The following is a 576716-nucleotide window of genomic DNA, read 5'->3' as shown; positions in this document are numbered from 1 at the left end:
CATTGCAGCTAGGAATCTATAAATGGGTAGGCTGAGGTCCATGCTTTGCCAGTTTTCTCCCCAGAAGCATAGGGCTGATTTTCCCTTTGGATGTACTCTGGGTGATTTTCCAGCCTTTCTGCAGTGTGGTGGCTCAGCTGGCAGAGCAAGATGCTGTCACAGGGCAGCAGGCCAGGCCTGAGAGTATCCATGTGCACCATCCTTCCCTGCCTGTGCATTCATTTATGCAGGCAGACAAACTGTGTCCAAACTGCTGCACTGTGGGTGGACATGGGGGCTCTCTGGAGGCCATGGAGGAAAGTGGGCATGGATAAAAAGTTGAACTTCTCAGAGCATCATGATTTACACCTGAGGCTAATAAATGGATGAGATCTGGGGAGCAGCTCTGTGGAAGGGGACCTGGGAGTCCTGGTGGACAAAGAGCTCAGTCTGAGTGAGCAGTGTGCTGCTGCTGCTGCAGCAAGGAAAGCCAGCAGGATGCTGTGCTGCATCAACAAGGGCATCACCAGCAGAGATGGAGAAGTCATTGCCCCTCTCTAATTGGCACCTCTGAGGCTGCACCTGGAACACTGTGTTCAGTTTTGGTCCCCACCATGCAAAAAGGTGTGGACAGGCTGGGGAGGGTCCAGAGAAGGGCAGCAAAGATGATCAAAGGCCTGGGCAGGCTGACATGTGAGGGAAGGCTAACAGAGAAATGGATTTGTTCAGCCTTGAGAAATGAAGGCTTAGGGAGACCTCATCACCATGTTCTAATATTTCAAGTGTGGCTACAAAGAAGATGGAAATTCCCATTTGCAAGAAGTCACATAGAAGACACAAGAGGTACAAATTATTCTCAGGAAGATTCCAATTGGACAAAAAAGGGAAATTTTTCACAATGAGCACAAACAGACCTTGGAATTATCTTTCGTGGGAAAGTGGTGCACTCCCCAGTATTGGCCACTTTTAAGATTCAGATGGAAAGGATGTTGGGCTGTCTTGTCTAGACCATGCTTTTGCCAAAATAGGTTAATATTCTATATAATAAGTTACTTTCAGCACTGTTGCTCCAGCTACCCTGTGTCTGGTGTCCTGCATTACTTTTTTTTCCAACTTGTAGTCTCCTTGCTGTCCTGCCTTCTACTAATATCAAGAACAATGGGCAGAGCAGAGGTCAGTCTCTCAGCTAGTTGTGTTTTAATGCAGCATGCAGAGAGGATTTTATCTGTTGGAATACCTTAAATGCATCTTAGGCAGGCTCCCTGAAATCCAGAAATTCATCTTGCTTAACACATGTGGAATGTAGCACCTAGCTTAAATGGGGACTCCTCTTTTTCCTCGACTGGGAACCTCTTTAGAATCTCAGCACACCCACACACTGAAGGTCGGGCTCATTTGATGTGTACCCAAGCTCTCCCTGGGTGGTACAACACATTGCTGCCTCTGCACAGCTTTCCTTTTAATCTGCTGTGCTGGGGTTTTCAGCAGTGAGACTATTGCAGTCTCTCTGTAAAGAAACAATTTACACTATTTTTGGGAGTAAAAGGGTGAATTAAAAAAAAAAAAAAAAAAAAGACATACTGCCTGTCTTTCTAAACAAATATGTGGTTTGGGTTTTGATGTGAATCTGTAGTTTTGCTGAGTTTTTTTTTAAGCTAGATGTATGAAGGGAGGTATTTTCTTTTATGGAACATATACTGTCTTCTAATTTCTCTCTATTTTGGTAAACCTCAAATCAAGCCCTGTTCAAATTCCCATCTTGGTTGCCCAGCCTTCTTTCCCAAAATGGTACAATGCTGAGTGGAGGCAAATTATTTTATAGCTGTCGTAATGGAGGACACTATTAGTTCTGTAAAAATGTGAGGATTCCTAGTTAGTGGAGTCAATACTTTCAGGGCTCAATTTCAGCCTCGTTCATGGGTTAGACTGAAGTTCAGCCAACAACTTAAAGGCTTAAGAAGAGCCTATTAAAATGAAGCCTAATTGACAGAGGTCATAAAAAGAGGGATATCAGTCCTTCATTGCATCAGACTCTCCTTCTTTTGTTTCTGGGTCTCCTTTGGTTCACACCAGTCACAGACCCAGGTTTCATTCAAGGTGTAAAATTACTAGGAGTCGGATATAAATTTCCTCAGTCTGAAACTTTCTTGAAACCTGAGGTGTGTGTTAGGTATTCCAAGGTCTTTGCTGTAACCTTACACAAGAAACTGACTGTATTTGAGGCATATCTATAATTAAACTGATTGACTATTTAAATATGTTATGGCTGGATGAAAATAATGTTTTTCATTCCAGTGATACTTTTCAGCTCATTTGCAATGGTGATACTTGTCATGCTGGCAAAGGAGAAACCAACATTCCTTATGCTCCCCAGGTAAAGAATGGCTTGTTGGACTAAAATACTCATGAGAGAGACACATGATGAAGTTCCTATTCTGCTGTTCTCTTGTGTCCTGGATGAGATCTTGGAAAATCATCAAATAACAGTTGCTGTAGTAGTCAAGAAGTCTTATGTGAGAAACTAGGGTGATGATTTTTTTTTTTAGAATTGGCATTTTTCTCTGAAATAGTTTTTGTTTACCAATTTGGCCAACAGAATTTGTGATGAAAAACTTCTTGGTAATCTCTAAGGTGTAAAGAGTCCTGTCCATTACTGGAATGCAAGGTACAATTCCAGGGGATGAAAGATGCAAAGATGGATTACCATGCTTTTGGAAGGAGGTAGACTCAATGAGCCTTTACTCATTTCAAAGCATACCTTCACAATCCTAGCATTTTCTCACTGCTGAAGCAAAAAAATTACTGTGCTTCTCAAACTCTTGTTCCACCATGCCAGTGTATCTCCAAGTAATGCAAACCCTGGAGGTCTGGGTGCATCTTCAAGCAGTACCATGCTGCAGCACCCTATGGAATAGCCATAATTCACCAAGTTTCAAATCTTTTAAAGATCTTTGTATCACTGAAGATGAAGGTTATAAATCATTTTGAGAGCAGCCAATTTAAAGCAGAGATGTTTTCTCTGAGGAGACAAATTAAAAAACACATTTATTTCCATTTTTCAATTTTACATCAGAATTGTCTGAGCATATCCCATTCAATTTCCACTTCTTGTATCAAGTATTTATTATTTTTCCAGAAAGTTGTAACTAGGTTAGAAAGCATCACTAGGTCAGTTCTTAGTTTTATAATAACAGCCTGAAATCCCAATGCTGACCACGGAAGTGCTTCTTCAAACATCTCTTTTGAACAGTGCCTGTTGTAATGGCAATAACAATCCTGCTTGGAGATCCACATGAGGAAAATATGTTTATGTAATAAGTCAAATTGGAGTTCTCTTTCATATATCTCTAGTAAATACATCTTAGAGCAATAGTCACTGGGTAAATTTATTGTTGTGATCTGTAAGTAAGAGACTACAGATTATTCATTAAAAAGGCAATTATTAAAGCTAGCTTTTCAGGGCTAGATCTCTGGCTGACCAAGTGATGCTGTATTAATGGAAATAATTGTCTTTAAAGAAATTGCATCTCTTGGACTGTTACTGAAGAAAATAACAGGCTTCAAAGACAAGGCAAAAAATTAAACCATCAAATTGTGTGAGAATGCATTGTGGTGTGCCCCCCCAGAACAAAGGCACCTTTGCACTCTTCAAATCCCTTTTGAGTGGTGACTGTGCAGCACTAACCACAGCTGCAGCCAAGACACAACAGGCTTCATACCTTAATACCACACGATTCAAAAGGTGGATTTGTGCTTTTTCAGAAGCCACTCTACTTCCAAGAGCAGATGCAAACTTTATCTTAAATGTTGAGCTCAGCCAGGTCATGTGTGAGAGCTTCTGGATCTAGTACATCTCACATCCCTCCCCTTAACCTCTCACACTACCTGGCTTCTGATCATCTAGCTCTCCTAGTAGCTCTGTTTTATTAAATTATACTCTTCCAGTTTTGGCACATTCCAGGCATTATCCTAAAATGCTCTTCTTAATATAGTATGTCACTCTTTTCCCTCATGTCAATCCATGCTCTCAGCTTTAAAGTGCCACAGTCAGAGCCCTCTTAACCTCTCTGCTGCTGCTGCAGCTGAGCAGTGTGTGAGCCATAGCCTTTATACTCTTGCTTATACAGGGTAGAACTTTTGCTTGGCATAGCCCACCTTATATTAAAGAGCCATTTTCAGTAATGGCCTACACTGGGAATCTTACAAAGACTTTTAAAAAGCATTTGACAAGGTGAAGTGAAAATATTTCATACTCTTTCACACAAAATTGTGGACTATAGGTTTTGTCCTTTCTATATCTTCCAGTATTTGTATGCAGAATCAGCTACAAAATTGCCTCTCTTAAAAAAATAATAATAAAAATTGAAAAACTACTTTAAATCCCATTTTCCCTTGCTCTTTTTTGCCCTTACTCACTCCTCTTTATACATATATATATGTTTGAAAATGAGAAATAGAAAAATAACCTTTTTTTCAATTTGAAGGAATGATATCCATTGAAAGGATCTTAATTAAAATAGGAACTGTTAAAAAAGACTTTCACTTTATTAATTCAAATTCTGCTTGTGAGAATGTGAAAGGATTTTTTTTTTTAATTGTGATTTTTGTAAAAGCTTGGTTTTACTAGTTCTAAAGAACTGGGTAGCACTGATTTGGAAATATTTCTGTGAAATTAAACACATGAAAGAATAAAAATGATTTTATGTTATCTTTGGGTTTTTACTGTTACTTTGCTTACAGATTAACATACAAAATTCAGTTGCCTTCAGAGGGCTTCACAATCATTATAAATTGCTCAAATATTGTTGTATTAACTATTTATTTTGGAAAAAATTACTTATTCCCCCAAACATATCCATATAGTACCTGATCTTATTAGAAAACAAAGCAAAACAGAGATCCAAACCCCATGTTTCTTAGGAAGTGAAGCATCAGTTCCATGGGGGATTCCATTATTTCTAATACATTTGTCTGAATTTCAAAACACAAGCCAAATATTGTTTATTTATTGGAAAAACAAAAATTGCTTTTCAAGTAAAGGGAATAGAAATTCTTAGGTATGATAGTGTCAAATGCCCTTTTTTTTTTAATGCTTTTATTCATTCTGTATGCATTTACTTGAAAATTAGAGCAAGATATCAATAACACTAGATGTATGGTAATGGAATGTCCTGAATTAGGCTCTTTAAAATTAAAGCTGTGTGCCCACTTCCCCAGTGCACTTCTCTTCAGGATGAGGTCTATCGAAGCAGCCTAGTTTGGGACTTGGTCTCACAGGCATCAGGGACGGAAAAAGGATCTTCCACAGACTGATGACATCCAGGAAAAATCTGTGGCTTGTAGCAGAATGGCCATCAGACAGCCACAGCCCTGGAGGTCATGGAATTCATGGCATACACATGGACTCACAGCATGGTATTTAAAATGACACGTTCATCCTGAAGTGAAAGAGAGAGTTTCCAGTAGTGTGATTAAGAAATACTCCCACTATTTGTGCCATAGAGTACCTGTGAATCAGCACTTTCTTATTTCTATGTGTCTTTTGAAATTTCTCCGTACAGAACATCCTGCGGTTGGAAAATCACAGGCGTGTCTGCAACCCTCCGGAGCAGAGAGAGTGATTCAAAGGCTGTGATGGAAAACAGAGAACCAGGCTTCAGGTGTAAACTGGAGAGAGCTTTGCTGCCAGCAAGGCATCCTTTGAGGTGGCTGCAGCTCAAAAGGGATGAAATGAGAAGAGCCAGAGTTTGACTAGAAGTCGGGAAAAAGACCAGCTCAGGTCAGTTAACCTACCACGTTGCGTGTGGGGGATCTGTGATCAGGCACTGTCTCTGCCTGCCCTGAAATAGTGTAATTTAAAAAAAACAAACTGAAGGGATACAGTCTTCAAAGGTATCCTTGCCTGAATGGCAGCTGCTAGGGCTTGCTGCCCTAGGCACATCTGATGGAGGACTCAGGAAACTACCCCGGCAAAATGCTGCGACTGGTGAGAGAAACACTCATGTACAAAATTGTAGCATTCAGGGAATGAGTCTTGTGGATGGATAGAAAAAGTATGGAGAGGGAGACCAAGCTGTTCAAAGGTACAAAAGTAAAAGCTGAATAGAGTTGGACTCTCATCCTGTCAGTGATGGAGTGCCATGACAGAGACATAAAATCATGGGTCTAAGCTGCTTGGTGACTTGAAGGTGACTTCGAGTTTTGTTACTATTCTTAGCTGAGACTTAGTTACCCAAAAACCTGAGGAAACCTCCTGTACTTTACACATCTCTTTCTTAACTGTCTAAGACACAGCTGAGAGTACTTATTTTGCAGACTTTAATAAAATCATGTAAGAAGGAGATGCAGGAAGCAGACATATTCAAAACTAAATGGATCTGGGATCTTCAAAACAAATGGAGCTTGGAATAACAACCGTTTGAAAGGGTGAACTGAAATCATGGCCAATACATTCATCATCACTTCTTCATTCTGAAGAGAATGTCAGTTCCAATGTGGAGATATCCCAGTACTCTGCTGATGATAAAAATAAGCAGAGAGAACTGTTGGAAGAGAAATAAATATGAGTAAAAAGAACCCATTTTCTTTCACTTTCTTGGAAATAATCTCTTCTGTCTTCTCCTTACTTTCATCAGAAATACGCACTCACACCTACCCACAATTTCCTTCCCCCAAATCCTAAATGAGAAAGCCCTCAATAGGTGATGAAGACATTGCAAAGTTTTAGCCTGGCTGTACAAGATATTAGCTGTTGTAAAAATTCTTCTTTGGCATCCCAGCAAGAGCACAGGGTTGATAAATGTCTGGGTTTTTTTTTTAGCCTCCCCTGACTTGTTAGAACTCTTGCATAATTGCTCATTTCACAAATCTGTAACTGTACCAGGAAAGATTTGGTGCCCTGAGGTCAAGACTCAGTTGAGTTCTGTCATCATTGAAGCCTGCTCTCAATTCTGGCTTTGGCAGGCTGGCTAGCTGGCTTTAATGAAGGTGATCTGTGAGAATTCCAGATCTGAAGACATAAGCAGAAAATTCACAAAGTTGAAGCTAGATCATTTGAAGGCAAATCTGAGCATTGTAAATATGTGCCAGTAGCTTCCTCCACAGGTTTTGGAAATTAGATAGAAATTTCCACTGAGAATTTCAGCTGCTTTGTAATGGTTACTGCTGTGGCTAACCAGGTTTGGAGTGGGTCTGCTGACTGGATTTGTTGTTCCCTTGAGCAATAAATTTTGCAGTAGAAAGAAGCAGAAAGCAGAAGGTTTCTAATGGAATTTCCACCTAGAAAATTTTGTTTGAGGCTCATCTATGGAGAATGTGATCTTTTGAACAGCCTACTCCCTTATTCCTTCCATCATATTTGATGACACCAAGCTCTTTATGGAATCAGGGAGACAGAGATTTCTTCACATCAGAAGGAGAGACCACCAGGCAAAATTTTCCTCCAGAAGCAGTCATGCAACTTAGAGGCAAAATTCAGCCCTTAAAAACTGATGATCCAAATGAAGTTATTATTTCAATACTATTGTTACTGGTCTGATGTTAGCAAAGCAGTGTAATTTCTCTGGACAAAATGACTCAGCTCCTTCCAGAAGAAAGAACTGAGCTCTGGTGCTGGCCTTTGCCTGTTCCTGACACAGCAACAACTAGGGTTGGTGTGGTGTCTCAAAGGACCTAGGGAGAAGCAGCAAGAGCTCCTAAATAATTTGGCAGTAAGAAAAATGCCCTCTTGTCATAAATTTTCCCTTGGCCCTATGTAGAACAAGATCTATCTGTCTAACAAATAGCTAACTTCTAGTTTAAGAGTTAAAGGCAGTCTCATATTTATAAAACTTCTTTTAAAAATAAAGCCATTTATGTTTCCAGTGCAGAGATAGTCAGAGAAGGTGTGTTGCTTATGAGACACATTTGGCCCAACTTCCACCCTTGGAGTATCATAATCAGATCTGGATAAATACACACTGACTTTTCTGGGAGTACTGGACCACATCATGCTGAAATGGCAGCAGCTGGAAATATATTTGATTTTCATCAAGTACAATTGAATGATCTTTCTTACCTTGGCAACAGTATAGATGATCCTTGTTGATCCTTCCAAATGCAGTTTCTCCTTCTGTGGTTTCATGGTTCCTTTATTGCAAATTCACCTGGGCCAAGTTCTTACTCATCTTTTTTTTTGGGAAAAAAAAAAGTCACAGAATGCCTCTGAGGACTTGTATAAGTGAATGCTCAGGAAAAATATAAGCCAAAATATTTGGTCTACCTTAAGAGCTATAGAAAACTGCATCTCTCAGTTGTCCCATGCCTACCACTGTGCTACCACTGGTTTATCCAAACTGCAAGTGCTGAGGTGGTTTTTTTTTTGTTTTAACTATTTAAACTCTGCCATCTTTCCCTGAATTCCTTCATGAGCTGAGTAGCAAGGTGAAAGTTCTCCCATTCAACACCCTTTTTACTTCAAAACTACTGACATTAATGGCCTCGTGTCTCACTAAATATTCTGCAACATTTCCATCCTCTTTTGGATTCTGTATTTATAGGTCTCTCCTAGGCATTGCAGCCCTATTGAAGGGCCAGCTGTGTGAGAAGCCACTGAAGAGTGTCTCTCCATGACCTCATAACTCTTGAGTCCTCCATCTTTTCCTCCGTGGCTCCAATTAAGTTATGTGACAGCTGGGGTTTTTTCACATGTGCAGAATGGACTTGTGAAATAAGTGGTATCCATAAGGTTAAGAAAGTGTCTGTCTGTCTTTGGGTGCTCTTCTCAGAGTTGCCTGAGCTCTTAAGGCACCCTGAGCACCACCACATGGGTATTTCTTGGGAGAGTTCTTGAAAGAGAAACCAGCACAAGGCTGCTGGGTGTTAGTGACCAGCCTTGCATTTTTATGTAGTCCTTATGGGAAGAGTGTTGATGCTGGAGAACTTTTGTCCTGTGGCTGTGTGTGCTTGCAAACAGGCTCAGTCACTCAGGGAGTGCATGAGCTGTGCTTGGGGTAGGATCATACACATTACTTGGGCTGTGCCACTTGTGCTGCTTATAAGCTGTGTGGATTTTGCTGGAGCAGAACTCAGTAGAGGTCATTGAGAGCTATTTTAGACAGATTGGGACGACTGTTTTCATTTGCTCATGAAGACAAATGCTTTAGTTAGAAGTTCTTAGAATTAGAAGACATAGAATTATAAAGCAGCCCCAAAACCCCAGAGAAATTTAAATAACCTCATAATAAATGGCACTAAATGGAAGACTCAGGACTCTATGGTCTTTCTTCTTCCTAGAAAAGCTAAATATTCCCCATATCCTTTGTCTGAGAGCTCTTACTTCAATGTTTGGCAAGTTGGGAGATGAAGAAACTATGAAAAAGCCATGACTCCTGGGTTATAGGATAGGCAACTCACTCAGAGCAACAAGAAGAGTTTGATTTATGGCCTGCTGCTAATTGGAGTTACCCATAGAATTGGGATGTGTTATCCTGTAAATTGCAGAGAGACAGATGACTAGCCAGAGCACAGGGGAAGATGAGGGAGAGATTCATTTGGTAAAATTTTGTATGATTTATTGTGTGGTGATCCCAGCCATCCCAATGGACATCACTTTCACAAGTAGCAAAGAGAAAGTTCCTGCAAATCTGCAAGAGACTGTTACTGGCCATTTTTCTCTCTGATTTACAAACATTTGCTCATGAAAAGGAAGCAAAACTTTAGTAAGTTAAAAAAAAAAAAAAAAAGGCTTTTATTGATGGCAAAATATTTTAAGAAAACATGTTTGGTACAAATGGTGTTCCATATCTCCCTAGGTTATTTTCTTTCTTCTTTTGTGAGATGACTTTATTATCTTCCTGTGTTTTTTGTCATTATAATGGTTGTGGTTGGTGTAAGGGAAGGGTCTTATGATTAATATTTTATTCTGGCAAAGATCAGATCAATACTTTGTGTAGTCTATTTTAAATTTAATTTAATTTAGGCTGCTTCTTTTCCAGGGTTTTTAACTTCCTCCACAACTTTTCTGTCTACAGGTTTTATACACTAGTGTAAATTTTTCTCTCACTTTTGATTTAGTATTGATGTCGTGACTTGGAAGGAGAGCTCAGTCCGAGAGGAGAGGGCAAGAAGAGCTGTCCAGACTTTGTTCAATCTGTAGCTTTTTTTTGGACTGTATCAGCTCTTGTGAATTATGTGGACTCAGGCTTGAGTCTAGCTTGTCAGGAAAGCTGTAACCTTCCTGCACCTCATCATCATGTCCAAGAATACTCAGGAGGAGACACAAACAGGGAAACAGAGTAAGAAATTTTTGAGCTCTGCTTCTCTTCCTGATTTTTATCTCTTTTTCCTGGCTTTGTCATATGAGGATCTTACACACAGGTTGTGTGCTTTGCTGCACCTCGGTGTAGCAGGAAGATGAGGACAGCTCTCAGATGTAGGCTGCTGCTCATGTGCCTTGCTCTCCTTGAAGCTCTGAAGAGCAGCCCAAATATGCCTGGGGAATGTCTGCAGCTTCAGCCATATGAGAACCCTTGTGTAGACAAGATGATGAGATTTTAAATTAATTAATAAAGTGTGAGCAAAAATTGTTGTATCAGAGCTTCTGAGAACTGTAAAGGTAAGAGCAAGATGCAGGAGTCAACAGTTCCAAAATATTTATATTGTAAAAGAGAACATGAGTTTATGTGCTGAAAGGAACTGAAAACCTAAACATTGCTGATATTTCAAATATCCATTAAAAGATATAAACTGTAATAGACCCTGATCCTGGATTGTCACTGACCTCCCTTGAAACTAGTTTGAGATTATGATGGAGGGATAAATTGCAAAGGTATCAATTTCTTAGGTTTGTTTTTTGTTTGTTTGTTTGTTGTTGTTTTGTTTTGTTTTTTTCTCCCTCCGTCGATTGACTCTCCCACTTATGGGAACATTAGGACCTCTAGGACCTCACTAATAAGAGCTGTTCCTCTTTTGAGTCTTCTAGTAAACACAGGGGTTGCTGACTGGAAATCCCCTTCTCTGTCTGTCGCCCCCACTGGATCACAAACAGCACTCCAATAGGGAACACCTCAGACTCCTAGGTCAAGTAGGATCCCGTCATTCCCCTGCATGTGGCTCTGCCTGCACAGGCTGTGCAATTTCCTTTGCTGTTGCCTTCCACAGCACATCAGTGAGGTGCACAAGGTGCCTTTCTGTTGTTCACCCTGAGATTTTGGTCACAAACATGTGTACTAACTCAGCCTGGTGTTGGTTCATTACTTCAGTACTTTCCCTGCCAGCATGGATGGTTTGACCACACATTTCAGTGATCTGTCATACAGACTATTTTCCATGTTTGCCCAGTGGGATGGCACTTGTTCACTCATTTGGGGGTTGTTCATGTTATTTTAAAAAGTATTTTGGACAATGTTTGCCTGTGCAAATTGGCAAGGGGAATTAAAAGACCTGAAATAATTTTTAACTCTATATATCCTGGAATGAACTAACATCCATTCTAATAGACTTGTGAAACTAGAGAAGAGATTGAATTTTTTGTGTCTAAGTAGAACTCACCGTCAGCAGCGATACACAGCCTCTGACTTGACTGTGTGTTGTTTGTGTTGGATTCAGAAGGAGGAAAAATGAGACCAGAGATGTGGCCAGTAAAGTCTTCAAGCTTCATGTTTCATGCCTGGTAAGAATAGGACTCCTAATGATAGTAAGTAGAGAGAGAAGAATCAAGGCAAGGAAGAAAGTATGTGTGAGACTTGAGAAAAAGTGAATTTGTTGATTTACAAAGGAGACAATCTTTTCACTGCATATAATTTTCTTTAGTCATTTTGAAGACTCGGATACTGAAATTGAGTATCAGTCTAGAGTTATCTCTTTTTATCAATGTTATGTTTTTGTAAGAATATGCAGAGATTTCTTTCTTATAGTATTACTTGGAAAATTATCAAGGAAGGGTTCTCTGCACACAGAAAACACTTAGTTTCCATACTCAAGGCTCACTTGACAAGGAGAGAGAATGAACTAGTGCTGTAATGAGTTTCCTATTCTGAAAAAAAGTAGGAAGGGCATGGTGAAAAAAAAATAAATGTTCATAAATCTGATGTGTCCTTGAGGAGAACAAGGTTTCTAAGGCTTAGAAGATAAAGCAGCAAGCTCTGAGACTCATGGGGGCAGAAATTAATGGCAAACAGGAAAAGAATTAAAAGGCTTCAATCATTAGTAGTTTCAAAGGAACAGTTTCCTTTGTTTTCCTTGCCTTAAATGGAGGTTGATGTGGATCCTGGAGAACTAGACTTAACCTTGATGCAGGGTCTGAAAAGAAGTTTGAAGGAAACATTTGTGGCTGTTGACCCAAAGGATAACCTAAATAACTTAACACTGAGCATGGTGTTGTGCAGAACTGATGTCACCCCACAGAACAGTGTTGATTGTGCCTTAAAATCTTCACAACCTCCTGGGAATACCAGAAAACACCATCCCCACCCCTCAACTTGGAAGTGATAATAGGACAGAGAGGACATCTGGGCTTCCATGGGAGTAAAGCTCTCAATCAGTCAGTCAGTCTCTGGTTTCCAGATCTCTATTGTTCATGCTCTAAGGTTTGCAGTGCTGAACTGTAGCCATGTGAATGTTGAGCTTGCTTGCAATTTTCTGATCTACTCAGTGTAAGGTGATGCATTCCCCCCTCTCTGGTGTACCTGAATACAGTGGGATGAACAGCCCTCTGCAGCTGTCTCTCCATTTACTGCAGAGAAAGCATAAACAACTGAGCTGATTTAGGCTATGCCAAAACTCCTAACTATCTCTGGTGAGAGGAGAAGAATCTAACCTGATCCCACTGTAGACAGGTCTGAGTATGTCAAAGAAAGCAAAACCAGAGTGAGGGCTACATTAAAGGTGGGTGAGAAGAAGCCAAGTGGAAATTAAGATGATACGGCAGGGTTTGGAATGTAAAATGTGATCTGTGGATGTGATTGAATTAGTGGCATTTGCTGTGATACCATTGACTGTGAAGCCTGGCTGTCCTGTAGGATACAGACATCCAACCGATGCAAGGGGATAGCAGGGGATTATGTGAAAGGCCACCACTGTGATATGGTTGGATGTAGTGAACTCCAGGATGGATTTCTGAGAGAAAGGGGGGATGTGGGCAAAGAGGAGACAGAGGCCTGTGCTGGCCAAGAGGGTGAACAGATGACAGAGTGAGGAAGTCATGGAACAAAAAGGGTCCAGCCTTCCTGAAGAAGACTTTTTCCAGTAGAGAAATATAAGCATGTCCAGCTGAGGGGAGCAAAGTTTATGTTATGTAAGGTCCCAAGAGTGACTTCGTGAATGAGAGAGACAAGATATCAAAGCTAATTTTAGAACAATTTTGGTGTTCAGATCTGGGTCATTAGGCTGAGAACCAAAGAGATGAGCAGTCTTAGTAGAGAGCAGGAGTTTTCTGGGCTGTGAGCTTCTGCTTTCTTCACAAAGGTTGCAATATGAAAGGAGGACAGGACTTCTCCCTGGGAGAAGCAAAATTTGACTAAGCAAGTACCTTGTTGCCCTATTAATTACTGTCTTTTTTAATTTTTTTTTTCTGTGATCTCTTCAGATACCACCTAAAACATATTGTGCTGCCATTTCATTCATTTTTTCCTGTGGAGGTGGAAGATGTGCCCAACCTGTTGAAAAATTCATGCACTCAAGAGGTTTATGTAACACCTGCGAGGTTTTTTTTATCAATCAAATGTCTGAATATATCTACTTTTGCAACCATCCTACAAACTGAGACAAGTGTCTGTATTTCTCAAGCAGGGAGGACTTTGAACCAGGTGACCCACTGTGGTATCTTCTAACATTGCCTGCTCTGTGAGGTGAGGTAGCCACAAGATTTTCAGAGTTCACACCATATTGAAACAGGCCAGTGTGAGGCTATGCTGGGAATGCCTAGCAGTCTCTAGTCTAATTTGGAAACAGCCTCTCAGTATATCTGATTACTCTGCTCCTAAGCTATTACCTTGGACCACATCTGAGATGGCTGGAGATCCAACATGAGTTGCATTGATGTGAGGGGGAAAAGTAGATGAGGTTGATTTGGGCATATTCAGTGTTCCCTGAATGCTAATGAAAAGAGAAACATGTTTGGCACCATTACAAGTCAAGCACCCTGAGGATTTCAAAATGGTGTCCTTTTTTATAACAGTAATAAATTTGTCAGTTATGTGGGGAAACATTGTGAAAAATGAATGTCTTTTACTGCATTCAGAACTGCTGTTCCAAATCCAGTGAGATAATGGCCAATAAAACTTTGAGCTGGGAGGTTGAGTTCTGCATTACTAAAGCTTCATTATGTGTGGTTTTAGAAAATGTACACATGTGCCAGAGTGTCTCATTGTTCTTTTGCTGTTTTATTATTTTGTCACTATGAAGTGGCTCTGATTTCAGCTGTGAAATGCAAGTTTAGCTTATATTGATCCTGTTGTCTGTGTATAGGTCCTTAGCAACTTTGCAGGATGTTGTTAAGAGCAGTTAGGTTTTATTTGTAGCTGAACCATACTATACTCTGTTCCCTATCAAAACAAATTTCATCCCAGTCCAAATGTACTTGATGTATCTTGTCTTTGCGTTGTAGAGGACTGTAATTGACATCTCCAAGGTTTTCTGAATACTTAGATGGAGTCAAGAGCCAAACTTTTTGGGCATTCCAAGGCAGACAATGTGACTGCAGTTCACAGAACTGCTTTATTAAATGGCAGGCTCTGTGGTGAGGCCATAGCATTCTCTTGTCTTTCTAGTATACAGACTTTCCATTAGGGGTTAGGGTGACACTCTTCAATAGATTCCCTATTGCAGGTTCTAGGATAATGCAGGCTTTCTTTATATCTTTGACAAATCCAGTAACCCCTTCTTCGAAAAACATTTATGCTTGGTCAGACTGGAATACAGTTAGGAGCTCTTCTGTAACCAGGTTCAGTTTTCAGCACTCAATGAAGGTACCTCATCTCATGAGAAGTTAGTGTCTGAATCCGAGTACATCACATTGCCAGGCCACTTGTGGTTCTTTAGGTATTATAAATCCTATTCACAACAATGACACTTCATGTGTAGTGTCTGGAGTTTTTTCCCTGTGGTGTACAGTTTAGAAAATTATGCATAAACCAGTCCCCAACAGCAGATCCTTGGAGGGATGGCATTACAGACACAATGACTTCAAAAAGCATGAAAATACTGTAGCCTTTAGGAGAGGATATGTGAGTTTATTTTGTGGTGTGACCAATGCTGTGCTAGGAAAAACTAACACCTTGTGGTGGAACAAAACCAATAGACAAGGGCAGTGCTTACATTAAAAAACCTACTAAGACAAATTGCACAGTATTTTCAGACAGAGGAATGATGTGGTACCTGAGAACTGGCTTAGTGTAAACCAGGCAATGGTGATGGCAACATCTGGGTTCTTATGAAAGACTATGAGGACTGTGTGTTAGTACAGCATCATCAGTATCTCTCATCTGATCAAACCTTAACTCCTTGAGGAACTCTGGCAATTGTTTTCTCAGCCTAGATGGACAAATCCTTGATCAAATGATTCTTTTCAGCAGCATTAAGCCTTTGCAAGGGAGACTGGGCATAAAGCACAGTAAGACCATACCAATTTTAAAAATTATGCTGGACAGAGAAGGGCAGGAAAGTTCATCATGGGCTGCCTCCCACCATGCTCTGCTCCAAAGGACAAGCGTGTGGGAGAGCAGCAGAGTATTTTGCCGACCCCCTTTTGCAAAGGAAAGCTCAGTGTTGATAGTATATCTGGTAGAGTATCAGAAAATGGAAAGCGTTGCCCTCCATTAGCTCTCTTCTGTCTCTGACACCATGTCTGTTATTCATGGTTTTGACACAGTGCTGTCACAAGTATCTGTCTGGGGCTGTGTAATGGAAGAGCTGTACCAAAAGAGTGCAGAGAAATTTGCTGTATCCCCTAGCAGGTTACAGCACACATATACCACTAGGAAAACTTTCTGAGGTCACTTGATCAGATTTGGATTTTTGTTGGTCATATGCATTTGCAGAAATGTCTTCTGTACTTTCCCTTGGATTATGTACAAGCAATGAGCAGGATAAGATCCTTCATTTTTTCTAAGGAGTCAAAGGCAATTAAAGTCAGAGAATTTTAAAGGAGGGAATTTAAATATGATGACTACTTTTGTTTTGGTTTATTTTAGAGGCAAACATTTAGGTTTTGAATCTGTTTTATCTTGCCATCAGAAGCAGTCGGGTTTAGCAGAGTTAATTTTAGAGAACTGAAATATAAACCAAAAGCACTAAAAACCAGCTTTCATCCTTTTCAGGTGAGTGTGTTTGTAAATAGCACAGTATTATGAAACAGACTTTTAATTGTGCTTTACTGTTTCCCTTGTAAGGATGCTGCATGGGGAGCAGCATTCTGCTGTATAGTTGGAGATCAGCTGCAAAACACAGAGCGAGGTCCAGGTGGCTCTCTGACGTCCACATGGTTTTGATACCCTGATGATCTTCTTCCTCTATAACTGAGGAACTCCTTTACTCTTTTGCTCCTTCTCCCACTATTGGCCAAGAGGCTACAAACCAAGGGTCCCCTTCCAGTGCAGTCTGTGTTTGCTGAAACTCTGGTAGCTCCATGCAGGCCAGGTGCTCTCCTCCTGCTCTCCTCCCTGTACACTTTTCTGGGGACAAGCACTGGCACTTGAAGGGCTTCACTTGCCTGCAACCATGGCTTGCCACAATGCACAGCCCTGCTTAGGAAACAGGATCTGTGAAACAGTGCCACTGAATTCCTCTCAGATGTTTTTTTGGCAAAGAAGCAAAGAGGAACGCTTGGTTTGAGCATGGGAGGTTTAAAGCTTCTGTGCTGGTCTCCAAAGTCTCCCCAGGGGCAGTTGAACGGGAGCCTTACGTGGGGTGGATGGGTTTGGATCTGCATCAAATCACAAGACTGAGTGGTGGGGACCTTCCATATGTCACTTTGGATATATTATTTTCTGATGGAAGGTGAAATGATGGAAGGTGAAAATCCCCTCTCCTTTCCTCTTTATGGAATTGTTTTGCCCACTTCTAATTTAAATCTCAGGCATAAAAGAAATCTTTGTGATCAAATAAAAAGCAAAAAGCTTCACTCTAGAGGCAATTAAAATGAACAGACAAAATACTATAATATACTGAACAATATTCAAATGCTTTTTAACTTTTTCCACAAGAATACATCTGCAGATCTGTATGTCATTGCAGAGATTAGTCTAGAGGGATTTGATCCATAAAACAGAACAATATACTGACTTTTGATCTTTACTGAAGTGGTGAGTGAAAAAAAAAAAAATAAAAGAGGAGGAAAACAGCACAGAAGGTAGAAATTGTGGAGAATACACCAGGAATTTCTGGAACACTTTACGCTTCAAAAATATGCACATGCGGGTTGTCAACTGCTCCATAATTTTTATGGGATCTGCCTCAAAAAGTCTGTCAGAAATGTTAGGGAGCCAAAGCTCTCATTTTTTTAGACCAGACTCTGACAGTGGAGCAAATCCAACAGGAAGGTCCTGAGGAGCCTTTTGTAGATGAAGTGGGCACACCATTCGGAGCACTGATATCACTCACATGTCTCCAGGAATGGTTCAAGTGTCCAAAGACCCTCCGAGGTTGGAAATAGAAATGACAAATTTTGTGCTGGAGCAAATGTTGCCTTTACCTTAGCTTCTGCAACTATCTTGATAGAAATGTAGTCTTCTGCCCAGATCAAATTTGTCCTGCCGAGCAGTCTGCTGGTGGAGAAACCTGGAGTCTGTGACAGTGAAACCCTGGTGAGAGTCTCTCTACCTCTCTCCTCACAGGAGAGGAATTTCCTAGTTTTATGTCACATACAGCTGATGGTACAGTAGAAAGACAAAGCTGATGGTTCTCTATCTGTCATCAGAAAGTTGTCTGTCTGGCTTAGGAGTAGTTTCTCAAAGATATACTTCCTACTTTTCTTATAGCCTAACTACACTACAGAGAAAGGATTAATTAAAATAGAAACAAGTGAAGCTGGAAGGAGGGCCATTGTGATGGGGTAACTTTCTCTTGAATTAGTGCAATTAGGTTGTGTTATGACCAGACTCTGTCAAGGAAATTTAGTCCCAAAGATGACCTTAAGACATCATTAAACCCTATTTCCTTCTGAAAACAAGTGCAAATTTATCAGCATTGTCCCTGACAGATCTGTGTCTAACTCCTCCTTAAAGACACCCAGAGATGGAAGCTTGAAGTTGGGCCCTCAAAATGTAAATAAGCTTTAGCAAGCTATAGCAATGAGCAGCTGTGATCACTAGAATTAAGCTTATATTCTAAGGAGCTGGAAAAATCAACCATAATTTAAATATTTGAATGTGTACGCTAAGTAGCCAAGCCACAAAGATAATTAAAAATTAAGCTTTGTAAACAGATGAGACAGTAAATATCCTGGTCTTGCTGCCTTTTTCAGTCTGTATGGGTTTTTTCCCTTAATTTAAAAATTGAATGCTTTCTCTGTCTTTTGTAATACAGCTTTGACTAAAGATATGTTAATATCTTAATATCTTTTGGTAGGAAGTAGAGAGGAACACGTTGTTGGGTTTTAACTGAGAATTATTTCCTACCTTGATTTCATGTGGGGTGAGCAGGTGATGGGTGGCAAGGCAGTAACCAGTTAAGACTCTTCAACTTCTTACCTGCCTTGACATGGGTTTGCAAAAACTGCTGCTGAGAATCCATATTAAGTTTACTTGGGTTTATCTGGTTTAAATGTCTGGATAACTGCTTTTGTCTCTTTTGTGCTTACTGTGGCCTTCTTTTAGAATCCTTTCTCTCCAAAATTGCTGAGGGATGTAAGGGGAAAATTGTCTCTGAACTGAAGTCTTGACTTCAGAATTAGGTCATGAGTTATTGTCTGAGAGTTTGGTCCTTAGAACTAAACTGTCAGCAAGAATCATTGAAATTGCTAGGAAATACACTGTTAAAAAATCAGCTTGGTTTTAGCTGCATAGCAAAGGAGGCTGCTGATTGTACTTCAGCAAGGCTGGAATTTAGACATTAGTTAGGCTTGTTTCTTTGCACAGACTTAATTCTGGCACATATCTTCATCTCTCTTTGGTATTTTGTTTCAGAGCCAATGTAGTTAAGGCTACAGTGTTTTGAACTGAGTGCATCCTTTACAGATATGAATCCCTTTTGCTAAAATGGGGAAAAAGTGAAGTATATTGTGACTGACAGCTGAATCTCATCTTTGCATCTAAGCAAAACCCTGGTCCACGTGCAAGGCAGGAAGTGAATTGCAGAGCTTCAGAAATAGCACAGAAACCTACATTCTGTAAATGCACCATCAGTGCTTTCACTGGGGCTGTAGCTCAGTCCTCTGCAGAGAAGACAGCAACCTTGGTGTGGAATAACATGTAAAAAGCTATGCTGTGGTACACATTCACAATAGGACTGCCTTACAGCAGGTAGGAAATCTAATTGCTTGGAGGATGTGGTAGAAGGTTACCTTAATGCAAAGCCTTTGTGAGAACACAAAGCTGAGTGTGACAGAGCAGGACTTTGGAGGTTTAGTCTGGTCCCATGAAACTGCAGTTAGGTCAGGTGTAAGCCATGCTAAGGGAAAGTGAGACAGGATCCAACACATTTGGGTCAATAAGGAAAGCAAGACCTGGCGTTTATAGCTAATGAAAAGTGTCAAAGTAGCTCTAAGCAGGCTGAGCTCCATCCAACAATCTGCTTTATATTGATTCCTTTTCTCTTACAGTGGGACTGAGTTTAAATAAGAGTGAGTCTGTGTAGTGAAATCTCTTAAAATGACCTAGAAAAGAGATTTAGCTGACCCTGTGTGCTTATTCCCAGTTCCCAGAGCTGTCCCTTCCTTTATTTGCAGAATTCTTTCATTCCTAGGGCACAGTGTGGGCAAGAGTACACACATACACAATATATATGCCTGCAGATTACTCAGGTGCTGGTGGTATCACAGTGGGAAATGGGCATTAAATGGGCCAAGGTGAAAGCAAATCAGCTCTCACCTCCTGCCCTTCCCATGCCAGCACATGATTAATATCCCAAGGTGTAGCATGTCCTGTGTAGTCTGGTGAGGGAATTGTTGAGGAGCAGTGTCATGCTGGCTGCAGCTCTGGGAGGTCTCTTGGCATCACCTGGATGAGGACAAGCACAGTGTCACTGTTCAGCCACTGCAGAGGATCCAGGGTGTCCCCAAAATGTTGTGTGAGCACAGTCTGGTCACAGGTGTGTTATCTGTGTCCAATGCATTGCCTCAGGATGATCAGTGGGAAGGCAGAATCCGGGTGCTCAGGGTGGTGATGGTGGTGGGGAAATACTGAAGCAGTGGTTGAAAGCCATGTCCTAATTCCACCAGTATGGCACTGGTTGGTTTTGTTGGTTTTTTTTTGCACTTCTGACATAATTTGCTGCATCAACAGGCTGCTGAATCCACCAGAGTCTATGCAAGGACTGTTAAGATCACAGGGGATTGAGCTGCTTTTGGAAGGCACGATTGTCTAGCACTCACTGAAAACTTACAGATGAAATCCTAAAAGTCTTGAATTTCTGGAGGAGCAGTGAGAAACAAAAGACATGGGCATGATCATGCTGTGGTATTCTGTCATATTTAATGCAGTTCATAGTAAATGTGTGTGTGTAAATAGGTATGTATTCATCTCTTTGTTAAATAGTTATCTCTACTTATGATTCCAGGAGTTCTTCATATTAAAATTAAGAGAATATATGGTTTCACATCACCTATATTTGCAATCCCATTGTAGAAGAAAAGTATTGTGGTAGTTTCTGTTTGGTGCATTTCAGGAACAAATATCCGAATCTGGTTTATTCAGATACACTAAGCATATTTAGTTGCAATGATGGAAGTTATATAATCTTTTGGAATGTCACTTTTTGTTTGCCTGAATGGAAAATAAACCGCCCCTTCTTTTTCCCATCTCAAAAAAATAATAATCTGGAAATTGCTTTAAATGGTGGAAAACATCCACCTGAAGTACAAAATGTAGAAACAGAATTGTCAGCCTTCCCAAATGATTAATCCTGGATTTTACATGACAAACAAAAATTCATCCCAAATGATAATTTTCAGGAAACCACAATTAAATGGGGGCACAGCTCTCCATTGGCCCAGTTGAGCTTATTTTCATCTATACTTCATGGCATCCTTTTCCATGGTTAGTCCCATGGGATAATTCAATGCTAAGCATTTCACTCACTGTGAAACAGGTTATGGAAAAGCAGTGTAATGAAAGTTTTGTGATTTTCAGAACATATCCATTCCCAGGCTTCTCAGGTTTCCTATTTGGAATGAAGGGAACGACAGAAGCATAGGACATTTGAGGGCTGAACCTCCACCTCAGTTCCTTGTGTGCTCTGCACCTCTGCCATGCAGCAGCAGAGCTCCAGGTTTGGTGGGGTGCTGCTACCACCCTCGTTTTGGTAGAGCCCTGCAGGGATATGCCTCCAGTCTGTGCTACAAATGGGAATAACATCACGTTTCCATCAGGTTTGTGCTCCTTTCCTCACTGTGTGTCATGGTTTTCTCTGCCAACAGCTGCATTGATCAAGGCACAAATGAAGGAAGGGAGCTGACATTTGCTGTCCTCTCAGCACAGAGAGGAATGCTGGCTCTGCAACCTCTCAAATGAAGGAAAAACCTGAAATCTCTTTGCTCCCCATCTGCAGAGAAGTCACTGACCTCAGTAACAGGGAACGGGGTTTTTAAACCCCATGCCTGGGGGATTAGAGAAGCAGCTGCTCTTAATGTCAGCATTGATATGTGAGTAACTTATTACCTTTCTGAAAACCTGACCTAGGTAAGCAGAGGTTCTGACTGTGCAGCTTTAGCCCAAGTGGATGGAGGAGAACAGGCTTACAAAAGAAAGGCCAAACTCAGGCCTGTTTATGATAAAGGAACATCTATATGTTGACATTTATCAATGTGAATTTCAGGGAATATATATATATATGTGTGTATATATATATATATATATATATGTATGTGTATATATATATATACACATATATATATATGTATGTAATATTCAGTGTGAAAAATAAAAGGCTCTTCACAAATGTTTTGGTATTGTGCCTTAAAAAAATGACACTTTCCACTGCCAGTCATGACTTTAAGTCAGATTATGGCTAAAAATATTAAGGGAAGGATCACCACAGCAACAATCACATTGCTCCCCTTCTGTAGAGGAAATGGAAAAACACTCAAACTTTGCCAACCTGAATAAATTACCCAAATTATCAGAACTGTAAGGAAAGCCATATGTAATCAACTCTGTGTGTTTGTGTGTCTGGGAGTGTGTGCAAATGTGTTAACTGGGTTGCAACCCATTCAATACTTAAGTCAAAGGGGGCAACTCTGAAAATATGCTCAAGACAAAAAATTGCTGTGGCTGTACCTGAATTGGCCAGCAGATACCATGTGAAGGGTAGTGCTCTCTGCAATAATGGGGGATTCTGGTCCAGCTGCTGGGCTGGGCTCTCCTGCCCGTGGTGGCCTGGAGATAGGATGGAGCACATTGATGCTCATTGGTCTTGAGCCAATGTGAAGCTGAGAAAGGGCTGCTTTGCTCACACAGATGCACTCTTACTCCAGTCTCATAGCTGTTTGTTCTTATTTGGCATCGTTTGCTCTGCCAAAGTAAAACATCTCGTTAGCCAAGGGGGGAAGAACAGGGGTGGAAGGGTGAGGGGGCAGGAGCAATATTGTCACTGCTTGACTTGAAGTACATTATGCAGGAGTCTGCACTGGAAACCTCCTCTTACCAGGCTGCCCACACTCTCAGTGAAGATAGGATGGCATTTTTAAAGTCCAAGGATGTTGAAATAGTTGATAGTTGAAATGATGTCAAGCTCTTTGGTGAATTCACATTGCATTAAAGACTCCAAAATCACCTCATGGAAGCCCAAAGCACATGGCTTTTGAGCACTGGAAGAAAAGGTGTAGATAGAGTGCAAAGGCTGTGTCTTCCCATTCTCTTGCCATTAATATGAACACTTGTTCAGCTGTTTGTAGGTCCAGTTAAACCCTGGTTTGTTGTCTGTCCAGGGGGCTGCTATTGCTTCCTGGCTTGAATTTCTAGCTAGAAAGGATCCTCAGTTATTTTTGGGATTTTAAACTTCATGCTTGATTGATCTGTGTCTTTAGCCTTTTCTACTTTCCAGATTCACAGATGTTTTGCAAAGGTGGTGTGCGCTCCTGCTTTAAACATATTGATAACAACTTTAAACATACTGATAACAGACTTGCTTTTATTTACTCTTTTTTTAATGTAGGCCAGCACAGCTTGGGCTTGGCCTGATGATCTAAGTGGTGCCAGTGATCTCCTGGCCCTGTTTGAAGAACCTACTGAATGATGGGTCCAGTATATATTGTATCTATAGTCTGTTGATGCAGACTGAATTCAGGTGATGACCCATGCCTGATGGTAACATGGCTGGACAATGGTTACAATGGCTGCTGTCAGAATCATATGGGGCTGCCTCCTGACTTGCTGACATGCTGTTCAGGGCCCTCGTGTGCCCGTTCCAGAGAGGCACATGAGCAAGCAGGAGGTTTCAGTTCAATCAGGGTGGCTGATAACTCCTGCTGTTACCTCCAGCTTGTAAAGACCAGTTTATGGTGGTTTTGGTTGTTCTGCAGTATTCTTATTGTTTTGTTTGTTTTTAAAGTGCAAATTTTGAAGATTTCTTGCCAACTCTACTGAAGAGCCCTATGGACCCTTGCTCTCTTTTCTGCCTTTTGATGGCTGCCACGTTGCTGTCCCCACCGTGGCTCCAAGGCTGGCAGCCTGCTTAGCCACAGGGCCTTGCCACATGGCATGGGTTTTGTGCTGGTTAGTGGTGACACCGAGCTATTGCAGTGGGGAAATCTAACAGTGGCAGCTGGTGTTAATGAATCCTACATCACCCAGCATCAAGGACAGAATCCCAGCGCTCAGAGGGTTTTTATAGAGGCCTGCTGCAATCTTGATATGTGAGTGAGTGGAGGAGATGAAAGCACATCTGGATGGGCTAAGGAATGCATAAGCACTGGAATTCTAATACTTAATTCAGTGCTTGTGTATTAGGTGGTTTGTTTTGGTTTGTTGGTGTCGTTTTCTGTCCCCACATCTTTTTAAGATTTGCATATTTTCCTGGGTAAGGAAACATGAGTGATACATATGGCTAGATGTATGTCTGGTATGATTCTGTTATTGTGTGTGGATCCTTTAAAAATAAAGTGTTCTCTAGGTTGTAGTCTAGAAGTGAATGCTATACATCAATGCAAGATAGCCCTTACAGCAAGTTTCACTATTGTTTATTTTCCCTGTAGTTGTTATTACTCTCCTTGCTTGTTTGATTTAATTTGAAACAAAAACTATTCTGGTTGTAGGCAATTTTGATCTAGGCATTCAGGAAAGGGAACAGGATTAGATCTACAGAAAATACAACTGCAAAATTCCTACCAGAGCAACATGTTGCTTCCCCCACCATCCTGTCAAAGTCAGGTCTAATCAGGATGTCTCCTCTGTACCACCCTGACCTACCTGTTAGGAGGACAGATTCTGAACTGGATGATAATGGACATTGATTTTCTTTCCCCTTCAAAATCACTGTCTCCAAACTAAGGTCTGTATGTTATAACCAATATTCCAGCCTAGAAAGCTGAAGTGATTCCTAGCTGCAAAACTCATATCTGAGTTCCTGATAATGAGATAATATGTGAGAAGCCACCAATTTCTTTCATCCAGATTTACAGGATGAAAGCCTCAAATATGAGGGATATGTCTAAAGCAGCTGTGGGTCTTCCCTGCATTATGGTTTGGGAATAACAGACTTGGTACCTCTGAGCTGAACTCGGCCTCACAGAGTGCCTTTCTGGGGACTAGTTTATTCTGTTTGTTGTATCTTCCTGTCAGATGTGATGGGAAATCAGTGATGAACAGGAGGTCCCTCATCTCCATGGATACTTGTTTCTGCATGGTGTCAAAATCTGAGTTGGCTGTTAATTTTCTCATATTTTTGCATATGACTAATTTACTTAGGAAGGGAGGGAAAGGAAGGAGGTTATTTGAGATTGAAGTAAAAAATGAGAGAAAGAAAATTTGGCAGTGGTTCTCAACTGTAGCTGCTGGGAGGCCTCCAGAAGCTTGTCCCATACCTGCATCCCCCAAGCTTGTTGTCAATTCTCATGCTTTGTTCCTGCTCAGAGCAGGGTCTCGAAGGAGCACAGCTGCTGCAGCTGCTTGTAGACCAAAAGGTGACCTTTTGAGTAGCTGAGGCATGATGCATTATTTAGTGCATTCCTGGCTAAAAGGGAAATGAAATATTTTCCTTAGCAGAAAGATTTGTTTGTCCTTTCACTTGGATGCATCCTTTTAGCATCACACAATAGTGTGGCGTGCACACCACTCCTTGGGGCTTCTTCTGGGTAAAGTTTTTGGTAAGACTTTGAAAGACCACTGATGATTTATTAGAAGGATCCCACTTGCCAAATGTAATAGATCTCAGTTTAGAGGTACCAAATTTGCAAGAAAGCAACTTCTATTTAAATAATGTGCAGAAGTGAAAGCTTCCTGGTGAAGTATATGTCTTTAGACTATCAGCTGATACTGGTAAGTACCATAGCCAGCTGTTACTTCAACATGAAGTGTTTTGCTTCTTTCAATTAATCAAGAGTCTCTTGGAAGTTGCCATAGCAGGGCATTCATTACAGGGATGTTTAATGAGTAGAATATTTGTCATTTGCATAGAGAGAGGCTTCAGCAGTGATCCCAGTGATCTGTGATAGCCAGGTACTTAGGCACCCTGTATATCTATTGGGTGAAGGAGGGGAGGCAGATGGGACTAATTTTTCACAATGTCTGACATTAAATTTCCGACGTGGTCTTCCAGACAGAGATTCAAAGAGGCTGGAATCTACCTCTCCTGCTGTCTGTGAATGAGACTGCAGTATACTCAGCTACAAGTCCATCTGCTCTTTAACTTTTTTTTTTTTTTTTTTTTTTAAATCTATCTAAGACTGTTTTTCCTTTGAAGTTTCCAGCACCATTTATGAAGGCTCAAAAGGGATATTATTCATATGTTTCAGATGAAGAAAGCTGAACTGTCAAAGTAACAACTGGCTTGAGAATAACCAGTATTCTCCAAGGCATTTAGAAGGACCTGGGAAAAGATCCTGTGCTTACCAGGAAATTTCACTGATCTTATTAAGCCCCAAAACACATGAAGGAGAAAAAATCTGCACAAATGAAAAACCATTACTATCTTGTTGAAAACCCCAGTGGTAAACATTTTTCATAAAATGAGAGGTATCTGCTTCTGTGGGATTTTTTTTTTAGCAGTAAAAGAATAGATGGTGTGAAACAAGTGAAGAGGGATTCCATACATAATTGCATTTCAGTTACCTGTTTGGCATCATCTTAATTGTTACAACAAATAGCTCAAGACGACAAACAAATGAACAGCTTTCTATTCAGAAGATAAACTGCTTTTAAAAAAGAAAGGAATGAAACCCAGCTCTATAATTTTTAGAATCCCAATTAATTAAAATGGGCATGACTGGAGAAGCATAGACACCTGAGCAGTTTTCAAGATATTTTTCTGGTGTTTTCCCACAGACTCTGAGACCTTATTTCCGACCACAGTATCTGCTTACCCTAGTGCAGCACCCTTCAAACCAACCTTCCCCAAAGGATCCAGCAGACATGGTCTGAGAATAGAGCTAAGCACAAGCTGGTAAGCAGTCACTGCAGCGAGTTCTAAGTGCTGTGGGATTTAGTCAAACAGCAAAGTACAAGCTTCTACTATGACTCATCTAGTGAAAAACTAGTGCTAAGTATTGTACATAATTAAGACAGCATTATTACAGTGAGATGGCACTTCTTTTTTTGGTATGGTTAAAGTCTTGAAAAGGTGTAATGTTTTCAGCCTTCAGAGGAGGCTGTGAAGATGAGGAGTTCTGATAGGAGTTCATTCTAAAAGATATCATGGCTACAGTGAGTTTAGATCATAATTTGCGTTGTTGCTGAAGCTTTGCATGCATATTTCTGTTGCCTTTGTGAAAAGCTCTGGTATTTGTGAGAATAAGCACTGCCTTAGAGTCGTGTTCATTAGATAACACTTGCAACACTGGCCGATCTACACATTCCAAAGCTTTTCATAATTTTTAAACCCACAAATCAAGTATTTTATTTTGAGCCACATTTCTTAAAGAGGTCCTAATGGTTTTCAACAGGCACAAAAAATTATGTTTGCCATTGAATTCAGCAGAAAATGTAGCGTCAGTGAGCTAGAGATTCAACACTGGAACACTGACTGTCAGCAGATACAGAAGTATTAGCATGACATTGTCCCTACCAATGGGAAAAGTTGAACAACTAGGACATTCCAATTTGCTTACTTGTCCCAAATTTTTCCTTTAGAGATCCACAGATCAACTTTGCTTTTAGTGAATGCATGATTGTGCATTATTGTGGCATAATGCAAAGAAATTCAGCTTATTGGTCATTCTAAAACCATTTGTTCAAGTTACTTGATTCTCATTATCCTGGACTAGAAACTCCTACGGTGTTATGATATTCTTTCTGTTCATTGATTATCTGTCTGACTTGCAAGGGAGAGGTGGGAAAGGAGACTGCAAGATGGTGACATGGAGCATTTTAAGGGACAGGACTTTAAAAGAGCATCTTTCCACCTGTGTATTCCAATGGACACCTTTTAGTATGTTTATGCTCTTACTGGAAAATTTATTGGCCACTTCTTCAAACTAACTTTTCTACCACTTTTTTTATAGTTTCCTAACATGCTTTTTATACCGTTTAATGTACATCTCTAAGGAATTAATTGTACAAATTACAACAGTCTCAGGAGGAATCCCAGACAAAAAATGCACTTGGGTGAAGACATCTCAACTACAGCCAGAGAGTTCTTTCTTTTTGTATGAGTTGAACAACCTATAATACTTTACAAGTCTGAAGATTAAGAATTCCAAGGGTCTTTCTGAAAAAAATGATCCTTTAATATAAAAGATAGATCAATTCCTGTTTTGTTTGCACGGCTGCTTTCTGGATGAGTTTCCAATCTATTCATGAGGCTGTAAATGCTCCCCCAGCAACAAACCTTTGATGTTTTGAAAGCAAATCAAAAGCACTATAAGGCTGTTGAAGAAAAGGGCTTGAAAGGAAAAGAGTGAAAGATCATACCATTCCTATGGTAGCTGCAAAAGTTTATGAGGATTACAGCTGAGAGAGGGATGGGCCAGAGACCAGAGAGAGACCGCGGGATCAAGGACAAGATATCTGCCTGCAGAGTTTTGTCCTAACATGCCTTCTTGCAGGCTCATAGCCTAAACAGCACAACTAAAACTCTGTTGAGTTTTTGGTTGATCTGTTAAGGGCACACCAACAGAGGTAGAATTGTATGAGGATGGATAAGCCTCAAATGGAGAGAGCATCTGTTGACTGTGGCTTTTGCCTTGGACTTTGTTTAACCCTGATGGGATTTATAGAGAGTCATGTAAGAGAAATACTGTGCATTCTTGTTCTTTGTAACGTAGGGTTTTCACTTCAGCTGAGAGTCCAGGGACTTTGCTGGGAGTGCATGTTGGAGTTGCACTCCTGATGCACTCTCAGCTGCTCTGACTTTTATCTTTATTCCAGCCATGAGCTCACTACAAGCCCAAAGGGATAAGTATTTGTATTCCACTGTGCACATTGACAGTAATTTTGTGGATGCAGCACAACACCGTAGAAAGAGACAGGTATATGGAGCATTTAGAAGGCAATCATTTATTCTAACTTTTTTATTTATTTATAATTTTTAGCTACACTCCAAAGGTTATAGTGGGAATAGCAGAGGAAAGAACTTGCAGACTTGACAAAAATCAAAGCTTGGAACCTTTGCTGGATGGGTGTATTTGGCTCACATCTGTGATTATGAAATGAATTTTGAATTGCTTTTGAACTTCATCTGGATAGTGATTCATACTTTTGATTTCCCTTTTCCATCCAGAACATCCACCATTAACAAACCAACCAGTTGCAATGTTTTACAATCCACATTTGAACCCATTTCTCAAAAGATTGCACATTTCCTTGAATAAACAATTAGTCATTTACAGAGATAAGGTCAGCCTTGGGACAAAAATTGAATCAACAACTGTCTCCGGCAACCATCTTTGAAATGGTCAAGAAGCAATTGCAATAGGAACATGTTAAACTGCAACTTCTTGTTGCAGAAACACAACATCAACAGGCAGCTTAAGTGTTTCTGTACAAACAGATAATGTACAGCCTTGGTTTGGTTGAGTTGAGCTCATTACAGGGTTTAGGCACATGCCTGAAGATGGAATTACACGACTGAAGTTAAGATGTGCTTAAGTGTTTTGTGTATGGGCCTACACACTACATCTGTGTTTGTATTAAGAAGAAAAGCTGTTCTACAAGACATTCAGGCATTTTAAAATGTGTTCTTGTTCTGAACTGGAACAGGAAGTTTTATCTTTTAATGAAATTTAGGAGATCTTTAATTCCAGAAATCTTATAATTGAGCATACTTGAAATATTGTGTGTCAGTAATGTTGAAACGATTTGAGACATTAAGACTGAAATATTGCATGTCCACATATGTTACTAAATTAATTAGAAGCAACTGTTAACTAAGCATGCTGGGACTGCCTGGGTTGTGTATTACCACCCTTACCCTGGGTACAGAAAAGAGCTGTGGTCTGCTCTACCTTCTTGGCTGAGATGCAGTGTTCCATGAGCATGCTTCTCAGCTGAGCAGTAAAACAAGGATATTCATCAGTGCACGAAGTAGACCTGGATCTACTAAACCCTGCTCAGTCCAGCTGGGTTTAGGTAGGGACTTCTCAAGTGTCTTGTACCAGGTCTTTGCTGCAAGTGCTTCAGAAATGCAGGGCACAAACCCTTTACTTTTGCTTGTAGGCATTGGTTCTGCCTTTGATGTATCCAAGATGATTCCATACTGTCCAGGAATCATGGTAGTTTGGGCACAGCACCATCATTTTCATCTGATGCTGTACATGATATCTGAGCCCCTCTGGAGCTGAGGGCTGCAGCTCTGCAGCAGCCATCCAGGATGCAGAACTAAGCTGCAGCTACTTAAAGTCAAGCTGGGTCTTTGCAGGAACTTTAATGTCACCTTCAAGCCTGTTCTTCTATGGACATCTCACTACCTGAGGATTACAGCCTGGTTTTAAACTTAAAAGCTAAAATTTGCAAATCAAAGCTAAGCATGTTTTGGTGACTTCTTACTAGCTATATTACCATAATCAATTGTCATTTTCTTGAAAGAATTTCAGTATTGTGGAATCAGCCTTCACTACATGAAGATTGATGCACTGGGAAAAATTCAAACAGCTCTGTGAGTATATAGCAAGAATGATAGGCAAATCTTACCAGACTGAATATATTGCCTGTTCTGCCTGTCTCTAGATATAGTGGTTGTTCAAAAGAAAGTAGATATATGGAAATAGTCTATGAATAGGAATATACCCTGTTCCCTTGCTCTTCAAGTTACAATCTCTTTTCTCAGTCTCATTGTCTGACAGATCAAGTGGGGTTGATCCCCAAGCCAAGGGCTTACTTGGTTAGGTGGTTTTAAGAAGACTGAAACAATTGCTTTAGAGAGGAAACTTTCTGTGGTCCAGGCACATGGCTCCTGTGGTAAAATTTATTCAGACAAATGTTGTATCTAAAATGGCCTTTCCTGCTTAAGTCTCTAGGTAGTTATGGCTTTACTTGAATGTCCTGCCCTTTTCTTTTGGGGTTGAAATAAATATCTGAGGTTCACAGTCTTTGTATCCCTATAAGCTTTTGCGTCAGCTGACCAGCAGAGATGTTCTTTCATCTTTTAAGGCTCAACTGCAGCAAAACATAAACCAGTAAATGTAGCTGGAGACTGTGAATATTATCCCTTATGACAGACCCCTTTGCCCTTGCTTGGCTCCTCTCTTACTCTTCCTGTAAATGGAACTAGGGTAGTTCCTAGCATCCAACCAACAGAATTTTTTGGACTCAGATGTGAGTAGGAATAGGAGTGGGGGCCTGGATACTATGTTCATATTATTATTATTATTATTATTATTATTATTATTATTATTATTATATTTTGCTGCCGTTACTACATTGTATGGTTATATTTCTGTTTGAAGAAGCAGAACAGCTTCACAAATGAGTATAAAAAGATGCATGTGTTTTCCCAAGCTTGTGTGTACTTTGCTGTAATCTGACACTTACTGTAAGAAATGCATTTTATATAATTGGCAGTGGCAGACACATATTCTGATAGAAAAAAAATGTATTGAATGATACACTGTGTATCACTGATAGTGAGTTGCAGCAGTATTTATATAAAAGTAAAGGATAATTTAGCACTTGAAAGTCAGGCTTCCAAACCAAAATAAAATGTTTTTCTGTTTCTGTACCTAGGCTAGGATATATCTCCCCTCACTGCAGACATCAGCAGTGTAGACACATATGGCAAAACCCATCACCCCAAGCTCCCTTTGCAGTCAGTACAGGGAGCAGGCACTTTTAGGCCATGATTCATCTGACCTATTTACATGTCTGCTGTAGGAGGAGATGAATCACTGCCTAGGCTAGATCTGTGCGGAGGATAAAGGGAGCCTAAGATGGCCAGCACAGATGTAGATGCTTGTAAAGATCTACAGCTTGAATTTAGGCTTTTAGTTTGGAACAACAGTTTTCCAGAGGAGAGTAAAATTTCCTAAGCCATGTTTTCCTAGCAGAGTATGTGTATGAATATATACATCTATGGTATTTTTCTTCCTGCAACAGAAACATTTGCAACAATATCTTTTGAACACTGGTCTTATATCCCCTTCCAAATGTTTTACCATCTGAAGAGCTGCCATTTTATCTCTCTCTGCCTCTGCCCCTCTTTCACACATACAGACATGTGTACACATACCATATTTCAGAGCTGGGCCTTCCGAGTTTTCAGCATTAACTTCAAATATATTCCTCTGTGTCTGGTAACCAGAGCTGTTGTTACACACAGGTAGCTATATTAACTGGGTTTGTTTTTTTTTTTTTTTTAATCCAAAGCAAAATATGCAAACAAAAACACCAAACCAAGATTTCTGAAAATTCCATATAAAAACAACATTTTTATTAGTTTGGGTTTTTTCTTCTAGGATCTACTCTACTCTGCCTTGGTGAATAGAGGCAGAGCATCACAGGAAAAGGAGCAAGAATTCATGGGAGACAAGTACTGATGCAGACAAAGGAGGAAGACAAGACTTGATCATCTAAGAAAGAGTGCAGGTTCCTAAGTACAGCTGTGAGACAACAAGAAGCAAGCACAGTTGTGTTGTTATGTATAGAAGGCTAGAGTTCAGAGAGTCTGGTTTCTTGAGGATGATGTACTGGCAGGTACCTTTGTGCACATGCTGTAGTATAATGTTCCAGTGGATCCGTACATCCATCTATGCTGCAAATTTAAAAAAAAAAGAAGAAGAAATGAAACCACCCTGTTGGAGAGCTTTACAGTGCTCAGCTGCTCCCGAGGAGTGCTGGTGTAGCTACAGCAGGCAAAACATCCCTCCCATCTAGCCACTGGCACACAGCATAGCAACCCATTTATGTGAGCACCTGGCTGATCAGTTTGCCTGTGACAGATCTTGGCACACCCTCTCCTCTGGCTGTAAAGCTTTACTGACTCGTGTGTTTTTTCTCCCACAAACTCTTGTCTGGCATGGGAGGACTTGGAACAGAACAGCCCTGGCTCTGGCAACAACAGGAAAGTATATTTTAGATAACCCTTTAGGGTGCAAGCTTTGCAGCCATTTAAGGGCTTTTCTGTGGGGTTAGGGAGGAAGGGCTGTCCATCATCCACAGTCTATTGCTGTGGGAATGGTGCCTGTGGCTGCAAAGGTCTTTGGCAAAGGCCATGAACATCTGAAGGCTGCTCTGAGAAATGAATATGGGCTCACAGCTCCCCACAGGGTGCTGTGCAGAAGAGAGCACTTCCACCGGTCATCCCAGTGCATCATTCATTAAACATAACGCCCTACAGGGAAACCAGGGGTTTGTGTTTTCCATACCCCCTCCTGCATCAGCCCTGACGTCAGTAGTTTGGAACCACTGAAGTTAAATTAAGGCCAGTGCAGTCTAATAGGCAAGGGATAGCAAGAGCTAAGAAGTCAAGGTAATGAGAAAATACCTGCCATCTGGAGCTGTCATAAGCACGAATTTACATCTCTCCCCACGAAATAAATAAATCACAGCCTACAAAACATTACTCTCCCTGGATGTGAAGTCCCACTCCTGCCACTGCCACCAAAAATGTTGGCCTCCCCACTTTCTGCACGGTAGGTGGCTTCTGCAAAAAGCCCCAGGGTGCCGTGCCTGGGCGTGGGGGCACATCTGGAACCGCTGTCTGCTCAGGCGGGATCTGTTCCGCTGCATCCGCTCGCTCCAGTCCCCGCTCTGACGGAAAGATTTCCTCCTGGCTCTGACAGCGCCGCAGCCGCTTGGGGAAGCACATGACTTCCTTGGGAGACGGTGTTTCTCATTTGTGTTGCAGGCCTCCAGCAGGCATGGCACCGAGGCAATATTTATATCAGTTTTTGTAACATCGTCGCAGCAGCTGCAATTTTGGGAACTGAAGTGCTGGCTGGAAGTGGGAGAGACAGGCACAAAGCACAGCACACCACATAGAAATGTGGATGCAAGCGGGGAAAAAAAAAAGAAAAAAAAAAAAAGAAAAGAAAATTGGCAACCAGCCTCCTCCCCCAGAAAGCTCATTGTGTTCCTGGGTGCCAGGGGTGCTGCTTGCCCTCCAGATGGTTACCACAGGGCCCATCTGTGTGAAAGTGAGTCAATGGCTATTGCAGCTCAGGATGCATGGGGGAGCAGGACAAGGGAAGGGGAGTTTCTGTGCTGCAGGCCAAACAGTGCTCAGCAGTTTTCTCATACCCTTCAGCTGTGAGGAAGCACAGTGCTACACTTGTGTGCAGGTAACCAGGCTGCCCCCATAGCTGCTGCAGCCCCATGCTGTGCCTTGGCAATCAGCCCTAGCAAGCTCCTTATCCCACCTACAGTGCCATGCTGGTGCAGCCAAGCTGACTCAGGTGTCCAGCTCAGATCTCTGACCCACACTCTGCACGTGTCCTGACCTCTTGCTAATCTTGCTGTGGATGGGAAATCCCCAGGGATGTAGGATAGGGGTCCTGTCTTTCAGATGATCTACTTTCTGCTTCCCATTACAGGTATGTGACCCAATTCTCTCCTTTTCTGCCCTCTGGCTTGATTTCAGTGGTGTTTAGCCAGTGGAGGTTTGAGGCTTCTCTGTGCTATGGGGGCTGGAATTACAGCTGCCTGAAAGGCAGTAGAGTTGTCTCTCCTTGTTCCTTCATCTGCCCTGCAGCAGAGGCAAGTGCCAGCCCTTGGTGGGTGCCACATGTGTAAGAGAGGCTCTCCACTGCCCATGCATGCTCTCAGGAGGTGGTTTCTATCTCTGCTGACAAACAGCAGCAGCTGGCAGAACACAGGCCTGAATTCTTCCCTGTCCATTACCTTTTCTCCATGTAGCCCCACTGTCCTGTGGAGTTATGTCTGACAGAGGAGGTGTCACACATCTCCAGTTACCTTACTGCTTGATGAAACTGAAGAAAGTTGACATGAAGCAAAAAAAAGCTCCCATAAGGTGTAGCCCCAGACCTATCAGGTGATGCACATTTTATCATGGGCAAGTGCTGGAGGTCATTTGACCCAAATATAGCTGTGTGGTACAAAACACCTTCATTGTCCTGGACAGCACAAGGTCTCTAGAAAAAGCTGGCCTGCCAATGAGCTGTCCATGCTCATGTGTCCTGCAGCCCTCTGAAAGGACTGCTGTGAGGACCAAGCAGGGAAGCCATCACTGTGTCTGCCTGGAGGACTCTTGGGAACTGGCACCTGAAGCAGCATCACAGTCTCCCTGAGGCAGAGACACCATCAAAGGCTGGTAAGCATGGCTGCTTGGACTATGTGCCTCAGAAAATCCCCTCCAGTCTGCCATTTGTGCCATAGGCACTCCTACTCTGTCTCAAAAAGAATTGAAACTTCAATGCCCAAGTTGTTTCCTTAGCACAAACACCCTGAAATGTTCCTGGTGAGCAGAGCTGGGGTAACAAAGGCAGCGAGGGGAAGGAGGAAGAAAAGACATCCCAGCTGTGGTGACAGATCCTCTGAGGTGATGTGGGGAGGGTTTGGCAACCCTTTTAGAATTGTCCTATTGCAACAGGAAGGAGGAGGATACAAAGAGGTTATTAAAAGCCCCCAACTTTTTCCCTGCTTCTATTGCAGAAATTCTGCAAGGGAGAAGAAAAAAAAAAGACTATCTGAAAAGAAGGTACTCTTGATAACTAAAAAACTTCCTTTTAGAGCTTAGTTCTATTAAATAATTGCTACATTTTAAATTGCTGTTTTCAGGGGCCTTGGGAAGAAGTTTTCTTCTCAGTCATTAATATTTTCTTAGAAGGCTTGCATGGCTTTTTCACTGCTACATGCTTACATTGAAATAGATGTGAAAGCAGTTTTGAGTAGCTCAAAAAGAAGTCTCTGATCAGCCTACATCTAAGGTTTCCCTTAAGGACATTAGTGGGAGAGAAATAAGTGGATAAGTGCTTTTTTCTTTTCCTTTTTTCCCCTTTACCCCCCTCTCCTTTCCCCCTCCCCCTCTTTTTCAAAAGTGGATTGTCTGGGTGCAGGAGTTAGCCCTGTAGATATTGGGTGTTTGTGTGCAGAGGGACAAAAATACAATTCTCCACTTATCATCCACAGACTGTTGTAGGCTGTAATATTTGGCTTGATTGCAGTATGACTTATAATGTCATTTTTATTAGGGAGAGGTAGTATGTGATGCACTTTCTGAAAATATAATTTGCTGTTTTGGATTCAATAATGCTTTTATGGAGGATGAGAGAATGAAAGATTTTCCAGTTCTTTTACCTGAAACTTCCTAATGTTTTTAGTGCCCTGCTTCTCCTAGGCAAATTCTTCTATGTTAGACTTCCCTCTCCTTCTCCCGCCCCCTCCTTCTTCTCTTATTCATGTGTTTTGATGAACACAAAATGCCTTCCAATCCTTAGAGAGCTGTACTTATCATTAGACTGATGTTTTCTGCCTCTCAGGTTTTATTTATGTAAGTCTAAAAATGTGTAACTCAGTGGCACCCCACACTGCTTTTGGCTTCTCCCATCTAGCACGTGCCATGCTAGCTCATGTTTGCTTTTTTCTTTGCACTCTTTCTTTCATGCTATTACAAATTTTTAGTACAGGATGTCTGAAACAACGAGCACCAATGAGGAGAATAAACTTCCTTTGAATGGGAGAAGAGCCATCCCACCAAACTACTCAAATGATGAAGAAAATGAAGTTCCTGAGATGGAAGCTTTTGGATTGATACCTAGAGGATTTAATCCTAGAGGTACAGTGTACAGTTAAGCCATAAATATATTTTTATATTTTCCATAATCTTAACACAGGTCTGTGAACTAAATCCAAACCACTTTTTCCTTACATCTTTCCAGTTCTGAGTTTTTCTTGCTGCTCATGGGAAAACTTACTGAAACCACCTGTGTATATGGAAGTGTTAGCATGGGTTATGGGTAGGGAAAGTGAGGAGTAAAGAAGCTGAGTGACCAGTTATCAGCTTAAACAGTGGGACTGATTAAAAAAAGGCAAGAATGGCTTTTTCCAGTTTGATCACAATCAGAGTCACTTTAAGAACCTACTGGCTTCAGGCATGACTGGGGCAGCATTGGACTGAAGAGCCAGGAGTCTGTTCTCTTAATGGCCTGTGTCATTTATATGGCCTTAAACTGCCTGTGAAACTGCTGCAAAATGTTGTCTGGCAGGGAAAACTTTTGCTATATATGTACAGCTCACTCACAAAAAAATAATATGAGACTAAAAGGAATACCCATATGATTTTTTATTCTCCTGTGAAAAATGTTTCCATCATTTGACCAGGGAAACAAAACAATATCATGGTAGAGAACAGACAAATCAAAGTATATTCCCAGTGTCAGCTCTTTGGAGACAACCAGAAATAAAAAATATGTGAGATCTGGTTTGAAAGAAAACAGGATGAACTTCTGAATGACTCATTAATGAAATGATGTTAATTTTTTTTTGCCTATTTGAATTGAAAAGCAGAATTTGTTGAACATGGCTACTCAGGGTAGTTGGATGTAATGCTACTTAATGCTCATAGGAGACTTTTCATCCAGAGTTGAAGGAGTGCTTAATAAATGTGGACAAGAATTAATTACTGAATTTCACACATTGGGAAACAGGCAAAGAGATTTTTAAGTGACAAGTTGCAAAGCATTATTTCTGTAATCCTAATCATGTGCCTTAACCACACTCGCCTCCCCACACACCCCTCCCCACCCCCATCTTAATACACACACATTTCTTTTAGAAGCATTTATTTTTTTTTTTTTAAATGCCTGAGCCAACCAACTGGCATGCTAAGACTGCAGGAATTTTGCTTGAACCCATTCTGACAACCCTGTAGCTCTGGGGCAAGTGTGTTGTTTAAATTGTTAAATGCAATGCAGTGCAGGTCGTGGCTAGACACCCAACATGCTCACAGAAACTGGAGATGTATAACTGTGGGATAGCTTAGAAGGTATGCAGCCTGTAGCTAAAGCCCACCAGTACCAAGAGAAAGATTCCTGTTGCTTTTTGATGTGCTTCACATCAGGCTCTGAATGAAGCGTGGTGCTTGTGGGCGGCAGCCTCCTGCTTTTCAGAAATGCAGTGGCAACTTAGGAATGTAGGGTCAAGTGAGTTGAGGGAGGAGCCCAACGTGTCCTTAAGGTGATGCTGTTGTTGAGAGAACATCTCTTGTCCAAAGCAAGAGTTTCTGTGGCCATTGGTTAAACCCAGTATGGGACTGGTGTGCCTGAAAAATAAATTTGTTCATAACAGCAAAACTGCTTTTGCACAGCTGGATCAGCTCTGCTGTGCAATTCTCTCCAATGCTTGTAGCAAAAATATACAAGGGGTGACCTGAAGGGACTGCAGCAGTGTTCCTCTTTTGGTGCACATCATCTGTGATCTAAGCCTGTGGTACCAGCTGATACAAGTGTGGTCCCTGGACATACTGTTTGGGGTGGGATGCTTAAGTCACCTGTCAGACCACATTAAAGGTTTATTGCCCCATGGAGCTCAACCTGACACTCAGGAGTTGAGCTTGCCCCAGGGCACTCTCAGTGTTGTGCTTGGGGAATAAAGTGATTGTCCATGGGCAGAGCAGGAGCAGCACAGTGTGATGAGGCTCTAGGGCTGTGAGCACATCCTGGCAGAGAGCTGCTTGTGACACCTTCCCCTTCTCCACACCCCTACACTTCTGGGCTGTCCAGATTTTTCTGTAGTGGTTCCTGGATTTCGTTGCCATAACACACTGAAAAAAAACATGCAAATGCTTTTATCTCTGCTGTTACAACAGAGGTGTTTTCTAGCCTTTGGACACCTGATATAAACATCTAAGCACCTGTGTCTTCACCTGTATCAGATTATACTCAACACAGAGCCCTCCAGTGAGTGGAGGTGAGGGCACAGGTGTCTGGAGAATCACTGGATGTCAATGCCGTGGTGATCTGTACCCTTCTCTCAGTTCCACCGACTGCAGCAACCAGCCATCAACTGGCCATAATAAGAAGTTACATACCAGGCTCACATCATTTAGATGCCTAAATTTAACTGAATTCTGCCCTTGATCTGTGCAGTGTAGGAGTCTACAGCTGAGCTAGTCACCCTCGTTTCCCTTGACAGCCAACAGGGAGAAACAGGCATTTTTAGGGTGTGATTCATTTGACCTATTTTAGCTACTACTCTCGGATGAGGTAAGACCCTGTGCTTGCCTGGCTCTCTGCTGACACCCACTTCCACCGGGCTGAATCACAGCCGGGCGGCTGCCAGGGCCGGCCCTGTCCCCAGCCCGGGCAGTGGGCTGCCTGCTGCTGCTGCTGGAGCCGCCTTGCCTGCGGGAGGAGACGCTCCGCAGCCTCTCCAGCAGGAAGCCTGTGTTCCCGGGAACATCCCTGTGCCGTGGCCTCCCCCCGGCTCGTCCTGGCCGGCTCATCTCGCCACAGCGTGGGGTCGGGGGCAGGACACAGCATCCCACCCTCCTTGACAGAGTCCGGTGACTCGCCAGGCATTTGTGCTTCCCCTGCTAGCGGAGAGACGGGCACTTCTTTTGGAAATTCACGCTATTTTCTGTAATAATTCAAAGCCCTTCCTCTCTGGTTCTCTGAGGAAGCCTGGTGTTTGAAGGCTATTCTTTTTTATTTGAAAAACTGCTCAAACTTGTTCTCATTTATTTCCCTGCAAGCTTACACAAGCTTTAAGAAGGCATCACACTGTTGCCTCTCGTGCAGCAAATCTGCTTGTGCTGGACAAAAGACCAGGCTATAGGCAAACCCTCGAGTGGACCTGACTTCAAAGGAGGTCTCTGTCACAGATGAGCATCGCCTGGAGCTTTCCTTTGGATCACACCCTGCTGCTGGTCTTAGCACATCCCATTACCCTGCTCATGTTTTGCTCTTCGTAATTACCATTACTGTGATTAGCACAGGCTCAGCCATGGGTTATCTTCATCTGGCAAGCTCAGCGTACATTTTAAAGCTGAGACCAAAAATGAAATGTGTTTCTTTACAGATGTGTATGGCTGTGTTCTGACAATAGCTGTGTAAAGTCCTGTGATAAAATGAAGCAAATGCTGAACTGAAAGCCCAGGGTGGCTTAGTTTTGCAGTTCCTTGAATGGGCTAACATGCAGAGGAAGGGTGAGGTCACTATTGCCTTTTATTGCAAAACAGGAGATGAAAATAAAACAAACCCTCAGCTCTGTTTTTATAGCTCCTTGGATTGAAGGAGAAGCTGAGCCAGTTTGTTATTGATAGCTTCAGTCCTCACAGAACCCCAGAATACACAGCTTTTACATGTAGTGCTATTGGCCCAAATGGGTTTGAAAGACATAAGAGGAGAGATGCTCCCCTGTCCCTACTTTATCCCTGTACAGAAAATTCCTGCCTCATGTAATTCAATTGTGAGTTTTGTCAGCAATTTTGAGAGAGCATTGATAAATTGTGCAAAGAGGGAGGTGAAGACATGCCCTGCTTCACAGAGGGGCAATGAGAATGATTTCTAAGCAAAATGTTTCATACAGACATCTCTGTAACTTCAGCCAGTGCTAAAGTTGGTGGGTTTTTTACAGAAGTTACTCCAGAAGTCTGGTGAATTGAGCAGAGAGTAACAATAATGTTGTCATGGGACTTTAAACCTCAGCATTAAACAGAGTATTCTAGCCCTTTTGCAGATTAGGGTTAGCAGGAGGCAGATGGTTTTGGGTTCAGTTATACAGGGCTTTTCCATGAAAGATTCCTTATTATGCTGTGTCCACAGGCATATTCCTTTCCTTCTGCTTCTTAATGGACACAGGGATCTGAGGGATGATGCAAGCAGGAGTGGGACCTACTCACATTGCCATTACTCCCCTCTCTCCCATTAGCTGTTGCCCAGAGCCCAGGCTGGAGCAGGAGAAGGACCATGCTGACCATGCTTCCCATCCAGGGAAGGTGCTGCCTGCAGGGCTCTGCTGCCCATCCAGAGCTGACAAATTAAACAATTGTGCTGAGCTTTTGTGAAAGGGGCCACATTCAGCCCTCAGTGACTTGAATGTCCTACTCATTTACTGAGCACATCATTCTTGCCCACAGTGTGCTTAGTAGAAGGCCAAATTAGCCACCATCACAAGTACACACAGCTCCACCAGCTGCTGTAAATGTGCAGCTCTTTTTGCCAGGCATGAGTTTGGCTCTGTCACTCTAAGTATAAAATTCAGGAATTAGCTTGTTTCTAACTGTCAGCACCTGGAAAACAAGCTGAGAGCTGCAAATCTAGCTTTACTCTGCTGTCTCTTTCATGATTATGTGGTTAAGCATGTAGGTGAAAGAACAATGTCCAGTTCATTTTCATGTGGTTTCTCATAGTGTGAGAGAGCTCCCACAGTGCAGATTCATGGTGTGGTACAGTCATGTAGCTTATGGTGGCTACAAGTGCTTGTGGCTATCCCAGTGCCACCCCACACTGGTCATTTGCTGAACAAACTACTGTAGTTTGTTATAACCTTTTAGAATTTGAAGGGAGAAAGCTTTGCCTGTGCATATTATAGATGCCTACTGCTGCTTGCCTGTAACTCTATGCTGTACTTATATGCTGTAATGTTATATTTAGTTTTCATAAGAAGACACTAATAGCAGTGGAGGTGTACTGAGAAACTGAGACAAGACACATACAGTACACCCAAACCTTATCTAATGCAGGCAATCCAAGCTCTCAGCTGAATGCAAGATTATTAACTGCCTGTCAAGCTCTTCAGCTCTCAGTACTGGCAGCATTTTACAATCAACATTAAGCTTGACAAAGCACCTGTGAATTTGCATTTTACAAATGGGGGGCTGCAAGAAGGGAATCACAAAGCCCCAGCCATCAAAGTTCCCCTGATTGCTCTGGTAAACTTGTGACAGCAAGGCCCAGACTTGTGAAAAGCTGATCCAAATGGAAAGGTGGGTCCAGACTCTGCTGGAGTAATTCAGCTCCCAACACATAGCTGTGGTTGCTCTCACCATGCACTAGAAGCCTTTTAGCCTCTGTGAAAATGGCAGGTGGACAGAGAAGTGTCTGTCCATAAGTCTCTTCTCAGGCAGGAGCATGTAAGCCCCAGACAGATCCAGCATGTTCCTGTTGCATGGTGTTCCTTCCCTGGAGAAGGGCAGGACAGGGCCTCTAATGATGTTGATACCAATACTGACATCTCAGCACACTGACTCCTTCCCCCTCTGCTCGTTTACATGTCTCTGCAGACTACCTGCGTGTTGTGGATATTTATATGTTCAAGGAGCCTCAAGAGATCAACAAGCAGGAGCACCACACTGACAAGTATTACAACCCCAAGCTGATAGTACGTCGGGGACAGGCTTTCCAAATCCAGATTGACTTCAACCGACCCTACAAGCCAGAAGCAGACCAGTTCTGGCTGGAGTTTTTGATGGGTAAGTGCCTGGCAAAGGCTGTGTCTTATCAGCAAAACAATGGTCTCTCATAAACAGGAAAACAGCAGAACTTGATAGCTGGGTTTTTTCCTGTTATGATTGATAAACCACAAGAACAGGCTTAGCCATAGGCAAGGAAGTGTTTTTCTAAATAGGGTTTGAATCCTTTCTTGAGAAAATCATTAGAATTTTATGTGAGAGAAGAAGGAGCAAATCTGGGGGTTTCTGTTTCGTAAGAAGCTGTACTTTTTTGAGCTTTCAGAGTTATATCTGGTTAATGCTGTATGGCAAAGCTGAAAGGTAGGTGGAACAGGAAACCTCTTTTGTTAGTGTTTAGGAGATGTAGGGAGGAGGAGTCTGTTGTTTGAGGTAGGAGAGGTGACTGTATGAACTGAGATAGCAAAATATTGATTGCATAAAGAGGGGAAGTTACACCAGACGGAGGAATCTTGCAACCTTTCAGCCTGCATTTACAAACAACTTGGTAGCAAGAAATAAAGTTCAGCAACTGTAATTTTGGACCAGAAACAGAATCATAGAATCATAGAATCACTAAGGTTGTAAAAGACCTCTAAGATCATTGAGTCTATATATTAGCCTAGCACTGCCATGCTTACTACCAAACCATGTACCCAAGTAGGGGTGATGATTCCACCATTTCCCTGGCAACCTGTTCCAATGCATGGCTACCCTTTCAGTTAAGAGATTTTTCCCAATATCCAATCTAAACGTCCTGTGGCACAACTTGAGACTATTTCCTCCTGATCTATTGCTTGTCACCTGGGAGGAGAGACCAACCCTCTCCTTGCTACACCCTCCTTTCAGGCAGTTGTAGAGGGTGATAAGGTCTCCCCTGAACCTCCTTTTCTCCAGACTAAACATCCCCAGCTCCCTCAGCCACTCCTCGAAGAACTTGTGCTGCACACACTTCCCCAGCTCTGTTGCTCTTGTCTGGACACACTCCAGCACCTCAATGTCTTTGTTGTGGTCCAGAACCAGACACGGGATTTGAGGTATGGCTTCACCACTGCTGAGAGACTCAGCACAATGTCAGAGACTTTCCTGATTTATTGCCAAAAGAGAAGGAGAGATTTTTTCCTCTCACTGAGCACTCTTCATCAGAGACCTAGGTGCTAAGGTACCTGTTGACTCACTGAAGGCAGGGGATTACAGAAGAGCATAACCTCTCTAGCAAAGGAGAAAATCAAAATGATTTCCTGCTATGCTCCAAAGATGGTCCCACCAAATTCTGGTCCCTACAACTCTGGGAAACACCCAGCTACAGCTAGATTGATCTGGGAGTTTCTGTGTTAAGATATCGATGTTCCCCTTATAAAGTCACTAAAGTAGGTTGTAATTGATGTTTTAATTTACTTTCCTGTGAGATGCAGATCTGAAATTTGTAACACTGAGCCTTTCTCATTGTTGAATTATGATGATGTGGCCATTTATTAGATTTGTTGCCTTCTAAAGCTAGATGCGCGTTTATCTCCTAAACATATGTGCAGTGAAAATGTTACTGTCTGCACATTTTTTTTCATGGGTCTCTTCTTTCTAATTTAAATTAGGGTTGGAAGGCATGTTATGACAGTCCAGTGAATGATTGGCTGAACAGCCACAAGTGCCTTTAAAAATTTAATATGCATAAATATCATTAGTTCTTTTGGGATTTAATTAAATTCAAGATTGTTCCCTTAATCTTTATATGTTTAAAACAAACAGCTGTATCAAGAAGATGTGGAAAATGGAACATTTGTTTTTTATTGCACTCCATGCAGTTTGCATTTGTTTTAATCAGATATTCTATATTGGAAGAAGAAAATTAACACTTCTTTTGACATTGCACAATCCACTTAAGAGAACATATTCACTTGTTTTTCTGTTGCTCTTTCCTAACACATCCATCCATGTTTTGTACCTTGAATCTCTAAGTATGGAAAAAAAATACACTCATCTTCAGCCACGGTAGGAATGGGGTTAATACAGCTGGAGCCAGGAGAGTCTCTACAATAAACACAGCTCTGAATGATTCCTTTGGAGCTAGCCCTGGGTGTGAGGTGGAATTCCCCTCCCTCTTCTTCAGTGTTGCTGTCCTTCCAGTGAAATGGGATGGGTGTCCATGCATGGTGGCTGACAATTGGCTGCAGATACAGGATAGTGTTCAATGCTATTGCCCTCTCCTGTTTTTTCTTTGCTTCTGGGAGCACCACTGCCCTCTTGTTGCGAGGACTTTAGCTCACAGAGATTCAGCTGGGAGGTGTTCAAGCTCCTCTTCTAGGAACTGGTCAACACTCAGCACTCAGCAAATGTTTCTCTTTGTGAACATGTAGTGAAAAAGCAGTATATTTGTTCTCAGAGGCTATCAATGGGAAACAAAACAAAAACAGTCCACAGGAGAGAAGGAAAATTCAGAAATTATGCTCTTGACTCTTGCTACTTCTCCTTTTAGTATCAAGTCCAATGTTTAATGCTGAGAAGAAAAAGGAAATTTCTCTTACTTAGGAAAAACTGCTGAATATCTCAGTGCTGTACTCTCAAACCTTTTGTCACAGGGAGATGTGGCCATTTTCATCCAGTTTTTTCCAGTTTGTCTTCCTGAAGAGCTGGCTCTCACCTCTCATTCTGCCTGAACTGCAGAACCCAGTCCAAAAGTCTTGCCCAGGCTGCCTATGAGCAAGGGAGAGAGGCAGGCACCTCCAAGAAGAGTTTAACTCTGCTGTATTAAAGCAGAATGAACTCTCCTCTGGATCTTTTTTTTTCTTCCTCTACTGACTGTCTCTCATAGACCAGACTCTGACTTTAAGAACACTGAAGGCAGGCAAGGTGAATCCTGCCCTTTGGTACTGTCAGGCAGAAGCTATCCCTAGGGAGTGGCTCAGACAACAGCCCTGCAGCAGAGGCAGCTTGAGCTCAGAGAAACTTTTTGTGCTGAAAGGAGTATACCTCCCAGGAATGTGCTGAGTTTGGGAGATTAAAGTGATGGACACACAGAAATATTGGCAGGCTGTTGTCAGATGACCTTTCCAAGGAGCACTCTGTGTGCCTGAGCAGTGGATTTCAAATGGTGCAGCAGAACTGTTGAATAGAATATCCTAGGTTGGAGGGGCCTCTGGAGGTCTCATCTCTAGCCCTTAGGTAGAAAAAACTAAAGCAGGTCCAGCTTCTCCAGCATCTCTTGGTCTTTCCCTACAAGCAGGTTTTGAGTATCTCTGAGAGTGTGGATATTTCCCCAAACAATGTGGACCAGGCTGTCCTGAACTGCAGAATATTTTGAGTGGTTCAAGATTCCATTCTCATAAGGTACAAAGTCACTCTATAGGGATGGCTGATCTTGTCTCACAGGGAATTCAGCTGGAGCTGGGAAAACTTGAAGTCTCCTTTTGCAGGTCTGTGCCTGCAGTGGGGGCTGTTTATACAACAGTGCCTATGAAGCTATTCAGAAGTTATTAGTTCCCAGCTCTGAGAAAGTTCCCAAAGTTGACATTAATCCATCACGGAATTTTTTATCCATTAAAGACTAATTTTGATCCTGAAAAATGTGACAATTGTAATGGATTGATCATGCAGTGTGCACAGAACTTTCTATTTCCGTTATTCCCTAAAATTTACTTTCCTTTCTCTTTTCTTTTTCACTCCTATTTTTTCTTCTTTTGCATCATTAAAAAGATGATTAATGAAGCAAGTAAAGCAAGTAGAGACTGCTTAATCCTTCTAATTGATAATGAATCAAGGGTACCTGGGACAAATACTTCTTCTCTCATGTGAAACCAGATCTGAAACACTTAGAAAACAACCTTTAATTACAATCCTTTTAAATCCACAGTCCATTTAAATACCATTTTCAGAGAATTCATGGGTCAAACTGTATAAAAAATGTATATATGCATGTAAATGTATATAATTTTTGTGTATATGTATATATATATATGTGTATATATAAATAATTCACCCCAATATCTTGAAAGTTACTTTTACAGACATTCTTCTGTGATAGTTCCTTATAACTGAAGTCGTTCTTGCTTTAACAGACTGTTTTCTGTAGAGTCATCCCTGATGGAATTGACTGAAATGCTAACATGTGAATTAGTATAATTTAGTTTTGCACATAATCCTTCATTAAATTAGGACCATAGTTGCCTGCCAAAGTATGGAACACAATGAATATGCCAAAAAAGCCACATGGAAAAATATCCACTTATAAAGAGTAATTAGATGTAATTCCAGTTCTTGTGCTGGACCTCAGCCCTGGCGCAGTACCTATAGTTTAAGAGCTGCTCTGTCACCACATATTTCCTTCATTTCTGCCTCCTTCCTGGCTTTTACAAGAGGAAAGGTGAGCATCACTACTTGGGTGATACTTGTTTCATTGGTCTGGGGCTGTGATGAAAAAGCCACAAGAAAAGTGCAGATGCTGTGCTTACATCTAGTTCCTTACTGTGGGATTAATTAATTAATTAATTAATTAGCATCTAGTTCCCCACAGTGGGATTAATTACAGTTTGTTTGGAGCCTCAGTGAACCCAGGGGACTCCTTCACCCATCTTAATCTGTCCTGACTCCTGCCTTCGTGGTGATGGGTATATTTTGTGCTTCTCTTCATTTTCCACAATTCAAGGCTTAGCCTGGCCAAGCATAGTTCCCACATGTGGGACAGTCAGTTTGCTGTGAGTGCTGCAAAGTTTCCACTGGCACTGCTGCACTGGCAGGGATTTCTCTGAAAAGCAGATGTATGATGAGATGGGCTTATACAGCCTTCAGTCTTGCTTTTAGTAGTAGTTTCCAGTACGTGGCTGTAAATCCTTGAGGGGTTGATGAGTTTATATAGTGCATCCTGACTCTAATGATGTATTTCCCCACATCCTCATAAATTGCTGTCTATTTGTGTTTTCCTTAAATGGCTTCATAAATCCATTTCTATTGGTCTAGCCCTAAATGTTATTATGAACGTTTTATTCATTGACGCATTTCTGGAACGACCATAAATTCCAGCCCCCCAGGCTACTGTCACCTTTCCATATGTGTGCATGTGTGGACACCCACACACCTGTCCATATGCTCCCCTCAGGCTTCTATAAATCATTGGCTTCTGGCCTGAAATCAGAGGAGAGACTTACTGCTCCTTTTTCCACAATCTTCCCAAGCCAGTTCCGGAGGGGTAGTTAGAAACACATCAAAGAAGCTAAGAACATAAAGATGGTAGAGCTGATCCTGTATGGCTGATTTAGGGGACACCAAATTCCCACTTAGAGGGATATCTGAGTTCAATTAAGTAACCAGAGGTCCAGCTCAGAATGCACACACCAGAATCAGTGGAGCTCTTCATACTGTCCTTCAGGAATGATCCCAGGATTATGGAGATTTTGATTATTTTTGTCTGGCAGTAATTCTGCCTTAGTGGGAAGTATTGCTACCTCTGCTGTCACCTGTCCTCCTCAGCAGCTGTGGGGCTGGGCAGGCTGTAGCCAACAGAGGTGCTGGAATATGAGATGTCCCCCAGCACTAGGGATGGGATGTCGAGCTGAGTTCTTACTCTGGGTACAAGTTGCTCTTTGGAAAACTTTGGATCTTCATATTTTAGGAGGTTTCTTGGCACTATCAAGAGAACTGACTGGTCTAGAGGACATACAGTGTTGGTAGGTAACTTGGCACTGTGAGTTTTTAGATCTTTGTTTCACAAAGAAGTACAAAAAATTGAGCAGATATACAGAAACTCCTGATGGTCTAAACTTGGAGTCTCATTTTGTGACAGAAAAAATAATTTATTAGCAGAGGAACATATTTCCTGGAGATTGACTCCCAGCAGACAAGAGACCTATTTGCCAGCTCTTAGCTAAAAACAAACCTCTCCACTTTCTGAACAAAGGCATTGGGGTATTTTTTTCCCCTTTGGAATTCCCAGCTGGGCCCCAGAGGAGCAGATAGGAGGGAGTCCCTGGAGGTAGTCTATGAATGCAGTATTTCATTCAAAGCAATCTTTTTTAGGCTGACTTTTGCACTGCTGCAGCAGCATCAAGTGGCACATAAAATCTGACTGTATTTTTTAGTTGTTTTACTAGCTAAGGTGTGTGGCTCTGATGTGTTTTACAATTGTAAAGTACTAGAAACATTCACTTCTGGAACAGAAGTGGCCAGATGTTAAGGATTCATAACTGGAGCCATGAGCAAAACTTCTTTCAAGATATTTACATTTACTTCTTTTCCAGTTTTATATGTAGCAATTCTGAGTTTGAGGGTGGGAGGAACCCATATGAGATGTTAGAGATTTAGGTATTGCTGCTTTTAACAAAAATTTTCTTCTTCTTCTCGCTTCTTTTGGTTGTTTGGAATTTTATTGGAGCACCTCTCCTGTTTATTTTTAATTTGTTTTATCCTGTATTTCATGTCATAGATCCCATATGCTAACACCCATCTCCAAGGCTGCTTGCTATCAAAAGGCTTACCTCTGCTACACTCTGTACTGGTGATTTCCAGCTTCAACTTATTTATCAACATATCACAATTAATATACTTCCATGGATGGTGTTGAAATAGATTTTTTAACCCTTTATATGAAAGAGTGTATCTAGATAAAACAAATGAACTTTTAGGAAAATTGTTAATTACTGTGTGTAATATATATTCCAAAGGGAGACAGATCACTTGACTCCTTGAAAAGCCAATCTTCCAAGGAAGGTTCCTAAAAAGACAAAGATACAGCTGAGATACAGCTTTGTTCACCTCCTTCTCTTCTGAGGGATCCCACTTCCATCAGGAAGGAAATGTTCTGTGAAGCTCACTAGATCTCTAATCTCTGTGCTACCAAACCTTCCCTCCTTGCTGCTGGAAGTAAAGCTTAGTTGTGTAGGACCTATCCAAGAGCACCTGCTGGTCCCTCCAGTGTCTGTGCCAACAGCACAGCACTAATTCAGCCATGGCATTTATGAGCTGTTTAATGCACACACACACACAGAGCAGTGGCATGTCCACTGGGGATCAAGGGGAAAACTGAAAACAGAGAGAAATAGGAGAAAACAGGAGCTTGCAGGGCCAGGATGGAGAAGGAGAAAGAGGAGAATAGTCCAAGCAAACCCTGGTTCTTGTTAGTCATCTGTAAAAAGCAGCAGCAGAATTGGAGAACTGGAGGAGGACCACTCATGTTTTGGCAGCTGAACTCACTGTACCTATCTGTCAACCTCTCTCTGTTGCTGTAAATCTCTCTCTGCTGTGGCAGTTTTACCCAGAATTTAACACAGCTTGCCTCTGTGTCTGATGGGCCCAGAGTTGACATGCTAGGGAGGAAAGGCATTTGTTGAAAATAACTCACTTTGAATGCATGTGTGTGGCCACAGTTCTGTGGTTTAGGTGGCTCATTATTTGGTGCTACATAAATAGATTTTGGCAAGCTTGAACCAATGCTGCAGTTTGCTCTTTGCCCCTGCAAAGTGTCTATATGTGACAGGGGACATCCCTTGCATGGCCACATCCACACACGCTGCAGTCATGGAGCCTTTTGCCATGCAAACATTTACTCATGTTTTTTAAACTTATTTTATTAATTCCTTTAATAACTACAGCAGATACTTTGCTCCTCTTTTCCTGGTGCCTGGAAACCCCAAGAAGTGTAGAGTTGAGCTGAGCTGCAACTGAAGAGGTTTAGGATATTAGTTTGGTTATCTGCAGAAACCAGGGTGGAATAAGAAAGGATAAGAAAGAAGTATCAAAGGACTGCAGACCTGTGCACTGTGCGTCAGGGGAAATAGATTTGTTTGTGCCATTCAACATTCTGTACAAGGGAGGTTTCTGTAAAATGTAATGTCTTCTGGCAGTGTTGTGGCTCAGGACCTAGCACTGAAATGCAGGGGTTGGAGGCCTGGGAAAGGAGAACTGTGAGTTCTCTCCTGTCCTCTCCTGCTTCAAAGGCAGGACAGTCAGCAGCTTCTATTCAGTACATGATATCTTTGAAGGAGTCTATAAAAAAATTCACCCAGTGCAGGAATCTCCAGACTTTCTGAGTTCACAGGCTGGATTTTCTCATTACCATGAGTGAGTTAGAGTGAGCAGACAGGGACATCCCAACAGCCTGATGTCACTCAACGATTTTGTCTGCCACAGAGCAATTGGCTGTGAAATGTCCTCATGTGAGGGCCAGGGCCTCCTACACCCAAAGCAAACGTGAGCACTGGGGAGTGAGGCAACCACAAAGAACTGGCTGTGGAGCATGGTTTAGGCTGCCAAATCCTGGAGCAAATCAGAGCTGGAGAGATCCTGAGCCAGCGAATGCTACTGGCATAATGTCAGCACCCTCCTGTCAGCATAAAGAGGGTTTATCTTGTCTACATGTCCCAGTCCTGATATGTACTCAAACTGCCTCCTGCCTCTCTGTGGGTTGGGTTAGCAGCAGAGACCCTTCAGAGAGTGCTCTGCCAGGCACTCGCAGGCTTTTGGTAATGAGTCTTTGGACTGTATTGAGTATTCTTCCTTAGAGACTCAGCCAGAGAATGAAATCACCACTGCATGTTACCCCTTCTGAGAAGCAGCCAGCATTGCAGATATCCCAGCTAGGAGGCAAAGCTGGCTCTACTTTTACACTGCAGCCAGAAATGTGTGCTCAAGATGTAGATAAAGGTCAAAAGGCCAAGCCATCCTGATAGGACTTCCCTACAGATTTGATAAACATAGTACTGAGCCCATGCAAGAATTATTTGGCCAGCAACCTTAGTGTGCAATGCCAAAGTTACTCAGCTTTATAGCACTCTAGTATCAAGACAACAGATGTGTGTATATGAGACTAGTGTGGCTGATGCTGTCAGATGTCTAGATGTGCATTTACAATTCAGCTCCACAAGCTCCTGACAGAAGTAACAATTCCCTTACTCTTTCATTTACACCCCATATTCTTCCATTTGCATTTGGTTTGGTTTGGTTTGGTTTTTGGTTTGGTTTGGATTCGTACTATTTCAGAAGATTAGGGAACCTGTCCTCTCTTTAAAGAAAATATTGGAAATTGCTCACTGTGCTCTTGAAGGCTCTGCCCATCTTCCCAAACTTCCTTGTGGTTTCAGAATTTATATAACCATTAGCAAGCACCAAATCATGATTGTCTGTCAGGACAAAAAATATTCTCTTGTATTTACTATTTATAACACCTGCAAAGTATCCTGACTTCTAGGATTTCCATCCCTGACAAATCTGCTATGTCTGTAAGGATGTAGAACATCCCTGATGCCCCAGAGCACCTTCTCCTCATGGGTTAGCAACCTAATGCAGTTATCTCTTACTCTGTGGGACCAGCTGTATGGGGCTCTGGGCTGAAAGAACCTTGCCTACTCCTCAACAGCAACTACAGCTGCTCCCCTGTAGAGCAAAGGGTATATTATGGTGTCTTGTGGCTTTACTTGTTTGGAAGGGAAAATGGGGGTTTGAGTTTTAAGAAAAAGTGAGAATACCAGAGGCTTGGTACTTTGCCAAACCTGCTTATGTCCTCTTTGGTACCAGATCCTATCTGGTTTCTGTAGGTAGATTTTCTGGGAAGTGGTTCTGCAGTCTCCCCATGTACACGTGGCATACACAGACATGGTGGTGCAAAGTCACTGCCAGAGCGCAGCTTCTGTCCCCAGCAGGCTCCTACACTGACATGCAGCTTCCAGCAGAGACAAGGATGTCAGTTCCTAACCATGTTAAAATAGTAATCTCTTCCCCCTCCCACCTTTCTGAAGGAGGTATGGGAGGTATTTTTAAAAGTAGAACTTGTTAACGGTTTTCAAGGATATCAGTTCAACTACTTGGTTTGCCTTGCTGCTTTGTTTGCGTGGACTGCTTTTTTTAGAAAAAGATTATGTCAAAACTAGAAGCAAAATATCAACTGTAGAGGCAAGCTGGGTCATACACAGTTGCACTACAAAGAACGTGTTCAGCTCCCAGATCTGTTACTTCTATAGGCTCTCCTCTCTACACTGGCTTTCTTTTGATGGTTTATATTTGAAGTGTCCAGTGCTCTATCTTCTAGTGTTTCCTATTGATTTTGCTCTCTTATTCTAGTCCTTTATTCTTCTTAGGTATTTTCCTTCCATTGTGTTCCTCACTGGTCTGAATGAGTTTCATGGGTTACAGCATCCCTGGCCTGCAGGGCAAAGTGGGCTATTTATGTGCACTGAATATCTGCAAAATGGAAATTCATGTGCTCAGAATAATCTCTTGGATGAAGCACAGTAGCCCCAGATTTCTCAGAAACACAAATGTCATGGCAGCTTGCAAGTTTCAGATTTAAAGCTGGAGTTGTCCTTTCCCAAAATGTAGCAATGTTCAGATCTGTGATTATCTCTCCATCGGTAGTATAAAAATAAGCAAGCAAGAAAATGAGGTTAATTTTGAAGTTCTTAAATAGTAGGAATGAAAAATATAGAAGTCTGTCCCTCCGTCTGCCATCATTGCTTTTCATTACCCTATTTTTGAATGAGAAAGTCTGACTTTCAGCCTAAAATATGAAATGAAGAGTAGATTTGAGAATGAGATAAGGAACTCATCCTTCTCACAAGTGTTTCTTCTGTCTATGCTTCTGGTTGGCTTCCAGATTTATTTTGGCTCTACCTCAGTCTCAAGGGGTGGAGCCTCACACAACTCTGAATCCTGGCACTGTACATGTTTACATGTAGCCTATCTAGTCTAGCTGTTTTTAGAGCTGGCAGAGTAAAATAAGCTCCTCTGGGGTGTGATTTGTCTTGCTGTGAGGCAGACTCTCACGTGCGGTGCTTTGGAGGCGTGTCATACTTCGGGACCCATTTCTGGCAGAAGAAGTTTGGCCATTCAGCCCCAGTGTGGTGGGTTATATTCTGGGCATCCAGAATTGGTTAATCCCTGAGGAGTGGATGCTCAGTGGGAACCAAGCACTGGGTATCTACAGGTGGACTCGTTTGAGTTTCTTTTATCTGTGTGGAATTCATGAAAGAGCGCTTGGTCTCTGCTTGGCAGTGCAGTAGTGCAGAGAAGAACAGAGTTCTGCTGTCCTAAAGGGCTCCAAAGCTGATGCCTGTGCCCCAGAGGGCACTCTTGTGCTAGTGACAATGGTGGTGGCTACATCTGAACTGGAAAGGGGCTCTTACCTAAACTCCTAAACTTACCAACAGTCTAGCTGGTGCTGTTGACACCAAGGCAAGGAGCAAGCTGGAGTGCAGCAGTGAACGAGAAAAGCCTGGACAGCCCTTTCTCATGCTGGCAGGGCTATCTGTGCTCCTGACAGTGTGGCAGTGCTCAAGCCAGTGAGTCTGGAGCTTGTTGGAGTGAGGTGAGTGAGGATGTGGGCACAGGCTTCCTGTAGGGGGCTGTTGAAGGTACTTGTGTGGCTGTGCTGTCGTTACTAAGCCCTGTGAGGGGCAATGAGAGAGTAGGTTATTTTTGCCCACTAAAGCCTGCCACTTCCATTGAAAATAAGACAAAAGGACTGCTAGAAAATTTAAAAACTGTCAAAGCGAGTGAACCTCTTCACTTCTCTTTCCAGGTCGCTACCCACAGCAAAATAAAGGCACCTACATCCCAGTCGTAGTAGGCAACGTGCTAAAACCTGGTCAGTGGGGAGCAAAGATTATCCACAGGGAAAACAACTCCATTCGAGTGTCCATCATGTCCTCTGCCACCTGCATCATCGGGAAGTTTCGCCTGTACGTTGCAGTCTTGACTCCCTACGGCATCCTTCGGACACGTAGGAATTCAGCCACCGACACTTACATCTTGTTCAATCCCTGGTGCCAGTGTAAGTAGCTGGTCAAAGGCTCACACTTTCTGCTGCTGGCCTCTTCAGGTTTTGGGTGGGCTGGTCCTGGAATGGGAGCATGGTACCAAGGAGGTTGGAGACATGTCAGTTTGGTCTGGAAAATTTACAGTAACTCTGCCAAAAGTCAAGACTTTCAGGGTGGGGAATAGCCCTGTGTGAGCAGGGCTCCATGCTGGAAACCAATGCCTTTGTTTCATCCAAATCTGCAGTTTCATGAGGCCAATTCTGTGTTTGCCAATTCAGGCTCCATTTCCCATAGTAAGCATACCCCAAGGCTTTACTCTGACTTCAGTGGGCAATGAGTCTCCAGTGCCTGTGTGTGCCTTAAACAAGTCAGTATGGGCACATTTTTTCCAGGATTTGGTGTGGAGCAGGATGTGTCAGCCTCACATACTCTGTTGACTTACATTGCTAATTGCCACATTTGGGACTGAACATCTGCAGTTAAAATGTTGCAGGAATTCAATGGGAGCTGCTGTTCCTGCACAGGTTGAGTGGAGTCAGCTTGCTGTGGCATCACTAGTGGTGCCTTCCTGCTGCTACATGACATTTGCCCTTATAACTTCCCCTTTAGTGGTGACTAATTAGCAATGGTGCCCTCTCTGAGGAACAAAACATTTTGCAAATGAGCCTTTTTTTATAATACAGTAGATTGAAGAAAAATTTTTTTTTTTTAGATCTCCCAGGATTCTTGGAAGAAATCAGGCTTTACACTGTCAGGGTTGTATTTTACCTAATGAACTCTGTGTCTGGCTTTCAGGAGAAGGCAAGGAGGACCAGAGAGGTTTGACTCAGCCTGCTGACAGGCTGTAGCACTGTAGCACAGATTGCAAGGCTCCAAGTCACATGTATTGCATTATATTTAGGTCACCAGCTAACTTCAATTTTCTCCTGCTACTCTTCCTTCATCTTTCCATTTTTTTACCACAGTATTTTCATCAAATAATCCTCTACCAAACAAGGGCCCTCCTACCAAGTGACAAGTAAGTTTAGCATTATTAGCAGAGCCCATTATTCAGCTGCACCACTGTCAGTACATAGAATGATTTGTGCTGGATTCATTACTTGCCCCTAGTCCGAGGGAATATAAGCAATGATTAGCTTATGCATAATTTAAGAAGATATAGATTAATGCTGAATAAAGAGGAGTTAGTTAAGTGGGAATAGGAGGGAAGGGCAGAGCCTTTGGCCCTGGCACACCATGAGATACTTCTGAAAGCAATGTAAGGTACCTCAGAGCAGTGAGCTAACAGTTTATACTGGGGTGTGCAGCAGAAGGAAAGGAAACATTGCCAAAACTATGGCCCACTGTGAGCAGACAAAACTTCTTTTGTTTTGGCATCATCAGACTCATAACTTCAGCCAGGGAAGTGCAATTCTCCACCTAAAGGTGTTTTTAGTCCTGGGTGTTGTAACAGCCAGCACAGTGATGCTGCAGTGCTCAGCACATCTTTGGAAAGATATAAACCCCAAAGAAAAATTTCTTAAATTGCCTCAGTTTGCCTCACAATTTGCAGACAGCAGCTGCAGCCAGGGCTGCATGCAGTCCTAATGCAGAGACAAGATATGATGTGGGGGGGTTGCCTACCCCACTGTGGTGTGACTGGGACCACACAAGCTGATGTGAGGTGTGAGACAGAGGGAAAATCGATCCCTACTTCACAACTCCTTGCCCAGCAACTCTGCATGCAGACTGATGCACCATTATTCATGGTATGTGGACACTTTTCTCTCCTGTATTCTCCCTCCCTCACACCTGAGCTGAATGAGTCCAAAAGCCAGCAAGATTAAAACCACAACATGGGAGTAAACCCACAGGGAGTAAGATGTGCAGGAGTTGCCTCCAATGGCAGGCATCAGCAAGGCTGATGAGAAAAGTCTCCCTTAGGAAAGCAAAAAAAGAGTCTCTGGGCAGCAAGGACATGCTGTGTGACCCCAGATCCAGGGCAGGCAACTTGGGGGCACATTTTCCTCTGCAGCTTATGTTTTCAGGTGTGTCTCAATGGCTTCAGGTCCTGGCTCTTGCTGACTACTGTGGTTTTCATTTACTGCTTGTTTCATTTGGATTTGGATATATCCTCATTTCTTGTTCCTCTTTTACTCCAAGGTACTTTGGGCTAATTGGTTCCTATATCTGTCTTTCCCTCCTTTCCTTGTGTTAGAAAATCAAGGACTGTTTCTTCATGCTTTATCCCCTGGCTGGAAAAGATTTTTCAGTGGAATGACAAAAGGGTAGAAAAACTGAGGCAGTTAAACTGAGTGCAGAGAAAACAATAGTTTGAAAATCTTCTAGACTTGTTTGCTGGGTTAATAACTAAGCAGAAAAGTCTGAGTGAAAAGCCTCATTAAAAAGAGAGAAGACTGGTGCCAGGAATGAATGGGGATTGTTATAGCAGGGAGCAGAATATGGGCTCCAGTGCCTGGTGCAGCTTTCCAACTCATCATTTTGGAGGAACATCAATATGTCAGTATGAGCTTTTCTTTCAGACAGAGGAATTTGTGCCCTTTCTTATTATTCCTTTTCTCACTGTAGTTCAGTTTTGACATATTTTCCCAGGCAGGGCTGTTTTTTTTCCCTGCTGCTTCAGAAGAAGTTTGAATGCTTTACCAGTCACGCTGCAGAGTACTTTGCTTCAAACATCATCATATGCTTTTATATATTTTAATCCCTTTAGCTACATTGAGGACTGATAACCAAGAATACTTTAAAGACACTGGACTCGATCCTCCAAAATTATATACACCAGCCCCAAACATCTGTGAATTCACCTAGCTAGTGGATTGAGATTTCAGTTACTCAGGGAAATTTTCATTGCTTAATAAGCAAGGTAAAGTCTGTGAGGAGAGGCAGCATCTTTTCTACAGTCAGATGACATGGTTGGATAAAACAGATGTGCTTTTGGGCATGCAGAGCTCTCTTCAGCTCTGGAACAGAAGATACAAATGGCAAGTAGTTAAGGATAACTTCTTGGAATTTAACTAAACTCTTGGCAATATCAAACTACATGAAAGCAGAGTAGAGCTCCTTTGATCTGGATACTGTGAGCTCTTTCCAAGAAGCTGTGAGCTCTTTCCAAGCAGGTGCAACTTTCTGCTAGGGAACATTAAGTGCTTATCAGGAAAAGACTTTGTGCTGACTTCTGTGACTCTCTCACAGGTGTAGGTGCATAGTGTAGCTGAGTAAGTTGCAGACCCTGTGGGCTGAGGTGTGCACCCAAGCCTCATGCAAAGTGGATTACATTTAAGAAATTAAGTATATTGCAACTTTATTGAGTCAGCTGCATATTTCTTCTGCTTAAATGTTCTAATATAGTGGCTGATTCTGTACTTGTCTCACATGTTATCCGTCATCCAAATTTGGCCCAATAACATTTTATTATTTTTAGAGGTAAATCTTAAATTCAATTGCTTGTGTCATAGATTCCACATGGACAAAATTCACACAGAGCTTCATCCTTCTGCTACATTAATATAGGCAAGTAGTGGCACTATTCAGGGCAGCATACTGATCTAGATCCTGAGTAGAGTGTTTTTTGTAGATAACTGCATTTAGCTTTTGCAGCTTGGGTTTGTCACAGCACTGTTCTCTTCCCAACGTGAGTCCTGGGGGTTTTGTGGTTCCAGTGGGATCAGCCTTACATTCCTGGATTCCTGCAGGAGCACACTGAAGGGAGGCTGGGAGCTCAGGACAAGCCTGCTGCTTCCCCTTCCATCTGTCTGCAGGTGCTGCTGTGCTCAGCTGTCACTCCCTGCATGAAGAAATGGCTTTTCCAGCCCCACAGGGTTACTGTGCTGGGGTTGGGGTCCCTCCATTCTGGGTAGAGTTCTCTTATGTTCATTCACTTTCCCAAATAGAAAGGGTTACTCTGCACTCCTCATGTCTTTAGCAAGGGATTCCTTACCCGCAGTGCTGTCTTCACGTGAAGTGTATTTTCACCTTACCCAGCTTCAAACAGAGTAGCACAGAAGCTAATTTGCTTCTTTGTAGCATTCCTGGTGTCTTTGTAAATTCCCAGGATAAAAGAAGTGAGTAAAAAACCCTCTGAACTGCTAGAAAAGAAGAGCAAACAAACCCAGCACACTTCTGTGGAATTCTTCTGTTTGTCAGATGTGAGCCTCCACTTGCACAAAATAATTAGGAGTTGCATTATGTAGAGCATGCTTAGCATCAAAGTAGTCACAAATGCCTCATATTTTCTTCCAAACAGTCTCAAGGGCAATGAAAGCTGTCAAAAATCAAAGCAGCTGGTTTCCCTGTAAAACACAGAAGACCTTTTTACCTTATCAAAAATACAAATATTTAAAACAATCGACAGAGAAGTTAATCAATTTTCATCTGATTTAGCAAAGTTCATGCAGTCTCAAAATAACATAAGCATCTCAATTGATATCAGCAAGATCAATGTTGATATTTTTAATCCCTAAAAGCAAACAACAGCTGTCAAGAAGGCATATGCACACACTTCACTGAAAGTGTAACTGCACAGAAAAAGGTGTGAATTCTCCTTCTTTAAATGAACTCTCTGTACTATTTGTACGGACAGACTTTAATAAAATCCAAAGCTCAGTGAGAGAATGCAGATAATCGTTCAGTCTGCAAATCAGGCAAATCCAGCCTAATGAAACATGATCCGTAATGTGTGAAATACTTTTAGTGGGATGCAATACAGAACTTGTTGGGCAACAAAAAAGTCACAGTTTCATAAGTATGAGAGTCCCTGCTTGCATAAATGGCTGCAGCCTTTTCATTCACTGTCAAGTTCTAACACTCTCTTTCACCTCATAGCCTCTGAATATAGTAAACCCATGATCTTCCAGTTTGTACCTGGGTGCAGGTTGAGGCTGACTAGGTCATGGGTAATGAAAGGCTTATAAAGCTCTTAATAGTTCAGCCTTTAGAAGCCAGGGGAATACAACCCTGCCAAGAACAAGAGTGGTCTCAGACCTGTCTACTTTAGGTAAAACTCCATGAAACCTGCTGTTCCTCTGCCTGCTCTGAGTCATATGTAGTTATCAGAGCCTGTGCAGCAGCTGCCATAAAGCATAAGTAACTTTATGACCAAGCACTGATCTCCTCAGTGCAATTCAGGCTTCCTGTATTCCTCTGCTTCTCCATCACTCTTTGCACACCAGTGTGGAGATTATTATGTTACATATCTAGGCATAATCCCTTATGTACATATATAGACACAGAAATATAAAAATATCTTAAGGGAAAACAAAATTTCCAGAAGGGTTGGGTGTATATTGGCAAAGCCCTTCACCTAACTGAGGCCAATGTGAGTGTCATCACTAATTTTCTTTTTCTTTGGCTCAGATTTTAGCTTTTTTTTGGCCAAATTGCAGTTTCATGGAGAAATTAAGAAGCTTCTGAGGATGAGGTTTACAAGAAAGTGCAAATCTGATTTGCATTTCAACAAAACACAACAAATCAATAGGCTTTTAAAAGTTAAATGATCTTCTGGTAATTTGTAGCGAGGTGCTGAAGAAATCTACTATAGCAGTAGTGAGAGTAGTTTTGTATTTGCTCATATCAAACTGTTGGAAGTTCCCTTTAATTTGCTGTCTGGGACCACAGTACTGATTTCCTCAAATTAATTAATTCCCAGCTATTAATTGTTAATGTGTATCTTTTAGTCTCAAAATGCAGGCATTGGCATGGGAAAGAAACCTATTCTAGCATCACAGCATCATGGACTTCTTCATACTTACCTGTGAATGTCTGAATGGTTTCATGTCATTCAGGGTTCCTTTTGAATGTTGATAATTATATTTAATTATAGTAATGTTATTTACATATGTAAATCATGTTTGAATTCCTCCTCATATTTCCTGATTAGTCAAGCTATGTGGGGAAGGGATACTGCAGTCAATAACTTATGTACAAAAAAGGCAATCAAACATTTATCTTAATATGTTATAGAAAATGTATTCCATTTTTTAATGTACTACAGATTTTTCTTTAGATCTCCTGACCTGAGCTGTTTTCCATTAGCATTAATAGGTTTGAAATTGTTCTTTGATCTGTTTGTACAGATACAAAATTGCATCACGGTGCTCCAACTTTTAAATTAGTTGTACACAGTAATCATAAAATTCTTGATGTGACATTTTAATCATACTCTACAGATCCTGAGAAAACTGGCAGGAGTTGCCAGCACTTTTCCATCTTGCATGTTTTCAAGTTGTGTATCATATTCCTAGCTAGAATACCTACCTTTTTATCCCTGTACTCTGTTGAAGCAAGTAATGCTTTGTTTGATGGAAGAAGGGTACTTTTTGTACTCTATGGGTACTTTTTGTATTGTATGCTAAGATGTTTTATCTGAAAATGAAGCACTTGTACTAATATTTATTTTTGGTAAACTAATGCAGTGGATGCTGTGTACATGGATGATGAGAAAGAAAGGCAAGAATATGTCCTGAATGATGTTGGTATTGTATTCCATGGAAACGTCGAGGATGTGAAATCAAGAAGCTGGAGTTACGGGCAGGTGAGCTGGTTAGATCTTCTCTGGCTGCTCCCAGTAGGACAGCAAATGAGTTTAATTGACACCAGACTGTGGTTGAGACTGTGGGCTCTGGAATGCATTATTGGTTTCTCCTTCAGAAAGATAAGGGGTATCATTTTAAAATTGTATGAAGTGGATATATGCCTAATCCAGAAAAGCAATGCTATAATAGCTGATATTTAAAGACCTTGTTTCAGGGGTATATTTCAGATACTAAAAGGCTGCTTGTTGGAAGTTATAATCATTAGCTGAGGTTTCCACAGGGCAGAGGTATTTCTGCTCCTGCATTATTGCTGTTTCAGGATCAAATCAATTTATGAAAAATAGAGTTGTTTGTTTGGGTTTTTTTCATTTTTTGATGAGCTGTATTGCTTTTTTACTTTTATTTTTAGCTTTAGCAACTTGATGGAAATAATTCTGTTCTTCTTGGGAGTCAGAAAGTCACAAGTTTCCTATGACAAACTAGTATTTAATCCCAAAATTTTAAATTTTGGGGGAATCTCTCCCTTTTCTGCCTGAGCTTGATAACATCAGTCTCCAGTGGTCTCTTGCACTTGTCTCTTGGGGGAGACACCCTCCACTAGGCTGGAGTGAGGTATTGGTGTGTCTTCAGTAACATGAAATCATAGAATAACTGGGGTTGGAAGGAATTTTTAAAGATTATCTGGTTCCACCACCCCACCATGGACATGGACACTTTCCACTAGATCAGGCGCTCAGATTCCTGTCCAGCCTTCCTGGGATGGACTATCTGCACCTTCTCTGGGCAACCTGTTCCAGCAATTTTCCACCATCATTGTAAAAAACTCCTTTATATGTAATCTAAACCTCTTTTAGATCTAAAGCCTTTTAGTTTAAAAGCACTACCCCTTGTCTCAGACTTTTTACTTGCCTATTTTACCTCAACTTTCTTGTAAGAACTAACCAGCCAAAAAATCCTTATGGGATGGAAGAGTTAATTTTTTGTGTTAGAATGGGAAAAAAACATTGCCAAGCAGAATCAAAATGATAGCAAAGCTATAACCCTAGCTGTCACTCAGAGGGGCTCCAGTGGAGAGATACTGGATGTGGTGAACTCCTCTCACTACCTGGATATTCAGAACAGCACAATTAGGAAGGTATTTCCTTACTACTCTGGTGATGGATCCATTCAGTTTTTGTGGCACCTCCCTAGCTCAGCCTTGCAGAAGGGTCTTCACATCTTGCTTTCTCTCCCTCAGTTAAATGCCACCTCAAAGCCTGAGCTGGATGGATTGCCAGTGTGCTTGCCCTGGAGAGCTCTTTGAGCTCACATCTCTCTTTCTTCCTTATTTAAGGGTACAATTTCATCTTTTTTTTCCTGTGGCAGCTCTGCCTTAGGGAGTTCCTGCCTCTGCACCATTCCTTTGGTTGTGCCAGTGCTCTTGTTTGCAGGGTCTGACTGGTTTCCTGACTGAGACAAAAACAACCTGTAAATAAGGAGTGGGGAAGAAATTCCATAAGCTGATGGTGCCTCTGATATAAGAGTTGTGGAACCAGATCCTGAGGCCAAAGCTGGGCTTGCATGTAAGCTGACCAAAAATGCCCCCTCCTGGCCCTTCTTTCCCCCTGCAAGCAATTGTGCAGCCATGCACTGACTCAGACTGGAGAGCTGATCTAGCTGAATAAGCATCTCCTTGATTTCTTTTTCCCCCCTGGGTAATTTCTTGGGCTTGCTTTATTCCTAGATTTGGGATTCACTCCATGACAGATGTAAGGGGGAGGGAGAGAGGGGAATAAGCAGCTGGAGGTGGAAGATGATGCTTAAACCAGATGCTGGATTTATGTCCTAAGATGCTAAATTTATGGTCTAGGGTGGCTTGGCCTGAGGTGTTTATATTCTGGGAATCTGGCATCTTCCTGACACAAATACCAGCCTCCCTTGAGAAACTGCATTATTTATTTGGTTTTGCTAGGAGGTAGTTCTGTCCGGGGGGTTAGGACCATTCCATTGTTCCTTTTTCACGTACTTTGGAAATGGAAATTCCTTCATAGGCTGAAATCAGAGGACCTGATTCTCACCCCATGCTGTGGTGCATCTTTTGCTGTTGGTTGCCCATGTGAAAGCTGGGTGTGGCAGATGCATCTCAGCAAGACCAAGCCAAGAGCTTTAATGGAATTGATCATTTTGTAGGGGTTTAACAGACATGTCAATCTGCAAAGGAACAGATAAATGTTCTTCTGATTCCCTTACTTTCAGTGAAATGAAGGACAGAATGTTCCCTGATCTTACCCTGTCCATCTCCAACCATTAAAGACACATTTTTGGCAATCCTAGATTGCCTAGATTAAGAACAAGAGCATTGCTGCAAGTGAGTAAAAGTACTAGCAGAAAGTTCTATATTATTAATATATCATACAATTATGTTTTTTATATTTATGATATATACAAAATGTAAGTACAACAGGTAAGTAAAAAGCACAAGGCCACACAGAGTCATAGATGTAAAAGGTCATATACAAAAATGCAGATAGACTCATGCATGGTAATGTTCTTAGAATAAAAAAATGCTTAGGACAATGACAGCTGGAAACTATCTCAGGCTGTAAATTGAAAAGGAGCATAGAGTTCAAAACTGGGTTACTAGTTGGGGATGGCTCTCAAAGCTGCTGTCTGTAATGAAAAGCACCAACACAAAAGGAAGGAACACTGACAGAGAAGAGAAAACAACAGTTGAAACATGGCTGAATGAATGAGGATGGAGGTGTTCCTTCTAACATGACTGTGATTGCTCCTAAGAAACTGTAAAAGGCAGTCACCCAGAAAATTCCATGGAGGATTCAGGGGAAATTTGTCTTTGGAAGAAATCTAGGCACATAGTAATTCTCTAGCAGAAAAATGTCAGATGTTGGATGTTAAATTGATCATTTAATGTTGATTTTTTGTTTTGTAAGAAAAATAAAATAAAACAGGTGGGAATAGAGTTCTGTTGGCATTGTGACTTCTCTCATGTCCACACATTGATCTGCTTTAGTTTGGAAACCCACTGTGCCCATGTAATTCTGCAGCACATGCATTTGGTCAGCTCAGACCACAGGCAACATGAGATCACATCTGCCTGCAATTGACTGTGAGAAACATAGCCTTTAGTCAACCAGTACAAAAAGTAATATAACCTCTCTTACTTTGGTTTAAATGAAAAGTGATCTATTAGAAACAGTCTAGCATGCAGGAGGATGCCCAGGACAGCTATGTGTGCTGTTCTGTAACACAAGGCATATCTGTGTGTTTTCTTGTGCCTTATTTTCCACCTGCACTTTTCTGCCATGTGGTTTTACCAAAGTTCCTTGCTCCTGAAATAGGTTTATTTTAATTTCAGTTTCAATGGAACAGACAGGAACTGTGCCTGGATCAGGTTCATTCACCTGTCCTAACTGCAGTGCCTACTATTTCTCTGGTTCCTCTGATATTCAGAGATGTTCAGCCTTATGACTGCAATTTTTCTATTCTACTTCCCTCTAGATAGGATTTTCTTGCCAAAAGTGAGGGCAGAAAACTGATTTAGTTTGATTTAATATTTTTTAAATCCATGAATAGTCAAGAAAGGCAAACTGGCCTTTGTGTTAAGGCTACTCTGCTGCAACAGTGTAAGCCAGCTAGCCCTTGCAGCTTGTCCTCTCTTCCCTGTTAATCCCGTTATTTCATGAACATTCATGTCACTTTGTAAATGCTAGGGTGGAAGGCAACATCCCTGATAGCCTTTTACTTCCTCTTTTCTGTATATACTGGCAAGATTGGCAGTGTCTCATAAACTGTAGGTGAGAAAACTTTAATTTGCAAGGTATACCTCTAACCCAGGTCTGATTAATTGAAGTGCAGATAGCAGACTTTGATCCTGGTGAAAGATTGTTGGGCCAGACCAGAAGAAAAGTGAATTTGAACAGGAAGGACAGGTGTGAAGGCCCAGAGTTTACATTTTTTGTTGTGAGGATTCCCCTTGGGAATGAGGTTCTCCACAGCACAGTCATTCACCCAACATTATTTGCATCACATCCCAGTGGAGTGGACTGGGATGTGCAATTTTTCAGCTTCCCAGTAATGACAAAGTACTAGTAGTAGGTCTCTGAGAAGCACTGATCCCTGTGTCCCTGTTCCCAAACACCATGAATTCAGTTTTGCTCAGACTATAAAGTGATCATTAGCAAGTACCTGCTCCAGAGAAAGTAATTCAGCTCTAGTGTGGGTGATAATGAGAGGGGTGTGCTGCCTTGGAGACACTTGCTGAAAAGGATCCCTATGGCAGGGGTACCTCAAGGCAGAAACAAAGGACTTCCATTGGCCAGGAAATAGCTGAAGATGGTGAAACATGGTTGTGCTTCCTCTTTCTTGGCTTATGCCAGAGCTCAGCTGCTCTCTAGGATGTCACTTCTATCCCTCCCATCTTCCCTGCTGTATCAGCAGCAGTCTTTACTCTTTAGGGCTTCCTTTTCATCTCTCTGACCTCACTCTTCATTCTCCTCTCCCCAGACTGCCAAAGCAGCAGTTTGATCTGGGGTCTTGCTCACTTTCTTCAGGAGGCAAAATTTGGGATGGCCTTATCTGCCAAGGAGCCCTAAGCCAGCTGTAGAGAGTTAGGAAATCGATCCAGCTCTAGCAGCAGCATGAAAGCAAAAATCCTATTAGCATAAATCATATATTTCAGGATGCAAGCATAGAACATAAAGCCTAACACCACAGAGTTTCTTTCATAGCCTTGGATGTTAATATAAGTTTGTGTATCTGGAAGGTATTTGTGTCATTATTGTGCATTTCCCCGTCTCCTACTGTTTTCTAGGGGACAGAGGTATTTTCCTTTGCTATGCAGTTTCTTCAAAGGAAAATGAAATACATAGCAGGGCAAGTTCTGTGACAAATGGTTTCTGGTCTATTTAGACACCTCTGCCCTCAATTCATTCTTTTGCTTGTTCGTGCTAGATTGAAAAAAATGTACCTTTTCACTCTATTTTTGAAGAAGACTGCTTTAGGTCACTGGATATTTTTGATGTCTAAGTTTTGTAGACCAGGATTAATCTATATAATAAGCTTTTGGCTTGTCAATGTTAAACAGATTTTAAAAATAACTTTGAAATACAAGTGTCTTCAAATTACCACTGGCAAACCACTTATTGTTCAAGTTCCCAGCAATGTTATGGCTGTGTCAGAGAAGTCCTGAAATTAGCAGGTCTGGAATCTGTGAAGGACATAAAGTCCTTTGCAAGTAGACAAGCTTCTTGTAGTTATTATTATAATACCCTCCTATTATATACTTGTTAGCACTTAAAATTTCATGTCCTGTCAGAAAGTCTGTGTTGTCATTTCAACCTTCTGGAAACTGGACTGAGATTGAATTGAAAATTACACTCTCTTCCCTCACAGCCTCTCACATTTTTGTTTTTTCCCCCACACATGGGTGATTATTCCAGAAGAAAATTTCTATTGTTAAACACAGAGCTTTGATGTGACCAACTAATTTTGAAACTGATCAGCAATTACAACAAGATGGAAAAATAGCTTTGCATGTTCTTTCCAGAATAAAAAGTGAGTCAATTTTTCCCCTGTGTCCCTTTCTTATTTTCTTTTATCTAGTTTGAAGAAAACATTCTGGATGCTTGTCTGTTTCTGATGGACAAGGCAGAACTGGAGCTCTCTGGTCGTGGGAACCCAATCAAAATCTGCCGTGTTGCCTCAGCAGTGGTATGTAAGGGATGCCTAATGTGTGTCAGAAGGGACTCATAAATCAAAGCTGGGCTCATTTCACTGGCCCTCTTGCCCTTATGTGCTCTCTACAACACAACAGATCAGTTGTCCACTCTGACAATTGTCCACTCTGACAATTGTCCATTCTGGGGTCTGACATTGTAATTCTCTCCACTAAAGTTCAAGCAACTTCTATTGGCTCATTGCCTGTTCCTGAGAATGGTGCCTCACTGGTGGGAAAGCCACTTTTAGACATTGCACTCAGGGCATAATAGTATCTTATGTGACAATGTGCTCATTTTCCAGTAGCTAATATACTGAAAATATGAAATATACAGAAAGCTGTTTCTGCTATGGATAATACAGTGGCATGGTGGATGGAATTTTGGATGGGGACCTGAGGGTCTTTATGTGGATTCCACATAACCCTGCTAACCTCAGTGGGGTCTTAGAGCACTGTAATGGTCATGTTGTGTCTGATCCAAGCCCCAAATGACCTAATCAGGCTGAGAGCAGTTACATAAGTGGCCTGCTTTGTCCCCAGAAGAAAACACTCTCCTCTTTCACATGAGATCCACAAAACATACCCCGCTCAGAATGAAAGTACCTAAAATAACCAAGAAGACTATCCAGACCTCTGTTTCCAGTTGCCAGGCACCATGGGTGCCAGAGCAGTCCCATCCCTAATATTCAGGATGCTAGACTCATCCAGGTTGTGGAAGAGAGAGGCTGAGTCCTCTCTTTTGCCTTATTAGAGGTCTGAACTGATGCTTTCTGCTTCCCAGAATAATACTTTAGTCATTGAGCTAGAGTAATTAGATGTTCTCCTGAGCCAGCTACTAAAATAGACTGTCCACAAAACATGGCTGCTGGAGATAGATGATTCTTTAACCCACTTATTATAGCATTTGCCCAGCTTTAAGAAAATGAGTTTTCAGTCTTAGAAGACATTGGAGTGGGATCTCTAGCCTCTAAATCTTGCATATTAAATAAAATAGCTTCAGCAAGAAGTATTGAGAACACCTCTACTTCTCTTTGTCTTTTAATATTTTAGTTAGATCTTTCACACCAAACATTAGAAATACAGCTTTGGACCTTTAGACAGAAGAAAGAATCAGATGTGGTTTCCTCAGCCCTGAACTGGTAGACATAAAAATCCCTCATGTAAGGACTGTTGAAGTCCTCAGGACAGAATTGCAAAGCATTTATCAATTCAGATAGTGCTTGGATATTAGATAGGTTTTGAGCCACTCAACATTTTTGAGAAATGGAGGAGTTCACCATTGGAAATCCAGGACTTAATAGACCTTAGGGCTAATCTGCAGAATTAGGCCAAAACTGGGTAAGGGGTTTGGTCATTGAAATCTGGACCTGAGTGAGAAGTGAGAAAAGGTCCTGAAATCCCACCTGTATTACTTAACCTCATTCCTGCTCAAGTTGAAATGTGGTAGGGTTGAGCTAGTTTGAGGACATGCCCCCCGTGCTGGGATCCTTCTGAGGCTTTCTGGCATGGCAGAGCAGATGGAGTCCCTCTCTTCCACTCATTACAGTCAGAGCAGAGCCTGAAGATCAACATGCTGTCCTGTCCTTGAAATGATTCTTTTTTTGGCATGTTTCCTACACCGGTGAGATGGGCACAACCTCTTAACCCATTGGTTATGACTCTGAATACTTATCTCTGTTCAGTCCTAGAGTTCACAGAAAGTCGATTTTCTAATTATAAAAGAGTAGTTAATGCAGCCAAAAGCTTTTAAATGAGAATTGTGATTTATTTGGCTGGCGTGTAGCTGTTCCACATTAGCATAATTAAAAGGTACAGAGTGAATGAGCTTTTTGCACAGCCTCCACTGGTTTGGTTCAAATTGCAGCTAGGAGACGTATTGCTCGTTAATGCCTATCAGTATAGCCATTAGTCAGCAAAACTCTCTGCTTTGTATAATCTTACCAGAGGAAAACTTACACAGCAAATTCCTTCTTGTTTTCATGTGTGCCAGACCAAAGAAATTAGTTTCTACTCTAAAAATAACAGTAGACTGGTTCTCCTCTCAAGCTGTTGTAAATCAGGAGCCCATATCTCTGGGCTGATATGGACAGAAAAACAGATGATGGAAAGAATACAGCTCAATATTTCTAAGGCTTGCTTACCAGTGTATAACTGATTGCATTTATTAAAAATTTGTAACCATAAGCATGTTTAATGTCAATAAAACTTATTAACTGGCAACATGGATACTCAGTGTGGTGATATAATTTTAGATTTATTTTCAAGTGTGTGACCTTGGTGGAGTGATGGAGAATCCATGGCCCTTAACAAGATTGTCCTATTTATCCCCTACCTTCGTAATGAACCACTTCCATCTTACTTTCCAGCCTAAACTTGGCTATATTCACTCTCTCTCATCCTATCGGTCTACTGAGTTAGAGAGCTTTTTATTACTCAGTCTCTGACATCTCTAATGCTCATTTCCTTTGCCTTTAGATTAACTCCAGGGATGAGAATGGTGTGATTGCTGGATCCTGGAACAATTCCTACGATTATGGTGTTGCACCTTCAGCCTGGACAGGCAGTGTGGACATTCTCTTGGAGTATTACAGTTCCAAGCAACCTGTCCGATATGGCCAGTGCTGGGTCTTCGCTGGTGTCTTCAACACCTGTAGGTATCAGTGAGAAAAGCTCCAAGCTGCTATGTGGTTCCTGCTTTATAGAGTTTTTAGGTAAAGCTAACTAAAATATTTCCTAGCTCTGTGCTGTTCAGGAGTAAATAGTAGAGATACTTTAAAATTCATAGGTAAAAGACATGGTCTTTAGATAAACCTCTAGTGTGTCCTTCAGGTCAGCTGCTCTTCCACACAAATCTGTTAACTATTTATTGGTTCAGTGAAATGCACTCAGTGACTCATGAAGGTAAGTTTGTGTGAAAGAAAGTTCAGTCCTTCAGCACAGTCGACATTTCTTTCAAGAATTCTTAGAATGCTTGTCATCTAGACCTAAAAGATTAAATTACTACCCATTATGGGATATGTGGTAGTGTTTCTTCTCCAGAATCTCACCTACTGAGGATTGCTCCTAGGAAAATTGAGATGTTGGAAAATTCACCTGTTAACCAAGCACTGTTTACATTTTATATGGAGTTTATGAGGTGGAAGAATGGAGAAAATAAATTATGGCCTAGTTTATTAATTGTCTAGCACTACAAGGTTAGTCTAAATAAATTTGGTCAAACTAGAGTGCTAGTGTTGCAGGTCATAAAAAAAAAAAAAAAACAAAAAAACAAAACAGTGGGGAAAGCAGCATTGGATTGGTCCCATATTTTGACTGTCTAGCACTTTCTAGAAGCATCATCTGCTAATGTACAGGAATACACTTTGTGGCCTCCTATGGAGTTTTTCCAACAGGTCCGTGTCCTTCCTATGCTGGGGACCCCAGAGCTGGAGGCAGCTCTCCAGGAGGGGTGTCAGCAGAGCAGAGCAGAGCAGAGGGGCAGAATCCCCTCCCTTGGCCTACTGGCCACGCTGCTTTGGATGCAGCCCAGGACACAATTGGCTTTCTGGGCTGTGAGTACACATTGCCTGGTTATTTTGAACCTCACACAATGGGTTTGAAAAAGTTCATGCAAATGTTTCTTGTGGATGCAATCCCTTACAGTGGATTCCATGGGCTGCTTTGTCTTCTTTGCCCATTGCCTTATCTGAATTTCTCCTGATCACAGACAGACAGACACACACACCAGTTGTCCCACCTTCCTCCCACATGCCCTGAATCACCACGATGCAGTAATTTGCCTGCAGGCCACTGTGAAACTGGGGAAATGCAGCAGAGGCTGTGTTAAAGGAGAGGCGTATTTATCTGGGGCAAAACTAGACTTGGTTTGCTGACTAAGTTAGTCAAGTCAGACACCTGGCACTTTGCACTGCAAGTATAAAGTTTCTTGAGTGCTATTAAATGCAAATATTGTCCTGATGGTAGGCACTGACACATCCAGCTGCTGACCACTGCTCAAGGAACAGTGAAGATCCATACAATCATGTGCAGCTATCAGGGTTGTTCTGAGGTGTTTCTGAGTCCCTCTCATCTGTCAATGTTTTATCACTGTGATCAGTCCAGCTTTCCAAGGTCACTATATTGTACACTCCAGATACTCATCTGTTAAAAATGCTAAAACATTCCAAAAAAATGGTCATTAATCTTGAAATTGTCAGACAAATTATTTCCAATGAGCTCTGATGGCTCATGTGCTGGAAGCCTGGGAGGGCACTTGAATTAAGTTTAATCAATAGGTACATATGGTATTGGATGCATCCAGGTAATTTTTCATCCAGGAACTTGAAATGAATGTGCAGTGTTACACTTTATTGGGAATCACAGTAGTGACAGTAATGAATATACAAAACCCAGCAGTAGCAGCAGGGCTGTTCAACTCTGCAGCACCAGAACAACTTTTAAATAGGATTTTCAATAAAAATCTCTTCCCTTAAAAAAGAACACCAAAAACCCCCACAAAAATCCATCCCAAACCAAAAGCCACCACCACTATGACTACCAAAAAACAAACAAACAAAAAACTAACAAAAATTTTTAAATACAAAAACAAACAAACAAAACCCCAAAACCAAACAAAGAAACCCCCCCCCAAAAACCCCAAAATAAACCCCATCAACTACCAGAAACCCCTCACCCTCTGTTTTCTGCAGAATGATGTTGGCTCCTAAATTGAAAGCCAAGAATTTTTTCTGGCTGAGACAAAGTATGTCATCTGGAGCAGCTGAGATGTTGTGTCACCCCACAGACCCATTCCTCTAGCCTGGAATGTGCTCCATGCCTGTTTATCTGCCAGGGTGCACAACAAACACAGAAGCCTATTGATGCACTGATGCAGACAACAGACATAGCTGTAGCATTTCCACAGTTTTTCCACATTTCTTAAATTTAATGTCAAGTGGTAAGAAAGGTCATCAGTGCTTTATTGCCATGATGTGACAGTTAGGGCTAGGTTTTTTTTTTTTTTTTATGCTTCTTTTAAGGTCTTTTATTGGAAGGGACTATTGACTGGCAATATGAATTACGTAATGCATTTTATTCAGATTCTCAACGCTTGTCATTTCAGTTTTTCTCCATTGTTAGCAATCATTTTCTACTTAATTCTTTGTGTTCTCCAGATCTCTTCTGATAGCAGACATCAAACATCAAACAGGAAAACTCCAAATCAATCCAGAGGAGATACTTTCTCTTAATTTTCTTTTTAGCAGAGTCTCATAATTCTCCTGATTTACTGATACTGAGAGACCTAATATATTGTGTATCTCTTGCAAACTTAAACTTCTTTTTCTTTGCATCACATTTAGTCATGCAGCTGACCCGTTGCACCCAGATTTGACCTGAAATTCTGTGATGTGTTCACTCTGCAAAACTGCTTTAAAACTATTGGTAATCAGCTGCTTCAGTTATAACCCTTGTACCAATACTTGTCTTTAATGCCCATAATTTTGGGGACCAAATAAAATATTCAGCATTTGCAATATAAAAACAGATAGCAGGAGTTATTTGGGTTGATTTGAGTGAGTTTTCCCATTTTATTCTTATTTATATATATTTATATATATATTTATATATATATATATTATTTATATAACTTACTTATAGAATTTTCATTTCTGTCCTCTAATCCTGTCATCCATGAATGCAGTCTCCATGTTTGTTCTTCTCATCACACTTCTGTCTTTACCACAGTTCTGAGATGCTTGGGGATACCTGCAAGACTCATTACCAACTATTCCTCTGCCCATGATAACAATGCCAATTTACGGTTGGACTTCTTTCTGGATGACGAAGGAAAAGTGGACACCAGACTTACAAAAGACTCTGTCTGGTGAGTCCTCCTGGAAAATGCCTTTAATCTGTCAGTGATAAAAGTAGCAAAAATCATGATGGCAATGCCTGTATTATGTTTATTTCTCTGTGCCTGGAAGAACACTGCTGGTTTATGTGAAACAGAATGAATGAATTGTTGGTAGGTTGACTAATATTAAGCCTTGTTGTGTAAACAGGCAACCCCTGGGGGATCCTGCTATTAATGTTACCATACAGTGCTCATTTAAGCACACTGGGATGCTGGAATGGGCTTGTGCTCCTTAGGGATCAGCTTTTCTAAAAATGGAAGGAGGTAGGATGATCACTTCTATCCTTCTGGACCAGGCTCCAAGGGGTACCTCAACATCTATAGAAAAACACCCTTTTTGATCTGCTTGTGCCCAATTTCCATATTTGTAGACTGGTTTTACATTGTGTGAACACAGTCATTGTTGCAAAGAGTTGCTTTCCAAAATAAACCCTATACAGCTGGAAAAGAAACAAGGTATCATAAAAGATACTGAAATACTATAATCAGATTTATAAAAAGAAAACTCCCTAGGGCCAAGAGAAAGGGGTTACACATTCTTTATGAGAAGGCAGTCCTCTAACTGGCTCTTCAAACTCTTACTGTCTTCTGTCTGACAGGAGAAGTGTAGCATATATTGATTATATGCTCTGTGTGTGATATTGGCCCTCAAGTCTCTCCTCCTCAGAATGAAGAAATGAATGTGACCTCTACATTCCTACATTCAGGAAATACTTGTCCTATTCATTGTTAATACACCTGACTTTTGTCAATGATATCTTCAACTCATTAGCATAGCAGCTCATCAGCATGTTTCATTAATAACTTAATCTCTGGAAGTCTTTGTATTAAAACTGTAATAAACCCACTATGTGGTGGATGAAATGACTGAACCTGTTGCTGTGACATCTTTTATGTGACTTCCATAACCAAGAGGAAACCTAGGGAAAGCAGGTTCATTTACATGTGATGCTTGTGTCACAGCAAGACAGAGCAGATGAGACTAGAAGGGACCCTTGGAAGTCACTCAACCCTCTTGCTTAAAGCACTGTCACCTGGAGCACATTGCTCAGGTCTTTGTCCAGTTGGGCTTGGAGCATCTCCAAAGATAGGCATCCCACAACTTCTCTGGGAAATTCGTGCCAGTGCTCAACCATTTTCACAGTTAGAAAAGTGTTTCTTGATCTTCAGACAGATTTTTCTGTGTTTCAGTATGTGCCCATTGTCCTGTCCTTGGGCTACTGAGAAGAGTCTGTCTTCTTTCCCTGAGGGTACAGTGAGTCTGTAATCCTGGTCATTAATGAAGCTGTTAAAGTGCCTGACCCAGTATCAACCCCTGGGGTACACAACTAATGACTGAGCTCCAGCTGGGGTGATCACTACTGATCACAACCCTCTGATCCTAGCAATTCAGCCAGTTTTCAAGATATCTTGCAGTCCATTTGTCTAGTCTACACTTCAAAGGTTTGTCTGTGAGGATGTTCTGGGAGATGGCACTAAAGTCAGAAGGACCAACCTCCATGCAGTGGTCTCCCCTTTGTCCTTTTAGCCACTCATTTCATCAGAAAAGGCTCTCAGGTTTGTCAGGCACAGCTGGCTGCTTGTAAATCCATGCTGACTACTGCCAATCACCTAGTCCTTAAAATGTTTTCCAGAAGAACTTGCTCTATAACCTTCCTAGAGATCAAAGGGAAGCTGACAAGTCTTTCTGTCCCTGGATACTCCTCTCTCTTGAAGAATAGAGCAATATTTAATTTCCTCCAGTCCACAGGAACTTCCTCCAATTACCATGATCTTTTGAAGATAGATATGAGTGGTCTTACAGTGACATTGGCAAGCTCCCTCAGCATTTTTTATGAGATTACCTCATATTTTCCATCAGATCTATTGTAGTTTTGTGTGCTCAGTTTATTTAACTGTTCTCTATCTTGTTACTTGTCTTGTTTCCATTATTCCAAACCTACACACTGGTCTCAAGGGCTGTGATTCCTGAGAGCAGATCTTAGCAGTAAAAACCAAGGTAAAGAAGACACTGAATGCCTTCTCCTAATCACCAGGTTGCCTTTTGTGTTCAAGAGCAGAGCCACTTTCTGTAGACTTCCTTTTGACACTGATTTGCTTGTGTTCCTTGCTGCTCTTCATGTCCCTTGACATACTGGGCTTGCTCTGTTCTGGTTTTCCTATACCTGAGCCTGCATGCTCAGACAGTGACACTGTATTCCTCCTGGCCACCTGTCCCCACTCCCCTCTCTTTCCTAAGCACCTTTTTTTTAATGGTTGAGTTTAATTGAGACTACCCTGGGGACTTGTGCCACTTGATTTCCTGCACACAAGGATGGACCATTCCTAAGTCTAGAGGAGGTGACTCTTGAGAAACAACCATCTCTTCATGCATCAGAGCTGCCTCCCATGGGATTATTCCAAACAGGACATTAAACATGTTAAAATCTACTCTCTTGAGATCCAGAGCTGTGGTCCTGCTATGTGCCTTGTTGCCTGCTGTTAGTATCCTTGGGCAGTTTTGCATGTTATCTGTGAGACAGAAGGACCTCAGCATGTCTCATGGGGCTGGTCCTTTTATGGCTCAGAGAGCTTCTGAAACCTCCTCTGGCTATAAAAGATGTGAAACAAGAGCCAGTGACTGGGCACCTCAGTGCTCCATCCATACACACCCAGTAATGGATCATTGCTATGCTTTACAATTTTCACTGTCTCATCGCTTGTCTCCTTCCCCTAACCTGATCCATGAAATACATCCCACCAATTTTTGACATTTCTTTTTACTTCCCTATCTCTATTTTTCCCAGCTATTTCCCAAGACTTCTTAATTTAATCTCTTTTCCCCTGCATTCTTTTGGGACAGGGTCAGATCATCCAAAATCATCCTAGTCCCAATGAAATCCATATGCAATTTGACTCTAGCATTTCACCCTTCCATCCTACATTGGTTTTCCTTGGCTTGATAACTTTTTAAACTGCTTTGTTTATCCTTCTATCCTCTCAGCACATTTATTAGTACATGGTGCACATAACCCTTTGGGCATGACTTAATATATACACCTCTTTTCATTTCTCCTCTGTGTCCTTTATTTTCATTATTCTGTAACACTCCTTGGTAGCCCACATGCTGACTTGTAATGACTTGTGTCTTAACCCTGATTTTATTTTTAATGTCTCTTTTATTTTTTTTTTTTTTAAGAGGACAAGCTCAAGGTATTTATAATGATTTTTTAAAATGCATTTCTCACTTTTATTTATAATCTCTTGCAAACTGGAAGCAAAGCTCTTTTTTTTATTAATATATCATTTCTATTGTACTCTAGTCTTGTACTGCTGGAGCTGATCTATCTTCAGGTCTTAAATATTCTCAGACTTCAGAGATACTTGGAGCCAGGATTTTTAGTCCAATCAATCTCTGAGTGTGGGGCTCCCTCTGAATGTTATCTGACATTTATTTACTTTTATTAAAGATTGTCTTCTCCCTCAGGATAGGAAACACCACCACCACCAACAAAACACATATACAAAATTACACAGACTTTGCAAAAAGTTATTTTTATCAATCTGGCCGGATTTGGGCCATCAGTACTGTCTGTTCTCCTTGTCTTTCTTAATGATGATATAAGGATACTTAAAAAATATTTATTTTGGATAGAAATCAAAACTCACTCCTACTGTGAGGTCCAAGCAGATCAATATCAGAATCTCACCGGGAATTTTTTCATGTCACCCAACCTCACGGGATTTCATCCATGTCCAGGCATGTGGAGAAAGCCCTTCTGAGATCTCTGCTCTCCCATTTACTTCCAGATCACTTTGCTCTAATTTCTCAACAATATCATCAGTGTTTGACCCTAGCAGTCTCTCTTGACCTCAATGCCTGAACCTGTTAGCTCATAAAAGGGCAGCAGCTGCTTCCAGCATGTGCCTGTCCCATAAGCAATACAAACTACAGTTCTTGAATTGTCTTCCAGGCATAAAACCCACCTGGTCATCTTTTATTAATTTCCCAATTTCTTTGTTTAGTCTATCCGTAATTATCTCTGTAAATATTTAATGGTCACTACATTGATCTCTGTTGCCACTCTTGCTTTCTTTAATGTCTCAGGCTTGCTGTAGAATACAAGAATTATAGAATCAGTTCAACAATTTATGGGCACAGAATCAGCTCCTCAGCTATGCTCACCTCTATAGGGAAGTTTCTGCTGCCTTTGGAAAGGCAAATGTTTCCCTCATCCTCCTTTCCTTAATGCTCACTGCTCTACAGTGTCTTTCTGTCCATTCACATTCAATATCCTTATGTGTATTTGTTATTTGCATGGCAACAGGCCTAAAGAGATTGCCATCCTGCTGTGTCCCTCACTACGCCAATGGGAACCAGAAAGGTCCTGTCCCTAAGCAGAGTACAGGAAAAAATATAGAAAAACTGTGTTACCTAATTAATGAACTGAAGTAGATGTGCCATTTTCCACAGTTACCCCCCTCCCAGCCTTGTTTTTATCCTTTCCTTTTCCTGCTCTTCAGGTTCTTCTTTCTCAGAATGCAAAGCGAGTGACACATCTGACTTTGATTCAAAGTGAACCAGTGAAGGCTTCAGGGCAGGGATTGTCTTTCTCATATGTTAGAATAGCAGTTTGCAAATACCCACCTTCCATGAAGTGTGTTCCCATTCTCAGGTAGCCCTCAGCAAAGTTCTGTGAGCATGATTCAGCACTGACTACTCTCAGCAGCATCAAAAATTCTCTGAGTGTGCGTCATTTTCCTTGAATAATTCCTTTTTCTGAAGTGCTGCTTCATTAACTCTCCTAACTGACAAGTTTTACCCTGATCCAAGCTTTCATTTCCACTTTGAAATGTCTTGTTAGACAAGCTTCAGATCCTTCTGACTCTGCTCCATAGCTGGTTTTCACCTATTATTAATGAAATGGTCAGATTTTAACACTCCCCATTTTGGTTGCTAATATCATTGCATGTACTAGAGGCTATATCAGCAACTACACAGATGTAATTTTATTCAGATCTGCTGTAGGATATGTATAATTTGCAAGCAAAATTGCCCCTTTCTCTACTCTTTCCTTTTATTTTTTGCAGTAATGAAATTTAAACACTTTGCAGGATTTACTGCGAGGCCCTCTTTCCAGATTACCTTTTTTTTCTTGCTTGTGCACTCCCTTGAGCATCAATAGCACTGCAGGAAGTTACATCAGTCCATCTTTTCTGCTCATCTTTGAAATACCCAGGGCAGACTGTGATGGTGCTGTTCTCCTAAGCATCTAGCCAAGTGACAGTGTTTTAACCCTGGCACCTAGATGAGCTGCTCTCAGAATTTTATCTTTCAGGTCACTGTCCTGGGCCCTAAAGATGCAAGTTGGTCCACAGTGGGTTTTATGAAAAGATGTTTGTTTTAGGAGCTCTGAAATCATGTATTGGCATGACACACAGGGAAAAAACTTATAAGGAATCCACAGTGAAGATAGCTTTAGAAAGGCTATGCAGGGTCTTTTTCTCAAGCAACATGGAAGCCAGCAAAGCATGCTTGTTTTGTAAACAAAACTGCACACTGCACATTGCAGAGTTGATCCCAAATCTCTTCATAAGAGATGCCAAAGCATCAATCTGAATAATTATAAAGCAGACCATGTTTCATTGGCTTGAAGATTCAAAGTTTGCTTTAGCAGGCAGATTGAAGTGGAGGTGTCTGGCTCGAAAGGGATTCTAGTTTGTGTAGCTTTTCATATGCCCCAACAATCTCCAAATACTGGCATATTTTCTGAGACATTTACACTCAGAACACATTAGAAGAAACAAAAAAGCTTCTTCAACTTGCAGTCAGGAAACTGCAATGAAGGATTGTGGCTTCTGGGTTTTAACAGATAGGTACCAAACTTATGGACCCAAAAATCTGTTCTCTTAAAAGAGTCAACTTTTTTATCCCTGAATTGGCAAATAGTGTTATTGAAGCAATGCCAGGACATAAATACACAGGATTTGTTTTGGTCGTGTGTGCTTCTTTCCAAGAATTTGATATACTGGTCCCATCTCTTGTCTAAGGAATTATCATTGCTGGAACGAAGCTTGGATGACCAGACCTGACCTTCCTGTTGGTTTTGGAGGATGGCAGGTTGTTGATGGGACACCTCAAGAAACCAGTGATGGTAATACTGCTTGCAGTCCTTCTTAACTCCCTTTCCAATGTTTGAGATCTCTGTTTCAAGCAATGAGCTGACGACAGCTGAGCCAGTGGCACCTGGCACCATATGGCCAATGACAACTTCTTTAGCCAAATAATCACACTCGCCTCAGGGCCTTCTCCTGATTTGTTTTGAGTTCTAAAATAAATCTGTCCTTATTATAACACTGTTCATGAAGCCCTGGAATACAAAGTCCTGCAGGAGAAAGGCCCTGCTTGGTACAGAAGATATGTAACCCTGTTGCCAGAGATGGTTTCTCACATTTTAGAGTGTCTTTACAGGAGCCTGATCAAATTAATTCTCCTTTACTTTACACAGCCCTAACTAAACTACATGAGCAGGCAGTAGTCAGAAGAGAACAAAGTGAAAAGCCACTGCTCTTTCTTTCCAGTCCTTAATTTCCTAGCCCTTAAAATACAATCTTCTCAAATTTGTAGTGAGATCTTTCTCAGTCTGTGGTGTACCTGAGTCCTCCCAAAATTATCTGTTTTAACCAAAACCAGCTGTAACTGTATTTCAAGCACTTGAGACTTACAGTGGATGTTATAGTGCCATTAAAGGTACTGAGCCACCAGGCTGTTCCAGACTCAAGTCTGTATTATCTACAGGGCTGGTAACATAATTAAGCTTTTTTGCTTCTTGGTCAGGAGTTCCAGTAAACTATGAGAAGATTTCCTCAAACCCCAAGAAATCTTTTTCTTTGAGAAAATATAATATTTTTTCATGTTTTTAATTTATTTAGTCTCTCACTTTGTCTCTCTTCTCCCCATAGGTATGTACAGGTGTGGTCCAGCCTCAGTTCAAGCCATTAAACATGGTCATGTTTGCTTCCAATTTGATGCTCCTTTTGTCTATGCTGAGGTACATATATGAAAATTTTTACTGCAATGAGTGATACCAGCAAAATCATAGTGAAACAGAAGATAGAGCTCCACCTCAATTTATGAATTGACAAGTTACTTTATGTATACATCATATCACAGAGCAATCTCATTATATTTTGACATGCCAGCAGGTGTGATATGGCTCTAATGAATGACAGAGGTTTCTCTAATCTGTGCTCCCCAATGGAATAATAAAGAAAAGCTGCTCTAACTTAATCAAAACTTCAGGCTGTGGTCATTTTCCCTTCTAAGGTTCAGCTATTCTGAATGGGCCACTAGCTCTAGCTAGTGGTAAGTGGGCCACTAGCTCCAACTGTTCATTCTCTTTGCCCACCACATTCCTTTTGGCTGCTGTGGGTCATGGAGATGTCACATGGGTGATTTGACTGACAGATCTGAGAGGGAAATATCTCAATAAGGAGGTAGAGGGCCTAGTCTGGAGTTTTAACCTCTTGCATCTCCAGAGGAGGATTGCCCAGAATTGCAACACTGCAGGAAAAGTTCCTCTCTAATTGAATTATAAATGGCTTAGGACAGAAAAGAATGAAGGTGTTTTAACTATTAAGCATTCTGCTCTCTATTTCTAAAGCTTTTGGTACAAGAAATATGTAGTAGTGATCCCCAAATGTCAAAACTCTCTGCAGTTTTGTAAAGTTTACACTCTGTCATTCTGGAGCTGTGACTAGTAAAATACATCTCAGCATGCAACTAATTTTAAACATGAAATGGCAGTGTTGGTAATTAGTGGGACTTCAAGTCAATGTGTCATTATTTTGGGAGAGATAGGCTGACTTTTTTCCTCTCTCTACTTCCATATATCTCAATCTTCTTTCATTCAATGTCATAGGTGAATAGTGACATTTTTTACACGAGAGTGGAGAAAAATGGAACCCAAGTGGTAGAAAAGATTGACACAAGCCGTATTGGGCAGCTGATTGTGACCAAGGAAGTTGGAGGTGATGGAATGGTGGACATTACTGAGGAGTACAAGTTCAGAGAAGGTAATCTGAAGTGAGCTGGGACCATGTGGATGTAGACTTGTCTCAGTCAGACCCTGGATGATGACTTGGAAACTTCTGTCACTGAGGGAGCTTCATGAAAAGCTGCCAAAGTGCCTTCAGGAATTCTATTTGTAACTCCATCCCAGAAACACTGTAGATGGCTTGATCAAAAGGCACAAACAGAACACAAATTTTCCTACTCTAAAATGCTTTAGACTAAGTAGGTTGTAGTGAAAATAAAGGCTAGTCGTGGAGCAACTCAAAGCATTCAAAACAATTCAAGGCTTTCTGTAAAGATGTTTAGACTTTTCTAATTCAGGCCAGATGTTCACACAGAGTAAACAGTGTAGCTGTATTGATGGGAATTCAGCTACACCAGTTTGTCTGATATGGCTTTAACAACAACTCCCTTGGCAGATGTGAAGTTCTTCCACTGCTAGTGTTACCCCAGGAGGGTTCACTGTCCTCATCCACTCATTTCAGCTACTACAAACTGTGGAAGACACACCCTTGTGATCAGTAAGTGGGCTAACTCTGCACTTCTGTTTCTCTTCATTCATTCCTAGGCTCAGACGAGGAGAGACTGGCTCTTGAGACTGCTGTGATGTATGGTGTTAAAAAGCAAAGTGTCCAAGACACCACATACCAGCCACAGACAGATGTTGATATGGACTTCCAAGCACAAAAGGCAGTCCTTGGCAATGACTTTAAAGTCACTATAACTTTCAGGAACAAGAGTCGCAACTCCTACACTGCAACTACCTACCTTTCAGGCAACATAGTGTTTTACACAGGAGTCACAAAAAGTGAATTCAAGAAACACTCTTTCAGTGCAAAACTGGAACCCTCTTCATGTAAGAATTGCATAGTTGTTTTCTGTGTTATTAACTGCTAGTTTTTTTCTGTTTTATTAGTTGTCACCAGTGTTTCCACCCATGGGTAGAGCCAATTCTAGTAGCTAGGAGTAGGATATTCTATTTGGCATCAGAAGGATCCACTCCCTTCCCTGGGCTGGATACCAGGGTCATTTAAAGCTGAGGCTGTTTACTTCAGGCTGTTCCTCCCTGCATAATGCTCTTTTACACCAAGCTGCATGTCTGGAAATTGTTAATTTTTCTTCTTTAGTACAAAAGAAATCAAAAGACCACAGGTATTAAGCAGCAAGTTACTGTTTTTCCTTTGAATTCCTTTATTTTTCTGGCAGTATCTCAGCAAGTGAAGGGGAAGTTCTGGTTCCACAGGGTGTCATGTACAGAGACTAAAAGGTGTATTTCTTGTCTTACCTGGTAGAAGCTGACAAGTTCTGAGCAGATTCAAGTGAATATCTGGCTTTGGAGGACTGTGCAGTTCATATTTACGGTGATCTAAAATGTTTAGATGTAATGAGAATGTGCTACAATAGAGCAGGGACGTTTGTCAGCTGGGCAGGGACACCAAAGGTGAGTTATCTCATAAGAGAAGGAGGTCCTGGCAAAGTAGCTCAGGAGGCTGTGGGCAGGTTTTGGTACTGCTTGAAGTAGGGAAGAGGAATGTTCTTCTTTTTAAATTTGGACACAATCCATTTCCTGTCAGCCACTGCAGCAGGTGTTTAGGACCTGCTGTACTTCCAACCTGCCTAGCAGGCTCTAGCAACAAGTGGCTGCCAATCACTTGTTCTCCTGACAGTCCTGTGTCCTTGGTCAGTGCTTCCAGCTCAGCAAAAGCGATGACAACTTTGGACACGAGGCCGAGGATCAATTGAATTCCCTACTGAGAGAGTCAGCAGCCATGACTTTGCCTTCTAGACACTGCTACTGGGCAAATCAATCCTTCTGAGTGCAGCAGGAGTTTGGGAGCCCAAAGGCTGGGCCTCCTGAACTGGGTCTGCTGCTGGATCACAGCAATCCTGGCTGACCTCTGAGCTTCCTGTCTTGTCTATCTCATCCCAGCTCAAGACACACTGTGAGCTCTCTTTCCTCAAAGAGGATGAGTTTTGTCTCAGTGAGAAGCCTCCATAGAACCACAGCTCCTATCAGGCCACACACAAAAAAAAAAAAAAAAATTCTCTCCTTTATTCCTCACTTTGTGCATCTGAGACTGCACATTTTACTTGGAGCTGATTATTCTGCAGAAGTCCACTAATAAGGATCTACTGGTGAAGGTTAATAAAACTTCTATCTCCATCCTGTAACAAAGCCCTGAGAGCTGCTTGCTGATTCTTTTTAACTCTGTGGATCATTTGCAGGGGGCCTGGAAATGGGCATTAGGTTGTTCTAATACATGCTATCAAAACACAGGGTGAGGGTTTATAGTGACTTACATCAGTTTCTAAATATCTGATCTGAAATACTGCAAAACTTTTGGAGGCTTGAATAGGTACAGTAAAAAAAATAGTTTCAATAGTGTTGGTCTAAATTCTATGTCATGTCTTTGATGGGGGAATATTCAGTCATCTTTCAGGATAAGTACCTGCTACATTTTCTGGCTGTGATTTGTGCATGTTTCCAGTACTTATTTATGTCTGCTCTTGTATCAGAGGTCTGTGTAAGGTATTAATACCTAAAAAACAGCTTCTGCAGTGCTTTGAGGATCACCTGGCTCCTCTCTGCAAGAAATGAAATTAATAGATGTTTAAACATCAGTGAGCATCATAATTCATTTTTTCTAAGTTAAGTAAATGGTAAGAAAAAGCTTCTTGAAATAGTGCTGGAAACTCTGAATTGAGTGGTGGTGAGTGAGCACAGACTGGGGACAGGGACCTGAAAGAACAGAATATGGATTTTTATGTATGTGTACCAAGATTATGTCCCCATCACTGCTTCTGACCAATAAGACATTTTTAAAGTTATTCCCATTTTTCATGGTGGGAATTTGCTCATATCTGAGCTACAGTCATCAACTTGTGGGGCACTCTGTTCTGCAACAGGACAAAAACTCCTCACAAACTACACCATTTCTGAAGGTGTGAAGGTGGGACATGAAATTTAAGCATGAATTCTTTCACCTTTTCCTTGGAAAGAAGTACATGTGGAATCAGGAATAGTGTCTGAGCAGGTGGGCAGTGTGAAGGAAGGTAGTGTGATTATCTGAAAGTGCATGAAAACAATCTGTCAGGGATGTAATGGGAGGGTACCTTACCTGGCACTCAAGCAGGATTTGTAGGCTTTGTTCAGGGCAAGAAGTGAGAGTGTGTATACATATATATATATATATATATATATGTATATATGACAAAAAATTACAATGCTAAACAGATGTATTAAAGGCATTCTTCCAGCCCAAAATACTGAGGCAAGCTAAGTTTTCAAACAGGAAATGAATGAATGAATGATTTTCAGAATAATGATTAAAGGAATTGTGTGGGTTGAGAACATCTTTGAGGATTTGAATAGCTTAAACCTTACAGTGCCTTCAAAGGTGCTCTCACATGTACTGAGTTATATTTAGTTTTCTCTATTTTTTTAAAAAAACTGTAAGGCAACTCAGTGTTGTGTCTCCCTTGGCTTTCCCAGATGCAGTAAGTGGTACTGACAACTTATCACCACAACCAGTGCTGAGGCAATGGAAGTCTATTGTTCTTTTTTTTCCTGCAGTGATTAAATTTAAACAGAAAAGTTTGTCTTTTCTTCCACTGCAAAGTGAATGTCTTCTGGTTTGTAACTAATTTATTTACTTATTTATTTCTCAGATGAGAAATACCTTGCCTGATTTATAATTTACAGTTAAGGGTATTATGGGGAATTCTTTTACACAAGATAAAGAGTGAGAGAGAGGGAGCAGGAGCACATCAAGTAAATTTAAGGCTGGCCTAGTAAATCCAGGTCAGGTGGCCACCAAGGGAATAGCTTTGAAACCAAATCAAGGAACAAGTTTTGATGTGAGAGGATCAAAAGAGCAAAAAGGGGTGAATGTCATTTACCCAACTGAGTTCAATTATCTCAGTGTTTACAGTGTATGTCACAAATACAATACAAATAATGGATAACAGTAATCATCATAGGTAACAGATGGGAGATCTTGATGTGTTTACTAGGGTTATAATGAATGTTTATAGAGGGAAGAGCTCCAGGTCTATATATTTTGCCTGGTCAGTTAGTTAGCAGGTCTGATTCTCTGCATCACATTCTCACACCATTGTTGGCCTGGGAATTGCAGTTCAATATAGTTAAAATTAATGATTCCCTGCTTCTCAACTGTCTAGCCTACAGGGACTTGTTCCTTCCAATAATTATTGTCAGGGAGCACATGAAAGCTCTCTGGAGGGCCTACTGATGACAGGAAGACCTTCTTGCTAAATTTTGCAGGCAAGTCCAGTGTAGAACAAAGGCAGATATCCAGCCTTGTCCTGGAGAGCAGTTGATCTCCCAGGTAGCTGCATGGGCCCACACTCCCAGTTTCTATTCTGGTGGCATCCCTGTGCCAAGAAGAGAGGCAAAGAGAGAATAGGAGTAAATTGAAAGAGCAAACATTTACAGGAATGACACTCAAATGCTGTTTTGAACATTTGTGCCCAGTAGATATGTATTTCCAGCCTTCCTTCTCATTTATTTTGTGATAGCACCTAGAAACCTTCAACAGTGACCTGGCCCATACTGAAGGTACTGGGCAGGGGCTGTGCACAAACCCAGCCCTTGCCCCTGGAAGCTCACAGCCTAAACAGAAAGAGGGAAAAATTAGAGGAGAAATGGTGTAGTAAAGAAATAAGGTTCATTTGGGGAAAAAAGAAATCATTCTTTGGCTTTTAAGCCACTTTTTTTCCAAGGCACTCATGTAATGGGCACTGCTCCAAGGGAGGAGCAGTTAGTGCTTAGACTGCTTCAGATGCCTTTTTTGTTTCCTGTCTCCCCTCAGCCAGCTCTTTCGACATGGTGATCAAATCGAGCGAGTACATGAGCGAGCTGCTGGAGCAAGCCTCCTTCCACTTCTTTGTGACTGCGAGGATCAACGAAACGGGGAAGATCCTGGCCGTGCAGAAGGCAGTCATGCTGGAGATTCCCGCCCTGCGCATCAAGGTGGCTCAAGGCTGTGGGGGAGGGATGTCTTCTCTACAAGGGTGTTGCATGGATATGTGGGGCAGAGGAGTGTGTGTGTTTATGAGCATTAGAGCATCTGACATGGACCTTACAGAGCAGGGCTGGCTGGAGTGTGTGAGGTGTACAGGTACATCATATACTGTATTGAGTATCCCTATCCTGAAGAGAGAGGCTGGCAGCAGCACTGGTAGCAAAGAGCCAAAATTATCTCAGTGGAGGAAAGAGGGGGAAACATCTGAGAAAGCTGAAAAAACTCAAAGGCTAAGAGAGATTACTCACTCAAGTCACTCAAGTTCTTTAACTACTTCAGAAGTCCATTATATTTAAAGCAAGACAGCACAGGGGCCTCTTGCTGAAGAATGAAGAACATGCTAATGAAGTGATTTTGCTAGGAGAGCTTCTGCTAAGTTTCTCCAAACTTTAATGGTCAGCACTGATTTGGGACAATATCTTGGGATTTCAGAGCTTTGATGCCACTCTGAATGTACTGTCACTGGTGTTCCCAGAAAGTTGAAGCATTTCTGCAGACAGTGGTGTGGTACCTATGAAAATGGAAAAGAGGAATGCTTGTGATACTACAAGGAGCCTATATTACATTGACAAGCCATTTTAACTCAACTGGGATTAACTTAACAAGCCACTTTAACTGGGATTTAAACTTCTCAATTCATAACTGAGCATCCAAATAAATTGCTTCGTTTTCAAAAGCACCAATCCTTCATCTGCTTTGAATGATGGAATTTGGATCTGCTGTTTTCCTAATACTAGAAAAAAAAATCAGAACACATGATCAGGAAGCTTTATGTAAGAATGAATACAGCTCTGTAAAATTCAGAACCTTGAAAGAAATCTAAGTTTATACAACTTTTCCCTTCTATCTATTTATTTGAACAAGTGCTCAGGTTTCCATATAATAATCTATGTAGCAACTGCAGCCTTATGGAAAAAAAAGAAACAAACAACTTTTTTAGAAATGTGGATCAAGACTACAGCAAAGTTTGCCACAAAATCTACTCTGTTTCATAGTCTTTAGAAATATCATGGTATTCTGATCAGATAATTGTGTTTTCAAACAAAATGTTTTTGGTTTACTGAGCATTCCAGAGAGGAGGTAAACAAGACAAGTAAATTCTACTTCAAATATCTGCTTTCAATAACCAAATTTTAAAGGCAAAGAATTCTTTCAGTTCAATACTTAAACAGTACAACTTCTACATCATCTCAGATTTTCAATGTCAACATAGTTTATTCTCCCTGCTGCTCTGAAGAAAGGATTTTTAGCATATAAACAAGGCTGTTGTCCAAAACCCAAGTTTTTGAGTAAAACTGAGTTTCTCTCTTTTCTGTTTCTTTGTGATGTATGAAAATATACCGAAATTTTAAAAGCTGAATTTTAAAGGGGGGACGTGTGTGTGTGCATGTGTGTGAGCATGTATGGATAGAGGAAATTTTGATTTATTGCTTTTTAAAGAAATTCAAGATAGTTTATCTGTTTAGTTTTCTTGACAAGTTTTTTCAGTGAGTGTGACTAGCAGACCAAATTTCTTAATGCAAGAGTGAGAGAGAAGAATGAAAAAATGTATCTCCCATGATGTCTTCAGATGCACCTTTGATCTTTCTCTGTTGGTCTAAGGAGATTGTCAGACCCAACAGTTGAGGAAATTACACCATATTGAGACCATAACTTTGAGACCAGGTTGCAAAAATAAAACCAGCAAATACTTACCATGGTCTCACCTGCAAGTGTGCGACTTCAGGATGATTTTGAATCTCATCCAGTGATCTTAAATGGCCAACTGAAATAAAGAGGTTATAGGATCTCTAACTGAGCCAAGACTTCTGAAAATGCCACTGATGTCCTTTTGCACATTCAGGTGGCCAAATGCTGTTGAGGCATGGTTGTATCTCCTCCTTTAGTCCAGTCATTTTATTGTTTTTGGCACAGAGTAATCCCTTAGACCAGAGTCTATGCAGCTTTTTGCAAATGCTATACTTCCTTAAAACACTGCTTTAAATTTATTGACAAGGTACCTGTTTTTCTTAGTTACCTTTCTCAAGACCCTTTAAATCAGTTGATGGACCATGAAGTGGGCTGGAAGGTTCTGCCAGCCATAAGTTGAAAACCCTTGCCCAAGCAAGTACAAACAAAAACAAGTACATATATTCTGTGAAAAATGCTGAATTTCCAGGGGGGCTAAAGAACCCCAAACCCCCATATATGTAGCCATTGTTCAAAACCACATTTGTTTGGAGGTATACTATTTTCCAGTGCAAAATGTACTGCTCTTTTGCTTACATAGGGTTTGGAGGAAAACTGGCCTTCCATAGAGCACATGTGCAGGTGTAGAAACCCTTCAGAGCACGAGAAGAGAATGCAAAAGCAAGAGGAAGATAGGCATGACAGTTTTGAGAGTGCAACCACTTCAGCCTGGTGTTTCTAATTGAGGGTAGTCAGACCTGCCCTTCTCTTCTGGAGCTAATGTCCTGAGCAGATCACTTCAGTGCTGGTGGGGAGCCTGAGAAGTGGGGCAGAGTCTGGGAGAGAGGTCCCATCAGCTGGACTCACCCTCAGTTGGGCCCTCAGCTCCACAACTGTACATGCACATTTCTGGTTTTCTGTGGAAATGAGGGCCTGCCTCTTGATCTGCCATGTGGTTTGAGGGAAAATTGCAATGGGTGGAAAAATGTACCATCCAACAACTTTCTTCTCACTAGGCTTCCTTGGCCTCGTGCTGTGTTGCTCTGTGCTTTGCTCTTCTGCCTTGCCAGTACCGTGTATCTGTCACTATCAGTTTCTGGTGCATTGTCCTTTCCTTGTCTTGCAGACCAAAGGTGAACTGGTAGCTGGTAAAGAAGGGTCTGTGATTGTGGAATTCACCAATCCTCTGAAACAAACCCTGGAGAACGTCACGCTCCGCCTCGAGGGACCTCGCGTGCTGAGAACAATAAAGAAGCAGTTCGGGTAGGGAAGAAAGCACAACCAGCTGGGAGCTTGTCCCCTGCTTGCTCACAGCAGGAAGCTCACAAGAGACACTTAACTAATGCTGTGCTGAGTAATTTAATTCAAACACTCTCTCTGTACTTTAAAATCCAATACACAGGGGAGCTATAGGTCTCAATAGTCAGTAGAAGTCAGGCTATCCAGAGAGCATTTCATCTGTTCAGTGCCAGGGTTGGAGAAATTGGTAGTGTTTGTGGGTAGTTGCTAGAGCAGCCCAAGTTTACTTTTTCACTGTATTACATTGTTTTTAGCACTTGACAATAGCACCTACAAGCCGCTTTCACAGAGAGGAAGATTTATCCTGTGCTTGAAGTGTTTACTGCCGCTCACTCAGCATGTGCAAATTGAGTCCTGTGCTGTTTTTCAGAAAGGGCTTTTCTCTGCTCATGTTAATCATGATTATACAAGACGTTCAGGTACCTCAGATGATCTTTTCAAGCTCGTGTCAAGACACAAAATGTGTGTTGTTTGCAGAGCCTGCTGGCATAGCGTGCTGCAGTGTGTGTGAGCACACAGCTCCCCCAGTAGCTCCACTGCACTGGGCTGCCCTGGCACACAGGCATGTGCCCAGCACAGGGCTCCCAGACCTGAAAGGAAAGCCACTCTCATTATTCTCAGAGTCACACCTTACACTGACACCATAATACCCCTACACTAAGCAAGTTGTAAATCCTCTTTCCATTTGAGTTCAGTGTAATGAGCTTAGCATTAGCCAAGGGTATATAATGGAGAAACTTGGAAAATTTTTAGGCTATTGCTTAGTCCTGGGCATCTATCTATCTGGGCTTAGTATCTATCATTACCTGAGCTGATGGTCCCCAGGTGTGTGTAAAAGGAGTTTGAAAAATTGCCTGTGCCTCAGCAGCTGCATAAATTGTCAGCATCCTCTGCAGCCAGCAGGGGAGGTCTGAGCCTGACTGCACCTGGGACAGGGATAAAAAGATCAAAACCAATCTCCAGAGTGGAGCTGATAGAAAAATAACCGTGAAAGGGCAGCATACTGTGTTTGCTTTGTGCACATGGTATGTCAGAGGTGCTGCTGAGCATGACTCAGCATGGTCTGCAAGAGTTACACGAGTTGTGGCAATAGCCCTCATTGCTGCCCAGCTGTGCCAGCCTCTCCTGTTGTTCTGCATCCTTTTCTATCCAAAAGCTGCCCTCACCTTCAAGGATGCAGAAAGTATCAGGTGCATCAAAGGTACAAGGGTTAGGGGCGAAAAATGACTCATGGAACACACGTCATTTTCCTTAGAGTCACCATGTTTTCCCCTTTTCAGTAATGCCCTTGGCAGCACTGAAAATGGAAATGGATCAGCTTAGTCATTTTAAGATTTAGCTTCTCTGAGGTGAATGTAGGATGCAGGTGATACACACAGAGGAGAGAGCAAGGGGCAGTTGTAGTTTATTTAAATAATAGTCACATTTGTCTCCATGCATTCAAAGTGATAAATGGCTCCAGTGTGGTGATGGCTCAGCATATTATGCAGAATCATTCATCACTGAGCTCTTTCCCAGGAAAATCAGATCAGGGTGGCTTTCTCCATTTGCAGAGAGAATTAAACACATTCTAGGCTTTCCCCACCCTCCCAGCACTTCCCAATTTACTAGGGACTGTTACATATGGGATGGAGCTTTCACAGTCTGTGTGGGGATCAGGTCTTTGACCTCTGTGTACTTTTCAGGTAGCTTTTCTGCATCACTTGAATGGCTCCATAAAATTGGTCATGTGTGACACAGCTGATACAACATTATTCTGGCAATGTAGTGGCCTGGGGGCTTCAGTCTTGACCATTCATAAAGTCTATATATAGATAAAGATATTGATATTTAGCTATTAGCCTCAGACAGATGAGGAGCATGAGTTATGGAAAAGCCTTTGGCAGCAGCAATTCTGACACATGGCATAGTCTTTGCATGACAAATGAGAATTAACCAGGCAGTGATGGATAGTGCTAAAAGGATTATAGCCAAGCATACTTTCACACCAGCAGGTAAGTAATTTTGGGTGTTTCTATATGTCAAAGCTAAGCTAGTATTAGCATTTGTAGTGAGAAGCAACTTGTTTTATAAACAGGACAGTAGAGGGACAGGAAAAGGCAGGTTTGGTTTCCCAGCACAGTGGTTGTCTTCCTGCACATGCACACACACACAAACACAAACACACATGTGTGAGAGATATGTACTGAGATGACAGCACTATAAAACAAAGATGGTAGTGCTACCCTCTCTCACTGGAGTACTGGGAAGTTGTGGCCCAAAAACCTTCATCCTTAGAGAATCTGGCCCCCCAACTGCTCGAGAAGTATACTCTGCACAGCAGACTTGTAAAATAACTTCTTCACTATCCATTCAGATAATCCCTTGCAGATAATTCCCATAACTCTAAAAGGTATTTTACTTTCTTCAGCAATTGAAGTCATTGGTTTATCATAATTCCATTTTAGTGGGCATCTGGTGGATGCAAGCCAACCAGCTATGGGGAATAGATTCTCTCTCATTAATAACAAAGATAAAAAGAGGGAAAACACTTGCTGGAAGCCGTCTGTACATGCTCACATTAAAAATATGATCTTTCTCTCCATTTTTTTCTAAAAGTGGGTACATGCCCCGAGGTACCTCTATCTGTATATGCAAAATGCAATGCAGTGCCATGTAGAGATACCTAAGCTAATGTCTAAGGAGCTGGACTACCTCATTTAACAGGGACAGACTTGCACTGAAAGAAATATTCAGGTGGGAGGATTCCAGGCTAGCTTATTTAAATCTAATTAAGGTTTCTTGTCTCGTGCCAACTTGTGCTAAGCCCAGAGAGATATTTCTGTCCTGACCCTGGCATAGGACATGGCACCTGAGAACCAAATCCTACCAGATGAGAATTTGAAACAGTGACTGAAGTATAGACTTGCTTTGTTCTCACTTGTTTTCAGGAGACTGTAGCCATATGAGATAAGAACAGCGAACTTAGAACCCTCTTATTTAATGCTGAGGAAAATAAAATTAATTTTCATAAACAGCTCCCCACTACACTACTTTGTCCATTGCTTCCTTTGTAGCAGTTGCATCCCAGCATCAACCAAACACAATCAATCAATCAATCAATCAATCAATATCAGCCTTCAAAATCTACACACAGAACCTTGTGAAAGCACTGAGAAAACACAGAAACCCAATACCTGAGACTCTCCATGCATCTTAATTATAGCAAAAAAAATTTGAAAATCAAGAACATTGCAGAATACTGTTGTTTTGTATATAAGTTATCAAGGGTCATACATAATGTAAAAGAGCAGGACCAACAACAGCAGGACTCCTAAGAATACTTTGACTTGTTTGTATGGACATGAAGAAGTCATCTGAAGGGGCCACTGAGATCTGCTGATGTGACAGGGAGGTTCAGGGCAGGAGTTACAGGGGATTTAACATCTCATAGGGTTTGCAGAGGAATGGACACTTGGACTTTTTTAACCATGTAAGGAATCACCACCAGGCTATAGGCTATAATACCAGGAAAAATGGAATTGTAAATTAGAAAAAATATATGTTAGATATAAAGAACGTCATTCTGAAAGTGATCGTGAGAGGAAGTGACAGGAGGCAGAAGAAAATGGATTCATTTTGGAAATTTAAAATTAGCCTGGAGGAAAGGCTTTAAAAGGGTCAGTTCTGAGAGGAATAGAAGGTGGAGAGAGTAATTTATATGACGTTTATGAGAATGAGTAAAACATAAAAAATTTGAGACATGTTATACTATCCACCTTCAGTTTCTCCAGTTGTGTGTCAGGTTGAGAGCACTGGCTGACTGACTACAATATTGAAACTTTTCTTTTTTTTTTTTTATTCAGGAGAATCCCGATGAACTCTACATTGACCTGGGAAGTAAAATTTTTCCCAATGAGACCAGGTTTACAGAAGCTGATTGCAAGCCTGAATTCTGATGCTCTGAGACATGTGTATGGTGAGCTGAATGTCCAGATTCAGAAACCATGAACCAAGGTGCTGCCTTCTTCTCTCATTTAGCTATATTTAAAAATATCATAGTAGGGAGTAGCTGAAGGAGAGGTATAAATCTGCTTATTTTTATTTTGGTCATCCTTGTGCTGAAAAAATTTTATAAAGCAAATTAATTGGTATGTCTGGGGAGAGAATAAAAAAGCACCTAGATGCTGAATGATTTAAAATTAGCTATATGTAATTAAAGGCAATTCTAGGTCATATTATTCCTTTAGTTCACTTGTATTTATGGTCTTTTGCATTAGTGCTGCAAGGGAATTTGAAAAGCTCCATTCTCTAGAGTAATCTGAACTTTAGTTTTAATTAAGGCCTGGTATTTCACTGAAAAGGGAAGGAAAAAATAAAGAACCCAGTGTTATAAATTTTTATACTGAATTACACAATGTTATGGTAGATCATTCAGGGTGCAATAGAAACAGGTATTTCTAGCTAAAGGGTCTGCTTTATTTTACAAATTAATAATGTTCTGGTTTGTGGAGAGCTCACTTTGCTGGAAGCATCTCTCAGGATGTTTTATCTCCAGAATATTCTCAGAATATTCCCTTGTTCCATCTTACAGTTTTCCTATGCTTTTTCTCCTACTCTCTCGTGTGCAGGCACTCACACATACTCACTTCATACCCTCATCAGACCCCATATGCAGTTGGTATGCTCTTCCTTTACTTTGCTAGGTGAAAATCCAGAGATTTCCTGCCCTCTGCTCAGAGTTTATCACACAAAACCTGAATTTTGTGGTCATATTTCTTGTGTAAGATGTGTTCTCTCTTCACCCTTCTCTGCCTTTTTTTCTCTCCTGAGCCCACCCTGTAGACCCATCTCCCACATGAGTGTGTCAGGAGTGTTTGCTGTCCCAGAGCAGTCCAGGCAGGCAAATGGGGTGAAGGAAAGAGGAGAGGAGCAGGGAGCCTGAGGGTCTTCTGCCAGTGCCACAAGCCTAGCCAATATCCTGCACTGGAGCTGGGGGTGACTTTAGACTAAAAATATGGGTATGTGTTTAAATTAAATCATGCCTGAACATTCCCAAGATCATGGCTAAAGCAGAATGAAGACCTGTTACATGAGTAACTCTGGGAATACTGGGGGACAGAAACTCATCTGGGAAAGGAATAAAGATGTATCCTGGGAGTCAGAAACTTGCACATCCACAGCAACTCTTCCCCTCTGGCCACAGTGTGTGTGTAAGAGCAGATCAGATATTGACAGCACAGGGGAGCCAGTTGAGCTTCTAAAGCTAAAAAGAGCATCTTGCTCTTTAAACCCTGGGGCTTTACTGGATTGCCATGTTTGGTGGTCTCAGTGAAAAGCAAGGGATATGCCCTCCCTTCTGCTCCTCTTGTTGTCACACACTGCCCATGGTACCTCCTGCAAGACCTGTAACCAGCTATTAAAGTCTTGGGAGAGGAAAAATGCAGCTGCGCTTTTTACCAAAGTGTGGGAACAAAGCAACAATTCATACCACCTCATATACTCTGGGAGTACCCCAGGATCCAGGAAAACCAGACTGTTGGGGGCTTTCACTTCAGGCATGGACAGAGCTTCATTTCATACTGCTTATGTGACCACAGTAGAAACCTTGCAATGTCCAAGTCTCCCATGTAAGTCCTGTGGGGTAGAAGAACCTGAGCAATGTGTTGTCAGTGCAAGGTGAGAATCTCTGTTAGTTAATTAAGCAGTGTTGCCAAGGTCTACATCTTCTAACAAAATTATCCATTTTGTGCTCTTGCATATAAACCTGCTTTTTATTCCAGACATTTTATAAATACAGTGTAATAAGAATTCAAAATAAAGCGTGTCTGATTGCACTTGTGTGTTGTGTTCTGTATCTGGATCAATTACATCTACATAGCAGCACTGTAGACACCAGTTGCTGCATCTTCATTGTAAAAATTTAAAAAATGCACTTCTGAGCCATGCTAATAACAATGTCTTTTTTGGTGCAAAGGAGAAAAGCATATATTTAATTAAAGAGAAAAAAATTTACAGGCTAATTTTAACTGCTTTCCTTTGGTTTTCCTACTGTTTCAACAACTGGCTATCTGATGAATTGGAGAAGGTGAAGATTTCCAGACAACATCACTACTGCCAGGAAAAAGAATCCCTGGAATTTGCTTTACCTTGTCAGAGGCACCAGTTTGCCCCTAAAGAAACCTTCCCTATGTCCCATTTTTAAGGACTGCTTCTCTCAGCTACATATTTCAAGTCATTTTACTAACACACATTAAGCTGAATGACCTTTGCCAAGAAAACAGGAAGTATTTTTATTTATAGTTTATGGAGTGTTATATTGAAGGGAAGTGATGACCAGGAACAGAGACCAGGGATGTCAGCATCCCTTGGCACCACCAGGCTAGTCACTGTGCACCAGGATGCTCACAAAAACCCAAGGAGAAAATGAGGATAGCCTCTAGGATTTCAGCCACTCTCCAGCCCGTGCATGGGCTGCCACATGAAGCATGGGTGAAGCAGGGAGTGCTGTGATTGCACTTTGTGTACACATAGGGTGTGATCAGTAAATAGTGAGGGCAGATTGGCAACCTCAGATCGGGAGGAGCTCTGAATCTGAAAAGAGTTATAGAGTTCAAATTCTTCAGCTGAGGATCTTTATTGAGTGGGCTGAACTTGGGTCCTCAAACACAAGCATCACAGCTCAGAGGTGCACTGGGGAGGAAACATTCCAAAACCAAACCTCTGTTTCCCCAAGTCTCACAGTCCAGCAGCTCAGAGATGCTAAAAACGAATAAAAGTCACTCTAGAAAAAAAGTCCTGAGAAGTCACACCTGATTTGTTACCAACTTGTTACACCCAAGCTGTGGGACAGGTTGCTCTAATAGCCATCAACTTGTCATGTTCCGAATCTTGCTATGATCACATCTTATACCTGGGAAGAATACATTGTTTGTCTTGTTAATGATAATCTAATCAGAGAATTATTAGTAACTAACTAGGATGGAATTATATTCTTGTATCTTTACTACAATGATACTAACATTTATAGTCCAAATTATATTAGGTAAAACTGGTACACATAAACTTTATAGCACACTCCACTTTCTCTGCTTTTTTATGCACCTCTACACTGCCCCTGTGATGTCTTCAGTCTGGGTGAGGGTATGTGTGACATCAAGTCACCAGTGTCCCAGGCCCTCCACCAAGCAGAGTCTGATATTAGTGGGGAGAATCTTCCTCTTCACTGGGGTAAGCACAACAGAAAATCTCTTCCTTATCACCCTATGAATACATCAGAGGTCATTTTAAAGATTTCTTGTACACTCCACATCTTGTTCTTTTTTTACTGATTCAGCTCCATGGTAGATCCTAATTTGCTACTTGATGCATTTAAATGTGTTGGGTACTCATTGTTTGTTCCAACTAGAATTTTGCTTACCTGCCTCTTAATGTTGCACCCTCTGACAACCACTTATTAACTACTGGTGAGCTATTTGTAGCCTGAGGCCTCCCATATCATCCTACACCTGCACTGTCACAGCCCCTGTTACCATCCTATCCTAGTGAATCTTTATGCTGCATTTTATTTTGAGGTCATATATAGTTCATTTTACAAGGAATAACTACCTGCTCTTACTGTCTATTAGTTACAAAAAGGACATATAACAGCAAGCATTTCCCCATGCAGTTGGATAAAGCACAGGAAAAACTAAAAGAAAGCCACTAGTAGATACCAGGGCATTAGATAATTGCTCTTACAGGTAAAAAGCTTGACAAGCCTCGGTGCCTGTGCTGCTAGGTTATCACCAAGCTGTGACCTTTCCTAAGCAATGGCAGCATCTGATTTGTGTACCAAAATGAGGGAATGTAATTGAGCATTGACTCTTCTAGTGACTGGTACTACCAGTGATAATTGGTTTGAACTGAAACTAATCAATAAACACTGCCAAAACAGGGACACACCTGGCCCTCTGCCCCTTTCTGCTGCTGGGCATTTTTTTTCCTGCTTTGCCATTTTTTCAGCATATTGCTTTCATATTTGTCCTTGTTTTTCCCAAGGAGAAGGCTGTGGCTGCTGGTGCTAACTTCTGAATTTGAGTGATGGCACAACAGAGGAATACAATGGAAGACAACCAGACCAGAGGAGGTGGGAAAACCAGAATTAATATCCCTGTTATGAAAGAGGAAAGTCTAAAGTATACTGTAAGTGTTGATGGAGGGAGAGGAATTGTCTTGTGTATTGGATCTGGCATGATGGCTGGATGAGTAAGGGAGAGATGAGTGTAGCCTGTGGGGAGATCAGAGCTGGGCTCAGCCTTTTCCATAAGTCACCTGCATTCCAACTCAAACAGGGTTGTGCTTGTCTGGTCTCCACAGGATCAGGCTGGGAATAAAAGGGACACCTTGCAAACACCCATGCAGCTCCTGCTCGGGTTTTGGCTACCACAGAATGGACACAAGGCCCTGATGTGCTGGAAGCACCACTCAAAGCCACAACAACACATAGGCACGATGTGATTGATAGGGAGGAGAGGAGGTCATTATGCAGCTGCCATCTCCTGCAGCCATAATCCTGGAATATTGATTGTGTGACTGTTTCCTCAGCATCCTCTAACTTATGGAAATAGTGTAGATCAAACTTCCAAGCTGGAAGTTATAAATACAGTGGCTTACCCAAAAATCTTTTGAAGTGGATCCAACAGCAGGCAGACTATTGAGATGTTTTTGCCTCCAGGTGTGAAACAGGGGACACCCACAAAGTGATGGGGGAGAAAGAATGAGCACTCTCACTGTCTATTAGGTAACTATTTTGTTCATTGCTGTATGAGTTGTGAGTTATGAATAAGAGAACTGTGAGTTGGAAGCATCATGAATTAAGTGATGAATCACTGTATTGGCATATTAGACTAGTCTGTGCAAAGTTTGAAGTGTCTGTTTTCTTTCCTAGCATATAATAGAGTTTAATTTACGTATTATTTTAATACATTGTCCTGTAATTTCAAGCAATATAAATGCATCATGACAATCCTAATGGAAGGAGTGGGAAATGTGGTCTAGTGAAAACTGTAGTAGAAATGGGTGGTGTTACAGATGCAAGTATTTTGCTTATGCAACAGGAGTATCCTGGTAGTCACAAACACAGCATAGAATCTCTGTTTAGTAGCTTTGGTGGCTCTTTCTTTCATGATCTTTGAGAAATTCATTAGATTTTGGCAACTACTGAGGCAATTCCTAGGTGTGCTATCAGCAGATACAATCAAACATCTTGTATTTATTTTGAACCACATTCTCCCACTGACCTCCTTTGACATCCTGTATCTCTGGTACTGGGAGAATCAGAGACACCTTCCCTCTCCAATATGTGACCTATAGATTCATGGACTTCTGAACTGCATTTCACCCACATCACATCTTCTTCAGATTTAGGAGTCCTACCTCAGTCATTTTGTGCATGGAAACTCTTCCATGCTTGTGCTCAGTCTTGTTTCTCTCCTCTGAACCTCTCCTGTTGGGGAGGGAATAGAGAAATTTTATAAGTGCTTAGCAAGTAGTTCTGAAACAATAGATGAAATTGAGATGTTAACATATTTTGATATAGATGCTGAAAACAGTCATGTTGAGGTTTGAGGCCTCTTCCTTTGTTTAGATGATACCAAATGCCATAAATACCAAAGAACCAACAGACATCCTGTCCCAAGCCCGGCAGGAAAGGTCTGAAGATAAGGGTTACAGATAAGAAAGCCATAAAACATGGTAATTTAGTAGTTTCTATAAGTTGCATGCAAATATTAGGAAATTAGTATATTGTATTAGATTGGTTATTAGAAATTAGAATATTCATTATAGAAAAATACTTATTGTATTGTGAACGGGAAATCGCTCTCTTACCTCTTACCTCTGATCTCTAATCCTCCTCTTGCTCTCTCACCCCCTTGCTCTTATCTCTTACTCTCCATGCTCTACACTCTTTCTTACACCCACACCCTCATAATAAACTGCAAACCTGAAGAACAGAAAATAGTAAGCACCTGAGTCTGTCCAGCGACCGTCCAACAACCCGACTCCCACACTCTCCCAACATAATGTCACTTTAAATACCATTTAAACAAAGCAGTTTTAAGCATCTGCATTTCGAAAGTGTGACTGACCTACCTGTGCAGGGAGAATGTGGTTCTCTTGGGACCCAGATTCATTAGGTTAAACCCAGACTCTGAAATAGATTCAAAACCTGCAAGATCCGTGCCATAAAGGTTGAGCACATTTTGTGCTTTTGCATGCACTATTTCATGAAGTACCTCTAGTCTGGCATAGAAAAACTCTACTCTGCCCTTGAAAAGACCACAGATCATCTTTCTACAGCAGTGTATGAACAATAAGTAGATCATTAACATTTGAAGTCCAACTGATTTTTTCATCACCATGTAAATTCATAGGACTCTGAGATGTGCTTAAATGTTATCTGCATGCTGCTCTTCTTCAAAGTAAATGTGTCTCAGAATCTCTGTGGTTGTATGGTGCTCTTCAGGTTGTTTTATCTGATTACAAAATTCCTCCAAATGGAAATAATCTGCAGAATAATAGTGAAATGCTGCTGTGAACTTCAGACAGCTGCACAGAAAAAAACTCAGAGTCAGGGGTAAATCTAGTAAGCTCTAACTCAGTTTTAAAGTTCTTCAGCTGTATTTGCACTAGTAAGTTTTACAGGAGCAGATCTTTAGAGTGAAGCTGCTGGCACTGAGTTCCCAATAGCTATACTGTATTTTGGAGGACTTATATTAGACTTGTCATCTCTGGTCTGAATGGCTGTGAGCCCTTAGAGAGCTTTTGATGCACTCTTCAATTCAATCACTCTTCACTCTTCAATCAACTCAGACAAAACTGAGCTGATCCAATGTGTGCTCTTAGATCACTGTGATGTGACCTACAACACTGTAAGCCATTGTTTCAAAAACATGTTACTGGTCAGAAGATGTGAGGGATGGCCAAGAGCTCAGCATCTGTGACAGCTGCAAGGCAGAGATCTGCCTGGGCAATGTTACCTGAGAGCATTGAAGCATTCAGTATTTCTCTGTGTAGGTGTACTGGTAGAAAAGTTCTCACATCACCACTGCTCACCCCAACAGGAGATACAGAAAGTGCACCTTCAGAAATAATTGGTAGTCCATCTTTAAGGGAAAAATTCTCTAGTCTCCCACAGGTCTGGTTTTGTATCAGCAGGGATTGGTGGTGCTCTCTCCAGAGTGGCACACTAGTGCTGTGTGATCCCTAGAAGCATCTTTATGCTGACCTAGCTGTATCTGTGCTTGTACCAAGATGCCTACTTTGGGAACTGCTCTCCTTTTAACCAAATGCTGTGTACTCCACTAGTGATGCACACTGCCTCCAAATCCCCTTTGCAGCTGGAAAAGTTTGTCCTGCTGTTTGCTTAAAAGTTTCTTGGGTTTGTTGTCCTTTATAGAACAAACAACTTGAGCTAATTTAGGGACTATTATAAAGATGATGTTCCAAAGCCTCTGCTGCCTAAACAGTTTAGTTTGTAGGAAGACATTTTCCTTTACTAAGATAAGCTTTGCACAGGGCCATTATAAACCCCACTGCAACATGCTGATGACTTATTTTCTGCCTTTCAACTGGTTTAAGTTAGGTAGGCACAGTTTTTGCAATATAAAACAATACTTTGAGCTCCAATCAGCTAGTTCTGGAAGAGCTTTTAAGTAATAAAACCTATTCCCAAAGCTCTGTTGACCTCATCAGCATTACTGGTGCCCAAGAAAAAAAATACCTTTGCGTTCAGAGACTCAGCAATGGGGAAGTGTCATCATCAAACTGCAAATTAACTTGCATCCAACTGTGGTTACAATTGAAAGTATGAGGTTAAGCAAATCGGAAAAGGAAAAAAAAAAGCAGACTTTAGACAGGAATTGAGGAAAGTAAAAGAACCTCTCAATGTGATTTTTACATATTTAGAAATTGAGTAGCAGGAAACAAATACAACTAGGGACAATGTTGAGGGAGAGCGGCAGAAGAGAATCTGTATCTAGAATAACACAGACATGCCAGCAGGCAAACTGATTATGCCACTCTCATTCTGAATCTGTAATTCCTGTCACCAAGTGGCTCTTGGTTCCTTTATGTAACTGCTCAAACAAACAGTAGACAAATATCTCTTCCTGAAGCAGGACAGCAACTTTATGGCTCACACCCCTTCTTGGATGCTTTTAATCCACAACAATTTATTCAGCCTATAGGTCTCTGTTGCACAAAACCTGTGCCTAGAAAACAGGTGCTTAGAAACAAACCATGGACTAAACTGATAATGGTGGTGGGCCACAGCTTCAGGCTAAAGGTTTCCAAGATTTTAGCATCATATTACCCCCAATTCTGTCTGCTTAGTCAGTACCTGGTAGCTTTGGTGGGACAGGCCTGAGCATGTAAAGACACTCTGAGAATTTTTCCTTTCTAGGCATGTGCCTTACCCTACTAGTGCTTGGTCTATGTAGAAGACATTAGCAGGTGACAAAGCCAAGTTGTCAGGAAGAGGAATACAGGACTGATACTAAGTCAGCCCCTTTGCAGGGTGGTCATCATCACTCCATAGAACAATTACACTCTTTTTTCCACAGGAATAATCACTCCCTTGGCCAGGATGGATGGTGAGGTTGGGCAGGAAGGACTGTGATCTGAGAGCAGCCTCTCCCTCTTGGATCCTGCAGGAGTGGGGGGAAATGTAGTGGATAATGGAAGGGATCAACAGGAGAACAAGATGAAGGCCACTATTTAGGCTGTGTGTACCCTCACTGGCAATGCACTGTTCTGGTGGTGGGCTGGTGGGTCTCTTTGGGATGAGCAATCAGCTGTTTGTGGCTCTGGAAGATGGATTGCTGGCACAGGGCTCATTGCTGTGGGAGAGGCTAATGAGGGTCACACTCTGAGTCCATTAAATGTGGCAGGCAGTGTAACTCTCAAAACTTAGCTGTTATTTGAGCATCTCAGTTTACCAGGCAGCTTTGGTTTTCCCACCAGCCTGTATGTTACAGAAAGATGCAATCATGGTATTCAACAGAATGCCCGTGAAGGAGTAAATCTGCTTTCTGAGTAGGGCTTGAAGAGCCAATGAGTGGGAACAGCAGGACAAGCCCGAGTCAAGGTGCTCCTTGACCCCTTACTCCAGCTGTTTCTCTGCCTCCTTGGCCTTGCTGAATTTAGGACAGAAACTTGAGACACATTGCAGAGCCCACAAAAGAACAAAAGCAGAGGATGTCATAGAGTGAAGGGGAGAAGGCAAAACTCCTGGCCAAGATTCAGGGTAGCTGTGGTCATTGTACTGGTGGTGGGATCCCCCCTTTTGAAACATCAGTGGCAGCTGGTGCAGGCTGTCTGTGCTAGCAGCTTGAGAGTGGGAGTATCCCATGCTTCTTTCAGTGGGACTAGAGTGGCTGAAGTGATGGGCCACTGCAGTAACCTAATTTACAATGACTTAATTGGCCAGTTCTTATAATATTTTATTTTAATGATTTGTTATATTGATTGATGTAGTGTATCTGGGCAGTTGAACACTTTTATCTTCCAGCAGGATCAAGGCTTTCAGGAAAATCCTGGTGAGCCTCTGTAGGGAAAGTCACCAATGCCAAAGTTGATGGACTTAGAGTCTGAGAGAGTTTTGACTTTGTTCTTCACCTCTCCATCCATTGAAAATAAAACAATATGCATGAGGAAACACCAAATAATAAAATATAATGGTATTTTTCCTCTTCTTCTTTTATTTTTCGTGCTTCATTAATTTGAGCTGTATTGTTGACGTCTGGCTGGGTTACAGTAGATCCATTTACTGTTGCAATCCACCCTAAGAGGTTCCTGGTAAAGGACATGGGCAATGAAGTCAGCTCCAAGAGCTCTCCTAGAGTACACCAGGAAAGACTAAAAATAACACAAAGAAGTGCAGGTAAATTTTCTTCAGAAAATGCTTCTATTGTTGGCACGTATATTGACTTTAGTAGGTATCCAAAAATTAACTGGAGAATCAAGGGGAATAATGGGAATAATATCAGAGAATCTGAACAAGAACCATAGCTTTATACTACAGGAATTAAATAAACCCATTTCTGAAGCCAGAGAAAGGGGGGAACATTTCTGACCATCAGTCATTTGCCAAGGGAGGCAATGATATCAACAAGATAGAGCTGGAAGGTTGATTTTTGGGCATCCTTATGCAAGTCTGTTCTCTGTTTTCTGTCCTGTTTTACAGCTGGGATGGGTTCATACTGCTTACAAGCACTGCCTGAAGCCACAGACCAATGGTGAGCCACAGACTCCAGAAAGGGATCCTCAGAGCAACCACTGCAATCTTTTTTTTAAAAAATTGCACTTGCAGGGAAACAAAAAATGGGGAGAAATCATAAGAATAAAAAAAACTTTCAAAGCATGAGCTAAGTCTTACTTGGCTTCAATTTAAAAATTGTATGATGAACAAAAGGTCTTGTTATTTTTTGTTCCCAAAGGCTTGACACGGGCTATAGATTTAAAAAAGTATGAATCAGAAACATGGTATTATTACTCCAGGTTATTATAAATCCTGTATGTAATGTAGAAATAGAGGAATTTGAGTTATTCCATATGTAACATCTCCAGAAACAATCACCCTGGTTGGTGTTTTTGGTGAGAATTGATTTGCAGTGAGATACAGGGCTGTTTTTCAGAGGTACAGAGTAAAAAGTGTTTGGCTCCTGCTGACTTCAGGGAAAGCACATGGTCCCTCCCAGGAAGAGGCATGTCTTACCAGAACACATACACACTGCCAATGTGCCAGCTTTCAAAAGAATCAATATTAACTATGTTTTGTTGAGTTGTAAAGGCAGGGTAAAGTAGTATCTAAAGCAGCTGCTGTGTCAGGGTTGGACTGGCTTACATCAGGTCATGGCTTGTCTTTGTGCTCTTTATTGACTAAAACATTGTATATTTGATTGCAACAGTGAGGTCTACTTTTAATTAACCCAAGTTGGATGCTTGTATCCTGGGTCTTTGATAAATTTACTTTGCTACAAGTGCAAACACTGAATACACCATTGCTGTGTCATCTTTGACTCAGAAATTTCTCTTGAGAAGAACATCAATTGAGCATTTCTATGTGACAAGCATAGTAAATCAACATCTCCATACTCCAGCCAGGTTTTCTCATTTCATCAGAGACCAACATTTTTACTACTGCATCAGCCTTGAAAACACTTTTCACCTGTTTCCTCTCTCAATGCTTTTGTAAGTCATCTTAAGCATCTCACTGCTCTGGAGGCTGATCCAGAATGGCTGAGTGATGTGCAACAACACAGTAATACAATTTTTGGCACCCTAGAAGTATGTACAGTGATGTTTTGATGCCTCTCACTCAAAATTAGCTACAGATCTACCTCCTTATAAGATTGTTTCATTCTACTGCCACAGTCTTGATGGTTTCCTACTGCCTCTGAGTCAGTCACTTCAGTTGATAATGATTCTAAAGTATTGCCTACAGTTTTGCCTTTAAACTGATCCACTGATTTTTGAAATATTAGCACATATACAGGTTGTTGATGTAAAAATGAATCAACTTTGTGGTGAAGTGCATTACATAGCCTGTAGCCTGAAAGTTAAACTGGTCCCCTGGAGGTTTGATGGAAAGATCTGTAACAGTTTTGAGGTCTGAGCCTAGCTCTGTTTGACTCAGTAGCCTTGAGTACATTATTGAGATCCAAAACAACTAAAAAAACAGGCACTGAGGTGTAAAGGCAAGAGCACCAGAAACCCGAGGGCCAGTGCTTCTCTCCTGCCACCTCTTCATTGCAAAACCTCTTTCCCTGCATTTGTTTTATCTTAGAAGGTCTTCCAAGTCATTCCATTTAAATGCTTGGGCACCATCAACCAGAATGGTCTCCACACATGCATTACACACATACACATGGCCACCTTCAGGCACCTTCAAAGCACTCACTTATCCAAGGATGTTGAGCCCTGGCCCTTTGGAATGTACCAAGTCAGTTAGAAAATGGCTTACTTTTTTTTTTTTCCTAATGTCTATTCATGAATGTATAAAGGGTTTTCCAAGAGCTATTGTGAAGAAATAATCAAAGGTACCACATGGCAATAATCAGGCTAAGGGTTCATAGAAGCAATAGCAGGATCTGACCACCTTCTACAGGGTTAATATTTTTCTGATAACTCCAGTATATACCACAGCCTTTGCTGATCATTCTTTCTCTTTCTCTGCAGTGCACTTGTCACAGAAATCCCTGCCCAATCTCTCCATGTGGGCCCAGGGGTACACTTAAATACCCCTTGCATGAGAATTATCATCTGGGATGGAGCCCTTTGGGTTTGGTGCTCATTTGCTGAATTCCCTGTGCTAGCAAACACAATATGCAGAATTCTTGCCTGTGCTTTAAAGACCTGCTTACATCTTAAAAATAACTTTTTAGAAAACAATTCTCCTTTACCTTTTCCCCTAAGCCAGACAACTCACTCACATCCTGAGTTATATATATCTTTTTTCCTTTTGCATTCCTAATAATGGCAGTGGTATTTTTCTGGGAAAAGCTTCTTTCTTGTCAACAATTCCTCCTCTCCTGCAGCTAATTTCCTCATTGGGATCACAATATCTCTGCAATATCTTCATTGATTTCTTCTGCAACTGTTAATAAAACTTAGTTCTTTATCCATAATGATTTGTAAATGTAAACTGGCAGGACTTTAGAAAGTGACTAGCAATTTCTGCAAGTTCATGCTGCAAGAAATCTTATTTGCCTAGAGAATGTTCCTCTGCCTTCTGAAAATAAGTTTTGCCCTCTAAAGTGGTTCAGGCTGCATGCCCAGAATGAAGCTACCAAGTACCAGCCACTCACTGGCCTGGAGCCTGAGTGTGGAGCTGCATGTCCAGCTCAGCACGCTGGGAACACCGGCAGCATCTCAACCAAGGCTGCTGCCCCCGGACCCCTCTGCTGCTTTCACGACTGCTGCACGAACCTGTGCAAGGCTAGCACCCCAACCTGCCCCCCAGGCACACGTACACCTTCTCATCCTCCCATACAAAGCCTTCAGCACTTCACTTTCAGCTGGTGAACCTGCTAGCAAGGTTCCCAAACAGATGGCAAGTCTCGCGCATGAGACAAATTTCTATTTCTAGCCCCATTTTGCAGAACACAAGAGCTCTGGGAGAGGCTTGCTCACAGCCTCGCAGCGAAACCACGGAGCTGCGAGGAGCACAGGGATGCTCGGACCTCCCCAGGCTCCGCACTCCAGCCCTGAGGCCAGGGTGGGGTCTGCCCTCTTGACGAGAGCTCTGCTGCTCTTTCAGCCACTGCTGCCAGGAGCTCAGCCCATCTAGCAAGCCAGCAGTTATGCCTTTAAAAAATGCCTTTAACAACTGAGTGGCCACAGCCCATGAGAGATTAATTTTCAGGCTGTGTCTGACCTTCAGCCTTGGGTTTCAAATTCCTGTATTAGACTGCAAACGTGCAGCACAAAAGGAGGAAAAGGTGACCAGAGAGTACAAATGCTCCTTGTCCAAAGTGGAGAGCTGGTCTCTCCTCCAATTTTTGGGTTGTTCTTTTGTTTTAATCTGGCTATCTGATATATTGAGAGGGTCTTACATGAGAGAAATGTTCTTCTTCCCTCTCAGAAAGGGAAAGTTTGTGGACACTGCATACAGTGGTAGGTTTATGCTATCTCCAGTGCCTGGAGAGTTGTTTTGCTTGTGAAGGGCAGCCAGGCTGGAAAAGAGTGAGATAGATCCTTGATCCAAGGTGTCACTGAGACCCTCAAAGGAAAGGTGGATGTCCTTACCCTCTCTGTACAGCATAAGGGGAGTGATAAAAAGGGAATTGCCACACCAGGTCAGGGAGAGACCATCTGAGACAACTTCCAATTCTTCAGGCAGAGAGAACAGCAACGAAGATCTGGAAAGGAGGGTGTTTTTAAAGTTGCAGGTGCAAGCAGCTGTTGAGAGAGCTTAGAACTGAATGGTTAACAATCTCTGTCCTGGTTTGAAGGACGAGTGTCTGCCAATAAAGGCAGAAGTTTCCCTTTGAAATGGAGAATGTAAACCCCCTCCCTCAAAATTATTATTATAATTTTGAAATTAAGGGGCTCTCAGGCAAAGATATGGGAATTAGGAATAACAGTTCTTTACTAGGAAAATTAAAATAGAAATACAGTATTACAAAGAACAACCCCAACTCTGACAGAGTCAGAATACAACCTGACACCCAGTCAGTCAGGGTGTTGGTAGCAGTCCCATTAAATGGTGGCTGCATCCTCCTGCAGTGGCAAATGTGGTTCAGCTGGAGCAGTGCTCCTGTAGAAGGTGCAGTTTTCCTCTGAAGGTCCAGAGATGATGTGGAAAGGTCCAGTTTTCCTCTAGAATCCCGTGGAAAGAAGGTACCTTGCTGTCCAAAATCTCAGTTTTTATCTAGGTAGGAAAGGCTTGGCTCCTCCCCTGGCTGGAGCATCTCCCAGTGGGATGATTAATTCTATCAGTCATACAGTGGGACTGAGTGGGCCAGCAGCAGATGATATCTTCCTGGAGGGAGGATGGGTTGTGGAAAAGATAAAGATGGTTGCCCCAGCTGGTTTTAAAGATGGCCCATTAGCAGATGGTATGTGCCATGGAGATAAGGGTCACTGCCCACCCAGCTTCAACAGATGGTGATATACACATTTCTGGCCACATTCTGTATTGCAACCCAAGACAATCTCCTAGGCAGGCAAGAAACACGGGCTGTTGATGACTTTGGCCACCACAGGTGAATGGATCCACCGGTTGGACACTCTGGGTGTGATGACTCTGTGTGCAAAGCAAAACACCTGTATTATAGTGGCTTTGAAGCAGGTGTCTCGTGGGAGTGGATCCTTCACAAACGAGTTTTTGTGTGCTGTTTTAATAAATCAAGAAAGAAAGCATATTCTGACCAGCAATTCCTTGTTATTATTTCTGCTAACTGCGAACTCTGCTACTATTTTGGCTCAGCCACCTGCTCACAAAGCTTAGTTTGTTGCTAAGTGTCAAAATACCCTAAATCAGAACTGGTGTCTCAGCTAGCAAGCAAGCAGCAGTAACACTAATGAGTCTGCAACATGATTTACATACACGATCTCAGAGCCTGCTACTATAAGAAGAACAATGATAGAGACTAGGAGGTCCACATGGGCTTAAACAGAAAAATCTATCACAATTATGATCAGTTTTGGGAAAAAACCCACATATTCAGGGTGTTTAGAACTTTTTAGTATCCTATAGCCTCCTCCTGAATTACTGAAACTTTATGTTCATGCTGACTTAAAAAGTCTTAAGTTAGTACTTTTCAGACATGTCCCAGAAATAACTTTTGGACATTGTAGGGCTTTGTTTTTTTTCTGTTATTGACTAGGAATAAGTACTTTTATGCAGAACAAAGCAAAGGTACATGTAATTTTGAAGTATTTGACTCTACAAGCATTATGGCCAGCAGGTCAGAATCTGGCTGCCAGGATGTTTGGATTATGGAAGGACGCCAGTTTGTTCCTTCTTTATTTGCTCTCCTTGGCTCTGACTATGGTCTAGTCAACAAGGATTGGTTGCAAATCTCATTAACATTGCTGGAAAATGTTCATATGTGCAAGGGATGAGGCTCCAAACACCCGAGAATTCATCAGCAATGACTCAGAGACCAGAAGACATTAACTCATAACAACACAAATGTGAGGCTGATGCTCCCAGACACAATCTGAAGTCTGGGATGGCTGGGGGAATTCATTGCACAAATAGCTATGGTGAGCCAGCAGCATTGAGAGCTGAGCAGGGGGACCAGCAGGGAACATGGAACATCCAGACTCACATGGGGTTCCTTTCCCTGATGACACTTCATAAATGCACAGGAAATGCTGGCATTCAATTTTGACCTTCACTCCTTGAAAGCATAGAGGGAAAACTGTGGGGGAAAAAAAATAATAAAAAGGTGGATAATAATCTCTTTCCCTTTCTTTTCCTTGTTAAACCAGCAGGCTTTACCCAGCAGGCTGCCAAACAGTACAGTCCTGCTTTTCCTCCTCTCTCTCCACCCCAGCAGGAATCACAAATACCTCCAACTGTGCTGTGGTGGGAGATCTGCCTGGCAAATCTGCTGCTCAGCAGCAGCAGGGAGGTTGCAGGCATTTGCAAGCAAAGGGCCCAATTCAGAGAGGTCATCAGAGCTGCTGGAAACCAGCAGGATGGGGGCAGAAGGGTCAGAGGGTCTCAGCTTGGGAAGGAGGAATAACGGATCAGGTAAGACCTGATCTGGTGATTTGCAGCATCCGGAGTCAGCTTACTGGTACCCTGGCAGAGGTAAAACAAAATCTTGTAGGGACACTGATGCTCCAGTTGTAAAAGTGCACCTGGCTCAGCAAAGCACGAGAGCACTGATGATGTAAACATATAAAATAATCACATGCATAGCACCATGATGGGGCACATCCCTCCTGACAGGGGCATGTTGGAAAAAACAAGGTCTGCTAGGAGGCAAACTGGTCATCTCCAGGGAGAGGAGAGGAGAGGAGAGGAGAGGAGAGGAGAGGAGAGGAGAGGAGAGGAGAGGAGAGGAGAGGAGAGGAGAGGAGAGGAGAGGAGAGGAGAGGAGAGGAGAGGAGAGGAGAGGAGAGGAGAGGAGAGGAGAGGAGAGGAGAGGAGAGGAGAGGAGAGGAGAGGAGAGGAGAGGAGAGGAGAGGAGAGGAGAGGAGAGGAGAGGAGAGGAGAGGAGAGGAGAGGAGAGGAGAGGAGAGGAGAGGAGAGGAGAGGAGAGGAGAGGAGAGGAGAGGAGAGGAGAGGAGAGGAGAGGAGAGGAGAGGAGAGGAGAGGAGAGGAGAGGAGAGGAGGAGTGTTCTGTGGGGAAAAGCAGTTTAAAGTACTGGAAAGTGTGACTTTCGTCTGTAAATGGCTTTTGTGAAGTTTTCCCAGTCTAAGGTTATTTTTCATGAAGGAATAAAAAGAAAGCCATTGTTTAAATCCATTAAAGGTAGTGGAAATAGACTACACATCAGTATTGTTCTCTGCACAGAGGGAAGGAGGATCCATTTTTGGGCAAATTAAAGCCTTGGTGCTGAAGGTTTGTCTTCAAGTTTAGGCAAATAAAAACCCAAACCAAACAAACAAAAAAAACCCAACCAATCAACCAAATAAACAAACAAAAAACCAAACAAAAAAATCAAACCCAAGTCATAAAGGAGGAAGGAAAAGAAGGGAGGAGGAGATAAATCTAGAAGAGTCACTCCCCTGCATAAGAAGCCCAGGAGACTTAGCTCCTCTAAACACTATTGATCAACAGATGTAGATGTTCAAGGAGACATTCTTTTCCCACTGTTGCTGTGGACTTCAATGATGCCACAATTTCATGTGTTCTGTTGCAAATGAAATGTATGAAAATTCAATGTATAAAACCCATCACAAAAGAATGGGCCAAGAGCAAGGAGGGCCCACTCTCCATCTGTATGTAAAACTGGACACTCTGCTCTGCAGAAACACATTTATAAGAATATTTTTGGCATGGTGAACAGGAAGATAGTTTCATATACAGCCATCAGTGAAATAAAGAATATGAATAATGCCAACTCTTTTGCCATAAAAAGCCTTACTGTTAGAATAAGAAGCTAAATAAAATACATGCACTACCTCCTTTCTCCAGCACCACATTATGTACAGTACAAAGGTATTTAAAACAGCTTTAATTGGATAGAGTATAACTTGAAACTGTCCTGAAAGGACATAATTACCATAATCAATGAAATAATGTGGGATAAGACCTTGCATTATGCCCAGACCTGCACCTTGACTCAAAGGGTTTTCTCCCTGAAGCACAGCCCTGAAATCCAGGTTGTTTTGCATTCTGAGGCTGACTGACAAGCATATGAAGCAGCAGCTGCTCCATCATTGCTCCATTTCAGATGTCAAAGTGTGACCCTGTCAAACCCACTCACAGGCTCACATGTTCTGGTGAGGAGCTGGAGAAGTGCATGGACTTATTCACCAGAGCACTGTTCATTCATAACAAAGTCATCTATGCTACCCACATCCATTAGCCAGAATCTGAAATACCACACAGAAAAGCAACTGCCTAAAATTTTCATGAACTGAGGTATTGGTCCTTGAGACATGAATGGAGAGAGAATTGAAAGTGTGCTTGTGATGATGAGTCATGGGTTTAAAGGGATATTGCCAGGTAAATATTTTTTGAGCCTTCCTCCTTCTATTACCAGCATTTATCTCACTGCAGCTGTGAGAATCTGCAGGGCAGCATCCTTGCCTGGCAAATTCCAGCTGAGCACCCCCAGCCACCATTCCATGCCCAAAGCATAAATGTCACACCAGGACTGAGGCCACAGAGTGGCCTTTAATGTGAGGACATTGAAGCACCAATGAACACCAGGAGGTGTTCAGCTTTTCTGGACATGCCATGAACCAGCTGGTGGAAGGAGGACACCATTCACCACAAGTTTCTCCAAAAGCTGCAGAACATTCTGGCCCATGAGGGGTCCATTTTCAGGAGGAGCCTCTACACTGAAGCATGGGGTAGCCCTCCAAACATTCCACTCATGACATGAGCTTGTAGCAGAGCAAGGAATGTTTCAACAAAGGCCTGAAAGAGACAATTTCATGTAAAACCACCTAGGTTTCCAGAAGATTCTGTATTAAGACATACAGAGGAATTCATGCATCTGATGGGCTACCCAGCAGTGATGGAGGCTGCACAAAGTAGCCAAATTGCCCTGTTTCCTGCTCACCCTTGTACTCAGGTACCTACATGAAGAGGGCAAATCCTACATTTGGGAGTGTTAGCTGGGAGGGAGAGATCTTTGGATGTCCCAGTCAGTCAGCTGGTCATCACAGCTTGGAGCTACACCTCTTGCTTCAGATAATGAGGAGTTCAAAAGAGAACTAACATTTTTTTCTCACAGAGGGAAGATTTCAGCGAGAGGGGCTGGCAAATCCAGCCAGGTGGAGAAGGGAAAGAAGAGTCTGCCATGAGAAAAGAGAGGGCACAGAGAAGGGAAAACTATTAGAAGTTGTGAAATTGGAAGTTATGGAAAGAGAAAAAGGAATATTAAGGACAGGCAGTAGTATAGATGCTGCTAGTCCTGGTGCAGAGTAATATGGAAGGTTAGAGACAGGGGACTTTGCTGATGCATACACATAGAGCATGTGCTTCTTGTCCCTTGTGAGGATCACAGTGAGTTGTCAGGGTCCCTACTGCCTTGGCACAGTTTGGGTGGAGGATCTGGATGGCCTCAGGTGGACTACTGGCTTCCTCCTGCCTCCTGCCAAGCTCATCATCCAGGTAGGCAGTGCTGATACACCAAGAGTACCTTGTGGGTGACCAGTGCAGCCAAGGGGTGAGAATAAATTTCCTGCACACATCAGTGGTGTCCCACTGGGCAATGGAGTGGTCAGGATACCACGGAGAGGATAGTGTGTCCCAGTGGTGGCCCCAGCACAACTGGGGTACATCATACCCCCTGCATGCACTTGAGATACTTAACCAGCCTCAGTCTGTGGCTTGGGCAGCAGTGCATGGCTTTGCAGCTCTCTGCAAAGTTCACCTGCCCTCAGACCTGGAAGTGACATAAATACACAGAATTATCTCCCAAAGTGACAGTCACAAGTAGCTCTGAAGGCAACCTTTCACATCCAGCCATCAGTGGGCCACTGACAGGACAGCTGCCTGTACAGATGCAAGGTGCTTTGGGCACTAGAGGGATGTCTTGTCTTTATTATTGCCATTTGGCCAAGGAGGGGATTGTCCCATTTTACTCTGTGCTAGTGCAGCCTCACCTCAAGTCCTGTGAGCAATTTTGGGCAGCACAATATCAAAAAGACACAGAGCTATTTGAGAGCATCCAGAGGAGAGCTACAAAGATGGTGAAGGGCCTCGAGGGGAAGCCATAGGAGAAGGGGCTGAGGTCACTTGGTTTGTTCAGCCTGGTGAAGAGGAGACTGAGGGGAGACCTGAAGGGCAGGCACTGGTCTCTTCTCTGTGGTGGCCAGTGACAGGACCTGAGGGGATGGTTTAAGTTCTGTCAGGGGAGGTCTGGGTTGGATTTCAGAAAAAGATTCTTCACCCAGAGAGTGGCTGGGCACTGTAACAGGCTCCCCAGGGAAGTGGTCACAGCACCAGCCTGACAGAGCTCAAGGAACACTTGGGCAATGCTCTCAAGCACAGGGTGTGACCCTTGAGACTGTCCTGAGCAGGGACAGGAGCTGGACTTTGTGATCTCTGTGGTCCCTGCCTGCTTAGGGTATTCCATAATTCTGATTCTCTGATCTTCCCAGAGGTGGTGCAGCACAGGGCAGGTGCCTCCTCAGCAGGTGTGATGTGCAGTGTGGATGCCCCTGGACACACAGCTCATGAGGGGTGAGGGCTCAGCAGGGCAGTGTCCATGGGCAGCCCTGTGTAGAGCAGGGCCAAGATGTGACATTGAGCCTAAAGTCAGTTAGTTCATCATTCCCTGCTGCCAACAGCCATGCATTACCTTCCATCCTCTATTGAAACAGCTGGGGCTGGGGCCACCTTCCAGGAAGCATGTTTTGTTCAATATCCAGCACTGCCACACTATGGTCCATGACTTCTTGCTTGGAGATTGCAAGGCTCCATCACTGAATGGTAATTCAGCATAGATTAAGAGCAGGGGCAACGAGGAAGCATTTGAAAATATTTTTGTCACAGCTCTCCCCTCTTCCTCATGTTCTCTTTTCACTCTAGCTCTCTAATAAAATCTTAATCTAAAAATAATATCATCGAGAAGCATTTTGCATTGGCATGTGAAACAATCTTTGCCTAAGAGCTGCAAGATACCATCAGCTCGTGGAGCCTGTCAGGTCAGCTCTGTGACTGAAGTTTATTAGCAGGGCTGATGAGGTGGTGCCTGTCTGTCTGTGCCAGCAGCAAATCACAGGGTTTCTAATTCAGAGCCTCTAACAGCAGTCCCTGTTCCTGGCTTTTATTTGTAGGACTGGTTGAGGGCACTGTAAACCTGTAAGTGAGCAGTCCAAGGACCTGAGTCAGAGTCTGGGGGTTAGTCTCAGTGGGGAACAGCATTGTAAGTGTGTGCACTGCCCTTGATTCCCCTGGTTTGCTGAGATAGGAGCTCCAAAAAAAGGGAGCATGTGGGGTAATACACAAGAGAAGTAGGTTACCCATGACTTACTGGTATTCTCTAGCTCTCTTGCCTCTAGAGAATGGCACTCTTGGAAATACACAGCTGTCATGCAGACCTTATCAGATAAAAGGCACTTTGCCTGGAAAAAAACTTGCTTTATTTACTGAATTCTGATGCTTTGTACAAGATGACTCATTGTCACACTTCTTTTCCCTCTTCTCACTGAACTAGAATCGTGTAGCAAGTTACTTTCATCCATTATGTCTTGTTGATAAGATGAAAGGATAAATTTTAAACTTTAAGATTTTTCTTATCCTATAAGAGATGAGCATCACTAAATTTTTCTCTCTGGTCAGCTGGTTGGCATTTGGAGCTGAGGAGTGCCATTTAGTACTAGTGACCTCAGACCTCAAATTCAAATATTTTATAAAGTTCTTTGCACTGGGACCCTCAAATTGTGGGGATGAAGGTTGTTTGAAGTCCCCAGCTCTGCTTGCTGGATTTTAGCCAAGGACATTTGCATAAATGTAATTATTTGGGTATGATATTAAAAAGTCACACAAATTACAGTTTCCCCATTGTTTCCCAGAGTCTGCTCTAGCTCTCTAGAAAGCTGGCAAGATAATTATTCAGTTTTAATTAGAATTGGTTAAAGACTTGGAATACAATGGACCAACAATTTATTTTGCACGGAGTCGACAGAGTACAACTGGCTCCAACAAAGATGTGCCAATTTACAGCATGTGACAAACTGACAACATACAGTTCCTTAACAGCTGAAAAATGCACTAACTTTACAGTCACTGGTTGATGTCAGGATTTGTGTGTCAAAACATTTGGATTTGAGCCATTTGAGGAAACAGGTGGGGTGAATAGTGAAAACCAAGTGAATATTTTTTCTTAATAGTAGTTCCACCTCTGTTATTCTTTTATGTTAAGTGTCAAAATCCCAAATTTTTGCAGATGAGACATTTTGATGTGTGCTAGGCTGAAAGAAACCCAATATAGTACAGATTCTAGTAGAGCATATCCTCCAGCTTTTAGACCAGAAGCAGTAATATTTGGTAGATTATGAAAGCTAGGCAGACAAATAGAGCAAACCCTTAATTACACGTCCTGGAGAATTTCTAGATCCTGTTAAATTGATTTATTCTATTTTTATGAAAAGAGAAAAAGGTCCACATGTGGGAGGCTCAATTTGTACAGAAATAAGATGGAAGATTAAGACAAGAACACTACTTTATTACATATATCTGTTTTCCTTACAAAAATATAAAAGGTAATTAGTTAAATTAATTACTTTAATTATACAAACCCATTATAATAGCTTTTGATCATGTTAAATAATGACACAACACTTATGAGGTAAAGTTCACCTAAGAAAAGTCATCACAGTAGGCATTTGGGCTCAAAGGGGTAGCTGCAGTTAGCACACAGCAGGATTTTATGTAGATAGAATTAGGATAAAGAAAATTGATTTTTAACCAACCATGAGGACCACAAAAAGAAAAATTATCATGCTCCTTAAGGGAACAGAAGTGCAGCCACCCCCATGGGAAGAGAATTAGACTCCACTTCTCAATGAAGCTGAGTTTCAGCAAGATTCAGTAATTAAACTGCTTGCTTTGGCAGCCAGGATATTTGCAGTCAAATGACTGTTTCTTCCTGCTTAATTGATGGGGAGGCACATTTGCATTCCGTGCTTGTCTGAGGCACAGCCACAGAACGGCGTTCTCTGCTCAGAGGCCAAGGGCTGGGCAGGAATCTGAGAGCTTGGCAGGAGCTGCAGGTCAAACCCAGCACCTCCACTTGTGCTGGGCTGCAGAGCCTGCTCTCCAGGAACCACAGCCAGCCCTGCTTGTCACTAGCCATTCCCATCAAATCAAGGGAAGGTTTGAGATAGAATGGAAACCCCTGTGAGGTTTTGTGCTTCACAGGCAGCTTATCTGTATTAAGTTGTGCTGGTATATGTTGAAGCAAACATTTGCCTTGGGCTCTGAGGCAGTTTGATCTCTTTTATTGGTGTGTGGAAAAGCTTTCACAGGGAGTGGACCACTGCCACATGGCAGCTGTCAGTCACCAGGGTGTTTTGTAAGGAATGAGGTGTTGGAGGCATGTGAGATTGCTTGAGATTCACTCTGAAATTACAGCTTTTTCCTAGTGGTTCAAAGGCAATTTCTGTGATGCTCCATTCCTCCAGGCCTTAGGAATTAAAAATAGAGCAGGTCATTTGCACCACCACCAGCATCAACCTGTGAGCTGTCACCAGTTGATTCCTTCAGGAATACAAAGTTGATCCCAAATGGGACGCTGGGTGTGATGCCCTGACAGGCTCCCCAGGCTCCTGGTGCCAAGCAGAGCTGCTGCTCCAAACCTTCCCTGCACCACTCAACAGAGCTGATCATCTCACTGCTGACCACAGAGCAGGAGCAACAAGTCTGTGGGAGAAGAGGGAGGAGAGGTGAAAGGCTGGGGAAAGAAGTGAATCTGAGCAGACAGAAGGAGAAGAGGAAGGGAAGGAATAAGGAAGGATGGCATTTCAGTGGACTGGTGAGGAGGAGAATAAATGTATCTGGAAAGAATTACATTTGCTCGCTCCTTTCTAAATTAAGACTTGTAAACTAAAGTAAAGAAAATAATTGGGGAAAACAAGAAGCAGGTGCAAAGCAGGATGCAGTGTGTGGCTGGTAATGAGGAAGAGGATTCTTCTTCATCACGCAGAGGAAGTGCCAGGATAGCAAGGGAAGCAGATGCTGGTTCCTGCAGCTTGGGTGAGAGGTAATGTCAGAAAAGTCAAGAGGGGACAAGGCTTGTCACTTTTCATGATTTTTCAATCCCCAAAATGGCCTTTTTTATCAGGTTACAAGATTATTTGAACTGGAGAAAAGAGTGAAAATGGATGTCTTGCTGTGTATGCGTGAAGGACAGAAGTGCAGCAGCCAAGTGGAGGGACTCAGACGGGTCCCAAATGGAGACAGAAACACACCACTGTGAAGAGAAATGCCAAAAGTTCTCCCACAGCTTGTGTACAAGGAAAATTCCTCCTCACCTTATCAAAATCCCTGGAAAATTTGAAGCACTGGAAAACTATTTCCGGTAAGATAAACAAGAAATCTGGTCCCCAAGTGGAAGTCTATAGAGAAACAGAATATAGAGAGCTTTTTAAGGGATTATTTCCTTTAGAAATTCAAACCTGTTGTAAGATTATATGAAGAAATTTTTAGTTTTGTCATTCCCTCAGAAATTCCCTGAGCTGTGTGACTGGACTTGAGCTCCCCTAGGTCTTCCTGCCCCATGTTCACTCCTAACAAAGCAGTGACTGATGGATGTTACCATAAGAAGGGTGCTCTTTGGGGAACAGAGGATTAGGTATTAACCAAGCTGCTATTGCAAAACAGCACCATGATACTTACTGGACCCATGGCTGGGATAGCCACCAGCTGGTCTTGTCAGTGAGGGCTTTTGTAGCTGCAAATTCAGACTGTGAGACGTCCTGTTGGGCCAGCTGCACAAGCTTCCACACAGGCTCAAGCCAGCTGCACGTACAGATGTGGCAATTACTTTAGCATGCAAGTTGTCCAAACCTTTTTATTTTTTGTGGCAAAATTTACACTGAAAGGCTTGCCATGGATGTGCCTCTGTGCTCTCTCTCTCTCTGAGTTATTTTGTGATATTGCTGATCACAGATCAGACAATACACTCCTGGGCTTGCCAACATCAGGGCTTGACATGAGTCAGACACTTTGAATGTATGGATTGACTCTATTAACAAGAAGAAGCCACAAGACCTCTTGGATGGGCATAATTTATTTCCAGGTCACTGCAGTGGCCTTCTGCAAGATGCAAACAACACCACCCTGGCTGCATCTTCCAGCACTCATTAAGCCATTGCTACTTCAGCTTGGATACACCCCCTGCACCACTGGCTAGAGTATGACTTGATGATTCCTGAAGTCACTCTCTCCCTCCTACATAATTTTCATTCACTGCCTGATTTCTCTTCTTTTTGTGCTTGTTAGCTAATAACTAGCTAAGTCAGAGTCACCTTTTATCATGTGTTATCCAAAAAAATATCCTGGAAGTGATACTCGGAACAGTGAAACGTAATTAGAAGCTTGCCAGTTCCTGAAGCAGCTGTGATGAATCCGTGTTTCTCCAGACAGTTTGCTGAAATAAATCAGTGTGGAAGACAGTAACCTTTGTGATGGGTTTTGCTGTGGGTTCTTTTCTCACTTTGTATGTGGTTTGCATGTTGTCTCTCTAAAAGAGTAACCAGAACAAATAGCCATGGCCATAGGTCAGGGAGGATTCCCAACTCTTCCTCTCCCACAATGCAGAACACTGCAAGAAAAATCCTCCATTCACCAACAATACCAGAAAATGTAAAAATTTCCCTCTAATTGGTAAGGGAGCAAAAAAAAGGTATTAATTCAATAAAATGTACTGCATCGTATTTCAAGTACTTTAACCACTCGCCCCTCCCCTTTTCTGTCTTTAATAAGAAACCAAAAAAATTCTTTAATGCTGATTGCTACTGCAAAAACAAGCCAGCAATCACTTGCTATAAACCCCTGATTTAAAGTTGATTGTTTAATCTTGCAGCAGTAAATCCAAAACTTTACATGAGATGTAAACCTGATTCCTTCTTTAGCCCAAGACACTCCTTTATCATCAACTCATATGCATCAAAAGGCAAAATTCAGCCTGGCATAGCTCTTCTTCTATGATCTTACATATAAATATTATTTTTCTATCTCCTGAGGCCATCTAGATATTCTGAAGAAATTAGAGACAAAGATATAACAATTCTCAGCTCGAGTGATTAAATCAGCTTAATAGAAACCCAGGATCAAGGAAGAGCATTTCCTTCCTAACTCTCTGGGCTCCTGGTGGGCTCAGCTCTGGGGCAGGAATGAGCCACTATCCCCATCCTTAATCACAGTTCCTGAGAGATGGCTTGTATGTTGTCTGCTGTATTGTACAGGGTACAGCTCCCAGTTACCAAAGTCCAGACTAGTTTTACCCTAAGTTTATCGGACTAATTCAGATCACACTAATTTAGAGCTCACTTAAAAAAAAAAAAAAAACCAAAAAAAAAATGCACCCCATGTGTGCCATGACTTCTCATGATTTTCTTCCCTTTAAGAAAAAAAAGCATGCTAACAATTCAGCTGGTACAAATTTCACTTAGTGTCTGAAATAACCAGAATGTATTTCAAAATAAATTCTTTACTTCCTCTGTAATTTTCCCCAGACCTGAAGAATAATGAAGGGTTTTATGTCCCCCACCAGCTTTGCAGTACCTCAGTGGAATTCTTCTCTCCAGCTTTCCAAGTTCAGTCACTTTCTCAAGGTGTAATTTCAAGCTAATAATACTAATAGTTCTGTGCCTAGCATTCCTCTACAGTCAAGGGCCTGGAACAGGATTCACAGGGGAGATGTTTGTTTTGGGTTTATTGAGGGGTTTTTTTGCCTCTTGTGACAAGTGCCATCACAGACTCAGAATTTTCTTAAGTTAGTGAAACTGCTTCTGGAGTTTGCTACAGTGCTGTCTTTTAAGTCTGTGCACTGCTGATCTGCACTCTTACACACTTTGTGGAGCTCATTACATTAATTGTTTGACCTTTCCTATAATGAAGTGAACATTCTGCTGCTCTCTCTGCTGTCCTTCCTGGGCAAAAAACTAACTCAGGTTCATAGAATCACTTCATAGAATGGACTGGGCAGGAAGGGACCTCGAAGATCACCTCCTTACAACCCCCCTGCCGTGGGCAGGGACACCTCCCACTCTGCAGCTGAGGAAGGCTGATCAAAGCCCCATCCAGCCTGGGCTCGACACTCCCAGGGTTATGGGGCAGCCACAACTTCTCTGGCCAAGCCTCACCACCATCACAGTAAAGAATATCTTCCTAATATCTCATGTAAACCTACCCTCTTCCACTTTGAAGTCTTTCTCTCTTGTCCTATGACTACCTGACCTTGTAAAAGTCCCTCTCCAGCTCTCTTGCAGACCCACTTGAGGTAGTGAAAGGTGCTGTAAGGTCTTTGCTGGGACTTTTCCAGGATGAGCAACCCCATCTCTCTCAGCCTGTCTTCCCAGGAGGGATGCTGCAGCCCTCTGAGCACCTTGCCAGCCTCCCCTGGCCTCACTCCAGCAGGTCCATCCATGTCCTTGTAACGAGGAGCTGGATGCAGCACTGCAGGTGGGGTCTCACCAGAGCAGAGCAGAGGTGCAGAATCCCCACCCAGGATGTGATTGGCTTTCTGCATTCCAAGTGTGCACTGCCAGGTTGTGTCAAGTTTCTTATTCACCCACAAGTCCAGGCCCTTCTCTTATCAAGAGCTGCTCTGAATACATTCTGTGAGTGCTTGGAATTGCCCCAAGCCCAGTGCAGGACCTTGCACCAGGGACATTCTTCGAATAAATAATTCTATGAGCTATCAGGGGAGCTTTTCATCAAATGTAGTCCAAGATGGAGAGAGGTACAACATGGATCCCTGGTAATGGCAGCAGATGCCCTGTTCTGCCCTATTCACATGTCAAAGCATGTGAGGGACCTCTGAGAGGCAGCAGCTGCTGCCATAAAGAAACATAATACAGTGAGTAGAGCTGAAAATGGCTCCTGAAAAACCTGTAAATGTTAAAAAACAATTGATAAATCATAAATAGAATCACAGTTTTCGACCATACAAATTTAAATAACATTGCTATGATTGATGTGAGATTCGAATCTCTTGGCCTGAAAGTCACACTGGGCTTAGCAGAGCAGAGTTTAAGCTCTGTCTTGGAGAGAAAGAGCTGAAACAACCTGGACCAACACCCAAAATACAGACAGGACACTCTGGCCAGGTAAGAGTCACATGGTGTGACTGGCAATGCTTTACAAAGTGAGTTTGGATGAAGTACATGTATGTGAACAGAAGCAGTAAGAGCACAGGAAAAGGAAGAGAACATAAATGTTGGAAGCAAAGCACAGGAAACAAAGTAAGAAAAAACTTTATTTTAAAGAAAATTTCTGAGTGGAAACAAACAAACAAACAAACAACATAAAGCAGTAAAACAGAAGCATTATTTCTTGTTGGTGGATTCTTACCATGGAAAAACAAGACACACAATGGGTGGACCTGTTGGATCACTCATATGAAACAAACAACCAGCTCCATCAACCATTCCTCTAACAGTCAGGAATCAGGGATGAAGAAAGTACCAGAAAGAACCAGGCTTATATCCAGGGAGATCTGTTTTTCAAAGCCCAGGAACTGCAAGGACAAGGAATACAAGGTTAAATGTAGGTCATCTGCAGAGCTAGGGAAGTCCCCAGTGAGCAGATCATGGGCTAGGATTTGAGAAATCTGATAGCACTTCAGATTTATCTTCCACTTCACTGTGCTGCATTTTAGTCCCACTGAGGTGAAAGAGAAATATTTCCTACCTACCAAAATAAGCAGTGAGGAATAAAGTCATTTAGCACTCTGGAGATCCTGGTGTGATTTGCTGCCAGCTAGACAACAACTGAACTCCAAGAAAGGCCAGCTAGATTTTCATGTTACCTGGGACTCCTTTGCTTGGATAGAGCCTGAAAACCTCCTACAATTTACAGCTCTTGAGCCTGAATGTATTTACAGTGCCAGACCTGAGTCTCACCAGAGTTGTGGTCACCTGGGCAGACACTGAGGTGGAAGAAGCCATAAGGTGATACTGGTGCTAATAATGCCCAGACTGTGCCCATCAAAGGCTTCTATTGCTGATCAATAGAATTTACAACTAAATTACTTGGATAAGTAATAGATAAAATACATAACTTTTCACATAAAATAAGCAATGAAATATTATTTGTGAATTAAGAAGTCCATCATGAAGATCAAGCTGACTGTCCAAAGCAGCAGGAAGGTCAGCTCACCCTCTCAGCCACATCCCAGAAGCACCAAGGCACACCTCATGTTCCTCACAGGATTGGTGGGACCAAGAGTTTCCTTAGTCATCCTCAGAGAGCAGACAATGACATTTCCTCTGTTGTCTCTCCCCAGGGTGGGAGGGAGGAGGCTGGCTGCATCTGCCACAGGACCTCTCAGCAAGCTGCTGATGATAAGAGCCCCAGCAGCCCTTGCTGGCTGTCACCATCCCATCATCAGCAGCCCTGGAACCTCCCCTGTGCCTCTCATCTGGCACAGTCCCCACTGGACACACAGCAGCCATCAGACCCTGCCTGCACCACCACATTTAGCAGCAGCAGCCACATGAGCTCATCTCACAACCTGCTTAAACAGCAGCAAACTGCAGAAATTAGTGAGAGAAAGGTACAAATACGGATCTTCTAGGAGGTTTTAAGCTGCTTACCCAGTTTTCTCTAGTTTTTCTAAGGTTGTCTTCTCATTCATAAAATCCTGGTATAGACAGAAGAAGGTTTTCCAGTCTGCTTTGTTTGTAAAATCATAGCACCTTAGGCAGGTTGGAGGACTTTTTCTTTAAATAAGTGCATAGGTTGTTGCTGGCATGAAGCAGAATAAAATCAGAGGCATGTGTTAAAACAATTGCTCTGCAGAATTCTTCAAATTAAATGGTGTCCTTATTAAAATATATATAGGAGAATAATTTTTCAGATAAGAAAGCTAAATAGTCACATTAAATGCTTCCATACCTAGAGTTTAGCGATAGGGTGTTTAAAAATAAAATTTAAAAATCCCCCAAACTGAAAATGCTGTACCAACAAGAAAACTCAGCCTCAACATAGAGGCTCATGTCTCTACGAATCCTTGTCAGATTAACCTTTGACTCACACACACAAAATCCTTCTCTGGCTAGAGAAAATAATTGAAAAATTGTGTGTAGAAAGCAGCTTTTTTTCAAAAAGTTAGAAAAGGGAGGCTTAGCTAGGTATAAAGCTAGGTGTAATCCTCCCTGTGGAATCACTGGAATATTCTTAATATATTAAATATTTCAGGTTTTAAACTCTGTACCTCATAGTGTCTCTGTATTGCATCTATAGACTATTAGACCACTAGGCTTAATATCATTTTTCCTGATCCTTTTTTTCTGTTTCAAGACTGTCTGTTGGAAAATTTTAGAATCCAAGCCCATTACAGCAGCAGTAGCTGAAGAGCTGCCTCACTTTTGAGATGAATGGTGCAGCTTTATCCTCAAGTGCACTCAGTGCTGACTGATGTGAGACACTTCCCAGGTGATCACATCCAACCTCGGAACTCTCAGCAACTTTATCACTGGGGGAGAGGGCATTAGCTGTGGGAATGGGCTGGAGAGCCTGCAATAGCCTTTACCTGATGGCCTGAAGAGATTCCCTTTTCCATTTCTTGCTGAAAAAAGGTATGCCCAGCCACAACCACTGCTATGAGCTGTGGCTAATGGCTTTTTTCATTTTTTTTTTTTTTTTTTTCGCTTTCACAGAGAGAAGCCCACGCAGCTCTTCCCAATACTTTGTATTGCCTTGGTGCTTCTGGTCTAGGCTGGCTTCCTCAGCCTATGCAGCTGGTTAGAGACTTCACCAGGAGAGCAGAAATAACACCTGTTCCCTTACAATGGCAAAACCAGCCTCCTGTGACTGGTGCAAGCTTGGAGGAGGTGAAATCCATGGCTCCTCTGCCGAGCTTGGAGGTGAGTTTGCAGTGTGAATGCCTAGCAGGAGCAGGCAAGGTGTGTTGAAGGCTTGCCTAAGAAGTTCACAGGCATGCAAACACAAAATATTGGCATTCCCTTCAGTTTCATCTCTTAGGCTACTCAGTGTAGTCCCTGGTTTTGGTAACAGCAATTCTTGGTGGTGTTTTCCCCATTAGAGCTCTTGGATGCCAGTAACTTCATTGTATGTATCTTATTGCAATACAGCACGCTGCTTCAGTTCCTGTACAATGTTCAGCACTTTCAGGAATTGCATCAACCCTAGAAGAGTCTGATCCTACTCTTATTACAGATAATGACAGAACTTTCCCATGAAACCCATAAATGTTAACTATCCATTTCATCTCACTGCTCAGAAGGCAATGAAAATAGCAAGTGGCAGGAGGCAGGAGGGAAATGGGTGTTGCACTGACTCTGCAGTAGCTGTTCTAGAGAGCAGCCCCAGCATTTAGGCTGCTCACAGCCCCACAACACTGTGCAGGCAGCCAGGATTGACAGCATGGTGGGGTTTGTCCTTCCCTCCCATTTCCAGCATCAGATCCAATTGATCTGCTGCCCAGTACCTGCTGCTGGGGATATGTGTTTATTAAGGGTAGAAACTGATCTCACTGTGGTACATGGCATCCACTGCTCTACCTAGCACCCTGACTCTAAATTTCCTTCAGCCATTCTTCCCTCCCCTGCTCAGCCTGGCAGTCTCAATTGGAGATTTCCCCTCAAGAAAAAAATAAACAAGCTGTGCATTGCAGGGAGCCCAGCAAGATACCAGAGCTGAGATCTGGGCACTAAGGCTGCTAGAGTGAGTTTGCTAGTGAATTTCCCAATTTTTTATTTTTTTTTTTTTACGTTTTGGGAAATTTAGCTGGAGAGACACTGAAAAATTTACAAGCACCTCATACACTTCTAAGAAAGTGTAAACACCTGGGGATGTTCACTGATGAGTTTAACAGCTTCTGTAGAAAGTCACTAGCTGTTCAAACAGGTAATTATGTGGTAACAAGCTTAACAAGGCAAAAAATAACAATGATTCAATAATTGGAGTATGGGACACTTTTCTTCCTTGTTTCCCTGCAGATTGTAGGCAGCTTATATACCTTATGTACTTGTCCAACTTAAAAAAATAATATAAATTGACCTTTTAGGAGCCCTTCAGCAGCTTGTGTGATTCTACAATCAGATGGACTCAAGAGCAACATTATTTCATGGCCAGGGAAGTGTGGAGCCAGCCATGGCTTCTCACATAACCTGCTTCCTTGGACTGCTGGAATTCATACTGCACCAGCAGTGCTTTTCCCCGATGACAATTCAAAGCCTAGAGAGCTTTGGGTTTTACCCTTTTTAAAAATAAATACATGCTAATTATAGGACAAAAAATCTCCATTCCACTGTGCTGTGCAATTCTGCTGCTTGGCATGGGCAGAGGGCTCAATGCACCTTTGCTGTGAGCAGTGGGGAGGGCTGAAAAGGAAAAATCAATGCCATTTCTTGTTCAATTAAGTTCATTGTGATTCAGAACCACCTCCTCACACTGCAGAGCCTGCAAGAGATCAGTGCTGCAATCACTACCTTTTAACAGCTTGCTTTCTCCATCTGGACTGCACAAGTCGCTCACTGGCAGGGCATCACACTCTGGGAAAAAGAAAAAAACAGGGGAAAGAAAAAAAAAACATCCTTACTGGCCACTCTGAAATATATTGTTGTGAATCACGGGTCTTCAGGTGGGCATTTCACAGATGGGGAGAGGGCAGTTCCCTCAATGAGTCATTTTATTTAGATGTCAGAACTACTGTTGTCTTTTTACCCTTCAGTAAAAAGTTTACTCTCCTTGCTGCCTGGATGAAAAATATCTGCAATGCCTGTCCTGCTGCTTGGTCTTGCTCAGGCTAAGCAGTTTGATGGTCTGGCTCAAAGACTTTTGGATGTCAATAGAAAAATTCTTGGGACTCTGCTGGACTACAGCTCAGATCAGTCCAGGAATGTCAAGAGGTCATGACAAAGGATTTTTGGGAGCCCTCCCACCCTCTCCTCCACTTTTCACTACTCTGAGGCAACTGTAAAAAAAAAGTGTGTGCAGTAGGATGGGTAACCTGGAGAGTTTCAATCCCAAGCCCCAGCCTGCCAAGGAGTGCCATGGTGCAGGGTGCCCCCTCAGTGCCAGCAGCAGCACCAGCACCCCACAGCCCTGCTCAGCACCTCCCGAAAGAGGAGACCAGGATGCTTGTGAGCATGTCTCACTCTAGTGACAGGACAGACAAACTGCAGCAGCCTGCCTCTTCCCAGCCTGCCTTTAGTGGCTGCTGCCTGCTCCCCAGCTGGAGGGGCTTGTCCAAGGCTCTTGAGGTTCAGTCCCCAAATTACTGGGGTCTAGCAGAGCAAATAGTTCATTACAAAACCCAAAATGAGTATGGCAGGGATGGCACTGGCAAAGAAAAACATGAGAAAGAGAAGTAATCCTTAATGTAACCAGGCAAAGGTCTTTGGTGCTCACAAAAATTGTTTTAGGGCCTGGATGCATTTAAGCTAATGGCAATGAATAAGTGATGCATGAAACACCTCAGTTCACAGCCATCCACATCCCTTTCCAGCTTCTTTATTGCACTGCTAGATGATGCTCAGGAGCAAGACAAGTCCTCAAGGAGGCTGCTGGCTGGCTGGGCTCTTATGCACTCACAAACAGCAGCCGTGGAACTGCTCCTGACTCTTCCATCTGCAATCACCTGCATGGCAGCTGACACATGGCAGTGATATTTGAGCTAATTGTGCCAACTGGGGCATGCACAAAACAAATGTGGCCCAAATGCAGGTTCTGAAGAAGGATGTTTTAATGAATGTATACTTCTCTGCTCAAATCATGCCTTTGTGAAATCAGTTCGCAGTTCACATCAGGAAGAAGCTTTCCACTCAGATTCACAGGACTTATCTCTGGCCTTTCCCAGTTTCCAGTGTCATAAATAGGTTGCTGAAGCTAATAGTAGAGAAGGGGGTTTAAGAAGTTGCCTGTTCCCAGCATCTTTGTAAATCAGGCTGCTGATGCATGTACAGGCCCATAATGTGTTTCCTTGTCATACAGCCCTTCTCAACTCTGTATACATTCTTCCTCCATGATTTCATCCTTCCTAGGAAAGTGAGATCTTGCTTGAAGTTCTTGCAATGCCCGTGTGAGTGGCTGAACATCTGTCCTCACAATGTTCTCATCAGCCCACAATTAATTAACACATTGGTTTCCTGTTCCCTAAAGCCCCAAGTTCCCCTGAAATTTTGTTTTTTCTGACTAAGGGCTGATAAAGAAAATTGTTGAAACAGTATCTTCCTATGATAGCTGGAAATCTGATAATGTTGGTTCTTTAAATATATATTTATGGGTTTTTTCTAGAACAAATCATATTGACTGTTACAAAGAAAACTCAGAGTGGTATTTCAGTTATTGAAGTCCTACTGTAACTGAAGGTTAATAGCTGCTGTGGCAGTAGATACTCTATAAATCAATGGCAGAAACACATGAATCAGAATATCAGCCCACTGAGGCACATCCCGTCTCACTGTGGTCAATAGAAGTTGTGCTGCCAACGTCCATGGAAGCAGGAAATGTTCACATGTCAGCAAATTTTAATACTAGTTATTGATACATATTGAGGATATGGGCTTTATGCACCCAGTTTTTGTTCTGACAATGGCACTGTTTACTCTGGAACTGAAGTTTGCACCAAGATCCAGAATTTGGTTACTGGTATTTGCAGCCAGAGAAGCTGAAATTATCTTAATGCCATGGGACTACATTCAAGGTTATTACTAGGCACTCAGGATGACAAGTGTCTGGGCCAAGGTGTCTGTTAAGGATGTCAGAGAATGAACAACAGCTCTGGCATGTTATCTACAGTTCCAAGACAAACCTTCCAATTCCTTACGTGGTGTGGATTTCACTGTAAGGAAACAGTCACTGGAACAGCCTCCAAAAGGAAGGGGTGGACTCCCCAGCACCAGAGGTTTCCAAGATATGACTGATAGATAATCTCATCTAGATTCCCTTTTCCATCTAAGGTTGGATCAGATGATCTCTGGAGGTCTCTTTCACCTGAGCTGTCCTATGGTTCTGTATTCTATGACAAGAATAATTCTGGATGGTGGGAGATCCACCCATACAGGCCTCTACACAGCCATTTTCCAAGCCTATATACTTCCCTCTAGCCAATAATCAAAAGTTCATTACACTTGCCACAAAAGTGAAAAAAAACCCCAAAGATTGGCTTTAGGCTTCTGCTTCCTGAAGGAAAATCTCAGTGGTAAAGATGCCAAGAGCCAATACTGCTTTTCTTCTGAGATTGCTTTACTGAAACCACCCCACTCTTTCGAAACATCCACAGGCACCTTAAGCAAGTCATGTGTTGCCAACATAATTGTAGTGGGTGTGAACTCCATCTGGCTGGGGAAGCGCAGGCTCGCATGCCTCCCCTCAGCTCTCCTGGGCTCAGCAGCAGAGCCAGAGCCACAATCCAGCAGAAAGGGGTCATGCTCATAAGCAGCATTTTGAGTGCATGCACAGGCACCCTCCTAAAAATACATCCCAGAGGAGTGCAGTTAAATGCAAACACTGCTCTTTCTGTAATAGATAGTGCTTTCCCTACTGGATTGGCTGGCACAAGCTGATCATGGTCAAGTGATGCCTTGGTTTGTGAAGACTGCTTTTTAGAAGAAAGAAAGTACTGAAGAATGAACACAGTGACTGAGCTTTTCAAATGAACGTAGAGGAGTCTGGCATTCTGGAATTCCCTTTTGAAAATCACAGAAGCTGGGACTGAAGTTTCCATTATTTTAATCACTTTGTAAAATTATATCAGATCATTTTTTAATGGTTCAAATAGGTTACAAATACCTTAACCTGCATTTTTCATTTTTTTAAAGATTTGGTATCAAGCAATAATGTCCCTTTTACATCCACTCAGCCATATACTTTTTTCTTTCCAAATTTTGTGTTTGAAACCAGAGCAACACTTTACATTTCAGGAATATATTTTCACAATGATGAAATGACAATGATTTTCATGGTGAATGATAAGTGACATTTTAGCACTAATTTCCAGAGAGATGTGGGACAAATTCTGGTTCATAACTTTAATTTTTTATGCTTAGCTAAAGTAAGACACATCCAGCCAATAATGTTGCCAGGTGTCTAATGAACAAGACCACCCAAAAAACCCTTTAGAAGTCTGGCTGTTAGCGAAAGGTATTTCTTTAATCCTACCTGTCACATTTTCAGTGTGTTCTCATCATTTTTCTGCTTAAATGTAATCTTGGAGGATCATACTTTGAACAGCTGTTCATTTATCAGCTAGGTTTGATATTTGCATGTATTTTTCTGGCTGGCCACCTAGCTCTGGGGAAGGCAGCAGCTGAGGGCTGGGAGGCACGGCAGGAGCAAGGTCAGCCACTTCTGCAGGACTGTAAGGCTGCCAGTCAGTCCATCCCTCCCTCTCAGGAGCCCTGCGAGGCAGGAGGGTGCAGAGGCACAAGCCACTGGCTCCTGTTCCCATCAGCTTCTCCAGGGCCAGGTCTCTGGCTGATGATGAGGGAGAGAAACAGCAGATCACCTCCTGGTAGAGGGGATGTTACTGCAGGATGAGCTAACAGCGAATACATTGCTCAACACCCATGGGAGGGACTTTTTAAATATCACCGTGATCGCTGGACCCTCCCCTTCAACCTGAGACGACGCTTAGAATAAATCAGCCTCTGACTGACAGCACCAAAGATTTAGTTTTTATCCCTATTACTAGCCTGAAAACATGAAACAAAAAGCCCATGGTGTGAGCTGTTTGAAGAGATATTTTGCATTTTAAAAAAAGGGATGAAGGGGAAAAAAATTTGTGGGGATACAGACAGCTTTGCTGGGGAAAGCATCTTTCTGTTACCTTGAGCCGGCTGCCTCTTTTGAGTTTCAGCCATGACAGTCAGCAAGCCAAAAACTAAATGAGAAAACACATCCTCTAAACGTGGTGGGTCCCCTTGTGGTAGATGATTTCCATGGAGCGAACCTGGAATTAGATCATCTGCTCAGGGCTGCCCACCCGAACACGCAGGCAGCCCCCACGGCGCTGTCTCTGGCACAGCCATAGCTGGCCAGCAGCCTGGGCTCTCTGTCTGCCTCCACCACGGCACGACAGCCAGCCCTAACAAGTGGAGCATGAGGCTGCTGCTGCCAGGGTGGAGAGCTTTCCTCCCAAAAACAAGGGCAAAATCGTGCTGATGAGCGAATTGTCCTAGCAGGAACTGAGCAGGGCACCGTCGGACGTTCCTCTCCTTAATCACAGACTGATGTCTCTCAGAGATGGGCTGATATTCAAGCACCTTCTAAAACATGACACCTTCTAATACCAGGCTGGGAAAAAAATAAAGAATAAAAAAGGACAGTCTGATAAACAGCTGTCCCCAGTTCATCCTGCTCCCCGGCTCCAATAGAGCTGAGAGTGCTGCTATTTGAGATGGGCAGAAACCGCTGGCTTTTGTTCAGAATCTATAGTGCAGTGGGCCCCTTCCTGGGGCAGGGAAGGTGGTAAGACTGGAGTCAAGTTTGAATTTCAGACAGATCTGGACTGCCCCAAAAGTCAAGAACATTTAGAGGAATTTGGCCAGACCCTTTTCTCCTCTGTAATTGATGCCTCTAGCTGTAAGATCTCTTTTTGTTGTTGCTTGGCCAGAAATCCCCTAGAAATGCCTGCTCTTATGAGATTTGTGGCCAGATTGCCAGAGGCTACAGTCATTTAGGCAGTGATGGACATATCAAAAGCCAGATATTAAACTCTTCCTGATTGTGCATTGGAAACAGCCCCATAGTTCATTCCAAAGCAGATTTGCAGGGTGTAATATTCAACCCAAGCCTCTTGGAGCCAGCCCAACCTTTAACCTGAAGCTATAGCTTGTTTGCCCTCAGATATTTAAAAAAAAAAAAAAAAAACAAAAAACAAAAAACCATAGCAGGTATATATATAAATCAATGAGAAATAATAAACCTATACAGTTATCAGTAGGGCAGAGAAGTGGAATGAAAAATTCCTCTTGCTGCAGCCTCCACAATCTGGTGCCCCTACAAAGGTGTCTTGTCTTTCTCAACAGCAAACACAGCCACAAATGGCCCAGCTGCCAAGAACTGGTAAGCCCAATGTTTATACCCATGTACCTCAACCTTTCATCCTCTTCCCTTTTTATGGTGATAATGCACCAGCTGTGAGGTATAAAAGGTCTTTTGGGCTATCTAACCCATCCCTCTGGGGAAAAGGACGGGGCTCCACACTTTGATACTCCACACTGCTTCAGTCTTTCTTATGCATTATAAAGTCCCTCATCACAACAGCAGGAAAGAGCTGGGTAAGTGTTTAGCCTTAGCCTAATGTTAAACTCAAAACTTTTGCTGCTTTGAAGGAGAACTTTGTGCACAGTGCAAAGCTGAGCCTTCACTTCCTTGACACTGCCAATGTCTTCAGGAGGGTGTAAAAGACAACCCTACTCTGGGCTGCAGCTTTATGGTGGAGTGAATGGAAGGGCAAGATGCCAAGGGACACAGCCCCATGTTCTGTGCCTTGCACTTCATTCACTACCATGTGCCCACGTGCTGAGCTGGCTCTGAGAGCTGGCTGAAAATGAACCCTTTTTGGTTTTTTTAATTCCTCAGATTAGCTTTCAGCCAGCTCTGTCCTCTAATTCTTCTCTCTGTCCATAGAAGAAATCTATAAATAGGAAAAAAAGGTGGAACAAAAAGAAATTATGCACAGAGGTGGCAAGCCAGCGTTTTTCATCTGCAGGGCCCAGCTGATGGCTGGCGTAGTTACCCAAAATTACCCTTGCCTTTGTGTTGGAGAAATAGAGCTGGGGATTCATGATGGCTTTGAGGGGACACACATGCAGGCTGCCACTGCACACATTAGGTAGACCTGAAGAGGCAGTGGCATTCACCAGCACTGTTTTGTGAATGGAACTCTCAGCAAGGAAGCTTTCCCCCTTGCCCTCCAGTTTCTTTACTGCTAGTTGCACTGTCATTTAACCCCCTGCAATCCCTCTCCTTGCCAGGTGGGCTTCAGGCATCTGCAGCCCATGGGAGTCGTGGTACCCGGCCTGGCAGCTGCTGTCTCTCTGTCGTTCTGGTCAGAATATTGACACGAGTGGTTTCTGAAAGAGAGGGACTAGTATCTGGTCCAGGACCCTGCAGCACAGCCAGCACAGCAGGACTGCAGACTGGGGGGAACTGGGAGGAGTGAAAGCCAGCAGTAATTCTCACCCCGACGAGCCCCCTGGGGATGTACAGATGGGTGGTGAAGGTCAGGGCTGAGCCAGGCACGGGAGAAAGCTGCGCAGTGAAAGAGCCACGGGAGAAGGCTGTGGGGGTTTGGTGTGATTACTTTGCGCTGGGAAAAGCCCACGCTGGCACCTTGAGGTCCCCCTCGTGCTGCTGGCCGTGAGGACGGTCCTGGGAGGATGCCCGGGTGATGGAGTACCCCAGAACAAGCCTTATCCCCGGCAGGGCTCGTCGGAGCCTCGGACGGCGCCATGCCCGCCACTCAGCCCCATCACACCTCAGCCCGTCCCCAGGGGATGGGGTGCGATGCAGGGTGCCATGGTCCCAGCGCAGGGCCCCCCTCCCCGGGGCTGCCCCACGCGTGACCGCTGTCGCCACGCCACCCTCCGCGGTGTCACCGCCGGGACCGAGCGCCTGCAGAAAATCCGGGAGAGACCAGCCCCCCGTCCTTCCCGCTCCCCCCAAACCTCAGCCCGAGGGTGACGTCATGGTGGGGGAGGGGCGGGCAGGGGGAGGGGACCCCCGCGCGTCCCTGTCCCCCCGCGCGCTGCGCAGCCCCGACGGGCGGCCCCGGGGGCGGGGGGGTTCTGCCGTGCTATCCCCACCCCCGGGGGCGGCTCCTCCGTGTCTGTGTGTGTCTGTGTGTCTGTCTGCGTGTCGGTGTGTCCCCTCCGCCCCCGCAGCGCTCCCGCCCCGGGGGGACGGTCCCGCTGCCGCCCCCGCCGCCGCCGCACGGGGCAGGAGGAGCGCGGGGAGCGGGGGGAGATTCTCGGGCGATTTATGGGGCGGGGGGACACGGGGAGAGCGGGTGAATCCAGCCCGTGATGCCTATAAATGGCGCTCCTCTACCAAGGTGCACATTTATTTAAAAAAAAAAAAAAAAAAAAAAAAAAAAAAAAAGGGGGAAAAAAAACCCGGCCGGTGTCATCCCCCCACGTCAGGGCCGGTGGTGGGCGTGAGGCTGTACTTCCTCCGCCCCCTCCTAATGGAGCGAACCATTCCCAGCCAGCCTTCCTCGCCCTCTCCCGCTGCCTCCCTCTTCCTCTCCTTCTCCTCTTGTCTCCCCCCCTTGTCTGCAAAGTCCTCCGCTGCTCGGAACTTGTTGGCAATGTCTATTTTTCAGCTTTCCCCCACGTTCTCCAAAGTAACTATTTAAAGATCTGCAGCCGCAAATGGTTTTACTAAATGTAGGATGGGACTTAAGTTGAACGGCAGTTATATTTCTCTGATCCTTGCTGTACAGATAGGTAAGTGGACTGCCAAATTCCGTGTCAAGTTGTGCGCGCCCCGTGCCCGATGCATGCAGGAGCGGATGGTCGGGATAACCCGCGGGATAACCCCGCTCTGCGCTCCCTCCGCGGCGCCGGCTCCGCGCTCCGGCACGGGAGCCCGCCGGAAAGCCAGCCGGCTTCTGCTTTCTCCCAAACCACTTTTGGTTTTCGTTTTTCCTAAAGCGGTGCATGCTCACTCGTACTCCGCTTTTTATTCCCCCTCCGCCTCTTCTTCCTTCTTTTCCCTCCTTTTCTCTCGGTCCCCACGAACGGTTGCGTTTGTATCTGGTTTTCGGATGTCCCCTTCAATCCTTTCCACTCACAATTTGGTGACTCCACTGCTGAGAAATTCTCCTCCTCTCCCCGAGGGACAGAGAAATAAGAACCGGCACAAAATGTCTTGCGAGACATCTAGCTGGAAAGTTTTTTTGCAGAAAATCAGGGGCACAAGCGAAGGTCTCCCTTTGGGAACCAGAACATTTTCCCATTTGCAGAGCACCTTAAAACCAAAGAAAACCCATCACTAAATTAAAAGAAATAATCACCTCGAATGAGGCGATTAAACAAATAAAAAATTACTTTAAAAAATGGAGGAGTCCCACCACCTAATCGTTAATTTTGTGCTTGGAGAAGACCTGTCAAAAATCGAGCAGGTCCAAAAAAATTCTATATGTGCTGTTACTTAAAATAGAACAGGTTTCTTTCCGTGCCGGTGTGTATTTGGTGTGCTTTGTTGCTGGTTTTGTTCAATATCTTGGGGTTTTCGCTGGTTGCTTTTGTTCGTTTGCTCTCGGGTTCATTTTTCACGTTTCTTTCCTGATTTTGGTTGGTTTTTTTTTTTTTTTTTTTTTTTTTTTTTTTTTTTTTTTAGTTACGGACATTAAACAATCTCCAAGTTAATGATCACTTTGGTCCTATATAGGCAAATTTTAAGGATTATCTACTGGATATGTAGATTCCCGAGCATGATCCAAAACTGGGTTTTAAGGAAAGGGAGATTAAAGCACGTCTTTTATTATCTAGACTGTCAGGTGTGGAGACCCCTTTGAAAATATTTTCTGCAAAGGAATTCTGATACAATATATTAAAAAAAAAAAAGCTCGGCATTGCTATATAGAGATCCTTTTGCTCGGTCACACTCCTCTACAGAAAACCTCTGCAGCATTTTATGGGTACCAAAGGAAAAAGAGGGAAAAGGAAAAAAAAAAAAAAAAAAAAAAAGAGGGGAGAATTAGAAAGGGAGGCAAAATGCCCTGAACGTTTCCTCATCTAAAAAAAAAAAAAGTGGGGGGGGATGTTGAAGAAATAGTGCAACGATATGTTGACCTCTGGGAAATGTGGTTAAATGATGCAAACCCTACATTCGTATTACTATTCCATTTCAAATTAGGCTGAACTGTTCAGAAGGCCAGTTTTTTGTACTGTCAGAGAAAGAAGGGGAAAGGCTTTATTTTGATGTTATCCTTAATTTCAATCCTTGCAATTTTTGTTTATGTGTTCGTTCATTCGTTTGGAGGAGGAGGAAGATTTGCTTTCTTTTGTGTTTATTTGGTTCAGCCGAGGACGGATTTTATTGAAATTTCAAAAGGCAGCTAGAGTAGCTGGGAAACGCCGTTCCCGGGCTGGCGCGAGCATGAGCAGTGGTTTGGAAAGTTACCCCCAAATTCTGCTGCACACCGCGGGGATGGTGGCGGTGCGGTGGCTTTGCGGTGCCCTGGAAGGGGACGGCTTTGAAGCTCTTGGAGGGCTTTTCTCCTCTCTGCTCCTCCTTCGGTATTTCGGGTAACCTTCCCCCCACCTCCTCCACACCTCCCCACCCCCGGAATCAGCTTCTGGTTGTCGGTGCGGGGTTTGCAAAGGGCCGCTGGCTTTGCCCCGTCCCCGGTAAAGGCTTGTGTGAAATGGATGCTCGGCTCGTTCCCAAAATGTCTATGCACCGGGACTTAAAAAAAAAAAAAAAAAAAAAAAAAAAAAAAAAAAAAGGTGGGGGGGAAAGATGGATTTATTTATTTATTTCGGCACAGGAGATTGGAAGATTGGAGCTGTCCGAAATCCCTGACATTTTGGGAGGTGACCGAGGTGGGGGGTGGGGTCAGCTCAGTCTCCGCGGAAGGGACAGGAGGGACGGACCAGTCGCAGGACTGGGAGAACGGGGAATGGGTTTCGAGCGGGGGCCCGGTCCGTCACGGAGGGCTCCTGCGGTCCTGCTGCATTGCACATTGCTGCACAATGTTATCTTTAAATGGGGCGTGTGGGGTGTGGAAGGTCGTGGAAAAGGCGAGGCACGAGCGACCAAGGAGAAATCCCCTTGTCTTCGAGCCAGACTGGAGCCGTGTCTATCCGCTTTTGCTTTTTCCCCTTTTCTCCCCCGTCTTTAATTTTTTTTTATATTTTTTTTTAATTTATTGGCGGGGTTAGGGCAGCTCTGGACCGGGGATACCCTGTGCGGAGGCGGCGGCGCGGGCAGACAGGGCCAGGCTGCCCCGCGGGTGCGAGGGATGCTTGGCTCACCGCTGGTCCCAAACGTGACCCCCACCCCCCACACACACACCCGGGCCCCAGCCTGGGGCAGGGCTCCTCTTGGAGCCCCGGAATTTTAGCACAGCCCCACACTTTTTTGCAGAAATTCGTGGCGACTCCCCCTCCGCTGTAGCTGCTGGAGCGAGATGGCGCGGGTTTTATAGGACATGGTTTTACCCTCGGGATGGTTGGTCTTCGGTTCTTCTCTATTTGTTTGCCTGGCTTTTTTTTTTTTTTTTTTTTTTTCCCTATCGTAGCCAATGTCTGGAGCCTGCTGGGGGCTTGATGTGACGGCTGGTGCTGGTGTGTGTGTGTGTGTGTGTGTGTGTGTGTAGAGGGGAGTGGCCACCGAGGCATGTTAGCGATGAATCAAACGGCAAGAGGAGGATTTGGGTTGAAACAGTCTCTTTTGGAGTCAGCCATTTAGCTTGTAGCCGGTACCTGGCAAGGAAACGCACACACACTGTCACAGCCATTCCCTGGGGACACAGGAGGGGGGACCCCACCCGGCAGCGTGGGCGGCGAGGGGCTCCTCCTCAAGGGATGGGGGAAGCCCCTTCCCGCCCCCGCTGGCCGCAGCGACATCCCGCCGGCCCGGGGACAGCGCGGCGTCCCCAGCTCCCGTCACGGCGGGACAGCGGCCGGGAGCCAGCCCTGGCCGTGCCCGGGGTGTGCGGGATGCCTGTGGCGGGTCCCGTGCCGTGCCGTGCCGTGCCCTCTCGGGGCACGCAGGGGGAGCCCCTAACTCATTTCCTTCCCCCGCTTGCAGGCTGATGCTCCTGTGTTTGCTCCTGTATTGAGCCATCCCGAGGGATGCCCGGGCAGCGCGTTTGGGGAGCGGGGCTCACCCCGGCCCGGTCCCTCCTCGCCGCCCCGGGCACAGGCACGGCCGGGCCGGCGCCCCAGCAGCTGTCTGCCTGACTTCGCGGTCCTGTCTTTGCGTGTCTCCATCGCGGCTCTTTCTTAGTGATTTTTAAAAAATTATTATTTTTAATTTAACTTTTTTCCCCTCTGCGCCTTGCACGGTGTCTGCCCAGCGACCTGGGCAATAGGGAGCGTGTGCGTGTGCGTGCGCCTGCGTTTGTACGGAGAAACGCTCCTGCTGCTTCGAGGCGGAATTTTCTAACAAAGGATCAAGTCCGGGGGGAAGCAGGCAGCGCATCTTCACCTCCCCTCCTCCTCTCCCCTCGAAGTAAAAAAAAAGGGGAAAAAAGGGAAAAAAAAATAAAATCAACGGCGTTAATCCACAGACACCGAACACTCCGTACTAAAAAAGGAAAGAGCGAAAAGCCCCTGGCTCACCTCCTCGAGCGGTGGCGAGCCCGTGTCGGTCCCAGCGCCCCTCTCCTGCCCCAGGTCGCGCCTTTAGCGAGGGCTGGGGGCGGGCGGGGGGAGGAGAAGGGAAGAGGCGAGCCGGGGGCGGGGGCGGCGGTGCTGACCTGTGCCCCTGCCCCCGCAGCGTACCTGGTGCAGGCGGTGAGAGCGGCGGGGCGGTGCGATGCGGTCTTTAGGGGCTTCTCGGATTGTTTGCTGCGGCTGGGCGATAACATGGCCAACTACCCGCAGGACCTGGACGACAAGAGAAATCTCCAAACGATCTGCGCGTAGGTCTTTCCTCTCTCTCTCTCTCTCCTCCGGGGCCGCGGGGGGAGAATGGGGGTCACCCGGGGCTGGGCAAGGGGGGCGAGGCTGGATGGTGCGGGAAGGAGGGAAGGAACGCGAGTAGCGCGGGGGTTTCGCTTTGGGGCTGGATTCTCCGCTGCAGGGCCCCTCCAAGCTCACTGCCACGGGGACGGGCCGGGCTTGGGGAACAGCGAAGTCTGGAGGCAATTTTTACGATGTCTTTTTATATATTTTTTTTGCCTCCGTGAATCTGAGGTGGTTTTTTTGCTGGTTTGTTTTCTTGGGGTTTTTTTGGGTTTCTTGATTTTTTTTTGTTAGTTTGTTGTTGTTTTTTTTTTGTTTTGTTTTTTTGGGTTTTTTTTTTTTTTTTTTTTCTTTCCCTACTTAGCTCCTCTACCGTACTCTTTCCCTTCCCCCCGACCTGCGCTGGGGTGCTGGCATTAGCTGCACAGGGATTGTTATCCCTTTCCTTTTTGCTGCCGGCGGGACACACGCTCACCGCAGGCTCCGGGATCGCTCCTCAGGCAGGGTGCTGCCCACCCCTGCTGGGGAGGCGGCTCCTCGGAAAACAAAACTTGATTAAAAAGGAAAGAGACCAGTCATGATACGAATCGCCCAGCGGCAGGGAGGCGGCTGTCCTGTTCTGCCACCTCCATCCCCCGGGAAAGCACATTTGCTCCCAGTTTCGCCCCACTCCTGGCACAGAGGGGACAAGAAGGAAAGGGCTACGATAAAGGGGAATAATAATAATAACAATAGTAATAGAAATAATAACAACAACAACCGCAAAAAAATATTAAAGGGAGAAAAAGCGCTCACTTTGCAAAATCGTGTCCAGCACAGAGAGGAATAGACGAGCGTTTTCGATATGTCTGGGAGAAAAAAAACCGCCACAAAACAGCAAAACAGAAAACCCCAAAACCAAACCACATACACACACAATAAAAAAAATAAAACCCCAAAGCTGTTGCAGGTCAAGGTGTTTTCCCTGCTTTTCAGTGCAAAATCCCCCCGTTTAAAAAAACCCAACCAAACAGAACAAAAATGAGCAAACAAACAAAAATATTTAGAAACGAGATAATATCTTTAGACATAAATAAGTTTAGAATGGTTTTGGGGTTTTATTTTGCTCCGCAAAAATAAGGAAAGGAAAGGAAAGGAAAGGAAAGGAAAGGAAAGGAAAGGAAAGGAAAGGAAAGGAAAGGAAAGGAAAGGAAAGGAAAGGAAAGGAAAGGAAAGGAAAGGAAAGGAAAGGAAAGGAAAGGAAAGGAAAGGAAAGGAAAGGAAAGGAAAGGAAAGGAAAGGTGAAAATAAAATGAAAGAAAAATGAAAAGAAAATGAAAGGAAAAAGAAAAGAAGTGTGATGAGACTCTGTAACACTCCTCTCTTCCTCCCTAGAGATTTCTGAGTCAAACACCCAGAAAGGCTGGCACCTCTCTGTAAATACTGGGTTGCGGTTTACCTTGTGTCCTGCAACAGAAATAAATACCCAGGGGCAGCAGAATCTTGATATGATATTTTTTGCCCTCGAGCGCCAGACCAGATGTGATCATGATCTCTAAAAAGTAACTCTTTTCCAAGAAAGACCATTTTCCCGACCACCTCCCACCATCCGATTGCCTTCACCCTGTGCCGGGATGTGTATTGAAAGAAGATGGTGAAAGATTTAATTTTCCTTTGGGAGATGCAATTACAGCAGAAATACTGCAGGAGAGGCACACTCTTAGACTCTGGCTTCTCCGTATCTCATTATTTATTACAAATGTAGCAAACATTGGGAGTCTACAACCAGCTTAGAGTGCTCATAAATTAGAAGCAGTAGGACTACTAAGAAAAAAAAAAAAAAAAAAAGAAAAGAAAGAAAACCAAGACCCAGTTTCGCAGACGTCTGCCTTGAGACGTGGGGGAAACAGAAGGCAGAGGGCAGATTTGGGGTGATTTTCGATAACCCACGTATGGAGAGGAAAGATCCTTCAGTACCCTCTCTGTCCCGGGACGACGGGTGCCTGTCCCAGGGACGAACGCCGGTCCAGACCCCGTGCAGAAAGGAATAGAAAAATAAAAATAAAAAAATAAAATAAAAATAAAATAAAATAATAATAAAAAAAAAAAAAAAAAAAAAAAAAAAAAAAAAAAAGAAAGAAAGAAAGAAAAGAAAAAGAGGGGGGAGGGGGAAATTTGCGCGAATAGCTGGAAATTATCATAGGAAAGTGAATCTCTTCGCTGCCTATGACCCCCGACCCTGCTGCCCTGCTGCGGGTCGTTGCGCGGCGCCCAGAAGAGGAAGATGCTCCTCCTTCCTTCTACCCTTCCTGCTTCTCCTACTCTTCTCCTTGACCTTTTCCTGCAGTGAGGGCCTTTTCCCGCCCCCGGGAATCCCCCCCGAGGGTTTCCCACCCTAAAGGGCGCCTTTCCCAGCCCCGTCTGCCTGCTCCCGGCGGTGACGGGAAGCTCTGGGGACGAGCCCGCGGGCTCGGGGCTGGCTTTGACAGCCGAGGGGGGCACGTCCCCTCCTCCCGTCGGGCACACAGCCCTCCGCACACCCGGCAGAGCAGTTTTTGCAGCACTCTGACCGGGCTGGTGCCGAAGGCGGGCTTGGGGATGGGGGGACCCCCGAAACTCAGCCGGCGGCTCCTCCCCGCCTCCCTTTCAGGCATGCCCGGCCGGGAGGAGGGGGCGGCGGGCCCGAGGGGCGGGCCCCCTTCCCGGGAAGGTGGGCGAGTGCCTGTTTTGACGCCGGCTGCTCTCCCCTCCTGCAGGTACTGGGATGATTTCCACGCCTGCACCCTCACAGCGCTCACCGATTGCCAGGAAGGAGCGACAGACCTCTGGGAGAAATTGAGACGGGAATCCAAAAACCTCGATTTCCAAGGCAGCTTATTCGAACTGTGCGGAGGCGGCAGCGGCGCGGCTCCGTCCGTCCTCCCGCCGGCCTTGCCCCTGCTCCTGGCGGCTCTGTGGGCCGCCCTAGTGACCTGGCTGCCTTTCTAGGGGGGCGAGCACACTCACACCCACACCCTCTCCATGTGCTGGATCTATAGAGGAAGTGTCCATCCGTTGCTTTGGGGACGTTGTGCTTTTCTGTGGTTGATGATGATGATGGTGGTGGTGGTGGCTGATGATGGTGAAACATCCATGTAGGACTGTGGAAGCGTTCTCCCCTTTTTTTTTTTTTTCTTCCTCTTTTTATTTTTGTGTTTATTTGCCAAATCTTACCAAACAGGCAGCGGCGCGCAGCCCAAATCGGACCTCAGCTTTACTATCGCTTCGAATCAAAAATAGAAAAAAAAATATAAAGAAACAAACTCGAGCCCTCGTTGTGCAAACGCAATCTCAGGAACGGCTCTGGGCCACCTACTGCTAAGGCTGTAACCGGCCGGGTACCTCCCGGCGAGCCACGGGCTCCGCTAAAAATGTGGCAGTGTGCGAGGCGAGAACAAAAACCGCAGACAGGAAAAGGCACTGGCGAGAAATCCAAGGTAGATGTCCACGTGTGAAGCATATGGTGAATAATTCACAATCTCTCATCTTTCCTCCACAGTCGCTTGTTTGTTTTTTTGTTTTTGGCCATTCCACCGGGAAAAAAATTAAAAATTAATAAAAAAGAACATTTTTCCTCAAGGGGAAAAGAGAGCGAGAGAGGGAGAGAAAGAGAGGGAAACGAACAGCTAAGGAAGGAAGGAGCAAGAGAAAGAATGTCCTATCTCAATGCCTGGAGGAATGAAGGAATGCTGCTAACATCTCTGAGAGTTTACCTTTACTTGCTGTTCGAAGGCATCTTTCCGAATTCACTGCCTTTAATTTTTTCCTCCTCTTTGTTTTAGATGTTACACATAACAGTAAAATACCTGAATATCCAACAGTAGAGATCACAAAAAGGGGGCTTAAATGTAAATCTAAATGAAAAAAATAACAACAGCAAAATGATTTTGAAAAAAAAAAAAAAAAGAGCCTTGATTTTAAAAGAAAAGAAAAATGTAATTTAAACAAAAGTTTATTATAAAGTCAATTCAGCAAAAAATAACAAAAAAATATTTGCTACAAAGTATAGACAGAAGTATAAAATAAAAATTATTGTTTGAAATGAGGGTGTCGTCCTTTTTATAAAATATGCCTAGAATATCTTGGAAAGGACGGGGCTTTGAAGGCAAGGAAGTCTAAATCTTGAACCCATCCCTTGACGAGCACGGCAATTTCAGTTCAAACAAGGACAGGGTGCCTGAATCGCTTAGTCGAAGCCTTTCTCTCTCTCTCTTCTTTTTTTTTTTTTTTTTTTTTTTAACTTTCCTTTCTTTTCCTCCTTAAAACATGCTGTAAATCCTCCCCGCTCCTCCCCCTCGTCCCGGAGCCGCGGAGCGCACACCCCGCTCCCGTTTCCCGCGGAGGGAAGGCAGGAGCCGCCACCGAGGAGGAGGCTGCGGAGCCGGAGCCGGGGCGCACAGGAGCCCTTTCATAATTAATAAGGCAGCTCAGCCGAAGGAGCAAGGGGAAGGGGGGACGGGGTATTGATTTCGCAGCTCTAACCTCGGCTATTTATAGACGCCTGATGCCTTTATAAAGAAATATACATCAAAGAGTAAACACGTCCTTTTTACTTATAAGAGGAGAGCCCAGCTGGCGATCGGGGGTGGGTGGATGGGTGATGAGGAGGTAGGCACCACGAATTGGTGAGAGGCGATTTACTCCTGTGCCATAGCTCCCCTTTGCCAATGTGTAGGGTGGCAGAGTCTCTCCTTCGCCCCCTCTCCCTGCTCCCTCCTTTCCCAAGGTCCGCAATGTAATGTGTAAGCAATAGCAAATGTAACAGCTCATAAATCAAACAGTGGGTCGCAAGCCAATCTGCATTTCCCAAACGGTTTGAATCCCAGCAACGAATGTGCTCAGGAACTGGAGCCAGGCGCCTTTACCACTGGAAGCAATGTTGATTTTTTAATGATAAAATACATTATGCGTGTGTTGGGGGGTGCTTTGCAGAGCTCAGCCTCGCTTCGCCAGACACAGGTCTGCCTGAATTTCGTTTTACTTTGGCCTCCCTCTAGACTCAATCCTCACCACCACCAAAGAAAAAGGAAAACCCTGGAGAGCAGAGCTTTGTTTAAATGGTTTGGGTTATTTTCCCTCCCCACAGAGGATCTAGACCTAAATTGATTTTTCTGTGCACATCTCTGTATTCATGAGGTCAGGCGCTGCTGTTACGGTTTCCTGTAGCACGAAATGCCAGATGCCGAGGAGAGAGGGGAGAGGGAGCCCTTGCTGGGGTGCGAGGGGCTCCGCAGGCTGCTGTCTGCCCCGGCTGGTGCCCGGAGACCCCCTCGGGTGCCGGGGCTCCGGTCCCGCCCGCCGCCGACATCCCCCGGCTGCCGGAGGACGATGGAAGGGAGCCTCCCAGCTTTCCCTCACCCCACAGAAGAAAGCTGAAGCGCCCTAATAAGGGGGCGATTTCCAGCTCATTAGCGGACTCGAGTTATCTTCGTGTGAAGTTCAATTACTAATGAATAATCTCTCCGTAATTAGCACATCCCCCAATTAACCCTCCGTTGAGGAGAAGAATAAATGGTGGCAAACCAGTGAAAAACAGCCGGGCGGGAGGGGAGGATGCCCGGTGGTCGTTCCTGGGCCTCTTTCCTCCCCCTGGAATCTCCTGTTTGGGGCCAGTAATTGCCATTGCTCATTCCCGGGCACAGGCCGGGCTAGCCGGGATACCCTAACCTGCATTGCACCCCGGGATTTCCCGCACAGGCGGCAGGGCCGGCAGCAAGCCCTGATCCCGCCGGCTCGGCTCCCCCTGGACAAACTGGCAATCTCCGTGTTTTTTTTCGGGAGAACGACAAACCAACAAACTCCCCCTTCCCTTCCGCCCCCTCATTTTATAAGAGGGGCAGGGCACTGGTTGTTCCCTTTTCTGCTCCTTTCAAGGGCTATTTCTGAAGCCTGAGTGGTCGATTTTATGTATTTAATTTTTTCGACCACAGGGATGGTCGAATGCCTTGCCATGTTGTGTGGCCAAGGAAACACGAGCCCTCCGCCAAGTCCCAGAAAGGACTGAGTGTACTGGTCTTGCCTCCTGCCGCCTTGCACCTGTAGGGTTTGTAAAGGCTGCGGGAAAGGCTGGGCTCTTCTCTTGCCAGGCTGGTCCCTCTGCCCCAGGCAGCGGCTGCTGCAGCAAGAGCTGGAAGAGGTTCAAACCTCTAACATCCCTTACCTCCCGGGCAAACGTGAGCTGGTGAACTGGAGAGGGGAAAAAAACGCAAGAGAAAAGCGTTTAAACCTTGACAGTGACCACAGTAAAATCATCCCCTACTTAGAAAATGCGCGCACACGCGCGCATAAAGGGTGAAAAAATAAAAAGCATAAATGCAGATCAACAGTGGAAAAAACCCACAGCTGAAACAAAAGACAAGCCAGTGCATTTCTAGCTGGCTGGATAATCAGGAAGGGCTGCAGCCATTGCGGCTGTGCCTGCCCTAATTCCTATCCCCAGCTCCGAGTGAGCAGCCGCAGCCCCGCAGTCCCCGGAGGGCTGCAGAGCGGCTCCTGCTCCCCGGCAGCGCTGGATGCACCGTGCCCGGCCTGCGGCTGCTCTCCTGCCGCCTCCCTGCCCCTTTTAGCCTGGCTGAGCCCTACAGGGAGGGCTGCACCCTGCCCTCGGCACGGCGGGACCCCGCCAGCATCGGACCCAAGTGGTGGCAGTCGATTATTTCTGCTTTAAGGAAAAAAAAAAAAAAAATAAAAGGCCTTTCCCCATCTGTTCGAGGGCTGTAACAGGGAGGTGGAGTGGGCCTGTGCTGGGAGCAAAAGCTTGAGCCAGGACACACAAAACTGAGGAGAAATCTGAATGGTAGTGAGAGCAAGCTGGTTGGTGCTTGTGGAGAGAGCAGGGAGGCATGGTATGGAAGTAAGGTGCAGCATGCTTTTCTGACAGGACTTTTTGGTGGCTGTATCTACATCTCAGAGGAAGCAGCCAGTTAACTGTTGGTCCTTGGCTCATTTGCTCAGTCTAGGGACGAATGGATCAGCGCCTCTTCCAGCCCTCTTACTATTCAGGGTCCTTTTAAAATATGTGCAGTTGCTGTCCTGCCCAGCAAAACCCAGTAAGTTCTTTGAAGGGCTGACAACCTAAGGAGGAAGAGAACAGCTCAGCCTTTCTATTCATCAGGCTGATTCATTAATGATTAGTGCCATTAGGTGGACTACAGTAGTGCCTGAGGGCCCCAATTAAAGGAAAAGTGAGCTTGCTAAATGCAGAAAGCCAAATTCTCCCTCAGATACTCCTGCCTGATGCAGAGATGGTGCCTCCCGGGTGGGCAGCAGGAATAGCCCTGGCTTTCTATGTGAGCAGCCTCTGTGCCTTCCCCCTCCATCCTCCACCTTTTCCCTCTCCCCTGCCCTAGTTGCAGATCCTGCATGCAGGGTGCTGCAGAGCAAGGCTGTTGCAGGAGTTGGCTGGCAGGAGTTGCAGGAGGAGGTGTCAAATCAACTCATTCTTCTGAGCCACTTCATTCTTCATCAAGAGTGGGTTTGGGTGGGCTTTTTTTGGTTTAGGTTTTGGGTTTTTTTTGGGCAGGGTTGAGAGCAGGCAAAGTGGTGGGGACTGCAGAGGAGTCTGTTATGAAATCAGATGCGATTTTAGATGTCTGAAAGAGTTTCTTTAGGCTAAAGGCAGCTGAAAAATCAATTGCACTGTTGGCAAATGTGCTTCCAGCTGCCTGATGCCTCTCCTGAGGGACACTTTCAACCCAGGGCCCATTGCAATTGTAGTGCAGGAAAGGGCTTTCATTTGCTTTGGGCTAAGGACCTTCTGCTGCCCAGTTCCACCAGTGAGAAGAGAAACTGGAGATGATGTGGGAGAGTGACAACAGCATTATTACTGGTGAGTTACTGGCTGTTCCTTTCCCCTCAAATCCCCATGTGGGTCTGTGTTTGAAGATTTTGCTCAGAGCCCCATACTCCAGAACTATGGGTTTGCTAACAAATGGGCAGACTGTGCTGGCACAGAGTTTGCCCTTCAGGAGGTACTGAAGAAATAGGTTTAAATGGATCAAATTCTCAGAAACCTGGCCTGTGGCTTGTACCTTAGCATTTTAGGCTGTATTGTTTGTTTCATTTTGTTTTTTTGTTTGCTTATCTCCAAAGCTGATATGAAGAAAAGATGGAAACAGCCTCCTGAAGGTCGAGGTGAGACTGACCAACACCTGAGTGCTGGTGTTCACCAGCAGTAATAAATCCCTGCTCACAGGTGCTGGAAGTCTCTTCAGAGAAACAACATTACTGCAGGGAACAAACAACTAGTCCTGACCTTCCTTACACAGCCATTCTCTGGGAAAAAGTATCCCCTGAAGTCAATGTGCATTCTGCCTAGGTAAGGATTTTGAATGCTCAGTTTTACCTCAGACAGGAATGTTATCCCAATATAAACTCCAGGTCCATGCCACTGAAATACAAAGAGCTTTGTGTGTGCATTGTGCTTTGCACCTCCAGATTTCTAGCCCACGTTATCAATTTATTAAGGCCTGTGAAAGACTTACTAGATCTCTCAAGCATCAAAGATCAAATCTGCAGGGCACCTTTTTTTATTTTTTTTTTTTATTTTTTTTTTGCCAGGAAGCAGCCTCAAGAGTGGATGTGCAGTGCATCCTTTAATATCCCTTTAATACCACCAATTTATTTAACATTTTGGGAACTACTGGATATTCAAACTGATGGCTCCCAAGGCAGTGAATGAAAACCTCAAAACCTCAGTCAGCAAAAGTAAAAAAACACAAGTAACCAACCAAAAAAAAAATCATTAGTAACCATAAGAAAGAAACAATCACTGATAGTGATAGGAATTCTTTTAATGAGATTTATCCTGCCTTAAATCACCTATTTTGTTGCAGACACTGTCAGTAAGTTTCCTGCAGATACAGATATGTAAATGGTCTAATTCTGCCAAATGCAACTCTTCAAGAGGCAAACCGTGTGTCTAGTATAGTCTGTCTTTGTCAGGACTTCTAACAGTAATACTTCTGACAATAGTAGCAGCTTAGGAACAAGAAGGTTTGCAGTAAATGGTCAGTTTGGTATTTATGCTTCTTTTAATGCATTTTATTTTGACTGGATAGTGAAAGAGGTCTTATCCATTCCTGTGCTCCCCTGAGGCAGTTTCAATTTTCCAGTCCTCTGGCACAAGCTGCCTTTTGCAAAGGAATGATTCCTGTAAAGGCACTGCCTCATTTTGTTTCCCGTATTCCAAGAAATCCTTAAATTATGTTGTCAGATGAAAAATCCAGAACATATTTTGTTAGCATGGAACATTGGTCACATTAGTTTCGCAACGCCTCATTGAAGGATCCAATATGTCAGAAAATTGTCCTAAGCTTTGCTTTTTATTGAGGCTTAATAGGTGCCCTTGTCCCTTTTACAAGACTCATGATGCAAGACTTGTTTTTTTTTCTGTTGCCAAGACATTCCACTTGATCTCCTTCACCCTTACTCCTAGTGTCCATTAAATGGGAGTAGCCCTTTCAGATCTTTGAGATTTGTGAAAAATGCTACATGAGGAGATAGGCTTTATTAATTAGAAAAATTTTATTTTATTTTCTAGCTTTCATCAGAAGAAAAACACCTGGATTGAAAGGACAACAACAAATAATAGGTAAAGGATGCTCCTCTGCTCCTTCAGAGATCTGTTATGTAACAAAAAACATTCAGCCCTGGGTGCAAGAGATTTGTGGTTCACTTCCCTCTCTGAAGAAGCCTCATCATAAGAAGGCTGTAGCAGCCCAGCCTCATGCAGATGCTGCTCTGCAGGCATTTCAGGCTGTGAATTTCAGCCTGTGCCCTCAGCCAGACTGTCAAGGGCAGGTTGCAATACCTGTCCTCCTTGCAAAATCCCAGTCCATTTTCAGCCACGACGCTCACTGCCCCCTGTTTTGGTGTGCATAAAAAGTTTATTTAATTACCTTCCCTCCATTTTCTTTAGGTGCTGGTGATTTGCACTCTCTCCACCTGAATCAGATATCTGGTACATCAATGCTTAGAAGGCTTAGGAGAAGAAGAAAACATCAATATTTCACTGAACACAAAAAGTTGCACAACTCCCCAGACTTCATTTTAATGTCAGCTGTGCTTAGTTCGATGTTTTTCTTCTTCTTTTTTTTTTTTTTTTTTTTTCTGTAAGATGAGTGATTTCCACTTCCTTTTGAATCCCACCTGTGCAAGTAGCTTGTTTTTCTCCCTGTCAAGTGTTAACAAGGGTTTTGCTCAGGCTCAGCAGCCAGGCAGTCCTGGGGTGGCTGACTCCTAGGGAAGCCCCAGCAGGAGCAAACGAGAGCCATCCTGCGCAGCAGGCACAGCTTCTGCTGGGGCTCAGCTCCTGTCCCAGCTCACACTCGTGCTAAGTGAGTCCCCTCAGCAAATGCACCGCACACAACGCCAGGACGGATCCAGAGGAGCTGGATGCTTCACCATGGAGCTGCCCTGAGACACTTTGGCCCCTTTTGAGGCAGCAGAGCTGCAGTTTCGGACTCGCTCTGCTCACTTGAGCCCGCGCAATTCCATCCTTTGTGCGAACCACATCGTGCAAATGGGGGCACCGGAGTCACAGGGAAGTCGAGTTCCACGCGAGTGCTGGCATGAGCAGGAGCAGCAATTAACTCTAAATTCACTCTACCAGCCTGTCATTTCTGAGCTCTCCCCTGCTGCTCTGCAACTGGAAGCCTTGCGCTCCAGAAGAAGGGGAGAAGAACATTTTGCTCATGCTCATATTAATCAAGTCATCTTGTGAGCTGCTGAATCTGTGAAATTGTATCTCCCATGGAGTTCAGTGGTAATGACTGTCTTCGATGTGGACTCTCTGGTGTCTAATAATACAGTTACATTTCTGCAGTGGATGCACTCCCGGCATATTTTTTTCTCCTCTGCCTGCCTACTTCCACAGCACTTGTAGGCAGCTCAAACCTCTGAGACTTCTATCCCCTGTCAAGTTTGATCAAACTCAGTTCACAGGCTCAAAAATTATTTAGGAGGGACTGACTGGCACTTGCACAGACAGTGTGATCTCATAAGCCTCCTTTCCTTAGGAAACTAGGCTACCAACCTAGCAACGGGGTGAAAAAAAGCCATCCTGCTAGCAAAGAGGACCTAAACACCAGGAGGAAAGAGGGGAGGTGGGAGAGGAAAGTGAAGCTGTTTTGAAAGGAAAAAAACGCTGCCTTGTGGCTGCAGAGCTCTCACACGCTTCAAAGGCCAGCCTTGGAGAGACGTGATGGAGAGAATATTCTCCAGGAGATGGAAAGTTCTCTCATGAAAACTGGTAAGGGAGGGAAATGACCTGGATTCATCTCACCACCTGGCATGCTAAATGGATATCTTCATGGTAAGGATTGTCTCTGGTGATACTCGTTTCTCCCTGTGGACTAGAGGAACACACAGACACAATTAGCATGCAACCTGTATGCCTGCAGTATCTAAAGTGAGGTGTGTCCTGTCCCAAAGGGAATGATCTTCTTCCCCCTCTCTCCTTCAGACCAAAGTTTTCCATGGTGCTGCTGCAGGGTTTATTACTTCATGTACTACATTTGTATTTTAGAAAAGCTGCTGTGTGTCTTAATAGCTGCAGATATATGCATGGTTTTACTGGGCATTTATTATCACTTATCCTCTTTGCACTGAAACCTTTCCTGTCCTCGTATCTTACAGAATAAAATTCTTTAAATGAACTTTAATGGTTCTATGATTTTACTTCTTTATAAATTAGGGAGCTGCCATCCCACTTTTATTTGCTATCACACAATGTTTGAGGCTGTCAAAAGTATTATAGTGCATACTCACATAAATTGATATTTAATTTCAGTAATTATAATGTCACTAATTGTGGTTTTGCACCTGATGCAATTACTCACATTCATCTATGGAGCTCTTCTTTGTTCCTTCTAGATTTAGGCATTCCCTCATTCTTTAATCTTCCCTGCCTATGGTTGTTCATACTAACAGTGAAACTTGGAAATAAAAGCTCAGACCTTCCCATCAATTTCTCTGTGCCAGATGAATGGGATAGTTTGGGGTTCTGTCTGTATCTGGAGTGCAGGATATGCTCAAAATCCCACTGAGTATTTTACTGTATCTTTTTGAGGCTTAGAGGGGTTCCTGTAATCCAAATATTACACAGAGTAATTTTTTGTACTGGCCTACTCCTAAAGGTTTTTTAATATTTAGGGGGCTTTTTGCTTGTAGACTTTCACGTAAAATTACTCCAAAACTGCTGTGGCAGCCCCTTTCACCTGGCCCTTTCATCAGTGCTCTTCTCCCCACAGCCTTCCAAGGGTGAATTTTTAATGCCATATTCCCTGGGAAAGGGCTTCCTATACCTCAGCCATCCTCCTGTGCTCTTCTCCCCTATCTCTTCATCACATTGCTGTCAAGTTATAATTCATATAATTCAGCACTCAAGTTCCCACACTCTTTCCACTTGGTGCCTTCTAGACCCATGAGTACATATTACATATAAAGAGTATATAGCAGCAATTTTAATACAGGATAAGAAATATCTGATTAAAAATGCATACAAGGCATATCAGACAATTAGTGTGCAACATTCATACCTAATCAAGCATAATCCAGCCAGTGCCTGTGCTGCCATCAGACAAAGATCACTGGAAGGCAACTTGAGCAGGCTTTTCTAAAGGGAATAATTTTACTGGGGGGTGGTTGTTGGTATGAGAGTGATCTCCTGCTGCACTGGAGCAGACACCAGGAGAGAATGGCCACCTGAGGACTCCCAGCTGCATCCTGTCTGCAATTTTCCTTTCAACCTTGAACTTGGTGTATGCCACCAGCTACAAAATCAGTGAATAAAGCATGTGCTTTATGTCTGTCAACCTGCCTCAACTTTCTCTGTGTTAAAGTGCAAAGTAAAAAAATAATCTGGGCTTCAGAGTTCCTGCTCTGCCCCAGCAGAGGACTTAGGCATCTCAAAGATGCCTAAGATTCATTAGCCTCTGGGTTATAGTCCACACAGAAACTTCTTCTGGTTCTATTTCATTTAAAAAAAAAAAAAAAAGAAAAAACAACCTAAAAAAACCCAACCTTTTGTGGGCAGTACATCTTTATTATTATTGCCACATGTCAATATTATTGCCATCCATTATTTCACTTTAGGAGTGGCTTTTATTATTCTAGCTTGAAAACTGTTCCCGACTGTCCTAAATTAAACCAACTTAAATTTAATTTAACCTGAAGGGAATGGTTACCTCCCAGACAGCTGTTATGCTGCTCTCTGCTGCTACAAGTGTGTGGTGTTGCAAGATTTCACATCCTATGACATAGCCAAGGCTTTTGGGATTGGGTGTCCTTGTGGTAATGAGCACTGACTTCACTCAGTTTTTCTAGTTTAACTCATCTTCAAAAACCAGATTCACCACTTGGTACAAGTGTATGTACTCAACATATCATGTCAGAACACTGGGTCTGAGCTGGGTGCCCAGTGGGCAATGAGGTACCATGACAGCAGACATGTGTTAGGCAAACTGCTGTTTCTACAGGTTTTTGAATAAACTTTTATGTTTCAGCTTCTTTGGACCAAGACCAAGAGGTCTACACAGGTGCTCTCTAGGAAAAAAATGCCTAGAACAACATTAAAATGTAATTTGTGCTGAAGTGTCTGAAGAACTCAACCTTAAAAATAAGGTGACTCACCTAAAGGAGAACCTACAGACCTAAAAACAAATACATCTGAACAAAACCTTGTTGGTAACAAGTATTTCCTGATGATGTCCGTCATCAGAAATTGCATGGATCTCACAAGGACATAATGATCTCTTGTGGGTCTCTCCAAGCCTTTTTCACAGCTTTCTAAAATTCCAATGTGATAAATGAATGTTGTCAGGAAATACTTGTTCTTTTAAAAGATTATGCTCTTTGCAGAACATGTTCTCTCAGTTACGTAAACAATATTATTTGGTCATCAATCTCTGCCACTATTGAATTAATGAAAATGTTTGCTGACCAGCTTTTCTGAAGACTTACTAGGGCATAGACTTGCTAACAAACACGTGAGGTTGCCCTGGCACTGGAAAGTCAGTGTGTGTTGTTTTGGGATCAGAGTGAGAGAAGAAGTTCCAGGACATGAAGCTGTGTTGGACATCTGCACACAGGCTGCTCAGTAAGTCCTCTTAGTCAGATCCACCATGTCCTCAACTGGCTGCTCTTCTCCTCCAGGGCTTTTCTGCACCACACCTTTCCTCAGCAGCTTCACAAACTAAATTCCCCCCACCAACCATAAATGAGACCTTCAGATGTCAAACCCTCTAACAGGGATAGTGTGTCCTGATCCTGAAGAGCTGGTGGTCACCCAGCAAAAGGAGCAGATCATCAGGCAGTGGAGCTTTAGTATTTTTACACCATGACAAGGAAACTTTTTTATCTCAGGTTACTTACATAAGCTGCCTCAGAGGATAAAGGTGTAGGAGGAAACACAGTCAAGAGGTAAAGGTTTACCCTGGATATTTATATTCAGTGCACAGGAAAGATGCTTGGTGACATGCAGATGTTTGCCCCACTTTTTTGTGTAAACAGCACCTGGCTTTAGCATGTGAACATAGCACCTTGTTTAGAGGATCTGGGGCTGCATGAACTCTTCATTTGGCACCGAGGAAAGAAACTCCTTGGAGGCTGTGGAGCCCTGAGACAGAGCTTTAAATATGTATTTAAAGGTCAGACAGCAGCTCTGGCAACTCATTTTAGCTGTTTTTTTCTCTGGCATATTCCTAAAATGGGCTTAGACTCTGGATGCACATGTTAAAGAGGATAGCAGAAACAAAACCTTTTATGATCATAAAAGTGGAGTTTCAAGTCTCATAGTTTTTGAGAAATATAGCTCTGGAAAATGAATTTAGAGCAAAAGAATACACTGACTGCAGCTGGGAGTATTGCACATGGTAATGTGGAACCTACCTGAGGAATAGACAGAATATATTTCATGTATTGTGGGCCAGGTCAGAGAAACTATAAATGAAACCATCACAAAATTTCCTTGGGTTTGTGGCACTGGTGGAAATCCTGAGTGCTTCTGGAATTGGTTTTCAGATGTTTCAGATCCTCTCTGTTCCCAGGGTTATTACAACTGGAACTGTGGCTGCTTCAAGTTTAAGCCCAGCATGAATTAGAGTTTTCAATATGATAATTATATAATATCAAATGTTCTTAAGCTGTTGTACAGGTATGGGTTAGCTGTAGCTTTGAGTTCCATGTGTTAACTGCCTCAGGGTTGGATTGACAGAAAGATCATTTTTGAAAGAAAATAAGAACTAATGGTTGTGTAGAAAAGTGTGAAGGTAGGTCATTTTTAGTGTGTTTTGTGCTGTATCCCATCACCTATACCTGTCCTCCCTCAATGGCAGGCTTGGTTGTACGCCTAGCCAGACTCCCTTAGGTAATGTTTATGGACTTGAATCTCTGAGCCCATTCTGACACAGCCCTCAGCAGCTGGAGGAGCCCATCCTGAATCTCCCCTGAGATCAGCTGATGGAGCAGTGCTAGATAATGCAAGCTCCCAAGTAAGTTTCACATGTAGAGTTGCAAATCATTCCTTGAGAAGTTTGTATTCTCCCTGCCTTGTCACTCCACATGCCAAAACTCTTCTGCCAGCTTTCCTCTGAGTCCCATTTCTGTGTCCTCTTTTGCACGTTCAGATCCCAGGACAGGCTGAGCCCAGGTGACAGATGCAGTGGGGCACCAGTGAGCTGCAGGGTGGCAGTGACCCTCACACACTCACCCTTGGCCAGCTGTCCCCTGGAGCAGCTCCTGTGCTGGATTCCACCCCACAGCACATGGGAATAGAGTCCCCGGTGCCCTGGGGCAGGAGCTGGCACAGGAGCAATCCCAGACCCTGTCCATGACACAGCTCTGGGTGGGACAAGCCTTCATGTTCCTGGAACCCAGCCTGGCATTGCCTTCTGGGAGCACCTGCTTTCCTCTAATCATCTCTGTACATACCTGCAGTGCCCTAAAAGGAACAAAGTGGCCAGAGACAATCTGAAAGCATGAATAGTACCCACAGGTACTTTAATCCTGTCAAGGGTAGGGTGTTTTTCCACTTCTGCTTATAAATTAGAGACCAGAGACCTAATTACCTCACAACTTTCCCTAAGATGATAGCAATTATTTATTTTAAAGTGCTTTGGGTTAGGCTAAGAGAATAAAAAATATAGAGGAAAGCCAAATTCTGAGTTTTGTGGCTTTTTATTTCTGCAGAAGTACATTGCTGAAGGATGTCTGAGAAATGCCTGGAGCCCTTAGCTGCCTAAAGGGGGCAAAAAGAGGTGAACAGCTTTGTCTGCTGAGTATGAGGTTATGCAGTGATAGATGCTCCCAGATGACTTGTCAAGTACTTCTACGAGAAGGGACAAATACAGAATAAGAGCAGCATCACTCAATAAAATTTGCAAAACTGAAAGATGAGAAGAGAGCATTTGCAACCCACTAAATGTTTCTTCATAGCTTTGTTGCCTGACAGCTTGGCTGAGCAGCAATACCATGATCTGTCACAGGCTCCTGTGGAAAAGTCTCATCTAGCTCTGGGCTTTTATTTGCACCTGGAACATTTTGTCAAATGCCTTTTCATTTGCTTGCCTGCTCAACAGGTGCACACAGCAGCCAGTATTCTTAACCACAAGCAGATAATCCAGCTAGTATTAATGGTTTAGTGCAGCTTCCCTATGGCAAACCATGGTCCAGACTTTAACATGCACAGCATGAGTTGAAGTCATCCATAGGAGCTTCAGCAGCCCTTCCTGAAACACTCTCCCACTGCTGGCAAGGGCAGCCAGAGCCCTCTGAGAGAGGTCTGAGCAAGTGTGGCTGGTTCAGCTACATCATATCTCAGGGCTGAGCTGTTTCCAGTCACCTCTGCCTGATTAACACCCTGTGAGGAAGCTGCTGTTGAGAAATCAGTGCATTGTTCCTGCTTAACTCAACCCTTGAGCTGCTCCTAAGAAACAGCAGTGGCACTTTTTATTTGCACCTCACCTTAATCAGTGATAACCTGCAAGTGTGGACAAGTCCTGGGATATATGATTCGCTATCTTAGAGGAGTGAGAGCAATGTAATGAATATGCTGAGTGACCCAAGGCAGAATCTTCTACCCAGTCATTTCATGAAGGGGATCTGAAATGAATTTTACCTTGGAGATTTTGGGAAAGAGAAATGGGCTTGTTTTCTTCACTTGATCAGTAAAAACAAAGGAAAGAAACCTAAGGAAACCAAACCAGCATTTCCATGGGATACCCTGGTTGCATTGTTCTTGCAGAATAAATTGGGGAAATACTATTTCATTCTCACATAGATTGTCTCCCACAGATGTTTCTCACTGCAGAGGGCTATCTGTTTTTTGGTGGCATCCATATCTGTGGCAGGAGCACTCATGGATAGCAGTCATCCCTCAGATGGAGGAGGAGGAAGCTTGCCAAGTTACCTGGGCTCTCATCAGTCAGGCTGAAGATGGGCATTTAGATATTCACTCATGTATGAGAAGTAAATTGCCTTGGACCTAATCTTTCATATGTCCAGTAATTGATAAGCATCCAGAGGAAAATGGCATTTCTGGGAAGAGAAAAGAAGCAGCTCTTTATTGAGTGTATATGCATGTGGCTTGGCTCCCTGAGAAGAACTACAAGGGCCAGGCTTCTATGGCCTTTTCCCCTGAATAAGCCACGTTGTTTATCCTTGTACCTTTATAGGGCACCATTGCCTGGTGTTTGTTTCTCCCTTTTTCCTCATGGAGATGGGCCAGAGAAGCCTGTGGCATTTCTGTGAGGGCTGCAGTGCTGCAGAGGTGAGATCCTTTGTGCAGATTGACAAAAACCATGGGTTGTGTGGGCTGGGGAAGGTCTCCTGCCCTCCAGTGCACCAGAGCTGGGCGAACAGTACAAAATCACTGGCATTTTCCAGGGGTTATAGCCTTTGGGCTTTGTTTTGTTTGCAAAAGGAGACAGGCAACCTTGTGGTAGTTAAGATGAATCATTTGCCTCTCTTGCTTTTTTTGAGCTGTGAGTGTCCATTTTTACGGCTGGACTGGCTTCTGAGAGTTGATTCACATCTGGACTGTTTTCAGGAGCAAACCATAGGCTCAGTAAGATGGGTCAAGCCACAATAAATGAGTTGATCATTGACCTTGTCTCATTTTCCTGTTTGTGAATTACCCAAGAATGCACTTGCTGTTTTCCAAGGGTAGATCAACCTGGTTTAAGTAAAATCTGTGGTTCTTTGCTTTACTTTATTTAATGCCTGGAAGGAAGAATCAGAGCCATGGGAATAATAAAGCAGTGTGATCACGAGCACCATGCAAAGCTCTAGAGAGGAGGCATGGCAGAAGACACAGCAAAGGTCAAACTCCACTGCACTTTTTTAATCTAAAATGGGATTTTCTTCGTGTGTATGTGTTCTTAAATGACCTTTGTTTTTGTAATGAGTCTCTTTAAAAAACCTGAGTGCACAGGGGGCCGAAAAGCTCTGCCACTGCTCACTCCTGTATTCCAGAAAGTCACTGGAAATGACCAGTGCAAAACAGGGCATGGTGGGCACGGTGGGGAGGGGGACAGTGGGGATAGACGGGGTGACAGCACGAGCATCACACATTGCCACATCCTGGTGTGCATTCCCCCTGCGTGCTGAGGTGAGTGCACTGGACCTTCAGGCTGATGAGACTTTGCAGGGTGATGTCAGCACCTTGATTTACATCACAGCACTGTAACAAACAGCTTTTCAGCTCAACAAGGAGGTGGACATGCATAGCAAAGCATGGAAATGGGTTTGGTTCTTTCACAGGGGACATCTCAACAGGCACAGCTCTAACCACAGAGGCTGTGCTTACAGCTGAGCCCACAGCTTCATTCCCTAAATACTCTTTGATGCTGCCTTCCTCCTTTTCCAAATGCTACTGCCTCCCACACAGAAATGTTGGCAGGACTTCTAGGTCATCTGCATCCACCTGCTTTGGGCTGCACTGTCAGAGTCAAGAGTTCAGAGAGGGCACCACAAACTGGAAATGTTTCCTAGCAGAACAACAAGGAAATTTATGATGTGAGAAACAACTCAGTAATCTTTTTCATAAAATATCCTGGATCCACATATGACATTTATAATCTAGCAACAGTTAGCTCTTTGCCACACGTGGAACTTTGCCTGTTCTTAGCTAATTGGTGAAAAGTAAATTAATACTTGTTATTTAGTAGTAGGATAATGAAATATGGGTTACTCTACACTTTGTGTCCTAGATAGTAACACATGAATTTTTTAATAGGCTTCCCTTTCCTTATATTCAAAATCAGTCATGAGAGTGATAAATGAAGCTAATAATAAACAAACCTTGCAAGGGCCTTTGGGACCTCACAGAAGCCAGGTTCAGATGGCTGCACAGTGATGGAGATTTCCCCAGCTCGTGCAGAGGAATGACTGCCAAGTGCTAGCAGTCACACAGCAGCAGCTCCCAGAGGGCATTTCCTCACAATGGCAGAACAGCCTCAGCCAAGCTAAAAGTATGTTACATCCAGGTTAGGAAGTCCCTTGGCTTCTCATTGCTTCATATTAATGTGTTTTCTCATAAGCAAAATTACTCTGCACATGCCTGGTTGTCATATTTGTCCTCCCCATGGCCCTGCAATGGTCCTGAGTTGAAGGCAGCCCACTGGGATTATCAGCCAGATCAGCTGCTGCTGCCACAGCTATCAAATGAAATAAAGGAGGCAGAAGAGCAGTCTCCTCATTTTTAAGGTAATTAGTGATATAGAAGATTTATGGGCCCTGCATTTATTGACTGTTTAATTTATTGGACAAATAGCCCAGTGACAGAAACAAATGTAAACTGAGTAGAAGTATTCCAGTGAAAGATCAGACTGGAAAATGTCTTTCAAACAAGAGCTGGAAAATGCTGCATGGAGATGCAAGAATTTATCTTGCAAACATCTATACTTACAGCTGATGGCATCCCACTTGTCACATAACCCTGAGTTTGACTGAGCAGTCATGGATTACAGGGGACTCCTGAGCAGGCTTGAAGGGCATGCAAAAGGCTAAGGCTTCTCTTCTGAAGTGACTGGGCAGCTCAGAGGACAAAATTATGGATTTCTAGCCATTACAGATGCAGAGAAAATAAGAATCTAGAATTATTATGGGTCATTAATCATTATTATCTAGATGCCTCACAAAATACAGGTGCAAAAAAGGCCTCATTCCCCAGCCTACAGTGCTGCAATGCACAACAATCCATTTCAGATCCAGGGAAAGGCTAAGGGAATGACAAGCCCCTGGTTCCAGCCCTTCAGGCTGTGACCTGGCATGGTGAGACACATGGAAGCCAAGGGCAGATGTGTCCTCCCATGGTATTTTCCATATCCCTTCCCACCTCGCCCTAGGGCTAAGGTGGAGGGATCCTCACAGGGACTCCCTCAGCAGCTGGTGTGTACTTGTGAGGCAGAAATGACATTTTGGAGCCAGGCATTTGGCAGGCTGGGATTTAAAAACACCAAGGGGTTACAGCAGAAAGTTCAGAGGCACATGTCATGTGCAATGTGGAAAGATGTCACAAGGTTATCGATGAGGGGAGGTCATTAGCCAAGGGTGACATGCATTTTGGTGGATGATTGCCAACTGAAATGACCATCTGTGTCAAATCAAATTAAACTGGCCATCAGTGCACCTGTCAGTTAAAAAAGAAAAAGAAATCAAGGAAGGAAGGCTTTATTTTCTGAACTGTCAGTTCACTTCTACAGCCCTGGAAACCTGGGATCACCACCAAATGGGTGGTGAGCAAATACTTAACTCAAGCATTCAGGCTGTCTCTACAAGGTTAGAAGAGTTCTTGGTAGGATAAAAATTAAGAATAAAGCTCAAATGCTTTTACTGACAGCATGCTTGACTGCTGGCAGGATCAAAATCTTTCTGACTATTTTTAATAACTAATCCGTGTCTATGGTTGAACCCAGCTAAAAATCAGTTTTGCAAGGAAGAGAAACTTTTTCTTCTATATTTTCTCATTAAAAAAAAAAAGTATTACTCTCAATGCAAAATACTCTACTTCATTTACAAAACCAACCAAATAAAATAGTTAAGCATGATTTCAGCAAAAGAAAAATCACTTTGTGGGAGGTTTCTCATTTTCTTTAACAAAGACAGACAGCAAAGTTTTATGACCGTCTTTAATGAATGAAAAATCATCTCCCACCTGTGCTTTTCTTGACTGAAGTTATTCCAGCCACATCTACCTGGAAATGCCTTTTCCTGTGAGGAATGAAGCTGGGGGATGAGGTGTTCCAGCCTAGTCCTTTTGCCTGTGCCATTCTAGTCCCTCAGGACTCAATCTGATGTTTATTGATTTGGCTAAGAAGAGGTGCTATGGAAAGGCTGCCTCGTTTGTTTTCCCACCTGGAAGTCAGGATTTCCCTTTTTCTCTCGGCCTGAGTAGCTGTGGTTGGTGCTCTCTCTCCTGCCTCATGCAGTGAGGACTGCCCATCCTGTTTCAGCCTGCTGAAATCACCACCTTCTCCTAGAGTGCTACAATTAAAGCAGCTTAACGAGTTTGCATACATCAGCCAAATTTCCTTCAGTGGCATTTAGACTAAGGCAGTTTATCTCACAGTTGCTGTGGATTAATGCACAGGATCAGCTCCTGTTGCTCACCCTATGCCTGGGAATAGGCATTCAGCTGCTGCATGGGATGCAGTGTCTGAGCCCTCAAGCCCTGGGGGAGCAGCCCCAGCTGCTGCACTGCAGCCACTCTGTTGCCTCTGTAATTGTCCAACATTATCTGGCCCAGAGTGGCCAGATTGGACCCCTCTGTGGAAAAAGGAAAAAACCTTTTGTACAACACAAACTGCCTCTCCTACAGACCACATCCCATGTATCTGAGTTTAAATCCCGAAACTTGTGATTATTTTCCTCTTTCATTTTTCAGGATTAAATTTTCTCAGTCCCATTATTCTTTTTCATCCTGGAAACATCTCCTCATTAAAACCTCCAGCCAGAAGAGAATATATATGTGACATCACTGAGAAATGTGGATTGTCTGTCCTTGGCCACCAGCTAAGCCACTGTTTGGACACTGCTGGCTTTCCACAGGCTTTGCAGGGGTTTACTGAAGCCTCAACTCAGAGTCTGGTCCAAAATAAAGAAAATTTAAGAAGGTGATTAACACTTATGAGCAGAAACTCTGCCAGCCTAGGTCACACTGAAACTCTGATGTTTTCCTGCCTATCTTAAGTGAAGACTTTTATTGACCCTTTTGATTACCTTAGCTTTGAAGGTTTGTCATTTGGTGGACTGTGGGGGGAAATTGATGTCTTGATAACACAGATCCCATCAGTGGAAATTTTGCTGGGGAAGAACTCCCTGTAGCAAATCAAATCCTGAATAGCAACCAGCTTCTCTCATCTGTGGGTATTTGCTTTAGGGCTAAACCATTTCACACGTGGTGCAAACCCACATGTAGTTAGAAAACTACAGGAATATTCCCACAAATACCCAGTGTCAGTGTTCAGTTTGTGCCAGCTCTGAGGATGAAAGCCTCTCTGCAGTGCAGCAGCATCATGCCCCCTAACCCAGGAGGGTTTAGGGAGTGTGAGCAGTACAAGATTCATTCTCTGAAATACACAGAAATGTACTGCTGGAGGAGTACAGTGAGGCATATTTTCACATAATGTCCATGACTATTGCTGAAATCTGGTTTTGATTTGACTGTCACAAAGAGCCAGACAAGACACCCAGCTCCTGGTGCTGGTCCCATACAGTCAGACAACACAAATGTAGCATTCCATTGTCTTGGTCTGGGCAGTTTGAACTAGTAAATTCTTTAATGCTTTCAAGGCAATTAACAAAAAAACACTCCCGGGCTAGATGGGGGAATTTTATTTGCAATAAGCTATTCATATGATAAATGATTCATTAAAAATTAGTCTTCACCATCCAATCACAAAGCATTTCTTGTTAGGGAGCCAAAAAAAGAAGAGAAAGGAAATAATTTTCATTATAATTATGGCAAGGGGACTATGAATGATGATGCACTGAAAAACTTTACATGTTTCTGTACAGTAAAAATTAGTCTCACCTTTTTCCCTGCTCTTTCATAATTTAAAACTCACATGCTTTTAAAAGTTCAAGCCTGTCATGTAGTTAATCCTCACTGAGAGCTGGTGTAGATGACATGTTTGAAAATAATTGGTTTTAGGAATAAGAAAGTTATCAGTGCTGAAATTTGCTGGCTTCTTTTAGAGAGGACATTCTCTAGAAAACGTTCTCTACAAGACAGGAAATTCTTTTACTGATCCTGCTCTTGCAAGTGGATTTAGTAAAACACAGCCCAAAACATTTCAATTGTAATTTGACTTGAATACAAACTTTGTTTTCATTGTCTTCTTTTATTATCTGCCACTATACAAGTTTCCTATTATCTTAATGTCACAGCACCACTGATGAAAATCTGTTTCAATTGACCATTCTTGCAGCTACTTCAGCATTACTACAGTCTAATACCTCTCTAAATTAAAAAAAATTATAAGATTGAATATCCAAGCACTCAAAAGTTTGAAAAGTTGAGGAAAACTTAGAAACTATATCTATATGCTAACAAATATGCTTCATTTATGCAATGGCATGCTATATTTTCAAAAAAAGTGTTGTCCAAATACACCATTACTCAATATTTCATTGGCAGAAAATAAAATGTTCAGCACACATTACAAAGCACCAAATGGAATCTTATTTAATTTTCTCCTGGATGTTTCTAACACATTCTGACTTTAATACTTGAGCAGAGATAAGGCAATGATACACTTATTTCCACAGCACTGTGAGGGAAAAGTGGTAGAGGCAGTAAAGTCTTGCTTGTGAATTAAGTGATCTCGAACACATTATCTGCAACTTCAGTATTCACATCATTGTGTTCAAATTGTAGTTCCCACCTTAGAAATGCAGTCCAGGAAGAGATGTCCTAGGTGATGCAATCCAGAGTCCTGCACTGGCAGGCTTTGTAGGGTCCCTTTCATCAATTGCTCAGAGTTAATTGGGTTATTTTGGCTTCACATCATCTTGTGGGAGCCTCTGTGAGGACCCTGCCACTCTGATAGCAGAAGGAGCTTCTCATTTCCAGTCTAGACTGATTCCCAGACATTTTGAAACCATGTGCTATCATGCTAAACTGACTTTTTAAAGCAACACTTTTTCTTCTTTGGGATATTTTCAGATGACAATTCTACACTTTGTCAGCTTTTTTTGTTGCTAGGCTAAACAAGAGAAATTCAGCCTTCTCTCAGAAGACAGCCAGTCATCTCCCTCTATCCCTGCTCTGCTCCTCCTCCAGCTGAAGTGCATTGTTCTGAAAATGAGAAAAACAAATCTGGACATAAGCCCATCACATGGTCATCTTCCAAAAAAAAAAGTAATATTCTCAGGATAGATTATAAAGAAATTAAAACAGAAGTTTAGCATGGAAATGGTCAGGCAGCCTTGAGGTGGCAGGGCCAATTTAAGAGGTAACACCAGCAGTTCCAGATCAAGGATGGAGACTGAGACTCTGCCTGTGGTGAGGCTGAGCCATTGTCTGAGGGTTCACAGAGACCTCAGCTCAAGGAGCCAACTCTGACCCTTGCTGAGGGAAAGGGGGGAAATCTCCACTTTACAGTCTTGGTTATTCTGAGTAAAGTCAGTGGCTCTGGGGTGAAGGACCTGCTGCAATTTTGGACCTTTTTCTGCTACCTGCGTGAGTTTCCTGACAGAGGAGATGTGTAGGATGACACAGATGGCACAGGACATGAAAAATTGATCTGGAGAGAAAGAAGTGTTCTTAGACATTACAGCCCTTTGGTCATCCTTCTGCACCATCCATATCTTGAGTCAATCCTCAAAGTAAGTAAATGCTTTATTCTCTCTAACTGTGTTTCTTTCCCTCTCTACACTGCTTTTGTAATGTTGTCAAAAAAAGGCAGTCAAGCTTTTGGGGATGTTGGGAAAGCAGGTTAACACAGGCACAGATGCATCTGCTGCCACTATCTCTGTGAGGCCCCAAAAGCTTTTTCAGCTCAGCTAATTATCACAAAACTGGCTGCTGCCAAAGCTTCTCTAGCTATCATTTACAGTATTTCAAATGAGAAATACATACAAACAAACATAATATCCCCCAGGATACAGGTACACAATGATCAAAGATCAGTGACTTATTATCAGCTAGGAAAGCAAACCTTTCTGGAGAGGCTGTTATGCAGAACAACACATAAAACTCAATTGAAATATCTGACACATATAAAAGTTTGCAGGAAAGAGTCCCAGGCATAGATAGAATTGCTACAGCCAAATCCCTTCTCTGAACACCTATTCATAAAAGTAGGTCCCCAGATGCAAGAATCATTGCCCCAGGAAGTGAAAGATGCACTGCAGAGATTTTGATCTGGATAGGATGTTGCTCACTCCCTTGGTTTCATTCAGTGCTGCTAAAAATGCCCTACTGCATCCTGGAGGTAGTGGATGAAAGAAAATCTCTGCCTATCCTTTACACATTAGCTGTTTACAAGTTTGAAACACATACAGAGGTTCTTCTGAGTGCATGTGTATGGGTGTATACATGTTTATATATACACACATGTATGTACACACACATAAACATACATAGTGTGTGTTAGAGACGTGGGCCAGGTTTGTTATAACAGTTATATGCAACTATTAAAGAGAGTCATGAGACACTCTGCAGATGCAGCTGCAGCTGCAGGTGCCCCATCCCTGGAAGTGTTCAAGGCCAGGTTGGACCCCAATATGTCAAAGGACCAAAACTTATAAAAGTGTGAAAACTTGTGACTCGCTGTCTGTCTTGGGTGGAGCCTGGCTGGGCTCTTGTACTGCCCAAGGTGTATCCTTTGAAGGCCCTTTAATAAATACCTACTTTATTCCTTTAACTCTGTCTAGCCTCTGTTCTAGACAGTCTCTCCAGGCACCAGATGGGCCTTTGAGCAGCCAGGTCTAGTGGAACATGTCCTTGTCCATGGCAGGAGGTTGGAACTGGCTGATCTTTAATGTCTCTTCCAACCTGGATCATTCTATGACTCTATGATATGATTCTGTGAACTACAGGACTATCTGAGACTTGGTAATGCCAAGTAAATGTCAGTAATGACAGTGTTGACAGGTTGATGAAAATAAAGGTTTCTCTGTCACTGAGCTGGACTTTCAAGTTGCTACCTGATTGCATGTCTAGCTGTCTATCTGGATATACAAAAATTAAATGGGTCAACAAGTTTCTTGCAAACCCTAATAGCTTTGACATGGCAAGTATGCACCAGACAAATGCCTATCAGGATAGTTACTGATGGAAACCAGGTGTTTTGTAGCCAGTTGATGAGAACACACTGCAATGGATCAGAAAGTGTGCTCATATGTATGTATCCAATGTAAGTATTCCACAGGGCATGACTCATAATGTTTGTGTTCTCCCTTCTGGACAGTTAGACCTCACTGGCAGTATTTTGTCTAGCAATATAGCACTGTTCAAGAGTTTTAATGCTTGCTACATTGACATCTCTAATGGTGAGCTGAGTCTCTAGCCAGACAGGTCAGGAGGTGAGGCAGAGGCTTGGAGGAAAGGCCAGGCACAGCCCTGCTCCCTGCAGGTGGATGTTGGTTGGCCACTGCTCTAGCCCACACAGTAGTTTTTCTGCTACTCCTTACCCCAGAGATGCAGGTTATGGGGATGGGGGGAGGGACAGAAGGATTGCACCTCCTGTTCTTGGGAGTTTGTTATCCCTTTTATTCTCTGAGTTCCCACAGAGGACAGCAAAAGGGAAAATGGGGCAATGCAAGATGTGTATAGTGCCTCAAAGTCCATCAGGATAGATGGTTCTTCAGACAACAGATCTACCACGGCACCTCAGGGCAGCCCCTCTGATGAGTTCCACTTCCTCAAGATATTCTTCCTTTCTACCAGAGCAGCCACAATATTTGTAGTTGGTGAAAGACAGTGTAAAGGGCTGTTGACACCTGCAGATGGCTACATGAGTTATGCAACAAACTAATCAGAGAGATATGCAGAGAAGATTTTATTTTCCCATTTATGAGATGCACATTGGGCTCCACATTCTGTAAAAGAAAACTTTAGAACTATCTGGTGTCTCCAGAAAATTGCTGAACAACAGCAAATGGGTGTTTCTCCCTGACAGGGCTGACTACTGAAAAGAACTTGCTCCAGCCAGCTTAACTGTGCTAAACAAGAGTAGATGAGTTTGACTACACATGTGTTTGCATGCCCATGGTGCAGCTCCTGGGCCCTGGTGCAAGGAAGGAAGTGGGATTCCCCACTCCAGCTGTTTGCTTACACCCTTCCACCTTCAGCCCAGCACCTGAGCCTCCTGTGTCCCCAGCCATGTGCAGCTGAGTATCTCACACCTGAGAGACAACTGCCCTTATGGATGCATTATGGTAATCTGGTAAAAACCAAGTGTTTTGAAAAGTGGTTCTTGGGCTGCTTACCACCAGTTCTTTGTCAAGCACCACTGCAGTGTGCTAGAGCTGCTCTCCAAGGGCTCCTCATTTCTCAGAAACTGCAGAGTAGAGAGTGCAAGGGCTTTGCTGTCCCAAAGAAGGTGAACTCATCTTCAACAAATGAGTCCTCTGAAAAAAAAATCCAAAACAGACCATGTTATCTCATGCTCAATTACCATTTTGTAGAAGCCCTGACAACTTGAGTCATTTGCCGAGGAGCAGCGCCTACATGTGTGAGCACACACAAGCACAGCAGCCATTCTGTGTGGGACTGTGTGCTCACACACACAGCTAGTGCTAGTTCCCATGTCATCTGCACACTCACATGCTCTAGGTAGCTGCCACATCCCTCTCCTCCCTGCTAAAAGAACAACTTCCAGCGCTCAGACTGGTGTGGGTAGCGTGCGTGCCTCCCTCCCACGGGCATTGGTGGCTGCGTGCCTCCCTTCGCACGCAGGCACAGCCCAGATCTGCAGGAAAGGGCTGGAAGCTGGCACTGGCAGCACTCTGCTCTTCCTCAAGGAAGAGCTGATGTGTGTGATAGCTCCAGCAGAAGCAGGAGCGGGCAGCTCGTCCCAGCAGTACTCTGCAGTTTCCTAGGAAACTGAACCTGAAATAAGGTGATGTCTGGAACTGGGTCTTATCAAATCAATTTGCTGAAGGTGCATATATGGGGGGGGGGAGGGGGGAATCCCCTCGTGTAGGATCCTACTGACTGTAAAAGCCAACAATATACCACTTACTAATTTTGGTATTGAGGAGTTTGTTGCCTTTTAATGATCAGCAATGACATTTTCCCATTGAAGCCATCTGTGCGGGTAGGGACGTGTAGGAAATATGACTGTGCATGTTATGCATTATTTACACAAGGCCACAGCTATGTGCTTTGCAGACAAATGAAGGAAAGAGAGATCCCTGCCCTGAGGGAGCTGCATGAAGAACATGTTCCCACCTTATTTCTGATACCTCACCTTACCCACATGAGCAGCCCAAGTTCAGCAGTTAGACTGACTCCTCTTCTGCCACAGAGTTCCCAAACTGTGGTGGGCCACATGTTTGAGACAAGGTCCATAAAAATATTTGAATGGTTACCTGAAGTGTGTGGATGAATCTGAGATCTGTGAGTGGAAGAGCAACGTGTCTTGGAAAATGAGACTTCACTTCTCTGGTTGTACCTCTGCCCAAGAAACCTAAATGGGATCTAGCACCTGGGGCACATTTGCCTCCACTGTTGAATTACATCCATCATGTTCTTAGCTCATGCAGGTAGCACTCAATCAAGCAAGCCCTAAGAATTGCCTGAGTGTGACATGAGCCAGGCAACCTAGGAAGTGATACAGAGTGTGTAACTTTGGTATGTCCTCCTGCACTGTCCTACAGCAGAATTTCTCCTTTGCAGCCCTCTTGCTCTCAACACTAGTCCTCAAATAACCCTGAATTCAGCATCATCCCAGTGAGAAACTCCTCACTAGTAAGAGCTGCTTTTTGCATTTTTGCCATTTACTGGAGAAGACCACTACAGTTTTTCCAAGTGCCTTTAACCCCCCACTCCAAGCTACCTGCTGATTCCATGCTGCTTGTAACTGGCCTGGGTCAGAGACTGCTAGTACCCAGAAGTGGCATCTCCTTTCTCCTGTGGGATAGGATTAGTCTGACACGTGCTTCTGCTGGCTCCAGCCCAAAGGAGGCAGCTGTCCCCTTCTCCTTGAGCCTGGGAAAACAGCAAAAACATCAAAGATATCATCTTCTACAGGCTGTAAGAGCAAGAGCAGCACCCACATATCCAGAAGCCACAAACTTGGGGGTGAAGCCTGCAGCCCCCAGTTTCAGAGCCTCATCATGCCTGGATGTCTCAAGCATGGGACAGGGCAGAGGGGACAGGGGGATGAGCAAGAGGCACTGGTCTCCCCCACACTGTGCATGCCACAGCCTGTGCCTACTAAACTGTGGTCCCATTCAGCAGTGACCCTGTAAGCCACCACAGCCCACACAGTACTTGTGGCCTGGGGGGCACCAGACAGCTCTGGGAATGTTTGTTACTATTATTAACACAGACAAGGTCTGTGCTCATCTGCAGCATTCCTTGTCCCTCACTGGGGTGTTGTGAGGACAAGTACCTTAAAAGACTCAGGCAAATGGGACAGCAGAGTAATGGAGATCATAAAAGCACTGGTTATGGCAGCAGAAGATGATAACACATCAGTGCCTGTCCTTCCATCACATTTTTTCAGCCTGATGTTTCTAATACCCGTGACAGACCAGTGTCTAGGACAAAGGTCCGCAAGGAGGTTTGTACAGCCGGTCCAGGAACGTTTTGTGCAATTGCTGCTGCTGCATTCAAAGGGGATTTCAGCAATCCAAGCACCCCATTTTGGTCTGAATGCACTCTGCATTTAGTTTCTGCCTTTTCTTAGTGTGTTTGGCAGTGGCATGGGGTGCAGAGCAATGCTGCATTTTGAGCTTTGGCAACTACAAGACAAAGAAGCCAACAGAGCACCCCAGAGCATGGCCTGCCCTGTATCCCCTGCACCATGTGCCCCACAGATGCCTGGATAACAGCTCCCACATGCTGGCAGTGCTCTGAAATGGGATTCCCAGGTGCTCTGGGGCACTCCACCACCACACCTGCAGGTTCAGCATCCCTACAGCCCTTGAACCCAGCATTAAGGACAGATGGCCTCTGAGGTTTCCTTAGCTTGCAGCACCCTGCAAAGCTGCTCAACACCCCAGGGTGTCAGAAGTCTTTAAAATACAGGACTCTATCCTAGTTTATCCAGTAGCAAAGCAGGTTGGAGCAGCTTAGCAATCTGCAGTGCCCATTAGCAGAGATGCTATGTGATTTCCAAGGATGAATCCATGTTCCAACAGCTTCTTCCAAACTAAATTAGCTTTGCAATACTTGATTTCAAAAATCAAAGCAATTAGTAGATGGCTCAGGATCAAGTCAGGGGCCTGATGTGGACCACTTTTTTTTCCAGTTTGGTACTGTGTCATCTTAATGCAAGTGGGGTTTGGGTTTGCTTTTAACTGATGTATAAACAAAAAACAGGAGGGATCTATTTTTATTTAGCAAGATATGCAGAAGTGTTATCAGCAAAAATATTGCCTGCAGTGTAGAGATGTTACATTTCATTTCAGGCAAATGCTGTTAAGGCTGCCTGGGATGTGACAAAACATCTGACTGATTGTTCTCCAAGTGCTGCTCTGTAGCCCTTGGAAAATCAACACATTAAGTTTTCGCTATAGGCAAGCAATTAGGAATAGAACCATTCAAATGAAATCAAAATCAAATCTGGAGAGAAAACTGCAGAACATTTGCTTGTCGTTTCACCTCAGAAAGTTTCATTACTGCTGTGCTCAGCACCAGCATGCCAGCCTTGGGATGGGGCACTTGAAATGGGATTCACAGGGGAAGGCTGAAATCCGAGGGAGGATTCCATGGTAAGCCTGAAAAAATGTTCACAGGTGATGAGCATTTGTTAGGGTGGAATATTCTGTGCATCCACCCAGCAGTCCCAGTACATCACAGGGTCCTTGTCAGATGGACAGGAGATGGATGGAGAAACTTTCTGGCCAGTCAGCTCACCTGGGCTTTTCTGGTGCAGAAGCAGAGCACGAAGAGGGGTGGCAGGGGCAGGCAGTGTGCACCTCCATGCAGAACCAGGTCACAGCCCAGGCACTTACCCAGACTCAGGAGTCAGAGAGTGCTCATGGGTCTCCTGGTTAACCCCTGCCTTTAGGGCTCAAGAGAATGAGTCAGCTTCATAAATGAAAAATCAGTGCAGTGCCTTTAGTGATGCTCAGAGTCCCATGCCCAGCCAACAGAGTTAGGAAGAGAGTGTGCCCCTCAAGCCAGCATACCAGCCTGAAATAAGTCAGACTGCTACTAGCCATACAAATAAATAAGAAAAAGTCATGTATATTTAATAGAGAAGGAACTTACCAAGGGCAGTGATGGATTCTCCTATTCCCTTCTCCTATTCCCTAAGATAAAATTGGTAAGTTTCTCTCAAAATATGTGCTGCAGTTCAATAACAGCTCTTACACTGAAGTAGGAATGTAGTTCAGTGAAGTCCTGAGGTCTGTGCTATGGGCAAAGTCTTACTGAACTGCCATAATGGTCTCTTCTGGCCTTTAAAAGTGGGTGGATCACTATGTTGTCCTTTCCCTTTCATCCAGTCTCATATTTCACATTTGTTTCTTTTCAAGTCATTTTATGGCACTCACACGAAGTATCTGAGTACTTCACAAGCTATGAATCACTTCTGATTCAGACTCCCTTGATGAAGTCTGCCATCCTTTTCTCTCACATGCAGAACCAAAGCTCTGAACACAGAAGTCACAACTTGTACCAACAATGAATTAGAGCCAAGAAAACCTTATCCTGTGAGATCTGCTCCTGCACCACCACCACCTCACCAGTATCAAATCAGCACATCTGTGTTTGTCCTCCTGGAAAGAAGTTGCAAAGCAAACTGGACGATGTCTCTCACTACAGTTTTTAATTGGGCAGTGTCTCCTGCTGCCTCTTTTCACAACCTATTGGCCTGAGAGACTGCCCAGATGCCCATTTACCTCAGACAGGAATCAGAGGGGGAAGGTAGATCTGCACTTTCTTTGCTAATCTTATTTCTTTCTTATCCTCCAGTGGGCTGGTGCAGAAACCATGCCACATTCTCAGTCTGGGAAACACATTAAGCCTGAAAAAAGAATCCCTGCCTTGCAAGTGTGGGAGGAGGCGAATGATGGGTATGAAGGTGGAGATGGAAGTCTACTGGACTTGCACTGGAGTAAAGATATGTTTGCCTTCATCACATACATCTTGTGCTCCATTTTTGTTTATATCCACCTCATCAGCTGCAGCAGTGCTCCCAGAGAGACAGGTTTTCTATTTATAGGCACAGCAGTACTTCTCTTGGCTGCAGGGCAGTCTGAACATTCCAGCTTCTCTTGCTGCTGACAATCCCTTCTCCATCTGAACCAGACACGGGCACTCCTGTGTCCATGCAAGGGAAAAAAGAGAGGGATATTGCTTCCAATATCCCTCCCAGCCTCTGTCCCTTCCACAGGGGGATAAGCACAAGGGTTATTTCTGTGTATATGCTTAAAGCATATGAGAATATCTCATGTCTGAAGAAAATAAAAATTCCTGTAGAGCAAGGGGTCGAAGCCCAAGCTCCAGGAGTGCAAGTGGTGTTGGTGTGGACTGAGGTAATTCCCATCTCAGGGTGTACTCTGCACTCAACCCACACTGTCCTCCCATTTCTTTACCCCTCTCCCATTTCCTGAGGAGTTCCTGGGAGCATTCAGCTAATCAAGCCCAACTTTAGCTCAGTCTGAGGGAGAAGTACACACAGCTGATGTTTCAGAAAATGTTGTTCAGGGTGAAAGAAAGAAAGTCTGGATATGACCTTAATGGATCGTCTATTCCAGCTACAATCTCCTCACAAAACCTATCCCAGTGCTTGCTGAAACTTTGGAAAAACTCTTTTATTTTGTCTAATATCAATATTTGACTTCTTTTCCTATCCAGAGCTGACAGATTATATGAAGAACAACTGGTAAAGTATAGGCTGGAGAAGTGGACAGATGAACTGAAAAGTGGCTGAAGTGCCAGGCTGAAAGGATTGCAGCCAGTGGCACAGACTGCAGCTGGGGACCAGTCAGCAGGGGTGAGCCCCAGGGGTGATGCCAGGTTCTGTTCTCTTTAACATCTTCATTAATCACCTCCACGCTAGGACAGAGAGTACCCTCAGCAAGCCTGCAGGTGACACAAGGCTTAAGAAAGCAGCTGATGCGCCAGAGAGTTGTGCAGGCATCCAGAGGGACTTTGACTCTCTGGAGAAATGGGCTGGTGGGAATCTCACAGAGTTCAGCAAAAGGAAGAGCAGAATCCTGCTGGTGGTGGGGAATAACCCCATGCCCCTGTAGAGGTTGGGGGATTTCTGGGTGGAAAACAGCTTTGCAGAAAAGGACCTGGGAATTCTGGTGGATACCAGTTTGACCTTGGGGCAGCAATGTGATTTTGTATAAGGGAAACTTTTGCAAGCTTTGTGGTCTGCATTCAGAAAAGCAGTGTCATCTGTTTGAGGGAGGTGATCTTTCACCTCTACCCAGACCTGGTGAGTCATATCTGGAGTACTCCATCTACAATTGGGTTTCCCAGTAAAAAAAGAGAGATATGCACATCCTGGAGCAAGTCCAGGGATGGACCACAAGGATGATTAAGGGATGGGAGCATCTGACGTATGAGGGCAGGCTGAGTGAAATGGAATTAGTCAACTGGAGAAGTAAAAGTTCAGAGGGATCTAATCTGTGTGTATAAACACCTGATTGCTATCTATGCATGGAAGAGAATTGGGAAGACAGAACCAGACTCTTCTCTGTCATGCACAGTGATAGGACAAGAAGAAATGTGAACAAACCAAGATACAAGGAATTCTATTTAAATATAAGAACAAAACCTTTCCAAGGGGGATTGAAGACTGGTACAGGTTTCCCTGAGAGGTTGTGCTATCTCTGTCCTTGGAGATATTCAAAACACATCAGTACATGTCCCTGAACAACCTGCTTTAGCTGACTGTACTCACAATAGGTGCTTGGATTAGATGATCTTCAGAGTCCCTGCCAATCTCATCAGTTCTGTGGTTCTGTGACTGTATTTCCTTCCTCTCTCACTGTAGCTTTTTTACATTCTTGAAGGTAATTTTCCTGTGCCCCCCTCACATCAAGTTAGTTCAATATTTCTGCAGAAGAGTTATCTCGTTGGGGACTTCTGGACCTTGTTCAGTCTGTCTGTGCTCTGCTCCAAGTGCAGTGCTCTGCACAGGAGGCAGCACAGTAGCTGGACCTGAATGACAGCAGTAAGTTTTGGAGCTGAGAGGCCACAGGGAGAATCAGGTGAGAAGACAGATCGGAAAGGGAGAAAAAGAAAAAAAGGCCTAAGCAAGTAAATAAGACCTGCTACCCACCCACTTAGTGTCAGAGCACAGTTCCAAAATTTCTCTTCTAGGTGTCATAGCTTGTCGCTGTCTGATTAGGAACGGTGATTAATACACAAACAGACACGACTTCTTCAAGGCAGCAAGGAGAAGCAGTTGATAGAAAAGCCACCACACTTATATAGGATAGATTGTGCAATACAGAATAGAAAAGGCTCATTGGTCCAAGAAGGCAACACCTCTTTGAAAACATGCTTTATGCAAAACATCACATAGCACATGCTGGCTCTGTGATCAACAACAGGTGTTAATGTATGCTATTCATCCTTCCCTCTCTTGTTTATCTCTGAGAAAAGTCCCCAGCCTGGGAAAGATCTGAGCTAGAGCTGAGAAAGCTAACAGCCTGGGAAAAATCTGAGTTGGATTTTTCCCTGAGCCTTCAGCAGTGTCCACAATAGATGGGATAGCTTCAGAAATTTTCCAGAACTTTATGCTACACCTGTCTGGGAAAGAATGTGTTTGGCCTGACTTATACCCTGCTTCTCCCCCTTTAATATTAGCTTCTTCAATTGTACCTTTAAAAAAAACAAAACAATGGATTTGGCATCATCCTTGTTTTCCAAATCCTTTTGTGCCATCCTTTCTCTTGACCCCCAAACCCCTGGGAACTGACACTCCCACCTCACCTGGGACCTAACTTCCCCTGTGTACCTGGCAGAGAACTAGATTTTCAGAGGGCAGGTGATGCTGGTGAGCTCCCCTGCACTGTGCCCGTGAGCTTGGCAGGAGGTGGACTCTTCCCAGTACTCCAGAAGCCAGGACAGGAGCCAAGAACCAGGAGCAAGAGCAGCCAAAACAATCAGCTTCAATGTGTGCACTCTAAAATATATGAGCATGTGTCAAAGTAGGAAGGTTCACAACAAGGGGCTGTCTTGGGCTGGCTTGTTTATGGCTCCATTCCTCACCCTGCCTCCTCCCTCCTCTCTGTTGCCAAATGCAGGTACAGAGCCCTTTTCAAAATACAGTAGAAACCAAGGGAATAAAAATTCTTGAAGCCATTCAAATATGAATTCCTCCCTCATAAAGAAAGCCACCCTCTTAGTACCCTGTCAGCCTATGCACTGACACTTGTCACCCCTGCAGAGCAGGCACCAGATGGGTAAAGGAGGGAAGTTGCTCTTTTTCCTTCTCTAATAGCTGCATTCTGAAAACCTAAGGAGGTTGTTTAGAGCTGCTTGATGGTTTCTGCCTGCTGTATTACTAAAGGAAGGCCAGTGAACAGCACAAGAAGTGCTTCAAAACGAAGTAATAAACTGGGTGAAAACAGGAGAGTTTGCTTCTGGCACAAGATGACAATAACCAGTGACCCCCAATGACCCTGAGATATTTACTTGTGAATAAATCTCTACATTTCAGTAGTCCCAAATCATACTGCCCAATTTAACCCAGAGAAGGTTTTCAAGCCTTCTAGCCTGCTTGAGCAATATCCTTTCAAACCAAAGAGGCCATTCCCTGAGCCAAGATGCAGCAAAGTCATTCTTTGGTTTTGGGGAATTTTTGCTTAGTTTGTTTGCAGTTTTGTTGTTATTTCCCTTTCCCTCCCTCCTCTTGTCTCCCCCATAAAACCACCATAATAGATAGAATCAGGTATCTTATTTTTTGAAAATGATTTAGCAATATGTTTGCAGAATTAGAAAGGGGGAAACGTTAATTAAAATGTGATATGTCTACTCTGATATTGCATGTATCTTTTTTTGTTGGCTGGTCTTAGCTGCAATTTTTCTCTGTGTTCATATTCTGAATGTAAATATCTTGGTTTAATACCAATGTGTACTTGTATAATGCAAGAACATAAGACCTAAACATAATGTAGATGTAGGAATCAACTAAAAAATGTGTCATCATTTTGAGTGAAGCACGATAACAAAATCAGAATTTAAACACTCTCCTCTTCTGTCGAATATGGAATGAAGGAGTAAATTTAAAAGCTTTTTCTCCCCCATCCCTGATCTTGCAGGCCTGTTAGCTAGCAAGAAGACATCTGCTAATCTTTCAGTAGAAGGGCTTTTAGTTCTTTGTCTGCTTGTTTGGTGACAGTGACAGAACTTCAAGTGTTGTAGTGGGTTGGCAACACTCAGTGGGGATCTGAGGTGCTGGTGGGGACTTCTTGAGTTCTGCCCTGCAGAGCAGACCATCAGTTGTGTCATTCTTGGATGTGTAAACTTATGAACCTTTCTTTGCTTTCTGGCTCAAGCTTCCATTGAAACTCCAGCAGGAAACACATCACAGGGAGAAACGGATTATCACTGTGCTCTGCCTGCTGCAGAAGACAGGACCTCCTTGGCTTCTCCCCTGGGTAAGGTGCTCTCTGTAGAGGTGACACCTTGAGTCCTCTTCCCTAAGAGCACTGGAATGCTCCCTGGGATGCTGCACTTTTTCTTTTTTCCCTACTAAATTTTCCAAGATTTACTGGGGTCTGAACTCTTGAGAGATGGTGATAAATGTTAAGTCTGTCCTCCTTGCTTTCCTTCCGTTTATACAAATTGCAGGCTTCGTCCTCCTGAATTAGGATATCTATTTCCAGAAGAGCAACAGTGGATTTCAATCTCTGATGTATTTAATGAGAAATTATAAATTAATAGGCCTTCTTCATGGAAGATCTATGTTAAATCTGTGCGGGATCCTTAAGGACTGCATAGTCAAAATAATTGACTGTCTGTATGGCTGTAATAAACACAATTTAATCTAGGAAGATCAGGACAGTCTAAAATATATTAAAAAAAAAACCCCAACAAAACACTAAAATCACATGGCAAAAGGGTTTAATGTGTCCTCTGCAGACCTGGATATGCCAAATTTAATTAAGGAGTTCTATTTGTGTCAATAAATTATCATCCAAGGTAAAATAAAAGTCATTCAATTTGTTAAAATTTAATTTTATTTAGATACACAATTAGTGGGTTTATTGTACTGCAAAATAATTCAGCCAAGGAATCAATGTTAGCACTGAGTACAAGTGAGTTTACAAACAGTCCAAACAATCTTCTGACACTAACTGGCTACAGGTAAGGAAGGAATGTTTTATATAAATGACATATTTCTCTTTCAAATACATACACACAGAAAAATGGATATCTCTGTAACTATTTCCTAAAAATCATTAGTTGAATGCGACTTTAACACTACTAAAACTAATAACTGTTTTCTTACAGAAATTGCTGACAGCAGCTTCAGAAAGGAGACACAGCAAAACAACAACAAAAAAATACAGCATTCATAATTTTGTCTGTCTGCATCTCTCCATTTTTTTAAAAGGTGGCTCTTAGCCCTGTGTTTGGTTTGTACCATTTTCCAGTAAAATAAGGATTAAATCTTGGTACCAAGAAAATGGCACCAAGGACAAGCCTAATGGACTCTTGCAAGTAAGCTCTCCACCATTACATTGCTGCAGCAGGGATAGAAAACATTTCCAGAGCTGCCAGCTGTGCCAGGATGCCTGCTAACCTGTGGTAGAAGCCTGGGTGGGGAGGATGGGCAAGATGTGCTCATGCATATTTTATCCAGGAGGCCTTGGCAAACCCACCAAAAGTGACTCAGAGCCCAGAAGGATAATTGTTATCACTGGGAAATTGTCACACCATCTAACCTGAGACACCCAGCAGGTAATTAAGGCAGTAGCTGCCTAATGTGTCTGCACAGGCAAATAGGGCCACTCCTCCTTTTCCAGCTCCAGTGATTGCACGTCTTGTATTCATGTTAGCTCCCTTTGGGAGTGAACATCCAAGAGGAAACTCAGGCATCTCGAGGGAACAGCACCTCCCTGGTCTGCAAAGAGAGGGCACTTGGAAGGAAAGAAGTTTGCTCTGCCCAAAAGTGACACTCTTTCAACTCTAACTCAGCAGATTTTGCTCCCTAAACCTTCCTTTTTAAGGACAAGGAGTGGCATACCTTTTCTTTTTCTTTTACAAAAAGAACCCAAACCACTTCTCTGAAGGCTGGAAAAAAAAAGCTGTGTCATTCATATTTGTATTCTGAACTGATAAAACACTATGTATATGTACGGATGTATATACACATGTGCAAGCATCTTTCTTTTTAATGTTGCAGCTATGAAGGGATTCTGAGATCAGTCTAGGGCTTGACAGGTTTGAGTGATCAGAAATTACCTGCTTGCCCTAGATTCTCCCCCTGGTGCCATCCACAAAGACAGCACACCTAGCAACACCTTTAAGAGGCCAATTTACTGTGGAGAACATCAGAACCCACAGCTTTAGGAAGGAGAATGATGTGTCACATTCTCTTTCACTGAGGTCATTAGCTCTTGAGGTACAAGGAGGGACAGCAGTGGGATTTGTGTTTGTGGTAAAGATACATTCTAATGCTCAACTTCCTTCAGGATTCTACAGAGCCCCTAAAAGCAGCCAGAGAGATGCTTTCCTTATTTTCATTTTTAATGTGGTACTCTTGGGATTGGATTTAGGGTGAGGCCAGTGGCACTTTCAAAGGGCCAGTTCAATTCTAGAGGACACAAAATCCCAGGAAAAGAACTGGTGGTGCTGTGATCAAGGCCATAGGTTCTCTTTTCCCACAGGGAATGAACCTTGGCTATTGGCAGGCAGAGGGAATGGGGTGGGCTTGGCTTCTGTAGATTAATGAGGCATTCATCATTGTAGGGCTTTCAATAATGTAAGGACAGCTGGTGCTAGCAGAGGTAAAATTATATTCTCCTTTAGGGATAGAGGTTACCTCCTCTGTGTGAATAGCATTAGGTTTTGTGTTTGGATTACAGTTACAGTTTGGAGAGTATAAAATACCAGAAGCATAACTCCTTCTTGCAATATGCAAGGCCTAAAGACATAGTGAGAGGATTTGTGTTGAGAAGAGAAAATTCTCTTCGAGCTCTTTTCCAATACAGATTGGCTCCCTGACTTCCAACTGTGATCAGGGTTTGAAGCTCTGGGAAACCTTCATGAGCCCAGCATTCTGCTGAATGCTACAGCAGTTATACAACTACAGAGAAGACAAAGATTGCCAAGGGCCCTTCCTCCTTTTACTGCAAGGGTTAGTGCCCTGATATCAGACTTAGCTGTAGGGATAGGGTGTGCAAATATCATGCCCCATGCCTCATATTACCCCATCCTCCACAGTCCAGAGGCAGAATGCAGCAGATTTCTGTGATGATCCATGCATACTCTTTCAGAGCAGGAAAAAGTGTAAGGCCTACAGCATCAACAGACAAGCCTATTCCCACCTGTGGTGAGATGAGGGAAATAAACATTCTGGTATTGGCATGACTGGATGGAGCCCTTAGGCTTGGCTCTCTCCTTCTGCAGAGACCCATCACTTGGGGTAGCAATCAGAGGAGACAATTTATATTTTTTAAGAGCCGTCTGTGTGTCCAGAGTCAGAGTAAGTGTAGAGACCAATGCTCTGTTTTATTGTGGGGATTTCTGCCCAGGATACAATTAAAGAAAAGATTTGAGCTGGGATTATCTTTACTCTCTCCCCAGCTTGTTTCCCCTGCTTTCTGCAGTGCCTGCGTGGTAGTTCATTCCTTCTGGAGTAAATCAATCACCTCCCTCCCAGAGGAAATCTGAGCACGAGTGATGGGAGAACAGCACAGACAGACTTTGTGGCCACAGATGTCACCGTATTCAGCTCTTCTCTCCCAGGACAAGCCAGGCAGTGTTCTCAGCAGGCTCTGAAGCCTCCTGCCTTGTCCTGGGGGACCAATCTCATGCCCATCACACAGGCACCACTGCGGTGCCTGTGGCACAACCATTTTTAGATTAAACCCCACCCCACACATAACAGTGATCTTCATGTCCCAGAGTCACTGGGGCTGCCTGAAGACTTTGGCCTAGAAGTGTCCTGGCCACTCCGTGACAGAGGCAGAGTCCTGAGCTCTGCAGACACGAGACACTTTGCACCAAGGAGTGACACATCCATCCAGTGCACCTTGCAGAGACAGCAGTGAGAAAGGAATTGGAACTGCTTGGGAAAGAAGCTCCAGAGATCTTCCTCCTTGCATTGACCACTGAGATGACATTTGATGCTCAGTCAGGTATTACAGATCTCTTTCTTCCCATAACACTTCCTTCCTTCACACACTTCTGATTTTATTTTCTGGTCCGTGGTTGGTTTTGCTACACCATGACACAAAACCATAGGGCAGTCTATATAATAGCAGGATAACTTGGTTGAGAAAACAGGATAATAATATTACTATCCCAAACAAAAAGATGGAAAAGGAAGTAATTAAAATTGTGACTTTAAAATTGTAATCAATTTCAAAACAACTCAAACCATTTCTATGCACTGAAAAAAAAAATCTCCATTTTTGCGGTAATTTTCCACCTCAAGTCTTCTGCAACTTAAACACATAGGAAGCAAATAACTCTTAACAGTACTTCATCTCTAACATTGCATGACTACTACTATTACAGCTACTACAATCAGGCATTTGTATGCTTTTCCTCAGGTGAGCAGCCTATTCTGACTCTTTAGAAACAATGACTCGTGAGCGAGAAAGTAAAGATGTAAAATTCCAGCCAAGGGTCAGAATCTCCTGCTAACTGTAGCTGCTTCAGGATTTCACCACATAGCACAGACACAAAGCAATTATGAGTCCAGCAGATACAGAGGAGTTTAGGGTCTGTTTAGACAAAGTAATGAGGTTACTTACCAAAGCTCACGAAGGAAGCTTGTAGCTCAGCTGGTGATGCACCACTGGCATTGCGTTTTGTGCTTCTAGCCCCAAGCCATAATTCCTTTTGCTTCTAGGTAGCTGCCTTCATCCAGAAATGGAATGCATGAGGTAAGATTTATTCTGGTTTTAAGCCAGTTCAGTTACCTGTGGTATTGGTGACACTGGTGAAGAGAAGTTGTCTTTGAACACTAAGGTAGCTTTGTGAATGCAAATATTCTTGATTGTGAGCATCAGCTGAAGAAGAGGAATAGCTTACATTCCTCATTAAAAGAGCTATCTTTCCACCCTACAAAATAAATCAACATTCCTGCCAAACCAACTATCTTTCCACCCTGCAATGTAAACCATCATTCAGGAAAAGACAGAGCATTTTCTAAGTTTTTCATTCAACCGACCTTTGTGCTATGGGTAGCTCCAATCTTTTAGACTGTACACAGCTTTCTTGACTACTGTTGGGCAGGAGGGCTCAGAGTAAAAGTCCAGCAATGGTGTGGCTGAAGGAAGAACCTTCTATCTTTTCATCTTCAGGGGCAAGTGTTGGTTGGATATGCAGTTATGTATCTCTCATATTCAGTTGAATTCAAAATCCTTTAAAAAGAACAGTAGTATCTAAGGCTGGAATCAGTTGGGAGGAAGCTCTCTGATCACAAATTCAAGGAGCACAGATATATTTTTATCTATCTTTTAAAACCTGATTACCAGGAAGCAGAAGTGTTTTCAAACGCTTTTGTTCCAGTGTCCTGAGGTTTTTAATGGAAAAGGAAAATTATGAAGGTCATGTATTAATATTTCATTGGCCACAAGTCAAAACTGGTTGGCTGGCAAATGTTTTATGCCTTCCCACCTGTGCAGAATTGCCATCGTCCTCCATTAAGGACCTGATTCCCATTAGCTTCTTGCAATGGATGGGGGAAGGGGAACATGTTGTGTGTGCAGTGTTGGAATAGAGAATGAGATTTTTGCAACCTTTCATTTGAAAAAGAAATCCTTGGGGGTCTGTGAATGGCAGGCTGCACTAGAGATCTCTCAGAGGCGTTCAGACCTAATGGCACAGTGACACCAGAGCTAACCTTTCTTCACCAACCTCCTTTGTGTCAAGGGCTGACATGGCTGATTTCAGAAAGCAATGATTGCTTCTCCCCTTGCTTTAGTCTGTTGTGGAAAAGGCTGGCTGGAAATCACTGTTTGCTGTTTTGATTGAATGCATCAGGACTCTGGGTATTTCTTCTTTCTTTAAAGGCATGCATTAGTATGCTGGCTATCTGGAGCTCACTATGGAAAATATTCTAGTTGGGGTAGACTGCCTGCCAGGAAAGACTGATGGTTTGGTTCAGTAAAGAAAATTAAACTAAAATAAGATCTGAATCTGAAGCTCTGGCCCCAGCCTGAGTTGAGATGTATTTCTGTTTCTAAAGGAGTCCTAAAAAAAACTTAATTTAATCCTAAAAGCAAAAGAAAACATTTTGTATTTGAGTTTATTTTTTTCTGATGCTGGCTGAGGTTAAAACAAGCAATATCCACAGAATGAGAGTCAAAGATTTTTGCCTTAAAGAAAACTCTGGAAAAAATCCTATCTTTTTCAGTAACAATTGTTCCTATGAGGCTGTTGGCCTAATTTTGCAGACATGGGAGCTTCAACTAATCACACTAAAATCAGACTGCCTGATGCTATCTCAGACACATGTTGAGTCCTTGAATCCATAAAGAATCTTACCCAGCTAGCAGTGTGCTCAAGAAGAGTCAAGCACCCATGTGAAAATCGCACATTTTCTGGATCTGAGCTGCTGAAGTTTGCCCAAGCTTTGCTCCACTCAACCATTTCACAGCACTCTCTGGATACCTTCCCCTGCCTTTGCAACCTTTCAGTAATTTCCAAGAGCTCATCATTTTGCTGTGACTCCATTTCCTCTGTCCAGCTTGTCCATATGGATTAAACAGCTTTTCCTCCTGTGAACACCTCTGGGCAGAGATCAGCATGGATGGACATCCTGCTTTCTGCAACAATAACTTCTAGGGATCATCTGCACCATAAAGGGATGGATGATGGCAAATGGCAGATAGGAAGCTGCCTTTCCATGGCTCCTGAAGAGGCTGGGACAGAGAGATGTGCTACAGAGAGAGACATTTTCCTAAGGATGTCCCCAAAATCATCACATACTGTGCATACATACTATGTGCTATGAATCTTCACAACTGGATGTCCCTACCACCTCCATGATGTACACAAACAATATTTGAAGTGAGTGCAAGCAGAGGATATTATGCCTTTACATTGTCCTACATGTTTTCTGGAAAATACACATAAGCAGCAGCACTTGTGCAACAAGGCACAAGAGTATTAGCACAAGGGTTTGGACAAGAAGTGGAAAATTGCTCTCACTTGAAAGGCAAAAACATACATAGATCAAAAAGTAAATCAGAAAAATATGTGTTTTTACTCCAGAATGCATTAACATCAGAACTGATTGTATTATTAATTTGAAAAATAGATTAATATTTGGGTAGAAGAGAGGAAAAAAAATGACAGCTTCTCAAACATCTTTTACAGTAGAAAATGAGGAAGGTAGCAAGGGATGCATTCATCTAACTGTTACAAAAAGAGAAATGGTGAAAAGAAATCTATAAAAGCTTCTCTTTTATTGTTTTTCTAACCTCATTTCCAGTAGTTTTCCCATTACCTGCTCTGCTCAGGGAATCATTCTGCTTTTCTTTAAGGTGTTTTTCCCCATGTTTTTTTGTATCATATATTTTTATTAAATCAATTGCCATGAAATTTACATCATATAACTTAATTAAAGGGAAATTATTTTGCTGAGGAGCCTGATGGTGGAAGGATGGAATCAAGCAACTTCACTATAAGACTAGCTTCTTTATACAGCCATTCATTTCCAAATTTAGTCCTTGAGAAACAATAAATGGAATGCTATTATACTGCCTAGGAAATATGATTCTTTGGCACATCTTAAATGTTTATGACAAGTCCACCTTACAATGCTGAAATTATCTTTTTTTCAAAACTCAGGTAAAAGAAAAAAAAAGGGCCTATTTATAACAAGGTCTGAGATGCTAATAGGTGGCAATTAATTGTCCACAGATGATTAGGGGAAAAATGAGGCAGAAGAAAAATTTTCTAGGCCATCACTTCTGCTGAGAACATCAGGATTTCAAGCACTAGTAGGAGTTTAAAAAGTGTACTGGTGAAATAAAAAGATATTGTACTCATTTTCCTCCACTAAGATTTCAACTCTGCCATACTTACTGCGTTCAGCAGTCATGCTGGAAGACTGATAATTGTATTTCTACCACTTCTCATCATTTTATGAATATTGGGTATAATTAGTTTCTGTGGCACCATGCCATGCTAGGCCCTTGTATATAAATGCTTAGAGTGCTGCAGACCTATTGTGCTTGTTATCTGCATTCCAGGGGATATCCCAATGACAATAGCTTCCAGAAGATGCATCCTGCCTCATACTGCTAATTTTCAAAGTGATGAAATAGCAACTCTAAATCTGCTTTGAAAAGGAAGCTCCAAAAATCTTTGCATATTCCTCCCTTTCTACTTCCAAAATTCCTATGCCCTCCTCTCTCCCCATCTCTACTATGTACCCTATAACAAAATCCTTAACAAGACCATTCCTTCTCACATTTAAAGACATGAGGAGTAAAAAGGATGTTTCTCTATTACCTGCTTCCGGCCTCTACTCTGAAAGCTTAAGAGAGAAAACAGTTTTGATGTCTACTTTGGCTCCTCTCCATCCCTGTGTATGAATTTTCTTGGTGCTTCTGGAAATGAAATTAGTGCACAATACCATGGCCCTCTGATGTTCTTGAGGTGAAGGAGAGTGACTCCACATGGCTTTGGTGTGGGCAGGAGTCCAGGTCAGTGCACAGGTGTTGGGCTGGGGCTGGGACACTGACTCACCTTCTCACCATCCTTGTCACCCCTCTTTTCTGTTAGTGGTTTCACTTTCCCTGTAAAACCTTTCCTTATAGGTTGCTTTCCTTCTTAGGTTTTATTTTTTGTTTTCCACCCTCCCATCTTCAAGCCATTTATATGCTGGGGTAGTGAGAGAATTTGCTTAATGTCATAGAAAACAATTTTTTTTTTTTTTTTTTTTTTTTTTTGCCTATTGACAAGCAGCAATTGGTCTTCTTTATGCAGGCAATAAAAAGAAAGAAAGGGAAAGTGAGTGAAGCTGCAGTAGCTGCTAATATCTCATAACCATTTTTTTACTGTGATGAATTAGCTTCAGCAGACACTTGGCTCAACCAGCTTGCAATCTGATTTTGTAACTTAGGTCTGGTGCTCTGAGTAGGCACTGACAGCAGAACAAAGTACAGGCTACACAGAAACCAGGCACACCTGAATTAATCTCAGCTGTCTATTGATAGAAACAGTGCATTATAAGTAATGTGGAGTATGGTTTTACTTCCAGTTTGCTTGATTACATTAATTCTTTACGAGTTTATTGCAGAAAAGGAGACATTCCTGATTTTCTATCATTTGTATTTCAGTAAGTTTTTTTTCTTTTTAATAAAATGGAAGCATACAGAATTTTCCTTGCCTTAACTAAACATCTTGATTTCAGTATCTTTATCAGTTCTGGACACATCTTTTATTTTTTATTATTCATAAATAATTATTTTCATGGGATAAGGCTCACCCATGTATCTCTTTGCCTTTAGTGCTGGCAGGATTGAGATAAGGACTAGACAAAGTCACATGAGAACACATGAAACAGGGTCACCACTCTGTTATGAGTGAGATATATAATCAGAAAGCTGGGCAGATGCTGTAAATGCTATGCTAGCTCTGAGGTTCTGGGTTTCCCAGCTTAGGGGGATTGGGTTGAGCTGACCTGTGCCTGTAGATGAGACTTTCTCAAGCCAGTGCTTCAGCTAGGAAGAGCAGCCACTTCCCCAGCTGACCTGTCAGGTGCTGTCTGACAAGATATATAGGGTGGTGAAATGTTCTCTTTTAAACCCTTGTAATGATCCTGCAGCAATGCCAGATTCCACATTTCTGATGAGTGTGCTCTGCCTGGTGATGGATGAATTCGGAGGCAAAGCAAAGGCTTTCCCCTCTGGGGAAATATCTGAGTGAGCTGTTGGAGCACACCACAATAGCAGAGCAAGTCTGCCCTAATCTAACTCTGCACTGACTCAGGGGCAGCAGCCCCTCCCACAGTAAGGATGCCTCTTTTCATGCCTCCTTTTCTTTCCAACAGGTGTTTAGGCAGGGAAGAGGAAAAGGAAGAAAGGGGAGAAAAGGCGGAAAAACTCCCAATGCTGAGGGACTCTGGAGTCACTTGTGTAAAATGGGTAAAACATCAGTGAGAATGCCAAGTCTCTTGCAGGCAGAAAAATTTGAGGAAGCATCTATCCAATGATTCCAGTCAAAATGGGCAAATACTGAGGAGATTTCAATTTGCTCATGGGTGAGAGAAGCAGGGGTGAAGACAGGAAGAGTTTTTGCATCACTCAGTGAAAAGGGCAGCAGAAATGAAATTATTTGGGACTTTCCCATCTTTCACTTCCTTGCATGTAAACTCCTTCCCCTTGCCATTACCATTCCAGAGTTTTTCTAAAGGGCCTGAGTTCCCAAATTCCTTTAAACTGCACAGGAGAGGCAAGGCATAAATTTAGACATCTGTCCTAATCCTGAAAATCTATGTGAAGAAAATTTTGGGTCAGCTGCAATTATTTCCTGCTGCCAATAAGTGCTGGGAAGCTGTGTGTTAGTGGGCCAGCAGCTGTTTAGATATTGGTCCCATGAAACTGTTGCTCAAAGCAGAGTAGGCTCTACAAAGGCTAAAACTGCTGCTAAAGGCATAGCACCTTCCTCTCATTAGGGCAATTGGATTAGACTCCAAATTTACAAAGGCTGAGGTTCATAGCAGCAGAATTGTAGGGTAACTCAGGTAGGAAGGGATCTCTGGGTGTCCTCTGCTCTCAGACAGCTTTAAAGTCAGGTCAGGCTGCTCAGAGCTCCAGCAAACTGAATTTTTGACATCCTTGAGGATGGAGAGCCTGCAGGATCCCTGGGCACCAGTTCCAGTGTTTGACCAACCTTGTTGTGCAGTTCATTCCCTTAAGGTCTATCAGGAGTTTTCCAAGTCCCAGACAGTGTCTTGTGCCCTCTTGTCCTGTCACTTTGTGCGTCTGGGGAGAGCCTGGCTCCATCTTCTCTGCACTCCCCCATCAGATAGCTGCAAACTGCAATGAAGTTCTTCTGCTGGGGAATGTTTAGTCTGTGGGAGGGCTGGGTGCTCTCAGGTGTCAAACTAGGGGGAGGGCTGAGGACAAGCTGAAACCTGACATGTGTCAGTGGGGCTGAAACTGCCCAAACAAACTAAAAGCTAATGGCAGAATCCATCTTGGAGGAGTACTGAGTATCTGGGCAGTGGGGATGCTGTCCCAGGAGTAACTGGCCAGGACTGAGAAGTCAGTGCTAGGGTTGAGAGAGAGAAGAAAAAATCTCAGAGCTATCTTTGGTGTGGGGATGGACAGGGACTGCCTCAGCACCCTGAGGGTGACAAAATTAGTCATGCACAGACAGGCTTTTATTGTTGAGAGGTTGAGTTGATTACTTGGAGGCCCAGAATAGAGTTAGCATTATTGTTGAGGGGTTGAGAAAAGGGAAAAATTTACTCTGAGTGGGGCTGGAAAATTATTCCCCAAGTAAAGCATAGGGCTGATATCTGTTTTCATTGAGATTTACCACTGCTGTTTCTGCTTTATGCATCAGGCCCTTGTCAGTGCAGTCTTGCTTGAGACTTCTTGCTGAAAAAATAGAATACTCCTGCTTCTCTATACAAAAAATTCACCTTCTCAGCCACCTGCTGCTGCAGGGAGAGTTGTGTCATGGTGATGCTGGGACCATTCCATCTTCCTAGCATCTGCATTAGGCTCTCAGCTGTTCAGTTAGACATACAGAATAAAAAGAAAACAACAAGAAGGAATCAAAACACTCTAAAACATCCCCTTAGGGCAGTGGTAGAGCATTTATGCAACAATGTCTTAAGTCAGAACAAAACAATAAAATGTATATTAGGGGTGAGAACTGGAGGCTCAAACCAAGTTTTTCTCCTGTCACTTACAGTGGCTGCTGCTGTCACCAGGTGTGTGCCTGGGGGAACACAGGTCCCTGACATCCCAAAACAGGCAGGCCACAGCCTCAAGGGACTGAAGCATCAGTGCCCTGCAGGTGAAAGATAATTTTGAAGAGATTTCATGGAGTTATAGGGCAAAATTTTCTAATGTTGATCCCACTATCCAGCACCTGCAGATTCTTAGCACACAAGAGTAGCTTGGGGTTCACCAAACTCAGCAGGAAGGCCCTGAAGGAACTGGGAGCAGATAACTCACAGAATGGAGCTGGAAGGGACCCACAAGGATCATCAAGCCCAGCTGTTTAGTGAGTGGCCCTACAGGGATCAAACCCACAAACTGCATCCTGCTCCAATCAACGCACCTAACCCCAGGCTCTGGACTCAGGGATGTGCTGGCACAGGATGTTAGTGGCCCATGGATGTTTCCAAGGACTCTCTGCTGCTGTGGCATTGCAGGTTTGTGGGGTTTTGAGTTTTCTTGTCATGCAGATCATTCAGGGGCTGGGTTTCCAGCCTGGCTGGAGAGAAGTGCTGGGAGCTGCAGGACAGGTGTCAGCAGGAAGGGAATATCCTGAATTGCTTTTCCCTAAGGGAAAATTTATCCTGTTACTGCCACCTGAGTTCTCACCTGTTCCACTGGAGGCTATTTTTCCTTATCATACTGTCTTCTGCCTCTTGCTTAAGCTCTTTGGATGCCATCCAGTGACATTCCAGTGATGACTTCTGGAATTTAAGGGCTCCTAACCCACCCAGATGGGTCAAATCCACACATATTATCAATATTTATTACACAATACCTCTGTACTTGTCACATTGAGCTACTCAGTACTGCCAGTAGATGTACCTTACTAGCTAGCCTGTGGTCCTTGGGATGGAAACAAGAGTGATGTCTAGCAGAGAACAGCATTTCTGTGGGAGATCCTGCAGCTGTAAGAGCTCCCCCTGTACTGCAGAGGGGCTGCATTGGTCTGTCCCTGCCCCCAGCCACAACAGAGAAGAGCAGCTCCCAGCCCATCTAACTAGGCTCTTCTGAGAGCCTTCCTGAGCTGATCTTGGGGAAAGCTGGCTCCAGATGAGGACTTTCCTAAGTGCATAAATCAGAGGAGAGCAAGTGTCTAACTAGTGTTCAATAGGACCAGCAGCCCTCTGTGGGCTGTTTTAGAGTCCCACACTCTCCCCTGTGTTTCTTCCATCTCCTTGCATTGGACCCAGAGACTGTGCAACTGCATGGGGATAACACCACTGGAAAATTATCCTTGTCAGGGGCATGGGGGTGTGTTTGCCATCACTCCATCTCAGTAGTGGTTGCATCATGGATCCATCAGTGTGAGGGAGCTGGCAGAAAAGCAGCAGTGTGCCCAAGGGGAAGGGGCAGGATACAGCTGTCCTTTCCCCAGCAGAGAGCCACTTGGCCAGATTAGGGATGCCAGCAAACAGGAGATCCTGATTCTCCTGGGAGTTTCTGCTGTGCCTTCACAGCCACTGGAGTTTCATGCACTGGTCTTCAAAGGAGAAGACACTGTGGTAGAATGAAAGCCAGGGCTGGGGAGACTTCTTAGTCTCCCAGATGTGAAGAAACAATATCTGGCAGAGATTTCCTGTGACAGGTTAGAGGTTCAGGGCACTGGGCTGGGGCCAGCGGGTCCATCAGGGCTAAGCCTCAAGCTGCTGGTTAAGCTGCACTGGTGAAAAGGTGGGGAGTACAGGGACCAAATGGGCTTCCCCAGAATTGCCCCAGGGATAGCATAGCCTTAGGCCACAAACCTTCTCAAGGACATCTAGTGTGACTTACCTGGGACCAAGTACCAGGACAGGAATACAGGTAAAGTGGATTATCTGAACTGATGAAGTTATGCCATGCAGAATATCCCTTCAAGAGTGGCTTCAGGAGAATAAAAGGTAGTTTCATTTTCTCTGTACTACGGAGTATTAAGCTCTAAGTTTGCCAAATACATCTGAGCTAAGAAAACAGGAAGTTTCTTGAGAGAGAGAACTTCCTCAGAGCCCCAAAGGCAGAACCAAAATGACTGATATTTTCTCATATTCTCTGTCGTGTGTTTGACAAAAGCAGCATAATGTAATCCCCTTTACCTGCTATCAGGAGAGAGGAATGGCCTGTATAATGAGAAGATAAAGAAAAATTGAAGGACTTGTTAAGGACATTGGTGAATCCTGAAAGCCAGGAGGTGTTCATTAGCAGTGCATCAAGACACTCTTGAGACACACATCTTCGGAGGGGGCCCATTATGAAAGCTGTTGGGAACAATGAAACTCAGAGCTCTAACTCACCCTGATTTAAAAATACCTTGCAAGAACTGGAGAAGGTTGTGTCTTTTATTTCATTTGGATTTGCAAGAAGAGACCACTGAAGTCATGAATCAAAAGTCTCAAGGCTTACCTTGATGAAGTGATATCGAGTAGTTGTGTGTTCTGATACACTCAGCTGATGCTTTCAGCTCTCTCAGCCGTGACAGCTCCAAAGTCCCAGAAAATTCACATCTCTACAGGACTGTGTGAATTCATCTGAAGGAACATGGCAATGACTGCATAAGTCTCTTTCAGCTATGAACAAAAAAGATGCTACGTGCTCTCTGTGCTTTGTGGATGGATCATGGTACCTAAAGGTGCCTCTGGCAAACTAATTTGGCATCCAGGTCTTACTTTTGTCCATTGTGTGATACTGCCTGAGTGAAATAGTGAAAACCCCTATTTCAATGTGAGTTAGCCACTTGCTTGCTTTCTAAGGAAAATTCCAGCATACCTTATAACTAACCATTTCATACTGTCAAAAATTAAACAAAAATAAAATTATTCATCCAGGCTGCACAGTGATACAGACAAATGAACAAAAAATACCAGATTAGGAAATTTTACCTACAGGAAAAAAGTTATTTTTATTTGATAACCAAAGAAATCCTACTGGACCCACTTCCTAAACCCATCCTGGCTGGGGTCAGTGGGGATTTTTCTGTCACTTAAAAAACCTTTAATTACTCTTCCCTTCCATAGGACTTCCCTGTAAGCATAAGGAGGTTAATTACTTCCTGAGTAGTATCTGCTTCTTCTTATTATTAATTATTTAGCAATTAATTATGAGCCCTTGCCTCTCAGGGATGTGTGTGAGCTATAATAGGCACCAGTACAGACAGACTCTGCCCTGAGGAGTTTCCAATCTCCTCTTTTTAGTTGTATGACCAAAGAGATGTAGCTTCATTTATGCAATGGCTTGACCAAAACAAATGGAAAAGACACTCATCTGTCTAAGGCTGAGGGATCAGAGGTTTATGGGATGGGTAACACAGGCACGCTGTACATCTATGTGACAGGTTCACATCCCAGAGACTGGGAGCAACTGCAAATACTCAACCTCAGATGGCTATTCTGTGAGAAATACACACCTGGCACTAGTTCACAAAACCTGCCTCCCCAGGTGGCTGTCCTTAAGGGAATGCCCAGACAGCCCAAGTGGGATTGAACACGGGGATCACAAACCAGCCCTGTGCAGACTGAGACCACAAGATGCTAGAGGGGAAAACTGCTGTCCATCCCACACCCCTGCTCCAGCTCTGGATGTGAGCTCTGACTGCTGCAAAGCTGCTAAACACACGGCTCACTCTGAGGAGATAGAACAGAAATAGCATCCAGCTACTCCTCACTGCTGCCAGTCTGTGCCGCAGTCACACGGGGAGCGCCGAGCAGAGCCCTGCTCCACTGCCCACACCCGGATAAATGCAGAGGGTGACACTGCTCCTGCTGCCAGCCACACCCTGAAGTACAGAGAGGAGGCATCCCAAGGGCTGCTCTTCTGCCCCTGGAGCTGGCAGTGAGGGGAGCTCAGATGTATCAGAGCAAGACAGTGTGCAGCAGGCTGTCAGACTTGACACCAGCTAGGGATTTCACTGTTTAAATCCTGACTTCAGATTCAATCTGTGCAGCAACAGGCAGAGAAGGAAGCAGCAGGCAGTTTTTTCCAGTGCTTCCAAAGTCCAGGTACCCAGCTGTTACACCCACTTGCTGGTCCTTCCTATTTTTTTATTCAGACAAGCAATTTAAAACAGTTTCACAGCTTAACAGCTTCTATGTAAAAACAAATCTGCTCTTCTACACAATTAGGAATCCACTAAATCAAAGTCACACCATCATGAGTCTGGTGCCCTTTCAGAGGGCCTAGGGATGCTGCTCCATGGTTCAGTGCTTCTGTGAAGCAGAGACTTTTCCTTGGCATCCTGAGGTATGCAAAGCAGCAAGCAGGCTCCTGTGCAAACGAGGCTGCCCTACTTTCTGCAAATGACTGCCCTCAACCATCCTCACCAGACAGTCTGATTATATTTCTCATATTGCAACACAGATGTTCGTAACTTGTCTGCACCAGGAACACCAGCCAAGTATTCCAGCTGTACAATAGCTTTTTATTGCTGATTGAAGAGACTCAGTATAAATTACTTCCCCTCATATCCCTGGAAATCACACAAACATCACGCCAGGAAGAGGGTGATGCATTTAGAACCACCTCTGCAAAGTGCCACAGCAATGTTTTAACGAGGGTTGTCTTAGTCCAAGAGCTGAGCAACTCCAGTTTGCAGAGCTCCTTCTGCTGAGAAGACACATGAGAGAAGTATCATTGCTGGGCACACTCAGATTTGGAGGATCCTGCTCTGCTGTTTGGGAATCCATGATAAAAGGCAAGTTATCTTGTGATGATTTGTTGCCTTTAATTCTAAAATCTGCAATGCTGAATACAAGGAGATTGACAGGAAAACAGAACAACTTGGAAGACCAATGAGGGAACAAACAAATGCCTTTGTAAGGAGTAGGGGTTGATTAGTTCCTCCCAGGATAAGAAGGACACGAAGCAAAGCCTGCAGGTTCAAAACACATAGAAATCGTTTTCACCATGTGCCAAATCTCAGTTTTTATCTAGGTAGGAAAGGCGTGGCTCCTCTCCCTGGGTGGAGCATCTCCCAATGGGATGATGTAATTTTATCAGTCATGCAGTGGGATTCAATGGTCCATTAACAGAAGATATCTTCCTGGAGAAAGGATGGGATGTGGAAAAGATAAAGAATGCTGCCCCACCTCGTTTTAACAGGTGGTGATAGAATACATACTTTGGGTACATCCTTCATTGCAACCCAAGGCACAGCTCATCCTAGTCTTTGTTGCTTACCATGATAAGAGAATCCAAACCATTTCTTCTTGCCAACTATAGCACCAAGAGATGAAGTCCAGTTTTTGGGGCTGGTGCTGATGCTCCTGGCAGATCACACTACCAGAAACTTGATTGTGTATATCACTGGGGACACTGGGAAGAGTTTGCTCAGCAATTCTGACCTGTGAAACTGATACCTGTGAAAATACAGGAGCCTGCCCAGAAATATCTGCAATGCAAATGGTCCAAATTTTTCACCAATATCTCTTTGGGATTGGAACAATTCCTAGGAACATGACAGATAGCCTCTTGGCCAAAGGCATTTAAGATACTTTGCTAATGGTGTTTGACATAGTTCACAAGGATTCAGCAAAATGTTGTGCTGCTGTCCTTTTTTTTTTTTTTAATTGATAGGCCAAGGTGGGATGGAGGAAACAAAGATCTATCCCACTTTGCTCTTCTTCAGTAGTTTTACCACCAGGAAAAGCTGAAGGCTTGTTTTTGAAGCCAGGATGACACAAGAGAATAAACTGTTACCCAGTGCATTAATAATTAGCACCTTGTGTGTCCTGCCACCTACCCTGTTTGAGCAAGCCAAAAATCACACTTCTGCTGCAAATTATTAGATTTACTTCCTATGGGAACTAGGTTTGCTAAGGCTTTCTAAAAGTATGTCTGTGTTTCTGCCACAACCAGTCACTTCAACAATCACACTTGAGGCAGATGTCCAGTTGTAAGAGTGGGAAAGATTTGGAAAATCTGAAGCTCCTGTATAATTAACAGATGAAAGTCACTGAGTAATGAAAAGAAGCGTTATTGATCACCTCACAGTGGGGACAGCAGCAGTGCCAATACAGCCTTTACTAAACAGCAGAGTTCAATCTCTAGACAGGTCCTTAGGAAACTACATCTCATTGCATCTCCTGCTTATGGACATATTTTAGAAGACTTAAAGACAGTGCATTTCATCATCTGCAATCCAAATGATTACAGGCCTTGATAAATATTCCCCACTGGTTGTATGATGAAATGAGAAAGTGGCAGCAAGGCTAGATCAGGAAACAAACATGGAGAGTGGTTTTCACTGCTGTACAGAAAGCAGAAAAAGACTTTGCCCTGAAAAGTGGAAAAACATCTTGAGTGAAACACTGGAGGGGCATCTCATAAGAATGGGTTATGACAAAGTGGGATGGTTGAAAAAGTCCTTTTCACTTGGGAAGAGGAGAAAAACTGGGGTAAGACAATACATCCTGGTTTATCTGCAGTTAAAAAAATGGTAGTTTAACTAATAGTTAGGTGTTACCCACTTCAATTCTGAGAGACTAAGAATTTTTTCTCCAATAAAGTTTCTTCTTCCTCAGGCCAGTACTACTGGGATAAGGACTCAACAAAACTATTCAGCAATCTCTCATCCACCAGCTATAATATACTCTCCACTTGAAGTGTACAGTTTTAAGCTGTTTGAACTCCCTCATGGGTATAAAAAATAAACTTCACCAGGATGAAAGTAGGCACATATGGCTGCACCATAGTTTGTTTTACAGGGGTGACAAAATTCTAATTATATTGCTGGAAGACCATCCTGAGAACACCCTGAGCTGGAAGTGATCCACAAAGATCATCAATCCCAGCTCCTGGTCCTGCACAGCACCATCCCCAAGAGTCACACCATGTGCCTGAGAGCATTGTCCAAACACTTCTTGAACTGTGCCAGGCTTGGTGCTGTGACCACTTCCCTGGGGAGCCCATACCAGTGTCCTCTAGGGGAGGAAACTTCTAATACCCAACGTAATCCTCCCCTGACACAGCTTCATGCTATGAACCAAAGTTTTTACCCTGTATACTTCAATGCAAAAAATCAGAACACCTTATCCTCCTCATTTGTGCAGTAAGGTGCAGTCCAGAGATTCCTTCACCAATGTCCTTTGGAGCCAGCCTCAACCCCAAGCCTCAGCTGATGCTCAGATGAGCTAGTTTGGTCTTGGCTGCCCCAAACACAAATTTTTCAGTTCTTGGGGTGCCTTGAGGGGTTTTTCCCCTCACTCTGCTGATTGGGGATTTTATTAGCTGTGTAAGAAGTCTCTGACAATTCTAGAGACACCATGTATTTATGGCTGGGTGTTTCAATGATTAAGTCACCCAGGTGTGAGAGGGTAAAATGAAGCTCAAACTTGAAAGAATTCCTGGGCAGACAAAACAGATGGATGGGAGGAGAAAAAGTGTGTATCCAGGGTCATTTACCCCAGGGAACAGAATTGATGACCAGGGCTGAAATAATGGAAAAAATATTTGTAAGTCAGCCAATTGAGCCTTTTGAAAGGGTGTTGCTGTCAGAGGAAAACAGAGGACTTTAGGTGCAGGTGAACCTATTTGCACAGAATTCATGAGTCCTAAAGCTCAGTCAAGCTTAGAAGGGGTGTCATGAAGCCATCAGGGAGTCTTCTCAAACATAAATCCATCTCTCTGCTTTCCCTAGCTCCGTGTGTTCTGGACACACATTTATTACCTTATACTGACGAGTATTTTCTCTTAATCTCCTGTCACATTTGAGTTTGCAATCCTCTCCTGAATTCGGTGTTTAGTCCCCATCCCCTATCTGCTTCATGAAAACCTTCATTTACATGGTCCCTGGCAGTACCTCTTTTATGACCAAATCAGATCCTTTGCACAGAAGATGGTGTGTGGCTGCCTCTGTGCAGCTGCATTTGTAGTCCCAAGCTTTGGCTGGTTGTCATAAAGTAATTTGTTAAAGGACAATAACAAGCATGATGAATTCTAATGCTCTGTGTGTCATGGTACTTAAGTATCTCATGGATAACTACATCACCATTATTTCACAGTGCTGCAGGAACTCAACTCTCTTAAAAAAAAACCAAACAATCTCACAAAACCAACAGTTTATCATAATATTCGTGGACAGGTACCAAAAGAAATCAATGGTTGAGGATCTACATCTATCACAGCTTGCAGAAAACCCTTTGCTAATATTGGGTCAAGGGAAACTGCTCTAATTTTCTGGTTTCCTGTGTCAGCTTGTATTCACCTGACACCACTCACTGGCATTAAAATAGATTTTCAGCCCCCTGCTTCATGCATCATATACAGCACAGAAAATAAATCAGCACTTTCAGAGATAGTGTTCATGACAATAAGCTGGTGCCACAGAGAGGTTCCCTCATTAGCTGTGTCTCTTGCCCCCATTGCATTTCAAGTCTTCCAGGGATCACTGAAATCCCAGAAGGACTGAGGCACTCTGGGGGTTGGGCAGGACTTGGTATCACATCCTGGTATCACTGACACCTGGATATTCACTCATTCATTCCTGTCCAGCCCAGGAAGGAAGTGTGTCCTACAAAGTTTTGAATTATTGAACTGTGCTGTAACTTTGTTGATAGATGTCAGTCAACCTCAGCACAGGAAAGTCATTGAGCATCATAGTAAACCAAGACTTAAAGAAGAAAATCTATAAGCATTGTTATAACTAGAGCTTAATATCAGCATATTCATGGAACAGAGGCTCCTAGAAGCTCTGCTAAGGCACATGGAGGACAGGGAGGTGATTCAGGATAGCCAGCATGGCCTCAGCAAGGGCAAGTTCTGCCTGACCAACATGCTCTGCTGAGACCTCCCTGCAGTTCAGCATCCAGCTCTGGGGTCCCCAGCACAGGGGGCATCAACCTGTTGGGGTCAGTCCAGAGGAGTAGCCTGCAGTCCACCTACAGCTCAGGCACTGCTTGAACCCAAGGCAAAGCCCTTGTGTGCAACAACTACTGATGGATTTATCTTCTCTGAACATGCTTCATGATCCCTTGATCCCACAGAAACTTCCAGTAGCTCTACTTTCCTTTGGCAAAGATTTCCCACAGCCTGATTCTGTGTGGGCTAGAAGCCCTCCACGTGTACTGTCTGTAGGAACAAGTGGGGAACTGTCTGAAATGGTTGCAACTTTTCCCTCCACTCAGGATCCAATCACTCAAACCTCCACCTCCTCCCAGCCTCAGAGGCTGAGGACCACCAGTCTATTTATTTGCTCATATTGATGAAGCTGGTTCATCTCTCTGATCATGCTTGTCATTTGTCTCAGTGTCTGGAGCCAGGACATCTCCTCTAAGAAGGAAAATGGAGAGGAAAATGAGCTAGGATACACTCTGATAAAGGACTGGTGCACAGTCAGAGACAAGCTCACACTGAGGGCAAAAACAGACCAAAGACCATGGCAAATACAGCCTTCATCCTCTGGGATGGACATGGGGGCAAAATCCACACCTGAATTTGAAAAAACGTGCAGGAGACTGATGGAGGAGAATTAAAAAGTGCATTAGGACTCTCAAACATGACACCACAAGTGCTGCATTGACAAGTGCTGACATGCTCTGCTCAAACAATGCTTCAGGGAAGACAGGGTACATTCTGAGGGCAGGAGAGCCCTATGGAGATCCCTCAGTTTAATACATTATCACGAACAGTTAATGACAGGGCACTTGCAATAAAAGGCAATTCCTACTCCATTTTGAAGCATCCCACAGAGCAGAGGGAATCCATTGTCTGCCCAGCAATGTCACCTGGCTCCCTGCTTTGTTCCTGCTGTGGAGAAACACACCTGATGCTGCAGAAGGTGCTGCTGGAAGATGCACTCATGCAAAGGAAACTCCTCATGAAAGATCCCATTTGCCTATTGAAGAGCAGCAAGGCTCCAACCTCAGGTGGTTTCAATCCTGCAACCTGAAAGCTCATTTGAACCAAAAAAAGATTTTTATTTTTCCTCCCAGAAAATCTAAGCACTTGTTTCTGTCTGGAGGCTCTCTGCACTTAATAAATAGCTCTTTGAAGAAAATGCTTAACATCTCAGCACATACTCTGGGTAAAGACTGTTTTGAAAAAGACTGAAGACATGATGTACTAGCAGCACCAAACTCTGCTGCCCCCCAATGTAGTTGGTCTGGCTAATCTTTCCCTAAAAGATACACCAGTAAGCATGAGCGACTTCTTAGGGCATAGAAAAGGGAGAAAGGATTGAAATTCCAAAACTTTCTAACTGATAAGATGCTCACAAACAAACAAGTGCAGAACTAATGGTTTTTGAGAGTTCAATAAAGCCACTACCATTTTTTAACCCTCCAGGTGCTGCAGCTGCCAACTCTGCTGTTGGTGAATCACAAGATAATTTTTTGTCCGCTTTTGTGCCAAACATTTCAGGTATTTTTAAATCACCATGAGATACATCTGACAAGATTGCTGGCACATTAGGAGTGCTCACAGTCTGCTACTGGACTGGAGCTGCTGGTTTAAGGTCCATCTGGGTCCAGGCAGCCTCTGCTATGGGGTGTTACAGCTCTCAACCACAGCCACTGGTACGCTCATGTCTGCAGTGAAATAGCCCAAAGGTCTAGGCTTTTCCAGATGACTTAATAGCAATTACAGAGGTCTAATCTGATCCTCCTCTAATTACTGGACACTGAATAGGCCATCCTCACTCATTTTACCTCACCTGCATCTGACAGTCAAGAACAGCAGGTAGGTAAGGCTTTGGCTCACCATTACACTGGGAAAAACTGGCAGCAAGAGTAGAAAACTGTGAGTAGCTTTAGAGACAAAGCCATCCAACATATCTTCTCCCCTCTCTTCTTTGCTTCTCCTTGCTGATTACACTTCTGTCACCATGAATATTCCTAGGCAGGAAAACCCCTCCACAGCTCCTCTTTGTCTTGCAGCAGTAAGTGTGAGAACTAATGAGAAGTGCAAAGAGCTGAGCCAAGCCCTTGCTCAGCTGGGCCCTGAGTTAGAGAGTTGCCTGGAGTCAGTCCTGAAGTTGCTGTAGTGAAACTTTGAAGGATGGCACCACAGGGCTTTATAAGTGTCCCTGAGTTATGTGATGCTTCTTGCACATGAATCAGAGGATCATAAAGGACATTGCTCCAAAGTACTCAGATGATGAGCTGTAGCCTCTCTCACTTAGCAGGCTGTGCTCCAGGTACCAGCAGCTCCCATCACTTATCCAAGCAGACTTCCCTCCACACATGTGAATTGGCTCAGCCTGGATGCTGAGTCTTAAATTAAGCTCTTTAAGAAAAGTCTGATATCCCTCATCTAAATGTTTGCTTAGCAATGCAGAGTCCTCTCAGCTTAGCAAGTGCTTCTCTCTCTGTAATGTTCATCCACAAGCACACACTCCACTGGCAGCTCTAGGGAGCAGCAAAAGTGCAAGGGGGCCAAGGATGAGCCAAGAGAAAAAAAAACTGGCTTTCCTTCCTTCCTTAACGGTCAAAGCCACCTAATGCATTGTAGCTTTACAGTATTTTTTGACAGAGGAGTACAGTACTTCTTGATATATTGCCTCTGGTTGTCACTTGTAGAACTACACCAAAACCCATGCCTTGGCTCCATTCTCACTTTGCATTCAGATGTCAAGTCTTACCTGCTTCTGGAAGAAGGAAAAAAGTGAACTTTCAGAGGCAGAACTGCAGCTTTAGCTTTATACCTCCTCCCACAGGAGCTGATATAAAATTATTCCAGGTTTGCTGAAAGCAGGGCAAGAGTGCCTGGCTGCCTTGGGGCTGCAGAGGGAGGGTGCCACAGCTGCCCTGCTCATTTGGAAGCAGAGGAAATGCCAGTAGCACCAGCACCAGCACCTCTGCCCTCTTCTCACCCACAGGCACTGGGTGGGAAGGACTTATCAGAAAGGATTTGCAATGAAGTGGATGTAAACTGTTTGTGTAAATCCCCCTGCAGCCTGGTGAGAATAAATCCTTCCCTCCTCCCCTCCTCTTTCACAGCCAGGAATGATATTAAGACTGTGGGACTGAGGATTTCCAGATTTCAAACATTAAAGTATTTTAATTGCACTTCAGGGTAATTCAGAATGGAGCGAATGAAACATTGCAGGCAGAGAAAATAGCTGCTCTGGAAAATGTCTATAATTTTCAGGGATTCCTTTTATTGTTGACTGCATCCAAATATTTCTGCCCTTGACTAAGCGCTCTCTGCTCCCCTGTGTCTCTTAGCAGTCCCTGCAGCAACCAAACAGAATAGCACCAGAAAGAATAAACAGCCAAAGCTGGAACATTAAACCTGTCAGGTGATGAAGGGGGCTTCTCCTCGGGCTGCTGTGGTGCAAACCAGGCTCCTGCTGCAGGGCAGGGCTGGCCCTGCCTGTGCTGAACTGCAACAAGGACCTGGTGTTTGGGGGAGAGAGGCCACCAAGGCAGCTTAGGGCATCCCACTCCAGAATTCCTCCCTTACGGCTTTCATGCCTCTGAGGGAAGCTCCTGCTCCGTCTGCCTGCTGATATTCATGATTTATGGAGTGATGCAAACATGTCTAATGCAAGGATTAGGTTTTTTTTCTCCCTAGCACCTTAGGGGCTGTGAGAAGCAGAAGCAACCAGAAACTAATCCCCCTCTGGTTTCCCTCCCTCCTCCAACACACTGGGCAGGCGCAGGCACAGCTCCTTCACCTGCTGAGGCTCATATCCTGCTTTTCCTAGTGCTTTGTAGAGGTTACTTTCCCAAGCTTGATGACAGGGCTCTCACTTCAACAGGATAAAATGTCCACAGGCACTGGGCTGTGCTCTTCCTAAATGTTTGTGTTATAGACATCAGACATTTATTTTAGACTGACCCCAAGGTTTAGTTCAAATCTTTGTAGCATGGTAGCTTTCAACTCTGTCCTCTTTGAGACAACAAGGATGGCTTTTGACACAGATTGCCTCGTGGGTTAATCCTTGTGTAGATGGGGTAATTTATACTGTAGCTGGCAGCACCTGGATAAAGTAAACTCAGAGGGCCAGGCAAGGTTTACCTCAGATAGCTGATGTGTCTTAGGGATAGTTTGTCTTTTCCACACAAATCTGCTAATGATACCTTTCATCCCAGAGAAGACAGAGTTTATGTGGCCACCAAATTACTCCTGCAAATGCCCTGGTGACCTGATGACCTGAGTAACATGTGACAACTAATGAACTAAAGTCTACACACACGTGCAAGCACACACATGCATGTGCACACTCTCAAGATTGACAACCAACAACCATTTAGAAGAGGAAAAGGGAACATCTCAGCTCAGCCTTTTTCCACTGTGAGCCCACAGACACCATCAAAAGCACAGAGGTGGAGGTACTGCCCTCTAGGCAGTGGGAATTTTTTGTGGCATTATTTCCTCTACACTAAAGTTAGTCCTGGGACTAATGATTTTTCCACAGCACACGAGACCCTCCCCATCCTCTGTCCCAAAAGACAGTGGCTCTGAGTGCTGGCACTGGGTGTCTCTAAAAGCCATCCATGTCCCTTTCCAGCAGTCATCCTCCTGCAATGCATCTAAACACAGAGCTCACGATGTGGAAGAGAGCTCCAGGGAATGTCCAGCCATTCCTACGTGCTGGGGCAGGATTAATACATCAGACCTGTCTCTGGCAGATATTGTGTTGGAGGAATAGTATTACATTTCCCATGCCCAGGGCTACTTGTTGCCTTTTCCACACCAAGCAAAGAGTCACCAGAACCTTTTCTTATCTGTCAAGTTTCTGAAACTGTTAAAGCAACACGACCTCCTTTCCTTTCCCATACCTAACAGGCTCGTCCTTCCCCACATTGTTTGTAAGTAAGTGAGTTGTAGTCTGAGCTATTTATTGGATTCCTCTAGCCTTGGAGCCAAGGAGAGGAAAGCTTGCATCCCTATTGTTCCTCTGGGGCAGTTCTCATCACAGTGAAAACGGAGCCCTGGCTGTCCCTGCTGGCTCCCCGATTACGTTACTCCCTTGTTTATGGCTCACACTGTGCACATCATTCTCACAGCGCCGTGTTTTGGTTTGTGGGTTTGAGGGTTTTTTCTAAAAAAGGGAATACAGGCTACTAAAGGGCATGGAGTATTCCCAGCTCGTGTCTTGAGCCATGTCAAGGGAGGTGATTTCTGCAAGCAGAAATCAGGATGGCAATAAAGCACCCAAGCAAAGAGGAGCTGAGGGCTCTGAACTGCAATAGAGGGAAGACATAAATGTTTGCAGTAATAAAAAAATAATAAATTGATTTCTCCTCCATATTCATACAGCAAGCTCAACATGAACAAATCAGGCAAAATCCTTTCTCTCTGACCTAGTATTTCACACAGTGCACAGTCCATTGCATTCTAGGTGTATAACACCTATGTTTATGGATGCATGAGGGCATGCACACATATATGCATGTGCATACACCCACACATAAGAAATTACAAACTTCATGGCACTTCCTATTAAGTAGTAATATAGAAATCCTGTTGCTGCAGCTACATTTGACTTGCTGCTCATCCAGTCCCATTTGCACCCCAGGTGCACAGGGCTAAGGTGCTGCCTCCAGCTTGTTTCATCATCTCAGATTGGGAAATGAGCACCAGGAAATGTGCACCAGCTAATATTGCACCTAGATACTTGCAAGAGAGGGTTCACACTGCAAATTTCCAACCATTTTCCCTTCCTGCCTTTGCAATGTTTTCCCTCCTAGAAAAGCTAATATCAGGAGTGTCTTCCATGCTGGGGAGGGTCCTGAAGCTGAAAAAAAGAGATTTGGCTTGTGTTCCTCCCTCTGCTACTGGTAACCTAAATCACTTTGGGCCAGGCATTTAATGGATCTGAAGCACCCTTTGGCCACTGCAAAGGAGCTACACTAAGATCATCTGTAGAGCCCTTTGATAACATTGATGAAACGCACTGCAAAGCCTAAAATGAGAAGATGAAAATGTAAGCAAAGCCTGACTGACCCAGAGCAATGCTCCATGCAGGAGTGCTCTGTCTCTTACAGCCACAGCAGCAAGTGCTGCCTACTGGGAGCCTGCCAGCCTGGCCACCATCTGTGGCCCATTATCCCCATCCATCCCCAGCACCCAGAGCATCAGGGCAGAGGTGCTGGAGGGCACTCCTCTGCCTATTCCATTTAGCAACAGTTTACAGACATATTGTTCACAAATGTGCTGCTGTAACAGGGCACGCTGACAGGGACTTCTTCCTCATCATGGTCTGCACCTTGCTTTCCTCCTACCTGGTAGAGACAGAGGAAGGAAAAATCCTTGTCTGTGCAGAGGATAAGTGGAAATCTCAAAGACAGTCATGGGTTTAAGAAATCAAATAAATAGCAATTAAAAATAAGTGGGCAGAGGTCATACGTTCCCTTGCCCCATCTGGAAATGCAGTGGTGGATTTAGTATGCCAATATTGACACTTTAATTAATCACTGCTTCTAAAATGCTCTGTGAGTAGGAGCCTAACACAGTCAAAATTATTATTAATAATCATACGTCTAGTATCATTTAGCTTTTTATTATTACATTATCATGCATTAATATTATATAAGAATATTAATAATTACAATAGTATGTCCCTTAATATGGAAAGAGTAAAAAGACCAGTGCCACTTATTAAAGACTTTCCCTGTATTTTGGCCAATAGTCACTTTAAAAATTTAGCATTGAAATTAACTGCACAGTCACAGGCTGGGCTAGTCCTAATTAACAACAACAACAGAAAAAGAAATACAATGCAGTCCAGTAAATAGAACCAACCTCCTCTTTCTCCCACCTCTCCCCCCCTGCCTGCCCAATAATGCAAAATACATAGGGGACCCTGTTGTCATAGTAACTGGCATTACAGCCTGCTTTCGATAATTAATGGAGGGCTTTGCTATTACAGTATTCTTGAAATTTCACTTTCCCCTGTGCTGCACTGCAGAATGCAGTATCATTTCCCCATTCATAAATATTTCATTACCACAGTCTGCTGTGTTTCATCATCACTGATAACACTCAGACTAATCCACCCATTGCTGAATTCATGTCGCCCTGTCGGTAAGAGCAACTTTCATTTCCTCCTTCCACTTCTGCAGTCTTCATTTTTCTTGTTCACTGTTCTCCTGCTGCAAAACTGTCATCGTAGGCTAAGTGCAGAGACCTTTATTTTTCTTACTCTGAAAAATAAGCCGTGCCTGAGTAAATCGCGTAGGGACCCACGCAGGCGCAATGTTTGCCTCGCAGATGTAATCTGTACGTCTCAGAAAAGGGAGAAATTTAGGTCAGCGAGGGAGAGGAGCATTGTAAAACCTTGCTGCAGCAGGAAACTCGGGTTCTGATTCAGCAGATTCCAGGGGTACCTTCAGACACATGAGCTGTCCCTCTGATGACAGATGTACGAGCAGAAGGGATATTCCCATCCAGAAGACCTGTTGGAGCATAACATGTTTGGTAACTAACACACTAGTAGAGAACATCCAAAGCCAGTGGGGCAAACAGCTTGGTAATTCACACTGCAAGAAGGAAGTAATAGAGAAATGGTTTAATTTCTTTTCCTTAGCATCAAAAGCCTCAAACAAAGTAACTCTGATGTGCTTACATACATAGCTTCTACTGATATCCATGCAGAAGGAACTGGATTTTCCTTGTTGAGACTCACTTGACTTCTTTGTCTTCTCTTTTTAAATGTTTTTCTCTTTTATGTTGCTATCCTTTTGAAACGAGCTGGTGGTGAAAAACTGAGAGACCTGAAAGAGTCAATTGCAAGGTGTCCCCTCTGTAACTCTGTGATAGACTTGACTTAGATTGCCTTTCCAGAGGAGACTAGTGAGGCCAAAGGGAAGAAACATGCTGTTTTTAACCTGTTAGACAGAGCACTGCACAGAATCTGGCTTGTTTTGTGCGAGGTATCACAGATGGGATGTAGTTTTCCTCTGGGAGGGGTTAAATCCTGGATAAGGAATCATGGCACAAATGAGCATTAGTGGAGACCACAGCATGCAATTCTTGACAGGCACTATATAAATGTATAAATGTATATATAAATGTGCGAGGAAAATTTGTTTCATCTACTCTGCATGTGGCAGAAATAGCTAGGTAAAAAATTGCACAGCCCATGCAATAAATAGCAGTTATTTGCCTATGCCATGCAATCTGCAAGACCTGCTAGGATGTCATTTATGTTGACACATTTAAAGAGAGAAGCTCTGCAAATCCATTTTCTTCCAAACATCATAAAAAAGCCCTTTTTTTTTTTGCATATTTCCAATTCAGATTTAGCAGTTTCATGTAGCGAGAAAAGAACACTGGAAGTGGAATGAGGGATTCTTGGGTATTATTTACCTTTTGCAAAATAAAATAAAATAAAACAATTTTTAAAAAATTAAATATTAAAATAATTAAATCTGCTGTTACAAATTCCATTCCTTGCCAGCAGCCATAATAATCTCTTCCATACTGTAATTTCCCAACCATCAGCCATGAATGAATATATAGAATAGAGGAATCCACATCAGCCCAGGGATTTTTTTCCTCTCTGCATGGGACATGACTCTGATGAATAAATTTAATTTCTCAATGAGCTGGTGGAGTCTTTTACTCCGTGTGTGCTGGGATGGAGAGTCTGATGGAGTCAGACACCAATCACAGCCAAGAGGGCCTATGCCAATATTCAGAAGGGAAGTTTACAGTGTCTTAAATACAGGACAAAGATCCAAACTGCTTTCAGTCCTCTGTGTGACTCTCCAAGTGCCTCCTCTGCGTGAATCCCAGTTAAAAGATTATCCCTGGAAAGGGAGAGTTGGAGCTCGCTCAGGGTGGGCTCAAACTTTTGCTCCTTGTTCCAGGCAGATGATGCTGACCTTGTCTGAGTACATGATGGCCCTGTCTTCCCAGAGACCCCCAGAGCTCAGCCCTTCTGAGCAGCCTAGAGGGGTGGCACGAGTTTAAACCCAGCTGGCAGCCACCCACCCACCTTCATCCTGCTGCATAAACCCTGTGCAACCAAAGGCTTCATCTCCAGGGGCATCCTACTCCCAAGCAACAGCAGCCAGCTGGTGATTTTTCAGGAAAGCTGGACATGGGGGGTGAGAAAGCCCCTGGTTTGCCCAGCATTTTGGGAGTGAAAGCTCACAGGAGCTGCAGCCATGTTCCCTGGCAACCCCCAAAAATGCAAAGCCATTGCTGTGAGAAAAGAGAGCCCTGGTTCCCCACACAATCACCTGGCTGCCTCCCATGGCATTACTGGCATCCAAATACTTGTGTTTGGCCTTCAGCCATCCAAGAGCTGTCAACATGTAGCTCTTCAACTCCACAGTTCACAAGGGCTTTCTTCCTTGTTTTTTTCAGGTTTAAAAAGGAAAAAAAGCAGGCAGATGAGTTTTGTGAAGTACCTGTCTCCTTGCTCTAAGAATTTGCTGTTAGTGACCTGTGAAGATAAATTACTCTGGACAATAAAGGTTATGATATCTTTTCCCTGCTATTTTGGACAGAAAGATGTGCTGAGTGCGTGGGTGTAAGAGAGAAATCAGGAGAGTAAGTGCCTGTGTGGGCTTACATGCAATTGCCATTTTATCTTGTTTCTCTTTTAAGTTTCTCCATGCTTTCCCTAGCTTTTAAAGATATTTCTTAGGCCCCTGTCTGCTTCCTCTCATCTTCAGAAACTCAGTCACATTTTCACCAATAAGTGTGGCTTACAAAGAACTTTTCATTATTTCCTGTATAAAATCTGGGATCCCTACCCTACAACCATGTCCATTTGTATGTTGCTCCATCAGCAGGAAAGTTCATGCCAGTTTTCCTCCAAACTCTAAAATTCTAGCAGGAGAAAGCAAGGAAATTCATGTCACTTAACACGTGACCCTTTAACCCCTTGGTTATGGGTTAACCCCGTTTCCAAAATGATCTTTCTGACACCTTCCAATTTCCCCTGAAGCAATTTTTAGCATCTGCCTCCCACCAGCTGCCAGCAGACCATTCAATGCTCTCAAGACCCCAGTCACACAGCCAGAATGATGAGGGAGGGTGTCCTTCCCTGCTCCTGGCTCTGAGGGTGGCTGGTGCCCCTGGGGCTGGCTGAGGAAAAGTCCTTGTGCTAGGAATGTCACTGACCCAGGGGCTAAAGGATACCTGGCAGCAGCATACATGGAATGATGAGTAGAAAGCAGGCCAGCAGATGGTATTCACCAGCTTTCAACACCAAGTCCTTGCAGAAGGGCTTCAGAGATGCCGGTTCCTCTCCCACCCAGCCCAACACCAAAAGGCCAAGGGAAAACTGCCCTGGAGCTCCCTCCAGCGTGGCTCTCCATGTTTTGGCCCACATTGTTCGTGGTAGACAAGCAGAGTTCAGCAATGTCTCCTGCAAGCCCAGACCCAGAAAACCAGAGGTATTTCCAAGTGCAGCCTCGATGCTCTAAGTTATCCCTAACAGAATATTTCACTCTCCCCTTGCCGTGCTGAGAGGTTCTGTCACCGTGGCAACCGGCTGAAGTTCAGGGATGGTTTTGGAGTTGCCCTTCTCATCCTGCCACATCAGGTACTGTGGATGGGCCCTGCATGGCTGGGATGTGCTGGGGTTCAGCACAAGCACTGCCTTATTAGACATCATGCTAATGTGGACTGCATGCTATCCCCACGCTACGTGGACTGGGCAGTGTTACCTCTGGAAGTCTCAAAACACAGCAAAGGAAAACTGGCATTGTCATTCCCACTTTACAGGCTGGAGAACTGAGGGGATGTGAATTCTTCATGGTCTCCCATGAAGTGCCACTGCAGGAAATAAAAAGGAGATTCCCAACTCCCTTTTCAGTCAATCACACGGCTTATTATGGTACTTATGCCTTCCTGACCAGACAACATCTGTCCTCTGTTCTGTGCCTGGATTGCAGAATTACATCCCTTCTGTAGCTGATAAGAATTTAGCATTTAAGTAGGAAGCAATGTTCTCTGATTCATTCATGCCATGGTTTTTCTGTGAGATCCCTTTCCATCCTTTTCCAGCCTCCTCACACCAGCAGCCAACAAGCAAACAGAGGGACAGGATCCACAGCCTCATGCCAGAAGCCATCCTTTCCCTAAAGCAAGACAGTGTACCCAGACTGAGGGTTGCATCAGGTAACAGCAGCTGAACCACCCACAGTTTGGGAGATTTTCTATGGCATTACTAAGGAAGGTAGGATTTCCAGGGTGCCTAAATAGAAAAGGAATAGAAGTCATTCTTTCATAAAATAAAGAAGTCGAGAAACAAACATCCTGCTGAAAGTCAAATACTAATCTACAGTCTAAGACCTGGGATGAGTTGAAAGGTTTCAGACAGAAAAAATTTACATAAGAAGGTTCAGGAAAGAAAAAAAAAAAGAGCCACTTCAGAGGCATGTTGCAATTTTGGCAGCTTAAATGGTGGAAGCTGCTGGTGTAATCATTTTTTCAGCTGCCATAACACTAAGAACCTGCAAGCCCTGGGAAACCCAGATCATGAAGGTTTACGGTAGCTGTAAAGCTGAAAACTGTCACATCAGTTGTTTATAAATAAATATTTTTTTGGCTCTGTTATTTCAGAAGCAGGAGAGTGGCAGGATTTTGTTTCAAGCCTGAATTTATGGGGTTTTTTGATGAAACACTAAAATTTCTGATGGATAAAGTGAGAACTCTAGCTCCACTATGAATAAAATACACATTAAAAGGAAAATTTTTACTGATTTTTGCATGACTAGCTAACAGCCAAAAGAACTAACTCTGTAGTGACTATTGAATAAAAATCTTAAATATTGGTAAATCTGTCTAAAATATAGAGGTAGCCATACTGTACAGTACCTGAGTACTCAGTAGTCCATGGCATTTTATACAGGAATGTTTTCCATCTTCATTAACAAATGGATAGCATTTGATTAATTGTGCAGCTAACAAATATTACATTAAACACAGTCTTGCAGATCGTGTAAATGAGAACAAACAATTTTTAATGCCATGTGAGTCAGTTCCATGGTGAGCATGTGGCTCCAGAAGGATGACATGTTCAACATGCAAGTTCTTGCCTGGCTCATTTCCTTCGTCTTTCAGCTGAGATGACTCCTCAAGGCTGTTGTCTAAGAAAGAATAATTTCATGAATGATAAACAATGCAGAACAGCTGTATTTTGGCTGCTTTCTTTGTGACTGCTTATTTAAAAAAAAAAAAATAGTTGTTCTCTATGTGAATGACGACCAACACATTTCAGTTTAAAATTACAATATTAAAACCAGTTAATAATACATATTCAGCTTTTCCAATCTGCCTGTTCTGGTCCCATACAAAAACCATACTATTTTGCATTTTTGTATTTTTCCAAAAGGGCTCCCTTCTTGTCTTTGCTGGAAGAAACTGGATTGCCCTTGTTCTCCAGGAATTCACAGGCTGAAGTCAGGACTCTCAAGAGGGAGATTAAAACTGCACAAGGAGGCCAGTCCAATGTGTCTCAGCTCAGGGTCATGCTGGCTCAGCAGACTTCTCCCTGCCTATCCAAAAGGAACCAGGGATGCCTGGTCAATATTTCCAGATCCTGCTACTTTAAAAGCAAAGACATGGGGAAAGGCAGTTACAAAAGAAACTCCTGTCTAGATAATTAATCAATTAATGAAATTCTGCCAAACCAAGACAATTCTTCTACAGTTTCAGTTGCAGAAGTTATGCTTTATACCCCATGTTAAACTCCTGCCATTAAAACATGTTTAAAACATGTTGTTTCAGTGGAATGGTTACTGCACTTCAGTGTCAGCCACAGAAATTTCCCATTTACATGGGAATCACCCTCAAATTGGAGATGTGCTCTTGGATTCTTGGGACTACCAGGACTCTTAAAAAATATGTCATTGTCATAATCATTACCTATGTAACAATTTTCACTTTCCATTTGCAACACTGTTTTTGAATAGTGCCATCAGCCTAAGGAACTCTCAATCTGGCACTTTCCATGACTATTTGACAAACTCTACAGTTTGGTTTTTTGTTCTTATTGTTAATTATTTTGCTGAGTTTTATCTCCCTGTAACCCCATAAGCTTAAAGCCAGTCAAAAATTCATTACAGAGAGCATTATATCCTAGAATCTAGAAATGGAAAGGATCTATTAGATCACCATGCTGTCCTCCAGCCAATTTACACTTGCTCCCTGAATTACCTTTCCTAATGCTTCGTCCAGTTTGGCTTTAAAAAATACAAAGCTGTTGGGCTCCTGCCCTTTCCCTTGGGAGGCTGTTTCACAGCAAAATACATCTCACTGTCAGGAAATTTTACCTTGCTTTCAGTCTGACTGTCACACTATTAGCCCTTGTTATATCCCTGCGTGTCACACCGAGAATTCTGCTCTCATGCTCGGGAGAGTGGGAGGGTGTTGGTGCTCATCAGAGCGCTACATGTCTCACAAACCACACATTTGTTAGTCATTCCTGAGCTGGGCTCTGCATCACTTTAAACTCATCTACCTGTGCTTCCATCTCTCCTGATCAACTCTGTCACCCTCCTGGAAAAACTTCCCAGATTTGTCAGTACCTCTCTGGTTACAGAGGGCCTGGGTGTTGACTGTGCTGGATATTTTGGGATGTGGGACACCAGGCAAAGCTAGATGGCAGGTTCAAACCGACCCAAAGCACACGTTCTTTTTAACACAGCTTAGCTAGACTCAGCTTCTTACCACAGGACATGAATGACAGAAGTTCACACGGGCACAAGGGGAAACAGAACAAGATAATGCAAGAAAAAATAATGCATTTAGAGCTCCTGCATCTATAATCTTGTATGTAAAAGCCAAGCTATGTTCATCATATGGAGACAAGAACAAAATGTTGTTTGATAACTTGATGAAATGCTTTCACATACACTTGCCAGCCTTTCACAAGAGGAAATGTGTTTCAGACACCACCATGTGAATCCCAGCTCTCGTGGCACCCCAATGCAAGCATTGGGGTGTGCACTGGCCTTGGAGCCACTTGCTGTTCTCTGCACTCTCATGTTTGGAGAGATGCCCTGCAGGGCTAAACCTTTCCACTAAGCATTTCATCCCCTTCCTTCCAGCAGATCCAAGGTGCCCAAGAGCTCTTGAGAGGAAATCTTCTGGCAGACCAGGCATGCTGAAGCCCCAGGCAGAAACTGTGTAGCTCCAGACACAATTTCAGTACACACACCAGACAGAGATCCTTGCAGAAGACACATACACAGAGGGCCAAGGTGCTGTGAATGTGCTGCCAATTGCTGCCTCAGCCTCACTCAATGTGTACTTTGAAAAGAGTGGAATTATTGGGAAAATTAGATGCCTGGTGATCCTCGTTTCCTCACAGTTTCCTTCTTTCATACTTTGTCTCTCAGTCACTGTAAACTTCTGGTTGGATTTTGGTGGAGAAAACTTTCAGTGTAATGCATTAAATGTCATTGCAATGCAGAGAAGCAGAGAAGTGGAACTCAATCCTAATCCAGTGCTGTAAAGATCAGGTAAAGCACCAAGGTCCTCCCTTTCCTCATTCCTGAGGACACATGCCACCTGCAGAATGGGACTCAGGTACTGCACCAGAAATCTGTGAGACAAGGCAAACACTTCAGTCTCTTCAGCCTTCAGTTCATGTGTCTGATAAAGGCACACCATTTGATCTTCATTGGAAAAATGTTCCAAGATCCATAAGATCTTGTAGGAGCCCAGGGTTACAGTGACTGTTAAGATAAAGACCCACATTTATGGAGAGATTTGTCCCTCCTTTTTAGGTCTGCCACTGACTGGGAGGGTTTAATAACAAGCCCACACTACCCCATTTACAGGGTGTGCTCTTCCAGAGAGCTTTCAGGACAGAGTCCCATACATGATGCTCTGGTTCTGTGTATAAAATAATTCAGTGGCCATGCAGGAAAGCTGCTGGGATCACCATAGTGATCCCAGTGTTTAGCTCAATATTGGGACTGTAGAGGTGGTTTCCAGGTGGAGATGGCCATGTATGATGCCACTTGCATCTACACTGAAAAAATGACCTTTTCCCTGGCATGGAACAGCTGCTGTCTGAATGCAAGGCCAACTGTCCCACATGGATCATCTTACATCTATTTCCCTCTGGGAAATGCCACAACTTTTCTTCCTGTTAACCATGTCTCCACTGGAACATCAGTGCTAGGAGCAGCACTCTTCCAGCTGACTTCCTTCAAAGCCCAGAGAAAGTGATAGCAGTCACCAGACTCTGTAAGTTTAGAGCCACTTTCCCCTTTGTCCCATCCTGTGCAGAGCCAGAGCACCAGACACAGAAGGTGTTTGGGATCCAGCAGAGAAGGCACAGCCAACAGCCCCAGATGTGTGACCAAACAGAAAGAAAGGAAGCCATAAAACTACCAAGCAATTTTCCAAATTGATGAAAGAGCCTTCAGTGGAAAAGCTGTTCTCTGTTGGAGCCTCACTAGCTGCACTGATGTGGAAATGCTACCACTGCACAAACCTGCTCTCTAGTAAAGACTAAAACAGACTTCTGTGCATGATTTTTAAGAGGCTAGATTTCTTCTTTTTTTTTTTTTGTCATTATGGCAGGACATTTAATTCAAATGTCTTTTATAAAGTTGGCCTTTCTATGAAGTCACCTTTCTTCCCTGGAGGCAGAAAAAGACCTGCATTGTCACCAGCAGCAGGTGTTGCACAGGAACCTAAAACAGATGCCAGAAAGTCGTTCAGGCTGAAAAAAAAGTCTCAAGTGGAAAGGGAGTTCTCTGCCCAAAATTTGATTGATCTTTGAAGGAAGAGTGCTCAGGAGAGTGTTGGCTCTGACAGCAGGAGGCACCAGAAAGTATTGAATTTTTCTAGGAAAATGGTGATTTCTGTGTATCAGGTCAAAGCAGCAGAGAGAAAAATCTCTAATCAGACAGAATATAGGGAAAAACAACCCTGCTTGTGTGTCCACAGCACAGAAATGAGACCCACATAACCCACTCTGATTTCATATGTGTGTGACATACAAATAACATAATTCAGTAAGGTACTGAAAATCTTCTTAGCAAAGCTGGGCTGACCTCCTTGTTCAAACATAAGAAGTAATGCTGCAAGACCAAGAACATCAGAAAATAATTAATGATTAATTCTTAATCAAATTCAAATTTTTGTGTTCTAACAAGCAGAAGGGAAAATGATGCAGGCCATACAGTGCAGTAACAGCAGCATGTAAACACACAGAGAGGGCTGCTGATGTTATTTATCAAAATATATATTTGTAATCATTTTCTGGAAGTACATGCAAGGGACCATGCTGGGCATCATGCTCTGACTAATACACCTGAACCTTCAGTCAGGATACACTTAACCATGCCTTCCTAGCAGGCCTGCTATTTCTCTGTCTCACTGCAGAAGGAAGCAAGGCTGTGTGCAATGGGGATGGGTGCTCAGGCTTCCACTGCCAGTGACCTTCACTGACTTTTGAATCCAAACACATCCATGCTGAACTTCAAGTGAGGGTCTCTGGGACACGATGTTCTGGCAAACTTTGGGAAAACAGCAGCTGAGAGGAGACACCACAGCATTAACACACATAGTTGGGGAGCACATATCTGGTTTTTTTGGCCCCAGTGTGAAAACCTTTTGAGCAAGCTTCTGGCAAGGCAGCAGACACTGACTGGACATTGTGGTAGAAAGGGGGAGAAGAGGTGAGGTCTGAAGGGAGATTACTAAAATTTAGGAGATTGCCAAAGAAAGGAAGTGCTTCAGGGCAGTGCCCAGGGAGGTCAGCTTGTGTGTACAGTGAGCACAGGATGGGAGCTTTAAGGCAATCAGGCTCCAACCATGTTTATATGCAAGGCACAGTGTGTGCTCACAGTCTCATGTCCAGGCAAGAGCTTCCCATGGACACTGAGCAGACATCTCTGCAGAGCTGTCTGGTGACCCCAGAGGGCCCTGCTCCTCCTGGAAGCACCACCAAGTATGTGAACACCCAGCAAGAGGGGCCTTGGTGTGGCTACAAGTTAGACTTTTGACTGGAGTTTGTCAATAACTCCCCTCACGATCTGGAAGATACAAACAAACCTATGGAGCTACACTTCCATTCCCACACATTTTATTCACTTCCTATACTGAGATCTGTCAATGATGACCCTGTGAATGATTACTAGTTTCTCTACCACCCTTTAGTAAAGATTTGGCATTAGAATCAATAATTCCTTGAATTAATCATCAGTTACAGTGATAACTGATGACCAAAAAGCCTGGCTGTGCATGTTCATTATTTACTATGTGCCTATGTAAAGGCAGGCAGCCAAAATCACACCCGTGCCTCCCTGGAGCATGGTGGTGGGGAGGATAACTCAGCACTTTGAGCCCAGGACATGAGTGCCTTGCTTCTCAGCTACCCTGTGATCACACCCTAAACCTGCTCCCCTCTCCCAGAATGACACCAGTGTCACCATGGCCACTGAGCGCTGGGTTACAAAATCTTTACAAAAAGTGACTAAACATTTGGGCAGACACCTCATGTTTGGACTTTCCATCCTGTACAGACATTGCTGAAATCCCACAAGCAGTTAATCATACCTGTTGGGGTCTAGTAAGCTTTTAGTCCTGACCCCTGGCCTCGATGTGCCTCCCATCTGTGGAAGGAGATGGGAACAACCATTTACAGGCACGCAGGGATCCTGCACAGGCAGCACACTGGGAGATGCAGCTAAGTGATGCCTTGCTGCAGCAAACACCAACACAGCGTGTCTGGCTGTGGCACACGGTGAAGCTGCAGGCACTAAAATGAAAAGAGAACAATCTACTGCCCATTTAAGTGGCAGCTGCTCTGGATGACTGCAGCGCTGCCCAGCAAATTACTGAGCAGGCAGAGGCACAATTCCCTGGACCACGTGTTAATCACCTGCATCCAGAGGGTGAGCACAGAGAGACCTGCAGTAATGTGGTGCAGGAGCACAGGCTTTAGGCTGTGGCATAATAAATCTCCCTGCCTGCAGCCTGGCACTGTTTCCTCACCAAAGTTATAGCAGATTTCAACAGCAAGAACTGTATGAGACAGTAAGCAAAACTGAAATGAGAAAGCAAGGTCATGTCAGAAGCCCAAGTAAAAAAAGGCAGACTAAACCAGACTCTACTGAGTTAACAGTGGGCATAAATAGAATAACAGAGGCCATCTGACAAAAGCACAAAAGCACAAAAACTGCCAAACATTTGAGTGCATCAGATGTTAATGATGATCAAACCTTATACAACAGAAGTCAGTGCCTCCACCCAGCATATGCCCATGCTCTGTATTGAACTGCAGTTTTCTCCTCTGAGATACTCAGCTTCAAATTCCAATGTGATTGTACCAACATTTAAAAGCAGGTAGGAAGTACCAATGACTGATTTTGTGTCCCCTACAAATTTGTTCCAGGTCATCACAAGACTCCTTCAGTTTTGGTGGCCCTTCAGAGACAATGCTCACGTCTTAAAATTTGATCAGGATGTGTGTAATTAGCCAATATGGCCTGTTCTACAGAGAAAGCAAATGTTTTACAGAAACAGTCTTCTCTGAGCAAAGACACACAGCAGACAGTAGCTGAAGAGAGCTCTGAGCTTTAAAAATATGGCTACTTATTTCAGAGCTGAAGTACAAATCCATTTTCTCTTCCTGATGACAACAATTCAGATGGAGATAGCTCACCAACTAGCAAGCCTGAAATACCCAGCACAATCATTTTACACGCTCACACTGAATCTGACAGAATGTCCCTGTGCATAAAACTGCTTCTGTGTGTTTGGGGTGGTGGTGGCCACACAGAGTGCTTTCTGACCCTGGCTTAACTAACCTGCACCAGTCAACCTTCAGTCAGCCCACAGTGAAGACAAGGTTCTCCAGTTTTGCCCAAATATGAACTCAATGAGATGGGACACAATTCTGCTTTTCAGGGCAAGACTCCCTGTGTTTAATTCAAGGAACCACCAGAGTCCTGCCTTGACTAAGAGTTTTCCTGGGACAGTTGAAATGCACCAATCACAGACAAAAACTACCAAACACACAAAAAGCCCACAACTTTTCTTTTTTCATTTTTTTTTTTTACAGCTAAACCCTACATGAAATTATTCAAAAGCTGAGACCAATATGTCAGTAGCTGAGAAACCAAATACAGGTGCAGAGTAAGAAGACAGTAAATTCAGTGCTGCAGTACAGCCACCAGCTGCAGAAGGGACAGCAGTAACACTATCAATGAATAATGACCACCAGTGATTTACTAACGTAGTTTGGATTCCCAGTAGAAAACTGATTTCAGATCTGTGCAACTGTTTGATCATGCCTGGTAATACCATGGCAGAGGTGACTGCAGTCTCAAGGGTAAAACCAGAGCCATTTCCTGCCTATCCAGATCACACCACCTTTCCATTGCAGCACCTTTAGTAAGAACATCAGAACCAGGTAAAGCTTAGTGCAGTGTAGATCTGCTGCCATGTACTGGGAAGATCCAAACTGGGTGTTATAACTAAACCTTTAGCCTTTCAGGAATCACAGTTATCTTGAAATCCAATAGTAACTAGGAACAAACCAGCACCCAGAACATTCCAACAATACATACTGTTCAATGACACGGACCCCTCCAGTACTCCTGTAGCTTGCTACAATTTACTTTTTCCTCTTTGATTAAAGAATACTGATGTAAAACCCAGAAGTACACAAAAACATACACAAGGAACTGATAAAAACAAGAAGTGTATTGTGCCTGTCACTAGTCAGTCAGCATGCCCATTAATTACTCAGATGCTGCTCCCCTTGTATTTCCACACTGGTATTTGGGAACTCATCCTCCTTTACTAGACTTGTAGCTCATCCAAAGTTGGGGGATATTCATGAGACAGATTATAAGGATTATAGATTATAGAGACTTTATAGATTATAGGGACCTTACCTTAGCAGCTATGTTGTTCTTGGTCTTCAAGCCAGTTCACCTACCTTTGTGCTAAATAAGTCTTGAGAAAAGCCAAGTGACAGCAGAGGGCACCTTGCTTTGACAGAGCTGGTCAGTGTCCCAAGGACCTTCCTTAGTCATATTCCCACCAGGATCAGTCCAGTCTCTGAGGTCCTGTTGGCATCTTGGGTCTCTGACCAGCAGTGAAATAAATCATGGCTTTTACAACCTTGGGATTCTTATGGGCTCCCTGTCAACACCCACAAGGGATCACATGGTTTGAGATTTTACTACTATTCACAGCAGATTTCCCAGTAAAATTAAGGTCAAGATTTGAAGGGAAAACCATATTTTCCAGAGGACAGGAGCATAAAAAATCAGTGCAACACTGATGCCTTTTGATCTGAGGTCTACTTTGCTACTTCTGGTGAATTCTTGCCAGAACAACAGGTCTTCCAAGTAGATTAATCCTAAACATATATGACAAAGGTTTACCTAAGCTAAACATACCCAAGTATTTATATTAAACTCACAGCCAGCCCATATGATTTTACAGGCCTTCATATGATTGAATCACACTTGCTCCTGAAGAGGCTGTTTGGTTTTTTAATCTTAATGGTTCATGTCTTTGCTTGAAATTTGCTCCTATGAAAACATGTACTCCAGAAGATGATCCCATGGGGTCAGGTCACCTTCAGGGAAAGCTTTCCACTTCCCCCTTAACCTATTAGCTTGTGAGATTAACCTTTCAGGTTTCAAAGGATAACACTACTCCACCAAGACCTGGCTGTTGCAGGAAGCCTGTGCTCACTGGAGTGCAATCCAGACACAGAGAACCACAGAATTGTTTAGCTTGGAAAAGAGCTATAAAATCATTGAGTTAAACACAGCTGATGTCAGTGACTGAATATGGGTTGATCCTAGAACACCCAAACCGCCTTGCAAAGCCAGACATGATGTCCTATGGCTGCAATGAAAAAGGCTCAGTGTCCAATTTTCTCCTTGTTTTCCCCAGATTTCTATGCCCTCAAAATGGACTGACCAAAATCAAAGAAGAACTTAAAGATTTGAAAACTCACTAATCAATAAATTAAAAGGGAATTCTTGTGACCTATTTCACCACAGATGTTCTCCAGTTTTCCCAAGAGACTTAGTTCTTTCATGCAGCACACAGGTTATGGTACTCTCTCCACAGACAATTTCATCAATTCAGACCCTCATTATCTGCTGCCCTGTGTGACAGCATCCATCAGGCCTTGTCTTGGAACAAGTACTACTCAGTGCAGCTCAGGGAAGTCCTCCTCCTCCTCCTCCTCATGTTCATCACTGAGAATTCTGAAAAGGTGAAGCATGAAGGAGACTGAGAAACAACAAATGGGCTAGGCTGTTTTTATGGATCTTAGTAGATGATGGTTTAAAAATAACCACGTAGGTTTTTCTCGTGCCTAAATGCCACTCACTCTTTCTGCCTTGTAAAAAGTCTAGCATATTGTTGTCATAATCAAGTTATTTGGATAACACAACAGCCATTTAGATTAGGATTTGTTTACACAGCTAAATATGTTGAGTAATGAAATTAAAATGAGCTCTCTGCCTCTGTCACATCTGCAATAGTAACTGGCTTCTTATGGTTGAGTACAAGCTTGCTGCACAGATGTTTCTTGATAAGGTATAAATCAGTGTTAGATGCTGTTTATTGCAGCATTTTTACTGCCTTCTCCCCTGAAGGAGGGAATGTTGCCTGCACAGCAACCAGATGTGACCTGCAAGATGGCATGGAACACCATCACAAGCCAAAACAGGTCCCATATTCCCGACCAGCATCTGCAATGGCTCATCAAGTATTTATCAGACCATTTGAACATTTCTACAGGCCCCAGCATCATACCACTGCCAGAATTTACTTATTATAACCTGCAATGAAAAAGGCAATCATCCTGTAAAGCAACTGGAATCTCAAACAGCACATCTCATTTTAGTTTGGTTTCCTGCCTTAAAGGTCGAATGACACTGCTGCTAGAAAGCAAGATACTGTGAGAGATCAAGGCAGCTGCTTTTCAGGGAATTGTAGGGAAGAGTTTCTATTTATTGCCTTCCTTCCACAGGTGATATGAATACTTTGATGGTGACAGGGGAGGAGACTTATCTTGCACTATGTCTGTGCAAAGAGAAGTGAGACAAGGGACCTCCTCCCCTGGTGAAGGCAGCACAGCTTGGAGCACCCCACTAAGCTCTGCTCATCTCTGTGGCAGTAAGAGGATCTAACAGGAACTACTTGTAACCATGGGCTCTGAAGGTAAGAGAGCCAAACTTCACAAGAAGTACTTCTTGGAAGGTTTCTTGAAGGTTTCTTATTTAAAAAAAAAAAATAAAAAAAAAAGCGGGGATTGGGGGTGGGGTGGGATGGGTTTTTCTTCCTTGAATTAATCTGTGTCTCTGATTTGCTTCACTTGTTACATGGACAGAAGATCCTGTCAAAACAGAAATAATGCCAAGTATTTACAGTTTAATGGAACCCAGGGACCAATTAGCAACACAGAAAACCACCAGGCAGTGTATTTCTTATCGTAACAGGAGGGAAATCTTACATTACTGCTGTTCCCCCATTTCTTAAAATAAAGCACCAGCACTTTGTCAATGATTTCTCAGTAGTAATGTTTATTACCTGCCAGTTTTACCACCACCCATTTATCAATCGCTTTCTACGTTCAGGCGCAAAACCCCTCTCTCTACTTGTGACCTAAAACTACCCCAAAAAGAGAAGAAAAAAGAATAAAAAATAACAAAAAAAAAAAAGCAGCTGTCCTTGGGGCTCTGGAGCAGCAGGGCTAGAACCTGCCCTCCACGCCCAGCTCCCGAACTGCTGACTCCTGGATGGCCTGATGGATGCGATGCACCTCGTCCTGCGACAGCGTCCGCTCCGGGTGCCGGTAAACGATCCGGTAGCAGTGGCTGACCTTCCTCGTCCTACAGAACACAAACCAAAAGAGGACTCATGAATACAGGTGCCTGCAAATGCAAATACATGAGGCCAAGCACTTACCCTCTGGATCATTTTTATTTGCGGTCTAATTTCGCCCCTGTTGCTTGAAAATCACCTTAATGCTAAAATACACAGTGCAGAGAGGCGGGACTGAGCTGAATTTTAATTTTGGCAGAGGACTTTGCTGAAAGTCCACCTTATACCTCAACTTGTGGTGTGGTAACTTCTTAACAGAACAAAGAACCCCAGGAGGAGGGCTTCTTACCCTGTGCTATGGAAAGTAAGAGACAAAGGAGAACAGGGAAGAGGAATAGAGAAAAGGGAATGATGGGGGAAAGAAAAGTATTTAAGAGTTGCTGGCTAGGCAAAGACAAGTTAATGAAAAATCAGGACAAACCATTAAGTTGAGTAAGAGTGAAAAAAAAATCTTCTTGCTCTCCATCAAAAGCAGGCAGGAGCACCTAGTTTTGCAAGGGCATCTCTGTAATTGCAGTGCCTGTGTTACTGAATTTAAATGGGAGTTTTGGCGTCCTTTTTAGCTTCAAATGGAGCCCACACAGCTTCTTTTTTCAAAGGTGAACACTCACTTCAATGAAAGAGAGAAAATCTGAGGGGAAAAATAATGGGAAACTAGACAGTACCAGGCAGGAGAAGCTTCCAGACTGGCAGAACCCTGCATATAAAGGCAGGCAGTAAGCTTTGGGTCATCTCTCTCCAGAAAATTGCTTCGTGTTAGAACCACATTTATGCTTATGACTATTTGATTAAATCTAAGATTAGATGTGTTCATCCACAAAGACAACTCTTAAGATACTCATTTCAACCTCAAATCCTACTAGAAACAGGCACAGGTAATTTTTACCCCAAAATAGTGGTCTGATACCAATTTTGTCCCACCCAACAAGGGTGGGAAGTTTGCCCTGGTCCCACTGGCAGTTTACAACAAAAAAAGCTACTTCCAATTAAAGCATTCCTCCTTTTTTGTGTGCTCTGAAGATAAAGCAAGTTAAATCTGGCTAGCACCTGAAAGGGCAAACTGCATTTCATAAAGTGTTAAGCTGACTGCAGTTAGCTGCTAAAAGCCAGCCAGGAGCTTTCCCTGTGTGCAGGTTAAATGCTGCAGAAAAGTGATCTTTGAGAAAAGAGAGGGAGGTGTAACTGTGGGGAAGGTGTTGCTCTGCTCTGCTCCACCTCTTCAAAGCAGCCAAGAGGACAAACTTGGGGGAAGCAAGTAAATGGAATAATAAGGATTTGGTCAGATGCTACATTACCAGTGAGAAATTTGAGTAAGAGAGAGGGATAATGCATCAGAGCTCAACAGAAAGGATTTTCAAAGCTAGGCTGGCAAATATCCTTAGAGCTGGTAGTATTTCAGTTTTTAAAGGTGCTACAGGAATACACCTGATCAAAAACATTTGCAAATTGCTTTGGCTGGAAATCTATTTAGAAGGTGTACAGTCACAGGCTTAATCCTGAAGCTTTGCAAATATTGGGAATATATCCCATGACTGAAAATTCATTATCATTATTTCATGTGATGTAAACACAAGTTTGCTTCATGTAGGTGCAAGCTGTGGTAGGCATAGCTACAGCACTGCGTCTTCACTGGCCTTGGTTAAATGAAAGTGGCAACTACTCCTGACTCAGGTGTTTCTGTGCCCCCCTCCCTCCATGATAGAGAGTGGTTCATTCCATAATAAATTACATATGGAAGACTAGGACACAGTAGTTTCTTGTGGGTGCTGTGGAAAACCAGTAGCTTTAGGAGGTATTTAAATCAGGAAAGGGCAGAGGTTGTAGAGAACAGCACTGGACTAGAGTTCTGTTAGATGCATCTAAAGTTAAGCATTGGTTTGAGAGAACTAAAATGAAGATTGCATTAAATGTAATTATAGGCAAAATATATGTAATTAATTGATGTAATAAAATCAACGTAATTAGATTTAATTATAGGCGAAAAATGAAGTTGTAACTACTAATATACATAGCTCCACGTAACATGAATGCTACATTGTATGCTACATTTTTCTCCCACCTTTTAGCTAGGTTTAGTTGCACTGTTACTAATTAGAAAGAAGGAGTATAAGGGTTCAAAGCTATTTCAATAAAAGACACACTACAAGTTTCAAAACCTTAAGCATTGTTTCCACAGTACTATTACTAACTTTTCAAGGGAGATTTGGAAGAGCACTTCTCAGCTCTTCCCTCCCCTAATATTTCCCCTGCTCCCGAGTAAAATATTAAGACACTTTGATTAATCCTTGCCATCAGCTGCAATTTGAAACAATTATTGTCAGCAAATAATACCTTTGCTCGTTCTGTTTCTCACTTTCCTTTTGTTCTGCAGAGCCACAGAGTGTTTGCCTGCCTTAGAGATGGCTCTGCTTATGCATAATGAAGTCTCTGCTGCATGTCATGCTGCAGCCTGACGGTACAGAGGCAGTGGCTCTCTATCCTCAGAAACAAAATTTTGAGGCCAAAACCTGCAACAGCAGCAGGGGAAAAAATATTTAAAAAAAAAAAAAAAAAAAAAAAAAAAAAAAAAAAAAAAAAGGAAAAATGTAGAAGTTTAACAGTGAGCACAGTGGGGTTTATTTCCCTAAAGTGCCCGCCGGACAAGTCACACGGACTCCTCTGCCATTAGGCTTCAGCTGGTCTCAGTGTCACAAGTGTCTGCAGCAGCCTGCAGCCTACAGGTAATGAAGCACAGAGAGTACAGTGAAGCACTGCTCAAAGGGAGAGGGAAGGCAGGGGCTTATTCTGATGCCACAGGAGGAAACAGGACACAGGCTGTGGACAAACACTGGAGTGAAATAATGCCTAATGCTCTTTCATATGATTTCTGGAGGAAAGAGCTTTGCCTCATGATTTTCAGGAATTGGCACTAAGTTGCCTTCATGTGCTAGGGAATTGGTCCCTACCAGGTCAGAGTCACTGTGTGGGGTCCATCTGAAGGTCAGTGCGTATGCTTGGGTATTTCAGCCTGATACTTAAGCAGAACAAGAAATTAAGGTGTCTTAGTCTGCCACTAGTCTAATAGAATCAACATGAAAGCAACCTCACCCTGGTACCTGGGCTGGAATAAAACAAAAATTAATACATGTGTGTTCGCTTTCCCTGTATGGAAAACCACTGAAGGATGCTTTAAATGCAACTTGGCTGGAAAGCTGATCCCAGAAGCTACCAACAGCAAATCACTTCAGTGTTCTAGGGAACCTGTCTCAGGCATTACATAAGACTAACCACAGGGTCATTTGGTAACCAAAATGTTGCATGAAGTGGCATTGGCACTTATCTCTCCCACATGCAATACCAAAACAAGAATGAAAATTCCTTCATCCTCTACTGGAAGAGGGAGATAAAAGAAGCAGGACTGAGTGGGAACCCCTTACCTTTTACCTGTAATCTACTTTTCATCTGCCTTAAATAAAAACACAGAATCACAGAGGAGCTTACCCCTGCTCTTAAGTGGTGAGGACAACACAGAACCAGACATTTTTTTTGAGAGCTGGATTCACTTTGAGGAACAGAAAACTAGAGATGACAATCAGCCACAGCATGAGAGAGCAAAAGAGTACCATCCTTTCTGTATCCTGAGCAGTTCACTGAGCAGTACTACTCACCATGATATCTATACTGCACCTTTTCCTACAGAATACCATTTAAAATGAAAGATCTACACACATGGTAGTGAAAGCATTTGGGATTTTTTTCTCTCTGTTAAGTGAGTCATGTTAATGAGGTTCCTTGAGGGTATCCCTGCCACTGAACTGTGTATCTTATTTGCCCTCAGAAGATTCATGATGTAATTCCCTTACATAAACCTTCACACAGTACTCAGTGGCTGCTACACCCTTCACAGAGATCACATGCACGGAATGACCTCAGGGAAGAGAAGGGCTTGTTTTGTTTGCAACAATGTCCTGAAAGCAGTGATGATGGGAAGAAATTAATAAACTATTCCATGTTACCAGCATCCTAATTGACAAAGCCATGCAGAAAGCACAGCTTTGGTTTTGCTTTGTGGCTCCAGCAGTTCCAGAATGGTTCACATTTTAAGTGGAAATGGAGAAGAATATTAAACTGCAAGAAGAATATGTAATTACCTGTTCCTTTTTGTTTCATGCTTTCAAACCACATCCATCTCTATGATAGTAGGCACAACTGCTAAATATCCTACCATAAATTTCAAATTGACAAATAGCACTCTTTGCTAGAAACCACATCATGGAAAATGGCAAAAGGCTTGTGCTGTATACCTTCTCATCAGTGGCAAATATTTCAATTACTATGATGATATGCATATAGAATATAGCAGCAGTTCTCTGAACCAAGGTCTTTCCAAAATATGCCTTCTCATCCGTCCTTTTAAATGCTAATACTTCATCTCTCTGGAAGAGCACATTGTACACACAGCATATTCTTGAAAAGGGACATATTTTTGTTTAAGGTGATTTTGATGCCAGTGAAAGGCATTAGATCACCTCCAGACAAAAGAATTGTTTTAAACCCACAGAAAGCAGTAAATGATGATTTATCTTGCATACCTTCTCCAGCTGACACCTGGCAGAAGGGTGGTTCAGCTTCAAAAATAGTTCAGGCTAAGATATGCATGTTGAGAGTGTCAACTTTATTGAATTTTTATGGTGGTCACTTCAAAAGAGATGCATATTCACTGACTAATGATTGGACTGAAATACTGTTCTTCTGTTTCAAAAAACTGAGACAGTAATGGACTTTTTGCTCTTTTCTAATTGGACTTGGTGAAACCTGTATCTGAATACCAAACCTGAAACCTGCTTGACCTTTTCATTCTTTCTTTAGCATTAATTCCATTTTAAGCTTCTCTCTTCATGTAGGAAAAAAAAAAGTCAAAATTCTGTTAATAGCCAGATTATTGAGAGATAAAGAGCACAGTATGGAATACAATGGCAAAGGACATAAATAACACCTTCTAGTTAAGACAGTGAAAAGTGGATGAAAAATGAGAGCATTTTCAGCTTCTCAGTCACTGGACATTGTTGGACAGGAATAAGTACAATCTAAGTCATTGTCCAGTTTCAAAAACATTGGATTAATCCAAAAGCTTTGATCATTATTTTCCTTTTCTGCCTAAATCTGTCAATTAATTTCTTGCATGCAGGAACAGATACAAATAGATAAATACTGAAAAAAAAATCTTTCACATGCTCCACTTGAAAGTTTCCTTGCTGTTAAGGTACTCACTAAATGTTTAATGGAACAGGTCAAGCAATTAGTTGTGCTTTGGCAGAGCACTTTGCCCCATAAAGATCTTTTTTTTATTTCAACAAATCACTTTGGTTTGTTGACAGAAGCCAACAAAAGAACCACCATGAGCAGTGCAGGGCTCTCTTCTGCCAGCTCCCAAGGAGAGGGAACTCTTGTAAACAGAGTTACACGAGACACTGAGAGAGTATTTCCCTTGTGCACTGTTACAGTCCTCTCAGTAACCAGCCAAGGATACAGATAACCCATCTCAGATCCAAGCACTTCCTATTAGAAAGCTCTTAAGTCTCACAGCATCAGAAGTAATGGAATCCATTACATGTAAGTAGTAATGAAATATCACTAGGGTGAAGAAGAAAAGTACTGTTCTCCATTATACTATATACCTATACTATATACATATACCCACAGAATCATAAGCTGTGACACAGACTTTTGCTGCCACCAAAGGGCAGAAAAACTTACAAAGCCTTGAGATTTGGGATTGTGCTTTTAATTTTAAAAACAATGACTCATTGATTCCTTGAAGAAGGCAATGATCAATGGTTGTAAAGCAGGTATGAAACCATTTCTCAGGGGGTTGGATTCCAGCATCAGTGATGATCGGACTGCTTGTCCTCCAATCTCTGTCTCTTTGGGAAAATCATCTATCAAACTCAGGGGCAGAATTCCCATCATATTTGATCAATGCTAATACTGACAAATCCATTTCAGGTGGATTTAAAGCTGGACATGACTGAAAATTGTCTCTCTTGCAAGGTGAACTTGGTGCATTCACTTCAGACTGGGCATCTTCTGTTTTTAGGGGCTCACCAGTCCATTGAGTGATTCAGTTCAAAATCCCACTCTAAATCCAGGAAGATTCAAGAGTAGGCTAGAGAATGAATATGTTCAAGACTTGCTTAACTTTGAGCAGAGTAATTGCAGAGCACTCACCATGCCACATGAATTCATCACTATGCATGGAATGAGTCTCTCAACTTCCCAAGGCTGAGCCTTTGAGCAATGAAGGAAAGCCATGCACACAAAGATCAGAACATGTGCAAACCTGTGAGACTCAGAATAGGGTACAAAACTCTATTTTTTTCTTCAGGGTTATCACCATGACAGGATACAAGGACTGCACAGGTGAAATAAAGATGGGAGAAAGAAAACTTTCTGATACATACATACAAAATCCAGTGAAATAGCTTCTACCCATTGCTGTGACAAATAAGAGAAGATTGATTGATAAAGTATTTGAGACTTATTTCTATGTACTAAACATAGAAAAATAACTGGATGCTGAAAGCAAAAGAGAAAAAACTATAGTCTCAGTATGAGACAGGACAGAATACCTGCTCTGTGAACAGCACAGGGTTTTATTTTGCTTTACTTTCCCTAGGTTTGACTGAAAAAGGTTCATGTCAAAAGCTTTTCAAAGTCTAATCTTGCTTTCACCAAAATAAAATGCAAGGAGTAATACTTTTCATTATTTGTTTAAAAAATGACCACTGGAGACTTAAACACTCTCTAACTGAGCAAACAAAAGAACAAAATAACTTGATTTGGATATTGTGTCTTGGGGGAATTTCCATCTAAGCTTCTTGACTTTCTCCTCAGCTGTTTAGTTCAGAAACCATGGCAGGACTGCATTTCCCAGGAGAGGCCAAGGCAAAAAGTTCCCATGATGGATCAACCCCTCTCTCTGGAAAAGAAACTTGGCTGGCATATCTGATACTGACACACTGAGGAGAACAGAAGCACACATTACCTGGAAGTCCTGGTAGTGCTGGCAGCTGAAGCATTTTGGCTACCAACCAGGAAATTAATAGAAAAAAAAAATCACATTTTCAGTGAGTAAACCCATAATAAATCAACATATATTCTGCCATTGCTGGCTCTCCTGCTTTCTCCACATTTTCCTTGACCTCCTAAATCCCTGGTAATTTAGCAGTGGAAGAAGGTATCTGTGGCAGCAAAGGCTCTGTGGTTCTGGCAGAGCTTTGTGACTTGGGTATCTGATTCACAACCCTGCTGTGCCCTTCCAGGGCAAAGGGCCATGCTGGAGAGGACGAGGAACACAACCTGTTTGCAAAGAGCAGCTCTGGAAGATACATTTTGTAGAGCTGTGCTTCTCGTGCAAAGACATTGTATTCATCTCCCTCTGAGCCACAGCCTGCAAGCAAGAGGATGCAAGAAGTTTTGGTCCTCCTCCTATCAAACAGTGATGTTAATAATTCCATTCCTGGTCCTTAGCCACAGCAGAATCACCCTAAACTTTCCAACCACTGGCAGCTACCTGTACTTAAGAGTGACAAGCCATCCCAGCATTCTGAATAAATCCAACATGAGAGGTGAATTTGGACTCTTTAAAATGCTTTCTAAAATATTTATAATAAAAATGGTAAGTGTGATACCTTTTCAGTTCTTCTGAGTGAAAGATCAAAGATGAGAAGTATAAATATTTAGCAGTTTTTTCTGCCAACTAGCTGTTAATACTAAAGGCTACAAAAAGTATTACTAAAAATAACATTGCTGTCAAATTAAAATGTATTTCATAATCAAGTAGAAAGGGAATTTATATGAGAATTTAAGACAATTTATTCTCCTAAGAAATGAAGATGGATGGTAGTGCCAGCTGGTTTGGATGTATCTCCACTGAGCACTAGCAGAAATCAGGGTCCAGATGACAGACAAGTGCATGGGAAGGCCTGAATGCTGCTTTAGACTCTTGTATAGATTTCATCACTGAGATTAGTGGTTTTGTCCCCACCAGGCCCAGGAGGTAGGTGTTAAGGTACTTTTACACTTGTTGTGAGTTAAAGTGAAGATGGACATGGCTCTGGACTCAGGTAAGAACCAAAATGACTTGTCCAAGATCCCACCAGAAAATAGATGAGAGAGAGGGGGCTTGAACAAGTGCAGGCACAGTCCCTTTGAGTTGCCTCTCTTTCAAGTTGCCCTTCCCATTCACACACACTGCCAGTCACCCTTCTTCACTGCACATCGTACAGCAGTCCTGGAAACCAAAACAGGCTATGGCAGCAAAAAGCAACTCATCCAATACAGAGTGGACAGGGCAGGGAAGAGCTGGGAGACAACATCAGGATAACCAAATATGCTGTTTCTTAACTGATAAACTAAGCCCAAACCAGGAGAAAACAGGATGGGGACAAGAAGTCAGCAGGAACAGCTGAGTTAACTGAGACTAGAAGACAAGAGGGATTTTAAAACAGAAGGAAGAGGTCAAAAGAAATTACTTACCCCTTTATTTTGGAGGAAAAGCAATGCATTAAAAGCACCTGCCCCACAGGTCAGCCTGAGCACCAGGAGGCAACTTAAGAACATTTGTAGCTGTGTGTGTGCAAATAGAGGGTTTCTCAATAGGGCTGCTTACAGTATCTGTCAAAGCTGGTGAAAACCCTGCAGCCACTTGCACAATTAATAGTTGCTTGCTATGTCCTTCTAGTTCATAAGTTATTTTTCCTCTCAGAATTGTCAGGTTTTACGAGCCTTAATCTGGCTAACTGGATTTGTTTTGGAGATGCAGAAATCCACCACTTTCCCTCCCTGAGGACAGAATGGTTCCACACAGACAGCCACAAGAAACCTGCTCTCTGGGTTTTTCTGACAGCTGCTGCCTTGGAAAGTCAACTCAGAGAAAGTCCTCAGAGTAAGGAGAACTACTGGCCAGCAGATTAAACTGCTGTTAACACACTGGAAAACTATCAGGCTGTTAAACTTTTCTCATGCCAGATCCCATTTGTACAGGTAGTACATTTGGACCATGATGAGAGACAAAGAGTTTGGTAGTCTGGTCTCACCTCTGTAGGTGAGGTTTTCCTGGTTATTTTGAATGGAACAATGGGGAAAATATTGCAGCACTCTTGAAACTAGCCAAAAGATGACAACATATTGCCAATGAGGTGTGCTGGCCAAAACTTTCACAGCTGTCAAAATGAGCATTCGTTTGGAAAACTCTAGCTGCCATGATTGGCATGTTGCCTCCTTAATATTATGGTTGCTCTTTATGAAAATTAAAAATGTGTATGTGATAGGAAGTATGCATAGTACACACCTCCTACAGTGAGATAATATGAGCATCATGCAATAAAACACCCTGTGGGCATGAAGATTAAAAGGTGAGGGCACAAAATGAAATGCATCATTCTGTGAGTAAAACAAAATTATTGGTCTGCCACTCAAGAAAGGAAATCAAGCCATTGAGGCATTACACTAGGAAGTTACACTAGTCATTTCTGCTATGACTTTACTAAAAAAGGCCAAGCAATCCTCCCACTAGCAGGAATTAATATCAACAAAGAAGGAATAAGATCTCAGCCCAGAAAAGGGAATTCACAGGGAGCATTAGAGTAAACCAAGTGTTCTCAAATTGTCCAAGACATGAACTTTGCCCTAAAGCACTCCAGGAATGAGCAGAAGAAATCAGTTGTCTTTGAGAGTTCATGGAGGATAAGTAAGGTACCAAATGTTTCAAAAAGGTCAGAGTGTTTATTTTTGGAAATGAAGAAAAAAACCCAAAGCTAGGAAGCCATAGAAACTATGAACTATTTGCTTTTACTTTAATTTCCCAGAAAAACTATGATGTAGCTAATTAACTCATTTAGTTGGAGCATGGTGCTTATAATGCCAAAGTTTGATCTCTGTATGGGCCATTCACTTAAGAGTTGAGCTTGATGCTCCTTGTGAGTCTCTTCCAACTCAGATTATTCTGTGAATTTGTGAAATGATTTGTAAGCACACAGTGGAAATTTAAAAAAAAAAAAAAAGTAAAAAAAAAAGAAAACATGGATATATTGATTAAATCTAGTCAAAATAACCTAATTTCCATCTATAAACAGGCTAGTAACTCAATAATAGATATGTGAAAGGATAAATTGCAGGAAGTAATATGGAGAGTCGGTGCACTTGTAGATATGTGCATCTTCACAGTCAATTAAACCAGGTAAGGAAAAATGGTCTAAGATAAACATGTCACAAAACATGGTTCCACTGGCAGCTCCAAGTAGTTTCAGACAAAGCCACAAAGCATTATAATGAAAAGTGAAAAAAACCCAAGAAAAATACTGTATCTAGTTGATAAAATTAGGTATTAAAAATCTGTCTTCCTAAACGTTTTGCAATAGAGGGAACTGCATATAGATGGATAAGAAAACTGGTGATCAATACTGATGATTGCTACAAAAAAGGTAATCTTGCAAATAGCTGTAGTGCTTGTCAATAATTTGTTGTTTCTGAGAGCAGTTTTCCCCAGTCCAGCCAAATCTGGAGGATCATTCTTGTAGGGTTCTTCAACCCGGCTCCTGGATGATGGAGTACTTTCACTAATGGAAGAGGTGATGCAGCAGAAGTGTTTGTTAACTGGCATATTACATTAAGTTGGGTAAAATAGTATAATAGTATAACTGAAGACAAGGCTAGAATAATCCTGACAAACTGAAATAGCTGGAAGATACAGTTCAACCAGACCAAGTGAAAGCTGGGCAAAAAGCAGCACTGCACAAAGCATCTGAGGACCACACAGAACCATGAGCTGAAGGTGAACAAAGCTGAGACATTGCTGGACAGCACAAGAGGCAAGACTGAGACAATATAGGTGGTTCAGCCTAAAGAACAGAAAGCATGAAGACATGCTTTAAATGCCAAAAATGCTGCACAGTTAGGTACTAATCTTTTATCAACATTCACAAGCAGCTGGAGACAAAAGTAATGAGCTCATATTGCAGAAATGTTCAGCTTGAAAATCCACTTGGAAAGGCAGTTGGAGTCCCCTTTGCTGGAAGTCTTAAAGGACTGGTTATACAAGTGTCTGTCAGGAATGCTATAAGTAGAGCTGATCCTGTCTTGGAGTAGGAGGATGAACTAGGTGGCAGTACTCTTCAACTCTTTAGCATAACATAATGTAACAGTCTTTAAAATGCAGAAAGTTAGTTGAGTAGCAAAGATAGCTCCCTATAGTTCCAACTTAACACACATATCCTGTTTTGTTTATCCCCTGAAAGTGATGTAACCTCTTTAAACCAGCAACCTTATCCTTAGCCTTATAGGGCAATGTTGAAATAGAGCATATAGGAAAGCAAAGTGCTGCTCAGTTACCTCTCACTGCCAAAGTCAACAAAACAAGCAAACAAACAAACAAACAAGCAAACAACCCAGGAAAGTCCACTTTATAAGACAGCATCCCAAATGGAGAATGTCACTCTGCTTGCTTCAGGGATGAAAGATGCCTTAGGAAAGCTCTAAGGAACAGCCACAGAAGATGCTGCATACATTTGATAGGCTGAACTGCATTCTTTCTTTTAAATATTTCTGAGTTTATAGCAAGAGGTTAACCCTTTGCTTTCAGCTTTCCAAGTTCACATTCAACCATAAACAATCTTAAAATAAGGGCAAAGTCTTTCTTCTAACAAAACAATGTTGCAAACAAGCCTGTTGAGATTCTTCACCCAAAAGCAATTTTGGGAAGTCCAGGGACGAGCAGATGTGAGCCACCAATCCTTAAATCAAGATTGCCTGGTTGGCCCCACTCTGGGGACTGCGGCCTTCTGACATAGAAGCTGATCAACTTTAAGCCCTGTTGCAGGTGGTGAGATTGAAAAAATACAAAGGAAATGCTTTTTGCTAGGATATACTGCAGATCAGCTAATCTCATAATAGACACACATAGAAAACTCAATTTGTGGAGCCCCAACACAATGCTCTGAATAACCAGCCATGTTTCCCTTGTATTCCCACCTTATCCTGGCTTCCCCATTCTCACTCACTTGCTGTTCTGTATTCACTTACTGAGCCTGTTCCTCATGTAGACAATAGCTGTGAGGAAGGAGCCACCTCTCCTTTTACCTACCTACACTGCCTTCCACAGCACAGAATGAGAAACTAATGTAACAACCCCATCTACTTGTATAAGAATATGTGTATATCCAATTCAGAATATTTTGTGATTTTATGACACATTCCTAGTCATTGCTGGAAAGGTCAGTCTTTTTATTAACCTTCACAAGTTTGCTTGGACTGATAATACTGCTAGTTTTTGGGAATCCGTGATGTTTACTAAATCATTTTCAGGGATTAAATGTTGATCTCATAAAAGTGCCATTGCAGATGTGTTCTTCTGTTCTTACATGAAATATGAAGTCACCAAGGAACAAATAAACTATTTATGACTTCTCCTCTACAGTAACAAATAATGGCTTAATGGGGGCACATATTACTTTTGAATGTACTGCAGCCTGTTCTTCCCTGAACTGGAGAGACTCTTAACTAAGTTTAAGATGTATACTCTCCCCTCAAAAAAAGATCACATTCTTGACACAACTGTCTAAATTACAGCAGAAAGACTCACATGCCACAGGTTCCTGAACCACAGTCCCACAAACCTGCCTTACTTGTAGGTAAGTCAGTGTAGGTCACACACAGCAACCATTAACTAAGATTGCTAACTGAAATGAACTCAAGTTATTCTTACATTACTGACTTTGGAGTTACAGAAGACATGATGCACTAGTATAGAAGACTAGATGCAACAATTTGGTGATGTGACCTTAAACACCATCACCTCTGCTTGTAGACCTTCTTTATTTGAACTACAGTAACATACAAGGAAGGAGACATTCCTCCTGACATAGAGGGGAGTTGCACCTGAACAGTTGCCTTGCCAAGTGTCCCTGGGAGGTTTACTCCATTAAGATCAGCAGAGCTTGTTCTCTACTTTGCCTAATTTGACACACCTAGCCAGGATGGCTGGTGTTCTAACATTATGTTTGAAAGCAAAGAATATGAAAATTACTGGATATTCAGTGCTGAGAGGGTTGCAGAGCTATTCATGCTCCCTTCTGCATCCACCATGTCTCTTCACAGTATTCACATGGACAAACTCCCCAGCCAGTGACACCTTCTCTCTGCAGAGATGGCTGAGCCAACACAGGTGCCATGTGTGTTCATTCACTGAGAGAATACACTTTCCTGAAGTGGAAGAGACGTCAGAAATTATGCTGTAGCCCTTATTGAGAAGAAGATGGAGACTGAAATAACTCTGTCACATTTTGCACTGTAGTCTCTACCAAAAGGTGAAGACACACAGACAGTTTGGACAACTCAGTAAAATCAGATTGCTGAGCAGCATGAAGTAGACACAGAGAGAGACATCTGCAGAACTTGTTCCTGAAACCCACACACTTTTCATCCACAGTATATCATGATACTCCACGCTATTGTGATCTTAATTTAGCATCCACTGGGCAAAAGGTTAAAAGGATCTCAGCCCTGAATGCAATAAATCCATCATAGAAGCTGAAGCACCAGTTCAAAGCACAGGTTGCACGGGCTTGGACAGTCAAAACATTTATAAGCACTTCTAAGGTGGATGAAAGCTTTCTTATGTTACTGGCACATCTGCACTGGCAGGGATAAACTTAGTCTCCTGTATCTCAACAGATCTCAGTTCTGATTCTGTGTATCTCACAACACATCACAGAAACTCCACAGGGAAGCATGGAAAGAATCTGGATGAGGCTCAGCATCTACCTCCAAAGCCCATGGTTAGATCCATACTGTGTTGGATCAATCTTTCAGTTTTGTTGTTTTTTGTTTTTCAAAGGTTGAGTCTGTATCTACTTTCTTTTCCACAAACTGGGTATGCATTTCAGTAGCAGCTAGGTGAGGCAGCAAAACTGAGCAGCAGTGCTGTTTGCACAAATCCTTCTTCAATCCCATCTCCAGGTGTTTCTCAGATTTGCACCGAAACCAGCACCTCTGCCTGAGTGGCTGCACATGTGACAAACCCCAATAGCAAGCTGATGGGGTTGAAAAATGACCACATTCCCAATCTGAGCCACTGAGTGGCCTCCCCACACACTCCACCAGCACAGTGAAGGGGTGAGAACAGCACAAAACAAGACTTAGTCTGCCAGGAAAAACACATGTGAAAACAGGGACTAAAATCACAAGCTGGTAATTCACAGGATCCACATAAACAGTAATGCACATCCTCCTTTTTTTCCTCCCAAGTTCATATAAAACTGTGCTCTACAACAAAATGAGACTAAGATATAATGGAGCAGAAAAAAACCTCTGTCTGGCTGTCCCCAAAAGCTGCTGAGTCAAAGCTCCTGACCTATTCCCACTGAAGGCAACAGGATGACATCTCTTTCTGCCAACTGAGGATTCAGCTGACATTTCACAAAACAAGAGGGACAGGTCCCTTGGTAGCAATGTTTTTAAAACTGATGAGCAGAAGTAGCCAGTCAGATCCTCTTCTTAAAAATGATGATACACCAGTTTAGTTAGGAAATTAATGAATGTGTCCAGGACAGCATGAGAAGAGGTAAGCAAAAACTGCTATGACAGCTGAACTTTGCAACACTGCAAAGTCTTTTGCCATCAGATAAGCCTGAGGTCAGTGGTCTGAGCCAATCTTAGGTATGCATGGTCCTTCACAGGGCCTCTGTTCTAGCACAGATTTCATTTTTTGTAAGTGACATTGTTCCTTCCGACAAACGTAATGCACATCCTCAGAAAGGAAGGCTGTGTAAAAAATGCCTAAGAAGTTACTGCCATTAAAGACTGCTCAAAATAATTGCCTTTAACTACTCTCCTGTATGGTGGGACATCTGCCCAAGCTGACTGGTGGCTTTTGGACATTGAAAAGCAAGGCTGGAAAAAAGGAGGGGGATCAAGACTTAGAAATATTAATGGTGAATCACTCCTTTGCTGAGAGAAGGCATGAGTGCCTTTAATGAACAGTTACACGGAGGATGTGAGATAATCTAAGTGGGACTGTTACGAAATTTAACTATGAGATACTTTGAGTCATGATCTATAAAGCTGCTAACTGGGTTCAGTAAGTTGTTGAGTCATTACCATGTAAGACTGCTGCTCTGAAATCCATCTGGCTAAAGGCATTGAGTGGTTTGCTTTTGGTTAGAGAAGATGGAAATGAGCACGCTTGCACATGAATTTTCAAGAATAAAAAATTAATAATAAAAAAACATTAGCCACAGTTACACACCATTCACACTAAAAATATTGTGTCATTTATATTTTAATTCAAGCTGTCCTGAGACTGAGAATTAACAGGAATGAAATTAGCATGGATTTTTAATGTTCTGAGAAAAAAATACAGAACATTCTCTGTACTTAAGTATTTCTTACAGCATCAACTCAAAATAAAATGAGGACTGGGCAGAAGGATGCTGGGTACTACATATAAATCACTGATCTTCCACCTTTTAGAATATTTTCACACTCAAACTGAGGTGCTAAATCAGCTTAGAACTTAACAGGAAAGAAAAGAAAAAGAAAATAATTTTAAAAGCCACCACTATAGATCCAATTCATTCTGGAGTAACTACTCCAGCAAAGACCCAGAGCTGAGCCAGTCAGACAACTCTATTATCTTTTATCTGAAGAAAGTGTGATTAGTGGAGGAAATGTCACATTTACACTAAAAATTGCTTCAAAGGCAACTTGTATCTTTTGGCACAACTCAGCCATTTAAAAATACTGCAAGAGAAAGAGGCAGATACAGCAAAGAGCACTCCCTTCCATGATTTTTCACCCTTGTATCAAGCCATGGGTTCAGCTTGAGCATTCAGTGTTGCCATATCAGCAGCTGGCATTTCCCAGGCACAGGGCAGAGCTGCTCTGTTGGAGCCCAGGGATGCAGTGCCAGGGCTCTGGGAGATGGAGGCTCCCTGCACAGAGCCTGTGGTGCCCCACAGGGCAGCAGGGCATGGAGCAGGGGGGAACTGCACCTTCTGCACCCTCTCAGCTGAGAAAGTGGAGAGCTGGTCTCTGCAGCTGCTCTACAGCCATGGGAAGGGGACAAACGTGGTCAAACAGCACAGAGGAGGAACATGAGCTAACAAATACACATCTGCAGAGATTTTTCCCAAAGGTCACATTGACTGTATTACATATAAATTGAATTTCTTCTGAAGATGTCCATGCACACCACCAAAAGATCCCCAGTGTTGCTCCCAGCTGCAGTGCTGTGTTGAGCAGTGCAACATTCATGAACACTACACATGGACACTCTACAGTCCTTATGGGTTTTGTGTTTGGGCTTAGTTTGGGTTTTGGATTTTTTTTCTTAAACAGCAACTACTCTCAGTCTTCTTTTTCTGGCTTTTCACTTTTTTTTACCTTCTACTTTCACTTTGGCTTGGCATTTGTTGGAATTCAGCTGCAAAGACTTTACGTGAAGCCAACTAAAGTTTTGTGGGAAATTCAAAACAAATGAGATATAAAACTAACCACAAAGTATTTTCAGGATACAAGTACCAAATTTATGGTCACCCTCACTTGTAACCCCCTGGAAACATCACACAAACCAAGAAGCACAGGAGCTTGGAGAGGATTCACAACTCCATCTCTTTTGGAGAGCTTGTATTTGCCACCTCTCTTTCAGCTTCATGTTACTAAGACCTTTGATGTTCCTTTTTTTTTTTTTTTTAAACTTTTCAACCCATTTAATGACCTTTGATAAATGGAGGACACTCCACCATTACACATTTCAAATATCACAAAAGATCAAGTTGATCTAGATGAATTTGATTCATCCATACTGAAATTCTGATAGTAAATGACCACAGCAGCTAAATTTGGCTTATGGCATAAAGCCCCCTGTGCCTTCCCTGCACTGGGCTGCAGACATTGCAGCTGAGGAATTGTGTGGCTTACAAAGGTTACCACTGTAAGAGTGAATGGACTGGGATGTTTCCACCAGGATATGAACCAAACCCATACTTTGCTGATAATTTACCCTCTCTTGTGTTACAAACACACCAATGCACACACAGTAACCATGATGTTCACTGGGTTTGCCACTCCATTCAGGACAAGCACACCTGCCTTCTCTCTGTCTTCTCAAATGAGCAGAAAACAGGCACCCTTGGTTTCAAGAGATAGAAAGCAGCACTGAGAGAAGGCTCAAGGAAGCTAAGGACCAACAGAAAGAACCAGCTGGTCTTTTGCTAGGAACCAAGAGGAGTCTCTCAAGAATTGCAGACAAAGCCAAAAAACTAAATTTAAGTGTATTCACATACTGTGATGCTTGAGCTAAAGAGAATTATTGAGCTACCATTCATCAGTTGAACTGCTGAAAGCAACTGTGTTCACGTTTTTACCCATTCCCCCAATACAGTAAAATACTTTAGCATTAAATTGCTCTTGTAAAAAATTCTTCAGAATGTGAAAACTTCCGGGCTATGCAGATGAGCAGAGAGGTGGCAATTCATTCAGCTACAAAAATGGGATCAATTCCAATTACAGTTTCATCCCTTATTTATAGCAGTATCGCCTGCCTAAACTAACATATTCATCTCTGATAAATATCAGACATCTCTGACCGTGGTAGGATATCAGAAGGGGAAGTGAAGTGAGTAGGACAGTGAGTGACAAGGACTTGCTGAATGTCATTCAATGAATCATTTAACCTCTCTGCAAGTGAAGAGAAATGCAAGCACCTCACTCAGCCTTCCTAGGAAGCTTAATTCAACAGAAACTCCCATCCAAATAAAGGGCTCTGAAATCCCTGAAGAATGAAATACAAGTATTTGACACACCTGGATTCCATGTGCAGGATTCCTGTAGTCCTGCTGCAGGATTGCTCAACTTTTATATGTTAGGCAGCATCTGAAAGGCAATCTGGCAGTGTGGCAACACAGGCTGAGACAAAACTCCAACTATGTACCTCAGAAAATAAAGAGGGTAAAACTCTGTGCATAAATGCTTTTCAGTGTATTTACTGAAGTAATATATTGTGTGTTTAAATTTCCTCTTCATCAGATATTTCAATACAGAAAAAAGCACTCTATTGTGATACACCAGGGCAGACTGGATGCATGGTTTATCAAACTTGAGAGCAGTGACTAGGCGTTGATCTGTCACCCTCAAGCTTAACAGGCAAAAAAATGGCCTGTCTCCCCTCATCCATCATGGTGTAAAGAATGATAGGTCTAAACACAGATAGGATTTATCTAAATGGTGATCTTTGATACAGCAATGCCTGCAAAGGTTACCTGCAGAACTGAAAGGCAGCAGCCAATTGTTTTTGCATGAAAAGAACAATCTCCAATAGAAGATACAGAGTATCTGTGTGACTTTCCTGCTAGACATCCTCCAAAGCCACAGATTATTCTTCTTCCCACAGCAAATACCACAGACAGGTAGCAAGTCTTGCTCTGCTCACTCCTGTGTCAGCACCATGTCTGCTTTGTGGCCACACAGCTGGTTGTGCAGGCAAACAATACCCACTCAGATGAGGCACAACCCTCCCACCCCACTGTTCTTTTTGGAGGACAGGTTCTCAGCTAAATCACTCCCCTGATTTGGATGCCATAGCACAGTGGATGGCATGAATGAGGAGTGAAGACTGGGGACAGTTAATCAAAACACAAGTTTTTGGCATTGTGGTTCCACATCCAATCCCAGAGAATCTGCCAGCTCAGCTCCTACCTGCCTTGGGCTCTCCAAAGCAACACAAGACGTGATGTCTTCAGTGGGTACCACCTGGGACAAGTGCTTGAACATCTCAACCTGACTTTTCTTAGGTTTGACTGAAAAATTCTGTGTGAGTTACTGCAATGTGAATGACACTGCTAGCCTGTAACTCATAAGAGAACCAAGAGAACACTGAGCTGGATCCACCTTGCAATACATTTAATTTGAACACAATCTTTTTCTGTTCCTCTTAGTTACAGAGACTCATGGGAGACCAAATAGAAGTTTGTGGGATTTGGGATGCTTGTCTGGCTGGAAGCATAAGAGAATCTGATTAATTTGTGTTTTCTTTCCAAAATGCAGCAGCCATCAAGCAATCACAAAACAGTGTCATGATTAAACAACTGATCATGGTGAGCGTGGGGATGCCCACACACAGTAAATCCTCCCTGCTGCTTCCTGGGAAAGCTTGCAGCCTGTGCCAGGTTCTGTACTGCTGTGTTAGACTGCTCCCTGTTCTCAAACTAGCTCATGCAAAGGCTTTCTAAAAGCAAGGCAATCCCTTTATTTAGATCTTCTGCTTGCATTTACATTTTTAAAGAGACAATTGGGATTTTCCAAATAAATACCAGAGCCCAAAGAACACATACAAATATTGAAAATTAATTTGGTGGAAACAACTATGTATCTTGGTTTAACTTTCACATTGGTAGAATTCAGAAAGAAAAAAACCCCAAGAACTTCCAATACTTTTCTGTTTGTTGAAAATTGCCAATAATTTTTGTTGCAAAAACATTTTCCTTCCACTTTCAACATTCCTCTAAGACTAGAGCAAAAATAGTTTAACTGTGAAAATGATCCATTTTACAGGCATCAATCTATTTTTAAATCCTACTCAGTCTGCTCCTCTATGCCTAGATCATCAGTAATTTATTTATGAAATTCCCTGAGGAAGGCAGTGTGCAAAGGCAAGGTAGGTGGGAAGCAAAAATAGCCCTACATATTCATACATACATACATATATATGTGTGTGTGTATGTATATGTATGTGTGTGTGTATATATATACATTATATATATTTTTTATTTTATATATATATATATATATATATATATATATACATATGTTCATTCCCTAGAGAGGAAGTTACAGGTACCAAATTCTGACCTCTGACACAAGTATCACCTCACTACCAGCATGGTTTTGCTGAAGTCAATGAGATGCCCAGGGCCACCATGACAGAACCCAACCCTGATGCTGAACATGCAGATTAGGGAGGAAGCAGCAGACCTAAGTGCTGCATCCATCTATTCCATGACATAAACCATTGTAAGGTCACAGAAAAATCTGACAAGGGGTAAGTAGGAGGGCACACTCACTGACTGCACTTGAGAGGAAAAGCAGTAACACCACAAAGTTTGCAGGTGGAAGTGGGTAAACTGAAGGTAAACTGGTAAGTGTGATAGAATGGAGGATCCCTCAAAGCACTCCCTGAAGCTGGTAATCATAACCAATACACACTTAAATCTTTTAAAATGGGGGCAAACCCCAGAAGGATATGATTGGAGGACTGGACTGGGCTCCTCCTCTGTTCAACAGAGGAAAATCAGGTGGCATTGAGATTAGCTCACCACCACACTTTGGTCCTTCTGTGAGCCTCTCTTTCTGGTACACTAAAAGAGTGGGTGGCCATACAGCTTTCCTCCTGCTCCATTGCAGGGACAGTGCTGCAGAAAGTATTTTTGTGAGGGGGAATTACACATGTACTCCTTCAAAAGGCACAGAACTACTACAGGATCAGCAGCTTAAAGACAGCTAATAAACCTTTAACTTCAATACTTTCCTTTAGTGGGAGCCTTGTGAAGCTATGATCCTATACCCAGGTGCAAAAGAAGCAAACTTCACTCCTGAACATCTAAATGACTCCAGGCACACTTGTCAAATGTGGGTGTTGCAGGACTTGTTAAAAATTCCTGCCTGCATAAGGTGTTTTCCAAAACCCAGAATGAAAATATTCTGTTAGTGAAATACAAGTCCAAGCTCATGTTTAAAGCAGGAACTGTTGATCCCATACCAATGAAGCAGATTTTCATTACATGGAGCACATTAGGAAATGCTTGTCAGGTATTTCTCTGGAAAATTTCCTTACAGGAACATGTCTGTAGGCACACAGAGGAAGGGTCTATTTTTGGGAAAAGAGCCTGAAGATTTCATACATTTGTTTTGATGAACTGCCCTGGAGATTTTCTATATTGGTTTTCCAGAGGAGGAGATTGTACAAAGAACTGTTCTGCAAAGGGTACTACCTCTATTAGAAAATGACAAGCACTGAATGCACATTTTAATGTCTTACAGGACACAGTTTAGACTATGGCAGCAATAAAGGCAGAGAGAGAGGTATTTCAGAGCCTGTGCACCCCTTTACAAAGGCAAAAACCAGACAAAAAGAACTGAATTGAAATTCCTGCAATGTGAATTTTGTCTCTGCTCTCGGTTCTAACAGAAAAAGGAGTGAAAGCACAAAATCAGAGCAAACAAATCTGTTGAGAAAAGACAGGGAGAAAATCATGGTGACTTAGCCAGCTCTCCAAAGAGAGGTACAAACCATCTTCCTTCCACCTGTGAAATTCTCAAAATCCCCAGTCCAGGGTTTAAAGTCTGGCCTTTGGGGAAGGCCAAGCCCAGATTCCTGCACCCACATGGTATCTAGAGAACCCTAATCTCAAAATGAGAGAAAAACCAAGCTCCAGTCATTCCCTCTTCACATGGAATTCACTCAGGCAATAGCCCCCCCATTTCAGTGCTGGCAGTAGGAGCCCTTTCACAGGTGCTTGCTTCCTGCTGCAGCTCTCTAACAGGCTTCGACTTAAACGCTCTCTTTGTTGAGGCTGCAATTATTTCTTTTAGAAGACCACCTGAAAGACTTTTCCACTATTTATTATGGAGACAGAGGGGAAATGGATAGTTAATATAGGAACATCATCTGCTGTTTGGATGAGTTTTAGGATTAGTGTGTGTGCATCAGGATAAAAAGTCTAAACACAAAGTTGTGGAGGCTGCTTCTGCACTTCAACCCCTAGATGTAAGAATATATTTTACATGGATTTTCAACATGCTTTTCTTGCTGCCTGCCATCTATCCCAAAACTGTTTTATTTGCTCTAGTGACATAATCTTCCTACTTAGCTATGCAAGGAAGCACACAGGCTATGAAATCAACTTGCTGGTTTGGATTATTTTGCTAAATCATATGGGTTTTAATTCCATGCCCTTTAGGCTTATAATAAATATCACCCTTGATAAGCCAGAGCAAGAATTAAGCTAATATTGAAAGAATCTGTCAGAACACTTATTTATTGTTTTAATTTTATGACTGTCTTGATGTAAATTGCAACAGACATTGGGTAGGTTTGAACAGAAATCACTAAATCACCCAACATACTAATTCAATGGGAAAGCAGAAAAAGTAGTATATTAAGCACATTACAATGAAGTTGTTAAATGATTCATTACTGGTTTTGAAATATATTTTGTTAAGTTACAAATAAAACCAAAACCCTATTGAATAAAGCAGTATCTATTCTTCAGGACACTTACTATGTCATATGTTGGACTTACCTTCTGGACAATGGAGGCATTCCTATATTAGCACTTAGATAAAGTTTATCTAACATATTTCATGCTGTTAAAAATTGCCTTTGTTAAATACTTAGTTAAATACTTGAAGAAATAGAACTGTATTTCTATTCATATTCAAGAAGAATTTACTTTGTGTGAATGTGGAATTTACTTTCACTGTGCACAGTCTGCATAAGAATCTGATCTGCAACTTGCCATCACCTTCCTCTCCCTCCCTCTAGGTTCACTAGGAGCTCAATACATGTATCAGCTCGCAGAATCAGACCCAGAGCTGGACACAAAAAACTGTTAACTAATTTTTAATATTTTCTTTGTAAAACAAAAATACCACTCACCCAGGTGAGAATTTTGTTTGCAGTGGTACCAATTCAAGTGGATTTGTTGAACTCAATTACAGATTACCTCTGATTAGCCAATTTGCTTTTCTATGAACCCAACAAGAGCAAAGGGCTAAGGAAGGAAAACAGATCAGAATTCAGGCTGCATTTTAAATGCTCAGCTATTGTAGTTACTGATATTAAGAATGTCCTTTTAATGAAGTTGGCATTTATGAAAACTCTGTAGTCACATTTACTAGTCAAAGCTAAACTACATTGGTAACATCTCTTCTCAACACTTCCACGACAGTGTAAAAAAACAAACAAACATGTTAATGAACAAAGCAAAAAAAAAAAAAAAAAAAAAAAAGGAAGAAAATAAAGAAATGAAAGAAAAAGCCTTCGAAATGCCACAGCTATTTTCATAATTCTCTCTTGGTCACCAAAACCAGAAAAAATGGCCAGTCCCTTTCCCTGTTAGGCCAAAGGAATTCCTCAACAGGAGACTCACTTTGAATCTTTAAAGAAAAACAAAAAGAGAGAAGAAAGTCACCTAGAAACTTTATCTTTGCAATCAGATGAAGAAAACTATTTAGTGATCTCTTAGTTCCTCCATGCTTTTAAAGTGAGGATAAAAAGTTGTAGAAGATGTTTCAAAACTTCTCTTTCACTGCTGCACTGGGGATCATGTGCTCCAACTTCACTGGCAGTCTGCTCAGGAAAAAAGGAAAGCTCATCCTATCATGTCCCTGATGGCATACTGTTTTCTGAGGGAAGGGACAGCACAGGATTTTCTTTTCTAAAGTCTAAAAATACATATCCAGATTTTCTCCTTTAGACATAATACCTGGGCACATGCTTTCATAAGTGGAGAACCCTTTCACTGGGAAGCACCCTGCAGTCCAGGTATTTTTAGAACTCTGGGACAGAACATGCCAGGGGTTAAAAGGCACAGGCGATCTCTGCTGCATTAATGGTCTTCACAGAGCCCAGTGATGGCTGCAGCAAACAGCATTTCTCTGTCAGCCTCTCTGACCCCACAGCCATGCCAGAGCAGAGGAGGCAGCACTGGGGATGAGACAGCTGCAGCAGTGATGCTGACAGCTCCTCCTTTAAAACACTCCCGAGGCCATTCTGGATTATGTCAGCTCTTCCTCTGCCTGAACCACCCCAGCTGCTGACAAGTGGTTTGCTTGACACCTCTGACCATGTCAGCAGCCTTTGGTGGGACTTGCTTTGTTAATGTCTTTCTTGTACTGCTAAAAATCAAAGTATTTGATTGAGTCAGCTTTTCTGTGAAAGGATATTTTTGAGCTGGAAAGAAACCCCAAGTTCTATTAGTTTCCATACAGCAGATGCTTTGGTATTTAAAAGGCCTATTTGCCCTTGAGGAATTCTATTCTCTCCTGCTGCATTGAGGTGCCTTTAGGCTCTGGCTCTAAATTCAGAATAATGTGGAAACTAAGACCATGTTTCCTTCAGTTCTATCCTTGCACTGTCCAGTATTTTCACATCACACTAATCTTTGGTTCTGTATCACCTTAACTACACAAAAAAAGCCAACACTTTAATTTGGTATTTCAGCAACTGCCATTCAACCAACAGATTTTAATTTATTACAATAATAACTTCTTCCTGAACATCTTCAATCTAGCTAGTGATTCTAGTAGTGGTATTGATTACTGAAAAGTTACCCTAAGATTAATCTAGCTCTCTGAGTTGAATCTCAAAAAGAACTATTTCTTTACTGGTGAAGTAGCCATCTGCAGGTGATGACACTAAGAATTAGTGTTTTCCTGGACACAGAAAATAACCCTCAAATAGCAAGGAGGAGAAATACGGGGACTGAGCTTTAAACAATTTATAGCACCAGAGGGCTTAGTGCTGCCAAATGGACCAAGAGCCCTCTGGTCCTTTCAAGCATCAAATATTGGTTCATTGAGAAAGTTTTTCCAAGCCAAATAAAGAATATTTCCCTAATAGCAAGCCAATGGTGGAAGATTTTTCCTATCCATTAATGACTGGGCTTAGGTACCAAAGGAGAAAGATTTTGTTCATACATTAGTCTAAACTGCTTACAAACCCACTGGAACTCTTTTGCTCAAGAGATTCTTGTGTCAGTGATTATTTATGCACTTCTGTCATAAAATATTTCCTTTTAAATGCTTTGAATGTGGTGCCTTCTAATTGCATTGGATGTGCAAACTAGTAAGTACAAGAATGCAACAAGTCTTCTCTGCACTATTCATTATTTTTACATTCTACCATGTCACCTGTTGTCTGTTTTCTCCTCTACCTGAGCAGTTCCAAAACATTTCATTCATCCTCATGTCTCATGCATTTTCACATCTCTGACAACTGCTGCTGCTTGGATGTTTCTTCCTGATGTTCACTAAGATGCAAGGACCAGCTATGAATTTATGAGCTTCTCTTAAGGGGGACACAACCACAATTTATAAAACAGAACCTTATTAGTTACAGGCATGTGTAACCATGAAGGAACAACCAAACAGATTGGAAATTAAATCAAAGTGCAGGACATGTGACTTCAGCAGAGAAATAGCTCTGCTTAAGGACTGACAGTGAGTTGAAAAGACAACTCCTACACCAGCAGAACTACCTACACATACAAGCACTTACTGTGTTATCCTTCTTCATGTCAAAGTCATAAATTACAGCAATCCTACCTCCTAGGCCATCCACAACAATTTGTTCCTAAAGTATATTTAAAATTCATTGACATCTACAAAACATTCCTTCTCTGCTGGGCATTTATCCCTCTTAAGCCATGTTGCCCAATAGATTTTATTGCTGTCATGGCTCTTCTTTCCCGCAATGAGTTTAGCTCGTTCTAAAACAAGGTTTTAGGGCTTGTAGGTTTCACAGGAGCTGAATTTCACATGGGAGTATATATTTTCATTATCAGCACAGTCACTTTATTCAGTCTGAGATTCCTTCAAAAATCCTGGCATCTCACTGCAATTTACAGGTTCGTATTGCTCCAACTGCTTTCCTTCTCCAATACGTTTAAGCTTTATTACCCCTCCCAGAGCTGCTGTTTGCAGGTATCTTTCTGATAGATGGCACATCTGCAGTACAGAGAGCAGAACACTGCAGAGGTGCCTAAGATTGGAGTATCAGACCTAGGTTTGGAGCAGAATTAATCCAGCTGCAACAGGGCAATTCACACTACTTCTTCACAGGTGGATAAATTTACACATGCACAGTCTTCCATGGCCAGTGACAGGGTGACAAACCTAGCTGAGGTGCCCTAGGGACTAAGAAGCCAATTGAAACAGATCTCCCATGAAGTCAGTTAGGTCTTCAGAAATATCCCAGGCATCCTTAATGTCTCCCTGCTTTGATGGCTTACAGAATTTCAGTGGCATTTTGCATTTTCATCAGTCTTACTAACACTGCATGTACATATTCAGATGCTCCCCCTTCCAAAGGCCCACGCTCTCTCTGCTGTCAGCAGACATCACAGGTGAAATGTCAATCTTGGCAAAGTCAAGAGTGAAATCCTGCTGACTTCTCTGGGGCCCACATTTCATCCCATAAGGTCAGAAAATGTTCATGTCTGAATCATATTCTAGACTCATGATTGTACCAGCTCTCACAGCTCTCTCCCCAGAGACTATTTGGGGAAATGAAGACACAAGGTTGAAGCAGGTTTGAAAATTAAGGCATCCAAGAGACCTCCAACTCCTTGTGACAGGCTGATAGCAGAGGTGAAACTGATGCTTCTGCAGCCCTGTGCCCTCAGCAGCATGGCTGCAGCTGCAGCTGGGTTGCCTTGGTTGCCAAGCCAGCTCTACAGACCCTTGGCCAGCATGCTCAGAGTCCATAACAAGCAAGAGAGAGCCATGGAGCTGATGCTCACTAATGCAGAGGCCCTGGTTTCAATGAATTGGAATTTCATCCAGGAATTTTTTACTGCTATTCCTGGTAGCCAGCTTGGCTCAGCCTATTCTGTAAGAGCAAGACAGAAGGTGCTTTTGAAGACAGCACATGCTACCTCTTCTTAAGTGTCCTTTTCAGGTAAATTCTAAAAATAGGCCAAGCTGGCAGCTACAGGTCAAATTCTGCAGTTCCTTCAAAACTCAGAAAAAACTAAAGCATGCCTCACACACAGATACTGCAATTCCCCAGGCTGGCACTTAGTCATCAGCCAAAGTTACTCTCACAGCACAGAAGAGGATTTCTTTCCCGTCCATTGCTCTCTAATGTTATTGAAATAAAAATAGGTGGAACTGTGATTTTTCCCATCTTGTCTAAGCACTAAACTTTGGTTTCTTTCAGAAAAGTTGCCTTCTATAAAAATACACTACATTTGTGATGGGGCTTTCTTCATCATTCAAGGGAAAGTTAGCAGCTGTTACAGCCTGCTACACACACTGACCTACTTCATGCCACTTACCACAATGAGAGGTTCATTCACACTTTGTATTTCCTTTATGCAATAGCCTCAAATTCCTTTGCCAGCAGCAACAATAGATTTCAACAAGTCGCTCTTTCTTCCACAGTCAGACGTTTTAGCTTGAGTGCCCACACTTCAAAACTAACAGTGCAGGGGAGAACCAGTGAACACAGAGAGCTGCAACCTCTCTGATCCTTTTGGCATTACCTGTTCTGCAGGGTCTCCAAGCTTCATTGTATACAACACGAATATGACAAGTTTGATGGGAAATATATAAAATAGGGCTTGATTCTGGACTTACTGAAAATGTGTACATTTTCAGAAGGCCCTTTGAGAGCATAGGAACATTGGTTCTGCTTTCCAGGAGTCTGAGGTCCAGATGCACAAGAATACATACAAATGCAAACATCTAGATGACTTCAGAAGCAGGAATACCATTGCTGACCTAAGCTGAGGGAAAGTCACTTTGGAAACTTTTACTCACTATCTCAAACATAATTATTCCTTCACAATATCACTTCCAAGTGAACAAAATACACAATTCAGCTGCCCATACCAAATTGTTCAAAACCAACACATCAAACAGAAAAATCCCTTTGCTTAGATGCTATTACTAATGCAACAGCTTCATGTACTCTGCAGTGAATAAAAAAAAAAGTTTTTGCAACTTTTTCATAAATTTAAATAACTTTATGAGGAAATGTGGTGTCATAATCTTATGGGAATCATAAAAACCAAAAGATAAAGCAAGCTTTGACTCATAAATAAATTACACTTAAATCAACAAATAATATTTAGGGATCATAAATAAACAGATAAATAAATAAAACCCTCATGCTGAGGTTTCAGTTGAAATTTGCTCTAAGCTTTTTTGGGTTTCTTTCTCTTTGCACAAGACCCAGGAGATGTGGACCCATGTGAATGGGAATAAGCTTCACCTGACTCTCTGTGATCTGATAAAACCATATTTTATTCAGTGTCATAAATACTGGTAATATTAATGTTTTGCCTAGCAGACATATTTACAATACTACAAGGATTTTATGAAATCATGTAATTTTTCCCTAACTGATGACATTTAACATTCTGTCTCAAAAATGCATTACTTTATATTCTTTGAGTCTCCCTCATAGCCAATGAGTTTTCCTCTTCATTGTTGCCACTTCCATCTGTGAATTTAACTTGCACTAGCTACTACACCAACGTGCTTCATTTTAATTTTACAGGTATGTGTAAAGAGTTATTGGTTGAAGGTAGTTTATCATACAAGCACATGAAAGAAAACATCCAGAGGAAAGCTGTAGGCATTCAGGAGGGGAACACAGCCAAATACTCTGGCTTTTCCTCTGCATGACCTGAAGGATCATAATTCAGCCAGCACCTATGAGAAGGACATTTTGAAAGGTTATGTTGCAAATAGAGAGACCAATATTCTGACACAGCAGCTCTCATAGTAAGATAAAGCAGCACCTCTGTATGTTGTAGAAAACCCAACCACTCCTGCCTGGCTCATGGTTAATTTTGTTTATTAATTTTAACATCTGCTGTCTGTCCCTTTTCTCAGGGCTGCACCAAGCTAGTTTGGCTTTGTCCTTGTGAGTACATCCACGACCTCCTTGTTATTAGGTTCCTGCTTCTCATACTGTAGACTTTACACCTCAGTTTTTACCTGAACTGGCTGCCTACAGCTGCACAGCCCATTCCTGCATCAGGAGACTGCCATGGCAGACACGGGTACAGGTGGTAACACTAGCTTCCCAAATAATATCTTACCCTCAGTTACTTCAAGTACACCTCTTTGGCTCAACCTTTGCTCATTTGCTCATTAACAGGAGCATTTTAATTAACATGTGAGAAAAAAAATGAGCAAGATGAAAGCTGTGGGCATTGAAAACACTAACTGCAGTTTCCAGGCTGGGAAATCTGGAAATTTCCAAGGCTTTTGATACCATATGTTGCAAATGAGAAAGAAACAAAGATCATTAATTATGCTGAGCCCCTGGTAGCCAGGCCCTTAATACTTCATGGGTCCACAATTATCCAGCCTCGTATTTTTCTCTCACTGATAGGATTGCTGATGGTACAGCTCATTCTGGAGCCCATCTCAAAGCATGTGAAAGACAAGAGGGTGAGCAAGAGTAGTCAGCATCGATTTGTGAAAGGGAAATCATGCTTAACCAACCTGATTGCCTTCTAGGATGGAACACTGGCTGGATAGATGAGGAGAGAGCAAAGGATGTTGTCCAGCTGTATTTCAGCAAGGCTTTTGACTGTCTCCCACAGTGTCCTCATAGGCAAACCCAGGGATTGTGGGCTGGATGAGTGGATGGTGAGATGGCTCTGAGAACTGAATGGCAGCTCTCAGAGGGCTGTGATCAGTGGCACAGAGCTAGCTGGAGTCTAGCCGGTGTCCCTCTAAGGATCAATACTGGGCCCAGTATTGTTTAACTTATTAATCAATGACCTGGATGAAGAAATGGAGGTTTGCTGCTGGCACAAAACTGGGTCCCTTCCAACCTGAACAATTCTGTGACTGCTTTAAGTCCAGTCTGTTTACCCTCTGTATATTATTACCTAAAACCAGAATTTCCTCATCTTTTGTCTTCTCTACCCTTTTTTATCCATGTGACCTCTGCCTATTTATTTGTGCAATTTACCTCCCAATGAAAACCCGCTCTCCAACACCATGTGTGGAAGTTATACAACACAGCCTGGACAAGAGAAACAAAATCTCCCTCTGTGGAGTTCTTGATGGAGGGAGGGATCACCCTTCAACTGAGCTGCCATCCTGAGACTGATCAAAGCTTTCCCCACAGAAGAGCAAACACTCAGTGAAAGCTGTGCAGAATCAATATGTGACAGCAATGGTATGATATCAAGTCCTAGTCCACGTGGGGTTGATACACAGAGACTGAGTCTGGTGTTTTCCCACAGGAACACAGGGAGAACATTCAAATCCCTGAGAACGAATAGCTCAACAAATGAGTTATTAAGAATTTAACTACACAAGTCCCAAGAGAAAACCATTGAAGCCTAATAAAATGAATTTGAAATTGCTTCTTTATATGGAAAATACACTAAGTGCCAATGTTGCAGGACCTCCCTGGATTAGGAGAATGTGTTTATGGGAAGTTTCTACTACAGGAAGCCTGAGACACCACTACTGAAAGAACCCACTCTGCCTTGAGGGGAAAGTGCCAGACTTGGAGCAACACTCCTTGAAGTAATCCACTGATTACTTCAGAAAAGTTACTCTGGATTTAAACTTACTACATCAAAATCTGGTCCTTAATAAAGTTAAGCAGCTCAGGAGCCAGATCAACTTCTCTGATTTAGGAATAACTTCCTGCTTGGCCAGGCCAATCTCCTTGTGGTTACTAATGCATGTCAGCCCTGGGAGACTCCAAACTTTTTGGGGCTGAACCAGTTGATGATCCAAGTGCATCGTGTACTGTCTGGTGCCTGGCACACTGTTTGGTATGTAGGCAATGGCAGATGCACACAGAAGTCATGCCCACGCCTTCAAAGACAGCTTTTCTGTAGGAATATAATGAAAACACCTACACTACCATGGTGCATTTCTCCAGCTACTGTTTTCAGGGAGAGTGTATCATTTACATCTAGGCACTCTACTTCTACTTCTTCAACCTCTACTTTTTCATTCACCTCAAGACAGTTCTGCTTGGAAAAGGTTCGATTACAGGAACACCTAATTTCATTCTGCCACTACAGTGAAGAACAAGACGAGCTCTCTGTGTAGTAGATTTCATGCCCTCTGTGTCACTCCTAATGCCTTTCACTCTTGAACAACCTGCCTCCAGGATTCAAGGATCACCTGGGGGTTTGCTTTGCCTTTTGAGTGGCTCTGGCAGTGATGGACTTCTTTGTCTTATAACAGCATCCAGAACAAGACACACAGGTCCCCTGACAAAGTTCTTAGTACATTTTAAAGAATGCAAATTGAAGAGTGTAGAGTCCTGAACAATATTTTTCAGGAACATTGTGCAGACATTTCCAGCAAGTGCTTTTAATGGAAGCTTCTTTGCCAAGTATTGCCTCCTTTCCTAGCTGTGGTTTTGAGAAAATACATTTGTTCACAATAGGAAAAGGCAAAGAAAACTTCAAGTACTGTATCCTCAATCATTCTATCCCCTGGTAGATGAACTAGAATGGCTTCTTTTTTTTCCCTATAGGGTTTACACATGTAAGCATTTAGTACTGAGCTCACACCTACCAGGAGGTAAGATGCAGTGAAATTCAAATAAAAATCAATGAAAGTGATAGCATTAGACCCAGCAATTCAAAATCAAGGGTCAAAGAGATTTAAGTGCAGCAGAATCACTTTTAAAAAAGCACAGGAAAAATAAGACAGAGGAGCTAAAATTGTGAGATGATCGGAATACAGAGAGCAGAAAAGAGGAAAGCTTCCAGCCATATTCCAGAGCACACTGAAATGGCCTGTGCTCCTAAACAAAAGACAGGCCATTTATTTATTTACCCAACTCATATTGATTTGGAAAACTAGCAAGAGTCCTGCAAAATAAAAACAGCATTAGAACAGCCTACATTTTGATTAGCTTGTGCTGCCATAATTTGCAGAAGCGCATTGACATTATGTGTGATGGGACTCAATAAACAAAATTAATATAACATGGCTTCCACTCAGCATTTCCATAACATTTCATGCCTTCACACCACTTCAAAATATAAACTTAATAAATTGATCTCCATAAGGTAGGCAAATCTGATTACCTTGATTTTACAGATGAGTTAACTGAAGGTTAGCAGAAGTGATGTCACCCAAAACAGAACAGAGAGTTGAAGGGAAAGAGTAGCAATTAGCAGCCAGTTTGGGGCCATAGAGATTCTGCCATTCCTTCTGGCCAATTATTATGCAGGACTCCCTCACTGCTACTACAGCATAAAATTTAGAGATCTGTGCATCTGTCTGTTAGCATTTCCATGTTCCCTCAAAGCATTATTAATAAACACACACAGAATCTGACTGAGGGACCTGTTTCTGCTGCACAAACCTATGCCAGACCCTGTTGCCCTCTAGCTTAGTCTGCAAAATAAATCCAGACAGAGGAAGAGGTTTTCAGAATTCCTCTAGCCAGTAGAAATCTGGGCAGTCACAAAGACAAGTAAAACGGAATTATTTCCTGGGAAGAAGCAACCCATCTCCTCTACACCTTCCTCTCACCAGACATCACTGTGGGCCATGCCCATCTTCACTGGAGGCACTTACACATGTTCCCCTCTTGCTGCTTGGCTCTCCCACTGAAAACCCTGCTTGAAACAATGACAGCTGCTCTGTCAGTCTTCCACCCAACCACGGCGGAGCCACCGCCTTCTAGATTCATGAAGGTGCTTCAGTTTCTCCTGAAAGTTTTATTTTGCCATTGGCATTTATTATGATTGAATGTCATGTCACATCAATTCAGTGGAAAGGAGAAGAGAGGATTCCTCTTAGCAATGGTATTTTCTATTATGCTAGAACAGCTGCCAAGGGGAAGCTACAGCCAAAGGGAAAAAGGGGGTCTTTCTAACAGGTATTCAACACACTTAAATCACACTTAAAGTGACGTAGAATGACTTACTCCCACCTAAATATACATTTCCAGATTTGCAACTTTTCCTACAGGTATTAAAATTCTTTGCAGGCCTTCAGGATATAAAAATGTCAACCACTATTATACTAGTCCAAAAATGTGACAGAAGTGTCACTCAGAAAGCAGAAGCAAAAAACCTGCAAAGAACAGGATTTGTGAACAAGCACTACATAGACAAATATAACCTAAATATTTGCACTTCATAGTCTTGCCTGCTGGCTGTACCATAGGTGGGTAATCAAGTAAGCACAGAACTATCCTCAGTACCATCATCCAGAAGAGGAGAGAAGAAATAACAATATGGTCCTTTATCTTGCTTTTCTTTCTATTTTCCTCCCCTAAAATTTATTGCTTTGTGTTATAGCAACACTTCTCCCAACTGTTGTATTGGATACAGGGAAAGTGTGTGTATAGAGCATCAAAGGCGATTTCTAAGAGCACAATAATAATAAAAAATTTGTTTTGCCTAGATTTTCCTCCACTCCATATCCCAGGTCACCTGGTTTTCTGACATTTTAATGGAAGTAACATCAGATTGGGGATTTACATATGCACCAAGGGAAAAAAATGGTAAAAAGTAGATAAAAATCTTTCATTTGAAATATCTCTGCTTTAGGTAGAGAAGGTGATTTACTGGAGAGTTGAAAGAATTTGTGGAGAGAGGAATGGGGTTTTTGCACAAGCAACAGGGATAAAATACCACTGTAAATAAAACCTAAGCTTACTTCTACCTGATCTCTCCTTCTTTAGATTTGGCTACTGACATTGATACAGAACAGTATCTATTTGACAAGGACCACATATTTGGTCATGGACTCTCACTGGAATGCTTCTAAATGGAGAAAAATGTTACAAATACGCCAGTGGAGTGTTATAACTGTTGATGCACTTCATACATACACCCAGACATACATACATTAGCCTAGAGCATTTTCTGAGCACCTTAAAAATCTAAAGTAGGAGCTTAGGCGCAGTCTGAAATCTTTGTTTACTATATGTATTAAGACATTCCCTTCTAGTATCTTCAATATGAAAAAGACAGAACAGAAAAGTCTCATGAATGGAGGAGAAGATGATCAGGCTGAGGTATTTACTGCACACTTGAAGCAAAGGTCACTGCAGAGAGAATTTACTTCATCAGAGCACAAAGTGAACAAGTATAAACAGCTGGGACTAGCCAAGAGATAGAAAAAACAACAGATCAACTACCCCCATGGGAAAGAGCTTACCTCAAAATATCTCATTTACTGGAAGCTTTGTGATTTGGGAAAAAAATGCTCCACTCAAACCTAGGAGACCAGACCACCACTCACATGACTGACTGCTGCAAAGAACTTATCCATTGACCTTAGGTCAATCATCTCAATAAAGAAACAAAGGCAATGTCTCAGTGTAGTGCTGGTATTCAGCTACATGAGTTACTGTCAACAAAGTTCAGGGAGATGCTTTGCTTGTCCAGTGTGGGTTTTCATAATTTCACCAAGACATTGTGCCAACTCAGAGGAGCAGGAGCTGATCATTTAGTGTCAGGCCAGTCCAGTAATTCTTTTACCCTTCTGCAAACTTTGGAATCTGCACTCCTTTTTTTTTTCTTTCTTTCAGAGTTTGGTTCATGTTAATCTTTAGGACAGATCCTGTAGCCCCCATAACAAAGCCCCCCATTTTGGGGCCTTGTTTAGCTATTTGCTTTGATTCTTTTCTGTCTCTGGAAGCCAACAGCAGTTCCCAGGTAATCAGCTGAGAGGCATGACTGCCCCTCAAAATGCTGGGACAAATAGTTTGGTTTTTCTATCAAATGATGAAATGCAAAAAAAACAAACCTATAAAGGTTTGAAGCTGGCATGTTAAGATAACCTTTTCTTGAGGAGTTTATGGCATTAAGGACATTCCAAATGCCTATTCACAAACTTCACCAATTTTTAACACATTCTAAATCAATTTATGACTTAAAGCTATAGGAAACTAAAATGGCTTGAGTGAAGTGAGATCATCTCAAAACAGCCTGCTCTTCCTTTCAGCCTGAATTAAACTTACCTTGTTAGACATTGGAAGATTTTAAAGGTGCTGCCAGACAACTTAAAAAGAAAACAAACTTGAACCAGTACTTAGAGCTTTCCTGAATCATTTAATGCAGACCTTACATGACATGAGATGTGCTTTATGTCTTCAGACTGGCAGTGCAAAGTAAGTAATTAATCCTCCCAAGACGGGGCAGGTCAGTAATATCAGACTGAGACAGACAGGCTGACATTAAAACTCAGGACTACCCCAGTGCCTCAAATGGCATCCTGGGCCCTTCTGGCTATGTCTTAAAGGTTTCAAAATCAAATGCTCTCATTTTGCATGTAATAAAATTATTTGGTATTTTGCTTCAAAAGCAGCTCTAAATATTTTTGAGTGGGCTTTCAAAGATAGAGGACTGTGTTCTTTTTGTACATTCATTCTCAGGACATCTGTTCTGCTGCTTTGTTTCAGATTATGTTCTCAACTTGACCCACACAAGTTTTGGTACTTAGCAGTCTTGAACATTGGGCCACTTATGTCTGAAGGCTGTTTACAGTTTACTGGAAATAAGAGATTTGCACCAGGCAATTATGACCTGAACATTTCTCATATAACTCACGACAGGTTTTTTTTCACTCACTTCAGGCAAAGTGTTAAAGTGCTGCTCTGCTCCTGCCACCAACTCTAAAGTTACACTGCAGGATTCCAGTCTTGATTCCATCATTTATTATTTTGTCAATCTTCAAAGAAAGACATTTTGCTAAGTGCCAGTCTCCTCCTGGAGCCTCTTCAGCATTTGTATTATCTTTTCAGGTTTCTTTCCCAACAAACTTACTGCTGGAGGATGGTACCACTGAATGCACAACAGAGGCTATGGCTCACCTTCCCACAGCTGTGCCACCTCTTCAGCACCCACCACATTCAAACTAATTTCACTGGAACTGGCAGCCAGGAGGGCCCACCCTGTCCTGGGGGGCATCAGCACCAGTGACAGGACCCAAGGGAATGGCCTGAAGCTGTCTCAGGGAAGTTTTAGGTTGGCTATAAGGAGAAGGTTTTTCACCCAAAGAGTGGCTGATCACTGAAATGGACTTCCCAGGGAAGTGGTGACAGCACTAAGCCTGACAGAGCTCAAGAAGTGCTTGGACAATACCCTTGGGCACATGGTGTGATTCTTGGGGTGTCCTGAGCAGGGCTGGGAGTTGGACTCAATCCTGATCCTTTGAACTCAGAATATTCTGTTTTATTGTGATTCTAATTCTGGGCCAATCCACTGATTGAGGAAAGTGCTGCTGTTTTCAGACAGCTCAGTATCAAGCTGGGCCAGGGGAAAGAGTTGCAAAAGTAGCTGAGTGAGTGCATACTGCACTGTAAGAGACAGTATAAAATCCTATAGAAGTAAATTCTGCAGAAAGCTAAGACTGATATGATATATCCAGATTCGCTGCAGGGAAAGGAGAATGGAGCCAAGGACTGGATCCAAGAGAAACTGCTGCAGAAGATGCTAAACTGGGGCCCTTGGGGAATTCAGAAAATTTCCTACAGTTCTGCCTGGACCATCTTTCCTTAAACTTGCTGGCTCCTGGCTCTTCCCTCTGCTCACTTCAGCTTCATTCTGCCTCAGAGTGTTTTAAATCACTTTAACTGCTTCTCAGTTGCTTGATCTTTGGACTACTTTTTCAAGCACACTTTCTTTTATCAGCAACTACTATCACAAATGGGGCCCTGCTCTCAGTTGCTCTTTAGGCATTATTGTATTATACACAGTCAGTCAGTCCTTAACGTAGGCACTGGTAACATAATCCTTACAAATGGATTTGTAAGTGTTAAGGACAGACAGAAAGGTATAAACTAAAGGGTGCTAAAACAAAATATGGTCTTACATCAGCTAGGGCATTGGCCAAGATGTTGCTGGATTGCACCTTCTCTGGGTGTTGCTTGTGCAAGCATGCATTTCCTGAAACAAACAGGAGCATCCTGGAATGAGTCTCCTTGGAAAAGCAGTGTTCAGTCACTGTCTGCCTGTCTGCTGGGCAGAACTGCCCAGACATTTTGGTAGGCTTGCTCATCATGGAGGACAGCATCATATTTGTTGCTTTAAGTTAATGACTGATAGATGGTGTTCCAGGCAACTGCTCACTCTACTGCAGAATGAGGAAAAGGTCAGAGCAAACACCCCAAATTCACTTTTTGAAAGCACTGATCATACTACAGTAATAGGAAAAGGTATGTCAGTCAAGAGCTTGACAGTGGGACAATGACTTTTTCTGGTTCCAGCAAGAGTGCTGAACCAGCTCGGTTACTCGTGGGTCCCCAGGCCAGAACTGCTTCCAAACTGAGTTCTGGATGGAGTCTGTGAGGAGGGGGGAAATTGGCACTTCTGAGGAAGAGGGAAATTTGTGCTGGCTGTGCTTAATATGGCATTTTGACTGCCTTCTGAATGGTCTTGCCTGAGAGAGGCTGATTCCCAAGGAATCCTTCACATTCCACTTACTGGCCCACTGATGATCTTCAGTGTGTCACAGAGTCTCTTTCATAGCTATTGCTACCTGTCTGTTTTGATGTGGTCCATCAAATCTTTGAGCCTATTGATTCAGACTTGCTGATGTGCACAGTTTACTTATTCTCTGTTCAGCCCATTTGTTGGCCTAAAAAGACATCTCTTTTAAAAAGTAATACAAATTAGAGTGTTCTTATTGATCTTTAGCATTAAAAAGCCTAAATTTCCAGCCAAATTGCAGGTGGTCATTTTATTTCAGGAGGGATGTTTCACATGATACAAAAATGAGCTGAATGGTTCAATAGAATAATAGACAGTGATTATTAAAAAATAGAAACCACATTCATTGTTATATCATAGGAATAATAGAATCCTAGAAATTGTTTAGGTTGGAAAAGATCTGTAAGATAATTTAGTCCAACCCCTAAGCTAGCTCTGTCAAGTCCACCACTAAACCATACCCCTGAGTGCCATATCTACATGACTTTTGAAGACTTCCAGGGATGGTGACCCCAGCACTTTCCTGGACAGTCTGTCCCAGTGCTTTACAAACCTGCCTATGAAGAATTTTTCCTAATATCCAGTCTAAACCCTGATGCAATTTGAGGCCGTTTCCTGTCATCCTGTCACTTATTACCTGGGAGAAGAGCCTGACACACAGCTCACTATAACCTCCTTTCAAGTAATTGTAGGAAGCCAGATCTTCCTTCAGGCTCCTTTCCTCCAGGCTAAACACCCCCAGCTCCTCAGCTGCTCCTCATAGGACTTGTGCTCCAGACCCTTTCCCAGCTTTGTTCCCTTCTCTGGACACAGTCTGGCACCTCAATGTCCCTCTTGCAGTGAATGGCTCAGAACTGAACACAGGATTGGAGGTGTGATCTCACCAGTGCCCAGTACAGGGGGACAATCACAGCCCTGGTCCTGCTGGCCACACCATTGCTGATACAGACCAGGATGCCCTTGGCCTTCTTGGCCACCTGGGCACACGCTGGCTCATGTTCAGCTGGCTGTCAAGGAATACCCCCAGGTCCTTTTCCACAGGGCAGTTTTCCAGCCACTCTGCCCCAAGCCTCTGGGCTTGCATGGGGTTGCTGTGACACAAGTGCAGGACCCTGCACTTGGCCTTGTTGAACTTCATATTGTTGGCTTTGCCCCATCAATCCAGCCTGTCCAGGTCCCTCTGCAGAGCCTTCTTACCCTCCAGAAGATCAACCTGGTGTCATAAAAACAACCAGCAAGATTTATGTGGATCCACATATGTAGATGAATGAGCATTATCCTCTTTGGCTTCTGCTCTTTCACACACCCTATTTACTCAGGGATTTTCTGGATCTCTGCTTTCCATGTCTTGGTGAAAGCAGAGCCATAATTTTTAACCTCTGATACAACTCTTAGAAGCCATTCCCAAGGTAACATTCACCATTTTCACACTATGGCTGTGCAGTGATTTTCATTAACTGATTAGACAAACATGTTCATTAGCTTAGTGCTTGTCATTGCCATTTAAGTGTCTGTTCTTAGGACACACTACCTTACAAACAATGCTACCATCTCACCTTGTAGATTGATTCAACTCCATTTCAAATTGCTGTTACAGGAATACATTTATGCACACTGGTACTGATAGCCACTTAACAGTTCTTACTCTCCTCAAACCACTGGCCCCTCTGACACCATCGGTAAACACAAGGCAATGGAAACTACTAATGAGAATGAAGAAACAGGTGAGAGAAAAGTAAAGGTACTGAGAGCTCTCTGTGGGGATCCTTGTACATATAGGTACATCACTACATGAAAAATATTAATGCCATATAAGCTGTTTTATATATAAACACTAAAAAAAAAGTGGGATTGAAAAACCACAGAGCATTAGAGAATTCATTCTGAATGTGAATAATTTTATGCTCCACAGAAATCTAAAGTTATAAACTCTATACATAGACTGAAACTGTGACTTCAAAGAATTGCTACATATTCTGCTTCTGACAGCACACTTGGTTTCCAAATCTGGGTAATGCCAGCATGTGGTTCATTCTTCAGTAGATAATGAAAAGAGTGGGTTTCTATCAGCAAAAGCTACATCATCCTACAGTGCTGGAGCTAGACACATGCTGCTAACTCAAGACAGGGTATTGACAGGAAACTGCTGTGACAGATTTGTTTCCCCAAGCAAATGTGACAACAAGGTGATGATCCCAAGCACTGCCTGATGTAGGGGAGTAAGGAAAACAAAAGAAAGAAAAAAACTACCAACCCAAGAACAAATCAAAAGAATTGGGAAGTGTTCACAGGCTCCACTACCTTTTCTATTTTAGGCACGATTGTATTTGTTTTGGGTTTTTTTTGATCACAGCTAAGATTTTTTTACTCACAACTCATTAAATTACATCTTTTTTCATCCGATGATGAAAAGCTTTGTAGCAAATGTATTGAAGGATTTAACTCTAATGCAGCTTCTCCCATTACTGCTTCAAACTACTCTGAAATGCTGGCTTTTAGTTTTTCCTGATAATCATCTCAACTATAGATCAGAGGAATTGTCCCTACCACTTTCCTGTTTCTGATGCTGGGCTTTCCCCTTCCACTCCGTCAGGATCTTTCTCTTTATCCTTACCCTACTTAACAAGTTTCAGCTCCAAGGTTGAGGGCCTAGAGACAGAGGGATGCTGTTCTCCCACAGAAAATAAAAACCATCTCTACCAAATGTGCCAAATAAGTCAGAACCAAAAGGCACAAAGGATATTTGTGCATGAAACAAAATCATGATCTATGAGACCAACTAATCTGGGCTGCAGAGATGTCCAAAATGGGCTACAGAAGCAGACACAGCCATTATCAATTTGCTCAGTCCCAGAACTGAGGAGGCAGATGGTAAAGTTGAAATCAAGGGATCCCAGGAAAGAAGTGGGGCTGTAAGAAACTGTGCCACAGATGGAGAGACATCAGAGCTGGCCCCACGTCAGCTTTTCAGGCCCAGATGGATTTATTCACTCAGAAACAAAACTGCTGAATGCAACTTCCCTGCTTCCAGGGCCAACTCGTCTGTCCCAGGTGGTGCTGGGTGTTAACAAGCCCTTGGAGACCTGAGCTGTCACTGCTCTGCACAGCAGTCCCTGGCAAGTGCTGGCATTACCCCAGTCACCCACAGGGTGATCAGGAATTGTCCACTGATGTGCTTCTGTCTCCAGAGCCACAAGTCACAGACAGGTGGTTACACACTCAGTTCACTGCATTGCTCCCACTCCTAAACAGCTTGACTGGGAAACATAAATGCTGCTGACCACAGGGAAGGTTACTGTTCCTCCAATAATCCTTTCATCAAGGTTCTTTCAATATTTTTAAAACACCATTTTTAAATTAAAAGCAATATACTTTGACAAACAGTCAAGGCACAATTCAGGTACATTCACTCTTTGCTTTGAAAGCACCAGAATGATAAACACACTTGCACTGTGTGTTCAGCAAACTAGCAATGGGGAGGAGTCCACTGATTCAACAGCAGAGCCCAAACGCTACAGCTCTTAATGCTTTTTGAAGGCCTCCTGTAGAACAGGTCCAAGGGTGAAATCAGCCCAGCTGTCTGGGCAGATGAAAAGCCATCTGTGCCATGAAACTGAGCCTTTTGTGCCCGGGGCTAACGACTTGAGTAGCAAGTAATGGTTCTGCAGAGCAGGAGAGATTCCCCACTAGAAATTTTGGGCTTATCATAATATGGAGCCTGCCTTTTCTCCTTGCCCACATGATTTACAATGCACCTTGGAGAAGGCAGGTCTTCTTCCTTCCTGTGAGATAACTAAATCTTCCTACACCTTTGATAGACTCACATTAATCAGGCAGCATAGGGCTCTCAGAAGGTAACGTGAAACTTAATTACATGTTCACACACCAGGTGAAAATAAAAGGAATTAATGGGCATTTTTTGCCCCTTAGGCTGTGCATTTGCTTTCACATCTCTGCCCAAACAAAACACTTAATCTCTCAGATTCATGCATGTGAATGCTAAGCAACTGTATTTATCATAAACACAAGGGTGCCAGTGCTATATGTAGAAAACATTAAACATACACCAACTACCTTTTTGTTCTAATTTAACCATTTAGGGTTTCTTACTGACCTGACTTCCAAGTTCAACTTCACTGTGGTTTAATCACAAAGATTTCAAGTGCAGTAGCATTGACAGGCCTCACACTGGAAATGCTTGGGTTAACTGAAAACAAAGCTTGCCATCCTCTAGAGAAAATATATCATTCCTTTCTGTGTCTTCAGACCTAGAGGCCTAGATTAAAGCCTGTCTTTCCTTGCTCAAAATACTAGAATATGTGTTAGTAAACGAAAGGAAAACATTTTGAAAACAAAAATAAATTAAGATTACCGAGGGACAGATCTATTTTACACTCTGGCAATTTTCCTGAGGTTTTACTTTTAATGTTTATTGTTTAACTCCATAAAATTGAGTAACTAGCATAATAGCACCTCAAATGCCTGAGAGAAACAGCCCATTAAAATATGAAGCATCTTGTTAATAAAATACACTCATCAGAACACACCACAATTCCCTATAAGCTCGTGCAGTTTTAAGGCTAGCAAACATTTCTAATGCTCATCAGCAAATCTAAATTTTCTTCAATGGTTTGTTATATCACTTCTTTCAAAAGAGGTCTTGACAACAAATATAGTCAAACTGTTTCCTAGTCTTCCAGGGGTATACAGAGTACAGATGCAAGAAAATCCTGGTGGAAACAATGCAGTTTTCCTCCACTCACTAGCATCTGCTATGCCAGCATGGGAAGGAGAGAGAAGAGAGGAGAGAGGAGAGAGGAGAGAGGAGAGAAGAGAGAAGAGAGAAGAGAGAAGAGAGAAGAGAGAAGGGAGAAGGGAGAAGAGAGAAGAGAGAAGAGAGAAGAGAGAAGGGAGAAGGGAGAAGGGAGAAGGGAGAAGGGAGAAGGGAGAAGGGAGAAGGGAGAAGGGAGAAGAGAGAAGAGAGAAGAGAGAAGAGAGAAGAGAGAAGAGAGAGAAGAGAGAAGAGAGAGAAGCTTCACCAAGTCCAAAGCAGAATGGGAGAAATGCACAGTTTAAAAGAGAAAACAAGCAACTCAGTTTTAGGTGAAGTTGTACTCCAGCTACCAGTAAACATTTCGAGGAAAAAAAAGGAACAAATAGCCCAAAAAGCACTTTTATCCTCCAAATCTAATCTGCAGCAACAATGAGATGAGAAAAGTTCTTACCTGTGCCAAATCTGTGAAGGACCAAAAAGACTGGATAAATGCTGGTAGTTTCTTTTAAGTCAGCAGCTTCACCAGTTTGCCATCACAGATTGATCCAGCAAACTGAAAGCATTGTCTCCAATGAAAAGACTCTACCAAACATTTTATTTTTGCTGCTGTACAGCAAATGTTTGTTAAAGATCAGGAACTGAACAGTTCCCATTTTCAGGACACCACACCTTCACAGTTTTTCATCCTCAAAGGTTTTTCCCAAGGAACAATATTGCACAGAAAAATGTATCCCATGTGCTCAAAGGGAATTTAAGATACTAGAACCAGAGAAGGGGAAATGTATCCTCTTCAGTTGGCCAAAGGTATAGACTGAAATGTCTCTAACATCAAGGCCCAGAAGTGAAGGATTTAATCACAGGAATTTCAAGACTAATTAAGAGTTTCCCTGCATGTCTTTGGATTGGATGTTTGGGTGTCAAAACTGACATTTTTTTAAAAGGTTTTAATTGTCAGAGGTCTGGTGCTCTTCAGCCTTCTGGGGAAAAAAGAAATCAGTCTTTTCAGTGTCAGCAGCATTTAACAAGTTAAGTTACAGGCTGGTTCCCAAGGTCTTTCAAAAACATGAGTCCTGCTCATTATTGATCTCCCTGTAGAAAGTTATTTCTTTTTATTCCTTCTGGTTTATTTTATATAGAGACTGCTACAATTGCTTTTACCATTCCCCCTGGAGTCATTTCAGGTTAACTCACTTTACTGGTTACACTTGCTTAAATACAGCTCGCATTTGAAGGTTCTCTTTGAACAGAGGCTTGACAGAGAAATTCAGGATGAAAGGAGAAAAGTTTTGGATTCAGAATAGATTGTCTTAATGACAGGGTAATTGCTTTTCTGAAAAGGAAAATCTTGAATTGTGGAATCTGTAGTTAATTGCAAGAGCAGCTTCAACTAAGCCTCATTTGTTTTATGAATCACTCTCTAATTTTTTTCTATAATATGTTATTTCTCCATCTAAAACTCACTTTTTAGTAAAATGACCTCGACTTGAAATCTGATCTTCAAATTAAGAAAACTTCTATTTTAAAAAGTCATTCATAAAAGTGTAAATAGCCGGTAAATTTCCCCACAGGAAACTAGGTAACTTCTGAAGACTAATCTCTAACTCAGTATAGTTTTTTTATAACCCATTTGTGAAGGAATCTTTTTGTAATTCACAAAGTTTGTTTAAGCATTGAGAATAATAGTTTTAGCTCTGTTTCTGAGCTAAATGTGAAAATGAACGATGCATTTCAGGGATACATCATCTCCCCTATAGAATTCACCCTGAAATTAGCCAGGGACTTTATATTTGAAGGTTGAAGATTGTTGTGGTTTAACCCCAGGCAACAATTAAGCTCCACACAGCCACTCCCCCACTCCCCAGATGGAATGGGGGAAGGAATTGGAAGGGTAAAAGCAAGAAACCTCACAGGTTGAGATACAGTTTAATAGGTAAAGCAAAAGCCACATGCACAAGCAGAGCAAACCAAGGAATTCAGTCACTTGTTGCTATGTTTCCTCATTAGAAAAGCTTTTTGGATTGGGTCAGGAGGCTGAAGAGCACTGTCCATCTTGCACCCAGTTGCTGAGAAGGTTGTATTTCATGTCTTACATCCAAACCCACCATCCTGTGATCCTTGTCTGATCTCCATCCACAGCCCAGACAACAAAATTTCACCCAGTGGGGGCTTGTTTTGAAACCACTGACTTAACTTTCAGATAATATTCAAATTGGGTAAGAGATATTTTCCTTCCACTAAGTTTTTTTTAAAAATATATAGTTGCTCCTTTCCTTTTTTCCTCACCCAGTGGCTTGAAACTTTAGTGATTTGCCACTGCCTGTAACAGCTTTTAAGAAAAATGAGACATGTAAGATCTGTTTTTATTTAAAAAGGAAGAAAACCTCTAGGCCTCCTTTGGCTTTGACTAGTCTTTTCTTACAGGGAGGTGTGCTATCCCAGGTCTTCCTGGGTTTTGTACAAGAAAAAGAAGCAAATTTGAGTGGCAGTTTTTTTTCCATCTTTGCTCCATTTTCAGAAGTATGTGCTGTTCAAGGAGCCATCCAGAATCCTGAGTTGTACAGCTACGTGTGCAAAGGGTAATTCTAGCATGTGTCCTCTGTTCACTAACTGATCACATAACAAGAGGCCATGAGAGCTCCCTGAGCTGTGGGGCTGAGTGTTCACACACAGCTACATCATGCATAATGCCAGAGAACATCATGTCATTTGTCCAATTCCTACAGGTACTGGAGCAGAATACTAAAAAGGAATTCAAGGAATCACCTGCTTTTGTTTGCAATTTAGACAGACATCTATGTACACAGAGACAGGGTATACAAGCCAACAGCAAATTAAATAAATACAACATACAGTAATGCTAAGTGCAGAGCTGGCCATGTGAGCCAAGTTATTGTAATTTAAAATGTTGCCATCCTCAAAAGGATCTGAAAAAAACAGAATGTAGCAAGACTTTACAATGGAGTAAGTTCCCTCACACAGGTGGCTTTTTTTTCCTGCCCCAGGTTCTTTCCTTATTAGTGCTGAAGCATCCAAGCATTTGGTCAGCTGCATTATATTTTTGGTTGCATGTGGGGGTTTTTTTCCAAAATACATCACCACCAACTACCAATAACCTGCCTGACCAGATGTGCATTGTCAGTCCATCCTTACATCCTAGTTCCTGCTCCAATTCTTCTGCAAAGGTTACCCAAGCAGCAGAAAATATATAAGCAGGGCACTGTCTGCAGTTCAAAATAATCACTGTCTAGTTCCTACAATGCCACGACAGTAGAGTAACACAACACTCATTAGTAAATGAAAATTGCTCTATACTGCAATTACACAGCCCTTGTAGCACAGAATAATGGCAGTCTTGGTGTGTTTCCCAGCTGGACTGTGTGACATAAGCAGATCAAAACACTGATCACCTAGAAGAGAATTTCAATGGGATAGGGAAAACAAGCAAACAACTGTTGTTGAGAAGATTAATACAAACTAACATGTCACATATCTCACTATCTGCTGCAGATCAACAGAACCCATAAAGGCATTTGCAATCCTTACTGAATATATATAGCATGTGGAATTTACAATTCTGGTCCACTTCACAAGAAGCTTGTGAAAAAATATTTTAAAAGTATTTAAAATACAGATGATGATTTCAACCATAGGACTTTGTGTGGAACCTCAAATTCTTTTCTTTTTGACAAGCTACTTTATTCTTCCACAGCAAATTACTTCAGCAGTATTTCAGTAGAGACTGTTTCACAAATGCAAAGATTAAATGAATCCCAAAAGCATTACAAAACTTCCGCTGTAAAAATGTAAATGGATTATCTCTCCATTAATATCTCACTAAACAGCAACACTTTAGAAGCAATCATTCTTCTGTTGCTCACAACATAAAAGCCAAATGATATTTTCTCCATAAATCATCTGGCTATTACAAGATTAGAGTCAAAAGGGGTGGGTCTAAAAAAATTATGTCTTTAGATAATCTTGAAAGCAGGTTTACAAATGCTACACTGGTACTTCCACATCTTCTATGGTGGAAGTAATATCCAGCATTTGTTCACACGACTGTTTTAGACAAGAGAAGACTTCTGCACTAGATTTTAAATGCTGTCACCAGCTTGTGTCTACTTCATTTTCATATAGCAGCAAATTAAAGTATAAAAAAGTTTCTTTTATTACAGCTGTCCTGCTAGAGTGTGGCCAGTAGAGAAAGAATGAAGAATAAGTGTTTTAAAACATCTTTGTGACTCTTTGAGGCCATCACCAAGAGAAATTTCTTTACAGAAGCATCAGTTCCAGCGAACAATAGGTTTCTGAAATACAAACATCCCACAGTGGACAAGGCAGATGCTTATTTCTAGGATGATACCAAACTGCATCCCCTCCAATGTTAATTTTTTTCTACCTACAGTGAAATGAGAAGGGCAATCTCTTTTTCCTTTAAAATTGATCCGGCAATTTCCGATCACCACTTTCCACTTCTGTAGTATTTTTCCATGCCTACACTCAAAATGAAAACATGCATTTTGTGTTTACTTCCAATTGTGTTAACCATCTGAACTGTACATACAGTGATCTATTCTGGGGTAATGCATTGAACTTCAGATCCATGTTGCACTGCTAGCCTCAAAATTCACCTCACTCATAACAAAGGCATTACTTCCCATAAAACTGTGGCTGACAAGACAATGTTTAAGCATTCATTACTTCACTGGCATTTGTGTATGCACAGATAGCCAATTAACACACAGAGACACAAACATGCAGAATCTTCTCCTTTCACTGGGCACTGTCACCTTTATTCTCTTTTCTAGATTTTCACAATCCTCAGCCCTAACCTCCCCTTTCAGCAACTAAAAGAGGTGAAGTTTTTCAGGATCTAGCTACTTGGAGCAAAGCCATAACACTAATTAATTGCATCAGTATCCAGCTGAGGTGTCTGTGCACTCAGATTCACAGAAGTATTGACACAATCACCTTGATTCCAGTACCAGAGATATAGGTCCTCTGCTGTAATTACTGCAAAGCAACTCAGAGTCACTCTGCCAGGGGTGAGGGACCAATGCTGGCCCTTGGCTGCCTGGGCACCCATCCAGCAATGCTCTGTGCCTGGATGCAGTCTCCCAGCAGATGTTGATAATGCTCTGACTTGCACCAGCGAGCAGGAATCAGCAGAACTAGGGAAACCTATGCTGTGCTCTCTCCCCACTTAGTCATCCTATTAACAGAGGCCACAGAAAGAGGAATGTGTCCCAGACATGATGACAAGAGACTCTCAGCTATCAGGGAAGTTTCATACAGGCGATTCAACAGAGCGACTTCTTAGGGGCTGACAATGCCCTAACATTTGCTATTTGATTCTTGCATCTCCATAGTGGCACACTTAAAATACTAAACACTTTAAGCTTCCAATCTCTCTGGTTCATACTTTCTCTTTAGCCAGCAAAGTATAGATTTGCTCAACACAGAGAGTACCTTGCTGTGTAATATTAAACTGCTGATCAAATCTATTTACTGGGTCAAGAAAGCTAAGATACTTCTGCTACAAATGCAGCACTAATCAGCCATACAGCTTTATAGTTGTTTTTTCATCCACTTTTATGCATCAGCCAAAAAACCACTTGCAGAGTTCTGAGATAAATATATTTGCTGATAGTGATGGTCAAAAAGGAGAAGAAAGCACTATGTTGATTTTAGACCATAGGTGATACAGCACAGGGTATTAGAAATTGTCTCTAAAGTATAAAGTGAGGAAATTTGGTATGCAAGTCATTGAGAGAATTTACCCTGTCATTTTTACAGACATTTCTTGAATCACTTTAGTTGGACAATTACAATTCCCTTTATATCATGTCATCTTTCAGATCAAGGTTGTGTATCTGGAACTCTCTTCGCTCTGAAAACTTATGCTTTAGATTCTCAAGGCACTGCAAACTTTTCCTAGATTACTGTTTTTCCTAATATTTCAGGATCATCTTCTCAAAGTTGAGCCCTTATAGAGACTCATTCTGATGCTCTTCCTCATGTGGAATATTTCTTTACCCATCAATGCTCTAGTGCATCTGTTCAGTGGGGAAAATTAAGGCATCAGTGTCTGACCTTCAGCTGCCCCTATTACTTCAACTGGCCACCACATATTGCATTACAATGTCCATGTAATGAAGGAACAAGAATTTCCATTTTGAGCACCCATTTTTAATGATGCAGCTTCAAGACTGAAAAATGCTTTCAAAATTTGACTGCTTCCTAATGGACAAAGAAAATTGCCCCTCCTCATCCCCACAGAACCCTTGGCTAGCACTGGATCTGAACTGGTTATCTCAAAATGCATGTTTTTGTGCAAGTTCACCAACTGATTGGTGTGCTCACTGCAAGCCAGGTGGATATGTAATTTTAAAAGGGATCTTTGGGTTAATAACAGTTTCCCAAACAGTTGCCACTCAAGACATGTGCAGACTAAATCAGATTAAATCTTAGAATAAGATCATAATCAGAAGTGAAATATGTCTATATGTCTTAAAATGTTTCCTGTAAAATTGGGTAGCAAATCATTTAATGGTAGTAAGACTTACAACATACAGGTGGCTCTGCCACACAGGCCTGTGCAGGCAGCCTGATATTACAGCTACCTACCCTAGAGCTGCCTAATTTAGAGATTTCTGAAATTAGAGAAACTTAAGAATGTTGAACTATGTGAAACTACTCACGAATGCAGCCTGCACACACAATTTTTGGAGGACTGGACACAAAGGTGATAACTGCATATCAGCATTTACACCAGCTTAACAGAATGCCTGTGAGCACCCCCAGGGACCTGTGCCACCAAAGGTACCACGTGTGGATTGGAGCCACAGCATAGATTTGTACTATGTGAGCCCACTGCTTCTGCATGTGGCAAGTCTGACACTAGCAGAGCTCTGCTTCCCCCAGGCATCACTCCTCACCCCCCTGTTTGGCTTTTTTTTCCCCTCAAATCCTATGTTATCTAAAATTCTTAATTAGTGATTTGGTAGAGAAAACAGATTGAAATTATCCAGTGAGGCATTTTCAAGTTAGAAGCAAATATAAAATGAAAAGTGTATTATATAGTTTGTCAAATGAAGGAGCACATAATTCTTACTAGACTGTCTACTGCAATTTTTATTAAGAATCTCACGAAAGTAATTGGTATAATTTCTAAATGGAAGTTCAAATTTGCCATAATGAAAGATGGGTGAAGTTTGAAATAACAAAGAAAGGAGTGCATTTAACACTTGCTGAAGGAAGTTAAGCAGCTGTAGCATAATAAGCTCTTTTTTTGCAGAATTGGTAAGCATGTGGCAGTATTAACCAAAGTTTGATTGTGTCATTATCATCAAAGCTCCTCTCTAAGTCCTGAAGAAAATACTTACAGTCTAACACCTCAAGAAAAAAAAAAAAGGCTGAACTAAGAGCCTTCATATTCAGTTATTTTTAAGGAACACAAGTCAGACAAACAGCAAGCCAAGATTCCAGAAAATTGAATCTGTACTTTCACACTTGGAATTTTAAAGTTGTCAAGACTCTCAAAAAACACATGCTAAGTTTGGAGGGCCGTGGTAAAAGAGTTCTGGGGAAAAAAAAATCTGTTGATAAAACTGGCTGGCAAATCATGCCACATAGGAAATCTCCTCTGAAAATGGAGATTAAACTTTTAGAGTAGAGACACAAACTTCTTTGAACATGCCTTGATTTAGTCTAATGCCTACCACTGTCTAAAGAACAAAGAAAAGTGAAATTTCAAAGTCAGAATCTCACCAGTGCCCTATGGATGAGCAGCAGGGAACAGAATCTTTTTTAGGACATATATGTACAAATGAAAAGAACAGAAAGGTAAGTAAAAGGTGAAGGAGCACCAAGACTTCTGCCTTTTGCCTATTTTTTTTTTAATTAACTATACATGAAATTTGCAACTGAGGCAGACCAAAATGGTTTTGAAAATCATACAATAATATGGATTTAAATATTTTGTCAGGACTGAGTCTTTCTGCCTGAGTAACTATGATCTGTCTTAGGCCATGAACTGGGAAATACATGTCCAAAAAAAGATTCAATAAACAGACATTGATGCCATCCACAGTATTGAAAAAAGTCCTAGAGGCACAAACCATGGCAGACAACTATGAAGTGTACAAACCTTTTTTCCTTTTCTCCTGTAACAGGGAGATTCACTGCATAGGAAACGTGGGGAACAAATCTCCTGCTGCCACCTCCCCAGAAAAGAGAGGCTTTGCAGGCAGAGCACAGGACTAGCAATCCCATCCCTGGAAGTCTGTAGTACAGACTCTCCCCAGGAGTGCATGTCCTGCAGCAACACAGTTTTCAAATTTGTCATCTGACTTGGACACAGTGGATTAACATTAAAATGACTCATTGCATCATTATTCAACTATTAAAGGAACCTAAATGAGAAGAGAAGCATGTTTCTTAAAAAAATTAAACACAGAAGCAAAGTACCATTCAAAGTAATAACAGTAATCACAGAATCACACCTGGGAGTCTAATTTGCCCCCGAATTAATATATAAAATCATTATTTTTTCATTTAGCAGTAATCTTTATTAAATACCACCATTTACAATTAAAAGCACCATTGTAACTGAAGAAAACAAGGGTTTTAAAGTAAAATCTGGTGATGAAGTGTTATTCAAAGGCTGTGAGGGGGAAGAAGCCATAAGAGAGAATTTTTGATAGCTAAAAAGCCTGAGTAAACAAACCCACTGTTGCAGTGAGGGAGGGGGAGACAAGAGGAGAAAGAAAAGTGTGGGCTGGTAGTGGAGTAGGGGCATGCTGGGTCAGCAAGACAGAGAGAAAAATGCATAAAGAATTTTGAAGAGAATCTTATTCATGCTATATAAGTTAGGTATGTTTGCTAGAAATGGATTAAAATAAGGTAATATATAATGGAAAAGAGTATATTTCAATAGCTTGATAGGTTGTTACGTAAGCAATATAGCCATTAATTATTTGAGCCCTTTCAATCAAAGCTTTCATGCATGAAATAACAGAGTTTACATGGTTCACAGAAACAAACATACCTAGACAGATGCAGAATACAAAAAAGCACCAGAGAAACCTCAGCATTGTGAGTCACCAATTAACATTTCATCACTTTAAAGGTACTGTAAGCTTCTTCCTTGCCCATGCCACAAAAGGATTTTGCACAGTGCTTCTGCAGTAGTTCAGCTGAATTTCTTGCAAGATCAAGACCTTTGTCAATAAGGTGTATCTATAGCAGAACTAACTCAATAGTGATTCTTCTCAGTAGAGCAGTAAGTATATTTTCATCTTCTGCTTAACTAAACTGCCTACATAACCAAACTACACTGCCTACATAACCAATCCTCCATATGTGGACAGGTGCTAAATAAAATCAAGAACTTGACAAAAATGCAATAGCTTTTTCTAAGTTTGAGATTCAAGTTCAGGAATAGGGCTGGGTATGGTCAGAAGCCTGAAAGGAGAGAGCAACCAAAATCCAAGCTGCAACCCAGAAAACCTGTGGATTTCTGCAGAACAGTGAGCACACAGCAGCTTCTGTCTCCTTTCCTCACGTGCAAAGACAGATGGACTCATCCACATACATTTCTTTTAGGTATCAATCTATTGTATAACCATTTATGACCATTCTGAAGTACATTTTGATCTTCTATCAAGATCATTCATTTTGATACGAGAAAGGATTTTTTTTTTTAACATTGAGAACAACCATTTAGTGGAATAACTTCCCCAGAGGCATGGTAAAGGCTTCATCACTGTGGGTTTCAAAGACATAACTGGACAGTGTGCTAGATAACCCCATCTAGGCTTCCTTTTACACAAAAGGTTGGACCCAACATGGGCTGTTCTACAATTTTCAGAAAAATAGGAAATTTGCAAATTAGAATGATAAGAGGTGTTTTTGCCAAGGTAAAGTGTAACAACTGGCTTGAGAAAGATGTATGGGATGATCAACACAACCTACTACAGGACTTTTAGCTGGTTTTCCTCTTGTTGAGCTCTCCATTTGAAACAGTTGTTATTCTCATTTAATACACTATGAGGATTAGAATAATGTTGATAGTTATCTCTCTCACAGGATGTTGTGAAGGCTGATGTGTTCACATACATTATTCTAAAAATGCAATACAGAAGAATAATGTTATGCATTATTAGCACTGGTAGAATAGTAATGCAGTTTTATATTAACTCAGCATTCCACAAACAGCTAGCAAATTGCTACTCAAAAGGTCTCTTCTCCTTCCAGCATTCCTCACAGATTTCTTCCAACTCCCAAGCTGGTTATTGAGCAACTTGTAATGTCATTTTAAAAGACTAACAGGCTTCCCTTGAGGAAGAAAAATCTGAAGACAAAACATCACACTCAAGTTCTCCCATTGAAACACTTCTGTGCAGAGATACTTAGAAAAGCTGAAATAAAATGACAATAGAGACAATGTTGTTTCTGGTACATTCTCAATTGTGCTTAAAGTGACCAAGAAATCTGACTCTGTATAATATAAGAGGCCAACTTTACAAGAGTGTCTCTCGATTCCATTTAAAAATAGATTTCTAATGAAAATCTACAAAATAGCAGAAGTTATTTGTTTCTCTCACATGTAACATATTTTTCAAGTAGAAAATATAATAAATCATGTGCCATTAAAACTATCACTCTGGTAGGTAATTACCTGAGCATCATAATCAATAGATTTCTCTGTGTCGTCAAAAGAAACAGAAGACAAAATTAAACCTATCATCCTTCCATAATTTAGTGTTTCCTGATTAAATTTATTGAGCCCTTTTTCACATTTGATTGATACACTTTGATTGCACAATTAAAGACAATTAAATTATTTGAAATGCTAAGCTATTCTCTCCAAAGAACTAAACTGGTATTGTCACCTGTTTATTGTCACTCTGTTCAGGACGGTAGAGAATTTGTATTATGGACTGCCTAGTCCACCTGCATCCTTCTAGTCCTTGAATAAAACTTCAGCCTTTTGGAGTAATTAAACACATGTGCCTTTGGCTCTCATACCTCTCATTTTTATACCATTTGGGCTCTTGTTTAATTTTCATCACCATCACCTTCTCCACCTACAGTGAAACCAGGACACACATGGTCACATGGTCCCATGCTCAAATAAAACAAACTCTTCCAAAGAAAGGAACTCTGGTCAAGTATTTTACTTACATCTCATTAAACTAATAGGCATTTCAATTCCTATTCAGCTCTTTTCAGGTTTAAGGTGCTGCACTGTAATGATGGACTGAACTAATTGATTAAAAATATTGACTGCAGAAAAAATTCCACAGGTAGCTGGACATAGAGATCAGCATGAAAGGCAATTAAAATAATAGAGAAACAAACCGGGTAGTGATGGAGAATGCAAGGAATATGGAGGCTGGATTAAATTAACTGAGGAGTGGAGCAAATTAACAAGCTGTGGAGCAGTTTGCCCAGGGAAGGTGTATGATCTCGAGACTTGGTGGTTTCCAAGAGCCGACTGGATAAAAACCTCAGAGACCAAGCCTGAAATAAGTGTCAACTCTGCTTTTATAAGGTTGACAACAAAACCAAAATGAGGAACAGGTCTCTAGCCTCTGGGCAGAGGAAAGGCTGGTCAGGAAGGAGCAGAAGTATGTGCTTTCTGCAGCAACAGGTTTTCTGAAAAGATGGATTTAATCTAGATTTGAAGGATTGTAAAGAGAAGAAACTTGCAAAATAGTTGGAATAGTTTAAACAACTTACTTTAATGGCAATACTAGGCAATACAATTTTAAGCACTAAGAAATAACATCAAATTCTTCAGAATTTTATTAGGTACAAAAATAATCAAGTTATAGAAAAGTATCAATGTTCAAAGATAATCACTTTAAAGAGTCCACAATTTAATAAAAAATGTAATACAGAACTTTACTGTAAAATTTAAATTCATGGTGTATAAATCTGTGGTATTTATTTATTTTTTTTTTTTGCTGTGTAAGTTCTACCTGGAAAGATTACTTTGTCTAGACAGTTTTATGGGAATGTTACAGAAAAAAACTCCTTCAGCCTTGTTTTCTCCCAGTTCCATGACTTTCACTTACTGACTATTTCGAAAACACACCCACCCAAGTTTCCAGGCATCAGATGTGGCTCTGTAGTTTTCCACGTAATAGTGTTGCACTGGAAGTTATAAAAAAGCATCCTCATACCTGGTCTGCAGATAAGGTGATGTCAGAAACAGATTTCTTTCAGATTGAGAGCACCAAGCACTGGAACACGCATTTGTGAAGTAGTGGTTAAAATAGTAAGAGGATACTGCCCAAAGTGAAGCACAAAGCAAAGTCAAGCCATAGACTAAGGGCCTCACTTTAGGCTGGTTCTAGTGGGATGGAGGGGTTGCAGATCTTTGGATCCTGTATAAGAAATTTTATCAGAAAGCCAACAGCTTTTGAGAAACCACAATGAATAAGGAGCTGAGTGACCACATGGACAACAGTCAGAGGACCACAGGTCCCATCAGAGGGAGAGAGGTCCAGAAATCACAAGCAAAGAAATTGCCTCTGTATTGACCCTACTGTGCTTGCAGACACTGAGTTCTGCAGACAGCTGCAGGGAAAAACAGTGGCACAAATCCTGTGGCACCATTCTAGGACAAACAACTAAACAAGGTCCCCAAAGTCCCCTATTTCAGACCAAAAAGAGGCAATACAGAAAGTGACCCAATTCTAAAAAGCTCATCTTATAAATTCTGAAAGTTGTGGGTTTATTCAATATGTGAACAAGCCAGTAAGTCTCTTCCTAGAGTTCATTTTTTTTCCAATGCCAGTACCAATATTCCCAGTTCCTCAGGATTGTTTGGATATTAATCACTAGCACTTTAAAGGAGAAGAAGGATTTTTGTCATAAAGCAGGAGGGAAAAGATCTCACTGATTCAGTAATGTTATTATTTTCAAGAAATGCACAAGCCCATTTGGATGTTTACAGAAAAACTGAAATGAGAAGTGATTCTCAAAAAAAAAACCAACCAAATAAAACACAGCAAAACTTAAAAGGATGCAATTTCTTCCATTTCATCTTTTTTCATACTTTATCACTGAGAAACAGGAGTGGAATGGGCAGTTAAGTGTAGGGGAGGAAAAGGGGGCAGTGTAGGGATAACTACACACTGTTACAACAGCTGTTGATCCAAAGGACACAGCCATGACAGCTGTATACAGTATTTTTTGGGCCATGCAGTTCATCCATCATTTACTCCCCCATTTAATCTCAAACACTGCCATTACCCCATTCCCATCAAGCTGTGCTAAATGGCTCCTTCCTCAGAAGCTTGCAGGGCACGATCTGCTCCTCCTCTGCCACCACCACACACATCTCTGTCTGTAGCCCTGACAGCTTTTTACAGCCATCTTTAGCATCCTTTCAAGCCAAAGTCTTTCTGCATCCTTTGGAACTGCAGGGCAGGCAGACAACAGGAAAGTGGGAAGATGCTAATTGCAAATCAGCTGTGCTGCAGGTCCTCCCCACCTCACATTTATCTCATCAGTACCTTCTCATCACTTGCTTTTCTGGCTTGCACTAGACTGCATTTGATTGAATTCACAAAACACTTGGAACCATTGCTGGTGTGACAGACAAACAGCAACCATGTGCTTGGCTTGAAAAAGCAATTTCAAGTCTCTGTATCCTAGGCATTTCTCAATTAAAGAAGCACAAAGTGGATTTAAACACTGCTTTTACAAGCCAGACTTTAATGCAACCAGGTTTCAGGCGTTTGGTTTTTTTTAATCAAAGACCAATATGAGGATACAGGGGGAAAATGGGCAGCAGCCTGCAGGAAAAATGCCCAGATTCCAAAGCCCTGGAAAAATTTCAAGTTACTGAATCACATTATACAAGAGGATATGAACAGCTCCTTTGGAACAGACCAAAATCTACATAGCCCTGTTCTGTCTGCAACAAAAAATATCAGCAGCCTGTCATTGGAGGACTGCACACCATGGAAGAGGAACCCATGCTGAAGCTGTTTTGGAAGGACTGCTGCCCATGGGATGGATTCACGTGCAGTAGTTTTGGGAGGACTGCTGCCCATGAGATGGAGCCATGTCAGAGAAGTTCACAGAGAGCTGTCTCCTGTGGGAGGGACCCACGGGGCAGCAGAGGAAGGACTCCTCTCCCTGAGCAGTGAGAGGAATCACAGGTGATGAACTGACCAAACCCCCCATGCTCCTGTCCCCCTCTGTGTCAGTGGGAAGGAGGGAGGGCTTGGGGGGAAAAAAAGGCAGGTTTTTCAAGGGCCTATTTTACTTCTCATTGTCCTGCTCTGATTCTGTTAGTAATAAATTCACCTTATATGTCTAATTTGAGCCCTTGGAGTGTTTTCTCCTGGTCCTTATCTCAACTCATGAGCCCTTTGTTAAATCTTCTCTCCTCTGTCCAGCTGTAGCAGGGGAGGATGAGTGAGCAGCTTTAGTGGGTGCCTGGCATCTGGCCAGTGCCAAATCATGACACCCCATCACACCACGCCTTTTTAAAGTCTTGAAGACTGGATATGTGAAACTAAAAACCGAATCAATGTGCTTGTGTATGTGTCTTTCATGTGTCAGTATACTCCTCTGCATTAACTCAGTCTCCCCACATGAGCCTTTGGCATCTCTGTCACCCTCCTGCAAAGGGTTCCTCCTTGCTGTGGAGCTGGTTCCTAGCAGTTTCACTTGAAGCATGCTGCCTTCTGTACTAGAAGCCATGAAACCATCCTTCTCTACCCATCCTCCCTAACAACCCATGATTTTCTAAATCTCTCTATATTTACCTACTAAACTGTCTCTACCAGAATTAGTTTTCTCAGTAATTCCCTTGCTCTGACTATTCCTGTCATTTTTTTCTGGATTTCCTCCATATCCTTGTTGAAATGGAAATCCTAGACTGTGCATAGTGATCAGCCTACATACAAGAGGGAAGCATGAAAGCCTACAGCCTCATCTCCCTTCCCACATGCCATCCAAGGGCTGGTAAAGCATCAGCAGCATGGTGGATCCACAGATTCCTGTTTTTGCCCCTGAGTATTACCTTTCCAAAGATGAGAATAGAAACAACACAAGGCTTATGGCCACTTTCATGTCAAGAGCAGCACTGAAGCAAACATTTTCTTTGACAGATCTCAAGGTGGCCCAGTGGGGATTTGGGGCTACCCTCCAGCCCACCCTCTCCTGCAGCACTAACTTGTCCCAAGGCATCAGAAGTGCTGTGCATGCTTTGCAAATGCATCTCTCTTCCAGGGAAAGGGCTGTATGCACACACCCCTCTCTGTCTGACTGTGCATCCAGAACTGTCTATAGATCTGACATCATGTTTATTTACTTAAAATGAGAATTCCAATTATAGCACCAAATTATTCTGAGGGGGTAACAACAAAGATGCTGCTTTTGGCCCAACATGGATTTATTTCAAAGCGATTTCCAACATGCTGCTCAGCAGCAGAAGTTGTAGGATTGTACACCACAAGGCGGGCTGCCAAAACTGAGCTCTGCTGCAGCTGAGCAGGCAGAAGTTCAACATAAACAAAAATAATTGAAAATGAAAACTGGAGGGAGAGGAAGGGAAGAGGAATAGACAGACAAACAGGCAAATGCCAATGCTGAGAAAGAAAACCCTAAAATTCACAAAAACATCCTCAGTGAGGAGGGAGTACACCCTTATTTTAAAAAACAGTGCAAAGAAGCATCCCACAATGGGCTTATCTCAGCACTGCAGGAACTGTGACAGCCAGTAGAAGATTTTAGATTCAGCTGCAGCTCAGATGAGCTTCTTCACATGCTCAGAAAGTGGGCACACATTTTCAGAATATAGGAGCTCAAACGTCAGTGTGGCTTAAAATCAAGCCCCCCTGGAAAGCAGGAGCAGAATTAGTATCATATTTTCTAACTCTTATTAAAAGAATAGCATTTAGCTCACAGACCTAATTGCTTAAAAATTAAAAGGAACTATTAGGTCACTTTTGCAGCTTTGGCTGCTTTTGGTGTTTGTGCCACTCACTGGGAAAAGCCACAGAACTGTAATTTCAGAGAGACTTTGGAATTATGGATAAAGTAAGAGTAATGTAACTTCTGTGGAACAGGCTGGGCTCTGCTGACAATTACTGAGGTTATTTACTTTGACAACATCTGCTATGTTGATACTGTAGTCAAACCTAACCAAAAATTGTTTGCTAGAGACTTCTCCTTGATGGGATCTGCAGCCACAGCCTGGCAAGCAGCGTTGGAGGATCAGCTGCTGGAAACTGTGTAGGAAAACATGGAGAGACAGACTTCACACTGGGACAAAGGGATCATCTGAGGTGGTCACAAAGAATTTAATTCCCTTCAATGCTTCTAGGCCAGGAGATAAACTGGTATACTAAGCACTGTTTTTACTGAGCTCTTATCAGTAATGGCCATTTTGGGCATTAAAACATTGCACCTCAGCAGAAATTAAATGGAATTTCAGTGGAAAGGCACCTGAACAGGCACTATTGCAACTGAGGAGGCAGCCTGAGCTCAGGAAGCACTGGGATAAAAAGTCTTATGTTGTCTTAAGAAAGAAGCAGGAATTTCTCTGAAAAAGTGTCAGGTTAATAAATGTTATTTTTTGCTACCAGTTCCATTTGTGATTTAGATAGTGCTTCTCAGCCTGTTGCAAACACACCACTGAAATGATCAGAGAAAAAAAACCCCATGTGCTTACTTCTACACACACAGAAACAAAGTCTGAAAGAAAAATGACTTCACAATGGAGCATTCCAAGTATAGCACAAACATTTGTTGACAATAAATGAAAAAGTCCCAAATACCTGAGGCAATACTACCTAAGATGAATGGTAGCTTTTTCTGTACTCCTATCTCTTCATCCCAACATCCAGTCCAGTTTTGACTTAGACTAGAAACACTGATAAAAAACCCAGTGTTGTTGTGGGTTGAGGCTGGCTGGATGCCAGGCACCCACAAGAGCTGCTCACTCACTCCCCTCTGCAGCAGGACAGAGGAGAGAAAATTTAACAAAGGGTTTGTGAGTTGAGATAAGGCCTGGGAGAGATCCCTCACTAAACACCACCTTAGACAAATTAGGCTCAAAATCAGAGCAGGATTATGAGAAGTAAAACAAGCCCTTAAAAAACACCTTTCCCCCACTGCTCCATCATTCCCAGCTCTACCTCCTCCCCAAGCAGCACAAGGAGACAGGGAATGGGGGTTATGGTCAGTTCATCACCCAAGGCTTCTACCACTGCTCAGGGAGAGGAGTCCTTCCCTTGCTGCACTGTGGTGATCCTCCCATGGGAGACAGTTCTCCGTGAACATGTCTCCATCTCCTGAGCAACAGCTCCCTGTGAACTGCTGCAGTGTGGGTCTCTCTTTCCACAGAGTGCAGTCCTCCAGGGACAGCCAGCTCCAGCCTGGAAGCAGGGCCCCTCTCTGCATTGGGGCTCCCACTGGATCACAGCCTCCTCCAGGTATCCACCTGCTCCAGCATGGACTCCTCCATGGCCTGTGAGTGGATCTCTGCATCCCCATGGATCCCCATGGGCTGTGGGTGTATCTCTGCATCCCCCTGGATCCCCATGGGCTGTGGGTGGATCTCTGCATCCCCCATGGATCCCCGTGGGCTGTGAGTGGATCTCTGCATCCCCATGGATCCCCATGGGCTGTGGGTGGATGTCTCATCCCCCATGGATCCCATGGGTGCAGGGGCACAGCTGCTTCACCATGGTCTCACCACAGCCTGCAGGGGAACCTCGGCTCCAGTGCCTGGAGCACCTCCTGCTCCTCCTTCTGCACTGACAGTGGTGCTCTCCTCACATGTTCTCACTCCACTGTTCTCTAGCCAAAATCAAAACTGTGCCCCAACTTTGTTTTGATTTTCCTCATAAATGTGCTATCATGGAGGTGCTACCATCATCTCTAACTGGCCCAGCCCTGGCCAGCAGCACGTTCATCTTTGGAGCCATCAGGGACTGGCTCTGATGGACGTGGTGGAAGCTTCCAGCAGCTTCTCACAGAAGCCAACTCTGCCCATCCCACTACCAAAAAACAGGCCATGCAAAATCAATACAAGTGTAAATAACCATATTATAAAACTTGCTGTCAAAAAAATAGATAGAAATAAAATCCAGCAACACAATAAGAGAGTTCACTGCAGGAAAGCCTGCCACACTATCTCCCAACAGTTCAAAAATTTTGCTCAGCACAAATACAGTAAACAAAAGCTTCCAAAGGAACAAGGAAAACAAAACACTTTAAATATTACAACATAAAAGCATAAAAGCCAGCATTAAAAGTCAATGCCACGTATACTAGCTCACTCTGACCTCCATATCTAAAAAATATATGGAGATAATAAAGTGTCCTTAAGTCAGACAGCAAAAGTTAATAGTCAAAAAAGATGACTGAATTAGGAAGGACTGACAAGATCAGGGCTGTTTATCTGAAAGAACAACAGAACTAAATAAATATACACAGTATGATGAAAGTTAATTAAGAAGTATTTTTTCTTTGCCCTCCTATTACAAAGTCAAACAGAACTAAATCACTTTTCAAATTGATACTTAAAAAAAAGAACAGGTGGATAACTTTTAGGACACAATGCCACAAAATACTAGTAATGACAAGAACCAAGAGGATTAAACTGCAATTGGTTATGCATATGAACAGTGCCTGATGTTCCACTACAAGCAATCACTAACAGACAGGGAGAAGAGAGACTTTTTGTAACAGAGGTATCATTTCCTAACAGTTTAGGGAAGAATTTCAAACACCACACTCTGTAGCATCCTAGCCATGCTACTGCTGGCTACATGACACCCAGCTAGAGGGACACTCATCAGATCACTCCAGCACTCCATGTTCTGCTACCAGAACTGTCTGGTGACATGACACACGTGCTTTCCAGGTGTGAGCTTCATGACACATCTTCCACCTGGAAAGCATGTGTGTATCCTTTAAGGCATGCCTGGTATCAAGCAGACTTGATTAAAGCAGTCTTGTGAAGTGAAGGGAAATTTTTTGTAATCTAAGTTGCAATGCTTAGTAACACTCAGGCAAACTTTTTAGTGTTTTTAGTCATCTGAGGGTTTATTTTCCATTCCCTCATTACATCTTTTAGCTTAATGTAAAAGTTACTAATCTTAGAGTATTTTTATTTTTTTGAACAAACAGGAATAAACTACAGGTAAGAGCAAACCCAAGAATACCCTCATTGCATCTTTCTGACACTACTCAAGGAAATTCACAGATCCTATTCCAAAGCATAAATGTTTCTTTTAAGACAGACTCCCCACAATGTAATATGATTATTTGTGAAGAGGGCATTCTTTATCCTTCAGTAATGGAGAAGCTGGTAGTCCTCTCAGCATCCCAAATGCCTGTCCATGGTAAACAGCAAACCAAACAACATGATGAAGGAATATTTCCTAGCCAGACAAACCAGGTGTGCTTGCAATACAAAGTCAAAGCCTAACCTGGCAAAGGCAAGGTCAGCAGTGGCTGGTTACCTCCTCCATCCCTTCCTTCCTGGCCCCAAATGCTGACATTGCCATGTATAAGGAAAACCCCCACATTCTTAGTTACAGCTCCAGCTGCTCTGTCATGTTCTGTGCTTGATTGGCCTGGTGCTGCAGTATGAGAATATTTCATAATAAATTTTTATTTGTCCTTAGTAAAGTTGGGGATGACTGATGTTTCAGTCACAGTTGAGCAGTTTTCACAATGCATAAAAATGTGGCTAAGCACGGTATAAGTGTATTCCTACAACATCTAGGTGCCTCCTTCCTGTAGTTCCAAAATACCAGAAAACTAGAAGGACTTCTGAACACAACTGTAATGCAAAACTCATTATTAACTACCACTTTACTGAGCAAATACCAAAATCTCCCTCCTGAATAACAAGAGCATTTCTAACAACAGTCATTGTATTTCTTAGTGGAGAACCAAATTCACTGGCAATAAAATCCAGGTTCCCAGAAGAAAAATTATTCTGTGCTCTCTGTGGACAGACTGGGTTTTAATGAGCAAGGAGACCACAAAGGGCCTGATCCTAACCCCACAAAAGTCAATGGGAAGGCTTCTACTGACTTCAGTGGGTTTTGGATGGAGATCTGAGGTCCTGATTTTGCATTTGTCACATTATCAGCTTCACTGAAAGCCACAGGGAGTTTCAGTGTTACTTGAAGAAAGTTCTTCAAGAACTAATATTATCCCTTTCCCCAATATGGAAAATTCCCCATTATAAACAGGAAAAAGAATAATAAACTGTTGAGAATTTCAGATTGCATTTTCAAAAAAAAGAATTCTTTGGGATGGCACTCAGGAGACTCATCTTGTGCCAACCCTGATTGTGGAGAAAGTTAAGTGCTCCAAATGTATTATAATCTTTCCCAATATCACTTACAGGTGGCTTGCTGACAGCATATTTTATTTTCAAGTCTACTTTTTTTTAGTAATTGTGTTTTTCAGCACCAAAATGGTCTGTTCATGTGGAACTGGTGGAATGTGTCAGAACAAAGTAATACACTGGAATAGTAATTTACCATGGATGACAGGTTGTATGGGGCTTTTTCATTTACAATCTGTAACACAGAGCTTAAAATACATAACATTTTCTCCCTGTATTTTTCTTTCTACTGTTGTGCTCTGCAAGACATTACTTCAGTGTACGCCTTCTTTAATGACCTTAATAAATTACTTGCAAGCTTTGAGTTAAGGACACAATTCTTCAATTAAAACTAATAGCCATAATTGCAGCATCTCTCTAAGGTGCTGCTGCTTTCTCTTGGCTGCACACAATGGAAACACAGCTGAGGTCAACAAACAAGTGATCTTCAGGACTGAGCACAGCATTTCCTCAGTTTGACAGTCTGTCCAGTCACAGATTTTAGCTCTTGCCCATCAAATCTGCAGCACCTTTGGCTACTTGGTTATCACAGAATGTGTGCACATACCCTGTGGATGCTTCTTTTTATTCCTAATTACAACAAAAATGAGTTCCCACAGTATGCAGTGATTCCAGTGGGAGCTGCTAACACTTAGAAGCCCTGAAAACAAGGACTCATTTTATAAAGCCAAACACAGGAATATCTCCATTAGCAGACACCAAGAAAAATGTCTGCCTATGTGACACAATTAAACACTTGGCTTTGTTTAATTGAGCCTAGCCACTGACTTCAAGAAAAACTTGTATCTACTGCACCATCCCAGTTGAGCTTCACTTGCCCAATCTCCTCAACACAACTGAAAGCAATGTTCTGACCCAAACTGTTAAAATTCCATTGTGGCCTGTCAGATGTGTCATTTAATTCTTCAGTCTGTGTGTTGCTGCCCCACAGGATGAAGGTGACAATACCTCAGCTGAGAACCATGAGTCCTTCATATATCAAGATAATAAAAAAACCACCACAAGAACTACATTAAATCAGTCTTCATCTATCTCCTTTCTGGTGTTCATTCACAAAGAATGAAGAGTAATTCATTTCCCTACTGTTCATCTGTCCCACATGTGTACTAATGGGCATGAAAATACTAAACATAAATCTTTTCTTCATCCTCAGAATGATTTTTAAAAGGCACCCTTTCCTTGCATTTCTGTGTGATGCCTGATAAATAATAGATCAGTTGCATGGTGTTAGTTTTAATATTGATGTCACCAGACAGCATTTGAGAGAAGTGGGGCAGAAGCCCGAATTCTGGAAGAATTTGGTATGGCAGCAGTCACCATCCAAATGTATTTTTTTCAGCTCAGGTCCAGCTCTCTAATATACAGACCTTATGGGATGTGCAGGACCATGAACTTCCCCTCAATTTACCCAGAGACAAAGACACTGGCTGCAATTTTTTAAAATGAATTATTTAAAATTAACTGGCAGGTGAAAATAAAATATCCATTGAGCACAAAAACAGTGGGAAGATACTGAGATCTGCTTCAGGAATCCTGACATTTTTGTTTTCTGAAATTAAAGAAAACCTTGTCTCCTCAGCCTAAATGTTGACTTTCCCCAGTATGGAGATAAGCAACCTTTGAGCTACATAGTGCTTTGATTCAGCTTAAGAAATTCTTCCTAGCTATAGGGCTTTATTTATCCCTACAAAAATATATTCTGGATCCATAAAATATAAAAACTAGGATAAATTATTTAGTGCTATACCCATCACTCTGTGCAGTACTGGGAAGCATATGAGGACTTTTTCCTCCCATCTCCTATCCTGGAAGCTTTATAGAATGTATGTTTAGCTGAATCTAGTCCAAGAATTAGGGGCCAGGTCACCTTGTTATCCCACTCTACAGTTCTGAGAAAGGCCTTGTGGTGAGTGCAAGTATGTGCAGGCATCACACACACGCAATTCCCAACACACAGAGGACAGCAATGTCCTTCATCACCCCAAGGAAAGTGTGCTGTGGCTGCCTTGGTACTGTGGCCACTTTCTGTGGCTACAAAGGTTGTTGTAAGCCATGAGCAAACAGAGCCATCTCTACCTTCCCATGCAGACCTGTAGTCAAGAATTCAAGAGAATCTGAGAGAGCTCAGGATGTGCTAGAGTTGTGTTTTTTCTCCACATTGCTCAGACACTGCAGAAAACAAACATACCCTACTTGCATGCTAACATTGATCTAAAAGCTCATTTAGGAGGAGAGGGACAAAAGTTACATGAAGGATACATCGGCTGTATTAAACAGAAGCTACTTTCAGGTACAGACCTGACACCTAGCCAGAGCACATTTCTGTCTCTCACCCATATTCCTTTGCAGGGATTCTCAGCCTGAAGTGTTGTCATCCATCACTGGTGGCTTTGACAATGAACATGGCAGGGGTAGAGACCAAGACAAGAGGGAAGGAGTAAGATACTCCACCCTCAGAAAAACAGCAGAACAGAGCCATGAGCAGAGTCAGAGAAAACTCTTTCAGTGAGCAGAGAAGGACAATAGTCACCATCTAACAAATGGGATTACAGAAGCTTTCCCTCTCTGACATACTCACATCCAATGCAATGCTTCTCAAACTCTACTATGCTCACAATAGCAGACTAGGAAAAGCAGCTCTGAACAATTGTAGCCTCCACTTCTATTCTGCAAGGTCAGCAATTCACTAGGATTTTTCTGAACTCAGAAGCACTCATGAGCCTATTGCTATCCCTTGAGCATCCTGTGGCAGCTGGCTGCTTTAGCCATTCTTCACCGTCCCACTGCTTGTCAATAAATCACCGTGCTAATTCCTGTGACACCTCCTGTGAAGTGCTCTGGGAATTGTGGCAAAGATTTCTGGGCTGCATCTGAGAACTGGTGGTGAATGGCTGACTTCAGGTTGACATGATGAAGAAAGGTTAAGCTCTTCAGCTGAGCAGCCTCTTAGAAATGATTCATTGTGACTCCAGCTATCCCTTTTCTGTACAGCAAGTCTATCCTCTGCATCTGCCTGAACATGTAAGGGACTTGACGCTTGTCTTCTGCATTGCTCACATACTTCAGTTTTCCTGTCTTCTCATTACCTGTGAAGGGTGATTACATTTCCTATGGAATATCACCAGTGATAAGTTACACTTCAGGGCTGTGTTCCGCCCACCCTCTAATGGGAACCTGTGGTTACTTCATCCTTTTCCTTTCTTGAATACCAGTCCTCCCACAAGCCTGTGTGTTAGCCACCAGCCTGCCACCAAAGAACAATGGGACTCCTACTGACGCTCATTAATAGTAAATTATTTTCAGTTATTAAAGACAATTCTCTTGGTGAAGACTCTGGAGAGCCAGGGATGGTACAGCAGAACACTGCATGCCCTACAATTGATTTAAAATACAGTGGTTTGAAGGAAACCTCTGACTTCAAAAGGATCCCATTAAGAACAGCTATTTGCATGATGCCTGTCTGAGCACTGAAGACAGTAAAGAAAGCAGAATCTGTCTGTCATGGTCAGCTGATTATTCCTTTTTTTTTTCATCCCCAAATAGATGGTCTTCAAATAAACATTGGCATCAGAGATCTAAACTAGCAGTCACAAGTTGTGTAAAAAGATGTAAGTCATAGAACTCACTTGATTTTTGTAAAAAGCAAGAAATTTTGGGGAAGTTTTTGTGGTGTTTTTCTGTTTGTTTTGTTTTCTTTTGAAGAACAGTTCGAGTGCTTGTCTTTTCTACAGGAAAGACTTCCCTGCTCCTCTTCTCATTCCTCTTAGAGTTCTTCATGACACTTGGATTTGGATAGGGAGCTGCTATCTGGGGAACGCTTAAAGCAAAGGAATTAAATATCTGAATCCATATGGGAATTCAAAATCTGTAGGCCAAGCAGTTAAAAACCTTTGAAAGGGGCACTTAACAAAAGTATGCAGACAGATTCCAAGTCTACACATACACAAATAACAAATATAGCACTGAAAAGGTCTGCTTCCTTTTCAAACAATACTTTCTAGCTTGTGCTATAAAGTGCATACTCATTTTTGCTGTCTCTTAGTTCACCCTATTTTGTACTACAAAAAAGCTGGAACAAGGGTGTTTGAAATTCAGAATTTCTAAAATATCTGAAAGTCTTTTCTAAACAAATATATGTGCATATTTATGCAATTAATTATCTGTATTCATTTCAATCAGGAATGTTTTTGCTGGGGAGGAAAAGGAAGAACTAAAAGCTTTTCAGTTCAGTTTCCTCCAACAAAAAAAAAAAAAAGTTCCCAAATAACAAATCCTAGCAGATGGGTACTCTGGGCTCCATGAACATACTTGTCACTGTGCAGGATATCTGGGAAAGCTAAACTCCAACAGTCTCAGCCCTGGTGGGGAACAGCAGGGCATCATGACTCCTATAGAGCAGGGAGTGCAAGATCTGCTGAAGCCATGTATCAATCAGCATGGCAGGGTTACCTTGGAGTTACTGATATGGAGCACAACTCCTGGCTCCTTTAAATTTCCTTTAGGCAGTGGAGTAAACCTTATCACCTGAGAGCTTATCTCAGCTCTGCTGGGACATGAACAGAGCCCATATGTCTTCATAAAGCATCTCTTTCTGAGCACCCCAGCGTTCACTCTAAATTAATTTGGCCAGAAAGGCCCTGACTACCTCCAAGCAGGGGCTGCTGTGAGAATGGAGCTGCTATTTCTACACAGCTGCTGTTCTAAGGAAAAAAAGGCAGCCAAGAGGAAGAGCCTCTTGAAGAGTAGCTGGGGCCACTCTGTGAATCAAGCAAACAGCACTGCCTGTTGGGTTGGTCTGGGGCACAGGGAATGCCTGATACACACATACACAGGAGAGAAATGCACCCTAACTCCACTACACACACATCTCCCAAGCTGAAGCCCACGAGGCAAAAGAATCATAAAACCATCATTCAACAGTCTGGGTTGAAAGAAATTATAAATATTATCTAGTTCCCCAACCACCTGCCATGGGCAGGGACACCTTGCACTAGACCAGGTTGCTCAAAGCCCTGTACAACCTAGGCTTGAATATTTCCAGGAATAGTGTCAAGATATGGTTATTAAAATTATTACAGAGGTGCTTCTGCCTGAATTAAGGAGCAAACAACACCATATGCTATAGTCAATAGTACAGACTTCTATTAACAGTAAATGTGAGGGAGGGAGGGAGACAAATAAATAGGAAAACAGGGAGAGACGGGAGAAAGAGATTAACATTCAAAAAAATATCACCACTGTGGATTCTGATGGCATCCCATTGGTCCCCTTCTTCTGATTTTCTCAGTGGGGAAGCCCACAAAACAGAGTCCACTGGCTTTATATTCACTCAGGTTCAGGTGGGAACACCCAAGTACCTCCCCTGCAGCAGGGAGTATTACACTGGATGATGCAATACCTTGGAGCAGGGGACACTTCAGGAGTGTTTGATGGTTTATGACACCTTCTAAGACATTACAGCAATTATGGCACATCAGCAGGAATGAATATCTTCAAGCTATGTGTGAATGTCTTGATACTACTCCAGAAGGAATTTTTCACAGCTGAGCCACTTGTGTAAGAACTTTGGCATGATACAAGCATTATCCTGCTTCCAAGGATTTGCTTCTTATCAGCCTCTTCCTTTATCTTGTTCAACACCCAGCTGTAGCCTCTGGTGATGGGTATACACACCCCTCTGCACCTGGTCGATTGTTTGAGTCATTAACCATTAACAATCCAGTCTCTCAGAATGGGGCATCCACAACTTTTCTGGGCAACCTGTTCCAGTGTCTCACCACCCTCACAGCAAAGAATTTCTTTCTAATCTAAACCTAGCCTAGTTTAAAGCCATTCCCCCTTGTCCTGTCATTACATGCCCTGGTAAGAAGTCTCTCTCCAGTTCTCCAGCAGGCCCCTTTCAGGTATTGCAAGGTGCTGTAAGGTCTCCTTAGAGTCTTCACTTCTCCAGGCTGAACAACCCCAGCTCTCTCAGCCTGTCTTTGTAGGAGAGGTGCTCCAGCCCTCTGAGCATCTCTGTGGCCCTGCTCTGGACTTGCTCCAGCAGATCCACATTTTCCTTATGTTAGGACCTAGAGCTGGTTGCAGCACTGCAGGTGGGGTCTCACAGGGGCAGAATCCCCTCCCTCCCTGCTGGCCATGCTGCTTTGGATGCAGCCCAAGGTAAAACTGGCTTTCCAGGTTGCAAGTGCACCGTGCTGTCATGTGGACCTTCTCATCAACCAACACCCAAAATCTTTCTCTGCAGGGCTGCTCTCAAGCTGTTCTCTGCCCAGCCTCTATTTGTGCTTGGCATTGCTCTGACACATGTAGACAGCCTTGTCATCAGCATAACTGCAGCAAGAAGGACAGAAAAGGTTCATATTCTCAAGAAAAAACAGGTGGCATTGATCCTGGCTGGGACAAGACAGGGAAAAGAGAGAAGATGGACTGGGGGTACTACTGTAGCATTTTAACTTGCCACTGTGTGGTTATGCTCTGCTGTGACACTGAAGAAAGGCTCAGAAGTGAACAAGAATCCTCTGACAGAGCTTCCCATGAACAGTTAACCTGTTTCAAAAATATTATAGTCTTACATTCATGTGATCAAATGAAGGGGAAAAAAAAATCCAGAGCTGGAGAACATTGTTCATTAATTGAAAACCATACCTCTGCTAGCTACCATCAAAAGCAGCTTCTGGGGTTTTTTTTCTGCAGAGGAGCTGCTGCTGGGACTTTGCCAGTTCAGCAGTTAAAGGTAATCTCAAAGAATCCCTCAGCAAATTGTAAAGTGCTCGGGCTGAAGAGCAACAAGGTGTTTGGGGACTGACTTGATTGTTTTAATTTGCATAATACTAGAAGCAAGCAGCATTTAAGCATTATTCTGCTTAATTCACCTATTCCAGAAGCAAGACAAAACCAAGCCAGCTTTAATGAATAAACCAGACCTAAAAGTATTTGATTTTATCCTCATGTAGATAAGGAAAAGTGCAAAATCTGGCATCTGGAAAGTGCTGTCCTTACACTGTATTTTCTATATACTAAAAAGGAGCTAGGGGCAAGCATTGACACAACACAGCAGTCAGTAGGATGTGACTCTGTGCTGTCAGATCTGCTCCTTTTACTGTTTGGAAAAGAAGAGACATGGGTCATCTGAGTACTCCCAAAATCTCTAAAGATGGTGCCACAGTGCACCTACCTTCCTCCTTCACAGCAGCCAATACATTTCCTTTCACTTCACTTAACAGACTGCAACAAATGTGCAGATCTCACCCCAGAAGTGTGCAAGTAATTGACTCAAAGGCAAGAATAAATCCTTTCTTACCTATTCCCCACCTATATTTTTAACAGCATAGCCATCAAAATGCAGCAAATCAATTTTTCCCCCTTACTATCTCCACTCTGCCTTTTCAGAATATTTTTAGTTGCTCTGATTAAAAATTTACCTCTTAAGCACCACTGAGGACACAGTGCATGTCTTGATTACAATTCTGGATAACTTTTTCAGCCTACCTATGTATCTTCCTTGCAAAGAAAGATGGGGAGCCATATCTTTCCTTACTTCCCTTATCCTTCTAACAAAACAGAAATAGTAGTAACTAACTTTGAAAGATCAATAGGAAAATAACCTCACAGCAAAATGCAGAAAATACATTTTCAGAATGAAGATGTGATGGGATTACACAAGATACCTTACACAAGAGAAACATGGCATGCTAAGCTGAAAAACACACTTGCAGTTCTTACCCAAAGCAAAACAACCTCAGCATTTCTGCATTCTGTCTTCAGTGCTGCATTGGAGGGGACAGGTACTCAGCCCTGGACTCTTATCTCTCTCTGTCCTCTTCATCAGAGACAACATGGGTCACAAATGTCTTGTGCCACTTCTACCACATATTCTACCATGTGTGATTAACCAGTACTTCCTCCATTATTCGTCCAGATATGCTCTGAAATTCTACATGTGTGCAGCCACAGCACTTATCTGAATGTCATCAAAATGTAAGAATGAAGGAATGTAAATCCCTCTTCTTAGGATTCTCTGCATGGCAGCAGTTTTGGTTTGCTTACACACAGCAGGCAGAGACCTTTCTACCTTTTGACTACCATTCAGCCACCCTTTCTTTTTTCCTGTGAATTCTGTTTCCTCTCCAAAACTGGAGAAGTCTTGACCAGTGAAAAAGAGATTACTTTCTGATTTAATTTCTGAAAGTCACTCATATGGATTAGACAGCTTAGACAAGTTGAGTAGTAGGAGGCCTAAACCTAAAGATACGGAGGATAAAACAGCCATTGCAAAAAGTAAGGGAAACATCCCTTTGTTTTCTTCCTTTAGTATCAATATAGTTCAAAACATTCCTTTTTTTTTTTTTAACAAATGTTTGTTCACTAAAATGTTCCAAGGGGGAAAATGTCAGCTACAAATCCTCACTCATCGTGTATTTGCACAGCAGTGCTTAAAGGTCCTTAAAGATCTCCAAAGATTTGAAAGAAATAATTCAGTCAGGTAGCAAAAACAGTGCCACTGCCTTCCAGTGTCTGGTTACAAGGCTCATGCAGCATCTGACAACTCCAGGCAAGTCACAGTGAACTCACTTCACACATCATACATGGAGAAATGTATTCCACCATCCAAATGTATGAAAGTCTAACTGTTTGAAACTAATGCATCAAGCAAAAATAGCTGCAATACACAGGATGGACTGTGGAAAACGTTTTGCTCACTATAAAGAGACACTTCTTTTCTGCTTGTCTTACAGATGCCTGCTCCTGTTCGTGCCAAAACCACCATAATTTCAGTTTCCTTGGCACTTAGAAAAGTCACAACTTTTCCCTCACATATGCTGGCTGATTTTTATATACCTGAGTAACAGGTGTGTTACAGGCATGTTTTGCATTATTCATCTTGGATGAAGTTAAACCCTGACCGTGTGACACATCACACATTATTCAGTTTACCTCAATGTTGTATTTTGATTTTGCTCAGTTAAATTTACCTAAGACACATGTAGACTGGAACAGCTCTTAATTATCCCGGCACAAAAACTTGGCATTCTCCTAAATTTGTGCTTTTCAGCAATGAGATTCCTTTTTTCTGTATCTTTAAATTGCCTGTGCTTCCCAAAAAAGTTGTCTCAATATTGTTACCTTACAAAGCAGGTAATTGATATTTCCTTGGTTTCAGGCATCTCTTCCTTGCTTGTCCCATGCTTTTTCCTGCCCCCACTTTCCTTTTCCCTGTAGAGAAATACCCTTCCATTGCTAATGCACACCATAACTGCAATGTACTGGAGAATGGGTGTCACTCCAAAGTCCAGTGAAATTGTGAAAGGTTTCTGAACCACAGGAAGGCAACTACACAGTATTACACAGACAGGATCTTAATTTAAAGACCTCTTTTTGTGTTATAAATTAGTTTTGTTCGTATAACATTTTCTATTTTCAGATCTTTATATTCCTATAATTAAGAAAAGTAGCTTAAGAAGGCAAAAAAATAAGACTACCAAATGTCCTAATTCCTCATGAAACTGAAGTTTTTAAAGGATTTAAAAAATCTGAATTTTAAATTCTAGAAGTGATTAACTACAAGCATGAACTTATTAAGCTGCTTGCAAGTAACTAACATTCAAAACAGCAGCACTGCAGTTTTTCCAGTCCTAGACACTTTTCTCCCATCCTCCAGAGCAGATTCAGTAAAAATTCAAGATAATCATTACAAGTACCTAGATCTGTAACATACAGATCCATAGCAACGCTGAGGATCTCTTATGTTAATTTCTGTGCCCAGAGGCTTTTCTGCAACACTGAATTAAAGAAGCCACTGTATCATTCCCATAACAAGATGATTATCGAGGAATTAAGACTAAGTAGAAAACTCTTTTCAAAACGTCAGTCTTCTAAAGGCCTTTAAAAAACAAACAAAATTACTTATGTGGCTTACATTATCAGTTCTCAAAAATTACATATTTGCACACATCCTGTTCTAAAAAGAAAGGGCAAAGTAACCATTATGTTTTAGTCTTCATTTATGATTTCTCTTTAATTTAATAGATATTCTCCTTGGAATTACTGATTTTTAATGGGCCATTTGAAAAGATTTTTTTTACTGTTGTTGTAGGCGAAAAATCCAAGAGGACAACAACATCACTTACCAAAAATCCATTAGTGTCACCTCTTGAATTCTTCAGATATAAAGGTGAGAAATTTTTCCTCCTTTTAGTGTCAAAACATATTTGGATGTCTGCTGAGTGAGGTTTAAATGGCTTTAGAGAACAAAACTAGTAAAGGTCCTAAATCTGTGTGACAATTCTCTGTGAGCAATCAACCTTCCCATCTATTTGCAGAAGTCACAGAAAGAACCAGAGGTGCATTCCTTGAGGAGGAACAACTGTCATCCCTGGAATATGTTCTGGTTGTGTCAAAGCATACCAAAGGAGAAAATACACATAGGAGAAACCCAGAGTAGTGAATCCTGTCCCTACCTCACCACTCTACTGGTATGGAAGGAAACATTCTCAGCAAAGAAGAGAAGCATAACCTGTGAGTTGAGCCATGACTGATGCAGTGCTGCTGGCAGGCTGTCACAGTGTATGTGGATTTCCCCAGTAAGATGCTGAGAGTAAAACAGAATAACACTGCCACTGTTTGAGGAAGCAGGGAACAAGATTTCTCCGAAGTTTCATACTTGGAAGAGCTGCTTGCACTACACATAGGGTTTTCCCTTAAGGGGTGATGTAACAATGAAGATAACTGCTGGTTTGGTATCACTGAGAAGAATGCAGACAAAAAGTGCCAATGAGCACAGAGCTTTTACACATACAATAAACTTTCAGCATGAATGAATGCAAGGACCAGTTCCAGAAAGGGGTGCAACAACCCAGTTTTTACCAAAAAATGTTGATTGTACTGTATCAGAAGCATCATGATAGAAGACAGTATGATCTGTGTGCAGAGCCTTCCATGTCTATGTACTTGTGCTACTATGGTGCACTCTGAGTGACAATAAGAAGCTATCCATACCTGCAATAAACTTGCTTCTCAATTTCCCTGAAAGATATAGTCTGTTCTTCACAATGGAAAGTACTCATTATCTTACCCTAACCTGTATTCCTCTTCTGCACACACCATCTTGAGTAAAGGGTTAAGATCCTTTTGCATGATTTGCTTGTGAGAAAGACTCAAGAATTAATGACTCAAAGCTTTAAGATGCCCACACAAATTTCATTTCCATTTCTGTTTCTTCACACAGCACAAACAGTCTCATACACAAAAAGGGTAAAAAGGAAAAAAATCCTCAAAGAATAAAAATCCACTGAAACACCACGAAAACTAGGCCATAGAACAATCTATTCATCTGGCCTGCATCACATATAAAATTCAAAAGAACAACAGGGTTAAATACCTGGATGTAGAAAGAAGAAAATAAAAAATCTATAAGTACTGCAGAACAACATGAAGCATTTTCTTGTCATCTTCAAAAAAGGTTTATTATCAGCCTTCCTATAGCATTTTAAACCTTGAAACAAATTATTTTAACCCTAAGTTTTAGGAAGCTAGACAGCCAGCAGCTTTTCTACCTCTTGATTTGAAAACACAAATTGAAAAACAGTACATATGTAATAGCTGATACTTGTCTGGTTTTGAGGCAACTGTTATTACCACTTGGACAAATACCCTGTGCACTCCCTGGTCATGTCAGTGCTGCTATACCCATATGGTGTTCTGAAACCTGAGAGATTGCTCAACAGCATATAAATAAGTGTCAGAAAGAACTGAATAAGGTCTTTTTGGCTTTTTTTCTCCCAATTGAACACCAGCAATAGCATTCTGCAACAAACCATTATTAGCACTACCATTATAGTAAAGGTCTACTAGTGTGTCAGGACTAGAGGAAGAAAGGAAGAGGACAAGGAGACAAACATCAGTCACTCAGCAAAGAGCAGGACTAGAATGTCAGACACACTATGGACAGCAGTGTCATGCACTGCCAGATGTATTGAGGAAGGCAGCTGTTCACTCTGGCTGTCAAAACCTGAGCACAAAGCATTGGGCTAGTCTGAACACCAGAAGCTCAGTACCAGTGGAAAACTGAAAAATAGGTAGTATTTCTTTTCAGTAAAAAGTGGTATTTTTTTGCTGCAGGAGGGTTTTGGAGCTAAAATATTCACAAAATATTTATATTATGACCCAAGGAAAAGGTGTTAAAACTTTTACTTACTTTGGATGGGCAAATTCATCCAGTAGGACAACCTTTTCTATCAAGTCTCCACCAATGGTTCGAACCAAGTCATAGAAATCATTCTGAGAGTATGTCTCAGAAGGCAGCCAAAAGGAGATGTCATTGATCAAAGGTGGATATCTGCTGAGTGGCTAAAAGAAATTAAAAAACATATCTTTATACATGTTTGAACTTGATAACTATATCTACAACTGTTCTCAACTTACATAACACATGAAATACACAGTTTAGAAATTTTTTTAAATGCTCTTTGAAGTGCAAACTGACCTCATAAACAACTGAGACAGAAGATTCCATACTAGGAATGTCTTTTAAAGATCCTCTCATAATAACTTTGATTTATTCATTCAGAAAAAAAAAAACTTGTTTTGTTTGCTAAAATCAGTGCTTATGACCCTGAACACTTTTGCAACAAAGCTGTTTAGAAGGAAGAGATAATGTAAAGTGTTTTTTTCACTGGATAGAATTGCACTTTTTAAAAGCATTTTTCAGACTTTTTGCAGATTCAAAACTTATCACATTCAAGTATAAAATTTATACATATTTTATAGGATTCCTATATTACACAACAGATTTATTATTTTTACTGTTGGATTTTTAACAAAGTCTTATACATAGGCACCCTCTTATTAGAATGTTATAATAAAAAACACACTTTGACTTAAAAAGAAGAATCAGTTCACTTTCTGGTGGTTTTTATAGTCACCCAAACATCTACAACATCAAAAATGTATGGTTGCCAACATAATTATTCATTCCACAAGTACCACAACAGGCTTTTAAACACAAAGGGGCATCTTTGCTGCACACATGAAGTGGGCAGACAGTGTAACTTGTTATTTGTAAAAACAGGAAGAGAACGAGAAATGAAACTAGACAATTAACTTTTCAGTTTTGATGAAACTTCTCAGGACTCTGTGGGTTTCAGATCTCACCTTGGGTGAGATGTTTCTCCCTTTGAAGAACAGAAAATGATAATGTTCTCCTTTCATGACCTCTAGGTTATACAGTATCTTACTTCTTGCATTATTTCCCTGCAGTTGAAAAAAGTACTTTTGCACAAGACTGTTGGAGTCTGCAGGAGAAAACTTCTATTTTATTATTTTGTTTATATGTACAAGAGATCCCATGTGTACACCTTAGTCTATAATACAATATCTCACTCAAAAATGTATTCCATGGCTGGGAATATTTTATTATGGAGCAGTGGAAACTTAACTGAGTACCTGCTAAAGCAATAAACCTGTTAATAAGGGAAGTTTGCAGCATTCTGATTTACTCAAATACTGTTCTGTAGAGTGTAAACATCTAGTCAATAAATATCTGATAAGGAAATAGTGCAAGTTTTAAATTAATAACCCCCCCAGCAAATAAAATTGTGAATTGCAAATGATTATTGAACTTGTTAAAGGAATAAACTCATCAAATGAATTCATATCTTGTATATCAAATTAAAAAAAGGAAACTTGCACAACAAGTCCATTGCAGAAGAGCTTTTCATAAAACACTAATGAATGAAATGCAAATGTCTCTGCTGTACAAAATTCTCTGCTGCAAATGCTGGAGATGCTCCTTGGACAACAACCTGATACATGTATTAGTGTAAATAAAGTTATAATCCTGCAGTAGATCCCTATATTCTTACCTCATTCCTAAATACCACTCTATTTACCTGCTATAGTTGAGGAATATACTGAACACCCTTCAAAGCTTGGCAGGACTAATATGAAACCCACTGAACTCACAGTTCAAGACATTTAATCATTCCATCAGAAGACGTGGCTCATGAGCCTCACCATGGTGAGGTACCTACTTCCATTCACCCAAGTACAAGGACAATAAAGATAAATAATTACATATTCAGGTAACTCAGAAATGTTCTGTGCTGGTTTTGGCAAGGTTTAATTGTCTTCACAGGGGCTGTGTTTTGGATTTGTGCTGAACACAGGGTTGGTTATAGAAAGATGCTTTTGCTATTGCTGGGTGGTATTTGCACGGAGCCAAAGCCTCTTCTGCTTTCTGCACTGCCACACTGGCAAGAAAGTTGGGGAATTTGGGAGGAGACACAGCTGGGATAGGTGACCCCAAGTGACTAAAGGTGTATTCCAGACCATATGACATCCTGCTCAGTATATAAAATGGGAAGAGGAAGAGGGAAGGGGGACATGTGGAGTGAGGGTGTTTGTTTTCCCAGGTAGCCATTACATGTGATGGGGTGCTGTTCTCCTGGAGATGGCCTCCCCACAGGAAGCAGAGAATTAATTTCTTGTGTGTGCAGCTTTTTCTCTCCCATGTCACTAGCATGGAAACAGAATTGCAATTTTGTGTGTGTATGCTTGTGTGTATTACAAAGACTGGAAGGACAAACACTTATAACATAAGCATAACTTTTTGTTATTAGTTACTAACCTTTTCTCAGAGCCTTGTAATACAGAAAAATCTTTCATGGTAAAAGGCAAGGCAATAATCCCATATTATATTGTCCCTTCAGCACCTGGCTGCAGTCAATATCATTGCAGTAAGTCTTATATCAACACTAAAGTTAGTATAAGGATAAAATTCCTAGTTCTCAAATGCATCGATCTGTTTGTTGTAGAGCTACATGAGTCACATAATAGTTTATTAGCTACACTTAAAATGCGAATAAGCTACTAAAGAGTCTCCAATTGGCAAGCCAAAATGAAGTTCCCAAATTTGTATTCAGGCACTCCAGCAAATACATACTGTGGTCCAACAGACCACTTTGCCATTCTTTGATTCTTTCTAAACTCTCCTGCTCTTTAACAGCAGACTGGTCTAAAGTCCATTGACTTTGATCCTTTTCCAAGTTCAAGGCAAATGCCAACCCTGGAGACCATTTCCTTATGAATTTAGAGGCATTTCAAAGGCTCCCTTTGAGAGAAATGTGTTCTTCCCCACTAAATCTGCTACTCTGCTGTTGCCTCCAGCCACTATTTCCAGCTACATTCTCTTCATGGCTTAGGAGTAAGATACCAGGACACATCTGGTTCTGCAGGCAGTGCATTGGCTGAACCCCAGCCTGGAAACCCTGCTGTTCCTGCTTCCACTCCCTGATCCCTGCCTTAGGATTTTGAGGAACTGAGAAGAGGTTTAGGAAATGGTAGAACTGATCCTACCTGCAGTGCTGCTGCAGGGCACTGGCCAGGTGTGTCAGTAAGCACTGCTGATGCACAGATATCCCTGCACCCCTCCTTTTGGTTCCATCAGAGCTCTGCCACCACACTGCCACTTTAAATGTTCTGTCTGCTCTCCATTCCAAACACTTCAGCGTACTAACATTGACGTCTTTCAACAGCCTCAGAAAACTAATGCTTTCCCAGAAATTACACTATCTATAGGACTCCACTGAACCCATCTTGTAGGAAATACTGAAAATAATGACATCACCTTCTTCAATCACCCAACGTAAAAGCATTTAGGAGTGCTAAATTACTATAATTTCTTTAAATAATAAAATGGAAGTTTATGGTGATCCACCCTCAATATATGTTTGCTAGTCATTAGTCAAAGTTCTCTCTCTGAGTAATAAATAAGCCAAGCACTTCCTAAAATTGCAAGCTTTTCCCTCTCAGGATGCTAATTTTAGTATAGAAATGAGTAGTTGGATGCCAGTCATATAACCTGCTCTTCCAGCCTGCCTTGCCTATGCCTAGATGCACCTGAGGAGTGCACCACTAAAAACACAGGGCTGTTAACCTTTCATATGGCTTGGTGATAGTTTAGGGCATTCCTCATCTCCACCTCTCTGCTCTGCCTTTCTCTCTGAGATTACTGCCCTTGCAGCATCTAATAAAACATATGCCTGCTCCTTCACCACTGCAGTTCACAGCCTGCTGTAGCCAGCTGAAAATTGCCCCTCTCATTGGTTTATGTTAATATGCTCAATGAAGAATTGCAGCAGCTCGAGTCATTGGGAGACAGCTGTCTTAAGCAGCAACAGGATCCACCAGAACCCATTTGTCAGCAAAATAGCAAATACTTGGGCTCTGTGTATGTTGCCACACCAGAGCACTACTCTGGATGCTTTGGCAGCAGGAATCAAGTGGTCACCATAAGAGTGGTATCTGTTCATCCACACATGGCAAAAGACTAGGCTGGACACAAGTACCTCACAGCTGTAAAAGAGAGAAACCTCCTCTGAGGGAAGAACCCCACAAGATGCTATAAAAACAGCTGGCAATAATGCACAGCCAGTGCCAGTGAATAACCCACACAAGGCCATGAGGTGCCTTTAGTCCAGAGTCTCAAAAAAAAAGGAAGGACACCAGCACTTTCCACAAATATTCGTGATTAGGAAAAAAAGCCACTTTTCCCCAGATGCATGGGTGCAACAAGGCAAGAGAACAGGAGAAGTTTTGTGCTGTGGCTGCTCACTCCATTCCTTCCTTGCTGCCAGCTGCAGATGGGACAGAACAAGCAAGTGACAAATACAGCAGAGGAAAAAGCTGTACTTGTATTTTGACAGCGGCGACACAAATGCAAGGTTAACGACACACGTTCCAGAAACTGGGTGAGCAATTCCACAGCAGCCAAGCCATTAAAAAGTCAGCCAGGCTTTACTGCCATCACCAGTCTAAGTCAGAAAAATATGAGACTTAGCAGCATCATGGCTGCTAAGCTTTAACAGTCCTGCATTGCCCATGTTTTGGAGAAATATCCACATAAACTATACAGTTTTAATGCAGCATCATATTCTCATCAAAATAAAAACTACAGTCCTGTAATAACTGAGCCTTTCTTAATATATTCCATGGTGAAACTACATTAATTCAGTGTTGTCATAGGAAATTTAAACACATAACAGACATGAAATTAAAATTTGCAAATTTACAGCAGTAATTTAACCCCCATGTACACAATGAAGTTTCCTGTATTAGTGTGTATGCTTCTAGATTTACACTTCTGTATTTATGACTGGTGCAGACAAATTACAGTTGCTGCAGGGAACATAACTTGGAATTTCTTGACTGCCATGGCTTAAAATTCAGCCACAATGATCCCCATTACTAAAAGTTTTCTGCTCTCCTTACCAAATTGATTTTTTCCTTAGTTACATATAGTAAATTCTATATTTTCATACATGTATACACCCACACACACATATACACGTTTTTATGTGTAAACACAAACACACATCTTCAAAGGAGGAAATGTAAATTTCAGCAGACAACTACCATAAAGTCTGATAAGCAGATATAAAATATGTTCTGGGATTAAGCTCTTACCAAAGCAAATGGACTATCTGGGATCAATGCACTTCTCTGTCCTTCTGCAGGGAGTGGCAGAAGCATGTTAGCCTCCACTGATGCTCTGAGCTTTTTGGTAAATGAACTCAGAAGTAAGATCAGCCCTTTTTAGACACCAATCTGCTCACTCCAACAGAGTTCTTAACTTTGAAAAGCTCACATACAGGTACAGGGAACACCATATGTTCATGGGAACATCAAGTGCTCCATGGATTTCAGGCACTCCCCTTTTACATGGACCATTCTGAGTGGAGGAGCTTTTCTTTGTACATGGAGATATTCAGGAATGATCTGGATGCAATTCTGTCCCATGTGCTCTGGGACAATACTGTTTGAGCAGAGAGGTTGGACCTGCTGTGGTGCCTTCCTGACCCATCCTGTGATTCTGACATTCTACATCTAGGTTGAACAGGGAGGTGCCCTGAGGCCACAGACTTGTCTTCCTAGCTAAGTCTCAGCCTTCAATGTGAGATGACAAAAACCTGTGACACAAACCAGGTCCCTCTTTGCTGTGCAGTGCATGTCACCATGAGAGCTCTGTCCCCTTTCTACCTAAACTACACCCTATGGAATCTTGTTGGAGATAACAATTTCTTTCTTGAGCCCCCTTTCCAGCTTCCCTGAAGATGCAAAGCAAAAAAGAGTTTAATTGCTTATATTCTGCCTAAGCAGTTGCCAAGCAGCTCTCCATATCATCCCATTTAGTCACCTTTTTCAATGCCCATCAAGCACCTTGATCAGGTAAAGCCCTTTAAGAGACAAAATAAATGCACACACATGTGCACACACACAGGAACAAGTGTAACCTTTCTTGCATGCTAAAAGTTACAGCTGATATAGAGGAACCTGCCTGACAAAGGAAAGTCAATATCTAATATGACACTGAAAAAATTAAGATGTCTAACAGCCAGTGAAGAGATTAAACTTTGTTGATAAGCTCCACCTTTTCCATGCAGCAGGAAGAATGCACAAGTGGATGGGTGCTGTGGCAGAATGAGTGAGTAGAATGCTTGCCTTTACACACATTACCCAAAAGTAATGCAGATTACTAAACCTCTGTGGCCCCACTGAGAAGGGACACTGCATTCTTAAAACATTTTATTAAAATGCAGTAACTTTATATTAAAGTCAAGCTTATTTAAATTTGTAATGAAAAATGTGAAAAGTTTAAAGTCACAATATACTTCTCTGAGTGCAAATATGCATTTTAAACCGACCTGTGGTCAGAAAGCTGAGAAATAAGGCATAGCTTTTGAGAAGACTTCCAGACACAAAAGAGCACTTGTACTGCCACTGAAAGGGATTTGGTTCTAAATAATTAGTAAGAAATTGGAAAAATAAAAGTCAGGAAAGACATAAAGAAGATGAAAGTATTGACCTAATGCTATTAAAAGCAAGGATGTTACAGTGTACACAGCAGATACATTCCCAGATACCCGTTCCCTTGGGCATATGGATATGCTTTTTGTGATCTGATTATAAAAACCACCAAAGGATAAGTATAAATTATTCCTAAATACCAGTGATGGACTCCATGCTCTGTGTTTAATGAGGCAAAAATGACTTCTCATTTCCATAGAACAAAGTAAGACTCACAGGGAGAATCACCAAAAGGGATGGCTCTCTATTACTCACTCCCACATCACAGCTCCTTACAAACCCCTTTTAAAAGTATCAGTGTGAAGAAGGGACTAGCCTGACATTTTCCTTCAGCAGTTCTATGTCCACTGTGGAAAAAAATGCATTTTCCCCATGCTTCTTTCCCAGCCTCCTTGTTGATGGCCTACCGAGCTAGCTGGTTTCATGGTGCTCATCTTTCCCCATTTAAATCACAAATATATCGCTGCAAAACAACTAAACACCAAGAAATGCTTTTCTTTTACTGCTTTTCCATTTGAGCAGTTGCTACTACAGAACTGATGTGACACCAAGTGGAAGTGATGGGACAATCCTTTACTATGTTGTGATGTCTTCGATAGAAAACAAGCAAACTTCTATCCTGGGAAAGGAATCCAGTGATTTGGAATGACCAAAATGGTAGAGTGGATTCTCACAACAGACCTAGTAATTAACACATATGACTGCCTTTTGCACAGGCTACCCATATTCTGTCTGTCCTTCCTATCCAAATATCCCACACCACAGGCAAAATCACAGGCAAGTGCAAAAAGAAGACACAAACCTTAGAAAACAAACTGTCAATGAATTAAAAAAAAGTATGCATCCTGCACTTCTCTAAAAATACCTGCCATGCCTGCAAGGAACAAGTAATGAGGTGGTGTAAGTCAGCAGGAACTCAACTTCTTATAAGATACTAAGAATTTTCTCTTCAGCAGTGCTGAGCACCTGCAATTCCTGCAGAAGGCTTTAGCTGCTGCAGGCATTTGGTGTTTGCCACAGTCAGAAGTCAGGTTTCCTGCTTTCTAGAGGTTTGGTTTGTATATTTTTTCTCATTATGCTTAATAATAATTCTGAGATAAATAGCTCAGTCATGTAAAATACTGTACCCATCAACAATTCATATAAAAGAGTTATATCTAAATAAACAATGCAAGTATTTGGAAAGAGTCTGCAGCAATATGAAGATGTATTTCTTCCAAATACATAGCATAACAATGGAAACAAAGTGCAGCCAGTATTTTATTCTGGCTTAGATGAAAAACCTCATATAAAACACTCTTGATTATATTTCCTTTTCTGCTCATTAAATGCACCATTCCAGAGAGTTACTGTTTAAATTGCAGAATCTCCAGAACACTTGAATGTGACTTACACCAAAATAAGCTGGCATTGTGAATCTTACAGGCATATGCAACACCTAAAAAAGTCCCTCCCACCTAACAACCAATACTTATTTTTCTTCTTCCTAAAAAACATAGAGATTTCCAATACAACAGAAATAACACTTCATGTTTCTTACCTATAACTTCACATAATATCCTGGACATTGCTATGCTACAAAGGAATTATTTTTCTGCACTTCCCAGAGCTAATCTGTACCATCTCACCATGTATAGAAATTTATCCAGGCGGGTTATTGGTGGTTTTGAAATATTCTAATGACTTCCAGTACCACTGATATAGCTGGGTTTCTTTCTTGTCTTGGGAAAACTGCCCAAGTGGCAGTGGAAGAGGCTGCCCAGGGAAGTGGTGAAATCACTGTCCCTGGAACTGTTCAGAAGGTGAATGCATGTGGCACCTGGGGGCATGGCTTAGTGGTGAATATGGTGATGATAGCATAACAGAGGTCTTGGTGATCTAAGGGGTCTTTTCCAACCCTAAGGATTATAAGATTCCATGACTCTTGGCAAAATCCAGAATTTATTTTCCAGAGTAGCCAAATTCACTTCCCCCAACCCCCACTTAACTATTGAATTCATACAAATTTTACAGCCTCTAAAGTTCAAAACTCATAATAAAACACCAAGGTAGTGTAACAAGCTAAAACTTAAAAGTACAGTAGGTGAGCTAGAGAGAAAGAGAAATAAAAGGCTCTACTTACTTGTCCAATACTCTGAAGAGGGACAAGAGCCTTTAATTTTTTTCTCTCAGACAGACCCTAAGTGCTCCTAAAGCTATACTCTTGTTAAGGAGTAACAACACTTAGAAAGAGAAAACTACAGAGAAACCCGAAGCTGAGAACAGACCAAGCACAAAAGGGCACAAAAAGTACACTAAGAATTTCAGTATGCAATGACAAAATGTAAAGAATACTTAAATCTCTAGGAGCAGAATCTTGGTGCAGAACAGATATTTCTTTAATGCCTTTCCTTATTTTACAAGAATCAGAAAATAGGTTCACTCTTGCTGATTTAGAAGAACAGGTTACATGTGGGAATAATTATGCAAATTGGATTTAACACTTGTGCACAGGCAGGAGGATGTAATTAATCCTCAAAAGAGGGGATTTCTTCCCATTATTAATTTTTCTAAAACTGCAAAGCTAAATCCTCTGCAGCACATGCACTCCAAAGCATTACTTACTTGTCAGATTTTGTTTTAGGCTGTCACTGCAGTAGTTCATGTGTCTCTCACACTAGCAAGATGAAGGAAATTGAGGATTGGTATGATAAGAATAATACAGTTCTTCCCAACTGTGCCTTCTGTTGTTTGGCTATTATCTGTAGCCTAATTCATATTCTGATCAGAGAAGTGGTAGCTGAAAATCAGGGTTTTTTTATTAACACCATGTACTTCAAAAGGTGCTTCTGTTCATGCATATACACATACAGAGATTGTTCTTCCCAGCCCTCATTTCCTAGGGACACTCCACAGCTCAGCTGCAATGTCTAATCATGCTACAGATGATGACTGTAGAGGCTTAGGCATGATTTTAAAGATCACTTTATCAAAAGCTCTTTGCAAGGTGTATCTTTTACATGTAAAACATTGGCAACAGTGCTAAAAGAACTATCAAATAAACTCATGTATGTCAACCCCTATCTTTTTAGCTAACTCTGGAAAAATGAATGAGCTTATTTCCTACTAGTTTTGAGATTTTTTTTCCCCCTTTATATTTCTGTGGTTGTGTATGCTACATGTATTTTATGTACAGCACATACCTGTATCTCTAAAGACACACACAGAGTGTACATGGACACATTTTAAACAGAAGTTTAAATGCATAATGTATACTCACAAAGATGTATTTAACCCTGCTACAGGCATGCACATATTCAGATTGTGGTAATTACCTAGGACTGCCAGCCAGAAACCAGGGTCCCAATAGGTAGATAAAGCACTAAATGCTAATTCCTGTCCTGAACAACTTTCCACCCTAAGGTAGTTTGAAGAAGAGATGCCAAGGCAGGAGGTACAAGACAATTACAATTGCAAACAGCATGAAAAATAGAATTATTGAGTCACTTCTCAGGTTAGGCCCAAAGACTAAAGTCAAGATATTCTGTTAATCTGTTATTCTGGTATAATTAAACCAATATTGGAAAACCACTGGAAATGTGTAAGGGTTACTCTCCTTACTAGCTACATACATTTGTAGACAATAAACTGAAAGCTCTGAACAGATGTGGGCTCCTGTCAAAATCACTACCAGCTGGTTCTCATAGCTTCACACAATGTATGAGAAATCTATTGTTACTTTAAATTTCCAGGTTTACTCCTTCACCTAATATTAATTTAATATGGGTTTCAGCACATATATCACTGCTGGAAATTGCTCCATGGCTTATTTAAGCACTTTGTATAACCATTATACTTCATCATTTGGGATGCAATAAAGATTGGTTGATATATTCAGCAGTGGAATTACTAATTTGTGAGCTATTTGTTTCAAAGAGCCTCAGCCAGCAAAATTGCAAATATATGAGGCTTAGAGATCAGAGCAAACCACTGTAACATATGCTTTTTGAAGCTTATTGCAGTTTTTGCTAGGTAATAATTTAGATAGTATCAGGTGTACTTTGACTAGGGTGCATTGGCTTCTGCCTAGGAAAAAAATCAGCAGTAAAATGGTTCTAATGACAGTAACTGTACAGTGCAGCAGCATTCATAACTGCAAAATTATTTTTTTTCTACAAAATGCAGCCAAGGCTACAGTAGCTTCTTTTTGTTTAAAAACAATTTGGAAGGCAGTCCCTGGTGGTCTGTTCTCAGTTGCTGGGAATGTCTTTCACTAGTACTGAGGATGCACCTGCTGGGTTTATTCACTCCTCATCTTCTATACTGCCTCCAAAAACAAAAGTGCTGTCTCATCAGTTGTGCTGATGCCATGAAGCAACACTGAGAAGTGGATCAGGGAACTGACACAGCTTTAAGGAACTGCAGAGGAAAAACTCTGATTCATCCCACAATGTGCCCATAAAAGTAGCTTCTGCAGTACCTGTGGGACAGCAAAGCAGAATAGCACGTGGGAGCATGGGCACAAAGGAAGCAAAAAAACCCCTATGCTTCTCATCCTAACACTGTGAGAAACAAGGCTCTGGGAAAGAGTGGTAATGAACAGCCCAAACCCACCAAAACCCTTCAAATGAAGAAGAGTCTCAACTGCTGTCTCTAGGCCTGCAGTCAAAAAAGAAGACATCTGCCAGGTGGATACACTGGTATCCCACATGGCTAGCTTCCAAAATCTCCTGTGGCCCTTGCTAGGTTTGTTAGTAAAGCCCTGGACCTCTCACATAACTGAAAATCTATAGGAAACACATAATTACATCCAGGTGTTAGAATTACCTGCCGTGACATAAAAATTTTACTGGTGATGAAAGTGTGTGTTGGCATAGACAACTGAAAGTAAGGATGAAATATTTTTGCTCTCTGAACATATATATACATATACAAACATACTCCACCCACTCTAAACAAATTCCAGCAGTGACAGTCATGTACAAAACAGAAAATTCCTTAACATCCAGAAAAGAACAGCTCAAATCAGCTGTTTTGCTTCGAGTCATCACCAGCTAAATCTAAACTAAATGTGCTATTAGGATAAGACAAGTTAACAGAGATAAACAAGAGAGTTTTCAACTATTCTAAGACTGTGAAAACAACACAGAAGTACTTAAAGTATTTTCAAGGAACATAGGTGAAAGAAAGGAAGAGTGGTGTTTTTGCTAATGAATGTCATAGGCTTGTCTGTACACCCAGCTGTTATCAAGGTGGCTGCTAAATGGATGAAATGGATTTACTTTGCCCTTTGGTACTTCAGCAGACAACAAAGGACATAAGATAAATATCACTAACTAATCTAGGCAGAAAGAGCTATTGACATTTTTTATTTATTCATTTTATTTACTTAGAAAAGTACAAGCAAAAAGGAATTAAACTATTGCTGATTTGATCAGGTTCAATGGGAGGCTATCAGTGAGACTAGATTGCAGTGGGTTGGTGGAGGGATGGAAACAGGGTATGCAAGAGAATGTGCATCATTGGTATTAGCTTAGTGGGCAGCAGCTAGATTGTTGGGAACCACATCCTTTGTCAGTGCTTATTTTTACCAAGAGTTTCATTAATATGCTCTCAGGCACATGGTGTAATTCTTGGATGATCCTGTGCAGAGCCAGGAGTTGGACTTTAATGATCCTTGTGGATCTCTTCCAGCTCAGGATATTCAGTGATTCTGTGAATATCATCTCAGTACAGCCTTCATCCTGGGCCTGGGTTCTGACACACAAAGTTCTGACACACAAATCCAGAAGCAAAATTGGAAGTCCCCCCAGACTCATGTCAAAATTGATGATAGTACTTTAAAGACTTGCTTTGATGGCTAGTGGTCATTTTTGTGGTCTCTCATACTTGTTGATCTTTCAAAAGGAGATCAAGAGTAGATGTGTACAGTACAAAACCCAGGAAAACTTTCTGATTATCTAGAAAAAGACTTCTGCATCAGTCTCAACAGTTTTTGCCATAAACCTACTCTGCTTTCCTGTGTCTTTCTTCCCTTTTCATCCCATTCCCCCCAGTCTGCTTAAACTTAACTTTAAACCAGACTTTTTCATCATGCCCCTAATGCTCAAAGTACAGCACTTCTCTCTTCTGTGTTCCTTTCACTTTATCTTATGTGAATGTATCAGTGCTTTGGGAGTTTTTTTGTATTTAGTCCCATGTGACTTCCTCATTCTGAGCCCCTAGTTTATTTTTTCCTTACTGTGTTTCAGCCAATTTTCTTTAGTTGAGAATGGGAATTCAAATGCTGTTTACTCTCCAGAATTTTGCTTGTTGACTTTTTTTTTACACAAGTGTTGAGCAGTAAAACTGGCTTAGAACAAAGATTTTGAAAACTGAGTTTGTGGTTTGTCAGATTAAACTCTTCTTGCGTATAACAGTCATTTTGAAAGTTTCCACTGCTTCAGCCCTGCAAGGTGCTGATCATTCTCAGCTGGATACCTGGAAATGTGGAGATCTCTGACCTGAAGCTATTTAGGCATTTGGGTTATGCTTGACTGAGCACAGGAACTATCCTATTGATTTAAATGGGACTGCTCTCAAGTTTAAAGCTCAGCATGTGCTTCAGTACTTTGCCTGGCTGGGGCCAGAGGGCTCAGGTTCCCAGAGCTTCAATACCAGCAGTACCTACAAATGATACAAGATAGAACATCCTGATGAGTAGACTTGATGATCAAGTGATTTCTAACCCAATCTGTGCAATGAAGAAAGTGTTTTTGCTTGCTTTCCATGTGTATCCAGCACTAAAAAAGGAGTTTTGTGGTGCTCTGCAGATCATACAGACAAGCCTGAGATGATATACAGCACTGTAAGGTTTTATTGATGTTTGCCTAAGATGATCTATGTAAGTCACTCTTAGATATTCAACCTTCCAAAGTCATGCCAGTAAAATGTTTATGCTACAACATCATCAATCTCTTCTCTACTGTATCTCCACATGCAGACACACACATTATATATCTTCAATTACATTAGAACTAATTAGACAATAAGTCAACAGTTGAAGCTATACCTTATTTGTTCAAACATCCAAGTTAAATTTACATACTAATGGTTGCATATTTGGCTTTAATAGATGCACTATTAGAAAATAAACATAATAAATGAATAACCATTTTAGCATGGAGTTACCTAATCTTGATGAAAAATATCTGAAAATGCAGAACCAGGGAATCTATTTAGTTTTTATTTGAAAATAACGCTAATCACAGACTAGGGAGATAAATATAAATTATATGGAGTAGCATACTAATGATGGATCAGACAGACCCACCCTGTGCAGTGAATGCAATAAGTTCAAACTGGTTGAAATGGATGGCATATACTCTAGATTCTTTCCTTCTCAAGCATGGAAAAAAGGATATAGACGAGAATGGTTTAATTTGCTGAAGTTTCCCTTTACACATGACAGTGCATTTTATTTTCAGCATCTTCTAAAGTTTCAGGACAAGCTCTCTGTCTCCCAGCAACAATCAGGCTTTTGCATAGGAAAGATGCACAGGGATAATTACTGTCCCTGAAAACTGAAAAGTCCACAGTAAGGTAGAAAAGTTGCACTGTCTAATGGTGTGAACAAGAGGACTCACACACACCAGCACACAGTGAAAACTGGGCTACTGCATAAGTCCTTTGTCATTAGAACAGAAGTTTAACTCCAATAGCACACTGAGCAAAGGCAAATGGGAGCAAGCAGGCCCAGCCTTTGCTATTTTGCACAGGAGGAAGAGGACCCTGCTTTGATTTCCTTCCCAGTATAATGGGTTGCTTCTTTCCACACAACTGCATCTTTTTGATTATGCACTTTTCCTCATCTCTGCTATCCTCAACTGTTCACTTTTCAAAGCAGAAAGAGTGTCCTGGATTAGGGCCACATATACCAATCTGGCTACAGTTGTGCAGGAGGTGAAGAGTGTCAATTCAAGTTGTTTGTCAAGTCTCCTCACCACACTGCCAAAGGCTACTACTATCCCCTCAGGTCTCCCAGCACAGCTGCTCCATGAGCTTTGTCTCTTCTGAATGATCCTGGTTAGAAAGTTTATTATTTTGAGTTTTGAAGCTACTAATTATGAAGGAATTGAATTTTGAGGGACTGAGCATGCCAGCAGACACTAGTAAGGAGCAGCCCCTGGAAACAATGGAAGAGGGTGATAAAAAATAAGTGATCATAGGCTTATGACAGACACTGAAGAGTATTACAGATAATGAAGAAATCAGGAAATCAAGAAGACAGCAATTCCCATAATTTCATAGAGGGAGTCTGTAGTTTTGCTAGAAATCTGATCCAGATTCCCCCTGTAGCAGGGCCAGAACAGCCATAACCATGATTCTGCTTCACCTCAGTGCAGGCCACAAGGCTCCTTGGCCAATCAAAATAAATAACTATTTAAAACAACAGCAGCATCAAATGAAAGTGACTTTGTGAAGGGAGAACACATCAGGAGTCACTCGAAATGCTGTGCCACTTGATTGCCCTGGCAGCAAAATGATAGAGGCTGCAGGATCCTGCTGCCAGAGATCTTTCTTCTTAATCAACACCTCTGGGCACACCACACTACATCTGAACTGTGAGTGCCTTCCTTCTCTAAATGTCATTTCATTTTTGTACCTTTCCTTGAGAGTTGTCAGCCCATGGACTTTATGTTTTGCTAAGGATGCTGGCTCAGCATAAAGCAGACAGTGAATACATGGAACTGTGCTCAGGGCCCTGACAGACAGAGACATAACACAGTGGACTAGACCCAAACCAAGCCATTTGTTTTATTACATTGTGCCTTGCAGGTTCTTGGGCCTTCCTGCCCTGGCTATCCTCAGCCTTTCACTTCACAGCATCAGCAGAAGCCCTACACAAACAATTGAAAGCAAGTTACCAGACCCTGATCCCCACACTGCTGTGACTTGTGTCAAATTTTAGCTGGAGTGATTTGCTAATCCAAATCCAGGCAATAATCTGATCTGTGGGGAGAAGCAGTCCAACACTGCTGTGCTGAGTGGCCACAATGGTACAAGCACTGTCAGCTTTTCCCAGCAGCTTTTTGACCTACTGAAGCCTGCACACATGTACTGAGCAACTGATGACACAGGGGAGAGTCTGACACATTCAGGCTGTTAAAAGGCATAAGACTTATACTCTAAGTCCCAAGAAAATGCTCCAATTAAATGCAGTTTCTGAGCAAGAGTAGATTTAGCCCAGCAAAAGGTTACTGCTATGCAGTGTGGACTTCATGTATTTAAGGAACATTTTAATGAAGAGAAAGAAAAATATTTATGTTGGTGGATCCCATTCAGGTTATAAGAAAGGATTTGGGGGAGTACCCAAAGGTTGAGAGGTCTCTTTCAGTTAAGCACATAAAGGATGGACATTTACCTGGACCTCCTGAGCCACAGGATTCAATTTCTGTCATGAAAATCTCTCAAAACACTAGGTCTATCTTTGTTCAGTTCAGTCAGGCTGAAAAAGTACTGCCTGGCCTTGCATGCAGAAAATCTGACACTTTTAAAATATCCACTGAGATTTCTTAAACATCAACACTAGAAGACAGGCTAAAAATTTTCTTTCAAATATCATATGAATAAACCATGTGATTCATTAATTATGACTCTTTAGCAAGTAGACAGGAACAGAAGGTCTGCTAATTTGGTTTTACAGCATACCTGAAAAATAACATAGAACAGAAGAAAAAAATGGAGATCTTATGGTAGCACCAAAAAGTATTTCACAGTATTTTCATTTGAAGGGTTATTAACCCTTTAAAGAGCAATGCCAGTACATACAAGAAGTATTTATAGCACAGAGATCAAAAAAACTTAATGTAAAATATCAGATGAAAGCTGGGTATAGACTTGCTTGCAATCAAAAACCCAAGCCTGCCTCTCTTCTTTTGTATTCAGATACAGAATTGAAAAATGTAAACTAAGAGCTGGGGAGATTTACCACAACTGAAAATGAAACTCCAAGTCCAGAAGGTGATGTATGTATTAAAAGGAAAAGGGGGAAAAGTGAAAAAAAAAAAGGGAAAAAATAAAAGAGAAATTATAATTAAGAAGTCTCTAAGCAGTTCTACATACCAGACAAAAAAATCTGTTTCTAAAACATTTGCCACACCCTTTCTATAGAAGAAAGAACCAAAACTAAGGCTATCAAACAGCACCAATTTTTTGAAAAAAGCACTTCTAGCTTCCTAGAAACCTGTATTTCGCTCTGAGCTTATCCACAGTAACCTGTGCCTTTGACATCTTCAAATTGCTTCACTACACCTAACTTACTGAAACTGAACATAAAAACTACATGCAACTTAGAGAAGCCAGACACCCAGCCCTCTCTTTGACTCACCTTCATCACCAGTCCATAGCATTCCCACAGTCTGGGCCTTTCCCCAACAGCCCAATCTACTGCTAATAGCAGTTGGAAGCTTGGATCCACCATTTTAAAGCAAGCAAGAAACCTCATCTCAGCTCCATCAGATTGCAATCCATAAACCAAGCCACAAGCTTAGGAGCAAAGCCAATCAGAAAAATAGGCTGAAAAGGAGACTTGAGCATTTTTTATTGAAAAGAACAACAAATATTCTGTAGGAGATCAAGGAAACCTACAAGCAGATACACCTTCAGGAACAATGGCAAAAACCTGTCTTTCTGTAAGATAAATAACTACAAGCTGAATGCACTACTGCAGTTATTACCAAACAAACAAATTAAAAAAACCTAATGAACCAAATAAAAAATAATCCCCAAACCCCTACCCACCAAAAAAGCTAAAACTATCCCCCAAACTTATCTCAAACAATATTTTGATGCTGCCAAACAAGATAGGCAAGAATTGCCATGAATTAAAAACAAATGGATGGATGCTGCTACTGATGTGGAGACTACTCAAATGTCATCTATCACTGTTGATTTCCTCTTTAATAATTACAATTCTTAAAAAAAAACATAATCAAACTGTACACAAAGAAACCAAACAAAATGGTAAAAGGCAGCTTCAAAAAGTATTTTACTGCTTTAGAGTCAAGCATCTATGTCAGCTCAACTCCCCCAAAGACCAGCTGACACCACCTGACTTGAACCTCCCCATGCTCCTGCTGAAGAGTATTATGGAAGCAGCATTTCCACTCAATCCAGTCATGCCTGATTGCTTTGTAAGTACAAAAAGCAAGACTAGGCTGTGAACTACAAAAATCACCTCAGCAGAGGAGTTACAAAACAAATACGAGCTGAGCCTGCACCCTCCCCTGCAAGAGCCAGGAGGAAAGAGCTGACATTCAAGATGGCAAGGCACATCCACAAAGAATTTGCCAGAGGTTAACACTGCAACTCACATTGACATCAATTACTGTAGAGTGAAAACAATGGGAAGAATTGAGAATGTGTTATGATCTTTGAATGCTTTGCATCAAACACATATTTATAATGAAACAGAATAATGGACACAACTCAAGGACATAACCAAACCATAACATAACCAAACCACAGGCCTAAATCAATCACTATTCTGGATATATTTAAAATTCAAGTAAGTGCTTAAGCATTACTAAGAACAGGGATGGTGACTGGGTATCAGCAGAAACTTACGACATTATCTGGTTAAAAAAGATGTTATTATCAAAAGCTGGATTTTACTGAAGTACATCAGAGAATCATGATAGCTGTTGCTTTAAAACCTAATCTTTTAATGACACAGAATTTTAATTATGTTCACTAGCAATGCACATATATCACAGTACATTATTATCATATATATGGTTTTTTACCTGGAACTTTATTTTTTGCCAAATGTGAGGCCCAATAAATTGTTTCAAGAAGCGTTCATCTTCACTCCAGAACAGTCGGATGTCAGGGATATCGTACAGGATCATGGCCAGCCTCTCCAAACCCAAGCCAAAAGCCCAGCCAATTTTATCCTGAGCACCAGCTGCAATACACAAACAACATAAAAATTCAAGAGCTGAAATTCACAACATAGAAAATTACTGATGAAATGTTCACCTATTTATTAAGAGGAAATAAAAAAAAAGGTGAAATGGCAAAGCAGAAAATCTTACAAGTAACTGCCAAGTGAATGATCTAAAGGCTATAGGACAGATACTACTTAAATCAAAAACTGTAGCAAGACTGAGCATGTCACTGAGTCCAGGAACCAAAACTGGCAATAAAACAAAGCCACAGCCTTGAAAATGTGTGTCCAAAGTTTCAGAAAGGCTTGAGAAATGCTGCATAATGCTATACATCACTACCCTTTACTATGCTTAGAGCTGAGCATTTCCTCACTTGACTCCGCTGTGTTTTATAAGACACATAAACATGAATTCCCTGTTCAGGGTATTTTTGTTGGTCTGACAGACCAAGTCAAGCCTATAGAACATCAGCATCATTACCAACATTTCAAAAGACTGTAATTGTCTCTTTTGAGGCTTCTGGAAGAAACAGAGCAATGGGATGTGAGGCACTGTTGCATTAGCATCACACCTCCAACCAGGGAAATCCTGAGCTGCTGTTCCTGGGAAAAGCCACTGCTCTCTCATAAACAAGTCTTTTTTATGCAGCACTAAATATAAAAAGACAAGAATATTTAATACAGAAAAGCTGTACAGATATTAATGATGCAAGATTTCTGTCAGGAAAGTAAATATTCATACCTTCCTTCATTTACAGGGCAGGAGCACTGATTATTCAAACAGGAATCTTTTCAACACAAGAAACTAAGTCTATGTTTAGCCATCATCCTCCTGATTTTGAAATAAGCTGAGAACTCAGAAGCTCTGGCAAAGGCTCAGAGCTTTTAAAAACTTAAACAAATGCCTAAACAAAAACACATGCTGAAAGGATGTGTGCATGTGTGACAGACTTGACTCCACACCATCAGCACTTGCAGTGTGCTCCTGAGCCACACAACATCACTGCACACCTCACAGCTATGCACCAGGGCCACAGCAGCTCCACCAGTATCAGTTTAAACTAAGGTTTTGGAAACTTTGAACTCAGCAACTTTCCCATCTTCATGCAGGAGGCTGGAAGCACAAGTCCTCTTTCTGACCCTTGTCTCTGCTATCAGAAAGGAAACTGCTCCCTTTACTTGGGCACTGTTGACAGACATCCTGAGTTATCCTGTTGTGCTCAGTGCTGAGACTAAACAGGCCTGAGTTCTGTTCAGATAGAGGGAGGCATACCAAGCTTGGCAAAAGAAACACACTCACTGCTTCAATTCCATTAATGCACTTGAACCTGCCTATTTTTCTGGAATAACAGGTCCTCAGCAGAACCCCTCTGTGTCTCACTTGCTGCGTCAGCAGTATTGCACTGCCACAGGAGTTACATCAACTTGCAAGAGTACTTCATAGAGGTGTCAGGAAATTCTGCCTGTGCTCAAGGCAAGATTTTGCACTTTCTGATATTTGAAAGCAGACAGTTCATCAACTGAACTGTGAAAATCCTAGGAAACAGAGGACTGGGTGTGAACTCAGAAGGTAATTCATGGCAGAGCTGCTCGAAACAGTGCTTAGACCAACCAGCAGACTGAGCTAATCTGACTCTGGAAACCTACAATCCACATCACATTGCATGAAGACTGCACAACTTGCTTCTGTTGATTTTTAAAGCAGAGTGACTACAAAGAATGTATTGATATTTGTATTGGGGTGTGATTTTGAGCTTTGACTCTAAGCATAAACCATAAACTGTTTATCTTCCATGCTGAAAGTACTATTTCTCTCCATACACCAGTATATTAAAGTAATTGCATTTGTATGGCTGTGAAGAAGGGAAGATAATTCATTGCAATGGTGTTGCTTCTTCAAACTTCCAGCTTGCCTTTCCTAGATCAGCAACTCCTGCCTCAGTGACAGAGGTCCTATTCATTTCAGAAGTATCAGACCTTCACATACACATGGACATTTCTGTAGACCAACCCGGTAAAGTAAATCACCAGGAGAAATATCCATGAGGGTTCTGAATGGTCACTGCTTAATCTCAACAGAGGCATGCCAGATTAAGCATTAGCATTATTAATTCACAGATGCTCAATAAAGTATACATAATGGCGGTGATGATCCTCTTCCCCATATTAGTAATGATTACTGGTAGATCAGACAGAAAAAAGATAGGACAGAAGATAAGAACAGGTATATATTCTGATCAGCAGAGCTTTACATTTAAAACTTGGGCTTTCTAATATTTTTATATGAGAATGGTTTTCACTGTAATACCTTTCTTACTCATTGACATGCTATTAATTTCAACTCTGCAATGAATGCCTTGATTTCATATCAGCAACTTCTTTTCTGTTCTGGTTTTTTGGCTTGGTTTGTTGGGTTTTTTTTTTAGAAGGGCTGGGACACATCACAGGTTTTTTCACTCGTTGCAGACAAAGAAATTCCACTATCTGCCTAGCAGCTCAGAGCATTGTCATCTGAGCTATGATTAAACACCTATTCACCAAATTGAACTTGTCTTTTGGATGATCCTTGTACAATTATCAGCCTTCAAACCACAAACTTCTCAAATGTCCACAGTGAAAGCTGTATCAATGAAGAATTACCTCTAATCAGACAAAATAACTGAAAGAAAAAGAAAGATTCAGATTATTAAAATTCCTCCTCAAATCAGCACTAAAAAATCTCTGCACTCTGAATCTTCAGTTTTTTTGCCTCTGATCTCTTCTCCAACTTTCTGTTTTTAGAGCTCCAAGTCAATGCAGCATTGACTTAAGTCATTTGAACAACTACCCTGGGAGACTCAAGATTAATGCATGCTTCTAAACATATTTCTGACTGGAAATGATCAGGTGACTTAGAAATTAAATGAGCCAGTAATCATCCTGTTGAGTGAGGGAGCAAACCATAGCTTTCCCAACAGAAATACATGTTTAAATGCACCAAATTTTGGCAAGTATATGCAAAGAAGTGGATGTGAGTCAATAAGACAGGAAGAGTGAACACAAAACAGTGTCAAATGTGGCAAAAGGAAAACTCAGGTTCTTATGAGGAGACCTGGCCAAAGCAGCAGATTCCAGGGACCTGGTGGGGCAATCATAGCATCACTGCTTGAAATAACATAGCCCAACAGATAAAGCTTTCCTGAAATAAGAGCTTTCCCTAACTGGCCATCCAAGGTTTTTCCACTGCCAGGGTCCTGCTGCCTCACATGAAAAATTTGACTCCCCACCAGAAGAAAATTGCTGGAAGCTTTGCTTGTCAGGCAGCCAAAGATGAAGGAGGAAAGGATAAAACAGTTTGAGTGGCTTCCCACACTGGGGGCTAGGACAGCTCTAATCTGATGTCAGAGGGCTGCATCATTGCAGCTCTGTCTTATGGAGAAGCTCAAGAATCCTTATCTTCCTTGATAGTCATGTCTATTCATCCTATCATTCATCATATCTATTCATCATATCTATTCACCTTCGAGCCCAGGTGAATCAGACTACACGTAATGTAGACCAAGCAAGTCATTCTCCAAAAAGCAAGGTTAAATGAAAGTTAAATTTGCTCAGTAGGGATGGGAATCTTCCCAATTATTCACTAAGGCATAAATAATGACCTGCCAGAATTAATGGATTATATCACTCTGAATCCTGAGAAAAAAACACAGACACAAACACCCTCTCAAGGAGGGTGAGGCAAGACAGTCTGCTCTGTATGACAATTTTAAGCCATAATTTGCAACACAGTATTAGTAACAGGTTGACAAAGCTTTTTTGGTTTACATTCCAGTCATACATATTTTTATATCGATACCGGCTTTTATTTAAGAGTTTTTGCTACTTCTGTAAAACTGCCAATAAAGAAATCTTTCTTTCAATAGACCCTAAATTGGGTCTTCAAATTGTTATACTCAGCAGTTACTGAGAAGCAAAAGAAATAAAATTTTGATCTTGGATTGAGGCAAAATCATGAATACACAACAGCCTGCATACAAGGTGCTCTTCACAAAATGCAAAAAAATTAATACATCCAAAGTATGAGGAGCTGAAATCTGGGATGAGCTCCAGAAGCAAAGACCTGAATTTGATCTCCTTTCAGTCTAAACTATGAATGTTAATGGAGCCAGTTCTAGAACTAAAATGGTAGGAAGAGAGGTGAACAGATTCTCAAGGGCATACAGATTACACATCATGTTTTACAAAACAAATCAGCTTTAAACTGTATAGAAAGTAAGTTACAGGCATAATGAACATGCAGCTTGACACAAAACACCACAAATTCTGGAAACAAATGCCAAGGCCCAGATTTGAGTCCTATGTGATTAATGGAGAGCTCAGGAATCAGGCTTTGAAAAACACGTTCGGCAAAATAAATCTTTTTTATTTTAAATATTTAAATTTATTTAAATATATTTTAAATAAATTACTACTTTCTAGATACTAGGACTGCATCACCTATGTAACTGCCACAGCAATGGGGCAAACATGTTTACTTGGGCTAAAAATAAGCCATTTAAAATTATTTCCTTATTATTTCCATGAATTATTTCAGATAAAACTCCCATATGTTAGGAGTTAAAAGTTTTACATGGAAAAAAGTAATACTACAGCATCAGTCTAACAGAGAAGAGCTTCTGAAACTGCAAGGTCATGTGGCTGGGATGTTAAGCAACTGAGGCCAAAAAGCTTACCGTAATCTTCCCTGAACTCCTCTCCAGTGAAAGGAAAATTCAAAACCATTACAGTATTCTCTTTTAACTCAGTTAAATTGATGCATTCAGGCTCCTGTGTGCAACTCAGTTTAAATTACATCATAAAATGAGGACTTGGCATTCAGACTATGCATGCTAAGAAAGCCACTCTTCAAGGGCTCAAGAAAAGAAGTAAACATTCAATTATGCCCATTCTACAGAGAGAGAACTTATCTTTCTGAATCTCATGTGTGGAATAATTTTCTAACAATAAGAGTCACTTTGAGACCACAGCTATGTCTCCTGGGTCAGACTGATCTGTTCTGTTCTCCCCATTTAAAAACTAAGCAAAAGAACTTTAAAGGCTTTGAATAAGTTTTAATAAGCATGTTTATTTTTGTTCTATAACCAAAAGAGCTATGTATATACTAAAAGAACAGCCTGCTTATAAAATCTACCCAGGGAAGCCATCCACTTTCTTCTAATATGTAATTAACATTCATTCTATCATTTTACCAATATCTCAACAGGTCAAGTAGCTGAGAAAAAAACATTTCTGATAGGGAGAAATGGATGACCAGAGCAGAAGAGGACAGGAAAACTAGATTAGCAAGATGGGGAAGGAGTGAACCAAAGCAACAACTATTTTTTCCTACCTCCAACTGATACTTTTCATTTCTATTTTTTTAGTCTTTCTGTTTCTGAAGTTATGAATTTCTCAGTCCTCCTTCCTTGCTCCTTTCCATCGTCCTACTTTTGCCCAAGTCCATCTCTCTGATTTCTGCAAGCCCTCCTAAGCATTCCCAACAAAATCAATGACAAATCCACCATTAAACAGAATCTTACTTAAACCCTAGGATATTTTTTCAAAGTTCATAACCATACACTACAACAGCATTCTACCTTTCAACTTATGTACAATAAAGTACCTACTTAACTCCCAAGAGCAGTACAAGACATTAGTCATTAACTATAAATACTTTCATGGTATATGCTTTTCCTTTTCTCTGTATTTCAGCCTGCATAGCTGAACAAATGGCTTGCTTAGTTTTTGAGGTTTTTCCCTTAGCCCTGTCTCAAGGCTGAACATTTTCCATGGATAACAGTGCAATTTGCTGTCCTAATTTATGTCATAGAACAAAAAATTAATTGACTAATTCGGTCTTTTTCCCCTGGATCTGCCTGCAGGCTACAGTATTGCTCTTTTTGTTCTTTGCATGTAAAAGCAAACTTAAATTCCTTTCTCAGGAAAAGCTGGATTTTGAGAGTTTGGGCCTTTTAATATCTTCTAATATTGTTAAATCTCCCTAGACACTAGAGCCATGGAGATTTGAAAAAATAAATGCTATAAAGAAATACATGAGGGGCTCCCACTTGAGAGAAAGCCCAAGCCTACAACACAGTTCAGAAATTCAATTATGAATCTAATTTTTTCAGGGTGTAAGCACAGTCGGACAAATTCCCTTCACATACATTCATTGCCCCCAGATGCAACTTTCTTGGTAAAATTTCACCAAAGTTGACTGCCTAGTGTCTTACAAAATGGCCTTTTCTCACAGAATAACAGACAGAGCAAGGAACAAGAACACAAAGATCATCACAATGTGGGACAATCTTCACAAGATTAAGACATCCTCAAAAGATACAGAGGTAGCAGTTTATCTATCATAGCACAGGACCCTGTTCAGCATGTTTGATATTCCTGTTCAAGAATCAGAACAGCCAGAACATCTGTATATAAAAAGGTTAAAAAATATGTTCAGCTGACAGCTACACACTGCCATGATTATTCCAAAAGCTTGACACTGCACAATAAATTCAATTTCCACAGGCAGGGACTGATACCACATTTTGTTTTTCTACAGCATGTACCATAAAAGAAGCCTAGAGCTTATGACTGGGGTTCCTTGGCTTTGCAATATATAAAAATAATAGACAGATAAGGTTTATGATTTAGCTCCTCTGCCACAAACTCATTCTTGGGAAGAAAGTCATGAAAAGCCTTATGATCACTTAGGCATCACTTGCCTTATAACTGGAGTTGGGACAATAATCCTTCCTTTCTAGAATGATTTAGGTAAGACACATAATAAATGTAAAACATTGAATTTCAAAATCTTTCTGTCAATAGTTCTTCAGTATTTTGATGGTAAAGCTGAAAGAAGATTTCATACTGAAGTACAGCATTTACAGTCCAACTTCAATGAACTCCATTGAATTCCACCACATGTGTTTTGTTTCAGCTCTGACAGGGTTCTGTGTACACCACATAAAAGGTCCAGGTGTATTTAAATGTATTGTCACATAGCACAGAATTGAAAAATTTTGTCCAGAAGCACTACTCCCAGTTTTCCTTTCTTCTAACCAGAGAACTACTCCATCAGCTCTATGCTATAACAGCTTGGAGGACATTTCTTTCTTTTGCTGACAAAGGGCTCTTCAAAGAGTGTCTTCCCAGCCCACACCTACTCTTTGATCTCCCATCTTAAAAAATGTGACCATTGCATGTTCTTGGACAAATATTTTCTGTCAATAGGTTTCATGCCATTAAAGACATAGATGGGATTTAAACATGTAATTATGGGCATTAGCAAATGGGATTTGAAGACAATGTCACAAAGATCCTCTTGCATTTCTCTCTGTATTGCTCCTGACCTCCAGTGTTTCCAGATGGCATTTGTCAAACCTGAACACCTGCAAATACCTTTATCTCCACTTGAAACACAGCTATGAATGCTTAACTAGTCTTCTGGTACATTTTGCACACAGACATGCATAAAAGGGAAAGTATACAGCTGTAGCACAGACAGACACCTCAGGAGACTCAATTCTGTGCCTGAGGATAAGACAGAGCCATGACTGCTCTTCCTCCTCAGCCTAAAACCTCTTGATTCCTCTCATCTTCATGTTCCCAGGAGCACTCAGGTGGAGCAAAACCTGAACTTACAAATTAGTTTCTTTAGCTTGTAGTGCACTGCTTGACTTCTGTGAAGCAACAACCCTTTGAAATGCATCACCAGGTAATGGACTTGAGCTGTGCCTAACCGTACACCTGCTCAGTGGCACTGTGGAATGGCACTGCCATGTACAGAGCTCTTCTGGGACAAAAACTGAAGGGTTTCACTCAAAAGAGTTCTCCCTCCTACTCAGTTAATGTTTTGAAGTTGCACCTGGTCATTAACATTTTGGTAGCTATTAATATATTCTCACGGGATTTGGGGAGGCTTCCAAGCAGATGCAGAGGAATTTGCAAGAAGATGCTGAGAAGCAGCATAATTCTGAGCAATACTGGTGGCTACTTAACCATTACACATTGCAAAGTATCTGCTCTAAACCAGATCCTTCAGTCATACTGTAAATAGGGAGAGAATACCACAAATAATTATTCACTCTATCAAAAGAAATGTAGAGATAAACACTTAACTTTTAGACATGTTAATCGGATTAGATGAATTTGACCCTATGTATCCATTTCAGCTTCAAGTTTTACTATGAAACAAGCATCACTGTATAATTACAAGGAAAAGAACAAAAATCTTTCATTTCAGAGCAATCACCTCGTGTTAATATCTCTCTTAGACTTCTCTCTCAGATTTCTTTTAATTAGTTTCCTCATTTTTAGCAACCTTTTTCATGATTTCAGTACTCATATGACACAAATGCAATGGAAATTGTTTCAAGTACTCCCCTGTCCTTATATCCCTCTTCCTGCACTGCACAAAGTGTATACAGCCACATTTAAAAAAAAAAAAAAAAAAAAAAAAAAACAATTATAACACATTTAATTTATTTCAAATCATTTTATTATTCAGTAATACTAGAGGACCACAGCCAAACTTCCATGCTTTTCTTGCTTATGAGAAGAGCATTTAAGTTAGAGACTATCTCTAAAATCAAGCCACTATCTCCATATGAAGTTGGTGACATAAAATGTTTAAGATTAAGTAATTGCTCCTTAAAGTTCAAAGTAACTATTTTCCATTTACTTTCTGATTTGTACAAAATTCACGAGTTCTGGCAGCAGTACTTTTTCTTCTCTGAAGTACAATGATTTTGTTAAAAGTGACATAAATTGTATTAAAATCTGGCATTAAGTGGTTGAAGGAGCTTCACACAATACAATATTACCAGCTATTGGAGATGAAAGAAATGTAACATTGTAAAGTCCCACCTAAACTATATAAGAGAACCTTAGGAAAAGACAGAAGAAAAGGTTTTGCTTGAAGTCCTTGAAATAATTTGTGGAAGTAGCTTCTTGCTTACTCTTGCCATGCAGTTAATAAGGCATGTAAAAGATGATGGAAACAGATACACAAGTGAGGGATGGGTTGCAGGATGACTCTGCAACTACCCTCTGCCTAGGTATATGTACTCTGTAGAACAGTTTACACCATTACACAGGGGCCAACAGCACAAAACTGACCAGCCTCATTTACCTGTGAACAAGGAAGGATTTTCCTTAGAAAAGATTCAGAAAAGACAAAGACTGCCACATACAGCAGTCAATCTTTCACAGCTCTTTGGAAAAAAACCCCATGTTTCTCCCACTATGCTCATATAAATTCTCAATTTTGTCTAATATTTTGTATATGTAATATAGGTATGTACAAACAGAATTACTCTACAATACTTGTAATTATGTTACACTGATGACTCATAAGAATGTGATGATATACAACAGAATACTACAATTTTTCAGTTTTCAATTTAAAACATCCAGAAAATGGCCCACAAAAGTGAGCCTTAACACAACACTTGGTGTTTCAATGAAACATTCAGATATTCTGAAACCCTAGAATTAAGGTTGCCTGAGGAACACTAAAATGCTCTCATCTTAGCAATACATTACAAAGCTGTCTGCAGTGAGACAAACAAGTATCAATCTTTCCATGAGAGTTTGCTCTGTTGAGCACAGGGAAGAGACAACAGTTAATGGCTCCTGCTTGCACTCCTTGTGTTGCTGAACACGTACCCCAAGTGCTTCTTGCACTGAGCAACACTCAAGCCCAGCTCTGAAGACACATTCCTTCTTTTATGAGCTTCCCAATGAAGCATTCAGTTCCACAATATTTAAATGTTTGAAAAATATTAGACTTTTTTTTTTTCCTCTGCAGGTCTTTGGGCAAGTATTAGTGCCTCCTGTATTGAAGCTGGAATGTGGGCACTTTAAGATCAAAGCATCCATTAATTTTGCTCCCAATCTGACATACCTGGGGCCTGATGCTTCTGAGCACCAAGGATGTCATGGGGTTTTAATGTGTTCAAAGCACAGCTCCCTATTCTCCAGCTACTGCTGTGAGCACTTGGCACTTCTGCAAATCAGATCCCATGGTCTCAAGTCAGGCACTGGGATAACAAAAAGCACACAGTGAGTGGCCACATGCAAAAAATTCAAGTTCAAAGATGTTGCTACACTCAACTAGGAACTTTTTTCCTCAGAAAGGAAGAGATGTCAGAGCAGCACTCAAGGGCACAGACTGCTCTTTCCTGCTGTCATTAAAGGCACCCATTTCATGCTTTCCAACTACTGCCTTAGTGAGGCAGATGCTTGTAAGAGCAGTATCCTCCACCAAAGCAGTTCCAATTCATCCACAGAGGAATGATTATCGTGGAAACTGAATCAGATAATGGTTCTCCACAGCAGAAGAAGCAAACTCGGCAATGGCCTTTGCTTTCTAAAACACTCCTAAGCTCCCCTTGCCCTGTTCCACCCAGGATGCTGTAGGATGATGAAGGTTGCTCTCTCTGTCTCCTCAGGACACAGCACAAAAGTCTCAAGGGAGCAAGTCTTCTGTGTCCTGGGAAAGTGTCAATGGATGCCCACTGCCCTGGATTGAACTGTGGAGAGCCTCACTCAGCCACATCCACCCCATGGTGAACACTGGATGAGTTCAGCTGACAGCAGATCATGGACCAGAGAGCCCACACTGCAAGTCTGCAGAGAAAACCAGGGCAAAACAAATTCCTTTGTGTTTGAACGTGTTTGAACCCTCCACTCCAGCAGTGTTCTGCTTTACCCACTCTCTCAGAAAGACAGTGCTATTTACTGAACACAGACACACACTTCTTGTATGCCTTTCTGCCTTCCCTCCAAAAAACAGTCTCCTTCAATGAGCACACAAACCTGCAAATAAGGTGGACTAAAGATATTAGATTGACTAGAAGTTGACTCAAAACTACAGCAGTATATAATCTGAAGCCCACTGAAGTCAACAGAAAAAAAACCCAAACATGCAGACCTCAGTACAGTTTCTTCCTCACCAAATATCACCTCATCCCACGCACAGAGCAGGGGTGTGGAGGACAGACCACTGCCTCTATCCCACTGTCTCAGCAGGGATGGAGAGATGTGCCCAAGTGTGTTTTCTGTCTGTGTCACTATCACAGCAACTCAGTGGGAAAGATCCGACCTTCTTTCAGTGAGTTTTGTGTCTTCCTTGTGGACTATATAAATGGAAATACTCTGATAAGCACAAAATGCTCTGATAAGAACAAAAATGGAAGGATATTGCTTTGATTAGATGGTATTTTAATTCACTGCTAAAATACTTAAATGGATTGTCAGAGAAGGCTATTTATTGGCTTTTCTTTCTGGAATATAAGAAGAATAATTTCTCTTGCTCATTTGAAGAACTGAAATTAAAGGCCCCTCATTAAAAAGATTCCTTTCTCTAAAAAAGTCAGTAGTTCTCTAGATAATATTCCTTTTTCTCAATTGGTAATTAATCTCTTGTTATGCACTGAAGTTAGTTTTGTAAAGGTAGTGCACCACTGACACCTAAAGAAATGAATGATAAAGGAAATGTTAGACTCTCTAAATCTATAATAGTTATGTAATGACAATTAATGAAATAGTATTTTCTATTGGAGTCTTTTTTTAAGCATTAGATAAAGGGGATGCTGTTCTTTAAAGATTAACTTGCTTTACCAAATTGTGTCTTTTATAGCTATCAGAAATATAATTAAAAGAATAATCTTTGTACAAAACAAACATACAGATAGTATTTAATTATATCTTTTTTCTTGTCAGCATGAAAAGTGACAGTAATTGCTATAGAAACTCATAACTGGTCTGGTAATTTTTGCCCTGCACTCATGTAGAGAAGCCCACCTTGAAAATCAGTCCCACTTGTCAATAGAGGAGAATCTGAAATAAATTAACATTTAGATTTACAGGACAGCTACTAATTGGGTTGTTACTTTGTCACTGTGTAAATTTTCAGTGACCTTTCTAAAAAGAAAGAACAAGTCAATAGAAACTGTTTCTTCCTGACTTTCTCCACCCCCATTTTAATTTTTTTTTTTATTTAACAGCCATCTGGAGTTTCTTAATCCCTTTGCAGAAATATATAGTTTCTTTTTTATTTTAACTTTTTTTAAAGTAGAAAGAATATGCTAGGCAGTTTGATTTTTTTTTTTTTTTTTTTTTTTTTTTTTTGTTTTTGGGGCTTTTTTTTTTTGTATTTTGCATTTTACTTTAATGGAGGTTTTCTAAGTTTTTTATCTCAGCTACCATATTTACAGCAAATAACATTGAGTTTTCCAGCACAAAGCAGCCTTAGGTCCCTCCTCACTCTCTCCCTTGCTCAGGAAATGGAAAAAGAAAAAGCAACAAAACAAAAACACAGAGGGGTCACCTTTCAGCAGCTGATGCACATTTGTACATCTTGTAAAGAAATATCTGAACACATAATCAGTTTACCTACAAATACCCACTGAAATTTACTGAATAACATCTTTTCTAAATATAAGTTATATCAGCATAGCTGTGGATAAAGACTAAATCAGCTCAAATCCTATTACTCACTCTGTACTCTACCACCACGGACTCTGACCCTTCCCTCTGCTGGGCAAGGATCTTGCTAATATTAAAGGCAATGGAAACCCACAGCTGCTTTAAAAAGTGGCACGACCAGCTCTAGGAATCCACTGCCTCTCTCCTGAAAGCAAAACTGGTTGCACATGCAGGCAGCACAGGAAGCAAACAGGAGGAATTAGAAGTCAGAGTGCAGTTCCAGAGCCAGGGGCAGCGATTCCTGATCTCTGTGGCACATACCATCTGCTAATGGGCCATCTTTAAGACTAGGTGGGGACAATCATCTTTATCTTTTCCACAACCCATCCTCCTTCCAGGAAGATATCATCTGCTGCTGGCCCATTCAGTCCCACTGTATGACTAATAAAATTACATCATCCCACTGGGAGATGCTCCAGCCAGGGGGAGGAGCCAAGCCTTTCCTACCTAGATAAAAACTGAGATTTTGGACAGCAAGTTATCCCTTCTTTTCACTGGATTCCAGAGGAAAGCTGGACCCTTCCACATCATCTCTGGACCTTCAGAGGAAAACAGCATCTTTCTACAGTGATTCAGCATGACTGAACAAAGGCCAGGGCAAACTGTTCTGTCTGGACTTGTGCTGAGCAGGGGGCTGGACCACAGAGCTCAGGAGGTCCCCTCCGACACACAAGATTCTGTGAGGATAGCTTTGTGTGTGCACTCATAACTCTTTATGGGAAAATCAGGCTCAGCCTTTGCTTAGGAGGAACTTTCAGGCAGGAGAAAGTCCAAAATACTAACCTCAACAGAAAAATTCATACATAGAAATTACACACTATTCAAGTGGGCTTCAAAATAAAAGTACCCTGCAAGATTGTATCATAATATTAAAAAAATAAATTAAAAAAAAATTAAAAAATAAAAAAAAAAAAATTTAAAACATAACGGAGGCTAAACATGGCAGTGCAATTTTCTTTCTCAATAATTACATTTTAAACAAACACACCCCAAAGTCATTTACATGCAAACCCCCTGCCAATTCTTTCTGCAGTGAATGGTTAAGCACATCATTTGGGTTTTTTAAATGGCAACATCCTTCAAGCAGCACCTTTGGCTTACCTTCCTCATGAAACCACACTCAGAAGAACTTCTATAAATGTCACTTGTTATTTATGGAGCACTTCATCATTTCAAGGCAAAGTGGACAAACAAGTTAATATTTAACACAGCTCTTGGGGTTATGGCAGCATTTCACAGATGAGAAAGAGAAGGGCTGCAAAATCTCTTTTAAGGAAAGCTGATTTTGGGTGTCCATTCCTGGGCTTCTGGGGACTGTGAGACCTAACAAGTTTCTGCCATACAGGTTATGCAAACTGTCCAGTTACTTATGATACATTCAAAGAACTCTTAGACTTAAAATCCACTACTTAATAGGATTTTTTTTTTCTTTAAATGAAAACAAAACTCCACTCAGGAACTCACATGTTCCTTTATTGTAGAATATTGCAGTGGGATCTTTACAGTCAAGATTTTAGGGGTTCCCACAAGTTACTAAAGATGCCATATGTCCAATTACACAAGACACTGAATTCTGCAAAGGATCAGCTAATGTGGTAAACTTCTGAGCTTCACATCCTGTAAAATTTATGTAGTTCCTGAAAACAATGTTAAACAGTAATTTTTGCCTTCTTTCTTCAGATCTTTTGAAATAATTATTTAGATTTTACTTTAATGTTTTGGAAAGTGGAAACTTGTGCCAAGAATACAATACTTCCTACCACAATCCTCATATAAATCGCTCAAATTAAGTAGATCATGATGAAAACAAGCAAATCTTTAATTGAAATTAAATTTACTAAATACTAGAAATTACCAAATCAACACACAGGTACATAAAACCATCTAGACCAAAGGGGATTACATGCTGCAACTCCTCCATTACTAGTAAGGGATTGGAAAATTGATAATGCAAAGCAGAAAACTCCCCTGGAAGGCAACCTCACCATCTGGCTTATCTCAAACCCAAAGGGAATTAAACAATAAAAGATAATAATTTTCCAGCAGTGATGGAGCAGTGCAGAGTGGGGAACAAGAACCAGGCACAGCTGAGAGACTAATGTTTATGAAGCATTTTTCTAACACAGTTCTTTATGTCTTCTAGAAACATTAAGCCTTAGGGAAGTGCTACAACTAACACTGTCTTATAAATGATGAAATTTGAAGTATACTAGTCATTTGCTCAAAGAAACCAAGTGACCAATTAACTAAGTGAACAACACAGTTCAGAATTATTCATTTCTAGAACTGATGTCAGAATCACAAAAATACACTTAAACAGAAATTTCTGTACTCCACCCCAACTCTGTGAAGCTTTTGAACTTCCAAATGTATTAAATTCCACAAGGTGATGCTGTGTTAACAGAATCTTAATTATACAGTTTTAAATCACTTCATCTAATCAATAACCTACTAATACTGTTTTTGAGGAATTTTCTATGACAAACTGAAAACAGGCAAGACTCCAGAATTTGCATTTAAAATTCCTAAACAGTCCATTTTATCAGAAAAGACTATAAACTTCCTTACTAATCTCAAGATTGGACATGCATTGAAAAGCTACACTTAAAAAAAATTAAGACTGCAAATGTGCAGTACACTGTCTGTGTGGGACAATAAGCATCATCAGGTTTTGTCTTATCAGCAAACTGTGAAGCATTCCTGGTTAAAAGGAAGATATGGAATATTTGGTTACCACATTTCTCTACTGTAAGTTTTCCCCCCGTTTTTCTCTGATACAAATGTTACTGGCCATGAGACAGAACAATGAGATCAAGCACTCCTCAGCTGGAGCACAAAACTTAATAACCTTCCTTTCATTATGTCTTTTTGATTAACATACTTTTAAAATATGCATATCTCTAAGAATGCAAGCCACAAAATCCTATAAAATTCTTATAATTGCTCAGGTATGACTTAAGATTAAATTATTATAAACACAACAGAATGATCAGAATTTCATTTGTACTTGTCAGTGTCTAAGATATATTGCTCATGAGTTTCACATAATTGTAAGAGGTTTTTAGCTTCTGAGCAGCCTCCATCATGACTGCCTGCTTTCCTGAACAATTTAGAATACAACCTTTAGAACCTTTAGAATACAACCAGATTAATCAGTGTCCCTGTAAAATTATCACATGAAGTTTGCATATATGTAAGCATAATCTTTCTTTCTACAAAATATATATAATTGCCCCAAGTCAGGTAAGATGGGATAGGCTCTAAGACACAGTGATCCTTAGATAAATATAAATTCCTTCCTACTTTTTGTTGTCACAACAGAAACATAAGCTCTTCTGCAAAACACCAAGAAAGAATCACCACTACCAGCAGATTTTGTTACGTATTTATTTTGAATTCTCAAAAATCAAATTAAATAAATAGAGCTTGCCTATGCAGAAATGCATTCAGATATTACAACTAATATGTGTTTTTCATAGGTAAAAAAAAAAAAAAAAAAAGCTGTAGAAAAGTATAAATCCTCATTTTGGATTTAAAATAAATCCTCTACCTATGTATGCAACCTAGAATCAAAATTATTAAGCTTACAGATTCATGTAAAGAAGCTCTACTCTGAAACAGGCTTGCAGGCTTTACGTGCAATTGGCCAGAACTGGAACAAGCATGAAGGGCAGAACAAAAGATCCCCAAGCACAAGAGCACAAGATGGAAAGCAGAAGAAGAGGTAAAAAGGAGCAAAAACACCAACCCACATTTGCACAGACTGGACTGCATAACAAGCTCAGCTGGTGTGAATTAGTATAAAAGCCCCTCCAACATCAGTGAAGCTGTGCCAATTCAGACCAGATGAGATCTAAGCTGTCACTAGCCAAATGGCAAAAGAAGAAAGAATCAGCCCAGTTCTTCATTATTTCAAAATATACCACTGGCTTCACTGCTACTGTTCCTTGTTTCCTTCAGCATAAGTAGGAGAAGAATCAGAAATATTGTATTTCACAGGTCTGCATATAAACATCTACTGACTGCACAACCAGTTAAGTTATCCAACAGTATCCTGTAACAACACTTCTGATCAGATGAAATTCACCTTATTTCAGATTCACTAAAAGCACCAGAAAGCCAGGACAGAAAAAGAGCTGCAATTTTTGTTAGAAGCTCTATGATTGACGTTGGAAAATTTCACTCTTAAAGAAATTTTAAAAAAAAGTCCAAAGGTTGTAAACACATAGAGGAAACCAAGAAGAGCAAAACCAGGCCAGCATCAATGCCTTCTCCAATACGAGGAGATGAAAGAAAGTTTGGACCAGCATCTGCTCTTTGTTCCTTTCCAACTTCTTGACAGAGTCCAGCCATGACACAGTTCTGCACAGCTGACATTAACCTAATCACAGCACAGAAAGGAAGCTGAACTCAGCAAAATCACTGGTCTCATTGTTCATGCCTTGTTTTAGCTTTAGTCAAAATTTGCAGTACATTCAGACAATCGTCTCAGAAGAACAAAATTGCCCTTTTCTCTCTCTGTCTTGCTGACAGAGACTGCAAAGCTGTCTCTGTGGTACACAAAGGCTAAAAGTACCCAGGCCACCTCCTGAACAAGTTAATTCTGCTTCCTAGTCAGGTCAACAGGAAGCTCCAGAAAGAACAATTTATCCCACTTCTTTCTTGCTGAGGTAAACTAGCCAGTTCTGCTGCACCTAGTCTATAGCCAATATATACTGAGGATTTACTCATCTGCCAAGACTGCAGAACACATCTGCCTCTTCAGTGACCCAAAACCTGGCATGCCATTCCCCTGTCTTCTTCTATCACTAATCTCAAGATAAACTAATCACTACATCAGCTTTATTGAACCAGCATAAACTGGCAAACCTGCCAGCTATTATCACAGAATCACAATTCTGTACTGATCCTCACTGATTTTTTTACCTCAAAATTCACAGTCACACAGACATGCTATGATAGGAAAACTTCAGCATCTGCCTTTATCAGTCTCTCCTCCCTTTGAATCCACATAGTCAAAGAAAGGAAGGTGAATTTGCACAACTGCACTTCAAGTAATGCACAAAAATAGTTATGAAGATGTACTGCTGTCTGTCCTTAAATTGCTCTGCATTTTATGATCATGAAGACCACCAGAAAAACCAAAAAACTACCAGAGTGAAACATCGACAAAAATCTATATGCAAAACATCTCCCACTCCTTGCAGCCACCACTGAAAAGAACAGATGTTTTCACCTGCATTGTGACAATTGTGACACCTACTCTGGACAAAAAGGAACACAGTACTGGGAGGTGATTAGAGGAAAAAAGTACTGTGTTGCAAGAAGACTGCCGACAATATCTATTTTGATACTCTTTGACTGAGCCAAGAAATATACACTTGGATCCTCAATACCACTATGGGGCTCTTCTAAGTATTTTCCATGGTTGATACACTTGCTTTGTAACACCTCTATAAATTTGATTCAATAATAAAAAATAAGACAAGTGTAAATCATCAATAAAGATTTAAAAGGATCCCAAAAGCTTACACTGGTCTCTTAAGGTAGCATAAGTGTAGGTTTCACTGGTGAAATAAAGGCACAAGGCTATCACTCATGTTGTTAAATGGTGCTTGTCAAAAAAAAGCCAGGTCTGATTATTTCAACAATAGCAGCCAAATCCATCTGGTGCTCAGTGACCATCCAGAAATCACTTACAAGCTTCAAAGGACTGAGTTACTATTGCACATTCTCCAGATATATACACAAAATCATTACTAATCAATTTTTATTTTGTAAGAAGTTTTCTTTGGCCTTCTAACCTTAAAGCTCAGCTGAGTGACAACAAGGGTTTGTGGATTAATTCAGAGCAAAATGATGCTAGGGTGTACTTCTGAAGCAAACAGTAAACACTCTGGACCCACAGCTATCTTAGTTCTAATTCTGTGAGATTTGATTCTACTGTTCAATAAAGTGTCTTTACCAGGTGTGCTTTTGGGGGAGCACAGACAGAACAAAAAGTAGCTGCACATCATAGAAACTCTGGTTTTGTAAGGCTGATGGTTTCAAAATTCAGCAAATGTTTACTTTTGGACATAAGCTCAGCTTCAGTCCTGCAACCAGAAGTGCCCAGCAACTGGGCATCACTGAAACCGATGATGGTCTGAGAATGGTGTAACTGCAGAGACCTTGCAGAAGCAAGACCACAATGATTATTATTATCACGCTCAACAGCAGAGCTGATCACAGTGGAACATACAAATATCAAAGCACCAAAGGAAAGAATTCCCTGAAAAACCTCTTGAGACTGTCTAGTTCAATGGCCCTGGTTCAAGCTTGGCCATGTAGAGCTGCCTGCTCAGAACTGGGTCCAATTGGGTTTTGGTATCTTTATGAAAGACTTCAACAGCAGTCAAAAGAAAAGTATTACTCTACACAACTCTCAACTGCTCTTCCATATCATCACAAAGAAGAGACAAAAATATTTTTAATCCATCTGTCCTCACAAAATAGGCACAAACTGAAGTTTCAAAGGAATAAACATCTGTTTTGCATGGGGTAGATGGAGAAAAAACACAAGAACAAACATGCAGATAACTTAAGTCCACAGATTTGTAAGAGACCATGATAAATGCGTGTTGGTTATTTCTTTAATACATCCGGAATGTATTTCCTCATTTATGCAAGAGGATGATATTGGGTTTTTTCCGCTCAAAGAAAGATCCTCCACTGGGACTCATAAAGGCAGTAATATTTTAGGAAGCTACTATTACACTAAGAATAGTTGAGATTGTCTTGCATTTTCTTGTTCACAGCTTTATAATTAACAAAGTAAAAATGTAGGCTGTTATGTTTGATGGAAGTTTCCCTGGAGAGATCAAATAATCTACAGTAGCAACAGCTTTCTCTAATTCTGAATATAATTATAGGAGTGAGTTTATTTTTATGGTGTAAACAGCCATAGTTAAGTAGATGGGTCTCAGTGATTGCCACTTGCATTTCTAAGGACACCTGCACAAAAGTCAAGTTGTTCTTTGCCACATCTTAGGACACTAACTAAAGTAATAATAATTACTTTATTATTATTATTAATGTTAATAATACTGGTGCTCCACAGGGTTACATTCTTGGCCCAGTCCTGGGCGCAAGACTTGAAGGAATATGGAGCAAGTTTGCTGACACTAAATACTAAACAGGGAGGAGCTGTGAACTCCCTTGAGGATAGAGAGGACCTTTGGAGAGACCTCGACAAGCCAGAGAGATGGGCAATCACCAATGAAGAATAACAAGGGGAAGTGCCAGATTCTGCAAGGGAAGGGATTGTCCTGCTCTGCTCTGAGCTGGGGCAGCCTCACCTCTAGTGCTGGGGGCAGTCTGGGTGCCACAATGTAAGAAATATATAAAGCTGTTAGAGACCATCCAAAGGAGGGTGACACAGATGGTGAAGGGCCTCGAGGGGAAGCCACGAGGAGTGACTGAGGTCACTCGGTCTGTTCAGCCTGGAGGAGACTGAGGAGAGACCTCACTGCAGTTAGAGCCTCTCATGAGGGGAAGAGGAGGGGCAGGCACTGATCTCTTCATTCTCGTGACCAGTGACAGGACCCAAGGGAATTACCTGAAGCTGAATTGGGGGAGGTTTAGGTTGGATATGTGGAAAAGGTTTGTCACCCATAGGGTGGCTGGCCAGGCTGCCCAGGGAAGTGGTCACAGGATCAAACCTGAGTTCAAGAAGCATTTGGACAATGCTCTCAGATACATGGTGTGATTCTTGGGGTATCCTGTGCTAGGAGTTGGATTCGATGACCCTCATGGGTCCCTTCCAATTCAGCATATTCTGTGATTCTATGAATAATTCATGCCATATTAACAAATGCATGTTTATAGTTAGGGGTACTTTTTATGAACCTTACATTATCTGGCATCAGCACTGCAAATTTAAGGAATGTTATTCAGAAAAACGAGGACTGAACAAACCTGTACCCAGAAACATGTTTTTCCAAAACTGGATCTTTTTAACTATTAAAAAAAAAAAAAATCTCTGCTATGCTTAGTGGAGCTGTGTGATCACATACACAACAGTGCATATTTCCAGACAGATAAATAGATGTCTACACAGCACACAGACACACAATCTTTCTGAACTATTCTTTTTTGAGTTTTAAAGAAAAAGCTTTTTCAGCCAAAATGGCTGATAAAAATAAGCATGCTGATGAAACACACTTGGAATCAAGGCTTAGGAGTGGTGCTTTAGAAAATAACAGTACAGTACAATAGTTGAAAGGAGCAGCCTGAAGAATAATGCCAAGGACAGACAAGACTCATCTCCTGATGGCCTAAAATAACACTAAACATCAGCCCATGTCCCAGCCTTCAAGGTATGAATTGAGGCTACTACAGAGCAAGGAAGCAGTGCCAGCATTTCTCCCTCTGTGCTGCAGGGGCATATGCTCCTACAACACTCAGGACCAACATCAAATCACCCAACACCTACTATGGCTGCAGATACCACAGAAACTCCTCTCTGCTTTTCTTCAAGAAGATTAAATTTTCTCTCTTAGCCACACACAGCTGAAAAGCTCTTTCACCACTATAGCTCTTCTTCACAGAGAAAAATCTTCCTACACAATAAAGTTCTATGTCCTGAACATCCTTCCACCTTGAAGTTGTATCACCTGCCCTTCTCCTGACTCCTGCACTCTCTCATGATTCACCTCACCTAAACCCAGACTGCTGTCTGCAGAGAGGTGGTGGCACAAGCTGAAAGCACAGACAGTAGTTAACTGTATATTAACACTTTTCATTTTACTTGATCTCTCTACTCTTTGACAAACAGGTACAATAATAAAATTGGGTAACACAACAGCTGTCAAGACTCCCCAGATTTTCAAACATATAATAATCTGTAAATACACATACAACTTAGCAGTACACTCTTCAAAATGTAATTAAAAATCTAGATGGATGAGCATATTTCAAAAGAAAGACAAATCACCTCTCGTTGGCATTATTTTCAAAGGAAATTTTGGACTTTGGCCCCTTAGAAAGAAGAATATTTTCAATATGGGCACTAGTAGTAGGAATCAAAGATTAAAAAGTATGGCCTTCTGACCTCTACCTCTTTTAAGTACTAATAGCTAAAATATCAAGAGCACATAAGAATGAGATGGTACTGCAGGATTCCAGTTACTTGTGTCCAGTAATGACACTGACATTACCACTAAAACAGTTATTCATTTCTCATTTTCACTACTCAGGTTTATCACCACACAACAGATACAAAATGCAAGATTTTCTTGCATGAGCTTCTTCTGTTGGAAATAAAGGAAGCATGTATGGTTCTGTTCATCTTTACTCTCCTGATTCTTATTTGAAAAGCAGCTACAAAAACATGACATCTTCAAGGCTCCCTCATGTTTTTATCAGCTTCTGGCATGAAATTTGATGACATGACTAAATATAAACATTTCTGATAGGGTCAGGTATGGAACAATACAGATCAGAAGAGAGGTGGGGGATATTCCTGTAAAACAATAATGCAGAGAAGATAGTAAAGCAAGACACTCAGATTCTACCTTGACTTTACTCCTGGTACCAAAATCTTGGGTAAAGAAGAGCTACACTCTCATAGCATCACCTTACTTGCTCTATTCTTCTGTGACATAAACCCTCTCTTTTCCCTGAGCTTCATTTAGGACAGTGGCCACAGAGGAAGACACAGCTATCAGGCAGTACTATATTTGCAAACAGATCCCAAAGATCACACATTCAAAGGTCTGTTCTCCCCCAGTACTCTAGAAGAAATGCATTGACGTTCCAGACACTATTTTCTTTTGCTTAAGAATAAACTTGAAAGAGAAAAAAATTCATCAAAGGTAAACAATCATCAGATTTCCCCTTCTTTTATTTAATAAGGAATATCTGTGAGCAAAACTTATGGTGCAATGTTCTTGCATCATGTGTGAATGTTTGACTGGATGCAGTTATGCTTCTGGAACAGTATGAATAAAGAATGTGAATAAAGAGCACTAGAGGAGTACAGAGTATTCAGCAAACACCTAAGGAAACCATCATATCAAATTCTGATTCATCTTTGAAGGAACTATGCTACACTGCAAAGTATAATTTTATATTTTGCCTTAATTAAAAATGCTCTTAATAGCAAAACAGAAAGTGACTGTGATCTCCTGTTGACAGCAGTTGTGCACATTATAAAGAGACTAGAAGTGATGTGCCCAACCTGCACAGTTCAGTACATTTTGGTGTTTTTGTTAACCTGTTATTCACAATTATGCTGGGTTTGAAGCATTATCATGTAATAAAACCAGCAATTGACCAGTATCCAAGGTCAGTGGTCATTCATACATTCATTGACCCAATAATTTGAGCATGTTAAACAGAATGCATGAAGGCACAGGTGTATTTAATAAGAACATTCACCACAATTTTTGTATATTAAAACTAGTTAAGCAAAGGATGAATTCTTTTTGAAACACTCAGGATTTTTTTTTTTAATTTTTTTTTTTTTTTTTTTTTTTTGCCTCTGAGACAGCAATGTAGCTAATTTATTATACACATTTTGGTCAATATTTACATGAAAAATGGAAAAAATTCCATCTTGGTAAGATTTGAGAAATAATTTTGCTATTCTACCATCCTTCCAAAACTGTCACAACATCAATACTGACAATTTAGCACTGTCAGAATTCGAAAGTATCTCTTTGTTTTTCTGATTGGCTAGTACTACTGCATTTACAGAAAAAGGTTAGCCAGGTCAGATTTCAAAGATGACCAGCTCTTAAGATAATCTGACACTTCAAGCAGCAGAGAACAGAGACTGTTAAAGAGTGTAGCCTGCAAAATAAAATCCTTTGTTGAGAATACAAAGCCTTTTTTTCCGTAGGAAAAAGTACAAAAGCATACATTCTTTAAATATACATTTTGCCTCTTTTACTCCACAAAGCTGCTCTTCAGCACCAAGAGCATGGCCAATAATTTGCTCTTACAACCTGACTTTCCTGACACAGTCTTGCTTTTGAATTTCTGAAAGTTCAAATTCTCAGATACTCCTGTCCCACTTCACACAGCCTGTTCCATTTTTGGAATATAATTACTAAAAATAGTCTTAATTAGCATTATATAACAGGATTTTTTAAAAAATCAAAAATGTAAAAGAAACAGCTCTGTAAATTTTGGGCATTGACTAAGAAACAGTATAAATTATCTATCAACACTCTCTGTAGCAAACTGCCTGATAAGCAACATTAATTTCAGAATCAATCAGAAACTATTTTTTTTAGTTAAGCATATGTAAAACTAACAACACTGAATACTGAGGTATGGCAAGCTATGGAATAGGAAGATAAAGGGAAAAAAATTAATCATTTAGCACCAAAACATGTCTTTCTCTCTTTCCCTCAAATACCCATCCTGTGCTGCCTCCTCCAAAAGTAAAGAACAATGTATCCAAAGCATTTCTACGCTGTCTTAATTGACTTGCCTAAGTGCTGCAATTCTAGCCCTGACAAAGCCATATTTAAATTATAGAAATGATGAGACCCATCACTTGAAGGTCCAAATCTGATTGCACTCCCTCTGACAGCTATGTACTAGCACTACAACAAGTTTACCTAAGTATTCATCAGTAAACAATGAAAAAAAAAATCTTCCTGATGCCAGGAACTATATTTTTGGAGAAAAAGAACTGCTAACCCTTAGAATTTATTCTATTTGTTGTAATTTATGACTGTCATTTTTACTTATGTAGATAAAACTGTACTGGAGTGATTGGTTACTTTGAACAACTATCCTTTATACCTCTTAAAATCTTAACCCATAATAGTTGTTACAAATTAATTACCACAATGGTGGTGGGGGCATCATTCCACTAAGGTCCTTCTTTCAAGGAATGGTAGAGAAGTAGATCATCCTTTATTATTCTTGTCCTTTTTCCCCCACTCCCTAACATTACCAACTTTTCTCCTGCTAGTATCACCCATCTTTATCTCCAGAAACACGTCTTGCACAACTGGGGATGGTGGTCAAACATCTTCCAGTCAATCCACTTCCAAGCCTGAAACTAAGAGTGAATGCAATCTGACTCAGAATGCAAAAAATGTCAGAGTGCAAATAAGTCCTGAAGAGCACCTCTGTGAGCAGACACATCATACACGAAGTACTTGTAGATCCCTTCTTATTTCAGACATTCCTGAGTGAAAAGTAGTAGGTATCCTCCATTACCTGATACCATCACCTTCACAGAAGGGCTACAGTGGGAAGAGACCTCTGGAGATTGTCTGGTTAAACCCTTCCTGCTCAAACCAGGTCTTGAGCAGGCTGCTCAAAACAATGTCATACAGCTGGGCTTTTAATATCTCCAAAGAGAAAGGTGGAGTTTTTCCTCCACAAATGTGGCATCATGTATTAACATTCTGAATCACCCTTAGCAGTGTGGCCAAAGTCCACCAAGTCATGAAATTACCACAACCTGACCTGGACCAAGGAAATGCCCCAAAAGCATGCTAGCCCACTCTGAAGAATAAGCTGCTTGGAACTGCTACTTGATCAACTCATGTAGTAATTAGGAGAGATAAAAATACAAGGATCAATTAGGAGAACAATTTATTCTTGTTAGGTAAACACAGAAACACTGGAATAGGAAGAAGCAGAACTGTAAATAAGTGAAACAATAAAACAAACTCAATTCTGGCTGACAACTCTACTTCATTTTTTGGTGTCAGAACAAGATTTCTCCCATTCCCCTAAAGCTGATGTGCTCTGGCAAGTGTTCTTAACAATGGAACACTGCTTCAGAAAACTATGCCTTGTTCTGGTTATAGTCAACAATTCAAACCTTTACTGAAGGAACTATGGAAAACAAATAGGAGATCAAAGGAAATCTCTGACGTCTTTTATGATTGTCTTCGGAATTTCAGATCACGCCTGTCTTAATTCCCTACTAACTTTGGAAACCTCATAAAGTAATGATTTTGCTGATGGCAGCATGTGTGAATCTATACTAAGCTTGAAAATACATCTCTTTGATGAATGAAAGGAGACCCTGAAGTGATAATTCCTCTAGCAGTCTTTTCTGCTCATTTACCATTTCTCAGGAAGTTGACTGAAGAGCACCTAGGAAACACTGAGCTGTATCACTCTGCCATTCACATTCAGGAAGAGCTTCTGGGAAAGTTTGTTTTATATGTTCTGATTATTTTATTAACATAGACCTTTTAAAAATTAGGCATGGCCATTAGAATCCAGGTTCCTTTTTCACCATTTCCAGAATTTAGTTATGATTTATATATACTGTATGTGGGCTCTCTTCAGTAGGGGGGTTCCTTTGCAACTCCAGTTGCCTGGCAGTACAAAAGTACCTTATTTTGCCTGTGGTAATGCTTTATAAAACACACCATCTGGAAAACTGAAACTTGCACCTACTCCATGGTCTCATTACTATACTCTGGAGTTGTGTAATGGGAGTGAAATTCCATTAATCACAAAAATGGGAGTGAAGTGCACAGGGTCAGGCCCAAACTCTATTTCACTCGTCACCACCTTTTTCTCAGGAAGCTAAAAGAAGTCTGCTTGTTAAAACCTCCTAAACAACATATTTGTTCCCCTTTTATTACTATAACCATAGACCAGTATGACTATTTTCAATGCAGGACTCATGTTAAAACACATCTTGAAGCACGTACAGGCAGTTTCATGTATTCACCTTTAGTTTTACTCCTTCACAGCTTTTATTTTGGGACTTGAGTTACACTTTAAAGAAGTAAAGGATGAATAAATCCCAGATCTAGAAACACTTCAGCAGGGTAAGGATTAAGTTGTTTCAAATTCTAAACCAGAAATAAAGAAAATGTCTTTCCATGCTGCCAGCTCACTTAGTTTCACCAAGTCTTTCCGTATTTAGCCTGACTCAGTTTTTTTCTCCCAGATTCTGACACGAGAATCTACAGCTTTGAGAGGTTTAAAAAGTGGTGTTTAACTCTTGTCACAGTCTGAAGATACGGCTTAGAAGCAGAACCAAAGAAAACTAACCCACGCCTAACATTTTAAAGCATGTTTTTAAACTGGCATCATCTGTGATGTCTTTGACTACAATTTGCAATGCTTCTGTAGAGGCAAGAAGAGCTGGAAGCAGCTGTCTGACCCAGGCAGTAAGCTTGAATTGATTAGTTTCTTCCAAACACTAAAAATTCAAAACAAAAGTTTTTAGTACCAGGCTGCAGTAGTGAGCAAATTCTGAAAAACTGACATATATTAAAAACTAACAATGTGTAATCTATATGAAATGTAGTATTAAATGTACACTCAGCTTTTTAGGTTTTGAAATAAGGGACCAGCAGTGCCCCAGTTTTCTGCACTGAACTGAGGTTCTGAAAACAGAGCTGGCTAAATTGCAGAGCTGGCAAATGGAGAGGGGAGCAAAGAGCAAAACCTAGAAACACACAAGAGCTCTGAAGCTACTCCAGATCACATCATAGACAGCATTTCAATGCAGTGGCTGAAATAACAGCCTCTTCCCTCTTTCCAAAGGCCTGGAATACTTTCCCAAGAAAAAGGACTTTAGGCACACATGTGGGACAGTGTGAGTTAGTTGTTTGAGGAAGCTTTTAAAAAATGTTAAATGGCTCTCAAGTGAGTTCAGACATTGCATCTCTGTTGCTCCAACACTCAGACCATATAAAGCAAATATCACATATACTTTGCTAAAAACTGCTGAAGAAAATCCAGATACTGCAGGCAGCTCTGACTGTCTTTATCACTGCAATGGCCTGGTGGAAAGGGAAGTCTCACACAGGACTGCACACCATCTTCCTGAGTACTTCATAAACAAAATCTAAGCACTCCAAGGTGGTTACAGCCTAAACAGATGAGAGGAAAGAAGCATTCTTAATCCCATTTTCCAGATGAAGAATTGCATAATAAAGTGATGTAACATGTGCTCCATAAGGATGGTGAGGCCCTTCTATGCTCTACTTGACAGTCCACCAAGGGTCATTTATCTCTCGGTGCTCCATCATCCTTCACTTTTTAGAAGTGCCAAGGAAGCAAATTTGCCTCCCTTTAAAGGAGCAAAACAGCTCCTGCAGCACCAGGGAAACAATTCCCATTAGACACTCAAATACCTCAGGACAACTTAGCCTAAACAGCCTAAAATCACATTAAAAAGCCACAGACTTTCTAACTCTTCACCCACAACACTTCTATGGCTTTTGTGTTATTTCATGAATAATGATTTTCACTCTTGTGAAAGTTAACCTAACGCTTGTGTATAAGCTAAAAATTACTAAGTTGTGAGGGCACAGATGATATGGAAGATGCCACCACTTAGGTGAATGGCAAATCAAAGTACCATTAGTGTTCTTTAAAGATAGTGCAATTCAAAAAAGGTCAGTATGATACAAAGAAAATGTCATTTTTGCAGCATTACCTTCTCCTTCATTCTTTTGCCATTTTGCATTTGTCCCATGCCATTGACATATTCTGTTTAAAAGCTTAACCACTGCCAAAACATAACCATGATCAGCAATCCAAGACAAAAACAAAAAAACTTTTACTTAGAAAGAGTTAAAAGATCTGACAGGATTATACAAACAACCTCTTTGCTTGTTTCTGTAGCTTTGATGATTTGTCTGCCTGGAAAGGTAGAAAAAAGTTCTAAAATAAATATTTCAAAAACAAGTCAAATTAAAAAGCTAAGCATTCAATGATTTACATTCAGCTTGTTGCTTTGGAACTGCTTCTACTGAGGATTAAAATCCATAAATTTCAGGAGAATTACTCTTGATTTTCAAGCATGCAAATTAAATAGCTGCATCCAAGATCATCTTTGATCCCTCTGTTACTAAGTATGACTATATTCTTCATCAAGAACACAAGAATTTCTGGATCCTACTCTGACAGTAGTTTTAACTTCTTACAACCCCATTAAAAATATCAGAAAAATAACAAATTTGCTTTTTGAAAATGAAGCTGCAGTAATTAGCCATGTTATTTCTAAATTGGAGTCAACTTCAGTAGGATATGGGGAAATAGAAGAAAAACAGTTTGATTCCAAATGAAGCAAAGTCAAACAAATTATTGGGTGGACAGATTTCTAAATACTCCATTCAAATACTCAAATTCTCTATTCTTGGAAAATGCAAAATGTAGTGACAAAAAGAGTTTTCTGAATTTTTTAAGGACATATGATTTCTCAGATCCCAACCTGAGACAGATTGGTACATTATACTGAGCATTTAACAGATATTAGGGGAATTGAAAGAATTTTCAATGATGCTGGTGACATTCATTTTCAATGTTAATAACCTATTTACTATGATAGCAGCTGAATAAGCTTTTAACTGGCAGAAGTGAAATTACACTGCAATATGGCATATTAACATTATGAAGAAAAAACTCCACAGTTCCTTGCCCTCATCATTCAAATATTTTTAATCTTTATTTTAGGGAAATAATTAGGAGATATTTTCTCTCCTCTTTCTGCCTACACAGGAAAATTCCAATCCCATTTGTCAGGATTCAAAATCTACTTGGGCACTGCAACAGGTGTAACCTGACTGTTATCTCTGCAAATTTACAATCCAGAGTAGCCTTTTCTGTCTGGTCACTGTTAGGGGACGTACAAGAAGTTCAAGCTATAAAAAATAGCAAGCCTATCCCTCTCCACTAGAATTTGTGTGGTCAACTCTTGCCAAGCAAAAGTCCACCTGTCTTTGAAAGCCTGATGTATGCAACTTGGCTAGATCAAGTCTCTCACTTTTCTTATGTGACTTTCTCTTATTGTTTTCAAATGACCTAATAACTTCAAATGACTTGTTGCAAAAGTTGAAAGTGCAAGTAGCATCTCTGTAAGACACTTCCACCATCTACTTCACCAACACAGACTGGTCCTATCACCTCTGACAACTGTCTAAAATATCTCTGCCAAGAAGAGAAACCACTGTATAGAAACCACCAGATAAACTGCTTTATTTATGGGAAAGAATTCCTTTCTTGGGGCAATCAAAAATAGCGTTTTCCCCTACATGCTTCCTAGGTGCAATGCAGCACACATACCACGTAGGGAATGCTTAGAAGTGTGTATGCCAAATGCTTCCTCTCACACTGAAAAATCTTTCTTTGTCCTGGAAATGCAATCACTTAATTTCATAAAGATTTTCAGAAAGTACTTCAAGAGAGAACTAACATGAGTTTGTTCAAACTGGCATTTCAGTAGCTGTATCTTAAAATGAAAAATGTCAGGAAACTTTAAAATGTTTGAGTATTAGACATTTGTATTCCCTACCTACCTGTACAATATACTAGTTTAATACTAGCTTAAGAGTATTTCTAATTTTTTTTCCCATGAAATTTTAGAGCATATTACCACAGTAAGTAAGGTCAAGTTGAAAGTTCCCTACCTGGTGAAGCTTGACATGAAATGCTTTCTAATTGTTCTGCATCAGAGATTGGTTCTGAACATATTTTATATGTACCAATATCATAAATAAATGGTACTTGGCTGGCCAACTCCCTTTACCAGGACCCCCTGCATATTGCAGAGAGTCCATACATCTAAGGCAGGCATGAGGACAGTTTCCAGCATCCCTCTGGTTTTGGGGCAAGAAAAAGCTTGATTTTGTTTTGGCCTCCCTGAGGAAAACACAAATGGTATCAATCACTGCCAGTTGTTCCCAGGGGACTGGTGATCTGCCCAGCCTGCAAATATAAATGTATTTCACACAGGTCCCCATACAGTTATTTTTGGTCAGTACTTACCTGGGCCAGATGCATACTGGCAACCTGAAGGGGAAAGGCTCTGGACTAAGTTATTAATCCCCTGAACCACTGACTCCCCAGGCTTGCAGGGATTATTTGTCCAAACCCTGATATTTATCAGAAAACTCAGAGGAATCAGTACAACCTGGAAAGGTGTTGATATTTCCAATTTAATTTTTAATTACAGAAAATCTCTTGCAGGGTTACAAGTCCTTTTGCACCATAACAAACTGTTACTCCTCTGGTGCTTGAATTCACACTGAGGAAAGAAAAAAAAACTCCATCAAGTTTTGCCTACACAGACAATGAAAAATACAAATGCCACAGCACAAGTGACTGGACACTACAGCTTTGTGCTTTGCACACACAGTGCGGTGGTTCCAAAATTCTCCAGAGCATCAGAACATAACTGACAGTCCTTCAAGTCCTTCACTCTTATTGCCTATCCTTGTCCAGCCAGAAGTCAGGTTTTCTCTGTTTCCCAGTGGAAGAAGGTCTATGGCACATTTTAAAGTAATGTACATTATTCCACCAAGTCACAGATCTATAAAACTCTGAAAGCTACTATTGAAGATATCAAAATAGGCACTAAGCTGATCTGTGATTTAAGTCCTTTCTAATTGCATTATAATTATTCCAATGACTTATGAAGAGCTATATATCCCAAACAAGACATTTAAGCTACTGCAAAACCATTATTAGAGATGCTGAAACAATGACAGCATAGGAAAATGAGCCATTACATTTTTAGGAGTAAATCTACAGCAAGAGTTTGCTCAAGGGTTGAAAGAACTCCTTAAGATGCCTTATGGTGAGCCAGCATCAGTTCAGGCCTTTTAACCCAAGAGGTATTGATCTCCTGTGGCTCCTGGGTGGTGGGAAGACCCTCAGACCTCCTTGGGGAAGCACTCACCAACCTTCATTTCATTTCCCTCCAGTTCAGAAAAGGCAGATGCCAAAGCTTTGTTCTTGAGAAGATGCGGGCACTGCCTGCACCCTGCCAGCACCCCAAAGGAGGTAAGCCATGCACTAGTACTCTTGCTTCCCCATCCACTCAGAGAGCTTCCCCATTCACTCCCAAAGGCCAAAGAGAAAGACCTTGCTATGCTTCTCAGAGCAAGCAAGCTGAGCAAGACACCAAGATAAGCCACCCAGGAGGAGCAAAAGGAGTTCCAATCATTTTTTTTATGGAGAGATGCATCTGAAGCTCTCCTTTCTGCCACTAGAAACCTTCCCCCAGTACCACAGGAAAACAATTCTGCTTCACAGCAGCAATGTAAGATGAGGAGAAAAAGAAATGCAGCAGAAAATTAAAGACTATGAAAGTTGTGGCACAGACAGGGAATGAGGAAATTATCACAGCACCTGAGACAATATGAACTAGCTGTATCGGGAAAGGACAGAGATAAAAGATACTATAAGAAAAGCTAGCACAGCAGGAGATGTTGATGCACATGAGCGGATGGGGTCAGTCCAATGAGATTGTTAGCCTCCTATGACAGAGATGGGGTACACTACATAAGACCCTAAACATAAACTGTTTAAAACTTTCAGACACAAAGAGACATATTAAAGAGAGATGCCACAGTTTCAGGCAGTCTGGGTAAAAAAAGAAAAAAAATATTTCACCACTAAACAAATTACATAAGCACAAGGTTCCAAAAACAAAAAAAGTATGAACATAAATTGGTTTAGCTGTACAAGATTTATCAAGTTAAAATAAAGTATGTTTCCAGGCTACATTCATTTGAGCTTCAATTATATCAAGAAAGGCACTGAAATAATCAAATTACGGAGCCCCAAAAGCATTTAATAAACACAAAAATGAAGCAGATGCACTAATAAAATTAACATTAATAAACTAGGTCAACAGTGAGAAAAGAAAGGAGTGATGGAGGAGGAAGAGAGCTCCACCCAGAGCTGCTCCTCCAGGGTGCCCGCGCAGCACTGTGCAGTAACGACTACAGATGATGCAGCTCTTTGACCTCTTTAACACACACATTGCTCACACTGTCTCTGTAGAATGTCTGCTTGCTGCAGCCAGCATCCAAATGGTTCCTTAATATAGAAACCTGTGAGGAAATGCTCCCTCTATCAGTAGTTTATCAACCCTCAGATTAGGAAAGAGGGCCTTTAAGCCTCACAGGCTTATCTGCAGTGCAGTAGGAGTCTGAAGAGGCGAGCAGAGGACAGTCAGGCTCTCGAGGCATCCCATGATCTGTGGCTCAGGAGGTAATTTCAGCTTTCCTCACCACAAGTATAAACACCACCTGCTCACCTTGCCTAAAATGATTAGAGAGAACAAACCTGAATCCAGCTGTGTCACCCCTACTCTGTTGCCCCTTCCCAAAGCTGGGCAACTTCTTGTGTGAAAACAACTCCACAAAAATCAAAGGAATGAAAGGCAGTCCTCAAGACTTTGGCTCCTGGTGTTTTAACACATAAAACACTACATACAATAAACACTGAGGCGTGATGATGAGTGCTAGCTGAACTAGTAAATGCAGTGGGGAGACGGAACTGCTCTGTTCCATCTTAGAATCTGACCCACTCATGTTACAAAACAGATGCATAAATGATTACAGTGATTATGCAGAGGAGCAAGATTATGCAAGTGCTAAGCACTGCTGTTATAATACAGATACACAAACGAGTATAAAGGGGCCTAGGGATGTAACATTTCTCTTTAGCTTTCTTAGGAGGTAAAGAAAGAATGAGAAAGAGGGGGCTGGATAAATGCAGTCAGAGGGAATTATTTAGGCAGTAAAGACAGAACTCCTGTCTTTCTGCCAAGTACTCCCTTGCTCACCTAGGGAAAGATCCAGCACAGCAGCAAAACCGCAGAGGTAGAAGCACAAAGGCAAAGAACTAAACTGTTCATTAAAACTCAGGATTTGAAAGAGCTGACAAGCAGTATAGTGCCGCAGAAGATGATTCTTCTCAACTTCCTGGCACAGAAAAATCAGGAACGACTGCCATCAGAAAAAAAAGGAGAGGAAAAAACCTCAAGGACAGAGAAACAAAGTCACAGGCCAGTTCTGAAGAGCAAGGTGTGGTAGTGGAGATGCACAAAAGCTGCACATACAAGTGTGGAAGCTTTCTTAAAAGACAGTCCAACTGTTATTACAAACACTGACATTACAACCACTATTTTGAAATCCCCCTCCTCAAAATGAAGGTTAATGCAAGATTGCAAAGACTCCAAGATGCCTTTGGATGCAAAAGCAGAACATTCAGTGATGTGCACAGAGGATAAACCAGTGGCAGAACCTCTAGGAAGTAATTGTAGAAACCAGCCTGGCTGCAGGCAGTTTGTCATGTCATACTATTATGTGCCAGGACAGAGAGGAAAGGTCAAGACAATCATACAATAACCTAAAATAAAAAAGGAAAAAAAAAAAAAACAAAAGTACAAGAACATTTAAGCACACGAATACAAACCCTTAGCCCCAGAAGAGAGAGCAAGCTCCCCAGGGGTGCAGGGGCCATTCCCACCTCATGCACCCCAGCCCATACACACTCATTCACAGCCTTCAGCTCCTCACTGTGAGCTGCTGGGCAGGGAGCCTCAGGCTCTGGGTCTGAGCATCCCTTCAGCTCTGTGGCTGGGGCAGGAGGTCACTGCTCCTCAGTCACTCACCCCTGCACCTCCCCTGCATGTGCCTCAAGCACAGGGTGCATCCCGCTTTTCCCCCTGGGTCTGCAGCACAGCATTTGTGGGTGACTGGCCATTAACCAAGCTCCACCAGCCTGGTCCCATTAGCAGAATGTTTACCTGCTGCCCCCCAGGCAGGCCAGGGACCAGCCTGAAGGAAAGGAAAAATCTGGCAAGGAAAGAAAACAAACATCTGAGGTCAGGGACCTCTTCAACCAGCAGAACCTGGCTATGCTACTGGAGACCCCAGCTGAAATGTCCCTGAAACCCTCAGGGCAGGAATCACCTCGGTCCTATTCCAAGATGGCATGAAGAATCTTTTAGCACCAGAAGAAAATCCCTGTCCCTTCTCTCTTTTCATTAAGAGTATCAATAGGTTTTAGGAGAACAAAATCACTAAGACACTACCTAAAAATTTACTGGCATTACAGCACATTCCCTCAAAGGGACATGAACTTATTCAGGCAACACAACAGAAGATCAGAAAGATATATTTCAATTGTCACCCAATATTTTCAGCGCTGCTGCTCTGGTCCTTGCCTCTTACAGAATGCATGGTCTGTATGCTGATATTATAAAACCACATTTTCAGCTCATTTTTCCCCACTTTGATGAATAGTTTTAAATAATGCTTAAAATAATATTATACTCTGTGAAACTTCAAATTAAGACTCTTGCAGGTAACTTTGGTAAATTAGAAAAAATGTTGTTCTATGCCACAAAAATTGCCAAAATCCCCCAGTACTTCCTATCTTGAATTTCTCTTGTCCCCTGTAGCCTGAGCCTCCAGCCCAACTAACAACTGCTGTCACAGAAAACCTCCTCTTTAGAAATTTTCTCTACTAAAAGAAAAGCTCATGGATAAATTAAGAATCAAAGGCTATAGATTTAACACAAACTCCTACAGTACTGCTTTTACCCAAGCTTTTGAAGATTTCCTTCCCATTCCTCAACTTGCCCAAACAACTGAAAGGTTTGAAAGATTAATGTGACCAAAGACTATTTCTTAGTGATGTTGAATGCCAGAAGCAAAGCCTAAGGTGAAATACAGAGATATGGAAAGACTAGTTTGGACAGGCTTTATTATGGTCAGTTTATTATATCTCAATTACTGTTCATAACCTTCTTGCTTGTTTCCTCATAATGATGGCGTAAATATCTTGTCTTCAAAAACCACCAAAGATGCACTGTCAACACATATAAATATGACAGTTTTCTGGATTTTTTAGAGGTTGGTATACTGTTACTGTTTTTTAGTGCAAGGCCTTCAGAGAATCTGTCACTTGAGACTGTGGTTAGCACCTAGCAAGGAGTAGGTGCACCATAAATTTATTAATGTGCCATTGTTTATTGTCCTAGCTTCTAGAAGTTCAAATAACATCTTGTGTGTAGGACAATGCACTTAGTCCAATTAAAAATCACTTTTTTTGTTAAGTTTTCAGCTGCCATAATTATCAATGGATTTTAGAACATCCCCTCCTCATTAAAGGACATCTCAAGGATGAACCTAGAAAAGCTATACCAATTTTCCTTTGTCTGAACCCTCTGGAGATAAACGTCACACATTTCTTTGCCAGGAGAAAACAAACAAACAAATAAACAAAGAACATTTTCCCCACCTTCCTCCTGTTAAATGCAGCTTCTACAAATACTTTTGGTCTACAGAAGCAAACAGATTGCCAATGCAGCATCCTTGCAGATCACCTAAATGAAGAGGCGATCAATAAAAACCCCCAAACCTAACAAAATATATAAATCATTTAACCCAAAGGGAGGAAGGGTTACAAGTGGTTTACATGACAGTGTACATGCCAGGACTGATCTCTGGGTATTTTTCACTAATACTATCATATCAATACAAAAAGTGCAGGGTTTTGTGCTCCTTAAGAGACCAACAGCCTTAAATTCCTATTAGTTTGGAACCTGAGGGATTTTATATTACATATGTCAGTGAAATTAAAAGCCTCAAATGAACTTTTCAAAACTTAGGTAAAAAGCAAAACTAAACATTATTTTCAGGGTGCTGGTGCAGCAAGCAGGGGAAGACCCTTGGGCAATTGCTACCTAGCGATCAATTAACTGACTTGCAAATTGCAACTTCAATTCTGTACTTCATATTTATTAAAGATACTATTCTTTAGCATCTTTAAAGAGATCAAATGCAGTTCTTTTCTTTCATTCACATCTTACAAAAAGCTCAGCTGCAGAGCTTCACCTTCTCCAATATCTGTACCTCACCTCTGTTGTCTAGCAACTTCAACATCCACACAGGTGGATGGGAATCTTCCTAAAGTCATGTATACACAATACAACTGAAGCCTCAAAGCCTCTCTTTCTCATTCAAGTTTAACAGAATTCTCCTTTTTGCTGCCCAGCTCTTTTTGTTGCTTTCTTGGTTTTTTTACACTGAAGTATCCAATGCTTTGGTATGATGTTACAGTGCTCTGGGTCAGATCATGATATTCTATAGCACCTCCTTGAGATTGTCCAAGTAAGAACAAAGAACACGGGACTGGAAAAGAATTTCTGTCCTCATATAGTGTCACACAGGCTGACAAAATCATTCAGGATGTGTGTTGGGGTTGATGTGGCCAGAAATGTGTATTCTGTCACCATCTGTTGAAGCCAGGTGGGGCAGTGATTCCTTATCTCTGTGGCACATACCATCTGCTAATGGGCCATCTTTAAACCAGCTGGGGCAATCATCTTTATCTTTTCCACAACCCATCCTCCCTCCAGGAAGATATCATCTGCTGCTGGCCCATTGAGTCCCACTGCATGACTGATAAAATTAATCATCCCACTGGGAGATGCTCCAGCCAGGGGGAGGAGCCAAGCCTTTCCTACCTAGATAAAAAACTGAGATTTTGGACAGCAAGTTACCTTCTTTCCACTGGATTCCAGAGGAAAATTGGACCTTTCCACATCATCCCTGGACCTTCAGAGGAAAACTGCACCTTCTACAGGAGCACTGCTTCAGCTGAACCACATCTGCCACTGCAGGGGGACTGCAGCCACCATTGAATGGGACTGCTACCAACACCCTGACTGACTGAGTGTCAGGTTGTACTCTGACTCTGTCAGTGTTTTGGGATTGTTCTTTGTAATACTGTATTTCTATTTTAATTTTCTTAGTAAAGAACTGTTATTCCAAATTCCCATATCTTTGCCTGAGAGCCTCTTATTTTCAAAATTATAATAATTTGGATGGAGGGGGTTTACATTCTCCATTTCAAAGAGAAGTTTCTGCCTTTATTGGCAGACACCCATCCTTCAAACCAGGACAGGATGGACAGAACCTCAAGATGTCATCTAATACAACCATGTCAGCATTTACATATTCCTGTTTCTATTGGGCTGATCCACCAAACAGTGGCATAAAATCTGTCCTTAATAAAGTGATTTTTTAAAAGCTTCCCTTTTTTCAGGATGTTTTAGAAACAATATTCAGGAAATGTGATCTTTCAACCTCCATCATGGCTTACAATGAAAAAAAAAGTCAAAACATTTCATAACAAGAAGTGATTCAATAATTCAGAAATATCTGTGTTATCACAAAAAATTTCTCACAAATCAACCATATTCTTTTAGAGGTTAAATTTTGAATAAAAATAACATCTCCAGCCCAAAACAATATTTTAATGAGAAAATCTATTAGCAGTCCTAAACCTTGCCCTGACAACTAATGTTTGCACCTAGTGGAAGCCGTGCACATTTGGATTCATAGGTGTTTTTGCTGATGTTTTTTAGCAGCAAAGCCCTTTGGGGGCCACTTATTCTCCTGTCTGTGGGTCTTCCAGCATCATTACATCTGTCAATCCTAAAATCCAAGCCAAGCCTGGCTGCCAAGCAATCAAGAGCATGTGCACACAGACACAGACTAATCAATACAGTTCTGACTTTAATTCCTTCATAAACAAAAGTAAAATACTAATTTACTCAAAAACTCAGGCTGCAGAATATTCTCCCTCGTGATCTGAACTTTTTGCTCTTACACCTGCCTGGCCTCCTTAGGATGAATAAATATTTGTAGCTGATGGCTCAGCGAATTATCACAGGGCAAATAATGTTGTAACAGCTACCAGAATATGATGTTAAAAAGGATGAGAGACATAACAGACAGACCTGTAATCTTCAAAGCAGTTTTACATGGGAACAAACGAAAGCATCCAGGCCACTCATGACTTGTCAGTTAATAATGTAATCGCTTCCTGTTCTAATACTCCACAAGCCAAACATTTATTCTGTGAGTCTTCTGGCAAAACTGTATAAACAACAATACCCCTCGTCCAAATATGACATTTTTATATCATGCTGTACGTGAATTAATTGAAATTCAAATTCAAATGCTTTCTGCATGCACAGTTGGAAGCTTGTCCTGTCTCCTAGCAAAGCGTGAGCTCTAGCAACCAAACACTGCCATGCAAAGTTGTCAGATAAGCTAGGAAGGAAATTCCAAATAAATTATTTTCACGGCACTGTCTTTATTTTAAGCAAGGAAGAAGTATTTATGCAGTAAGTCCTTAGCTACAGACAAGCCTTCTTATGAAGGAAGAACTCACGCCAACATAAAGATTCATTTATTTCTAGATATGAAAAAATGAATAATGGAAATAATGTCTTCCACCTGAAGCAGCTCTTAGGCCATATGATACAGGGGCTGTAGTGTGACATTACCACTAAACTGAGCCAAAAGTTTATTTCCATATGTTCTACCTGTCTCTATCCTAAATGCCAACAAAGCTGGAGGGGAAGCCAAAGCTGCTGCTCGTGTGGGAGGTGAATCTGCTGCACCAGCAGAGGAAAGCTGAGCTGGGGCTGGTAGAGGTCCTTGTGCCTGCTGAGGAGCATGAAGGGATAGAGGGGGAAATGCTGAAGTGTAGGCTGGATTTCTCTTTTCTGTGTTGCAAGTACAAATTAGGACTGGAGAAAACAATCACGATGTGGAGAGGGCTGCAAAGCTACTCCCCCTGCATATAATCAGAACACATACTGCACTTAGTGGCAGTAATGAGGATGAGATACTCATCCCCTTCTAATCTCCTCCAGCTCCCCATGAGTCTGGCCCTCAGGGACTCTAGTTTTAGAACAACTGTTTGCTAACCCATTACAACCAACCTGCACAAGCAGACAGGCCTGAAAAGGAAATAAACTACCTTCTCATTTAAAGTAAGAGTGGAATGTTTACCTGGCTAATACCTGGTAAAAAAACTGCATTGACTGTTGGATAAAAGAAACACCAGACATTGCCATTGCTAATTTGGACTGATTTATTTGAGAGGACATTTTCCAAGAATAAATAGTCAAATAAAAGAGTTATCAGTTTAATCTCCTGTTTAATGTTGCAGTTGTTTTCATCCTTAGCCTGTAAGGCCTAGAGTAAATGAGAACACAAGTGAAAAAGTGTGTCTGGACAAAGAATCCATAGTTTGAAAAAACTGGATTACTGGAGAGGACCAAACTGCAAGACCACAATGCTAAAATGGAAGCTCCCAGAGAAAAAAGAAAGAGTTTAATAAGATTAAGATTATAGAAGTCAACTACCAGTCAACTGAAAATTACCCATCCTCAATAAAAGTCACAAACACTAATAAACTAGCGTATTTCCAGCAAGTTGCCTTAAAAGAAGTTTGTTGTTGAATTATTTTTAAAACACTAACATATTACTCACACAGAACTTGTGTTTCCTGACAAACATTTGATCATTAAAGGTGTCAAAATCAGATAGAGGGCTTCTTGTAGGTTATCAGCCTGAGAGCAAAATTATTTTTCTCTTTCTTAAACAAAAAATAATGGAAATATTTAAAACAAAACATGATTTTTTAGCAGATGAAAACAGTCTCAGTTTTGGACCCTTCTGGGATATTTTTTTTCCTTTGTAGAGAAGAAAGTAAGCTAGTAATTACAACATGCAGCTCTAAGACCAATTAACAATCTGCAACATGGCCCACTTCTTTTATCCTCCACTGGTAACGCTACAGGCAGCATTAGCTGTCTAATAAATAGGTGAGCACTGCTTAACACTTCGCAAGGCTTCAGCATTTCTCTTCACCCCTGGCATCAATTCTCTCTCTCCCTTGGCTATTAGCAGATCAGTCTGGCAGTATGCAGATGCTGTTCTGTTGTGTGCTCCAAGACACACACTGCCTTTAGGCTCCCTTGGGCTATGAGAGGCAGGTGGCTTATTCATGTTCTGAAGAGAAAGCTTCACTAATGACCTCGCAAAGGTCTCCAAGAGATTTTTTTTTCCTAGTTAATCAGCCAGACAAAGAATTTACTTCTGCTTAGGAAGGGTGGATATTTGTAAGGCAGCTTTGAGTAGGAAAGGGCAAGTGTTAAAAGTATTTTTAATATACTTGCATTTCCTGAGAGTTACATGCCCAGCACAGTGCACTGTGAGGAAATATAAAAACCAAATGCACTCTGTGTGTCAGACTACACAGAGACCAAGTATATAAGCATTGGTCCATATAAACCTCTGAACTGCACTAGCAACTGCAATTTCTTATGCTTCAAAAATACATGTCAAGCACCTTTTTCAAGGCTGTAGTATTTGGGTTCTTTTTTCTTGCAGTAATTATGGAGGTGTACAGCTAATAGAGAAGCATGCAGGTGAATTGCCTCGTGCTCACTAGTACCACATGATACTTGTGCTACCAGGAAAATCTATACAGCCAGATCTCTTTCTTCTAAGATTCCTGCTAGGCACTATAGGAACAAGACCAAGATAAACACTTTCTGTGCCTGTAATAACGAATTCATACCCACACAAAATTGACTAGCTTGTCATGGTGTGACAGAACACACAAAGAGGGTGTCTGTCAAAGAGCACATCACCTGAAAATCTGCACCCTACTTACCAATGTCTTCAGAAGGTTGTAGCATATGCACCTTGAGGATCTAAAGTTTATACTGGCTTTTATATTATATGCTCCTTGCAAGTTTAATAACAGCAGTTTTTCTGTAATAAAACTAGATACAAATAAGCCAGGCTTTTCAAATACATTAGTTAGTTATACCCATTAACATAAGTAAAAAACAAATAGACAGCTTACAACAAAATATTTATCTTTCCTTTCCACTTCTTTAATCATTCAATTCCACATACACATATAAGAAAGGCTAATACTAACACCCACAGTCTTTATTTGGATGTTATCTGCAGAAAACATTTTTGGCACTTCAAAAAAGAATAGGAAGAGTTTATGTGTGCATGTACTCAAATATATAAACACATATAGATACACTAATAAACATTTTTATATACTTTCTATATAATGTCTGCTTTTTTACAACTGCTTCAAATAACAAATGATAACTTTATTCTCAATTTAATTTAATAGAAACATTATTGAAATAAAGATCAGATTTTGGCTGTTTTGTCTGCAATCTGCTCTCTTTCCATGTTGGTTAAAGAAAATAAGAACTTTATGGAAGTAATAGCTGGGAACCTGGTCCTTTGCATTGGCTTGCTACATCCCAAAAGTATTGTAAGTGCACCATGCAACCCTTGAGTAAAATAAGATCTCTGCCTTTTCATTCACCCCATCTCCACCCTTGTAGATAATAATCTCCACTTGTAGATACAACAGTGTCCACAGAGCATGAAATCTGTCCAAGGGATGGTCTAAACTCTTACAATTAGAATTATTCAATAGACCATATGGAATTGTTCTGCACTACCACAGGGAATAGCAATGTCATCCTTTAGTGTTTGTTCCACATGGCAAAAAATTGCTTTAATGACTACGAACATGATGCCCAAAAGAAGATAAGAAAACAATCTCCAAATAGAGAAACCTCAAGGTGGCAGATTGAGAGAGGTGATCCTGCTCCTCTGCTCCCCTCTAGTGAGACTCCACCTGCAGTGCTGCATCCAGCTCTGGGGTGCCCACATGGACTGATGGAGGGGGTCTAGAGGAGGCCACAAAGATGATTACAGGGATGGAGCACCTCTGCTATGAGGAAAGGCTGAGAGAATTGGGATTGCTCAGCCTGGAAAAGAGAAGGCTTTGGGGTGACCTAATTGCAGCCTTCTGGTCCGTGAAGGGAGCCTACAGGAAAGATGGAGAGAGACAATTTACAAGGAGTTGTAGTGACAGGACAAGGGGGAATGAATTCAAACTAAAAGAGAGTAGGTTTAGATTAGCTATTAGGAAGAAATTATTTAGTGCGAGGGTGGAGAGACACTGGTTGTTCAGAGAAGTTGCAGAAGCCCTGTCTCTGGAAGTGTTCAAGGTCAGGATGGATGGGGCTTTGAGCAACCTGGTCTAGTGGGAGGTGTCCCTGCCCATGGCAGGGGGGTTGGAACTAGATGATCTTTAAGGTCCCTTCTGACCCAAACCATTTTCTGATTCTGTGATTCTATGTCTCCTTACTTCCTACCCAGTTCAAATTCTCCTTGAATTAATAGCAATAGTCCAGCAACCTAAAGTCCAGAAAGACAGAACTTACTGGTAAAGGCACTGGCAAATGCTGTCATGTTTTTATTGGCTTCCAGACTGGAGTTGGCTTGCAACTACCAGTGAATGCACATCACTATTAACTACAGGCACCCATATTTGAGTCAACAAATATATTCCTCTCCACTGCTCTTCATAAGATGGCCAAGCTACAGGTACATTAGCAATGCCATGAGCCTTTGGAATCCACATCCACATATTTCATAAAAGAACTATTAACTCTGCACCCACAGAAGCACGGCGTTTTCTCCACACATTCAACCCAGCACTCATTCTTGTCACTTTACTGTCACTTCTCCCTCTGAGAAGAAATATGCAACATTCAGGTGCACACCCAAATAGTGTTTTGCAGCCAAAACTCAAAGAGAAAAAAATGAAAAAGTAAAATTTAGGTTCACTTAGGAGGGGAGACCGGAAAGAAGAATGTGAACACTTTATCAACTGTTTTAATTCAAAAATTTTGGGGCCTTTTCCTTGTGCACTGCTTCCCCTTGTGCTGATTCAGAAGGATGCTTGGATTATTATATTCTTTTTGACACTGAATAACCTTAAGTAGTTCTATTCTCACAACCACACTAAGATAATTTTCAGTACTTGGGGCATCACACTATTCCTTTCCAGTTCCATGTATGCAAAAGGAAATGAAAAACACATATTGGGGCAAGATTATAAAAAAAAATATTCCTCTTTGCAGACCATGAATTGAAAATCACCTAGAGAGGAAATACTCTCACTGAAAAGGTCAGAAAAAGCCCCTCAGTGCTTTAGGTTTGGGTACCAGGGAGTTCACCATCTCACTCTCTAGTTCTGTGCACTCAGAACACTCCCTCTCCTGTTGGCAGGCCTCTTACCTCATTTCCATTCCAAACTCATCTCTTCTGCCAGCGAGCAAACATGGGTTTGATTTGTACATTGATCCAAGCAATCACCACGTGCACACACTCCACCACGCTCCTTGACCCCACATGCACAAAATGCTCAACAATGCCCTCGCCCAGGGCTCTGACATGGATCACGAGCACTGCCACTTGCAGAGCATTCACTCATGGCTTCAAGTGTGCCAACAGCACTTACTGAGGCTGTAACTGCACAAGGCAGCTCAATTCTTGCTAACCCAACTTAAGCCTGTCTTGCTTTACTTATAAAGCAGGCACACCAAATCAGTCTGATGAATCTTCATTAAATTTAAATAAACTTTGATCGGTGTAAAATATAGTCTGCATTTGGCCAATGACCACCTAGTGTAAGAAGCCCAAAGCAGTAATGTTTTAATGCATCATACCCCTGTGATTTGAAGCCTCAGAGTAAACAAAAAGAAGTTTGCTTCAAAAGTTCACCTCACACTTTCCTCCTACCAATGTACTCAACTACTGCTGTTATGTTAATAGAGTCTACATAAATGGTCTTCTAAACACTTGATAAATTGCTTAATAAAGAAGTAACTTCCATAGTTGTCAATTAGTTACATAATCAGCAAGTATTTGCTATCCATCAAACAGCAGCAAATTCAACTGCAAAACACCAGACTGTACCAGGGGAATGGGGGAGCAGGGAGAAGACAAGAGAAGAAATTAAATTAATATTGTTAGCATTTTGTGTCACCTGCACAGACAGTCTTTTGATATTGATGTAAAGTCACTTTTATTCCTGCCGCTCAGCAGAGCTACCAATCCCCTGCTACAAGTTTGTAATACACCCAGCTCCTCCTCTGAGCTGCCAGAAGATATGAACAGATCAGGACCTAAAACCGATCTTACCACATGAAAAAAGAAATTTTAAAAAACTCAAATCACCATCACCAAAAACAACCCCAAAAGAAACCCGTTTTCTATTGTTTTGGACAATCAAACTATTGCCAGACAGACCTAATATCCACTACTTACTACACATCTTTCCAGCACCAACATTGGTGACAAATGATTTCAAACCCTCCCCATTCAAAATACTTTTTGTTCTTATTTCCCTGAAAATTTTAAACAGATGACCAAAAAAAAAAAAAAAAAAAAAAAAAGTAACAGCAACCAAATCCAGACATAGATCTGAGATTCAGGAAGATATAAAGTGGAAGAAATTACTGGAAGACTGAAAAACACAATGAAAGAAGCAGTTCTGACTGCAATCTCAAATTTGGCTTTACTTCAGCTATGATGTCCAATACTACTGCTGAGGGCGAGGCTGAGATTCAGACTAGAACGTACTGCAAATCTTCTGCTGTGCTAGAGGTACGAGACTGAGTTTCTTCTGACCTTACTTAGTACATTTCTATCAGTGTGCTACCTTTGCACAGAAATAGATGCAGGAAGTAAAATTCACATCTTCCAGTTCCTCCAGTTTCATGCATCTACCCCTGAACAATCTTTTGAAAGCCACATTGTCAGCAGAAAGACAAGGTTCCCTAGGGCAGTGAATTATGTAGCACAGCCCCGATATATTTACTGCCCACTGACTTCACAGGACCTGCTTATTTCTTTGTGGTTAAGCCCACAGGTCAGAACAGAAGTACAGGTTGTGCTATGTGGCAACAACAGGACAAGAACCATTAACTCTAAAAGATGGTTCAGCTACACCTTATTTTGTGTTTTCCTATTACTGATAATAGAGGAGTCTGGATAATAACCTTGACAGTCTAAATGAGCAGGGATTTTATTTATTTTTAATGGAAACACTTGTGCCTTTAAGTAACCTTGTTCAAGAACACGGTTATGTATGCTCATGTTTTCACTAGGATTTTAAAAGTCAGGAAAGGTCCAACACTTAGAGTAGCAATCTGAACGTTTAAAATGTCAGGCATTGCAGACCACAGTATTAACATGTGGCAGTAAAACTGAATCTATATAGCATCTCCAGTCAACTTGAGTTCAAAGTTACAATGAATTCGTTAGAGATTACAAAATAAAGACAGGAAATGGCTGATGATGAGAGAAGAAAGAAGAGAGTGGTCTGCAGCAGCTACAGGCAAAATTAAGATGTGGCTAGTTCAATCCATTAAGTGGCATTTGCCATTTTGTGAACAAGAGACTTGTGAGGGAGCAGGCACAGCAACAGCACAGTTAGCAAACTACCTATTTCTGTGCTAGAAGAGGCACACAGTTGGCTAATCTCAGCACACTGTCTATTGATACACACTGTTTCTCCTTCAAGGCTTCAGCAGGGTATGGCAAACATTGGTCCTTCCTTTCCTTTAAAAGTCTAAATCTTTCAAAAATTCTATGCCAGATCTTCTATATCTGCCCTCTCAGGTTTGTGTACCAGATCTTCTTCCATTTCCCGTCTGGAAAGTAACATAACATAGAAATACTACAAAAGTGTTGCTTTTGCTCCCTCAAAATAAAATCATGAGCACAAGAACCACCAATGAACGTGCACCAAATTTTACCCAATGACAACACAAATGCACAAGGAAAGCATTTCTTGTGTGTCTGCATGTCTGGCTGGCTGGACAGAGTATTCTACCCAGTGAGAATACTGGGTGAACAAATATTTATTGAGAATTACTCAGCTGTGATACAGAAGGGGATTCATGGTATGGTGCATCTGGACTCTGCTAATTTTTTATGAGATAATTGCACCACAGACTACCTCAAACACAGCATGACTGAAGGATTTGCCTTTTAAATTTAAGAACATGGAACGGACAGGAATTAAATCCGTCATGCCTCCGTGTAGCACACAATGGAGGAGGAATATAAATAAACAGGCAACCAGAATGGTGCAATAAGAACAGGATTAATCCAAGTGTGATTAATTCAGTGTCAGATTAAAATTGATAGTGCCAGCTGTATCGGGTCCATTCTGCCACATTATTCTCGCCTGTCATTTTTTTTATGTCCGTCTTCTTCCCATTTCCTCGGTGGATAAACCTGCAGGAGAGTTAATTGTCACATACACGGATTTAATCACATTGTCCACACCGTTTGGGGGCCTTGCCTTCAGCGATCCATGACTAATTGTTGTGGTAATTTTTCAATCATTAACAGCACCGCATATGCTGCGGACAAATCCCCCGGCACCCAGCGAAGCCCCGGCGGCCAGCGGCGCACACGCCTCCATCAAAGCCCCGCGCCCTCGGGGCGAGCTCGGCGCTGGTGCTGCCGCCCTTCAGGGAGGGAGGGGAGGGCTGGGGGCGAGGAAGGACGTGCAAACTCCATCTGGGAGGGCTGGTGGGGCTCTGCCTGCCCGCAGCCGCCCCGGGGGAGCCCTCGGGCTGGGGGAGGCGCGGCTCCCATCACCCCGGCCAGCCCTCTCGCCTTTCCCCTCTCCGGTAATGACACGCGTTTCGTAAGGCACGAAAAGGCGAGCCAAAAGCTCCCCTCGTGCTTCAACGCCAAGGAACCAGCAGAACGTAACAAATCGCTGCAGCAGCAGCCCTGCAGCAGCGGGAAGCGTCAGTGCCACGGCGCTTGGGAGGGAGGGCGGGGATGGAACACAAGTGCCGCTGCCTGTGCAAGCTGCGTGAACCGAGTGACCCCAGCTCAGCTGGCCAAGAGCTCCTCTGGGGAATGAGGCGGCCGGCATTCCCAGTCACCTCCTGACTTCGTGTTCCCCCAGCAATTTATTCACTGCGGAGGTGTACGACACCCTCCAATGGTGTACGCCTGGGTCCCTGCAAAAACCAGTATTGGGTTTGCAGCCTGGAACGGACCGATCGGATAATGTCATGTTCTCCACTCGCTCGCCACCCCGTTTCCAAACACATTAATATACTGAGCTGCTTTATGCGCCTGGGACGTCATACGTATAGATCATACATCCCCAAAGAAGGCTTGAATGGGGGAAGGAAAAAATCAGATGAGATTCTGCAGCACCTCTGCCTTGAAGAGACCACTTTAAAACAAGGTGGCATTTCAGCAATCACCCAGGTGGCTTTAGAAAACGCTGATAGAACATTTAATTATTGAAAGCTATAGTAGCACCAATAGTGACTATTGAAATACAAATGCAGGAAAAGGAGAAAAGGAAAAAGAAACAAAAAAGAAGGAGAAAAGTAAGAATTAAGATCAAAACAAGGCAGGATTAAACAAAGGCAGGACCCTCTTTGCTCCCTCGGAGCGGGGGAGAGAGAATCCCCAGCTACACAGGGGAGTAAACAACACCATCCTAGACTTGGCTTCTGATTCAAGCCACAGAGAAGGGAGGGAAAAATCCTGTCCTTCCCACAAGTTCCTGCCAGCCACAGCACCGGCACTCTTATGCAATGGTTACATAAGTAGCGGCAGGACGGGCGCCGTCCCCGCTCGCTGCCCAGGCAGGGCAGGCAGGGCACCGCGCCTCCCCGCCGCTGCACCACGCTCTGCTCTGCCCGCCCGGGCCGCGGATGGGGGTGATGCACAAATACAGAATTATCCCCTGCGCTTTTTATTCTTTTTCACGTCTTTCTCCCACTATCCACGAGTTGCTTTCTGCAAGGATGGGGGAACACTTAGTAGCACACAACTGGAATAACCTTCCTTGCTTTTTTTCTCCCCTCTCGTTATCCCAAAGAATACTGCCCTCTCAAACCAAAGGAAAGGGTGAACAACATGCAAATAATCCCTTAATTAATTTCTGCACGTAGCGGTGTTGCTGCTATTACCACACTGCATTGAGCCGGTGTCACTGACAGAAGAACCAGATGAAGTTTATGGAACTGCCTATAGCCTACCAGAGATGACAAAAGATCCCAGCAATGGCAGATGGCATGTGAATCACTGCACAGGCAATTAGCAGCTAGCTGACGGATTTTGACGTGCTGGGGAGGACAGAGGGGGTTTTCTCTGCTCCTAGCAGTTCTCACCAGAGGGGATGGAAATAGGCATTAGTCTCACTTTGCCCCCACAGACTCTTTGCAACCATTCTTGCTGAGTTTGAGGCTGCTGTATTGCTAGGCACTTATAAGCACCTAGTGCAGAAAGATTTGCAGCAGCAATAAAAATGCTGTCTTTTTACCTTGATGAGATCAAGCCACAGCTGCTGCAAAACAGAGTGTTTTAGGCAGAGTAAAAAAAAAAAAAAATCCCAAAACAAAAACACAAAATACCCACCTATGCAGCAAATGATCACAGCCGCCAAGCCAAGTGCTGTGAAAACATTACAGTGCTGTAAACAGTGATTGAAAATGCATCAAAAACATTGAATGCTTCTAAGCTACAATGACAAATGTATTCTGGAACTGTTCAAGTTGGATACCTCTCAAAATGAATTTTTATGGTAGACAGTGGTACTAAATTTTGATCAGAGCTAATGCAGAACCCTTCAGCATGAGCCTAGTCAGCATATATCTTAATCTTCAAGTCAGTAAAAAGAATAATATAAAAATGTTCTAGTAAAATAATGCCCAGCAAAAGTCTCCTCTGTGTGGCTGCAGTGCAGACTTTGGATAACACTGAAGCAGGGACATTATTCTGAGCAGTCTGAGTGGCAGCATTGTGAGCAGTAACACTCAGAAGACTACTACCTTAAAAACCCAAGGTGACAACTTATATTAGTTTTTCTAACATTTTTTCGTTTGTTTGCTCATTAGCTGCCAGGTCAGTGCTAGTTTGTGTGAGCTCTGCAGTGGGGATTCTTTCTGTATTTTTACTTGCTCAGTGCATGCTCAGTAATCCTTTTTGGGGGACTCCTTGCACTGATACAATTAATAGCATTAAAAAACCCCTCCAGCCTCACAGCACAGGTGCTCTGCCTCTGGAAGCACAGCATCTAAGTAACCCTTTTTGCTGGAGGAAAAGCTCTACCAGCCATCACTGATACCTGAACTAAACAAGGTCAGCCCCTTAAGAAGGGCAGCATACCAAGCCTGTATTTTTCCATCCCAAACTGGGCATGCTGATAGGGATTCAGAAGAGGCTAGATGATGGTCCTTTGCAAAGAGACAGGATGCTGACAGTAAGACTTTCATCAACATCTTGCTTCCACATCAGACAGCTCTTCCCATGACCTGCTTAGTTTTGCATTTCCCAGGAGCCAGAGGCTGTGTCTGTTTTCCAAAGTGTTGTGCCAGGCCTACAGCACAACATTCAGCACCTACTTACAAGCTACTCCATGCTATGGGTTGCCCACTCCTCACTAAAATCCAAGGCTGGGCCACTCTACTTCTACCAGCCAGAGGTCTGCTGAATACACTTGCTGACTTCCCAGGCTACTTTGCAATTGCTGACTGAGTTCCATTGCTAGGTATGACAGCATTTTGCAACTCCTGATCAAGCCTGAATCAACAGTGAAAAGTCAATAGGTTATTATCTCCATTTCATATACCAGTAAATTGAATAAGACTATAACTGCAACAGAGATCTTAAGTTAAAGCAAACGCTACTGAATAGTTTTAATAAAGATATCATGCCTTCCATGCAGTTAACTATGCAAGTTTTGTAACGAAAGGAAACACCAAATCAAATAAATCAATTTTTAGCTGTAAGCATCATGCCTATGATCTAATCTTATTCAGTGCAGAAAAAGTGCTACATACTTCATGTACATGATTACTAATCACCAGGACAGAGAAAAATGGTATATCACTATATGAAATTGAATACCATTCTGCAGATGGAACCAAGACTACAAGTATATTTAGAATGTTTGAGAATTGATTTGAAAACCTAGTAATTTTTTTCATATATGAGAATCTTCTACAACAGGAATAGATCTAAGGATCTGGTGGCTAAGGCATTTTGCCAGCCACCAAGACCAGAAGCTGTAGTCATGCAATGATATGGCTACAGGTGATGTTTCAGCAGCTATAACTCAGGTAGTCAATGATCATCTCAACAAAGAACAATACCCCATATGCATCTTGCCTAGTCTGACAGCACTTAATCATATAAACTACCATGGAATTTGAGTGCCATTGAATTCCAGATAAATTGTTAACACACAGTTTCAGAGGATTTTCCAAACCTTTTCTAATGCATCAGTCCAAGTGCACCAAGCCAATCACATGCTACAGGAAAGGAAAACAAGCCCTATATGCTGTCATATTAAAAAAAGTCTTAGGAATCTCAGGGAGCTTTCACATTACATTGGGACATACTTTACTGAATGTTTGTTTTGTCCCCCAGCTCAGAGCTTCTTAAGTAAAAAAACAAACAAACAAACAAACAAAAAACAAACCCCAAGCACTAGCAAGCTTTCTGAGCCAGAGATAAATGTTCAGAATTAATTGAAATGTTCAGAAAAGGGTGCTGTAATGAAAAAGCACCAACAAAAGAAACACATGATGAGTTACTCTCCAAGTGGAAGGTGACAAGGTAGCAGTAATGCTGCCCTTACTGAGTACAACCAAGGCCAGCCTCTCTCTGAGTGGATTGTAAGGTGACCTGGGAAAAGTCACTAAATTGAGTAGTGTCACACTTTCCCCTTCTGTAAAATGTGCCTGATAATATAGCCTTTATAAAAAGGCATACTGCTGAGAATTGCTACATAGGAGAACCATTTTTATTATTGTCCAACAGAGGGCACCTAAGCAGGATAACAAAGACTGGCCACTTTTCTATCACTGCGAATAGTCAAAAGCAATGTTCCTCTCCATTATGTTTTCTCCACATGCCTTAAAAAGCAAACAAAACCCCTACAAAACAACCAACAACCACCAAAAAAAAAAAACAAACTCAATGAATTCATCAGACAGAGGTTTCAAATGAATGCACTTCAGCAGCTGAAGAAGACACACTGCTAGCAGATCTATACATTACTGCTTTCTCAAACTTATGGCACCTACGGTTCTGAAGTATCATGTCATAAGGGTATTTTCATGATGACCAACAGTAAGGTTTGAGGAGTTTTCAGTAAGGTAGGACTCTGTCCTGGTTTGAAGGACAGGTGTCTGCCAATAAAGGCAGAAGCTTCTCTTTGAAATGGATAATGTAACCCCCTCCCTCCAAATTATTATTATAATTTTGAAATTAAGGGGCTCTCAGGCAAAGATATGGGAATTAGGAATAACAGTTCTTTACTAGGAAAATTAAAATAGAAATACAGTATTACAAAGAACAATCTCAATCCTGACAAAGTCAGGATACAACCTGACACCCTGTCAGTCAGGAGCAGTCCCATTAAATGATGGCTGCATCCTCCTGCAGTGGCAGATGTGGTTCAGCTGGAGCAGTGCTCCTGTAGAAGGTGCAGTTTCCCACTGAAGGTCCAGGGATGATGTGGAAAGGTCCAGTTTTCCTCTGGAATCCAGGGGAAAGAAGGTATCTTGCAGTCTAAAATATCAGTTTTTATCTAGGTAGGAAAGGCTTGGTTCCTCCCCCTGGGTGGAGCATCTCCCAATGGGATGATGTAATTTTATCAGTCATGCAGTGGGACTTAATGGCCCATCAGCAGATGATATCTTCCTGGAGGAAGGATGGGTTGTGGAAAAGATAAAGATGATTGCCCCAGCTGGTTTTAAAGATGGCCCATTAGCAGATGGTATGTGCCATGGAGATAAGGAATCACTGCCCCACCTGGCTTCAACAGATGGTGACAGAATACACATTTCTGGCCACATCAACCCAACACAGACTCCACTGCAGGAAGACTGCAGTCTAATAAGGTTAAGGGATTGTGGAAGAAGAATGCAAGGTCTTGGGAAAATATATCCCTTCTAAGCCATTAGACTTTACAGCTTTATTTTGAGGTTTTCAGATGACATGTCTGTATCAGAACAAAACCAAAATCCCCTAAATTTCATTCAGGAAAAACTACGCAAACAGAAAGATTGTGATTCCTCAAACATTTTCTGATTCCAGTTCCAGTTCCAGTTGTTACTATATCTTAAACTTCAGATGTCAAGAAACAGCTACTACATCTTTCTTATTCCTCATTTTCACCAGTGCTCTGTTGCTCCTACTTATTTCTAACATAGCATTTTATTCCAATCCCACCCTTACCCTCAGTATGACTCCTCATGCCTTTTGCCTGTCCCAGAGCAAGGCTTCAGCTTCCATTTCACACCTCTGCAGACATGGAAAGCATGTGTGTACACTGGATTACCCAAAGTAAAACTGTCATTTTACAAGAACAGTTGAGCAAGAAAATCAAAGTCAATGGACTAGGTCACAGACTGTCAACAGAGGCCTTCAATCACCTGTCAAACACCTTTACTGTTCAAGCCATAAGCCCATAACTAGGAGTAAAGCAATGCCTGAAACAAATCTTAGCCCTCAAAATTCAGTGTCTTGCACAAGACTCCCACAAGAACTGGAGAACAAAGCTGATGAGCTCATGCAGGCACCTCCCCTGCTGTCAAACTACCTTGACACAGTTTCCTCAGCTGTGGTTTGAAAATCTTCTTAGGGTTGTCCTTCAGATGGCAGCATACTTGCTGCAATTACTCTCTTGTGCTATGAAGGCTTTTGGGTGTCTCCAGGGAGCCTGGGAAGGCCCTTCCAGCTCTGTATTGCACAAATGTGTGGAACACATAAAAGAAATTACAGATTCAGTGTCCCTTAGTTCACCTTCCTTAAACTCCACCTGTGAATTGTACCATCACAGAGCTTTTCCCTAACTTAAGGTGTATGCATTTTTCTTCAAGCCCCAGGAGAACAGAAATAATGAAAGGGAGATGGGAATAAAGCAGCAAAAAGGTCACTATAGGAGAACTCTAGCTTTTCAAATTTGAGTCTTTCAAGGAAAAAGTTGCTGATTTTCTCTTCCTGCAGAGTATCATAAGGCAGCAAGAAGGTCATTGTAGGGGAACACAAGCTTTTTCAAAATTGAGCCTTTCAAGGAAAGAATTAACGATCTTCTCTAACTGCTGAGTATCACACCTGCATGTGTCATAGAAAAAAGACAGGAGGCTGTCTGTTGAAAATAAGCAAAGGATGTGCTTTTTGTTTTTTTTAAGATTGCAACTTCATTTCTACCTCTAAGAATTATCATATTAATTTAATCTACAAAAACAATGCCATCATGATCTCAAGCTCTGGGCATGCCTGTTGTAAGTGGCTGCTGTTCCTTCCCTTCCTCTGAAAAACTGAATGGTCAGTTTAACAAAGAACACCAGAATGGGACAGGGCTCTGAGCGTTGATAATTTTTTTAAATTTAATTATTGATCCATGAAGAAGAAGAAAGAACAGGAGAGCATTTTCTGTTCAACATAAGAGTAGCCACAGAGGTCTACAGGAAATGACCAGGTGTACTACGACTGCAAGTGCTCCTATGCTTGGTGTTAGATGACCCAAATTTCCATCTATCTCATCTTCTAATTGCACTCCCTCTTGTTTTTAAATAATAGTTCCTTCAAAGTATCCATGCTTATGAAGTTGTGTAATATAATAATTATTTAAGAAAAAAACAGCCATCAGTCATGTGAATGTCCACTGATGATCTTGCACGCTTTCCTCCTCTCCCCTCTCCTGTTTCTAAGGCTTAGTGCTTCTATGACAGCCACAAAGATGACATACAGAAGAACTGATGGAGCACCACAAAAATCTCTATTTTCTATTCACTGAATTACAGTCATACATATTGAGTACTTCTTTCTCTCCACCCCAGGATATACAGGCTTGCTTCTACTAAGATCATTTTGTACTGACTACCTGCACAGAAACAAAAACAGCACAAACTACACTTTTTTTGAGCTAGAGCCAGTCTGCTCAGCATCACATGCTGCCAAAACAAAAGAGCAGTTTGCTCCTTGTCCCACTAGGACAGCAGATTATAGGGTCACATTTAAAGCAATGCAGACACCAGGGCATCACTCTCATCACTTGGATACTATTATAAAACCACATATATGACACAGAACAACCTTGGGTATCCATTTAGGATGCTACAACATTTTTCTAATGTTTGCTAACAGCTCCTCCACTCAGCCATATGCAGAATATAGCAAGTGCTTATGCACAGTCTGCTCCACTTCACTAGTGATGTGTGAAAGCTGAGAGCAATGTAGCTACAGTAACTTTTGTTTAAAACTAGGGCACAATTAAGTGCATCTTCATATGGCTTAAGTGAGCTCCAGCTTCCTGTTCTGGAGTGGCTCTAGTAAATTCTCATTTTCTTTGTTCCTGTTGCTCACATGCCTATGATGTGCAAAACCTGCAACCCAGTTATTATACCGCCTCTGAACATGGCCAGAACTTCAGGAACCAGACAAGTAAATAAATGACCACAAGAGGGGCACAGGACAATCTTGCAAACAGAGAACCCTAGCAAAAACAAACTCTCCTGTATAACATGAACTGCCAGCTCTTTATGAAGTAAATTAAAACAGCAGCAGCAAGTGGCAATACAGGTATTGTACAGTTTTTCTTTCTAAGATCACCAGCTTTTATTCAATAAGACTATAAAGCAATTTAGCACTTGGAAAGTGAGGAATTCCACTCCGGTCTTGATTGTGGTATGATGAGTTCTAATACAGTAGCAGAGATATCCTGGCAATTATAGTTTTTGCTGGTCACAATGAGTAGTTTTGTATTAAGACTATATTTCCCTGAGATGAAAAAAGAGTCCCAGTCAAGAGTTTATCTTTGACTATCACTTTTGAAACATGCTAAGCAATTCTGAACTAATATGAGAAAAGGATTCTTCTTATTGTACTTTTTCTTTTGGAATAATTCATTAGCTAAATACTTTTCAGCTAGTACAGTCAAAGCCCTAGCTGGAGTCCCTTGCCTTATTTAAGTAGATCCTACTAACTTTTCTTCTGTTATAATCCCCACTGCTATTTCATGTCAATCATTGTTCTAAAAGAAACACAGTGAATCCACTCTTTAAAAAAAAAATAAATAAAAAAAAATTTAAAAAAAGGGGAAAAAAAAAACAAAACAGAAAAAGCTCTGAATTACGACGTTGGTGACAATCTCTGTCATTAGAATAAAGAAGACTGGTACTTTTGAATGAGCAACTTCAGGGCTGGAAAACATGTTCTTTTGTTACTTTTTCCTGTCTCTCCATAATTTTAAGATAAAGTAGAAATAAAAGTCATTGCAGCATGAGGACATGAACAGTTCTAAAACAGCAGCCACCAGTTTAGGGACTTTTAATCAGGATCTTTTTTTTTAACTTTTTTTTTTTTTCTTGATAAAGCCAATACTTTTACGTAGAGAATACAGAACTTGCCTAGATTTTCAAATATTCAGCTAAAGTTTTTTAATAATCCCAATGAACTCAAAAGCAAGGAAACAAATAAGCGCTTTCCCCGCCTCTACTCTCCATCTGGCCAAAAAAGAAAATAGATACAAGATGACTTCCATGATTACCTATTACATTCCATTTGTTGCTACACACAAAAGTTTCCTCAGACTTTGCCATGGTATTAAGGATCAAACTTATTACTGATGCTCACTTTATAGTCATCAGAATACATAATTTATGACATCCATTCTGGTCAGAAAGAAAGAGATATTGCTTTAATATCTATTAGTAATCTGTCAAGTTATTTACAGGGGGGAAAGTGTTAATAAAGGCTGACATTTTTCCCTAATTCATTTCAGGTACACCAGAAAATCCTGCCCCAGACTAGCTGGTACACTGCCTGGAACAGGCTGTCTTCTCTCTGTAGCTATGCTGCAGTTGCCTCCAGCAGCATGGAAGTGTCAAACCTGATCTAGATTCTTTCCTTCCTTCTGGAAAAATGTTTATCCATCACAGCATTATCACCTTCTGAACACCTTTTTATTCATGTGTTGTAGATTTTATCCTCTCTACTGCTTGTAGGCACTTCCTGTTTATGAATGCTGAACAGGAAAGTAAATCTGGGTGTCTGAAGACAAAGCCCAAGCCAAACTGAAGCTAAGGTAGTCTTTGTAATACAAGCAGAAATGGCACCAGTGGGGCTGACATATATTTCTACAAAGCTAGAGTTTATAACACCATGCAAGGTTCTTCTCTTGGCAGGCAGCAATGCCAGAGAAGCAGAGGCCCAGCCCTGGCTCTTGAGCTGCTGTGTGTTTGCTCACATGTGATTCAAACAGTGCGATTCCTCAGTCTGCCTGGTCAGCAGTGAATCAGTATGCACTGGCACATGGACATGTGTGCAATCCCTTCTTCTCCAGCAGGAATGAGCCATGGGAGGCTGGTGCCACTGGCTCAGCCTGGACTGCTGCCACAGCCAGACTGGCAGCACTAGGAATCCGCCACTCTCTCTCAAACTATGTGACATGCTTGGGTTTCCTCTTCCCTACCCCTTGTCCTCTAAAGACATGAGCCTCACTCATCACTGATAAATGGCATGGAGCTCTGAAGGCTGATCATCCACTGCAACTGATTTGCTGTTTTCTTAGTACACTGGCAGAGCAGAGTGGGGGAAGAGGTTCAGCATGTTCAGCTCCAGCAGGAGACCTGCATTCACCACTCCTCTCACCAACTACCAACTTCAAAGACAAGAAACAAGGCACAACAGAAGGATCCTAACCAAAGCATCGCCCTCCAGAAATGAGAAATCAAGATCACATTTGCAATCTAGAGAACAGTACTTCCTAAAATGCTTGATCTAATCTCAGCTGAACTGAATCTGTCTCATCTAAGCTTCGTGTATCAGAGCCAGAGAGTTAAGAGACATGCCTGTAAAATCTCTTCTCCAGCCTCTGCTGGGTAGTCCTAGTAAATGTCCTGGGAACAGCAAAAATGAATATTGCAACGTAACAAAAACACCCAGAGGGTATCCCAGCCTGATGAGGAATTACAAATTATATTAGGCTCATTGAACCAACTCCTGAATGATTAAAAACATTCAGCATTCACCATTATAACAGCCTAGTAATTCAATAGTATTATTTAGATGTATTTTCATTTGCATAAATAAAGCCAAGAGAAACACCATTTCTGTGCCATAAATTGCTCTTCAAGGTTTCTGAGAGTACCGTTTTCTTTTAGGGAACTGCTTAATAAACTATATTCATCATTATTTAGTCTTCTCTTGTGTGTGGTGCTCTAGTCCTCCTACAGGATCCCAAGGAGACAAATCATAGTGAATTACTAAACCTTTAATTTACTTTTGATTAAAAAACTTAAGGGAAGGAAAAGCAATGCATACACATGGGCAAACTGCTCCAAAGGCAACAGAAACTTTGGAAGGTGCAACTGCTTATCTCTTTTTTTCTTTTCTAGATTTCAATTGCACTAAAACAGGCCTCAAATATGTTGAGAGGAGCTCTTACTCAGAAAGATGTGTCAGTCAGTCAGTCAGTCAAATAAACACTCCTGCTGATTTAAAAGTTTGTGTTAGCCTGAGTTAACCCTTTGTCACATTTTTGTGCAAACAAAAAGAAACAACATAATTTCTTAAATTATGAAGAAACTTATATTCCAACTAAAAATTCAAACTTGCACCACGAAAGGGCAATTGTCTTCTAAGTCTACTGGCACTACTACTCTTAACACTAAGCTAGAAAAATCATATAAAACCACTACTCAAATGGCCATCCAAGCTTTATATTAACTACTTACTTCCAAGAATCAATCCTATACTTTTTCTTCCATAAGATATCCCTGTAAACAAATAAAACATTTCCCAGGAATAGGTATAATAGAATTGTTATAAAATGGAATACTGTATTTGTTCAATATATACAAACACTACAGATTGGAAGCAAGTTTATATTAATTCTTTTGAAGAATACCAACTTTAATACAGATAATTAATCTATCAAAGGTAATAAAATCAGAGAAAGCAACGATTCAAAATTTTTATGGGTTCCTTCTGTATGAAAAACCTGATGAAAAAGCAACTTTAAAAATAGAGTGGTAAATTATGAAGAAGACAACAGGCAAATTATCTTGACATGGAAAAGGGAAGGGCAGAGGCAAGATTTAACTTTATAAAACAATACACACACCTGATGGTGTAGCCAGAGATGTCAGAACAAGAGAAACAAATAACAAATAAAACAATGCACCCTTTGATTGACAAGAACATCACCTCTGTATAACTCATTTCTGTGTTTTGGATTACTTATCAAGGCAAGACTTGGACTTCCTTCCAGTCAGTTCAAAAGAAACCAAAATAAAATCAACCCCAAAAAGCAATCTTCATACAAACACAAGTAATAAGCTCTCTTCAATTTCTTCTTTGAGTAGAAAGAAGTTAGAAGAAATAACTTTTCTATATAAGAGTCATCTCAATTTTAAAATACATGCTCTTTAGAAACTTGAACCTTTAAAGTCCTAAGAGTCCAGATCTAATCCTGCCAAAATTTAAATCCCAAGCTACAGCTCAGCTCATGTGTAACTATGTAGTAGTGCTGTATCTATTCCCTTTGCAGGACTGGGATGCCTAGGGAAGCAGCAGTTATGTTTGCAGTCACAGAGGAGGGTGGCACTAATTGTTAGTCTGAAGATGTTAAGAAGTGGCCAATATTGCTGCTGTCACCTGCTGTAGATGATTCCTTTAGTCAAGAGATGTGGTAGTCAACTAAGAACACCTTATTGACACTCTCCCCTCTCAACTTACATGACTGGGCCTTTACATAAACTGTTTAAAAGTCAAGTACATGTTTTGCTGGTAGCCACCCAGGTGACTACAATCACAGCTCCTCTCCTCATACAGACAGGGTGGAACACCACAGATATTCAGGGAAATTCAGGTCCTCCATCCTATTACTTATTCCCTTATGAACTGGTCAGCATTGTCTTAGGTACCCACATCTCTGGATGTACCACATCCATACATTTGTGGGTATCTGTATGACATCTGAAGAACAGAGAGAAAAATTCAATCATATCTTTCTCTAAAAGCCCACAACTCCACACCAGCTCCATGTTTAATCAATGCAAAATTTCAGTGGCTGCCAGCTCAACAGAAGGTCTCTCAACTTAGCCAGATGTGACAACCAGTTTTTTCTGATTTACACTCTGTGTGTGTGTGTGTGTGTATGCAGAAAACCACACACCAAAATTAAAACAGGCCAAATATGCCTCACTCTGTATTTAATTGGTCATCAATTTGTTTTATTTGTCTCATTCTGTATTTAATTTTTATACATATATACACATATGTCAGACATAGAAAGAGGCCACTGAGGAGATTGATCCAAAAAGCTCCACACATTCAAAAGGAAGCTTCCATCTGACTGGAAGACTTTCATTCTCTGTTGAGTGTAAAAGGACAGTAGGAAAGCTCACTTTAACTAAGGCAGCTGCACTCTCTGTCTGCAGTGTGCATCCCTATCAGCCTCTTGTGCACTTCAGTTCCAGCCCACGAGCCAGGAATGATGACACTGCTGTCTCAGAGCAGCCTCAGGGGAGTAAGCACAGGAAGGGCTGGGACAGTCAAGATCTTACAGTAGTGTGGCTGTGCAGGAGACAGTGACCTAAATTGACCCCTGAGAGATTTGGGATGTGGAGCTGTGAAGCTTATGCAGCAGATTTAAATCTCTCTGGGTGCTCCTGTGGGAAGAACCAGTCCATCCAACAGTTTTACCTCATGTTCTTTGGAGGCCCCAGATGCTCGATACACCAATACCTCTGTAACTTTAATTTCACTTGGAAGGGTTTCAGGCATTAAATGCATTATATTTACCCTTCTACACTACATCCATACAAACACATACAGCATTAACTATTTCAAGGTCCCCACAGAGAGCTGTTAGCAGAGACAGAACATGGGCTGGCACATGACTGAAGCCACATGCACCATCTGCTCAACCATTTTAATGTAATTTACCAGGCAAGAGCTGAGAAGGGAAAAAACCAAAAAACTATAGATGAAAGAGATTAGATTTCCTCTTGTCAAAAATACCTCCTGCTGCTTGATATATGAACCTAACTCACCCATAACTAATATTTCATTTAGGAACATATTCAAAAATGACCAAAAAAAAAAAAAATCCTGTGCCTGCAAGGTAGCATTGACATAATTCTTCTGCTAACCTGCTATCCATTGAGAACTGTCCAGACTGATAATCCTATTGCCAAAACAAAAAAGGAGTGGACTAGTTAAGAAGTTTAAAGTTGTTACTTCCACTCAAATAGCAATTTCGATGAAGTTCAATAAAAGAGTAAAGAAAGAGCAAGACTTATTTACTGCAGCTTTTAAGCCAAACAAGTTCTACATGTTAAGCCTTGTATTTGGCTGAAGGTGGCAGCCCTGGGCCTAGTACTATTTGAATTTTGGGAAAAAATCCTGCAACTGATCTGTGAAAGGGATTCCAAATGGCAGACTTACACTTCAAGGCTTTGTGGCAAACAACCTTCCTTTTAAAACATACTTTTAGAACAAAAGCAATGATTTGAAGAACTTATGCAAACTCCTTTTGTCTTGTTCAACAGTGTTCAATGAAGATGCTTAGACAGGTTAGCAATTTTTCCTCTATTAGAAATATTCACAAAATTACAAGAAACTAGGACAACTACCTTTGCTATAAATTCAGCTGACATTTCCTCTTCTAAGCCCCTACACCATTCCCTACTCCTTTTAAGCTGACAAAAAATAAATTTTTTAAAGACCATAAATAAATAAAATCAGTTTCATAAGACTGTAAATATCACTGTTAATTTCTGATGTGAAAGGTAGAAAAATCTGCATACAGCAGAAAGTTCTATCAGTTCCTCTTACTGGTACACTAAATGCAGCAGCCTTCAGGGCTCATAACTTTAGGAAAGAGACCACAACCTGAGCTGCCCCCCAGAGCTGAAGGTCTGGCTGTGTACCAGGATGCTTCAACCATCTACTAGCATCAAAAAGTCTACATCTGCAGCAGTCATGATCCCAAAACCCAACCTTCTTTTTCAACTCAAGGCTCATTAAAGGTCAACACAGCAAAATTAATATTAAGAATTTTAAGAAAATGAAAAAAAGAAGCCTGGAAAATATGCAGGCAGTAGTGATCATGACTCAACATATGGATAGGCTCCCACATAGGGAGGGACTGCCTGACCAGAACCTTTTGGCTTGGAAAGAAGTCAATGACAAGGCCTACAACTGAAATCTAAACAAACACTGAGTGGTTTAAACAAGGAAAAAGAGAGACTCACTAACTGTTCTCACATTACAGAAGAGCTCTAACTGTATCTCTAAGCTGCTGGTCACAACAAGAAAGAAGTGATTCCTCATGCAAGTTAGGCAATTTAAGACATTGCAGAGAGTAAAGGTTTACTGGGACTCGAATATTTCAAGAAATGCATGGAAGAAAATTCCACAATGACTACTGAAGGCAAACGTGCCATTTTCAGCTCAGGAAACAGCTGAAGAAGCTGCAGGAGTGTATCAGGGAAGGATCAGTATAACCATGCCTGTTCTACTCACCTGTAGGCACTGGCTTGGGAAGTCATCATGATACAGAAATGCCTTGGACTTGAGGATGGATCTGATGTGCCACCTTTACATTATTTTATTGTGTACCTCAGGAGTTTAAAAACATCATGAGAAGTCTTAGCAAAAACATTTCAGAATTATCTTCTTTTTTGTTGTTTGTGAGTTTGGGTTTGTTTTGGGGTGGGGGGGAAGAATATTTAGGTTTGATTTTATTTTTAAATTATTTGGCTTATAGTCTCGTGATTTTGAGGTAAACTTTAGTTCAATTTACTTGCTTCTGTCCTCAGCAACATATTCTGCAACACTGAGCACTGAGAACATTGCCATTGATTTCCATCAGCAAAGGATCACACCCTAACTGCTTCCAATTTCACAGTTACTAAGCAACACTAAGTGATCACAGCCTCTGAGCAAGCAATGTCCTGTATTCAAAGGTTTGAACTGTAGAACTCCATAAAGACTTGGAACTTGGGCATCCACCAATGAACACCAGTTTCACCAATCTTAGGTAACAAACAGAAATATATACCTTGGGTGCTGTTAATTGAAATTGGCTCTACTGAGCCACAAAATTTCCTTGTATATTCATCATGGACCTAAAAATGAGAGTACTTTCTAATATACTGCAAGGTTTCTGTATTTTTCCCAGGATTAACCAGAACAAATCCCCTTTTCTTTAAATTGAAATTCATACACAGCACTCCTATTAAAGTTATGTATTCAGGTATAAAGATGAAAAAGAAAGCAGATAAAACCAGGAAGTGAAATATCATCAGCCATAGGGGAACATGTAACATCACCCCTTACAATGCAGTGCATCTTTGGAGTACTGTGTATTTATTAATGATTACATAAAAACACTGTAATAGGATTTATGTTTTTCCTTTAAAATAGTACCACTGTTAGAAATATTATCACTATTAGAAAACAGTAAATAATACCATATTCTTCACATTTTTTTTGTTGTAGGAGACTTTCCTGAATGCAAACAACTCTTAAAAAATAATAGCTGAATTTGCTTTAATGAAGATGGTACTTGCAGCCTTTACTAATTATACTTGCTCATCTACACACGAAGGCAACAGAAGTCTTGCTTGCTGCTAACATGGAAAATCTGAATTGTCCAGAAGACTGGATCCCAGTGAATGACTAAGAATGAGGCTGGCTGCTCTCCCCTGGAAAATCCTGATCTGTTCTAACATTTAAAAAATGTGAAATTTCAAGGGTGAGAAAGTTCTATAGAAGCCCACGCATGAGAAAGTTTAAAAAAAAAGAAAAAAGTGCTGTGGAAACCTCTGGTGTTTCATGTATATCCATTCACACACACACACAAATGTATACAGTAATTGTTTTGAGACACAGTTTAGTTCTTTTCCCACCCATTAGAGGATCCTAATCATAAGAGTTGAACAACATAAAAGCTTTTGAAGGAGAAAGCCTGGACACTGGTGTGTTACATCTAATGGAAACAATATTACACAGCAGTCTTTCACTTCCGAGACTGATTAGAAGCTGTATTGTATTTACCACACTATGAAGATAATAACCTGAGAGAACATTAGCATAAATCATTAATTCATTGTGGGGAAACTCTGGAAGAAGATATCTTTCTAAAAGGAAAATGATCACATTAAAATGCAAGCAAACTTTGAGGAAAATAAGCTGTGCCAAGTAGATGGTGCCAAAATTAAGTATTTTGTAGTTATCATACTTGGTCTGTAATAGGAAGAATTTAGAGCATGTGAAAATAGAATAGCTTAGCAAACCAATGGGAAAAAAATCAACAGTGTTACATTTGTGCTGGCTATCTGAAAGCCCACTTGCTGGAATTAAACATTTAGATCATATACCAAAAGGCTCACATACCTAATAAATAGTACTGGAAGACACTGAACAACACAGGACTGAGCACATGTCGACCGTCCTGTGCTTACTAAGAATCACCTATCCTCAGTACACGACAAAGCAAGCATGCAAAATTCTCCATATAATTAGAAAAAATTCACCAATTTCTTTTTGTCAGTTTTAGAAAGCAAAATGGTCAGGTGACCTTGCTCTGTAATAATTTCGATTAAAATAAATGATGTTGCTTTTAATGCGATTTACAATCTCATAAGTAACCAACCTGAGGAGAAAAGCAACAAAACAAAAGAAAAAAGCGACCCACCATTTACCCAGCAACCAAATAGCAATATGAAAGATACCACATTCCTCTTTCTGTGTTTTAGATATAGAGAAGCATTTTGATATTCCAGATATTAAGGGATGTTATTTGCTATTGATACTTCTAAATCATTACTAAGAATGCACTTGACATCTCTTGGGAAAGAAAAAACGCCGCATGCCCTAACTTGCAGGCTCTCTTTTAAAGCTGACATCTGTCTGTCTCCTTACTGCACAAAATAAAAGGCAAGCCTTCTGCTTGCAGGCTTCAGGTCACTTGCTCAGTTGCTGCCCTCAAATCACAGCGTGCAAGGGCTGCATTCCACCTGAGGAGCATTTGTGGCAGCTGCCCCGCAGAGATGTCTGTGCTCACCAGGGTAGAAGGGGCATTCCAGGCTGTGGAGCTGGAAGCGGATGCTAACAGAGATGTCAATGAAGTAAAGGAGTTTCAGTACCTGAGTTAACAAGCTGCTGCTCCATGACCCCGCAGCCCAGGACCTCCATCCATTCTCCTTGGAAGTTGATCTCCATCTCAAAGGAAGGGTGAGTAAATGGGAAGTAGCAATCTACCCATCTGACTTGCAGTCCTGCAGCAGTGTTTAAAAAATAAATAAATATGAAAGGGTGTATGCATAAAAGGCCATCCCTCCAACCATCTGTAAAACTTGCCCTTCAACTAATGACATGAATTACAGCAATCCAGAGAAAATAAATAGCAAACAAACTAATTTACAACACTTGTGCAAGGCAATAAATCTTAAAACCTGTAGAAAAAAATGACCATGTCTTTTCTAATATGAAAAATGCTTTGTGCAATTCAAGCACCCTTTGAAACCAAATCAATCATTTGTCAAACTCTAGCAACCACCTGGCATCGAACAAAAATGAGCCAAGATAATGGGAAAGTCAGTAATTTTGTTATTCTTTGCACCAGGAAATGACTAACTGCTTCTCACAGAAAAAGCTAGATAAGTCTTTAATTTTTACTTAGAATTTTATGGATCATTTAGGCAGGTAATTTTTTTTCATCAAAACTTAATTAAAACACAGAGCTGTTCTCTCCGTATATGTTTAGAAATTAAAGTTAGAAATAGATATTACTATACACAAATAGAAATATGTTTTCACAGAGTTGTACATTATTAAGGTATGCAACACACAGAGCATTCTGGACCTGGCAGATAAGTGTAAGGGAAAAGCCCCACTTGGTAATTCCCACCATCCTCCCCAGCTCAGACCTCTGCAGATGCCACTGTGCAGAGCAAGGAAAGTCCTGGCACCTCAAAGCAGTGCAGCCAGAAGAGGGCAAGGTCTTCAGAGCTGCCAAAAGCAGAGTTGTTGTCAAAGCCCTCATTATATTTGATGAGTTTTAGTTCTTCTAATGATTTACAGATGCTTTGTTTCATTAAACAATTTTTCTAATCATTACGTGTCAGGAAAGAAGTCTCAGAAACATGAACCATAAAACTCAAAAGAGAACTGAGATGCAAATTCTTCAAGCTAGGCTAATGCCTTAACCCCAAATACATCTTCCCTTCAGTTAAGGCAAATGCTAATCAGGGTCAGGATCATTAAGAACCAGGTAGGTCCAGCATCAAAAATGAAAAGCACTGCAAAGGTAGTGTGGGTGACAGCAACTGTTAACATTCCCAGTTTAATGTTCAGGTTTTTTTGGGGCTGTTCCATAAAAGGAATGTAAAACATGAAATGAAACAATGAAATTACATGATTCAAACGAAAAGTTTTTCAAATAAAAATATTTTACGTAGCCTCAATAATTAGATCTTTATTGCTTACATCTGAAATATGAAATGTGGCCAGAGAAACTGAAACAATAAATTATGACAAAGGTGTACATGCATGGCCAAAACATAAAATATCTCCTAATAGTCACAGGGAACTTTTCTAGATGCTATGAAATTTCAAATGGCAAAGCAGGTTTAAAAACAAACACTTCTAGATCTTCTCTGCTTTCCTGAAAACTAACCTTGGGAAAGTATATGAGTAATTAAAAAGCTTTTTGATAATTGTATGTACAGAATTCAGAAAACTGGAAATATTTGCAATAGTTTCATTCACAACTGTACTGTGACTTACAGCAGTCACTTTATTGCTCTTTTTTCTCTGCATGACAATAAAAAAATACATAGATGAAAAGAGTTGTGTATACAGTATGGCACACAGAAATTTTTTTTTTTAATCCTGATCTTGGCATTTTTAATCCTTGGGCTGTGCACATATAAAATATTCTTATTTAGCTTGCAAAATTTGCAACTGTAGCAATTATATTGAATATTCAACTAGTTTGTGTTCAGTAACAACATTCAGATAATGTTTTCTTATTAATCCTCTGATTACTTAAAAAATGAAGCTCTGGGAAAAAATGATTCCTCAGCTGTTTGTTCTTAATTAAAATAAATTTTAAAAGGTAAAAAAATAATTTAAAGCTCTTTTTATGTTTGAATAATGCATATTAGTACTTAAGAGGCTTCTGTTTTAAATGCAAATAAGCAAACAAGCAACATTCTGAATAAACCAAAACAAATTCACAATGAAGAAACAATTCTCACCTTCATTCTGTTCTCTAAGTTAGTAGTTAATCCCACATACCACAATAATTTTATTCATACAGTATCCTGGCCATTTGGGAATACCTCTGTAGTTTATATTCAAGTGTTCTTTCAGACTTTTGGCTCTAGAAGACTTTACTGAAAAACAGAGGGTGCTCAGCATTTGGCAACATTAACTGCATTTTTATAGTGTCACAGAATAAATGGATACATTTATTATTTAGATACAAAATATTGTCTTGGTGCTCAATATATTCCCAAGGAATAAAGGGCATTGCTTACACTCAGCAAATTAAACCACTAAGGACTTAAAAGGATTATGATGATTAGACTTCCTGTAGTACTGTATCATTTTCCTGATTCAGCCTAGTTTATTTCTTCACATACAGCCTATGAAATACTGGCAAAATTGATCTTTTCCAGAAATTTTAGGAAGCCAAGAGACACATATCTGTCCTAAAACAAGAACACAGTGCTGAATCTAATCAAGGCCTGACTGCTAGACACAAACTCGGTAACTTTTCCAGTTCAAAGAAGTTATTTGTGTTATCAGGCACAAACACACCTGCTCGTTTCAGAGTCTCACAGTGTTCATGGGAGTCCTTCCAGTGGGTAGAGATCCATTCAGAATTGTGCTGGGCTGATTCTGGATGAACACCAGGTTCCCAGCAAAGCTGATCTACCACTGCCCTCCTCAAGTGGACCAGGAGTAGAAACTATAATTGACCATGATATATATATAGAAACTATAATTGACCATGATAAGGGCAGGTAGAGATCACTCACTAATTACAGTCATAGGCAAAACAGACTCGAGCTGGGAAAAGCCATTCAGTTTATTACCAATCAAATCAGAGTAAGATAATTGGAAATAAAAACTAAATCTTGAAAACAACTTCCTCCATTCCTCCCTTCTTCCAGGCTCAACTCCACTCCCAAAATCTCTACCTCCTCTTCACCAGCAGTGGGGATGGAGAATGGAGACTGTGGTCAGTTCATCCCTCATTTTCTCTGCCACTCTTCCCCTGCTCCAGGGTGGAGTCATGCCCACTGAAGACAGTCCATTAACTGCACCAGCATGGGTCCCTTCCACAGCATGCAGTCCTCCAGGAACCTCCTACTCCAGCATTGGTCTCTCCACAGAGCCACAGATCCTGCCAAAAGCCTGCTCTAGCACAGGTTTCCACCAGGGTCCCAGCCTTCTTTGGGGATCCACCTGCTCCAGCATGGTGCAGCTCCAAGCCCCATGGGCTGCAAGTGGATCTCTGTATCCCCATGGACCTCCACGGGCTGGAGAGGCACAGCTGCTTCACCATGGTCCATAGCCTGGGCTGCAGGGGAATCTCAGCTCAGGCACCTGGAGCACCACCTCTCCCTCCTCCTCCACTGACCTTGTGTCTCAACAAAGGTATCTGAAGGGCTGTTTCTCACATGTGTTCTCCTTCCTCTCCCTGGCTGCAAATTGTGCAGGATTTTTTTTTTCTGCCTTTTGAAGTGTGTTATCCCAGAGGTGCTACCATCACTGATGGGCTCAGCTTTGGCCAGCAGTGGGTCCACCTTGGTGCTGGCTGGCACTGGCTCTGCCAGACATGGAGCAAACACCTGGCAGCTCCTCACAGAAGCCACCCCTGCAGTCTCCCTGTTACCAAAACCTTGCCACGCAAACCCAATACAGTAACTTATATTTCAGATCATTATGGAAATAGTGAATAATTTTTGTTATTTCTGAACACTGAATCCAGGTGAGGAAATTGTTGTAGCCTGCACTCAAAAGTGTTATCAGATATTAAGCTAAACAACTGCTAGCCTAATTGAGTCTCATAATGAAAAAGGCTTGACCAAAGGCACTGAAAATGAAAGAAAAGAAAAAAAGAACAAACCAAACACATTAAAGCAGCCTGTTGCTACACTACAGCACAGAAGCAACAAAGCCTGAGACCCAGATGGTCTTCACTGACCAGAAATTCTCTTTGTTGCTGTGAGGATTATTTTTAGAGATGAGGTTATGGAAGGAAAAGGAGAGGGATGCATGGAGGGTGCTGGGAAGCACAGAAGGTATTGAACTGTGGCCTCTTGAAGTGTGTGCCAGTTTGTAAGTACTCTGCACCTTGTTGTTTCAGATAATTCATCATACTTGCAGCAGACAGGAGATGGCTGCCCATATAAACCTGCATTAGCTCACATTTTTCAGAAGTTATTAGTCAGACTATTATGTCCTTGATAAATGATTTTTTTAAACTCATTACACTCATACATCTCCATGCACTCAAAGGAGATATCTGTATAACAGAATTAAGAAGGGGAATAAACAGAACATGTTTGATTTAAAAGATATCCAGTGGTCAGAACCAGTAGTGGCAAAGCCACTGCATTACTCAGTCTCACGCCTTCCCTTAGCTGTGCTGGGTAGGAACTGGGTAGATAAATAGTGGACAGAAGTGAATTTTGAGCCATTTCAGGTAAAGCAACAAATCACAGAACTAGCACACAGTTATTATTTTCTGTTTGCTATAGTAAGATTACTTCTGAATCTCTCAAGGTTTAGAAAGCTTTTGGTAAACTACAGAGGGGTTAGAAAAAGAACCATAGTTGAGAACGACTGGCTAACTTTATGAGGAAATCTTGGACAGCCTTGTTACTAGGTAACTAAAATGAGAACTAAGAGACTACCTACATTGGCAGAACTATATGGGGAGATGGAGGTAACTTAAATTAGTGGATTTTAAGTGTGCACCTTATGGAGGTAACAGAGGGAAACTAAGAATGGTGATGTCTAGGTGCAGTATTTGAAATAGCTTTCTGACAGAAAAATGGAAAAAACTGGAAGATACTGACTTGTGGAATGCAAAACCAGGAATGTCATACCACCAGAAAATGCCATAAAAAGAACTACTTTACATTGTCAAGTTTTTAAGACAACTGATGCTCCAAAACTTTCTCCCTCCTCAAATATCTGACATTCCTTTGCCTGTTGGCAAATCCAGAAAGACATAAAAAGGATAAGTGCAGATTCTATGAAGTCTTAGACCTTCCTCAGGACAATACAGTGATTTTTAAGCAACTTTTTTTGAATAGTGTGATAGGAATCAGGTAGAACCCAACTGTCTCATTAAATATTATGAAAACTAACCTAAAACAATGCAAAAAAAAAAAAAAAGCCAAAAAAAAAACCAAAAAAAAAAAGGCAAGTCAGTGATATGTTCTTTCTGCAGAGATCCTGCAGAGATCCTCAATCTAACATTAACCTGAGTCACTGAATTCCCAGAGAAGCACTGCAGAAGCACAGCTTCCAAGTCCAGGACTTCAGGTACAAGCCAGCTTATGCAAAACTAACATGTACAGCAGACAAAAAATCTAAACAATCTGCCTATAAAAAACAGGTGACTGTACGACAATGCAACATTTCAGTCACTTACTGCAGTGATCATGCTGTCCTGCTGGAAAAGATGTACAACTTCACTACAATATTCTGCTGACAGAACAGGTTGTAAAGAATACAACTGAAGTGAAGTATAAAGGAATGAAATTTTTGCTTTTAACAGAACACGGGGCCTTATACCCACGTATAGGAAAACCAAAAATTTTCCAAGAGCAACAGGTTTGAACATATTTTAAATTTTAAGTTAAAATTTATAGGAGCCAAAGTACAAAAAGTAATCAAGAGTATTGTGTAAAGAGTAAAATGCTAGTTAAAAGATGACAGCTATAAAAAGACAAATTTATTTATGTGTGCCCCAAGACAGTTGCAATGCATCAATCTCATATACCTTGTGCCTAACATCAACTTTGAATACTTTGACTTCCAGTATTTCCATGAATGGGGTAAGGGGGGAAATACACATATATATACACACATACATATCTATAATTAAATTTAATTCAGTAACTGTATCTTGTGTTTGTATTCCAGGAAAAATATTGGGGCTATAGAAATAGAAAATCTGAACATTAAGCAGGTGGCATCTACTTTTAGTTTGTACATTTAAAATAATAAATGAATACATTTTAATGTCTTTTTAGCTACTGTGTGGACTGTATAAGAACTAGTAATAGCCAACATGCTGAGGCTTAAAGTGCAGCATCTGTCAACAGTTAGAGAAGGATGCCACTGCAGTCTGAGATACCACTAATAACTCCAAGAAATTGCTCACTTTAAACATCCTCAACATCTGAGGTTGATCTAAATGTATCATCCTTACTGTTACTCCCTTTCATCCCAATTTTGAATGTTTCAAAAGGTGGCTGTTAAATAAAATACACCTAAAAGAAGCTCTGAGCTGAGGAACTTAAAAAATTTTTGTCCAGGTGGAATAACACAACAACTGGTAAAAATTCTGCGTGCTATAAGTCAACTTTAGAAATTCGGAAAAATATTCAAGTTGTCATATACTGAACTTGGTATCATTATCAGTCCACTTTTGGAACTACTGCTCTAAGTGCAGTAAATATCTTAAAAGACCTTAGAAAGTAGGCAAGATACCTCATGCATTCCAATGCCATCCAGTATTTCCTCAACAGAAAAATGAATCAGCTCAGAAGAGCAGCCTCCTTGCCAGGAAATAGCATTAATGTAGGAATTTTGACTCAGGCCATTTATAAGTTTAGTTCCTCAAACTGAAAGCAGGTATTTCTGAGGAGAGAATACTTCATTCATATACCTTCATACCTACCATACATTCATTACCCTTCCTCATTCCACTGTAAGTACCAAAGAACAATTACTGTTCAGCTTGATGTGAAGTCAGCAAACATGTTCTTGCAGTGCTCTATGTGCACATGTGGAGCAGCACATGGACACGAGCACCCCTTCCCTGCCAGGAGCAATCTGGGGAAAAGTGTGAGAACCTACCATCACCAAAGATGTGAGTCATGAGCTTCGTGAGCACCTGCTTCAGGTTGAACTCCACCAGCCTCACTGCCTCCATGGTGTGACACTCCTGCTTGTGTGCAGTGCGATGGCCCTGCTCAAACAGCTGCAAGCCTTCACCTTCCTTAATGCTGGAGAACAGCTGGAACAAAACCACAAAAACACCGTGGTTTGCATCAGTGACCTCCTGAACGAAAACAAAGAATGAAGTTTCACTGATTTAAGTGGGAATATTACCTGCTAAGTCTGCACTGTGAAAAACAAGCAAAGACTGTGACTTTATACAAATTCTGTTCACTAAATGCAGAGATGAATCATCATAAGAACAAAAATACTCAAATAATTAAATCTGGTTTATTTCTGTATTATATCGTCAAATAATATGATTAGCTATAGAAAAAAATAATTTACAAAATCAGCATCTCTCTTTTTCTGATTCAGTTAAAGTTATTGTGCAGAACAAAGTACTGTGTATTGTGTATATAAATTACACCCCAAAAACTACAAAACAAAATGAACACAATGGCATTTATCAGAACTTCAACTCTTTTAGTACTTGAATGATGTAAAAGAAATACTAAACATTAAAAAAAAAAAAGAACAAAACCAAAAAACCAAACAAAACAAACAAACAAACAAAAAAAACCCAAACAAAAAACTACAAAGCAACCAACCAACCAAACCAACCCCAAACAAAAAAAAACAAAAAAACTCCAAACCAACTAACAAAAGAAACCCCAAAACAAACTCTGGCAGTTTAATGAGACTTAAGCTGCTTACAGTTAATTCATCCTGGGTACAGTTTATATTCATTTAAGGACTGACATTTTCCTGTATAGTCCCACACACAGCATCCTTTTGTGAACAGGAATTTTGTCTGTGGGGCATTTAAGGATTCATGATCTCAGGTGGGGGTTTCCAGATAAGTTGAAAAACACAGAGACAGCTGTTTTGGGATGTGGCAGATTTGCTCTTCATTCAGACACTGCTCCCCACCACATCTGCTGCAAATTGGAGATTTCTGTTTTCTTCCTATCTCCATATGTTTCTGGCCAGGTGATCCTGGCCAGATACATACCAGCAAATCTCTATCCTCTCAGAGAGACCAATAAAACACATTCATTAAACAACATTGTTGGAGGCTTTGTGTCTTGGGAAGACAAGCAGGTGGTTTTACATTCTAAAGAGTATTTTTGTTGGAAATCCTTACAGCTGTACAAAACCCCCAGATCTGGTGGGAAGTCTGGAGGGTAAGGAGAGCCAGTTGTGAAAGTGTTTCTATCTTCCCCTAGTCAAGCATACACAGAGGGAAAAAACATGCACTGAGATTTTCTTCCCATTAAGTCTCCCAACATAAACAGCTCTTACTCAGGAGATGCCACGAATAGTGTGTAACCGTAACAACTCATGGATGCCCACAGAAGTTGTTTTAACTGCAGTTTGATGCCTTCAGAGCACTAAATGCTCTAAACAAAAGAGTTCAAGTGAATCTCTGGTAGTCCACAAATGCTAGATATAATTTATTAGGATTAGCTTCTCACACATTTCCTACAGACACAATGAATGAAGAGCCTGAGTTTAAATAGCAAGCAAACTAGCACCACAGTGGATTGAAGGAATAAAATAGAAAAAACCCAGTAGCATTTAACTTTTTATTCCTAGCCACAAGGAGATTGCTGGCAGATTGAGAAAACACTTCTCCAGTTAATCTCCTTAGTGTACTGTGTAAAAGATTAAATTAAAAAAAGAATTAAGAAAAGTAAAAATACCAAATAAAATGATTCTCCACCAGTCTAAGAAAAATGCCTTTACTACCCAAAAGGTAGCAGCTTGACAAACAAAGTATCACAATTTTAAATAACAGATTCTTTATTCAAGAGCTCATCTGATAGATTAAACCCCCTTTTTCTTACTGACATTATTCCTACCTTGACTGGAACAAGCAGATAATACCCACCCTACAACTAATTTGCTGTCAGCAAGGCAGATGTCAGCAAGTCATCCAGCATGTGGTTTTGAAAGTCAGGGGAATTCAGAGAGGCCAGCATTAGCCTAAGGAGGATAATTGTCTTAGGCTCACCAGGTGGCCAATGGAGAGACACAGGCTCCCTCAGAGAGGAACATAGAGTGACTAAATTAGGTTCCTATCCTATACAGGTAGCTATTTTTCCTATTGACTGACTGACTAACTCACTCACTAAGCCAGTAACACCCTTCAGGCAACAGAGATGTTCCCTCTTTGGACCAGAATACACTGTATTTTACACATTAGAAGGTACATTCGTTATTTTATCTATCAGCAGTATTTTAGGACATGAAACTCTCTTTCTCCTTTTCCCCTTTACTCCTCCCTTCATCTTAAGACTGGCTCCTAAGACCACTGCAAAGAACAGATAGTCTGGCCACCAGCCTTTAAACACAGCTTACATAACAACAAGCACATAGAAATACTTCTCCTTACTGTTGTATCATTTCTGAAATGTTGGTATCACAATTACAGTCTTAGGCAAAATTGTATTTCAGTGGTTTATATCAGATGTGGAAACAAAATACATGCAAGAACCATTGAAATTTTTGAATCATAATCCAGCCCTGTCACCTGCCTGAGCCCTAATCCTGCCAAACCAGATGTACACCACCTCCTCCTCCAAACCAGGACACGGGTCCATGCAGCAGTATACTGAGCCAGGCTGGGAGGTGGTAACCCAGGAGAGGGAAGAAACTGAGGGATGTGAAAATGGTCTAGTTCAGGTTAGTAATCAAATATCAGCATACTGGCAGCACCAAGAGATGAGCTGGCACATGGAACAGGGCTGGGTCACTTTGGGCACAGGCATGACTATAGTCCAGGTCAGATGGGCTTTGAAAACACAGCCATAGGGAAGTCCCTGAAACAGGCAAGACAACAGCCCCCCTCATAGTAAAGCACTGAGAGGCACTTTGGTGTTTATTCTCCACAGAAGCTCCATCAGGCATTGCACTGAGAAAAATAGAGACACCTTACAGTTGTATTAATATTTATTCCTGACTTTCCATTCAGTGACATTGCTATGTCAATATGAGCAGCTTTAAACTGATACACCAATTTCACTATTACAACGATTGAACTGTGCTAGGTACACGCCTTGGATTAGAAACACTTCAACACTTCTGTATACATAAAGCCAGGAAAGTCAAAGCTTGAATAAAATGAAGAATCACCTACAGTCTCTCCTTTTTCATGTCAATTTTTCTCAAGCACATATCTGAGCAAATGGAGAAAAAGAAATACCTAATGTCTTGCATAAAGCACTGACACATCCAAGATGACATTTTCACATACATTTATTCCTTCAGTGCAGGCTAAAAGAACATGCACTATTGAATATGATCAGTCACTTTAGTAGCCATAAATTGAGTACCTACGTGTCTGTCTAGCATAAGGACAAGAGATTTTTCTTTGAAGGAAGGTGTGCAAAACATTGAATATTGTATCACCATGAAGAAATTTTAAAAATTAACATCAGGATTTATCAGCATATCTGATTGATGCTGCATTACAAAGGAAAAGGCAGAAAGCAACTGAAGTGACCTAACTATGTGCACGAAGTTTACTCACAGTTTAGCTCGTAACAAAAATTAACTAAAATTTGATAACTTGTAATGGCAAGAAGACAGAGTTTTAATTGGGCAAGTACAAATGGAGCTATGGTCCTTCAAATGCACATTCCAGTATTTCTCAGCCTGGCACAAAGGGCAGAAGTCACATTTGTGATTTAAACAAAGACCCCAACATTTCCTCAGTCACTTGACAGACTTTTTAGTTTTACATCCTTTTATTATCCATATATTTAATATTCAAAATTAAGTGCATCTTTGCAGGATGCATTCATAGGAGTTTTTAGAGAGATCTGTAACTATATCCTCTTTTCCACAATGCAGTTGTGTATTCCTCCTACCACTCATGCATAACCAGTGATTAAGATAATGAATAAATCATGCTCATGTACTTACACTTACAGGCAAACCAGCATTTAAGATTATCTCTAAATGAGGATGTGCACATGACTACACCCAGCCTTGCCACACCAAATATATTTTGTCTCACTGGCCCTAATAAATATCTCCAAAAATGAACCAATATCTGCACTCTGAATCCACTTACAAATAGCAAACCCTTCCCACAATATTTTAAATCTACTGTAGAACTCAAGACTCAACCAAAGGATCAGAAATTATGAAGATGATGCCATCAACTGATGGCTCAAAGAGAAAACCTAATTTCAGTCTCAGACTCCAAGATGCAACCATACACCCTGATGCAGCCAGCTTCAGGTACCAAAGAGACACACAGCCCATGATTCCCATGACAGAAGGCTCTTCATTGAATATCAATAAGGATTTTGGGGGACAGAAAATGGTAAAGATTACTTCAACCCACAAGCTTGAATGTAGTCACCTTAATTTCTACATCCTTCCATTCCAGTTCTACAACTACAGCAAAGAAAGGTAACCTCTACTGTTTTTGGGGGGTGGAGGGCTGGGGTTTTTTTGGTTTTTTTTAATCTAATCAAAGTGTTTCTGTAAGAAAGGGGGAAAAATAAAGATGTTTTCAAACCAGAAAGAAAAAGTAGCACACTACACAGATACCTGAAATAATGAGACATCTATTATAGACTTCTGTTTCTGTAGCAATATAAATTCCTTTACTTTTAAGTGCCTTAGACTTCCCAAATACACATGTGGACTGCAGACACTTTGCTCTTTATTTTTTTTTTTAATTTTCTTTTTCACAATTTAAATATTGCATTGAATAGATTTAACTGCTTTATTCTGAAAAGCTTTGTTTGTTTGATTGTTTGTTTGGGATTTTTTAGCTGGGTAACAAAAAGTCAGACAAAGTCTGAAAAAAATAAGAAGTCGTTGAAGTAAAAGATGCACCATGAGTTTTCACACTTTCTAGACCATGGATCACTGTGAAAATCTAACAGACATTCTGTTGCCCTTCACTGTCAAACTTTTGACTAAAAATAAGAAAGAATACAATTTAGATCCTCGGATCAGCAAAGCTCTATTTATTACAGCATGATTTATACACCACAACTTGGAAAACAGTGAATAGTACAATGCTCACAACTTGAATTAGTACCACAGAAAGTGAAATCAGTTCCACTTAAAGTAGCCAGGCTCTTCATTGTGACCACTCAGGTCAACTGCAACTTCAGGAATAAATGCACCTCCGAATATTCTAGTAAAATAATGCTGCTGCTCCTTTTTTTTTATCAAGGTGGATCTAGTTCAAGTGGCTCTGCTCCTGTACTCGATTCAAAAAAACACCGAAACTGCAGATGAGTGGTCAATCAGCAGTTCACATCACCCCAAACCACAAGGAAAAGGATGCAAGTAACATCCTTTTCTTTTTAACAATATACCAGGAATATTGCCAAGGTACACAATTATGGGAAGATGAGGAAAAAAGTATGTATTTAGATGAAAAAGAGAAAAATCTACTAATCTTCTGTTACCTACAACAAGAGTCCTTACATTTTAGGATATAAACACTAAAAGCTACAATACTGACTTGTTTAAAAAAATTATAAATAGTGCTTTGGAGGAGCAATCCTTTACTTATAACTAGAATATTTACCCTTTTTCAATTGCATCCTAACAAAAAAAAAAAAGTTTTCATTTTCACCATAAGCATTTCAATGGAAATAAAGATGTATCCCTACTACTCCTTGCACAAACAAGCCTGATGAGAGTATCATTTTTCCATCTAAACAATCTTGTATTGGTCTCCACTGGAACAAGGTTACTAAATTAGAGGAGCAATTCCTATGTTTTAGCATCTGTTCCCCTTAAAATTTATGTATAATTTAGTACAGACTATAAAACACTGTATGAAGTCTCCTTCAAATGTGTAAACATTTTTTGTTATCAACTAAAAGCTGTTCATTGACTGACATTGGGTTTATATTGGCTCCCTCTTCTGGCTGACATGCACAAAGTGCAATTTAGTTGAGATTTTTTTTCTCTTTTCCATAAGTTATGGAACTGCACCAAAGCAACGGCATAGCATGGAAATAATTTCTCTTATAATCCACCCAGGAAAACTGGCCAGTTCAAATCTGACAACAGCAGTATCAAAATTGCCAATCCAAAGCACTAACCAAAAGAAAAAAAAAGCCATACACCATAGAAAGGAAAAAAATTAAAACATCAACTAGAAGAAAAACAGGAATATTGGAGGAAGTGAATACAAAAGAATATAATTTGGGGACACTGTTTAAGAAGAAAAGCCCATTTTACATTCAGAATTTGGAAGCAGATTTGGGAAGCTCTTTTAGGTTCTGGTTTTAACTATTTATATTAGTCAATTTCTAACTGTTCTACATATTACATTCAGATAATAATCACCTAAGATACTTTTAAATATATTGAAAACATGTCTAAATGTATTTTCAGATGTTCTTTGATAGCAGTCCAAGAACATCTTTTAAAAGTCTACGAGAAATTTAAGCATGAATTATTCTTTTACCAATTATTTAGTTTGAGCATTTCTTTTTACTTCCGTATTTACACTCATTCAAAGCTGCAGAAATGGATCAGTTACCTACCCATCTTTGAATTATAGATTTTTTCTCTCTTTAAAAAGTAATAAACCAACAAAAAAATATAGCCAAAAAAACAAACAGCTCACAAATATCTCAGAATAAATACTGCAAAAATGCCAAACTTGCTTTGTTTTTCCAGAGCTTACTTCAATTTACTGATTTTAACTTTGATGTAAGGAATTATGCTGAAGGTTTCCATCACAGGGTAGGATTTTTGACCTAGTCATAACTACAGAATTTGGTATTTGTAAAGGAGACACACTTCTGTAGATCTCCTACATCTTTTGTATCCTACCTAAAATTCCAGCTAAGGATAAACTGACTTTTCCCTCACACCTCCTAAATTGAGATCAAACATCAAATTCCTCTAAGTTCAAGTTCTTATAAAATCACTCCAGGCTTTTGTCTTTCTTCTCACGTTTTCTTAGGTCTGTGGTCACTTACACTGAGAAGACAGTGAATGATAAATGTCAAAATCAAAAGAACAAATTAGCAAACTGCCATCAGCATGCAAAATTACTATATTGGCCATAACATGAAACATACCCAGGGCTTGTAGCTAAGAGCTAACAGTTTTCCCCTTGGTTCCAAAGATTCTGATCCTTGGTATTTGTACAAATTTCCTCTCACCAGAGACTGTAGCCTGATTAGGAATAAAAATTCTGAAACAAGGGTAACAGGCCCTGACAGTCACACGTTTCTGCTCGGTGGGTTACAGCTTAAACTTGAGTATAAATAAATGAATATCAGATATTTCTCTCATGTAGTATTACCTCTATTTAGTCTTTGTTCCGCTCAGACAGTTCCTTCTGGAATTATTTAAATGTGGATTATGCTGAACAGGCAACCAGAATACAAAACACGGAAACAGTCCCCAGTGAAATTTCAGAATTACACATTCATTTCTTTCTACAAGGCTCTTGTGATTATGGGTATATATTGAAACACAAACTGAAGCAAAAAAGAATGAATCAGATCATGCTCAGGTTTATAATTTTTGTATGTTGCCCAATAAACAACACTTTACACCACACCACTATTCTTTCTTCATCAGTATAGAAAGCTCTCCAATAACATCTCCATCATCTTCCTGGAGAAAAAGATAGAGAAAAAAAAATAATCTCCAGTGCAATTAATTAGATCGTTAAACGTATATTTCTAGATAGAACACGTCAGTGAAAACATTTCTGTAACTGTTTCCAGTTATTCAAATCCTATTATTCCTATTATTAAATTTGTAGAGTAGAAAGAAATAGTCAATCATTAGGACCAAAATGGTGTGTATTCATTGACAAGTAAGGGGTGTATTCATTAACAAGTAGTTCAACGATTAGATCAGTCACACCCAAGGTTGCAGAAACTTCATCCTTCAAGAATGCTGATATTATAATTTTGTGGCAAGTAAATTATTTCGATCTGAATGACTGAGCTTCTGTTCAAGTGAAAAAAAAAAAAAAAAAAGTTGTGATGAACAAAAAATGTTATTTTCTTAATATAGTTTTGTATACCATATGCCCCTGATCGTATTCATAAATAGGCCTATGGGAAAAGAACAGCAAAGAAACGAGGCTGGGTAAGTCTGCACTATTTGCATTTAGTGGTTACCAAAGAAGCAGCTGCAGGCTGGACTCAGCCCCAGCCAGTCTCAGGACACCTGCAGAGGCAGGAACGTGCTGGCAGTGGAACGAGCAGCGGCCGCACGGGGTGGGAAAGCGCGGTGCAGGCAGCACGAGCCCCTTCCATCCCAGAGAAAAGCTGAGCTCTATGATTACCTTTGCTTTCCCTCAGGCATCCAAAGGCATCAGGCTTCTCTGCCAAGCTCCTGTCAGCCGTTGGCAAGCACATTAAGAACAGTCTACATCTCAGTATTATTAGAATAAGCTGGTTTTACTTATAGAACTGTGAATTTGGCAGCACTGCTACAAGCATACACAAATTATACAAATCAATTACTATTTGGAAAACAAACTGGCTTATATTTACCACTGATCAATGATGCAGCAGAGTACTTAATGACACCCAGGCATTTGCAGAACATGCAAGCTGTGCCAACAAAACATATAAACTTAAGAGTCTTGGACATCAACCTAGAGCTCTTCAGCTGATGCCTCTGGACTCCAATGGGTTTACTGTGTATGCACCACAAACAAATAACTATTGGCTGCAACAGATGAATGCTTCAATGCAGCTTTAGGATGAGATGAAAAACAGAACAATTCCCTAGAAATCTTCATAAATTTACAGAAGGTTGGCACTATTAAAAGAAAGACAACAGTGGAAACTGTACTTTGGAAGTAGCTGTAACAACTCACAACCAATAAGTCCTTCAAGAATTAATTTGATAGAGTTTTTGGTAAAGTGATCTCACCAGAAGAGAGTTGTGACAGAAACAGAATTGAGTTGTGCAGATCATTAACTGAACAAGTTGTTTCATTTCAGATTACGTTTTACTTTGCTAGCTTTCAATAATATTGTCTTTCAATTTTTTCACATTTTCCTAGGGAATTTTATAGCTGTTTTCAAATTCAGCTACATTTTTCTCAAATTAAAAGTACTGCTATATGATAAACCCCTTGATCTTTATCAATGTGCAGCATGCCATTGTTGCTGTAACATGCTTACGTGCACGAACCTTGCTTATGTGGTTGACGTTTGCTTGCTGCAAACACAAGGCCAAGGAACTTACCCAAAAGGTCTTTCACACCAACTACAGAGCTCGTACCTCATGGCAGGAGAAGAGGCGCACGCCCTCCATCTGATGGAACACTGGGTAGTGGGTGTTATCGATCGTGTCTCGGCGGTAGACATCTCCCACGGCCAGAAAGGCGTCCAGGCCAGAGCGTATCAAGTCCCACTGATGAGCTGACGTGTGAGCTCTCAGCATGTGGTCACGATTCAGGTAATAGTTATCCTCTTTCCTTCTGCTGGCATGGTTTTGTGGAATAAGTAAACTATCAAAATTCTGCTGGACGGTAACCACTGGAGAAAGACCATCATACACAGAAAAGAGTGGAGTCCCACGGCGACCAAGATAATGTTTGTAGAAGTGCTCCTTCACCTGCTCCTTGATCAGCCACAAAGGGTGATGTTTTCTATTGTGCAAGTTCTTCCCCACCTTGGAAAGAATCTTCTCTGTGACATTACTGTAGTCATCTTGAGGATAAGATTTACCAAGCAGTTCCACAGTATTTGAGCAGGGTGCACTGGCAGCAAAATCTGAAGGTACAGACTTGGATGAAGAATGCCTTGAATGGGTGGAAATTCCTCTTACCTTTACTTTTGGTGATAAAGCTGTTTTAGAATACTTAGCTACTCTCATGAATTTCCAGAGCATTGCCATTGCAAACTCTTATGATCTAGAGAAAGAAAATAAATTAAAAATATTTGAGTTAGGAACACTAATGTTGCTGTGGGAATTGCTATTATCTTAGGAATAGATAAATCCAAATGTCTGCTTGATTAGTATGACAAAGTTCCCATTACAAACCACTCTTTTGACTTCAGAGGATAGAAAATATCCTTGTGGTCAAGTTTCAGCTAGGATATTTTATTCAGTTATCAGGCTTCTGCATGACTGAACCAGTATTAATGACTCTAGACCTAGCCTGAACCCCATCCAGATGATGCTCTTTAAAGACGAATAAACACCAGGCCTTCTTTGAAACAGTATTTTTCATCCAATTAAAACATGCAGCAGTAACCTAATATTACTTAAGAGAAACTTGGAAACTTAACAGTGCCCTTCAGCAGTCAGAACTCGCTTATAATAAGCAATTAACTTATTGCTATATCATCTCCCCCATTAGCAGAAGCTGCAGAACATGTTCCACATCTACCTGATGTATGTGGCACGCACTTTGCAATCATCACTAATTCTTTTTAATGCCAGACAAAACCAGTTTAACCTTTCAAACTACTGAACCACTGTGAAAAAACAGATGGCCAGACAAGTCATATATTTATATATAAACAGCTTATTAAATTCACATATGAGTACTGCACAAGATTCACAATAAAAACTCCATATAGTCAGAACCAATGTTAGGATTTAGTGAGCACAAAACCCCTTTTTCCCTATGTTCCCCAGGATGGCTATTTTCACAGCATCCATTGCTGTACAGGGGAGGCAGGCTTGTCAGATATCAGGAAGGCAAAGTGATGAGATTCTTCAAGTTGTCTGAACTGAGGAACTCATTTCCCATCAAAGGGGCATCTTTACACATCCTCCCAGCTCACAGACAGGCTTTGTGCTTCATGTGCACACAGCTGCATTCTCTGTAGAGTTCAAAGATAATTCCAAAACCAAAGAGTTTTGAGAGTGATGAATCTTTCAGTCACTCCTTATGCATCAGCCCATTCTGAGATGAAAAATTATTTTAAAATCTATAGTTGGGCTTTAGAAATATTAGGAAAGGTTCCAGTAAAATAATTAAGCATTAAAATTTGCTTATTATGGAATGGGAAATCAGAGGCATTAGAAGTGACTGCAGAAAGGCATTTGCTACAAACTGGCTTGCATTTCTCTATGAATCAAGAATTGCAGGGCCACAAGTTTTGTCAGTAAAATAGTTTTCCGTGAAAGTCACCCTAAAGAACTGGGGAAAGAAAGGACATAAGCAATAATATATGCACCACAGTCTTCAAGGGATACCTCTCAATCTTTAGGATTATAGTATCTGGCTAGCTTTCCACAGAACATAAGGAAAACAAGTGTAAGCAACAAAATAAACAAGGTGGGACTATATTTCATACTCTCATGCTAAAAAGTATCTATGCAAATAGAACAGGCATACTAGAATAGAGAGTCCCAGAAAAACAAATCTGTAAAAGGTAAGGAGTATGGTCACATTTGGCTTGCTTTCTTCTGGCTAATATCTGAAAGTTTTCCATAGGTCTATTCCCTCAAGTAATTATATCTCAATCAAAATAAAGGCAAGCTGGGTAGACAGAAATTAAACCTGACGAGCAGGGAAGTATAAGATTACTGAATATTTGGTTTAATCATTTTTCTGGTAAGAAAATTTTTAGAATTTTTAGAATATTTAAGTATAAAGAATATTTAAGAAATTAAAGAATTAAGAATATTTAGAAATAAAGAACAGCTACAAATTTTATCTAGTTTTGAAACTTTTAAGAATGACTGCCTTTGGCAGGGGTGCAGTCAAGAGTTTACAAAACTATTTCACCAAATTAGCTTTTCATTATTATTGAGAATGTTCTTCAAAACATGAATTCACACACACCTCTGATAGAGGCCAAGCAAGGGATTGCCTTATATTTTGAAAAGAGACTCCATTTTCCGGAAACATACGTTCTCCTTCATGGAAAGTGAGTTCTCATATTCAAACAGCTGCTTGAAATACCCAGTCCTAGTCAGATAATGAATTCAGCTTCCCTTAAGTAAATATCACCATCTGTCCATACATTTATTTTTCTAAAAACTTCAATTCAAAACTTACACATAACCGTAATGTACAAAAAAACTCTCATAACTTTATCGTGATTCTTGTGATGTTTGCTGCTTTCTTAAATATCATTCCTCTGAGAATCAGAAAACCATATGAGAAACTTAACTTTCACATAAGCAGTTTTGATGAGTTTAAATTTATGGAAAAAGAAATAACATGCACCGCAAGTATTGGGGGGCACTCTGTTTGTTTGTTTGTTTGTTTGTTTAAGACTCATTATTTTTAAGAGAGACTCTAGTATATACATCTTCAAGGGCTTACCTGATGACATTTCAGTATTTGTTATGAGGAGCCCTGCTATTAGTTTCTGAGTTGAGAAACATTTTTTTTTCTGAGCAAGTGATATATACTCCTCACAAACTTGTACAGGAGAAAAACCTACAGATGAACTTGTACCTGAGTTTTCATCCTAATATTATGCCTGTGCCTTAATTAGTTTAATGGCATTACTACCTGCATTATTATTCTAATCCAAAGCAAAATCTGAGCAGCAAGTAATGTAAGCAGTAAGAAAAGTTACATTTTTTTTATGAATTATCCAAAGTCCAAGCACTGCAAACAACAGCAAGCAAGCATGAAATGTGCCCCTAACATGGTATCACACAGAGTTCCAGAAACACTGGTCCTCCAGCAACACTCTGCTGCTTCCCTCTCTCACCACAGAGTCACGTATTCCTCTTTCAGAATCATTACAGAAAAATGGTATTGGACTTAGTTCAACTCAACTGGTGATAAGTTACATTTGGCCAGAGAAACCACAGAGAAGAAAGAAAGTAAAATATGTTTACACTCTGCAGACTGTACACAAAATCTTCAAACCAAAGTAATGTTTACCAAGGCAGAGAGCAACACTGGAAAATAAAGACATGTCTTCATCCTTCTTCTAGCAATAAATACCTGGTGTTAAGAATACACTAATTACTTATGTTCACTTATAATAAACAGACATTTATGCATTTATGTCTATTTATTTCCCTCTCTGTTTATCTAAATGTCTGGAGAAACAGTTTAAATGTATCATTTTCTTCCTTTATTTCCACCATGCTTTCCATTTGGCAAGGAAACAAAACTGTTTTCTGTGCACACTGACAAAACCTGAATCCCACAGCAAGGCCTGCCAGCCAGCTAACGAGAAGAGCGAGCCAAACAGCAGCTGCAGGTCCTGCAGCTGAAAACAAATACATAAACAGGAAACAGACACTGAACGACCACCACTGGCACCTGTGATCCAAAGATGGCACAGCCCTCTACCAGCATCACCCTAAGTCCTGCACTCTGGGTTTGACAGTGGCTCTGGCTCACAGCTGGGAGCCAACACAGGGCTTTGGATGCAGATGCAGGGCTTTGGAAGCAGGGCTTTGGATGCAGGGCTTTGGATGCAGGGCTTTGGAAGCAGGGCTGCCCTGCTGGCAGCTCCCCGTGGGGTTTCTCAAAGCTCTGCAGGTGGACATGCAAGCACCAGCACCAACATCTCCTATTACACTTGTCCTCAGCCAGACACCACCACACATTCCAGGGTACCTCAGCAGCTCCCCTGAAGCTCCACGGGCTCAGGTTGCTATACCTCACTCTCCATACTGAGATGTTCACTATAACTCTAGTCCTGGATAGGAATGACATCATACATTATGTTGTGCCAACACACTTGGAACTACACTTGCACAAAGGCATGAGCTTTTGAGGAGCTCCAGAGGGCAGGAGGTTGCATCCTTGCCAGCCAGGGATGAAGGCATAAGAACAACCCTGTCCATGCTGTGCACAGACCAGGCACTGATATGACCATTCTTGACAACATCAGTCCTGTACCACAGACCCTGAGACACTTCTACAGCAGTTTCAATTGAAGGACAAGGCTCCTTCCTCCCCCACGGAAAACCAACCATTCCCCACACAGCAGCCCAGCAGACATTTCAGCATTACACATGCTGAAATACACTACAGTCAGGTGCCTGACAACAGGGAAACAGCAGACAGAATACATCAGAGAAAAACTACTGTGGTTTGGAGCACATGCAAAAGGCAGTTTGATTTGATAAGGGATCATAATGCTGTACTGTTAGGAATGTCCTTTCATGTCTAAATCCAGGTTTCCATGTCATAGTGCAGCAAGGATTAAGACAGCATTATCACAGCTGCAGTGGTATTTGTCACAATTCTCCACCCCCCAGCTGAGGTTTAGGAAAGAATCATAGACTCAGTGAAATTCCTCCTTATACAAGAAAACAGAGGCAGTTTAGCAGCTCACAGTGAAAAGAGACAGTGCTGTGCACCAACGTTGTTTGATTCACTCACCTCTCCTGCAAGAGTGGAAGAGGGAGAATTCTCCTGTTTGAGCAAACTAGTGGCCAAACTGGCCAGCTTTGGGGCCATTAGCTCGGTGTTTGCATCTGTGAGCCAAGGGCACCCTCACTCCTGCTGACCGCTTTTCCCTCTGCCCTGTGCTTTTTACAGCTTATGGCTGCAGAAACACAGATGGGCTACTGCATACATAAACCCAAGTACATGATGGGTTTGAAACCAAAATTCTACAAAGATGAGAGTCTGTCTCCTATCCAAGAATAGCTAATTAATGCAAGACTCTGAAGTGCCATGGAAAATGTTAGAAAAGTTGGGCTGCCACCATTTTGTGATGTGACAGCTTTTATCTACCGTATGTGTGGGGAGGGGAGTTCAACCAACATAGCATATGTTAAAACAAAAATTATAAACATATGTTAGGCTGCTAAAATTGGACATTTACCAGTCTGCTTAGCAATTTAGCAAAGCATTGAATTTTAGTTTTGAAAACTATGTAGGCATACAGCAGCAAATATCATTGTATTGCCATGACCATATCTGCACTGCATAGGATATAACGTAAATTATTTTGCATGCAAAACTAATAACAAGCTCATTTTTTTTTAATGCTCATTTTAAAATGATGATACATTGTTGCACACCAGAACAGACTTCTACTGATCATGCTGAATTTATATAATGCACACAGACTTCTGAAATAGCCTTACAGATAACTTAGAATGGATCCATTTTAGAGTCTGAATTTCCAAGGGCAGAATATTATCAGATATCCCTATGATGGCTAAACACCATTAAAGTACTTCATGAACTACAAAGCATTGGCAAGATAATATAGCTTTCAAATACTTGGCTCTTAATTTTTTCATGTACTTGGAGTTCATCTAGTTAATAATCTGTCAGTAAGTTCCAGAAACACAAAGAATAACTTTTTATTATTCTTCTGTTATTTTGTTATTTTTCTTGACTGAAGCAAAAATATGTCATAAACTGGCCAGCTGTCTGCTCTGCAATGGTGATACATTAATCATGATGCCACATTCTGAGGCCTGCAAGATTGAGAGAGAAAACTAAAAAACCTTTTCTGGGATAAGGCATGATCCTGCTTTCTCTCAGTGCTACATAAAAGACCTTCTTAAATATGAAGGGTATTAACAACCATGCTCCTTTTCCACTGATGCAGAAGATGCTGTTTGCATGAACAGAGGCCAGCATCTCATGGCCTGTCTTACACACACGAGCACCTGGAGGCAAGCACAGAAAATGTGGTCCAACTGCTGAGACACACCTTCAATCACCTGCACCACTCCACAGGACTGCAAGAAGGGCCAAGATAACCACGGTGAACAGCGAGTCTTTGGAGAAGGGAACATCTCTGGGCAAGCACCCATTTCAAAATGTCTTGCATCATCCCTTGAGTCCACTCACCATTCAGGCACAGGCTGGATATTGCAAATGATGACAAAATGCTATCCCACTGCAACAAGTTTCAGTTCCCCATGCTGCTGCAGCCTCAGGTTTCCCTGCAAAACAGTGTCACTCTAGGACTGTTCAGGTTTATCCATGATTTCCTACTTACTAAAAGGATAATGCCTCCAGACACAGAGCTACTAAAAATTCAGACAGCTGTGACCTGATCTCCTGCCAACATTTCTGTGTTCTTCCTTACCTTCACAATGAGACAAAACAGCTAATAGTCAATTCCATATTTTAAGGGGAAATTCTCATTGCACAAACATATTTTGAATACATTACATTACAAATTATATACTGTGAAAAGGCAATGCAGAAATTATTCCTAAATATTCTCAAATGTGTCTACTGCTTTTAAAATATCCATTTTTCATGTAATGCAATCTGAAAAAACACTACCTTTGGCTGCTGAGGGAATATTCTTTTTCCAATGCCTTGAAAATGTTGCCAAACAGCTTTCTGCATTTGTAAATAACTGTCAGATGAAAGGGACAGAGACACTTAAATACCTATAAAATTCTCACTGCAGTTAAAATTACCACTACCTCTTCTGCCTTCTTTTTTCCTTCAATATCTGCAACTCATTATCTGTACTTTTTTCACAGAGGCACACACCACCAAGAATTTTACTCCTTAGAGTTTTATACTGAGTAAAAATAAATTTGTTTAGAAATTAAATATCATCAGTATTTATGCATAGAGGGGGACTTTCCTAGTCCTCACCGATTAGCTACACCATTTGGGCATTATAAAACTTCAGAGACCTCATCCTGCCTTAACAGGATGAGAAATTAATATATTTTTTTTTTAAATCTATTAAATACCAAGAATGGGACATATGCAGACTTGGTAACAGTGCACAAGACAGCAAGGGGAACCAAATGATTTAGATGGGACATGCCAGAGGGAGCAGCTGACATGACTCACTAAGTACATCCACAAATGAGAAAGTCTTCAGCTTTACCTGCTATATCCCCATACCACTGATTCTAATTCCATTCTTCAAGGAGTACTGAGGAAACTAGATTCCCTCCTTAGTAATACTCCAGCCAACAAGGTGTAGTTAGAATAATTTAAGTATTATTATAAAATAACAAACATAATTAGTATTTTAGACACAGGAGTTATTTCATGGTTGTAATATGTATGTAATTAGCAATATTTAAATCAAACAAGCCCTTTTTAGGATGTTTCAACTCTAAATAGCAGCAGGAATATTGATAGGTTTGTGTCATATCAATTTTCTGTCACATCAAGCTTTAGAGAGATCAGTTTCACAAATTCACTATCATCTTAAGCCAAAACATCACCAGAGATCTGCACCTCAGACCTAGCTGTGATATGAACTTGGTCTCAACTCAAGCTCTAACTCAGCTGTGGTATCATTCCTTGGTCTGTCTCTGTTATAGAAGTAATGAAAGTGTGAACAGACAGAGCCTTTATCAGGATTATGTATATTTCAACAGCCAATCAAAAAAAGAAAGAGACAAATATCTCTACAGATTTCCCTTCAGAATCAATAAGTCTCACAGACTTCAGGATGGATAAAGAAGAGAATATGTGGATGTTTGCAGCTGAGATTCTACTGCAGTACAACTCCTCCCAGTTGGAAAATGTGTGGTCACATGTGTACAAATAAGTCATCTCTAGTTTGCACTGCACCATCTTCATTTATCTGTCATGGGCTCTGACAAAGCATTTAAGGAAAAGATTAGAAGGCTCCTACAGAAGGAACTACATTTCCCTGCCTAGGGCATACCACTTGTCTGAGGTTGGTAGGAACAGGCCTGAAATATTAATGAGTAAGCCATTTGTCAAGAAAATTATGTAAGAAAACTTGGCAGCCATACAAAGGGGTTAGCAATAAGATACCAAGCTAAGGCAGTGCTCACTAAGTACGTAAAAGAGAAAACAGGAAGGAAAAAAATTTTAAAATCACTTTCATTTTCCTGTCCACATTCATAAGATTTCGAAGGAAACAGTAAATTAATGAGTGAGTAAAACATCACAGTCATAACAGGTACTAACTTCTAAAAGGGACTATGAGCTGCTCGAGGTCTAGAATTCATGTTTTCAAGTATTGATTCCTTTGAGACATTTCTTCTAGTCTTCTCTGCAAATAAACTTCCCTCCTGGAGAGCATGTGAGCTAAAAGATGTTATCATGACAGAAGCTACTTAATTATTGAAAATTCACATAAGTAAAAGGGAAGAAAAACCAATTCCCATAAGGGAAAGACACACAAAACCAAAATATTCACACTCTTCTTGAGGTATCCTCACAAAGTATAGTGAAAAAAACCTAGACAAAATTGCAACCACTCTGTTAAATCAGATGTTAAAATCTATACTCCCTAAACAGACTGAAGACCTAAATCACTTCTAGGAGTTTCCAAGTATCATTTCTCCTTAAGAGGAACTTGCAAAAGAAAAAGATCTAAAACGTTTCAGTCAGACTCCATGTTTTATATTGATTTTTAATTTTTATATAAATATAATGTAGTTTAAGCAGACAGTGACAGTTTACGCTGTAAGCAAACCTGAAAAGCATCCAAAGCATCACGGTATATTAAAAAGCAATCTAAAATTTGCATTAAATAAGATGATTGTCAAATAAGGAAAATTAATAATTTATTTTCATTTATCAAAACAGCCATAGTCACCTTGCCAAATGTTAAATATGTCCAACAATGTGGTCCATAGGTTTAATCACTACTGACACCAATTGGACTCACTGACATACCCAGAACAGTGTGATGCAGCAGCATTTAGACTTTCATTAAGCAGCACTCTGCTTTTCCAAAGTATATCTCTACATAGGATCTCAAAATGCTTTTCAGCCATTAACCAGTTAAGCTCTACAATATGCCCATGGGAAAAGCATTGCATTATTTATACCCATTAGTGCAGCAGCTCCCAAGTCAGAAGCACTGTATTTCAACATCTTGGCTTCCACTTTTTTTTCCCCAAATTGTTTTGACCATATTGTCATTTTTCTCAGTGTTCAGAATTTTTTTGTTGCTTGTGATATCATTTTATCAACAGCTTAACAAGTATAACTGGTACTGTGAATAGAATCAAAATGTTTTGAAAGCTGCTTGCCAGAACTGCCCATTAGGAACCACACTGAACAGTTCAGAAATACTGAATTATTCCCATTGAAACAATCTTCTCGAATGCACAGATTTTTAAGGCTCAAACCTACATTCCTTGAGCAAGGATTACAGAGTCATTGCCCTGCTTTGTATTGTGGCTCAAACTTCAGTGTTACTGTAATTACAATTATGTACTTAGAATGATCAGGAGAGATCAACTGTAGAGGCAGAAGACATTTAGGGAAGATGGGAAGGTATATAAATAAAGCTTTATTGAGGCAAAAAGAGAAATGCAAAACTGGGTGGACTGACCATTGCTGCTGTACCTGTTCCATGGCAGGGTTGGTCTAAAACCCAGCATGGCATTCACAAATTGTCATTTTCTAGATAGGATTTCACCTCTGGTCACCATGTTTACCAAAACCAAGGACAGCATTTACTTCAATGAGGAAATTATATCACAGAAGCACAGAACTGTTAAGGCTGGTAGCCTGTTCCAGTGCTCTGCCACCCAAAATGTAAAGTTCTTCCTCATGCTGAGATGGAATTTCTTGTCTTTTCTTTTATGGCCACTGCTCCTCATCCTGTCATTGGGCAATACTGAAAAGAATCTGGCACCATCCTCTTGGCACTTGCCTTTTCAATATTTATATGCATTAATGAGATGCTCTCAGTCTTCCTTTTCCCAAACCAAGCAGGCCCAGCTCCTGCAGTCTCTCCTCATAAGAGATGCTCCAGACCACAAATCATCTTTGTGGCACTCCACTGGAACCTCTTCAGGAGTTCCTTGTCTTTCCTGTTCTGAGGAGCCCAGAAATGGACACAGCACTCGAGATGTCACCTCACCAGGGCTGAGCAGAGGGGCAGGATCACCTCCCTCGACCTGCTGGCCACATTCTTCCCTATGCTCCCCAGGATGCCATTGGCCCTCCTGGCTGCAAGGGCACTATTGGCTCATGGTACACTTGCCATCTACCAAATTCTGTTTGTTGGTGGGTTTCATTTGGGGAAGTTTCACATTGTCCCTAACGCCGCTGCTGCTCTTGCCTCAGATTTTGCAGAGTGGATCATGTCAGCCTCCCAGTGGGCCAGGGAAAAGAGTGGGGGACAAGGGGGGCTGTCTCTCCTGCATCAGTTGTGAGAACAGAGTCATCTCAGATTTAAACACATAACAAGATCCAAGGCAAGCAATTAAGAGTCTTTTAGTCATATTTACCAGTGAAAACCTGGCCAAAAGCCACAGCACAGCATCAGCCTTATGATTTGGCTTTGCAGGAGCCAAAACTCTTGGTGCCAGCCCGGCACAGCAGCCAGCATTTGCTGAACAGTTCTGCAGAACCAGCTCAGCAGAGCTCGCACAAAGCCCACAACAACTTCAGAGTAAAGGAAAAAGAAAGCAAATCTCACCACTGTCACAAAACAGCAAAAGGATGTCTACTACACTACACATGGTGGTGTAACTATATTAAAAGCATTATAATATGCTTAGAAACCAAATCATTATTGAACAGAGATATAGGTCTCAAAACTGCAATAAGGTAGGAAACAGTGACTTGCTGAGACCAGGATCAACTACACAGGACCAGAGAAGGCCACAATGAATTTGCTTTATGGTAAAAAGGTATAGCCACAACCCCTCACCCCCACATACATAAAAACCAAAAGACTACTGCTACAATAAGCTGCAGGTAAGGAAAATCAGGTCTCATTTAGCAAAGCAAAACATAACCAGCATCTAACACAACACTTAGCTCAAATAGCCACAGATTTATAATGTGTGCCAATATTTTTTCACTATGAAACTTCAGTATTACATTCCTGGAATTCCAAGGACGACTGCCCAGAGCTATTAAATAAAAATGGTTCAGAATTGTTTTGTTCTCTGTATCTGCTAGTGCAAAGGTACACTTTCACAAGTATAGGCTATCATGTAAGCAACATAGGGATTGACTCTTTTTATTTTGGGGATATTTTTCTCTCTAATTATTTTTTATTTAGTCTTTAAAAAATACTAACTTTATTTTCATGCTACTACTCTACATATACTCAAAGAATCAAAAGATTTACAGGAAATTTGTCCAGCTTACAATATGATACAATAAAATCTGGCCTAGCATAACACATTGTCTCATTTTCCATGCAACATTAAAATATGACCAAACATTGGATGCTACTTTTGTGGCTGAGTAGACAAAATTATATTCATCACATCTGATGAACCTGATTCATCTACAAATCTACTGAATGCCCAAATGTGAACTTTCAATTTATTTAAAAACATGTAAGCAAAACTGCAACTATTTCCATGCATAATTGCACAAACATCTAACTTTAGTACCTCTAAATTAAATTTGCATGTGGCACTTTCATATTTGTAAATTACAACTCAATATTTCCAGTTGTTTACATGTTCCTACCCCACCAGCCAAGGATGAAAACTCTCAGGATGAAGATTTTTTTAATTCTGAAAGTAAAAGCTGCTACCTTGGACCTTTTTGGCATTTAATTTTCTGCCATTCCAATGCACTCATTGGCATCTGGGCTAGAAACTCTCCTTTTCCACTTCTCTCTGTCATCTGCTGGGAAACAGAGTAGAATAATTAGATTGACTCAAGCAGTTCTGATTGCTTTCAGTGTGTGGTTCACTTCTTGACACCAAGAGAGGAGTCATGATAAATAAGGATCAACAGACTGGATAGGAATGTTTGAATTTTCTTCAAAGCTGAAGAGCAATGCCACAAAAAAAAAATGAACTTTTTTTAAGGCAAGTTATTTGGGGAAAAAAGTTGAGTGAGTTTACTGCATAGCAAAGTTTAACAAAGAGCTGTGAAGACTAAAATTTAAACAAAATGAAACTGAAGTCAGTCTTTTCAGTTCTCATTTACTTCTTACTAGAAACACAGCTCAAAGGAAAGGAAAGCAATCAAGGCATGATGTTAACATTTCAACATCAGTTAAAGAACAATTACATCCAGTGGAGGGGTCTTCAATCACAGACTGTTGCAAAATCCTACATAAAATACACCATTACAATCAGAGGTGCTCTGCTCATAATTACAGGAGAAGATCAAATACTGTGTACAGGCAGACAGAAAAAAAAATAATAAAAAATTACAACCTCTTGCTTCCAGGCTGATGCTATTTAATTAAGATAGAAGTAGAGGAAAGGTAGTTTCCTGCATTATCATTGCTGTCATACACCTGTGGTGGGCATTCAGTCTTCTTTAGCACTACATGAATTTAAGGTAAAGTAACTATAAAGCACCCAATAAGACTTTTTTTCCTTAAAGCCAGCTTCTTCTCACAGCAGAGTAGCAAACTAGGCAAAGCTCTTCTAAAGTCTCTTTCATACTTTCAAATTACTTCGCTGCTATTATGATTAACTGGATACCATTTGAAGTGTGTGAATCACAATATTTCACCAGAAAAAAAAGAGGTCAATTTCAGCAGTCTTTTAACCTGATGTGCTTTTTGTAGCACTTTTTACAAGTTTGCAGTAAATTGCAAAATAAATAATATAAATATATCTTTTGGTGTGTCCAATGATGACATATATTCACACTTAAGGCTGAAATTCACAACTTTGCAGAAGGGTGGCACCCAACTCATTGCCAGGTTAAGCCTTATAAAGATAACTACAAAATCAGGCACAGTTCTGATGCCTGAGTCCTGCACTAGATGTATCTCACACAGCAGGAATTTGCAGCTTAAGGCCTGAACTCAAATCTGTTTACTGAGAACTTTAGAACACAACCCTTTGACATACCAGGTACACCTAAAAATATCATGTGTAAATAAAATTACATCTCCATAAGAATGTCCTGCATTCAATTGTTCAAATAATTACCACATTCATCTCCATCCTGAAGGTATCCACACTTTATTCAATTTAAGTTCCAGGTGCATCAAATTTAGGGCAACCAGTAAAACTGTCATGTTAATTTCTGTTATTTCACTTAAAAACCACAAGTTTACTATTAGCAATCTGTGGACAATTAGTGTAAGTATCAGCAGACTTGGATTTATCTTAATTAGTATTTGTTTCAATTCCACAGGCAAACAAGAAATCATCTACAGTAAGAATACCAATGACTTTATATTTAGTTGTAGTCATGCTGCTGTGTTTGGCCCTCTCTCTTAAAAAAAAAAAAAAAAAAAAAAAAAAAAGGAAATTTTACATTGAATTTTGTGTATTTTTCAGTATGTCACATAATGCCTTCAGGACATACAATTTAGTCCATGACATACTTCTTCCTATAGATACAAATGACACAAAACACACACCACTGAAGAAGTCAAATGTTCTGAAACAAAATATTGTTCTCTGATATTTGACAGGATACTTTCATATTTGTCTCCTCTATAGCAACTGTGATCTGCATTGTTATAAGCATCCAGTAATTACAGGATTCCAACAGAAGACAGACAAAGCTACTAAAACACAGAATATCCTTATCTGACCATTCAACTATTGGCAAATATGTGGCTACTTATATCCAAACAAGCACCTCCAACTTTTCTTTTTGTGCTGAAATCATTTGGCAAAAATCAAGTCCTATTTTGCACTTACAAATAAGTACTCCTACTTGTTCCTTATGCATCATCAGATCATTAAAAATTTCAGCTTTTATTCTTTCCCACTGAGAAACAGTGGGGAAAAGGTAGCACAGGCCAGAAACCACAAGATTCCTAATTTCCATTTTATGCTTCCCAGCTTGTATTACCAAAGAAAGGGCAGCTGAATCCCCCACACATGCTTACTCATAAGCAGGTGTTTTCTACAGGAAACTACTAGTAAATGGAGGCAAAATTTGATGTTATGACCCCAAAAATCATTAACAGCTCTCTCTGTCAAACACAAGATGGTTTGCTGAGTGGAACTTGGTCCAGTTTCAGGGAATGTTTCCATTAGCAACCTACAGAACTAACCAGAGGACATGCTTAAATCTGCTGATCATCAAGAGCCAACACTGCAGGTACGCTGGATAACAGGGCTGGAACCCAAAATCATTCTGTCAAACCAGAGAAGTGGTCAGAAATAACAGAACAATTCATCAGGGGCAAATGCAACTTTCTGTACTTCATCAGAACCAGCTGCCCACCGACAGCAGAGCAAATAAACTGCTAGACAACACCTTCCTCAGGGCTTCTAATAGACAATGAGATCAACAGAAGTTCAAAATGGGATTCAAAAAAAAGGAAAGAGCTATCATATGGTTATATAAACAGGAATATATACCACATAAAATAGGAAACATTCCTGTCCTGTTTAGCAGGAAGGAACAAATAAGTCAAATTTTGGCATAATCTTTATTTAAAAATACAAAACAATTTGAAGTCCAAAGACAGTAGCAGAAATTACAAGTCTCAAAGAAGGAATTATGTAAGAAGATTGAATAATACTAGGACTATATAGCCAGAGAGGAAACAAATTAAAGGCACTTCCACCATCATCATCAGATCTGGAAGAAGCAGAACATTCTTTGGAGTAACCCCGTCTCCACTGCACCCTGGCTAGAATATGTAGCAATTCACCTACCAAAACCAAAATTAGAATAATTTGTGTAAATTATAAGGAGAAGTCTTTTTACAAATACAGTGACATATTGTAAGAGAGGGCTTGTGCAGACCCTATTGTAGTTTTAATTATTTCATGCAGATTTCTAAACAGCTGTGCTAAAAAGAAACAGGTGTAAAATTCAACCTGCTTTAGGGGCCAGACTAGTCAGTATCTCAAGGTCTTTCCAGTCATATTGTGGTTTGTTATAATTTCTAAGATCATTATCACAATTTTTTTTAAATGAAGCACATATTAAAGGCTTATTCCTTAGAGGTCTATCCAAGTCTTTCTTTCCGTAGCAGTTTTAATGTGCTCATGGCTTGATGCCAGTTCTATTGCTGAAAGCTTAGCAGGTGATGTATTTGCTTATAGGCACTGTCATATTTTATCCATCTCAGCACCTATTTAGTAAGTACTCTAACATTCTAGAGTATGGCAGGTGCTATATAAAACACAGCATTATTTTCCATATTTTATTCCTCTCATTGGCATTCCTACTCTCAGATTAACTGGCAAAAGTACAAATATTCACAGCAATTTTTAAGAAGAAAGTCTGAGTCCTCACTGACAGCCGCAGTTAGCTATGTAAACAAAACACGACAGAACATTGCTCCTTCCTATTACAACAAAATTTCTCAGTAGTTTTTTGTATAGATGGAAATACGACAAACTGCAGTAGCCACTTGGACACCACCTGCTAATTGTGTGTTGGAACAAAACTACCTGGTTTACTTAACATGCATTATGGTGGTATTTCAACTAGTCCCTTTATCTCATTTCATGGCACAGGATAGGCAGGAAAATCCATATGGATTAGACTTTTCCATTCATAATTTCATGCTACTCTTGTAGGATTTCTAGCTGGTCTAGGTAAAACGTCCATGGAAATTAATGGATTACACCAGAAACATCTATGGAAATCATACTGAGCTGACAAGATACTATTTTTACTCCATTCTTCAAACTGCAGTCATACATATTTTGATGTTTTAACTTCTTCTTTTAGTATTCCTTCATAGAGAAGTCATCATTTCCATTACTTGGATTCTTGAAAAACTCCTAAGTTTTCTTCAATCTTGTTTTAGAGAATAAGGGGACTGAAACTGAATACAATACTCAAGAGTCAATATTTCAACTGATATAACTGAAACATAAAATAACTTTGGGAAGGTCATCTCCTCCTCCTATCCCAAAGCTCTGCTTTACTTACATTACATTTCTTCTTGGCTGCACTCCTCACTACAATGAGATTAAACATTAAGCACAACACAAACCTCCATGATGCCTGTGACTTTACTGCTTGAAGAACTTGAAAATAAAATATTTCTCCTTTTCTTAAAGCAACAAGGTTTTTAATTTATAATTTGTTACTCCAACACCTCTAAGCAGATTCACATAGAAGTCTAAGGAACATATTTGAATTTTATTCACAATGCTTTCAGTTTTGTCCATCACTATAAGATAAGAACAGCAATGTCTCCTAACTAATTACAGCTGATGTTCACACCCAAGTGATTCAGAAATGATGCTTCACTGTCAATAGTATTTTATTTCAGAGCAAAAAAAGAAGGTAATACAGGTGAACACTGGCAGAAGCAGAGAAAAAAAGATTTTTCCTTTTATCTATCTAATAAATAAAATAGTATCTATCTGTATCTATCTAATAATAAAAATTATTTTTCCTTTATCTATCCTGTGTCATTAGGCAAAAACCTTTTTTTTAACAATAAGTCACTTGAGTAGCAGCTGTCTCCCATTTAAAAATGCTCAAAACCATGGAAAAGTTGTGCAAGATGTTAGATACACGGTATGGGCAAATACATTTAGTATTTGTATGTGTTTCAAATATCTACAAAGTCATCTGAAGACAAATTTTAGGAACAACTGAAAAATCTAAAAATGCAATTCTTAAGGTGGCATTCTCACTGCACTGCACATCACAGAGTGCTCCTCCCAGTGAGAAGGACATTTCAGGGTGCACTTCTATATAACCACAGAATCTATCACACTAGGAGCAAAATTACTAATCCAGCATCTTACCACTAACAGCAGAGAAGGTCAAGGGAAGATAAAGAATAGGATAATAGGCCCTCTTATAAAGCAGCTTGGAATCAACTTTCCTTTTTTCAGTAAAGAAACCAAGTACAGAAAAAAAAACCCAAACCACCAAGCATGAAAAATCTCACCTGACTATTTAATGCATTTTGCAGGGCAGAGAGCTCCAGACAGACTTAATAATAAAATACTTATGTTAGCACAGCACATATAACCTTTCCTTGAATGAATCCAGGTGAGTGGAAACTAACAATTCAATCAACAGCATCAAACAGCATCATTTCCAATATGCTCTCCAACATGTTTTTGTCTCTTCTCCTGGTAGACTTACCACTGATCTTTCCATCACAAACACAAACAGAACATGAAGGATTTTCCATCACAAACAGAACCAGAATAGAAAACAATCCCTTCCTCTCCTCCACTCTATCAGTTCTGTGAAGTAGAATAGTCCTTTTCTAAATTGCATATACCAGTGATAGAAAAGCAGTCACTTGGCAAGTAGATCACTTCTTGATTGCTAAAGCAAACTCCTCAGGAATGTTTTGGGTTTGTTTTTTTATTTATAACCACAAAAGTTAAGGCTTTCCTCTTCCAGAATTATTCTAACTTTTGGAGGATGACAAGCAACATAACATTATAATCATGTTTACAATGTTTTAAATCATGAATCTGCTTTTTAAATCTCATATTTTTCATATGGGAAAAGTTAGATTATCAGCTTTCATCCACTGCAGAGCACATGTTTTTTATTTCCTGTAAAGTTTCCTATAAACTTTAAAGTTTCAAGGCACTAAATCTTAGTCGCATTTTGTTTAGATACTGAATTTTACTACAAGCAATTCTTACAGGCTTTTTATATGTGTATTAAAATACCTTCATTTCATGACTATATACAGCACTGAAATAACTAAAGAGTAGATTTACAGATGCAGAAAATGAAAACTACCTACAATAAAAATGTAAAACCCTCTGAACTGTTAGTAAATAAACTTTTCTGTAGAACATTTTTGGTGTACTGTATATCAAACTGGGTGAGTGTATAGCATAAAATTTTACTGATATGATCTTAAGATTACTACTTATGACTCACAAGCCACAACATTTGCCACACAAACTACTGTGTAGAGTGATGGTAAAACTTTCAGACTTTATGACATAAGTCATCACCATTGTGCTGACTAAAATCTTAATTACATGTCATGCTAGGGGCACTTTTTCACAGGTCACACAGGGTCTCAATCTCCCTGAATTTCCATTTGATAATCAACCATTCCCTTCTTCCCCTGCCAAATCCGTCTTGGCATCAGCTTAGACTCTGGTTATTTTTCACTCTGTTAAAATCATAAACTCTCTCAGCTCTGCTCAGCTTGTCAATGCAGAAGGCTTCCAGGGGCTACCAACACAGGGTGAAAATGTAGCTAATTATACACTCACTAAAAATGAAGCTCTGAGCAACACAATTTGTAAACCCTCTGAAACCCCAAAGAACTTAAGACTCACCCTAAAATCTTGTCGTGTCAATCTTTTGAGTGTATTTTAATTACTGGAGTTTCAATTTAGACTCATGCTTGATTCTACTGGAATACAAGCTCAAGGACAAACCTGAAGCTGGCCAAGTGCTGTCTGATCCACCACACTTCATCATGTCCTTTTCTGGAGCTATAGGCATGTGCATAACCCAGGAAAAAGTTAGTAAGAACTCACAGCATTATATTCCATGGTGCACAGCAAATTAAACTCTTACAATTTGTCTGCAAAGGAAGAGTTTCATGTCAATAGCAAAAGGTGAGGGGGAAAGAACAATTCACAGATTGTAATCTAAAATACATTTTCTTCTTACAATGAAACCATTTCCTCTGGACATTGAGATGACACCAACTTGCAAAATAATTTTCCCTTGAAGTACCTACAATAGAGTTTGCAGAAAATGGGAAAAGCTTTTTTTCATCCAGTCCATGACTACTCCAATCTAAACTGAAAAGGACTTTTAACAGATCTGCTAATGTATTTCTCCTTTCAACGGTGGACTCCATGGAACAACGGACACCCACAGATGAAACTTGCCACTTTATGGAATGATTCTACTATTGCACAGAGATCTTCTCTTTTGGAAGAAGAAATTATCTTCCTACAATTTTTTGCCTTAAGTGAGGTACAGATTCTTTTAGGCTTTTTGGTCTCTGCCTGGTGAATTCATGCAAAAATTACGTAACGATTCAACAGTTCGAAGAGTTATGCAAAACCTTATTTTGCCAATTCCATAAGTGAATTTTACAATAAGGACAAGAATCTGGAGGGAAGGAAAGGAAGGGGATCTGCCTTCATTTTACAAAATTGTCATAGACACCTTCTCCCCCTCTTGCATCTTCTCATTTATTTGTGTGAATGAACTGCACAGAGCAGCCACACTGATTTTAGCAGCACTAGTGCTACTGAAGAGGTCTAGCCCCCAAAAGACCTATTGACAAATGAAGCAGCATTAGTATTGCAGAATAATAACCATTTACATTAAAAGCTGAGGAACTAGTCGTTCAATAAAAATGTTCATTTCCTTTTTCATGCACTTGTTGAAAAGTACCAGAGCAGAGTTTAGAACAGTCTTTTACCATCTGAATAGCATCTGTTAATTTAATCAGCTCAGTTCTTCCTGCATGTCAGATTTGGCTGCACCAGTACCATCAGTATTGAACACGTCTGTAGAAAATGTGTCTGTTTAAAAGCATTTTAGTTAATGGCTTAATAAAAGTAGTCAGCAAAGCCAAAGGCCTTCTATTTGTAGAGGAAACTAAACAATCAGAACCTACATAAAGCTGTAAGCCATGAGTCCAGAAATTTCTAAGAACCACTTCCCAAATTAAGTCCTCATTCCCTTCAGGATCTCCCATCATTCACATGTATGAAGGCATGAATGTATGTATAGGAACACCCCAGCTGGCAGAGTCACTCAGAAGTCATCTCAAAAGGATAACCATGTTACTGGTTTGTGGAATAACAATTTATGTTCGTTTCGTCAAAAAAAAATCTTTAACAAAACACTACAGTTAAAAAAAAATTACAGACTTCACAGGTTTGGGTAAAGTATGTGGCTTTAGACAGAAGTGGAAACCTTAGTAACTGCAAAATCATCTTGCCTTCTCTAGCAACTAATCCTAGCACTGTCTGTTTCATTTCACTGTGAATAAAAGTATTAAATACCAAAGATACAATTTTTCTTTTCTTTTAGCATTGAAGTTTAAATGTTCAGAGTACACATTAATGTATTTTCAAACCACAGCAAGCTACTCCAAAGTAGATAAGAAATACTGCCAAGGTAATAAAAACGTCCCACCTGCACGTGCAACATAAACATGCAATATACCTGCTTTGGCAAACAATATGGGATATTGCTACTTAATTGATTGAAAGGTTACAGGGCTTCCAGAACAAACCCCAAATATCACAGATTTTACCTCTTCAAATAATTTCATTTCAATTACACATTATAGTTACAAAAAAAGAAATAAGATTTTTTTGGTTAGCAACACAAGTAAGTTTGCATATAGCTCTTCGAAGCTATTTTACAATGTGAGCTGCCAGCACTTCCTTCAACTATTACATATTATATTAACCTTTCAGACACTACACATTCTGAGGAAAATTTACAGAGCCATGCATTCACACTTTACTCCACTATCCCATCCACCCCTAGGCATCTTAGGCCTAATTCATCATCAGAATAAGACAGTTAAGCAGCACTGAAAGCCATCATGTTCCAACAGTCATAGCAACCAATTTCTTCCGTCATTACTGATTCCTGCTGACAGCTGGATCATCTTGAGGTTCGACTGCACACAGTGGGTCCCAGGAAACAGGTCCACTGCACTGGTCTGAATGTCAGACGGCATGAAGCCTGAGGTAGCCTGAGATTTCTCCTGAAGTGGTCAGAGGAGATGATCCTGCAGCCTCTTTCCTGCCATCTGTCCCGGTATGCTGGGGGATGAGCACCTCAGGCGGGAAAGGAGAGACCTGCTGGCCCAGGCATCAGAGACCCAAACAATGAAAAGGTGTCTCCTTATTTGCAAACAGCAGACAAGGTGGAACTTGAATAAAAATTGTCTGAATCTGCCTGAGGCAGGCTAAGAATCTGTTCCTCCCTTCACTTAGAGCAAATTATTATTATTATTGGAATGGAAGGAGCTCAATACTTAAATCCATCAATAAAACAGAATTGCATCAAGAACAAATTTCCTGCATAGTAAAATAAGCACCTACTTATATCTGGAAACACCTGATTATTGCAATAAACCATAGATTTACTCTAAAAATTACTCTAAAAAACATAGAAGATAATCAACTTTTTGTCGCTCCACAGTTCATTTTTGTTTGCCTAACTTTTCCAGCAGAAAAATCCTAATTGTCTTGTAAGACTGAACCTACCTGTACCTTTCCTGCTCAAGGTGATATCCATGAATTGTAAAATCTAGAATACAGTATCCAGAAACATTCTGCTTCATTCAATAAAGATACCACCTTTGTTTAGCCTATTCACTAGTTTTCCATGTGAATTACTGTTTTGGGGGAAATGTATACTGTTCTGTTTCTGTAATTCAAATTTCCATCAAAATGTCCCAAGTTAAAATTAATTATTAGCTGGTAAGCAGGAAATGCATCAATCATTATCTTATAAAATTAAAATGTATAAATATTAAGAAACCAGCTATATTTGTTTTAGATGGGTAATTGCTTAAAAGTGGAAGGAAAAAAAAAAAAAAAAAAAGCTTTATTAGCATAAAGCACTAACACTACTTACCAAGCAATTAATTTCACCTTTTTCCAGCAGGTGAAAACTAAGCATTTTCAAGGCAAACAACAAATAACGCACAAAAGTTTCTCTATTCCTTTAAAGAATTAATTTTTAATTACGATTTAAATCAATTCAGCTTGACTGATGTCCCGGTTTGCTCACACCAATCTTCAAGCTCCCCCTCCCATGACCGGAATGAAAGTTGCTAAGTTTCATACTGATGGGTAGTAGGGAGCTGCTAGCTCACATAAATGATTTCTGGTGTGCATCAAAGGAAGGCCTTTGCAAGGGTCCTCCCTGACAATCTTCAAGTGATTCTCTCAGGAAAACTGATTACTCTCTAAAGATGATAGTATGGAATAGAGTTCCCAGTCTCAATTAACCTGGGCTGGTTTCAGCTAATGAAGTGGAAGTGAGGAAAAAAATTAACAAGATATAGTACACTACTTTTAGCATATGGCCTTATTTATATTTAGAGCTGCTTCAAGCTCTAAAATGAAGATTTAAACAACATATAGTAAAGTTAAAATCAGCAAAAAATATATCTGCAGTGTCCAAATAAATTGTCTTTACAAAAATAACAAGAAAGGCTCATTGTAAAAAGGAAACTGCACTCTAAAGGTCTTCCCTAAGTAAGTTTAGCTGAAAAGAGATGGGAGAAAACACGTCAGTCCTATTTTCAAGAAGGTCAAGAAGGAGGATCAGGGGAACTACAAGCCAGTCAGGCTCACCTCAATCCCTGAGAAGGTGTCCAAGCAACTAATCTTGGAAATAACTTCCAAAACATGTGAAGGCGATTAGGAGCCTTCAGCTTGAATTAATGAAGGGGAAATCATGTCTGATACACCTGATAGCCTTCCATAAAGAGATTTTTGTCTTAGCAGATGAGAGAAGTAGACACATTGGTCCTGACTTTAGTAAGGCTTCTGACAGTGTCTCCCAGGACATGTTCGTAAAGAAACTGACAAAGTACAGACCAGGTAAGTGAGCAGTGAGTGGTGGACAGTGAGGTGGGCTGAACACAGACAGAACTGTCAGCCTTGGGAGATTGTTATCAGAGAGGCAAACATTCCATCAAGAGGCTGCTCACCAGCAGAGTGCTCCAGGGGTCCAATACTATTTTAACATCTCCATTTGTGACCAAGTAGAAATTTACAGATGATACAAAACTGGGAAGCATTTTTGATAAACCAGATGAATGTGGTGTCATTCAGAGAGACCACTACAGACTGAGAAAATGGGCCAATAGAAACATCAGCAAGTTCAACAAAGAGAAGAGCAAAATCCTGCTCTTGGAGAGGATTAACCTCAAGCACTGGTCAATGCTGGGGTCGGGCTAGCAGGGCAGCAGTTTTGCAGGAAAAGACCTGATGTTTCAGATGGATAACAAGCAGGCTGTGAGCCAGTCACACAAAGAAAGCCCTAGAGCATCCTGAGCTGCTAGGAAGACCACTGCCAGCAGGCCAAGGGAGCTGATCCTTCCCCTCTGCTCAGTTCCAGTAAGGCCGCACCTGGATTGCTTGTCCAGCTTTGGGCTTCCCAGTGGAGGGCCACGGAGATGATAAAAGGATTGTAGCATCACAAAAACGCTGGAATAATAATGCAATAATCAGGTTTCCATCCCTTTTTTTTTTTGGCCACTATTTTCTCTGAAGCATGGTTAACATTAAGCCTGAGCAACAATACCATCTTTAACATACTCTGCAAAAAGCCAAGCAACATGTTCCCATCACAAAAAAACAATTAAAGACATAATGCCATATGCTTTGTGTCCAGCAGAATGTTTCAAAATACCTTGGTATTTTCAAGAGGAAGGATGACTACTCAACTTCTTTCAGTATTTTTAAAAATAATCAAGATTTCAGTTTTCAAAAAGAGAAGAACACCCAAACAAACAGTAACATGCTAACTTCCATTCTTCCATATAACAAGCCAAAAACACTCTTTAAATGGCAATCTATTTTTCTAGCAGGTATGTGGGGGTGATGAATTGTTTAGTTTTTTCCAAACAGAGCAGCTGCAACTACTTTCAAATCAAAGAAATTCTAACACTCTCTGGTGTTAGGACTACAATTTTTTACTTTACCAGAGAGCTCAAGTAGTGTCTCTTAGCTGTGCTAAGAGAAGGAAACTGCAGATCTCTGAAGCAGTGTCTTGCTGATGAGAAACACAGGCATACAACCCAAAGAAGAACCAACACAAAACTTACATAATCCCTACCAGAAATGAGTTCCCTAGAAATATTCTGCTGTATGCTCATAACTCCTTATGAAATACAGGCTACAATATCCATGCAGTGTTTTAGTAAAGGGTAACAGGCCAATTTCTCCATGACTGTATTTGATTTTATCATCAAAGTGTTTAAATCTACACTGGCTCAAACACCACCTACAATTATGCCAACACTTTGTCAAAAATAACTTTATATTTTTTTTTTTAAAAACAAACCCAAACCCACACCAGATATCTATTCTAAGTCATGCAGTCAGGAGAAATTCAACATGCAGGAATCCCCCATCACCATCTAGAGGGTGTTATCAGGCAGCACAGTGAGGTGCAAATAGGAAGGGACAGAGACAACACCATTTGAAAACAAGAGAAAGTCTTCACTTCCTCCTTTCATAATTCATAGAATAATATAAAAGCATTTCTGGTTTACCTTCTTGCTAACCCACTCTATCTCCCTTATGTATTTATTACAGATCTTCAATGCCCTATTCAGCTCTGTTTGATTTCCATATTCCTTTCCCCTAGAGTCTTTTGCCAATATTTAAAAAAAAAATAGAATTCATGACACACTGTTCTGGTGTGTCATCATTTCTTTTCAACATTTTAATCCAATTGAGTTATGCTTTATATTCTGTTTTCTTCTCTGCCAGTACAAGAAACTCATACACAGGCACGGGAATGAGCGATAAAGCTTTCCTGAATAACCACATCCTTCTACTGTTTATAAACATCTTACCATCTCTGGCCACAGCCTTTCATCATTTATTTACAATAAATACTTTTCAATCCTCTCATTTTCCTCTAGTCTCTAGTTCCCCACCTAAGTTGCTAAGTGTGACCTGACACCAACCCAGCAGAGCATTTCTACTGCTCGGTATCTTCCTAATACATTAAATTTCTTCTTAATGGCTTTAGCAGAATGGAGCAAAACAGTCAGTGTCCTGAAACACAGAAGTTTTCCTTCTATCAACTGATGAGAAGATTTTTTTGATTTGTGGCATCGCCTGTGAATCACTTCCTGGTGAAGCTTCTAGAACAAAACCACAGGGCTGTTCTTGTCCTGTCATCCCACAGCACCCAAATTTTTAATCCTTCTGAGTTTTTGCCTCAGATTAACCTGTTATGCATACCGTATGCACTGTCGACCAGAATGATATTTATTCATTCCAGTATCCTTCATGCAGGCCCTGGCTAAGTATTGTTCTTTCCTTGATTTTGGTGTCTATCAAAATCAAAAATCTATCACAGGTAACTAGTAACTTCATTCTCAAAGTAGTAAGAAAACAGAATTATTTTCCTGTTTAAATACTACCCATATCTAATGAACACATTACCATTTCTTCACCTCTCGCAGAGCAGGAACAATAGCTGTAATGCTTTAATCCTTCAGGTTAATTGAAAATCTTACAAGCCTTCATCTACCCACCATAAAGTTTAATAGAAATTTCTCCCATCATAATGCACAGGTTTAAGTGGCTATGCATGTGACCCCTAAACTCATACTGATTACTTCAAAGAGCCTGTAAAGTTTTAGAAGGAACGAACAGTGATAACACACTATCGTAAACTGGAATAATTGTAGAGATTAAAAAAGGACAGGAGAGAGAGGAACTCAACAGAATTTTTGTTCTTGATTTCTTTTTCACACTTGGGGGAGGAAAGTTACTTGTTTGGGATATTTGAAGGGAAAAAAAAAATCACATTTTCTTCATCAGAGGTATTTTTTCTGGTAACCCCCGAAACCTCAAAAATGGTTAGAAAACAGACATGTAAAACAAAGTTTGTCTCTTCCTGTTGAGACTATTTTAGTGAGGCACATATAGGAAAACTGCTCAGCTCTAAAGGCCCTCCTCCCAATTCTGAAAACAAAGACAAAAAAAAAAGCAGAGCTCTCTGTCCATGCCCGTCCTTTAATTATCACATTTTTATAGAGCATCTCATATCACTGGGCATTGTACTTAACACCTCCAACTTCTGCAACGGGAGATGAGAGAAGAAACTAAGCTTTCTTTTTATAAACATACTTTCCTTATGGAATAAGCTTAGAAATGTAAATTTATCATTTTCCAAGCATAGAAAAACAATGGGGGCTGAAAAATACAGCCGCCAACAAAAACATTTTGTTTATAAACACATAGAAAAATAAATCATGTTTTGAAACTGTCAGTGTATCATTTTATTGGCTTTACCATGCATGAATTAAAAAGCAATCTCTGACAATAGGAAACACAATTAAATTCTGTTTGTTTCTTGCAAATGAAGCATATATGGTTTGCAATCTTGGTTTGAATGTACTGATCCCTTTCAAAATCTGTGAGGAGAGAAGGTGAGAAAACCCAAAGCACACCTACAGTGGAAAGAGACATGTGGAAAAGAAAATCACTTATTTGGGTAAAGTTGGGCTAGAAAACAGGGTTGAAATAGAATTTTTCCCCATCTATCAATAGGCCTTCATTTTGGATAGATACTATCTAGAAGCAAGTAACACATTTGCTGCAGCTTGTAATCATTCATGTCAGTGCTATTTACATATATGTATACATGTGCATCCACATACATCCCTACAAATTACATATATATATATATGTATGTATGTATTTGATTACAAGCTGTTGCTTATTTATGCTTTTCTCTAGCTAACTGAGGAACACTACTCTCCAATCTCTCTTTTTCTGTAAAATTACCTGGAAGCACCTGTGACATGATTTCCATTAACTGAAGTATTTACACACAGACTGAACACATCTCTGCAAGTTATGCCCTGCTCCAGACAGAAGTTACTGGAAAGAACAGATGAAAACCCTCTGATCATCCCACTCATTCTGTCAATCTAGATAATATAAAGCTCCCTCCTACTTTATCATCAGTAACAGCTGAACTTTGTTATTTCATATTAAAAACAACAAGGAGGAGAAAAACATGTATTTTAAGGACCTGGTTTACATGTTTTCCCTCTACTTACCTCATCTCTAAATGACCTTCTTTAAGGTCAATTCCCAAGCAAGGTGAAAGTTCTAAAATATTTAGTAGCCATTTACTTATGTATTTGCTTATTTATTTAATGTTTTCATTTTTCTTTTTCAAAAATACATTATTTCCCTTGGTAGCATTCCCCCCTCCACCATGCTGAAGTTCATTAGATGATGGTATCTGAGTTTTTTGTGAAACAGAGCATTCCATGTAGCTGCACTGCTCTAAACTGATAGTAGGATGCTTTAAAAAGTTCAATGTAGAAAATCTGCAGTAAAGGAGAACACTTTATACATAAAAAAAGATATTCAACACCACTGGGGGAAATCTACAACTGACAATCTCTCTCTTTCAATTTTACCTCAATTTGATGGGCTCCTTTTCCTCAAAAAAAGGCACTGGAGCAAGGTTCATCACAAAACCTATTAAAAATGTGCACTCACAAAGCATTTGGGTCAATACCTCCACTTTGACTATATTGTTTTATTACTCTCTTGAAACATTTTATTTCTACATTATAAACAAATGTAGGAATGCTCAGTGTAATTAGCTATGTATGTCAGCTTGATTCAGGGAAATAATTCATTATATACACTTTGCTTTAGATAATGTACTGTGATTTAAGTGGAAGGGATATACTTGTTGCCAATGATTACTTTGGGGTTTACACGTTTGATCTTCTTCCAAAAGATGGCCTTTTTATACCCACTAGAAAGGTTTCTCTAAAACTGGAATAGACAATGAATTGTGAGAAATTAAGTGGAAAGAAAGACACAAGGTCCTCAGTTGTCACATTCATTTAGAGGTTTTTTGCATTAAAACCAGATTGTTCATTACTAAGACATTCTGGGACTCAGTTCAGACATTAGTGGACAGCCACAGAAAGTGGCTCCAAACCTTTCCATATTGTGCTTCAAAATTGTGGTGGGTGACTTACACTGAAATAAAAACAATACGGACTCCAGTGATGAAAATATATGCAAGTTCTCCCTCAAGCAGATCTGGCTGACACATGTAGAATACCTATCTCTGCTCCAGGTCATCAGTGCCAAAATCCACACACCTGTGATGATTCCCCTGTATATAGAAGTTCTTCCTGAAAACATTACTTTTTTGGACTAACATTTAAAGTGGAGAGGGGAATCACTGAGGTAAAATTAAATTCAATTATGTTGACATGGTTCTCCATCCCAAATGACAAACTACTGCTCTCATCACTTCAGTCTCTTTACTGTAGTTTAAAGCTCAATATTACAGAAATGCAAAGTAATCAACCAGAATAATCACACAGAGAAAAAGTATAGTTAACAACACTTCAAAGCCATGGATAAAATAAGCAATTCTCCAGAGGCTAACTGGGACACAGAAAAGTTGCAAAAACACAGTAATACTCTGTAAAAATGTAATATTATGTAAATATTGTGTATTTCACTCTTGCTTATCCAGTGGCTTTATCCATGTGGATCGCATCTGTTCTCTGTGACCTCAAGTCACTGCTGATTGAACAGATTACTCTAATCTATTACTAGAATAAATCCCAGAATAGATATTACACTACCACTCAGAAAAAATAAACTGTAACACTTCACACCACCACCACCAACAACAACAAAGAAAGTAATATGCAGAACTTAGCTCTTTAGCTCCTCAAATCTTTCATCTGTCATATATCTCTATTCTTTCTATATGAGTGACAACAGCTATTTTTTAAAACCAGAGAGCAAGAATGGATATAAGGATAGTTAATGAAAAAATTATGCAGTAACCACAATGAGGATAATGGGGTGTTCAATGGCATTTCCTTAATTAAATGGCTGGTGGCAAGAGAAACTCTTTCAACAGCTACATAGAACAAACTACATTACAATTAATAGGAAGAGAAGAAAGAGCAAGGAAGGAGGAGCAAGTCAAGAGGAAGATCTAGTAGTATTCAGTATTCAGTATAAAATTCAATACTCAAAATAAAATTCAGCTGAGAGCAAGAGCTGCAACAGGATGTGCTTGCAGTGCAATGCCTGGAGGGGGAAAAAGGAGGGTATCCCAGATGTCTGCAAGGAAAAACATTTCTATTGTTTTCTAGCAAAAATATTTAAGACAGCAGAATTGGAACTGAAACTCAGATCTATATACTATATAACATATAGTATATATACTACTATATCAGAGCAATTTAAGAGCAACATAATATAATAATCTTAATAACTAGCAAGTAACAAATAAGTAATTCTGAGTTCAGAATTATTAGATTTCTCAGCTTTTTCCATATCTGTGGCCACACACAATATGTACTTAAACATTTAATGTTTAATTCTATATTCATCTGTGTTCACCTTTCTTCCAGTATTGCCTGGATTAGCTTTAATATCATATTAGACAGCAGAATTTGTGACCACAACTAGAAACCTGGTAACACAGTCCAATAGCATAGTACTGGCTCTCCAAAGGGATGGGAAAGCTGAGCTCTCTGGGAAGCAAGGATGAGATTGCAAGGAAGATGGAAAGAAGAGTAGGAAAGCACAGGGAAGCAGAGCTGTGAAACTGTGACCTGGCCCTTCAGACACAGATGTTTCATGTGGCAAGTTTCAAGTACAGCCTTTTGTTCATCCATTCTCAAAAACAGCCAGGTGACACATTTTAAATACACACTGATGATAGATGTGGGTTAGACCCACACAGTTAGGTCTACGACCTAAATACAGTCTGGACAACCTCCCATACCAACAATAAAAGGTTTTCTATTTTAGAAGCACATTGCCTGTCTTGCCTCTTCAGAAAGGAAAGAAATTCTTGATTAAACTTTTTAAAATGTAGTTTTATGTAGATAAAGTTTTTGTTTTAATAACTTCAAATCACAGAGTCTACTGAGTTGGAAGGGACCCATCAGGACCATTGAATCCCACTCCTGTGTGAAGATATATGTTCTTGCGCTCTCTCATGAGAGATGAAACAGAGGACTGATTCTCAATGGTTCTTCATTCTTTTAATATTTCAACAGAAATAGATATTGTTTCAATATTTCAATAGAGAACCCCTATATTAATCATCAAAGTGGTAAAACAGTCCACTAATAACTCAGTGTTGTATGGATTGCTTGATAAGGACAGGCTAGGGAAAATAAAACTTGCAAGCTGGCTACAGAAAAGACAACAAAAAAAAAGATATCCGTGAGTCCAACACTCAGCAAGCATACAAAGACTTTGCATCAGCCCCTACTAGAGATCCCTTGGTGACTTTAGAATAGAGAACAATCAAAAAAACAGAAACAAAAAAATCCAGCAGATGGCTCTGAACGAGGAGAACAAGACAGGTGACTAACTAGCCTGAGAGAAATAAAAATAAAATGGGAGCAGTGCCACAGTGTTATCATTTTTGTAGAGCCACCTGGAGAGGTAGCAGGCTTATCAATGAATGCCAAAAATGAATAGTACCCATCTGCTCACCCTAATAAATAACCCTTACTAGAAAAAATACAAAAGAATATAATTCCCTCAGCACTACTCACATTTTCAGCAGACCTGTTTGTTTAAAATATTTATTTGGGTCTTACATGGCTTAACAACTATTTGCTGAGAACACAATAATGCTTTACAATGACCCTTGGAAGCGTGGAGCAAGTCAGTAGCTGTAAGAATTCATGAAAACAGAAAGCTCCAAAAACTTCCTTTTAAACAAGCAAAAGCTCTGCAATTACCACTGCTTTCAAAATGTCTTTAGAAAGATATTTCTGACCAACTGAATAGACTGATAGCAAAACCCTGAATGAGAGGCACTTCAAAGTCTGGAAAGTTAGTACTCCTCTGGAGGTAACAAAAGCAGCAGAAAGTATTTCCATTCAAAAAGAACTTCAAGAACTCTACCGTCCACCCCAAATGGCAAAGAGTAACCATTCTGCTGATTCTAAGTGTGGATTGAGAAAGAAGGTCAGACATGGCTGGAGGTAAAATGAGAAATGCTCAGGTCTCCTGACATACTGTTACAGAAAGAAATGGCATGGAAGACTAAGGCAGGCAGATGAGTCTGCCTTCATGAGTTTGAAAGCAAAATGCCTCTTCTTTTGCACTAACCTTTATCAACTCCAACCACTGCTTATGTAATGAAGGCGTAGGAGTACAGAACAGAAATTCGAACTTTCTAAAACTGAGACACTTCCAAGCTGGACTTTTGATTCAGTGGTATATTTATTTTCACAGATGACACACACAGCTGGAAAACACCCTGGTCTGTTTAGCATCTTTAATTCTACCACCTCCATATAGGCAATATAAATCTAGATTCACACAAAATTATCCAGAACAGGATAAGCCACTGTATACAGTCTGCATACAGCTATTACCATCTTTGCAAATGTTTCGCATAAACGTTTTTGCATAAAATTTTGCCTTTCATATGGCAAAAATATGACAGAATTAAACTTAAAAATATGCATATACAAACAGATAGGAAGGGAAAGAAGAACAAAACAGAAGGCACCTTCTGAGGAGACAGAAATCACAAAATGTGATTTCATAAGCAAACACGTATCCACACAAGCCAGAGTTCTGTAAATGTCTATACACATGGGGTCAGTCATAGCTCCTACAACAGGATTTTAAAAACCCCCAAACAGCACTCCACCAAAACAAAACCAGCAGGTACTGCACTGGTTCCTATAGACTCAAGTGCCTTTACCAAGCACCAGCTGGCTCTTCCAGCTGAATCACAATAGACAACACTACAGTATAACCATGCACATCATTTCTGCTGCTTTGTACTCCTTGCCTTAGCATGAACACACAGCTAAGTAACAAAAACCTGCCAACATGATTTTGTTCACCGGTGAACTGGCCCACGCTTTTTGAAATAAACGAGCAGGAATTCTCTGATACAAAACCAAACAGAAGGCTCAGTTTAAATCCAAACAAACAAAGCCTACCTCCAAAGAAAACTAGCTTTCAAGGTCAAGTTAAAGGATTTTAACTGTAGCATTTTCCACATGACATTCCCTTTCCAGTCCAACTAAAACAGCTGGTTTGGATTTTTAAATAAGTATTTTTATGAAACACTTGCAGCAAATCTGAAATAATTGAAAATCTGAATGTGAAACGGACATCCTTAAGTTTTAATTTCTGTTATAAAAATTAGCCAGGATAATGTTAATCATTTAATATTAGTTACAAAATATTCTTTCTATTCCCTCCTTCTGTTGACTGCATCTTATATTTAAAACTTCCATGTTTCCGTATGAGTAAGGTCCATTGCCATGGCAGACAGATTTTGCCTGTGCAACAGGAATGAACAGAGGCAGCTGGTGTCACAACCTTCTCTTGACATCTCTGAGAATGAAAAAAAAAATTCTTTAAAGATACAACACATATTCTCATTTTATCAAGTATTAAACTGTTCTCATTGTAATAAGAAAAAAGCATGTCTGTGAGTGGTATCACTCCACTGACACCATTCCATATCCTTTTTATAATGGTCTTTTACAGACCACCCAGAGCAGGGCATCCTGCCTCTAGCATGCACAACACTGTGCAATAAAAATATATTTTAGAAGAAATTGTAATCACCTAACCAGACATATTCCTAAACATTAATCTTTGAAAATCTTTCACCTTGCTAAAACCCAGCGTAAAAAAAAAAAAAAACACCCCAATGCAAAATAAAAAAAAAAAAAAACAAACAAAAACAAACAAACAAACAAACAAAAAACAACAAACAAAGTTTAATAATTTTCTTTTAAAATTGGCTAGTTAGTAAGGATTACTCTACCCAGACTTGAAAATATTTCAAGATTGCAGAATTTAGGTTCAAAAATCTCCCTAGGAACAAACATTTCTATTTGTCTCAGTGGAAGTAGGTTCAGCTTTTAATCTTTTATGACTCCTCTTTGACTTGAAATTTTGGTACACATGGGACCTTAAATTGTTCCAACTTTGTTTAACCGATCTTTTTTCTTGAATGCATCCAGAATTATTTAGTATCTGCTCATTACATTGCAAAAGCAGAATTCTTCTTCCCTTGCATCTCCACCCAGGTTACCAGACTGAGTAATGGTCACCGAAAATAAAACTTGCTAACTTGCCCACCCATTAAAATGACACTTCTGGAAACTGCAATTTATAGAAGTACAAGCAGCAGACAGATTCATTCCAATTTAAATATCTGAATCAGGGCCTGAAAGGCCAGTAGTTAGAAAATGGTTTTAATTTCATATAAACAGAGCAATCAATGAGTAATCAACAACACAGTAAGTATAAAATCTCCTTTTTGTTGAACCACCAAATCTTTTTAAAAAACTCACTTTGGCTTCTTTCTACTGACAAATAGAGGTATTTGGGAAAAAAATGGCTTTAAAAGTATGATATTTATCTGCTTAAAAATATTCCTTCCTAAGGAAGTGGACCTGTGAAGTGGAATTATTTTAGCCACACTAGAAGAACAAATTAATGCATGAAATCTTTGCTGATGCTGGTATACAGTTACTTCAGCTCCCATTCTAGGTCAGGAACATCAGAGTTTTTCTAGACCAACAGCCCAATGCTGGCAAATTCCAACCAGCCTGCTATCAGACAGGTGAAACAGACTGTTCTTTGTCATATTACACCAGAAAACAACTTGTGTCAACTGAATCAATGGGGTTTGGTTTCACTTTTAAGTTGTGTATCTACTCTAAGAGTGTGAATTTAATTATTTGGCCTTATGCTAGGGGGAGTTTTGCTTAAATAATTCTGCTGTTTTTCCTGGCTGGCTTGAAAAATTAAGAAACTTCTGTGAGCAAAGCAAACAAATGCAAAAAACAAACCAGATGCTCTTGGTGCACAGTAGAAGAGAATTTTCAGCTATGTAGACACCCTTAATAATTTTCAGCAAATAAGTCATCTGGGTAAAGCTGTTTGTTATAGTAAAGGTTTAATATTTTTACATTTTTCTGTTGAGGTAATCTCATCTTGGGGCACTTGGCATTTCATTGACAAAATATATAAACCATTTTTTTTCTTACAACTAGTAAAAAGAAAGTGAAGTCATAAAGAGAACCCAACAACATCTTTTTCTGTAGCACCTAGAGACGCGATAAAAGGAGGTTTTTCATGCCACTTGTAAGACATTCTGTTACCACTAAGCAATAGCAGGGAGCTCTCTTATTGAAAGAACAGCAGACCTTTGGTCAGCCAAGATCCTTTAGCCCTGAATATTTAAGAAACAGATTTTAAAAGTACTTATGTTTATTTATTACCTTATATAAGAAGGGATTATGGTGACTGTAAGACACAAGGCTACTTGCATTACACAGCAGTCATCAGTACCCGGTGCACATTCATCCCCCAGGCTGTGGTATATTTGTATCTAGGAATTTATTCTGGGATCACCAGAGAACTTTCAAGAATTACCACAGAAAACTTTCCATAGAAATGCTGCTTCACATCTCGCTCTGTTTATGCTCTGCCTTGCTTTGAGGGTAAAAGCTTAGTTCCAAATGCAAATCACAGATTGTAAATATCAGAAGGTGCTAGATGTGCCATCAGAAGGGAACCTCTAATAGCAACCAGTAGGAAGTATGACCACAGTTTCCTAAGAATTTTGTATTCACATCTGGTGATGACATCTTTATACAGTATCATCAGTGATGCTCTGAATGGGTACAAATTGACGGGTGTGTATCTTTGGTTCTAGTGATACTACATTTTAAGAGCGATATACAGTAAGACATAATTTCACAATGTAAATATATTACCCATATATGCTTTGCCTCAAAAAATTCCACTAGATTTTTATTTTATTTTTTATACAGCACCTCATATTTCAAGGAATGGGAAACTATTTCTTTACAAAATCATGAGCATATTTTTTAAAATCAAAATACTTTGAATACTTTCAGGAATAGAATAAGGTCACCTAAGTGCAGATCCTGGCTTGACCTGAGGCAGGAACTTCAAAAGGCAGATGGTTTGGCTGCAGTGTTCAGGTGGGGAGGCCATGTGTTTGGTGTTTTCTGCAGGTGTGCACATGGGGAACGTGGACTTCAAAAATATATTCTACTCTGTCAAACCACTTCAAGGTGCATAGAGCATTTTTCCATGGACTGTAATGCTCAAGCAATCCAATTTGCATCAGATGGCTCACTCTACTAATTGTTGAAACATAGATTGGAATATTTCCACAGCTCAAAAAAACTTTGACAGATACAGAAAATATAGCAAGAGCTGCATTTCTCCACCATATTTGGGAATTGCAGTAATTTCTCCTGGAATGGGAAAAGCAGATACCCAATTCTCAAACTGGGTAACTAATTACTGCTTACCTCTCATTGGTGACAGTCACCACAAAGGAGCAGCTTTATCAGTATTTATGGAAGATTAGAGAAACAAAAATTTAAACACCCTTGCAAAATTGAAGGGCTGAACAAATGAACAGTAGAAGGAAAAGAGTTTGTGCTGAACCTTGCTTTCAGGATGCATAAGCCCTCTCTTTTAGTTCAGAAATTCCAACTTAAGTCATCCCAGAAAGAAGTATGAGCTCCTGATACAAAGAACTCAACGGCTTAAGAACTAGAATTCTCTTCCCCATCAAAGATACTCACAACACACACAACCTTGCCTAAAATCTCAGCTACAAGTCCTGCAGAGAATTAATGCATTGGTTATGGTGAAGGTCTATCTCCCATTTCCTAACTTCTCATGACAAACACAGTGTATTAAGGAGCAAAACTGCCCACAAGGAAAGCAAAGTCTAATGACAGTAAGAGATGGACGGTCCCAGAACTAAGCTTAGGGATGACTTTTGAAGATAACCCCCGGACCAATCACCTTGAGAAATTAATTCAAGATTTACTTCTGTACTTCACAGAACTACAGCATCATAGAATAATTTCAGTTCAAAGAGACCACTGGCAGTGGCCTAGTTCAAAACCTTAGTTTCAAAGCAGGTCACTCAGGGACTTCCTAGTTGGGTTTGAAAGTCTCCAGCAAAACAGATTCCACAACTTCTCTGGGCAACCTAATTATGGCTCATTTGGATTTAGTGTTCTCCCCACCATGAGTTCTTCATACAGAGAGATCTACACAAAACAACTGCTTGCTAATACACAAAAACAAACCTAGAGTTGGTCTAACTGATGTTTTCAAAAAAGGAAAATGGGCAGATACTATATGTGCAAAACTCGGGAAAGAGTAAAGGTTCACAAGCCACACAGAAAGAAATATTACACTTACACATCCACTTCTCAAGTCTTACAAACTGCAATTACTATTTACTTCTATTTCGTCTATGCCTGACCCATTGTACATGATGCACTGTATCTTTCCTACCTTTCCTTTTCTTTTTGCATCTAGCTATCAAGAAAAGTTAAATGCTAACCAAATTCTTGAACTCTTTTTTAAAATTAGTATTCCCAGTTATGGATTCATATTCCAAACATCTACAGTATTTGTAACTCAGAATTTAGTTGTGGAAAGGAGGGTGTTATAGCACAATATTGGGAGATTTTTCATTTTAAAGTAATTCATTTCAGATGTCCTATATCACAAATGGAGATGTTAATTAATGCAGAAAAGTTGATAGGTTTATGACAAGCAACTGTGTATATTTTTCCAGATAATGGCAACACACTGACAGCTTTAAAGAAGTAGATCTGTTACTGTAAGGTTTATTGTCTAAGCAGCTTTCTCCCTCTGCAGCAATCTAAGAGTTTACATTTACAGTTGATTATAACTTTTATTATGTTTCAATATTTGCTAATCATCTCCGAGACTGTGAAAACAGCATCATTTGTCTCAAGCTTTCTCCACTATTCTTCTAAAACTCTAAAAGACAATATATGAAATGTTTTCTCTTAAACCATCCATTCTAAGTTCTTTTAAAATATTTCAGACATCACTATACTATTTTCCTCTTATGTAAGATGTGTCAGCCAACAGAACATAATTCATTCTCAGGTTTACAGTAAGCTTTCTTTTACAAGCAGCAGAAACAGCAAAAGTTTATTTCCTCTGTGTTTGGAGGCAAAGTTAGTTTGCAGATTCAGTGGTAAGGGACAAATTCATCCTGCTACTTCTGCTTTGCTTGTGCAGTTTATAGGGTTTATCTCCTTCATTAAGCCCTTTATTCGCACACACCACCTGTACCTTACTGTCTCTGGTGACCTAGACATTCTGTGTGAAATTTAACTGAAGTGGAAAAAAGAAGGCTGACAGCAGATGCACAAATACCATCTTGGAGACATAGTTTCCTTAGGCCTTTATGCTTAAAACCTGGAATTTTTAACAAAAGTATTAAACTCAACCTAACAGTGTCTTCAAAAAGTGATGGCAAAACATTGCACCCAGCAACAGCCTAAGTGGATGTAGCACTCTGGTTCTCAAAAATGATACAACTTCAGTCTATTCTCATGGATAAAGGTCACTGCTAAAGCAATCTGCCACTCTGGGGGCAGATTGCACTTACGTACATCCACTTCACTTCTTTCCTATCATTCATCCAGGATACTCCCTGCTTTCACAGGGCTGCAACACATTTAAGTGTGAACAGATTGATTAACAACAGAAATCTGAAACAAGCTGCCACTGTATTTCACTGTAGATGAGCAGGGATTGCAGGAGAGACTTTGTAGAGTCAAACCATACGTGCACAGGGGGGGCTGTGCAACACAAACTGCACATTTCAGTAAGGGTGATCCTGGCCAGAAGACAGAGAGTCATTGCTTTTTAAGGGTTTGCTTTTTCAAAAGTATTGGGAGGTTTGACAGCAATGATGATGGTTTTTTGAAACAGCAGAAACACACAGAAAACAATACACACAGAAAAACACACAGAAACAGAAGCTATTTCAGAGCCAGAGAAGTTGATGAACTGACATATTCAAGCTAAAGAAACCAAATCCCAACTCCTAATCAGTAGAGGTCAGACAACTGTTTTTCAATTATATCCTAGAAATTCTTGTGGCAGTCATCAAACAGAAGGTTTGTGACAGAGTAAGAAAAGTTTTCCCAACTTCTACAAAAATTTATACCTTGATTTTTTAACTATGTTATCTCAAAATATATAACAAGCAAGACAGGATATCTTGCTTCACAATACATTATGTAATACATTAAACAATATTTTTCTGCTTTTAATTGTCTGACACCAAAAAAGTAGACGGTGTATACATTTTTATTTGCCTGTTTCTCAGATTTGTACCTTAAAAATACTGCTCTCCTTCAAAAAGGAGTTATCAATTTTTTGCAAAACAAAGGCAAATGAGAAAACCATTTGCTTACCAACATCCCTTCTCAATTGCAAATGCAGAAGTAGCAATACAAGCTCATCAATCAGGAGCTAGAAACATATAAAACAAATAAATACTTAGATTACCTACTTAATTCCTTTTCTGTTGTATGGATCACTCCCTCAAGCATACAAATAATTTTTAATACACTCCAAAATAATTGTAGATGACAAACAATAACACATCTGCATGGCCTAAGCATATGTCATGCTCATTTGAGAAGGTAATGTCTGCCTCAAAAGGTGCCTACTTTCTGTATTATGTTGCAGCTGCTACAAAAAGTTTTCCTGTAATGCAGTAGAGAAAATACCACCTAAAACCTCAGCATCTTGTTGGTATAGTATTTAATGCTGCTTCAGTAACTCCTAAATGTCCTTGAGAAAAAAGAAAAAAGGCTCCTTTTAGTATTTTTTGACACAGACCTTATTTTTTCAGGTTAGTTTTTATTGACAGGTATGTAACTGACGCCTTAGAGAATTCTTATTTATTGTGCTAAAAACTGGATGCAAACTACCAAATGCATAAGCAAACCCAAGTGACAGATTTATGATTAGTTGCACAACTGTTAAATTGAGGAAGTGTGGTGTTAGCTTACAAGCCTTTCTCCCTTGATTTTTATACCTACTATTCCTATTTATGCTACTAATCCATAAGAAGCCTGGTAGCTTTCATAAACTTTTAGGCTGTAAATCATTCAGACTCACAGCAGGGTCTGCCAAAGCAAACAGGACACACCCACATGGAATCTCTGTGTCCAGTGTCAACACCCACAGCCAGATTCCACCACCCTTCCTCCCTCACCCCAAGCAGGACTTAACTTCACCCACTGCCCCAGGTAAGGCACTGGGGCAGCTCACCTAAAAATGTATAATACAGGAAGGAATAAGGTGATAGAAATCTGGTTCAGGGTAAAAACATTTCAAATGCTTCAGATGAGAAATTTAGCCATTCTGAACTAAAACTGTCCAACTGCTTTGCCTACAAAATTGCCCTTAACAGAGGAGTTTTCTCTGGTTGTTCCTCAAACTTGCATAAATGTAAACATATCCCAACATAAAGCTGCACTGTTTTACACAACTGAAAAAAAAAAAAAAAGCATTAATAGAGATACCTTCAATGTGATCCATTATAAAAACATACTCTATTGGATAATTAAACATCTGATATTAGAGAACCTCACTGCTCTGAGGCAAAGAGAACCTAGCAAAACTGCATTCTTAACCCTTAATGTTAAATATAACATCTGGGGGAGGAAAAGGGTGCTAATGTATTTCAAAATTAGACATAGAATGAAGCTACAATTTGCACCCTTTTCTAGCATAAATATATTTTCAACGACATAGAAATAAGTCTGTTTTATGTGTAATGAGTGAAAGATGAGCAGATTCGATCTTATCATTAGAAAGACAGACAAATTTAGCATAAAATGTCTCTCTAAAATGGAGGTCCACCATTAGGAAAGACAATTGTGGGTACTTCTGCACTTGACATATCATAGACACACAAATGTATTGGTTTATGTAATTACCATCTCAGTAGGTAAGGAACTAGAAAAGCCAACATCCCAGCATTTCCCAAGCTTGCTACTAATTAAATCATATGCATACTGGTTCAATCCAAGGATGATCAAAGTTAATGAAAAAAAATTCAATTTAATTCAATGAAGTGTGGATCAGTTCCAGACATCTAGCTGCTACTCCATCCTCTTTCTTCTTTATCAAAAAGCACTCCAACAGTGTGAAAGTGAAGAGGACTCCATATGAGTCTACAGATTTTGTGGTTTTGTATTTCCCCTCAGATCTGAATTTTAAATTAATTATTTGACAGTTGACTACACTGCAAAAAATTACGTCTTTTCCATTAAGGTGGATTAGAGGCTACTCCAGGTCTGAAAGGAAAACTGACTACCAATATTACTATTACATCAATAGCTTTAAAAGATTTCAACTATCTCTTTCATGCACAAACACATTCATTATAAATTTATTGATGTGTCCCACTCTTCACCCCTCCAACAATATATTGCCATACCTGAGCATGCAAAATGTCAGTCCAATGTACTGGAAATAGTGCACTAAATGTATAAGCCTTTCTAAGATTAACAGAAAGATAAATTAATGTCATCTAAAGAAAAAAAATACTCAGTGCTCAGATCAAATATCTATTTATAGTTACATTTGAAATCCATTGTCACAACTGCCAAACAACTCCAGTAAATTGGACATAACATTTATGAAACCTATCTGAATAGCCTTTGCTTCAATTCTTATTAACTGCTTTTTCACATACTCTTTTTCACTCAATATTTGTATTAAAAATGATAATTTAATTTTATCATCTCAAAACTCATCTGCCAGTGCTGTCCAGATGCTTTGTACCATGGTTTCAGCAAATGCCCTTTGAGATCAGCCTAAAGGCTCTCATTTTGTTAAAACAGAGCTAGGCAGGGATTGCTCTAAAATCTTTATTTGGGAATTGAATATATGCATCACTTTTAATAGCCACTACATAATGTCTCAAACGCTATGAGTATCACACAGGAAATTACATTTTAAAAAATAATCTTTCCTATTCAAGAATTAACAGCCACTTAAATTAAAACTGAAGTTGTCAGCTTTCAACAGGAAGAAGAGTGTCCTTGCCTGAAACTTCACATTCCATCTAAACAGGGACACAAGCTTAAATGAAACATTGTGTTTTGACACAATTTCAATAACACTTATGTATGTAGCGCTGCCTAGTAATCCACCTCACATATTTCCTGTTCTTCGACAGATTTCAAGCATTTCCTTTGGAAAAGGCTTTTTCTTTTTAAATCATCAGCTTCTTCTACATCATGTTGGAGAAGCACACTAAAACCAATGGGAAGGGAATGGTGCTACTGCAACTTTTATAACCACACCTCAGGTCTCCTTTGCTGTACTGACTCAGAAGCCCTGGACAACTGCTGTGCCACTGGGAACAGAGCTGCTGGATTTTATTCCCATGCAACACAAAATTATCTCTCATGGAGCCCTAAAATCCTGAATTGGAATATGAAATGATCTCCCAGTATGCTTTCCCCTTCTCTCTCAACCACGGTGTGTGATTAAAGAGATATAAAGAGAGAGATGTCAGAAAATGATGACTGAAATCCCTATGGTCTTTCTTCTGTTTCACTTTGGCAGGGAAGTTTTCTGCAGAGCCACTTTTAGGCATCCAATTAAAAACAATGTTAGCAGGGCTTTTTTACTGGGTCCAGACATGTAAAAAATTATTCTTAAACTCTGTCCTTGCCTGAGTACAGCATAGTTACAGGATAACAGACTTATAGTTTAAGGTACAACAAGTAAAAACTGAGTCCTATAAATTTACCCACGTGCTAATACTGCTCTTAAGGGGAAAAGAGATACTTTCTTATATTTTAAAACACTGCTATCTGCTCATTCTCCTTAAAAAGAGCCCACTATCTTTGAAATGTTAAATGGGACCTACTAAGAAGTAAATTGTATTTGCTGCAACACTTCTTCTTAGAGAATGTGAAAACCTTTACTGCTTTTGTACAATTCCCTATCGCTGAAGCTCTTTTCTGTTGAGTGAAACAGAAATTAACAATCAGATTTTTTTTATTCTCCCATTTATGTGCTAGTGACTTAGGCTGTTGTGTTCCCTTACTGTTACTGTGGTCTAGAAGCAGAAGATCCCTTCATCTCTCAAGAACTATTAACCCAAAGTCTTAAGCTAGAATTGCAAAATAAACTATGTTATCTGTTTATAGTATGAACAAAATTTGTTTAGAAACTCTATACCATCATTTACATTTGATCCCAAATCACATGGACTCCAAACTCAAATTACACATGAAAAAAAGAAATAAAAGTATAGGGAAAAGCAGCTAGCCTACACAGAGTGCAGTATTGACTTGCACATTGTAAAAGGAAAAAAAACCAAAACTCACCACATCAGTTTCTAAATGACACAGTTCATTCCAACCCATTCAACCCACACAAAATGCTGGACTCTCATGAACAGCAAAATTTGAAAATAATACAGACAGCTCTGCCAGCAAGTCTCGCACAATCACAGTATCTGTGTCAATATAGTTGGTGTCACAGCAATATGAATTTCAGAAGGTAAAATAAGAATGAAGTAAGATTGCACTGCTAAATGTTTTCAGTTTGCTTTCCTTTACCCTGGTCCTTTTAGCAAACTTATTTACTCTATTAACATATTTATTTTTTAACTACTTTGCTGTTATTTCCTTGATCCCAGCACTAAAATTTACCATGTGGATAATGTATCTCTTCTAAATCCCACAGGACTGTCAAGCCTGTGTACTGCTCCTCAGTCTTCCAATACACTGATAAGCTGCAAAATGAAAGACATTTTGCTCTTTTAAGGACAAGTGTACCCAAGAAAACACTCAAGAATTAACTACCTAGCCAACCTCAATCAGCCAGCTTAAAAATTTTACCTTACATATTCTATAGTTATGAATGTATATGGGTTACCAAAAGACAGAAAACCTGACTTGCAAAAATTCTACTTATATTATGAAACATTTTCTGTAACTGTTAAATAAATATATTAATTATATTTAAAGCCTAAGGGTAAAAAGTAGTATTTTCCTTACAAATACTTCAGCTGCAACAACTGGCACTGAATTATAAACAATGCTCCTGATAAAATATTCATGATAAATATAAGCCACTTCAATTTAAAGTTCTGCCTATTCAAATAAATATATGGAAAATTTTAAAATGCATTTGCTCAATCCTGTTGTAATTTCCTGATACAATTGTGCTATGGTATTGTTAAAATTTTACAGCCAGGATTAATTCTTACGTTTTCAGGCAGACCTACCATGTAACACTGTATTTGATTACATCTGAACATGACTGCTTTTACAGCATTTCAGAGGTGCTGACATCACCTTGTAAAAGAACTAGTTCCAAAATATTCTGTAGCAAGTAAAGCAAGGCAAGCATGACTTAAAACAGATTTAAATTGTGCCTCCATGCAGACTCGCTACCACCAGATTAAAAAAAAAAGGTTTTAAAGTATCATGCTAACAAGAACAAAACTAGTATTGCTAACTTCTTTCTTTGTCATTAGTGCTAGAAAATAGGAAACATTTGAGTTCATGGCTCCCTAGCATGATGGGGTCCCAAGCAGCTTCATGCTTTAACATATGTAATGTTTCTGGGCAACACCTCCTGTAAGGCTTGCTAATGTTGATATACTTACTCCACACAAAGCCCAGCTCAAAGAAAATATTTGTTTGAAAGGACTTGAGAAAGCCATGTATTTTATTTGTGTCAGAGAACCCTTCTATGACACCAGACACTTACAAGCCACACTTCCCTCCAGAACAAGCCTCAGTGAAAGAAAACTTAAGACAGAACTCAAAACGCACATCTCAGACTATGGCACAGAAGTGTGTGTGTATGTATATATTTATACTTAAGACTAGAGAGAAGTATTTCTCCATCCAGTCTTTAGATACCAAAAGCAACATCCTCTCATCTTGCATTCTGAGCCAAGACATACATAATGACTAGGTGAAAGAAGATACGAAAGTCAGGGAAGTAAAGAAAATAACAACATGAAAGAATCAAGTTTGTATTATTAATGAAGAATAAGATGTTATTATAGCTCAGGGTCACATATGAGAAAATAATCTTCAGTTAATGCCACATCTGTTACATACTGAGAGAATCAAAATTAAAACATAATAATTGTTTCAGTTTGTTTTCTTTAAAACCATCTGTAGAACTGCACTTTTTTAAATGCTGAAAGATTGTGTTCCACACAGGCCCAGCAGGGTCTGACACTCAGGGTCAGGACTGAGACCCCAGGGGACACTGGGGTCAAATGAACTCCTAACATCAGGTGGCAAAATAGGATTTCATAGAATCTGCAGTATTTCTTAAATTTAGTTTATTAAAGAAGGAATCCTTTAAATAACTCAGGAAGTCTGACAATGAACATGGTGCTCCCACATATTTAGTTCAAGTCTATTCAGCAGAGTTTCTGTTTGTAGAATAAATACTATATTAAGAATATAACCTACCACAACAGAACAGTGATAAAAAGGCAGTATAAAAATAAGAAACATTTTGAGTGGAAGTGGAGGATGGAATGAGAAACACAATCTGTGCAGGGAAGAAGAGGGACAGAAGGGAAACAGAAAAAGTTAATCTCTATTAAGCAACATCTATCTGTTTAGAAGAATGCTCTTTCATAAAACTTGACAAGGTTAGTGCACAAATATAAAAAGCAAGCAGCTGTTCTAAGTTCAACAAACCTGTATAGAGCAAATATTTAATTACCTCTTCAATATGTGATGATTTTACACATACAATACCATATCTGTCCATTTTACAATATTACCTTCCCACGGGAAGAGCTGCTGTAATGCACTAAGCAATTTTCACACTGTAAATAATTAGATTAGTAAAATCAAAGTTAAAACAAATGTTGAAAAAAAGCTATGTTCATAGTCAAAACAAGTAAGAAAGCAATTATTAAAAATATGCAAATTCTCTCAAAATTAAGAACACTCTCAGTGAAAGTCTTGAAAACTTTCTTGAAAGTCAAACCAATTTTGAAATCCTACATGTACACGAAAAAATAAAAGTACTATTAAATCTTTGTGAGGGCCTGATAATTTGCTGTTTATCTGTTTTCTCCATTTTAGATAGAGCACATCTACTTCACCAGGAATCATTTCCAAAAAATGAAAAAGTTAAACAATAATTTAAATCAAGTGCATAAAAATGAATTAAAGGAAACAAAGCATATGTACTGCCAGGTTAAAACAAACACGTGAACAAACAAAATAAAATAACAACCACAACAATCCCCATAACCTGGCTTTGGTCAAAACCAATACTAGGCTACAAAACACACCTGAAAATGCTAATCACAGAAATTGTGGAACAAGGAGATACTTAATTCAGGTCTCCAGATAGATGAACTCTCACTAATGCTCCCAGAACAGTATTTCAAACTATTTATTCCCCCATTCCTCTGTCCCACTATTTGGCAGAATGTAAACCCATCCCTACAGGAAAGTTGGCAGCTCCACTTCATAGGTCTGCATCCCATCTAAATCAACACTTATTCCCAGCTGGAGGGAAGACACAAACCTTATTAGGAGCCACTGACACACACTGTCCTTTGCTGATGCTGCCATGGGGTCACATAGGTAAGAGACTGTAAGGTTAATGGTGGGGTTTGTAAAGCCCTAACTATTGCTCTCCAGAGCTGTCTGAGTTCATTCTCCATTCATGAGAGCACCTCCTCTCCTCTCCTCTCCTCTCCTCTCCTCTCCTCTCCTCTCCTCTCCTCTCCTCTCCTCTCCTCTCCTCTCCTCTCCTCTCCTCTCCTCTCCTCTCCTCTCCTCTCCTCTCCTCTCCTCTCCTCTCCTCTCCTCTCCTCATGCTGGTATCAAAGATTCAGAAAGCTGAATTTATTTTTAATTATTTACCTGCAAGCAGAGATAATCTTTCTTCAGCTCTGCTTCTTTTGCCTGTTAGCTTTAGTTGGTGCTTTGTTCCTTCTCAGGCTGAAATAAAAATTTTGATAAAGTCACCCCAGATATAAAAAACAGAAGAAGAAATAAAATGAGAGTTCTATCCAGAACTGTAAAGGCATGTAAGGAAGTACTGACAATTCAGCTGATCTTACAAATGCATCAGAAGCATGATATATACAGGAACATGTCCCTAAAGCACTATCACTCATTATCAGAGCTCTGAGGACATAAAACCAATAGTGATACAAGATGAAAGATCAAAAATGTCAAGGATCATGCAAAAGTATCTTAAACTCTACCATTACTACAATCCCTAATATGGCTGTATTGTTTTTCTCATTTGAATTAAAGCATTGCTCCATAGTCTTCTTTCATCTCTAGAAACAATTTGCTTCAGCTTCCTATTCAAACTGTTTTCACAAACTGAAGAACAATTATTAAAAGATATTATAATATCTCAACAATCAATTATCGTTCTGACCCCCAAAGAAAAATAATGAAAACCAACAGCAGCATACCAGGAAAGCCCATGCTCTCTGAAAGTGTTCAGTGCCATGTCATGAAGCTGAAATAGTGCACCACAAGGAACAATTCAGCAAACAGACAATAAGACATTGAATATGTCCCAGAGACAGAACAGCTTTTCCTTTCCACTCCAGTCCACAGCCCCTGCAGGTACTTCATCCAAATTCTTTTTTTCTGAATCAAAAGTCCAAGCCACTAGGAAAAAAGTCATCCATACATACCGATGCACAGCACCATATAAAATTAAAATGTGTTACAAGTGGAAAATCATATTCCCCCTCATCCCAGTCAGCAAACTAAAAAGATTGCCTACTTACAATCCACTCAATTCTTGATGATTTACCCATCCACAACAACAATTGTAAACAATTTTGCTTAACTTTTCTTTCACTAAAAAAATTTAAATATTAGTTCCTTCCACATGTCCTATTATCAGAGGTCACACCTTTCCAACACATTAGAGAAGACCTTTCAACTTTCACTTTACCTTGGATAACATGTTTTCTTACATCAGACCCACCCACACAATCAGCAACAGGATACTTCTGCACCTACTGGTACTTTGTCTAGGAATTGTTTCCAACAAATAATCAAACAAGATGGATTTATAAGAAAATGGCTACTTGAAGTGGATTTTCATGGAAGGACTGGCTTAAGCAGTAGTTCCTTGAGTGGAACTAGCCCCTAGTGTCATCTGACAAGTAAGGCCATGCCCACAATCTGGGGAGCAGAAGAACTGAGATGCATGCAAGCAGCAGAATGCCTCTGATTTGATTTTGTCTTTGTCTTTCATGTACTTGAGACATGGGACTGGGGAAACAGAAAAAAGACCCCACAGCACTGTGTTAGCTGTGCACCAATCCCCAAGGCTGAAACATGGAGAATCTGAGATGAAGAGCATGGCCTTTACCACCACCACATCACCATGTGCATGCCTGAATAGATATTTACATGTTTTTCTGCACACTCACATACACATGTATACATGACAAAAAATAAACTCAAGAGAAGAAAAAACTTTGCTCTAGGAAAACAGCTTAGGTGCAATCATGATCTTTAACTCAAGAGATTGGCAGTAGCATTTGTTACCAACCTGCCAAACCGGAAATCCCAAGTCAGCCAAAAAATATACAGGGGTGGCTACAAAGAGAATCTCAGTTGCTCTTAAACAAAATATCAGTCTTTGTTTTACTGCTAAGTTTGCTTCCTAAGCTAAAATTTTCAATATCCTCTGAAAGAGGGCAGAAAAAAATATCAAAATAACTACATAATTTCACTTGTCTGGCTGACAGCTACTGAGAATTATGATGATATTGTAAATCACAGAGGAGAGGGAGAGGGAGAGGGATTACACAGTGTGACTCTAAAGGGGCATAAATGAAAAAGTGGGATGAACTCAGGGAAGAGGGTGGCATAGGATGAGTATGAGACAATATTTCTTAACAACAATACAATATAAAGTAGAAAGTAGAATATATTTTCCCACAGAAATAGAAGTTTTTTAAAGCTAAATTTGATAAAACACTGGAAAGCACAGCAAAGAAAGCATTTCTAAATGGATGAGGTCATGGATGAGAACACTTCATTAATCCTGTCCTTTATGCTTCTCATGATTAGATTTCCGAGCAAGATTACAGATAACAAAAAACGACACAGCAAAAAGATGTTGGTTGGTTTTGGTTTTTTTTCTGGGTTCTTATCTTCATCAGCATTAAGGTTAGAAGTGTTTAGAAGTGTTACTTGCATTAGATGCAACTATTTCCAGCAGAACTATTTAAGCATTAATCCCCTATTAGTTATTACTTTGCCTATAACACAAAATTTTCCTTTTAATTATGGACTTCTATAGTATTTTTATTTTAAGCATTTCAAAGGACTTTACCAACATATGTCCACCAAGAATATCTTTCAAAATCAATATGGTGCATAACACTGCACTTCATTGATGCAGAATGATCCTGAGACTGCTGAACTGTCCAGTTCCTAAATTGTCAGGTAAGAAAATGCCCATGAAGTCTCTGGAGGACTTAAGCCACAGGAAATTGGAAAGTTAAAACTGTTGCCAACAAGGAAAACAAAATTTGGTGTTTCTTTTAGTCTGATGCCTGCAGCACAAGAGATTGTGAACCAGGAAAGGTTCAGGAGCAGTGGTAAAACAGGTGTTCCCTTAAAAGACCAAGTATTGCAACAGGAAATGCACTACTGGTTGTGGTTTGGTTTTCCTATTATTACTGTTCTTACAATCTTACTTTAAACAATACACAGCATTCTGCAATTCATTTGGAAAGAGATGGGGTAACTTACAAAAAGCTGACTGAGAGAAGAGTTTTGTCACCATTTTTTCCTTGCCTCTGAACTTCCAGGTAGAAATTTTTAAATGCACAAAGAATTCAGGAGTTTAGCTGAATTTGAAATATGGAAGTTTCTCCTTCTAAATAAAAATGTTTTTTTCTACAGGGCAACAAACTAAATACAACTCTTTTAAATAGCAGTCAGTCAAGGTCTCATGCTGATACTGTGGAAATCTTAATTCACCATACAGAACGGTTAAATTATAGTTTGTTACATTTATCACTGAAATCCCAAAATTCTTGTGATTTATAATCCTTCTTTTAAATGTCCTACTCTACACTGTGTAGGATCTCACTGTGCACGACCCTATCAACCAAGAACTAAAACAAGGACAGAAAAGAGACACCACAACACTGCAGCATGGAAAAATTAGCATGTTTTCACAAACTGAAGAACAATTATTAAAAGATATTATAATATCTCAACAATCAATTATCATTCTGACTCCCAAAGAAAAATAATGAAAACCAACAGCAGCATACCAGGAAAGCCCATGCTCTCTGAAAGTGTTCAGTGCCATGTCATGAAGCTGAAATAGTGCACCACAAGGAACAATTCAGCAAACAGACAATAAGACATTGAATATGTCCCAGAGACAGAACAGCTTTTCCTTTCCACTCCAGTCCACAGCCCCTGCAGGTACTTCATCCAAATTCTTTCCCCTCCCTTCCCTCTTTTAGCAACTACACACTTAAATATTCCAGGTACTGATACTACTATATCTCTCAAAGTGCTTATTTAAGCCACGAGATGCAGAAAGCCAGGCAAATGACACCTTCCTTCCCAGACCAAAGCCTGAAAGCAAACACTTCTGTAAAAATGAACACTCACCAACCCTAAATTCAGGTATAGTTTTCCCCTCAGGAATGGGGAGGCAGTTAACAAAGTGGTTATGGCTGCTTCCCCATACACAGGCTCCAGTGTCACAGGACACACAGTGGTCATTTGGGTTGTGTCTGGCCTTTGAATTCCCTGCAGGTGCACATAAACAAAGGCCAGCAGAAACACGTGTATCCCAGTCACAGCAATGTCCATTTCCTGCAGAATGACACAACTTCTGGGACCATAACCCACGGCTTCCAAGAAAACACAGTAACAAATGCATAAGAAAATAATTCATTTTTCCACTTAACAGTGCCAACCCAACTGCACAGAGGTGAGTAGTTTTTGCCAAAAATTGATCTTACCTCCTTGAGTGTATTACAGGTGAAGCTAGAAAAGGGAGACAAGAAGACTTTTCTCCTTTGATAGATTAACTTTGCATTTGATCACGCATTGTAGGTGCTTAATGCTTATTCTAAACATAAGACGTTTCTAGGCTTTTTGAAGAGAAAAACATGGTTACCTAAAAAAAAAATTAAAAAATAAAACTCACAAAAACTGTTAGGGAGTTTCAGGAACAAGATTAGCATCTGAGGCTATCTAAAAATAATTTATAATTACTTTTCAAATATTAAATACAGTCCTTGTAAACAAAATTTGCTGAATGCTTTTAGCATTCTTTCCCAATTACTCCTTCATCTTTTGGAGCTGAGGATTGTACCACAAAAACTTTATTTCCAGCAATACCAGAGGGCTGTTGTAAAATTAAATGGAACAACTGCTACACATCCACAGAATGGTATCACTTAGCTTTGCTATACTCTCAAACCTAAGTTTATCTCTGTATGTGACAGAACCATATCTTTTTAAGCTGTCTGAAGCCCACTCTCATAACAAAGGGCAGAGTAGCCACTGCTGCTTTCAGAGAAGAGAAGGCTGTAGACATAAAGTCATAGTTCTGCTATAACATGTATTAAGCGGCCCAGTCACCAACAGCTGCAAAGATGGGGAGCACCAGCATCACAGATGGGCTCTGCTTCTGGTGTGGCAGTCTGCTTTAACATCATGGCTTGGGCTACAAGGAGAATTTGGTTGGTCTCACCAGGAAATGAAGGGCACCTTGCTTTGTATTTCTCCACATGGGTGTCCTAAATGCCAAGACCTAACCCAAAACACACTGGTTTGTAATTTACAAGGGAAGGCCTCAGAAGCATGATGCTTATCCCAGTACTACAGCTTCATATGTGCATATGTTTCTCTACATTTCCTGTAACATTTCTAGTTCAGGCTTTGATAAAGAGAATATCCAGGAAATATTCTACATACTATATATGTATGTATACTCCATTTCCAGAAGCCTAAAAGGGCTGCTGAAACACAGCATATCTGTAAAGGTAAATCTGAAATAAATGAATGTGTCTATACTAATTTAATCCAAAATCACAGAACTATAATAGAACTAAAAGCGTACAACTATTATATATCTTTACAAACTGTAAATTGCATCGGATGTACAACTGATGATAATACTCAAAAGCATATGCAATCAAACATGAGTTAAATTAGAAGTGGCAATTGAAGCACTTTTGCCAGAGACATGTAGAGAATCTACATGATAGTTGTTTTAAACATCTACTATATAAATAACAAACTGTGAAGGAAGTAGGAACCCTGTCATGATACCTGCAAGGAGGTTCTAGTGAAGTGGGAACTGATTTCTTCTACCGTGTCTGCAGTGAGAGAACCAGAGGAAATGGCCTTAAACTGAGACAGGGTAGATTCAGATTAGATATTAGGGGGGAAAAAATACATTGTTAGGATGGTCAAGGTTGGAATAGGTTACCCAGGGAGATGGTGGAGTTCCAATCCCTGGAGGTGTTGTAAGAGACTCCTGGATGTGGCACTGGGTGAGGAGGATTAGGGGTTTACAGTAGCAGTGCTGGGTGGACACTTGGACTGGAGACTAAAGGTCTCCTCCAATCTTCATGATTTTATGACTCTAAATAAATTTTATTGCTGACAAAATTCAAAAATCAGTATTAAATACAGCCGCAGCATAATACCTGTAAGTTACAAAATTAAGTTTATTCTGCAGTGGAAAAACTTTCAGCAAAGGAGGATGCTTGATGTGTTGTTTAAATAACAGAACTCATCTTAAAAACAGATATTGAGAGAGGAATAACTCAAAAATCACTGTAACACAACAGGCCCTGGTACAATGTACAGTGATGTACAATGACTGCAATTGTCTATAGCAATTTCAGAGAACCACATAATGGTTGGGGTTGGAAGGGACCTCTGAAGATCACAAGGCAGGGTCACTTTGAGCAGGTGACACAGGAATGTATCCAGGTGGGTTTTCAATGTCTCCAGAGAGTAAGACGCCACAAGCTCCCTGCACAGCATGTTCCAGCTATCGTTAATGTAAAGTTGCTTCTCACATTGAGGTGAAACTTCTCGATTCTAGTTTATGGCCACTTCTCCTCATCCTTTTGCTGGGCATCACTGAAGAGTCTGGCATCACCCTCTTGTAATCCACCTTTGATATACTTATATCTATTAATGAGATCCCCTCTCAGTCCTCTGCTCTCCAGACTAAACAGGCCCAGCACCCACAGTCTCTCCTCATGCAGACAGATGCTCCAGACTCCAAATTATCTTCATGGCCTCAGACGGACCCCCTCCAGCACATGAACTCAGACTGCAAATGTGCTCAGCGATTCCGAGGCAACTCCCAGCACACATCACTTGTTGCTCCCCCAGCATGCCCTCCCCGTGTGGCACACCGAGAGCGGGGCTCGCACACCGCGCTGCTGCCCCCGCCGAGCACAGCATCGCAGCGCTGGTTTCGCTTTCCCGGTACTCGGGCCTTCCCTCCCCGCCCCCGGCCCCTCACAGCCGCCCGACACGCACCCCGGGGCAGCCGCGCCTTGGGATCCCCGCCGGAGCTGCGGGCAGGCCCGACCCGGCGGGACCCGGTTACCGGCCCCGAGTCCCCCGAGCCCACGGCCCCCACGGCTGCCCCGGCCGGGCACTCGCTGTTCCCCGCCCCGCCCTTGCCCTGCGCCGGGCCCGGGCCGAGCCGCGGCCGCAGCCGCTCCGCCACTCACCGCCGGCCCTGCGGCTCCGCTCCGCCGCGGCTGCGCCCGTCGCAGGCGGCGGGAGAGAGGGCGGGGAAAAGGGGCCTCGCCGCGGGAGGAGCGGCGCGGTGTCGGCAACATGGCAGCGTCCAGCCGTGCCCAGGTGCTGCGGCTGTACCGCGCCCTGCTGCGGGAGAGCCAGCGCTTCGGCAGCTACAACTACAGGTGCGGGGAAGGGCTCCGGGGGCGCCGGGCGCGGGGGACCGCGGCCGCGGGAGGAGCCGAGCCGCGCCCTGGGGCGACAGCGGGACCGGCACCGGGCCTGGGCCCGGCTCCGAGCGCAGGGAATGGGCAGCCCCCGGACCCTCTGCCGGGCCCGGACTGCCGCAAAAGCACCAGGGAATGGGTTAGGAAGAAGGGACAGCACAGAGATTGTCCCAGCCTGAGGTATACTTGTGGTGGGTTTGGGCTCCTCAGTACAAGGACAAGGAGCTGCTGGAGAGGGTCCAGTGGAGTTCCACAAAGATGAGGAAGCGTCTGGAGCATCTTTCTTCTGAGGAGAGACTGTGGGAGCTGGGCCTGTTTAGTCTGGAGGAGGGAAGACCGAGAGGGGAGCTCATTAATGTATATAAATATCTTGGGGGTGTGTGTCGTGAGGATGGTGCCTGACTCTTCAATGGTGCCCGGCAACAGGATGAGGAGTAAAGGTCATAAGCTAAACACAAGAAGTTTCACTTCGACATGATGAAGAACTTCTTTACAATGAGGGTGGCAGAGCCCTGGAGCAGGCTGCCCAGGGAGATCGTGGAGTCTCTCTGGAGACATTGAAAACCCACGTGGATGTGTTCCTGTGTCACCTGCTGTAGGTCACCCTCCCTTGGCAGGGAGTTGGACTAGATGATCTCCAGAATCTGTCCCAACCCTAATGATTTTGTGATTTTGTAATTTTGTGGTCTGGTCTGTGTGCTGGCCATTTCCTGGCAGAGGAGAGCTGGGGTCAGGCTGCAGCCAGAGCCTGGCACCATGTGCTGTGTCCACACTCAGGGTGCAGTGAGGGATCGGGGTTCACTCCTCCCGCCACACAGGATACCAGGCTGCCTGCCTGCCTGCCTTCTCTGGCTGTCTGTGAAAGGCACACACTGGTTTTTAGGCAAAAGATAGGCCTGGTCTCTTTGAGCTGTCTGCTGTGTTCACATGGAGTACTGCTCATCCACACTGGCAGAATTTCATTACCCAATGGTAGTTCATTTACTTTACCACTCAGTTGGACCACAGGAAGAGACATGTGAGCTACCTGTGCTGTGAATCATCTCTCAGGCAAGAACTGGAAACAGAAGCCTTTAAACTTGCATAACTGTGGTGAGCTCTGTGCTCTGCAAGGCACAGGTATTCCACTAACCTCAGGTGCCAGGGAGTGCACTAGGAAGAAGGACTGTGGGGCTGAAAATGAGCTGGTGCTAATAAACCTTTGCTGCTGACTCCATGCAGCAATGTGTGTTTGCATCATGTTCTGCTGCTATCAAGGCTGTCTCTTGCTCATTGCTGTTCTGAGTGTCCCTGGCCTGTTAGCCTTGTTCTGGCTAACAAAGACAGGATTGTACGTAATGGAGATGGTTTGAGATGTGCAGTTGGTGAGCAGCTCATATCTGGGCCACGGTGTGTTTTCAGCAATGGGTTTGTACTTTGGGATGAGCAGTGAGGAAGTGAAGTCCACAGCAGATTTTAAAGGATAGAAATTATATGGTGTGCTTACCATGCTGATCTGTTTTTTTTGACATCATGTCAGAGTGCAAGTTGTGCCTTTCCTTAAAGGAAAGATCTCTGGTTTTGATGGGCCTGTCCTTAGATACTATAAAATCAAAAACCATCTAAAACCTTGTGGTGTATACACATTTGTGAGCACGAAAAGCCATAGCAGTTTCCAGCAAGAAATGATCAGCAGCTGTTACATTTAGAGGTCTGCTGTGACCACAACAGTCCTGCCTCGGTGTTTACACCACACCCATAGGTAGAAGGGACATCCCACTGGCTTATTGCGTGCCAAGATAAGCACCCTGCCTGCCGTGTCCTCAGGGCTGCTGTAATGTGATATGGCAGTGCACGGGAGTTAACCCAAGGACTTCGTGGGAAGAACCAACTTGCAGCAAAGTAGAAGGTGTTACAGATTAGCATTATTGATTCATGACTTCAGTTAGATAGTATCAATGCTTCATTAGTGCAAATTGCATATTTGTAGGAGTATGTCTGGAGCATGATCAACTAGTTATTGTCTCTTTATTTGTTTACTGTGCTTTTTTTTCTAGTTTGGTTGCTCTGGTTTAACTTAGCAGGCAGCTAAACACCACACAAGTGCTCACTTGCTCTCCTCTCCCCAATGGGATGAGAGAGAGAATTGGGAGGAAAAGAGGAAAAATTAGTGGGTTGAGATGAAGACTTTTTAATAGAAAAGGAATGGATAATAATAATTAGAATATACAGAACAAGCTGCAGCCAACTGTACTGCAGCCCCACCAGTTCCTGAGCAGCAGCCCCCAGCTGACTTTCTCCCTGGTGTGTATACTGAGCATGACACCACGTGGTACAGAATATCCCTTTGGCCAGTTTGGAGCATCCTGGCTGTACTTCCTTCCAGCTTCATGTGCCTCCCAGCCTACTTGCAGGTGGGTTAGTGTGAGAAGCTGAAAACTTCCTGACTTAGTGTAAATCTGCTTGCTAAGAGGTCAGCGTGTTGTCAATATCACTCTCATCCTAAATCCAAAACAAAGCACTATTACCAGCTACTAGGAAGAAAGTTAACTTTAATTTGACTTTCCAGACAAAACCAGGACACATGTACGTATAGATTGTGACGGAAAATTCAACTTTTTTGGTTTATGTCTCTCTGAGTAAATATATTCTTTATGTCATCTCCTAGCCCCAGATTTTCTTCTGCCACCCAATAGAACTTGTGTGGTAACTGTGAAGAATATAATTCATGTCTTAGAGTAACTGAGGTCACCTTCAGAACACAGGAGCATCTCCAGTGTCCTGAAGTAAATGTCACAGAGTGTTGGGATGCCCAGAAGTGTATGCCAGGTTTTAACAGCAGGGAGAGGGAATTTAGTAGACTGTAAGTAATTTCATGTCTGCCCTTCTGCCCTACTACCCAAGCAGACAGTCTGAGCATGGGAGAGTGATTTGTTCTGGAGGAAAATCAATATGCAGAGAGGCAGGATGTTAGATTTTGAGTCAAAAGGGTGGTTTTTAACAAGTGTACTATTTTCTTCTGCTTGATTGACAAAAAGTAGAACCACTGATGCTTTATAATATGTTGGATTATAGCCTCAACTACATGGATTTAAGGGATATTTCTAAATATCATTAGTGATTTAAATAATGGCATATTGTGAGTGGCTTGAGTACAGAAAACGAAAGAATTTATAAACTTATGAAAGCCATTAAAATACATCTAGTTGCAAATGAAGATAATCAAAACTTAAAAATTTCTTGTTTGTTTAACGTGTCTGAAGCTCAGTGGGAATCTAGTGGGAGTTCTTTCCAGAACAGTGCAGGACTGGAGCAGATCTTCCCTGAGAGAGTTTGTCATCTCCATTTTTGAGGGTTTTCGTAATAGGTTTAGGCAAAGAGCACCATGGCTGACCTCACCTTGTTGCATGCAGAGCTGTTTCAAGTATGACATTGACCCAGAAAAGCTCCAGAGAATCTAGCTAACCAACTTACTATGATTTTCAGATCCCTAGCCTTCGTGGCCCAATAAAGATACTAACAATGGGTAATAAGTTCAGGGTAACATCATATGACATGCTTGCAGATCATCTGCTTTCTATTTCTTTAATTTCCTGTAACTATGAGCAATGTCAGAAGCTTTGAGCCTCTCTGTTGGAATTTTTCTGCAAATAATTTTTAAGGTCTTTCTTGATTTATTGCAAATTTATTTCAGTTATCCATTATGTTCTCTTTTAACTGGTGGAAGTTGTATTTTTATTTATAGATACATTTCTTTCTTGTCTCTCTAAACTGAATTTTAATGGAATTTGATTTTTCTTTTAGAATGTAGAATATTATTTGACTAATAAAGCTACCCAGAATATAGAAGAATCAGGGAAGAAAATTTGTCAAAACAAAATTTGTCAAAACAAATTTGTCAATTTGTTCACATTGGAAACAAGTTAATTGAATGCATGCAGTCTCATCTGAGACATGTCCTTCAAGATTTTGAAACTAGTAAATCTGATTTTTGCAAATGACTGCTAACCTAGGAACAAAACTGAGCAAAATAATTTTCACTTTTTTTTCAGTGCCAGTTGCTTTTTCTACTTAGACTGACAGCTGTTGATCTGATTTTAGGGAGTCATGGAACACAGAACTATCAAACAGCCTCAAGATTGCTGCCCCTTTTTCTTGTGGGACCTTCAATTTACCAGATGTCTGCTGGGAATATAATGCCACAGAGAGGAAGGAGTCTAGGAGGTTCCTGGAGTGTGTGGAAGATAAATTCCTAATGCAGCTGATGAGGGAACCAAACAGGGAAGGCACCCCACTGGATCTGTTGTTTGCCAAGAGAAAAGAACTGTTGTGTGATGAGAAGATTGGAGGACACCCTGGGCACAGCAGTCCTGAAATGATAGAGTTAGCAATTCTCACAGAAGTAAGGAGGAGGATCAGCAGAACTGATCCCCCTTGGACTTCCAGAGGGCAGATTTGGGCCTGTTTAGGAGACCTGTTCAGAGAGTCACTTGGGGGACCGTCCTGGAGGCCAGAGGTGTCCAGAAAGGCTGGACATTCTTCGGGACAGAAATCTTCAAGGCACGGGAACAGACTGTCCCCATGTGCTGGAAGATGAGCTAGCAGGGAAGAAAAGCAGCCTGGCTGAACAGAGAGCTTTGGAGGGAACTCAGGAGAAAAAAAAATTAGTTTACAGAGTTTTTGACCTGTAGAGGAAATGGCAGACTATGCCAGAGAGCTCCATGGATGTCGTGAAATTATGCAGAGAGAAAATTAGAAGAGCCAAACCCTAGCTGGAACTTTATCTGGCTACTGCCATAAAAGAAAATAAAAAATGTTTCTATAGATACATCAGCAACAAAAGACAGGCTAAGGAGACCTCTATCCTGTGTTAGTTGCAGAGGTAAACATAGTGACAAAGGATGAGGGAAAGGCCAAGGTACTTAGTGCCCCCCTTTGCCTTGGTCTTAATAGTGAGACTTCTCTAGATAACCAGTTCTAGAATAGAGAGCTTCTAGAATATAATTTTTTTTTAAACCACACTTTTATAGAAATTGGTTTCTTTCTCTTACTCCCAGCATACCTTGTTTGGTCACTTTAATGGGGAAATCTTACTTTGCTTTTAGTCCCTGTGCTATAGAATCCTGTTATTTTTTGCACCTTCATCACTTAGGTGTTTTAACAGCAGTGTTAAAATTTTATGTGTGACAGTTATCCAAGCTGAATAAGCCTTTTGCTCACTGGATATCTTAATGAAGTTTGTGATTGACAAGGACTGCCAGCAGACTGTTTATGTTTCTGCGTGTTGGGCAGGGAAAAAAGTGTAAAGGGTGATTAAAAAAAAAGTTCGAGACAATAATGAGAAAAGAGAGGCATGGTCTTCTGACCAAAATAGTAGTTTGTAACTGAGATAAGAAATGCAGGAAAAAATGAAGTTGTCAGTTCTGTCCAGCAGAGATGTTTTACTTCTTTGTAGGTGTACGGTGACAGAATTCCAGTTTACATTATCTGTTTCTCCTCAGCTCAGCAGAGAAGGCAAATAACTTATTTTTTGTTCTCCTATGTAATTGACTGTATTCTGAGTGGTAATAAACTTCAGGATTTTTTTAGTTAATTTCCCATGTACTGAGTGTGTGGTGTTCTCTGTCATGTCCTTGAAAAGTCAGGGCTGCAAGCAGCTGTGGTATTCCAGAGTCCAGGGTGATTTCCACTGTACACTGGTGCAGACAGTTGTTTTGGCCTGGAGCTGCATGACCCAGAGTCACAGGCAAACAGGCACTGCACATTTTCAGATTATTTTGGGGAGCAGTCACACAGATTTGTGGTTGACCTTACTAATACCTCTTTTTGGGGGGAGTTAAATTTTGGCTGTTATTTCAGTGACCATGTACCATTTTGCAATTATATTATTTTAAGTTCTTTTATATATATTGCCTTATTCTGTCTGAATCATGTATGCTTGAATAGAAATGTCAGTATTTTAAGAACATTTTAAACGTATAAGAGTATTTTAATGGAAATATATGCAGTTTTTGGGAAAATCTAGAGGTATGAGAACATGATTTTGGATTGAGGTCTAATGATATTGAAGAATTTCCATTTGACATTAGTATTGTATGTATAAAATATTTTTGAAAGACAGCCAAAGCACTCTTTCAAAAATGGCAAATAGCCATTAGTTACCCTCAGAACATATTTCTCTGAAATTTCAAAATTAATGGAAACAGTTTTATCAAACACTTTGATTTCTTAATAATAACATTACCCAACTGAAAATCATTGCATCAAAATTCTGTTTATCTTGTTCCTTAGGAGTTATCTTTGGGTTAAATGTTCAATTTGTCATTTTCTAAATACATTCACTTTATGCTTGTAAAGTTACACTCTTGCTAAGCAATTAATGATATCTGTGCATCAGGTCTGATGTAATTTTCTTGGGATTTTTTTGTTTGTTTTTTTGGGGAGGGGTTGTGGTTTTTTTTGTTTTGCTTTGGCTTTTTTTGCGGAGAAGAATTTTGAACAGTAGTAACTTGGAGGGAGAGTGTGGAGTACATACAGAGCATCCAGAGTTCTGGGAAAATTGAAATTTAATATTTGAAAGACAAAGCTTCCTCAAAAGACTGATCTACTGTTTTAGTTATTTTATTTTAGTAATGGCACCCAAAATAAGTAAATCTGCTGTGGCTCTTTGTATAGCACAGAAGAACAGGGCCATATTTCTTTTTGCACAAGATTTAATTACCAATTGTGTTTGTTTGAGAACTAATGAGAGTAGAAAAAATACTGCCTCTGGCAGTGGCTCATACCCATACACATATGCTTATGATTTCTGGTAAATGAAAAGCACTTTGTAATATAGCTGTAGTATTAAAATGGATTAAAATGCTGTCCCAGCTAACCTCCTCTTTTCCTTACTCTTGGATGTGGCTTTAACACTTAGTTCCTCTGTCTTCATCTCCTTGCTGCCTATAATGAAAAGGTGCTGACCTCCTAACCTGACCTCCTAGATTATTCAAGATACAGTAGACACAGACTATTATAATTTCAAGTGTTCTTTAGAAGATCAGCATTCTGGATTTAAATAAAAAATCAAAGCAATTTAAAAATAAAAAAGGAAACTGCAGTCAATGAGGCAATGTTTAGAACCACTTGCTGAAGTAATGGATGGCAAGGATGCACTCTGAACTGCCTCTTCATTAAAGCTCTTCCCATGTGTTTTTTGGTTCACTGACCAACAAAGTACAGTCCTTGATTATACACAGTTCTCTGCTTTTCATAAAAAAAATTGGGATCAAAGCAGACTTTCCTGGTTGTTTTCTTGTGTTTGTGAATACTTGAGCCAGTATTCAGTTCCAAGACTGTTTTGCACAGAACTCATTACAAAAGTGTACTTAGTGAGAAGTATTCTTGGGGATTCTGCTTGATACAGTTTTTTCTCAAGAGTGAAGATGCCACGAATCATCCAGACGGTATTCTGGCTAGGGTGGCACTATGGACTATGGCCTTTTGCCTTTTTTTTCCACATTCTATTCTATTCTTTTCTAGTCTATTCTATTCCTTTTTACCTGCTCTCCATAAAGAATTCTAACATTCTTCTCAGGATACAATGCAACTGAACATTTAATATGATAAAAGAATTCAGTTTAATTCATATGCTTTCTTCTTGAGCAGCATGTGTCTGAAATGAAATCCTTAAAGGAAAATTTGAAGATCCTGTGCTGGGAATGGTATTCAGAGACAGGACTCCGTCCAGTACTTAGGACTACACTTTTATCAGCATCATGTTTGTTACAAAGTCTTGGGAATTTACATGTTTTGGGTTTTTTTAACTTTTATAATCAACAGCAATTGGTTAAATCTCCTTATAGTTTTTAAAGAAGTCTATGCACAAAATAAATATTATGTGTATATATGCATATATGAGTGTATTGATATCAAGAAATCCATAATTTACTTCTGCTCAAACCGTTTTGCAAAATCCGTTTGAAGCAAGCAGTGAATCCACTATGGAGACTAGCCAGTGTATGATAGCTGTGTTAGTCTTGTTAGAAAATGTCTATCAACAGGTCTTGGCAGTTCATCTGAGTGTGCTTGTCTGGTATGTCCTGGTCTGGAACCATTAAAGATCTGTTTCTAAATCATTAGCTTGTTTAAAAGTAACACTGACTTATTTTTACTGCCAAAGAAAGTGTGTGTCTGAAAAATAAAGTTAAAACATTTCCCTGAGACTATAATTCATTATAGTATATTGTTAGTAATCATTAATCCTTTATGGTATTGAAGCTTTTAGAATTGAACTTCTGTGACTTTAGGTGCCTTTGAAAATAATTCATTGTATCCCAAGAGTTCAAGCTTTACAGAATTGTCTCCATCTCTGTCTTGCACAGGGTGTGATTTCTGCTAGTTAGGGTTTGCTTGCAGGATACACATGGTATTGTTACTTGGTAGTATTTGTTTACAGGCATTATATGTTTCCCCAGCAAACATGCAGATTATCACAGTGCTCAGCTGCAGTCACACAGATGCAAACATCCATTTATTGTTTGCCTAAGCAGGAGGGAGAAATGTGTGTGCAGATTTCCACAGAGCCTTGGTGTTGGAGAAATTGGTTTATCTTGTGAGGGTTACACATTGTGTGAATGTTAAATTTCAGCAGACTGTGTTAGAATAGTAATGAAAGAACTAAATATGGCTGGGGTGGGTGGCTGGGGATGTGGTTCAGAGCCACCATTTATTTGCATTGTTAGTCACAGTTAAAAAGAGGGGAGCAAAAAGGTGAAGGTGCCATGTAAAAACCATCACATTTTGTAAAGTTTCAGGTTGAATCACTAATAGAATTTCTTGTGAAAGAATAATTCATTCATCCATCCATAAAATATATTCAGTGTTTTTATTTATTTAGATAACATCAGACTTCCTTCGTCTCAGGAAAATGTTTTAAATTCAATACAGCTCAGATGAAATGCATTAGACAGTCCTTGAAGCTTATAGCTTGAATTATACTGACAATGTCAAATTGAACTGTATTGTGTTGCCATGAAACTAACCTGCTACTAAGTTTCTGAAAACATCTTTGACTCATCTAAAATATCACAGCATTTTCCTAGTACAATAAGTTAGCAAATAGGTTTTCAAATTAATGGTCTCCGTATGTAAACTAGTTTTGAAGGGAGGAACATTGATTGATTGATCTAAGTAGTTTTATCACTGCCCAAAATAAATTAGATGTCTCACTCATAATGTTTTTTCCCTGATCTGACTAATTTACAGTATTAAAATAAATGTTCAAGTGTTTTGTTTACACAGCAGTAATAAGCAATGCATTTCACGTAGAACGCTAAATAGGTTTCTTGATTTCCAGAGCTATTGAACACATTTTTTACTAAATTTAATTTATTATTTTCAGTTCATAATTTATCCCCAGAATTGCTGCCCATTATTTGCAGATTTTGCATGGAAATATGAATACTTATCTGCTGCTGACACTCTCACAGTCTCTTCCAAAAGCAAATTCAACATAGGATGCATGTAGTCCTATAAGCTACAGCAATACAGGGTTGGACTGTACATATATCTGTACAAAACTCCTTGTTCTGTGGACTAGTGGCAATGCTTACTAACCTGCATGGACTTTGAGGCTTTGTTCTGGGCTTTTATTTCACAACAATTCGTTGAAACCCTTGAAGGAGAAATTCTCTATCAGTGCAAGTTATTGCTGCCATTAGCTGAGGACCTCGTGCTTCTGCAACTTGTGTTGGTAATTTCTTCCTAGATTCTGCTGCTCCGGGGAGGGGAAGGTCATGTCTCATGTGAAAGGGAAGGTAATCTGCCCTGGTCATAAAATCTTATGCTGTAAACCTTATGATAAGTAGATCACTCCTAATACCTCTTTTCGTCTCCTAATATCTCCTGCAGTAACCTTAGCCAGCACTTGTCTGAGTTATTGAGTTTTGAGCCAGATGTTAATTCCACATTTAGAGTAAATGTTATCTGAGAAGGAAATCTTGCAGCCAGCAGCCATGTGCTTACTATGTGAGGGAAAGGAGGTGGTATGTACTGTATGTTTTCTTTTTCCTTGCTTGCAGACAGAGGACAGAAAGTGCTACCATCACTCATGTGAGTGACTACTTTTCTGTAACTTTTAATTAGCTATTAGATATTATCTGGGGGGTTTTGTAGCCCATTTTTGGCTTGAAATGCAGAATCTTTTTGATATATAAATGTACCAATATGAACCTAGCCTTATTAAATAGAATGTGTAGGTATAGAAATGCAATATAGTAATTTTTTTCATTCATCGTGTAAGATTCTTAGAGAGAGAGGTTGACTGGAAGACTCTAAAAATTACTGACCTTAGCGTAGCTTCACCTCTAAATTTTAATGTCTATATTTAACATACTTGGGCTTGCCTAGATTAAAAGGTGTTTGTCAATGCTTCTCTTCCTTAAAAAGGAAAATTGACTGCTCTCTTTGTCTTCCTGAATACTTCTGATCTCATTTTCTGTTAAAGTAGTTACTGTTCAAGTGCACAGAAGATCTGTCAGCCGGTTTATTGAATGACTTCTGCCCACTGGACTAGAATACCTTGAGTTTTAAATTTAATCTCATTTTTCTGTCTGATATTAAAGTATATCTTGTCAGATCGAAGTATTGCATTGTGTGCTGGAATCTACAGGGGAGTAGGAGTGTGTGCACCACAGTTTTAGAGGTGGAGCTCATACATAGCCCAAAAGAAACATTTTGGCTAGTAGCTGCTCTTTGCTTCATGTTTGGCAGATAGGCAATCTGTAGGAAAAATAGTAGGAAAAAGCATGTAACCCTTCTTTTTTCCTCTTTCTTTAATGTGAAGTAGCTTTGAGGAATGTTGTATTACTTCACTTAAGTCTTAGTATTGCTTTAATTCCTATTTTATTTCTGGACTTCAGAGAAATGCATAGGATCTATAGGTCCTGAGAAGCTGAATTTACTGGAGCCAGCAGAGGTCTCGGGTATGTCTTGGCTGGTCACAATCATGCCCCAGAGATGAAGAGCTGTGGATATCCTGTTCCATAACTTGCCTGCAAAGAGTCTGGCTTTTTTAAGTGCTCACTTGTGCTGGTAGCACCTGGGAGGTGGGAGCTGTGGGGTGCAGAAAGTCAGGGTGGCAGTTCTGGCATGTTATGCGCAGGGATGCCGCGTTATTTATGAGGATGAAGATCAGCTGTGTCTACCTGAAAACCTCAAATCTGTCTCACTTCATGGTGCATCAGTCATGCAGCTTTACCAAGCAGAATATTCTTTTTCCTTCAATCCTTGCCTCTGTTCACTATGGGTCCTCCTGGTCTTTCCTCATGAAAGAAGTTGCATATGATTTCCTGTGGGGGATGAAGTGACACCCAGAGTTTGTATTCTTTGCATTTCTGGGTTACTGTTTAACTCAGGATGGGGATTTTAGCCTCTCTTTAATCCTGCTGTCATCATCTCTGAAGTCTGTGAAGACTTCCATATCCTGTAACTAATTAAATAGAATACAGAAGGAAATACTTAGTTCACTTGGCTTTCTCTGCCTTAAGTAGTGTTCATAGTGTACAAAATAACTTGCATTTCTTTTTTTCTGAGCCTTTGGTAATAATTAGAGTCATCTGAATCTAAGCTTCCTGAAACATTACATGCATTGTCCAAAGGCATATATTTACAATCCCAAATGTCTGAAAATAATATTCAGCACTCTGTTGTATACACAAAGTAGGATGCTGATTTTATTACAAATTCCAAATTGATTTTTTTAGGCTCTAGATTTGACTAATAGGCTTTGCATATATTAGAATTTTATGTACTGCTAAGTAATTTCAAATCCATCATTGTTGTCAAAATTAATGTTGTAAATTTGCTAAACTGAACATGCTTTGCTATAAATGAGGGAAGGTCATTGAGCCAAATAGTGGTAGGAAGTGCAGTGGGGGATGAGTTATAAGGAACTGACTGAGTTATAAGGAAAGATTTTTAGATAAGCTATAAAGCTGATAGAAATGGATGAGAGAATAACTTTTGATAGTAACTTCAATATTCTAAATCCTATAACTTCCAGTGTGTTGTTTATAAACAAAGCAGGTGATATGTTACTTCATGTGGGTTATTTAATAAATTTTATTTGTAATTTATTATTGCTTTTGTTGTGAGACTACTGGACCCTATCTAATTTCAGTACAATTTCTTCCATTTGGACCTATGATGTTTACATCCTTCTGTCTCAGAAATTTCAGGTTTACTTGGGCAAAAATCAATGGGCAAAATAGCTGTCTTTATTGCTAGAATCCAAGGATCTCTTTTGCAAAGTAAAACTTTGTTCAGAATCTATTCAGTATACTGAAAATTACTAGTCTGTCAAAATGGCCAACAAACTTCACCTCAGATAACCTTCAGAGAACTGTTTCTCTAAGTCTTTTGTAAGTCAAAATATCTCATTTGTTTTAAAACTGTATACTATTAATATATTTCTGATCCTTGACCCCTTTTATCTTCTAACGAACTGTCATAATTTCCATATTAAAATAATAATATGTGTCCAGTAAGTAAATATTTACTATATCTTTACTTTCAGATATAATGCTGTGCTTCAGAAATGTCCTATCAAAATCTTATAATCATCCCGACCAACCATACTGCAGTCCAAGATGTTAGAATATCCCAAGACTTTTATGTCCTGCTGCTTAATTAAAATAACCTTAGCAACTATTGCTTCATCAAAGGCAAATGATTTTCCACTGCCAAATGTAAAATACTTGTATCCAGAAAGGCTGATTAGCACCCAGTGCTTCCCTAAATGAAATCACCAAGAGGTGCAACATATTCAGCCCTCTTCAGCTTGGCCAAGTCACAAAATCACAGAACCTGGAGGATTGGCATGGATCCACAAGGATCATGGAGTCCATCTCCTGGCCCTGCACAGGGCCTTTCCCAAGACTCACACCATATGACTGAGGGCATTGTCCAAATACTTTTTGAACCCTGGCAGGCACAGGTGCTGTGATCACTGCCCTGGGGAGCTGTGGTGCCCAAACACCCTCTAGGGGAAAAACGTTTTTCTAATATCCAGCCAAATTTCCCCTTGGAACTCCAAGCCATTCATTCTGGTCCTTTCACAGGGAACAGATCAGTGCCTGCCCCTTCTCTTCCTCTCATGAGAAGCTGTAACTGCAGTGAGGTCTCCCCTCAGTCTCCTCTTTTCCAGGCTGAACAGACCAAGTGACCTCAGGCACTCCTCATGTGGCTTCCCCTCGAGGCCCTTCACCATCTTTGTCACCCTCCTTTGGTTACTCTCTCACAGGTTAATATTTTTATTATCTTGTGGTGACTAAAACTACACATGATATTCAAGGTGAGGCCATACCAGTGCAGGGACAGCCTCTAGCCGTGCTGAAAAGAGATATGTTGGCCGCAGCATTGGACTGAAACCTATCTTTCCAGAAAAATATTGTAGTGGCTATACACAGCAGGCCAGGCCTTTTTTATGAACTGTTCAGAAACAGCAGCACAGCAAATGGAGTGGTATATATCTGTCTCAAAAGGAAGAAGAGAAAAATCAGCCTTGTCAGGTTTTGAACTTGTCATTTCAAGGCATTCCCTGCCTGGTAATTGAACTGCTGAGCTACCCCAGTGTCGTGGTTGTAGAGCAGTTGACAGGGGCTTGGCAGTGAAAGCTCAGCAGAGAGCTATTACTCATTTCAGGCCATCAGGACACTTTTCATCTGCAGCAAATTCAGGTTATAGTTCCTGCAGCACATCCTTGCCAGGTGCCTCGTTAACTGAACAACTTGTGCAGTTGGGTCCTTCACTGATAACCCTCTTCTGTAGCCTCTTCTGCAATACAACATTGAAATTGCAAGTCCAATTAAGATTAAAAGAATGCTTTCATTTGGGCATCTTTACTTTTTTCTTTTAACCCTGACCTCCTGAAAAGCCCTCTCTTCTGCAGAGATTCCTTACACTTAGAATTAGGCCAATAAGTGGTTTTATTTCAGAAATATAGCAACAAAAATGTATCTTTCAAATGAATTGCAAAAATAATCGTAGTTAGCTATGAATAACACCGATAGTATTCTGGGAATAAGAAAGTCTTTGGGAACAGAGCTGTGTGCCCTGGCAGCAAGAACATCCTGAGATGTATCAAGAGTTGCTCAGCCAGCTGATTGATGGGAGGGAGATCATATCTGAAGTTCTGCATCCAGTCTTGCCCTCCTCAGACCCCCATCAGGATAACAGATAAACTGCAGCAGCTCAACAGGAGCTACCAAGGGGGATGGAACACTTGTTCTGTGAGCAAAGGCTGAGGGAGCTGGTCTGGTCCAGCCTGGAGAAGAAACAGCATTGAGGGAACCTGAAAGCACCCACATATCCAGAGGGGCCTGGTAGGAGAAAAAATGACAGCAGATGTAAAGTGCAGGAAGAGAGGCTTTTCAGACTGGCTTTAAGGAAAAGCTTTTTCCCCACATTGGCAGCCAAGCAATTGAGCTTGTTTTCCGAGCGAGGTGGTCTGGCCAGCGTCCTGTTTTTCAAGACTTGACTGGACAAAGCTGTGAATAATCTGATCTGATGCCTCACTGACCCTCCTTTCAGCAGGAGGTGGGATTAGAGACCTAGACATATTTCCAATGTGAATGATTTGGTAATCCCGTTCTCTGCTTTGAAATGGGTGCAGACATAAACTGATGAAAAGATAGAGTCAGAAAAAAGATGTTCTTCTTCTCTAAAAACATCCACAAGTTTCTCTGTCTAAAAATCTAAGGAGGCTTTTTTGGGTTTAGATTGAAAAAAGAAAGTGAAAGGAAACTCATAGGAAAGGTTCAAGTTTTTATTAGATGTTTTGAGATCTGGGATGCAAAATAGATATATTTGCTTTATAAATAAGCTATAAATACTTGTATCTGATCATGAGGCATGTATTATATGCATTGGGTTACAGTCACCCTCTCTCAAATGTATTCTCTAATGTTCATCAGTCTTTATTCCTATTCTCTGTTCTTTTGGGTTAACCCTCTTTTATAAATTATCTCTCGTGCTATTCTAGTCCAGCCAAATTTCTTAGCAATTGCATTGGAATTCATGTTTCGTATGTTAGTGGATAAACCAAGTAGTGGCTGGTAGGTTTCTTTCTGTAGGCTTTTTGTGAAGACTGTGCAGTGACTGTTCTCTGTTAAAAAATTCTAAGAAATAATACTGAGTTAACCAGCAGTCCAGTCTTTCTTTTTCTTTTCTCTTCCTTCCTTCTTTCCCAACATCCAACCACCACCCTGATTCCCCCAAAGAAATTCTGTTTGCAAGAATAGGCTTTGCTTTGATTTTTAGAAAACCGGCAGATGTAGTTGTTGTGCTGTAACTTGAGGTGGCAAAGCTGAAAGTATGTCTAGTGATGGAGTTTGAGGAGCAACTTGTTGATAAAATGTTGTATCCACACCCTTCTGTTGGTCTCCAGTTTAATTACACCAGTCACAACTACTTCTCTGTGAGGCACTTACCTCTCAGTCTCAAACACACACCTGTTGTCAAGTGTTTCTTTTTTTAGTCTGAGATGGTAATTGCATTCAACTTTTACTTCACCTTAATTGGTATCTCTTAATGAGAACTTTATAGAGGAAAAAATATTGTAAATGCATACATATGCATACACATATATATGGAAATATACATGTGTACACATATATATATCTAAATAAGCATTCCCTCAAGTAATTCTGTACACAAAGACATCTTCACTAATGCTAATTAAACTTTACTGTGAACTATGTTTCTGCATATGGCTTTTTGTTATAAAAACTTTCCCTTTTTAAATGATACATGATTCTGAAAATTTAGTTGGTCAAATATCATCTAGTGCACATTTTGCTAGTAATAATGGAAAATTCTGAAAATTCATCCAATGGCTACCGTAAGTTAATAGATGTTACTTGGAAGGCAGCAGGTGTAAGAAAATATAGTTTAGTAAAATGAAACTGACCTTTTATGAAAAGGGTCCTTCACTTGATGTAATGCTCTTTTGTAAATGAGTATCTCACTTATACACATTGTGTCTTTAAATAAAAGTATCATATACTTAATTCCAGAGGTGTTAACCCCAGTGGACTTCCTAGAGCTTGGCTACTGCTTGCATGCCTTAATTTATTGAATAAATTGTGTTGCATTGTACCGAATACAATATGATACAATTTATTGAATGCAACTCAAGCTAATAAGGAAAAATGCATTTTACTCTAGACCTTTTCCAAAAGTCTTGAATATGAATATTCTAACCTGGTGCCCCTTCCCTTGTGATCTGTTTTGCTTGCACAGATTGTGTACCACTGCTATCCTCTGTCCTCTTCTATCTTCATATGTGTGCTCAATGGCCAACAATTGTAATAGCCACTGTGTTCCGCAGTGTGGTGCCTGTGACTATGATGTGACCTATTAATATGTTGCATTTGTTGACAGGCACAAAGCCAAGATGTCAACATGTTTGTAAAGATGTCTTGGAAAGATGACCTAAACCTTTAGCGTAGTTTGATACTGGTGAATGCAGAGTGGTGCTGAGAAAAACATTCCTTGGCCAGGTTTATTTTGAAAGCTCAGAACTGTATACTTAAGCAAGTATGTTTGTGTGATGTTTCAGATTCTTTTCATTTACCAGAGCACAAAGATTTTTTTTTTTTTTTTTTTTTGGTCAGACATAACATAAGTAAACATTTTGAAATAAAATATATAAGTGCCCAAGTAGTTATTATTTTTCTGAAGTACCTGGATTGTGATTTCGTTTTTCATTAATAGTTGTTGTTTCAGACTTTGCTTCCTGTAGACTTCATTTTTATAAGGACACATTAGGCTTTTGATTGTGCTTAAGGGAAGAAAACAGGAACTCTTTGCAGGTAGAGTATTGGGCCAAAGACTTTCTCTTCAGTTTTTACTATTATTTGGCAGCACTGTATTCTCATAGCATTAGCAGGCAGTGCCCATTGCCCAAGAGTCTGTGGTGATGTTTTGGCCCTGGCCTTGTTCTCATATTAACCCCCAGCCACTGCTGCTTTCTGCTGCTGTGCATCTCTTGCCTTGTGTAGCCATCCACCTGCGGTGGCTTTGGTCTGAAGCCATCACACCGAGTCTACTGCCCATCAAGGAGATTCTTTTGATTTAATTGGGAATTAACTGTGTGACAGATGCAAGTAAGTAGGGATCACAGGAGGTGTTTTCAGTGTGTGTATGTATGAGACCACTGAGTGAATGTATTCAACTGTATGCTCTTGCTTGGGCCCTGCTGTCACTAGGTCACTGGAGAAGTCTTTGCAGAAGATGCAATCAAAGGTGCTGTCTATTCAAATTTCAGTGCACTTGGATGACAAAAACAAAATACCTTGTTGCATCTTTCAGCCATTTTTCAATATCTGTTTTCAAAGAATAGGTGGGGAAAATAATGAATTATGAAATGTAGTTTAAGACTTAATTTAAATTATATTTCCCAATGAATACTACTGCATTAGGAACTAGGCTTTCCCCACAGGTCTATAGGAGCTCTTTGAGTGTACTATATCCAAAACTGCTTTCCTATTCTGTTTCTCTGGAGAGTTAGCTTGGTACTTTCTCACTGAAAGGTCCCCTTTGTTTGTGTAATTTGCTTGGCCTTTCTGATGGGAACAATTGCAAACTCTATCCATCAAAATCAGTACTGCTGTATTTCCTCCTCCTCAGTGATGTTGCTCATCTAGTTCCATGGAGAGCTGATGAAGCTCACTGATCTGAAAAAAAAAAACAAAACAAAAAAAAAAACCAAAAGATTAGGTTAACTCTTATAAGGTTGGCCTTCTGTCAGTTACCCAAGCTGGACTGGCTCAGCTGGGGCCAAATATCAGGCTGTCTGTGCTGGTCTAGAGGGAGGGTTTGTGCCTTCCAGGGTGGCAAAATTGCAATAGCTCCTCTTCACATTGGCTTAAACTTGTTGCAGTTCCTTTGTGCACCTTTGGGCAAATAATCATCCATAAAGTACAGCCATCACTTCACTTGCCAGTCTTCTTTTCAGCTCTCACACTGTCTGCAGATAGTGCTTCTTTTAGAATTATGTAAAGTTTTATGAGAACAACCATACATTCACTGCCACTGGGATTTCTAGATGTGCCTTCAAATGTCACAGGTTTGGGTTTGGTCTGTTATGTTCATTGAACTGAAAATACATTCTGTTAGAGCATCTGATTAGCAGACCAGTCTGTTCATTTCATCAGCCAGAAGATCTCTGTAGCAGTGCTCTATTAAAAAAACCCCAACTGATACATGTCTGAATGAACAGGTTGTTCTCATACATGTATGTCTTTATGTGTTGCTTACACACACTACTCTCAGAAGGGCTTAGTTTTTCATAGATTTGAAGTGATATTGCATTTCTTATGGTATTCTAGCTTTGAATGCATTCTCAGTTCAGAAACTGTTGAAATATAGTGTTGAGGTGCTGAATTGACACTGCTCACAACTGTTGTTGCATATAAAAAGATGTTCTTTGAAAGAAAAAAACACATACAAATAAAAGCCTTCCAGTTTGTTTATATCTTGACTTAACAGTTTTTACATAATTTTAGGAAATTTGAATGTTGGTAAAATATTTCCCTGGCACCTCTCAATGGGAAGAAGGATATTATATAGTCATTATAGTATTGGATTTGAGCTCTGAATTGAACTGATCCTTATTTTAAGTGATACATTAAATCTCAGTGTAACTTTGGTGAAGAGTAGTGCCAGGCTATAGAGCTGGTCTTTAGAGAGATATGGATTTAGCTGTGGAATTAAGATTGTGTTAAAGCTTATGTACAGTAATTTCCTTTGGGTGTTAAAATGCATAAAGGGTTATAAAATTAGAAAGTAAAAAAAATGAAGGTAAAAGCAGCACAACTTTGTTATTATAGATAAAAATTGGTGTGTTTTCTATATACATATCTTTTCTTTCTCAACAATTGTTGGGTACAATTAGAGGAAGAGAGAGAAAATGGAACAATTAACACACCATATGTACAAAACAAAACAAAAGAAACACCTCCAGTGTGTAGGTGTTATACTGAACAAGAATTTGGTTTTGTACCATCTATCTTTTTTTATGTAGATAACATTTACTCATTTGTATTGCATTTTGAAAGACTTGTACCAACTAATAGGTACTTGCTGTTGCTGTTGTTTTTTTCTTTTGAGCTAAATATACGTATGTTTGTCGTATCTCTTGGAAACCTATCCTTTCTTTCATAAAATATTATATGTTTTGCACAGTTTAACCCTTCATATGTATATGGGGTGATTTGAAATCTCTCCATTATCAAGCAACAGAATTACACTATATATTAATGATTTCAGGTTGTTTCTTTTCTAGAAGAAGTAATCAGCTTCCCCTTCATGTCTTGCTAGGACAACAGCTGCAGATGAGATTGAGCTTCCATACTTAATACATTCTATTAACTTCACACATCCAAACACACACTGGCTCTCTCCCTCACACACCCCAGTGTCACATTATAGGTGAGCAGGCCCTAATTAAAAGCACACACCATCTGCCGGGTGCGGCGGCAGAGTGGCACTCCACAACCATCCTGAGTCCTGTGATTGAAATGTATTATTTATGAGCTCAAAGACAAAATACACTGCTTGGCTGGTGAAACCTGCAATTAGGAGCTGGATAGCACCATCTAATGGAATGGAGTGCCACTGGCTATTCATCTGTCCTCTCCTTCCTCTCTCCTCAGTCTCCTCCCCCCCATAATTCTGTTTTTCAGTCTTGTCCTTGGATTTTCTATGATAGTGTTTCAGACAATTTTGTCTCTCATATTCCAGTTTTATGCAAGATTGGAGAGGGTTGTTGAAATACTAAACTAATTGTGGAGGTTTTTTGCAGTCTTTTGTTTCCTTCCAGTGCCACTCATAGGGTTTTACTTTCTGTAGCAAAAGTGATACTGATGTGATGTGGTGGTACAGAATTGGAACACAAGGAAGACAGATGAGCAAGATCAGTTTACTGCATTTCTCCAGCCCCTCCCAAAGAGCCATGTAATGGAAGTATCTACTGCTCCAGCTGAAAATTTTATTTTCATATGGAAATTGGCCATATTTGGGGAGGGAGGGAAGGGAGGATGACAGTACACTACAGACTATGTGAAAGTTCTTTTCTGTGTTGGAAAGAAAGAAGGGCAGGATTTGGGGAAAGCTGCAGCTTTGGACCTTCCTTTCTGGAAGCAGAGATCATAACCTCTTCCAGCTTGCAGAAATCATGTCCTGTTATTGCTTCTTAGTGGGGAAATGGATGACGAGGTGTTGGACTGAGGGGTGAAATACACTGTCAGGAGAAGAAAAAGGTGACAGGGAAGGAGCTCTCTTTGTGTTAATTGGTCCATCAATCTGCCTTTGTTGACTGCTAGACTACAACATTGCATCTAGTAGAAATGAATATTGTATTTAGTGTCTAGCTCAGTGGCCTTTAGAATATGCAGGTTAAGAATAATCATACTGATTCAAAGTAATCTGGGGAATGATTTTCTAGTCCTTAGTAATGTCTTTTTGTCATGTTCTTGAGTTTTGCAGTATTCTATGCTGGGCATACAACAGTATGGCTTCAGCACAAGCAAGCATTAGGACTGGACTGATATTTGAAATAAGACTTTTTTTTAGAGTAACCTCCAATAGAACCACTTTTTTTAAAATTACAGGATCTGTTCACTACTTCAACTCGGGCAAAGCTAAACCCTGAATAAAAAGATACATGTCTAAAACTGAGCAATAAATATATATAAGCGGGGTGTGCATTTTATTTTTTATATGAACATGTTTTAAAGAATGTTGAAATGGATAAATCATGGCACATCTATGAATACATGTCCTCTTATTGTTTGTGTTTAGAACATACGCCATCAGAAGGATAAGAGATGCCTTTAGAGAAAACAAGAACCTATCAGATTCTGAAAAAATAGAAGAACTACTGAATAAAGCCAAAGCAAACCTAGAGGTTATTCAACGGCAGGTATGTTTATTTCTCTCATTTTTATAGGGGTTGTCCACTACTCATTTAACTGTCTTATGCCACTAGAAATGGAAAAAATAGATCATTGCTCAGAACATCTCTAGGTGAGCATCAATTTTTGTCTAAATTTGTCCTTCTATCATAGGTTCAGAAGGGTGACTTTGACAGTCACTTCAAATAGTCTCACTTTCTTCTGTGTTCATATTTTCCTGTCTCCAGATACAGTGTTAGAATAGTAACAGAACAAGAAAATCCTGACATGAATTAAGTAAATGCTGGCCAAATGTGCCCAAACAGGCTGATAGGTTTTTCTTTGGAATATGTGAGTAACAAGCAGTATTTTTCTTCAACCTTGTCTGAGTTACCTTTCACTAGGTACCATATTACTAGGAAATTAAATAGGCTTGAACTTTAGATACTTTTCAACTTCTCATTCATACCCGCTGTCTATCTAAAGTGGCCACTAGAAATTGTAAGAAAGCAGGTTTCTATGCCTGAACTCTCTATGGGCACTTGCAATGCTTAAGCTGCTCCTCCTTGCAAAATCTGTGCTTGCTGACATCAGTCAGAGCTCAGTAGTACTTTTATTAAACACTGAATGAATATGTGCACCTGCTCCTCCATGGTTTGCTTTAATATGGCTGTTTAAACAACCAGCAGGTCAGTTAGATGGATTCTTATTTTAGAAGGGAACTGGGCCCTTTGATTTGACAATTAAGTATGCATACTGCGGTACAAGTTAATTTTTTTAAATTTTCTTCTCCCATGAACAGGTGTTGTTTTGTGCTACCATAGTTTTGCTATCTTTTTTTAACCCAAACACTGCTATTTTTTTATTTATCTCAAAGAAGCAATTTGGATTGGATTGTTCCAATGCAATTACATTTGAATGTTGGGGTGTTTTTTCTCAGATCTGTAGGTGATAATTGGCATTTTCAGCTCTTCTAATTCTTGCTTAAGGTAAAGTCTTGCTAAATAAAAACTTTCCAACTTTCTTTCTCAGCAAAACATGATTCTACTGATCTGAGTCCTAGTAGTTCTGGGACAGATTTTAAAATAAAACTTCTCTTTCCTCTCTAAGTCCTGTGTAAACCCATAAGACCTTGTTTCTGTAGACCCTAAAAAAAGATATTTTTTCTCTAAAAGGTGTTATTTCTCTTGACAGGCTAGACTCTCATCTAGGGTGGGGGTCTTGCCTTACACCTTTTTTGGAGTTTTCTTTTAGCCTAAAGATTGTCCCTCAGCATCTTTCTGTTATGCATTTGTTACTGTGTCATTGGAACATACCAAAATAATTCAGAATGGCCTCAGATACTGCTAAACCTGCAGGGTTTTGTCTGTTTGTTTCAAGCATCAGCTATTTAAGGGGCTTCTCCACCATGAAAATCCAAATTGCTAAAGTTGGTTTTAAATTGGATCACTGTCACTACATGTAAGAATTTCAGGGAAAATATACTTGAGAAGCAAAGATACTGACACAACTTCCCATTTTTAACACTGCTAAGACAGTGAAACTTACATTGAAATATCTCTTTAATGTTGCATTTCTAGACATTTTCCAGACAAAGTACAATCACGCTGCATTCACTTTTGGAAGGGTTTGTCTTACATGTTTTCAAGTGTAATGGATAATAAATGTTATTATACGGTAACATAATAGGCAATGAACTTTTTAACAAAAAATAATCAGAAGAAGATTATTTTATCAAGATAATTTTTTGATATGCATCCCTGCAAGAGTTGATTGTTTTGGTAATAAAGACTTTTTTTCCTAAAAAATTGCAAACTGTTGTGCTTTGCAGAACTTCTGTTATGTTTTGGTGTCATCTCACTCTCATCTGTAAAGCAAGAGATAAATCTTGTAAAAACAGCAACACTGTCTCCAAAGCTTTTCATCAGGACTTTTAAAAACCTGAGCATCCAAGATCATATTAATATTTACTTGCTGTCGAATTTCATCGTGCTCTGTAGAAAAAGTTGGTCCTTCCTCTCTGATTGAAGATCTAAGTAATGAAGTCATCTGATATTATTAAGACTTTATATTTAAAACTAACTAAACATATTATAAAGTGCTTTTATTTTTAAATGCAGAAGCATTGAAACAAACATGAGATCTAGCATACAGTTTTTTGCTAAGTTTTGGGCTTATTATGATGTGGTTCATCTTGGTATTGCTGACTTTTTTCTAGTATGTCAGTAGAAATTAAATAATATCCCTCTTTGCTGACAATTTGTTGTTACTTTAAAATCAAATTATATTCACTTTACATTCTAATTTATGGTTTAGTCATCAAAGTGACCATTGAAGTGTAAGGTTCATAAATAACTATTTGAATCAGCCTAGTGGGAAATGTGAAGTAGTGACAGATTACTGTCATTTTGTTCATGTCAGTCACTGTACAATTTGCTTGAGTGTTATAAAAGTAGCTTTATAATGCTGAAAAGAATGGACTAACATTAATTTCCAGCCTAGTCCTCTTCTGGTTATTATTGGTTTCAATTTTATAGTAGCCCAGCTACAGGAAGGAACAACTCATTTTCAACACTGTTGACAGATTTTTTTGTGTGCATTTACTGTGTAAACAACAAAATTTTGTGATGTCCTTCCTGTAGAGAAGGGCATTGAGAGAAATGCATTGTCACAAATAGGTGGGAAATAGAAAGTTTTAAAAAGTTTTGAGGTGAAGTCTTGAAGTTGTTTGAGTATTGTCATAACAGCCATTCCCATATTATGCTAATATGATTTCATTTGTGAGTTTCTATTACTATTAGTAATGTTAGTATGTTAGTGGTAGGAGAATTTGCACTGAAATGTACTACTGCTGCTGAAATTCAAGATTTATAAAGCCACTTTGAAGATTGGCTAATATTGAGTGTTTTGAAGTTTTCTTTATGCCATTCTGTCTCTCGGATTTTGAACTGAAAACATAACAGTGAAGTTCAAAAGCTATAGTAGATGTGTGTGCTCTGATTAAAGCCTTGTTTTTGTTTATAGGATGTCTCACTCTTCCGTACTCCTTTGTAGTGCTTTCTCCTCAGTTTCCTCAGTTTTATATTGTAGCTGGAAACTGCCAGTCATCTTGTTGTCCAGCTAAGAAGGACTGTTTTGTTTTTCTTGGCAGCTCTGAGCCTTTATTAACAATTTTACTGGTTTTAACATCACACAGCTGCAGGACTCTTCAATAAAAGGATTTTAATATTTCACACCTTTTATTTGTCTCTTTAAATAATCCAAACTGATGAGAGTCCTGGTTTGCACAAACCTTGGTCAGGGAGACAAGAGATGCATCGTGAGTGCTCAGTCAGGACTTGTGGATCCGCCTCCTTTACAGCTCCTTTACAGGTCATCAGTGTTTAAGGGAAGAGATAAACTTTTCTTTTGAGTCTGAGTTGTTTTTCCTCAGGCTTGACGTCTCTTACCATTCCCTTCAGATGTGTAGAATGAAGGAGTGTTGAAGCCTCTGTTAGAAAGGTTCCATTGATAATGATAAATACTGAGTACTTGCAGCATGTTTCATGTTTGCAGTGTGTTGTAAAGGACATTCTAATCCTTGAAATATCCATTGCTTGTAGTAACTTTAGCTCCTGTTTCTCTTAATGGAATGCTTCATGACTATGTCTTGATGAAAGCCCTCATCATACTTAGTGTGAGATTTTAGTCTCATATTCTTATGTTTCTCCACAGTCAAAATTATTAGTATGGTCTTGTACTGAAACTTGTGCAAAATAAGAACAATTCTTCTGGATCTTTTATTTTTCAGCAATCCAAGTTGCCAGTGCAGCTGTGTGTAGCCAAGTGTTGTGCCTTCTTGAGGTGTTCATTAGCAGTATCTTATCATGGCAATATTGTGAATTTGAGAACACTTGAATGGAAGTGGAAATTAAACTGGATCAGTGAACTAATACAGCACTCGTATTATTATGAACTGATGACAATATAGTCATAAAGAAACTTTCTGTTAATCAAAATAACATAAATATTAAAGCATGTTTAATAAATATTAGCAAGGCAAGCAACTTTAATTATAGTTGCTATAAAAATGCAAGGTAGAAGTACTACCCCAGTTTACTAGACCTGATTTGAATTGACTGTTTATCCTTTGAGCAGCAAATATTCCTGTATTCTAGACTGAAAGCATTTTGTTGAGTATTTGGAGGACTGGTACCAATTTACATAGTGAGTTTGTGAAATTGGAATATACTGTCTGAAGGAACTTACCAAACTTTAAGAAATGTTCTGGGTATCTGAAGAAGTTGTGTTTATACTGTAGAGCACTGTTGGCTGGCCTTTACAGGAGAAGATTCATTTTGAAAACTTTTCTTAGTGGTAGCAGGTCATATTTATGTCTAATTTTTATGAATATATAAGAAAGTTACAAAGTACTGTGTAATATATTTCATTATGTTGGTAGCAGTTGTGAGGCCAAGAGAAAAAAAATAGCTGGAAAGGCTCTTTGGACACAAGGGGCAGCACCATGCTAGTGTTCAGGAATGTGTATGGTATTGGCAAGTCATATCTTCCTGCTGGCCGACAATACTGTTGGAGTTCTAATATGGTTTATTCTTATCAAGCTTGCCACTGCCAGGAAAGTTTGAAAATCACAGATCATTTTATGCTTTTCTTAAGAAGCTCTTTGAATTTTATCTCTTTTTTTTTTCCCAGCTTCACAATGGCAAATACCCATTTCTCTACAAAAATACTTTTTTTTCTACCACAAAATTGTAGATTTACAGTTCTTAGATAAGAGGATTGCCCTTGGAAGTTTGCTGGGGCTTTCACTTGTGCCATGCATTTTTATTTATTACAGTTGGACATCATTTTCCAGCCAGGATAGAGCTGACATTATACCCAGAGCATTTTTCTTACCTCTCCAGCCATTTACCTATACTTAAAGCAAGTGTAGACACAGTAAGGTTTTCAAATGCTTCATTCACAGTAGAAGAGTGGAAGTGAGTGGCATAATCAAACAACGGACAAATATCCTGGTAAACAGCTTTAACAAGTCTCTGCATGATATCCATGAACTCCCTATATACTTCCAAATCCTTGGATTGGGAGCTAGAATGCATTTCTCTTGCTCCTAGCCTGTTGGCAGTCCTGGTAGTTAGTTTTTAATTGCTTTACCACATCATGAGTTCTCACTTGTTTGGTTCCTTACCTGCAATTACAAAAATTGTGCTGGAAGCTTGTGGCAAAGCCACAAACTGAATTCAAATCAGCTGACTTAGGGTTTAGAAGCCACTGGGGGCATTTTCCTGTGTTTGTTGGTGATTTTAATTTTAATTTTTTTTAAATTTCAAAGCTCTTTGGGGTGATATTTTTAGGTATTCCTTGAGGTAATTTAAATCCTTTTGTTATGTTCATGTTGCATTTGCTTTACATGTGATTTGAAAACTTCAAATACTTATAACAGCAACCTACCAGGAAGAATATGATTAAGAAAGCAATGGAAATCTTTAACATATATTAAAATTCCGAGCTTTTGACTTAGAAAGAGACACGGATGCAGATGAAGAAATGTAAAACATAGAATGGATAATACTTGTCCTTCAGTAAACAAAAGAAAGCTTCAAATTGAAACTGGGAAACAGTAAATTCAGAGCTATACTGATTTTGTATTTCAGTAGGAGAGTAAATGTATTTTAGTAGGAGAGTAAGTATATTTTGTGTACAGTAAATATCCATAAGGTTTTGGGGGTTAAAAAAGAGGAGGAACAAAGAAAATGATGTTGTAGGAGTGACTTTGAAAAAGGTTTGGTAAAATTAAACAGAAACCCAGCTGGATCAGAACTTGTCCTTTTACAGTACTTGTTAGCAGTGAGGTCTGCTCTGGCCAGCTTTTCCAAATACCTTTTTCATTTTGGCATGTAGGCTAGCTCTGGAGATATGCAGCATTGGAACAGATGCCAAAAGCCCAGAGCTGTCATATCAGCTTAATTTCTGGCATCTGAGGGTGCAGGAAGTGTAATAGACATTTTACTTGTCTTCAGGTGGCATGGCTCTCCAGGTTACACCTGTGTGAGTCTCCAGAGCAGTGTCACTCCCTAGGCTTTCATTTAACTCTCCTGATGGAGAGCAAGATTGTGTTTTCACAAGTGATTTGCTGCTGTTCATTCTGCTGACTAAACTACAAGTGGCAGGTTCTGTCTGCAGTATTAAATTCCAAAGTAGACTGTGCATTGAAAATAACCTTTAGGTTGCCAGCAGCAGAGGCAATTCAGAGGTAGAATGAGGCTTTATCTTTCTGATGTAAGAGCTTAGTGGTAAAACACAGCATTTGATGTATGCAGTAACCTTTCCTAAAAATAAAGACTGCTGAGTGTTGGCAAATCCATTTAAAATACTGTAATTATCTGTCATAAAGAAGTGTCATTATTTTTGTTGCATGTATTTAATGGCTAATCCAGTGAGGTTGGGGCCTTATCATAAATAGTAACAGTAGTTATGTAACACCTTCAGAGCTGTGAGTACCTGATGTTCTGCACAGATGAGGGCTGTCTGAAGGACAGGAGAAGGACTCACTTTCTAGTGAGCAACTCAGCGTGGCAGTGTGTCACATCCAATAAAGCAAATGCTGGGTGTAAACTTCCACCTGGAAAACACTAAGTTTTATCAGTCTGGCTGGTCAGTAGCTTCTTGAAACAGTTAGGAGCATTAACCATTCTGTGCTGAGGAAAGCTCCAGAAGCAAGGAATCTGCATTTTCAGGCACATGTGTCCCTCTGCCATTTGCCTTTTCTGCTTTGCTGTGTTTGGTGTCCCGAGGGTTTCAGCCCAGGGTGTAAAGGAATATGGCTTTTAGGGGTGGCTGTTGCAACAAAACTTCAAGGAGGCTTTTCCAAATGAGGTAACAGCAAGTGTGTGTGTGTGTGTCTTAGTACAAATAAAAAATACTGTCAAGAGAGGGAAAGCGGAAATAAATGCTTTAGTTTTGATCACAGAGCAAATTACTTCTGCTGTGTTTCTAATCTGACTGTGTGATCTTGCTTTGATGCCTGTCAGTCTGGTTTGCAGTGGTGCCCATTGAGGGAGGGTTTGAAGATTGAGTTTCTCACATTAAAGTTTTTTAACCTTTGAGCAATTTCTTGTCTTTCTTGCTGTGTGATGTCTGCTGCAGAGCAAAACATTTGTGGAGGTTGTCTTTTTTACTGAATAGGAAAAGGAGAAGTATGGCAATCTTGTGTGTTATTTATGAAACTTATAACCTTGTAAAAGTCTTGTGTATGTATTGTGACTTACATTCACATCAGAATATTGATCTGTCATGAGAGTCCCTTCTCAGGGGAAAACCAGTTCTAAGTACAGCTAGACCTTGAGGAAGTTAGAGGGATTGCTGTTTTAAAGACTTCTAAAAAAGGGAGAGAGACAAAAGTGCTGTTATTGAAACAGTGATCTCTTGATCTCTCATTGTTTGTTGGTTGATTTTTAACCTGCTGTAGTTTTGTTTCTTTTTTTCCTTTGTGTGAAAACTTTCCATCCTGATTTGGTACTGCTCATTGGAAGGAGACACTGACAGATTCATTGGCACTGCAACTGAGCAGGCACATTTCCCTCCAGGAGGAGCTTTGGCACATTTGTCTGGTGCTTCTGATCCCCAGGACTGTGTTCTGCTGTCCTTGAACTTGATGACATCCTTGAACAGGATGACAGTGTTAGTGTTGGCACCCTTGCTGTCTGACAAGTCACCTGGTCCTGTACTTGTGGTAAAACGGGTTTTTTTAGCATTTCCACCCCCAACCCCATGTTCAGTCATCAGTCTCTCAGCATATTACAATTTCAGTTTTTCAATTTACAGCTAACAGAGGAAAGAGGATACATTTCAGCTCCTCCTGAAGCTACTTATATTCTTTTCTGGCCTTTCAGATAAACATTGTTTCTCCCCACAGCACACTGAAAATATATTTTAAAATTTTCCACTGCCACTGTAAATCAGATGCCCTTTTTTGTTTCTTCCACAGATAGTTTTTCAAGTCTAAAGAATTCACTCTTTTCTTCATTCTCAACATAAGGACAGTCTGCAAAGACCTCCATTTGCCTTATTTACTCCAAGAATCTGGTTTCATGGCTGCTTCATTTTTGCCCATCTTACTATCTTTGTGCTTCTGTTGGTTGACATTAAAACTTTTCCATTTTTCCAGTTTCAAAGGTGACATTTGCTTTCTTATTTTAAAATTGCTTGTCCAAATGAAAGCTGTTTATACAATCCACCAACGTTAGCTGTCATTTTACAATATTCTGAAAAAAAGATGGTTGCTTAAAAAAGAAACAATCATCTTCATGTTCCTTTGTGTCTGGTATGTCTGTATATATTGTAATCTTCTGGGTATCCACTGAATACCCCTGTGGGTTATCATAGCATCAAACATGATCTCTGTCACCAATACCATTTGACTGAATTTGCAACCAGGTAAATTCACAGTGATCTACTTTTATTCTGACAATAAACATGTATGTGGCCTTCACATAAAAGCTCTTTCAAGCAAAGAAGCTTTATTATTGATGTGTTATTTCAGAATTTTATCTTTTTTTGCAGTAACTCAGATTCTGTCTAGTGTCTCTGTAGTTAGTAAGTTGCTTGTATTTGAGGGAAATGTGTTTGATCCATGAAGTTGTGATGAAGGCCAAGCTTAGGGAAGAAAGTTGCTGGACTCTAATAGCAGCATGTCTGATCAGGCCCTTGGAAGTTTAGGCAGGGAAAGCTGTTTTCTAGACAAGAGTGTACAGTGAAGTTTAATTAGTGTTTACGCAGTCTCCTTGGTACTTGGTGCATTGCTGCTGTCTTTAGCTTTGTGCTTTCTGAGGTGAGCCTGGTTTTTTTTTGGCCATTAAGAGCTACAGCTGCAGTGCCCTTCATCTTCGTGACAGGCATTATGCCAGTACATTAATTCTGAAAGCAAGTAAAAAGAAGAAGAAAGAAGGAGCCCAAACTCTTCCAGTCACATTTAAATTACAGTTTGACTGATTCCTGTTGTTATGCTTTCTGGGGTGTGTCAGATACATGTTTCCCTTCTGAGGTATGTGCTGCCTGAGTGTCCTTCCTTGGCTGTTTACTTGGCAGGAAGTGAAGCATTACTAAGAGTTTTGAACTCACCTTTATAATTTTGTCACCAGTAGAAAATATGTAAATGCATAGTTTAAAATAAAGATCTGCTGTTTATGCTGTAAAAATAAGGTCCTGTCCCTCATCGAGGCAGTTATGAATATTGCAGTGTAGTGGCTAAATAATACATTCATAATTTTTCTTCTGTGAGCATAATTGATTTGCTGAGCAGTTGCTTTGATAATTCTTAACCATATTTTCACCCAAGTGTGTGGCTAATGAGAGCATTATGTGACCTAATCACTTAGCCTTTCACATTAATACAAATCTTGTTCATAATTCTCTTGATTTTGTTGTTGACCCAATACTTAGGTTCTGTGTTCAAATTATCTTAATTTTAAATGAAAATATTTCTTGTCTCACAGAAGTCTAATTTCTATGCACATTTGTCAGTAGTGAATACTTAGTGGGAGTGATTGCTCTCTAACTGCTCGTGCCAGTATACCTCTGGGAGGTTAATCAATCTTGTGCTTTTTAATTGACATCAATAATGTGTTTACATTTATCAATATTTCTTAATTGTCAAGTTATAACTGTGGAACTTCAATAATAAATCATGCCAATGGTTAACTTCATACATTAGATTTTTAAGAGTCTCCTTAAGCACTTTGGCATGTTGTAAATTGCTTTTAAAATGATGTATGTATACTCATGGGGGAAGAGGAGAAAAAAATTGGTATGCAAATTCATGCTATCAAATAATACTGCAGAACTGGCCCATTGACAGTAACATACCTTTACCACATGTAGGATATGCTTTATGGGGAAAAAAGGGGAGTACGTCTTTTCAAACTGCTTGTTTTATTACTAATAATTTTGTGACTATGACAGTGCTCATACATTTGTTGTGTCATCCTCAGGGAATTGTCAGGGCTGAGACTTTTTCCATTCTCTCAGCTGTAGAGGCAAGACAGAGGACAGAGGGAATTACCTGTTCTACTGCTCCTCTGCAGAAGTAGCAGTGAGCTGTGGGAGATCAAGGCATTCTGCTTTTGATGGTGCTTTTCACCAATGTCCTCAAGATACTGAGGTGGAAATGAAGAAGACTAGTTCTATTTAAATATAAGCATGTATTTAAAGACTTGGGTGCACAGGAAAACAAATTATTTGCCCAAGTTCACAAAACAGACTTAGAGCAGGAATTAAGGCACGATAGTCCATGTCTTACAGCACTGTCTGTCTCAGAAGGTATACCATCATCATCTGCCTTGCTCTCTTCTCTGTCTCCTTTAAACCCATGGAGCAGTATTCTGAAGAAGGAAATCTGCACAGACAGAAAGCTGGCAGGATGCTGACCACATTGTGTCAGATTACCATGTTTTATGGGCTACGTCAAAGACGGTATAAGAAGTAAAAACCATGCCTAATGAGCAGTGTAGAAAGACTTAGAAGATGATGCTGGTTTTTAGGTAAGTGAAAACCCGTGTGAACACCAGGAACATCAAAGCTGGTTTTTATTTGAAAAGACTAAGTATTAAATATTCCAGTTTAGTCTAGCAGCCATATTGTTGACTTCTTGCAAATATCATAAGTCATAAATTAAACCTCTCCCTACGTTTTTGGATGAGACAAGACTGATAAGAGACAGCTATTAAACAAAATTACAGTAGTTACCAAATCCAATCGCATTTAAATCAAGTGTGTGTAATCAATCTTTTTTGAAGGGTAAAGCAATTCACAAGACAAATCCATTGGCACGTTCTTTAGTGTGGCAGATTGAGTACCTTCATGTTGCATGTAGAGGGCTTTGCAGTAGGTTGCTTGTGTCAATAAGTGATATTTAGATTCAAAAGCAGACATCCTGGAGTGCAGCTGGTCTGCCACATCAGCCCAGACACTGCTGCACAAGTTCTGAGCTAGATGTCATTCACATTAATGTCTAGAAACGTAAGCTTGGGTCAATGTATGAATGTGTGAATGAGCACAAGTCTTTAAGAAATGGTGGCCTTTCAGCAGCATTCAAATTTTATGTGTGATTTTGGTTTCAAACCTACTAAGGTACTTGTGATGTGCATGAAACTAAATTTAGTGTGGTTCTGTGGTTGGTTGTCACGGTGTGACTTGGGTTTGCCAATTTAATAATTTCTTTTAGAGATAGGATTTAGGAGGAGAGACAAGGCAGGCTTAAAACTTAAAAGGGTATAAGAAGAAATTTATTAATAACACAAAAAGAATTCAGAATAAGATTCCTAGATTGTTCCCTCTCCCCCTTTCCTTCATTCCACATTTCTTAACAACAGCATACAAGAAACACTTCAATCAGTTATCTACTTAAATAATCATTTCAGTTCACTTTAGAAAGAAAAGTTCCTTTTTTGGTTTAGGCTTAAGGGGTGTCTTCACTTTCACAGTCTGCATCCGCCCAGACCTACAAAACCATGAAACTTCCTCTCATCTCCACAGTCCCTCTAGAGCTGTCCTATGGGTTATGTTACACACTTGGGGTGCCACTTTTAAAGGCAAGCTGCTGAAAAACAAAATTCTCTTTATGTCTTTTTCTATTAAATGTCTCTGTTCATATTTCCAGTCCCAAATAGAGAGCCCCATTTCCTCAAAGAAAAAAGGTCTTCTTTTCAAGCACTTAAACCTCCCCAAGTATATTTCACAGTTTAAAGGAATTTTAGTGAAGTCACAATCCCCTTATAGCCCCACAAAAAAAAGGTTTTCAGCTACTCATCAGTTGCATCTTTTCAATCTCTTCCCATCAGGAACTTTATCTTCATTCTGCTGACTTCTGTAGACTCCATGCTTTATTTCTTCTCATTCAGGGCAGCTCAGGAGATCGAGAATCTTATCCAGGCATTAAAAGGGTTAAAGTTGCATCCAGGACGTGAAGAAGCTGAGCCTGGCCATTGCTGGAAAAACTCTGAACCACGCGGATCATCTGGGGCCTCTCTTCTCAGAACGGGGTTGGGGGGGAAGGGAGAGCCTTTGGTGGCTCCCTCATCCCTCCGCTCGGCCACACCGCATGGAGAGGGGAGCCGAGCCGAGCTGAGCCGGGGTCGGTGCTGGGACTGAGCCCGGAGCCGGGCCGGGGGGCCAGGACCCCGGCCAGAGCCACCACACCTCCAGGGAGGTTGGAAGCCGAAAGAGAGCGGCCCACCCCCCACCAATGTGATTTATGAAAATGAAACAACTCTGTCATTGGTCACCGGGATGCCAACCACCAAATCAGCCTCCGACTGGCCCCCACATCCCACAGGGGAAGCTCCCAGAGAGGGGACAGCCCCTCCGCTCCCCACGACGGCTCTGCCCCCCACCCTTCCATGTGCAACCAGCACATTGGCTGACCCTGACCAGACACCAGGTGCTCACCAAAGCTTCTCTATCTCCTCACCTGGACAGGGGAGAGGAAATACAATGAAATGTTCATGGGTTAAGGTAAGTTAGGAAGAGATCACTCACCAGTTACCCTCATGAGCAAACCGGATTAATACTAGAGAAATTAATATAATTTATTACCAATTAAATCAGAGAAGGGTAATGAAAATAAAACTAAATCTTAAAAACAGTTTACTTGCACTCCTCTCTTCTTCCCAGGCTTAAAATTACACCACATTTTCTCTGTTTCCTCTGTGCTGAGGCTGGGAAATGCAGGCTGTGGTCAGTTCATCATAAATCGTCTCTGCTGCTCCCTTCTCCTCAAAGGGGACTCCTCACACTGTTCCCCTGCTTCACCATGCAGTCCCTCTCAGGAGACAATCTTGTATGAACTTCTGCAGTATGAGGCATTCCCATGGGGTTCCCATCAGGAGCAGCTCCAGCTTGTGTTCCTCACAAATCATGCCAGCAAACCTGCTCCTCTCCACTGGTCCAGAGGGTTCCAGCCTCCTTCAGGCATCCTCCTGCTCCAGTGTGGGCTCCTCCACAGGCTGCAGGAGGATCTCTGCTCCATGGACCTACCTGGGCTGCAGGGGCAGAGCTGCACCACCATGTTCTGCACCCCAGGCTGCAAGGGAGTCTCAGCTCTGGCACCTGCAGCACCTTCTGTCCCTCCTTCTACACTGACCTAGGTGTCTGCAGAGCTGTTCATCTCACATACTCTCATTCCTCTCTCCTGGATGCAATTATGAAGTTTTTCTTTTTTTTTTTTCTCCTCCTGCTTAAATATCCCAGAGGCACTACCACTGCTGCTGACCTTGACCAGTGGAAGATTTCTCTTGGAGCCAGCTGGCATTGGCTCAGTCAGACACTGCAGGAAGCTTCTGGCACCTTCTTAAAGAAGCTACTCCTGTAGTCTCTCCTCTACCAAAACCTTGCCACAGGCTGTTAGCATGAAGAACATAAAATCTTGTATGAATTGAGTTCAGAAAAGATTATTTTTATTCACTGTCCTCCACAAATGTATTTAATGCCATCATAGCCTGAAGTGTAAGTAAAACTAGCTCAGTTGTCAGGTTTTTTGGTACTTTGGAGAAAGACTGAAATAGCTGCTACCAGGTCGTCAGGTGGGATGTGTTTTCAAATATAAGTGTGCCTGGTACAGGAAACCTGTGTTTCAGCCTTCTTCCATTTCTCAGACATCCTACATTGGGTGCATACTGGGGCTACTGAGAAAGTTAGGAGTGTCATTATTATCCATAATGTATATTGTCATAGACTGAAAAGAGAGGATGACTCTTTTGTTCAGAGAGCAGATTGAAAGCAAGTATTGGGACTTGTGTTCACACATTTATGCTGACTAATATGGGTGCTTGAGAGCTCAAGGTATTCTGGAAGTCACAAGAATGTAAGCTACAAAATTATTTAAGGATTCAAGAACATGAGCTGTTTCCCTCTATTGCAGTTTCATATTCGAATAAGATCAATAGAGTATAAAAGTAGAACTTGTGGTCTTTTTCATCTTTTGGTTAAGTACAGGCCATCTGTGATTCTATTCTTTCCTATATCTTCAACTAAAAGGAGAGTAACTTTATGCTGCAAATCTTTCAGAGAATACTCCTTCAGGGAAGCTGAAGAGCACTCTGGAGCTTCACAGTGCACTTTATATTTTTACAGGTGCTTAGCATATGCATATCCTGTTGTAAAGCTGAAAGCTTTGGGTAGAGCAGTGATGGGGCTTAAGAAGTACCCAGCAGCAATCCCCACAGATGAATAAGGAGCCTTTCATAAAATAACAGAATGGTTTGGGTTTCAAGGGACCTTGAAGATATTCTAGGTCCAATCCAAGCCCCCTGTCATGGTGAGGGACACATTCCACTAGAGCACTGAAGCTCAGCTGATCAGGATTCAGTGATGGTACTTGTAATTTCAAATGTTTGTAACAATCTACAGACAATAATTTATTTTTTAAAAACACTACACAATTTGTGCTATTGTGTGCAAGTCAGTTGCCAGTTCATATCTGACCCCCTGACAGGAGGACAGTTGATCAGGAAGTAGCAACAGATAATTCAGTCTAGATCAGACCACATATTTTTTATATCCACGTAAGGTAGTTAAGTCCAGCTGCATAGTGCATTGGTTTCATAAGTGCTGCTTGATTTTGGTTTTTTGTTTTTAACTTCTTTTTTAAAAGAAGTTCTTTATTTGACTTGCTGGCTAAGGCTTTTTAAAATGTAAATAGCAGTCTTGTACCTCTAATACAGAGTGCTGTGAAGCTGAGAGGAGAGCCTGACCTACTCTTACGAAAGAAAACAAAATTGAGAAAGGGTGGAACATAGGAACAGAGAGATCCAAGGTTTCTCACAGTATAGTAATGGATATGACCTTTAATATTGAGGCCTTTGGATCAAATTTAAGTTGGCATTAAAATTTTCTAATAAATTCCCTGCTGAATCTCAGAGTTTTTTTCCTCAGATTTAATTCAGTAAGGTCACAATAAAGCAAGTGCTGTCTGTGCTATTGTAATTGCTCTCAGCAGGCTGATAATGTTATAACAGAGAAGTACCAGCTACTGTGCTTTTATTCTTTTCTTCAAGCACTCTCCTTCCTCCATGCTTGCTTCTCCTGCTCTCAAGTCTACCCTAAGTAGGAAGTGAAACTGTTTTAAATGCCATTTCCTTCTCATTTTAACACATTTTTATAGTGATTCTTTCCTGAGTCTGTTCAACAATGGGAATAAAGTTGCAACCTGTCTTATTGCAGAATAATTGGAGATTTGTATTTCCTTTCCTTAATTTTCATCCAAACTTTAAATTCAGCCTCTTCAGTTCTTAAAAACTGGTAGTTTTAGACATGCAGTGTTTAGTTCATTTTAGCCTAGTATTTTTAGGGCTGTGGAATAGATGTACAGCTAAATGAGTTTCCCTTAGACATAGAGGGAGAAACACTGAATACCCACAGTACTGTGTTTTGTTTAAAAAAATGACAAATCACAGCTCACCACAGTGAGACAATTGTAGTTTGGGTCCTACACCACATCTTCTACAGCTTTCAGAAGAGTGTTGTTTATGTTCCTTGTACGAGTGCAAATTTATGCTTTGCGTGCTACTGGTAGATCTGTTACTGCTGTATTGGAGGTAAATAATGCCCAGCAGAGTGCTGTGACCATGGTTTTCCCTGAATTGTGGCTCTGAGAGACTCAGGGCAATTCTGCATGGGTTTCCAGATGCAACATTCTCATTTTCAAAATCAGTCTGTCCAAAATGTCAGCTTTCTGTCTGTAGTGGTGCAGCTGTATCATAGCTACTCCTTTTTTAACAAATTATGAGGTATCGTAAAACTTGTAACTGGAACACATAATGGGGCTGTGATGGGCCAGTCTTTTAGGTGTGGGACTAGATACAGTTTTCTTGACTCTGGAAACAAAGTAATAGTTAATGTTCCTCGGCATAACTTGTAGCTCAGGCCTTTGCTGTTTCAAAGGCCTGGCCTGGTCCAGCCAGTCTTACTTGGTTTCTAGCACCTTAACTTCAGACTTCCTCATCTCCACCCTCCTGGTCCATCATCTTCTTGCACTGTCTTTCCCTGAGGCCCAGAATTTCTTACCTAAAGAATCATGCACAGACACGTGTGCATGCCTGCAGCTACATGCAGGCCTTGACTGTTCAGTGCCCCGGCATTCAGTGCTGCTAAAGAAACCAGTCTGGGTAGAGAGGAAAATTACTGCTATGGATATTCCGCTACTTAGCTAACATATGTTCAGCAGGATATGTCCTCTTGCCCACATGAGATTGAAAATTAAGAGCAACAAAAGATGTTTTACATAGTAGTTCTAGCTCTAAAATGCATGCAGCTTTATTCTCCTGACCTTGAAACTCTATGGCAAGCACAATTGATCAGGACATGTGGACAGTTTTGATATTACATAGTGCTGCATACCTGTGCTAAGTCTGCTTCAGTAATTGAAAACAACAGATGATGATTTTCAGCTATAACCTTTTCACCATTTCACCTGCTTGGTTATTGCTTGTCATTTTAATTGCTCTTGATGTCTATTCTCAGCCATGGATCTTATGGTGCTGGTAGGATGTATGCCACTGTGCCAGCATGTTTGATGAACTTAAGTGAGAAAAGCCATCATTTCTGCAGTGTCTGGAGTTTCTCCCAGCCACCGTGCAGGCATGTGACAGGAGATCATTCCTGATCAATAATTGCCCATTGCTTTTTACTTAGGACATACACATTTTAATTTATATATCCTGCTGCTGCCAGAGGAAACTAATTTCCAGCACCAGAGATGCAACACAGCTACTTTAAAGCAGAATGGTCTTGAGGTGGAATGATGTTACTGACCTGAAACACTTCAAAAAGCTTGATTTTGAAGCCTGCTGTGGTTTGAGCTTGCAGTTTCTGAGATAGGTTAACACTGCTGTGAATCATTGTGAGATATGAGCAGACTGTTGCTTTGTAAATTAAATAATGAAGCGTTTATATGTGAGAGTTTCTACTGTAATTGGTGGTTAGACTGTGCTTTGAAAAGATCAGAGTCTACATCACATGATAGTAGGATCTGGAATTTGTTTTGCAAACTTGACTTTTAGTCATAGAGACATGAAGTCTTCCAAAGTCTAGGTTTGATTTATAATACTTCATGTATTAACTGTAGCAACAGGAGTGAATAATCAAATAGCCCTTTGAGTAGCAGGATTTTTTTCCAACTAAATTAATAATTGGGCTTGAGTTATTTAGATAAAAGCTCCTATTGAGAAAGACTTTCCCTTAGTTTTCCCGTAGATCTCAACTGTGAAGAAGTGGTAAGTTTCTTTGAAGGATTTTGATAAAGCATCAAAAGTAAAACCTATCATCCTTGCCAATTTCTGGCAATTTATATGTATGAGTTGCCGTTGCCCTGGGACTTCTGAAGTGCTGTCTGAATTGTAATAGCATTTGTGTACCAGTCTGCTTTCAGATGTCAAATGGCATGTATTTAACACTTATTAGCCTAGATAAAACATTTTAAAATCTTACCATTCTTGCAAAAAATTCCAATTCCATATGCCAGTTTTAGTCTGGCTATTACAATCATACCTCAAACTGCACAATGTGGGATATGGGATATCCCAGCATGGGGTATGAATTCAGTGGTAAAGAAAACTCACTACAGCTAACATCTGGGATTTTTTTAAATCAATGTTTTTAAAAATTTCTAGGCAGAATGTCCCTTATTGTGGTAAATACTAGAAAGTTTCATCTCCCTTGCGCAGAAAATAAGACATGACTGTGATATTTTGTCCTGAATTTTAAGCTGTGATATTATTGAATTATTTATAAATGTTCCTCTCTTTACTACTCTCAGTCTCTAAAGAGTGGTGTTCACAGCTTAACCCATCAGGTCAGAGCACTTGTGTGGTAAAAACCATTAAATGCTTCCCAGTCCTATCTAAAATTTTTCGAAGAACTAATGATCCTATATCATGATTCAACACAATGAATCTTTCAGTGCCATTTGATTGGAGTGAAAATAGGGTAATTTCAGATTTCTATTTGTTTTCTTTTTTTATATGGATAAGCAGGGCAGTTGGTAGAAGTCACGTTGAGAGGGGAAATGGCAATTGTGTGTTACTGAGGTTCATTTAAGCAGTATCTGTCCTGGAAATATATCTATATTAAAAGAATCAATTGCATGTATTTCTAATTTAGAGATGCTAGGGGTTTGAACAGATAAAGCAAACTTTCAAGTCCTGCATCATATGGTACACTGGACTTTCACGTTTGGTTTCATGACATGGCTGTTAATCCTGGGATCAGTGGGAGGTGAAAAGCAAATAAAGCTGTAAACATTCACATATTTTTTTGTATACTCAATCCTCATAGTGAAGAAGGCTGCATACAGAGATTTTACCTCCACTGGAGTTGCTCTTGCAATTCTTCTCATATCTTTAATGGCTATGAGTAGTCTGTTCTTATTTGGGTGCTGTGCTCTCCTTTCTTTTAGGGTGCTCTGTGTATGTGCTCATCCACCTCCAGATGATTTTAAACCTTAATCTTGAACCTTGTTTTTCTTCAATCCATGTTTTAAAAGAAGTAGTATTAAAAAAAAAAAAAAAAAAAAAAAAAAGCCAGTTAGGATCAAAAGAAGACTTCTGTAAGAGGCACAACTAAGTCCTGAAATAGGAAACCATGTCTGCTCTGATCCAAGTGGCTATTCTGCCAGTCTATGTCTCTGGTCACATTTGTATTGGTTTTGGATCAAGTAACATAACAAGTGCCAAAAAAAACAAGAAGAGGAGAAGGAGCTGATGACATTTTTTGCATTAGTTTTACTGCTCTCTATTATCACATTCTGGAGACTGCAACTAAAATGATGCTAAAATGCTGTTTCCAAGATCCCATTGAGATAAAACTTGCACCCTTAATAAGAATCTGTGCTGTATTGTGTTGATATCCTAGGCCACTTTTTTAGAAACATGGGGTTTTTTTCATCTTTAGATGAATTTTAGATGTGATTCAGATTTTGGAGGTATTAGCCTGTTTTAAAAGCCATTATTGCTGTTCATCTGATTGTCAAAGCAACAGGGAATTTTGGGAAGCAGGAATGGAAATACCACTTTTCAAGGATTTGTTTGGATTTTGATACTATATATTTAGAATTAAGCATTTCCTTGCTATTGTAGTAAGTACAAAAATGCACTAAACTTGTGGTTTCTAGGAATATTTGGTCTGTCTTAGTTAGCAGACTGTCCTCTTGTGCTGTAGATGCCAACACATGTATTCTGAATTGTTTCCACCATTTGTTACTACCTGAAATAAAATGCTTGAAGTTTCCAGTTATGTATGAGGAGGTACAAGATAGGCAGCAAAGCGATTCCAGCTGCATGTGGCAGTGAATGATACCAAAACTACAAAGCAGTGACTACACCGTTCAGGGGGCTGCTCCCCTCACCTTGAAGTTTTCCTGCTTCCCTGCCCTGCAGAAGGCTTCGCTCCTAACGTAGTCCCACACCTGCTCTCTCCAGCACTTCTCTGGAGGGAAAAGTGAGCAAGTTGTAACTCCACAGTTAGAGCCAGAGAGTCTCTGTATCCCAGGGCTCAGGCATGGGATGCTGAGGGCCTGTACCATGCACAGGTGGGAAGGATGAAGAGGATGTCAGTACCACATTGCATTTTGCATGTGCAGTGTCCTTTCTGACTCCCTGTGTGATGAACTTTTTGTTCCCACAGGGACCACACCAGAGGAATGAAGGAAATACCCCCTCATGACAGTGCTACCTTGCAGCCTCCTTGAGACCTAGAACCATAAATCCAAACAATACTTTTTCTATCTAAAACATGTATTTTAGGGAGTTTTGATTGTTTTTGTATTTTGTGGGTTTGGTATCTTTACAAATTATTAGTGCTAGTATTTGATTGCATTAACTATCAGCTAGACTCAGACTTTCTTTTCATCAGAAGTCTTTTAGCAATCAATGGCTAAGGCATGTCACACATTCTTCTCCCCAGAATTTTCAAAAGCATCATAAGAGAGGCTTATGTGTTTTCTGCATAGCCCTTTCTCATGGGAACACATTTCTTTCAAAGCTGTTTTTGAGCACTTAACTAGAAGGCACAGAGAGGTGTTGTAACATTCTTCTTAATAAACAATTTCAGGTTTTTTTTTACCCATGGTACCTGTTGGCATGGTCTTTTCATTTGAAAGATTGAAAACCACATGTAAGGACAGTGCTTCTGTGACACAACTTCAGATCAACTATAGATATTTTTGCAGTAACTTATACTAAACGGTAGTCACCATTTAGTGAAAAAAGATGATGCATGGAGAGTAATGTCATTGCTAGAAGAACATGACACTGGAAAAAGGTCTGTCCTGAGATTAAAGAAAACATTTAAGTAGCATTAATGAGACTTAGCAAGGGCAAAATGGTGTAGTCCCTTTGCCCTGTAACTGAGTGAGAAAGCAGTGTATATTTATGCTTATTCTTTTTCAGATATCCAAGAAACTTGCAAAGATTATGAGATAGTCAAGACAAGAATTTTTGAAAAGCGTCCTCTTAATTCTGGTTCTGCCACATACTTCAGTCACATAGAACATAGTTTTGCTTTTTATCTTTACCTGTTGTCTTGGATTCTCCCTATTTTAAAACAGGTAATTCTTCAGTTGTATATATAACAAAGTTGGTTTACTGCTCAGTTAATATGAAAATGCTTTTTGGTGTGGGGTACCATGAATATGTTTTTTAGTTGGGAAATATCTTTTAGATTTTCAGCTTTGCTTTAGAGAGTTTGCAGTCATTTGGACTCAAAGTTCATTTGAGATATTGTGAATAAGGAAATTAAAGCATTGTAAACCATACTGTTATGAGAATGAACAGTGTCTTACAATTACCACTGCACAGATAGTGTCAGGCTGGAAATGTTATTCTTTCTCCAATTGATCTCACATGTAAAGATGATTTTCAGTTGACCTCAGTCCGAAGGGGCCTGAATTTTTCCTCCATACAATGTTCTGTCCCTGAGGTTTCTGTTCTCCTTATCAAAGGATGTATGATTGGGGGTTAGGTATCTGTCTAGCCTAATTATTGAGTACAAGTGAAGTATATTATGCCTCTGCAGAAAATTAAACCTACCTTTTTTCCCACCAAATTAGCTTTCATTGCACTAAGAGGGTCTTAAAATGTTTGCTGTTATTTTATATATCAGTTTTTTAGTATATCTCTTTGGACTGTATGTATGTAAGGGGCAAGTGATATTTTGTAAACAAAATTTGATGTTTAAATTTTATTGATGCACATTGCAATTAATTCTTCTGGAATTTGATAGAGTTTTTCTGGGTTTTGTGCTTTTTCTGGAGTTGGGTTGTTTGTGGGTTTTGTTGTAGTTTTGGGTTTTGGAAGTTTCTGTGCCTTTACAAGTCACGCTCTCATTAATTTTACTTATCATGCTGTGTCAGGACATCTGCAGGACTGGAGCATTCTTCAAATCCAGGGACTTTTTATTCTTACTGTTTGAGCTTCACTGAACACTTAAACAGTGTTTTAAAACTGCATATTTTCTGTAGTTTTAGAAAAAATTATTTTGATTGTTGACAGTAATTGTCTGTGTCTGGTTATGAAATTCCTCCAAGTTTCTGCCCCTAATATGGTTTAAATATATTTAGGAAGCGGTGTCTGTATTGGAGGGCATAATGTTACAGTTTTGTTGTTCTATAAACAATTTCCAAATACAAGTGTTGTTTAAAAAGCAAAGTCTATGTCTGTAAAGGATGCAGAGCAGAAAAGCAGTGTTTAATTTGATCATGGTATGTCAAACCTGTAATTTTATTTGTTCTCTCTTTAAAGTAATCATGTGACTGCTGTGTGGTATATGTACTGCATGTTATTTCTCACATAAAAAGTGACATATAAGTAGTACTTTGGATAGATTTCTATCCACAGCAGATTTCAGATTTTAGGCATATTTTCTCTAGCATTAGTTTTTAAGACCAATGTATTTCAAGTCTTTTTTAAAACAAAAGTTGTTTTAAATTATGGGTCTACTGTATGCCCTACTGGATCTAGGAAGAATCTTGGTCATACTTCATGGGAAAAAATACAGCTTTGGGAATAGATAAACACTGGAATTTCAATCAACATCCCAACATTTTTTCTGAAAACCTTTGCAGGGTAAGAACAGAAATTTTACTAAAACAGCTCCTTAGTCTTAGCTATTGTAGCATTATCACTTGCCATAAGAAATAAAAAATAAAGTTGTGGGCATAAAAATAGCAGTGTATCCATAAGGTTGCACCAGAGGCAGAAGTTGTAATTCCTAAGTTGTTTCTACAAAATTCTGCTGCTTTTTTTTCCCCCCCAACGGAAGTAGAAGTTAAGGTGTGTATTCTTGAACTTCAGTTTGTGGAAAGCTGTGCATGTTTCATCCCAGTTGCAGAAAAGCTTTGACAAGGCAAGAAAAGTGTTTTAATATCACCTTCAGTGCCACCCTTGCCTGTCATAATGAGAAAGATGCCTGTTTGGTGACTGCTTTTTCCCAGCTCAAGCCAGCTGCCTCCAGCTAGACCTTTCTTTGGGAAGATCAATCACCAAATTACATATATATCTCTTGGGAAATTCAGTGTGTGTGAGCCGTAAGCATAAACATCAGTGAAAATTCCCTATTTCAGAATTTCCATTGACTTTGAAAGATTTGCTAGTCATCCTGGTAATATTTAACAACCACAAATAAAGAACACTCTTTATGACTTAAATAAACAGCAAAGCATTTTTATTAATTATTAGGCTTGAAAACAAATCTTTTTTCTCATATCTGTGATTGGTCCTCCAGATAAGGTTATAAGATATGTTGTCATATAAGATATATGTTGTCCTGACAATGTAGGTAATTTATGATACAGCCAGAGGTGTAATTGTTCTGTGAATAAAGAGAAGCTTTTAGCTTCCAGGGATACAAAGTGTTTTTCATGAATATTAAGTAAACTTTAATGATTGAAGAAAAGAGCAAAGTGGAGGACAGTCGTTTATACCCTGTCTAAACTGACCTACAGCCACATTCATGTTTATAACATTATTATATTTAGAGTATAGCTAAAATAACAGTTAGGATTTCCTCTTCTTTTTCCATACCTTTTTCACTACTGTTAAACATACATGTAACTAAAAGGCTGAAGGCTATCTGCTTATTTGCAGTAATTTACAGGACTCATTAAAGAAAAATGGAAAGTAACTGTAATCATTGCTGTTGGAGAAGTAGTGATAGATGGCAATTGAATGGTTTGAGGCTATTAATTGCAATGAGATTATACTGGTTTAGATACCCCTGATGTCAGGTGCTTGAAATATTAGTTATTTCAAAGACAAATTGGATTATAAATTATGAGCAAATCCGTACCAAGGTGATTAAACTCACTTATAAACTGTCAAATGTGGGTACTATTTCAAGTTGTAACTCCGTCATTTGTATACCGGAAAGGGAGTTAAGAAGTAAATTTAGGGGTTATGTGGGAATATTTGGAATAACTAGTTACTTTTGAGACTGAGCATTTTCTGTGCTTTCTACTCCCATAATGAATTTTTGTTCAGCCTTCAAGTTTTCATAGACCACCACTGGCCTTTTCAGCTAACTGGGACATGTTCTGGAGAGGAAGGAAGCCACTTCTCTAAGGCAGACTTACTAACTTGCTTAACCACATGGGGGAGATAACAAACTGCAGATCCGAGCAGCCTTCATGCAGGTCACAAATATAGTTATGGCATCCTTGAATTTCCTCTGGGGTTCTGCCATTGCCAGACAGTACTGCTCTCAGTAAAGCAATAATTTCTTCCAGTACAATGAAGAAAATATATTGCACTGCATGGGTCTTCTTGGTAATGCCACCCTGTGCCATTCTTCTTATCATTAATCAAATGTTGCTTATTGAAGCAGATACAGGATTGCTTAATGGTTTGGTATTGGATTTATTGAACTTTAAGGAATAACAAATTGAAACAGTAGAAGCAGAGGAATAGTTCTGTGCTTTAAAAAAATTCCTGTCAACTTGTTTGTGTAGCTACTAAATTTCACCATGTATTTACACTCTCACATGCACATACAGACACTTAAAGGATTCCAATGCCCTGCACAATATAATAAAGCAAAGGCTGAAAGGCCAAAGTGTGTACATTCAAAGGAGTGAAAGAAAAAAACAAGAGGGCATTTTTTTCCATTTATCTTCTCCCCATCAGTGGTGTTTTGTTCCAAGCTTGAGGCTTTCTCATCAATATGTTGTATGTGGCTTGTGGATAGTTGTAGGAGGATGTTAGCAGAGCAATGGGCATTTTGGATTACTGTTTTTTACTCATAATTTTTTTACATAAAAGGTTTGGTTTGGTCATTGTAAAACTTGGCATTCTAGACAGTCTTTTATATGTGCTATTTAAAGTGCAGTCAACCATGGGAACTATTCCCAAAGATATTTTGTTGGTAACTGAAGTAATAAATAGTTGTAGTTTATACAAAATAAAACCTCTGTGATAGGCATCACAGTTCCTCTTACATGCGCTGAGCGGGAGCTAGGATTCAGGAGCAGGAGGGCTCCTGTTTTCATTCTGCTTTCATTTTTGTCCTGTGATATTTCCATTTTTATTTGGTTTTAGCCATTTCTTGTAGTTGAGGAACAATTCTCTCCTTCTCACTCCTGCTGAGTATCTGACATTTGGACTCTGCTCAGTTGCTGAAGCAGTTTGCTCCTTTTTTTTTTTTTTTTTTTTTTTTTCATTTTTCTTCTCTGTCAATGCTCAAAAAATGTTCCTCTTTTGGTGTTGTGACTTGAGGCCTACAATGACTACTTCTCTTCCTCCCTGGGTCCCAGCATGAGTCTTTCCTTTGCTGCTTGTAAAAGGCAGGGTCATCTGGCTGCTGCTGGGGGTATCCCAAGTATGCACAGGACATGTTGGCTCCTTGTCCAGAGATCCCAGACATCAAACCACTTCACAGAACTGTCTGGGGGTGATGCCATATTTAGCAAATTTCTAGAGATGCTGATTGCCTGGAAGCTTCAAGATCCCCCCTCCATATAAGCTCCTTCCTCAGGCTGCCCATTGCAAATGCGTGTATGGCAAGTTATTAAAAGAGAAAGATTGTTTATCAGTCTTTGATGTTTAAAGAGATATGATAGTCATTTATGCAATTTAAAAATCCATAGCCCACCATCATTCCTCTATTCATTGGAGAACCTGTAGCATGCATTTCAGCCATCCTTAAACAAGTCACCTCTTAAAGGACTAAACTTTCCAGTTCCTTCAGATAGTTTTCTCAATTAAGAAAATAAATCTATTTCACTATCACTTGTACTCCCATGCTTACCTCCAGGGGATACGTGTCCTTTTTGCCTGAGGGACTTGTGGCATTTTATGTCACTTTTATTTACTCCATCACAGAAACCCCTGATTGCATCCTCCATGCATGCTCCAGAATCTTTTAATCTGATGAAGAACCATGAGTCATCAGCCATTCCTTTACAATTTGGTGTTCAAATGGAAGTCTGATGTCCCTGTAACTTGCAGCATTTTACCGGTGTTCAGCTCAGGAAGGGGTGTCAGAATTTCATCCCTTCTTTTTTAACCTTGCTCACATTTCCCTTAAGGTGTATAATTGTTAGCACTCAGTTATAAAGTGTGTAGTATAAATGACATTTCAGTTAGAGGAGGGCATGTTGGAGCATTATGGTTGATTCAAGTGGGTGATAACACTACATATGATTTGAACGTCTTTTCTTGTGGGTGAGAGCTTTCGTATTTTTAATGTCTTGTCTTTTAAATTAAAGCAAAAGTTAATTGCTAAAGCCATAACAAGAATGGTAACACAAGTTTGCTGCTACCCTGCTCTATCTCACATGGCCAGCTTCCCCTGTTTAGCGTGGGTGTAGCAGGCTGTCTCACTGCAGGTGAGGAGCTCTGAATCAGCACTTTGTGCTTGCTCAGTAATGTAAGGTGTGGCTGTAAATACAGCCCAACAGGGAAAGGCAAAGCTGGCTGAGAATTTTGGTCTTAACATAAAGCTCCTTTCCCTGTAGCACATCATTTCTCACTTAGGAAGCAGTTGTAGGGTAGGCTGAGAGTGAAAAGTCATCTTCCAAAATAAATACATAGAGGGCAAAGTGAAGAAAAGTATATGTCATTCTTACCATGAGAGGAAAGTAATACAGCAATGCTTTTGTTTTCTAAAAATGGATTTGAAGAGTTCGTCCTCCACATTAGGCAGTTCCCTGAATGGTCATTTTTAGTCTATTTTTGCATGTCTGGAATTAAGAAGAATATTATTCCTTGTATGTAACTCTTTGTTCCAGTACACAAGGTTAACTACCTCTTCAGAAAGCTTTGACGTAGTATAAGGAAGATGACACAGGTTCTTTATGTGAATACTGCCAAGTGATTGCTGACTTTGTGATAATGGATGTAAAAGAGATTTTTTTTTTTTGTATTTATTGTCTCCTGCGCTGTTACACAGATAACAATCACACAGGCAGATATTCCTATTGATGCCCAGGCTGTTGCATCACTTTTTGGGTGGCAAATACTTTGAAGGATGGGGAGAACTGTGTCTTCCTTCAACAGCCTCTTGTTCCTTGCTGTTATCTGACATCCATCAAAACCATTGCCAACACTGAGCTATAGCTGGTGAGGTTTTTAATAGGTGTGCAAGCCACCTACAGTTATTACACCACAGGTATTATTGTTGCATTACTTGCTGCTACCACTTTGTATATGACCAGTGACCCTTATAGAAGTAGGGTCAGTTTCTCAAAAAAAAAAAAAAAAAAAAACACTTTAATCTAATGCAGTTGGTTATTGTTTGTGTGTGCATTTGGTTTTGGGGTACTGCAAGAATTTCTGGGTTTCACTTCACATATGTTGGGTCTACATCTACTGTGTTTGGATCTCAGTTTTGCTCTACAGGTAGTAGCAGTGGTGTTCTGCTATGTAGAGTGTGTTCAGAAATAAACAGGAGTTTTCAGTGAAGCCTTCTGGTTTACCCCATTCCTTTTATTATTATTAATAAAATTAGGATTCATCATAGCCAAAGTAATACATACATGCTGTTTTAAGTCAGTTTGACTTTTGGCAATAGAGTTGTAGCAACCCTTGATATCTGAGAAAACACCTGATAATGGAGCTATAATGTGAAACAAAATATGCTTCAGATTTGGCTGAGAACAAGTTCAGAGATCTGGTGTGGCATTTTAAGTTGTCTACAGTGAAACCTGTGATCATTTCTGATTGTAAATTGATGGAGAATTCTTCACAGTAATGATCGTGTTGGCATCACAGAACTGCTGTGGCGGTGAATTGTGATTTTTAAGAGCCACATTGTTAGATCAAGGGGATCATTACAGCTGAACAGTCCAACCAAAACACCCTGAACAAATGAAACTGCTTGTTTAACAGCACACTGCCAATCAGTGCTGCATAACTACTTTGTGTTTCAGTCTGCAAAGGCATCTCTGAGGACTGAGGTATTAGGCAGAGAAATAGCATGAGAGCAAGACTCAATCTGATAATTGCTGGACAATGTGGGCAAGGTAAAACTCAACCTGATGCAGGTGCTCTGTTTTCTGCATGACAACAAATTAATTGCACATTTGTGTTTAGGTAAAGTGAGAAACCGGTTAAGTTTCATTTAACAGGATTGTACCCATACTAACTTGGACAATATTCAGTAATAGTCCTTACTTTTAAAAAAATCTCAAGCACAGCAATTTCTTTTCGTAAAAAGACATGCCAGTGTATAAAAATATTTTTCTTCTTTCTTTGATAGTGTATGTTTGCTGCTAAAGAAAAGTTCACTCAAGGAACAATTGATTTATAAGAACTTGACCTACATTTCTTTAGTATGCGATTTTTTTTGTATTAATTGATATTACATTGTTGCTAGCAAACATAATAGCTTGAAAATTAAAATTAAAAGAAAAGAGGTACCATCTGTAAGTTTGGTGCTACACAGTACTCATAATGGTAAAGAAATTCTGTTACTATAAAATTATTTAATAAAGTATAAGTTTATAGTTGCCCTAATTAATATTCACTTTTTATATTTTTTTAGGTGACCTCTGCCTTTCTTTTTAATTAAGGAAAAAAAAAAGGCTGGGCAGGGTATTTTCTTCTCCAAATACATGGGTGAACAACAGAAATAACTAATATACCTTTTTCAATGGATTATTTTCCTTTATTTCACTAAAAGTATATTGCTGAAGCTTGCCTATTGTGCCTGGGTCTCCCTTGATCCGTTGTTGTTTAAACTTTTCATCGGTGCCCGCAGGTCTGGGCTCACTCACTGATTAAACTTTTTGGGAAAACTATGATGTGTTCAAGCTTCAGTCATAACTGAGGGTAGCCCAGTCAGCATTCTCATGCTGGACTGTAAGATAATGAGTTGAGCATACAGAAGAAGGAAAATGGAGGAAATCTTAAAATTCTTTCTTGTGCAAATATTTGAACATTATCACATTTCTGTCATTTTCTCCTGCAAACCATTTTGATGGAGTTGGTAACAGAATATAGCCAGTCTATAGTATGAATAGCAAAAATCTATATTTGTATCTTGTTTTGCAGGCAGAGCTTCCCTGAATGAAACAGGGGGTCTCATATAAAGACAGAACATGGCAGAAAATCCTGCTTAGATTGCAGTACCATTTTGGGCAAATACTCTGGTATATTTAATTCTTGCTGTAATTAAAGGGTCTTTCAGAGCAATGATTAATGTGGAATCCAGAGGTTCACTGTGGGAATTGTTACTTTCACATTTATACAGACAAGATTGATTGGAACTAAACTGTATTTATATGACAGAAGTTCTAAAAATACGAAATGTGCTGTAAACCCTGTGTAATTCAGCATATCAATGTCAAGTCATTTTTTGTGGCTTTGGTTTTGCATTTGTAACATTGCTTTACCATGTTAGCAATTCCATATTTTATTCTATAGGGGGAAAAAAAGAAAAGAGGCACTTTCTGGTCTTGTGAATTATATACTTCTAGAATCAGAAATCTCTCCTGAATCTGACTTCCATAAAAAATTAGAATAGCAGTCTCTCTGATCTCTTGAGGCTTCCAATTATGATTTTTTTTTAAAGTTTACTAAGCTAGTAGAAGCAATACGGAATTCAGAAATGCAGCCCCTCAGCAGTTTGCTGAATTCGAATTTCTGCCTGCAGAATAATAAGGAAGCATGAATGAAGTTTAGTAAAATACATTGAGGCATTCTGCAGCTATATATTGCTGCTGCAAAAATATTACAAGTATTTTGTAGAAAATAAAAGGCTATCATCCTATTAACATGAAATAAAATCTGTCCTAAAATTCATAAACAAAATCTAATTATGAATGCCAATATGTGAAATTAAGGGAAGGAAGTAGTAGGATGCAGTTTTTCAGTGCATCCTTTTTAGTGATTTTGCCACACAAAAAGTACAAAGGGAGAGGCAGCATTACAAGATGCAAGGCAGAGTCTCCCCTGGCTCTCCTTTGTTCACCAGCACCTCTCCAAGGCTCTTACATATTCTGCTGAGACAGACTGGTGTATGCCTGCTTCATGGAGGAAGTTCATTTTGGAAATGAGACATTAAAAGGAAGTAGTTCACAGCTGCTGCTTTTGGAGAGGAGGAAGCCCTGTTAATAGGAGAAATGATGAAAGGAAGGGAAGAGTTAAGGGCACAAGGGTAAAAGATTAATTAATGGATAGGAAGAAGCAGGGTGGGAAAGGAAAAATAGTTGCTGCTGCATTCCCTCAATTTTTAAAGATTTCCAGCTCTCTGGTATTATTTATGTGGGTTTGACCAACATTATTTAGAAAGAAAAAATAGAAAGATGCAAGTCTTTGCCAATTAGTGTCTGCCTAAGAAATAACCTACTTTTTAATTATGTTTCTATTTCTTCTAGGCTGCTGTCCTGGATATGTCAGCTTTTACCACTTCCTTTGTAAATTATATGCCCTGATGTCAGGCAAAAAAATGTACCTTGTTTTATAGTTGATGATTAGACATAGATACAAAATCACCAGTGTTACAGAGACAGTTTTCAGTCTGTGGTAGTTGTACCTATTCTGCCCATCCTATTATTGTACAAGACATGTTAAATCAGAGCAGGTTCTTTAGAATCAGATTTGTGTCTCTGCTTGAAAGATGTATGTTTATTTGAAACAAAAAAGAAAGACTCTACAAGGGGTTTTGTGTGCTTTTCCCTCCTGTATAATTAAGGTCCTGTGTTGGTTTCACAGTTCTGCATATTGGTGTTGGTTAATGGCAGTAGCTCTCTCAGAAACCAAGGAAAATTGAAATTACTTTTTTTTTAAATAAATTAAATTGTTTGGCTGAAGTGTCCAATTAGCACCAGTCCAGTTACAAGATATTCTGGTGCAGGAAAGGAGGAAGCAATACATCTTGCTTCCTAGGAAGAAACTTCATTTTATTTTTAATCAGTGCTATTAAGGAAGACTTCCTTGGGAGCAGGCTTCACTGAGGGTTTGTTCATTATCAGCTCAAGGTGAAGCCAAGGGGAACCTTTCTTATTTCATACCAGAATTGATTTTTAAAAAAGAATAAATAACAAGTGCATGCACAGGGGGTTGGTGCATGTATTAAAAAGTGGAGTTGCCACTGGTAACACAGCTGATTTCCTTTGTTGGAAAAGTCGTTGTTCATTACTTACCTGATGTGAAAGGTTAATGGCCTGTAGCAATCTGAAGAAACCCCTACAAAAATGCACAGCAAGGACCTAATGTCTTTGTACAATAATGCTTTCCATGTACTTTTGCTCAGGTAAGGCAGACACAGAAGATAGTGCTTGCAGTTTTAATAAATATACTTCATGAGAAGTACCCAGTAAACTGGATAATGAAAAGGTCCTTGCCACTGTCAAACAGGCAGCTGTCACCATGTGTGCAAATTCTGATTTCTTTACTGAGGTTTGCAAAATGTGCTAGTTATGCTTTGTATAGAGCTGCTGAACTTTTCCTTAAGACACATCTTTGGTGTAGTAGAAATAACTTATCCGTAGTATGCCTGTTGCTTTAATTGCTTTCTTGATAGCTTAAAACTGTTACTTTGGCACACTTCTTTTTTTTATTGCAGTTTGAACACAATTAAAATTGAGATCTTGTTTAGTGTGTTTGATGCTGGGGTATTATGAAGCATTTTGTTGGCTCTTGAGCACAAACTCGAGCACTTCAGGGACATCAATTAGATGCCTCGCTGAGACACGCCTGTGATGTCAGATTAAGCCAAGTCACTCAGCAGCTCAGGGGAGAAAATGCAGCTTATGAGTTTCAAACCAAAGAAGAATTTAATGGGTATAGACTGCAACCTTTGGTCTGTCATTGAAGAAGAACCTTAAGTTGCCACTGCCCCTGGAAATGACAGTGCTGCCTGGTCCCTTATGTACACGTAAGTAGTTGGTGTGGTAGCTGGGAAAGGGAATCAGGCTGGCTAGGAGGCAGTTTTTTCCAGGCAGGTAACAGAATGATGGTGGGTAGCTTGGCCACTTTCCAAGTCATTTCACCAAAAAGCTGTGCAGATTTTGATGTCAACAGGAGCAGAGAGGGGAAGGGAAAATGTAGGAAGAGGCATGACTGCTTTTTTTGAGTGACAGGCATAGGCAGTAACAGGATAAAATGTGCATCCAATCAAAGCAGCTGATCTTTAAAGCTGTGAAACATCATCCCTCATCTTCTAAAAGATGCAACTGAAACTTAGTCAAAGGTATCCAAAGAGCAGTAGTGCTGGTACGAGCAGTTCCAACACGGGGCTGGTTTCCCAATGCAAGCATCTAGACAGCCCCCAGACCAGAGGAACAGTCCCTTACAAGGGGCTCATGGCAGAGGAGGAGCCCATGCTGGGCTGCACTGCTACAGAGAGAAACCTCAACCAAACCAGGTGGCTGGGGACATCCTCAGGGCCCTGACTTCTCAGGATATAAAGATAGAAATAGGAAAGTGGTCCCCAGTGCTTCTGAATAAGAATTTTGCCAGGGCTAACTTGAAGTGAAGCCACATATTAAATCATTAGAACTTTTTTTACAGCCCTCAGATTTTCCTCTCATGCTGACCAGTCTCAGCTGGACCATAGCGTGAGAGAAGTTGCCACTGGGTATTAAATATGTAGCAGCAGTTTCAGTTTATTTAGTGCCAGGTGCTGCCAAAATTTCTTTTTGTCAATGATATTATCATAGGCATTGGAATACTGTATGAAATTACTTTTTAATCTGCCCCTACAAGCCAATAGCTGAGTGTTACATAGATCACAGTCTGTTCGAACATAAAAGTGTTGCTTTAGTCTGACTTTTCCCATCTTGAATAAAAATTTATACAAGGCACAGGTCTTTATCTTGATTTCCTGGAATAATATTTGATGAACCTACAAATTTTGACCATGTCACTTAATATACATACCTGCTTTCCTGACATAATTGAAAAATTTTGAACCCAACTCCACAGATGTTTAAACTTCATTGCCATACAGAGAAATAGGGCTGGAAAGAGCTTTGGGAGCATAGACCCAGGAGAGCAGCTAAGCTAAGTCTGATAAAACAGAACATTCTGGTGAAAGTTGCTGCTACCTTGGCTGAGGTGCATCACCTGGTTCAGGGACATCCCCATCCTGCTGCAGTGCAAATAAAAACTACTGGTACTTAAGTAAGCTTACTTCATTTTACACATGGTAGACTAGGAGTGCAGCTGCAGTCTGTTGCTGTACACCAGCTGAAAGGCTAGAACTTTTACACCACTTTGACGTGTACTTAGAGTTGTCAGGCCATGTGTCATGCTAGAAATGCTTCTTGGAATGGCTATGTGAAAGAGCAGCTTGTAAATTAGCTTTGGGAAAAGCCCTCAGTGACAAAGGTTGTGTATGTGGTAAAACTGATTGTTGTAAGGCAGGGGAAAAATAATACACTTCCTATGCAGGGAATAGTAAGGAAAACTGCAGGCTTGCTCAGCACCACTGCAGCTCATAATTACATCCCTACCAAAGCAATAAAATAAACTATTTATGTGTGATGGTTGCATTGTACAGAATTGCCCTTCAGCTGTGTATAATGTATGTATTAGTTTTGGGTTTAGCTGCCATTCTTAAAAGGAGCAGCATAAAAGGGAAGAACAAATCACTTTATTTTCAATATGTGAATCTTTGCGTTCTGCATAATCCTTCTCTACTTCAGTGAATAATTTGTCAATCCCCTTGCTCCTACCTGGGAGTTTGCTTTCTTTTGACTTGTCAGTTTGCAGCAGCCTTTCTCTAATGATGTATGCAAATAAATCTGGGTGCACTACTTCAGATAATCCCCCTTATCTGCATAGAGATGTTTGCTTTCTAAGTTTTCCCTTATTTATTTTATGTGCTATTCATTTTGCTCAATTGAGGAGGAATGCAGGGAAGGGAGGGAAGGGAGGGAAGGGAGTAGCATATCACTAAGTTAAACAAGAGTGAACAGGAGGTTACATATTAATAGAGAACAATAAATTTCAACCACAAGATTCCAAAGAGAAATCTCTACAAGGTTTTGCAAATCTTTTTGAAATCATTGCTGGTGGAACTGTTGCTTTTCATTCTGAACTTGCAGGCTGTATATTGTGCCCTTGCTTTTTATCCTAGTAATTGAAGTAGTCTCTACTGCAAATAGATTAAATATAGTAAATATTATAAATGTAAATTTCCTATTTGTTCTGGAGAGTTTTGTGGCTCTTTTATGTGTATGCTTCAGGTTGTTGCTTGGTTATGATGTTTTCAATGTCAAAATAAGCAGCTCCAGCCTTTTTTTTTGTGATACTGTCTCAATTTATAAAGCCAAAACAGTGATCTGGATCAACAAACCTGATCCGGCTGAAAAATACCATGTTTTATTTTTGTGGAAGATAAGAGGTGTTTTTCACCTTCTCATCTCATGGCAGTGAACATATACACTGCAATAATCAAGGAATAAGGGTGGTTAGAGAAAGAACTGCTGGATCTGGTACAAGCAGCACCACCAAATAGATGTGGGCTCAAACATCACCACCCCCAAAAAATACAGTCCTCAGGAGCTAAAAAAGTTGAAATAATGTCCACATTAATCATTGAGCAGACCTCTACAAACATATCAGGAAAGCAAAATACTTTGATGTCTGCTAGTCTTGATGTCTTAATGCTCAGTTACTGGAGCACACACAGTCAGCATGGTTCTGGAGGTCTCCCAGGCAGTTTAGAGCAGAATTCACCCCATGTGCCCCAAGATTCTGGATCATAATATGAAACGAAGTATGGGGAGTGCAGAAATTCACTTTTCAAGTGCATTCTGTGTACAAAGTAAAACCTCAGTGTAGGTGCTTGACTTATTTGTCCACAGAGACAAAAGTGTGTGGTCAAATGACTTAGTAATGGCCTTTCTGGTCCTGTCAGCATGTTACAACTTCCAGACAAGCTTCCTTCTTGATTCCCTCTGTTAAGGTTAAGAGAAACCTTAAATTAGAGTAGGAGGATGGCTTAATAATTAGCAGGCTCTAGCTGTATACACAACTGAGTTGTGCTTCTGCTGATGCCTGGAAAGGCTGCCCTGGAACAGAGATTAGACAGAGCAAAAGGGATAAAATAGGTATTTATTGAAAGGATACGCCTTGGGCAGTGCAAGAGCCCAGCCAAGGTTACACCCAAATCAAATCTAAGATGGATCTTGGTCACAAGTTTTTACACTTTCATAAGTTTTGGTTCATCTACACATTGGGGTCAATTATCCAACCACAGCTCTAGGCTATGAAGTCTCAGCCCCCTGCCTTGCCCCCTTTCCCTCCCTGTTGTTTATGCTTTTTGTGTACCAGTTGTCCTTGATTCTCTAGCTAGAAAGGAATTGTTTTTGTCTAACTATCCTGTGAAGAGAACTTACTAACACCTAATATGAAGTTTCAGAGTTACACACTAAGCAGCAGAGGTTCTGGAAAATATAAAAGCTAAAACCCAAGGCATCACTGCCAATGTGAGTTCAGCAGTTCCTACCTTTGACACCAGTGATATGTTTAATTGGTGTATTGATACCAAGAAGTATGTGGTGGTGTAAAGGTTGAGGCTTGCATTACAGTTTTTGCAAACCTGAGCTGAATGAAAAAGCAGCAGAGATGGCTGAGAACAGTAATAAAATATTCCATTTCATGTCTGCAGAAATCATTAGGCAGCGGTTAAAGGGTTCTTATTACTGCATCAGATTCACTTGGGAAGTTACATTTCTGTAATGTCCGCTAAAACAATGATTCTTCTGTTTTTAAGTGGAGCCCGTGCCAAGTGCAGATGTGTTTTTGTGCAGCCATGAAACGAATTTGTCAACAGTAAAGATGTAGATTCGCTCAGTGGCTTCTGTTTCCCTTCTGCCAGCTCAGCACAATAAGCAAACAGCAGCATGGCTGTTGTTTGCTGTCCATCCTTGCCAAAATTCAGCCTTATCAGTTTTAGGGAGTTATCACAAACGTAGAATGTTGGTTTCATGCTGGCAGTAAACAAGCATGACAAGTTTTTATATGGTAAATCAGAAGATCAAAATATGACCTATGACACATTGCAACACGCAAGCAGCTTAAATGCAGCACTTTGTAATGAGTGAACCTTTGAAACTTTTTGCAGAGCTTAGGAGGGCACTGGGCTGTACAACTCTTTGATCAAGACTGGATTTTAGGGCACAGTACATGTGATTAGCCAGTGTTTCATCATGGGTGCTGAACACTTAAATTACTGCAAGAAATGAGGCAAAAGTCTCTCAACTTTTTTTTGGCTGCAGGGTTAAAAAGCACAGCTTTATCATGGCGTGTGACAAAGTTCCACAGCACCAGCCAGCCCTGTAATCACATTTGCTCTGGAATGCTATCAGAATCCTTTATAGGCATCACTAGACTATTACAGGGCCATTTATTGATCTTTATTCTCCATGAAGAACCACAGTTTTATTGATTCATCTGCCATTTACAAGTCTCTATCTTGGTCTTAAAGCCTTTCTTTATTGATACAATTTGGTAGATTCTGTTTGGTTTATAGGTGTATTTTCTTATTCTTCAGTGGCAGAGAGGTAAACAGATGTGAATAGGTAATCTTATAAATCTGAATCTTTCCAAGAGAATTCAGTTTCTCTGAGCAAATCTAGTTTTTCTATAGATGGATATTTTTGAGCTTACTGAGGCAACTAGTTTGTCTTGAGCCTGAAGCAGCCTCTGAGTTTCTAGAAAATCTAAGATAGAACAGCTTTAAAATTCTTTAATGTCTCAATTATAATTAAATAATCATAAAAAGAAATTTAAAATATCATCTCCTATTTTATCCCATCTAAAGCAAATGGATTCAGCAAGAACATCTGGCTTCCACCATTTCCAGTCTGTAGAACAAGGCTCTTCCTGAAAAGTGCATCCTTTCTAACAAATACACTGATCCATTAATTCAGAGTTTAGTAGGGCTAAACCACCACCATTAGTTTCTTGTTTGTCCTATAAAATGTTGTCTCCCCTTGTGCTTTTCCTGCTGAGCTGTACTGCTGTTATTTTTGCCTGTGATGAGCGCAGTGGAAGTTTGGCTGTGCAGCTCCAGCTCCATTTATATGTTGTATCTGGCAGGTTTCACTGCCAAAGGCTGTGATGAGGCTTTGGTAACTAGAAATAGACTGAGCTAATGCTGCGCCTTGTACCTCCCAGGACAGAAATGCCATGGTTTGCCCAGTTTGAATGAATGCATTGTGTGTTTCTTGTTTTATGAGGAGTGTGCTGAGAAAAACAAGAGCTCTTGGAAAGATTGTATGTTAGTGCCTTTGTATAGAGGTCCTGAGTTTCAGTCTTTCAGCTTCAGTGGCTTACTTGGTTGGGTGTGAATTTTCAGTCTGTTTCTAATGGATGCAGATGTGAGTAGGTGGTTTTCTGGAGCAGTCTCATGAGTTTCAGAGTGGTGTTCACAGTATTAAAGGTAGACTGCCCCTGAAATTCAATTTTTTAATTTTTGCATTGGTCCAGAACAATTGCATGTTCAATCGTAGGAATTCTAAATAAGCAATGTATTGATAGAAGAGCATCTGAATTTCAAAATGACTGTACCTGAAAACTATGTAATCTCTTTCACTTACTGTCATTTATCTCTACAGGTGGCAAACCTAACATTTTTAGAAGTTTTGAAAAGTATTGTCACTGGCTTGCCCTAGATGACTTACACACATCAGTCTCACTGCTGAGAAGTGCACTTTCTTAAAACAAGACTGGTTTACAGTTTCTCATTCTTCAGAAATGTGTATGTTAATCCTCTGGGATGAAGTAATTTTCTAATATGGTTATGTTGCCCTTGAAAAGAATATATATATTCAATTCATCCTGGGGGTTTAGATTTCTGTTTGCTAATGAGTACAAACTTCAAACAAGCCTTAACTTTCTTCCCCACAGTTAAAACAACTGTGTTGCTTTTGCAAATCAGTGACTTTAAATCTTTTTGAAGAGCAAATCCATGAAAGCTGCTTCAATGTCTTGTTTAAGTTGATGCCTTTTGTAAATATTGAAGCTGATGCTTCACCGGTATGCACTGGCAATCCATACCTGCAATGTTACTGTTCTGGGAATATCAAATTCTAGAAGAATTCTGTGCATTATTGTCCAGCACCTCTTTTTTACTTAAATTTGTTGTGGATAGGGGATTTACATCATAAGTGAAGAGCTTAAAATGGTACTTGTATTTTTCATATTGATTCAGTTGTCAATTTTCCAAGTATCTTCCTCTCCACCTCTCCACCACCTCCTCCTCAGTACCTGCTTTTCAGTGTTCACAAGTGGAAGTTTTAGACATTGGTCCACTTGTAAATCAGTAGTCCATACTTTCATTTCACTAGTAGTGTCTAGATTTTATGGTTACTCAAAGTGAGAAAAACAGCCAATTGTACACCCAATTCTCACTGCAAAGACTCTAGACTAAGCTGTGGAGGAGCAGATGTGGAGAATCCATCTTTTTGAACTCTGTAGCACTTGCAAGCAGTTTAGGAATGACTCATACACCCAGCAGCACATCTTGTCAAAGCTAGGGGTGCTGGGTGGGTCAGTAAACTCCCAGGACTTGTCAAGCTGCTTCAGGGATACAGTTGAACTCCCAGCTCTGTCATTCTCTGTTCAGCTCAGTATGCAGTATGTGCATCTACCAGCTCTTCAACTGGAGTTTTATAGGACTGAGGACACTGGCTAGCTACCATGCCTGTAGCAATTAGCCAGCTTTCTGAAGCTGCTTGGATTCTAGAAAACTCAGTCATAGCTGGAGAGATGTATAAGCAAGAACATAAGAAATGATACCTGATAATAACATCCTGCTCTTAGCTAATCTGTGATTCTCTGTACCACTTTCAGTAATGTATTTTTCAGGTTTTTTTATACATATAGAAATTTCTGATTTTTCATAGTTCACAGGTGGATATTTACATAATTAAGGGGGAAATTTCCAGTGGGTCTTTGAAAAATATTTCAAGTTACATAGAAATAGTGAAAAAAAAAACCAACCAACTTATTTCTTTCCCCATTCTCCCCAGAAAATTGCTTCTTAAAGATGAAGTAGTCAGTACCATCAGATGGACCAGATACAATAACATAGTTCCCAGTATTTCCTTCTGGTAATGGTAAAGATATAATATCAGTCCATTTTTCTACTCCCATTGTTCTAGTTTCATCTTTCTAAATAGCTTCTGCTATCTTACAGCTTTGAATATAGTCTAATATGAAGGTCTGTTCTGCATATTTTACATTTCAACCTGTATCACTTAGTCCTCATTTTCCAAAGCTCACCTGATCAATTCCCAGCTATTACTCAGTTTCGAATTTCTGCTGTGAAACACAAAAATGGACAAGCTATTTCTGTGCTTTAAGATGTGTACAGAAGTTGGCTGGTAGGAAAGTACAATAGTGAATTCCCTTCTTCTCCAGGACAGTTTCAGTCCAGAGAGCAGTAAAAGCCTCTATGAAAAGCATTTACAGGATTTATGAACTGATAGTTGGATCCTGTCGTAAAAGAAGGTGAAAAACAAGACAGGGAATGGGCATCTGTGGGGACTGGTTGCTTGATTAATGGTTTTAGAGGTTTATGGAAAAGTTTGTCAAATGTTAAGGTGACCACAAACTCTACTGGATCATTTTTTAAAAGGTAAAGTACTTGATCTTTCTGATTTCAACATTTCTTCTTTTGAAGTTTTAAGACATTATGTATACTTCTCAGTCAGAGGTATCAAGTGTTGAGAGGCTGGTCTGTCTTTGTGTATTTCTTGTGTGGTTCTTTAAGGGACAAGAATGAAATTCATGGATTTTGCTGAGATGGGTTTCCACTGAGAATGTGGATCAGAGCTCAGTAGATAACAATCCACATAAGCAAACTTTCTGTGTTTATAAGAACCAGTCTGTCACATGAAGACAGTAATAGCCAGTTTGCTATTAATGTTGTGTTTGAAAGAAGGGCTCAAAAATCATACAGACTGGCATCCAAAAAGACATGCTTTATTCTGTCTTCCATTGTCATGCTAATAAATGTTGTTTTTAAATTTGTAAATGGTAAAAATCCTCCTTTTTAGTCTACATACTTGTCTAGAAAGGGTGAAATTCACTGCCAAAAAACTAAAGCAACAGCAGTCATTATAAATGCAGCTCATTTCAGAAAAGTATTTCTTGCTTAGATACCATTTACCATCTATCTTGTGAAAGTGGATGATAATTATTCTTGATTCAGTCATAAAAAATGTTCCCAATTCCTTTTACTTAACAGAACAGAGTCAGCCAGAGAGTCAGAGAAGCAGAGGATGTGATCTTCATGGATATGAAAGAATCATAATTTGTGCAAGGACACTGTTGCTGTTGTTGTTATTGTTGTTGTTGTTGTTGTTGTTGACTTGGTATTCCAAAGTAGAGAGACCTGGGAATGTAATGGTATTATTATATAAGCTGTCCTACATAAGACCAGAACAACAAATCCTCTTCCACATTAGCACACTAGCAATTCTATTATTTAGAGGCTACAGTGGTAGGTAGACATATATCCTGATTTTGGATGGTGCACATGGAAAGGTGTAATCATTTAGGTCTGCATGATGTTAGGTATATCAGAGACAAAAGTACAGACAGTATTACAACTTAATGTCCTAGCATGCCCTTTTTTTCTCATAAGAGAGTACTTTATATGCTTGTAAATCCTGTTACTAATTCTGCAGTAGAGAAGGGAACATAGTACAGTATGCATCCAAAAAGTTGGAAATCAAGTGTGCTAATTTTAGTCAGTGATGGCTCAAAGGGTCAAATCTTAGTAAAAATGTAGAGAAGAGCACCCACTCACCACCACCTCCTCTTCTCCTACATGAAAACCTGTTTTAGATTAGATTCTGTTGTGCTATTTAATACATAGAATGGAGTTCATGGTTTGAATACGTGTGGAATTAAGAGTTTGTTTTCATGGATTGTAAATATTTTTAATAAATATTCCAGGCTTGATATTACTGTGGAGTTGTTTTACCATACACTTAATGTTGGGGAGTTGCCTAGTAGGGTCAGTGAAATGAAAATATTTGCTCTGGCATGCAAGCAAGTTCTAAAACAGCTGAAGCAATATTTCTGCGGGAAAGTGTGGATTTAGATCTGCCCAAATTCTGCTCTAACTTGTGAATTTTATTTTTATAAAATCAAATTAAATTGTTTGGTTGTTCTTGGTCTTTCTTCCATATGGAATTCTTTCATCAGATGCACTGCATGACTCTGTATTATATTGCTTTGTCGTGTTGGTGGGATTTTTTTATTTATTTCAAGGCCACTTTATGCTGTCTCAGAAAACACAGCAGATAAACAACTTAGGGAATTTAAGCTATGTGTTAAAAGTCATCTATTAAATGTAACCTGGTTTAAGTTACTCAGTTAATGAACGTATGCAATAAATAGATTGGTGATTCTACCTTGTGTCTTAGTTAATGTGGGGAGTAAAGAGCCTGTACAAATATTTGCACTCTCTGCTGCCACAGTCTCATGACCATTGAAGGCCACTAAGTTGAGGAGACCTCCTCAAATCAGAACCCCTCCATTTCCTTCACAAAGGTGAAAAGATGGCTGTATTTATCAGTATGCCATTATTCTTAATGTATTTGGCATGAGACACTAGTATTTTCCTGGGTGAATTTTGTTTCATTTTGCATAATAAAATGCTCCTAGGTTTCAGGGCACCAACATTTATCATGCGTTTGACACACAATATAGAAGTTACAAGTTAATATATTGAGTTATGCCTTGCTGAAAAGAGAGATTGGATACCGTTCATTGCACAGAGGTGGAATGAGTGGATGTGTTCCCAGTCATGGACCAGCTGTGAAAATTATAGGAAGGGAGGACATGGACAAAGGCTGGAAACCTGCCTTGTAATGAAAGGAAAAGGTGAGGTATCTTTGATGTAGCCTGCCTCAGTGGAGATACTTGTGTACTTGTGTTTTCTCTTCAATTTCCATGCCTTTAATAAATGTTTGAATTTGTCAATTTTTGAATTTTATAAATTAGTAACTTATGTCCACTTTATTGTAATTTGAATTCATGCTGGATAACAGCAAAGCATAAAGTGAATCTGTAGATCAGGAGCAATGGAACACTTCAGACATCCTTGTTCTCCAGCATATTTCATGACACACAAAGATTAACAACAGGGAATCCATTTGAGCTGCTTGAGCCATGCAGTGAATTGGCACTCACTGCAAAAGAAAAAGAACTAGCCAAGGCAGCAGTTTCTTCTACCTCCTGTTGGTTACATTCCTGACCTGGATCCATGTATCAAACACTGTGACAAAAGTAACACTGTAAAAATGTGTTCACTTTTTTTGTCTCACATAACCTGAGGAACTGCTGTAAGGTTGTATCAATACATTACAACTGAGAGAAATTGATTTCTTTTTTTTATGACAAGCGATGGCAGTAGTTCCACTTGGTTTGTAGTTGTGTTTTTGAACCATCAGTCTCATGCTTAAGACCTTAAGCTTGCAAGAAAATCTAGTCATTAGATATTTACCTGCTCACCTGGAATAATGCCATGTGGAACAATGCCTGCTTGGAGAAGCAATAGATTTCTAGGAAAAAATGCAGTCATTTCCATATTTCCTTTTGCACAATATATCAGGCTTGTGAGGTTCACCAGTTTGGAGAGATTGGTGAAGTGTATAGTTGCCTCATACATGCACAGGCTCTGGCATATTCATCCACAGTCTCATCTTCTGCAACTACTGGAAGTTTTCAGAATTTGAGAAGTTTGGAATTTTTCAGTTGTAAATCAATTATCAACCTTGTTCTTTTTGGATCAGGAACTTACGTCAACAGAAAAAAATAAGGACAAAAGTTATAATGATAGAGAATATTTTCAACAAAATAGTAACATTTCACCTTCATTTATGCACTGCTTGATCCTCTGATTCACTTTCTAAAAATTTATTGATTTACTTTGCATATCCAGACTCAGAGACAGGAGCACGGATCTTATTGGCAGGATCTAAAAGTAGCTTTTGAATGCTGAGTACATTCCTCTCAATTCCAAGTGGGTCTAATGGCTGAAAAATCATAATTTGTTTACATGCAAATGCACAAGTTCTCTACCAGAAAGTTTAATCAGATGGGGGTTTAAAAAATTGGTCTCGTTGCATTGCTTCACAGCAAACTTGTGAAATTAACTGATCAACTCAGAAAATGTTTTGAACTATCTGTGATGAAATGTGGTATCACAGAACTGAATGTATGTTTTCCAAATTACTGATATAAGAAAGAAGTTTGCGGTTCTGAAAACACCATGAAATGTTTAGTACAAACCACTAAAAAAAGTCAGAATTGGGAACTGTAGTAGCAGTTATAAAATCAGTACCCATTCTATTTCAGTTGTTGCACTTGTATGGATTATGACCTGGAAACTGCTTTCTCTATAGGAATCTATTTACCTAATTATTTTTTAGTAGATAATATTTTATTTCTGTTTGCATTCTTGCCTTATTAATTAAGTCCATGCATCTGCCTGTCTTGTGCATTAAATTCTCAGTAAATTCCACTAATTAAGGAACATAAGTCAGCTTTTTTCTGGTAAAGAGCTAAAGATCAGTACAAACAGCATGCTGCATTTATGAGTTTTATTAGGAGCCTTAAGGACTCATTTGTCAGTTCCTAGATGACCTTTGAAGGTGCCATTTATGTACAGAAGCAAGTTCTGATAGATCTGGTTTTCATCAATAATCTTCTCAATAAAATCAATGTAAGTAAAACAAAAACACAACTGAAGCTAAAACAGAAGGAAAACATCTGAACTGTTGGAAGCCAGGTGTGACTGTGGTTGTGTACTTGGTCTAGCCTAGAGCCGTCACCCAGAAAATCCCAAAATTGTCTGCCCTCTGCCCCCTGTCCCCAGTTTACCTTTTGCATTGAACTAAGAACAGTTGTTCTGATGTAAATGGGACTGAAAGGGAGTGGGCAGCCACACGAAAACTTCCTTTGGCCATCTCTTGTATATACACCATCATGGGAGAGTTTTAATATAGCTTGCCCCACTATTTGTTTTTGTCTGTGCTTGGGATGCATTTTTCTGGAGAAGGACTCAGGGTCCAGAGTCTTGGTTCTTGCAAGTGGGAAGGAAATGTGTCAGTGTTTGCCCTTCCTGAGGTAGCATTTCAGAGCCCTGGCTGTGTTGCACTGTGTGTATGACTCATAGCAAGCCTTGTGGACGTGTCAGTGCCCCCGCAGCACCCCCGGTAGCTCTTATTATGGGGAGCAGCAGGTGAGGAGCTGCTCTGCACAGCTCCCTCCCAGCAGGTTCCCAGGCCTCAGGGTTGCTCCTCTCCAGCAGCAGGGAGGAGCTGTGCTCTGGGAACCCTCAGAACATTCAGAACCAGCCATTAACACCAACAGAAATCTCCGTGAAAGAAAAAGAGGAGGGAAAATGAGTTCCCAAGCTGGTGTTTAGACAAGCATGATTTGTCAAATGGGCTGCATCTCAGTAGGTTTCACTGCCTTCCACATCTTGGGACGCTTGAGAATTTAAGGTACTGGCTTTGATGCTGAAATAGTAACTGAAGCCGCTTTCACACGTTTCTGGTAATGCTGATGCCACCACTTGCTGTTGTCCTGTTGATCTTTTTTGTTGTTACTGTAACACAGGCTGTTGGTTTTTAATCTCTTCAACAGCTGACATAGTAGTTTACCATTTAATCATTCTGTCACCGTCCTTGCAGACCTCAGTGTTTCCATAAGGCAGCAACTGTCAAATATTAGCCAGGATTTAGTTATTTGCTTTAATTCTTTACATAAGGACTTACTTACAGCTAAGACATGCTTTTTACCTTTTCTGAAAGATACACTTGGCCTCAAGGAAGAATGGATTTAAATGGGGAGTTTTTATGTAAAACTGTTTGCTCCTTCCATTTCTATGAGCGTTGGTGATATAGGTTGGTCCTTTATGGAAATGAGGAAAAGGGAAAGTGTTGAATGTGTGTCCTGTTTTTACTAGGACTTAAGCAGGAAAAAAGCATCTTCCTCTAAGTGATGATTCTGGGTGCTTAATGAGAATGCTTAGTTTGTTATTATAGAAAGCCGGTAGCATTTTATTTCAAAAATGCTTGTGCAAATACAGAATTTAAAAGAAGTGAAGGCTCTATATCTAAAGAGTTACAGCTTGATCTCAGGAATTACTGGCAATGTTACTTCTGCTTTAAAACAGACGGTAACATTGACATATTAAGCTTGTCCCTTCAGACTTAAGAGCGTATCTGTTAATGTTAAACATATGTCCATTGACTGTAGCTGTACTATGATTTCTAAGACAGAAAAGATGCTCAGAATTTCCTATTCTTATAAAAGAAAGGAGAATTTTCCTTTTTATGAGATAGAAGTCTGGAAACATTTTTTTGGATGCTGAATGAAAAAGCACTAACTTTCTGCCATTCTTTTAAATAAACACTAAATTTGGACGAGGTTGTTTTTCTCCGTGATAGGAAAAACTTGTCAGCTAGACCTTTGGCACTGCTTGCTTTTTGCTATGACTCTATTATACTTTGGGAAGAATATTTTGAAGCAGCCAGTATGTTGTGGCAACAGTACAATCACATCCTCTCAAGTTCACCTCTTGGTGAACTTGCTTGGCAAGGCAGCACTCCATAAATGATTGCCTCAGCAAGATTCAAACTAAAATTTTAAAATGTTATCTACTGTAACTGAATTTAGGTCCAGGAGGGCATTTTCCCTTTTTTACAATTTTATTTATTTACAATTTTATTAATTACTATATCAGTTTAATTTTTTGTTATTCTGGACTAGTTTTATCAGCTCATATTGCTTAAGCTTGTAGGACTGAACATTGTAAAATCAATATTTCTGCTAATTAAGGTGGGTTTGGGGAGTGGATAACCAAACAGTGTAGTGAATCATTAAAAACTTACATACTAATATTGACTAGCATTATTGGCAAAAGGAGACCAATTCTCTATGCCAGGCATTTCTTTCTTTCTTATATTTTTAAAGCAGAAGCAAAAGATGTTCAGTAAAAATTGATGTTCTCATCATTTAATAGTGTAGTGGTGGTCCTTTTTGGATATAAAAGCAATGTGTTAAAATTCTGGACACTCATATGCAGCATTTTCTTTCCCATCATTTAACTTAGCAGTAATTTGTTTCTGCCTTCAAAGAGTCTTACTGTGTTTGGAAATAGGTGGAAAGCTATGTTCATGCCTCTTATGAACATAATGGATCATTTCTACTTATGGCCAGTTTTTGCCAGTACCTTTTTACCCTCCCAATTATGTTTTTTTCTTGTCTGACATTGGCTAATATTGGTGTTAGTTTTGGTTTTAGTTTATTTGTTTACATTAGCTGTGGCCTTACTCATGTTTGCATCTGGTCTTCTCAGAGGGTGTTACTGAACAGACCAGTAAGTGATGATTTGCTGCCACATCAGGAAATAACTTCCCTTCCCCCAGTTCCCTTACCATGGAACTAGTGGCTGCCAGTGGGACACTGGATGCTGTTGAATGCCATTGTTTTATTTCATGGCATTTGACTGACTTTCACTTTACAAGCACATTCTCAAGAACCTCAGGTCTGCAGTCTGATTCAGAGTGACTCCTGAGTCAGATTCTTGCATGAACAAACTCAAGATCTTTTCTGTAAGAGTGATACCTCTTTGGCAGAATTGCTTCATGGCTGTATCATGTGCAGGGGCTGCACCTCTTTTCTAAAGGAAAGTACAGTAGGAAAAAGACTGAAAATATATTCGTATACTCTTCGGGTATGAAAACATAAAGTAGAAAACTCAATCTGACATGAGCCAAGCCCCACATTGCATCTCCATAGACTGTTTTCTCTGTGCTTTTTCAACTAGATCACAACTTAAGGAGTTATTCTATGGTTCTTCATAACCTTCCTAATTAAAGGAAACTTGGAATCACTGTGGAATTAAGGCATGAGAGTTTAGCTGGCTGGAGGGAAGGAGGGTCCTAAGGAGAAATTATGTCAAATACTATCTGAGCCACAGAAAATGATAAATATGTTATCACTGTATTTCCTGAGAAAGTTTCTCCCTAAAATGCTTAATACATTTTTATTGCCTAATTAGAAGTTCAAAGGAGAAGCTTTTTTTGATGAAAGCACAGCATTTATCATTCTTATTTCTAAGATTAACTTCTTCAGTTTGAATGGGAAGCTTTGTAACACTTGCATATTGATTCAAACAGGCTGTAGTAATTAGGGCAAGTTTTAGTCCGTCTCTTACAATATCCTTTAACAATTCAACATTTCCCTCTGTGACTGAAAGAAATTGAATATGTGTCCCTTAACATCAACTGGGACAAAGTAATACAGTGAGATACAAGCTCCTGTGGCGGGTGCTAGAGGGTTTTATCTAAACTAGAGAGAGATGGGGAGGTATTTGTCACCACCTGGGACAAGCTACGGTGTGACTTCGCAGGGAAGAAGTGACCTCAGTTTGCAGCCATCATGTTGAGTAACTTTTGCCCTGTGTTCATTAAAAAAGTAGGAGTGAGGGCCAGTAAAGAACAGTGGATGATGAGGTCTGTAGCCAGTTCAAGGGCGAGGAACACCCAGGAGTTGGTGGCTCTCTGGAATATCCTTTGGTAGCTTGCTGGTCTGTCCTGTCTGAACTTTAAGATGACGGTTTGTGGATGTGTGAATTTAGGAAATCGCCTTTTCTACATTGCTGGGCCCCATGTCTTGATGATTGAGGTCACCTCATCACTCAAAAGATCGTATGTAAGCTAACCTTGTAGTTGAAACATCTACAGCACTCTCTCCTGCATTGATTGTCCAGTAAGTAAAGAGAAAGATTTGCACTCGATCTGTAGCCTTTCTTCCAGAGAAGCCATTAATTGGGTGTGCTTTTGTAGGTGATTGCCAGGAACTTGTGAGAATATAGTATCTTTATTCTGCTGTAAAAGTGAGGTGGCAGCTTCAGAAGTTACTACCAGAACAAATGTAGACAACATAACCATAAAATCCTACCAGGTTTAGTAAAATGGTTTAAATGTCATTTAGAAGAATTTCTCTATAACTAACAGTGCAGTTAAAGACTGATTTATGGACGGAAGAATGCTCAAAAATCAAGATTAAAAATTTTAATTTATCAGTTCAATTTGATTTGCATGTTTGCAGGTTAAAGAAATTCCTAATTAGATAGCTCTACTTTGTATTTTTTTCCTTGCTAGTGTATTTTAATGTAATTATTGATTGGATTGTGAGCTTGAAACAAAGAGAGAAATACTAGTCTATAAATGCTGATTTGTACAGAAAAACCAAAGCACCTGTTAGTAAGATGTTTTAAATTTTTTTTTAAGAAACACAATTCTTGCTGAGTTGAGAGCTTTTTATTTTACTTGTGAGCAGTAAATATTATTGTACCTCACATAGATTTGCTGTAGGCAGTGTTGGAGTGCCTGGAAAAATCTGTCAAGCTGCTTTCAGAAATGGCAAGACGTTGTCAATTAACCCTGCAATTGTACAGCAAATTAGCAAATGCAGTATCTTGAGGATAATACTTTTTCTGTCAATCTGCTTTTTTTAGTGAGAGCATAGAGAGCCCTAGTGATTTAGCCCAATATTTAGGACTGAGAAGTATTGTCACATAATTAACTCTTTAATTTACCCAGGGGGTTTAATTAGCCTTATTAATTTTATTTATTATTATTTATCTGCCCAAGTGACTGGTGTAAAGGACATCAGGTCATGCAGGCAGAAAAGTCTGGAGAAGTTGGCCATCTGTTTCTCCTTCTGGACAGATGTTGTAATTGGGATGCCTCCAGCCTGAGGGAATGGTGAGCCTGAGCTCCCTGCATGGTCCAGATGCTTCATGGCTGTATGTATGTGCATGGTTTAGAAAGTTGCTCTTTCACAAATAGCTGCCAATCCAATAAGCAGTGGAACACTTCAGAGATTTTGTTAGTGGGAGGTCCAGCACAGATCTTCCTTATGCAAGTAAGAGCATGCTTCGTTGAGTTTTTTTCTGACTATAATTTTGGTCTGGAAGAATAATGAAAACCTGTCACACAACCACAGTTGTCCCATTTCTTTAGTACCTGAGAAAATTCCCATCGACTCATGCTGGGTTAAACAGTGGCCTCTGCTCTGGTGAATCAGCACCAAGCCCATTTTAAAGTTTCAAAATTTGTAGCACTTGTTTGTAACGTGGACTTCTGAAACAATAGTCATCTTCAAAAAAATCTCTTGTCTTTGGGATTAGCTGTATTTGCCATTCTCTAAAACAAACAGATACTAAATATGGAATGATTTTTTAGATGTGGCTGAGCACAGCATGAGGAGCCACTGAATGGGTTGAGAAAATACCACCTGGCATGATGAGAGCATGAATCCTTTTGCATATGTGCTCCAGCTCTGATTCTGTTGAAGCACTGTCTGCATGAGAAGAACCAATATTTATGAGTATGTCAAAGGACAAAAAGTTCAAACACTTGGATGGGTTTGGAAGGAAATCAAATTCTGTGGATTCAGCTACGAGGATATCTTTCCACAAAAAGTGTCTGTCCTTGGTCAGGCTGCTTTCCTCATCAAGGATTCTCATGATAGCAGAGTCGCTGATGAACACAAGAAAAAGACCAAATTGTTTTTTTCTCTGACATGTAAGTAGCGTCCCCTGCAAATCACAGCTCAATTCAGGCATTTCTCTTTGATCATGGGGTAACTTCTACAGCACCTCACCTGCTGGAATTGGATGGGCTCCATCTTTCTGTTGAGGGCAGAAGGATGTATGCATGTGTGTCATATTCATGCTCCCTTTCCCTGAAGAACTGCTTGTGGACTATGGTGGGCACAAAATCCTGGAAAACATGGATCCTTAAATTGATCCAGTTATCAGTGCTTATGTTCTCCCCCTTACACCATTCTATTATCTTTGAAATGCTTTTGGGTTTGTGACAGTTGTCATCTATCTCTAAGGATGGGATCATGTTGAAAGAAGTGACAATAAGAGGAAGGAACTGTTTTCCCTCTTCTCCTGGGTGCTCCAGCCCAACCTGACCACCTCTGTTTCCAAAAGGAAACATCAATTTTTAATACCTTAACATCCATAGTAATGCTTGTAACTTCACAGAGGATGAAAGAAACACTTTTCTTGTATCCTTCTGTGGTTTTAAAACCTATTTTATAATCAGAAAAGGGAATTTTCATGTATAAACCCCCAGCGTTGTTCAAGTGAAGATGATGTTTTTGTAGATGTTAAATCTGCAAAAATATTTGATCTCTTAATTTGTGGATGAAGTTTTAGTTGCTTCTTTGTTCCTTAATACAAGTATTATGCTATCAGGCAGTGGAGACCTGAAGTTAATTGTTTTCCATCAGGAAAACAAAACTGCTTTAGTTTGCTCTAGAACTGGCACTATATAAAACTGGACACTGGGAGCATGATATTGAATTTAATTAGGGTCCTTAAGGTAGTCAGATTGATTTACACTATCCTGAAAGTTTTTCTTTCTGATACAACGATTTTTAGATTCCTGAGAAAATTAATACCATAGTGAAACTAGACCTTTTCATAAAGACTAATGTCATGAGGGGCATTAATATATAAGCCTCAGAGAATATCTGGGACTGGAAGAGACCTCTAGAAATCTCTACTCCAGCCCCCTGCTCAGAGATGATCAAGGTAAAGCAGGTTTATCTATAAAGTAGCCTGCAGATAAAGTACTGATAATTGCAAGTCTAGCTTCAGTTTAAATAACTTTGCCTGGAATATAATTCTTAAACTCACAAGGTCTTCTGTATGTTGATTTCTGCAAAATTATTTCAAATTTGTGTGGTTTGAGCAATAGAGAACTGTTATGTTACACAAGAATCTGGTGGGTTGCTATTGCTACAGTCTTCTCATCTCTAGCTGTGAGGGCGTATCAGCAGCTTGATTGAAACAAAGTGGGAATATTCAGAAAATACTTAAGAAATTTGCTTTTAAGGGGTATCTAATCCACAGAAGTTGCTGTATGGCGGGAAATATTATTATCTGTATTGACTGTAAGATCTTGTATATGACACCATTTTAGTAAATATTTTTCCCTAAATCACATCTACTCTGGTATATCTATAATAGCCGTGGCTCGTGGGACATTAATCATCAAATAAAGATCATCTTTTCAAGACTGGGATTGTAGATCTAGCATATGGAGCTAATTGGATCTGGGAACCAGAGCAGACAAGATTTGTTTCAGGGCTTGTGCGACAGTGGAGTTACATCATGCAGTTTTGTTTATTCTGTTGTGCTTGTGGAGCACAGAGCAGGAGTAAAATACTGCATTGGTTAAGCAGTAAGTAGTTAAACACAGCACTTAGGCTTGCATGTTTTTTAAGTGGAATTTTCTGGAATGTCTTTTGAAGTGCCACAATGCCATCTACTGGCTCACTTTTCTGTGGTTTTTCCCAGAGGGTTTTTTTTTTTTTTTTTTTTGTACACAGGCTTATATGTAAGGTTTTTACACAGTATTTTTGAATAACAAAATAAACAAGCTGAGGTAGAATGAGCAAAATAATTTTTGAATTATATGTTTATTAAAGGACATAATACATTATATACATTAAAGAAGCATTTTTAATCTCTTGCCAGTTAGTCTTGCTCTCTTTTTGTTAAAACTGAAATGATTAATACTGAATGATAAAAGACAGATGTCTGCTTTACATAAGAGCTTGTCTGTAGTAACTTCACTCTTTTCTGTTTATAGTCAGTCAATTTCCCTTTCTTTTCCAATGTTTTTATATAGAAAAATGGAAAGAAAATTAATAAATACTTAAGGTGTCAAGCCATAGAAAGAGGAAAGTGCTATATTAGAAATTATTTCAGACAGGATTCCTCACTGACAAATTCCTAGATTCGGTCTATTCCCCATAACTGCCTCCTGTCTCTGCCTTCCCCCCAACATGTGTTTAAATAATCTTTCCAAGATTCATCAACAGCCTTCCATTGACCAAAAATTCCATAGACTTTCTAACAACTGTTATGGAGAAGTGTGTATCTGAAAATATTATTCTCAGTATCAGACTGTTCCAACTGTAAATGAGCAGTGGGAAATTCTAATAAGTTTTATTAATTCTTGTTTTTCATCAGACTGACTAATATTACCTATAGGAGTAGCTCTCTGTCATCCATTTGCTGCCAACAGAAACAAATGGGCAAATATAAAAATAATTTTAAAAAAAAACAAGACAGGAACAGTAGGTACAGGTAAACATTAATATTTTGTAGTTTCATTGCTGGCTTTTTCTTTAAGCTGTCTCGAAAGTTTACTTATTAGTTTGGTCATTTTGTTTGTCTTCATAAATGCTCTTCACTTTTAATTTGTTTTTCCCCTTCACATCCAGTTTTTCCTACAGAAGTATTTCATAACCTTGCCTTTATTCAGTCTCTTTAGGAGAAAAAGAAACATTGGTAGTGACTTGTAACAATTTGTATTGTTTTTTTAATAGATTTGTAACTCACTCAAGCACAGCTCCGGAATAATTAATCAAAACAACAGAGGTAGAAAAAAAAAATTCCAGCAGTTTCCTAGGTGGCCTATAATGAAGGTAGATGCAAACATCTGTGCCCTTTCTGGCCTTTTACCCTTTATCTCAGTGACATTCAGAAGGTCAAGGGTATCTCGCCAAGCCCAGTTTTTATCCGGTCGGAGCTGTGTCCTGCTGACAGCTGCAGACGCTTGCAGCAGCGTGCGCCGGTGGAAGAGCCCGAGTGCTCGTGGCCGGCTCGCATGGAAAGGAGGGTGTCCGTGTGCTCGAGTGCTGGCTTGGGGCAGGGTTAGTGCCCTGCAGCTGGTGGGCTGCACATCGGGAGCGCTGAAGCTGCGGTGATGCTGCTTGGCACCCGCGGTGTCTTTTGTCACGTCAATGATCCGTGTCAGGGGGTGCGCTGGGAGTGCAGCTCGTCGGCGGCTCGGGCTTCCCAGTCTGTGCTAAACAAGGCACGCAGATGGAATGGGAGCTCTGCCGAGGGGAAAGCCCTCAGTGCTGCATCCATCACTCTGCTGCTTGGGTTTGGCCAGCGTGTTTTGGGTGAGGAGTGCTCTCTTCTGACATGTGCAGAGGGACAGACATTGCTCCCTGCCTGTGTTTGGAATAAGTGCTAACCTCCCACTCCTAATTATTATCTGTGCTGCAAAATACTAGGGCAAGCCTCTGCTGAGTGTGACATTAAATAAGGGAGGGCTGGCAAAACCAGAAGAGCAAACAGAATGATTTTATACCACATCTTCCATTACAATCTCTTTTTTTTTCTTTTTTGAACTGTCCTGTGCTATTGCAAAGAAGGAAGAACTAATTAGGCCAGTTGCTGAAAGTGTTTTGCCACCCACACTACTGAAAAGAACTCTTTGTACAGAATTAGCTCTTACCAGCTGTGCTAAATCCAGTAATTTATCTTTGCAAAAAAAAAAAAAAATGCTGCTTTAGTTTAGTCCAATTAAACTAGTTAATGTAAGCTATACCCTATATCCACACAAACTCAGATATCTACTGCTCAAAAGCTGCAGGGTTTGCAAATAATTGTTTTCTTCCTCATTAATTCTTCTTGCTGTTTGTAAAAAGGGCTGGGTGGAGGAGCACTGGGAAGTTAACCCATCTGTGTGTGGAACTGGCTGAGTGTGAGCTGTCCCCCCAAAGAGCAGTGTGATGGCAGGCTGGAGCATGAGGGCTTGGCTTCGGCTACAGAATATGTTTGCCTTGGCACTGAGGGGCAAGGGGAGCAATTCCTGCCCCAGGGGAGAGGCTGTAGGAGGTCAGAAGCCTACCTGGCCTCACCTGGAGTAAGTTCAAGAAGAACAGAGTGGTTCAGTGTGTTTGCAGTTATGGCTCTGCAGAGGTTGCTTAATCGAGTAGATCAAAGCCGTGTTTTTTGACTGGGGTGTTGGTTTGGAAACTGGGCTGGATCTGAGAAGTGATTTCAAGGTGACCCTGGCACAGTGGATAGCAGGTGATAACTCACAGACCTGAACATTGACTGAAATTCAACAAATCCATCCTCAGTCCTAAACATTAATGTCCTTTCTTCTCACTGGCTTCCTACTCAGGATTTTAAAGAGTGTAGACAGTACAGGCAATGAGGTTTCTTGTATGGCTTTCACTGGAACTATTCCAAAAGAGGAGAGGAAAAGAAAAATGCTCTTTGAAGCTTGGAGGTTTAGAGGTAGTAAACCAAGAATGATGGCTGAGCAAAAAAAAAAAAGAAATCTTTGGATATCCTCCATCACAGAAAGTAAGATAAACAAGGAAATTATGATTTTGTCAGGAACAGATGACTGTAGTTCAGTAATCTGTAAGAATTTTGCCACAAAAAAAGAAAGTCTTTTTAATGCAGAAAAATAAAGATTTATTCCTGTCCTGATACACTTAGAGATCTCCTAAACACTGCAGTAGGGACATGTAAGTATTTGCCTCAATGGGGTGCTCCTTTCTGGACCCAGATGCAAATTGAATCAAAAACATTCAATACAAAATTTATCTTTGTAAATACAGCTATATTTTCTAAAGATACATTCACTATGTTATTTCTGCTCTTTCAAATTTAATTTTGTAATTTGAATGGGCACAGAGAAAAGCCCAGCCTGTAATCACATCTGAGGTGTATGTAAGGTAACATCAGTACAGAGGAAGAGACATATTGTAACCTTAAATAAATTGTTCCTCATCTAAAATTAAGTTTCATCCTTGGTTATAGCCTTCTTGGAGGACTGGGGAAAATGAGTTTTTCTGTCTCTTATGTCTTGAAAAATTGTATATGTTGCAGAATTTACTTTATTTTTTCCTGAAACATAAAAGGCCTTTTTACTTTAAGATGCTAATAAAGCACCTGTCAGTTTTACAAAATGCAGTGTACCTGCCATCCTGTAACCAGTACCAGGAATTTGGTAAGGATAATTTGGAGTCTTAAAGAAGGCACATCACCATAATTAAACTATGGCTAACATCCATTCAAATCCAAAATTCAGCAGGTCACTATGTCTTTCACGTCCCCAAACATAGCTTCAGTAGCAGATTAAAAGGCATTTTTTTGAACATTCTTCTGGCTCAAAGGACATTAATAAAACAGAAAATTTAAATTGCTTGGTTAAACAATATGACAGTTCTGAGTAATCTGAACTTTTCCCCTTTATGTTTGATGTTTTGGATAAGATCAGAATAAATAAAGAAAAATCTAAGTTTATTTAGTTAATATGATATTCCCTTACCAAATGTACACAGTGTGTTACACTTGAAAGTAAGAATATTCAATGCAATTTTTCTGTAATAGGTGATTATGCCAACCTGTCTTAATTGATGCAGTTTTCCTGCTAGCTGCAGATAATTCTTTTGTTTAAGCGAGTAATCAAAGATCTGAGCTATGAGAGTAATTAGACATCTCTGTTCTTCTGCTGCCTATGAATACTTCCTATAAAATATCAGGCAGGATGCTGCAGAGAGAAGTAGCTCCCACAGGAGTGTCCTCAAGCATAATACATGTTGTGTACTTGTTACCCATTTGTCTCATGGAGTTATTACTGCAGGTATTAGTGCAGCCTCACATTTTGGTACTGCAGATACTGAGAGAGCTTTTTGTTCAGAAAAATCAAAGTAAAGGTGTGCAAATGTGCACAGGTGACAGCTGTGCTGTGTAAGATACTACAGGGATGAGCTCTGAATGGATGTGAGCACAGACCCAGCTAAGTCAGAACAGCTGCTGGCTTCAAAAGCAGGGGTGACCAACATTTTCCGTGCTGCCAAACCAAATGCATTTTCTGGAGCCATCAGCATTGCCATGTGACACAGCGTTTTCTTCACTGAAGAATCAGTGGCTTTAGCTGTTCCCACCTCTCTGGGCTTGCTCACTTCTGAGCTGCTTTTGATCTGTGTCAGCTCCAGCATATTGTCCAGCATGTTTCCTGTGTGCTTCTTCCCAGAACTACATCCGGCTGGTCCTGCTTTTCAGTCCTTGGTATCTTGCTGTACCTGCTGTCTTAAAATGTCTTAGCTCCTGAAGTTCAGCGTTTCCCAAGGAACATACTTTATGTACTTTTCCCCTTGGACTTACTTTGTGTACTGTTCACTTAAACATGTGGTGAAGAAAAAGCTTTTCAAGGCTTTAAACAATCATCATTTAGACAAGCAAATCTCAGTTAAAAACAGAGAAAGTCCATGTACCATTTGCTGAACTGGAACTTTCTCTGAGTTCGAGTGGTTTGGGACAAAATCAGGTATTTTCAGGAACTGGAAGGGAGAATGAATGTAGAAGGTGATGGGCATTAAAAAAAACAGGCAGGTACAGGGTGGGCAAGTCATTTTCTGAAAGATACTAAACTACAGACATGCCATATACATCTTTGTGTAACTGTTTAGCAGCTCTCCCCAGCAGCCAAGTTCTCCAGTTTACATGAAAAATAAGACTAAAGATTATTCTTTCAGTACATTGCATTTGTGTCATCTGACTTTAAATACAAATGTTATAAAAAGTTGTCTTTAAATTATAATTGTTGCCATAATGTTGTGGCAGCTCATTTAAGTACAGCAGTAGTTCACAGTATGAAAATTTATTAGGGCTGCAGAATTGCTTGATCACACTACTCAGTAAGCATATTTAATATCTGCTTATGCCTGTCTGTAATGAGTATGTTTTCTTCACTATTCCATTCCAAAGATCTCTTAGAAGTAGTGATCCAAGAAAACACTGAAGAATAAAATATTTTCCTTTAATAATGACAATGTAGTTTTTGTATGTATTGTGGAGTTAGTGTATCTGCAATACACAAACATTACAGCACTTTCGTGGACCTAGTGCAGAATGTGTGTTTTGTGACAGTGGCTGTTGTATTATACTACTAACAAAAGTAAGGCAGGCACTCACATTGGCATTGATGAATTCTGCTTATGTAGTTGCTGCGAAACATAGGGTCCTCTGTGAATGGTCTGGGTATTTACATACCAAATGTCTCAGCATTACTAGACTACCTGTTATACCACACTCAGCACAATGTTATCCAGGTCTTTGTCTCTGTATTTTCAAATATTAATGTTTTATATTCCTTTCCTTGCCACACTCAGCATCTTAACTGAGTGATTTTTCTCATCTTCATGCTATATTGAGAAAAGATCAGGCTATATTAATTTTTCCCCCTTTACCCACATGGGATTGACTCTTTAGAAGACCTGTTTCTGTGTTTGGCTTTTTGAAGAGTTTGAGCTGCTCTCTGAAGGTCGAGGCTTTCTGTGCAAATATGAGAGAAACACAAGATGCTGAAATAATATTAGCAGGTAACAAATAGGGAGGGAGGAGAGGTGGGAGCCTGGAACTTGCCAGGATGCTGAAAGCAGAAAAGATCACACTCAGAGCATTACATCTGCATACCTGCTTGTTCCTTGGATGTGTGTTGTACCAAACCTGGCTGTTTAAGCTCAAAATCAGTCACTGCTTGTTTTCCTGTGGCCCACTCTCTGACATGTTTGTAAGGTAACCTCTGCAATAGCAGATTCTTCCCCTTTGCAGCCATCTGCTGTTGGGCCCTGCATGCTTTTGAGATGGCATTTTTCTTGTCACACTTCTTTTTATCTGCAGACTTAGTGGCTTGCAGGAAACAAGGGAATTGAAACTGTGACTTTACTGAAGGACCACATAATCCAGTCCACTTGGTTTTCATAGAATCATAGAACAATCCATGTTGAAAGGGGCTTGAAAGATTACCCTTTTGCTTTCCCCTTGTTGCTTCAAGCTACATCAGGTGTAGCTATTTTGAGCAAAGGCCATGTCTGTCATGTCCCTGTTGTCTCTAAGGTCAGTAGCATGTTTGTATAATTTTAAGAAAAAGGGGCTCTCTTAACTGAGAAATAGTAAGTGTTTAAAAAGAAGAATCCCTTGCTATTTTAGATCACCATATACAAAATATACATGGATATATATGCTCACAGTATTTTATGTGTAAATTATTGCTGGAATAGATAAGATTTTCTGCTCTTTTCACTGAAGAGTATCTCTTCAGGGAGGCCAACAGAATAAATTAATGAGAGTGTTAAATAAATACATCATCGTGATTCTGATAGGCCAAATGAAGATGTTCAAGATAAAGTGCACATGGTTCATATGGTTCTAATAAAATTACATAATTGATCATTATTAAGAGAAATAACATTCTCACCTATTAGCTGTCTTACTTCACACCTTCGTGAAAGCCAGACAAATGGTAGCAATAAATTAATATTTCCTGCCTTTTCAAAAGTTTCATGTAGCAGTCATTGTAGGATATGTTATGGCAGAAAGAAACAAAGAAAACAGCATTTGCAAAGCACAGGGTTACAGAAGTAAAATACACAATAGTTCCAACTTCTCAGCTCTGTATTTTCCTTCACTTCCTTTCCCATTCTGTGTAAACAAATGGAATCACTTAAAATAGGGAAATGTCTCCAATATATTTTTTTCCAGCTCTGAGGAGCTGGAATAACCTAAGTGTTTAAGAAGCCAAATGCAGTTTTTCAACATTCTTTCCTGAGTAAAAATAAATAGGGCTGCTGCTGCAGCATTTAATACTAACACAGAGATTTGGCAAGGAGCTAGTTATTGATGAGGTTTTGGTTCCATTTGAATTGTATTAATTACTGTGTATCACATTGGTGTGTTTATTGTTGCAGTAAAAGATAGTTTCAAAAATGGCTGTCCATATTCATTTAAAAACAAACAAAAACATTAAACTGACCTTAGTAAATGTGGAAAAAATAATTATAAAGTGTGCTGTGTATAGCATATCAAATTTTGAGCGTGTGGGAGAAAAAGTAATGCTTCTTAAGAACAATAACCACTTCACTTAAATTTGCAGTAGGATTGCAGATTGGTTGGCATCATCTAATAGGAAAGACTCTAGGTAAACAACTTATAAGACTGCTGCCAGCTCTTAAAATAACCTTTATTCTTGTACATTTCTGTTCTTGTCAGCATTCACTTAAGATGCATTTTATAGTCACTGTGCCAGAAAATACAAATGTGGAACTTCTTCATGTAGTGGTAGAGGCCCAGATTAGCAGCTGTAAATGCAATATGACTGTAGTGTCATCAGGGATTTTTCTTCCTAGTTAAGATTCAGCAATGTGCCTATGAGATACACCTGCTAACTTTTAAGTGCTGCAGGAAAAAAAACACTGATTTTATACATATATGTGTGTGTGTATGGTATAAATATATTAATACATAGGACTTTTTCCTTTTTCTCCATAATAAAGAACTATGAAAATATATATGTTTATAAGTGATCCCTGGCTGTAATAAGGTAATCATTTCTTGCCTGTAAATTTGTTACAAAAGAGAGAAGATAGCTATGTTTATTATCTAGAGATTGGTATTTTTCATGTATTTATGCATGTGTATATAACAACCTATATATATATATATATATATATATATATATATATATATATATTAGATATGTAAATGTGTTTAATATGTAAAGCTATCTGTTGTACGTCAGCTTTAGTTACGAGCAGCATTTCTCCAAGAAAAACAGGAAACCATTGTTACTTCTCCAGTGCTGACCTTCTTGGGAGATCAATTTTTTAAAAACTGACAGCTAAAGAAATTGCTGTCTTGCAGTGTTTTTATGTTACTATGCTGTGGTGGCACTTTAATGTGTTTAGGCCTTACATTGTTCAATAAGTTGATTCTACATAAGGTGATAGTGTTGCACCCTCTCCTGTTATGCCACTCCTACTTTTGTCTGCCATCAAAAAATAAAGAGTGGCATGGGAAAAAAAAAAAAAAAAAAAAAAGTAGTTAGTTTGCTTTTGAGGGCAGAAAGGCTGCTGCCCAGCTACTTACCTGAGTAATTTTAGGGCACTCACCCTGAAATTTATCAGTGAGACCTCACACAAGCAGGTGTTGTTTGGAGATTGTCAAGTTTGGCAGGGTGATAAGGACGAGTAATTCAGTGACAGTGAGAAAAAGTATCTTCATCAGAGCTCAGCAGGATTTGTTAGAGCTCATGGGTTATACACCAAACAATTACAGTTCTGTAAAGTACATGGGAAAAAGAGATGTCTGGCCACCTTTTTGTGCTGCAGAGGCTAAGGAAGGGAAAATGTGGTGATTATTGAAGTAGACAGACATTTATACAGAGCTGTCAAGGAAAGATGCCATTATACTTTGCAGAGCAGAACTGTGCACTCTGAGTGAGGCAAATTCAAAAAAAAAAAAAAAAATTTAAACCCAGCCACCTTATTTTCAGCCCTGCAGAAACATGAGCAGTCACTCCTACCTCAGCTCTGAGTTGCAAAGTGTAATCTTTTTGTGGATGAAATACACAAGACATGCCACATACTTTCAGAAACTGAAGATGATAACCTAATAGTATTAAGTAAGTAGTAGCAACAGGTCTGCATGATCTACTCCACCAGCTGTCAAGATGGGAAGGCAGCCCCTAGGATTCAGGTTAGCCCCTAGGACTCGGGCTGCCTCCCAAGCCAGCACTGTCCCACTGCAATTGCATCTGTCACATGGCTTGGCATGGAAGCCACATAACCTGCTCACCAGCCACAGGTGTCCCTGAGAGTCAGACACTGGCAGCCAGACACCTTTGGAGAGGACAGAGTTCACAGTTGTTGATTTGACTAGATTTGCTCAATTTTTAGGGTAATATCACGTTTTTTCAGTGTCTGCAGGACATTCAGATTTTGCTTCTATAATTCTTCTTAATTCTGCGATTTAATTCTTACTGCACATCCCCATACACGTATCTGATGCTCTGTTATATAGGGAAAACCTTTCCTACTTGCTTTTTTGCCCCAATAGCAGTGAAAAATTCCATGAAGTGGCTTATTCCTGTCCTTGCTTCCTGCCAGCTGTGATAAAGGGCTACTACCTGTTTCCATATGAGTACACAAATACCTAATAACCAGAGAATGGTTGGGTTACAAGATGGACTAGTGCTTACTCTTCAGTGATTTCTTTTTCCCCATTTGTTGTCTCATATCTGCTGATAAATCCCATTCTGAAGCCTTAAGCCTTCTCCTGGATTCAGACAGAAGGCAATAGTAAGGTTTTCAAGAGCAAATCTTTATGTTCACAAGAAACAGCTGACTATATAGACTTGTACTAAATCTTTGAACAAAAACAAATTGTCAGGTTTTGAGGGCTGGACCTGTCAGGACCAAATTACATAGTTTTGCAGGCAGAAATTAAAACATCAAATCATTCAAAAGGAGCTGAGAAGCAACTTTTAGATTTCTATTTATTGTCCTCTCCTGATGACAAAGTGGTTCTTTACGGCACATTCTTTACCGGGGAATTTAGTTGCAATGTGTTACCTAAAGAGGTAAAAACTTTTGGGTAACCAAGTTGCTGAGCAAATCATAGAGCCTTTTTCCCCAAAAGTTTCCTGTGGTCAGTGAAACTCCCCTGGCACTGACCTATGCACTGGCTGCCAGCCACCTCCCAGAAAAGTAAATGCAGTGTACAAGCTACAAACATGCAGGATGAAAAAAGAGCACAATGAGTAGCCACTTAAGTCTCTAATTTGGGAGAATGATGCGCAGTGAGTGTGTGCTGCTGAAGTGCTTTCTTTAGACTCGGGTGGTGAGAACACTGTAAGAAGGCTGTTGTGGTTCGTAGGGTTAATGAGTGTCAGTGTGTAAATACTGGTGCAATCCTTCTGCTGAGGCAGGGGATGTTTATAGATGGGAATTTTTTAGCAGCTATAAATGGAAGGTCTGTTTGTTTCGTCTAAGGCACATGGGAAAGGCTTGTTCATAACTTTAAAAATTCATTGCTGGTGGCTTAAAAAAATCCTTAGGTTTCAAAGTACAGCTTACAGTGCCATGGCAGAGGTTCTGGAAGGGAGGCAGCAGAGCAGGCAAGCTGCAGCAGCCCAGCAAAGACTGACAGCACAGCACTGGTTGGCTCTGCACTTGCTGAAATGCCTGCACGCCTGTGGTTTGCTAAGGAAGCGGCTCACATATAAATCTGTGCTTTTATTGCATTGGAGTCAAGAGGTGCAGCAGTAGATAACATCACCTGTTGGCACAGGGACAGCAAACAGCAGCTGTAACTTTCTCCTACAAAGGAATCTGCCCCAGCTGAATATGATTGACTGAGAAGTCACGTACTCAGTCTCATCTATCTCCCCAGTTGGGGGAGAAAAAAAAATGCAATTCAGGTTTCAGCATTTTTGTAATCCCTCTGAGCCTCCCATTAAATTTGCTCTACTGTGTGGGAAAGGATTAAAGATTCTTTGGGCTCCAAAACACAGTATACAAAAATTAAGTACTTCAGCATGGTTTGTGGTAAGGCAGCAACTAAAGTGTATAGCCTGCCACATAACCTAGAGCAGCAAGTTCTCTTTGACAAGTAACACTTGTTGACAGCTTAAAATTTCTGTTGGTAACACATGCCACAGTTGTGTATGGCCTTTGTTTTAAATATTCTGTATGCAACATATTTCATGAGTGACTTCAAAAATTATCAGAGTTGTTCATATGCTGTTACTAACTTAGCTCAGAGTGCCAAAAGAAGGAAATATTTTCTGGCAAGAAAAACTTCTGTTCCTTTACCAACAGCTTCATAAATGCTCCCTTGTAATAAATATTTCAAGATTAAAATCAATGTGTTACAAGTTTCAGACAAGGCTGTTTATCAAGATTAAATAGTTCATTTCCTAAAAGGCAATATTATTCACATTTTATGTGAGTGTGAGCATAGATGAGAAATTTGTATTCAAGAGCAGCCAGGATTTTTTCCCCACAAAAATTGGTAAACAGAAAATGCCAAAAACATTCTTTCCGTGATTTTTTACTACTTTGAGAGCTTGACTTGCTGTTAGGCTTCATTTGCACAGTATTAAATTCTCCTAAATATACCATGTTTAGTGTCATTCAGCATCTAGCCTTTCTTGTCCTAAGTCAACACTTAAATGTATGAACCTTTTTTATTTTTTTTGGGAAAAGGGTACAGAGCTACTGTGTACCCAGACCTGAAGGAGAAAGTAGGGGCAAGAAAGGGTATAACAGATATCAAAATGTAGACTCCAAAATCCATACTTTCAAAAATAAATGTTGTCTTCTGCTTTTTACCCTACTTGCATGAAACTTCTTCCTTCCTCATCTCAGCTGCTGAGCCAAGAGCTGTGTGTGACAACTGCCAGCTGCTCATCCAACCACAAATTACCAGTGTTATGGGGCAGACTAGAAAGTGCTAAAGAACAAGAGGAGTCAAAGCATCAGTGTTACATTTCTGTCATACTTCATTTCCTCATTGCACTAGAAAGCAGGAATATAGGAGCTCTGAATTCCATCTCGTGAACAAGAGGTTGCTCCAGTGTGTGTAAAATGCTGCTGCTGATTTAACAACTGTTGAACTGCTTTCACCATTTGTAAGGCAAATTAAATAAGGATTCCAAAGGAACTGGAAAATAATACCATGCCATGCAATTTATATCTAGGATCTCCACCCAAAAAGCATAAGAAATATCTGCTGGTTATATTCATATTTTTATTTTTTCATCATATTTGTCTTTTCATTTTTCTAAACGTAGAACCTGCTTGCTTTTTCTCTATAGGAACTTCTAATGTTATTTTTCGAAACTTTAAACAGTATTCCTCAATGTCATTATTTCAAAATTTTATATGTGCAGGTATTTTATGTATTGGTTATTTTTCTTAAGGTCTAGACAAGTATATTATTTACAAAAAGAAATGTTTATAGAAAGAAAAATGTAATTATGAAAAAAAGCTTAATATCTGGGCTATTCAGTTCTTGGGATTTTTTGTGCAGCCTAAATTATAACCTGTTTACTGATATTTTGGTTTGATTTCAGGTTACCATTGGCCAGATGTACTCCACAGAGAAATTGGTCATTGAGAGTCCAGGAAACACATAGCCAAGAAAAGCCTCTGATCCTGAAGCAACACTGGACCATCTTAAGCATCCTACAGTGCTACATACAGAACTAAAAACTCACTGCACATGTCTGAGCTTGTCTGTTCAGCAGAAGAAATGCCTGAGAGACAGTTTTTGGCAACCAAAGTACTATTTTCTAATGGTCACATGTTCTAAGATAAATGGCTGTGATTTATAATAGTATGTAAGATAGTCTTGAAATCTGTTTGCCTGCATGTCCCATGTAATGGAATAGTTCCTGCCCTATTTCAACAATAAAACTTCATTAAACTGCCTGTAACCAGATACATTATTCTGCTGTTGACTTTGTCTCTCACTGACCACAAAAAACACGTTAGATTTAAAACCCCTCAAATTTAAAACCCCTCACCCAGTTACTAAGTTTATATTGATCCTGTTGCATTTTAAAATATCCAGCATCTGAATTAAATGAGAAAGTATATATTTTATTTAAAGTATTAAAACCAGAGATGGTCAGAATTTTTGTCTCCTGGACTTTGATACTTACAGCTATCATAAGCTGCATTGTGTGGTTTCCTTGAAGAGCATCCCTTGACATTTCAGGAGGTAACATAAAAATTTCACTAGTTCTTTCTTTAGTTATCAAGAGTTAATAACCAGTCTTGTCCTTCTTTTAACAATTGATTGATCAGAATAGCAGAATGCAAGACTTGAATTACTGAGGCTTGGGAGCTTTCAAATGTTTTTTCACCATCAAGTCTTTTAATTTGTTGAGGTGCAGCTATTAGCAGAAAGCTCCACATCACTTTATGATGTGATTTCCCTTTTTCACAAACGTCGTGAATTTTGGCAGAAGAAAAAGAACCTAACTGGAACAGTAACTCAGATGCTGTAAGTCATGAAGTGGCAACAGGCTTTGCCTAGAAAAGTGGAACACTCAGAATAGCATTTTATTGATTATTCTTAAATCCATAGAATGCTCAACACTTTTAAGACCATGGATTAATAAAAAAACAGGTAAAGTTTTTGATCAGGTTCTGCTCAAGTCATTGTTGTGCTTGAATTTGCTTTCTATTAGAAATCTGCAGAAAAAATAAGCAGTGCAAAGCTGGCATACAGGGGGAAAAAAGTTTCCTTTTATTTCAGTGAATTGTTGTGGGGCTTTTTAAGCAGAGAAACAGAAGCTCAAAACTAGTTCTATGGCACTGTGGGCTTTGAAATTCACCCCTTATTATTCTTGCTTCACAAAATTCATCTTTGTTTATGTTCTCCTGTGTTGTTCATGCTCTGTAAAAACATTATTAAAGCAGAGTGTCTAATTAAAGTATCTAATTTAGAACAAACTCCCATTCCTCACTGCCACTTAAAGTGTATTTTACCATATTGTACAGTTAGATTGAGATGTATAGTAATGGATTTCATATGGACAATACAGTGTACAGAATAAAACAGTGTTTACCTGAGACTACAAATGTAGCCCCCTTCTCAATTTCAGATGAAAAGCAAATACAGTAAAAATTCTCCCCTTATTAAGTGTATAAGTATTGAAATGTAAATTGCTTTTAGTGAACATTTTATTAAAATGGAATTCAATTAGTCTAATAGGTAATATACATTAGATTCTGTATTTGAAATCTCTACATTCACAACTAGATAATTAAGTGCACTTAAGTTCATGGTGAAAGTGCAGGGAAAGTAGATTGTTCTTTAAGCTTCCAATCTGCTCACAGAAAAGCAGTAACATCTTACACTCTTGGCTGACACAGGCTTGGAAGGGCTGCCAGTTTTATACTGTAAGAAACTTGGTTGCTAAAACAGTACATGTAAAATCCTTGTCTAAAACAGCTTAATTACTGGAACAAGCATTGCATACCATTTCAGGATCTGAGAATGTATGCTAGGAAGCAAAATAAACATATTTATAAATAGCATAGCCCTAATTTATAAAAAGGGACAACTCCATCGGTAACATTCTTACTATTCAAATCTATTTTTTCACCATATTGATGGAAAAATAAGAGAATTCTTTCAATGCATAATCAGTTCTTCCAAAATACCTTTCCAGTGAAGATTTTTAGCATTGTTTCCAACAAGAATGCAGCTGTAGATGGTACGTGCTGTCATACAGTTAGGCAGTCATGGGAAGGTGAAATGTCTTATTAATTCCCTCCAAAGTATGAAGGAGATTACTTCTCCATTAATGCCTGAAAACTGTTGTTAAGCTTTTGTGGTAGATAGAACTGCAGTCCCAATTCATGCCATCTGCTCCAACCTTCTTTCTCAAGGTTACCACTCAGATTCTCTCTCACTTATTTCTACCTTCAGAGAAGCAGTAGTAACCTTCAGATACCAGTCTACAGAGAGGACCATCAAAGCAGGAGGGGAAAAGTAATGGGGCTCTGTAATTTCCCTCTGTCCCCAGTCCATACTGCAGAGGGTAAGACAGCTGAGTAAAGGACAAATTAGTTCTTACTTGAAGTTCCTGACCAGCTTGTCATACAGTATTTATACTGTACTTACACAGTATTTATACATTACTTATTAGAAGCAAGGTACGAACACCTCTGCTGTCACAGTCCAAAAGTCTGTGTAACACTATCTAGCTTGTTAACAGGAGTGCAAAGCTAGCAAAGATATTACCACTTACTCCTCTAAGCCAAGCATTTTAGATGCTTGTTCCCTGTTTTGGACGGGCCTGTATGTTTCCTTTGCTTGTAACATACACAGTAAGTGCATGGTCAGTTAGAGTACATTAAGTGCATATCAGTTGTACGTGATTCAAAGACACCTACAAATATATTTTTCCCTTGCCTGATGTCTATTTTAAGGTATTTTTTCAAAACATGCCAAATTCTGTATAAAAACTTAGCTTGACAAATGCTTCATCACTGAAGTTCTACAAGCTATGGAGGGAAAATACTTGCTAGCCATACCTGGCTTAAGAAGTCAAGCCCAGTTGTAGCTGGGGTGACTTCAGTGTTGTGTTGGTGGCACTTGCCCTGTTCTTACTCTTGGCTAGGGATGTGCTCATTGCTGGGAGAGTGGCCTGGAGAGCTGGCACTGTGGTCCAGCCTCAGAGCTGCTGTGCTCTTACAGCTGCACCTTCTGTGCTTCACCAGTTCCGTTTACGTTGCAATACTCATTAAATCTCTCTTGGCACGCTGTCAGAAGCTTTGTTGGATTTTGTCAAAGCCGTGTAAACAACAGGAATAGTTAAAACACAAAGGAGTGATCCCATGACTTACGTACAATGTCCCCTACTACAAAAAGTATATATTTTTTCCTTAGAACAGAGTTCAATAAATATCTTTACTAAAGCTGCAATGTCTTAGCAAAACAAGTTTGCTTTTGTATTATATTAAAAACGTTTTTTTCCCGATCTCGGCATTTTAGCAAACTATTGACCTCAGCAGTATGAACCAAAAATTTGAGTGCTTGCCTATACTGAAGTTTGTCCTTACTTTTACAGGATAAACTTGGAACAGCATTCTGAAAGGAAAAAAGGAACTATATGATTAATACTAGTAACTGTTCAAAGGACAGGAATTTCTGCTGTGTGCTACAACCTCCAAGAAATTTTTCTGCCATCGAAAGCACGGCTTCAAAATACCCAGATATACTCAGAGGTACAGATTTTCAGGAGAGAAACCCAAGTGGAGAAGCATGTGAACACTTTACAATGTTGAAACAGGCCTAAGAAGGATTTTAACTTACTACTCCATTTTCTCTAAAGGCTATTTCTATTAAAAAAAAAAAAAAACTCTCCAAGTTTCCAGGCCTTAAAAGCAAAACTTTTACCCTCTAACACCAGCAGATAGAATAGCTTTATGGAGAAGCACCAGGCCCTCAACTGTATTTCCTGTAATGCACCATAAATGCATCTCTCCCAATACCCAGCACAGACCATACGTACGCGTAAACAGAGCCATGAAAGAGCTGTGCACTGACTGTTTTCCTGAGTTTTCCATAATGATCTACAGTGAAATCCTGGCATTATTCAAGTCAGGACTATACTGTTCGCTTTGTTCCACCATTCTTAACACAGGCAGAATTATTTCATACTCTTGGGAATATTTTGCTTGACGACCTCTACTAAAAAAAAAGAGCTAAGCTGTGCAGCTCTTTAATTGAGCGTTTACGTCCTACTTTTTTCACTTTGTCATAATGTAAGATGAGGCCTTAATGTGAAAACAGGGGGTAAAAAAGAGAGAAGCCAGTAATTCTTCCAAAACTCTATATTTTCTACAAATAAGGAAAAAATTTGGAACTCTCAAGCCTGTTTCACAAGTATATGCACCTTCAAAAAATACTGCAGCTTACAGAGGAAATTAAATATGTTTTTCAAGAGATGCTTCTTTCTAAACTACTTACCTTTTTTACTGTTAAACCACTATCTACTGAAGCTTTGCAAGAGGGGGAAATAATGGTAATTTAGAGCATTCAAGTAACTACTCTTCTGTGTTCAAGAAAAAGAACTGTGGAGACCTGTGAAGAATGTACAGGCATTCTACTGAAAGAGTACACCCCATAAATATTTATAACAGTCTTTGGCAATATGCTAATCCAAGGCAAGTAATTTTCCCTCTCTCAGAAAGAATAATGAAAAAACAATTAAGGTGATTTAATTACTGCCATGCACAGACAGCGTATTTTGAACTCTAGACAGATGAACATTCATCACAGTGCCATGTTATCCTAACCCCATAACACAAGACTCTGAACAGAATGGACAATTAAACCTAGATCATTTCCCTTACCTTCCTGCAGAACATTGGGCTGGATCCAAATCCCAGGGAAGCCAATGGGAGCAGAAGCCAGACTTTCCAAGTACTGACTGAAAGCTCCAATTTTAAATAAAACAGAAGTAGTTTTCATGCAAGCTTACAGATCTTCATGACACCAAAGTAAATTTAGCTTCGCAGTCCTTTTCTGAATCATCTAAATCTGAATTTAAAAGTAAGTGTACATGGCAAAAAATTGCTTAAGGAAGATTTAACTTTTATGTCCTTCAGAGTTACCCCTACAGAGTTTCAACTATATTACACTTTCTTCATTTATATACACACCTATAAAACCATTTGGCAGCTATTCCTATCCAAGTCCTTAATCCACAGGTGGGGGAACAGAAATCTGCATAAAGTAAAAATCGTTGGAGCTGGAGTTTTTCCAAAAGTGCAATAAATCTTAAATTTCTTATTTAGGTTAGTGGAGGGAGCATGTTTATGAGAACATTCTCCAAAAGTTATGCTTTGAATCTTTATAAAATACATTAACAGTAATGCAACCAAACAGAAAGAGTGCTTCTCTTAACATTTTACTCTACTGGCCTTTAGATTTTAATGGAATTAAAACTACTTCATTTTGATTACATTCCTTTGAGAATAATGTTGCAGTTACGCCATGTGTCTCAACCTCTGACCAGGAGCAGGAGCTCTAGGTTTTGCTGATGTGGGCTTGCAAGACTTTGGTACACACATGGTCCAGCTGGATTTTTACAACTGCTTCCCAGTGTAAACTTTGATAAAGGCTTCCATTTCCACAGCTCTCAGTAACCTCAGCTGTGGAAATACAGACAACTGTTAATAGGCTGTCTTTGAAACCTGCTTTGGAAATCTACTGCTTCTGTACAATCTTAAGAGCACAGAAATGTACTGTCTATCAAAAAATAGTCTGACTCCCATTTAGAGGTTTACTCCTTTTCAAAATAATTCTTAATAACAAATAAAAGCACTTCACCAGGTATCATAGCACAAAAATGCTGTGCTTTAATTAACACAATTGGCAGGATTTGCAATTGGCACTGATTTTCTGAAGCACTCAGAAGATTTTACTATCTAGCCTAAGCAAGTTCCTTCATGCATTTTGAATTTCAAGGTCACACATCTAAAAAGCACACAGAAATGTTACATGTTCTGGATGTTGATGTTTACAGTGGACTAGAGAATGTTTCCAGGCCTCTATCACTAGGCACAGCTAGCCAGGATTCTTCATGGTGCCACCTCTGCCCAGACACAGTCATCAGAATATGGCTTTATTCTGTTTAAATCCTTTAAATCCTGTTCAGGAAAAATCACTCTCCTCCTTTTTCTGGCAATGTGTCCTTCTTCTCTGAAGCAGCTAACAAACAAAGCACAGAATAAGGAATGGGGTCCAGAAATGCCAAATATTACATTGCACTTAAATGAAGGCTCCATCTTGACTACACATCAGCTTAAGAGCACCCTATTTCATTGATGCAGCAATCTGAAGAAAGGCTAATTCATACCAGGTTATCCCATGTAACATCCTGTAATCCTATAATGCATGATAGACTTAAAACAAACTTGTATAGGGAAGCAGCAAAGTTCACTATTTTTCCTTAAAACCTTTTTGGCAAGGGTTCGCATGTAACTTGAAGGACAACAGTACAAACTTCTGTTTGCCTGCAGAGAGCTTTCCCTCTGTGCGTTGTCAAGCAACTGCTACAGTCTAACAGCAGAATGGTTTCTGGACGAATTAACACCTCCTTGTCTGGCTGTATCCTCACACTGTTCTGTACATACAGGCTTTTTTGGGAGGAGGGAGGGCAGGCTGTGTTGCAGCAGCAGCATGCATGCGGGCAGAACTGCAGGACCTTTAGTCTGAAGCTCCTTCTGCTTCATGTCCTTCTCCCAACAGACCCCCTGCTTTTACTCTGGGTCTGTTCCAGCCATCTCAAAAGGCAGGTTAGCTGTAGGCTTGAAAATATTCTCAAGTATGGGGAAATATATAACGATGCTGTATTTTTCTAATGTTCTCATAATAGTGTTGAAATGTTTTACACCTTCAGAGGAAATGAAGACCTGAGAAATTGTATGGTATGCTCTATTTCAGAACAGAAAAATGAAATTACATTCCATGATCTTACTGAAGACCATACATCCATGTCAGGGAATTTTCTGCATTCTGGCAATGTCTTATCTATTCTTCATTAACCAAAAATAACCCATGTTTTGAGATACTGTATCAAAAGAAAACAAGAAGAGCCAGAACAAAACTTGACCGAAACCCACCTACTTTCCACTCATGCTAGTAAAGCTTCCTCACACCACAGCTCTGCTCAAGCTGCAGAGCACAGGGGTGCTGTCACAGGCTGTCAGGGACTCAGAGGGTGATTTGCCTCATGGCTTTGGCAGGACAGCAGTCATTCCAGCCCTAAATGCTGCTTATGGACAGGATCATCCCTGGTCAGGTCACACACACACGACAGGTTGCAAAACTGTGAAGCTTCCTGTTACGTTTTGCTAAATTGGGGGGAAAAAATGTGTAATGGTGAGCTTTATGGCTTTTTTTAACTTTTTTTTTTATTCTTACAAACCCATTTGCATTGGTAGTTTTTGCTTAATTTCAAGAGTTGGGACACCAGTAGTAGCCAACCTCCAGGCCTGCAGTGCAAGAGTGAAGAATGTAAAATCAATTCAAGTGTCCAGCGCCATAAAGTCCAGCTGTGTGCACAACAAAGTCCTTTCCCAGCAACATACAAATACAGAAAAATATGTAGCAAAAAAGCTGAATAAATTAAAAATACTTGAGAAATGTGGTGCAGAATGTAACATAAGGAGAGCTGAACTAAGGCACTTGTTTCTATTTGTTACTGTTTCCATTCCTCTCTGTATCGCAGCATCATTCCTCATTAAGAAGGGTCATCCAAACCAGAACCCAAATCTGAAAATACAGAACCGTGTAAGAGACGGACACCATCTTTCACTTCACAGGGCACGACTCAAAGGTGTTACCAAAGTCCTCCTGATAAACACAGCATCAGCAAGTATTTTAACTCCTCCTTCGGCCCGGTTTTAGACTTGTCAGTTGTGTGAAAAGAAGTCACCAGTCTATTTTAAGCAAAAGCATTTCTGCAGGAGTCCCTGTTGGCTGCTATTAGCCAGACGGGATCTACATGTGAGCCTGGGGAACCGTATCAAAGCGTGTTGAGTGACAAAAACCAGGGCAGCCCAGTCCAGCCCCAGATCCAGCCCCAAAACAGAGCGGCTGCTGTTCAGAGCTGCCGCAGCCATGGCAAAGGTGGGACGGGCACGCAAGCCTGTCACGGGTTTGACAGGTGCTCGCAACAGTGAATCGTGCTGTTACCGAGTCCATTGAACTAAAAGAAAATAACAAAAAAAGGACAAAGCACACCATTGCTGTCGCTGTACTGTGTCTTTCAAATGGATCTGAGAACAGGAAAACTGGGATCCTAAGTTAAATCTGTAGCGAACGCGCCACCAAGTTCTCACACGAGTGCTCTTGACTAATCGGGTAAGTGGAGTCAAGCCCAAATCAAGACCTCAAAAATTCACTTCAGGAGGGGAAAAGCAAAGCCCACGCTACTCAGTCTCCTTGCTCTCTCTCTCTCTCAAAAAAAAAAAAAAAAAAAAAAAAAAATTAAAAAGATAAAAAACCAAAAAGGAGAACAATTCCACAAGCCACAGCAATGCGAGCCTACGCACATCCATCTTCCGCTGGCAGAAACTGAAGCTCCTCTCGAAACCCCCGGACTCGGGGCAGTCCGTGGGCGCGCTGGCCGCGTCCCTCCCGAGCCGGGCCCCGCTCCGGGCGCGGTGCGGCCGCTGCCCTGCCCGGCCCGGCCCGACCGGCTGCCCTCGGCCCCGTCAGTAGCGGGGGGCGGCGGGGGCCGGCGGGGCGGCGGCGGGGCCGCCCCCGGGGCAGCCGCAGCAGCGCAGCGTGTAGTTGCGGCCGCCGTTGTTGTCCCAGAACTCGCCCTGCGGGCTGCGGTAGCGGATGGCGAAGTGCAGGGCCGAGCCCTCCCGCAGGCTCGGCGGGACGCACAGGGTGAAGCCGTAGCGCTCGGCCGGCGGCTCGGGGGGCAGCGGCGCGGCCGGGACGTCCACGAAGGAGAGCCACTCGTTGAAGGTGTAGCGCACCGTCACCTCCTTGGGGCCGGGGCCGCCCAGCACCTGCACCGTGCCCCGCACGTCGGTGGGCGCCGCGGGCCGCCCCAGGCGCTCCAGGCAGACGCGCTGCCGCCGCAGGCGCTCGGCGCCGGGCTCGCCGCCGTCGGGGAAGTCGGGCACCAGCAGCAGCGCGGGCGGCGGCTCGGCGCCGGGCGGCGGCGGGTCCCGCTCCTCGCCGGGCGGGCTCTGCAGGTGCGACAGCGCGGCGGGCGGCACCTGCGGCTCCTCGGCGTCGCTGAAGTGCTTGACGCTGGCCAGGCTCAGCCCCAGCGAGTCGGCGAACTGCACCCGCTTCTTGCACTTGCCGCAGCAATCTTCGCCCGCCGCCGCCGCCTCCCCCTCCTCTTCCTCCTCCTCCCCCTCCTCCTGCCGCTCGCCGGGGCCGGGGGACGGCGGCCGCCCGCAGCGGCGCAGCTCCAGCAGCACCAGCCGCTCCCCCGCCGCCTCCCGCTTGGCGTCGCGGGGTCCCGTCGGGGCCGCGCCGCGGAGCCGCCGCTCCTCGGCCGCCAGCTCCTGCCGCGGGCGTGCGGGGCTCGCCATGGCGGGGCGCCCCGCTGGGCCCGTCCCGGCCGCCCCTGTGCCGGAGGCGGACGGGCCGGCACCGCTTTATCCGGCGCCCCCGCCGCAGGCCCCGGGCTGGGGGCGCGCCCCCCCGCCGGCCCCGGAGCCTCCCCGCGGGGCCGGGGCTGGGGCTGGGGCTGGGGCTGGGGCGGCCGCGGGCGGGGCGGGACCTCCCCGGACGGGCGACGCGGAAACAGCCGCGACGGGCGGCCCCGCACGTCCTCCCGCCCGCGGGGGCCGCGGTTACCAGGGCGCGGAGCAGCGAGCAGCGAGCAACGCTCCGAGTTTACGGGCTTGGAGCGGCGACGGCGGCGGGGAGAGGCGCCCCGCGGGGCCCCCCGCCCCGCACAGCCCGGCCGGGGGCTGCCGGAGCAGGATTCGTTATTACTGTGATTAGTTAGTTATTATTATCATCATCATACCGACGTCGTTATCTAGGCTTCCACCCGTCGGAGGTTCAGCGGAGAAAGAGCCCGGAGGGTGAGGATTAAGCAGGAGCCCCCAGCCCCAGGCTTGCATCACCGAGGACTTCCATCCATGCATTCAGGGAACGGGAGGCGGTGGGAGGTGAGCTGCCTCCCTCCCCGCCGGCCTGGCCCTGAGAAGGGCTGGGGGCTGCCCGTGAGCCGCGCTCGTCTGCTGCTGGGAGTTTGTGAGACCCCCGGCTTTTGTGTGTAAATCAGTTTGCACCCATCCTAACTGCAGAGAAAATCTTTGAGACCAGAGCTTGAGGACAAAACCCCAAAGGTAAAACAAACTCCAAAGGCGTTAACTTTTAAAAGTATGTTTTGTAAGCAAATCTCTTTTTTTTTACCCACACCCGGTACTAACTGTACTCTTACTTGTGTAAAATCAAGTCCAAAGGCTCAGGAGGCACACACGTGTGCACAAACACCCTTCTAGAAGGCCAGGCTATCTCCAAAGTTTCCAATTAAAAACTGAAAATCAATAAAGGAAAACAAAATACAGGCATTGACCCTAAATAAATATAGAGAAGTAGTGTCCCTTTCAATTTTATTTTGTAGGCATGACGCATAGTAAACAGCATCCTTATTACAACATGTTTTTGTGACTAGGATGAGGTCCGTATCTGAGAAGTTTCCAAACTTGGTTCTACACTTTGTGCGTGTCACAGCTATTGTCTGGGGTGATTTGCACGGATGATTGCAAAAATACTACATTATTAAACTTCCCTCCATTCTTTTCCTTATGGAAGAGACACCAAAAAGCATATGCAGACAACCCAGTGCTTTTTGAAGCAACATACTCCCACTATGGATTTAGCAAGGAGGTTTTTTTGTTTGTTTTGCATAGGTTGCTTTATTTTTAGCATCAGCCTGGTTGCCAAAAAGCAGCCTCCCAGTGTGAGTGAATACACTGCAGTTCAACTGAGTGTGCAGTCTGGGTCTCGCAGAGGAATGAATGTCAAAGCAGCAGGAACATCACTGAACAGTTTTCTTAGCAGGCACTGCTGTGAGGGTATTCTTGCTACACCTTGGTGGAGGAGCTGCAGAGCGAGCAGTTCCTTAGGAGAATCTGACTACTCAGTATTTGTTTATCATTTGGTTTAGGGCATCCTGGCTGGCACCTGCTGTGCTGGTGGAAAACATGCTGAACACTAGTTTGCCATCAGCTGCTGATCACCAGCTCTGCTGGGAGCTGCCAGGTTCGGCAGGCTGGTGGCTAAACCCTTCATGGGAGGTTCCTTTGCCTTGTCTGCTCCAAGGGAGCTGGTGTGCCACCCTTCAGCTCTTGGAACCAGCCAGCCTCAGCTTCATGGTGCTAAACCACAGACCGTGGTGCTGAGCTACCAGCTGAGCTCTGGGGTGCAGCACAGGAAGAAGCAGCACAGTTGTTCCCTTTCTGGACATGGCAGCAAAGTGCTGGTGTCACCTGTTTGCATCATCACTCCCAACCTGCTGGTGTCTCTGGCAGAGCAGTGGACGGAAATTTTGGGTCTCTCCCAAACTCTCCTGTTAAGTAACATTCACTGTGATGAAAACAGGCTGCAAGCACTTTTTTACTTGTGCCTGGGAATGAGACCTCCTCACTTACCTCTCTGAGGTTTGTGGCACCTCAAATTACCAAGCTGGAAAGGAAAAAAAGGAATAGATGATGTGTAGGAAAAGGGTGCTTAAAACTTACAGTATGTTCAAGAGCCCTTACCTAAATAGCACACTGCTACTTTAATTTCTTGAAGTGCTCTCTATTATGCAGTGAGGAAAGCAGAAATGAAGAAACCAGCCCTTACTTCCTCATGTGGAAGCTGTCCCAGCTTGCCAAATCATTAACAAATGTTTTAAACAGCGAAGGGAAAAAATTGTGCCATTTGCTCATAAGGCAAAACCATTTGGACTACTAGAAATTTCAGAGTAATGTGAAAGGTTTAAGCAAATTAAGGGACAGCAAAAAGAGAAAACAACTGTAAATATTGATAAGAGTTAAGTAATATGGTAGCAATTAATACATTTCTTATATGTTCCATATCTCTTGGAGACAGGCCTGCAAAAAGAACTACAATTCATAGAAAATAAGCAAAAGCAGTTAAGCCAACATGAATCCATATTGCAGGAAAATAATTAAAATCAGGCAATTAACGGCACACAAACTCATATTTTAGTGGGAATCGGTTGCTACCATTTTGAAAGGAGTAATTTAAAATCAGATAAACCTTTAGAACAGATGTTCAACTACACACCAAACCCTGCCAGAGGACGTTAGTTAAGGAGGCATTTAGTATTCTCTTACATGTGTTATAGTGGCTTCTCCTAAAAGAATGGTGCAACCCAGGTCTCAGGCTTCTAAGTACTATTTACTACATTTGCTATTAAAGAAAATGTTGTGATTAAAGCTGAGGGATTTCCTAGTAAAAGAGAGATAGCATTATTAGCAGCCATGAGGCTTTTTGCATTCCCTGAGCTTGGACCAGATTATGCTTAGGGTTATCAACTACACACAGGATCAACACAGCACTTTCTTTCATTTCCCTGTTTCTTGTTTCACACCAGCCCACCTTGACCCCATCCTGCAAACAGCATACATATTTTGCAGAAGCATTTGCATCCTAAGATGATTACTGAAAATGACATTTAAAAAAAGAATGTGAAAATCACTGGTAAGCAATCCATGGTATTGCTCTTCAATTCTCACTATGATTGTATGGGAATGTATTTCTCAGGAGTCATTAGATCAGGGATTTTGGGTTGGAGCTATATTTGATATGGAGTTTGATAAATTGGTCAAGCTGCTTGGATCAATAATTGTCATCATTTCAACAGAAAATGAATATGAAAATATTTGTTTGCAGACACCCAGAGTCAAGTAACTGGAGAAATCTGTAGATTCAACTCAACCACACAAAAACCAGAAACCCATTCAAATACTGTTCATCATTTCTTTTAATGCACTTTTAATATTACCTTCAACTTTCAAACCCCGGGCTAGCAGATTTTCCAGTTAGTCCAAGGTAAAGTATTCAATTTTTGGATGTACCTAGTTCAAACATGCCAGATCTCTCCAATTTCTTACTCATGATCTCCCATGACAATAGCTTGTCAGAAAATGTGAATGAGTCATAGCTCCTAAGCCCTATGAAACAATTTACAGGGATTTAGAAATAGGCAGATATTATAACAGCTCACACGCAAAATTAATACCACCTTTTTCAAATGCTAGCAGCGTTCGTTCAAACAATATTCTTGCTTTGCTTTGAAAATTATGTAGCTCTTTATCCTGGTTGTAGCAGTCATGTCTTTTATACAAAAATTCTAGCAAGGATATTAATAGCCTCCTCAATTATTTAAGGAGAAAAAACAAAACAAAACACAAAAAAAAAAACCTTCCTATCCCATATGAAATTCTAGCTTCTCTGTGTTTCTAATGAGGATAGGATTTTCAGTTTACTTTGTTCATGAAGATGGGCAAACACTGAAAAACTCAGTAGGTCTATATAACATGAACAGAAATTATTCAGAAGTTAGATTATTAGACCTAATTTTCTTCTTTATGCAGGAAAACCAAGCAGCTGTATTTTAAAAAGGCATGCATTAGGTCCATAATGGGGAAAGTACTGAAATGGAAGCAAATAGATGGAGGTGATTACTTTAATTTCCAAATCTTAAATACAAATATTTAAATGTAATTTCTGCAGGATGCCCAGCAAACAAAACCATTTAGAACTCTGAGTCTCTCAGACAGCACTTTTAGAGATCTCTGCTGTATAATTTTTCTTGTGTCTCAACAGACTTTCATCTGATGTTCCTGATGAGATTAAATGCATGAAAATATTACACTTACTCAGTTTTTCTGAACTACAGCAATGATTGTGTTTTCTATGATGATGTTGAATATCCTTTTCAATTACTAAGACCAAATATTTGGCATTAAGGCAAGGAATATCTCTTAATTTGGATAAAATGCTGACCTCCTTGAAGGTGGAGTTTTGTCACTGACTTCAGTAGGTCCTAGATTTCCCTCTGTCTGGTATAAAATCACAGCCATACTTCATGACATGTAAATCTATGTAAAGGATTCTAAATTCAGAATGAAATTGGCATTAATTGTGACAAAACTATATTGCACAAAAACTTTCCATTCACTAAGATTGCAGAAGTATTGCTTTCATCTTAGGGTTCATAAAGGTGTCAAGATTGGTTTAATACCTTTTGTATTTATAAAGTATTTATCTAAACTTTTTATGTTCTAAACTTTTTACATGGTACACTGAAAATCTTAGGCCTAAAATTAGTTAACCTTTTAATCAGTAAATTATATAGTGATAAAACCCCCCTCCCATGTACAAGTTGTCATCCTGCCTTCCTTATAGTCTGCATTTCAACAATTTAACTCAAATAAACACTCTCTGAAAAGGAAAAGTTCAGATTACCAGTGAGAAAAAATGGTTTCAGCTTCCAAAGGGTATTCACAGCATAGGAGTTGAAAAGGGTTTTGTTTTATGGGTTTTGTTTGTTTTAATGTGGATCTCCAGAAAGTTGCAGAACCGCATCTCTTTCAAAAGTTTCTGATGAACACTAGGATCCAGGTTCTCACATGTAAAACCTCTATGTTTATGTGGGGTTTTGTTTAGCTGTTTTGGGGTTGTTTTTTCCAATCTAGGAAAAGTATAATTTGATCAAATTCTTGCCCTACATTATGTTAGTATACTGCTTTGGACTTGAGTGAGGAAGAAGCTTAATCTTACCCAGAGTAGGTTGGTATAGAGGGCATTTTACCCCCAAAATTATTGCTGGAGTATTAAAATAATTAACTATTTTCTTGCCTTCTTCCTTAAGTTGCTGGATTTTGCTCCTGCCCTGCCACCTAGCAGCCTGCCTTTGGAAAACATAACCCAATGTCTTCTTAAAATTCTGTAAGCAAACTTATTCAAACAGAAGATGTTTACCTCTTGTCTAAGGACACTCAGAGATTCCAAATGCTTGACATACCCTCCAGAATTAACTACTGGAAAGGATATAAAACATGATGAAACGACACATCTCTAGATCACCTTTTTGAGTTGCTAGCACATGAACATTACATGCTGAGTAATTAGATTCTCTCCCCCCTTTTTCCCCCTCTACAGCATTAGATTTTTTTACTCATTGCTAATGCAACATGAAAATGGAAAGCAACATGAACTTGTACCCACATTAATTCTGTTTTGTCTTTTTGTGTTTGCCTTTGTTACAAGCAGCAAGGCACATAGCTCACTCAAAATCAATACTGGCATGAACTCATCTGGTCTCTCCCAGGACAAGAGGATTTGCCAGCTGGTCAGAAGGACCTTTGTGACGTCAGCTGGCAAAACCTTTCTGGTCTTCAGAGCTGTGTTTGATGTGGCACAATGGAATTCCAGCCTGACCTCATCAGCTCAGGTACCTCCCCCTCCTTTGGGAAAACGGAGTTGGACAATCTAGCCTGTTCTAACAACTCCTGGCAAATGCAGGCCAACCTTTACAGTCCAGCAGTCACAGCTGGGTAAGTTGTTCATCAGTTCATTTCTTGGGTTAAAAAGGGAATAGGCTTCCAAGCAGTCTTGCTGTATAAATGCTACATTAAAATTTGTTGGCTTGAATGTGTGTTTTTTCACACTGTCTAAAAAGGAATAAATTCAACCCTGTCTCTGCATTTTCCCCAACTGCCTCAGTTACAGTCAGTTCTCAATAGCTCAGCTATGATACCAGACAGCAAAACAGATATCTGATAGAGTACATCCTGTAAAGAGAAAATGTTTATCAGTCAATTATATTGATTCTCATGACTTACGAACATCATAACTTCATTTGATGCATATATAAACCTGTGACTAGGAATCTGTAACATAATACAGTACTGCTAAAAGCACACAGAGTTGAATTTCAGTGAATAAAATAGATTATGTAGTGGGCTGAATAGAGAGACATTTGCTTTTCTATATAATGTTGATAGTTTTTACAATAGGAAATAAAAAGAGCAGAAATATGTGCTGCTTCAATATTCATGTGCCATTCTAATAAGGGAGCCTTTACTTGAAAACTCTCAAGTGCATGAAGAAGAAGCAGGGCTGCATGACAGAGCCTAACCCTGTAAATGCAAAGGACTGGCACAATAGCTGTCATTAACAGTACAGTACACAAATAAAAATTGCTGAAGTAGCCATCTATGAATGCAGGGATGTTTAGTCCTTTATCACCAGAAATAAAAATAGAAATAGAGGTTTTTTTACTTTAATTGACTATAAAAACAGTTAAAGTCCCACAGTCCCAGTGAGTTCAGTCCCACAGCTTCAGCACCTCCAGCAGGAAAGGCAGAAAAGAAGCTCCATCTGGTGGTGTGGCTGATTGTCATTGCTTTTCAGTTTCATCTGATTGCAAATACATTCCTCTCCAAACAAAATGAAAAACTGAAATAGCATGTGAAAGATCACCTGTCCTGCAAATGGAGCCAGCATTATCTAACACTTTAAAATCAGAAAACATTCTAAGACCAGGACTTTGTATTTGAAGCAAATCAGAGTTGAAGTTTTTCAATACAAGGCACACATGATCCTGTCAGGGTAGCAATCTAACAAACATGAAAGGGTGCATTAGCACACTTCAAGAGGTGACCTCCTGCAGCCTGGGATGGGGAGAAGAAAAGGCAGGAATCACTGGGTAAAGGATGAAGGAGGTGCATGAACATGAAGTTGGGGCTGCTGCTGCACCTGTCATATAAAAGTTGTTGTTGTTGTTGTTATTATTATTATTATTATTATTATTATTGCTACTACTACTATTTGCAAAGAATTGCTGAACAAACTGCAGTGATGCTGGTGGTCAGGTAAAATGATTTGACCTAAGCTTGCAAGTAATTTCAGCAAGTTTTTAATTCTAAGTATCTGTGCACATGATTTCAACAGGCACTGCTTTGCAGGATTGGGAAACATGTTTTTCCAAGTTGATCTTACCAAATGTTATAAGCATTGTAAAGTATAAACCTAATTGGGCAGATGATATTAGGTGGAGCCTCTGAAGTTTTATGCTTAATTTCACACACAAATTCATGTCTGTTACTGCTCCTTCAAGAACCCATGGCAGTTTTTCTCAAGACATGCTCCTATCCAAGTTTGTGTTAAACAGCAATTTTAAACACAGATACACATAAAACTTGTCCTGCAGACTGAGGTAAATAAAATATACTTTGTCTACTCTTTTGTAGTGCCCACATTTCAATGGGCTATATGCTGCATTTCATCAAATCAATGTATCATTACTTTTTTCCTAAATAGTAGAACAAAAAAAATCTATGTTAAAAGAATGATGGGAATACAGATTCAAGCATCAATATACTAAAAATTGCCTGAAGCCACATTTCATTTATAACCTTAATGCAGTCTTTTTTTTTCCCTTTTTTTTTTTTTATCCCATCATTAAGGTTGCAACCTGTAATTAAGCATTTTTAGGCCATTTTTCTTTCTGGACTGTCTCATTAAGCACACAAGATAGACAGCTACCTTATGATGTTGTCACTGCTTTCCTCCACATTGCTCAAAGTGTAGCTGCAGGCCTGACCAACTGAACAGTATTCCAGTCCTGCTCTGGAGATGTGATCAGATTTCCTCATGGGATCCTCCATTGTGCTCAGCACCACAGGATCTTCAACTGCTTCAGAAACAGCAGACTACTGTGAGATGAACGATTCCTGATTTTTAGCATTAGAGAGCTGAGCTGCAGAGAGGTCAAGGTAAAAAAGTGTCCCTTTATTCTAAGTGCTCATTTTGGAAGTGTGAAACTTGACCTTTGAAATTGCCTATGAGAATAGAAGATTTTTCATGCACTCAGTGCATCACTCTTTTTGATTTCAGGTAAAGCTCAATACCTCTGAGATCTGACTGCTTAGGCTATTGGAGTAAAAATTATCAGTAAGCATTAGGGAGCCAAGTTAGTTTGAGCAATTTGCATAGCACTGCCTGGTCTTAATGTCTGGAGCAGCAATAAAATTTAGTCCCTTTAGGCTAGAAAATCACTTGCCTCTGTGGCAGGACCATCCTTTCCCTTCCTGCATTCTTTGTAATTCAAAGAAAATTAAGTCCAAGTCCTCCAACCATGTAAATAATGTGTGATCATGGCATTAAAACCTTACCAAAGAATGTTATCATGATTCATATCACCATGAACTGCAATTGCAACCTTAATAAAGCTCTTTTAGACCTTTTGTTCCTACTGGCTTGGCACAGTTCAGAGCAGTTCCTTTTACAAGCCATCTGCAGATAATACATAGTTCAATATGTTTTCATGCAGTAAATATTTAAGAATAAGTTTAGCAAAATATGTTTCCTTTGCTGGTATCCAGACTGCTAATCTGCTGTAACTCCATTTCTGTCTCCATTTCCATATCCAACTAAAACAAAAAGACAAATCCCACATCTCCTATTTGTTTTCACTCCCAAACTGAGGAGACATTTAAAGGCTGCTACTTCCGTGACTCAGTGCATCTTTGCTAAAGTCTCTGTAATATGATAGACTGTGAATGCAACCTAGTGGTGCCAAAACTGAGCTGTTTATCTTTTTACTCCCTGAAGCAGAAGAACTCACTTCAGTTTGAAAATACTTCAAGAAGTCACACTGTAAGGAGTTCAAAAACAATTCAGTTGAAAGAAGACGCTTTCTTTTCAAAATAAAAATGTTCTTGAAGGAAAAGTGGTGCTGTTCACACCCTGCTCCGTCTCCCATCCAAGAAATAGCACAGTTAAAGTGAGCAGAAAGTTTTCACTGCTCCACATTACCCTCTTCCCAACAGCAGTAAGTAGATGGCTGCCCACTCATCCCACTGGAGCTGTTGCTTTGATTTCTGGTAGTTCATGTCCCTCTCCTTCCATACCACTATTTCCTAATGACATAAGCAGTGATAGCCAGGCCCTTTCCATCCGAGCATTTAACTTGCAAATCTTAGGATAACTCAACAAGAACAAGATTAGCCAGGCTAGTCTTAGGGAACCAATATTTTGAGCCCTTAGTTATCTTATTGAATTATTAATCAGGCTGGAGACACGAGGAGGAGCAACTTAACAACCAAGGGGGATTCATGAATTGATGAACTGAGCAAGACTTTTAAGAGCAATGGATTAATTTTCGTGGTGAATATTAAATGGATTCAGTGATTAAAAAAGCTAAATTACCTCTAAGACCTATTTCAAAAGTAATTTTCTCTCCTTTGCATTTTTCCTTTTTTACCTGTTGTCCTTGAAGATTGCATTTAATTTCACTTAATTTTATATGCTAGTTTCTAGTTATCCTGGCAAATGAAGAAAAAAATGGCATTTCTTATTTCTCCCACAAGAAGGATGCTTTCATTCCCCAACATAAATCACTTCCTTTGCACTCCAAGAGCAAAAATTTTATCTTGGCCAAAGGCAGAGTGTTTTTATTTAGTGTGATTCCTATCTTACTTTCAGATTTGAAGACTAATGACTGCACAAAATTCTGTCTCTTTCCTGACATATGTTCAGGGGGGTGTCTTATCACTATGGTTTACAAATGAATCCATGTAGCCATCATTCCTTGATTCATCTTACAGAACAGGAAGAACCATAAAGTTTTGTCACTCAGCTGCAACAAGATGCAAGTTGCCTTCTTTATTTTTCACATTTGAGTGCAGTGGATAAAAGCAGTGAGGTGGTCACCTTTCAGTGTGTTCTGCAGAGAGCTCTAATTCTCCAGGCAACCAGTGAAGTCTAAAAGTTTATTTGAGATGCCATGTCTTCACACTGATCCAATTTTTGCTGTTTGCTTGATTTAATGGATGGTGCAGTTTCTTGTCTGGATTTTTTGCCTGAAAAAAAAAAAATCCAGGCATGTATAAAGGTTTGCCTGTTCCTTAACATGTTCCCAAACAAAGCAGCAACTACAGGAAGAAGTTAATCTGAGTGCAACCAGCTAGAAGGCAGAATACAAAGGCACAAGTTTTAAAGATTAAATTAATTTTCCTTTTCATCATTGCAGTCAGCAGCAGATTTTGTGTCAATGGGTTGTACAGACAAAGAGCTAACTTGCAGTGGCAGGGTTTTTATTCAAAAATTTTTTTTCAAACACTTATGCATGAAAAAATAATGGAGGAAATATCACATTTTTACCAGTTATTTGGATAAAACTGCATTTACAGAAAACAGAATTGTTATAAATTAACCAAAATTTAGGTTTAAATCATAATCCACAGATTGCTGTTCTTTCAAAGTAGCATTTTTAATATTTCCTTTGAAATATGGGCTTAAAAAAATACAAAGATCTCAGAGTAATTCTGGACCAAAAAAACAAACAAACAAACAAACAAAAAAAAACACCACAAAAAACAAACAAAACAAAACAAAACAAAAAACAACAACAACAACAACAACAAAAAAAAAAAAACAACAACAAAAAAAAAAAACCAAAAAAACCAAATATCCCACCAAAAAAAAAAAAAAAAAAAAAAAAAAAAAACCCAGAAGATTTAAAAAAAACCAAACAACAGTAAATGAGAATGTGAGTATGAACATTCCAGGGAAGAAAAATAGGAAAGAAGACTAGAACAGGTTGCTTGCATAGCATCTTAACTGTGCACATATCCCAGGAAGGTGCTGGGGAGGCCTCCAGTCTTCAAAATCATGGGGACCAGAGGAAAAAAATAACCTCATATCTGTAGTGATGGCTTCAACTCACATATACATACACACTTCTATGTTTACACTCTCATCTGTGCTCCTGGCTTCTCATATTACTCTCGTGTGTTTATAGTCATATATATATGTGTGTATTTACCTTAACTTGATGGTTAACCTTCTCAAAGTCTTCTAAAAATTTCCTGTACAAAACTTGCTTCCATTGCTCCTATGAACCAGTTTCACATCAGCATAGCTGGAAGGTGAGGGCAGGGAGAATATTTTTAGTGTGCAGGGAGAATATTTTTAGTGTGCTTCTAGGCTGAAACTTCGAATCTTGCTCAAGTGAATGAAATGTACAATTCTCATTTTAAGCTTTTGATAATGCCACACTGGTCCCGAAACATTTAGATCTTGCTGAAAAAACTACTCTTACCAAGGAATGTGATTTCGGTTTGTTTGTTTGTGGGTTTGGGGTTTTTTTAAATCTTGGATTATTTTAAATACTAACAATTGCTTGATTTCATTGATAATGTTAGGGAAGAAATCATGAATCCAGGTACTCCAATTACTGCTTTTTGAGAACCTGTGTGCAGGCAGGGTGCCTGAGGGAAACTCTGCACCAGCCATAGAGAAACAGGCTTCCAGCTGGCTGAGAGAACAGGCTTCTCTCCCTGTGGCTTTCTTCCTCTGCTGGCACCATCTCCAGCTCCTCTGTGCCTGAAACCAGCAACCACGTGGCTCTGATGTTGCACTGCAAAAGGATGATTGAAATTTTACTGCACTAAACTTGCAGGGCCAAACTTTGGCACCCATCCTTGGTGGAAACAGCTACAGCCAGCCCCACACTAGGTTGGTGGGGGTGTCAGAGAAACAGCTTAGTAAGGGAAAAATGTCAGTGGCCTTGTAATCCAAATAGTTATTAATAATATGCAGTAATACACAAAAGAATGAACAATAACAGGTACAAGAAATATTACTAATTTATTGGTGGGAATGGGAAATACTCTCCTTGAAGCTGCCTGGAAGTCTGAAGTTGTGACAGGAAGGAAGTACACTGCACTGATCTTAAGAGAAAATGTGCCCTACTTTTAATTATCTGTGCCCCCTTTTTTCTTTTTTTCTTTTTTAAGGTGTGGACAGGAAGGAATGCTTAGTTATATTTTCTCTTTGCTTTGCATTCTGTATCATCATGATGGTGCATTAAATAAGATGTTCTAAGCATATTATCAAGGCAATTTCTGCAGGGACAATTAATATCCTTTAGCACACCACCTCATATAACTGGGGAAAATTATGTACAGACTGAGAACAAAACAGCTACAATGAGTTTAACAAAATTGTGTTAACTGGTTACTCGGTTTGAGGGGAAATGGTGCCTGTTATCTGTGAAACCAGGAGGGGACGCCTTAGCAATGGAAAATGCAGCATTTCCCCCATTTGTTGTGGGATCTTTATTGCCCATGGAAGGTCGAGTTGGATGTGAAAATGTTCCCTAGGATGATTCCCAGCAGATGGAGGGGCAACCAGAGGAACATGGCCACAGTTTGTTGCCTACTGCAAGGAAGTGTGAATAGAAAACAGAGTATATGTGCCTCATGTTAGCCACAATGCGATGGACAATTGATTTGTTTAGGAGGAAAGTGCATGAAAATTCCCCAGTATCATGCAAGACCCTGACAAAATCTGATCTTTGGGAGGCAAGTGGAGGTGATGATCCTGCTTGAACATAAATGAAACACACTCCTGCTCCCCAGAACCCTGTTGGAGGAATTATCCCTCTCATTTCTTCTACCACTGTAATACCACAAAACTGAGTGAGTAGGAGGTTTCCCAGATTACTGAGGGTTTAACTCTGAGAAAAACAGATCAGATGGTTGTTTAGGGGTTTCTAATGGCATTTTAAACCAAATTCAACAATTTGGCCCATGGTTAGCATTCACTGATCTTCCTGCTTGAAGGCTGCTTTGGGGAGTAGCTCAGCAGATCTTTGTCTGTAAGCCCCTTAAAGAACAAGTCTGAGCGGGATCTTTTTTGCAGCCCATCCCTGCTCTGAATATATGACCAAAGTGTGTTAAAAAACAGGGTATAAAGCTAACTGTCCACATCTTCTCCATCCTTCCACTTTCTCCCACAAAAAAAGCCAGTTGACACTGATCAAGTAAATTGCTGGTTTTCAGTCTTATGCTTTTTATTATTTTTAGATGATCACAGTGCCAGAGGTACACGTTTGTTTCTGTTTTGCCATGTACTAATTATAACCCAAGGTTAAAAGATTTAGACAACTTCCTTCCTTCTCTTCTGCAGGCAACACTATTTAAGAAAGAAAAAACAGTGACTGAAAAGAGAAATACTTTGATTCATCTTAAAGACACAAATCAATACCAAAGTCTGTATAAGGAATGTTTAGATTTTATTTCATGAAACTCTAAGGATTTTAATAATGTTGTTTTTTAAATTAGAAAATCCAGCATTTAAGATTGTTCTTCCATAGTGAAAAAAGTATATGCAAGAAGCAGCTGGGCTTCACAAAAAGAGGTATGTGAAGAAAATAATGTGAAGATCAGACTTTTCTTTCCAAACTCAGTCATTTTATACAACATCAGAATCAAATTTTATCATTCCCAGGAAGTATTTGAGAGATTCTTCCATATTCCAACCTATTACCACAAGTTGCCTTAAGGCAATCTTTGCCTCTTGACTATATTCTGTAACTGTCTTTAAGCATGCAGAAACTGAATTGCTGTAAAACTGCATTACCTTGTCATGAGTTTGAAATCCTTGGGAAAATTGTGATAGTGTTACATCTAAAATTACTTAAAATATTTAAAGTTTAAAAGGGTCTCTCTTTTTTTCTTTTTTTAAATTTTTTTTTACATTATAAAGAAATCCCATACCAAATTACTCATAAAACTGTAACAAGCACTATAAAAATGTCAGTATTAACCAACAATTAGTATACACACACACACACAGAGATATATATATATATGTGATTTATGTCTTGTTTAAAGATAGGGAAATTCTGTATGTTACAACATAGACTACTGGACTTCCAAGTGGTTTTTTTGATGTAGTTCAGTATCTTCAGGGAGTTCTCTAGAACACAAATACTCTATAATAGGACAGCCAATATCTATGACTAAGGGTGGGTTAAAATTAATTGCCTGACATATGAACCAAACTGAACAGTGATGTGAATCCTTCAGTGCTCCACTGTGCTGCAGTGAACTACACTCCTGCCAGAATCCCTAAAATACTGACTTAACGCTGAATATGCAACCATCAATCTTCACACTCTTGACCCTTCCCCAACATATTTTTTCCTCAATTCTCTTCCCATCCATTCTTATCCCCAGCAGAACGCATACATTGCATTAGCGTAGAGAAGCTCATAAAAAACCCCAACATACAAAAACAGCCCTCTCTCCCGGCCAAAAAAATCAAATCAAACAAGCAATAAAAAAGCTCTCCACGTGCTGCTTTGGGTACAGCTGAGATTTCCCGCCGGACTCTCTGGGCTTATTGATCAGAGGCTTGAACTTTTCACCCCTTTGGTAGCAGGGGCTGTCTGCCCGCGGGGGTGACAGCAGCTGACATCAGCCGTGCGGCTCCTTCCCCGTTAATGTCTGCATGCTCAGAAGGCTGCTGTGATCACACAGCCTTTTCTGATTCGCAATAACCCAATCGGTCTGATTTACACAGACTTCAGCCCTCCTGCACGGCGCTTTCGAGCCCGGGATCTGCCGAGGTGCGGCTTCTCCTCCAAGCACCGATCCCGGAGCAGCAGCAGCAGTGTCCCAGTGTCCCTCCAGCACCTGGAAAAGCTCATACGCTGAAACACGGGGGTGAGCCAGCCTGGCGAGCCAGAAGCGCTGCACCGCTGTGCTGTGTGCTTGGTACAGAAACGGCGGCTACACACAAAGTTGCTCGGTGCCATTTTAAATGGAGCTGGAAGCCGCGAAGGCAGGGGACCGGCGGATTTTTGTGCGTGCTTTGTGTGAGATGCGCAGAGCGGTGAGACACCGCAGCCCACCCGCGGCAGTCCCGCTGCACGGCTCCTGCAGGGCTCCTTCAGCCTCTGGAGTGCCAGGACACTGCTGCCCGCACCTGCGGGCCTGGCTCCGCCTGCGAATGGGAAAACGGCTCGGGTTGGAAGGGACGGTAAACATTATCCAGTTCCAATCCCTCAGCCAGGGCAGGGACACCTTCCACTACACCAGGCTGCTCCGAGCCCCATCCAGCCTGGCCTTGAAACTTCCAGGGACGGGGCATCCACAGCTGGGCAGCCTGTGCCAGTGCCTCACCGCCCTCACAGAGAAGAATTTAGTCTTAGTATCTAATCTAAGCCTACTCTCAGTTTGAAGCCATTGCCCCTTGTCCTGTCACCCCAGGCTCTTGGAAAAGGTTCCTCAGCAGCCTGTGCCCTCCGGGCACGGCCGTGCTTAAACCACCGCTCCCTCAGCAGACCGTGACTACAGTCCGAGCCTGCGGACTCGCTCGGTGTCCGATCCGTGCCGGGCTCTTCAGAGCCCGCAGGGACCGAGAGCCCCGAGCGGCCCCGGGCTCCGAGCAGCGCAGCGGCCACCGCGGCCCCAACGCCGCCTCAGCGGAAGCGGCTGCGCCGCCGGAACCGGCGGACGTGACCTCACGGCACGGCCCCTTCCCAGCCCTCCTCGCCGCGTCTGGCCGCTGCCGGTCGGCGCCTGAGGAGGAGGAGGAGGAAGGAGGAGGAGGAGGAGGAGGAAGGCGGGCGGGACGCGGGATGCTGCCGGCGCAGCTCGGGCGCGCGCCGCGGCACCTGCTGGTGTGCGAGCGGGGCCACGCGCGCCACCCGCGCTCGCGGCACGCGGCGCACGTGCGGGAGCACGCCTACAGCTGCCGCGTGAGTGGCGCGAGCGCGGGCCCGCGGCCTCGGCGGGGTCCCCTCAGGGACACGGGGAGGGAAGGGAGGGAAGGAAAGGGAAAGGGAAAGGGAAAGGGAAAGTCGGAGCTGCCTGAGCACCCGGGGGCTCTTCTGCCCGCCAGCCGCTCCAGGGGCGCGTTGCCGGTGCCCCACTCGCGCCGGGCTCGCTGTTCCGGGGGCCTCCTCCGTCCTTGTCAGAGCTGGCCCGCGAGCACCGCTTTTGAGGTGGGGAAAAAAAAAAAAAAAAGGCAAATTAGCTCTCCTTTTGTGTTTGCGGTGTCGCGCAGCATGGGAGAAACTCCTTCCTCGAGGAGCTGGAGGTGCCGATTTTAGGAGCTCTCCAAACACAGGCTCAGGGTCCAGCTGGGAAAGGAGACCTTGTTTATTCCGCGCAGACAAATCAAGCACACCACCTATCAAAGCTTTTATATAAATACTAATTAGACATTTTAGGAAACAATGGCATTATCGTCCATTATCCGCAAGTTACATATTTCTCTTATTATGCAGTATTCTGTCTTTTATTGGTTAATGGGTCTCTCACGTCTCATGCTGATTAATCCCCATGCTCAGTCCTTCTCTGCTGTGGAGTCAGGGGGTTCCTGGGGTCGGTGGCCGTGATCTCCACCTGCCAGAATTTCCTTTTATCCACTCAGAGCTGATTCAGCACAGTTGCTGGGTTTGTTAAGTTTCATCCTTTTCTTGGGAGTTCTTCCATATGTCCTTGTGGCCCATAAATTAATTAATTCTGCATTCTTTCTGCTCGCTATCAGTGGTACATCTTTCTCCCTGAGCTTTGATGACTTCACCCTAGGTCTGACATCACTGAAGCATGTCCAGCCCTAAACTTTAGCAAAGAAACCAGGACTTCACTTAGGGCTTGTTAGCTGTGCTCTTGTTTCATGGATTAAATCTTGTTGATTAGGCTTGAAAGTGTGCAAGGACCAAACAGCAAAGAACATCCTTCCTTAAGAAAAATTTTAGGTGTTCCACGTTTTGCAGCAATCAGGCAGGATCCTGTTTCATAACCCCTTTCTCATTCCCTGCAACTCTCTGGGCTAATTGTTAACTGTGACTTCTGAGATTCTTTTTAGCAGCTATTCAGAAAGCTTTCCACTGGTGTGGAAGGCAGCTTGTTTGTCAGTCCTTGCTTCTCTTGAACCTGTGTGCCAAGGGAGATACACACCTGTTATCCAAGAGCTTTGGGAAGGAAGAATTTTAAGGGATTTTTGAGGGATAGAGGGAAGAACAAGGGAGCAGATCTTTATGATGCTTGGGAAGCTTCGTTCTTGCCCATGTATTACCTTATTTTCCCTGGTCTGCCAGACTTCATGGCTCTCTTGGTCTGTGGAAGATATACAGGAAAGGTGTTAAGCAAAGGGTAAATTAAAGATTCTACTTTGGTCTTTGCTTTTCCAATAAGATTATAGAAATGCTTAGCCTTATAACTGCTTCATCAAGTACTCCAGCAAGGGCTGAAGGAGGTGTCCCAGTGTGACATCAAGCTAAATGTATAGTGATGTGAAACAAGATCTTCTGTTAACTCATGCTGTGTAAGATCATGTCTTTACATAATATATCAAATGCTATTGTATAGCAAAAGAAAAAAGAACCAACCACAACCCAAACCACCAAATAATGAATTTGGTGTACCTAGAGACTATGAAAATTGATACATTTCAAAGACAGAGGTTATCTTTTGTCTTTCTTATTGTTTTGTTTAGTTGGGCTTTTTTCAGAACAGGTTTTAGGATTTACATTACAAATATGTTCCTAATAGGTGTCTTTTCTGATCCCGGAATGTGGCCTGCTACCTGAAGTGCTGAAAAGCACAATTGCAGATTTTGGAGAGTACTACCTGGTGAGGAATTTACCTGTTCATGAATTGGTTGCTCATGAATTCATTGATGCTTTCGTGAAGAAAGGTAAGGAGGAAATCAGAACAGAACAAACGCAGTCGTAATATACTTTTTTATAGTACAGTAAAATTTTTAATAGTTTTATTATTATTTATTATGAAAAGTATTTTAAAGGAAGGAAAGGAAAAGTACTAATCGAATTCTGCATGAATTTGTCTATATGCTTTTTTCTGCTTTGTCACGTGTCACAACATTTTTTTACACCCATAGAGTCCAAAACTCCTGTGATTCTTCATTATAAATTTTTCCATATTCCACCCCAATTCTGAAAGCCAGCTATCAAGAGGACTGCCATGTATCCTCACACCTGTTTCTCCTACACCTCACCTTTATGCAGATTCCTGTAGAAATCTTTCTTGTCCCTTTCTTGTTCTTTCATACTTCAACACAGAGCTGTGCTCAGCTGTGTTTCATGGCATTCAAGAGAAAACTATGCTTCCTTATTTTTTATTTTTCACTAAGAAAGCTGTGACAGCTCATCCTTACCCAGTAAGAGCAAAGAGGATGCAAAGAAAGATAGACCCTCTGCCCAGCCACCTTGTTTTTGCATAGTCAGACCATGCTGTTTTCATCTAGCAGAGCCCACTCTTTTGGCTTATGATAACTGTTGTACCCTTGAGCTGAGAGTCAAAGAGAAAAAAAAATTACAGAGAAAAGAGAGGACAACAGAGAACATGCAGATGAAACAGGAGAATAAGAGATACATTACTTGCTAAATGTGGGACTCTTTTCCTATCTCCTTTGACCTCATTAATGTCTTTTATGCTATGGAAGCCATACAACATTTGTACACAGAGTTCACGACATATGACACTTGTATTTTAAAAAACAAAATTGATTAGTGGCAGATAATGTGACAAAAGCATTTAGTAATGTGAGCATCTTCCACCTTGTCTTTGTGTGAGCTGGTAATAAAAATACGTCTGGGAAGAAATTGGCTTTTCTCTTTGCTGACTAGGGAGAGTCACAGGTGGAAGGAAAGAAAATGTTTTCATATTGGGGCATATTATGAACATTATTCCCATTATAGGTCCTTTAAAATATTACCAGAACAGGGTTTATAAAAATAATAATGACCATTTTGCTTGAGAAGGTGGAAGAAAGTTAGTAGATGAAAACAAGAGAGTGATTCAGATGGTGTTTGTTATGTTTGGTTGTATTGAAGTGAATTGTTTATCTTATCATGTCTGTCTTTACAGACTGTGTAATCTCATGTTTTTCTGCTTTACTGTTCAAGGTTCATGCTATGCACTTACCTATAAGACAAAAATTGATCAAGATAATACTGCAGCTCTGCTACCAAATGGTATGGGGGACTTGTTTTGGTTTCAGTAATATGTGTCAATTTTGGTCTGGGTTGTTTCTGTTTCATTTTTTGCTTTTTTTTAATTTGGAATGATGTAAACTGGAAAACAACGCTTACTGTACTTGCCAACTTTGTTAGAAATATTAGTGAATTGGAAAAAATATTAGTTTTAGCTCTTTTTTTCATTCATGCTGTTAAATTATTTTTTAATTCTAACGAAAATTATAAAACAATGAAAATCAGCTTCACTTATGTATAGTCAGATTGTCAATGCTTCAACCATAATTGCAATTGCTACAGGGGGTTATTTTTGTGAAAGCATTGCACTCCAACTTCTTGTTCCCTTCTAGTCTTTAAGACAGAATTTGTACCAAAAAAAGCAAGTTATCAGCACTGCTTAGGAACACTTAAAATATTAAGTGTTTGTTTTCATGAGACCCTACCTTGGGTACTTAATTTAGCTCTGGGTCCCCAACACAGGAAGGACATGGACCTGCTGGAGCAAGTCCAGAGGAGGCCACAAAGATGCTCACAGGGCTGGATCACCTCTCCTGTGAGGACAGGCTGAGAGAGCTGGGGTTGCTAACCTGGAGAAGAGAAGGCTCTGGGGAGAATTAGAGCACCTGCCTGTACCTAAAGGGGGCCTGAAAGAGACCACAGAGGAAATTTTTAAGGTCATGTAGAAATAGGGGATGGAGGAGTGGATTCAAACTGGAGGAAGGTAGGGTTAGGTTGGATATTAGGAAAAAATTCTTTACTGAAAGGATGGTGGGTCACCCAAAGAAGTTGTGGTGCCCCATCCTGGAAGTGTTCAAGCCAGGTTGGATGGGGCTTTGAGCAACCAGGTGTAGTGGAAGGTGTCCCTGCCCATGGCAGAGGGGATGGAACTGGATGGTCTTCACTGTCTCTTCCAATGCAAACCATTTTCTGGTTCTGTGAGGATTCTGTGAGAATAGTTCCCTGAGAACTATCTAACATGTTAAAAGTCTATTTCAATTGCATCACAGTTTTATGAGAAGACACCATAAAATGTCCCACATCTCAGGTGAGAAAACGAAAGTATTTTGAGCTTCATCTACATTGTTTTATTTCTATTTAACAGTATATAAAATATAATAGAAATACAATCTGGTCTGCCTGCCCTCTAGTTTAGGAAGCTGTAATATGACAGGTGGCCATGAGGGCCTGAGTGAATTCAGATTGTTCAGGAGAATTCTTTTATGTGTTTGTTAGCACAGTCCTGGCAAAGTGGATAGCAATGGAGTTTGTGTAATACGGGTGTTACAAGCTGTGCACAATTATTGCAGAGGCACTGTTACAGTTCCTGGTGATGTCACTGTCTGAACTCTTCCTCTGCAGTCTTACTTGTTTGTGTTCTGTGCTGTTACTTGTGCAGTAGAACCCAAGGGCTGTGGTAGAGAGAGCTGTTGTGTGAAGCTCTGTACCAAGCAGCAGCAGCAAGATCTGGTTTATGAGCAGAAGCAGAGTTGTTCCAGCATGTATCAGCTCATCACTAGCAAGCATGGTTTACTCAGTGTGACTTGGAGGAACTGCTTTTGTTTATTTAGTTGAGCAGTGCATGTTGAGCATGAATGTTTACTAAATCAGGCCCTTGTGTGATTTACTGCTCAGCTAATGATACAGCAAGTATAGAGGATGAGTGGAGGAAAGATGGAGACAGAGAACTGAGTAGTACAGTAAAAAAGCTATGATTACCTCAGGAATATTATTATGCTTTTCATACTCTAGTTCACAAGATCTCTTTGATAAAAAAAGAATAATTGAGTTATAACCTTTTTTTTAAAAAAGGATTAATCTGGTAATCCATTTAACTGGAACTAAGGAGTCTTCATTACATTAGTAATACCATTGATCTGAAGCTAGCATTGTAAAAGGTATATGGTTCTCAAAAGACTTCAAAGGGAACCAAGTAGAAGATTATTTCCATTAAAATTTGGTTTGTTTATAGGTAAACTAATTCTTTCAGTGGATAAGGATACTTATGAGGAGCTTGGACTGCAAGGTCGCCCTTCTCGGTATTCAGGAAAAAAAGTAATGAGATATAGTAAGTATGATTTATATAAAGAGGGCTTATTTAAGAAGCACCTTGTTAGGATGTTGAAACCTCCCTTTCTCTAAAATTAGTTATTGTCTAGGTTTTATTTTCCCAGACGCAAATACAAGGAATGCCTGAAGAGAGAATGTAGTTTTTCTCTGAGTAGTAAAGCAGTAAAAAATCTTTAAGGACACAAATACATCATCTTTTCAGTACTCTATAAAATTTTTAATTTCAGGGGTTCTCATTGTGTTATTTGTACTGGAGTGATGTAGGACTCAAGAATTTTTGCATACTCTGCATAGTGTCTATGCATTCTGATTTAAGTCAGAAAATTTTAAACTGATCTAGGAGGTCTTTAAAATGTGTGCACAATACAAAATCAGTGAAGAGCCTCACCTGAGACTGCTTGCTTGAAAGGGAGAATTGTACTGTGTTTCACACATTTAAAATGGTAATTTCCATGTACCAAGTATTTGGAAAGCATTATTTTTTTAACAGCTGCAGAGGAGACATCTTGTGTGTGATTTTTATTAATTTGTCTTTTTAGGAAATAAAAAAGCCAAACAGGAACACTGTGCCATCTCAAATGTATTGGAACTTGCAGCAGTTGATAGCTATAGTTACATAAAACCTTTAGGAGGGGAAACTTGTTATCTCTAGTAAGTATTTTGGCATAATGGGACATCTAACATTCTTTAACATTCTAATCATCAAAAGGTATAATGAAATTTCCATTTGAAAAATAAATATAACCTATCCATGAGAGAATTCACCTAGGAAAAAACCAACCTATTGAAAAAGTGTCATTGCTGTATGCATGACTTTTGTTTGTTAGAAATTTGTTGTTAGAAATTCTAGTTTGGGTTTTTGTTGTTTTTTTTTTTTTTTTTTTTATACTGCTAATAGCTCACCTAATTACCAAGATATTTTTAAGGCACTATTCAGGGACTTGTCAGTGCCATTTAAGAGGAATCTGTCCCTCTAGTCACTAGGAAGCATTTCCAGTTTATATCAAAATAAGGACAGTAGGAGAGAATATTTTTTTACACAATGGGGAGACATATTTGCATAATCATATACATTGTAAAGATTCTGTAGATGTAAAGAGGAATTTTAATGTTCTTTTGTTTCTTTGTGCTCTTCTAATTTAACAATAAAATTTATTTCAATTGACTACCAATAACTATTGTGCATTTTCTGCAGTTGTCACTATTGACTTGACTGATGCTGGCTTTCACCCTGAGAGCAAGAAACATAACAGAGTGCTTTGGGCCTTGAAAGAAAAGAAACCTTTAGAATTTGACTTCCTACTGGCTTGGTATAATACAGGTAATAAGAACTAAATGTACAACTAAAATGCAACTGACATGAAGTGTCATACATATTTTTAGTTTACTGTTTTTCTCTAGTGATTGCCCAAATGCATTTTCAGTGGAGGGAAAAGTTAGATTAAAATGTGTATGGGTGGGATTTTTTTGTTTGTTTTGTTTATTTGTTTGAGGTGGGGAGGGTGTTACTTCCTGTGCACAGAACATCTCAGTTCAGGAACACAACAGTGATTCATGGGAGATGTATTAGTTGCTTCATTTCCTTTCTCTATGCTGCCCAGGCTTTCTGGCAAAACTTTGCCTATTTGATGGTTCTGCCTCTTCTTTATAAATTTGTGACATACATAACCATTATCAATACCCTTTCTTTGCTTTGTTTGTTTTTATTAATACACATAAGTTATGTATCTGGTTGCCTGCTTAGGATGGGGAACTCTGATTTCCTCAGAAGCTACAGGACATGTGCAAATTCCCTGGTTTGTACCATGTGCCTGGATACACAGAATGTTGTTTGATCACTTTATTCTCAAGCCCTTGTTTGAGGTTGGAGCCAAGTAAAACGTTGCTATAATAAATTGTACTGTTTCAAATAATCTTCTAGTATTTGTTTATCTACTGTTTTCTTATTACACTATTTTTTTTTTCTGGACTCAAGTATTTTTCCTTCTCTGAGGGAAATTTTTCAAAGTCCCCAGTTGTTTATATTACCTCAGAAGAGGCTGTATGTAGGGAAATGTAGCATTTGCATAGAACTGATTAAAACTGCAAGTGTCTATACTGAAAAACATAGTTTTCTTCATCACAGATGTGTAGCTTTTTTTGTTGTCTTTGCTTTGAGTCTCCACTCTAGGAAGAAGGGATATTAATTAGAAAGGTCCCTGAGAATGCTATCCCATCTCCTTCTTGTATTGTTATTTTTCCTGGCTCTTCAAGGCCAATTCTGAGAAGGAGTTAACTGATCTGAGAAATGGAAGCTGCTTACAAGCTCCTTTAGGAGTGCCCCATGTTTCACTTTACTCCTTCGTCTTTCCCCTCCCCCTTTCTAAGTACTAATCATATGACAAGGATCTGTATGACAATTGTTTGTCATACAGAAATTGTTTAAAGGCTTGCAATTCCCGTCCTTGTAATCTTCAGGAAAGAGTCACAGTGAAGGCTGTTGCTACCATAAATGGTGACATAAATCCAGCTGAGGTGGCAGATCTTCACGCTCAGCTTGCTTGGATTTATTGACCCTGGACAGAGAGCAAAATGCCTCTAGGGCCACTATTTTTCTTATGTTTGCTGCTGCCTATGTTAACAGCATTCAGGAAGAATAGCATTTTTTTTTCTTACTTTTTTACATCCCAAAAACAGGTCAGGTCAGTAATTTCCTGAATGTGGAGTTAAATGTGAATGCCTTTCTGTGCAAGAATCTTGTGCTCATAACACACAAAAGACTATTAGTTCCTTAGTACTGACAAAAATAAAACTTTTATAGGTTTTTATTAATAGATATGAGACATTGTGCAGATTCTACTGGAAGGAAAAAAGTGGGCTGTGTTTTGTCAAGAGAATCTTTGTCCTCTGTGAACATTTCTGCTTTCACCCTTCCTGCTGAAAACTGGTGTTTCTTGCTGTGGCCATCACTGCAGGATTTTTGGTTTTCATGCTCAGTTTTCCCACATTGTGGTTTTGGCACCAAGAAGAACAGGAAAAGGGAATATGGAGCATCTCATGTCCTTAATGACAGAGGCAATACGATCTTTTTTCTATTGCTGTAATTTCTGTCACAATTTTACATGTTTATTGGATGAAATTCAGTGGCCTCTGAAAAGCTTTGATGATTGCTGTTAATATAGAAAACTGTGCTTAGCTAGAGGGATTGTTCTGTTAGGATCTTGACTGTAGTTTTTGAGATTTCCTGCATTTAGGGCCATAGCTGAGGTTCCCACATGCAGTAGACATGTAAAATGTATTGTTTTCTGTATTTTACTAGGAATTCTAGGGCAATATTATACATTATTTGAACCTGTTAGGCTAACAAATGCCAATAGAATGTAAGGAAGATCATCTCTTCTGGCATTCTTCAGACTTATCTATATAAAAGTACTAAATTAAGAAGAATTCAGTGATTGCCTGTCTTTGTGCCTTTTGGAACAACATTTTTTTGAAAAATGACTTAAGAAAATGAGCTTAACTGTCCTTCTGCTTCCCCCAAATGATTGTCCTTGATGACATAAATATGGCTGATAGACTTTAGGCAATCCATATTTTCATATTTTCTGGTAGAAAATTTTAGATATAATATTCCACAGTGAACTCTACCCTATTCTTGAATTTCTACAGTGTACACATGCCTTTTCTGTGGTATTTAGATGTTGCTCTGCACTTTAGACTTTTCATGGGTAAGGCATTATTTCTTGGTCTCCTAGATACCCTTGTTCCTTTTTGAAAATAATACACATTATCTGGAATTTGAAATTTAGGAGAAGTTATTCCCTGTCAATTACCTTTCTGCTTCAAAAGCAAATTGGTAATATCTCTGAATTTAAAATATGCCTGCTTAGGTTAGTATTTTGGTCTAGATACTTGTTGTTGGATCTCTTACCAGTACTTTCCCACAAGTCCATCAAGGTACTTTCAACTCTTACAGCCATACTGCATTTGAAGAGTTATCAGGGAGAGGGAAGTAGGGGTGAGTTTATTCTTTTAGTTAACTGACATTTGTGATATATTTTGATTTCTTTACCCTCTCCTCTTTCCTCTCTCTTCAGTCCTTATGCTCCAGTTTATTCGGGAATTTCTCTTGACATAATAAATCTGTTTTTAAACCTATAATCGCATGCTCACTTTTCCATTATTCAGGGAAAATGATGTTCTGAGGTGATGTTCCTGCTCCATTTTCTCTGTTCCTTTCCAGGAACGCTGAGTTCCTCTTTTTAACAAGCTCATGTTATTACTCTCACAGTTAATTCTGCTTGAATTTTCTGTGGGCAAATCTACATGTTGTAGTAGATAGCAAATTTGCTGAGCTGTACTAAGTTGCTGAATCTTGCACTAACTTCTGTTTCAAAGAAGATAAGGAAGCTGAAGATTCTAAGGTTTTGCCATGGATTAAAAGCACACAAGCAGTTTCACACGCATTTTTTTGTTTGTATATAAATGTTTCATGTATTCACTGCTTCTTTTGTTTAATAGTTTCATAACAGATGTTTGTGGTACTGTGTTGTTAAGGTGCAGAGGGATCAACATTGATGTCATACTTTTCAAAAAACCAAATACAGGCCCTGAAGCCAAAAATAACATTCAGCACCTTAAGGGACTTGCAGTGTCCAGTGTTACAAAGTAATGATCCACAAGGAAAACCAGAGGAGTCCTGCAGTACAGAGGAGCTCTTTGAATGGCTGGGTGCTGTCTTGAATCAAGTTAACTTGTAAGTAATTGAATTTGTTTGATCTTTAAAAATGTTTTAAGTAAGGAAAGCCACAATTTATTTTACAAATAGTTGAATAATAAATAAGACAGACAGTTTTGTAAGTGGGAGTCTTTTATGCAATTAAATGTTTGTTTTAAGTCTTGAATGACTTTATCTGTGTTTTTAGGGGTTACCCATATGTACTGGATTGTGCTGGGATATAGTTAATTTTCTTTGTAGTAACTGGTGTGGTGCTGTGCTCTGGATCTGTGACCAAAAGTGTTGGTAACAGAGGATGTTTTGGCTACTGATGTGCAGGGCTTGCACAGCCTGAAGGCATTTTTCTGTCTCCTAAGTGAGGAGACTGGGGGTGGGCAGGAGGCTGGGAGAGAACCCAGCCAGGACAGCAGACCCCTCTGAGCAGGGGGATATCCCACACCATGGGATATGGTGACATCCTCAGCAGCAAAAGGTGGAGCAGGGATGGGTGGGAAATGTTGGGAATTCCAGCGTTTGTCTTCCCAAGTAGTTAGATGCCCTGTCTTCCTGGAGAGGGCTGCAGATCTGCCTGTCCATGGGAAGTAGTAAATTAATTCCTTTGTGTGCTTTGCTTTCATGTGGAACTCTTCTGCTTATTAAATTGTCTTTATCTCAACCCATGCATTTTCTCCCATTTCCCTTTCAGTTCCAGGTGGGAGTGGGGGAGGGAGCAGCAGTGTGGTGTTTGGGTGCTAACAGGGTTACCCCACAGCACTATGAGATCTTTTGTATTGATCACTTGGTCATTAGTTACTTTGGCATTAATTTAGATGATAACACATAGATCCTACTTGTTTGGTACAAGTTTTGATTATTAAGACATCCTATAGAATATTTAAAGTGTATTTATTTCAGTTGTTTTATTGTTTTGTCTTCCAGAGACAACAAATCCTCCAGCTTCTTATCAACCTATTGCTGCCCTGAGCCCAACACAGTGGTGGAAAAAGCTTTTTTGTGCACAATCACAGGCTTTATAATTCCAGAGAAGATTATTCAGTTATTGGAGCAGCTGTGGTAAGGGCTGACATAAGGATATTACTATAACACTTGTTCTCAAACACTTCTTATTTGAAATCACTTTCAAATACTTTTCGGCTGGAATTAAGCAGCAAAACATATAAATGTAGATTTTTGTTTTAATTAGGAAATGAGCTGGAAGCTTGACATCAGTATAAAAAAAGTAATAAACAATTTTTAGATGCCTTGAATTTGAAAAAGCCTGCCCTGTATTCTAGTCATGACTGGTTCTTATCTGAATTTCTAAGAAAATGTGGCTCTATGGTACTTCTACATTTTTAAAATGCAGAGTGGATAATATCTGGCTTTGATTATTCATAATCTATTTACTCTCTGGTGGTAAAAGTATTTGTGTCAAGCATAGTCTTAGACTGTGTTACTTCCTCCAGTGTCTTTTTTCTTCCCTGATAGCAATTGTTCTCATTAAATGTTCAATTTTCTGAAAGACAGTGCATACTGTAGGAAAGTCAGAACTGCTACTTTACAACTTAGAACTTTTTCTAATTGCTACAACTTGCAGGTTTGCCATGTATAAAACTATGGTAGGAATAACAGATAATCAATCTTACTTTGTTCCCTAATGTATTCTGAATGTTTTCCTTCAAGTTTATTTATTACAGACTAAACTTTTTAAGTGTTAAAAATTTTTCACTGAAGTATGTCTTTGATTGTTTTACTTTATACTGTAAACTTGAATTTGCTGCCTATTCATTATAATCACTGATTATCTTGTCTTCTTGCTTGCAGTTGCTATTTTGGTGAACCAAAACTGGCATATTGGCTGACCTTAACCGTGCATGGCTTTGCAGACAGCCCTGTTTCCTGGAGAGAAAATGAACATGGTTTCCACAAAGGAGGAGAGAACTTGTACAATTTTGTCATTTTTAGAAATCTGGACTACTGGCTTCAGATGGCTGTAGGAGCTCATGATGATTGCCCTCCATAAAGCTATGTCCACAGAAGAAGTTCTCTAATAATCCCTAGTTACTCACAGAAAACTAATAAAGTGTTTTTTGTACAAGTAGTAATGTAACAGATTAAGTACTAAGAGTCTGTTCATGTTTTTATTATTTGTGGCAAATGGAAGGAATAATTTTTGTTTCTTCACTGTCATACAAGGCCTTCTGAAAAACTTCACGAAACTTCACAGATTTTAGGAAAAGTTAAATTTTTGAGGGTTTTTCTCAGGAATTGACTGTAGGTAGTCCTCTTTTCCAGGACAAAATTTGGCATTTGAAAGTTAGCTTTACAGATGGCTAGCTGAAATATTTGACAGGAAAGCCCATTTTGGGATTGTTTTATTTCTTTAAAGATCTGCAAAACTTTCATATCCATGTTTAAGATATTTCAGTGTATGTGCTAGCAAAAAAGCCAAAGGGGGAGATGTGTTCTCCCTAATTTGGAAGGGGGTAGGAAAATAAAGGTGAAGAGAAGGTGTGTGGCACTGGGAAGAGCCCCCATTAAACATGGAAAAAGTGAATGCTTACTGACCTGCCCCCCTGAATTTGCAGATGACAGTTGGTTATCAGAAGTCTGTTTCTGGCAGTGATACAAAAGCCTGCTGCTTCCTTGCTTAATTATCACACACACAGTCTCTGCTTTCATAAGGAGGGTGTGGTTCTTGCTTACAAGGCTTATGTGGAGCTGAGTCCCACCGTGACATTGTTGCAGACACGTTTCTGGGAAGAAAGCTCACACGGTGCACTTGATGTGAAACAAGTTTCATTAACGATGTGTGGTAATGCTGAGAGCATAGGCAGCTATAAAGTGTCCATGCTACTCCTGTTGAAATCCATGGAAAGGTGGATAATGATTTGGGGAAGGCAGGATTTGGGGTTTGCTTTAAGGAATGGGTACATATCATTAAAGTACCAATGCAGGTCTAAAATTGAAGTTGTTCACTTGATGGAGTCAGAGTGGTACTGGAAATTGTGGAAATGCTGTAGTGGACATGTCAGGGTGAGTGGCGCAGAAAAGCAGAAAGACCATAGGAAGCAGCAAAGCTCTGTATTAATCTATTTATTGTTTCTCTTCAATGAGCAGAATCATGCTGGGTGATTTCCCAGGTGGTATTTGTCTACCACACCCCTCCACTAACCATAACCTTTTGCTCAAGTTCTGCTACATGTCCTACAAACACAACTCTGATGGATCAGCAAACAGTTTTCTAAATCATGATGTTTCTCAGAACTGTGCTGCCATGAGAGGTCCCTAGTAGGCTACCAGGAGCAGAAGTTACATGTACATAGACTCAAAAATCACAAACTGAATACACAATGATACAAGAGTCTGGGGAAAATTCTTGCCTTGGCACATGACTAGGGAATACTTAAAAAGGTTGTTTCATTACTGTGCACCAGTGTGAAGGGCTTGAGTTGTTTACTGAAGTCTGCTTTTGAAAATATCTGTTGAGGCATTATATTATAAAAGAAACTAGTAACAAGAGGTATCTTCCTTTTTCCTCTCGACCAGAAGGTTGAGTTTTTACTTGTGCCTTCCTGGAAGTGACACCTGTAACAAAAATTTGAATACAAAGTTAAAATCTGAAAATTTTATGAAAATTTGAAGTTTGTAGCTTCAGAGCTACTAACTGTAGGTCCTATGAATGTGATTATCTTCCTACCAGACTGTAGTATAGATTCTTTTCCTCAACAGTGTGGATGTGGGCGTAAAAGCAGGTGTAATATATACTGCTTGAGAGAAAAAAACCTCTCAGAAGTAAGAATCTTGCATGGGTGGGCTTACTTCCCACAGTTGTTCCAGAAGCAGCTGTGGGACTTGACTTGGAAGTGGCAGCAGTAGGACCAGGTGAAGGGATTTTCCTAATGAGTTCTTGGCTGCAAGAGCAGCTTGGGCTCCTTGGTGGATAATGAGCTGCACAAGTGCTGGGGGATACACAGTGATTGCCTCAGTGAAACCATTCGGGAAGGCAAACTGAGAGAAAGGATTTCAGCTCCCAGTTTTCCTCAGCATGTGAGTAGGTTTTTTTTTGTTTTGTTTTTTTTTGTTTTTTTTTTTTTTTTGGTTTGGTTTGGTTGGGTTTTTTTTTGTTTTTTTTTTTTTTTTTTTTTTTTTTGTTTTTTTTGTTTTTGTTTTTGTTTTTGTTGTTTTTTTTGTGGCTGTCAAGGGAAATCTCAGCAGATTGGTCAGTAGTTACCTTTGCCTCCTGTGAATGAACTGCAAACATTTCTCAAAGCTCAGTGTTTTATAGTGGCTCTGCTGCATCCTACAGTCCATAGTTTCCTGCTGGTGCTGGCTTCAAATGGCTTTTCCAGCTAGGGGAGGGATTAAAATCCTGTCTGTGAATCCTGTAACTTGAGATGCTGGGTTGGTTTCTAGCTTTCTCCTGTTATCTGTAGACTGGTATAAAGTACAATTGAAAATCCTCGTGCTGTTAATAGGCACTGCAGCTGGTCTAATCTTAGGCTCTGTGAGCTGATGCTGTGCTAACCAGGTCCATGCTTCCTAGCAAGGTCCTGTGCTGCGCTCACCTCTAAGGAGAGAGGCTTTCCTGTGCTTGCTGGATTTTGTAGTTGCAGAGAAGAAAAACTGGGGTGGAATTTACTCCTGTCTTGCCTCCTGCAAAAAAAATGTAAAAAATGAATCCGAGGGAATATTTTTTTCCCTGGGATGAGATACAGCAGCCTGTTCTTTACCATCTGTTCAGTCAGACTGAGCACTGTGTCTCCCCAGGAGACTCCCAAGCGTGGAGGAGACCCTTGAGAGGAGAGGAATAGGAAGGCATTGCTCTCATGTTTGGGGATCCCGCTAGGAAGGAAGATCTGAGGCTGAGCCAGGTGGGCAGTAGTTCAAGGAGGAATTGGGCAGGGCACGTGAGATGGAGATCAAAGTTTTTGCCTGAGACTGAGAGATGGTTGCTGGTGATGTTCTTGCCCTTTGTGCCTGCCTGCAAGGGAGGACAGGAAAATGCAAAAGGTTCCCGAAAGCTGCAAAAGTAATGGGGAGCAGCTGTGCACCAGCTGCTTCTGAGATCAAAGGCGACTAAGTGCTTACTAAAAAATTTTGCCTCAGGGGAGTGTTTTATCTAGGATGGGAAGGAGAGCCAAAGATCTGAATGCAGAGACAAGCCTGAGGCAAGCTGGTTGTGTGAGAAGTAGAGGTTTTGTTGTCCTGGAATGCTCACAGACGGTGATAAGCCGCTCCTCGAGAGCCAGGGAATGGCTCTGCTTTAAGCTCAGCTTTTCTCCTGAGCTCTCTGCTGCTGGACGGGGAGGGAATTTTGTTGAGAGGTTACTGGGGGGTAGCAGAACCCTCTGGAAATGAGCCACAAAGCCACATGCTTTTCATGGTGTTTGACTAAGTGTTTATGTGCGTTCATAGATCGGTGGGTGTAGAACAAATAGAGGACAAGCTTCCATGTAACCAAAGGGAGATTAAAGCTTAGGTAGTTGGATAGCATGTGTTACACAAAAGCACTCTGAATAGAACATATCTGCCTTTTTGGTTTGCAAATCCTGTCTGAATCAGAAACCTGTCTGGAGAAATAAAGGCATGTATTCCATAAAGGTGTGCATCCCTTTAGGAAGAGTGGGAGACTAACGATGGTGATGGTACCACCACTGATGGCTGTGCGAGGAAAGGAATATTAGCATGAGGGAACTCTGAGAAAAGTTAGAGATAAGGATGTGAAAGAAGAATTTCTCAGATTCCAGAGCTGCTCTGGTTGCAGGAGGAAAATAGAAAGACTTGGCACAAGTGGAGTTTGGGGAATGCAGGAGAGAAAAGAACCCGTGCTCATCTAAGGCGTCTTGAAAAGGAGGTGACAGAGCTTAATGAAAGAGAAACATCAGCTCCCTTCTGGTTGCATCATGCTGTCATTTACTGGGAAATACCCATTTTGGAGAGGCTAGTCAATATGTAAATTTGGATAGCGGGGGAAAAAAGCCAAGTTCACATCTCATCAGCCCGGGGTTTGCATAGCAATTATGGGAGTAAGGAAGGTTTCATAAGATGGACCATAATGATCTTGTTGGAAGTAAGTTGTGTGCTTTTGTTATTCATTGCTACAGGTTGCTTCTCTTTGGTTTATACAGAAATTATAGAAATGCCAAAAATTTACAGCGATCTTGAGATAGGTCAGATTCTGTTGATGCTGCTGCTAATTGCAATTAGCAATCACCCAATGCTGCAGAGCCTCGGTGGAGTTTTCTCATGCAGGGAGTGCCTCTGCTACAGCTAGAACAAAAAGAAATGGGAAAGCAGACAAAAGGTATAAAAGAAAAGGAGAACATAGAGGGGTGTTTCTCTTCCCCCTCTCATGGGAGGTGCAAGGCAAATCAGTGGCTGATCTGGGATTAAAATGAAGGCTTTTTGTAGCTAGTCCAGTGCTCTAGCTACTAGATTATCGTTCCTCTGATGCTGTTAATTACAGCGTGCAATTGACTCTGTCTTAATGCGGCAGCTACACTGGAACATGCTTGAACTGCTCCTCTTTATCATTTTTATTCACAGAGTGGATCTTAAAGACCAAAACTGGAGACTAATTAAATTAGCGGGCTATTAAATAACCACCACCTTCTGAATAGTAACGAGAACTTCAGAAATATCTACTATAAACTAAGGCAACTTTTTATAAAGCAGTGGCCTCTGTTTCACCCTTGGAAGGAGCTTCCAGCCCTACTGAACAGCACTTATTTTAATGCAGCTGTATACAGGAGCAAAAAGGGGGAGCTAAAGTGACTTCGAGCAGTTTTCACCTTTCCTGAAAGCAAAGAGCAGGGAGCCTTGGCTAAGGCAAGTTTCTTTTAGTTGGCTTTTTTTAGAACAATTTAGTTATAAGAATATGGATGTGTTTGACTTGAGCAATTGAAGAATACTCTAGGCAGTGGAAGAGGCGTTCTGCACCCTCCCCACCCCACTGTAAAAGATAGATAAATATTTTTCTTAATATTATTGCTGTTAATGCTTAAGGCAGATGTCCAGGTTCTGTAGATACCAACAGCCTTTCTGCATCATCTATCAGTAGGGTTACAGAGAATGCAAAGGACTAAGTTTTGTTGTGTGGTTGCCATTGAATAACAGCACATTCATTGATTTATCATAAAGACAAGTATTTCTAATTTTGTCACTGTTGAAGATTTTATTCAGTGCTGCCAGAAGTATGCATTTTTAAAAGGCTTTATCTTGAGACTCTACAGGAAGCTAGTGCTATTGCATGGCAATTTTCAAAAGTTTTTGTAGTTTGGCATGGAATAAAATCCTTAACAAACTGGGCACTACTCTGTCATTTGGACAATGCCAGTTCCTATTTTTATAAGGAGAGTTTTCTTCTTTGTTATTGAAGGGAATGAAGAATTTAAATGGTCAGCCTTTGCAGAGCAGACACAAGACCCAGCAGTGTTACATTGGTCCTTGTGCCTGTTTTTTAGTCAGATACTAAATCCATCTTTAGCTCTCCTGGTCAGAACAAGGTGGTGTAGCCCTATAAAATTATTTAAAAGCTCTCATATCTTTTTGAGCTTTGAGATCATTGGGTATAATTTGCTTTCCTGTAATTGACTTAAATGCCATGTCATGTACTTGTGACTGATTTGACAGGAAGGTGGTGGTGTGTTCCTGGTGTCACTGACGTCTGTGCTGCTCTTCAGGATGGCATGACTTGCATCTCTCATGTTAAATACTTCAGAGTCACAGTCTGAGACTCGTGGAACCTCTGTGCCTGCACTGATCTTAAAGGTCAGTAGGAATAGCTGGCATTTAGCAATTCAGTGTATGAGTTTGTAAGTTCCATGAATTAAGTATTTAAAATTATATAAGCATCCTCAGAATATATCTGTAAAAAGCAGCAGTCCCTACAGAGTTTTGAAGACTTTAAAAAAGCAGACCTATTTGGTGTTTATTTGTGACAATTAATTCCCCAATGGCATTGACAGCCTTCAGGCTGGACACTCAGCCCCACAAAGTGCATTTCCTCTTCTCAGAGCAGAGGTGCAGAAAAGTGGGAGTGCTGAGCAGCGAGCTACCTACACTAGCTGGGAGACAGTGTGAAGGATTACAGTGCTCTTGTGGGTTCTAGTGCTGCCTGCACTGGTGGAGGGATTTTGTTTGGATTGTTCAGGGTTTTTCTGGGGAGGTATGGAACAGGACATGAGGAATACAGTTTGAGATAGAAAGAGAAGCATGTCTGAGGTGCAGTGATAGAGACCTCTGGGTTTTACTTGTAGCCCTGGTAACAAATTGCTGGCTGACCTTCTACAAATAGCTCTGCAGTTCTGTGCTGCTCTGACACTTCCCCATCAATGCAGCAGCCTCAGAGATGCTCCTTGCTTTGCAGAGCACTCAGAGAGAGCCACAGGTTACCATTTAGTGATCACAGAATTTACCTCAGAACCTGGAATTGGTGCTTGCCACATCCATTTTCCTCTGAAGACTGCTAATCAGAGCCCGGTGGTTTTGGCCAGGGCTTCAGGGCAAAACAAGTCCTGTCTTTACCTGCCTGGAGGGTGATGTCAGTGAAGGAAGTGGGATGGGTCTTACTCTGCTCAAGGTAAGACTGCAATGTGCTGGGAAAACATGGCTCCATTTAGTCAGCAGCATTGCAGAGAACAGAGGGATGAAGGTAACTGAGGGCAACATGGAGCATTTGGGATATTTATAAAAATGTGAAATGGCTTTTCTTTTTGAAAGAGTGGTTGTGCATCATTAAAGGCATCAAAAGCAAAGTGGGAACATGCTTTGTGAATCAGGAGGAAGAGCAGTCCTTAGCAGTTGCTAATCTATTTATGTTCCAGTCATGCTCAGAGTGTGGCTTTGAGGTCTGCAGCTCTTGTAATTGCCTGGAACATGTCACTCTGCAGCAAGATTCATTGTTCTGCTCTCCCTGAGAGGAAGGCTGGGTTTTTTAGCTGTAGGACTTAGCTTTCAGTAGAGCAGAGAGACATTCCCAAGCATTGTTTTGCTGAAACACTATTAATTATGGCTCCCATTATAAGCATGTCAGTTCCATGTGATCCAGGCAAAAATTGATGCATTTGGTGGGAAGCAGCCAGACTTTTATTTTGGGGATTATAGATGAGGTTTAGGAGCCAAGTTTTGATCCCTGTTGATAGAGGTCCCTTAAACTTTGCAGAATCAGTAGGATGCTTTTTTGGTTCCCTGATTTCTCAAAGGGTCAGAGACTTAATTTTTTTTCTTTCCTTTTTTCTCTACTTCTTGCTGCCAGGCTTTCTTTGCTATTCCCCAAGCAACACTCAAAACATTTAGACATTAAGCTTCTCATTAAATGAGAGTGAAATCAGAGCTCCGTGCCTTGCAACAAAGATTTGGAGGGGCAAGATTCAGCAGGGATTGGACACGTTTTCAGGAAGTGATACAAGACGTGGCTTCAAAAGGGCTTCCAGCCCAACCTCAGCCCTGTTACTTTGCATGGGAACCTCTCTCCTCTCTGCCTTCCCTTGAAGAGAAGTGAGTGCTTTTTTAAATAATGAAGAATTCCTGTAGCTTTCTTTCAAGTCCCCGAGGTATTGTTGACCGTGGGAACCTCTCGTGTAGCTCCTATGGAAGTGGGGCCTTGGAGCACAGCCATGACACTTCCATGCAAGAAAGCACACAAGCTCTAGGCAAAACTCTTCACTGGTGTTGACAGACCAGGTGGAAAAGCCAATTTTTGTTCTACAGATTTGTTTCTTTTGTGAGTGACAGTCTGTGCTGACTTTTCCTCTCTGGGGGCTCAGAGTGGAGTTGCTGCTCAGTTTCAGCTGAATGTGAGGTTTTTTAGATCCAGATGCTGTTCCCTCTGTTCTTGTCTAATGCATGGCTGGATCAAATGAATTATATGCTAAAGGACATCTAGAGCAGTGAACTGTGAAGAAAATGTCTTTAACATGACAGAAGGTAGGCTTGCCCCATGCAGGGCTGCTTTGGTGCTTCATACTCTGGAACAGCTCTTTCCTGTCTTACTCCAGTATGCACTGGTGAGTTGGTTCAGGAAGTTCAAGTCCTCCTGGATTCACATCTGTTTCTAGAAGTTGAAAACTGCAGTGGTAACATACTATGGATGGTTGATTGAAGCTTTTTCATTAACAGAAATGGCTTTGTGAACCAGACTTTGTCCAAAATGCCATAGATGCTTGTTCCTGTAACTTGTGAGGACGTGGTAGAAGCACCTCAGGCTCCTAAGGTGTGCAGCTCATACAGCTACTACTCTAAAGGGATTGGGATTGGCATCCTTTTTACCACTGAATTCAGAGAAGTCTAAAAGGATAAAGAAGAAAATGAATTTAGAAATTGGTCTTGGACAGAGACTAAACATGACATATTTTGTCTTGAATCTTTTCACTAATAATCTAGAAAGACATATAGTATTTTTCAGATATAAGATGAGGCTCTAATGTGTTTCTTTCAAAATCCAACTCCAAACAATCTGAGAGTCTCGTGGTCACAAGAGGACAGAATGTTAAGACAGATGATTGCAGTGTGCATAAGGAATTCTCAGGTTCTTCCACAGCCCTGAATTTGGTAAGAACCTGGTTTTCTTCTTCCTAATAATCAAATAGGTTGCCATGCCAAATACCTCTGAGATGTTTAAGTTTATTCAATTCACAATCAAATGAGATGAGATACTGCCCTGTTCTAAGAGAACATGTACAAATACAGGAGACTGTGCAAAAAAAGTCAAGAAGCTGATTGGTGTTGTACAAACTCTTTTGGTTTCTTGACCTTGTACAACTATGGCAAGAAGAAAAGCCTCTTGATAATTGCCCATGAAAGGCATTTAAACATTTTTGTTAATCCAACTGCAAGCATGCAGGTTTATAACTACTTTAACTACTTACTGCTGGGGGTGGCATCATCTGGTGACAGCAGCCCCTAGAGCTGAGTCCTCTCAGCTCTGAGTTCTTCTGTGTGACCCAGAGCTGGGGCATATTTTTCTGGAATCAGATTTGTCAAAGAGTCCTGCTTCCTTTTAGAAGTAGAAATAAGTAGCAGCTTCTTGTGGACTTCAGTTTCTCTTGGCTTTGCTCATCTTCAGTTTGCCTTTATTTTTTTGTATTTTTTTTAAATTTTTTTGACCTCCACAGATGTTTCCCTGTGTCTGTAATTTAAAATTACTACAGTCAGTTTTATTGCAGAGGGTATAAACTTTATTTCTGCTGTCTAATCCCTTCCTGCATGAACTTTCTGGAAAGTCATGGAGAAGAGTATCAAAGCCACACAAAATATTTTGCTCTTACCACAAAAGGGAGGCTGCAGAAGAGGGAAATGCAGAGTGTTTCACCCAATCCAGTGCTTTTAAACTTGACTGGCCTTTTTAAAGAAGGATCAGAAATGTCCTTGCCCCATGGAGCTGCAGGTGGACAAGCAGCCTGTTGAGTTGTGTCCCTGTAGCTGTTCTGAGGGTGCTGCTGCCAGCAGGATAATGGCCTCTTTACCAGGATCTGGAGGTACTGGGGGATTACCAAGGGCATCCATGACTCCTTGTTTTCCTTCTCATTCAATGGCATCTGGCCTTGGTGGTGCAATTTCCCTCTTGCCTTGGTGATGGAAAAGGTTAGTACATGGGAAAATCCTGAAACAGACTGTCAAGAGCAGCAACAGTGTGAGACAGTGAAAACCAGTTTCAAGATACTGTCAAGAGCCTGGGGAAGTTTTCTGGGAAGGGAACTGAAGCTGACCCAAGAGAAGTCTGGACTATTAAGCTAATTATCCTGTCATGAGGTTTTTGAAAGCAAAGATGGAGCTCTATTAGTGTGCTGGCTTCATGGCAAGTGAGAGCTGGCTGGAGCCTGTTCATCTGACTGTATTTTTTGGGATGAATTAGGGTCTAAAAGCCTGTGGGTTTTGTTGAAAAATGGCATTTTGAAAGAAGCAAGTTGGCTGCTAGGATTCAGAATCACAGCAGAGCCAAAACAAGCTTCATATTTCTTAACCCCCATGTCACTGTGAGATCCAGATTATCCCAGGTGATATGCAAATGCACAAGGATGCAGCACTGTGAGCTGCCAGGTTTTCATGAGAAGGGGGCAAAGGGAAAGAAGCCACAGTTGTCCATTATGTAAATATATGAGAGGTATCAAAAAGACTGAGCTATTCAAACCTGATAATGTTTGAGAGGAGAGAAAATAAGAAAAAGAGGTAGGGATATGAGTTAACTGAAAAGTCAGACTGTGACTTCAGCCCTTGGCACAAGTCAGCAGAATAAATAAAGCACAGAGATGCTGGGGGCAGGGAAAGAGACGTGTCCAGAGCAGAATAAACAGCGAGTCCTGAGCCAGAGTACTGTGCATTGTGTTAGCAGGCATCAAGCTGGGGTTGTGGGAAAGATGGATAACAGCAAAACAGACTAAAGGACTTGAATAAAGGCAACTAAAAATTGTGCTCCAGTCGTTTTTGCTCTCTGGTATGAATCGGATGTAGCTCCAGGGGACTTCAAGGAGGAACACTGACATAATGCTAGGAGAGAAATGAGCTTTGTTTTTATTAGAAAAGATGCAGATTAGATTGTGATTTATGTCATTCTGAGCATGTGGGGAGCTGGCATCAAGGGCTGAGAAACCACTATATTACAAAGGCTCAAGGAAAAATGAATGGGATCCTGAGGGACTGGTTATTCTCTCCTGATACAAAATGATCATTAGGAAAGATAAACTTATTAAAATTAGTTAGTAAATAAAATTTTGGGCAGATTGTAGCCAACAGTACACAAGACCTATTTCATGTCAGTGTGAACAGGCAATTAAATGTTTCAGTTTCTCTAATGTTGTGTAGAGCAGCTCTGGGAGCTCAAACCAGAAAAGTGCCAGGCTTCCTCCAGCACCTTTTCCAGATATTGCTGGCTTCTTCAGCTGGGAAAGGTTTTACATTTTGTCTTTATCTAAAGCTGCTCTGAGCCTTGGTGAAGTTCTGCTTCAAGGGTTGATTGGATAAAGGATGTGCAGCAGAGAGGGATGGAGGGGCTAAATCCATGGGCAGGCTCTGTACTGATCCAAAAGATGAGGAAGAATGTCGTGCCCAGCCCTGTGGGGGCTCCTCTTTCATGTGGCTCCTGCCTCTTCCCTCAGTAACCCTGAGGGACACCATTTCTTATAATTCATTATTTTGTATGATTGAACCAGGGGATGTGTAGTTCCTGCTACATAAATATGGATTATCTCTTTCTAGGCAGGAAAAGCCTGTGCAGATCAAATATCAGTTCAAAATCATTTCCCTGTTCCCCTTTCTGTTTAAAAAAATGTTTTTTGTTTACCACTGAGGGTATCAAGGAGGATGCCTGATATCTACCTCTAGAGTTGCTGGAATTCCTTGTGAAAGTTTCCCCATCTTATATAATCTTGCATCAAGAGCCTTTAAAGTGAAGCTTCTGAAGCTGTGCCAGGATGCCTCGGTCTGCAATTTTGTGAACATTTTTTATTTTCACAAATGTTGAATTCAGAAATTGTATTGCTACAGTGGTAGGTCTTTGTGGCAGGGGGATGAAACTGAGTTTAAATTTGTCATGATGCAAAGGAAATTGGGTGACTTTTTAGTGAAACCTTTGAAAAAAGAACATTAGAGACAAAAATGTAGCTAAAATTCTTACGATGGACAAAACCCTGTAAACTTATTGGGTAAGTTATCCATGCAGAATATACATTTGACTACTGAATATTATGCATTGGGTGTGTGTAGCTGGCTTATTATGTATCATAAACATATTTTAAATAAGGGATTTAAAAAATTTAAGCAAGGTTTATTTCCTATTTGTTTTTACTGACAATTGTGTGTCTAAATCTCATGGTTACTGTCAAAAATATAAAATAAATATAAAATATATATTTTTATGTATATATAAAATATAAAAAATATAAAAATGTAAATATAAAACTTCACTACTGTTTTAAAGCCTAGGTCCATTAATTTGTTCAAATTAAAAAAAGTAGATATGAGGGAAAATCTATAAATGAGAATTTTGAGAAGCTGGAGGTCATTTTGCTTTGCTGCAGGGCTGTGCAAATGGTTTTATGCTTGTCAGTTAAACTGGTTTGGA

At 40.7% G+C, this 576716-nt stretch overlaps 6 protein-coding genes and 2 long non-coding RNA genes across 16 annotated transcripts; 6 read left to right on the top strand and 2 right to left on the bottom strand.

Annotated features, from left to right (window-relative positions):
- Positions 1-34876: 34876 nt before the first annotated feature.
- Positions 34877-93797, top strand: F13A1 (coagulation factor XIII A chain). Of its 3 annotated transcripts, none has more exons than XM_056483750.1 (15): positions 34877-34965; positions 36276-36429; positions 41878-42066; positions 53540-53791; positions 60188-60306; positions 65909-66016; positions 68499-68673; positions 71748-71886; positions 77947-78050; positions 78859-78947; positions 79818-79971; positions 80538-80825; positions 84802-84962; positions 87809-87945; positions 91827-93797. In XM_056483750.1, the coding sequence occupies exons 2-15, from the start codon at positions 36282-36284 to the stop codon at positions 91969-91971; spliced, it is 2208 nt and encodes a 735-aa protein (XP_056339725.1). In that variant the 5' UTR covers positions 34877-34965; positions 36276-36281; the 3' UTR covers positions 91972-93797. The 3 variants fall into 3 exon arrangements, with proteins under 3 accessions (XP_056339725.1, XP_056339724.1, XP_056339726.1); XM_056483749.1 differs by lacking the exon at positions 34877-34965 and adding an exon at positions 35104-35352; XM_056483751.1 differs by lacking the exon at positions 34877-34965 and adding an exon at positions 35315-35352 and having other exon boundaries at positions 36281-36429.
- Positions 93798-131552: 37755 nt separating this feature from the next.
- Positions 131553-140483, top strand: NRN1 (neuritin 1). The gene is made up of 3 exons (XM_056485251.1): positions 131553-132232; positions 136236-136380; positions 139159-140483. The coding sequence occupies exons 1-3, from the start codon at positions 132178-132180 to the stop codon at positions 139388-139390; spliced, it is 432 nt and encodes a 143-aa protein (XP_056341226.1). The 5' UTR covers positions 131553-132177; the 3' UTR covers positions 139391-140483.
- Positions 140484-143944: 3461 nt separating this feature from the next.
- On the top strand, positions 143945-146714 carry LOC130250000 (uncharacterized). Its single transcript, XR_008839877.1, has 4 exons — positions 143945-144269; positions 144533-144758; positions 145983-146033; positions 146361-146714. It is a non-coding gene; the product is annotated as an uncharacterized LOC130250000 (long non-coding RNA).
- Positions 146715-215850: 69136 nt separating this feature from the next.
- Positions 215851-442892, bottom strand: FARS2 (phenylalanyl-tRNA synthetase 2, mitochondrial). Of its 6 annotated transcripts, XM_056483597.1 has the most exons (9): positions 442753-442814; positions 440008-440165; positions 435896-435973; positions 389973-390606; positions 380640-380799; positions 373676-373807; positions 309383-309543; positions 290950-291101; positions 215880-216378 (listed from the first exon to the last, which is right to left on the bottom strand). In XM_056483597.1, exons 4-9 carry the CDS (start codon positions 390588-390590, stop codon positions 216240-216242), a joined length of 1362 nt encoding a protein of 453 aa, XP_056339572.1. In that variant the 5' UTR covers positions 390591-390606; positions 435896-435973; positions 440008-440165; positions 442753-442814; the 3' UTR covers positions 215880-216239. The 6 variants fall into 6 exon arrangements, with proteins under 6 accessions (XP_056339577.1, XP_056339575.1, XP_056339571.1 ...); XM_056483602.1 differs by lacking the exon at positions 290950-291101 and having other exon boundaries at positions 215851-216378; positions 442753-442793; XM_056483600.1 differs by lacking the exon at positions 435896-435973 and having other exon boundaries at positions 215879-216378; positions 442753-442833.
- On the top strand, positions 441660-527501 carry LYRM4 (LYR motif containing 4). 2 transcript variants are annotated; one of them, XM_056483605.1, is made up of 3 exons: positions 442851-442947; positions 463816-463936; positions 527134-527501. In XM_056483605.1, the coding sequence occupies exons 1-3, from the start codon at positions 442862-442864 to the stop codon at positions 527194-527196; spliced, it is 270 nt and encodes an 89-aa protein (XP_056339580.1). In that variant the 5' UTR covers positions 442851-442861; the 3' UTR covers positions 527197-527501. The 2 variants fall into 2 exon arrangements, with proteins under 2 accessions (XP_056339579.1, XP_056339580.1); XM_056483604.1 differs by lacking the exon at positions 463816-463936 and having other exon boundaries at positions 441660-442947.
- Positions 527502-535716: 8215 nt separating this feature from the next.
- PPP1R3G (protein phosphatase 1 regulatory subunit 3G) lies at positions 535717-536735 on the bottom strand. Its single transcript, XM_056483603.1, has one exon. The coding sequence runs from the start codon at positions 536645-536647 to the stop codon at positions 535805-535807; it is 843 nt and encodes a 280-aa protein (XP_056339578.1). The 5' UTR covers positions 536648-536735; the 3' UTR covers positions 535717-535804.
- Positions 536736-543928: 7193 nt separating this feature from the next.
- LOC130249512 (uncharacterized) lies at positions 543929-545823 on the top strand. Its single transcript, XR_008839810.1, has 2 exons — positions 543929-544867; positions 545706-545823. It is a non-coding gene; the product is annotated as an uncharacterized LOC130249512 (long non-coding RNA).
- Positions 545824-549925: 4102 nt separating this feature from the next.
- On the top strand, positions 549926-564768 carry RPP40 (ribonuclease P/MRP subunit p40). Its single transcript, XM_056483885.1, has 8 exons — positions 549926-552645; positions 554447-554591; positions 555823-555891; positions 557861-557956; positions 559154-559279; positions 562495-562693; positions 563594-563728; positions 564479-564768. The coding sequence occupies exons 1-8, from the start codon at positions 552526-552528 to the stop codon at positions 564675-564677; spliced, it is 1089 nt and encodes a 362-aa protein (XP_056339860.1). The 5' UTR covers positions 549926-552525; the 3' UTR covers positions 564678-564768.
- Positions 564769-576716: the final 11948 nt, after the last annotated feature.

The sequence above is a fragment of the Oenanthe melanoleuca genome, chromosome 2, assembly GCF_029582105.1.
Source record: "Oenanthe melanoleuca isolate GR-GAL-2019-014 chromosome 2, OMel1.0, whole genome shotgun sequence".
NCBI lineage: Eukaryota > Metazoa > Chordata > Aves > Passeriformes > Muscicapidae > Oenanthe > Oenanthe melanoleuca.
This window is presented reverse-complemented; position numbering and strand designations above follow the sequence as displayed.

Coding starts and splice junctions, on each gene's coding strand:
- LYRM4 (XM_056483604.1), top strand. CDS start 442,270: ATGCAGACAGATGCTCCAGACTCCAAATTATCTTCATGGCCTCAGACG. Junction 442,948..527,133: donor TTCGGCAGCTACAACTACAG/GTGCGGGGAAGG, acceptor GTTTGATTTCAG/GTTACCATTGGCCAGATGTA.
- RPP40 (XM_056483885.1), top strand. CDS start 552,526: ATGCTGCCGGCGCAGCTCGGGCGCGCGCCGCGGCACCTGCTGGTGTGC. Junction 557,957..559,153: donor AAAAAAAGTAATGAGATATA/GTAAGTATGATT, acceptor CATTTTCTGCAG/TTGTCACTATTGACTTGACT. Junction 559,280..562,494: donor ACTGGCTTGGTATAATACAG/GTAATAAGAACT, acceptor TGTGTTGTTAAG/GTGCAGAGGGATCAACATTG.
- F13A1 (XM_056483749.1), top strand. CDS start 35,104: ATGTTCCTGGTGAGCAGAGCTGGGGTAACAAAGGCAGCGAGGGGAAGG. Junction 36,430..41,877: donor TAGAGGATTTAATCCTAGAG/GTACAGTGTACA, acceptor ATGTCTCTGCAG/ACTACCTGCGTGTTGTGGAT. Junction 68,674..71,747: donor CGCTGGTGTCTTCAACACCT/GTAGGTATCAGT, acceptor TCTTTACCACAG/TTCTGAGATGCTTGGGGATA.
- FARS2 (XM_056483598.1), bottom strand. CDS start 390,590: ATGGCAATGCTCTGGAAATTCATGAGAGTAGCTAAGTATTCTAAAACA. Junction 373,808..380,639: donor GACTCACATCTTTGGTGATG/GTAGGTTCTCAC, acceptor ACACTGCTGCAG/GACTGCAAGTCAGATGGGTA. Junction 309,544..373,675: donor GCAGCAGCTTGTTAACTCAG/GTACTGAAACTC, acceptor TGTGTATTGCAG/CTGGTGCTCAGGATAAAATT.
- PPP1R3G (XM_056483603.1), bottom strand. CDS start 536,647: ATGGCGAGCCCCGCACGCCCGCGGCAGGAGCTGGCGGCCGAGGAGCGG.
- NRN1 (XM_056485251.1), top strand. CDS start 132,178: ATGGGACTTAAGTTGAACGGCAGTTATATTTCTCTGATCCTTGCTGTA. Junction 132,233..136,235: donor GATCCTTGCTGTACAGATAG/GTAAGTGGACTG, acceptor CTGCCCCCGCAG/CGTACCTGGTGCAGGCGGTG. Junction 136,381..139,158: donor AATCTCCAAACGATCTGCGC/GTAGGTCTTTCC, acceptor CCCCTCCTGCAG/GTACTGGGATGATTTCCACG.